At 43.1% G+C, this 576,716-nt stretch overlaps 2 protein-coding genes across 4 annotated transcripts; one reads left to right on the forward strand and one right to left on the reverse strand.

The window, feature by feature from the left end:
• The first annotated feature begins 14,482 nt into the window (after nt 1–14,482).
• On the forward strand, nt 14,483–257,271 carry LOC138752606 (dual specificity calcium/calmodulin-dependent 3',5'-cyclic nucleotide phosphodiesterase 1A-like). Of its 2 annotated transcripts, none has more exons than XM_069915385.1 (17): nt 14,483–14,694; nt 19,086–19,112; nt 133,159–133,272; nt 137,646–137,828; nt 144,604–144,670; nt 156,985–157,101; nt 168,783–168,923; nt 174,777–174,877; nt 179,625–179,753; nt 192,500–192,601; nt 201,277–201,397; nt 203,142–203,223; nt 217,551–217,671; nt 230,281–230,456; nt 234,002–234,280; nt 238,195–238,269; nt 257,091–257,271. In XM_069915385.1, exons 1-17 carry the CDS (start codon nt 14,594–14,596, stop codon nt 257,120–257,122), a joined length of 1,968 nt encoding a protein of 655 aa, XP_069771486.1. In that variant the 5' UTR covers nt 14,483–14,593; the 3' UTR covers nt 257,123–257,271. The 2 variants fall into 2 exon arrangements, with proteins under 2 accessions (XP_069771486.1, XP_069771485.1); XM_069915384.1 differs by lacking the exon at nt 257,091–257,271 and adding an exon at nt 254,415–254,507.
• A 187,203-nt stretch (nt 257,272–444,474) lies between these two features.
• ppp1r17 (protein phosphatase 1 regulatory subunit 17) lies at nt 444,475–536,356 on the reverse strand. 2 transcript variants are annotated; one of them, XM_069915387.1, is made up of 4 exons: nt 536,273–536,356; nt 498,027–498,130; nt 477,251–477,391; nt 444,475–444,590 (listed from the first exon to the last, which is right to left on the reverse strand). In XM_069915387.1, the coding sequence occupies exons 2-4, from the start codon at nt 498,103–498,105 to the stop codon at nt 444,511–444,513; spliced, it is 300 nt and encodes a 99-aa protein (XP_069771488.1). In that variant the 5' UTR covers nt 498,106–498,130; nt 536,273–536,356; the 3' UTR covers nt 444,475–444,510. The 2 variants fall into 2 exon arrangements, with proteins under 2 accessions (XP_069771488.1, XP_069771487.1); XM_069915386.1 differs by having other exon boundaries at nt 477,251–477,412.
• Between the last annotated feature and the right edge of the window lie 40,360 nt (nt 536,357–576,716).

Raw genomic sequence — 576,716 nt, forward strand, 5'->3', positions numbered from 1 at the left:
GAAGCAGAGCACAACCGGGACAACACAAGTCAATGCTTAACCATCAACATCAGGGCTTCTGCATTTGCAGAATGTCGCCCAATAACAACAGTTCCTCTTCAACACTAGTGACCAGAAAGCTTGTGCACCCAGCCCCATACTCCTTATACATGCCGACTCTGGCCAAATTCTGATCTAACTCCATTAGCAAGTTCCCCGATTACACCACCATAATAGGGTGTATCTCAAACAATAACAAGACTGAAGACAGGAAGGAGATAGATTAGTGTTAGGATAACACTAATCCCTCAACAACAGCAAAATGAATGACTAGGTCATTGATAATAGGAAGTAGGATGATATCAGTGGTGCTGAGGTGGAGATAGGTGAGAGCTTTAAATTCTTAGGCAATCTGTCCTGGTCCCACTGCAATCCATCTGCTGTAGCAAACCAGAATTTCAGAGCACTTATACATTGTACTTAAGTATATGGCAATAGACTCTCTTCACCATCACATTGATGCTGTGGCCAAGATAGCACACTTTACTTCCCCAGAAGGCTGAGGAAATTCACTCACTAATTTTTACAGATGCACAGTGGAAAGTATCCTCTCCCAATGCACTACAGCTTGGATGGAAACTGCTCTGCCCAAGACCTGGAAGAAACTGCAGAGAGAGGTGGGTGCAGTCCAAGCCATCATACAAATCATGCTCCACTGTCCTGAGAAACCAGTCAACAAAATAAAAGACCTGTACCTCCCTAATCATCCTCACATCTCCCTCTTCCTTTAAAGCACGAGATGCATGATTTTAAAAATGTGTCTGCAGATTCGAGGACTGTTTATTTCCCCATTTTATCAGAATCTTGAATGAACTTCTCATATTTTGATAATCTCTTGTTCTCACAAGCCAACCTTGATTTTTTTTTTATATGCAGTTTCTCTGTAACATTCTGTTCTGCAATTTTAGTGTTTTACTTGCACTACCAGGTTAAATATTTACATTTTATTCACAACATGGTAGAATTAGAATTTATTGGCATGAACATGTCACAAAATTTGATATTTTGTGGCAGCAATACAGTGCAAATATTGTTATAAATTAGTGCAAATTTATGGTTCCAGGAAATGATTCCCAATTTCCCAAATGCTCTCTGTGTAAAAAGATCGGAATGGGAATAAGGACTCATTCCTGTTCTGACATTTTACCATCTTGACCCCTAGTTATTTTCATGGATCGCTTGCAGTCTGAACTGCAGGTGATCAGTGAACAATGGGACAATGTATAGGATGTCCAGCCTCTTAAAATTCTGTCTAAACTTTTGTTGTGATACGATAATTTGGAGATTTGGTCGTTCCTGCGTGAATGCGCAGACCTGGGATGTGGGAAGACACTTCAGAACAGAAAAATCACAAGTTGTATGTAAAAAAAAATTGTTTAAATAGAGGAGTAGAAACAGAAGGCAAGCAATTAAGTGGAAAAAAACAAGGGGTTGAAACAGAGGGGTGAAAAAAGGTAGAAACAGAAGAATAGAAACAGTGGGAGATTGTGAAAGAAATCAAGGGGTAGAAATGGGTAGAAACTGTTTAATTGATTCAAGAATATGATAATGGGCTGACAATTGCTTGAGAAAGGGGAAGAGTTCACAAAGCAGAAGAAAGGTTGTGAACTTAATACAGTGAGGTAATGGTTCAGTTTAAAGCAGTGAGTGTTCATGCTGATAGTATAAAATGAGACAGTGGGTATAAAGTTTATAGGAGCAAAAAATGAGCAGTGTTTAAAGCAGTGAATGCTCTGGCCAAAATTTTGAAGCCACGGATAGTAAGAGAACAATGCTGAGTTCTTTATTGGATGCAGAATAGGGTGAGAGTTTTGAGAAAACAGATTGACGGGTAGATCAGCAGAAAGATTATCACTTGAGTTGAGTCTGAGACAGAGTTTAAAGCTCTCAGAGAAGAAGAAACCAGACTGCAGATTTAAGACAATTGGGGGTCTACAGTTTAAATCAATAAAAGAATAAATGAGTGGGGACAGTGAGATTATAAAACAACAGATGCAATGTTTTGACATAGCAAGAAATAAGAAAGTGGTTCAATTTAAAGCAATGATACAATAGAGGATATGTTAAAAGTAACTAAGAGAAAAGATGGCAATTTTAAAGCAGGCCAAGATTTTAAAGCAATCAGCGAACAGATGAGTAGTTAGAATTTAAAGGAACAAGAGAGCAAGAGCATAGCTAAGAGTTTAAAGCTTTCAGAGACTGAAAGAATGAGTCTTGATTGGAGATGTATTACAGGGTTCACTAAAACCTAAAAGTGCAAACACTAGTAAAGATTGAGATAATCACAAGTGGAGAAATGCGTTACATTGGATAATCTGTATTAGTTTTATTTTCACAGCTGAATTTCTAGGTCATTCCTTTTGTGGTAAGGACACCCACATTAGTGGCTGACACACAAGGTTAGTGTGATTATAGTGAAGTCACGCATGCTGTACTACATTCAGTTTTGATCTCATTTACTGAGGAGTATACTTCCATTGGAGGGAGTTTCATGTGGGTTCACTATCTTAATTCCAGGGATGGAGTTTTCTGATCAAGAACAAAGGAACAGATTGGGTCTTAACCCATTGAAACTTTAAAGAATGAGTAGAAATCTTATTGAAATGCTTAATTCTAAGGGACCTTTGACATGGTAGTTGCCATTTCCTCTCATGAGGGGTATCTGGAAAGGAAGAATGCACAGCCCATTTCACCTGATACCTGGAACTCATTCAGAAGGCAATGTTGAATTAAAAAAGCCATAATTTGCAGAGAGGGCAGTGGGCAACCTATCATTAAGAACCAGCCATTCTCAACCATTTTTTCAACTCTGTCCCCACTTAGGACTCTGATCAAAGTTTATGGCCCCCTTCATCATGAGGCACTCAAGTTTTGGTTTCGACTGTATTTATCTCCTGCTAACTACATTAAAAATCATTTATGTGAGGTAAAAGAAAACCAGGCAGGGGTCCTGTAGGATCCCCATTGAGAATGGCTAGTGTAGACAGTACATCAGGATGGATTGAAGACTGGTCAACTGACATGTGACATTTCCCATTTATGAAGAATAGAGGTAAATAATTCAAGTTGTCATCTAATTGCACAAGTACAACCCGACAACACAGTGTTCTCCAGTCCTCCCTTCCCCCCCCCCCCCCCCACTCCCCCCATTTGAAGTGATCTACTGGGATTGTTGTGTGAAGAGGGTGTGCAAAATCATGGAGTACCCCTGCCACCCCACACAAAGCATCTTTCAGCTGCTCCCATCGGGGAAGAGATCCAGGAGTATCAGAGCCAGCACCACCAGGCTGAGGAACAGCTTCTTCCCACGGGCAGTGGAAACGCTGAATGACCAAAGGAACTGCTCATATTTATGAAACAATATTTATTTCTATATATATGAATACTTATCCTGCATATGTATGGTTTGTCTGATTGTGTGTTATGTCTGGTTGTGTGTCGGCACTGGAGGACTGGAGAATCCTGTGTCGTCGGGTTGTACTTGTGCAATTAGATGACAATAAACTTGACTTGTTTACCTCTATTCTTCATAGTGTGAGAAGTCACATGTTTGAGACAAAGTAGTCTGGATGAACTACTATAATATAATGTGTGGATGGTTCACATTTGCCACAACTATGGATTGATGGACTAGGAAATGAATATGTGGGATGTTGGAATAAGTACTAATCGAGAGAGCTGCTTTACTCTGGATGTTTTGAGCTTCTTGTGAGTTTTTGGAGCTGCATTCCATGCAAAGAAGTGCCTGCAAATAATATAAAGATGTAGATTTCAGACAATGAGTCTCACGCAGTTCAGCCTTTGCTCTGCTCTTCCAGCTCCAGTATTTCTGTGGCTTTACGCAATCAATAGTGACTCCCAGGATGTTGATGGAGGGGAACCTGCTGATTGTAATGTTAATGACTTGTCTAAGTGGTTAGACTCATTCTTGTTGGAGATTTGTCACATTTCAATGTTCAAATTTATTATCAGAATACATAAATGACATCATATACAACTCTGAGATTCTTTTCCCTGCAGGTGAGGCAGAATTCCTACTTATTGGTAACTGTAAACTGTACTCAGGTATACAAAAGAGAGAAATGAAAACAAACTGTGCAATACTGAAAATAAATATTCAATCATGAACAATGTGCAATTTTAGAGTCCTTACATTATTTTCTGATTGAGTTTATGGTTGAGGCAACTGATAGTGGAGGGGTAACAACTATTCCTAAACCTGGTGGTACGAGTCTTGTGGCACCGATACCTCTTTCCTGATGGCAGCAGCGAGGACAAAGCATGTGCTGGGAGGCATGGATCATTGACGATTGCTGCTGCTCTCCGATGGCAGCGTTCCACGTAGATGCTCTCGATGGTGGAGAGAGATTTGCCTGTGATGTACTGGGCTGTGTCCACTACCTTTTGCAGGTCTTTCTCCTCAGATGTATTGGTGCCTCCAGACCAGGCCAGGATGCAACCAGTCAGTACACTTCCCACAGGTAAGTTTGTGGTGGTTATTACTTTTCAGTCCCTGTCTGTTTATTATTTAAACCTTTACTGCTTGGTGGTGCATTTGCAAAGGGAGAGCAAATGGAATTTAACATTGTATAATTGTTGGTGAACATTCCCACTTCTGGCTTTCTAGTGGAAGGAAGATTATTGACAAATCATTTGAATTTGGAAGGTTCCAGGATACTGCCCTAAGGAGATTCTGCAGTATTGCTTAGGGACTGGAATGATTAGTCTCCATCCATCTCAACTATTGTGGAAGGTACAATTGCAGCCAGTACTGTTGACTCCTTGATACACATGGACTTCAGTTTTATCTGGGTTCCTTGATGCCATAAAAGAGCAGTTACTCTTCCACAATTCAGCTCCATGATCCATGTGTGGACAAAGGCTGTGGTGTTCTGAAATGAGTGGTTTGGGTGAAATCCAAACTTGGCAATGGTGTGCAGGCTAATAGTCATTATATGACTTGAGGTAAGTTTCTTCATAATGTAAAATATTTGATATCCTGAGGCCAGATTTTGTGCTTGACATTGTTAACCTTCATATATTATTTGTGGTTGTTTCAATCAAAGAGAGAGAGAAGTTCATTCTAAGAATATAAATGAGCCTTACTTTTCATTTAATAGGAATTAGACCATAAGATATCGGAGGAGATGTAGGTCATTCGGCCCGTTGAGTCCACTCCGCCACTCCATCACGAGCTGGTCCATTCTCCCACTCAGCCCCACTCCTCTCAGAGATTTATGGATACACATAGACATGCTCGCTGATGCAGTATTATTTATGTGCAGTATATCTGTATTTATGCACAAGAATTGAAAAAATATAATTCCCCCCCTTCCCCTCCTTTTGTTCAGACTTCTCTCATGTTCCCCCACACTTTGATGAAGGGCTTGAGCCCGAAACGTTGGTGATGTATCTTCACCTTTGCTACATAAAGCCACTGTTTGACCTGCTGAGTTTCTCCAGCATTTGTGTGTGTTGTGCTTTTTTTCCACATAATTAGTCATATCCTTCTTTCCAGAATATCAAGACAGAACAAAGTGTAATAAGTACTAATACTGTAACACTGAAGGGTGAACAACTTAATGTCACAACACCTTATTTTTCAGTGACAAAATTTCACTTCCTTGGTGTGAATGCTGGTTATGTAACTTATAAAGACATTTTGTTGGTGCAGAAAAAGATGTTACAACTGTGCATTAACAGCCACACTTAGTTTTTCCTCACATGAGCCATTATACCATACTTTACTCTGAAGTAATTGGTTGTAAGGATTTCAACACTCAGATACTCTGTGTTAACATTCCATAAAGACAGAACATTTCAACGCAGCCCTTAGGCCCACGATGTGTGCTGACCTCTATAAACCGACTCAACAATCAAAACCTTCCCTGCCTCACATTCATAATCCTCTATTTTTCTTGCATTCATGTATCTAAGAGTCTTTGCAACATCCCTAATTTGCCGACCTCCACCTCCACTCCTGGCAATGCATTCCAGGCACCCATTACTCTTTGTGTAAAGAGCTTATCAGCTTATCCCTGAAATCTCCCTGAAATTTTCTTCCCCTCACCTTAGACAGATGTTCTCTGCTACTTGTTACCATTGCCCTGGGAAAATGGTGCTGCCGTCCACTCTATCTATGTCTCTCATAATCTTGTAGACCTCGCTTAAGTCACCTCTCATCCTTCTTCACTCCAAAGAAAAGTCTTAGCTCTGTTAACCTTGCCTCTTAAGACACCTTCTCTAACCTAGGCAGCATCCTGGTAAATCTCCTCTGCATGCTCTCCAAAGCTTTCACATCCTTTCTGTAACGAGACAACCAGAATTGAACACAATATTCCAAGTGTGGTCTCACCAGAATTTTATTGAGCTGCAACATTACCTCACAGTTCTTGAACCCAATCCTCGACTATTGAAGGCCATAACAAAAATTAGCATTCTTAACTACCTATCAACCAGCGTAACAACCTTGATTTTGACCTATTCTTCCACACTATTAACCATGTATTCCACCTTCACGTTTGATCCTCCAAAAGGCATCACTTCACACTTATCTGGATTGAACTCCATCTCTACCCAACTGCGCATCTTGTCTACATCCTGCTGTTACCCATGACAACACCTCCAGTCTTGGTGTCATCTGCAAACTTACTAACCTTCCCCTGCACTTCTTCAGGTCCAGGATATTTATCAAAATCACAAAGACCCCCCCCCCCCAGGGGTCCCAGAACAGATCCCCACAGAACTTCTCTCGTCACTGACCTCCAAGCAGAATACATTCCATCTACTACTACTCCCTGCTTACTGCAGGCAAGTTAATTCTGAATCCACACAGCCAAGCCTCCATGGATCACATGCCTCATGACTTTCTGAATGAGTCCACTATGGGGAACCCTGTCAAATGCTTTACTAAAATCCATATATACCACATTTACCACCCTACCTTCATCATTCTTTTTGTCACTTCCTCAAAAAACTTGTAAGGCATGACCTGCCCCTCACAGCCATGCTGATTATCCCTGAGAAGATTATGCTTCTCTAAATGGTTGTAAATCTTGTCACTAAGAATCCTCTCCAAATGTTTGCCCATCTTGACATAAAACTCACTGGTCCATAATTCCCTTTATTAAACAAGAGGACTACATTTGCTATTCTCCAAACCTCCAGTACCTCCATTATAGCCAGGAGATGCAAAGATCATCACCAACTCTCCAGCAATCTCTTCCCTCACTTCCTGTAGTAACCTGGGGTATATCTCATCTGGTCCCAGGAACTTATGAATCCTAATGTTTTTAAGAATATCCAGAACTTCCTCTTTCTTTACCTCAACATGCTCCAGAACATAACCTTGTTCTTTGTTGACCTTACCTTGACCAATTGACTCTGATGAACACTAAAGCAAAGTATTCATTTAGGAGCTTCCCTAACTCCACTGTTTCCAGGCACGTCCCCTCCTTTATCCTTAAGCAACTCTACCTTCACTCCCATTATCCTTCACCAATCCATAGAATGCCTTTGAGTTTTACTTAATCCTACTTGCCAAAGTGTTCTCATTCTCCCTTCTAGAGACAGGGAAACGTTAATTAGTGAAAATAGCCTGCATCCTAATATGTTGAAAGAGATGGCTATGGAGATTGTAGATCTTCCAAGTTTTTGACTGGTTCATATGGATGGGAAGGTCACACTATTCAAGAAGAGGCAGGGTGACAACACTGATCAATGTGCTTGACATCAATGCCAAATAAACTGCAAGAAGTTATTAAGGAGATGATAAGAAAACTTTTTAAAAACTGGAGAGAATCAATAGTAAATGAAAATCTAAACTGTCAATGTTGGAAATCTGAAAAAAAAATCACAAAATATAGGAAACTTGGTAGGTCAGATGCTCCTTGATCTGAACATTTGCAGCATTTTCTGTTTTTGAGCAGATTCATTGTGGATTTATGAAATGCAATCTGATTTGGGGAAACAGTTGACTCTTTCAGTTTGTAATTAGCAGAATAGATTGGTGGAACTAGAGGATTTAATATATTGAATTTGGAGAAGGCCTTCGATCAGGTGACAGACAGGAGGTCATGAAAATGAATTAGAGGGCAGACTGAATGGTTGGCAGTCAGAAAACAGTTGGAATAAAAGCATAACTAAAAAGGTGCTGGGATGTGCTCTCTCTTGGGGCCTCCATGTCGATGTAATCATGAAGGTGGCTTGTTGGCGGCTATATTTCATGGGATGTTTGAGGATATTTTGCCTTTCTCTAAAGATTCATAGAATCAAAGAACATTACAGCACAGAAACAGGCCTCTTCGGCCCTTCTAGTCTGTGCTGAACTTGCAAAGTCGCTTGAAAACTTCAACAGTTGTACCATGGGGTGCATTTTGACTTGCTATATCATTGGCTTGTATGGAGGTGCCAGGGCACAGGACAAGAAGAAGAGTTATGAACTTAGTCAGCACCTTCATGGGTATTATTCTTCACTCCATTTAGGACATCTTCAAGAGGTGGTGTCTTAAGAAAGCAGCTTCTATCTATCCTCAAAGACCCTCACCATCCAGGCCATTGCCCCCTTCACACTGTTACCATCAGGGAGGAGGTACAGGAGCCTGAAGATGAACACACATGTACAGAAACAGCGTATTCATGTTTGCCATCAGATTTTTGAACCAATGTACCACATACACTATCTCACTTGCTCTTATTTTTGCACAAATGTATTTGCACTGTGTAATACTGCAGCAAAGTGACATATTTTGTGACATATTCCTGACAATAAATTTTGATTCTGATTCTGCTGTTCACAATCTACATCATGAGTAAATTAATGGTGATGTATCTAAATTTGCTGATGACACAAAGCTGGACTGCAGTGAATTGTAATGAAGATATAAAATTGCTTCACGTGAATGTAGTAAAAACACAGAAATGCTGGAGAAACTCAGCTGGTCTAGCATCATCCATAGGAGATAACTATTCTGGCCTGGGCCCTTCTTCAAGGTGTGAGTAAAAAGCAGACAGGTATCTGAGTTAAAAGGCTGGGAAGAATGGGCAGGGAGAGGAGTATAGACCAACAGACACAAGGTGTCAATTGGAAATGGATGGGACCGAGGAAAGAAGGAAGGTGAAAATTGACTGGGGTGGGGGGAGGGGGTTGTTTTTGGTTCTGTGGAAACAGAGCTGGGGAACAGAAAGGGGATAGTTGGGGGGAGAGAGAGAGAGAGAGAGAGAGAGAGAGAGAGCTAGAGGAAAGGGGAAAGATGGGGTGGGGGCAAACAGAAACTGGAGAAGTCGATGTTAATACTATCAGTTGGAGGGTGCCTCCAATTTGCAGGTGTCAGTCTGGACAGACACATCAGCAAGGGAATGGGGTGGGAAATTGAAAACTGTGGCCACTGGGAGATCCCCGCTATTGCAGCAAACAGAGCGAAGGTGCTCAAGGAAGCATTCTCCCAGTCTGCACTCAGTCTCGCTGATGTAGAGGAGACCATAACGGGAGCGTCAGATATAGGCGATGACCCTTGCAGATTCACGTGAAGTGTTGTTTCACTAGAAAGGACTGTTTGTGGCCCCAAATGATGATGAGGGTGGAGGTGTGGGCGCACCTCCTGCAATCACTTGGCTAGGTACCAAGGGAGCGATTGGTGGGAAGGGAGGAGTGGACGAGGGAGTCTTGGAGGGCTGCATTGCAATGTGCTGCATTGACTATTGTTCACTTTGCTTTCTTATCATTCCCTGCCACATCAAGTGGATGTAGATAAGCTGTGAGAATGGGAGATACTTTGGCAAATAGAATTTAATATGAAAAATGTGAAGTCATCTACTTAAGAGCAGAGTATTGTTTTAAACAATAAGAATAAAAATGGAGTGAATGCAAGTCTACAGATGCTGGGATTGTAGTAAATACACAGAAAAACATGTTGTGGCAAGTGGGTGTTTTTTTTAATGTTATTTATTTCACTTCCTTTTTATATCATGATTTTTTTTCCTCGTGTTTTATGTATCTGGGAAGATGCAGCAAGTAAGAGTCATGGCATCTATTCATTGCAGGTACATATGCAATAATAAACTTCATTCATTCATTCATGTTGGTTTACCTACATGTGAGCTGAAATTTAACATGTAGGTACAGCAGGATATTAATGAAGCAAATAATATTTTTGATCATAAGATATAGTAGCAGAAGTAGGCCATTCAGCTCGTCGAGTCCGCTCCGCCATTCCATTGTGAGATAATCTATTCTCGCACTCAGCCCCACATGCTCTGTACTATTACCTGACAATAAAGGAATCTTGTGTGACTTGACTGAGTCTCAAAATGAAGAGATGACCATTTAAAGCAGAGAATGGAACACAGTTCTTCATCGAAAGAACTAAAAATGATATGAGGAGCAGGGAAGGATTATTTGGCTGTTTGAACCTGCTTCACCATTCATCAGGATGCATTGGATTCCCAGAAACCTACTGATTTCTGCTTTGAATGAACTCAACGAATGAGCTTCTGCAACACTCAGGGCAGAGTAATGGAAAAATGCAATTGTGCCTGGAAAAAATTCTGTCTATTGTCAGCTTTTTACACGACTGTTACTCCTACTTATTCAATCTGCTGAAAGAATTGTCCTCTCTGCTGCCATCCTGTTGACCATTGTAAGAATTTTGTCAGTTTCAATGCCATCTTCTTAAATTTTTCCAAATTCTGGAGGTACAGATTTCTTCTATCACTTTTTCATCATTTAGTAAATTATTCTGGTAAGTCTTTGCTGTATTCACTCTATACCAATTATATCCTTTCTTTCAGGTCACATTAAAACTCTACACAATACTCCAGGTGTGGTCTCACCAAGGTTATAGCTAATTAGGGCAAAGCATTATTTCATTCAAACTTCTCATAAAGGCAAACATACTATTTGCTTCCTAAATTGCTTGCTGCAGCCTGTGTTGACTGTCAGTGACAAAAGACATCCAAGTCTCTTTAAACATCAACATTACACATCCTTCACTGTTGGAAAAAAAGTTTGCTTTTCTGTTTTGTGCTCCCGTGTGGGTTACTTCAGGTTTGCACATTATATTCCACCTCCATGCACTTGGCCACTGAATCAGCTTGTCTATATCCCTTTGAGGCCTCTTTCTATCCTCTTTCCTACCAAAAAATCCCACCTAGTTGTGCATCAGGTTAGGAATGTTCAGAATTCTTAGCCTAAAATGACTGAAGGTTCAATTGCTGAGTTTATTCCTGATTGATTGAATTTTGTACATTAAAGAAATCAAAAGATCTTCAGAGCAATGTGGTACTGAGGCCAACAATCAGTTTTGGTCTTGTTTAGGGGTCCTGGATTATGGAACTTGACTGAATGAACTTTTAAAGAAAATTGATGGAAAAATTCAACATGCTATTTAATTTATGTGCAAGTTAACATTTTTTGTTTTTCACCATCACTTTGAAATCAATAGTTTTAAGAAAGCATTGACTTAGTTCCTAATTATTATCGTACTCCATTGTCATGCTTTTAAGGTGACATTGAAAGTCCAGTCCCAGTAGCATGGCAGCGCATAGCTGTGACATCATCAAAAGTTTAAAGTTTCTATAGTTTGTGCCCCACATGGTTAGAGTCACTACTCAGTAGCCACGGACATCTGCCATGTGACCTTGAGGCCAAGAAGACTTTTTGGCTTACTGGCTTTACAAAAAGGGAGTAGTGCTGCACCATGTTGGGGTGGAGGAAACTCTCTGTGCTCCCACTATCGAAAAGGCAACTCCTCACGTGGCCATTTACCTGAATGTCCATCGTTGATATGGCGCATTGATGAGGACTGCCCTGGTCGAGTGTGATGGAAGCCAGTGTGGGATCACTGCTTGTCGCTACACTGGAGAGTTTGAATGTTGAGTCAGTAAATGGTGGCATCCAAGGGGGTGGCCCCCACGTGGCACTGCTGGCTCTTTTAGATGGCACCCAAGATGGTGGCCACTATGACCCGCACATGGCACCGCTAGTGCCCATGATGGTAGTGTCCAATATGGCAGCCCTGCAGAGGGTGGTTTTGATCTGCACACCTTAGCATAGTACCCTTTCTTCCTGCAGCTGGAGCAGACTGCATCTTTCACTGGGCAGAATTTCCTCGGGCGCTTGCCCAGGCCGCAGAAGTAGCACTTTGGGTGCTGGCAGAGTACAGTGGTTGTGGTTGGGTTGCTGGCGGGACATGGTGGTAGCAGTGTTAGGCACTCGCGGAGTATGGCTGCTATGGTTGGATCACTGGTGGAACATGATGGTGACAACGTGTCCCCAGTTGGCAGTGCCTGGGGCAATCACAAGGCGGCCGCATTGTCAGTTGAGTAGGCCTCCATGTTCTAAAGGGCCACTTCCAGTGTGCCTGCCAATTCGATCGCCCTCCACAGGCTGAGCTCTCCTTGCTCTAGTCGTCTCTGGCAGACATAATTGGACCTGATGCCTGCGACTTAGGCACCCCTATGTACTCCGCAGCCTTTACGGCCTTGCATTCACAGGCCTATCCAAGGATTCACAGGGCCTGGAGGTACTCAGCATATGACTCTCTGTGTCACTATTTTCGGGACACTAGGAGATGTCTGGCATAGATCTTGTTCACCTTTCTCAGGTACTGGCTTTTCAATATGTCTGCCTCTGGATACACCAGTGGTGCGGCTTGAGAGCAGTTCCTGTAATTTGTCATTCTCTGACCAAACAATGGCCAGAGTTCAAACTTGGTCGATGCCTCAGGCGATTGAGGGTCGATTTCCAGTTTCTCCGGCTTCAGGATCTGTTCATTGTCAAAGCTATTGCAAATAAAATTGATACCCCATCAATAGGTGCTTTCAAGCTGCCTTATAAAATAGTGTCAACCGGGCAATTTGCCTGGTTAGCATCCCACTCACAAGGCAGCTTGAAAGGATCCAACCTGGTCAGCATGCTCCTAAATCAACTGGGACCCTGCCCTACCTCTGAGGGAGTCAGGGAACCCAGTTAAACTTACCTAGGTTGTGTCCACCGGTAGCTTGAAAACAAAAATGGCCGACCCGCTTATTCCGGTGACGTTAGCGCTTGCGTGTGTACATCACCAGTCAGCATGTTGGTGTCAAGTTCAAATGTAGAGGAGGAACTCAGCAGTGCAGGTCAGGAAAGGGGATATTATATTGTGGTTTAAACATGCTTCCCAGGAAGAGTAAGGTTAAAATATTTTACTTAATTTCTTCTGGTGAGTGCGTGTCGCGTCATTCACTGCATCATCACAGGGCGGGATCCCCCTTAAATCACCGGGCTGGCGATTTAATGGGGCGATTTCCCCCCCGCAGGTAAAAGAAGCTGGGCGCACCTTTGACTCATTAAACACACCTGGCTACCCAGGTGCGGCAGTTTAAAAATGCAACGACTCAAAAGACTGAAGTTGAGCAAAACTGATAGGCTTTTATTCTCAATAGACTAAACAAAGGCACATCCCTGCTGGTCGACTGTCCCGAACTGAGGAGAGGGCTGAGGGACAGCCACCTTTATTCAGGCCCCTGTGGGAGGGGCCACCGCTACAATCAGCCAATGGGTTTACTACAGGATACTCAACCTATATCTCGACATGCATTTCAAAATTGAAATCAGAATGTGTGGAGGTTGACTCGTGTAAAACTGATTGGTCTAACAAGCCAGAGGACTGGCAGATCAGCAACAGTTATGATCCTGCATGTTGTATTCATAAGACATTGGAGCAAAAATAGAACATTCAGCCCATTTGACTCTGCCCCACCATTCAATCACGAGCTAGCTGATTCACAGCCCCACTTCCCCCAGAACCTTTGTTGTCTGGAATCAATCTCCGCCCCAGTGAGTTTCTATCCCTTCTCACCCAGTCAGATGGAGAAAATGTAAACCTTCTTGATGGAATAGGAAAATATGGAAGAATTTTAAATTAATGACAAGATTGCTGGAAAGTAATTTTTTTTCTCTCCCTTCAGTACTTCCTCATGACCCTGATTTTAAAAAAGAAAAGCATTTCTTTGTGTGGAATAAGATGGCCACAAAGATTTGATTGCTTTGAGGGAAGAGGGAGCCCAGGTGCATGGGGTGTAAAATTGGCCGGATCAGAATGACATCTTCCCTTTGGTGCCACCTGCTGCTGCCCTAGGTTAGGTTGGTACCTGCTCACTTTCACCGACGCGTCTTCAGGATCTACTGAAGCCCCCCGCCTCCCGTTGGATGACGACTCTTCCTCCCCTGCGCGGGTGCCCTGCCCGAACATTGCCCCGTGGTCCCAGGGCTCCGCAAGACCAAGCGTTGGGAAGCGATGTGCGGAGAAAGCCGCGCATGTGCTACCCCGCCCTCACTCACTTGTCACCGGGGCTTGGGCTTGTGGCGCTTTCGCCGGCTCATTTCATTCCCCTGTCTCGCATCTGAATGGGTAGGAAGATTTTTTTGGTTTGGGAACCGACAGATGTCTGGAGACTCCAATGTTAACGCATAGCCGCTCCTTTCCTGCGTTAAAGTTGCAACAGGGCAAAAATGATGGACAGTCGTTTGCTGCTCGAAAGTTAGGCATTTAATTGCATCTCGGAGTTTAAGGTAATGGAGTCGCCAACTAAGGAAATCGAAGAGTTTGAGAGCAACTCTCTCAAATACCTCCAACCAGAGCAAATAGAAAAAATATGGCTGCGGCTCAGGGGACTGTAAGTATAGTCTGACTTTTAAATCACGCTTCATTCTTCACCCCCCCCCCCCCCGCCCCTCACAATGTCAAGGAAAGGCACGAATGGTTTACAAGTGAATGGAATATCATAACGTTTTAAATTAGTCCGTTTTATTCTACTTTTTCATACTTTGCAATCACCGAGCGTGGTTTCTAATTTTGCAAATGTACGTTTTTGGAACAAATAAAACCGCATAGGGCTGGTCGCTGAACGCAGCCACCTGTTCCCATAAGTGGGAACTGTTTGGGTAATGAAGTACCGCACCAGTCAGCTGGCCTCCTTCCCTCCTTCCCCCCCCCTCTTCCCTCTCCCCCCCCTCTTCCCTCTCTCCCCCTCTTCCCTCTCCCCCCCTCCCCCCCTCCCCCTCTCCCCCCCTCCCCCCCTCCCCCTCTCCCCCCCTCCCCCTCTCCCCCCCTCCCCCTTCCTCCCCTCCCCTCCTCTCCCCCTCCCCTCCTCCTCCTCCCCCCCCTCTTCTCCCCATCCCCACCTTTGACCAGAGTGCCTAAATCACCACACTGGGAGAAAATAATCTATCGGGTTACTTTGACAAAAACAACTGATGTGTGTGTAATTTGACCCGCGCGTGGCCAAGGAGATGTTTAATCATGAATTAGATTTAGTGCAGTCTAAATGCTCTGCTCGCAGCGTTTTGCACTGGGGCATTACAAATTCTCATCATCTTCCAGCCCAGCTTGTTGAATGGATCTACGATAACTGCTGTATTTTAAAATAGACCATTACTCTCGATTGAATTCGGCTTCCCCTGTTTGGAGGCGAAGGCTAGGTTGAATACTTTGAAGAGCCGAGGGTCTAACAGTTTGGCCCTGGCCGTCACCACAATGCGTGTTGCACTTGGGCGAATTCTGGAGTGCGCTCGCCACCGGGGGGGAAGACCAGTTCATTGTATCCGAGAGGGGTTCATTGTCAAGATGGGAAGTTGAGAGCGATTAGCCTGCAGTAGGAAAGATTATATTGGAAACCCCGTATGGACATGTCACCGAGATCATATGGAACAGGTTTTCCCCGCATTTATTCTGTGGCTTTTCAAACTTGCTCGATCATGTTTTCCAAATCCGTCTTCAATCCGGTGTGTGAGAAATGATTGTACTCCAAGATCCAAATGTTTTAACCCAACCTGACCGAATTCTGAGTGGCATGTTAAACAAATAGATTTATCGCGAAATATTTTCCGTCTCCAAGTTCTTCGTCTTACCCCCCCCCCCCCCAATTAAACAGGGAGGTGGGCGATTGCGTGAATAAAGTTTGCAGAATTCCCAAAATCCGCAATTGTGCAGATTAAAAATAAGTGTCGGGAGTTTTCGCATTTTTTTTCTCTGATTCGTATAAAAATGTTCCTCTTTGACACGGGATTGCAAAGGCGCACACGTCTGCCGACCAAGGTTCATAACGCGGACATAAATAAGACAGCAGATGTTGGAATACATGACCCCCGCCCCCATCAGCTTGCTGGAAGAACCCAGCAGATCAAGGTCAGAGCTGAGTAGATTGACCCGGCTACGCAAGCTGGTGGGGTGAGTGTTGGCAGGTGGTGGGACCAGATGAGGAGGAGTCAGGTGGGTGGGGAGGGGAAGGAAACCAAGACTGGTCTATAATCTGTGGAACCACATGGGGCTGCGATGAGAGAGACACAGAGCCAGGTGCAGATAGAGGAATGGGAAGGATGAACACAGGGAGAAGAAAACTGGGTGGATAGGTGAGTGTGTGGGAGATGAACACTGGGGGTGGGGGTTATCTGAAATTAGAAAATTCAGTGTTGGTAACATTGGATGGTCAGTTAACCCCAGTGGAAACCAAGATGCTGTTAATTTAATTTTGGCATACAGCAGCCTACTAGTCCGTGCCGCCCACTTTACACCCCAATAACCTGCACCCCTGGTACATTTTGAACAGTGGGAGGAAACCGGAGCCCCTGGAGAAAGCCCCTCGCAGACACAAGGAGAACGTACAAACTCCTTACAGACAGCGCTAGACTCTTCCAATCTCCAGTTCTCTCACACACATTGACCGATCAACCTTTTCTTCTTCCTGTGCTCAGTTCTCCCATCCCCTTCCCAAATCGAACCCCACCTATCATCTCCTCCCCATATTGGGAATTCTGCAAACTTTATCCAAGGATTCACCCTTTCCATATTTGGAGATGGAATCTATTTTGTGGCAAACCAATTGGCTTAATTTGCCAATCAGTATGGAATTAACATTTGGACAAATTGTTTTTAAAATATAATTGATAATTAGCATCTTGTGCTTAGTAATATGTGGGAGCACTGGGCACAATCCTTCACACCAAATTAAAGACTAAAATTAAAAACATAGGACCCTCATCGAGCAAGACTCCTGCTTTTGTAAAGCTACTCCTCCCATTTTGTACTTCATATAAAGGCCTTTTTTTTCTTGTTTTCCTCCTTGGTCCTAATGTAGGTTGTCATCCTAAATCTTCCACTAGGATTAGGGGACATAGCCTGAAGATTTGAGGGGTAGATTCTGGATGGAGATGAGGAGGAACTTGCTTTATTTTTTCTTAAGGGCAGTGAATCTGAAATTCTCTGTCCAAGGAAGCACTAGAGACTATGTAATGAAAGGTATTTAATACACAATTAGAATTTTACAATTAATGGTTATAGAGAAAAGGCAGATAAGTGGAGCTTGTGTCGCGTTCTCATTAAATGATGGAACGGGTTCGACGGTCCAGATGGCTGTCTCCTGATCCTAATTCTTGTGTCTATGGACTCTTTTTGCCTCCACTCATACTACTTGACTCACTTTTCTTCCAATGCTGTGTTTTATGGTCTGTAACCTGATGCATTTTCCCTAAAGTCATTCAGTTGATCGTCAACTTGTTCGACAAATCTGCTTGACCTATTGAGTATTTCCAGAACTTTGGATTTTTAAATGTATTTATGCTTCAGTTATTCATTGAGCTTTATAAAATTATTAAATTGAAATTAAATTACAAATGGAGATAAAGCATAGTAACAGCCCATGAAACCATGCCACCCCAATACTCCAATCAACCTACAACCCCCATATATTTTTGGAAGGTGGAAGGAAACCAGCGAACCTGGAGGAAACTCCTTGTAGACAGCACTGGATTCGAACCTAGGTCGCTGGCACTGTAATAGCATTCTTATAATCACTATTCTAACTGTTCTGCCCAATATTGTTCAAAGAAATGAAGATCTTCAAGTTAATTTTACTTATTTTGTCAGTCTTCAAGATCGATCCGAGTTTCCCTGTTCCAACATGTATGGAACTTAAATGTTTGATCACTTCTGAGGTATCTTATTGTTGTGTTCTCGAGCCAGCTCATTGCTACATAACTCAGGTGGGATGGTGACTGGGAAATAGGAAATTTCGATGGAATTAGAGCACTTTGAACTGCCTGAGTAGGAATATGGCAGATAGTTTATGAAGTTGGAAAGTTATCCACTTTAATCCACAAAATAGAAAAGCAGAGTAGATTTTAAATGGCAACAGATTGGAAAATAATTATCTTTAAAGGGTCCAGGTGTCCATGTATGCAGACCACTGATATCTGACATGTAGGTGCAGGATATCATTAGGTGGGCAAGAACCTTTATTCAAAGAAGGTTTGAATACAAGAATAAAGATCACCTACTATGATTTTGAGCCTTTTGTGAGACACAATCCTGACTATGGAATTTTTAAAAATTGTCCATTAAGGAATTTGCTTGTAGAGAATTTAGCGATTAGTTCAAGAACAGTAGATTTGCTGTGAATGCAATGATTGAATAGACTCTTGGTGTATTCTTGGAGTTGAGAAGAAAGAGAGGAGACCTTGGTGAGACTTCCCTCAACTGCTTGATGTACAGGACATATTTCTTGTGGTAAAGGACTAGAACCAGGGGCTTCAGTACAAAGATTTAGATTATTTGGGACTGGGATGAGATTTCTTTCTGCAATTTTACTTAAATTTTAGGGATTTGCTATCTTGGTGGGCTTTGGAAGTTCAATCATGGAGTTCTTTCCAAACAGACATGAGTAGATTAAGATTTATTGGAGGAGGGCGTAGATGATGTTGGCATTGACAATTAGCCATGCTATTAATGAATGATGTAGAACAGGCTTGCTTACTAAATCAGATCAATAAGGGAAACAAGTTTAGATGGTGAAAATTTAATTCTGAAGGTAAAGTTAGAAAATATTTCAAGACTTTTAACCTGTGGAATATTTAAAAATGAATAATGCAGAATCCGGTCTCCTTTAGAATTTGTAAAGGTTATTTTCAATACTGTAAGAATTATTAGATGACACAATTTTCTTTTGTACGCTAATAACATTTAGTACGTAAAAATCCATTGTCCTGATTCATGTTCATTTCATTCCTTTAGGAGAAAGTACAAGAAGACCTCCCAGAGGTAAGTGTTTTGTTTTGCTGAATTGCTTGACCACTATGTTAACTGAGCAAATCTCCCTGTCAGAATATTGATGCCCCTCCAGGTTAGGTATACCTCCTCACTCTTGTTCAGGTCACCTCTGCCTAGAAGAGATGCTAACTGTTTATAAATCTGAAAGCCACCCTCCTGAACCAGCTACTCAGCCACACATTCATGTGCTCTGTCCTCCGATAGCTACTCTCACTGATACGTGATGTGGAAAGTAATCCGGAGGTCATCACCTTGGAGGTCCTACTTTTTAACCTCTGCCATTATGTCCTGTGTTCATTTCAAAGGACCTTATCCCATTCCCCACCTATGTTATTGTTACCAACATGTACCATGACTTTTGGCTACTTTAGAGGACACAAATTAAAAGAAAAAGACATTTACTGATAAATCCAAAAAAAGGATTCAGTTAAACTTTCTTTTACAGAGAATAATTGGAGTGTATTACTTGCTGCCTCATGTAGTAAAATAACAAAACCAGATGAAAGGAAGAAAGGAGAAAATTAAGTAAAGGATGAACTGCAGTTGTTTGGGGTGTGGGTTAGTCAGGTTTGAAGTATTGCATACATCTTTTATCTCTTTATTTATGGAGAAATATTTTTGCATTGGAGCTAATGTGGCAAAGGTTTCCCATTGTTTCTTCCTGAGATGAGAGGTTGGCTTGAGGAACAGTTGGGCCTGTGTTCATTGAAACCCAGTAAGTCACACAACATCCTTTATGTGGTGAAGAGATATGACCAATGTTTCAGGCCTGAGCCCATCATCAAGGTGTGAGCAAAAAGCAGGCAGAGTGCCTGAATAAAATGACGGAAGTATGAGCAGGGGGAGGAGCACATGGGTCACAGGCAAGAGGTCATAGATGGATCTGGGTGGGAGGGAACAAGAGAAAATAGCTGAGGGAGAGGGAGATAGCTTGATGAATAGAGAAGGAAAGGACTGGAGAGCTGAAGGAATGGAGACAGAGGAATGGGGGAAGGAAGGGAGACGAGACAGGGGAATAGCCCAACGGAAACCAGAGAACAATGTTAATGCCATCGGGTTGGAGAATGCCCAGACAGAATATTGGCTGTTGCACCTCCAATTTAAGAGTGGCCTTGGTTTGGCAGTGAATTACGGTGTGGACAGACATGTCGGTGTGGGAGTGAGATGCAGAATTGAAATGGTTGGCCACTGGGAAATCCTGCCATTTAGACAGACTGAAGGTCCTTGGTGAAATAACCTCCCAGTCTGCATTCGGTCTCTCCGAATCAGGATTCAGTGGGGAACCCTGCAGATTCACAAGTGAAATGTTGCTTCACTTGGACTGTTTGGAGCCCTGATTGGTGGCATGGGTGCAAGTGTGGCATCTGTGACCACAGAGGTGGGTACCAAGGGCCAATATCTAATATTCCATCTGGGAACTTTCCTACCAAATGGCATTAACAGCGAGTTCTCCAGTTTCCGTTGGGCCATTCCTGTGTCTCCTTCTCTTCCCCATCTCTGCCTCCTTTCCTCTTCCCTCACATTCAGAGAGTTTTTCCCTTCTTCCTATCGGTTCCCTCCTTTTTTCTTTTGTGCCCTCCCTCCAAACCACTCTCCTGTAGATCTGCTCCTCCCCACCAACACGTCCCTCCCCCCAACACTTCCCTCCCCCCACCATGGAGTTTATTATGCATCTTTATCTTTGCTATATGTAGGACACTGTTAATTTGCTGAATTTCTCATGCAATTGTGGAAACTACAATTATAGTGTCTGGGGATTTTATTGTTTAACTGTGTTCATCGAAGTTTGTGGAACCCAAAGGAATTAACAGGATAGATGCTGAGTGGACATTCATCCACATGGGAAAATGTAGAAAGAGAGGGCAGAGTTTACTGAAATGCGGTCAAAGATAAAGATGAGCAATTTCTTCTCTGTGCACTGTGAATCTTTAATGATTTCATTATCATTAATCTTTGGCCTACAGGATTTCACATTTTTTACAACATTCTGAGAGAAGGAATTCTTCCTCTTTTCCATCAGGATTGGGCAGCTACTTATTCTGAAACTATGCCCTTGGCTTCAGATAAATCCCACTTGGAAATTATCCCTCAATTTCCCCCATATTTTCTTTTCTTACCAAGATCATCTCTGATCCTTCTAGGCTTCCATGAGTATGGGGCCAATTTGCTTCACGTATCAACCCTTTCATTCCAGGAAATTGTGAAACTTCTCTGCATTGCCTCTAATGCAAGCACATCTTTAGTGAACAAAAGTGCTGGAGAAACCGTTTGACAAAGTATGAGAAGAAAGCAGGCAGACACCAGTATTTAAAAAACACAATGAGGGGAGGAGGGAAGACTGGGCAGGGGGAGGAGAGAGGCCAACAGCAAAAAGGCCAGAGTTGGTTATGGTGGTGGTGCTACAATGGCAACCCTGCCACTAGGGGGACCCTTGGAGAGTGAGGAGAGGAGACAGCGCATACCCATAGGGTTCTACCACTGAGTCTAACTACTGATGACCCTATATAGGCTTTAAATGGCCTGTTAAAGGAGCCAATAGAGGTTTATTTTGAAATCCTTTGACCGCATGGTCTAGGCACATGGTGTTCTGCAGTAGCCTCGAGGGGTCGCAGACTTCAGGGAAGCAGACTGGCACAGGGCACCAGAAAACAGGGGGACCCACTTCCTGTTTGAGAAGGAAAAGCAAAGGAGATGATTCATGGGACGGTGGCCACAGCTGAAGACCAGTCAGGGGTTCTGTGGCTGAAGAACACTCAGGCTGTTTCCGACTTAAAGAGAGGAACTGTGCAGGCAGGATGCGTGGTTCTAACAACTGCAGTCAAAGGATTCTTGCCAGGCTGCGGACTACTAAAGATTGGCTTGAGACTGGCAAAAGGGGTACCAGGTATCAGAACCAGGATGCGAGGATGCCAAGGGCGCTGATGGCTTCCTGATTATATTTGGATGTGGAGCTCGGGCTCCCAATGGTTTGGAATGGAGTCTGTGTGGCTGCAGAGGTGAATTCACGGCCATTCGTTGACACCGGGATTTGGTGGGGGTGGGGCGGGGGGGGGCTCTCTTTTGCTTCTCTTTCTCTGAATGTAAAAGGGACCTGGCAATATCTACTGATGACCCTTGCAGCAGTCTAAATCACATTTTGTGTAACATTCCACCTGTTTTATTCCAAGACAATAAAGGAATTTTAAGATCAGGAGAAAAATGCTCTGGTCATGGGGTGGGGGGAGTCACTGAATGGAGGGGGAAGGGGGTGGGGAGTTGGAGGAATGGAGACAGTGGGATGGGGAAAGAGAGACAGGGCAGGGGACTAACAAAAACTGGAGATCACTGTTAATGACATCCGGTTGGAGACTGACCAGGTGCTTTTCCTCCTAATTTGTAGATGGCCTTAGTTTGGCAGTGCATGAAACTATGGACAGACATGTCAGCGTGGGAATGGCCAAGGAATTGAAATAGTTGGCAACTGGGAGATCCTTGCTATCACAGTGGACAGACAGAAGATGCTCAACAAAGTGATCTCCCGGTCTGTGTCCAGTCTCATAGATGAGGAGGAGGCCACAATGGGGGCACTGCATGCAGTACACAACTTCTAGTCAAATAGCGGTGACCTCCCAGTGGCCAACCGTTTCACTCCTGTGCCAACATATGTGACTGTGGCTTTGTGCGCTACCAAACCACTGCAAATTGGAGGAAGAACAGATGGCATGAATTGCAATCTCCAATTTCCGTTAGGCCCTTCCCTGTTCCTCTTGATCCCTCTCTTTTTCTCCAGCTCCCAATCCCCTTTACTCTCCATTCAGAGAACTACCCCTTGCCCTACCTCTTCTCAGCTTTATTCTCATGTGCCTTCCCAGCCATTCCCACCCATTATCTCTTGTATGTTGGCTTTTGTTTCTCCCCCTGCCCTTCTTCCATCCTTTATCACCTTTTTATTTAAGCATCTGCCTGCTTTTTGCTCCTATCTTGACAAAGGGCTCAGTCCCCAAACATTGTTTATATATAAATATATAATTATATTTTATATCTATATAATATAAATATTTTTTATATTATTGCTTCCATTGAATGATGGAAGTTCCTCCATCACTTTCCTGTATTACACTACAATCACAGCATCTGCAGACTTTCTTGTTCAAATGCAAGTACACCCTTCCTTCAATATGGAGCTCCAAAGTGTAGGGCAGGGAATGTCTCACCAGTGCTACGCTACATTCCATTAACCTTTCTCACCGTGAACTGATGTCTTGCAACCTCTTCTCTAAACCACGATGGCATTGTGTTAAAGACCAATTCTTGGTGTGGAGAGCATTCATTTGGGCCCATCAGTAAAAGCTCTTTCAATTATAGTTCCTGCTTCACTGCCTCTCATTTAATCCCCAAAAGCATGGTAATTAATTGGTGTGTGCCTTGTTGCTACACAACATCGAGATCTGCTGGCTTGGCAGAGGCTTTGAGAAAATGGGGAATGTTCCTTGTCTGTACTGTTTGGGTTCTTGCTGGATATTCAATAAAACGGGGGGAGAAAATTTATGGAGTGGGCATAGAATGTCTTAAATGTCATCTACATTGTATGCAATTGCTACTTAAGCCCTTTATCTTTAAAGCACTATCGAAGTGTCTCTGTTAGCTTTAATATAATAAATAGCATGCCTGCTGAGTTTTAATGGTTGAAAGGTCAGAAGTACGAGACATAGCGATTTAATCAATAAATAAAATGTTGGAGTTATTCATCAGGCTAGAAAACATCCAAGGTTTGGATTTACAAGGTTAGTTCCAGGGATGGCAGGGTTGTCATATGCAGCAAGGCTAGAAAAACTGGACTTGTATCCATTGGAGTTTAGAAGGATGAGGGGGGACATGATTGAGATATACAAAATCATCAGGGGGATAGACAAGGTGAAGTCGGATTACTTGTTCCCAATGATGGGGGAGACGAGGACTAGAGGGCATAGTTTAAGAATACAGGGTAGGCCCTTTAGGACGGAGATGAGAAAGCATTTTTTTACCCAGAGAAGTGTGAATCTGTGGAATGCTCTGCCACAGAGGGTGGTAGAGGCGGATTCGCTGACTATGTTCAAAAGAGAGTTAGATAAGACTCTTGTGGGTAACGGAGTTAAGGGTTATGGGGATAAGGCTGGAAAGGGGTACTGATGGTAATGATCAGCCATGATCTAAAATGGCGGTGCTGGTCCGACGGGCCAAATGGCCTACTCCAGCTCCTATTGTCTATTGTCTAATGACAATGACCAGATGTTATCAAAAGCCTTTACTCAGAAAAGTGTGCCTCCAAACTGCTGAACTCTTGCATCCTGATTTTTAAATTTCTGTTCTGCAGCACCCTTTTCTATTAACCTCTTATTTGAAATCTCATCTGCATTCTCAGTTGGGTGAAAGGAAGGTAGCCCCAGAAAAGCCATACAATTTTTATTCAGAAAGTGACCTCCAGAAGATTGTTTCTACATTGTGTAAAGTCACCAAATCATTTTGGATCCAAAGGATTTAATATCTTGGGCTTGAAGTGTGAGTTCACTACCTTTTTAAGAAGCAGTAAAAAAATGATCTTTTCTCATTTATTTGCAAAATTTGTTGGCTAATAATTTAAAGAAAATATTGTTTCAACCAGCCATTCTCAATGGAAGTCCCATGACTCCCTCTGGGGGCCACAGGACATTTAACAACACACAGCATAATGCCTTGTGTAGCAGAATTTAAAAAAAAAGTTCTTTTAAATATTGGCAGTAGAAGTACGGAAGTAACCAAAATGTGACTGCCTCACGGGGAAGGGGACCCATAAATTTTGAACAGAGTCATTGGGTGTTGGGTGGGGGGAAGGGGGAGGGGCATAGCTGAAAAAAGGTTGCGAAGGGCTGCTTTAAACCAATGAAATTTTGCAAAGTATCTCCTTACCAACAAAGAACCTATTCTGCCTGATCGGCTTCATGTCCTCTTACTTTTTCTACCTGCATTTGCCTACAAAGTCCCATCATTGAGTAGAAGTACACTATTGTGCTTGATAAGGGATCCTGGCCCAAACGTTGACCATTCTGCTGAGTTCCTCCTGCAGATTATTTTCTGTTCGCTTTTGTGTTGGAACGGGCATGCATGTGCAGATATTTTCAGATGGTTGAGTTTGGACTCTGCTTAATCACAGTGTTGGTTTAGAGTTTAAGTAAGGAGTGTGAATTATGTGTAATTTAAAAAAAAAGTAGAAGATTTTAATCTTTCTTTGAACACCACATGCAATTTGATTCCAGACAAAACTGGAATAACAAGGAAGGACATCTAATTGAGTTGACTTAATAGTAGGCTCTGCTTCAAATTTTGATGTCAAAATCACATTCTGAGGTGGAAAGGTGACTGCACAATTGTATAAATTGCCAGATTGTTCTTCAATCAACAGCTAACTTCATCCTATATCCAAATATGATTTGATTTTTGCAGGATATCTCTCAGAATTTCTTGGTTATTCAGAATGACAGTGATCCGAAGGGCAAATTGATGATTACTGTAAATGGTGTTCAGAGCTCACATGTCAACTAATATACAGAACAAAAGTCTTTGGTCTGGCCTTGCAGAATGAATAGCTGGATGAATAATGTTTTAATTTTGTCATTGCAGCAAAGTTGAAATACAATATGCTGTCCACCCTGTTGGGAATTCCAGACACACCTATTGTGCTTCATGATCAGTTTTTTAATTTTAACTATTTTGTTATTCCAGGATGTCTTCAAGTTTATTGAATGAGATTGGATAATCATTATTTACAAGTGCAAGCTAATGTATATCTAAAATGGATCTTTAGAGTGGCACTGTGAGAATGTTTATTCACAGATTGACTGAATTTCAGGGACATCCAATAAGTTTCTGGGAGGAATTTCTCCGCCTGGGATACCAGAAGACTGGAGGATAGCTAATGTTGTCTCCATGTGCAAACAATAAGGCAATAGGGTTAAGCCTTAAAACTACAAGGCAGTAGCGAAGTTCAGAGGGACAGGGTGTATGTTCACTTGAAAAGCAGAGACTGGTTAGGAGGAGTCACCATATAAAAGAAAATCATGCTTCACAAATCTGAGTTGTTTTGAGGACACATGCAAAGAGGCTGATGAATGCAGGACAGTAGATGTTTGTATGGGCTTCAGTAAGGCTTTTGACAAAGACCTCGGAGAAGCCTGGACCAGAAAATTGAGGCACAAGAGATTTGAAGTATGTTGGTGAACCAGGTCCAAATCTAGCTTAGTGATAGAAAGTAGAAGGTAGTGGAATGAGGTTCCTGCGATGGCAAGTCTGCAACATGGGGTTCTCCAGGGATCAGTACTGGGATCTTGGTAATGAGGTGTGCATCTAGGTGGGGTTTCAGGTGCTTGGACACCGATAATGCACCGGCAGATGCAGCTGGGATGTTCAGGTGGCTGCAGAGAAGACGCCTTTCTGTCACCTGAATGTGCTGGCTGAAGGAGAGTCACGTCCGAGCGAACATGGCTCCTGTGGACTGTGGCTTGTTTATGGAGCATCTTGTAGCAGCAGTACATGAAAATAATGGAAAAGAAATAAACTTTAATTGTCGTCCACGAAACAGTTGTTGGTTTGTTTTCACGAGGACAATATCTCTGCGCATTGCTCCCTATTGATGTATCCTTTGCTCTTGATGTCGGGAGTGGGGAGGGTAGGTGTCGGGAGCGGGGAGGATGGCTGTCAGTGGGTCACCAGCTAACTGTCAACAGCCCGCTCGCTGCTAGGCACCTGAAAGCTGCTAGCCTCTTTCCCTTGCTGCTTTCAGGTGCCTAGGGGGAGCGGTCCTAGCTGGAGAATCTACCTCCCCGAGGAGGGTTAGGTTAATGCTCCTCGGGGGCCAGGTTCTCCACTTTCAGGTGGCCTCCCGACAGTTCATTCGGATATTTTAGGCGGCTTTACATTTGGGTATTCTGGCCACCTGAAAGCATCTATTGTACTTTGGAAGGCGAAGAGTGGATATGAACTGGAACTGCTGGCAACATTAAGGAAAATACCAAAGCACTTTTGTACATATATGAAGGGGAATAGGGTAAGCAAGGAAAGATTAGTGCCGATTAAGGACCACAGAATTGCAATTTGTGCATGGAATGGGTGGATGAAGATGAGGTTTTTGGGAATTTTTTTTCACAAGAATGTTGTAGTTAGAATCTTTGGGGAACAGCAGAATTCTAAAACTGATTACCATTGAAAATGAGGTGGCATTGGATGCGTAAGCTAGCATAAGGGTGGATAAATCGTCAGGGACGATTCTATACTAGCTGCAGTAGAGGTGCTGGATAACTAGAGGACAGCAAATGCAGGGTAGCAAATTTAAGCCGGGTAATTACAGGTCTAGTATTAGGGGTAATCTACTAGGGGGAAAAAAACTTAAAGAAACAGAACTAATCAAGACATTAATCAAATAGATGGTTTGGTTTTATGGGGAGATCCTGTATGAGGGATTTGATCCATTTTCTTGGGTGAATGTCTAGATATAGGCCTGCCTGGATTTTACCAAGACCTCAAACAAGCCCCCATATGTGAGTATGGCTCAAAAGGTAAAAGCCCATTGGATCCAGGACAATTTGGATCTGAAGTTAATGATCGGAAGCAGAGATTGATTTTGTGTTGGATGATTGCTTAAGATCAGATGAGATGTTTTCGAATGTTTCATCTGATAAAAGACTTCCCCCACTAATACAACATTGCTTGAATAGTGTATTAGAGAGTCAGCTTAGATTATTCTGCTCAAGTCTGCTTCAGACTTGGAGGCTAAAGTGCAACAGCTGAGTCACAGATGAGTTTTTTTTCTAGATTTATTAAATTTTGAAGTAGAATTTTAAAATTGCGCAATGATTGTCTTCCCTGATGTTTCACAATCACCTCACGGGTTCACTCATTAAATGATTCTACTTTATATTCAGTTAGTAGCTTGTGATTCTTTTTAAAATATTTTAATTAAAATTTACAATTCTGCAAAATTAAACTGTACAGTTATATTTTAGGATACAATTGCAGAAGGAAAAAAACCCATATGATCAAAACCCCTTTAGCAAGGTTAGAAAAAAAAACGTAACATGTGGACATCAAGTGACAACAAATTGGAAACTGGCATCAGAGCTTTGAAGTTTAGATCAGTTTTAAAACTTTAGATTATGGTAATGGTCCATGAAAGGACCCAATATCTTTAAGAAATTAGTATTTGAATCCTTAATGGCATTATCTAATTTTTTCTAAACTTAAACAGGACTAATATAATTTAACCATTGTATGTGTGTAGGTGGAGAGTTATCCTTCCATTTAATCAAAATTACTTTTTTTTGTATCATTGGCGATACAAATATTTGATTAATATTCTATTCATTTTTTTCCTGTAATGATGCAAACAATTAAAAAAAAATGCAAGTTTGGCTATCAATAAAGTAAAATATAAAATTTAGTTTTGAGATGTAGTCAATAAAACATCATCAGATAATTCAAACAGAGCATTTTAAAAAAAAATTATTAAGCTTAGGGCCATGGGAACAATAGCAAGTGTTAGGTTGTACTTGACGGAGGTTGGTGGATGAGGAGATTCTCCGGGTTCTGTCGTGTTTGGGAGCAGCCATCTGGAGAGTGAGTCACCATGCAAATGTGACACCCAGTTTACACTATACTTGGCCCTTTGTTGAGGGCTGCTGCTTTATTTCTGGAAAAGGCAAACTTTCGAAGAGGGATATTCCCGTAGGGTGTCCAGCTCTACGGTACAAAACGTGGAGTCGGCCCCCATTACAAGATTTATTTTTTCTGCTCAGTTTTGGAATTTTTCTCCCCCCTTGTTTTTTTAAAAAATATTTTATTTAACAACTTTTAAACCACAACGGTCAAAAAAGCTTTAACTTGATGATAGCAAAGGAAAGTATTATTTGGCACATTAAATTTATTCTTAATTCGTTCAAATGTTATAAATCTTCCAGCTTCAAAACAATCCTCTATCCTCTCAATACCCATCCACATCCAATTCCTCAAATTTTGATTATTCGTAGAAAATGGAATGTCTATTTTGACATAAAGGGATTTTTCCTGAAATTGAACCTGTGCATATATTTCATATCAAGTTTATTCTATAATTCAATTAGATATTTCAAAACAGGATTATCTCTACTTCCCACCAACAATTTTGAATTCCACTTACAAATAAAATCCTGTATATTAATTTCTCCTTTTTTATTAAGTTCTATATTAACCCAAGCAGGAATTTATTTATGCCAAACATTACATTAATAAGTCTCAGTTGGGCGGCCATTTAATAGTTCTTAAAGTGGGAAAGTTGTAAACATCCCAATTCAAACTTCCAAGTCATTTTTTTTCAAAGAAACTCTTGCCATTTTCCCTTTCCATAAAAGCTTTCTAACACTCATATTCAAGTCCTTGAAAAAATTTTGAGGTATTGTGATGGGGATCGACTGAAAAAGATATTAAACTCGAGGGAAAACATTCAACGTAATACAATTTACCCCACCTACTAAAGTTATAGGTAAGTTATTCTACTTATTCAAATCCTCAATAACGTTATTAAGTAATAGTAAATAATTTAGTTTATATAAATTATTCAAATCATTATTGAGCCGAATACCTAAATATTTAATTCCAGCATCTGGCCACCAAAATGAGTAGCCTTTCTGCACTGAGTATAGTTACGCTTGACTAAAGGCAAAATTTCACTTTTGTCTCAATTAACCTTATACCTAGATACTTCATCATGTTCTTCCAGTCTTGTATGTAATTTACACAACAAATTCATAGGGTCTGTCAAATAAATTAAAACATCATCAGGAAACTAATTTTGTATTCTTCTTCATTGACCTTTATACCCTTAAACTTAAAACTCTTGTTTTATTAACTCTGCTAAAGGCTCTTTTGCCAAAATAAGCAGAGCAGGTAATAAAGGACAGCCCTGTCTACTCGATCTAGTTAATTGGAAAGAACTAGAAATTTGTCCATTAATCACCACTTTGCAGATGGATTTTTATATGTTTTAACTCAATTTATGAATGTTGGTCCAAAGCCAAACTTTTCCAATACCTTAAACATAAAATCCCATTCTAGCCTATTAAAGGCCTTCTCTGCATCTTAAACTACTGCCACACTTAAGTCCCCCTTTTCTGAGCTAAATCAATCTAGCAACATTATCAGCAGATTGTTGCTTTTTAACAAACACTGTTTAATCCAATGAATTAAATTTTGTCAATATTTAGCTAATCAATTTGCTAAAATTTTAGCAATAATTTTATAGTTTGCATTCAATAATGATATTAGTCTATAAGATGCTGACTTTAATGGATATCTATCTTCCTTTGGCATAACCGTAATAATTGGAGTTGAAAAAGATTCTGGTAGCAAATGAGTAAGAAATAAACTGCTGGAACAATGGGTGAAGCAGCCCCTGAGGAGGGAAGTGGATAATTGATGTTTTGGGTCAAGACCCTTTATCTGGACTGAAAGACTAGAGGTAAGATAGCCAATATAGAGGTGGAGGGGGAGGTTGAGAGAAGACCTGGCAAGTGACCTGTGAATCCAGGTGCCAATGGGTTGCTTGGCAGATAGACAGGTGTGGAGGAGGGGGGAATGGTGGAGATAGCAACAGATGCAGGGAGGTGGAAAATTGAGACTAAGATCTGCAGATTATGAAATCTGATATGAAAGGAAGGTGAGGGCTGGAACAAAATAAGGAAGGGATAGTGGAGAGAGGGAGGGGATGGAGGAACCTGTGGGAGGAGTTTTTTGATGATGGCCAGATGGAGGAGATGGGAGAGAGGAAATAAATTGGGTTTCAGGCAGCTGGAGGAAGGGGTTTGGAAACCAAGGGGACCTGTGTAGATCAGAAAAAGAGAAAAAGGGACCAAGTGGGTTAGGGTTACCTGACATTGGAGAATTTGGTGTTTATGGTGTTGTGTTGTAGATGAACCAGGCAGAATATGAGGTGCTGTTCTCCAACACTGCACTTCATCTCACCCTGGCATGAGGAGAAGTAGGAATAAAGAGGAGACACAAAATGGCTGGATGGCCACTGTTGCTTAGTGTGTGCCTGGCCTCAGTGATGTCGAGAAGGCTACATGAAGAACACTGAATGCACGTAAATTTCTCGCATCTATGATGGTTGTTTTTGTCTCTGGACAGAGGTGAGGGATGGAGTGCAAGGGCAGATGTTACTGCTCCATTAATTTGGAGGAGAAAAATGGGTTGGGAAGGATGAGAGATTCGTGGAGAGAGTGATTCCTGAAAAAAAAATGAGAAAAGTTGGGAAGAGAAGATGTGACTTGTTCAAGTTCACATTTGTTGTCAGAGTGCATACATGATATCACAAACAACCCTGAGATTCTTTTTTCTGCAGGCGAGGCAGAATTTCTACTGATCAGTATTTTAAACTGTACTCAAGAAAAAGATAACTATACAAAAGTGAGATATATAAACAAGGTGTGCAAATACAGAAAAAAATAAGTATTCAGTAATCAATTTATGTGAAAAGCCATTAGACTCATTAGAGTCTTGTGGCACCTAATACCTCTTTGCTGATGGCTGCAGCGAGGACAGAACATGTCCTGGGTGGTGTGGATCCTTGATGATTGGTGTTAGTCTCCAATGGCTGTGCTCCTTGTAGATGGTGGAGAGCGTTTTGCCTGGTTTCTGATGCCAGATCTCCGCAAACCTTTAAGGAAGCAGGGGTGCTGACATGCTTTCTTCATGATGAAATTCTTATGTTGGGTCCAGGAAAGGTCCTCCGAGATGGTGACTCCCAGGAATTTAAATTTACTCACCATCTCTACTTCTGGCTTCCCCCAGTGATCACTTGCGAAGAGATCGGGTTGTAGCTGACTGAAATGTTGAGGGATGATGACAGAGTCATCTCCATGCAATTGTTGATGTAGGGGAGAAAGAGTTGCCCAGAATAGGTTTGAAACAAAGGTGCCTCTCCTTTTTACTTTCAGCTTAAGTTAAGCAACCAGGGCTGGCCTGGTTGATCCATTGTTTCTGCATGTACTTGCCCCACTTATCTCTTCCTACCTTGACTCAATCTTTTACCACCTCCTGGCCCAGGTCATGTCTGTTTATGTAAAAACACAATGCTGGAGAAACTCAGCTGATCAAACAGTGACGATACATAACCAATGTTTTGGGTGGAGCTACATAAATTACACTGTTTGACCTGCTGAGTTTATCCAGCATTGTATTTGTACTTCAAACATGGTGACTGCAGATTTTTTGTGTTTTACTACATTTTGCTTTACCCTTGTCTGTTTATGCCTACTTCCAGGACACTTCACGTGCTCTCCGCCCATTTTAACAACTTCCAGTTCCCTGGTCCTCTGTCTCATCTTTGCATTGGACACTCAGTCCCCAATTGTAAGGTCTTGATGTCATCAATTCATTCCAGAGCAAAGATCTAACTAGTTCTCCTCTATAACACTCTCCTCTACCTTACAGAATTTGTTTTTACACTGAACAACTTCTTACCTTGAATAACATATCTTTCACGTTCTGCAAACTGACATGCAACTGCCTGGGTTCCAGCTACGCCTGCATTTTCATAGCTACATGGAGCAGTCTCTCATTACTCCCCAGAACATTGCCTACTGCATTGCTGCTTCCTCTTGCATCCATGCAGAACTTGTCAATCTTAATGACCAGTTGCAACCAGTTTCCACCCTGCCCTCAAATTCATTGGGGCTACTTCCAACATATCTCTCTCCTTTCTGGATCTCTCCAGCTCAGGATGGAATCTGTCCGCTGATGTTTACTGCCAACCCACTGATTCCCGCAATCAACTAGATTACGTCTCCTCTCACTCTATCTCTTGTAAGTATGCCATGCCTTCTCAGCTTCTGCGTGTCTGTGACATTTGTTCTCCAGATGGGACTTTTCACTTGACGGTACCTGTGGGGCATTTGATGTGCTGCATTGAAAGATTTCCCATTTAAAAAAAACCTTCAAAACGCACGAGTTATCAAAAACAATTTCTCTTTCTTGAAACTATGTTGACTCTGCCTGTTCATTTTCTAATTTTTTCTACAAGTATAGGCCCTCCTTCCAGAATGGATTCAGGGTGACTGGTCTATATTTGAACCCAGTAGTCACCCATTTCAATTCCCTGCCCCATTCCCTTGCTGACATGTCTTTCCATGGTTTAATGCCCTGCCAGACTGAGACCACCCACAAACTGGAGGAACAACACCTCATCTTCACATTAGTTCCCTCCAACGGCACGAACATGACGTCTCTGGTTTCAGTTAGCCCCACCCCCAATCTTTCCCTATGTCTCCTTTCCTGTAGTGTGTTTGTTCATTCTCATTTGCACTCTGTCTCTCTCTCTCCCCCCCCTTCCCTCTCTCTCCTTTACCCTAGCTCTGCATTCACAGACCCAAAGCAGCAGTACTTGAGGAGTATTAAAAAACGCAAGAAAAACCTCAAAAGAAATCAGGAAGGCTAAAAGAAGACATGAGGTTGTTTTGGCAGACAACGTGAAGGAAAATTCTAAGGGTTTCTACAGATATATTAAGAGCAAAAGGATAGTGAGGGACAAAATAGGTCCCCTTGAAAATCAGAGTGGCCGGTTTTGAATGCAGCTAAAAGAGATGCGGGAGATCTTAAATGTTCTTTTTTCATCAGTATTCACTTAGGAAACAGACACAGAGATCGTGGGAAGTAAGGCAAATAAGCAGTGAAGTCTTGGAACCTATACAGATTAAAGAACAGGACATGCTTGCTGCCTTAAAGCAAATAAGTGTGGATAAACCCCTAGGTCCTGACAAGATACTCCCTTGGATCTTGAGGGAGACATTACAGTGTCTCTGACAGAAATATTTAAATTGTCCTTAACCACAGGTGAGGTGCTGGAGGATTGGAGGGAAGCTCATGTTGTTCCATTGTTTAAAAAAGGCCCCAAAAGTAGCCCTGGAAATTATAGGCCAATGAGCCTGACAGAAATGGTAGGTTATTGGAAAGTGTGATGAGAGATTGGATATAAAATGATTTGGATAGCCGGGGACTGATTAGGGATAAACAACATGGCTTTGTGCATGGTAGGTCATGTTTAACCAATCTTATAGAGTTTTTCAAAGAGACTTCCAGGAAAGTTGACGAAGGAAAGGCTGTGGATGTTGTCCATGTGGACTTTAGTAAGGCCCTTGACAAGGTCCCACGTGGGAGGTTAGTCAAGAAGGTTCAGATGCTGGATATTCGTGGTAAAGTAGTGAACTGGATTTGACGATGGCTGGGCAGGAGATTGGTTCTCAGATTGGAGGGCTGTGACTAGTGGTATGCCTCAGGGATTGGTACTGGGACCATTTGTTTGTTATTTATATCAATGATCTGGATGATAATGTGGTAATTGGATCAGCAAGTTTGCAGATGACACTAAGATTAGAGGTGGAGTGGACAGTGAAGAAGTTTTCAAAGCTTGCAGAGGGATCTGGACCAGCCGGTAAAGTGGGCTAAAACATGCGGGATGGAGTTTAATACAGACAAGAGTGAAGTGTTGCATATTGAAAGGACATGCATAGTAAGTGGTAGGGCACTGAGGAGTGCGGTAGAGTGGGTTAGAGTTACATAATTCCCTGAAAGTGGTGTCACAGGTGGATAGGGTTGTAAAGAGAGCTTTTGGCACATTGGTCTTCATAAATCAAATTACTGAGTATAGGAATTGGGATATTATGGTACAGACATTGGTGAGGCCAAATTTGGAGTATTGTATGCAGTTTTGGTCACCTAACTGCAGGAAGGATATCAATAAGATGGAAAGTGTGCAGCAAATTGATCGAGGTATTTAAAATTATGAGGGGGATAGACAGAGTAAATGTAGGTCGGCTTTTTCCACTGAGGGGAGGTGAGATACAAACCAGAGGGTTTAGGGGAACATGAGGGGGTGTGGAATGAACTTCCAGCTGAAGAGGTAAATGTGGACTCAAATTTAAGAAGAATTTGGACAGGTACCTGGATAATAGAGGTATGGAGGGCTATTTGCATTGTTCAGTGGGAGTAGTAAAAATGGTTTGGCACAGACTATAGGGGCTGAGGTAGCCTGTTTCTGTACTCTAATTTTATGGTTTCTGTGACCAATCATCTGTTGTCAGCTGTAGTTGACATGTTGGTTGCATGTTAAATTATTATTTGTGACACCTAACTGTGGGACCTATCATTTGCTTTGGGGCCCCTCTATTGTTTCTCTTTCTTGGCTGTAAGAGGTACCCGGCATTTTCTGCTGTTGGTGAATCTGTCTGCCTTGCATCAAATTAAAGGCAATTTCAAGTAATATTACACTATTTTTGTTACATGATAATAAAGGAATCTTGAATTTGTAACACGAGTCTACTGAACCTGTCAGGCTGATGTTATGGGCTCAATTTTTTTTTACACTAATAGATTAAATATATTCAGGGTAAATATGAGTGCAATTAGTATTAATTTTGATTTGTATTTATTAAGGGCAAACAGAATCAAAAATGAAACAAAAATTCAATTTGCTGCTCTACTGTAAAAGAGGCCAATTATATAGTTGGATCATGGCAAAGAGTCTCTGTGATCACAGTTGCAGATCCTCGTACACAAGTACCTTGAAAATGGCTTTTAATTAAAGTGCCTGATGACCCTACCCTTTAAAATGTAACCTTTTCCCCTCAAGGTTATGTAATGTAAAATATAACACGATTCTGAATCAAAAATAAAAGGGATTCTGATTGGCTGTAAAATTTGCCAGGTTATGAATAAATCTTGAGAGAGGAAAAAAAATCATAGAAGCTCTTGCTAAATCAATAAAATAAGATCTAGACTTCCATCAGGGAGTACCAAGAGCCAGAAATATAAACCAAATACATTTCCACATCTTATCACACTTTTGTATGCAATGATGTGATTTCATTTGGAGATATGTAGAAGTGATGCAGACATCTGTACGTGTGAGATGACAACTTGTTCTATTACATACTCCCTGTGGTGTAACACTACTTGTCGGACATCGAGCAGGCTGATGACATCTTGGGGCGGGATTTCCGCATCTTCGGAGACCGGTTCAAGACTAGTAGGGAAAAGGTTGCGTATGTAGATATTCATTAAGTGCATGATAAAATAAAACAAACTACAAACACGACTCCAGGTTCAAGGTCATTTTTATAATGAGCGTGTCTGAACCCAACACGACATGGTGTCAGAAGTAGAGCTTTGAACCATGCAGAGAAGGACGGGCTGTGAAAGAATAAAAGTGAAAGAGGTGAGCTAATATGGAGGACAGGCCTGAACATGTAAAAGCACCCCATTTGGGAGTGGCAGCTCCTCCAATAGCGACTTTCACAATAAAATCTCCAGAACCCTTCAACTTCTCAAAGCCACAGGAGTGGGATAAGGAGATTCGAGCGCTTGCAAGTAATTTAAATAATTCTTCTAAAGCTAACCAGGTGAATACGCTGGTTTACTGCATGGGGGACTAGGCCGACAATGTGCTACGGGGCCTAGACTTGACGGGTGTGCAGCGGCAGCAGTACGATGCAGTACGGAGAGAGTTCGATTATTATTTTGTACCTAAGAAGAACGTAGAATGGGTGAAATATTACTAGAGAGTGCAGAAGTCTGCAGAAACAGTAGATGCGTTCATTACAGCCTTGTATACACTGGCAGAGAACAGTGAATATGGGCATCTTCATGATGAACTTTTAAGCGGCCGACTAGTACTAGGTCTGAGAGATTTGTCACTGTTGGAGAGGATCTAACTCAACAAAGACCTCACCCTCATGAAAGAAGTCACAATGGCTAGACAGTCAGAGGCGATAAAGCAGCAGCAAACTGACTTGCGAGAAATGTGTGCGAGCGAACTGGCAGTAGACGGAGTGCAACTTAAGAGAGGAAGGCAGCAGAAGTTAAAAGGCAGAAGCCAGGACAGAAGAAAGTTAAAGCAATGACACAGAGCAAAGTAGAGTGCAAGACTACTCCCGTTCCAGCCAGCATTTTAATTCCCAATTAGGAGTGCAGAATGCCACAACTGCAGAAACGAGGTCACTACGGAAAAGTCTTTAGGTCAACCCCCATGGTGAATGAGGTAGTGGAGGATGTGGACAGATTGCTCCTCGGAGAAATAGCATCAGGTGAGGAGCCCTGGTTGGCCAATATTAACGTAGGAGGAAGCAAAGTGACCTCAAAATTGACACGGGCCGATGTTACAGCCATTCCTGAGCAGGTGTTCAAAAGAATTATACCCGGAGATGGAAAGCTAGGAAAAACACAGAGGCCACTCTACGGTCCAGGGGAGTGAAATTAATGGTCCTAGAATTGGCAAAAGAAATGCTCTAATACAGAGAAAGGAGCACCACAGAAGAAGCGTATATGCTGAGAGACTTACAAGTGGCGCTGTTGAGCAGACCAGCTTTGGTGAGACTTCAGCTAGTGGCCAAATTGGATGCCCTAGACCAAGAGACGGTCAGGAAGGCATACTCCAAACTTTGCAATGGACTTGGACTAGTACAGAAGCTGAATGTCATTAAACTCAAGCCTGATGTGAAACCATTTTCACTGACAGTACCTCGAAGGGTCCCATTGCCGCTTGAAAGAATGGAGAAGCTTGGAGTTATCAGCTGCATAGAAGAGTCTATGAAATGGTGTTGCAGCATGGTGGACGCACCAGAAAAGAATAAAGATGTTCACATTTGTGTGGAGTTGACACCCTTGAATGGATCAGTGCGCCGAGAAAAATTTATACTTCCTTCACAATATTTTACTAAATTGGACGCGAACGTGGGGTTTTGGCAAATTCCTTTGTTCAAAGAATCGGCTCTCTACATGACATTTATCATGACATTAACCACCTACTCTTTGGTATCTCCTCTGCCCCTGAACACTTCTAGCACAGAATGGTGACCGATCGGGGTTACCATAGGCCTGGAAGGAGTTGTCTGCCACATGGACGATATCCTCATTTGGGGGACAACGAAAGACCAACACGACGTGAGGGTCCATTCAGTCCTAAATCAAGCAGAAAAGGCAGGGGTCACTCTCAACATGGCGAAGTGCGAGTTTGAAAAGAGGCAAGTGAAATTTCTAGGTAACATCACCTCAGCTGACACCATGAGCAGGGACTCAGACAAGACAAGAGCTGTGCAGGACACGAAAGAGCCAATAATCATTAGCGAGCTCATGTTTCCTCGGTATGGTGAACCAACTAGGGATGTTCATACCAAACCTGGCTGAAAAGGACAAACACTTGTTGCCCAAGAAAAACCAGTGGAGCTGGGGACGTGAGCAACAGAAGACATTTAGTTACCTTAAGCTCGAGCTATCATCCACATCGGTAATCCAGTTGTATGATCCAAACAGGCAACTGAGAACATCAGCGAACGCTTCATCATATGGACTTGGAGCAGTATTACTACAGGATGGAGACAATTGATCACCAGTCACTTATGCTTCCAGATCACTAACAGAAACAGAGCAATGGTCCGAGTAGCTGTAAAAAGAGGCATATTGGCACTGACTTGGGCTTCGAGAGATTCAATGCCTTTATTTTGGGACTACAGTTCAAGTTGGAGACGGACCACAAACCACTTGTGAGTCTGCTCGGTGGGCAAGAGCTGAATTCGCTGCCGCCACAATACAGAGGTTCAGGATGAGGCTGATGAGAATCATACACGATCTCACACACACCTGGGAAGAACCTCACAACTGCGGATACGCTCTCTCGTTCCCCACTACAAGATGGAACCGCAAATGCTGACAACGACCTCATGGAGGACACCAATATTTATGTCGAGACGGTGATGGAAAACCTCCCAACAAGCAACAGATACCTGACAGAGCTCCGAGAGCAACTATGCGCTGACAGAGTGTGCACGCAGGACATGAAATACTGCATTGGAGGCTGGCCAGGCAGAAACCAGTTACAAGTACCAGTCAAACACTACTGGCAAATGAGAGCCATTCTAAGTGTGCACAATGGACTACTCCTGCGTGGTATGAGATTAGTTATTTCAGCTAACATGCGGAACAAGGTACTCGAGAAAATACACGAGGGCCACCGGGGGGGTGTAAAGTGCCAGGAGCTTGCCAGTCAAATGGTGTGGTGGCGAGGTCTAAGTAATCAAATAAGCGAGATTGTCTTGAGGTGCAGAGTGCATCCAGAAAACGACAAATGTGAGAGACCGCTGATGCCGAGTAAATTTTCTGACAGGCCATGGCATAAACTTGGCGCAGACTTATCACTTTTGGAGAGAACACATACTTATTCGTGGTGAACTATGTCTCTAGATTCATAGAAATAACACAACTCAACCTGACATGAACTACTGATGTAATTGTACATTTAAAATCGATGTTTGTACGGCATGGCATTCCAGAGACATTAGTAAGTGACCAAGGTCCACAATTCTCTGAACAAATCTTGAAAGCCTTTGCAGTGGATTATGGGTTTGAGCATGTGACCAGTAGCCCTAAGTATCCACAAAGCAATGGTGAGGCAGAGCGAGCAGTACAAACAGTGAAGAACCTGCTCAAGAAAGCAAAAGACCCTTACCGTGAACTATTGGCAAACAGAGCCACACCACTGAACAACGGCTACAGTCCAGCCCAATTGGTAATGGGACATCACCTTCGCACAACTCTACCAACCCTTCCAGAGAGGTTGCAGTCAGAACTCCCAGACCTGCAACAACTCCAGAATGAGGAGAGGGAAAAGAGGTGTAATAATGCAAAGTGGTATAACGAGAGACACTGAATGAGTGACCTGGAAAAGCCGGCACCAAGAGATGAGGTGGACCTCCGATGCAAGACAACAAAATACAGTAACTTACGTGCACCATAGCCCACCCATGGCCGTACATGGTTAGTGGACCACAAGGGACACTGAGACGGAATCGCCAACACTTGTTCCCATTCCAGAGTCTCCAGGCGAAAAGTAACAAGAGCATGGGGCAGAAATGGACACTCCTGCAAAGGCAGGTCCAGAGATTCTGCCGACTGAAGCACAGAATTTGCCTGGCATAATAAGATGGAGGTCTGGACGAGAAGTAGAGTGACCACGGAGACCGAATCTGTAGAGACTGTAAAACACCCAGAGTCAAGAAAGACTTGTAAATGTTGTATATGTATTTGTATCAGAATGCGTAAAGGTAACCGTAGCGGGTGAAGTCACAGAAAAGGGGGGTCTGAACGCAAAGTAAGGGAATGTTGTGTAACACTATTGATGGGAAATTGAGCAGGTCGACAACATCACAGGGCGGGACTTCCACATCTTGGAGAGAGAGGCTCAGGACTAGCAGGAAAAAGCCTGCACATGTAGATATTCACTAAATATACGGTAAAATAAAAAAAGCTACGAATGTGACTCGAGGCTCCAGGTCATTTTTATAACGAGAGGGTCTGAACCCATCACAACACTCCCATCCTTGAAGTCTTGACTTAATTCTTGGATTGCTTGTGTGCATTGATGGGTGATCCATCATCTATTTGTAAGAATTAATCCACCCATGAGAATATCTCTTTAATGCTAGACCTACAGGTGGGTTTCTGCTTCCATTTTCACTTTGGGCAGAAATCTGCAACACTCAAAGCAAACTAGTTATTGGGCCAAGAGGGACAGAACGGAGTGTGAGTAGTTCTTATTGTATGTGTTTCTATCCTAGGTGTGGTAGGAAGGTAAAAGTAATTGTACATACATATGGAATTCAAAATAGTCAAACACAGAAGCCAAGAAAACCTTTCCTGACCGGTAGTGTATTCTATACTCCGCATACAAAGGTAATTTCCATTTAAGTCACAGAAGGTGAAATCTGTGCTGCAGCAGGACATGTTGTACCCTTTATTTTGTGTTCACTGATTTTTACTTGATGATGATAGCCAGGTAATTTGCAATTGGCTGGTGGCACGTCAGCAGATCAGTGAGTGAGTCGCACGGGCTGCAGGTGACTTGCGGTCAGGGGACCCGCACAGGCTGCTGGAGCTTGTTTCATGGGAACCAAGTATTGGAACCGGGATCTGAGAGGTTACTGATAGCAAGAAGGTTCCCAAAAGGGCCATGGATGCGGTAGGCTTTGTGATTGTCTCAGAGGTTTGGATCTGGAACTTGTTTTGCTGATGGATTGAACAGGAATCTGTGCAGGAGCGCTGGAGGCAATTCGCGGAGATTCGCTGACTCTGAAGGGATTCTCTTTTGCCTTTCTAATCTTTGCTTTTTTGTGCAATTTTGTGCAATAGTACAGAACATGTAATATTGCAGAACAATAAATAAATCTGGAAGAAAGGAATTTGTTGTTTCGAAATACGGCCCGTATCATTCCTCAGGTGCTGAACACCTGAAACCAATGGAAATTCTGAATAATAAATAACCATATAGCAAAATGTAAAACAATGGGCTTTTGACTATTAGGCATTTGATTTTTTTTGTCATAATGCATTAATTGATGTCAACACTAGCTCTTATTGCCTGCCCAGAATTGAGATGGTGATGGCAAGCCAGCGATTCTTTTTGGAAAGTATCCCATGATGTTTTTGGGAGAAAGTTTCGGTCTTTAAATTCAGTGATTAAGAAATAACGGTGCTATATCTCCTAAATCAAGATGGGGTGTGACATGTAACTGTTGTCCTTGACATCCTTTTGCAGTGTGAGGGAAATGCTGTTGAAGTAAGCCAGATGTGTAGAGGAAGGAGCTATGGTGTAAGGAATGAATGCTTTGTCCTGGATGATGTTGAGAACCAGTCATTTGGCATAGAAACAGGCCCTTCAGCACATACTGACCATTGAGCACTTATCCATCCTCATTCCATTTGCACTTAGTCCAAAGCCTTGGTCATTCAAGTGCTTGTCTAGATGTGTCTCTACTTCCAAAAGAAGTTGAGGAAGGCAAGGATTCTGGCCACTACCCTAACAACATTCCATAGCAGCACAATGGAGTGTCCTGGCTGGCTGAATCATAGGGTGGTATGGAAGCTGCAAAGCATCAAATGAGAGCACAAGTCTAGAGGGTGATTAACATGGCTGAGAAGATCACTGTGCTCTCCCTTCCCTATATTGACAATATCTACAGAGAGCGGTGCTGAAAGAGGGCTCAGAGGATCACTGAGGACCATGACCATCTAGCCTGCAGTATCTTTGAGGCACAACCTTCAAGGAAGAGGTACAGGAGCATAAAAACCAGGACTGCCATTCTGGGAAACTGCTTCCCATAGGTGTGTGTGTGTGTGTGTGTGTGTGTATATGCACTCAGGTCTGGTGATGTGCTGTTTTGTAGGGTTGTAATCAGATGGCAATAAACGTGAACTTGATTTGCTCCACCACCACATCCTCAGGATGTTTTCCCTCTGATCTCTCAACTTCTGATCACATTCGAAATGCAAACCCTCTAGTTAAAGATACATCTTCTATGCGAATAGTTTCTTACCATCAACACCCTTCATACCTTGCTGTACCTTTACCAGTCTTCTCCTCTGAGGCAAGGAGAACAAAAACAATCTTTCTCCTATCTCCTCATAAATAAAATGCTCCATCCTGGGTAATCTCCTGGTGAATCTCATCTACTCCCTCTCCAGTGCCATCCTTTACTTTGCAGAGTCCACAATAATCGAGCTGTCACCTAACCAATATTTTATAAAGTTGTACTCTTACATCCCTGGTCGAGCTAATAAAAGCCAGGTACCCCGTTGCCTTTTCGCCTGATAAACCTGACCTAGCATCTTCCTGAATCCTTGGCCTTGTATTCCCAATGTCCCTTTGTTCCTCAGGATTAGACAGGCTCTAAGATTGATGGTGTATGTAGACCTCCAAAAATACAGCCCCTCACACTTGGATTAAATATGGTCTGCCATGCCTCTGGCCATCTTACCAACTGAACAATGTTCAAAATTCACTTTTTTTTTATGGACACAAAAATATACAGCGTTACATTTTCTTATGCTCGAAGGCACCCAGAACATGAAAATATTCTACTATATTATTGTATAATACAGGTAAAATCCCTTTATACGCTACTTCAATCAACGCGAAATTCAGTTACCATGATTTGGAAAACTGCGACCATTTCATTTTTACACATGTAATTATTCAGTTACCACAAAATCGCTCTGGAAATTTCTGAAAAACTAGAGTAACCAGTGAATGGCCCTAAATAAAATATGTGTAAATGACAGTCAGACTCAGTGTGTGCCCCCTATTAAATATGGATAAAATAGAATGTGAAAAAGAATCTGACAGTGATATTAAAAGGAAAAGAAAAGCAATTACTTTAGAAGAAAAACCAAGTCATTAAACGACCTGAAGATGGTTCCAGCAATGTAAAAATCAGACACGAGTCCGGGCTACAATGAATCAACGGTACGGACAATTTTACACAAATATGAAGAACAAGATAAAGTTGCATTGGTTTCTCTAAGCACGCAAAAAAACACAAATCCATTAATGATTGAAATGGAACAGCCACTTCATCTTTGGATTGAAGATTGTAACCAAAGGCGAATACCACTTTGTACAAAAAATCATACAAACCAAAGCCTTAAACATCTTTTTGATGCTCAAAATAAGTAAATTTCAAGGGAATATGGAAATCTTTGCTGCAGGTTTGTTTTGACCACTTTAAACCTCGAACAGGATTATGCAATGATGTAAGAATTACCGGGGAAGCTGCCAGCGCTGATAAAAATGCTGCTGCAAAATTCCCAGAAATTTTTCAACAAGGATTTGAACTTGTTGAAGCCACCAAGGATTTTGATTTAAATGTCGATCCTAACATGGAAAGAAACACAGACATCTGCAGCAATTTAGCAAAAGCTGTAGGAAATTGTATAATGAGGAAATTGTATAATGAGGAAAAAAAAAATGTGCAGTCAACTTTGGACAAATTCTTTCAAAAAATAGTTTAATTAAGAAATAAATGAAAAATATCATAATTATTTTTATAACCTTACCAGTATTGGCATTATATGTAGTTAAAATTTGTTTTGAAAACATTTTTATGTCTGAAAGAATGGGGATTCATTGTAATTATTCCCTTTGAAACGCTTCATACAAATTTGTCTTGCACGAGTCAAAATTGGGACAAAAAAATCGCATAAAGCAGGGCTTTCCTGTATAATATAATTCAATAACATCATCCTATAGCTTAGAACTATCAACAGCACTGCTAATTTTCATATGATTTCAGAATCAGAATTTATTGCCATAAATATGTCACAAAATTGGTTAATTTGTGGCAGCTTTACAGGTGCAAATACAGCTTTAAATTACATTAAAAAAATAAAATAGTGCAAAAATTTGAAAGCGAGATAGTGTCTGTGGTTCATTGACCGTTCAGAAATCTGATGGCAGAGACAAAGAAGCTGATCCTGTGCCACTGGGTGTGTTCGTAACTCCTGCCAGATGGCAGCAGTGTGGAGGGGGCATGGTCGGGGGTGGTGAGGGTCTTTTCTTAAAACTCTGCCTCTTTTAGATGACCTTGATGGAATGAGACTGAAACCTGTGAAGGCACTGGCCAAGTTTGCAGCACTCTGTAGTTTTTCTGTCATGTGCATTTGGCACCTCCATACCAGACAGTGATGCAACCAATCAGAATGGTCTCCATGGTACACCTGTCGAAATTTGCAAGAATCTTTGGTGACGTATCAAATCTCCTAAAACTCCATGAAGTATAGCCACTGGAAAGCCTTTTTCATGATTGCATCTCCCTGGAAGCCCCAGGATAGATCATCAGAGATGCTGACACCCAGAAATTTGAAGTTCTTAACACTTCACCCTCCTGAAGTTCATGATCAGCTCTTTCGTTTTGCTCATGTTGAATGCAAGGTTATTGTTGTGATACCATTCAATGAGCTGATCTATCTTCCTTCTATACAGATCTTTATTGGCAATTATGCCGATGGCATTTGAATTGTTCCTAGTCACACAGTCATACGTCTAGATCAAGTAGTGCAGTGGGTTTAGCACGTATCCTTGACGTGCGCCTGCGTTGATCGCCAGTGAGGATATGTTGCTTCCAATTCGAACTGACTGTGGTCTTCCGATGACTATGTCAAGGATCCAGTTGCCACAGGGGGTGTGGACGTCCAGTTCTGGAGCATTGACCAGCACTGAGGGTATAATGGTGTTGAAAGCTTAGCTGTGTCTATAAAAAGAAGCCAGATATACTTATTGCTGTCGTTGCGATGATCCAGAGTTGAATGGAGAGCCAGTGATATTTGCATCTGCTGGGGAGCGATTGTGACAATAGGCGAATTACAGTGGGCCCAGACCTTTACTTGAGTACGAGTTCATTCTGGCCATGACCAAGCTCTCAATGCATTTCATCACAGAAGATGTGAATGCTACTGGGTGATAGTCACTGAGGCAGCTCACTCTGCTTTTAATGGGCAGAGTAATTATGCCCTTTTGAAGCAGATGGGAAGCTCCAACTGCAGCAATGAGAGATTGAAAATGTGAAAAGTAACTAATGATTTCTCCTACATTCATATAGAATTTATTAATGTGTTCAACAATAATCAGGACCCTGAGCTTCCAATCATAAATGCAACCTGTGACTAAATTCTTGTGCTTTGCTTTATAAGCTTGACACTCTGGGTGCAGGTAGCTGTGAAAGCTCCAGTGCTTTGGCATTCACATACTGGCGTCTGCTGTGAGTGAGGACAGGGAAAATTCTTGAGGCAGTCTCCTTCCGTTAGCTGCTTAATTATCCTCCATAATTCTCAATTAGATATGGTAAAACCAGAGCTTTGATCTAATTTGCTGCTTGTGGCATCATTTCGGTCTGTCAATTACTTGCTGCTTTTGTTTTGTATGCATGTGTGGCATTAAACCAAAGCCCGGTGATGTCTTTCCTAAATTCAAGTTTATTTATCTTATTGTACAGGTGCAATCTGATGAAATGGCATTCTCCAGTCCTCAGTGCAAAAACACATCCAGTCATTACATATATACAGATAGTCCCCCGACTTGGGATTTTTCAAGTGACAATGTGCACTTCAAATCTTAGCTAGGCTATTATGTTCAGTGTCTCCGGACAGCACTGTATCAGTCCCAACACTGATCCCACTGCCCTGCTCTCTCCCGACAGCCCCATGTCAGTCCCCACACTGATCCCACTGTCCTGCTCTCTACCTGTGTTGGTCCCCACACTGATCCCACCGCCCTTTCTTGACTTAAGATTTTGCGACTTACGATGGGATTGCTGGAATGTAGACCTCCATCATAAGTGGAGGTCTACATGTGCAGACAAATGATACATATGCAGTTTTTGTATACATTTGTTAAAAAAAAAAATTGTTGGATAGATAGTAGTCTTGGAGGGTTTGTATGAAAATTCCATTCAGTCGTTCAGCAGTGTCTATGTCCGTGGGAAGAAGCTATTTCTCACCCTAGTGATTCTGGCTCTGATATTCTTGTATCTCTATAGTAAACTATCTATTTGTCGACTACTGCTTTGCCTTCAACACAATAATCCTAATCAAACTCATCCCCAAGGTCCATGACCTTGACCTTGGCATCCTCTATGCCATTTGATCCATGGCTTTCTAGCCCACAGGCCAAAATCAGAGCTCCACAAGGATGTGTACTCAGTTCCCTACTATACCCGCTGTGCACCCCTGACTCTGTGGCCAAACAATGCTCCAACTCCATCGATAAGTTTGCAGAGGGCACCACCGTCATAAGCATGACCTCTAACAAAGATGAGTCAGAGTACAGAAGATATAAAGAGCGACTTGTGGCTTGGTACAACAGCCTCTCCCTCAATGACTGTAAGATCAATGAAATGGTTATAGACTTCAGAAGAGGAATGGAGTTTTTTTTCCCTGTCTGCATTAATGGAGGTGAGGAGTTCATAGGTTGTTTTAAGTTCCTTAGTATGAACATCTCCAGTACCCACGTCAATGCAATGGTCAAGAAAGTGCACCAGTGCAGAATTTATTTGAACAGTGTTACCGGCCCAGAGGACCCCAAAACCCAGTAGCAATGGAAATTCATCAAGACAAATGGTTACTTAAAGAAAAGTCGCTTTTAATTTTCATTAAACGTAAAAACAGGATCGTACTTTAATTTATTACTATTAACTTAACCCCCATCTAATTGTAAGCGCCCGTGTATATAATGTGTATATGTTTAGGATTGATTTAATAGTCCAGTCATTCACTTCTCACTTCTTCACGTTCACTGATATCAGGCAATTCTTATACTGTGCACAGAATTTAACATTTATGAATTTCCACTAAGCTCTGGTGTTTAAAAGTAATTGGTTTCTGCACAGGAAGATTCATTGCTCGTGGGACATACACAAACTGATTTACTTCCATCAGCCATTTCAGTGTCTTGCTGAAGAAACTTGCCCCATCAGGGTTTTCCAAATGATAACCTCTTCTTCCAGGTCACCACAGACTTCTTCTTGTTTCCCTTATTTCAGGAGAAATACTTGAGCCAGACATTTCCTCTTGTAAGGACCACAAGGGTTTTTCAACAGGCTCAACTCAGAACTCACAACCCGTCTTCAAAATGGGGTTTCAACAAGTTCTCCACTTATCATGTTGCAGCTTCTAAAACCACTGCAGAACTCCAACTGAATTTCCTCTCTCCTTCTCACTTCCAGCAAAGCTCTTGCATTTTAGATGAGATCTGTTTTGTGAGGTGTTTGTGTGTTAAGTGACCTACACTTAAAGACCCACAATCTATCTCCTTTAGAAGCATATTTATTTGTAATATAAATTATAATATACCTCCTCACAATAGGTTGGGGTACAATTGTGTGTTGATCCAAAGAAATCTTGTGATTTGCCAACTAATGACCTCCTCTGAAGGACAATTCTAAAATTAAGGAGCAGTGTTCCTGATCCTTGTTCATTCTTGCTCAACAATCACATTTTCCTTAGAAAGACCACGGATCATGATTGGGTCTTGCATTACCTCACTCAATTTTGATGATATAGTTGTTCTTCCATTCTGAGATCAATTCATTCAAATGAGGGGCTTTATTGTTTTATGGTTGCAATCTACTGCATTTACCTGCTGAGCCACTGGTGGTGATGAATTGTTGAAAATGTATTGCTATAGGCTTATGTTATTCTTTACGGAATGCAGGCAGAGCAGCCGCGTCAAGATGCCGCTGCCAGGTGTGTTGTCTTCTGCGATCAAGCGGGCCTTGCACTCGGCTGCACTGTGGTGTCATCGCCCGTGCAGGGGCGGGACTTATGGTCCGCCTTACAAGGCACAGCGCGAGCATTTCAAAACTAGACCGTTGGAAGTGCAAGCGACTTGCAGTGTGTAGTCTCCTCATTTCACTTCCCCTTGTAGCTGCTGCTACAATTGGTGACCCCAACGAGCTCTACATCATGGACGCTGCAGCAGTCAACGTAGTGGCTATGAAATTGCCAACTTTCTGGATGCTTCACCCTTGTACTTGGTTCAGGTAAGCGGAAGTGCAATTTCACTTCAGGCAGATTACCTCCGACTCTGCAATGTTTTACCTTGTCGTCAGCTCCCTAGACCGAGAGACCGTGGCCAGGGAGGATGACCTGATACACGACCCTCTAGAGGAAGGGAAATACCCAGCTCTCAAGAAACCACCTGAGCACTTTTGGCCTGTCCAGACGACAGCGCGCTACCAGGCGCATGCACCTAGAAGGCTTAGGAGACGGAACAACATCCGCCCTTATGGATGAGATCCTCGCACTAGCAGATGACCACAAGTCGTGTCTCATGTTTGAGCAAGCTTTACTGGAACAGATACCAGATGACATACAACTGCTGTTGGCGGACGAAGATTTTTCAGACCCACGTAAGGTCGCGGCCAGAGCAGATGTTCTGTGGCACACAAAATGAGAAAACAAGGTCGCCGTGAACCAGTTAGGTTGTCCGGGTCAGTGGACTGGGCCCCACCCAACCCAAGCGTAACTGCACCCCAGCAAACCAGCAGAGGCACCGAACACTAATGGGTGTTTTTATCACCAACGTTGGGGGCCACAAGCGCCAAAATGCTGGCAACCCTGCTCATTTTCAGAAAATGCCTAGGCCAGCTGCCACTAATGGCTATGACAGCTGGCCACACCAATAAGGCTAGTGGCCGGTAGTTCCTGGTCAACACAGGTGCCAAACTCAGTGTCATCCTGCCAACCACCCTGGGGACATGAACGTGCCCATGAGGTCCCACCCTCCAGGCAGCAAACAACACTGTCATCAGGACCTTTGGCACATGCAACATCCAAATACAACTCAACAGAGAAATTTCCGCTGGAATTTCACACTCACGGCTGTGGTCACATCATTCCTTGGTGCAGACTTTCTATGAGCTCACACCCTGCTGGTGGACGTGAAGGCCAAACTCCTGGTCCATGCCCAGACATTGCAAACCATCCAATGTAAAGCAACCAAAGCTCGCAACGCAAACGTGGCCACGGTGAGGTCCCCAAAAGATGAGTACAGTCACATCCTGGATGAATTCCCATCCATCCTCAGGCTGCAGTTTACTTCCACCATGCCACAGCATATGGTGCAACACTACATCCTGACCCAAGACCCCCTGCTCTACGCCAAAGCCAGGAGGCTCCCCCTGGATAAACTACAACTGGCCAAAGATGAATTTTCTTGGATGCAAGAGTTGGGCATAGTCTGCAGCTCCAACAGTTCGTGGACGTCCCTTTTTAACTTGGTCCCCAAGTCCTCAGGTGGGTGGCAGCCCTGTGGAGATTACCACCACCTAAACGACTCCACGCCCAACCGTTCCCCAGTCCCGCATATACAAGACTTCACGGCCAATCTGCAAGGTGCGAATGTTTTCTCAAAGGTTGATCTAGAGCAGGGGTGTCAAACTCAAATTCACGGAGGGCCAAAATTAAAAACTTGGACTAAGTCGAGGGCCGAACTAAATGTTTATTGAAAATTTTCAACAACATCTGCATGTTTTCTCTTCTTTCAACATATGTAATGTTAAACTTTTTCTTATTAAAATAAGTGTTTAATAATAGTTTTGGATAAACTCTTTCCAGAAGCATTAACAAATGAGAAATAAAATATTCAATAAATAATATTTCTCTATAGAGGATTTGTCAAATGTTGCTAGTGTGCTGTCGAATAGTAAAATCTGAGGGCTATTGAGAATGTGGGAGAATAACATGATTCCTGAAACAATCAAATGGGTGACTGATTGTGGGCATGAACTCTAGCAGGGTTATTTGCCATGCCCTTTTTCCATTGGTACAGATATCCTTTGATTTACACACTTTTCAAGTTTTATGCCTAATGAGCTTGTATCCAGGTGCAGGACCATTTTTAAACAGGGATATATTTATCACTGTGACATGAAACTATTGGAAGATCATTTTATCCTGAGATTAAAGTTCATAATCCTTACTCAGGCCTGTGTGTGGGAGGGCGGGGTTTGCGGGCGATCAGGTTGGACAACGACAGTGCGGGGGCATTGGCTCTCGCTGCAGGGCGGCATCTCGGCGGATCAGCGGTCCCGTCACCGTGAGTCGCGGGTCGGCCTGCGGCAGGGAGGGGGAGTGGGCAACGGTCCTGGCGAGGTCAGGCCCGAGGCCTCCGGTTCCGGGCGCTGGGAAGCGGCCTTGGCTTCCCCTGACACCGGCCAGGCCCCAAAACCAGAGTCCACGGTGAGACCCTGCAACGTAAACAGAGGAGGTGGGGGCGATTAGCGGGCTGACGCCAATGCATTCTAGGATTTGTAGTATTAGCTGTGCATGAGCTATACTGGCGCGGTGGCCAGCGGGCCACCTCTAATACATTTTTGAAATGATCTTGCGGGCCAAATATAATTATATTGCGGGCCAAATTTGACCCGCGGGCCAGAGTTTGACATGTGTGATCTAGAGCATGGCTATCACCTGATTCCCATCCACCCAGACGACATTGGAAAGACGGCTATCATCACCCCATTCGGACTCTGAATGTGCCATTTGGCCTCAAGAACGTGGTGCAAACTTTCCAGCTGTAAATGGACACGGTGGGAAGAGTCTTGGACTTTGTGTTCATCTACTTGGATGACATACTCATCGCCAGCAAGGACCATGAAGAGCCACAAAAACTATGTCCACAGACTCTACACACGCCTTACGGTCAACTTGACAATGTGCCATTTTGGGAAAGACTCCATACAATTCTTAGGCCACACTATCAGCTCAGACGGGGCAGCACCATCAACGGAAAAAGTCACAGCTAAATACCAGTTCCCCCCTCCTAACACCCTCAAAGGCCTCCAAAAATTCACCGGGATGGTTAATTTCTACAACCGCTTCATTCCAGGGGCAGCACACATCACACAACCACTATTCACCATGATGGCGGCCAAATGCAAGATTCTAGCTTGGACAGAGGAGACAGACGCAGCTTTCACCACATCCAAGAATGCCCTGGCCAACGCCATCTTGTTGGTACACCTCAGTTCAGATGTGCCCACAGCCCTCACCATTGATGCATCAGCAACAACCATTGGGGGTGACCTTAAACAGTTTGTTGATGGTCAGTGGAGGCCATTGGACTTTTTCAGCCACAGTCTACACCCCCGGAGCTTAAATACAGCGGGCTCGACAGGGAGCACTCCTGGCACTCTACCTTGCTATTAGACATTTCTACTATTTTTTGGAAGGCAGGCTCTTCAGTTTTTAACTAACCACAAGCCCCTCACGCACACCTTCTCTATGGTCAAGGATCCTTGGTCAGCACGTCAGCAACACCATCTATCGTACATATCGGAGTTCACCACTGCCATCCAGCACCTCTCCAGTAAGGCCAATGTTGTGGCCGACACCCTCTTTCGACCCACCATCTGAACCTTGTCCCCTGGATTGGACTACTCCCAAATGGCGCAAGCACAAAAAGAGGATGAGGAAATGCAAACTTTCCGCACAGCTATCACTGGGCTCTGCTTTGAGGACATCAGCCTGCCGGACAACTTCGACACACTGCTGTGCGATGTTTCCACTTGCTTACAGTGCCCGGTCATGCCACATCAATGGAGGCGCCAGGTTTTCCATGCCATGCATGACCTCACCCACCCATCCATAAAGACCACAACCTTCATGGTTGTAGGGATGTTCATATGGCATGGTGTGAGGTAGAAAGTTGCCCAACCAGCCTGCAATTGCACCCAGTGTCCGACCTCCAATTCGACCCTCCGAAAAGGAGGTTTGAGCATATACTTGTCAACGTTATGTCTCCTTGTCTCCTGGGACACCCAGTACCTGCTAACGGTGGTAGACCACACCGCAAGATGGCCAGAAGCCAGCCTGCTAAAAGACACTTCCACTGATTCCTGCACCAGGGCACTGCTCACACCTTGGATTGTGAGGTTTGGGATACCAGCTCATATTACCACCGACAGAGGGGCAGTTTACATCGGACACAGCTAGCAATGCTCCTGGGCATTAAGCTGCACCACACCGCTATCTACCACCCACAATCCAATGGCCTCATCAAACGCTTTCACCGCCACCTGAAGTCAACTCTCATGGCCCGTTTAACTGGCCCCAGCTGGGTGGATGAGCTCCTCTAGGCCCTAGTGGGCATCCAAACTACAGGCCTTCTCTCCAGAATTGGTATATGGCGCCCCATTAATCCTGCCAGGTGATTTCTTCCCACCGTCCCAAGACTTGGACTCCGAGGGGAGAGCAGCATTGCAGAAACTACAGAACAGGTTACCCTCCATCTCACCCACCCCCACCCTCACACCACGGGTGCTGGCTCGTGTCCATTCCTTAGGACTTATTAACCACAGACTTTGTTTTTGTCTGCCACAGACCACATTCCGCTGCCCCCTCCAACGAAACAACGAGGGCCCATACAAAGTACTCCGCAGCACGGGCAAAACTTTCATGCTGGACATTGGAGGTAGGAAGGAACTGTTCACAGCTCACAGCTGAAGCCCGCACACCTCGACCTCAGCCAGCTGGTCAAGCCAGTGCAACCCAAGCGCTGGGCAAGACCTCCCAAGGGTCCGGCCCCCTGAACCCGGGGGTAATGGAATGCTAGCGCTGGTTCTGGGAGGGTTGTGTGGTGGCGCACATCGGAACGCAGGCGAATTGGCTCAGTGTTGTTACGGCCATGGCAGGAGAGCAGTTGTATCAAGAAGGCGTTGCCGGGTGCGTCTTCCATAATCAAGCGGGCCGTGCATGTGCGCTCAGCTGCGCTGTAACATCACTGCCTGCGCATGGGCAGGACTTACGGGTCGCCTTATAAGGCGCAGCGCAGGCTTTTCAAAAAATAAGACTGTTGGAAATGGAAGCGACTTACAGTGTGTAATTTCCTCATTTCACTTCCCCTTGTAGCTACCGCTACATATATTTTAGAGAATTACTCTGGGGGTTTGCAACTGGAAACATTCTGGAGACAACCCGTCTCTTACTTCAGAGCTATACAACAGGTTGCTTATTGTTCCATTGAAATACTGAAATGATGAATGTTTGCTCAGAAGGACATCTGTTTTAACAGAAAGGGCTATCTGCTTTGATGACTTGTGGTTTTGGGAAATTTAAACTAAGAACCATGTATTGCTCAAGCAAATCATTTAACAGCATTTTAGTATTCAACAAAGGGTCATCTAAAAAGACAGAATTAAAGTGACTTTGGAGGAAGATGGTCACTTCAGTTGCTTCTCTTTGTCAGGCGAGAGCAGTGATGCTGAGGCCATTGTAATGGTCACTTTTGACTGACCAATATCTGAAGAAAGAAAGAAAGATAGATCATGCTTGCATTTGAATTAAGGTGGCCATTCCAAAAGGTTACTATATATAGATGTGTATATAGATATATATATATATATATATATATATATGTATATATTATATAGATATCTATATCTATATATAGATATAGATATAGATATCTATATATAGATATAGATAGTTTGTTTCCAAAAATATATATATATTTATGATTAATAAAATTATATTTATGATTAATAAAAAGAAAGAAAAATGAAGCTCAGCAAGTCCTCCTTGCCCCTTAATGACTTCTACAAGTACACCAATGAAAACGTACTTGCTGGATGCATTACAGTGTGGTGTGGGAGCTGCACTGCTCGATATCAGAAGCAGCTATGGAAGGCAGTGAATGCAGGTCAATGCATTGGAGGGGTTGTAGGTCAATTGGATGTAATTGGGCAGCATGGGCTCATGGGCCGGAAGGACCTGTTGTCATGCTTTATATCCAAATTAAATACTGAAAGATCCATGAAATGTCCTTGGAGAACAGGTTTAAAGAGAATCCCAAGAGACATTATACTTGCACTTAAAATAAGAGAATGGCTCAGAAAAGGATATGACCCCTCAAGGACAAAGGAGAGAATTTGTGCTTAGAGTTGGAGGAAGTGGGTGAGGTCCCAGCTGAGTACTTTGCATCAGTATTTACCAAGGAGAATGATGTGGGGATTAGTGATATGCTGCATAGTCTGGAGAAGGCTAATGTGTTAGGGTATTTTGAGATCAAGAAATAGATGCATGTCCCAAAGGCCTGATGTAATAAATCCCAGATTATTGAAAGAGGCATGTGAAGAGATTTCTGGGGCCTTGACTGAGATCTTTGTATTCCCAGAGGATTAAATAACAACTAATGTTACACCATTCAAGAAGGGAAATGAGAATAATGCAGGAAATTCTGTAGTAGTGATCCTCACGCCAGTTGCAGGGAAACTATTGAAAAAAATACAAGGATAGGATTTATGTGCATTTAGAAAACATGGTCAAATGAGGGACAGCCAACATGATTTTATGTTGGACAGGTCTTACAAACTTGATTTTTTTTTAGGAGGTAATGAAGGTGTTTGTGGGTAGGGCAGTGGATGTTATTTACGCAGACTTTGGTAAGGCATATCTCATGGTAGACTGTTCCAGAATGTTCAGACAAATGGGATGCATGGTGAATTGATAGTTTGGATTCAGAATTGGTTGGCCCATAGAAGCCAGAGGGGTAGTGGTGAAAGGCCATTTTTCTGGATGGAGAATGCAGTGTTTAAACTCTGATTTGTGGTGTATATAAATAACAGACAAAAAAAAATGGATGGGTGCCACAAAGATTGATGGAATTGGGGACAGTGTAGAGAGCTATCAAAGAAAACACCAGGAACAGAATCAGATGTAGGCAGAGAAATGGCAGATAGTTTAATAAGATCAGAAGGCAGAAATAGGCTATTCAGCCCATCAAGCCTGCCCTGCTTTTTATTCATGACCTGATCCATTTTCCCACTCAGCACAGCCTTCTTCCCATAACGTTTGATGTCCGGGCTCATCAAGAACCTATCAATTTCTGCCTAAATACACCCAAGAACTTGGCCTCCACAACCGCCTGTCTCAGCCAATTCCACAGATTCGCCACCTGCTGGCTGAAGAAATATTTTCACATCTCTGTCCTAAGTGAACACCCTTCAATCCTGAGCAAGTGTGAGGTGTTACACTTTGAGATCAAATGCAAGGGGAATGTAAACAGTTAAAGGCAGAACTTTTAAAAGCATTAATGTGCAGAGGGATCTGGAGGTTCAGGTCTGTAGATTTTTGAAAGTGACCATGCAAGTAGGTAAGGTGGTAAAGAGGGTGTTTCTTTGGGTTGGCCATTGAGAATTAAAGTTGCACAAAATGTTGATTAGGTTGAATATTGTGTGCAGTTCTCATCACCCATTAGAGGAAGGGTTTGGAGGCTTTGGAAAAGGTACAGAAGAGGTCAACTTGGATCTTGCCTGATTGCCTAGAGAGTATGAAGTATGGGGAGAAGCTGGGCAAATTTGGTTTGCTTTCTGTACGTTGTTGGTTTTTTGGCTTTCTCCCAGAGTGAAAATGTCACATACTTGAGTGTCTTCGCGGTAGGTAGTGGGGATTCGTTTTAAATCTATTTTTAAAATTGAGACATACAGCAAAGTAACAGGCCATTTTGGCCCATGAGTCCATGCCACCCAATTAACCTACACCTGTGGTACCCCCAGAGAAAACCCAAGCAGACATAGGGAGAACGTACAGACCTCTTAGAGATTTGAACTCCAGTCCAGTCCCAATGACTGGCCCTGTAAAGGCATTGTGCTAACCACTACGTCAACTGTGGCCCCTTAAAGAGGAGTATGGGGTAAGAAACAAATGGACATGGGTGGTAGGTGTCTGGAGCAGGCTGCCAGGGGTAATGGTGGAAGCAAATACCACAGTAACATTTAAGAGGCTTCTAGATAGTCACAAAAACATGAAGGGGATAGATTGTGTAATAAGCAACTTGGGTGTTTAGTATAGACACGTGGGCTGAAGCGTCTGTCCTGCACTGTTTTGTTGCATATATTTTTCTAATACCCCTTTTGAGTTGCTCTCCTGCCTTTAAAAATCCCTAGCCTAACTTTGTGAAGGTCCTCTTCCCTTGTACCATTTGCTATCCTCTCCTTTAGTCTCACTGGGGTGGGCTTGGTCAGCATGGACCAAGTTAGCCTGAAGAACCTGTGACTACATAAACCACTTCATACCTCAAATTCCATTTCCTTGTTTTCTGCATAATGCCTAGTCATATCTCCTTGCAAGCTATGATCCTTGATGTCAATCTTACATTTACAAAGTACAGTAAAAACCCCTGCTATCCAGCAACTAAGAGGATTGGTAGATGCCAGATAAGTGGATTTTTTGCTTGAGATTGGTGCCAATTTTAAACACTTGTATTTTTTACCTATTTATTTTCCATGATTTTTTTTTTGCCAGAAGCTTAAAGCTGCTGGTTGCTTGAATTCTGGACAATAGGGGTTTTACTGTACTTTTATCATGCTCCTCTTGCGACATGATCAGCAAGATATCATGAAAAACAATGTATTTTGTACTCATCCCTGTGGAATCCCATTGGCAAAGACTATCTTGACACAAAAGCATCCTTCAACCATTACTTTTTGTTTCCTGCCATTGAGCCAGTTTTAGATTCAATTTGTCAATCTCTCTTGGATTCTCTGATTTAACTTCCTAGTCTGCCACATGGGAGCTTGTGCAAAGTCTTGCTTGAACCCATGCAGGCTACTTCAAATGCACCTTCAACCCTCTCCCTAACTGCATCACCAACGTCCAATCAACACTTTCCTCCTGTAGAGCTCCTTCTAATGTTGAGAAATGCCTGGAAGCACCCTCGGATATTATCGAAATAAACTGAATTAAAAATATAGTTGCTTGTGCAACTTGGTAGTTTTTCCAAGGGACAGCAATTTTAAAAATATTTTCAAAGGATTTTTTTTAATAAAAAGGGGAGGAATTTGCTTGGGCTGTTAATGGTACAACAATTGGTGAAGTATTGAAACTTCTGGTTTGTAAAAGGCTCAAACTGTAATGATGCTTCAGTGTTCAATGAAGTTTTGTTTTATCAGAGCATATTTGCAAATATTGAAGTGTTCTAAGGAAAGGTACTGGCATGGATAGAAGATTGGCTGACTGAGAGACCTTTCCTGGCTAGTAATGGGGAATGAGGAGGCCTTTCCTGGCTTGTGTGGGGGAGGAGGAGACCTTTCCTGGCTTGTGTGGGGAAGGAGGAGGCCTTTCCTGGCTGGTGTTGGGAAGGAGGAGGCCTTTTCTGGCTGGTGTTGGGAAGGAGGAGGCCTTTTCTGGCTGGTGTTGGGAAGGAGGAGGCCTTTTCTGGCTGGTGTTGGGAAGGAGGAGGCCTTTTCTGGCTGGTGTTGGGAAGGAGGAGACCTTTTCTGGGTGGTGTTGGTGACCAGTGGTGCTCTAAATGTGTTGGTGTTGGATCCGTTACTTTTAATACTGTATGCAAATGATTTGGAGGACAGAATTGATGGTTTTGTGGCCAAGTTTGCAGATGATACTAAAATGAGTGGAGGGGCAGGTAGCTTTGAGAAAGTAGGGAGACTGCAGGGGAACTGGGATAGGTTGGGGCAAAGGATAAAGAAGAGGCAGATGGATTGCAGCATTGTGGTGTGTATGTTCGTGTACTTTTGTAGAAGAAATAAAGTAGACTTTACTAAATCGGAAGAGAATTCAGAAAGTGAAGGTGCAAGGAGACTTGAAAGTCCTAGTGCAGGATTCCCAAAAGGTTAACTTGCAGGTTGAGTCAGGCAAATGCAATGTGAGCATTCATTTTGAGAGGACTAGGATATAAAGCCAAGGCTGTAATGCTGAGCACATCTGGGGTATTGTAAGCAGTTTTTGGGTCCCATATGTAAGGAAGGATGTGCTGCTCTTGGAGAGGGTCCAGAGAAGAATGATCAGTGGATGAAACGGTTAATGTATTAGCAGTGTTTGATGGCTCTGGGCCTGTTCTTACCTGTTTTGATTGGGGGGTGAGGGATATCATTCAAATAATGCCAAATATTAAAAGAGCTTAAATGTAAATTTTATTTACAACTGATTATGGCCATGTGAACTTGTGCCACCCAAATTAACTTAAAACCCCATACATTTTGGAGGTGGAAGTAAACTGGCGCGCCCAGAGGAAGCCCATGCAGACACAGGGAGAATGTACTATGACAGATTATATTTTATATTGTCTATAGATATGTTTTAAAAGGGGAACACTTCACAACAAAGATCTCATTTAAAATGCCAGAGCTCTGCTCAAGCCAGACAGTCCAGGCTCCGAGTGCCTTTGCAACTTTGAAGAATGCCTATGAAGGACTTCACAAGTAGGTGTTAATTGGACATGCTGTGGAGTAATGGATTATTGCTTTGGAAACCAACAGATGAATGGATTCATAAATTAGATCCGGAGCCGCAGTCTGTCTGAATGCAGTTTGCTGTTCGAAGAGGCTCATGTGGTTTTTCTCTGAGTGAGTGAGAGAGTGAATTCAGTTCTACAGTTCAGCAGCAGCAGCTGGGACTGGAACAGGACAAGCTTGAGGAAAAGCCCCATTTTGAAGACGGGTTGTGAGTTCTTAATTCAGCCTGTTCAAAGCCCTTTTGGATCCTACAAGAGGAGAGGGCTGTCTGCCTAATGTTTCACTTAAAATAAGGAAAATAGAAAAGGAACTCTGTGGTGACCTGTAAGAAAGAGGTTATCATCTGGAAAGCCCTGATGGGGCAGGTTTCTTTGACATGACACTGAAGTGGCTGATCAGAAGGAATCAGTTGTGGATGCCCAACGAGCAACACATCTCTCTCTAAAAGCCAACAAGAACCTTCCTGAGCGGTAACCATTTACCTTTCAAGCACCAAAGCCTGGTAAAATTCATAAATGTTAAATTCTGTGCACAGTATAAGAATTTCCTGCAACCAGTGAACTTGAAAGAATGAGAAGTGAGATTGGACTGTGAATCAAAGAACTTTTCTGAACTTACACACACATTACATACATGTGCACTTAGAATTAGAAGGGAGTTGTTAATAGTAATAAGTTAGAGTTTTGAGGGATAAATATTATTTTTTGAGGGATAAATTTCATTTTTTTGTAAAATTATGGAGCCCATATTTAACAACTCTTGGTATTAAAATTTGATCTCCCAACCTGCTCCTGTGGATGCCTCAGTTTCCACAGCTAAAAAGTTGATTATGACTGTTTTTAGTGATGAGCTTCTTCTTTCTTTCTTTGTAGGTGGGTAGGGAGAGTGTTAGTAGGGTGAGAGAGGGAGGTTGTGGTTTTTTAAAATTTAATTATATAATGTTATATGACTTAAAATTGTAAATAAAATATTTTAAAAAATTTAAAATTTGATTCTGTTTTCACGTTTAAAGATAATTAAAAGCAACTTTTGTTTAAGTAACCATTTGTCTTGGTGAATATCTATTGCTGTTGGATTTTGGGGTCCTCTGGGCTTGTAACAGCACAAACACCTTACAAACAATAAAACATAAAACATAAAAACATAACAATTACATTACGGAAACAGGCCATTAGGCCCATCTAGTCCGCACCGAACCAAACACCCCTTTCTAGTCCCACCTCCCTGCACAATGCCCATAACCCTCCATCTTCTTCTCATCCATATACCTGTCCAACCTTTTCTTAAATAATACAATTGACTCCGCCGCCACTATTTCTCCCGGAAGATCATTCCACACAGCTACCACTCTCTGAGTAAAGAAGTTCCCCCTCATGTTACCTCTAAACCTCTGCCCCTTAATTCTTAACTCATGTCCTCTTGTTTTAAACTTTCCTCCTCTTAACGGAAATAGTCTATCCACATCCATTCTGTCTATCCCTTTCATAATCTTAAATACTTCTATCAAATCCCCTCTCAACCTTCTACGCTCCAAAGAATAAAGACCCAATCTGTCCAATCTCTCCCCATACTCCAGATGCTTAAACCCAGGCAACATTCTGGTAAACCTTCTCTGCACTCTCTCCACTCTGTTTATATCCTTCCTATAATTAGGCGACCAGAACTGCACACAGAACTCCAAATTAGGCCGCACCAACGTCTTATACAATCTCAACATCACCTCCCAACTCCTATATTCCATGCAATGATTGATAAAGGCCAGCATACTAAAAGCCTTCTTCACCACCCTATTCACGTGAGTTTCTACCTTCAGGGAACGATGTACCGTTACTCCTAAATCTTTCTGCTCTTCTGTATTCCTCAATGCTCTCCCATTTACCACATATGTCCTATTCTGATTCTTCTTACCAAAATGAAGCACCTCACACTTATCAGCATTAAATTCCATCTGCCATTTTTCAGCCCACTTTTCTAAGCAGCCCAAATCCCTCTGCAATCCTTGAAAACCTTCTTCATTATCCACTATTCCACCTATCTTAGTATCGTCTGCATATTTACTAATCCAATTCACCACCCCATCATCTAGATCATTAATGTATATAACGAACAACAATGGGCCCAATACAGATCCTTGAGGCACACCACTGGTCACCAGCCTCCAACCTGACAGACAATTATCCACTACCACTCTCTGGCCTCTCCCTTTCAGCCAATGTTCAATCCATTTGACTATCTCAAAATTTATACCTAAAGACTGCACCTTCCTAACTAACCTTCCATGTGGTACCTTATCGAAGGCCTTACTGAAGTCCATATAGACAACATCCACTGCGCTACCCTCATCCACATTCCTAGTCACCTCTTCAAAAAATTCAATCAGATTGGTCAAACATGACCTTCCTCCCACAAATCCATGTTGAGTGCTCCTGATCAGACCCTGTCTATCCAGATGTTTATAAGTACTATCTCTAAGAATTTTCTCCATTAATTTACCTACCACAGACGTCAAACTTACAGGCCGATAGTTGCCAGGCTTCCTCCTTGAACCCTTTTTAAATAACGGAACCACATGCACAATGCGCCAATCCTCCGGCACTATCCCCATATCTAATGACATTTGAAAAATTACCGCCAGAGCCTCTGCTATTTCCTCCTTCACTTCTCTCAATGTCCTGGGGAAGATCCCGTCTGGTCCCGGAGACTTATCCACCTTTATATTCTTCAAAAGCCTTAAAACTACACCTTTTGTAATCTCTATATTCCCCATATTTACCCAATTTGCTTTTTTTATCCCACATCTCCGAATATCCTTCTCCTTAGTGAATACCGAAGAAAAGAAACTGTTCAATATCTCCCCCATTTCTCTAGGTTCCACACACAGTTTTCCACTCTGATTTTCTAAGGGACCAATTTTGTCTCTAGCTTTCCTCTTACCATTAACATATTTGTAGAACTCTTTTGGATTAGTTTTCACCCTGCTTGCCATAGTTTTCTCGTACCTTCTTTTAGCTTTCCTAATTCCTCTCTTAAGATTCCTCTTACATTCAATGTATCTTTCAAACATCTTCTTAACTCCATGCTTCTTATATCTAATGTATGGATTCAAACCCGGATTGCTGGCGCTGTAATAGCAACATGCTAACTGTGCCAGCCAGAGAAGATGCTTCCAGTTGAGAAATAGTCTTGGACCAGAGAACACAGACTCGCAATAAAAGGACATCTCTTTAGAACAAAGATGAGAAGTTTCTTCAGCCAGAGGGTGGTAAATCTGTGGAATTTGTTGCCATAGATGGCTGTGGAGAGCATCATTGGATCTATTTAAAGCAGAGGCTGATAGGTTCCTTGTCAATATTTAGGAGTAGGTTAGATTTGGCCCTTGTGGCTAAGGGGATCAGGGGTATGGGAAGAAGACAAGAACCGGGAACTGATCAACCGTGGCGAAATTGAATGGCGGTGTAGGCTTGAAGGGCTAAATGGTCTACTCCTGCACCTATTTTCTATGTATCTATGTTTCGATGTTCTTGATGAGTTAGGGGTGTCGAAGGAGAAGGCAGGAAAATGGGGTTCAGAGGTAAAACAAATCAGTCATGATTCAAATGATCCTAAATCTTATGGGTTGTGACGCTGAAAATTGTTGGACTGGAGGAATTTTAAATCTAGGGTCCTTGCTACATTTTGCACGCAAGTTTAAAGCAGCTCAAGGGTTTTTAAGTTTTAATGTGTGCCAATGTTCACTGTATTTTTGTGATCTTTCACAACTCCTGCATGGCACTAAGCAGTGTGCTACTTCCATAAAAGAATGCCTAATAAAGGCCTACTGTAAAATGTTAAAGCAAAAATTGGTAGAACGTTACATCTGGTTGATGAAGCAAGAATTTATTAGGCAGTTTATGTGAAATCTGAGATTGGTCCTCTATGAAGAATTTCTGGAAATTTAGTGCATTGTATTCAACAGCCAGTGCATACCTGATTTTATTCGTCATTGGAGTCAACTGGTTGCAGAAAGGCTTACTGAAAAACAAGATGATTCATCACACAGCAAACAATAGCAAACTGAGTTTCTTCGCTTGGTAGACTTGCATTTAGTCGTACAATTTTAAATGGTTCTTGTTGCTATTGCTCACCCTTGGTCTGGGGAAAGTAATTGCAGATTTTTGTATGTGTGATTTAGTTAAATGGTTATTGATTACATTATTAATTGCTTCTCAGATCCTCCTTTTCTTCTGGATGTATACTATGGAAGCTTGAATCAGCGAACTGCAGTTGCTGAAATAAAAGTAATGCTGGAAACAGCCAAGTGGGAAATAATTTGCATTTCAGTTTGACCCAAAAATGCAGACTGCTGGAGACTGGCTCATGACAACCAGATATCGGGATTCAGGAGTCTGCTGATGGCAAGGAGGGCTTGCAAAGGGCCATGGGTATTGAAGGCTTTCCTTGTCGTGTTGAAGGCTTGGGTTGCCGACGGTTTGAACTGAATTGGAGACCTTGTGTGGCTGCGGGGGTGCTTCTCTTTCTATGACCGAAGGCGTCTGGCAATGCTAATATCGAATCTTTGTCTGCCTTATGGCAAACTAATAATTGTGTAGTATTACATAAATTCTTACATAACAATAAATAGTATCAGATATAACTTCTACCAATTATTTTGAATGCAGTAATGTTATCATTTTGTTTAAAAGCATTGTGCCCTTTACCCTGCAAAGGCAAATTCAGATCATTTGGCTGAATTCTCTCGATCACCCATTCTCAATGGTACGGATGGCGTGGCGGTTAGTGCAGTGCCTTTACAGTGCCAGCGATTGGGACTGGTGTTTGAATCATGCTCTGTCTGTTAGGCGTCTGTATGTTCTCCCCATGTCTGCGTGGGTTTCCCCTGGGGGCTCTGGTTTCCTCCCAAAGCCAACCTTTCAAAAAGTACCAAGGGTGTAGGTTAATTGGGTATAAATTGGGGGGCACAGACTCATGGTCCAAAATGGCCCGTTACTGTGCTGTATGTCTAAATTTAAAATTCAACAGGGGCCATATGGCCCACCCCCGTCGGGCCACAGCACATTTAAGAGAGGCAATGGGCTGAAATCATATAATTTTTTGAATTTTGTGTAGTCAGTAGGAGAGAAGTCTGGAAGAAGCGAACTAATCATGACTGCTTCACTGGGAAGGGGGCCCATAAACTTTGAGCAGAGCCCTAAGGGGGCCATGCCAAGAAAATGGCTGGTCTAAAGCTATCTCTCAAGGTCAGTCGCACAGTCGTGAAGGACATCGACAACACTTGATGCAAGAAAAAGGCAATAAACATTGTGAAGGACTCCACATACCCCTCATATAAACTGTTCTCCCTTCTACCATCCAGTAGGAGGTACCTTGGCACTCGGGTCCTTGCATCCAGATTGGGTAACATTTTTCCCCCAAGCCATCAGGCTCCTGGATTTCCAGAACATATGTGGATTGTGTACCATGTACTTTTACTGTAGATGTCTTAATATTTTAATGTGTTTAATTTCTATTCTGACTTGTATTTATGTAAATATGTTCCACGGTCCTGGAGAAATGCTATCCCCTCTTTACCGTGCGAGCAATGAATAAAGGTGACTTGACAATCAGCTGAAAATGCAACATGAGTGAATCTTGCATCTTTGACATACCAAGTGAGACTTTTCTTTTGAGTGAAAGCTGCTAATTTTTTGTTCAATTAAGCTAGGAACATTTTGCCACAAGGAGTTTTCTTGCACTGAGAAAAGAGCCACAGAGTTGCCCTGACTTAACCCATTGTTGTCTGTGGGCTCTCTGGTGCTGTTGATGGCAAAGAGTCAAAATGCAAGTAGTGCTAGCAACAGAGAATGTAATGCATCTCAACTAACAGATGTGAGAGAAACACGATAGGCTGCAGGCGCTGTGATTGTAGTAAAAAACCCTGAAATGCTGGAGGAGCTCAGATGGCTTATTCAGCATCTAGGATCTTTTTGACAAAAATATATTGCCGACGTTCAGGCCCGAAACATCGTCAATATATTTTTGTAAAAAAAGATTCTTGATGCTGAATAAACCAGCTGAGTTGCTCCAGCATTTTGGTGTTTCAACTAATATTAGTATTGTAAGGTAAAAACATCATGAGATGGGACCGGAGAAGGAGTCACCCAGTACTAAGGAGTAACAGAATGCAGATGTGACCTTGTACACTCAAGATAAGCTTTGCACTAACAAGAATGATGAGCAGCAGACTAACAGAGAAGGGTAGCAACAGTTTATTCATTGGACAATGTCATGGTATGATAATTTACTAAGTACATATCCTGAGGTATAAAAAAAACACCATTTTGCTGATAACGGCAGAATGCATTCTCCGACTAACTTTGTTAGTCGCAAGTGTTACAATCCGGTAATAAAGAACAAAGAACCCTGATTTCGACTCAGTCTGGTGTTTGTCTCACTCATTCATGAACAAAGCAGACCTAACAGTATTTGGTCCAGCCGTGTATCACAGTAGTCTGAGATCTTTGGTTCATAAAGAGACCATTCGAGTTAACTGGAGAAAATCCAAATTAATCCTGTTTGAGCCTTGGTGTCTGGCAGAAAATTTGCACTGGCTATTACATTTTCCCGGAATCATTTTTTTTCCCTTGCCTTTGCCTGGTGTAAACCAAAGTGCAATGCCCACTTTTCAACTCCAACATGATTTTCAACTCAACCAGAACATGCCAGTTAATAATATTTTGACTAAAAGTAGATTCTGATCATCCTCCCATTTTGAAAGGCATCAGAACTTGATTATCAGGGGCACTGCTTAAGTGAGTGGACTAATGAATGCACCATCCCACAAACTCTTCATTTTCGGTCAAACTATTAAACAAAGTGTTGGTTGTTCCCTCAATTTATTTTCAAGCTGTGACAATTTTTTGTTCAACTGGTACTTTGTTTCCAATGTGACCAATTAGACCAAAAGACTATCAGATATAGGAACAGACCTGGGCCATTCAGCCCAATAAGTCCGCTCCTCTATTCCATCCATTCTCCCACTTTCCCTCTTCCCTGCCTTCCCTCCATAACCTTTGATACCCTTTGATATTCAGATACATACCAATCTTGGCCTTAAATACACCCAACAAAGTGGCCTCCACTGGTAGCAAAATCCCAGAGGCTAATTTCACCAACCAAAGTAGGGATTTACTTTATGATTAATGTATGCCGTTTTGAGATAGACAACAGACTCGTCAAGGCAAATAGCGCCTTTGGAAGACTGCAGAAAAGAGTCTGGAAAAACAACCAACTGAAAAACCTCACAAAGATTAGCGTGTACAGAGCCGTTGTTATACCCACACTCCTGTTCGGCTCCGAATCATGGGTCCTCTACTGGCATCACCTACGGTTCCTAGAACACTTCCACCAGCGTTGTCTCCGCTCCATCCTCAACATTCATTGGAGCGACTTCATCTCAATCATCGAAGTAGTCGAGATGGCAGAGGTCAACAGCTTCGAATCCACACTGCTGAAGATCCAACTGCACTGGGTAGGTCACGCCTCCAGAATGGAGGACCATCGCCTTCCCAAGATCGTGTTATATGGCGAGCTCTCCACTGGCCACCGAGTCAGAGGTGCACCAAAGAAGAGATACAAGGACTGCCTCAAGAAATCTCTTGGTGCCTGCCACATTGACCACCGCCAGTGGGGTGATATCACCTCAAACTGTGCATCTTGACGCCTCACAGTACGGCGGGCAGCAACCTCCTTTGAAGAAGACCGCAGAGCCCACCTCACTGACAAAAGACAAAGGAGGAAAAACCCAACACCCAACCCCAACCAACCAATTTTCCCTTGCAACCGCTGCAACCGTGTCTGCCTGTCCCGCATCGGACTTGTCAGCCACAAACAAGCCTGCAGCTGACGTGGACATTACCTCTCCATAAATCTTCGTCCGTGAAGCCAAGCCAAAGAATGTATGCACTTCTCGGAATTCAACAGAATAACCTCCCACCCCCCCATCATATTGCATGATTATAGCCATGGTATTGTTATATATAATTAGCAATTTCATTTGTGTATAGTGTTGGGTAAGGGTAAATTACAAACAATGACTTATTTTCAAAAAAACATGGAATATATGATCTTGTTTTAAGTTTGTTCATAATCATTTCATATATTTTGATCATCCACCTTTGGTCACAAAATGCAGGTTTAGAATTGCAACTTTAGATGACCCAGCCTGGACAACCTTTCACACAATAAGATGTAGTTGGAATGCTCAGTTGAACATGAAGTTTACCTGGTACAGTGAGATTTCCAGCGGATTAAGTCTAACATTTATACAGACATAATAAGTAGCACCATTTCAAATAATAGAGTTACAATGAGAAAAATAAAGCTAGCACCAAGCAAGGGCAGCATGAGAGTACTGTTCTGGAGTTCATCCAGGGGCCTGGTGGCTGCAGGGAAGAAACTGTTTTCAAGCCTGTTCCTTCATTTTCCTGAGTCTTCTGCCTTGTGTAGAGTGGAAATAGTGATGGGTTCCTTGGTATGTCAGCTACCTTAGGCATAGGGAGATTTTAATAGAGTCCATTATGGGGAAGGAAGTCTGCTTTATGTGATGAACTGTATTCAGTACCTTCTGTCGCTTCCAACCATGAGCAGAGCAGCTCCCATACCACGCTGCCGTGCATCCATTAAATATGAAGGCGCACTTGAAGATGTTGTTGAGGGACATGGGGGATGTGCTGAACTGCTTTAGTCTTCTAAGAAAGTAGAAGTGTTGATTTGCTTTCAACGTGCTTGGTCCAAGTCGGGTCTTTAGAGATACTTCCAAGAACTTGCAGCTATCTATTCATTTCACTTCAATGTCATTAATGTGGACAGAGACTTGGTGTCTACCCCTTCCATGATCACCTTGTTCATCTTCTTGACATTGAGAGATGTAAACTTGGCACCGTGCTACTGGAGTTCCAATCTCTTTGAAGTATTCTGTCTCGTCGTTGTTTGATTCCCAGCCTACCTACTGTGGTGGTGTCGGCAAATCTGAAGGTGAAGTGGGAATGATATTTTACTGTACGGTCACTAAGAGGGGCCCATCAGGCAAATTTTGATGTTGTTTTCAGCAGAACTGCTGCATGATCGAAGTGAAGAATTACTGGATGAAGCACAGACTTGAAATTGTTTGAACAGCTGGCACTGAAAAATAATGTAAAATACTGCAGGCTTTTGGATCACAATGTACCTGTGGCAGAAAAATGATAATTTCACTACTGAATGAGTGAAGAGATTGCATACAGGTGTAAATCATTTCAGATACTGCCAGTTCCTGGCTGGGAATCTCATGTATGATCATTAGTCGTGCTCAGTGACTGCTGATGTGCTTCACGTTGCTGAAACTAATAGTAATGGGCTCTCGCTGTATCCTGTTCAGTGTTATCTCAGATCTTTGGGCATGTTCTTACCACTTGTGATCGGACAGGTGGAACTGCAAATATTCTAACATTAACAATATGTTTCGGTATTTGTTCCTTGTGAGTCTGTTCTGCCTTTCAAAAAGATCATAGCTGATTATTCTCTCTTGTGCATACATTGTTAAATTTCCACAATAGGTCAATTATAACCCATTTTTCTGAAGTCCTGCTTAATTTCTCAAATCCTCTTTCAGTTTGCTTTCATTGTTATTCTCTCAGCTGGTGTATACTTCCTTTAACTAACAAGATGAAAGTTGGATGCAGTATTCAAGATGAGGTCTTGTTAAGGTTCTCTATTATTTGCAATAAGGCTTTTTGTGATACCTGAAAACCTAACAGCAAGGTGGATGGGTGCTGTTGTATTAATCCTGACCTTCTATTACATTTGGCATAGAAAGATCTACTGTGGTCAGGGTTACACTGTGAACATAACTACTCTCCATGATCATCTTAAAATGGATTGGGAGTTGAAAAGTGGGTGAGAGGAGGGGAAGCTGTGAAGAGAATACAGTTTTACAGAGAGAAATTGGTAACTAAAGCGAATAGTAAAAGATAAATGAAGTATATGACAACATTGTCCCAGCCTTTCCTCATAATTCAAGCCAACAAGTCCTAGCAACAGTCTTGCAAATCTTTTCTACACCCTATCCAGCTTGATGATGCCTTTCCTATAGCTGGGTGATCAAAACTGTGCACAATGCTCCAAATGTGGTCTCACCAACATCCTGTACAGCTGCAAATGATGCCCAAGCTGCACATAATAGCCTGACTATGCCTGGGGTTGTCTGATCTAATCGCGGAAGCTAATCAGGCAGTCCTGCTCAGTACTTGGAGGGGAAACTGTCTAGGAAGACTAGGTGCTGTAAGTTTCCATAATGGGCGCTGGTAAAGTGGCGACTCTCGGACTGCCTTACGGTAGACATAAATTAAAGCATTTCAAATATGTTACATTCTAAATGTAGTATTACATGGCAATAATGGAACCTTTACCTGCACTCATTGCCCTCACCAATGAAGGCAGACATGCCAAATGCCTTTCCAACCTGTCTATTTGTGATGCCACCTTCCATGGAACTATACACCTGTATCCCCCAAGTTGTCCTGTTCTGCAAACTGCCCCATGGGCCTACTATGTACATTACAATTCCTGCTCTAGTTTCACCCACCAAGCTGTGCAAAATTACACTTGTCCAAAATAAATTCCATCTGATATTTCTTGGCCCACTTTTCCAATTGTAATCTTGGATAACATTCGTTGTCCACAAAACCAACAATTTTGGTATCATTCACAAGCATTCAAACCATGCTAATTGTGTTGCCTTCCAAGTGGTTAATATATATGACAAACAACAGTGGAACTAGCTCCAATCCCTACGGTACATCACTGGTCACAGGTCTCTAATCTGAGAAACATCCCTCCACTACCACCCTCTTTCTCCTACCATCAAGACATTTCTGTATCCCTAGTCAAAGGGCCAGTTCTCCAAGATCCCATGCGATTTGAACTTCCAGACCAGCCTACCACACGGGACCTAATCAAAGGCCTTGCTCTCTTCCACGTGGATAATATATATTACTGCCCTGGCCTCATTAATCTCTTGGTCACTTCTTCAAAAAACACTCAGTGAAGTTCATGAAATGTGACCTCCCACGCACAAAAGTTCGGTAACTATCCCACATCACTCTTTGCCTTTTCAAATGTAACTCCATCATGTATCTCTGAATTCTTTCTTTCAAACAATGGAAACCTTGATCTGATTTGTTCTTGGGGAGGGTCTAATTAGAGGGGGACTGAGGACCAACCTTGCAGCCAAATCTGTGAAAGATAAAGAGGGGGAAGAAAAAACCTGTTTGTACTTTTCATGTAGTCAGTATTTGTAATGAACTTGGAAGCAGTCAAGTAATGGGAGCCAAGATTGAAGTGAAGGAAGATGCTACACCTCTGTTCACATGTATTTTCTTGAATATCTTACTTTGTGGAGGAAAGGATTGGGGGAGAGTTGAGGAAATGCATGTATGGTTGAGCAGTTTGAGTATTCTGATTGGATTGTTTCTTTTGATCTTGTTGAGAAGACTGGTGGCACTGTTTGGATTAGATAACGATGGCTGACAAGTTAAAGCACAATGCTGGAGAAACTCAGCAGGTCAAACAGTGGACTTTAGAGAGCAAAGAAAAAGATTTTCTCCAGCATTGTGTTTTTTTACTTCAACCACAGTGTCGGCAGACTTTCATGTTTTACTGCCGACAAGGCAAAGACAACATCTGGTTTCTTAGTTATATGCTTACAGCAATTTGATTTGGATAGAGATTCAAGGATTGTTTAATTATCAATAATCAACCTGAACTCTTCCAAAGCAATAGATTTTCATTTGAAAGCAAAGATATAGGTTTGAGGTGAGAGGGAAAATATTTAAAAGGGTTCCGAGAGGAAACCGTTTCACATAGGGTGAAATGAGTTACCAGAGGGAATGTGCAACTGGGCACAGCCTAGAAATGCAAGATAATTGGGGCAGATTAAGGGACCAAATGTAGGTAAATGGGACTTGCCCAGAATGCCAATTTGGTCAGCATTGGAGAGTTGAGTCAGTTCCATGCTGACTCTACCAACCCCTGCCAATTTTAGAAGAGAGACTAGTAATTTGGTTTGAAATCTGCTGACCTGAGTGATGTCTTGTTGACTGGAAATATGGAGCAAGAATAGAGAATGAAGATGCACTCAGATTCCCAGAATCGACTTGAAGAAAGTATAATAGTCTATCAAGCTGCCATGGAGATACTTAAAGGCTCTATCCAGTTGAAGGCAAGGTGCAAAGCTAGACAAGACAACCAACATAACAGAGCTTTGGCTTCTTTAGTCTCCAGCTACTGTTGGTGATTCCTGCCAACTTCAAGCTCTGTGTCTGGACCTCTGCATGTGTTGGTGAATCACCAGAGTGAACATGAAACCAAAAGGTTGCTTTATGAGAGTTGAACTGGTGCCACTGGTTCCACAACAACTTGTATGTTGCTGTGGCCCATAACCATGAGAATGGTGAAAACATTGGGGGGGGTGGGGGAGGAGGGTGGTGGGACATTTTCATCAGCCTGTGAGCAGGGACCAGAGGAATATCATAGTTTACAGCACCTAATTCTGTTAGAAACAACAGGGGGGGAAAAAAAAAGACCCTTCACATTCCACTTTGAGGAGGTTCCCAATGGCTTGCAGATCAAGTGAGCTGAATTTGGAGCTCCACGACCCACTAGCTGCGGTCACTGAGCTGAATGTTGCGAGGACCTGTGGAGGAATACACTTTTGGAAATGCCCTTGCTGAGTCTCCAGCTGCATTGAATGAAAGTGGATATGGCTTGGCAGATAAAGGAGGCACTCTTAGCCATTAGGTCTTATCTCTAAGTGTCTTCTGTAACAATACTCTTGTCTCCTTTGAGAGATTTAAATTTTAACGATGTTTATTTGTCACAAAATACATTAAGAAGGGTTCCTTTGTCAGCAGGCTAATAGGCCATCTTTTACATTCATGCAGTATAGAATGGCAAGATCAATTGGCACCAAGCCAAGGGAGCATGATGGCGCTGTTTTTGGTTTATTCAGGAGTCTAATGGCTGCAGGGAAGAAATTGTCGGTGCATGCCTGATAGGAAGAGAGTGTGTCAATGGCGTGATGCTCTTTCAGGATAGATGTGCAGGAAGGAATAAGGGTGCGTTTTTGCAATTAAATAGGGTCTTGAGCAGAGCACACTAGGAGCATCGTGTGTCATCCTTTTAAAAATAAAAGAATATCCTTACCATAGGCAAAGTGTAATACAATCTTGGCAGGTGGGTTGCTTGAATGGTAGGTTTGCTGCATAAGAGATGGAGCATAGTTTGTGTTCTCAGGACTTGCAAAGAATAGAAGGTTGTCTTATTGATATGTGCAAAATTTCAGCAGGGGAGGGTGTAGGAAAAAGGTTTTCTTTTGCTGAAGACTCTAAAATCGGCAATTATTGTCTTAGAATTTGGGAAAGGGCAGATGGGACACCATGAGGAATAAACTTGTTTTCTGTCTGTCCATGGTAACGGGCTGTTCTGGCTCTCACCACCCAAATACACCCGTGTGTCCAATTCACCTACTAACCCCGAATGTCTTTGGAACATGGGAGAAAACTGAAGCATCTGGAGAAAACCCACATGGACATGGGGAGTTGGTACAAAATAAAGACAGCAGTGGATTCATACCCAAGTTGCTGGTGCCTTAATAGGGTTGTGTTAACCGTGCCAACTGAATTATTGGAATTCACTACCCCTTGAGGGCTCTGTGGTTTGGACATCAAATTCATTCACAACAGAGAATAGTATATTTCTGCATAGAATGAGAGGCGTAGGATTGTGAATAGAGTTGGAAAATGGAGCCAAGGTGGAACATCAGCCTTGACTTTTAAGTCTGACAGAGCAAGTCTGAGAAGGCCCTTTCATACAGTCAAAAAGCCCAAGATTCTCCACTCTTGCATCAGGAGCCCTCCATTGGCCTTTTCATTGTTGGCCTCTGCATGGAGGCCAGCTTAAAACCCGAATGAAAAGGTATTTCTTACCATTCCATGCAGGCCCAGCTGGAGGCTGGGGGGTTGATGCAGCTTTCAGGAAGTGTGGCTACTGGTGCCATGATGCTATACATACACACCAAGCAATGGCCGACTTGTTACCTATAATCCCCTATGCAGCTGGAACCGCTCTGCATTTCCCAGAATGGTTCCATCTGCGTGGGGGATTATGGGTAGGGTAGACGGCCATTGCTCTGCTGCTTATTGAATCACTGGTGTTGACGAGTCGGCCCGATGGCTGAAGGGCCAGGTGAGGAGCCGGAGGCCAGGCTGTCACAGCCCACGCCCAACAGCTCTCACCGGCAGCCCCTGCCCTGAGGAGGTCCTGGAGGGAGAGGGGATGCGGGCTGATGACCCTAGCTAGCCACTTGCAGTGGCATTACATTCATGCCCCCGAGAGGGATTGCTGTCGGCGCCTTGGAGCTGGCCAGAGTGCATTCATGGAGGTAAGTCTCCTAATGCAAGGGCGGAGAATCTCTGCCTTTATACTCAAGCCTTTTGACTGTATGAAGGGACTTCATGAATGCGCCCTGGTCGGCTCCAAGGCGCCAACTGCAATCCCTCTCGGGATGGTTCAGCAGCAGAATGCACCGCCACTTAGCATGAATGTAATGTTGCTGCAAGCTAGGAGCGGTCTGATGACATTGTGGTGACATCAGCCCGCGACCCATCTCACTCACCCCTCTCCTTCCATGACCCCCCTCAGGACAGGGGCAGCCAATGGGGGCCTTCAGGGCAGTGGTGGGCGAGCCATCAGGTGGCAGCTGGAGTGGGCTGTGACAGCCTTGCCAACCGCTCCAGCCTCTAGCACCTCACCGGGCCTTCAGGGCTGCTCGTCAGCACCAGCAGCTCAATAAGCAGCAGAGCAATGGCCGACTACCCTACCCATAATCCCCCACGCAGCTGGAACCATTCTGGGAAAAACAGAATGTGTGAGATAATGGGTAATGAAGTCGGCCATTGCTTGCCACGTATGTATGGCGTCATGGGACCAGTAGCCACCCCTCCTGAAAGCCCCATCAATGCCCCTGCCACCTCCAGGCTGAAAGGGGACATCGGTGCTGGCTTTTCTGGGCCCACTTGAAAAGGTAAGAAATGCCCTTTCATTCAGCTTTTTAATCCAGCCTCCATGTGTAGGCTGACTATGAGTCGACCTAGAGAGAGTGACTGGTCAAGTCCTGCTCCTGATTCATCTGCTCTGGTCTTGACATATCTGAGGAGCATTAAAACAAGTGGTCATTGAAATTTGCTTCCTTCTGCAGCTGGAGATCTAGCTTCAAACCATTTCTCAGCCGTTGGCCTCAGGATCATTGTAGCCATTGACAGCATCGGATTGTAATGATTGAGATCATGGTTGCAAAACAACTAGCAATGCCTTATTGTTTGATTAGACTTGGATCCCACCGGGGGGGCTGACACACAGTATTCAGAGCTGTAATGGAGGCTCCGAATCATGGGTCCTCTACCGGCATCACCTACGGCTCCTAGAACGCTTCCACCAGCGTTGTCTCTGCTCCATCCTCAGCATCCATTGGAGCGCTTTCATCCCTAACGTCGAAGTACTCGAGATGGTAGAGGTCGACAGCATCGAGTCCACACTGCTGAAGATCCAGCTGCGCTGGGTGGGTCACGTCTCCAGAATGGAGGACCATCGCCTTCCCAAGATCGTGTTATATGGCGAGCTCTCCACTGGCCACCGTGACAGAGGTGCACCAAAGAAGAGGTACAAGGACTGCCTAAAGAAATCTCTTGGTGCCTGCCACATTGACCACCGCCAGTGGGCTGATATCGCCTCAAACCGTGCATCTTGGCACCTCACAGTTTGGCGGGCAGCAACCTCCTTTGAAGAAGACCGCAGAGCCCACCTCACTGACAAAAGGCAAAGGAGGAAAAACCCAACACCCAACCCCAACCAACCAATTTTCCCCTGCAACCGCTGCAACCGTGTCTGCCTGTCCCGCATCGGACTTGTCAGCCACAAACGAGCCTGCAGCTGACGTGGACATTTACCCCCTCCATAAATCTTCGTCCGCGAAGCCAAGCCAAAGAATGGAGGCTTGCATCATGGTGCTGTTTACAACATCTTTAACGTAAAGAACCTTTTCCTTCATCCATGTGTTGTCTTAAGAACTCACACTCACGAATACAAGATGAAACACTGATCAGAGCATCATTTTGAACTTTGAAGCATGCTGCCTCATTTGCAACATGACAAAGACTCTTCAATCAAGGAGACAGGGACTTGTAACATTGCCCCATTGTACAGTCCTAATATGCAGGGGTTCTCAGAAAGTGGTATTACCATGAATTGCAAAAAAAAGTCTGCGAAGGGCTGTGTATAGAACCTCAAGTAGGTGACCAAGAAAACTAGTTGTCAAACTTCGAGCATGCAATGAATTGTGGTCAATGTTAAAAGATCCCATTAGGTCACAATCACACTGTAACTGAGACATGATATTATTCTGACTGCAGTATTCACAATGTCTCAGCTGATTCCAGAGTTCAGCACTTCTGTGTAAGCTTGAAAATGCTAACAGGTGTAATTATGTTAGAATTAAACCAATTGCCATTTGGATCCTGACTGAGATTTTTGCTTACACTCAAGGGGTATTTTCAGTGCATCCATTCTGTTTTGTTGTAACCTCATTTCCACAATCTTGCCATAATCCACAGTAACAGGACAAACATAAGGCACATTGCAACAAAAAAGAATTGCACTACAGGCTTGAAGGGGTTATCATATGAGAAACATTTGACAGGTCTTGGGCTTAACTCATTGGAATTTAGGAGAATTAAAGGGGATCTTATCAAAACATTTTGAATGTTGAAAGGCATGGCAGAGTACATGTGGAAAGGTTGTTTCTCACGGGGAACCGAGGACAAGAGGGCGCAACTTTAGGATTGAAGGGTGTTCGCTTAGAACAGATGGCAGAGCAATTTGTTTAGCCAGAGGGTGGTAAATGTATGGATTTTCTTACCACAGGTGGTTGTAGAGGCCAAGTCATTGGGTTTATTTGAGGCAGAGATTAATTAGCCAGTGCATCAAAGGTTATGATGAGAAGGCCGGGCAGTGTGGTGGTGGTGAGTGGAATGATTAAATGGTGGGCCAGACTTGATGGGCTGAATAGCTATTGGGCTATTTTTGTTCCTATGTTTTCTGGTCTCTTGGCATCTTGCCAGGGTGCACCGATTGCCCTAGGAGGGTACCCCTTTGTGCTGAACGGTGGCTCAGAATTAGGAGGAGAGTCTACCCGCATGCAGGAAGATTTTGCCTACAATGGGAGTTGTGACAATAAATGCTTGGCATTGTCCATTTTTGGGTTTCACTTTTTTCTTTCTTTGATGTCCAGCAACACAACCAATCTCTGCTCCAACTTCAGTACTGTCATGATCATAAAGCATATGCACCATCCAAACTTCAGACACAGAGGCAGGCAGAAGGCAAATTTGTGTAACGTTACACGTTCTCTACTATTACATGGCAATGAAGGAATCTAGAATTGAGCATTCTTTCTTGAAAGTCATCACATTTAGCTCAGTCATGTTTACTGCTGCTGAATTAGTACGGTGAATGAAAGCAAACACTCCAAAGGCACGCTAATGAAATGCTCAAAGAAAATATAATTGAAGATGATTTTCAATTTTGCATGCTTTGATTTATAAAGCTCGCTTTGGAGTTCCAACAAATATTTCTGGCTTCAAATCGCAATTGCACACAGATTGACATCATAATCAGCTTACAACTCGGCTTTGCAGCAGGTCTTGGCTTCACATTTGCTCACTTCCTTGCAAGTAATAATTCCACAGACACTGAAGTGAAGATTTTGAGTAATTTTCTATCACTTGATTACAGTCAAATTTAAATTTACATTCCAGCTGAGTTGCACCACCAATCATCCTTGCTGGGATTATCTGCTGCTCAAAGATGCGATTTATTGTCACTGAAAATTAAAACAAAAGTGCATTTGGAGGATTGGACATGCAAGCATGAAGAAAACTACCAGTCTTTCAATATTGTTCCTGGGAGAGTTGAGCAGGAAGGATTTGAGTAAAGCAACATTAAACAATGTTTATTTTCTGCTCCACTTAGGAATGTTTGTACTTTGGTTACTTGTAAAGGGTAATAGAAAAACTGAAACTTGCATTGGTCAGGAGGATGTGTTAATTTGTTGTTGTGGGGGCAGCTCCATGTTCCAGGGTGGAGAAGCTGCTGGCAAGTTAGAGAGGAGGAGGAGGAGGAGCTGAGTTCTTTGATAAGGGAGAAAATGGTCAGTACCAAGCAATGCACGAAAGTGCTGGAGAAACTCAGCCAGGTGATGCAGCATCTATAAGAAGTGAAGGATAACCAACGTTTTGATGGATACTCCTCAGCTTTTTTTCTCTTCTTCATTCCCACCCAACCATAACCTCCTCTTACCAGTTAGCCCGTTCTCCTCCCCTGCCCTTTCCTCCCTCCTCTTCTCCCCTCATCTTTTTATTGAGGTGCCTTCCTGCATTTTACTCATTTTTTAATTTTTTTTTATTTTCCACACTTTGAACCATACTAACCAAAATACACACAAACATTTCCCTCTTAAATATACAGTCATTTTCTCCTCTTTTTCCCCCCTCCCTTCCCTCCCTCCTTCACCCCCTTCCCCACCCACTCAACGTTCAACCTATATGATACATTAAACCCATTAAACAATGTCATCACACAATGAAAATAAACAAGAAATTTGTGTCTTCTACTTTTACATACTGGGTGATGAAATTGCTCATATCTTTATGAAGAGCTTAGGCCTGAAACATTGGTTACCTTTACTTCCTGTAGATCTCGAGCACATTTGTTATTGCACTAGAATCCGTGTCCATAGACTTTCTTGTTTAACCCTAAGGTATTCCTGGGGTATTGTCCAGAGTGGCTACATGGGTGGAAAGAAAAGAAAAGGGGACGATCACTTTGATGGGATTGCATGATACAACCACTCCACTAGTGGGCACGATCTAATTTGTGGGGAGGTTGGAGATAGTTGTCTGAGTAATAGGGTCTTACTGGGAGGTGATTTCAACTTCCCTCATGTTGTGTGGAACGGCCATAGTGCAAAGGCATCGAATGGGGCAGAAGTTGTTAAATGAAGGTTTTCTCAAACAAAATGGCCCTGCCTGACAAGGTGCGACTCCGGATCTCCTGTGGGCAAATCAGGTAGTGCAAATAATTGTTAAGACTGTTGGGACCAGCAACCAGAATTTGACTAGTTTTTAAAATAGTTATTGAGAAAGATACTGATCCCCAAAGTGTAAAATCAGTATATTGCTAATTTTGAAGACCTTAGACAGGAACTAATTTACAGGATGTCTGGCAAGTGGGAGATATTTAAAAATGAGATAGGGAGAGTCTAGGGACAGCGTATTCCTATATTAAAGTGAAGGGCTAGGCTGGATATATTAGGGACCACTGGTTAATGATGTTCTGGTCAGAAAAAGGGAGGTGTGTGTCAGGTAAATTCCAACCAAATTCCTTAAGGAATCTAAGGGGTCAAGGAGTCCACTTAGAAGATAAAATGGTACAGCACAGGAACAAGTCCTATGGCCCATGCATCTAAACCAAATGTGATTCCCAATTTAAACTACAACTCCACTGCTGGCATTTGATGCATATCCCTCTGTCCCCTGCATATTCATGCACCCATTTAGTAGCCTCTCAAACATTGCCATTTCACTACTTCTCCCGGTGGCCCATTTTAGGTACCTGCCACTCTTCGTGCAGAAAAAAAATATCCCGCATATCTGTACAGTTTAACCCTTCATCATGCAGGTTCAATGTGGGGTTTCTCATATTTGATATTTTTACCCTGGAAGAAAGATTTTGACCATCTGCTCTAGCGACAAATCTCATAAGTTTATAAATTAAGTCTTCCCTCATCCTACAACGAAGGACGACTCAAGTTTGTCCAACCTCTCCCTATTGTTCATACTCATGAATCTTGTCTCTACCCTTTCCAAAGCCTCTACATCCTTCCTGTAATGAGGTGACCGGAATTGACCAACATGACTTCCTTATTCGCGTCCTCAGTGCCTCGCCTAATTAAGGCAACCAAACCAGAGACTTCTGTATCACCCTATTCTATGGTCACTTTCAAGGAGATATGGATTTGAATCCACAGAGGATGGAAAAGGCAAATCGGGCTTGCTTCCCAGAGTAAAAGGGGACAGGATGTGTAGCACAACAGTAGCCGCCCTGCAACACCCTGCCGCCTGACAGCCCCACTGCCCTGCTGCCTTCCTCCTCCATTCCTCTCCCTTCCCATCCCCTCCTTCTCGCTTCCATTCCCCTTTCCTCGCTCCCATCTCCACCCCCCCCCCCCATCAGCCCCACATCGATCCCACTGCCCTGCTTCATCTCAACAGCCCTGTCTGGAGCGGGTGGTGTGTGAGAGAGCGGGGCGGGGGAATGGCGTGAGGCAGTGGGCAATGGGAGGGAATTGGAGTTGGAGGTGTGAGAGGGTGGAGTGGGGGAGCGAGCAGCGGGAGGACTGTGGCAGAGTGAGCAAGCTCCACCGGTTGCTCCGTGACGGTGCAGTGGGATGATGAGACTGTCAGCACGACATCAATCATCTGACCTTCCTGTTTGGAGCTGCTTTCAGTAGCAATCCTTTTACATAGGAGGTGAAGCAGCTTTGCTCCACCTCTTACACTACCATCTTAGGCAGAGGGAACCTGGAGCTAGTTGGACTAGCCAAACTACCTTTGAATCTTTTATGTAGGTTAGTGGAGTTTCTTAAAGGCAGAGGAAACCTAATTTTCACTATAAAAGGGCTTTCTCTTAAGGGCCTTCTCTCTCTCTCTCTCTCTCTCTCTCTCTCTCTCTCTTCCCCCCCCCCTTTTTCTTAAAGATGTATATAGTAGGTATCAAGGATCAGAGTTGTTGATTTCTAAATCCTGTCAAACACCTCTGGTCACATGCCTCCAACTAGAATATCACCTTTCCACCATTACCTTCTGTCTTTTGTGGCCCACCTAATTCTGTCGGCAAAGTATCATTTCATGGTAGATCACATGCATTTGTATCTCTGAAACAGCCTACCATGAGGGACACTGAAAATCGCATTTCTAAGGACCATGTAGATGATATCTTGTGCTCTACCCTCATCCACAGCCTTTGTCACCTGCTCAAAAAAAAATCATTTGTCAGACATGTTCTGCCCTGCAGAAATCCATGCTGACTATTCCTAATCTGAGTGTCTTTCCATCCAACTGTGTGTAAATCCTTTCCAATAGTTTCCCCACCACTGCCCCAACTTCACTGGCATGCAATTTCCTGGATTATCCCCATTTGCTTTCTTGAACAAAGTACAACATTGGTTAATCTTTAGTCCTCTGAGACTTTGCCTGTTTCTAATAAGGATACAAAAAATCATCATCAAATTCCAAGGAATCGCTCCACTTTCCGCTTTCAGTAACTGAGATAGATCCCATCAGGACCTGGGGACCTATCCATCTTATGCTGGATAGGAATGAACAGAAAGGAATAAACATCATCTCTTGCTTGATCTCAAAATGCCTTCATTCATTCTCCACACTATGCTTCCCATCACTGGCCTCCATGTCCTCTTTCTTTGTTAATACTGATGCAAATTACTCATTTCATACTCCCGTAACCTATCAATACTTCTCAGAAAACTATCTGCATCCTCTTGGCAGTTTAACTTTTCACCTACATCCGTTACATCTGCAAATTTGGGGATTGGAAAATTGCTCCTCTCCTCTGCTCGTGGGAAGGAGCCGTTTCTCAGCCTGGTGGTTCTAACCTGATACCGGATTCTCTTTCCCGATGGGAGTAGGTGGAAGATGCTGTGTATGGGGTGGAAGGGAACCCTAATGATTTTTCGAGCCCTCTTCAGACAGCAATCCCAGTAGGTCACGTTGATTTTGAAGGGGGGGGGAGCTATTTATGGTCCTGTGGATTGACCTCTGATCCAGAGCTCGACAGCAGCCAGCCAGGATGCTCTTGATTGAGCTTTGTCCCAGCATTGATCCACATTGGTAATAAATTGGCAACCTATAAATGACCAGCTTATCCCTCCATACTGCCTCCTGTTAGTTAGGCAGCCCTATGCCCATGCTAATGCATTAGTGCTAACTTGTGAGCTTTAATCTTACAAAATACCCTTTTGTCTTGTGTTTTTGAAAATCTGCATGAGATGACACCTATTCCAAAATTTTAATGAAATTGTCAGGTGTAAATACCCCAAATTAATGAGGGTGTTATGAGACTATACTTCCTGAGAAGATTGATGCAGGCAAGGATACCGACCACCATCCCATCGGATTAATACACGAGCTCAATCAAGAGCATTCTGGTTGGCTGTATCACAATGCGGAATGGTTGCTGAAGAGCTCTGGATCAGAGTTCAATCCACAGGGCCTTAAAAACTCCGCCCACCCCCCTCCCCCACCAAATGAACGTGATCTACTGGGATTGCTGTCTGAAGAGGGTTGGCAAAATCATTAGGGACCCTTATCTCTTCACACGCAGCATCTTCCACCTACTCCCATTGGGAAAGAGAATCTGGAGTATCAGAGTTAGAACCACGAGGCTGAGAAACGGCTCCTTCCCACGATCAGAGAGACTGCTGAATGATTGACAAACTACTCATACAATTCCTCCGAGAATCTACTCTTACTTGATCATATTTATTTATTTTTATATATGTACTCTGTCTAACTTGCTGTATCTTTGTGTGTTTTGATGTTTCTGTACTGAAGACCGAGGAATTCTATTTCATCCAGATGACCGTTACAATTGTATGATAAGAATAACATTGAACTGGAAATGAAGCCAAGCTGATTCAGCTTTTTCCAGTCCTCATGCACTTCTCCAGAAACCAAGACTATCTGGAGAATATACCCATAGCATTTACTGTCTTGTTACCAAATTGTCATTGCGTTTACTCTCACAGGAACTACTTTCTTCTTTAAATTGATGTTGAAGTTTTCTAAGGTGCTAGTGAGACCTCACTTAGAGTACTGTCAACAGTTTTGGACACATTTAAGAATGGACGTGCTTGGAGAGGGTTCAGGCTAGGTTCTCAAAGGATGATTTGAGGAGCATTTGACCGATCTTGGCCTATACTCATTGGATTTAGGAGAATTATGGAGGTGGGGGGGGGGGGTGGGGGAGGATCTCACTGAAATCTTTCAAAAGGTTGGAAGACACAGACAGAGTACATGTAGAATTGTTGTTTCCTATGGTGGGAAAATCTAGGAGAAGAGGGCTCAACTTCAGGATTGAAGAGTATCTGCTTAGAATAGAGATGCAGAGGAATTTCTTTAGCCAGAGGGCAGTAAATCTGTGGAATTTGTTTCCACTGGTGGTTGTGGAGGCCAAGTCATTGGGTGTTTTTAAGGCAGAGATAGATAGGTTCTTGATTAGCCAGGACATCAAAGGTTATGGTGAGAAGGACGGGTGGAGTGGCTGAGTGGGAAAATGGATCAGTTCATGATTAAATGGCAGGGCGGACTTGATGAACTGAACCGCCTATTTCTGCTCTGATGTCTTATGGTTATCCTTTGCTGGATTCACAAGTCGTCAGAGATCTCAGGTTTACTTTTTGTTAGCAACATTTCAATCCTATAATTTTAATCTGAGAAAATTGTTCACATTTCTATTTCTTCTATGCCCTTTTTTGAATTGAGCTTTTAAGTGAAATTTGTTGTGAACGATGTATTATGTTAGCAAGGCTATTCAAAAACTGATACCATTTAGTTAAGTTTGACAATTCATAGGAGTTGCCTTAAAGGATCCAGGTGCTTCAGTGAAAATTAAAAATCAACAAACTTTCTCAGAATAAATTGCTCATCTTAATCTTTGTGCCCCCATCATATCAAAATGATCATACAGATTCCAAACATACATTCAAATAGTGACTGTTAGTGAAAACTGAGTCTTGAAAAGAACAGTTGGTAAAGGAGTAGTTTCATTGCAATCACATGACTGGATGAGGAAACCAGAGATGGAGATGAGCCATCTCTCCACGTCTCCTCGTTAGGCTGGAAGGCACAGCAGTGCCCACACTTCCTGAGGATGTTAAGGAGGGCAAGACTTGTGGCCTCCAGCTTGGAAACCTTTTACAGGAGCACGATTGACACTCTCCTATCTGACTGCCTCATTGTGAGGTGTGGTAGCTGCCAAACATCAGGCTGGAAGTCGATACAGAGGATCATTAAAACAGCTGAGAGGATCACTGAGTTCTTACTTTTCTCTATAGATAAAATTTCTGGAAGTACTGTCTAAATAGGGCTGAAGGAATTAGAGTAGATTCTTTCCCATCTTTAACCCACTACCATTGAGAAGGTGGTACAGGAGCATCAAAATCAGGACTGCCAGGCTGGGGAATAGCTTCTTCCCACAGGATGTGAAACTGATGAACGGTATCCTATAACCCTATCAATTATCCCAAATGTTTATATGCATATGATCTTTATGTACGGTGTATAGTGTGGGCTCCATAGTATGGAGAAACGCTGCTTCGTCAGGTTGAATGTGTACTATCGGATGATAATACACTTGAAGAGATCCAGAAATGTCCTTTTTAATTTCCTGAGGACACTATTGTATTTAAATGCAATTAATTAAGTAATAAGGAATTAATCACTAATAATATTAGTAAGCGTATAAGTGATTTCGTTTTTCAAAGACTCCCTCATTTTCCACTGAGGATTAGCAATCATTTTCGACATTTTGATAAATGGAGATAATATTGCAGTTGTACAAGACCTTGCTTAGATCCCACTTGGAATATAATGTTCAGTTCGAGTCACCTCATTATAGGATGCCAAAGGGATGCTGCCTGGATTAGAGAGGATGGGTTGGTCTTTTCTCCTTGGAGTGCCAGAAGATGAGAGATGACCTGATAGAGGCACTAATTGTGGAGATGAACCAGAAGCTTATCTCCAAGGTTGAAATGGCTAATATGTGGGGGCACAGTTTTCAGATGCTTGGGAGTAAGTACAAGGGGACGCAAGTTTTTCCATGCAGAGTTGTGGAGGAGCCAGGTCAAATACGAGATTTTGCTGCTTAAAACGGACTCTCCATGGACTATTGGTCATTTGAAGGAGCACCATTGTATTTATAACCATTTGAAAGCAGGTGAGTCATAACCTTTGGCAAAAGAGAGGTAACATTTCAGTTTGATGACTTTTAATCAGGGCTGTGTCTTGATGGCTTCTGTATTGAAAACATAATTGTCAGATGCATCACAGTGTGTGGTATAAAAGCATCTCCGTTCAAGAGGAAAGGGCTTAAAAAGAGACTTCGGAGAGCTACAAAGAGCCATGAGAAGGACTTAGTGAGCCCCAAGGGATTTTGCAAGTACATGCAGAACAAGAGGACGAGTCCTGTGAGGATTGGACCCATCAGGGATGATAGCTGAAATGTGTGCATAGAGTTGGAGGAAGTAGCAGAGATCCTTAATGAGTACTTTGCTTCAGTATTCACCAGAGAAAATGATCTTAGCAATCATGAGGTGACTTAAAGCAGATTGAAATGCTTGAGCATGTTGATATTGAGAAAGAGGATGTACTGAAGCTTTTGAAAAGTCTGACGGTAGCTAATTCACCAAGATGAGATGAATTTTATGTAAAACTTCCTTGGTGGTGGGGGGTGGTGGTGATATTGTGAGCCTGATTATATTCTTTGAGAATAAAACAAAGCACTTTGATGAAGGTAGAGTGGTGGATGTAATGTATATGGATTTCATTAAAACCTTTGATTGGGTTCCCATTGTAAAGCTCATTTAGAAAGAAAGGAGGCTTTGAATCTTGCGAGTCTTTGCTTTGTTGATATTGAATGAGTAGCTCAGAAAGTAGAGGGTGGCTTTAGATGGTTCGTATTTGACATGGATGTCAGTGAACAGTGGTGTTCTGAAGGATTCTGATCTTGAACGTTTCCTCTTTGTGATTTTTATAAATGACCTGGATGAGGAAGTGGAAGGGTGGGCTAGCAAGTTTGTGGATGCCATGAAAGTGGGTGATGTTTTGGATTGTCTGGAGGGGTCACCAGAGGTTACAAAGAGACATTTGATAGGATGTAGAGCTGGGCTAAGAAATGGCAGGTGGAGTTTTTAGCCAAGTGTGAAGTGGTTCATTGCAGTAGGTCAAATTTGAAGGCAGAACATCATGTTAATGGGAGGACTCTGAGCAGCGTGGATGAAATGAGAGATCTTGGGGTCCATGTCCAGAGGACTGTCAAATCTGCTGCACTGGTTGATTGTGTTATTGTGAAGGCATGTGTAGTTCTGGCCTTCGTTAACCATGATCGAGTTCAAGAATCATGAGATAATATTGCAGTTGTACAAGACCTTGATTAGATCCCACTTGGAATATAATGTTCAGTTCGAGTCACCTCATTACAGGAGAGATGTGGATGCCAAATGGATGCTGCCTGGATTAGAGAGGATGGGTTGGTCTTTTCTCCTTGGAGTGCCAGAAGATGAGAGATGACCTGATAGAGGCACTAATTGTGGAGATGAACCAGAAGCTTATCTCCAAGGTTGAAATGGCTAATATGTGGGGGCACAGTTTTCAGATGCTTGGGAGTAAGTACAAGGGGACGCAAGTTTTTCCATGCAGAGTTGTGGAGGAGCCAGGTACAATAGAAACTTTGAAGAAACTATTAGATAGGTGCACAGAACTGAGAAAAATGGTTCTGCAGTATAGAAATTACAGGTAATTATTAGAGTGGGTCATTATATTGGCACAACACTATGCAGAAGGGCCTGCACTGTGCTGAAGATATATTTTGTGTTCGAAGATCTGAAGAAACTGCAAAAGGTGGTGAATGTAGCTCAGAGAAGAACATAAACTTCCCTCCCCTCCATGAACGTCCATCCATCTCTCCAGCTGCCAAGATAAGGCAGCCAACAGACTGAAGAACCCATCACACCCATGAGGGAGAAAGCTCAAAAGTTTGAAAGCAGGCACTGACCAACAGGCTCAAAGATCGTTTCTTTCCTGCAGCCATCAGGTTATGAATGAACCCCATAACTACTACTTTGGTACAAATCGATTTCTCTCTCTATTCCTATCCTATACTCCACCATCGGACTCCTCGGCGACAAACTCAATCGGAGACTTGTTTGAGGGCTCTTGCTTGTGCACTTCATTGATTTTTTTAAATTCTCTCTGTATTGCACGGATAATTTGTTTGCATTTGTTATCTGCTTATAGTTCTTTGCTTACATGTATACTCTGGGTACAGTTTTTTTTGCACTACCAATTAGTGGTAATTCTGCCACACCCACAGAGAAAAAAAAGAATCTCAGGGCTGTATGTGATGTTATGTATGTACTCGGACAATAAATCTGAAATACACGGCATTATATAATGCTGGAGATAACTTGCTAATCTGTGGGCCGAAGAATCCTTCTCACTATACTGGCTATTTTGTGACAAATAAACTTAAACACAGATTTATTTCATAGCTTGGCATGTTCCCATTCTGCCAATACTATTAAATCAAGTGGAAATTAAACCCAACTAGTTTACTGTGTCAAGAGCAGCACAAGGCAGAAATAAGGTGTTAAAATGGCCTGAAAAGCCTCATGCTCAAGGCTGCTGTTCATCAATTTCAGCTCGGCATTTAAAATGATCATACCCCAGAGGCTGGTGGAGAAGCCGTCCTCACTGGGACTCAACACTCCTCTCTGTAACTGGTTCCTGGACTTCCTAAAGGAAAGATCATAGTCTGTCCAGAATGGTATCAAAATGTCGAGCACGGTCACGCTGAGCATTGGCGCACCTCAGAGCCTACTCCTGTTCATGCCACTGACCAATGACTGCAGTGCCAGATCCAGCTCCAACAGTGTCATCAAGTTTGCAGATGACACAACTGTAGGTGGCCTCATCAGCAAGAACGATGAGTCGCACTACAGAGGAGAAGTGAAAAATTACATGACATGGTGCGAGAGGAACAAACTGAAACTCAATGTGAATAAGACAAAGAAGATTATCATGGATTTCAGGAGGACTAAGGATGATCAACCTCCACTACACATCATTAAATGTGAGGGTAGAGAGCACCAAGTTCCTTGGAGTCCAATGAAGTAGAGACCTATCCTGGTCACGCAACATCCCCTCATTTTTCAGGAAGATATTACAGTGACTGCACTTCCTGAGAAGTCTGAGATCGGCAAGGCTACCGGCCAGTACCCTGTCGACTTTCTACAGGAGCTCGATTGAGAGCATCCTGGCTGGCTGCATCACAGTGTGGTACAGTTTCTGTAAGGCATTGGGTCAGAGGTCAATCCACGGGACCATAAGAGTGGCAGAGAGGATCACTGGGGTCTCCCTGCTCCCCGTGGATGTGATCAGGATCGTTGTCTGAAGATTGCTCGTAAAATTGTAAGGATCCCTTCCACCTTGCACATAGCATTTTCCAGCTACTCCTGTTGGGAAAGAGATAGGGGAGGATCAGAACCAGAACCATCAGGCTGAGAGACAGCTTCTTCCCACGGGCAGTGAGACTGCTGAATAACTGATGAACCTCTCATCCTTGCTTATAGAATCCCTCTGAGAATCTACTATTATTTATTTTTATACATGTACTATATGCAAGTTGTCGGCCAACGTGTTTACATGATCCTCATCAGAAGGACGCAGTCAGTGTGGATCGGTAACAATGTCTCCTCCTCACCGACAATCAACACAGATGCACCTCAAGGATGTATGCTTAGTCCACTGGTCTACTCTCTTTACACCCATCTACAAATTTGACAGTGACACCATGGTTGTTGGCAGAATCACAGATGGCAATGTGGAGTTGTACAGATCAGCTAGTTTTGTGGTGTAACAAAAACATCCTTGCACTCAGTGTTAGCAAGACTAAAGAACCGATTGTAGACTTCAGAAAGGGGAAACCAGGAGACCACATACTAATCTTCTTTGAGAGGTCAGCAGTGGAAAGGGTCAAGAACAAAATTCGTGGGTATCAACATCTCTGAAGATCTATCCTGGAGCCATCATGAAGAAGGCTCATACTTGGTGAGGAGTTTGAGAAGATTTGTTGTGTTGCCAAAGACTTGCAAGAGAGCATTCCGACTGGTTGTATCACTGTCTGGTGTGGAGGTTCTAATGCACAAGACAGAAAAGGTTAAAGCCTGTTTTGAACTCAGCCAGCCCCATAGTGGGTATTAATCTTCACTCCATCGAGAACATCTATACGAGGCAGTGTCTCAAGAAAGCATCCAATATCATCAATGACCCTCACCACCTAAGCCATGCCCTCTTCACACTGCTACCATCAGAAAGGAAGTACAGGAGTCTACAAAAACAGCTTCTTCCCCTCTGCTATCAGATTTCTGAACCACAAACACCTCCCCACTTTTTAAAAAATCTTCTTTTGCACTAATTTATTGTTTTAAAATAATGTCTTTACAGAAATGTAATTTAGTGTGTTGGATCACGCCATTTAGTTCTCGAACAGTTGTTTGGAGGTTCAGGCTCTCGCAAGAGGGGAGCTGGACATCAGCGCTAATGACATCATTTGAGAAGAGAGAAATGAAAGCGAGACTGGGCGGCAGTTATTTTGTCTGTCGACAACTTCGTAACTGAACTGTCGATTTATTAAATTTAATGTTTGTACCAAATTGTTAAACAATTAAATTTAGTGTTTGTTCAACTCACAAACGACTACAGTGGTGACCCAATGATCCAAAACAGCCTCTTTTGGATTGCAAAATGCTGGAAGGAGACAATTCAAATCTACAGAATGCAGTTTCACTGAAACAGCCCACCTTCTTGGCATCACAATCGTAAGTATGGTATGAACAAGCTGAAGCCCAATTCCACATACGCCAGATAACTCCCAAAGCCACAAAGTACTACTATGTGATCAGTGCGCTGGACCAGGAAAGTGGCGGGCACATCATCAATTACCTTCACCAACCACCAGGAATAAAAATGCTCCTCAAGTATACATTCGGTTTCTCCCGCCGCGACAGGGCAGCAAAACTGCTGCACACGGATGGCCTACGTGACCACAAACCATTCACGCTCATGAATGAAATGCTCGCCCTGATAGATGGATGTATGAGGTTTTCCTCAAGCAAATACCTGAGAATATCTGCCTGCTCATCTCAGATGATGATTTCACCAACCCCTGATGCTGGCAGCCCATGAGGACATACTGTGGCAAGCTAAACAGCAGGAGGAATCAACCATCAATCGGGTGGTGGCTGTGCCTCGCCAGATGATATGGACAGCCCCAGCCTCCACAGAAAGGGCGACAGCCTCGAACAGCACCAGTAAGGACAAGTGGTACTACTACCACCAAAGATGAGACTCCGAGGCCCGTCAATGCTGACTATACCCTGCATGCACCTGGGAAATGCCATCAGTAGTCAGAATGGCAGCCAGCCAAAATGATCAACTCCTCTACATCTAGGATCGTCATTCAGGGCGATGTTTTCTCGTTGACACGGGAGCAGAGGTCAGATTGTTGCCTCCCCCACCCCCCCCGAATAGTGACATCATTTCGGAAAGAAGGAGCCTCCCCTGACTGTCGCCAACAGCAGCACCATCAGGACATGTGGCGTCTACATGAACCTGCTCAACTTCAACTCCTGCCATTTCAAGTGTACCTTTACCATCGCTGAAGTCTCACAACCACTGCTGGTTGCCGACTTCCTCCAGGCGCACTCCCTGCTGGTCAATTTGAAAGGACAGTGGCTCATCAATTCCAAGACGTTTGAATCGATCGCCATGCCGAATTGACTACACCCCACCTCAGCTTGGTGACTTTCTCTGACAACAAGTATGCCAGGATCCTAGCCATTTCCTGAACATCATAACTCCTCAGTTCACAACAGCCAGCCCCAAGCACTATATTCCCACCACTGGCCAGCCACTCCATGCACGTGGATACAGGCTGCCCTCCCCCAACGTTCCAACTGGCCAAAGAAAGTTCCGCAGGCATAGTGCGCTGTCAGACAGCCAGTGGGCATCCCTGCTTCAGGTTGTCCCAAAAACGTTTGGGGGCTGAGACCCTGTGGGGACTACCACCATCTTAACAAGGTCACAACAGCTGACCCTATCTCTCACATCTAGGACGTCACTGCACACCTGGATGGTGCCAAGGTATTTTCCAAGATCAACCTGGTACACAGCTGCCATCAGATTCCAGTTCACCCAAATGATACCCCCAAGATGGCTCTCATCACCCCATTCGGTCTCTTTGAGTTCCTGTGCATTCCTTTCAGACTCAAGAATGCTGACTAAACTTTCCAAAGGCTTATGGGCATGGTAGGCTGCGTCCTCCAATTCGTGTTCATCTACCTCGAAGATATCTTCTTTACTAGCCCCTCGCGTCAAGAACACTGCACACACCACCGGAGGCTCGATGAGTATGGCCCAGCGATCAATCTTGCCAAGTTCATTTTGGCCTCAATCCATCAACTTCGTTGGCCACCACATCAACCAGCATGGAGTGGTCCTGCTCCCGTCCAAGGTTGAGGCCGTTCGCAAGTTCACAAACCCTCTATTGTGAAGGGACTGCAAGAGTTTGTCAGCATAGTCAACTTCTATCACCGTTCTGTGCCAGCAGTAGCCAAGCAGTAGCCAAGATGGCCAACTAGCCAACAAGCTAAAAGGCCATGATCGCGTTCGATAATGTCAAGGAAGCACTGGCAAAGGCAATGACACTGGTACATCCACGGGCCAATGCACTGATTGCTCTCACAGCTGATCCATCTGGCACAGTCGTGGGCGGAGTGTGGGAACAACTGATCAATGGTAGCTGGCAGCCACTTGCCTTTATCAGTCATCACCTGAGACTTCTCGAACAGAAATACAGCAATTTCGACCGGGAGCTCCTCGCTATATGGCATTTCCTCTACTTTCTAAAGATCGCGGATTTCACGGATCACAAACCATTCATTTTTGCCTTTACCAAAGTCCCTGACCCTTGGTGTGGACAGCAGCGCCACCTGATCTACATCTCGGAATATACGACTTCCGTCCAGCACATCACAAGCAAGAGCAACCAGGTTGCAAATGCTTTATCCCACAAGGCCATCAATGCCATCCATGCTCTGGTCCTAGGTGTCGACAGCATGACCGTGGTGGTTGCCCAGTGATAGGATGAAGAGATGGTCGCCAACCACACTGCCATTTCAAACCTAAAGTTAGAGGATGTGAGATTTCGACCCACTGACACCACAGTTCTCTGCGATGTGGCTATGGGACAACCAAGACCCATTATCCCCGCCTCCTGATGATGCCAGATCTTCAACATGATTCACGGCCTAGCTCACCCTTCCATTCGGTAAACAAAGGAACTTATTGCATCCAAGTTCATGTGGCACGGACTGTGCAAGCAGGCCGGCAACTGGGCCAGAGTGTGCATCCCCTGTTAAACCTCCAAGATCCAGCGACACCTCAAGGCGCTGCTTCAGAACTTTGCACTGACATTTCAACCACATTCATGTCTACATTGTGGGACTGCAGCCCCCATCCAGAGGTGTCACCCACCTTTACACCATCATGGACAGAATCATGAGATGTCCAGAGCCCTCCACTGTGGCCTGTGCACATGCCCTCTCTGCCCACTGGATAGCCCGTTTTGGCTTGCCAACAGAGGTGCGCAGTTCACCTCTGGGCTGTGGTCAGGAATGGCCTGGCTACTTGGCACTTGGCTATTTGGCTACATGGTTGACAGACACAAGGATGTCTCCGTGGACTGTCTCAAGCCGGCACACTTGGACATTGACCAACCAGTGAAGGTAGCACAACCCCATCGCAGAGGGCACTCACCATCTCGACCAAACCCACTCTCATCTCGACAACCTAGCCACCTCCATGGGGGTGGGTTATGTGACAGATCACGCCAATTGGTTCTTGAACCGCCACTTGGAGGATCAGGGTCTTGCGAGAGGGGAGCTCGAACACCAACAAGCTGGACGTCAGCGTTTATGACATCATCGAGAAGAGAGACGAGAGCGAGGCTGGGCAGCAGTTATTTTGGCTGCTAACGACTTCTGAACTGAACTGTCGATTTGTTAAATTTAACATTTGTACCAAATTGTTAATTAAAGTTATACAACTCACAAAGGACTACATTAAAGCCATTTTTAAATCTGTAATGCGCGATACTGCTGCAAAACAACAAACTACATTGTAGATGTTCATGACAATAAATTCTGAATCAAAGTAGCTGTAGTCCTTTGCACTTGAATGAGCCTGATGAAGAACAAATGTAAAATTACTGATATAATTGTGGTTCTCAGTGATTATCTCAGTCATCTTCAGATGTATAGTTGTTAGAGTTTCAGAAACATTTCTCTGGAATGACACTGTACAATGAGTAGAGTGAACTTCATTAACTAATGCTAAATGACACTTACACTGGAGTGTTGCAAAATGACATAAGGCTTATATGCCTCTTCATCCCACTGTTAGTGCCTTTCATATACATGGTGACTGTTGCCACTCACCTACTGACTGGTGTTTAGCAGCCTGTCTCAGCAGGGTTGTGTGAGCCATATGTTTATTTGCACTGTACATTTCTCAAACACCAACCCCTCACTCTTGCTGCCCTATCATTCACATTGAGATTTCTCCTTTCTTTCCTGATCCTGTTGTCAGCTGAGCTCTGGAGCCATTGATGAATCTATTTCAGTACTTGCCATTCTTAAACAGCATGAACAACTCTGAGCTTGTCCCATTAGCATGCGTTTGGCCCATATCCCTCTAAACCTTCCTTGAGAATTGAGGTGGTGCGTTCGGAAGTTTGCGTCCAGCACTAAAATTGGTGGCTTTGCGCACAATAAGGAAGATTATTAACATTGCAACAGGATCTTGATCAACTGAGCTGGAGGGTAGAGAAAAGGCAGATGGAGTTTAATTCGTATTAGAGGGAGCAGATGCATGCCAAACTGAGGCAGAACTTTCACAGTTAGTGGGAGGGCCCTGGAGAGTGCTGGAGTGCAGGTACATAGGTGCATGAAAGAGACAACACAGGTAGACAGGGTGGTGAAGGTGATTGACACACTTTCCTTCATTGGTCAGGGCATTGAGTAGAGGAGCAGGTTACAGTCACTGGTAATCTGCCCTTCTGTAGACATTCGTGTTTCACTGCATTCAGTTGCTCCACTGCGAAATCTCTTTGAGGTTCCCCTCCTCTCTTGGTTATATATCTTTTACCTCCTATGGACGTGATGAGCCTTGCTAAGTTCCTGTAATGTTTCTGTGTTTCTACTACAATCACAGCATCTGCAGATTTTCATGTTTCACTGCAGTTGTTGGTAAGATCATATTTGGAGTAGTGTGTGTAGTTCTGGTCTTCTTGCTGTCGGAACGATGAAGAAGGAAGTGAAAACAATCAGTGCAATTCAGAAAGCAAATATTCAACAATAAATAATGCACAAACTAGGAGCCCTTCTTGGGGCGCTACTTAGGCCTTTATAAGATACCATAGGTGCTCTGTGGTTAGTAAGGGATTACTTAAGGAGGTATGTGAATGGGGGGAAAAAAGATTGAGAACTACTGGTTTATGTTGACCATGATGCCAATGTAACCAATCCCATCTGCCTGAACATGGTACCTTTCCCTCTGTTCCCTGCTTGCTCATCTTTAACTTTGTTGTATCAGCTTCAACCCCCTCCCCAGACAGTGTGTTCCAGGTGCCATCTGTTTATTTAGAAAAAAATACTGCCTTGCAAATCTCATTTAAACTTTAACCCTCTCACTTTGAATCAATCCAAGTTTGTCTAACCTCTCCAATGCAGGTAGTATCTTGTGAAGGGAAATGCAAGAGTGGCAGATGCTGCAAACAAGGAATTGCTGGAGGAATTCAGCAGGTCAGCCAAGCTCTCCGGGTAGAAACGGTCAGTCAGTGTATTGGGTGTGAACCCTTTATCAAAACCAATACAGAATAGATAAAACTACATATATAAATGGGGAATGTTGGGGAAGGGGCCCAGAGCGGATAGATTAGATTGATAGGTGGAGAGACAGGTTGAGGGGAAAAAGCATTTGGAAAGGAGTGGGGAAAGATAAGCCCAGAAGTCGGTAAAGAAGAGATGGGAGCAGTGGAATCAAATGCAGGATAGGGGTTACCTAAAATTTAGAGGTCAGTGCTTGTGCCGTTAGGTTTCAGACTGCCTGGGATGAATATGATATGTTGCTCCTCAAGTTTTCTTTGTGTCTCGCCCCAACAATAGATGAGGCTGACGAAAGACATGTCACTGTTGGAATGGTTTGGAAGTTAAAGTGGCTGGCTTCAGGGAGCTCAGATTTTGACCTGCTCTAGATCTCTCTGTACACAAGGCTCCCAAGGGACCTCCCATTTGCTGCATTTATTTCTCTTGCATTTGTCCTCCCAAGATGCAGCTCCTTAAACTTGTCTGGATTAAACTCCGTCTGTCAATTTCCTACTCGTATTTCCCACTAATGTATATCTTGCTGTATCCTCTGTCAACCTTTCTCACGATCCGCAACTTCATCAATTATTGTGTCTTCCACAAATACAATAATCAGACCACTGACATGTTCATCAAAATCATTTATAAATGTTGCAAGCAAATGTTGTAAGCAACATTTGACCTTGCATCATCACTTGTCACAGATCTCTCCTCAGAAAAACATTATCCACTATTACCTGTAGTCTTCTCCAACAAGCCAATTTCACATCCAACTTACCAACTCTTCATTAATGCCAAGTGACTAAATCATCTGCACCAGCTTAAATAGTTTTTTTTTTAAAGCCTGAGTGCTACATGAGAACGACCATGTAAATTGAGTACATCATCCCGAAGTTAAACAGTGAGAAAGAAGGTAATGTAGGGACATAATAATTAGAGGGGCACGGTTAGACCTACACTGTTGCAGCGCCAGGAACCTGTTTTTTTTTAGAAAAAAACTATATTTAAAAGATTTTTAAACAGCATACAAAGAAACAACAGAAATAAATCAATTTATATATATATATATATTATATATATGTATATATATATATATATATATATATATATGTATATATATATGTGTGTGTATATATATATGTATATAAACCCCTCCCCACCCTCCCTTAAGGGGAGCCAAATAGAAAAACAGAACAGAATATATACAATATTACAAAATATTTTCAAAAAAAGAGGTTAATGTCATTTTGCAAGGCTGATAACATTTATTGAGTTATTTTGTTTAATCTTGCATGGAAAATTCTCCACTTGCCTAGAAGCAAGAGTGTTCTAATTACAATAAATAATTTGTGTCAGAAATGGGAACTATCATTGGTCAGATTTCTTCTGCTAATGGTTTACGACTGTGGTAATCCATTTACAACTTTATGGTACATCACAATAGATTAGCTTTCGATACAGATCATAATCTATCATCTCACTAATATTGCATACTCACACTGCTAGATAAAAAAATAGAAAATAAAAATGTAATTGATCTTGTAAGTATTCTGACAATACTAATTATGCACAGTAATAATTAATTCAAACATATACTTTGTGTACCAGAATAGAACAAGCTTTAGATTTCCTCATCTGTGAATTTCATTCCTACTCAATATCCCTGAAATGAATTCTCATCTTGGAGATTGACATTGAAGTACTTTGGAGCTGTTAAACAACATTCTCACAATCCTTCAGTTTCACATAATATGTATTTATTTAATAGAACTGAGTGCCATGTTTGCTTTAATAAAAAAGCATGTTTTATATTGGGGAAAGGGCAAAATTCTTCATGAAGGAAAAGATTAATCTATTTATTTTAATATTTTTATTTTATAAGACTCAAGCAAATATATGCAAATAATTTAAGACATTTTCTTATCACCCAATATAATATCCATATATGTATGTATATATCTATATCTAATATGTATGTATATATCATATATATGAGAAAAAACATTATTCACACCTTCACCAGATATTAAATAAACTATAAAAAGCAAAAGGGAAAAAAACTATAAATTGAAACACACATCGTCTGTACTACAACCTTAATTCAATCTTTTTATTTATCTGTCAGGATGGTTTGTATCTTAACTTATTTTTAAGGTGGGGGGGAGGGGTATAGATCACCTCTGTGCACCTTTGTGCCTCAGATATGGCTTCCACACTTCAATGAATGTGTCATCCTTCCTTCTCAAGTTATAAGTGATCTTCTCCAGGTGAACGCAGCTCTGCACCTCCGAACTCCATCGTGTAATACTCAGTTGAGAGTCGGACTTCCATGCAAACGTTATACACTTCCTGGCTACCAACAAAGTAACCTTCACAAATTGAATTTGGTGTTTGGATAATCTAAACTGTACTTCACTAATATCTCCCAGAAAGAACAATTCTGGGTCTTGTGGAAACTGCACTTTTATAATTTATTTTTTTAAAGAAGTCCTGCAGGTCTACTCAGAAGGATCTCACCTTCGTACATAATCAGGTGGAGTGGATAAAGGTTCCAACTACCACACCGCAGCTGAAACACATCTGAAATTTCTGACTTTGATTTATGTAATTTTTTGTGGTGTGAAGTTCAACTGATGCAGGAAATTGTACTGCACCAGCAGGTATCTAGCATTGGTAATCCCTGCCATGTTTACATTCTTTCAACCAATAACACTTGTATTTAATGCAAATTAAAAGGGATGAGTAGAGTGATAACGAGAGGTGATGATGACATCGGATTGTGACCTGTCACTGTATTTGTGGTGCCATATATTTTGGAGCCAAATTTAGATATTCAAGAGGCAGGGACTGTACATATGCTTCGGCCCTCAATTTTGTGCTGACCCATAATAATCCTTAAAAATATACCCTACTCCAAAGGCCTCTTTTTTACTTTCATCCATGTGCCTGTCTAAGAGTCTCTTAAATGCCCCGAATAGTTCAGCCTCCAGCACCATCCCTGGCAAGGCACCCACAAATCTCTGCGTATAATACATATCCCCTGAAGTCTCCCCTGAACTTCCCTTCACTTTGTACATATGTCCTCTGGTGTTTGCTATACAGCAGAGAGTGGGGCACTCTCATAGAAAATATGACAGATTAGGCAAAGATGTCAGTGAACTCTTACTCAAATGTACCCCAGGACACTGCTGTTGGAGAAGAATGTTGTGATTGTCCATGTCAGAAGTTACAGATAGATTAAGAAGGGCAAAAAAAAAAGTGGACTTCATTTGTCACACTGAAGGTTCCTTTATTGTCATGAACATGCTGCATAAAACTTGTTTACTTTGGTTTGCCTGTAAAGGCGCGTGAAGAGGCACCATTCATCTGGTGCCCTAGTGAGATGAGAAAGAGAGGCAAAACAGAGTCCTTTCAAAGACATTGAGTGTCCATGGATCCTGCCACTTCCTCTGATGTCACCCTCTCTTGCATCTCTGTCACCTCTGTAGCCGCACAGCCTCTTGTCTGTACTGTGGTGAACCCAAGCTTCAGCGTCCAAGTCTCCCTCAAGCCGAATAGAAGAATTTAGCCCGAGTCCCTTTGGGAGCCCCACTCACCGTTGGCACCCTGGATTCTGACAAGGAATTTTTGGAAAGATAAGCACAACAGTGGAAAGCAACAGTACATTTAAGGACAGGAGAGTGAAGGTAACTTGCAAATCAATGATCTGTTGCTAGGAGAGAAGGGTCAAGGGTTTTTGTTTTGAGAAAGGGTAATGATTATAATCAAGAGAATGACAGTACCGCTGCAAAGAACTGCTAACATTAAGTACTGCAGGTGGAGATTTGTATGCAGTAGCCAACAAGTATCACATCAAGAAATAGTAGACAATGCTGAAAAGAATGGATTTCTGTTATGTTATCAGAAAACAAATTCAATTGTTTTTAGAAATAACTTCTAATTCAGTTGACAATAAATTTATTATATGAGATTCACTCAAAGCATATCTAAGGGGACCAATTACAAATTATTCAGCTAAAATTAAAAAAGATTACGTGAAAGCCACAAATCAGTTGGAACAAGACATTAAAAAAGTTGGAAAAAGATTTGAAAAATAAATTCTCTAAATAAAATAATTAATTAAAACTCCAATACAATACTATTCAGAAATACAGAACTGAAAAATTAATTCGGAGAATAAACCCTAGATATTATAAATTAGGAGAAAGAGCACATAAGGTTCTTGCATGGCAATTGGAAGCAGAACAGGCATCTAGAACAATTAATGCAGTTTTTAAAAAGTTCAGGGATCATTACTTATAAACCACAAGAAATAAATGATTAATTCAAGGACTTTTATTCTGAATTATATCAATCAGAATCTGTTCATGATGAGAATAAGATTAATATATATTTTTATCTCAAATAAACGTATCTAGCTTAGATGGTCAGGAACAAAGAGATTTGAATTCTCCTTTTACGGTAAGGGAAATTAGTGGAGTAATGAGTTCATTATAAAGTAATAAGTCACCAGGTGAAGATGGTTTTCCTGTAGAATTTTTAAAAAAAGAAATTTAAAGACCTTTTGATACCCCCCATTTATGGAAATGTTAAATCAAGCATTGAAGGTACATTCTCTGCCGGATTCCTTTTCAACTGCAATTATTACTGTGATACTAAGGAAGGATAGATGACCTTTGAAACTAGCATCATATAGACCAATTTGCTTATTAAATGTTGATTATAAGATGGTGGCTAAAGTGTTAGCAAATAGATTGCCAAAGTATTTACCAAAGTTACATGAGGATCAAACTGGATTTGTTAAAGATTGGAACTCTGCAGATAACATGGCAAGGTTGATTAGTTTAATACATTTAGAGGGGAGATTTGAGTGCTGAAGTGGCTTTAGATGCAGAAAAAGCATTTGCTAGATGAGAATAGGATTTACTTTTTAAAGTTTTGGAAAAATGTAGGTAAGGATCAATATTTATAGTTTGTGTTAAAATGTTATACAAGAATTTGAGTCTGAAAGTAATGATTAATGATCGAGTCTCAGCAACTTTTCAGTTAACTAGATCAAGTAGACAAGGTTGTCCATTGTTACCAGCTTTATTTATTTTAGCAACTTAACATTTAGCTGAATTAATAAGAAAGGATTCAAATATAATTGGCATTAAGGTGAATCAGGAAGCATATAAAATAAATGTATTTGTGGATGATGTTTTGATCTATTTAACAGATAGTTTAAATTCCTTGCACTATCTTAAAGTTAGATTAAAATAATATGGGGAGGTATCTTGTTATAAAATCAATTAGGGGAAAAAAGTGAAATTATATCCTTAGTAAATGGGGATTATACACAATGTAAGAGAGCAATTGATTTTAGATAGCCAGAAGCTGGAATAAAATATTTGGGTATTTGTGTGGAACCAGAATTTTAAAAATTATTTACATTAAATTATTCATTATTATGCAAGAAAATAAGAGATTTGGAAAGATGAAAAATGCTATCCATTATTTTAATGAGTAGAGTAAATTGTGATAAGATGAATGTTTTTTTCTAGAATACAATATTTTTTTCGCTCAATTTTGACTGCAATTCCTCAAAAATGTTTTAAGGAATTAAATGCTTGTGTTAGGAAATTGTATGGAAAAGGAAAATAGCAAAGGTATCTTTGGAAAAATTAATGTGGAAGTATGATTTAGGAGGTTTGCAGCTCCCCAATTTTATGAACTATTGTAAAGCAGCCCAGTTACATTTTATTAATGTAATGTATGACTTAGTTACATACCAGCTTGGTTAAATATAGAATTTTGTAAAATAGGGGAAACAAGCTGACAAGATTTTATTTATAACTGGAATTCAAGATTAATAACAGCAAGTAGAGAAACTTTTATATTGAAACATTTAATTGAGCTTTGGAATAAGGTTGATAAAGCTATTGGAGGAAGAGGTTTGATGTGAAGAAGATTGAGGATTATTTTGAAGCGGAGAAATATATTACTTTTAGTAGAATGAAGTAGAAGTGTAAGGTACCCGAGAGTACCAGATTGGATTATTATCAGATTTCGAGATTCTTACATGAAAATTTTGTTCAAGGTCTGTTATTGCCAGCATGGACAAAGTAAAGTCATTGTTCTGTAACAGTGATATAAAGACATTTATTTCAGTAATGTATAGGTTGTTACAAATAAGCTCAGAAAGTAGGGGTTCATAATTTCAGACATAGATGGGAAGAAGATTTGATTAAGCAAATAGGTGAGCGCAATTGGATTGAGTTTTGTAGAGAAAGTTTGAAAATCATAATAAATGTGAGGTATAGGTTAGTACAATCTAATTTTATTCATCAGTTATATTTGACACCACAAATACTAAATAAATTGAATCTGACTTTCTCAGATTTATGCTTCAGATATGGACATGAAGTTGATACATTTTTGCATACTACTTGGCAGTGTCCTAAGGTTAAATCCTCTTGGTCGGAAATTTGTAATTTATTAGAACAAATAATGGGGGTTAAATTCCCACAGGATTCAATATTATTTTTATTGGGTGATATTAGAGGTGTTAAACCTAAATTAAAATTGAATATCTATCAAGTTTGTTCAAAATGCTTTAGCAATAGCTAGAAAATGTATTGCTATAACTTGGAAGTTTGATATAGATTTGGGAATGGAGAGATGGGATGTGGAAGTTCAGAATTGCATACTGTAATGGAAGATTTAAACTGTGTTTTTTACTTTTGCAGCCTTTGCTTCTGCAAGGCTGAGTACCTGCTTGTTTTTTTAGAATTGACAGACATATGCTAAATTCTACCGAGGGGCCAGAGATGCAGTTATCTGATGAAAGGACATCTGTGTACCAAGAACATTTAATCTTCCTGCTTGTTTTGGTCACAGACTGTCAGAGGCCTAGCCTTTTTGCAAAATAAACCATTGTATTCAAAGTGATAAGCTGAAAATTATGTTATTCGATAGAAGCCTAGCATGCTAGCTTGCTCGCTTATCTTTCTTGCTGTGCTGGGAATAGGTGCTTGTGTTAGCAGTTTTTGGGTAATAATGGTCCCGCTGCTGAAGTTTGAGACTCTCCGAGAGGTGGCAACATCTCTCAGCAAGAAGAAGAACTTCTAGAGTCCAGCCAACGTCCCAGTCGGGGGAGGTGGAGAAGCTGCTACCGTCGCCCAGACAACCAACTACAAGTGTTTGGTTGTTGCCTCGCTTTGGCAGTTGGGACCAGTCCAGGCGTTGATAAGTATTATTGGGAAGGGCTTGCATATTGTAGTTTGAAATCAGCTTTTGAATTTGTAATAAACATTTGTTTACACTGAACTGCTCTCAGTGTGTGTGTCTATTTTCTTTCGGTAGCTCGAACACTGTGACCAATCTAAAACGAACAAAGTGAGAGGTACAAGTTTACCCAGGACACATACCACTTTACCCCTATTGACCTTTCTCTCCAACTTTCCCTCTCAAACTGTGTGCCACTGTCTCCCAGCCGCAAACAGTCAGAAGAATCCCTTGTCTCTGTATCATCAAGGAAAGCGGCCTCCCGGGCAGGAGCGGGACCTCGGGCTCAGTGGTATCCCCTCCTTCCCCTCCCTTCCTATCCCCTTCCCTCCCTTCCTCCCTCCTAGGCACTCTGGAGCTCCTGACACCAAGTCCGAACCCTCCCCTCGGCCTACTACCGCATACGCACACCCCTGGTGTGCGTGCGCAGTAGGCTTAGGGGAGGATTCGGAATCGGGACTTGGGTGTCGGGAGCTCCAGTGACTAGGGAGACAGGACTTGCCATTGAGTTTTTCACTGGCCTCCCCTGAGATCAGTGTCAGCAGTGGTTGGAAGGTCTTGGTGATCGGCGCTGGCATTGTGGCCAACATTTTTTTTGGTGAGAACTAAAGATTATTTTAATGCTTAAAAAGCCTTCCCTTCTAGTTTGTTGTTGTTCAAACATTGGAACAAGTGATTTGCTGTGACTACTGGGCTGTTTTTAAAAAATGACAAATTCTCCAAAAGAACATTTCAGATAATCATAGTTGTACTGTACATTTATATTTGGTGGAATTCAGAAGAATGAGACAGGATATTATAGAAACATATAAACTAATGATAGGAATAGCTATAATAGAGGCAGTGAGGTTGTTTTCCCTGACGAGTGACTAAAACTAGGGGATATAGCCTTGTAAGGGAAATGACTTAGTATGGAGATGAGGAGGTACTGCTTTTCCCAGCGTGTTGTGAATCTGTGGAATTCTCTGCCTAAGGGAGCAGTAGAGGCTGCCTCATTAAATATATTTCAGACCCGTTGGTTAGATTTTTGCACAGAAGGGAAATTAAGGTTGGTGGGGGAAGATAGGTAGGTGGAGATGAGCCCACAGCCAGATCAGCCATGATCTTAATGAATGGCAGAGCAGGCTCCTTGGGCCAGTTGGACAGTTCCTCCTATTTCTTTTTTGTTTAATTTTTAATTTTTCACGCTATAAACCATACCAACCAAAATACATACAGACATTTTTCTCTTGAATATATAGTGTCATTTTCTCTCCTTCCCCCCCTTCCCTCCCTCCCTCTCCCCCCCTTCCCATTTATTCAAAGTTCAATCTATAAGATACATTAAACCCGTTAAACAATGTCATCACTTAATAAAAATAAACAAGAAATTTTTGTCTTTTACTTTTATAGACAGTTCATTTCGTTGTCTTCTCCTTCTGTCATTTTAGGTGGTGGAGGTCCATGGTAGGATTTCTCTATTGTATTTCATGTATGGTTCTGATATTTGTTTGAATATTGTGATGTTATTTCATAAATTATATGTTACTTTTTCTAATGGAATACATTTATTTATTTCTATGTACCATTGTTGTATTCTCAAGTTGTCTTCTAATTTCCAGGTTAGTTCCTCCTATTTCTTATGTACAAATAAATCTGCAGTGCCTCACTGATTGTTTTAATCATTGAGCAGTGAAATACCGTAGGACATTAAAGCTGCCTTGTAAGTGGTATTTGTATGTTGCATGTTGAATTCTTCTTCTGATGTCTTGCTCTTTAGATTTCGGTGAACTGAATTTCAGAAGTGGCATTCAGTGTGTATCTGTAACTACACTGTACAGTTAATCCTTATGCAGAGGTCATATTTTATGCAGCAAACACAAACTGCTGGGGGAACTAAGTGGGTCAGGTAGTATCTGTGAAAAGAAATAGACCGTCAATGCCTTAGGTTGTAGAACCTTCAGCTGGAGGGGTATCGGCCCTAAACCTTGATTACCATTTGCCTTCCTTGGGCACTGTTTGACATGCTGAATTTCTCCAGCATCTTGCGTGTGTCTCTCTTTTTCTATATTTCTGTGTAGGATAGTTTAGACCTACAGATTTCTATTTGAAAGGTCTTAAGAGCAGAGATTCTATGCTCCATTAAACATGTAATAGTTTTAAAAAAAGAGATTGCTGGAAGAGTTCGGCAAGTTGGGCAACATCCATGGAGGGAAAGAGATAATCAATGTTTCAGGTCAAGAACTTGCTTCAGGACCTGTGTAATTGCTTTTTGAATGAGATTGCTCTATCTCTCTGCTTATTTTTGGCACTCCTTGGTAATAAATGCTGACAAGGTGACCTTCTCCCCTGATGGCAGTTCAATGCAACAAAGTTTTCCTTGACATGGAGAATTCACTTGTATGATTGCATGGGACTGACAATGTTTGACTTTGCAAGTGGCCATGGCAAGAAACAAAAGATAAAGGAATCTCTGGAGGATTTATCAGGGAATATTTGTCATAGCCTGCAATCACCATTAAGTGTGATTAGACAGCTTTTCAACTGCAGGATCTACAATTACATGAACCACTACATTAATTGTAAGGGTCCTCGAAAATAGGAGCATGATAAATGGACTGTTATTTTTGAAGCCCTATTGTCTGGTGTGATAACTTGGCTTGAGTAAGTATAATAGAATTTGTTAAAAGAATTTCTTTAACGTTGCGCTGTAAAGGCAATGGATAAATTTTTGCCCAGGCAGATGACAGCAGGCTGTTGTTGAAAAAGAGGACAGTCCTTATTACTGTCTTTTGATTTAACTTGAATTGTGCAGATGGATACGGCACCTTGCTTCTAACAAAACTTTCTCCACTTAATCCATGATGACAACAGAGGATAAATTAAATTTATATCATTTTTACAAAGCAAAAAAATTTCCTGTCCAAGAAGTCGGTTAGATTTATTTTATACTGGTCTTTATTCTTTAATATTTAGATATTAAATCATGTATTATTGTCTCATAATTCACCAGTTTAATCCAGCAAAGTTCCACAAGCAATCGTGAAAGAAATGACCATTAATTATGATGAGAGTTGACAGAACATTAAAAGAGCACTTACTCGTGCAAAGTTTGGTGATTATTATTCGAGCCATGGGAGTTGGTGAGTCCACGTGAGATCCCATCCGCGCATGTGCAGCCATTCCTTTACAGTCCGGATGGGAGAAGCTACTGAACTTAAATGAACTAAACTAGATGAACCAACCAAAACACAAACCTGTGACTGAACATTATTTATTACATAACAAACAAATCTTTATCCATAAACAAGAAAAAAGAGGGGAGGGAGAGGTGGGCATGTTGACTCACCAACTCCCATTACTCGAATAATAATCATCAAACTTCGCACACGTAAGTGCTCGTTTAACTCTTCATTATTCTTCGCAGTGTACGTTGGTTCGCTAGTGTGAGAGTTTGTAACTCAGTGGCTTATCCACTTCAAGTGGTCTGACAGACCATAATCAGTTCAATGGGTCCCCCTTCTACAGCCTTTGTCAATCAGCCACGTGTAGGATGGAAGCCGTGAAACTCTGCCCCTCTGAATTTAAAGGTTTGTTGTAGAATCCATTAAAGGTTCTCTCGTTACTCTATCCCGCCTGGCGAAGGGTATCTCGTGTAAGAATCTCTGCCCTATTGGCTGCCAAGGTCGCTGCCGCTCTAGTTGAGTGGGATCCAAACTGAGAAATATCAACTCCAGCCACTCTCATGACCTTCTGCAGTCATCTGGCCAATGTTGGGGGGGGGGGGGAGCCCACCAATGCATCTTTTTATAACATATAATGAGGTATTTCTCATTTACTTTGTTTTGTATCTTTTTAAACAATCCAACACACATAATCTTTCATCTTCTCCATATGCATACAATGAAAATTATGTCCCAATTCTCCCTTGCCTGTTATGTTTCAAAATGCCTGTAACTTGAATGCATACACAGTACCCCTCCCAATAGATATAGTCCATATAAATGTGAGACAAACTTTGTACCCTCTGGGCCGACGTCAAGTTCACTAGCATTATCAGCTTATGGGACAGGCTACATAATTCCAAACTGGAAGTTGGTGACAATAGCCTTTCTTTCTTTTTCAATCTTTTTATTATTATTATAATTTATAAACACATACAGTTCAAAGAGATATAAAAAAATACATAGTAAGTAATGAATTAATACAGAGATATTAAACAATAATATTACAGAATAAAAATATATCATAAAAAAAAATTTTTGATCAGTTTAGGGTGTGAACTATCTCTAAAAAAAAAGATATAATTAATAATAATATATGAAAAAAGAGAAAAAAAAACCCCAAAAAAGAAGAAAAAACAAATCTGAATTAAAAAAAACTTAAAAAAAACCTACAGATATAGCTAAACCACGCCGATCACTCCGATCTCATCTTACAGCCCAATTATCATACATAATCTTAGAAAGAAAACAGAGCCAGATCAACTCACCACAAATGAAATATATTGAATAAATGGTCACCAGGTTAACTTAAACTTAGAAGGGGATTCATAGACAGAGTTTCTAATTTTCTCTAAATTTAAACATAGTATAGTTTGGGTAAACCATTGGAAAACAGTGGGAGGATTTACCTCTTTCCAATTTAATAGTATAGATCTTCTAGCCAATAGCCTTAAATGGTCCAAAACAATCTTTACATCCCAAATTTCCTTATATCTGGGTACCAGAGGATGCAAGTAGAACACTCCTTTCATAAATCTTTTGATCAGGGGGTGGTTCACCATCGCATGCTCAGAGGCCTGGAACGTCCAGAAAGCAGCCAGTGCACTCTTTGCTATATTCTCTGTGCTGTAGGTGGCCCCTGCACATAGAACATATCAGTCATAAAGCTCAGTATGCCTCCGATGGAGGCTGACTGTTCATTCAGTCTGATTTGAGCACAGTTCTTTTTCCATTTCTCCACATAGGAGGCATACTGTTTCTGAGTAGACTTTCTCCAAGTTGCCCACAGGACGCCCAGAGTTCTCGACTGCAGAGTGTTTATGTCGATCCTGCAACCTAACAGACCTAAGTGAGACAATGGATGAGATATCTTTGAGACTGGTTGGATTAGCAGACCTTTGTTTTTTGTGAATACCAATGGATGCCCCACCATAAACCGAAGGAGTACAGGGAACTAACATCGGGAAGGCCAATTTGGCACTACCAGCAATCCCATGGCACCGTCTTCCTGTATTTTATTCAGGCACTTTGTCACCAAGCCGAATGGGGGGAACGTATAAAAAGTTATATTTTGACAAATCTAGAGTAAAGGTGCCAATGGGATCTGGCAGCCAGGACATGAACCTCGGAACCTGGGCATTAAGCCTGGATGCAAACAAATGCCAAAGGTGTCTGCTAGCAGTTTAAAATAATTCTTACCCAGAGTCCACTCAGTGCTATCATTGAATTTTCTGGATATCAGGTCTACCTGTGTGTTAATCTGACCCGCAGGTAGGGAGCTGTAGCCCAAATGTTTATTTGAATGCACCAGTGCCAAGTCTTCATGGCTAACTTGTTACAGGAAGGAGATTTGAGACCTCCCATATTATTGAGGTTGGCCACAGATGAAGTGTTATCCAACCTCAGCAGTACATGAATGTCAGTTTCCCTTGCACAGAAAGACTTTAGTGCTAGAAACCCAGCCAGCATTTCCAAATAATTGATCTCTAGATCTACCTTTCTGAGCTCGATCCTCACGTAGGCCAAAGAGATTTAGTTGATCCACCATACCAGGTTGGATCTGGCCTCACTTGTTAGCCTCATGGGCCTGTCAAAATGTCCCCTAGCTGCCTTAAGACCTGATATGTTGTCCCTTTCCAGGAACCTATAATTTAGTGGGCCTTGTTGTACCAGGAAAGCCGCCAGCAGTTTCCCAATCAACCTGACCACCTTTCTTATGGAGGGACGACATTCTGTCATGAGCCCTCTGCAGGCTGTCTTGATCTCTGCCGCTTTATCCTCTGACAGGGTAACTTTCATGGCTTCTGTATCAGTAATGAAGCCGAGGAATTTTAACCTCTTAGTAGGCACCAGCACTGATTTCTCAGAATGTATAAGAAACCCCACATCGCTTTTTGTTTCCTCGAACGATCCACCCACGATAAGAGTATCGTCTAAGCAACCCATTACCACGTGCCCCTCTTTCCTGAGCTTTTCAAACACTGGCTTCAGTAACTTGGTAAATTCCCTGGGCACCGAGCTCAGCCCATTCAGCAAGGCCTTATACTACCATAGCTCTCCCTTCCAGGTAAATTTCAAGAACTTGCTGGGCAGATCGTGACAGAATGCAAATCTATCGAGGCCATGTAATAACCCTTACATAATAGTGGCATCACAGATATTATGTTATCCATTTAAAAATAACTGTACAAGACATATTCATTAAGATCCGATAGATCAGATATCACTCCAGTGCCGCCACTTCTTTTCGGTCACGTGAAGATGTTTGATACAAACTCATGTTTTTCATGGCTACATCGTTTAATAATGTTTTTCTTTTTTAATGCCATGATCTCGGCATGTACAGCCTCTGTCAGTTGTGGTCTGCATATGCATGTATGTATGTAGACCCTTCCTCCTTATCGGAGGGGTTTTCTGGTGATCAAATTCGATTTTATACCCCTTCACTGTCTGCGGAACAGAAGCATCAGTGATAATATTACACCATCTATCATAGAATAGCATTAATTGACTGCCAACTGTTAAAGCCTTCTAAGTATTAAGTGCACTCAACTGTGATTGCGTAGTGTTCACTTCTTCAACCCGCCTTGTCTGTGGGTTGGTGCATTCTGGGCCCACCTCCGCGAAGCTCTTTGAGCGGGAAAATTCTGCTGCCACTGTATCATGGAGGGAGTTTCCCTAAAAAAGACTTGCTGGCTGCAGCTGCTTGGAGCGGGAAACCACCTCGGATAACCCGCTTAAATTCCCCCACATACCTCCGATATGGGTGAAATATAACAGGTTCTCTTGCCTGTGCTCTTGAACCTCTGACCATGCCAGCCGCCACCTTCTGCTGCTCAGTCAAATCTTTCACCTGTTTGCTGAGATCATCACCAAATAGAAATTTTGTTACAGGGTTAGATGGTCGGCACAAATGAGCATATCTTACATTTAGGTCGGGCCTGATCACCAACTTCCTGAAGGCATTCAGTTTATAGTTTGCATGGGATAACAGCCCCAGAGCATCATGTTGGGTCTCCAATAAATCATGTGGGAGTGTTTGTGAGAATGAAGTGGTACCTTTAACCAGTGACCCCTGTAGTCTTTGCAGTTTCATGTCTTTTGCCCTTGAGGGAAACTTCAAATTGTCCCATACTGCAGGGTTAACCTTAGGCAGATTCAACAGAGGGCAATTAACAGGGTAGAGATACTTCCTGATGGATTCTTCTAATATTGTCTCCTGAAAAGCATTCAACACCATATATGTTATAGACCCCGCAATATCATCCTCCTGGCTCACCTGAGCAGTGTGTGTGGATTTGGGTGACTCGGCCTCCATTACCGGCTCTTCATCATCGTCCCCCTGCTCTTATGGTGTAGGAAACTTATTCACGACAGCCACCACCAATTCTTCCAATTTGTCCAGACAACTTGCAATTTAATCGCTGGTCGAGGGCTCTGCTCTCCACCAGGCCTTACTCTTGAGCCCCGATCGAGTGGATGCCCATCATACAGAGACCACGCCCTTCCTTGGCCTTTTTCTGTGGCGGCTTTGCTACGCAATGTGTTAGGTTTGAATCAGGTCCTACCTGCTCTAGTGCGGGGTACTTCCATTTGCTGCCTCTTGATATACTGAAGTTCAATCGTCACATGCAGCTCACCTCATGAAGCGGCATAATGGTAGCACTGCTTGAATTTTGAGGCCCCGGCTTCCACGAAGCCAGATTAATGCAGCCAGACTTGGACCACATCTTCAGCAAAGGTAGATCTCTGTCGCCTGATCCCACCCCCAGTAGAGGTAGATCGGTCTTGCTGCTCCTCAGCTGGGACACTGCACCCCAGCAGGCCCACTGTATTTTTGGCACTGTCGAAGCACTACAGAGGCTCTTCTTGGAGGCCTTCCTCCTCGGGCCCTTGCCGCCCTGCCTCTGCCCCAGCCCCTCATCAGGACCCAGGAAACTCCCACCGGCAGTCTGGAAACTTTTACCACTCCCCTCCTTCTCCAGAGGGCTTGTTCGTGGGTTTGACTCCATTTTTTGATCTCCCTCAGGCCTCTGATTTAACCTAATTTAGCTGGATTTTTTTGGGTCGTTCTACTGCGATTTCCCCACTGATTCTCCGCTTTTTGCTCCCGTGCCAAAAAACCCGTGCTGCTCCTCACAAGTCAATGGATGTAATGGCTGCACATGCCAGGATGGGATCTCACCTTGGCGAACCAACATACATTGCGAAGAATCATGATGAATATCAGTATTGACGGTTCGAGGTGGAGAGATCATTTTTGCTGCTCTATTCAGCCACATTTTCAAACCCAAGAAATAGAGCTGAAACCTCTTAGATTTTTTTTTACATATTTATTAAAAGGAACTAAACTGAACAGCCTTCCATTTTTAGTTATTTGATATCACCTCATAGGATCCTCCGGAGCCAGTGGAGGTGGAGCGACTGGTGCCGTAGCACCGCCCGCCGAATGGACGTCATTCATAAGCACCGAGCTGTCGGTGTTTTAAAAATGCCCGCTCCTGCATCTCAGGCTGACAGCGTCACCGCGACATCATCAGCCCACCCCCAGCCAGCTGCTTGCAGCAGCATTACATTTAGGCCCTCCCCCTAAGAGTGATTGCAGTTGGCGCCTTGGAGACAGCCACGGAGCATTCATGGAGATAAGTTTCTTGACTAAAGGTGGAGAATCTCCACCTTTACACTCAGGCTTCTTGACTGTATGAAAGGGCCTTTTGAGGGGGGATGGCTTGCCTAATGTAATCCGAGAAGTCAGTGTTAATGCTATCCAGTTGGAGGGTGCCCAGAGGGAATATGAGCTGTTGCTCCACCAATTTGCAGGTGGTCTCAGTCTGGCTGTTCATGACACCGTGGACAGGCATGTCAGCAAAGGAATGGTCAGGAAATTGAATTGGGTGTTCACTAGGAGATCCCTGCTATTGTGGCAGACAGAGCTGAGGTGCTCAATGAAGCGATCTCCCACTTTTTTTTTCAATCTCTCCAATGGAGAGGAGACCACCACAGGAAGATTGGGTGCAGTTGATGACCCCTGCAGATTCACAAGTATTGTTTCACTGGGAAGGGCTGTTTGGTATTGCCACTAGCTTTCTGACCACTGGGCAGCAGAGTCGTGCAACTGGTAGAAATGTGGCCTCACAGCTTCAGTGACCAATCCTGAACCCCAGTGCTCTCCGTATAGCATTTACATACTCCCTCATTGCCCTGTGACTAACCACCTGGTTTCTTTTCACACTGAGAATGTGTGTAGGTAGGGAGTTTGTCTGTTAAATGCCCATCAATATTTGGTAGAATCTGGGGTAGGAGATTGGATATTGGGAGAATAAAATGGAGTTAGGCTAAAAAATAGGCCCTTTCTTTTGAACAAGCCATATCAATCAATTAGAGTAAAAATGGTTGACATGGCTTATTCAATGAAAGGGCCTATTTTTTGAGCTCTATCTGCCTATTATAACTTCACAAACACTTGTTAAATCATATTTGCAGAAAATCCTGTGAAGATTTGCTGGCATTTAAAGTTCTTTTTTCTTACTGGATGTGACAATCTCATTGCAAACCAATTTTTAAATGTCATAATTGCTCCTTTACCCTTGTACTTAATCTGATCATCTGACACTTGGGTGAAAGCCACGGCATACAGGTAATTGTCAGCCTATTTGGGGAACAGTGCTGGGTATTATTCCCTTGAACTAATATGACAGGAAAAAAAACACATAGCTTTGGAGATATTTAGTTAAAAGTGCCTAGATTTCACCCTAAAAAAGGATGATTTTAAAAAAAACAGAATCAAAATTAACTTTAGAAAATGAAATGTTTGAAGAGGAGAAAAATGCTGTGAGTCAATGCCAACTCCACAAAATAATATTGAAAAGTAGTTTTATTCAGTAGAACTTGTCCACCTATGCTGTATGCAAATTTGCTGGCTTTTTTTTTGGGTATAAATTAAACACCAAAAACCAATAATTATCTCAAACATTTGTGAAAAGTGTGATTATAAATACAAATTATTAAATATTGCCAATGCTGGCCATCTGGAAAATGTGTTTTTCATTAAATCACAGACTAGATTTAGGAAATCTGACCACCTTTTAACTGGTGTTTCCAATAGCTTGTTGAGAGCACCTCAACAAATGCTATAATAAATCAACCTTGCACCTTTGGGCAAATCTTGTGACACAGTGCTGACATTTATATGTTTCTTTTATTGAAAGGTATTCAACCATGTCCTTGTCTTGCCTATGTTGACCTCTGCCTTTCATTGAATCAGCAAGGGGCTGTGTAGCAATTCTGAGATCCACATAGAGCTTAGTGTCCCATTGCACCTCCTTAGATATTCTATCAGATTTTGTATTGGTGAACAGACTTGTTGCTGGCAATCCTGTTAGTGCTGACTTGAGTTGGCAAATCCATGCCTTGTGAAATCTTAAGACCAATAAATACAGGCGCTGAGAAAAGTTACTCAATGATTGATCTGTGTGCATTGGGCCATCCATGAGGCAGAGAATGTTCTTTTCAATTAGCACCTCCACATTGCCAAGGAGCTTCCCATTCCCACCAGTCTTAATTTAAATCTGGCTCCCAAAGCACACCACCAATGGTCTGTGCAGTGATTAGAGACATTCTTTACTGGAAGAACCACAGATAATGATTCAGAGTGCATTCAAAGTTTATTTCAATTTTCAATTCAGCACAGTAACAGACCACCTGGCCCATTAACCTGTCGTCTAAATACACCCATGCAACTAGTTGACTTACTAACCTAATAAGTCTTTGGAATGTAAGAGGAAACAGGAGCACCTGGAAGAAACTCATGGAGTCATGGAAGAAATTTACAAACTCCTTACAAGCAGTGCCAGTTTTGAACCCGGGTTAGTGGCTCGGTAATAGTTTTGCACTGACCATTCCACACCAGTGGCTGCTCCCATTAATCTCAAGAGTTTAGATGACTGATGGTAAGAAACTAGTTCTACTTACTCTCGCATACAATATCTAACTCTGTGCAAAATGCTCGTTCAAAAACCGACCCAGGCATTGCTGCTCAAGAATCTAGCTCTTCTCCAATCTCCTTGCAGCTTTGCTTCCCCCACTCCCAGATTTCAGCCACACCCAGAATTGTCTGTGCCTATCTTCCCTGTGCTTGATCTGCTCAGCCTTGCAGACCTCCTGTCCTGATTCTCTTCTTCAGCCCCACTGAAACCCTGGGGCATGGCTAGCTACTTACAAAAGGCTTCAAGGAGAATGGGAAGGTTGGCGGGGGGGGGGGGGGAATGGTGAGGAACAGCTGCTGTCAATTTGAAGAATGTATGACAGGGTACATTGGGACAACATCAAAATTCCATTGACACCATGGGAGGTTGGGGCAGCCCCTAGGATGAAATTACATTTCATGTCTTATCAAAGTGTCTATCCATGACCTTCTTGAAATATAAGGCTAATTTCTTGATCAGAATGAGGATTGGTCTGATAATGGATCATTTATGTTCAGTGTATTATAATTCAAATTGCCATAATCCCAGATTGGCAAAAAGAATTAGAGGTTAACCACAGGCAATGTGTGCCTGAAAGGCCACACCCCCATATTCAACTTGGACTATTCAGCATTTCATATTTTTATTTTAAACCTCCACATATGATCACTTGCTATTAATGTCCCTCCATTTCACATTCATTTCTCTTGCTGTCTTTTTTCACTCACATTCTATCTTTATGTCGCTCTTGTTTTCTCTGTATATTTCCTTGAAGTGTTTGTCTTCTAAAAGTTGAAAGGACGTGCTTCACTTTGAAGAAGTCTAGGTTTTTGTAACATGTACTTGAACATAAGAGCAGGAATGTGATGTTGAGGATTTATAAGGCACTGGTGAGTCCTCACTTGGAGTATTGTGAGCAGTTTTGGGCTGAGGGTTCAGGGGAGGTTCAGAAGGATGATTCCGGGAATGAGGAGCTTCTGTACACTTTGGAATTTAGCAGAATGAAAGGGGATCTCAATTGAAATATTTTGAATGTTGAAAGGCCTGGACAGAGTAGATGTAGAAAGGTTGTTTCCCATGGTGGGACAGAATCTAGGACAAGAGGGCACAACTTCAGGGTTGAAAGGTATCTGCTTAGAACAGTGAGGAGGAATTTCTTCAGCCAGTTGGTGGTAAGTCTGTTGAATTTGTTACCACAAGCGTATGTGGAGGCCAAGTCATTGGGTGTATTTAAGCCAAAAATTGATAGGTTCTTGATTAGCCAGGGCATCAAAGGTTATGGAGAGAAGGCCAGGCAGTGGGGCTGTTAAGATTTCATGCCTTTTAACCTTAGAACAAATTTTAGGACCACAGCATTATTAAGAGTACCACTTTATTAGTTTTGTAAAACTTGAGAACTCAGTTAACACAGGGTGTGTTGCTATCGAGCATCTGGCCCTGCAGTAAGTGAGTCTGCCAACCCATCAGATTCTTCTGCTTATGTACAGTTCTTTATGACTTCTCTATTCTTTTTCATTCGCATGATCTCAACCTGTGGTCGAGCTGGCTTCTATTTCTTATCTCCTTTTTCTGACTCAGGTACCATCATCTGAAACAGTTAGCTTTGATTATAGATTGTTATAAATCTTCCAGTTGGCAATGTGAAATCTTGCTGACCTAAGATAAGGCACCTGCACTTGGAACCTGGTACAGTAGTCACACGTAGGTTTACTCTTTTCCAATCAACGTAAGATAAACACACTAACATGGATATCTTATTTTTAAGTCAAAGATAAACTTTTTCTTAGGTATTAGCTTGTAACTAATTCTTTATATTTCATCTTTCTGGGCTTTGTACTTGCTTTGGTTGATTCACGTTATCACATTTCTTCTGTTAATCTGGGGAATTCAAGGCTAGTGCAAATTTACTAGCTAAGTGGGGTTGCCAGGCAACACACATTATGGGGCCCCTCATTTGTCTTAACATATTTATGGCCCACTCAACATTCTTTAACAAGGCAGCAAAACAATAATTAAAATGAATCAATTTACATTAGTCTACACTAGGCAGACCCATACTTTCATAGGGCTGTGAGGGAAAATGGATCAGCTCACGATTAAAGGGTAGGAAAAACTTGATGGGCTGAATAGCCTATTTCTGCTCCAATGTCTTATAGCCTGATGGATTTTTTCTTAATGCTTTTTACAACTCAACAAGAAAGGCACATTTCTGCAATAGTTATTAATAGGCAAATTATTCAAAACTAATGCACATCACACATTGGTGAGATTTTGTCACTTTTTCAACGTGGGAAGTTGGTGAGAAAAATCAGGCCATATTTTTAATTGACCTTCATGTTAAGACCCACTTATGATGTGACTGAAAAATAGTGATAAGATCCCAGTTAAATTTATTTGGGAGAGGATGAGAATGAATTATGAAATATCAATTGACTGAAACTTTTTCTGCTGAATTGGAGATGGCATTTTTTTTACAAGTAGGAAAATAAATGTCGTCATGTTGTTAAGTTCAGAATTGTCTATTAAGGTAGCTGTCATCTATCAAAAAGATACTTATTTCTTTATAATTAGAAGGTTTAGCAAATAAATTGGTAACATTAAGGAGGAAACTTTTTTCGTTGATTCAGGTTATCACATTTCGACCACGTTTATGCCCTTTTAATCAGCAATGAATTATCAAAATTGATTTCCCTGTTCTGAGGAGCTGCATCACTGGACAGCGATAATGAAGAATATTTGTACTTGTCGAACTTAAAGCCATGTGATGAATTGGGTTGAAAGCACCTAATTTGATTGTCAAGTTTATCTAGATTTGCAGGGCATTTTGATAGCAGTGTTATCTAATAGAGGTTATTGAAATTGTGTATTAATATGCAAATATTATACACATTTTCTTACAGGTTTATAAAGTCATTGCAATCCACATGATCTTAATTTAAAATAAAAGACATGAAAACTCCATTTATTTTTTATTTTTTGCTTTCACCAACATTGAAGCTTGAGAAAATTTACTTTCTGCATGTAAAATAAGACAACCAATGAGCAGTTAAATAGCCATTTAATTATGGAAAATTCAATTAAAAAAAAGAGAGATTCTTGTTTTAAATATTACTGTCTGATACGTACTGTATATAGATTGGTAAATGCAATACTTGGATGTTAGGAAGAGTTAAAAAAAGACACAATAACATTTTTTCACTGTTTATTCAAATGACCGTGTGTTGAACATGCATGAATGGGTGAATATGAAAACACACAGCTATGTTTCCATTGAAACCACTTCAGAATGGTGTGAAGTTTGTTGGTCCAACTTGCTGGCCCAATTCAGGCATATGAAAGACAGGAATTGAAATGATAAGACCAGGACCATAAGACATTGGAGCAGAAATAGACTATTCAGCCTATCGGGTCTGCCCCACCATTTAATCATGAGCTGATCTATTTTCCTATTCAGCCCCTCCCTTCACCCCATATGGACCTTCTCTCCATAACCTTTGATGCCCTGGTTAATCAAGAACCGATCAATCTCTGCTTTAATTACACCAATGACTTGGCCTCCACAACTCCCTCTGGCAACAGATTCCATAGATTTACCATTTTCTGCCTAAAGAAAAATTCCTCTGCATTTCTGCTCATACACCCTTCAGTCCTGAAGTTGTGCCCTCTTATCCTAGACTCTCACACTACGGGAAACAATTTTTCTACATCCACTCTGTTCACACCTTTCAATATTTGAAATGTTTCAATGAGATCTTCCCCTCCCCCCCCCCCCCCCCCCATTCTCCTAAATTCCAATGAGTACAAGTCAAGAATATCAAACGCTCCTCACATTCCCAGAATCATCCCTTGGATTCTCCTCTGAACCTTCTTCAATCTCAGTTCATCCTTTCTTAAATAAAGAGTCCAAAACTGCTGACAATACTCCAAGTTTTCACCAGTGCCTTATAGAGCCTCAACATCATGTGATGACTGCTTTTCCATCCACAGATGGTGCCTGCCATGCTTTGTTCTACTACTTGCTTGTTTTGTTTTAACTTTCAGCATCTGCATTTTGTATGATTTTCACATGAGGGAATCCTCTGAATTGGCTTGGATGAGTGCAGCTTCAATAACTTTGAGGAACCTTGGTGTCACCCATATGCAATTTCTAATTTCTTGAGAATAGGAGTTAGGATGTTATGGTGAAGTTGAGTAAGACATTGGTGAGGCCAAATTTGGTGTATTGAAAGATTGCGGAGGAGATTTACAAGGATGTTACCAGGACTTGAAGAAACTAAGTTACAGGGAAAAGTTAAGTAGGATAGGACTTTATTTCAGGGAGTGTTGAAAAATGAGGGGAGATTTGATAGAGGAATACAAAACTGTGATGGGTAGAAATAAAGTGCAAGCAGGCTTTTTCTCCTGAGGTTAGGTGAGATAAAAACTAGGGTAATAGGTTAAAGATGAGAGGCTAAAGTCTGGGGGGAGGGAGCGTGGCATGATGGCATAGGGGGAAGACGTGGGAAAACACCTCCCCTGGCAGAACTCTTCAAAACCCATTTTAAAGTTTTAAAATTATTTAAATCTACTTTTGAAGTATTCTAGAAGCAGTTATGAAGAAAACAAAAGCTCAACCAGCAAAGGAAACAACTACTAAACAGTGCTGAAGAATTTGGGCCTACTTTAGTATCCGGACTTGATTTCTCCTCACCCTGCAGAAGATGGCGCTGGCACCCAATGTCGTCCCCCTCCGGACCAAGAATAACAATTGCCCTTGTGCATTATGTCGGGTATGGCCCAGGCTGCAGAAGGACCTGACCTTTCTCGGTCCAGTGATCCAGGACTGACGGGAGGAGAGGTCCGCACCCATAGTCGGACTGAATCAACGGAGGAGGAGGAAGTAGACAAAAGTAGACTGGAAGAAGTAGACCAAGGTATGGAGGAGGAGGAAACGGTCATATACAAGGGTAGGCCCATGGTTCAGCAGGCTTTAGTCTGACTCTCATCATTCAGATTCAACTTTAGATACTGACTTATCCAAGCAGATGGAGAATTTGGCAATTCAGATGAGTCGAGGGTTTTCATCTGTGAAGAACAGCTTCCTGATATGAAGGGGGAAATATCCTCTTTTAAATTGGACATGGCAAAATGTCTGAAAGTGGTGGATAAGGTCCAGGATAAATTTAAGAAGATTGAAGAAGAATTTATTGATTGTAAAGATGTGGAACAATGTAAAGAAAAGATGGGACAGATGGAGGATTCATTTACTGGTTGGGAAATTCAGAAAAGTGATTTGTCGAATAAAATTGATGCTTTGGAGAATCAAAGTCAAAGAAATAATGTTAAAATGGTTTGTCTTCTGGAAGATTTTGAAGGTCTGGACCCGGTTCATTTTTTTCAGAAGTGGATTCCCGAGATTCTGGGAACAGAATATTTTCCGAATGGTCTGGAACTGGACAGAGCTCATGGAGCAATAAGAAGAAAGCCTCTTCCTGGTCAAACTCCATGTTCCATTTTGATTAGATGTCTGTGTTATCAAGATAAAGAGTTGATTTTAAGAGTTGCTGTTCAAAATACAAGAAGTAATCAGGGCCCTTTAGTAGTTAAAAATAATAGAGTTTTTTCTATGCTTATTTGAGTCAAGCAGTTAATAAATGTTGTAAAAAATTTAATTTGGCTAAGGCTGTTGTGTGGAAGAAAGGATATAAATTTGCTTTTAGGTATCCTGCTGTACTTAAAGTTTTTTATGGAGATTATCAATCTCAGTTCTTTAGTGACGATGCTGAACCTCTAACATTTGCTAATTCTTTACCGGATAATAAACAGGTGCAAAGTCAAGAATGGAAAGTAAGAGATGGAATCGCAACAGTTGATTGAAATTCGTATTGATTTGGATTAAGCATTTCATACTTGAAATTATTTTTAATATATTACTTTTTGTTGTTATTTTTGGGGGAAGTGGTTTAGCAATGATCTTTCCGAAGTCATCAGCCACTTTGTGGCATTGGTCACTCCCGTATAATTGAGGGGAGAGTGGTAATATTGCTTACAGTAATTATTTTGTTTGGATTTTTTTACAGGGTTTCTTTCTTCTTTGAGGAGATCTTTTAGCCTTGTTTGTGTTGTTGCGATGGGGAGGTGCTTTGCCATGTGTGGTGAGGTGACTATTGTTATGTTTTGATAGCAAATTTAAATTTTGCTACTTTTAATGTTAATGGGCTTAATAATCCAATTAAGAGAAAAAGGGTGTTGGCTATATTAAAAAATTGAAGGTTGATGTTGCCTTTTTGCAAGAGACACATTTGACTGAAAAGGAACATCAGAAATTAAAAAGAGATTGGGTTGAGCAATTTATAGCATCTTCTTTTAATTCAAAAGGAAGAGTTGTGGCTATTTTGATTAATAAAAAAGTTATATTTTAAATTGGAATCAGTTATTGAGTCAGTTGGTAGGCTTTTGATCGTTAATTGTAAAAAAAAATTCTGTGTGTTGGACTTTAATGTTCCAAGTTAGATGATGAGTAATTTATGTTGGATTCTTTTCTGAATTTAAATCAGGCATATGATAAAATTATGGTAGGAGGTGATTTTAATTGTTGTTTGATCCATTAATGGATAAATCTTCCAAATCAGTAATTAGGACCAAACTGGTCAAACAATTAATGACGTTAATGAAAGACATGAATTTAGTGAATATATGGAGAAAGTTTAGGGGGAACATTTAGGAGAAACTTCTTCAGATAGAAAGTGATGGGAGTATTGAAGTGGTAAAAGCAGGCTTAATTTTGAAATGTAAGAAAAAACTTGGACAGATATATGGATGGCAGAATGTGGTGCTGGTCAGTGGAACTAGATAGAAAAATAGTTCAGTACAGACTAGAAGGGCTGAATGGCCTGTTTTGTTCTGTAATTCATGCACTGTGGTGGCCTGCAACCTTGAAGATCCAGCCTGCACAACGCACGGTAATGAACAGTGGCATAACTCACTAATGCGACCACTAATGCAATTGGAAGCTAGGGCTGTACAAGACCAGCAGCCCGAAAATGGCATTGGCCAGGCTGCCCAGCTAACAGAGCAACAATAGGCTGGGGAAGAAGGGTAATCATATGCAACAATGTTCCCGTGGACTGGAATCCTGTTTTTGTTGTTCATGCAGCTGATCTCAGCCAATCAACCAAATGGTGGGAACTCCAACTGTATAAAAGGAGCATTTCCAGCCTCAATAAAGTCAGAGCTTAACCTCCCACGCTGCGAGTGTGTGTGTGTTTTTTCATAGCAGATGGCTACAATTGGTGACCCTGACATGATGCACATCTTGGGAAAAGATAATGTGGTCGTGGACGCCCCATCAAGACAGAGCATCCATGGACTCGTGGGACGAAGTGGCCTGTCATTGTGCTGTTTGTCTAGATTTTAAAAAATTGATTTAAATTTATTACGCAATGGATTCAGGATATCAGTTTCTTCATTAAACTGGAGAAAATCAAATACTCATTAAGAGGGTCCACCGGAAAAATTGTCCATAAATGGCAGCCCTTCATGCGTAATTTCGCCGAATTACGAGTGGTTTCGGAGTAAAAGGCTAACTCGTGAGATGGCTGTACCAGTACGATCAGTAATATACCGATGATACCGTCAGCAAAGGTGCCAAGGTGCTCCGGGGCTGGGGGATCTGGACGTGTATCTGAGGGTGTATGTGAACATTTGTGTGCATGTGTGTTGACTTTTCTGTTCAAAAAAAGAACCATAGGAGCACAATGTACATCTGTACAATGCTGACAGTTTTTTTTTGATGCTCAATAAATATATTTTGAAAGAAAATGCAAAAAAAAAAAGACAGAGCATCCACTCTCTTGCCAATGGACTGGACTTTGTAGCAGGACTACGAGATACCTCAGTACAGGACCGCCATCATGGGGCTGCAGCTTCAGGACATCCCAGTCGGCACAGGAAACACTGCCCTCCTGTGTGACATGGTCACTGGAGAGGTTTGACCTATTGTCCCAACGGCATGGAGGTGATGGGTTTTCATCTCCATCCACGGGCTGGCACATCCATCAATCAAGATGGCTTGGTGGCCAGCAAGTCAGTGAGTGGCCCAAGACGTGCATGCAGTGCCACAAAACCAAGGTACAGACTTTCAAGCCAACGGAACAAAGGTCTGACCACATTCACGTGGACATAGTGGGGCCCTCACCAGTCTCTCAGGGTTTCCACTACCTGTTCACACTGGTTGACCGTTTCACCCCGGTGTCCAGGAGCAATCCCCTGGCTGACACATTCACCTGATCCTGCACCAAGGCACTCCTCTCATCCTGGGTAGCAAGGTTCGGGCTACTACATCACATAACTTCCGACAGAGGCACACAATTCTCTGACATTGCCAACCTCTGGGGTGCTCAGCTACACCCGTAGCCCAACGGGATGGTGGAGCTCTTCCACAGGCACCTCAAGGCCGCCCTTATGGCCAGACTCAAGGGTCCCAACTGGATGGACGAACTGCCATGGACACTGCTGGGGATTTGTATAGCCCCAAAGGAAGACCTCCTCACATCCTCCGTCGAGCTCGTCTATAGAACTCCACTCATGGTCCCCAGGGATATCGTCCCACCGGCCAGAGGTCAACAGGAGGATACAACCATCTTCCTGGACAGGGAAAATGTCGGTAACCTGGCTCCAATCCCACCCTCCAGACACAGACAAGCCAAGTCCATCATCCCTAAAGAACTCCAAGATTGTGAGTATGTGTTCGTGCACAGAGGGCCACACCATCCACTGCTACAGAAGCCCTACAAAGGCCCCTTCTGAGTCATCCAGAACAATGGGGCCACCTTTGAACTGGACATTGGTGGAAAACCAGAGGTCTTCACCATAGATGGCACAAGGTGGCACACATGGACCCGACACAACCCACAGAGACGCCAGCACCTTGACGCAGAGGTAGACCACCAAAGACGTTGGGGACTGCATCCACGGACAGTATGAATTGTAGCGCTGGTTCTTGGTGGGTGGGGAGGAAATGATTTGGCAGCCTGTAACCGTGGTGATCAGGTTGGCACAACGTGAAGTAATAAACAATGGCATAACTCACTAATGCGACCCTAGCATATCGAACCGGCGCAGTTGGAAGCTGGGGCAGTACAAGACCAGCAGCCCTAAAATGGCACTGGCCAGGCTGCCCAGCTAACAGAGCAACACCAGCGTGGGGAATAAGGGTATTCATATTGCAAGTATGTTCCCGTGGGTGGGAATCCCGTTTTTGTTATTCATACAGCTGATGTTAGCCAATCAACCAAACGGCAGGTACTCCAACTGTATGAAAGGATCATTTCCAGCCTCAATAAGGTCAGAGCTTAACTTCCGACATTGTGAGTGTGTGTGTTCCTTTGTAGCAGATGGGTACCACACCATATTAAATGACCTCCCCCTCCACCAGCAGCACACCAACCCACATGCTCATCATTCAGAAGATGAGTTTTTATTTGTTGAAAAGTGCATCTGTTGGTTGATCCCTTTTTATTTAAAAAAAAGCAGAAAATCTGGAAACACTCAGAGATCTGACAGAATTTATGGAGAAAGGGAAAACAATAACTATTTTGGGCTTCGACAAGAAAGACCACAGGCACTGGGTTGAGTTTTGGGCTTGAGCCCTTCACCAAAGTATGAGCAAAAAATAGGCAGGTGTCTGATTAAAAAAAATGTGGGGGCATGGGGTAAGAAGAGTAGAGGAGGACGGAAGGGGCAATGGGAGAAGAACAGGCTAACAAGTAAGAGAAATGTGTGGATACTTGGTGGGAGAGTAGAAGAGAAAAAAAAGTGAGAAGTGTAGCAGAGATCATGTAGCTCTCTGATAGGTGAAAGAAGGGAAGGTGATAGGGAGCAGGAGGAAAGGACATAGAGAGAGAGATTCGGGGAAAGGGTTTAACCAAAATTGGAGGTCAATGTTAATGCCATTTAGTTGGAGCGAGCCCAGATGGAGAATTAGGTGGTGTTTCTCCAATTTATGGGTAGCTTTGGTTTGGCAGTGCATGAGGCCGTGGATAGATACATCAGTGTAGAAATAGTGCGAAGAATTAAAATAGTTGGCCACTGGAGGGTCCTTGCTATTGCAGCGGATAGATGGCTCGAATAAATCATTGCTCAGTCTGCACCCAGTCTTACCGATGTAGAGGAGGCCACAAAGGTTAATTGCAGAGTATAATAGAAATGACAAATGGTGGGCTGGTAAGTGAAGACACAGGGAATCCTTTTCACCACTCCCTTTTCTTTTACACTGCTCCCTTCACTTATTCTCCCCTCCCCTCTCTACTATCCATCAGGACCGCTCTGTCCAGTTCTCCTTTGACAATTCACCCCTTCCCACTAATCACTGTGTCCTCTGCAACACCAAGGGCCTCCCAGTGGTCAATCATTTTAATTCCACACATCTTTTCCACACTGACATATCTATCCATGTCTCCCCCCGAGTTTCTCTTTCCCTATTCCTCTACCTCCTTTCTTCCCGCACCCCTTCCCATTTTCTTCCGTCTTCTATCTGAAGGCTACCCTCCCCATCACCAGCATTGGTCTCTTCTACCCTCCCAACTGCATCCACACATGATCTCTTTAATTTGCTTCTGCTCCATCCTCTGCCAATTCCTTCCTCTTCTTCTCCCCCTCATTCCACATTTTTATTCTGGCTGTTTTTGCCTCATATCTTGGGCATCCATTCTTTCCTATAGATGCTGTGTGGCCTGTTGAGTTTCTCCACCACTTTTATATTTTTCTATTTGACTTCAAATTGTGGGTGCCTTCCCCAGAACTTGTCCATTGCTTTTGTCTCTTGTGCCCTTTATCCAGTCGCCTGCACTATGCAACACTCAATGTGATGGCAACTTTGTTTGAACTCTACTCTTATTTCTGCAGTCACTGGGAGTAATCCTGTGGTTGCTCAGTATATTGTGAGCATCTGAAGATTTTGTTGCCGTTCAGATTCATAATTTATTAAAACCTCAACCATGTTCCTACGCATGTCACTGGAAGTCGTGTGCACCAGGACATCTGGCAATTTACCCTCTCCGTGCTGCATGGCATCAGGAAATAAATTTTACCACACTGTAATCACATCTGCCTGCTCCTCATACTGGAGAATCTCCTGTACATCTATATTTTTAGACCCCTCACCCCCTCTTCAATGGGTGGTTTTGTTCCCCATGGCACTTGAGAACCTTCCTATCAGTATTTAGAATCCCTCAGAGGTATACTGAATTACCTTCCCCTGGCAAAACTATCTGCCCAAGCACTCTTGAGTTGTGGGATGTCCATCTTCTGAAATGAACAATCCCGACGACAGTTCAGCCTCACGGATGTATTGCAGAGACATTAGGCATTGCTCGAGTTCAGCAAGCTGGTGGAATTTCATGCAACTGTCGTCACCCAGTTCATGGGAAACATCGTTGAGTTCCCATGTGGAACTAGATATTTTTATTCAGAGGTCTAAAGTGTCCTTCTGTGCCATTTAGATAACAGATTCACTAAGTAGAAACAAAACAGCCCTTCTTTTCATGAAGGTTCCACTCAATGTCCCAAGTGTCCCACTCTGAAGTTGTGACTGGACTCCGCACTATATCCGACATATATACCAGTGAAAAATTCCAAAATGAATTAGCTCTTGCTGACAATAAAGAGATTAACCTGAAAACCCATAAATATGAGTAAAATCTAATATCCAATTTTTTCATTGTAAATTTTAGTTACTGTACAATAGAAACCAATTCCGGCCATTTAAACCCATGCTGCCCAATTACACCCAAATTAACCGACAACCCCGTGCATTTTGGAGGGTGGCAGGAAACTAGAGCACCTCGGAAAAAACCCACACAGACAAGGAGAGAATGTTCCATTCTCCTTACAGATAGCACCAGATTCGAACCAGGGTCACTGGCACTGTATTACTTGACAACAGCATGTTTTGGAATTTGTTCAGCTTGGTGTGATTTAATGCCAATATATCGCCTCAAATCGTGCATCTTGGCGCCTCACAGTTTGGCGGGCAGCAACCTCCTTTGAAGAAGACCGCAGAGCCCACCTCACTGACAAAAGGCAAAGGAGGAAAAACCCAACACCCAACCCCAACCAACCAATTTTCCCCTGCAACCGTGTCTGCCTGTCCCGCATCGGACTTGTCAGCCATAAACGAGCCTGCAGCTGACGTGGACATTTACCCCCTCCATAAATCTTCGTCCGCGAAGCCAAGCCCAAGAAGAAGATGAACCCTTAATCAATCTTGTTTGAGATGAATCTTCAAACATGATTTTAATATTTTCATGCTATGGACTTTTTTATTAAAACACCCCTTCAATACTCTCCTTTCTCAAGCTAGTTTGTTCACAGATGAAGCCACTCAAAATGGTTGACATGACTTCTGTCTAGGACTACAGGTTGCCATTTGTCCTAATACTCTGAGCATCTCACCAGAATCTGTATTTGACTTGGATATGTGGTTACACCAATAGACAGGACAGTGAAGAATGGTACTCTTAACTTTATCAGTCTGGCCACAGGAGTTAAGACGTCATGTTACAACAAGGTGGGTGAGATTATTTGTGGTGTTGACTCCATCTACATTTCCTGCTGCCTAGAAAAGGCAATCAACGTACTGATGGAATCATCTCAACACAGACACACTCTTTTCTCCCTTCTCCCATTGGGGAGAAGGCTTCAATGTGTGAATGTGTGCAGCAACAGGCTTGAAGACAGATGCTCCTGACTTCTGACTGAACTCTGCAACAGTGCTCTCCCGCTACCTGTGCTTGGTGCTAATTGATCTTCCTTTTCATTGTAATCCTGTAATCTGTAATGTGCTCCTTATGTGGTTGAATGAATGTTAGAGATAACCTGATAGTCTGTTCACAGAAGAACCCTTCTCGCTGAACCAGGTATTTTAACATAACATAACAATTACAGCACGGAAACAGGCCATTAGGCCCATCTAGTCCGCACCGAACCAAACACCCCTTTCTAGTCCCACCTCCCTGCACAATGCCCATAACCCTCCATCTTCTTCTCATCCATATACCTGTCCAACCTTTTCTTAAATAATACAATTGACTCCGCCGCCACTATTTCTCCCGGAAGATCATTCCACACAGCTACCACTCTCTGAGTAAAGAAGTTCCCCCTCATGTTACCTCTAAACCTCTGCCCCTTAATTCTTAACTCATGTCCTCTTGTTTTAATCTTTCCTCCTCTTAACGGAAATAGTCTATCCACATCCACTCTGTCTATCCCTTTCATAATCTTAAATACTTCTATCAAATCCCCTCTCAACCTTCTACGCTCCAAAGAATAAAGACCCAATCTGTCCAATCTCTCCCCATACTCCAGATGCTTAAACCCAGGCAACATTCTGGTAAACCTTCTCTGCACTCTCTCCACTCTGTTTATATCCTTCCTATAATTAGGCGACCAGAACTGCACACAGAACTCCAAATTAGGCTGCACCAACGTCTTATACAATCTCAACATCACCTCCCAACTCCTATATTCCATGCAATGATTGATAAAGGCCAGCATACTAAAAGCCTTCTTCACCACCCTATTCACGTGAGTTTCTACCTTCAGGGAACGATGTACCGTCACTCCTAAATCTTTCTGCTCTTCTGTATTCCTCAATGCTCTCCCATTTACCACATATGTCCTATTCTGATTCTTCTTACCAAAATGAAGCACCTCACACTTATCAGCATTAGATTCCATCTGCCATTTTTCAGCCCACTTTTCTAAGCAGCCCAAATCCCTCTGCAATCCTAGAAAACCTTCTTCATTATCCACTATTCCACCTATCTTAGTATCGTCTGCATATTTACTAATCCAATTCACCACCCCATCATCTAGATCATAAATGTATATAACGAACAACAATGGGCCCAATACAGATCCTTGAGGCACACCACTGGTCACCGGCCTCCAACCTGACAGACAATTATCCACTACCACTCTCTGGCCTCTCCCTTTCAGCCAATGTTCAATCCATTTGACTATCTCAAAATTTATACCTAAAGACTGCACCTTCCTAACTAACCTTCCATGTGGTACCTTATGGAAGGCCTTACTGAAGTCCATATAGACAACATCCACTGCGCTACCCTCATCCACATTCCTAGTCACCTCTTCAAAAAATTCAATCAGATTGGTCAAACATGACCTTCCTCCCACAAATCCATGTTGAGTGCTCCTGATCAGACCCTGTCTATCCAGATGTTTATAAGTACTATCTCTAAGAATTTTCTCCATTAATTTACCTACCACAGACGTCAAACTTACAGGCCGATAGTTGCCAGGCTTCCTCCTTGAACCCTTTTTAAATAACGGAACCACATGCGCAATGCGCCAATCCTCCGGCACTATCCCCATATCTAATGACATTCGAAAAATTACCGCCAGAGCCTCTGCTATTTCCTCCTTCACTTCTCTCAATGTCCTGGGGAAGATCCCGTCTGGTCCCGGAGACTTATCCACCTTTATATTCTTCAAAAGCCTTAAAACTACACCTTTTGTAATCTCTATATTCCCCATATTTGCCCAATTTGCTTTTTTTATCCCACATCTCCCAATATCCTTCTCCTTAGTGAATACCGAAGAAAAGAAACTGTTCAATATCTCCCCCATTTCTCTAGGTTCCACATACAGTTTTCCACTCTGATTTTCTAAGGGACCAATTTTGTCTCTAGCTTTCCTCTTACCATTAACATATTTGTAGAACTCTTTTGGATTAGTTTTCACCCTGCTTGCCATAGTTTTCTCGTACCTTCTTTTAGCTTTCTTAATTCCTCTCTTAAGATTCCTCTTACATTCAATGTATCTTTCAAACATCTCCTTAACTCCATGCTTCTTATATCTAATGTACGCCTCCCTTTTTCTTCGAACCAAGTTTCCAATATTCCTTGAAAACCACGGCTCTCTCAAACCTTTTGCCCCTCCTTTTAACCTAACAGGAACATAAAGCTTTTGCACTCTCAAAATCTGATCTTTAAAAGACTTCCATCTCTCTACTACATCCTGCCCATAAAACAAATTGTCCCAATGCACACCCTGCAAGTCCTTTCGCATCTCCTCAAATCTAGCTTTTCCCCAATCAAAAACCTCAATCCTTGGCCCTGATTTCTCTCTTTCCATAATGACATTGAAGCTGATGGCATTATGATCACTGGACCCGAAGTGCTCGCCAACACTAACCTCCGTCACTTGACCCATCCCATTTGCCAACAGTAGATCTAACACTGCTCCTTCTCTGGTCGGCACCTCTACATATTGTTTTAAAAAACTATCTTGCACACATTTCACAAACTCTAACCCATCCATTCCTTTCACAGAATGTGTTTCCCAATCTATATGTGGAAAATTAAAATCTCCCATAATTACAACCCTGTGCTTATCACAAATATCTACTATCTCCCTACAGATTTGCTCCTCTAGGTCTCGGTCCCCTCCGGGTGGTCTATAATACACCCCTACAAGTGTAACCTCTCCTTTCCTACTCCTCAGTTCCACCCAAATAGCCTCCGTGGATGTGCCCTCTAATCTATCCTTCCTAGGCACCGCTGTAATATTTTCCCTGACAAGCAATGCAACCCCACCTCCTCTTGCCCCTCCGACTCTATCACACCTAAAACAACGAAACCCAGGGATATTCAGTTGCCAATCACATCCCTCCTGCAACCATGTCTCACTAATCGCTACCACATCATACTTCCAAGTATCAATCCACACCTTCAGCTCATCCACCTTTTTTACAATACTCCTGGCATTAAAATATATGAATTTCAGGGATTTCCCATTTTTTAATCCCTGTTTTCCCTCATCTTTAAGAACAACATTATTTACTTTTCCTGACAATTGCCCTTCATCTTCTTCCAGAGCATTTCCCTTCTCTATCACCTGCCCATCCATATTCAAATACTTACTACAAACTTTCATTGTTTTCATTCTAACCTTCTCCTTACTGCTCTGTACTATTTTGTTCCCTCCCCCCAACCATTCTAGTTTAAAGGATCCTGAGTAGCCCTAGCAAATACCTCTGCCAGGATTCTGGTCCCCCTGGGATTTAAGTGTAACCCGTCCTTACTGTACAGGTCACATCTCCCCCAAAAAAGGTCCCAGTTATCCAGAAACTTAAAACCCTGCCCCTTACTCCACCCCTTCAGCCACGTGTTAATCCTCCACCTCATCCTATTTCTATTCACACTGTCACGTGGCACAGGGAGTAATCCAGAGATTACCCCCTTTGCGGTCCTTTTTTTGAACTCCCTACCTAACTGCCTGTACTCACTTTTTAGGACCTCTTCTCTAATTCTCCCTATGTCATTGGTACCTACATGTACCACGACCTCTGGCTCCTGTCCCTCCCACTTTAGGATATCTGGGACACGAGCAGCAACATCTCGGACCCTGGCACCAGGGAGGCAAACCACCATCCGGTTCTCCTTGCTGCGTCCGCAGAATCCCCTATCTGTCCTCTTAACTATGGAGTCTCCTACCACAATTGCCCTCCTCTTCCTTTCCCTCCCTTTCTGAGCTACAGGGGCCGACCTCGTGCCGGAGGCACAGCCACTGTCACTCCCCCCAACCTTGATGTCCCCCTCAACAGTGCTCAAAGAGGCGTACTTATTGCTGAGGGTTACATTCACAGGGCTCGTCTCTGGCACCTTACGTTCTTTTGTCCCTCTCCTAACAGTTACCCACCTTTCATCCTCCCGTGGCCCTGGCGTGACCACCTGGCTGTAACTCCTGTCTATGACTACCTCTGTTTCCCTAACCAGCCTGAGGTCATCCAGCTGCAGCTCTAGTTCCCTAACACGGTCCCTGACAATCTGCAGCTCGACACACCTAGTGCAGATATGGACATCCGGGAGTCTGGAAGACTCCAGGACCTCCCACATCCGGCACTCCCGACAACACACAGCCTTAACACTCATCCCTTACCCCAATGAAGAAGTAATGAAGACTATCTTAGCTTTCTCTCCGCCTGCTTTCGCCGAAGCCTGATGAGCCAAAGCCTGGAAGTCCCACTCCTTCACTGGGCCACTCACTCGCTGGGCCGCTCGCTGTCCCTCTTATTTATTGGCCTTTTACCAATTAACCCCTTCACACTCTCCTGTACGCTGGCTCGACCAATGGCCGCCTCCGACGCCGACTCCTCCCCGCAGACCCTGGTAAGAAACTTTTAAAAAAGTTTTCTTACCTGCCCCGGACTCTTTTCTGTCCTTCTCCTCTCCTCTTCTCTCCTCTCCTCTCCTCTCCTCTCCCTACTGCTAAGCTCTGTCCCCAGTAAGAGTCTTTAAAAAGACCTTACCTTCCCGTCACACTCTCCTGTACGCTGGCTCGACCAATGGCCGCCTCCGACGCCGACTCCTCCCCGCAGACCCTGGTAAGAAACTTTTTAAAAAGTTTTGAAGCAAACGAACTCTGAACTCTAACTCTACATGTCTGGTGGCCTTGCTATTCTTCTTCTTTGGCTTGGCTTCGCGGACGAAGATTTATGGAGGGGGTAAAAAGTCCACGTCAGCTGCAGGCTCGATGGTGGCTGACAAGTCCGATGCGGGACAGGCAGACACGGTTGCAGCGGTTGCAGGGGAAAATTGGTTGGTTGGGGTTGGGTGTTGGGTTTTTCCTCCTTTGCCTTTTGTCAGTGAGGTGGGCTCTGCGGTCTTCTTCAAAGGAGGTTGCTGCCCACCAAACTGTGAGGCGCCAAGATGCACGGTTTGAGGCGTTATCAGCCCACTGGCGATGGTCAATGTGGCAGGCACCAAGAGATTTCTTTAGGCAGTCCTTGTACCTTTTCTTTGGTGCACCTCTGCTTGCTATTAGGGAGGATGCAATTCAACTTGAAAGGAGAAAGTATTCATGGAGATGTTATTGGGACTGGAGGGTAATAAGTTAAAAGGAGAGACTGCGTAGGCTGGGCTTCTTCCTTGGAGCATAGGGGACTAAGAGGGGACCTTAAAGAGATTATAAATTTATGAGGGGCATTGATGAGGTGAATGGCATCTCCTTTTTTCCCAGGTTAAGGGAGTTTAAGGTGAAAGGAAAAAGATTTAAAGGGGACCCGAGGGGCAACTTTTTCCACATGGTGGGTGGCGGGTATATGGAACAACCTGCCATTGGAAACGGTGGAGGTGGGTCTGGTGGTACACCACTGGCCTACTGCAGGGGTCAACCTCTGTACCTGCAGAAGAACACGGGGACAAGACAACACCTGGCCAGCTGTCAATCAGTCGACCTGAATGGACCAAGCCCCACCCGGTCGGGTGTCAATCACCCTCCGGAATATAAGCCAGAGCCGGCCCTTCGAAGACACTCTCAGAGCTTGTAGCAGCTCTCCTCACAGCTGGCTCTGTCAAATAAAGCCTGTTGAACAGACTTTATGTTTTGTGTGTTTGCTTCTGTTCGTTAGCGCATCACAGTGGGTTTAAAAGACATTTAGACAGGTACATGGATAGGAATTGTACAGATGGATGACGGCCAAATGCAGGCAAATGGAACAAGCTCAAGTAAACAGCTTGTTCAGCATGGACAAGTTGGCCTAAAGTCCTGTTCCTGTGCTAGGCAACTCAATGATGGGAAATAATATATCTAACTGGAAATTCAGGAAGGTTTCATTAATGAGGCATATTAAAGTTAAGGACAAATTTTTCATTTTGTCATGGCTTTTGATTTTTACTTTTGAAATTGCCTTTTTTTTAATCAGTAGTGAAAAGATTATGACAAGAGACGGAGATTGTACATGAATGATGAAAGCATGGAAAGTGTAGAGATATACAGTGACTGAGGTGGAACTGGTAGGCTGAAGTGCCAGTTAATCAAGAAGACAAAGGCTGTGTAGTTAACCAGGAATCATGGCTTTTATTAGCAGAAACTAGTGGTACATTAATGAATGATAATGGGTGTGTACACAGTTATACCCAAGGGGAGTGTCTTTAGTGGTAGAGATAATACACGTCCAATGTCAGTAAAGCAGACTAAGCACAGCGAAAGACTGACAGCACGACACAGATTCACCGCACAGGCTGACGTGACATGGCATGGTGCAAGATTGGGCATCCTGAAATGGCACAGACGCACAAAACAGATCATCTGGAACTGGTTTAGCAGAGTTTTAAAAGCCTGTCAGAAATAATACTGATGTGGAATGGCATTTAAATGGAAAATGCAAACTGAAATAATATAAATATGGAATAGCACAGAGATGGAGTGGGCAGTCTGAAATGATACGGCAGTGACGTGACATGGAAATGGAACGGACAGTCTTTAACAGCATGGACACGGAAAGAGCAGAGATGTGGACAATTGGAAATGTCAGGTCGATGAAATGATATGGGTGGTATGAGGAGTGTGAAATTGTGAGCTGGTGAGGTGGAACAACACAAAAATGGAATAGCAGGCAGAATCAGCATAGATGAGCGGGATTTGGGATATGTAAACTGAAATGATACAATTGGCACAGATTTGAGGTGGGAAAGTAGGCTATAAGAAAAGACCTAAGGAATTCTGGAAAGAAGATATTTCAGTTCACATGGTCACCATGGAGAAGTCAGAGATTTTGCTGAGAAAGAGAATTTTGGGATGACTGACACAGTGGCTCTGATCGCCCCTATATTTAGTTGCAGGAAATTATCTGATCATTCAGCAGTGGATGGAGAATGATGGGTTGTTTAAGAGTACATATAGAACCTAGAGTCTTTCCATTAGATGTGGCCGAGGGCCATGTTGAATACTAATAGAAGGAGACCAACCACAAGTCTGTGGTTTCTTGTGCAGGTCATTTATTTTGTTGGATGAAAATATTCAGAAGGCAGAAGCTGGAAATCAAAGTTCAAGAAATCCTAAATGAAATTGGAAATAGTCAGTCGGGCAGCACCTGTGATGAAAAGAAGTTTACATTTCAGGTCTTCCAATCTCGCCCTCTCTTCTCTTTCCAGTCTTCTCCAGATTCTAGTCCTGTCCCTCTCCTTATTCCATTCCATCCCCTCATTCCATGAACAACTTCCTGCCCTCCTCAATGGCTCCTCTTTCTTCTCTTCCCCTGTCTTCAACACTAACTCTGTCCTCATCTCCCCATCATGACATTACATCCATTTCAATGAACACCATCTATTCTTTGCCCTCCTCATCTCCCACCTCTACCTCCCTATTCTCACTTTACTCTTCCAGGAGAAACATCAAATTACAAATTGGTGCATGTTGCACCTGCCAAGATAGATATCAGATATGATCTCCACTGTTTGGGAGACTATGAAGATGACATGCCCATTTTCCAGAACACATATTCATTACTCAAGCCTGACCCAGTTATCTGCAACCTCATCTCCTCATCTCCCTGTTTCACTCCCACCATGACATTTACCTCCCTCAACTTTCTAATGAAGGTTCAAGGTACAGCATTTCTTCATCAGACTGGTCATTGCTGTATTCCAGACTCACCATTGATTTCAACAATTTCAGTTACAGGTATTCCCCGCTTTACGAAGGTGAAGTGCTCCTGAGAAACCGTTCGTAAACCAAAAATTCATAAAACGAAGACCCATTAACAACTATGGGAGGCAATTTTTATTAAAGCAAAAAACCCATTATCGTTTCCTCATAAAAACAAACATGATTTTCTATGTATAAGTGAATTTTTGTAATTCGAGTACTCTTAAAGCGGGGTTTATCTGTATTTGGCGTTTTGAGCATTTTTACTTCACAGTTCCAGCCATCACTTCACATTCCAATTTCAGATAATGATCCCACATTTGAACTTCTCTCTGCCTGAACTTTTATTTCTTTGTTTTCTCAGCAGTCTCTTCTTTCACCTTGAAGTTCCACCCCTATTGGTATCAATCTCTCTCACCTTCGACCAGTTCACACATCTTCCCCTCTGTTGTCTGCTCTCCTCGCGCATTTATAAACATCTTTAAAACTAGTTTAATCTCTGTTCTAAGTAAATGACTCAAATAGTGGCTCCAATCCTATCTCTAGTCATGCTGCTTGACCTGCTGAGTATGATATTTTCTGCTAATTATTTCATTGTTAGGCATGTCTCCATAAGCCTTGTCTCCCACTATGTCTCCTCCCCCCAATGTGGAACTTTCAGCAGGTTTTGTTTGTTTTTAGGTTACGATGTTTGGTTAAACAGTTGGAACGAGGCGAAACTTCGATTGTAGATCTGAAGAAGAATTTGGAATATGCAGCTTCAGTACTGGAGACAGTCTACATCGATGAGACACGGTATGTACGTCATTATTTTTGCATGGACCTATATTTGTTCCTGACTAGAGATGTGCTGTGAGGAGATCTACCATTCTATCATTCATTGGGACATTCAGATAATATCATCACGGTCGTTCTGCCTCTCAGGCTCAAGTTGTCAAAATGCTCAGGCAAAAAAGTTTTCACATTGGTTCAACACTCACAGCGTGATCTGATCAGGTTTGACGTGCAAGTTTGCTGAATGACAAACACTTGTACTGCATTCCCTTAGCAGGACATTTTGTTTTATGAGGACAGCTGCCACCACAATAATATCACTATTTTCATATCTGCCTGTCTCACAGCTGCTGGCAATTGTTTGCAGATGACGATCTTGAAAGATCAGGCAGGCTGGAGAGTTTGATTCCCCAGGGCTTTCTGTCAAAATAACTTCAAAATACATCCTTAATACCCTTGATGAGGATATTCATGTCTTGCAGATGGTTGTTTCACATGCATACCACATTGATCACTTGTTTTGTTGCCGTCCATGTACCACACTCTGCTCTTGGGGGAAACATGCAGTCAGTGCAGATTTTCCTTCAATGTAATAAGCAGTTTCAGGGGATGGTGTCATAAATATCCTGTGGTTCTGCATCACGACATGCTCTGAGCTTCCAAACCTTGTGACTGCCTTCAAACCTGTGCAGGCATTTCTCCCAGTGAGATGGAACTGAGACTATTCCTCGAGGCACACAAGTCTGGGCAGCGCTGCCACTATCTTAACAGGAACCCAATGCAGTAATGGGACACTGAGCTGAAAAAAAGCATTACTATTATTGAAGCAGATGTTGGTTGGCTTATATAAACACTGATTAACTGTTAGAATTTATGGTCTCCTCCACAGCTAAAGGGTTAACTGGCACGCTAACTCAATGGCAGCCACAGCGTGTAATGAATCTTGCATACTTGTTAAAAAATCAGAAGCAAATGTATCTTATGGGTGGTACACAAATGCATACATTGTAATATTCTAGATGCTTCATATTCAGTAGCAGTATGAACGGTAACAGAAAATCATTGATATATGTGAATGTTGTATAAACGCAGAATTGCATGTTGCAGAACAAGTGGTTGATTTTATTATTACCACACCCAAAATATCAGGGATACTTAGGACCTCTTGAGCTTTTTTATATTTTATATCGTGTATAGATGTGTTTTTGGAGGAGATAGATTGTTTAGTTAGGTCACAAACACTTCAAAACATAACCCATTTAAAATGCAAGACCTTGGCTCAAGCTGGACATTCCAGGCTCCGAGTGCCTTTGCAAAAACTTTGAAGAATGCCTGTAAGGACTTCACAAGTAGGAGCAATGGACTATTGTTTTGGAAAGCAACAGATGAATGGACTCAAAAGATTGTGTCCGGTGCCACAGTCTGTCTGAATGCAGTTTGCTGTTCTAATAAGATCATATGGTTTTGCAAGCAGAGAGTAAAACAGGTTATTTTTTCTCTAACTGTGACAGTGAGAGAGAGAGAGAGATTGCTGGTTTTCTGCAGTGGCTTTTGGAAGCTTGTTTGAAACCCCATTTTGAAGACAGGTTGTGAGTTCTTAGTTCAGCCTGTACAAAGCCTTTGTGGTCCATACAAGAGGAGATGACTAGCTGAATAATATTTCACTTGAAATAAGGTAAACTGAAAAGGAACTCTCTGGTGACCTGAAGTAAAGAGGTTATCATTTGGAAAATCCCGATGGGGCAAGTTTCTTCAGCAAGACACTGACGTGGCTGATTGGAAAGAATCAGTTGGTGTGTGTCCAATGAGCATCAAATCTCTCTGAAAACTGACAAGAACCTTCCTGAGTGGTAATTATTTACCTTTCAAGCACCAAAGCCTGGTGAAATTCATAAATGTTAAATTCTGTGCACAGTATAAGAATTGCCTGCAACCAGTGAACTTGGAGGAATGAGAAGTGAGATTGAACTGTGAATCAAAGAACTCTTTTGAACTTATACACACATTACATACACATGCGCTTAGAATCGGAAGGAAGTTAAGTTAATAGTAATAAGTTAACGTTTGATCCTATTTTTATGTTCAAGGAAAATTAGAAGCAACTTTTGTTTAAGTAACCATTTGTCTTGGTGAGTTTCTATTGCTGCTCGGTTTTGGGGTCCTCTGGGGCCCGTAACAGATGTCTACATTTCTGAAGACCTATTGTGGGAACCTCAAGTTGATGTAATCATAAAGAAGGCTCACTGGCAGCTATATTTTGTTAGGAGGTGGAAGAGATTTTGTACATCACCAAAGACACTCAAATTTCTACAGCTGCACTGTGGAGAGCATTCTGATTTTTTGCCAATGTACATAACAGGAGCAGGCCACAGAGGGTTGTGAACTTGGCCAGCATCTTCATGGGCCTTGGTCTCCACTCCATCAAGAAAGCAGCCTCGATCCTCAAGGACCCTCACCACCCAGGGCATGTCCTTTTCACACTGCTACTATCAGGAAAGAGGTACAGGAGCCTGAAGATACACATTCAATGTAACAAAAACAGCTTCTTCCCCTCCGCCATCAAATTTCTGAATGGACAATGAACCACAGACACCATTTGACTGTTTTATAGTAATTTTGCACCTTGGTCTGCACAATACTGCTGTTGCAAAGCAACAAATTTTCATGATGTATGTTCATGACCATAAACCTGATTCTGATCCTGAACTATATGCAACTTTGAAGAGGAGAGAGTATAGATCAGCCAATGGATCAAAAAGCTGCAGAAATCTGCCACCAACTCATATGATGGCCAGCATTCCTGAATGTTGCCCCGACATTGAGGGAATTAGATTTGGTCTTCGTTTTAATTCTTTTTATCGTTAATTGATTCCTGGTTTTTGATGCACAATTTCATGTGTGTTTTGGTCAAGTAGAAACTTCATGCTACAAAGACCATCTCAAAAGGACCGTTGAGAAAGGGAAAGGGTTTGCATACACTGATGCATGCACATTTACAAAAGGAAACCCGTGCAACGTGCACTGCCAAACCGAGGCTACCCACAAATTGGAGGAACAATACCTAAAGTCCCATCTGGCTGCTCTCTCCTTCCATTCACTTCTCCAGTTTTCATTTGACCCCTCCCCTGTCCTCACCGTCTCTTTGCCCCATCCCTCTGACTCCTTTCCTCCAGCTCTCCCCCGTCCTTCCTGCTCCATGCAGAGAAGCGACCCCCCTCCTCCATCAGCTCCTTTTTTTTCTCTTCTGCCCTCCCACTGATATGACCTCTTTCATGTTGGCCTGCACTGCCCCTTCTTCGAGATGTCAAGGTTCCTTTATTGCCATGTACAAGTAATATTGGATGAAATTGGATTCTGCTTGCTGTAAAGCAGACAAAGAGTTGCCATTCCCATCGCCCAGTCGGTGCTCCTTACAGTAAGAGAAAAAGAAGCAAAGGAGAGTCCCTTCGGAATCGATGAGTGTCCGTGGATTTGTCTTCAGTACTCCTCCAGACACACAGATTCCTATTCGATCCAGCAATGGCCTGAGCTCTGGATCTAAGTCTCCGACACGATCACGAAGCCTTCAGCACCTGAGGCCCTTTGTGGAGCCTTTCTTGCTTTCAGCAGCTTCTTGAATCCTGTTTCCTGGTTCCCATATGCCAGTGCTCAGCAGCCCACAGCCCTGTGCACGTTCTTCCACTGCAAAGTAGCCAACAGCTCAGTACCTGAATGGGTCTCTCAGCTGCCGAGCCCCTCACTGATCTGCTGCCTTGGTCACCATTCTGTGGGGTTATCTCCTCTGTTTCTCCTTCTCACCGGGGTGTATTCTCCCCAGTACATGCACCCTGCACCAGTCTGCTGCTCCCCCAGTGTCTGCAAACCCCTCGTGACTGCTGTCAGCACAGTCACCGCCATCTTGGGCACAACCCAAAGGTTGCAGAATTTATTTTAAAACACTGTAGGATCCTTTACCAGACCACTTAACACCTGTACTGAGCCAATGGTCTTTGGAGCAGTGCTGTATCTCCACTCTCCCCGGTCTGCACCAACAGCAGCAGTGTCGTTACAGCAGCGCTGGCAACGCCATCATTTTTTTTCTTCTTCGATCCTTTCCTCCCCCCTCATCTTTTTTTTCAAGCACCTGCCTAAATTTTACTCATGCCTTGAAAAAACCACACAAATGCTGGAGAAACTCAACCTTTTGCCATGGTCAAACAGCACCTTTACGTAGCAAAGGAAAAGATACATCACCAACATTACACACGCCTTGATGAAATATTAGTTATCCTTTGCTTCCTCCGGACGCTGCGTGACCTGAAGAATTTCTCCAGCACTTTTGTGCACTGCACTCACAGTGTCTGCAGGCTTTCTTGTTTAACCCCTTATGCAACATTTGACTCTTTTAAACACAGACGTCTACTGGATACAGAAGATGAACTCAGCGACATCCAGTCAGATTCTATTCCCTCTGAGGTCCGTGACTGGTTGGCCTCCACGTTTACCAGACAAATGGGAATGATGCTGAAAAGAACAGAAGAGAAGCCAAGATTCCGTAGCATTGTCCACGCAGTGCAGGCTGGGATATTTGTGGAAAGGTAGGGAAAGATTCTTGAATGGTATGATTTTTCTTTGGCAAGTACCGTGTGTTGGTGTTTTATTAGATAAAAAAAAACTATTAATAATCCTGCCATTAACCATATCCTCCATCTTTAAGTTCGACCTTCAAAAATGTATCACTTCACACTTACTTGGATTGAACTCCATTTGCCACTTCTCCACCCATTCTTCAATCTTCTATATCCTTCTAAATCTACAACAGCCATTTACACTATCCACACCACAACCCCTTCAATCTCCGTGTCTTCTGCAAACTTATTGACTGATCCTTCCACTTCTATGTACAAAGCATTTATCAAAATCAGAAAGAGCAGGGGTCCAGAACTGATCCCTATGGAACTCTACTAGTCACTGACCTCCAGACAGAATACGTTCCATCCTCTACGACCCTCTGCTTTCTGCAGTCAAGCCAATTTTGAATCCACACAGCCAAAGTTCCATGGATCCCATGCCTCATGTCTTTCTGAATGAGTCTACCAATGGGCATGATCTCAAGATGCCTCACTAAAATCCATAAGCATCACATCTACTGCCCTACCTTCATCAATTTCTTTTGTCACTTCCTCAAAAATCTTCATTAGGCTTGTGAGGCATTAATTGCCCTTACAAACACATGTTGACTATCCCTTAAAGCTTCTTTCTAAGCTATCCTGTCCCAAAGAATCCTCCCTAATAGTTTGCCCACCACTGACGTAAGAGTCGCTGGTCTATAATTCCCAGGATTCTCTCTACTATCTCTTTTAAACAATCCTCCGGTACCTCCCCTGTGGCCAAGAAGGAAGCAAAGATCATTACCAATTCGCCTTCAGTCTCTTCCCTCATTTCCTCTAGTAACCTGGGATATATCTCATCCGGACCCCGGGACTTATCAATACTTTTTTTTAAAAAAATATTTTTATTAATTTTCAGTAATAATAAATTTGTTCAGTACAATGAAGCATAGAAAAAAGAAGCAAAATAAAAGCATGACGAAATAAATCATACATTTGATTAAGTGCAAAGATAACACCCAGTGCCTTCATCCAGATTGGCTAAGGGATGTTATATCCTGTTTAAATTTGAAAAAAATTAGGTATGCAATTAATGATTCATACAATAGATTCCAAATGTTATGGGACTGTTCAAGGACTATTACCATAATCTCTAGGTTCAATGTTAATACAGAACTTTGGCACTCTGTTGTCCCCCTTCAGGAGTTAGCTACTTTGTTCCATCGATATTAACTTTCAACCTTGTTTCAGTGTAGGGGTTTTGAAAGAACTTAAATTTATTATGTCCATTCTTTATTATTATAGTTGTGCTCTGGGAATTCAAATGTATGAATGTTTTTAAGACTAACCAGAATGTTCTCTTTTTTGACCAAAGTCCCTCTCTCTGGTAAACACTGAAGCAAAGTATTCATGTAGGACTTCCCCATCACTTCTGTCTCCATTCACATTTCCTCCTTTATCCTTAATCGGCCCTACCTGTACTCTCATTATCCTTCTGTTCTTCATGTATGCATAGAATGCCAAGGCCTTCTTGTGCCCCCTTCTAGCTCTCCTAAGTTCCTTCCTGGATACCAAATAATTTCATGACCCTTCCTAACCTTTTCTTCCTCTCAATGAACCATCTCGCCTCTTTTGTCAACCATGGTTCCCTTATCCTATCATCTTTTCCTTGTCTCAGTGGCACAAAAATATCCAGAATCCCACTCAAATGGTCTTAAACATCCTCTTATTACTTCTGTGTCTTTCCCCGAGAACATCTGCTCTCAATTTACTCTCCCCAGTTCCTGCCAAATCCCATTATTAGCCCTTCCCTAATTGAATACTTTACCATTTTGCCTTCTCCTATCCTTCTATATAAATAGCTATGCTAAAGGTCAGTGAGTTGAGATTACTGTCACCAAAATGCTCCCCCATTGAGAGGTCTGTCACCTGACCAGACTCATTCACCAGTTCTAAATCCAGTATGGCCTCTCCACCAATTGGCTGGTCCACATACTGGGTCAAAAATCCTTCTTGAACACACCTGACAAATGCTGTCCCATCTATCCCTATTGCACTAAGGTAGTGCTGGTCATTATTTGGAAAGTTAATTTCTCCCAGAACAACAACCCTGTTATTTTTGCACTATTCCAAAATGTGCCTAATTATCTGCTCCTCAGTATTCCAAGGGCTATTTTGGGGGCCTGTAGATTATTACCAATAGAGAGAACCCTCCCTTCCTGCTTCTGTCCTTCCACAACATCCACCAATTCTGCTGCTTTGCTACCATCCCTGAGTAGTAATGTTACCCCTCCCACACACTCCCCCACTTTTACCTCTCTTTCTATCCCTTTTAAAATATGTAAAGCCCTGTACCTACATCAGCCAATCCTGTACTTGCACATTGCATCAACCTTTCTACCAGCTGCTCTCTTTTCTGCCCTCACATTCTGGTTCCCAGCCCTCAGCCAAACTAGTTGAAACCCTCCCGAACAGCACCAGCAAATCTTCCCACCAGGATACTAATTCCCCTTCCAGTTCAGGTGGTAATCTGTCCTTTTTCTACAGGTCGTACCTTGCCCAGATGTGTTTGCAATGATCCAAAAACCTGAAACCCTGTCCCCATTTTACAGCCATACATTCATCTGCCATATCATCCTATTATTACCCTCACTGACGTGTGGCACAGGCACCAATCCTGAGGTTACTACCATTGAGTTCCCCACCTAGTTCCTTGCATTCTCTCTTCTCGACCTCATCCCTCTTCTTTCCTATGATATTAATACCATTAGGTACCACGAATTCTGACTGCGCTCACCTTCCCTTTTCAAGGTGCCATGAAACTGATCTGAGATGGCTCTGACCCTAGAACATGGGAGATGACAAACCATCCAGGTGTCTCTTCTGTGTTCATGGAGTGTCCTATCTGCTCCTAGAACTATTGAATCCCCTATCACTACCACTCTCTCCCTTCTGCGCTTCAGGGCCAGGCTCAGTCCTGGAGACCCAGTCACTGTGGCTATGCCCTGGTAGGTTGTCGTACCTAAAGCAGTATACTTTTTATTGAGGGGATTGGTCACAGAGCTACCCTGCACTACCTGCCTGCTTGCTTTATCTTTCCCGCTCCTGACAGTCACTCAGCTTCCTGCCTCTTTGGAGCTTTGGTGTGATTCCCTGTAGCTCCTATCTATGATGAACTCCTCATTCTCCTGTATGAGTTGAAGGTCATCGAGCTGCAGCTCCAGTTCCCTAACCTGGCCTGTGAGGAGGTGCAACCCGTACAGGTGTAGCTATCAACGAGATGTCAAGTCTCCCAGAATACCCACATCTCACAAGAGGTGTGCTCCACTCACCCTGTTGCCATCCTCACTATTCTGCCTTGGCACAAAGACCAGGTCAAAGAAGAAATAGTAATAAAATCTCACCAGAGCCTTACTGGTCTCCGGTTCTTCTCGTTGAAGCCTCTTGAGCTAAAGCCTCAACTCGCCACTCTAACGCTAGCCCACTCACACAATGGCTTATACCTCTCACCTCCTTAAACTGTCCTGCTCTTGACTCAACTCCTGTCGGCTAAAAAAAAATCTGATGACACAGCACAGAAGATTGATGAGGGAAATGTGACTGAGGTGCATAGGGATTTCAAAAAACATTTGAAAATATTAAACCTTGACTTTTCACCCAGCTTGGTTATTGAAATGAAGCAGATTGTAACAAGTGGCTAAGCAACTGGAAACAGAGTGGTGGTGAGAGATTGTTCGTCAGAGTGGAGCAAATGGATAGTGGAGTTCCCCAGGGGCTCTAACTGGATCACTGCTGTTTTTTGAAATAGATGTTAATGTTTGGACTTGTTTCTAAAGAATATAAATGCATAGTGAAACAAAGAGTTGTGAGGAATGCATCCAGTTCTTGGTTCCATGCCTCAAAAAAGCTATAAAATCTTTAGAGACGGTGCAAGAAAGTCCAGGAATAAGGATGTTAGTTATGTGGTAAAACCGGGACTGTCCTCCAAGCAACACAAAAGGTTAGAAGGAGTTATGTGGGAGGCGTAGTTGAAATGAAGACAACAGTCAGATCAGATTGTGATAAACTACTTCCATTAAAAGAGTAGATAGCAGGCAGTGTAAAATGAAAGTACAAAGGATAGTGTTACAGATAAAAGGTTTACTTAAAACCATGCAAGGTTTCCTGATGAGAAGTCTATTCAACAGTCTGATAACATCAGGAAAGAGACCATCCTAGAATCTGGTGGTGTGTGTTTTTAAGCCCATGGATCAATATGTGGGCAGAGAAGAGACTGCGACTGTAGTGAGATAGGTCTTTTAATATTTGGCTAGCTTTCCCGAGGCAGCAGGAAGTGTGGGAGGTTGGTTTGCGTGATGGTCGAGGCTGAACTCAGAACTCTCTGCAATGTCTGCACCTAACTGTTGACACATCATGACAGAACACCTTCCGTGCTGCATCTGTAAGAATAGACCAGAGACATTGGGGAGGATGCCGAATTTTTTTAGGCTTCTGGGGGAATTGAGGCATTGATGTATTTTTGTGGTGTACGATCCATGTGGTTGGACCAAGACAGGTTGGTAGTGATGTTCACGCTTTGACCTGAAGCACTTCACCATCTCCACCATAGCACTATTGATACAGATCAGGATGCATTCTCCATCCCACTTCCAAAATTGTTTCCTTCGCATGGCTGTCCTAACCCTGTCCCATGCCACTCAACTCCCTATCTCCTTCCTGTACTTTTTCTCGTCATTATCCAACCTACAATGGTGGTGTCACATGCCATCTTGTAGATGAAGTTAGAGTAGTATTTGACCACACGGTCATGAGTACATGAGCATTGGAAGAAGAATCAAAAATATATGAAGGGTTTTTTATTTTAACCTGGCTTTGGAATGCACCTGTAGAGACATAAGTGGAGGCAAATTCATATGCAGTGTTCAATTGGGATCTGGAAATTTATCTGAAATGAAAGCATTTTCAGGGCAATGGGAGATGATGTGGCGGTAGGAATAACCATAGAAAATAGGTGCAAGAGTAGGCCATTTGGCCCTTCAAGCCTACACTGCCATTCAATATATGATCAAGGCTGATCAGTACCCGGTTCCTGCCGTCTCCCCTAACCCTGATGTCCTTAGCCACAAGGGCCAAATCTAACCTACTCTTAAATATCGACAAGGAACCGGCCTCAACTACTTCCTGTGACAAAGAATTCCACAGATCCACCACCCTCTGAGAGAAGAAATTTTTCCTCATCTCAGTCCTAAAAAGCTTCCCCCTTATCCTTAAACTGTGACCCCTGGTTCTGGTTTTTCCCAGCATTGGAAACAACCTTCCTGTATCTAGTCTGTCTAAACCCTTAAGAATTTTATATGTTTCTATAAGATTCCCCCTCAATCTTCCAAATTCCAGAGAATACAAGCCAAGTCTATCCAACCTTTCTTTATATGCAAGTCCTTCCATTCCTGGTATCAGTCTAGTGAATCTTCTCTGCACCCCCTCCATGGCGAGGATGTCCTTCCTCAGATAAGGCACGCAGTACTCCAGGTGTGGTCTCACCAAGGCCCTGTACAGCTGTAGCAGGATCTCCCTACTCCTGGACTCAAATCCTCTTGCTATGAACGCCAACATAGCATTCGCCTTCCTCACTGCCTGCCGTGCCTGCACGCCCACTTTCAATGGCTGGCGCACAGTGGCACCCAAGTCTCGCTGCATTTTCCCTTTTCCTAAACAGATACCATTTAGATTGGTCTTTCCTCCAGCTAGAAGGAGTTCAGTTGATTGAATGGCCTCCTTTATTTTATGATTTGTCTCCCCCAACAGTTCACACTCTGATAGACTACACCTGTACTCTTCTTTTCTCCCCCATCTTGCTAGTCAGATGTTACAGGAGCAGTACTGGTTCCTTGAGTATTAACAACATACCAATGACTTGGATAGACAACATATTTGCTGATAAAACAAATTTCAGTGGAAAAGTAAACTCTGGTAATGAGACAAATTATCCACAAGGGATATAGACAGTTTAAGCAAGTGGAATAACGGGTTCATTTATACTGTGGGAAAATGTAAGAATTTTGAAATTTGAAAAGAATAATAGAAAGTCAGAGTACTTTTAAATCACAGATATATTCATTCTTGAGACATTAGAAAATAAGTGTCAAGGAACAGCAGGCAAATGTGTTGTTCTTCTTGTGTCAAGAGGTGTACAAACATAAGGACATCATGGAGAGATTTCACAGCACTTTGGTGATACTGCAACTCATTTGGAATACCATGGACAATTTTAGCCTCTAAAATAAGCATATCCTATTACTTGCCTCGGAGTCAAATGTAGATTCGTCATATTAATTCTTACATAGATGGGTTGAAATATGAAGAATAATTGAACAAGATTGGCTGTACCTATTGGGATTTTGAAGAGTTCATCTTGGTGAGACACACAAGGTTCTAATGTTTTTGGTAAAGTGGTCCTGGACCCAAGAAGTTGCTGGTTTCTCTTTTCCACAGATGCTCCCTGGCCTGCTGCATTTGTCTGGCATTTCCTATTTTAATTTCAAATTTCCACCACCTGAATTATTTTCTTTTAAAAGATTTTCACATGTGATTCTTGGTGCGTTTGACAAAGTAGACACTGAGAGACTCTTTCCTCTGCCAGGCAGAGTCTCTGGATGTATCTTAATTAAGTTCATTAGTTTAACTTGTCTCACTGACCAAAGCTATTGGTGCAAATCTAAGGTTGCCATACTAATTCTGTGTTTTCTGAACTGTTCCTAAACAGAATGTATCGACGTACTTCAAATATGGTTGGGCTAAGCTACCCTCCTTCAGTCATTGACGTGTTAAAGGTACTTTTTGGATTTTAATTTAAATTCTCTCTATAGTAATTGTCATTCTCTTACGAAGGAAACTATATGACTTTATAGTTTTGTTATGTAGTTGTGGAGATTGAGTGACAGGTACAGAATTGGACACAGATATTCAATTACAACATGCAATTTCAGCACTTCTGAATTTTTTGGAAAGTTGTAATGGATGCAAGTATGAAATACTATTGCCATAATTTACTTTTCAGCAAAATGAAGGTACAAGACAAAAACTGAATTTTTGATTGTGCCTGATATTTGATTGTTTTTATAAATTTCCTTACAGTATACAGTATACCATTGTTCCATCGGTAGATATATTAAAATAGTGATCTGGGCAACATTTTGCTTTGAATTTTCTTATTTTTAGGCAATGGCTGAGCTTCATAAGTGTAATTACAAGTTGGGAAACATTATCAAGGGAAGGAATAATTTGAATTTTCTGTGATGGTGTCAAATGGGGGATATCAAATCAGCAATCCATTTCTGATTGATTGGGTGATTGGCTGCGACACTGGCATATAGAAATATTCAAACAGATCTGGAGAATTAAAGTATCAGTATGAGTGTGAAGGTCCCAGTGCGTGTGGTTACTGGGGTATAGGTAATACTTTGTGTGGAAGTGAAGATCCCAGTTGGTGTGGCTACTGGAGTATAGGTAATGACTGGTGTGGATGTGAAGGTCCGAGTGGGAGTGCCTACAGGAGTATAGATAAAGACTGGTGTGGATGTGAAGGTCCCAGTGGGAGTGGCTACTGGCATATAAGTAATGACTGGTGTGGATGTGAAGGTCCAAGTGGGAGTGCCTACTGGAGTATAGGTAATGACTGGTATGGATGTGAAGGTCCCAGTGGGATTGGCTACTGGAGTATAGGTAATGACTGGTGTGGATGTGAAGGTCCCAGTGGGAGTGGCTACTGGAGTATAGGTAATGACTGGTGTGGATGTGAAGGTCCAAGTGGGAGTGCCTACTGGAGTATAGGTAATGACTGGTGTGGATGTGAAGGTCCCAGTGGCATTGGCTACTGGAGTATAGGTAGTGACTGGTGTGGATGTGAAGGTCCGAGTGGGAGTGCCTACTGGAGTATAGGTAAAGACTGGTGTGGGTATGAAGGTCCCAGTGGGAGTGCCTACAGGAGTATAGGTAAAGACTGGTGTGGATGTGAAGGTCCCAGTGGGAGTGGCTACTGGCATATAGGTAATGACTGGTGTGGATGTGAAGGTCCAAGTGGGAGTGCCTACTGGAGTATAGGTAATGACTGGTGTGGATGTGAAAGTCCCAGTGGGAGTGGCTACTGGATTATAGGTAATGACTGGTGTGGATGTGAAGGTCCCAGTGGATATGGCTACTGGAGTATAGGTAATGACTGGTGTGGATGCGAAGGTCCCAGTGGGTGTGGCTACTGGAGTATAGGTAATGACTGGTGTGGATGTGGAGGTCCCAGTGGGAGTGCCTAGTGGAGTAAAGGTAATGACTGGTGTGGATGTGAAGGTCCCATTGGGAGTGGCTACTGGAGTATAGGTAGTGACTAGTGTGGATGTGAAGGTCCCAGTGGGAGTGGCTACTGGAGTATAGGTAAAGACTGGTGTGTATGTGAAAGTCCCAGTGGGAGTGGCTACTGGAGTATAGGTAAAGACTGGTGTGGGTATGAAGGTCCCAGTGGGAGTGCCTACAGGAGTATAGGTAAAGACTGGTGTGGATGTGAAGGTCCCAGTGGGAGTGGCTACTGGCATATAGGTAATGACTGGTGTGGATGTGAAGGTCCAAGTGGGAGTGCCTACTGGAGTATAGGTAATGACTGGTGTGGATGTGAAAGTCCCAGTGGGAGTGGCTACTGGAGTATAGGTAATGACTGGTGTGGATGTGAAGGTCCCAGTGGATGTGGCTACTGGAGTATAGGTAATGACTGGTGTGGATGCGAAGGTCCCAGTGGGTGTGGCTACTGGAGTATAGGTAATGACTGGTGTGGATGTGGAGGTCCCAGTGGGAGTGCCTAGTGGAGTAAAGGTAATGACTGGTGTGGATGTGAAGGTCCCATTGGGAGTGGCTACTGGAGTATAGGTAGTGACTAGTGTGGATGTGAAGGTCCCAGTGGGAGTGGCTACTGGAGTATAGGTAAAGACTGGTGTGTATGTGAAAGTCCCAGTGGGAGTGGCTACTGGAGTATAGGTAATGACTGGTGTGAGTGTGAAAGTTGTGGTAGGTCGTTGTCATACCCACACTCCTGTTCGGCTCCGAATCATGGGTCCTCTACCGGCATCACCTACAGCTCCTAGAACGCTTCCACCAGTGTTGTCTCCGCTCCATCCTCAACATTCGTTGGAGCGATTTCATCACCAACATCGAAGTACTCGAGATGGCAGTGGCCGACAGCATCGAATCCACGCTGCTGAAGATCCAACTGCGCTGGGTAGGTCACGTCTCCAGAATGGAGGACCATCGCCTTCCCAAGATCGTGTTATATGGCGAGCTCTCCACTAGCCAACGAGTCATAGGTGCACCAAAGAAGAGGTACAAGGGCTGCCTCAAGAAATCTCTTGGTGCCTGCCACATTGACCACTGCCAGTGGGCTGATATCACCTCAAACCGTGCATCTTGGCGCCTCACAGTACGGCGGGCAGCAACCTCCTTTGAAGAAGACCGCAGAGCCCACCTCACTGACAAAAGACAAAGGAGGAAAAACCCAACACCCAACCCCAACCAACCAATTTTCCCCTGCAACCGCTGCAACCGTGTCTGCTTGTCCCGCATCAGACTTGTCAGCCACAAACGAGCCTGCAGCTGACGTGGACATTACACCTCCATTAATCTTCGTCCGTGAAACTAAGCCAAAGAGAGAAGAAAGAGAGAATTTCCTGGTGGACAAGGTAAATGAAGGATGCATTAAATTAGCACAATACTGGGGCTATGAAAGATGAAAAAAGGGAAATGTATGCACTACAACATTCTCTACCTCCTCTGCATCCCATCCTAAACTGATAATTTTTTTACATTATGCGTATCCATCTTTTGCCATTGGTTTATAAATCACTTGGGGGGGGGGGGGGAAACTATCTAATTGTTATGTAAACATTTGAAGGCTTTTGCATTCCCCAAATTAATTCTTATGATTTGCAAACACAATGGAAAGGTTCTACAAGGATAATCGTTCCAATCCTGTTGCACAGCATCTTTCCTTCTTTAACAAATTATCCTGCCTCAGAACTGGTCTCATGTCCCATAAATCTGAAGTCCTCCTTCTGCCAAGCAATGATATAGTCTTGCTAGGCAGTAGTGATGTGGAGTATAATATAGAAGAACCTACCAGTCTCCTTGACTATGGAGTTCTCTCTGACTAGTGCATATCTAATCTCTGTCTCCTGTGCACCTCTTTAAGGTATTGTTCTCCAGTTTATAATGTGCTAATTTGAGAGAGATACCCAATATGAAAATTGTTACATTTTGATCTTTGTGGATCCCAGATTCCCTCAGACCAGAGAGTTGTCACCCCTGGAATCTATGGTCCAGAAAACCTGCTACACTTATCCCATGCAGTGACTCCAGCTGCAGGTTAAGTGTGCAACATTTAATCTCAGGTTGAAGCAGCTTCAGGGAAGTCCTATTTCTCTTGTCACCATGAGTACTATGGCATTCAATAAATTTCACCTGCTAGTCAGTTGCAAAAACAATGGAAAGGCTCTACAAGGATAATCCAAGAGGCAAGAAATTTATTTTTGACAAGCCTATTAACTGTTTACTCTCAACTAGCTGTGCCTCCGTCAATCAACAATCTACAGGAGGAACTCTCAGTGGGAGCCAAAGAATGTAATTTCAGGTCGACCCTTTATCAGGACTGGTCAGAGATAGCTTGTATAGTGTAGATAGGGTGCGAGCGGATGGACGAGGGACAGTAGGGATTGGTGAAGCAGGGAGAGGTGAAGAATGTTGGGCAAAGGAAAGATCGGCAGGTGCCAGGCGCTAAGGGAGAGAGGCGAGAGGTAAATAAAGAGGATCGTTGAAGATGAATCATACACATTTGAATAGAGTGATATGACTGGTGCTGGAACCAGATAAAAAGATGGTAATGGTGATATAATGAAAGCTGTTGGGAAAGAGATATAAGGAAGGACAGATTGGACCAGAGCTAAAGAGGGGATGGGTGGGTGAAGAATTCGGACAAATTGTGAGAGGGTTGGGGATGGGTGTGAAAGGAGCACAGTGGCGATGAAGGGGAAAGAACAGAAGAACAATAAACAAAACTGCTGGAGAAACTCAGCCGGTCATCCAGCATCCATAGGAGGAAAAGTACAGTCCCAAGTATCGACTGGCTCTGACATCTTGGGGAAGCTGCATCCTCTTAATCCTGACCCATTTCTGCCACTGAGTCAGCCAAGTCTCTATAATGGCCACATTATAGATCCATGTGTTAATCCACTCTGCGTTCATCTGCACTATTCCTAATACTCCTTGCATTAAAGTGCATTCATTTCAACCCATCCAACGCCCTGCATTTATGCTCCATTCTCTGCCTGTCCTTCCTCCCAGTCTCACTGCACACAGCATCTACTCCTTCACCAACACGGCATCTACCTCTTCACCAACACAGCATCTACCCCTTCACCAACACAGCATCTACCCCTTCACCAGCACAGCATCTACCCCTTCACCAACACAGCATCTACCCCTTCACCAGCACAGCATCTACCCCTTCAACAACACGGCATCTACCTCTTCACCAACACAGCATCTACCCCTTCACCAACACAGCATCTACCCCTTCACCAGCACAGCATCTACCCCTTCACCAACACAGCATCTACCCCTTCACCAACACAGCATCTACCCCTTCACCAACACAGCATCTACCCCTTCACCAACACAGCATCTACCCCTTCACCAACACAGCATCTACCCCTTCACCAACACAGCATCTACTCCTTCACCAACACAGCATCTACCCCTTCACCAACACAGCATCTACCCCTTCACCAACACAGCATCTACTCCTTCAGCAACACTGCATCTACCCCTTCACCAACACAGCATCTACCCCTTCACCAGCACAGCATCTACCCCTTCACCACCACAGCATCTACCCCTTCACCAACACAGCATCTACCCCTTCACCAGCACAGCATCTACCCCTTCACCACCACAGCATCTAACCCTTCACCAACACGGCATCTACCTCTTCACCAACACAGCATCTACCCCTTCACCAACACAGCATCTACCCCTTCACCACCACGGCATCTACCCCTTCACCACCACGGCATCTACCCCTTCACCACCACGCCATCTACCCCTTCACCACCATGCCATCTACCCCTTCACGAACACAGCATCTGCTCCTTCACCAACACACCATCTACCTTTTCATCTGACCTAACACTCTGGTTCTCATCCCCCTGCCTCGCTAGTTTAAAACTTGCCCAACAATGCTATCAAACCTGCCCACAAGAACATTGGTCCCTTTCCAGTTCAGCTGGAACCAATCTTTAATGTACAGTTCATGCCTTGTCCGGAGAAGCTCACAATGATCCTCAGATGTGCATTCATCTGTCAGAATTCTTATTCTTGCCTTCACTAGCTTGGCATGGACAGCAATCCAGAGATTGCTACCCTTGAGGTTCTGTTCTTCAGCTTCCTTCCGAGCTCCCTACATTCACCCTTCATGATCTCATCACTTTTCCTCTCTCTCTCTCTCTCTCTCTCTCTCTCTCTCTCTCTCTCTCTCTCTCTCCCTCCCCCTCTCTCCTCTCTCTTTCTCCCCCCCCCCTCCCCACAATTGGGACCAACATATATCACAGTATTTGGCTGTTCACCCTCTCTCTTAAGAATTCTATGGACTTGATCAGAGGCATCTCTAACCCTGGTGCCCAGGAGGCAATATGCCATCTGAGATCCTTTCCACAGAATCTCTTGTCTATTCTCCTCACCAATGACTCCCCTCTCACTTTTCCTCTCCTTTTTTCCCTTAACTTCTGAGCTATAGAGCCACAGTCTATGCCAGAAACTGGGCTGCTGTGGCTTTTCCCTACTATGTAGTCCCTCTCAACACTATCCAAAATGGTATACTTTTTATTGATGAGAATCGCTACAGGGATCAATGTTTCCTTTTATTGTCGAATAATAATGCATTAAAAATGTTATATACCATATTTCACCACATATAGGATGCACTGGCATATAAGACCCTCCCCATTTTTAGTGTGAAATTTTAGGAGAAATTAGTTTTAGTTTATTTAGGACATCGATAAAACTCTTTTAATAATAATACTGTTTAATTACCAAGAGAAAACCTTTAATAAGAGAACATTAAAACAAGTACCTATCATAGACAAAAGCACAGTAAAACATTGGTGTCTTGTACCAAAGAGTTAAATCGTCTTCACTGCCTGAGCATTCATCAGGCACCATCATGGTCAAAACCCAAAAACTCTGCATCAATAATATAGGTATCACTCTTTTCAAATAATGCTTTGTCCTCAGGGCCATCAAGAGCATTACTAATTCCACACTTCTTACAAGCCTTAATAATAACGCCAGCTCTTATAATGTCCCAAGAAGTCTTCACCCACTCACACATCTATATAATGGTGAGGCATTTCACTCTTCCTGCTCCCGTTAGTGTATGGTGTATGGACCTTTTCTCCAACCATTCATTCCAATGTTCTCTCATGCTATTTTTAAATGGCTTGTTTATACACCCATCTATAGGCTGCAATTGGCTCGTCAGACCACCAGGAATAATAGGCATCTGGGTTTTCAGTTCTCGTGCCATTTTTTTTTTAAACATCTTCAGTTCTGTATGCCCTGTGCAGGTCTTTTTTAAAGAGTCCACCAGGATGCCTTCACCATATTTTCTGCAACCATAATTCGATTCCAGCTTTGTCCATGCAGCCTTTTGGATAAACCTGAAGAAACACACTGTGTTTCTTTGGGATGAGTCTTCCTTTTAACTATTACAAACGGTGGCAGTTTTGTGCCATCAGCATGACAAGCCAGAACTAGTGTACTGTTTGTCTTTTCATGACCAGTGGTTTTTAATGACGATGGTTTTAGCTCCTTTAACACTCACAGATTTGTTGGATGATACATTGAATGTAACTGGAACTTCATCCTTGTTCCCAATTTGGCCCAGTTCAAAACCAGTTCTCTTTCATGCATTCATTACAAACTTATGAAATTCTAATATTTTGTCTTCATAACCTGCTGGCATTTTCTGTGCAATTGATGTTTTTGTACACATTGATAAACCGTGCCATTTCTTTACTGGTACCACCAACCTGTCGCAGTAAAATCCTTTTCCTTTAATTCTTCTCAAAAGCTCCTGGCCTTATGCATTATCAGCTTTTTAAAAAATATTTTATTTTCATTTTTCCAAACTTATATCAAACATTACATACATCATATAAATAATATTTTAAAATTACAGTCTCACCCCCCTCCCCATTGCTAACATTAAAAAAAAATTGTCCAAAAAGGAAGGGGTGCTTGAGCTGCCATCATTAATTAGTCCATATTTTGATCTTCAGGAATTCAATACTATTAATCTAACTATATTATTTAAACCTTTTCAGGGAAGTTAATTATATCCTTTAGCCAGGATGATTCAAATAAGGTTGCCATATTTTAGCAAACACATCATATTTCTTTCTAAGATTGTAAGTTAACTTTTCCAGAGGGGCACCACTTTGCATTTCCATATTCCAGCGAGTAACAAGTAGGGGGGGAGTCAGACTTCCATGTAACCACAATACGTCTCCTGGCCACCGCTAGTGCAAACTGGATTTGATATGTTGATAGTTTTGTGCCAATAACCATAAGATTGGTCAATAAAAACATTTCTGGTTCCAATGGAAAATCCACTGCTATAATTTTTGTCAAAATTTCTGCAAGTCATACCCAAAGGATCTGATTTTCGCGCAGAGCCAGGTTGAAGGTACAAATGTTCCAACCTCAATACCACATCTAAAACACAAGTCCAGAATTTCAGATTTTAAAATGTGTAATTTTTGCGGTGGAAAGCATAATTGGTGCATAAAATTATATTTGCACCAATCTATCTCTGACATTAATAAATAATGTCATAGTATCCAAGCACAATTTTGATCAATCTTCCCTGCTTCTCTTTCATTTAATACCCAGTTTAAAAAAAAACTCCTCAAGTTGTGGCCAACGTGGAGCTGGACAATGAAGGTTACATTTACCCTTTTTTTTCAGTCTAGTAATTTTTCTTGAATTTTCCATGCACTTACAATTTTTGCTGTAGGTGGCGCTCCAAACATTTTAGCTGCTGCTCTATTACCGCCCTCCTTAGGATACGTTACAACTTTTAGTTTGCACGCATTAGTGTAGCTTGAATGCTTTTCTCCTTTCACCATCTTGCAGATGAAAGCCTCCACTTTTTTTCTTTGGCTTGGCTTCGCGGACGAAGATATATGGAGGGGTAAAGTCCACATCAGCTGCAGGCTCGTTTGTGGCTGACAAGTCCGATGCGGGACAGGCAGACACGGTTGCAGCGGTTGCAAGGGAAAAGTGGTTGGTTGGGGTTGGGTGTTGGGTTTTTCCTCCTTTGTCTTTTGTCAGTGAGGTAGGCTCTGCGGTCTTCTTCAAAGAAGGTTGCTGCCCACCGAACTGTGATGCGCCAAGATGCACGATTTGAGGCGATATCAGCCCACTGGCGGTGGTCAATGTGGCAGGCACCGAGCTTTCTTTAGGCAGCCCTTGTACCTCTTCTTTGGTGCACCTCTGTCTCGGTGGCCAGTGGAGAGCTTGCCATATAACACGATCTTTGGAAGGCGATGGTCCTCCATTCTGGAGACGTGACCTACCCAGCTCAGTTTGATCTTCAGCAGCGTGGATTCGATGCTGTCGGCATCTGCCATCTCGAGTACTTCGATGTTGGAGATGAAGTCGCTCCAATGTATGTTGAGGATGGAGCAGAGACAACGCTGTTGGAAGTGTTCTAGGAGCCGTAGGTGATGCCGGTAAAGGACCCATGATTCGGAGCCGAACAGGAGTGTGGGTATGACAACGGCTCTGTATACGCTAATCTTTGTGAGGTTTTTCAGTTGGTTGTTTTTCCAGACTCTTTTGTGTAGTCTTCCAAAGGCGGTATTTGCCTTGGCGAGTCTGTTGTGTATCTCGTTGTCGATCCTTGCATCCGATGAAATGGTGCAGCCGAGATAGGTAAACTGGTTGACCGTTGAGTTTTGTTTGCCCGATGGAGATGTGGGGGGCTGGTAGTCATGGTGGGGAGCTGGCTGATGGAGGACCTCAGTTTTCTTCAGGCTAACTTCCAGGCCAAACATTTTGGCAGTTTCCGCAAAACAGGACGTCAAGCGCTGGAGAGCTGGCTCTGAATGGGCAACTAAAGCGGCATCATCTGCAAAGAGTAGTTCATGGACAAGTTGCTCTTGTGTCTTGGTGTGAGCTTGCAGGCACCTCAGATTGAAGAGACTGCCATCTGTGCGTTACCGGATGTAAACAGCATCTTCTTTGTTGAGGTCTTTCATGGCTTGTTTCAGCATCATGCTGAAGAAGATTGAAAAGAGGGTTGGTGCGAGAACGCAGCCTTGCTTCACGGCATTGTTAATGGAGAAGGGTTCAGAGAGCTCATTACTGTATCTGACCCGACCTTGTTGGTTTTCGTGAAACCCTCTGGGATCACGGACTCGTCCCCTGAAAGCCTCCACTACAGTGTCCAAAATGGCGGCTCGAAAATGTCATCTTTGCATACAAGACTTGGGCTGGTTTTTGAGCCGAAAGAAGGCAGTCCTATATGCCATCAAAAACAGAACATGATATACCTCAATGTTTGTCTGCTGTAAGGCAAACAAAGCATTACCGGGAGCATTGCCCAGTGTGCCTAACATGAGAAGAAAGAGAAGCAAAAGAGAGTCCCTTCAGAGACACTCTGTGCCCGTGGATTTGCCTCCAACCCTCCCGCAGCAGCACAGACTTCAGTTCAAACCATCAGCAACCTGACTCCAGATCCAAACCTCCGATACAATCAGGAAGCCTTCAATGCCTTTTGGGAGCCCTTCTTGCCCTCAGCAGCACCTTGAGTCCAAGATCTCGTACTAGTTTCCAGGAGCTAGTTGCCAGCAGCCCACAGCCTGCGTGAATCCTTTGACCACGTCACCAACAGCCTGCAGCCTCTGTGGGATTTTTCAGTCGCTGAGACCCTCGCTGCTGCACTGCTGTGGTCAGTGACCAGAGGGTTGTCTCCTGTGCTTCTCTTTCTCAACAGTTGGCTCTTGGTCGGACCCCTACCCAATTTTATGTTCTTTTTCTCATGCAGTGTTTATGGAGATGAATTTCTAATCCATTCTTTCTCAAGCTTGGGACATTTCCACCTGCCTGCTTTTTTTTTTATCATATCTTGATAAAGGGCTCAGACCTGTAACATTGGTCACTCTTTTACTTGCTGTAGATGGTGCATGACCTTTTTGTGTATTGCTCTACAATCCCAGTGTCTTTCCTGTTTAATGTTTCTTTTGAGCCGCTTCCTTAGCTACCAACAATATTTGTAACAACTAGAAGCAAGATTCCTTTATTATCATATACAGAACATGTAATATTACACCAAATTTCATTCTACCAGCTGTAAGGCAGACAAAATAACATTTAAAAGTAACCTATGTAATCTTTCCCTATTCTATTTTCTGAGTGAAGCTTCACTGTAATCCATTCAATATTTCTCACCCTGCAGCTCTGCATGTCTTGAAACATCTTGCTCCTGGCCTCCCTGATTCCTCAATTACAAATCGGTACAACCTTCTGGTTACCTCATCACAAGAATGATTGATAACACAAAAGCAAAATAGATCAAATCAGAAACTATTTATTGTCATGAAGTGAAACAGAAATGTAACATTACACAAAATTGCCTTTAGTCTGCCATTCACCATTAGCATTGCCTAGAGCCCCATACAGAGGAGATTTAGAAGTGTAGCGCCAGTGCTGGAACATCTTTGTAAAGAAACAAGATTATCCAGGTTCGTGTTTTCTTTGTGATACAAGAGGATAAGGGATGATTAAATTGAAGCATTATATTTGAGAGGCTTGGGCAGAATGAATAGGAAGGGTCCTTTGACAGAGAAGAGGGAGATGTTTAAGATATTTCACAGAGAGTATGTGAGCTTTTGTTTTGTTACTCAGTATGTCATAAAGGTCCAGTGCTCACTGCCTGAGAAGATTGTACAGTCTGTCCAGGTAACAAACTTGCATCATTTTATTACGCCGTCCACAAGTCAATTTTAGTAAACACTCCAAAATTCTGGGGGAACTCAGCCGGTCTTTTCAGCATCCATAGGAGACAAAGATATATGGCCAACATTTTGGGTCTGAGCCCTTCTTCAAGTAAAAATCAGAAAAGGCAGAAGCCGGATGTATCAGAAAGTCTCAGATTTCAAACAATGGGGGAAGAATCCAGACCAACAAAAGGTGTTAATTGGATATGATAAGTGACTACGTGAGAATTTATCATGTCTGTGCAAAAGAAGACAGGAAAAAGAGAGATGACAGGGGAAGCAAGGTGGGGTGGGGAGGTTAACGAAAGCCAGAGAAGTTGATTAATACCATCCGGTTGGAGGGCTCCCAGTTGGAAGATGAGGTGTCGTCCCTCCAATTTACAGGTGGTCTCAGTCTGGCAGTGCATGAGACTGTGAACAGACATGTCAGCAATGGAGAATTGAAATGGGTGGCCACTGGGAGATTCACTCTATTGCAGTGGACAGAGCTGAGAGGCTCATCAAAGTGATCTCCCAGTCTGTGTCAGCAATAAACCTTTGTCTCCTTTAGATGCTGAAAAGACAGCTGAGTTCCTCTAGCATTTCAGTGTGTTTACTACCATCACAGCATCTGCAGCCTATCGTGTTTCACTCAAGTCAATTTTGTCCCGACGTCAGAAAGTGCACAAAAACTTTCAAAGTTGTAACGTGGGGCATTGAAAGCACATAAACTGATGAGAAAGAACAGTTACTAAAAGCAGAGAGAGGGAGGAACTTTGTTCTGGTGTTTGCAGGAGCATTTACGTATCTATGTAGGTACGTCAGACTTTTGAATTTAACATTATGAGAGCTTGTTTCCTATGTTGGGATGTTCATAAGTTGGCCTTTTGTAACCCAAGGATGGCCTTAATCTTCATGGCTGCAGGATGGCGAAGTTCTTTCTCAGTATGAAGAGGTGAATGACTGCTACCTGTGCCATAAATGTCTGATCGTGTATTTCATGTTCCTTTCCCAATGTTATTTTGATAAAGTTAAATGAATTATGATGAAGCAGTCTCTTTTACACTGTTTTTCAGAACATAGATAAATGGACCTTCAATGTATTTGCTTTGAGTGAAGCCTGTGGAGAACACACGCTGAGATTTGTCGTTTATGAACTCTTCACCAGATATGATCTAATTAGTCGTTTCAAGGTTAGTGGGTAATTATTTTGGTTTGCTTGAATGTATCTGCATGATGTTTAGATATTAAAGTGTAGCAAAATGCAACCCATTTGTTAAATTTGTGAAAAATAATTACATTTTCTTTATGATTTCCCTTCGATTGCACATGAGAAGTAAAGATCTAGTCGTCAAATCTACTAGCACTTTAATCATCTCTGGGCACCTACTCTCCAAAACTCCTGGTGTAGAGAACTGAGAAATTTGGAAGGTCACTGCTCCTTACAAAAAGGAATTCCAACACCACTTTATTGAAATTACCTTCTCCTTACCTTGCAACAATCTTCCCTCACTGGAGATTCTCCCTCTGGTGGAAGCATCTCCACATCTGCCTTAAGATCTTGCACATTTTAATAGAATTACTGCTCATTCTTTTATATTTCAAAGAATGTGGAATCTAATGGAGCTGCTCTCAAAGTGCCAGTGAATTGGATTCAATCTGAATCAGAAGATGTTCTGTGTGGAACTTGTTCGACCTTTGTGTGACTGCATTTGGTCCTTCCTCCCCCCCACCACCCCCCTACCGCCCCCCACATCCCAAAGATGTGTGGTTTGGGAGGCCATTGTAAATTGCCCCAAGTCTGTAAGGGTGATAGAATGGGGAATGTGCGGAGCGAGTAATTGTAGGCTTGGTGTTCAATGGGAATGGACTAGATTGACCAAAGTGTATGCATCCATGCTTTACGCATTTGATTGTATCAATGCAAATCTTATTTTTGGTTTATGGAATCAAATTTAGTGACATAGTGTCACTAAATCCAGTTGGATGGATCCAAAGAAAATAGCTTTCATTTGGCTAAAACATCAGATTGTCAGAAAGTATCAGGTATTCAAGCTATGATTTCAGCTAAAGAATTATCTGTAAGTGCAATGCTCTCTGATCTGTATATTTTTGTGTAGTAGCAAGTGCATGACAAAGAATAGGCTCTGGAAAATGGATTACAGTGGAAATCTACTGTATAATGTTACAAAATTATATTCTCAGTGCATGAGCAACAGTGTTTGTACATGCGAGACTGGAATCTGAGCCATTCATCCAGTGCTCCTGTTGTGGGCTCCTTTATATTGGAGAGACTGGATGCAGACTGGGAGATTGCTTCGTTGAGCACCTCAGATCTATCCTCTGTAGTAGTGGTTAGTGGGGTTAGCTGTGTTGAGGTCGCTAGGAGGGTGCAGAGTAATTTGGACAAGTTAGGTGAGTGGGCCAAGACGTGGCAGATGCAATATAATGTGGATAAATGTAAGGTTATCCATTTTGGTGGTAAGGACAGAAAAGAGGACTATTATTTAAATGGTATCTGTTTAGGAAAAGGGGCTATGCAGAGAGACTTGGGTGTTGCTGTGCATCAGTCATTGAAAGTGGGCGCACAGGTGCAGCAGGTGGTGAGGAAGGCAAATGTTATGTTGGCGTTCATAGCAAGAGGATTTGAGTCCAGGAGTAGGGAGATCCTGCTGCAGCTGTACAGGGCCTTCGTGAGACCACACCTGGAGTACTGCGTGCAGTTTTGGTCGCCTTATCTGAGGAAGGATGTCCTTGCCTTGGAGGGGGTGCAGAGAAGATTCACTAGACTGATACCAGGAATGGAAGGACTTGGATATGAGGAAAGGTTGGATAGACTTGGCTTGTATTCTCTGGAATTCAGAAGATTGAGGGGAGATCTTATAGAAACATAAAATTCTTAAGGGATTAGACAGACTAGATGCAGGAAGGTTGATTCTAATGCTGGGAAAAACTAAAACCAGGGGGTCACAGTTTAAGGATAAGGGGAAAGTTTTTTTAGGACTAAGATGAGGAAAACTTTCTTCTCTCAGAGAGTGGTAGATCTGTGGAATTCTTTGCCACAGGAAGTAGTTGAGGCCGGTTCCTTGTCAATATTTAAGAGTAGTATAGATATGGCCCTTGTGGCTAAGGGAATCAAGGGGTATGGGGAGAAGGTATGAACCGGTTACTGATCAGCAATGATCATATTGAATGGCGGTGTAGGCATGAAGGGCCAAATGGCCTACTCCTGCACCTATTTTTTCTCTATGTCCCAGTGGTCACCCTTTTCAATTCCACTCCCCATCCCTTGCCAACATGCTTGACCACGGTATCAAGAATCACCAGACTGAGATCACTCATTATAGAAACAAAACCTCATGTTCCATCTACCAGATGGCATTAACATCCACTTCTCTGGTTTTTGTTAGCTCAGTCTCTCTCTCTCTCTCTCTCTCTCTCTCTCTCTCTCTCTCTTCCCCCCACCCCCACCCAACTTTTCACTCTTGTTTCATTTACCCCAGCTCTGCATTAACAGAGACAAATCTCCTCCAGGAAATTCTCACCTTTCCTCTCTCTTGGCCTCCTCTCATTATTCAATTAACAACTTTTGTGTGTTGGTCTGTACTCTTCCCCTGGCCTTTCCTTTAGTTCAGATGCCTGCCTGCTTTTTACTCTTATCTTGAAGAAGGGCTCAGACGTGAAATCTCAGTTACATGTATTTACCTCCTACGTACCTGCTGAGTTCCTCCAGTATTTCTGCATTTTTACTGCAATCACAGCATCTGTAGACTTTCGTGTTTCACAGCACTCAAAATATGCTTCCACTGTTGCTTACTGGAACTTCAATCACATTAGTGCAGGTCCTTATAAATTCTAAGTACTCTTATTAAATGGAGCATGGATTATTAAATCATGGATCATCTTCAATTTCTATGAAGATGTTAATTGTTTTATGGAAATTTTAATGATAAGTATTCCTTATTGCTCAGAAGCAAAACACGGGACAATTGCTCTACAATTACAGGACATTGCTAATTGAATAAAAGATGATGCGAAAAAATCTACTGTTATTTTCAGCAATCATAAAAGTGGGACGGGATTGACGAGAAATAGAATTAATCCATACAGGGAAATCTCTAATATATGTATTAGTGGGAGTCTGATCATCACTCAAATCAATTCATCACAGCTGTTCAGACCGAGAAAGTTAATAGTTGGTGTTGGAGCTTCTTTTAATACGTTTAGTTTCGCCAATAAACATTCAAGGTCTCATCATTTATGTGGAACCATGATGCCTCGAATGTGCAGCTATGCAAATAAAGTCATCTGTCTTCAGAATAAATAAGCCCGTCTGTTGTTTTCAACATGTGCTGAATTCATTAGGTACTTTGACAAACAATGTTAATAATTAGAAACTTGAAGACTTTTGACAAACAAGAAAGATGGCTTGGGCTGGCAAACTAGATGCTTTTGTTCCTTATTACTCATTGTGGTGAACAGCTTTATTCCTGATTACCTGACTCCGCCTCATCCCTTGACTGTACCTGTGGCCCCTCCCTCTTTTGATCTTGTGTAAAGCCTCTAACACCTTGACCCTTCCCCAGAAAGCCCAGGTCACGGCACAGGATGAGGTCCTTGTCCATTGTGAATAAAAGCCTGTAAATCAGTGACTCAGTCCCTGCCTCTTGAGTTATTTACTGGGCGTCACTAATTCAAATTATCTACACCAGTCATTCTCAACCTTTTTGCACTCACATACCACTTTAAGTATTCCCTAAGCCATCGGTGCTCTGAGATTAGTAAGGGGTTGCTTAAGGTGGTATGTGGGTGGAAAGAAAATCTTTGAAAATCACTGTTTTAATGGTACCTAATTGACTCGTTATGTGCACAGTTTCATATCCCCAAAAGGAATAGGCCAATGACAGTTTTTCTCAAGCAAAATATTTCAGTAACAATTGAATCTAGAGCAGTGATTCTGAACCTTCCCTTCCCACTCACTTAAGCAATCCCTCACAGAGCACCGATGGCATAGGATTACTTAAAGTGGTGTGTGAGGGGAAAGAAAAAGGTTGAGAACCACTGATCTACACATTAGTGTGAAAAATATATTAAAGACGCATTGGCCTCACAGGCACAATGTGAATGACAAAAAATGACTTTCTGTGCATGCTGTTTCAGGTACTGAGAGTCTATTTTTTTAAATTTTTATTTACCTTGCACTTCTACATACTATGCTGTATAGTTTTCTCCCGCAGTCGATGCATTTTCCAGTCCTCTCATCTCATCATGAACTGTCCCACTCACTTTTATTTTTCTCTTTGGTGAGTGATTCTGATCTTTCGGGCCTGATAGATAATCAGATATTAGGGACAGCTAATTTCATTTCTTAAAATCTTAATTTACCAATTGAAATAAGCTATTCCGGGGATTAAAAATGACACTGTGTCAGAAGAAGCTTGCAACCTACTTTTCAGTAGCAGTCTTGGGATGTAAAATTTGAATATGCATTAAGAGTTTTTCACTTCTATGGTGATATGTTTCCTCCATTATATATAGTTATTGTTGGCTATTGTATATATGGAGCTGGCCCACCCAGGGTATGATGACTCATACCCTATGACTCCTCGCCCATAAAGGTCGAGCCATCTCTCCCTTCCCTCCATTCCTATACCTGGATCCAGGCCAGCAAGGTTCTTCTGTATCATTCCCTCAGCCTAGTCTTGGTGTTTACTGATCGTGCACTACAACGTCATTAAGTATATCAGCTTATGAATAGATCTACAGAGTATGGGATGCACAATTAGCGTAGCAGTTAGTGCAATGCTATTGCGGAACTAAGGTTTGAATCCAACGCTGTCTGTAAGGGGTTTGTACGATCTCCCCGTGTCCTGCGTGGGTTTCCTCTGGGTTGCTCTGGTATCCTCCCACCTCAGAAAATGTACAGGGTTTATAGGTTCATTGGTGTATTTGGACGGCACGGACTCGTGGGCTGGAAGGGTCTGTTACCGAGCTGTATGTCTGAATTAAAATTATAATATTTGGGATAAAAACACTAACTTCATGACTTAGGCAGGGATTTGACATGAAGCATGAACTGGCTGGGAGGAGTCACGTGATGGAGTAATGACCAGACGGTGAACTCCAGCCCTCTCCAGAAAAGTCGGAAAAAACAAAGGAAAACACAAAGGCACAGAAATAAAAGTTAAAGAAAAGTGAGTATAAAGGTGGAAAGAAGATGACGACAAAAAAAGAAAAATCGAAATCAACGGTAAGAAGAGAGGAAGAGAAGACAACGGAGGAAGAAGGAGAAGGCCTTACCTGTTCGAAGAGGCCCGCGGTGGAGAGAGAAACCCGCTCCCTCGGGTCGGTAGAAATTGGACTACAAAAATGGCTCGCTGAGCCGAGTAAAAGTGCGCAACCGCGCATGAAAAAAAACACACCGACGGGAGGGGTGACCAGCTGGGGAGTCGATCTCCACAGCCGGCAACGACAGCTGCAGAACACCTGCAGCAAGAAGAGAACACAGAAGACAATGGAAACAAGAAAGAAGAGAAGAAAAGGGCAACAAAGAAACAACAGATGGCCAACCCAGAGGAAGAAGAAGAGGAAGAGGAAGAGTACAGTGAAATAGAAGAACAAGGGAAAGGCAAGATAAAGGATTTACTTTCTCTTATTAAAGAATACATGGAGTCATTTAAAGAATGGCAAACACAGGAATTTAATGATTTAAGAAGAAGAATAAACAACACAGAAGAGAAAATGAATAAAATAGATATGACCTTAACAGAAATGGGAAAGAAAATGGACAAGATGGAAGAGCGGGCAGTAGCAGCAGAAATGGAGGTAGAGGACTTAAAAAAGAAATTAGAGGAATCTAATAAAAAAGCTATAGAGACACAAGAACTGTTAGCTCAGAAAATATATATAATGGAAAATTATAACAGAAGAAATAACATAAAGATAGTGGGCCTTAAGGAAGATGAAGAAGGCAAGAATATGAGAGAGTTTATAAAAGATTGGATCCCTAGGATCCTAGGATGTCCAGAACTACAGCAAGAAATGGAAATAGAAAGGGCACATAGAGCATTAGCCTTTAAACCACAACCACAACAAAAACCAAGAACTATTTTAGTAAAATTCCTAAGATATACTACAAGAGAAAAGGTACTGGAGAAGACAATGGAAAAAGTAAGAGAGGGCAACAAGCCACTGGAGTATAAAGGGCAAAAAATCTTCATTTATCCAGATATAAGTTTTGAACTCCTAAAGAAGAGAAAGGAGTTCAATACAGCAAAGGCGATTTTATGGAAGAAAGGGTATAAATTTATACTAAAGCATCCAGCGGTATTGAAAGTATTTATTCCAGGACAACAAAACAGACTATTCTCGGATCCAGAAGAAGCACGAAAATTTGCAGAACAATTACAAAATAGACTGAGGGATGAAGACGTGTAATGAGAGTAAAAATGATCACGATTGATATGTATGTGGGTAAAGAGGTATAAGAGTGTATAGGTATAATGTGCATACGTGAATGTATCTGTATTTAGAGGAAAATATAGATAGTATAGACAAGAATTAATAAGGGAAGGTAATGGAATAGAGAGAATAAGGAGGGAATTAAAAGAGTGACCTTTGTTACATATGAAAAGTGAAATCTTTTCTGGGGGGGGGGCTGGGTGGGGGGGAGTTGCGGTCACTGCAAAATCAGTTGACGCTTGCGAGTGAATTCGCAAACCCAAATGGAGAGGGGAGATGTGGTTGTCCGACAAGGGATAAAGGACAACTCAGGAGGGGAAGGGGAGATTGGGGCTAAAGAAGTTATAAATAGGAGAATAAGGAAAATGTTTGATGTTTTAGGAATGTTGTCTTATAAAGGGTTTAAAATAAGAAAACAGAAATGGAAAAGGAGGAAAGGTAATGATGGAAAAACGGAAAGGGAAGATAAACAAAGTATAAAATGGCTACGTTGAACTATATGACTTTAAATATTAATGGAATACATAACCAAATTAAAAGGAAGAAACTGCTAAATTTACTGAAAAAAGAAAAAATTGATATAGCATTTGTCCAAGAAACACACTTAACTGAATTGGAGCACAAGAAATTAAAGAGAGATTGGGTAGGACATGTAACAGCAGCATTGTATAATTCAAAAGCAAGAGGAGTGGCTATATTAATTAGTAAAAATGTGCCATTTAAAATAGAAGAGGAAATAATAGATCCAGCAGGGAGATATGTAATGATAAAATGTCAGATATATTCGGAGTTTTGGAATCTACTCAATGTATATTCACCTAACGAAGAAGATCAAAAGTTTATGCAAGATATCTTTTTGAAGGTAGCTAATACGCAAGGGAACATACTAATAGGAGGGGATTTCAACCTGAATTTGGATTCAAATATGGATAAAACTGGGAAAAAAATTAACAGAAAGAACAAAGAAACTAAATTTATAATTAAATCAATGCAAGAAATGCAACTTTTGGATATATGGAGGAAACAAAACCCAAAAGAAAAGGAATATTCATATTACTCGGCTAGACATAAAACATACTCAAGAATAGACCTATTTTTGTTATCAGCTAGTATGCAAGATAGAGTAAGAAAAACAGAATATAAAGCTAGAATACTATCGGACCATTCACTCTTAATATTGACAGTAAAGCTAGAGGACATCCCTCCAAGAATGTATAGATGGAGATTAAACCCCATGCTACTTAAAAGGCAGGATTTTAGAGAATTTATTGAAAAACAATTAAAAATGTATTTTGAAATAAATACGGAATCAGTGGAAGATAAGTTTATACTATGGGATGCAATGAAAGCATTCATTAGAGGGCAAATAATAAGTTATGTAACCAAGATGAAGAAGGACTATAATCAGGAAACAGAGCAGTTGGAAAGGGAAATAGTAAATATAGAAAAAAAATTAGCAATGAAGGAAGATACAACTAAAAGAAGAGAATTGGCGGATAAAAAAATAAAATATGAAACATTACAAACATATAAGGTAGAGAAGAATATAATGAAGACAAAACAGAAATATTATGAACTGGGTGAAAAAACGCACAAAATCCTAGCATGGCAGCTTAAGACAGAACAAGCTAAGAAAATGGTATTGGCATCAAGGAAAAAAGACAAACAAATTACATATAATCCAAAAGAAATTAAGGAAAACTTTAGAGAATTCTATGAACAATTATACCGAACTGAAAACGAAGGGAAAGAAGGGAAAATAGATGAATTTTTGACTAAAATTGAACTACCAAAACTACAAATAGAGGAACAAAATAAATTAACAGAACCATTTGGAACAGTAGAAATACAAGAGATAATAAAAAAATTACCAAATAATAAGACACCAGGAGAGGATGGATTTCCAATAGAATTCTACAAAACATTTAAAGACTTATTAATTCCGCCCCTCCTAGATGTAATCAACCAGATTGATGAAACACAAAACTTACCAGATTCATGTCTTTCTTTGGCTTGGCTTCGCGGGCGAAGATTTATGGCTCGTTTGTGGCTGACAAGTCCGATGCGGGACAGGCAGACACGGTTGCAGCGGCTGCAGGGGAAAATTGGTTGGTTGGGGTTGGGTGTTGGGTTTTTCCTCCTTTGCCTTTTGTCAGTGAGGTGGGCTCTGCGGTCTTCTTCAAAGGAGGTTGCTGCCCGCCAAACTGTGAGGCGCCAAGATGCACGGTTTGAGGCGATATCAGCCCACTGGCGGTGGTCAATGTGGCAGGCAGATTCATGTAAAACAGCAATAATTACAGTAATACTAAAACAAGGGAAAGATCCACTCTCACCAGCGTCATATAGACCAATATCTTTACTAAACACAGATTATAAGATAATAGCTAAACTATTACCAAACAGATTAGCAGAGCAGGTACTGAAAATGGTAAATTTAGACCAAACTGGTTTTATCAAAAAAAGACGCACAACAGACAATATTTGTAAATTTATTAACTTAATTCATGCAGTAGAAGGAAATAAAGCACCTGCAGTAGCAGTTGCTTTAGATGCAGAGAAGGCCTTCGACAGAGTAGAATGGAATTATTTGTTCAAAGTATTGCAAAAATTCAGTTTACCGGAGAAGTATATTAATTGGATTAAAGCATTATATAAGGGACCGTTAGCGAAAGTGACAGTAAATGGACGTGTATCAAAGCAATTTAACTTAAGCAGGTCAACGCGGCAGGGATGTCCACTATCACCTTTATTGTTTGTGTTAGCTATAGAACCACTAGCAGAATTGATAAGAATAGATAATAATATAAAAGGAATAAAAATAAAAGACAAGGAATATAAAATCAATCTATTTGCGGATGATGTTATAGTGTACTTAACAGAACCAGAACTATCAATAAAAGAATTATATAAGAAATTGAAGGAATATGGAGAAGTGTCGGGTTACAAGATAAATGTAAATAAAAGTGAAGCAATGCCTATGAATAATGCGGATTTCTCAAAATTTAAGAAGGAATCTCCATTTAGATTGCAAATGCAGGCAATAAGATACCTAGGTGTACAAATAAACAAAAATCTCGGCCAATTATATAAACTCAATTATTATCCACTAATGAAAAAATTACAGGACGATTTAGAGCATTGGAAAGATTTACCACTAACACTAATAGGAAGGATAAACTGTATTAAAATGAACATTTTTCCAAGGATATTATACTTATTTCAGGCATTGCCAATACAACTGACAGAAAAATTCTTCAAAGAGTTAAAGAAAATAATAAGGAAATTTTTATGGAGAGGGGGGAAACCGAGGATAGCACTAGATAAATTAACAGAATGGTATGAACAAGGAGGCTTATAATTGCCAAACTTTAAAAATTATTATAGAGCCGCACAATTAAGATACCTATCATATTTTTATCAAACAAGGGAAAAACCAGACTGGACGAGATTAGAATTAGATAAAATAGGGGAAAAGATACCTGAACACATATATAAATGGGATGAAAAATTGGTACAACATAGAACTTCTCCAGTATTACATCATCTCCTCAATATTTGGAAGAAGATTCATGTAGAAAGAAATAAAACAAATTATCAATTACCAAAACTAATATTGACGCAAAATAAGTTACTCTCTTTTACAATAGATAACCTTTCCTTTAGAGAATGGGAAAAAAAAGGGATTAAAAGAATAGAAAATTGTTTTTCAGGAAGTAGATTCTTATCCTTTGAACAAATGAGAGATAAGTACAATATAACTGGAGATACAGCGCTGGCATATTACCAATTGAGATCCTACTTGAAGGATAAATTAGGAAGCAGTTTGAGTTTGCCAGAGGGAAGTAACCTTGAATATGTGATTACAGATACAATGTTAATCAAAAGATTTATAACAAATATGTATATTAAACTGCAAGAAAAGGAGAATGAGGAAACAAATGGTAAAACTAAACAAAAATGGGAACAAGATTTAAATATAAAGATAAAAAAGGAAACATGGGAGAAATTATGTTCTGGAACGATGAGAAATACAATAAATATGAGGCTACGTATGATACAATATAACTGGTTACACAGACTATACATTACACCTCAAAAGTTAAATAAATGGGACCCAACAGTATCTGATAGATGTTTTCAATGTAAAAAAGAAATGGGAACAACAATTCATGCAATCTGGACATGTGAGAAAGTAGAAAAATTTTGAGAAGATCTCAATCAGATATTAAATAAAATAACAGAAAACAATATACCAAAGAATCCAGAGATCTTTCTCCTAAGTAACATAAAAAACAAAGAATTTGGAATTGATTTGGAGGATGCACAAAAAAGATTTGTTAAGATAGCTCTAGCCGTAGCAAAAAAATGTATTATGTCAACCTGGAAATTGGAAGATAATCTGAAAATACAACAATGGTATATAGAAATGAATAAATGTATTCCATTAGAAAACATTACATATAGTTTAAGAAATAATATTGAAATATTCGAACAAATATGGGAGCGTTACATTAAATACAATAGTGAAAACCTACCGGGGACAATCATTACCTAAGTTGATGGAAGGAGAAGGAAAGAAAAGAATGGACTCAGTAGAATTTCTGGTGTATTTTTGTTGAATGACAACATTGTCTGACTGGTTTAATGTAACCTAGATTGTATACCTAAAATGGATGGGGGGGGGGGGTGGGGGGGTGGCTTGGGAGGAGGGAGGGGGGGGGAGAAAAAGTCACTGTATATGTGTGAAAAAGAAAAAGTGTGTATCATGGCTAATGTGATTTATGGTGTGAAAAATAAAAAATTTAAAAAAAAAGCATGAACTGGCTATTTACTCCCACAGATGCTTGGTCCTTCTAACAGTTTGCCTCTTGCTCTAGATTCCAGGTTCTGCAGACTTTCAGTCTCTGTTTTACCACATTTGGATTTTTTAAATGAGTGTCATAATTATTCCAACACTGCACCAATATCTTCATCAATCTTATTTGAACAGGGTCGGGGGGCATAAATGAGTTATTTTCCCATTCCCCCCTACCCCTGGTCCGACGCCACTGAAAAAAACAGTGCCCCCCCCCCCCACCCCACGGTTACCCTGATGCCCCTTGATTGGACGTGTTCTGACGCTGACTTTGTATTTGAAGTATCTCAAAGGCAGAGCAGAATGAGGGTAATTTGTTCATCAATTTTTGTGTTTGCTGATATTTTCTCCTATATCTTTTTGAGTTTTATTTTCCTCCATGCAGCTGAGTTTTAGCTGTGTCTCTGAGAGACTGTCTCAGCCTCATATCAATCTGATCACTGTAAACCAATAAAACAGTTCGGATATCAGCATTCTCTATGGATGCTTTCTTTACTGTTGAAGAGGATGAATATTTGAGGTGAACCTTTGTTCATTTGATCCTTTCTTTCCTTTCAGATTCCTATTTCATCCCTCGTGTCATTAATTGAAGCTCTGGAAGTTGGATATACAAAGTACAAAAATCCCTATCATAACCTACTCCATGCAGCAGATGTTACACAGACTGTTCATTCTCTTTTGCTGAGAACTGGTGTTGTGGTAAGTACTGTGGGGTAATCATCTGTAAATTGCTTTTGTGTACCTAATACACAAAAGTCAAAGGCCATGACGACTTTTCTATCTTTTACATTGATCCAAAAAAAAGATTGCAGTTCTGTGAGCTAACCATTAATTCGGCTGTAATTCAATAAGCTGCATTGTGGTGGCTTGCTCTTGCCGGAAAAAGCTGCTTTTCAAAGCATCAAACCGAAGTTGTCAAACCGAGACCTACTCCTGTATTGTCTTCGTTGAAAATTGATAATATGTGGATTCCAGCTCCGTTTCCAAGCCTCCCAGTTCAGGACCAGCCAGGGTTCATCTTGCAACTCACCCCTTTTGTTTCCTCTTGCTTCTCTCTCCCTCCATCTGGCACCTGCCAATCAACTGCTGTCATTCCCCTACCCAATTCACCAGTTCCCCCTTCCTATCCAAACCGTCCCAACCAGCCTGTCCACATTACACCAGCTATCTCTCTTGTATACTCACTGTCCTGATGAAGGGTTCTGGCCTGAAACATTGACATTTTTTTAAAATCTTCAACTGATGATGCTTGACATTCTAAATTCCTCCAGCAGATTTTTTAAACACAGATTGGTTGGGGACTTGAATAGGCTGCCAGGCGTTGTGGTGGGAGCAGATCCAACAGTCCTATTTAAAAAGCTCTTGTTCCTTTTATTGTCACATAATAATACATTAAAATGTAATATACTGTACATGATATATTTCAACTTTTGTCTGCCGTAAGGCAAAGCTCACCAAGAGGGTTTCCCGGCACCCATAACAATAGGAGAAGCAAGAGAGAGTGCCGTCAGAATCACCAAGAGTCCGTGGATTTGCCTCCAGCAGTCTGCAGCCACCTAGACCTCGTTTAAACCATTGGCAACCAGAGCTCCAGATCCAAACCTCCAATACGATCAGGAAGCTTTCAGCACCCAAGGCCCTTCGGGGGTGCTTTTTTCCCTCAGCACCCTCATGAATCCTGGCTCCAATACCTGGTTCCTATGAGCCCATCTCCAGCAGCCCATAGTCTGTGTGAATACTTCGACCACAAGTTTCCAACAGGCTGAAGCTTGTGTTGGTCTTCCAGCCATTGAGCCCCTCACTGGTACCCTGCTGTGGTCACTGTCCTGTAAGTTTGTCTCCTATGCTTCTCCTCCTCAACTCTCCCCGTTTCTGGTGGCCTGCAACCATCCACTGCTCCCCTGGAGTCTGCCACTCTTCATGGTATGTTGCCCAGCACAGCCTTTGCCACCTTGGGAACAGACCTCCTAAGTTGCAGGATTTAATGGACCATTTAAAGCCTGCACGTAGCCGTCAGTTTTGGAGCTGGATGGTAGGATCCTGCAGAGCAGCACTGCATCTTCGCTCCCTGCTCTCCCAGGTCTGCACCAGTGGCCCTCTGGGACTGCACTAGCGGACACATGAATATGCAGGGAATTTGCAAGCAGAGAGCTTTGGTTTAATTTGGCCATGATGTTTGGCACATAGGCAGAAAAGTTTGATCCAGTGCTGTACTGTTCTGTGTTCTAAAGTGCAATCGAATTTAGGATAGCATTCAAAAATAAATTAGACTTTGGTCTTTTATGTGTAGATTATATGTGCACACAAAGACTGCAATGACATCAAGCAAAATGTAACAGATGCCTTGGCATACAAAATTATTTACGCATTTAAGGCCTGTCAGTGCTGCCAGCACATACCAAAGCAGGAGTTATCAGGAGTGTTGAAACCTGTTTTGGCGACTGTTAAAGGAGACAGTAACTCTCCAGCATTTTCTTGCTCTGGGTCTGCCTTGAAGTATTTTCCTTGCCGAGGTTTACCACAACTCCACACCCTAGTCCCAAACTTTCTGTTGACATCTTCAGTCACATCACCTGGCCTGATCCTATCTTGGATCTCCTTCCCTCACAATGTGTGAAGCAGAGTTTCCTTCCCTGATCCTGCCTCTTGCTTCAGTTCTACTCCAGGCTGAACTTTGCTGCCCCCAACTCCCTGTATTCTCCTCTGCACTTCTCTCTGCTCAATTGCCAACCCCCTCCGCCCACCCCTTCTTCTGTGATCTATTAAGATAGACATTTAGAATCTTTTCCCCATGGTAAAAGCATCACATAGTAGAAGACTTGCATTGTGATGGGGTGGGTGGGGGGGGGGAGAGGGGTGGCAGTTTAAAAGAGATAAACTGTTGGAGGTCAGAGAGGAAGAGCCTTTGTGTGCTTTTACGCTTGTACAGTTGATTTTATCACACAAAATACTTTGTGTATGATAGAACGTAGTTACTGGTCATGGCTGCAGTCCATTCATGCTCTAGTGTGCTGTTTCAGGTGAAACAAATTTCTGGTCCTGTGTGTGTGCACTATGCAAATTCACTGGTAGTAATAGCAGTCTCTGAAGAGGTATTCACAAAGCATTGTATGCTCACTGATGTACCTTACAGTCTGAGGGGCACACTGCCTGCTCAGTGGTGTAACTTGAAGATCTGTTCCCTCCCAGCGCCTGACCCTCCAGGTTCATTCCTAACTTCCAGCGCTGTCTGTGTGGAGTTTGCATGTGGTCCCCTGTGACTGCTTTGGTTTCCTCCGAGTACTCCGGTTTCCTCCTACCTTCAACTATTTGCTGGTTGGTAGGTTAATTGACTATTGTAAGTTGTTCTGAGTGTGCAGGTGAGTAGGGCTGGTTTATGAAAGTGTAAAGTAGGGATTAATGTAGGATTTGTGTGTATGGGTGGATCATAGCTAGATTCGCTGGGGCAAAGGGATTGTTTACAAGCTGGGTATTTATCAGAATACCTACTGACGCAGGGTACAGATTTTGTGACCATTAACGGAATACAGTACCGAAGTGACACAGAAAGCAGGTACGCGTTCAGGTAAGTTGCTCACAAACTGATGAAGTTCAAATCGTAGAACAGGACATGTGCCCTAAATCTGTAAATATACACACCCTGATGCAGTATATTCTCACTGATATTAACACAAAAGACTGCATATGCTGAAACCAGGAGCAAAGAAGTGATAAGAAAAGTGGATGAAGGTTGGGCAGTTGATGTGATCTATTTGGATTTTAGTAAAGCTTTTGATAAGGTTGCGCATGTAAGGTTAGTAAGGAAGGTTCAGTCACTAGGGATAAATAGAGAGAAAGTGAGATGGGTTCAGAGGTGGCTGGAAGATAGACAGCAGAGAGTCATGGTGGACAACTGTCTGTCAGGATGGAAGCCTGTGACGAGCAGTGTGCCTCAGGGATCGGTACTGGGTCCCCTGTTGTTAATCATTTATATTAATGATTTGGAGGAGTGGGTGGTTAACTGGGTAAGCAAATATACAAAAGTAGGCAGAGTGGTGGATAGTGAGGAAGGTTCTCTTGGATTACAGAAGGATTTGGATTGTTTGGAAAAGTTGGCTGAAAGATGGCAGATGGAATTTAATGTAGACAACTGTGAGGTGCTGCATTTCGGAAAAAAAATAACCAGAATAGGACTTGTGCAGTTAACGGGAGGGCATTGCGGTACGCAGAGGAACCTGGGGGTTATGGACAGAGTTCACTGAAGGTGGATTCCCATGTAGAGAGGGTGGTTAAGAAGGCATATGTTATGCTGGCCTTCATAAATCATAGTATAAAGTATAGGTGCTGGGAGGTGATGCTGCGACTATTTAAGGCATTGGTGAAGCCAGATTTGGAGTATTGTGTTCAGTTCTGGTCTCCAAATTATTGAAAGGATATAGATAAGGTGGAGAAGGTGCAGAAAAGATTCATATGGATGTTGCCTGGCTTACAGCATCTTGAGTACGGAAAAATATTAAGAAGACTAGGACTTCATTCATTGGAACGCAGACAGTTGAGAGGGGATTTGATAGAGGTATTTAAGATTATGAAGGGAATAGATAGACTAGATGTGAGTAGACTCTTTACCCTGAGGGCAGGGGAGGTTGGAACAAGAGAGCATAAGTTAAGGGTAAGGGGGAAAAACTTTAGGAAAAATGTTAGAGGATGCTTCTTTACTCACCGAGTGGTGGCAGAATGGAATGATCTTCCATAGGAGAGAGTTGTGGCAGGGTCCATTCTGTCATTTAAGAGAAGGTTGGATGTTTACATGGATATGAGGAGGTTGGAGGGGTATGGGCGAGGGGGGAGCTAGTGGAATTGTTCAAGTGAACCGGCACGGACTTGTAGGGCCGATATGGCCTGTTTCCGTGTTGTAAACTGTAAACTTATAAAATCTTGGGATGACTTGAGTCTCCCTCCCCCACATTGATGTGATCTCCTGGGATTGTGGTCTGAAAATCATTGAGGACCCCTTCCACCTTGCACACAGCATCTTTCAGCTGCCCCTTTCAGGGAAGAGATACAGGAGGATCAGAGCCAGCACCACCAGGCCGAGGAACAGCTTCTTCCCACGGACAGTGAGAATGGTGAACGATCAAAGGAACTGCTCACACTGACCATTCGAGACTCTCATATTCATGAAACAATATTTATTTGTATAGATGAAATACTTGTCCTGCATATGTATTGTTTGTCTGTATGTATGTGTGTTATGTCTGGTTGTATGACTGCATGTTTTGCACTGAGGACTGGAGAACATTGTTTCGACAGGTTGTACTTGTGCAATCAGTTAACAATAAACTTGACTTGAAAAGTCAATCTACTGGAGGAATTTGGCAGGTTGAGAAGCAGGGGAAAAGGTATGGTTGTCATTTCAGCATATCAGGTTAGGACTCTTAATCAAGACTGAGAATACAGAGGGGGAATAGTGAGGACAAGGGGGTCGGACAGGGGACTAGTCAGAGATTAGTGAACCAGGGATGACAGACAGATGGGGAGGGTAAGGGCTGGAGTTATAAAACAGAGGCAATTGATTGCTAGGTGATGTAAAATGGGGGGGGGGGGGGGGGGAGAGGGACGAAAGTAAAATAGAGGGTTAGGTGGAGGAAGATGAGTTGTACAGGGTGAAACTGGAGAAGGTAGGTGGAGGGTGATAAATGGAAACGAAAACTGCCAGTGCTGGAATCTGATAAACGGAGAAGAATGATCATGTTGACTCCTAGGAATTACCTCTTGGCAAAGGCCGACATTGGTGATGTCGCTGCACAAGGTTGATCAAAGAAAAGTTAGAGGAGATCAGGAACCCAGAGCTGGCGCAAAGCTCATGATCATCAGTGACCCTGCCCTCTTACAATTTTGAGATTGGATTACTTACACCAGTCACTTCAAGGTAGCAGAAAAATAGCGCTGATACTGCACCCAAATAAATCAAACCAAAACCTAAATCTTAGGAGAAATGTATTGCCTCCCCTCCCCCTATTCCACTCATCCACTATCTCAAGCCAATTTATTGCAATGAATTGAGAGGAAAACAAAAGCCTGCAGACACTTGTGGATGCTTCGAGACCTGCTGAGCTCTCCAGCTTTTCAGTGTTTTTACTCTAGCGATGAATTTACCTGGCAAATCGCACATTCGTGGCAGGTGGAAGGAAACTGGATCTCCTTCCCGCTGGCCCAGTTCCTTCCCACCTGCAGTTAGGGTAGTTTTAATGTCAAGACAAGTGCTTTGTTGGCAGGGTCTTGATGGACTGAAGAACTAGATTCAGTATTGTATCTCTCTTAGACTCCATGATGTATTATTACCAGAAACTGTATGCACTCTGATATTGTACACAACCTTTGATGCTGAATCAATGCTTAGAAATAAGAAATTGCATTCTCCAGGTGCAAATACTTCTGAATTTCTCTGAAAATGTATTTTTCCCTGGTGTAAAGCCAGATTCATGCTACAATAGGACAGTAATGATAGAGGGTATCACTTTGAATCTGCAGGGAAACCCTGTGAATCCATTTTCTATCTAATTTGTTTTGCAGCACTGGATGACTGAACTAGAAATCTTTGCCATGATATTTGCCGCTGCTATTCATGATTATGAACATACTGGAACGACGAATAATTTCCATATTCAGACCAGGTAACACATAGATTAACAATTTACTCTCCTCTAGAAAAGCTGTCCCTTTTGAAAATTCCTAATCTATTCATTGAAGTGCAAGGGTTAATTTTTTAAAACTTGATAATGTTGTACAATCCAAAGCATAATCTGTTCAGTTCTCATTTTCTATCACATTTTTCTCGACTTTTGTGCTTTTACTCAACACTAACGACGGAAAATTAAGAGATCCTTTAGAGAAACAAGTAAATCCATTAAAGGTTCATGCCCAAACTAGCTGAAAGCTACTGGCATTTCCATCAACCTTAGTATAGGTCTGTAGAGGATCCTCTACCGGCATCACCTACGGCTCCTAGAACGCTTCCACCAGCGTTGTCTCCGCTCCATCCTCAACATTCATTGGAGCGCCTTCATCCCTAACGTCGAAGTACTCGAGATGGCTGAGGCCGACAGCATCAAGTCCACGCTGCTGAAGATCCAGCTGCGCTGGGTGGGTCACGTCTCCAGAATGGAGGACCATCGCCTTCCCAAGTTCGTGTTATACGGCGAGCTCTCCACTGGCCACCGTGACAGAGGTGCACCAAAGAAGAGGTACAAAGACTGCCTAAAGAAATCTCTTGGTGCCTGCCACATTGACCACCGCCAGTGGGCTGATATCGTCTCAAACCGTACATCTTAGCGCCTCACAGTTCGGCGGGCAGCAACCTCCTTTGAAGAAGACCGCAGAGCCCATCTCACTGACAAAAGACAAAGGAGGAAAAACCCAACCCCAACCCACCAATTTTCCCCTGCAACCGCTGCAACCGTGCCTGCCTGTCCCGCATCGGACTTGTCAGCCACAAACGAGCCTGCAGCTGATGTGGACATTTACCCCCTCCATAAATCTTCGTCCGCGAAGCCAAGCCAAAGAAGAAGAAGAATAGGTCTTGGTCTTGTCAACGTTATCAGACGCTTATGCCCACCAGGCTTCACTTGATGACCTTGTGGGGTAAACAAGGTTAGTAATGCAGATGATGCGAAAGTTCTCATTGCTAACTTTCAGCCGTACCACACTTGATAGTTAGCAAGTCATCAGGTCAGTGATTACAAAGTGCTGCATTGAAATCTCTGTATTTTAAACAAAGGACAGAAAGATCTTGAGTTTAGATTCTAGGGTGGCAGGTTGTGAAATTGTCTTGAGTGCATTTACTCAATTGACAGCTAGCATCCATTAAACAAATTCTAGAAGCTGCCAACTCTCACTAATGTTTTTTTTAAAGGGAAGTAACCTACTGCCTTTTCTGCTTGGCCCACTCATGTCTCTTCATTGTACTCTGAAACAATTTAGCAAGATGCTCAGTTGGCTAAATATGTTTATATCCTTATAATGTTGGTTCAGGAAAACTGTCTTTCATCTCTCCTCTTTGAATAGGCATTAATCAGTTCTGCGCTTACTCAAATTATCCGCATCCTGAGAAGAAATTGAAGGTCACCATTTGGTCTGTTTGCACTGCAAAAATAAATTGGCCAAGTGTTGATTTTGCATTGGGTTTTGTGGAGATTAAGCTTTTACACTGAAAGACTGATTCTGTAAACCTCATTCCATCTCCCATTTGCACATCATCTGAGCAATTGCTGCATCATTCAAACACCAATTCTCTGGGGGAGATCTGATGATGCAGTACATTTGCAGGATGGAACATTTTGATGGACCAACATCTCTTACTGCTCCATTTGTTCTTGATGAAATATCAATATATCAAACACCGTGTGAAGTGGAAATAATAATTCACTTTCATTGCTCTGCCGGTGTGTTTTTTTTTCCATAGACATACATTCAAAATTGAATGTTCACCCACAGTCATCACTCTGGACTTGTGTGAATTGACTTTATCACGATTGGCCAACAAGTTGGGAGGGACAAATCATTTGCCTTTTATGAGAATTAATTTTGAAATGATGGGAGCATTGATCGGAGCATTGATCTTGAACGGAGTCATTCAGAAGCCAAGATTTCATTATGAGATTTACTTTGAACCAAAAATATGTGTTTCTGTTCCAGTAAGCAGGTATCATAAATGAGTGGTATCAGAAAGTATTAGAATTATTGGTGGTTCATCAATGGTCAATTTGTAATGGACAAATTATCAATGGCCACAGCCCAGGTCATCACAGGCGAAGCCCAACCCGCTATTGAGTACATCTGCAGGGAACGCTGCCATTGGAGGGCAGCAATAATCATCAAAGACCTAGCACACAGTCTGTTCTTGCTGCTGCCATCAGGAAAGATGTTATTGATGCCACAAGACTCACACCACCGGGTTCAGGAACAGCTGCTACCCCTCCACCATCAGAGCCCTCAACAACAAACTCAATCTGGGATTCATTTAAGGACTTTTACTTGTGTACTTTATTGATTTTCTTTGCTCTCCCTGTATTGCACAGTCAGTTTGTTTGCATTCATTATCTGTTTACCATTCTTTTGATTGTTTACAGGCTATGCACAGTTTATTTTTGTACGATCAATTCATGGTAATTCTGCCATACTTATAGGAAAAATGAATCTCAGAGTTGTATATGATGTCATGAATGTACTCTGACAATAAATTTAAAATCTGTAAACTCTAGAATCAAACCTATCCCTTTTCGGATGCCTGAGAGCCCAGCCTTACTCACTATCTGCTGAGTTTTTTTTCGATTTGAACTGTTGTCTTCTTTTCATCTCTCGTTGTTGACCATAAAACCACCACCATGTTTACCATGTTTTATTTTACGATTTTACTTTGCCGGAATTGCTTTCTAAGCAGCTACCTTTTGGGTACACCCAATCATCTGGTTTTCATGATGCAGTTAGTATGTCGGGCACACAAAACTCAAAACGGTCAACCAGTTTACCTATCTCAGCTGCACCATTTCATCAGGTGCAAGGATCTACAATGAGATAGACAACAGACTCGCCAAGGCAAATAGCGCCTTTGGAAGACTACACAAAAGAGTCTGGAAAAACAACCAACTGAAAAACCTCACAAAGATAAGCGTATACAGAGCCGTTGTCATACCCACACTCCTGTTCGGCTCCGAATCATGGGTCCTCTACCGGCATCACCTACGGCTCCTAGAACGCTTCCACCAGCGTTGTCTCCGCTCCATCCTCAACATTCATTGGAGCGCCTTCATCCCTAACGTCGAAGTACTCGAGATGGCAGAGGCCGACTGAATCGAGTCTACGCTGCTGAAGATCCAGCTGCGCTGGGTGGGTCACGTCTCCAGAATGGAGGACCATCGCCTTCCCAAGATCGTGTTATACGGCGAGCTCTCCACTGGCCACCGTGAGAGAGGTGCACCAAAGAAGAGGTACAAGGACTGCCTAAAGAAATCTCTTGGTGCCTGCCACATTGACCACCGCCAGTGGGCTGATATCGCCTCCAAATGTACATCTTGGCACCTCACAGTTCGGCGGGCAGCAACCTCCTTTGAAGAAGACTGCAGAGCCCACCTCACTGACAAAAGACAAAGGAGGAAAAACCCAACACCCAACCCCAACCCACCAATTTTCCCCTGCAACCGCTGCAACTGTGTCTGCCTGACCCGCATCAGACTTGTCAGCCACAAACGAGCCTGCAGCTGACGTGGACATTTACCCCCTCCATAAATCTTCGTCCGCGACGCCAAGCCAAAGAAGAAAGAGAATTACAGTATGTCGCCAATGACCCAGGTTCAAATCCAGTGCTGTCTCTAAGGAGTATGTACGTTTGCCCTGTGTTTGCGCAAGTTTTCCTCTGGGTGTCCTGGTTTCCTCCCACCCTTTAAAATGTACAGGGTTTGTAGGTTAATTGATACATTTTGGGGATGGCATGGGCTCGTGAGCTGGAAAGGCCTGTTACCGTGCTGTATGTCTAAATTTAAATTTTGGGAAAATTTAAGACAGTACTCAGCAGTAATTTAGCAGTTCCCTCCCCTCCTCTGCTGATATAATTGTGTTCATATTAACAATAACAGATTTTAATACATTGAGGCTAATCATAAAAGTTGATATTAATATTTGAAGGTAAGGTCCTTTGACCTATTTACTGAATTAAAGATTATTTTAAGAACATAAAGGCAGTGGGCACATGAAAACAAGACTTGAAATTTATTCTTACTTCCTCATTATTGTTTCTAATTCTTGGATCTCTCCCCTCCTAGAAGAACTGCACCAGTTGAAGAAAATGGCTAATCAGCCTTCCTTTCAAGTGCAGTTAATGATAACATCCTATAGAAAGGAAAACAAAGATTATTTTTAAAGAATACTTTGCATATTTTCTTACAACATTGGAGACATCAGGCCCATTCAGAGATTCCAATCAGTCCAATTCCACCAACGTTGCCCCGTAACCTACTCTCTCTCGCACAATATCATCAACCCTGATTCTCTTGCCGTCTTTCGCAGTAACAAATTCATTTACTTCGGGATGTGGGAGGAAGCCAGAACCTGGGTGGGGTGGAGGGTGGGGATAGTGGAGGGGGAGAACCCACACAGTCATAAAAAGAATGTGGAAACTCCACGTGGACGGTCAGAGAAATCAGGATCTGAAGCCTGGACGCAGGAGCAGTGTGGTAGCAAGAATTCAGCATCCCTTAAATGCAACATTTATTTCAGATTTTAAATAATTTGGATTGTAAATAAATTTAAAAAATATCAATGCAAAAGAAGCTTTCTTTGTAAAAGCCATTTTCATACCACATCAATCAATTAGCTTGTCTTACTTCAAACAGTATCGCTTAATACAGTTTGGCCTTTACTTGACAGATCTGATTCCGCTATTTTGTACAATGACCGGGCCGTACTGGAGAGTCACCATGTGAGCTCAGCCTACCGCCTGCTGCAGGAGGACGAGGAGATGAACATCCTGTTCAATCTTTCCAACGATGACTGGAGGTAAATAAAACCAGCACCTCCATGAAACATTTCCAGCAAGTCCAGGTGTGTAAACCGGCAGCAAGCACTTTGAAGACAATTATGCACGCACATTCAGAAAGGCACACTGACAGCCGGGGAGGGTGGAGGGGTGTGTGTGAGAGCATGATGCAAACCAAAGCATGAGTGTTGTGTGGAAAATTCACAGAAGAGTGGGTGATAGTCTGTGTGAGGAATTTAAACATGAGTGGACAGGTTCATGTGAGATGTGCCCACCACAGGGTTGGATTCATGGATGGGAGATGTAAAGAATGGAGAGTGCTTGAATGTGTGGGAAATTCACCAAATGTGCGTGCATGTACGGAAAAATACTCTCCACATGGAGTGAGAGGAGGGGGAAATAGAGGATGATAGTGCGCGAGAGAGGTTCAGATCCAGGAACGAGAGCATGTGGGGAATGTGCGCATCAGTGGATGTGATAAACACTCATCAGCAAATGAATGATTGGGTGAGAAATGTGTGCATCTGCAAGGCTGACTGTGTGTGAAATACCCTCCCCCCCCCACAGATGGCAGGAAGGTTCATTGGAAACGTGTGGATAAGAGTGTGATTGGAAATGCATACATCAGGGATGAATGTATGTGTAGAATATATACGTATCTGGGAGCAAGTAAGTATGCAGATCATACATTCATTCAATAGTGAGTATGTCTGATGAATGTGTTTGTAAGTAATATATCAGGGGTTTTTACTTAAATCAATAACAAGGCCAATTTTTTATTGTCCAGCTCCAACTGTTTGCAGGTGTTGCAGGTAATCAAGAGGCAAATAGGATGTTGTCCGTCATTGCTTGAGGGATTTAATTTAAGAGCAGTGAAGTTCAGCTGGTCTACTTGTACAAGTGAGTGGTAAGACTGTGCCTGGAGGACTGTGTGCAGTTCTGGTCTCCTTACTTGAGAAAGGACATACGGTACTGTTGTCGGAGGCAGAGGACATTCAGCAGATTGATTCTGGAAATGAAGCAGAAATTGACTAGCCTGAGACTATGTAATTAAACTTTAAAGGATGAGGGTGGATCTTGCCAGGAGACCTACGAAATTGTGAAAGGAGTAGATAATAGATGCCGAGACGTTGCTTCCACTGGCAGGTAAGATTAGATCTAGAGGACATAGCCTCTTGGGGGAGTAGATTTAAGATACATGAGGAGGAACTGCTTCTCCCAGAGATAGTATATCTGTGGAATTCCCTACCCAATGAAGCAGTCGAGGCTGCCTCATTAAGTGTATTTAAATGCCAAAGCATGAAGGATTTAATGTCAGTGAGATTAATTGATGTACACGTCAGTACAATGCACAGATGCAACAAGCTTCTTTCTTGCAGCAGGAAAGCAGGTACATTTCAATAATAAAAATTAAAGAACCACAATATGCCAAAACAGAAAAAGTAGGTAATAAATATGAAATCATAAATATCTGCTGTTGCATTTATGCAATAAAAAAGAAGTGACATTTCAGCAGAGCAGAAATATTATTTTCTGGTCCAGACCAGGTTATGGTTAGGGTAGTACGGGGGAGTTCAAGAGCCTGATCGCTGTTGGATGAAAAACTGTTCTTAAACCTGGCACTGATGGACTTCAGGCTTCTACTTGACTAGGATGATGGGAGTCCTTTATGATGTTGGCTGCCGTCTTGCAGCAGAATCTCACATAGATGCCTTTGGTATGGATCCTTGTGCAGCTGAGCAGCTGCTTTCATTTGCGAAGGGCAGCCAAAGTCTCTATGTGCCTCCGCAGATCTTCAATCTGTTCCAGTAAATTTAGCTCTATTTGCCGCTACCTAAGATCAGAGCTCTTGCTTCTTCATTGGAGAATTGACCAATGTTCATGTCTTTTCTTGTAGGTTTCAAGGTAGTGCAGTTTATGTTATAGCAGATTACAAGCTGTTCAGATGCCCAGACACTGAGCTGTGCCAACAATTCTGGAACTGAGAATCATTGCCATCTCTCAGAATATCAGCATTTCTTTCCTTCTACAATGTGTGTCTTTCACTTGGCGACCCCAAGGTGTTGCTACTTAAACTGACATGATGTAACTTCCAGGCATGACATTAAAGCACAGGGTTTCTTTGAGTTGTCCATTATGGCCATCTGCTTCCCCAACCATGGCCAGGGAATTTTAGCATTCTAGGCTCAGCCACATGAACAGCACCGTGTGGAAGTAGTCAGCGTAGCAAGCTAATGTGGAGAGCTGCCACTCTGAATGAACAGAAGGTTGATTAATTCAATTGTTAAGATGGTTGTAATTTTATTTGACTTTACTGGTCATAAGATTTTGTTAAATCTATGCAGAAATGAAATCCAGCCTTACCACTTGAATGGTATGATGAGGTAAATTCAGAATCAGAATTTATTGTCATGAATGTTGTTTTGTGGCAGCATTTAAGGTGCAAAATTGCTATGTTACATTTTTTTTTAAATTAGTGCAAAAGAAGAGAAAGTGAGGTCGTGTCCATGGTTCATTGTCTGTTCATAAATCTGATGGCAGAGGGGAAGAAGCTGTTTTTGAACCTTTGGGTGTTCATCTTCAGGCTCCTGTACCTCCTTCCTGATGGTAGCAGTGAGAAGAGGGTGTGGTGGTGGTGGGGGTCCTTGAAGATAGAGGCTGCTTTCTTGAGACATCACCTCTTGTAGATTTCCTTAATAGAATGAAGACATAATGGTGCTGGCTGACTTCATAACCCTCTGTAGTCGTGTTTTTGTCCTGTGTATTGCCACCTCCATACCAGGCAGTGATGTAACTGGTCCAAATAAATGCTCTCAACAGTATACCTGTAGAAATTTGCAAGAATCTTGGTGACATGCCAAATTGATAAGGATCTGAGCACATTGTGGGAATGAGAATCTATATGCAATGTCTCGAAGAACCAAAACAAATTATATTTCTGTAATGAGCTAGACTTTGCACAATGATAAAGAGGTAATAAAAGTCGTCAGAAGAATTTGCTTCAGCAACATCATGGAATAGCGTAGCAGTTATGGCAACACTTGTAGCACCAGCAACGATGGTTCAAATCTGGCATAGTCTGTAAGGAGTATGTATGTTCTCTCTGTGTCTGTGATGGTTTCCCCGGGTGCTCCTGTTTCCTCTTACTCTTCAAAACGTTATGGGGGTTGTAGGTTAATGGGTCTATTGGGTGGCAGGGTGGCATGGTCTTGTGGGCCACAAGGGCTGTTACCATGCTGTATCTCTTAAATATATCAGCTGGATTACCAGAGTTCCCTGGCTTAGTTTCTCTTTCAAGAACCTCATGCTGCAGGTATTCTAAATCCTCTGTAGTAAATTAGATCTCATGAGTGTTGTAAGGGTTCGTGTGGATCCCATGTTAAGAACCAGACCAAAGTCGAGGTACAAAGCACACGTTTATTTTGGGGATGCAAACATGGCAACAGGGTGGAAATGCTAAATAGATCTATACATACATACACAATACGTAAAGGGTAAATATACACTTTGGATAATGAGGGAGAGACTGGGGGAATTACTTAAATACATAAAATCAACAGTCAGAATCAATAGTGCCCCCACCCCTTGACCGGTACAGACACAGCTCTAGCTTCCTAACCTCGGGACTCACCCCAACCCAGTGCAAAAGGTGATATGTACGTGCCATGAGGAGTCCAAAAAAAGCAGAACAAAGGGGCACATGGCCCCTTATAGTTCTTCAGGCAATACTGGGGAGGCAATCACTCAGGGCAGTCTGGGCCCTGTTGGCTGGTGTGGCCAATGGCTCGAAGCCAGGTGCAGGAGCTCAGCAGGGGTCAACCAAGGTAATTCACCTGGGCCAATTGGGTGAAGGTCAGGAATGAGTCCAGGCAGGCTGTCTGGACTGCAGCACCTGGTGATTTAGGTGGGCCAATCGCAAGGGTCACCTTGATGGCTTGACCTCGATTGACATGCAATGTGTCCTCCGAATAGGAGCGCGGCAGCACCACCCTGTGGTGGCCACGGCCTCTCCATTACAATGAGGAAGTCCTATGGACCAGAGATGAAGCCAGTCTAATAACAATATCATCAGTCACAGTTTGGTCTTGAAGAATAAGAAAGAGTAATGCAGAATAAAAATGTGTGAGGGCCTCCAGTCTGAAGGCTCTGCCCTATACGAGTCTGTTCATGCTAATTATGTGTAACCATATGGAAAATGTGGAGAGGGTAAAGACGTGGGACTAATACAAGATAACATTACTGTGTTGTTGGTGTAGATGCAATGGGCTGAAGAGCCAAGTCTATGATTTCACACAACCCTGACGACAACCAATTGTCCAGGCCATTTGAAGAAACAGTGAGAAGTTAGGCTGTTTTCTCACATTCATTACACCTTTCCAAAAAATTTGTTTCAGCCACATGTGTGAAATCACTGAAATTATACTAAAACTTGGAGATGGTTTTGAATTTAGAGGGGGGGGGGAGGAAGAAATGAGAAGGGCAAAGATGCAAAACGTGTTTGTATAAAAAGAGAATGCAGGGAATAAGGAGTGGGGCCAATCTGGGATCATCAAATTCAATTTGATTGTTATCCGGTTGCACAAGTACAACCTGCCAAAACAGCATTCCCCTGCCCTCGATACACACATACAGACACAACACACATACAGACAAATGATGCATCATGCAGTACATATATATATAAAAAAATAAATAAAATTTCTTAATAAATAGTAGTGTCCGAGGGTTTATATGAGCAGTTCATTTAGTCGTTCAGCAGTCTCACTGCCTGTGGGGAAAAGTTGTTTCTCATCCTGGTGGTTCTGGCTCTGATACTCCTGCATCTCTTTCCCACTGGGTGTAGTTAGAAGTGAGTTGTGTGGTAGGGGTCCTCAACGATTTTGCGGGGCCTCTTCAATCAACAATCCTGGTGGATCGTGTCGATGGGGCGTATGTTGGGGGGGGGGGGTGTAGGGGAGGGATACCCCAGTGATCTGTACATGGGTATATGCTAAAATATTTGTATCGACACACACCAAGGAAAGTGATGATACCTAGGACACCGTGAAGAAGGGTGTTCATATTGAAGGGTGTAAACATTTTGTGCACAGCCAGTCTTTTTAATTAATTTGTTAGCCCCTATGGAAGTAAGAGTAGAGATTTTTGAAGGATTGGCCACAATCTTCCTTGGGTGTGCATGTTATTAGAGGAGTGGAGAATGACATATGGTATATGCTTGTTCAAAAAGGGGAGGTGTAGGGATATTCTGAAAAAGAACCAGACAATTTAACCTCATTGGTAGAGAACCTTTTAGAAATTGGGAATAAAATGAACCATAAAAATGGTCCACAGTCCAATCTCACTGGTTGCAGGCAATTCTTGTACTGTGCACAGAAGTTAACATTAATAAAGTTCACCAGGCTTTGGTGCTTAACAGGTAAATGGTTACCACTCAGAAGGGTCCTTGTTGGTTTTCAGAGAGAGAGGTTTTCTTGTTTCAGGACATCCACCACAGAGTTCCTTTCTGTTTCACCTATTCCAAGGGAAACACTGAACAGCCAGTCCTCTCCTTTGACCAGGCCATCTTCCAAAGCTTGCCAACTTGTCCCTCTGGAACTAATGTCTCTCTCTCTCTCTCTCTCTCGCTCTCTCTCTCTCTCTGTGTGAGAGTAGAACCTGTTTTTTTTTCTCCTCTATGCCTGCAAAGATCAGTAAATTCTCTTTTTCAGACAAAGCTTCTACTGCCTGTTGTTACATTTGTTGCCCTTTTGCAATTAACAGTCCATCATAAGTCTGAGCACGCTTGCAAAAGCTCCTGTAAAATGACTGTGTTTTAAAGTGTTTGTGTGTGACCTGCTCCAACAAACCTTTCCCAATTTATCTCCCAAACACCTCTATATACTCTGTCACAGATGTAAGTAATGTTTTCAATGTGGGCTCCAGGGTAATATTTTCAAGGGTGAGGAAAATACAAAATAAAAGTATGGTAAATAGTAAAGAGGGTAGTTCATGAGGTCATAAAGGGCAAACAGTGAGTTGCTGAAAGAACTGAGTGGGTTCAGCAGCTTCCATGGATAGATATTGTCAGTCAGTGTTTCGAATTGGAACCTGTTTCCGATGTAAATTTGGCAGAGATGCAGCAGAAGAAATTAAATCAAGAAAGTATGTATGAAGTTGTACATTTTGGTAGAAAGGTGAACAGTAAACAAACTAAATAGTGCTGCTTTAAAGAGAGTACAGCAACATTAATATCTATTTGCATCAATAATTCAAGATAGAATATGCTGAGAAAGCGATTGATAAAAATGGTATCAAGTCCACAGGGCTTTGGTTGAACGTGAGCACTCCACATCCCTAAGAAGGTTTGGTACAGTAAAATCCCTGGTATCCGGCACCAATGACGATTGCGGATGACAGAGATGTGATTTTTCAGGTTGCCTGAGACACACTCTTACATTGCTTAATTTCTTTCTTTGGCTTGGCTTCGCGGACAAAGATTTATGGAGGGGTAATGTCCACGTCAGCTGCAGGCTCGTTTGTGGCTGACAAGTCCGATGCGGGACAGGCAGGCACGGTTGCAAGGGAAAATTGGTTGGTTGGGGTTGGGTGTTGGGTTTTTCCTCCTTTGTCTTTTGTCAGTGAGGTGGGCTCTGCGGTCTTCTTCAAAGGAGGTTGCTGCCCGCCGAACTGTGAGGCGCCAAGATGCACGGTTTGAGGTGATATCAGCCCACTGGCGGTGGACAATGTGGCAGGCACCAAGAGATTTCTTTAGGCAGTCCTTGTACCTCTTCTTTGGTGCACCTCTGTCTTGGTGGCCAGTGGAGAGCTTAATCTTCTTTGGCTTGGCTTCGCGGACGAAGATTTATGGAGGGGGTAAAGCTTAATACACCAGCATTAAAAACAAAAGTTTAAATGACAAAATGCAGAGCAAAATGTAAATTAATTTGAATAAAAATCAGTATTGTAATCCTTAATTATGTAAAGATCACTTTAATCAGGTAATTCCTGTAATTTAAATTTGAACCCCAGTCGCTGGTACTGTAACAGCATTGCGATAACCATCCCACCTTGATTAATCTCCTCTTCCTCAAATTTACAGATAAAGCCTTCCTAATATTCTTAACACTAAAGATAAAGTCTCTTACTAGGCAGGGAGATACTTTGGGAGCGACATTGGCTGAATCTTCATCCTGGGCGACGCCATTTTATTCAAACACAACCTTATTAAAATTTTGTTCAAACAGCTGCTCTGAGCAGGACACGACCGGTGCTCCATTGGCTGAATGTTTGCTCTCATCTTCATCAAGGGTTTTTGTGCTGCTTCAGAGAAGGATGGTGGTGGAGGCTGAAACATTAGAGGCATTTCAGAGATTCTTAAACAGGCACATAATGCGTTACGGGATAGGGAGGATTTTACTACTTTTTTTTTACAGGAATATATGAGTGCATACAACATCGAGGGCCGAAGGGCGGCTTGTACTGTGTTGCAGTGTTCTATGTTCTAGAACATTTACCATCCTTTTACAATTTTACTGATTTATTTTTATAAAATTTAAATATTTATTTATTTCCTTTTTTTTTGCCGGTTGCTTGCATTCTGGATACCTAGGATTTTACCATAGTTTTTTTAATTGTCATAATATCCATTCTTCACACTTGTGAGATCCCCAGTATTGGTCTCCTGATTTAATTAGGCCTCTTGTGTTAGCCAACTGTCTGATGTAATGATTTTCAATGATTTTTTCATGGTCATTTACCCTCCTTCAATCTTGGAAATGGTAGCCTTTAGTTTAGCCTGCCTGTTATAGAGCAAGCATCGTATCTTTGTACATGCTGCTACTTCTAAAGCCCTTTTCACGCTGCCTAACCTATAAATTGGCTGTTCAATGAACCGGTTAAAGAAGCTGTTTTTGCCATTCACACTGGACCACTGTTAAAATGGTTTTCTGCGTCCTTTCACACTCACCACCAGGCATCCCCAGGGAGAGGGGCACCTAGCCTTCACCAGTGGCGTTTGAGTGATGCATTGAGCAATAGTGGACCTGCCCTCCTTGCATCCCATGTGGCAGAGAAACCACTCTATGAGTGCTCCATGCATACAGCCCTTTCTCTGCTGCATGGAATTCAGGGAGGCTCTATCTGTCTCTCTCACACTCTCTCATCCCTGCTGCAACCTTCCAATGGTCTTTATAAATTGTGTGCATATGTGTTTTATTGCCGCTGCCACTTTCCCACTGTCCTTAATAAATTTGTAAATTTACATTCTGATAGGTCGGCACAACAACAGGGGCTGAAGGGCTCATATTGTACTGTACATAATGCTTCATTATGTAATAATTAGGAATTATTAATTTTATTTAAATACAAGATCATAATTTAGTAAAGTGAATACAATGTTTATACCTTTTTAATCAACATTTATACCTTTTTAATCTTTTGTTTCCTTCACGTTCCTACACTCAGTCGAAAAAATGTCATCAACATGTCACTACTTTATCCCTGTAGACCACAAGAGTTTTGAACAGGCTGAACTTAGAACTCACAACCTGTCTTCAAAATGGGGTTTAAAAAAAACCAGTTCTCTCTCTCTCTCTCTCTCTCTCTCTCTCTCTCTCTCAGTAATAAATAGTATGCAAAGTAAGGATCCTTAAATGAGACCCTGATTGAGTCTGTTGTTGAGGAGTCTGATGGTGGAGGGGTAGCAGCTGTTCTTGAACTTGGTGGTTAGAGTCGTGTGGCACCAATACAGCTTTCTGATGGTAGCAGCGAGAACAGAGCATAATCTGGGTGGTGTGGATCTTTGACGATTGCTGCAGCTCTCTGATGGGAGCGTTCCTAATGCTGGGGACAGTTCTGGCTGTGATATACTGGGGTGCATCCTGCTCAGAGGTATTGGTGCCCTCATGGCAGGCCGTTTTGCAGCTGGTCAACACAGTTTCCACTACACATCTGTTGAAGTTTCCCGAGGTCTCTGATGACATCCAGAACCTCTGCAACCCTCTGAGGAAGTAGAGGCGCTTATGTGCTTTCTTCATGATGACAATAGTATGATGGGTCCAGGAAAGTTGTCCACCCCTGACCTAGGCTGTGCCCTTTTCACACTACTGCCATCAGGAAGGTGGTACAGCAGCCTGAAGACGAACACTCAGCTCAAGAATTGGCAACCTCTGCAACCGGAAAATGAGCCACGGGCACTACCTCACTTTCTCTTCCATGAAATTCTTAATTTTTTTTAATGTAATTTATTTTGTAATGCTGCCGCAGTACATCGGATTCGGTGAAAAATTCATGACAATAAATCTGTTTCTTAATTTTTTTTGCATTATCCAAGATGACTGTGTTTCTGCAGTCTTTGTGATTCACAACCTGCTCGTCATGACGCCTTGCAGAGAATTGTTTCTTCTCAGGAAACTGAAACCCTTCCTGGACCATGTCTTTAGACGTTCGTTATTTGGAAAAACAACCAACTGAAAAACCTCACAAAGATGAGCGTATACAGAGCCGTTGTCATACCCACACTCCTGTTCGGGTCCGAATCATGGGTCCTCTACCGGCATCACCTACGGCTCCTAGAACGCTTCCACCAGCGTTGTCTCCGCTCCATCCTCAACATTCATTGGAGCGCTTTCATCCCTAACGTCGAAGTACTCGAGATGGCAGAGGTCGACAGCATCGAGTCCACGCTGCTGAAGATCCAGCTGCGCTGGGTGGGTCACGTCTCCAGAATGGAGGACCATCGCCTTCCCAAGATCGTGTTATATGGCGAGCTCTCCACTGGCCACCGTGACAGGTGCACCAAAGTAAAGGTACAAGGACTGCCTAAAGAAATCTCTTGGTGCCTGCCACATTGACCACTGCCAGTGGGCTGATATCGCCTCAAACCGTGCATCTTGGCGCCTCACAGTTCGGCAGGCATCAACCTCCTTTGAAGAAGACCGCAGAGCCCACCTCACTGACAAAAGACAAAGGAGGAAAAACCCAACACCCAACCCCAACCAACCAATTTTCCCCTGCAACCGCTGCAACCGTGTCTGCCTGTCCCGCATCGGACTTGTCAGCCAAAAACGAGCCTGCAGCTGACGTGGACATTTACCCCCTCCATAAATCTTCGTCCGCGAAGCCAAGCCAAAGAAAGGATTTTATCATATTCCCAATTGTTACTGTAAATGAAGCCAGAGGCCTCCCCGGCCCTTCAGTGCCCCCTGACCCCACAGTAACTCTTCACCATTTCTTTTACTCAATTTTCCCCTTCCCCAATCATGCACCTATAAGAGGGTAACTCAAAGGTCAAACGGAAAGGGAACATATTGAGTTAATGGCAGGGAGGGATCTGGGGGTTTGCGTCCCTAGCTCGTTGAAAGTGAACCCTCCTTTTTTTTCTTTAATCTCTTTAGTGGATTATATTTGTTTATTTGTTATTATACAAATAGGAACCATTAAATTTTGTTAATATATCATTCATTTTAATTAAGAAATGGAATGTAAAAAGTTCTACAGAATTGTATAAACATTGATGTTAATTCCTCGGAAAGGGTTCAACAAACTTAAGTAAATGACACTGTAAACCATGTTGAAATTTTTTTTTAATTTAAGAGAGAGGGAAAAAGAGGAGATCTAGATTATCAACTCTAAACTCCTACCCACTAATAAAGAAAGTATATGACATGATTAGTTTCACTGGGCAGGTCATTGAAGTATAAAAGTAAGTAATCCAAGTTCAAGGTTGCTTTAATTGTATCATAATAATACATGGAAATGTAATATACATGAGCATTTGCCCGGAGTCCTTCACAATAATTTACTTTTTTATAATTTAGACATACAGCAAGGTAACAGGCCCTTCTGGCCCATGAGCCTGTGGTGCCAAACGCCTCAATTGACCTACAATCCCCGTATGTTTTGAAGGATGGGAGGAACCCAGAGCACCCTGAGGAAACGCACACGGAAGCTGAGCCAGGGAGAAGGTAGAAACTCCTTACAGACAGGGCCAGATTCTAACCTGTAATAGGGTTGTGCTAACTGTGCCGGAGAAAGCAAAAGAGAGTCCCTTCAGAGACATTGAGGGTCTGTGGATTCGCCTCCAGCTCCCCCCTCAGCCTCTGCATACGCACAGACTCCTGCTCAAACTTATGAACCAATCAGGAAGCCTTCAACTCCTGAGGACCTTCGGGGGCCATTCTTGCCCTCAGCACCCTCTCAAATTCTGGTTCTGATGCCTGGTTCCCATGAGCTAGTCTCCAGGAGCCGGCAGCCTTTGTGAATCCTTTGACCGCAGGTCATCAACTGCCCACAGCCTGTGTGGGTACTTCAGCCACTGAGCCCCTTGCTGGACTACTGATATGGTCAGCTTCCCTATGGACTTATCCCTATCAACATGGGGGGGGGGGTATGCTCCCTGTTTCTGGTGTCCTGTACTGGTCTGCTGCTCCCCCAAAGTCTTAAAACCTATCATGGTACACTGCCCAGCACCTATCATAGTACTCTGCCATCTTGGGCCCAGAACCCATGCTCGCAGGATTAAAAAAAACACTGACAGCTCATTTAGCTAGCTTCGTTTAAAACTATCAAATCAGAAGGACCCTGCGAGTGATGCTGTGACTCCCAACCCCTCTCTCCCAGGTCTACACCAGTGGCTGTGCTGCCGTTACAGCTGCTCTTGCAACACCACCATTTGTTTCATCAAGCATCATGCAGCTGTATAAAATTTTTGTTAAGCCACACTTAGAATATTGTGTGAAAATCTAGTTGCCCAGTTACCGTAAGGACGTGTAGGCTTTGGAAAGGGCACAGAAGAAGTTTATCAAGGTGAAAGGAAAGAAGTGTTGGGGAGGTTGATGGATTTGAATTGTTTTCACTACAGAGGCCAAAGTGTGAACTGCGCAAAGTTTATAAGATCTGGAGACACAATGATAGGGTAAATAGTCAGAGTCTTTTACCCAGGTAAATAAATGTTGTGTACTTTAGGGCATGCATTTTAATGTTGGGGGAGTTGAAAGAGGATGTGTCAGGCAATGGGCTACCAGGAATAGGGGTGGTAACAGACAGTAACGCTTAAAAGGCTTCTGATAGATACAGGAATAGAGGTGTACATGTGGAGGATCAATTGGGTATCATGTTCAGCGAAGGCCGAAGGGCCCATTTCCATGCTGACCCATTCTGTGCTCTATTCAATTCACCTATCAACAACCACATTTTTTGGGATGTGGAAAGAACCAAGGGGTTTAAAAAAAAACTGGGTGTCAGGGGTGACATGCAATCATCTCACAGACCGTGCCCAATGACCAAAACGAGATCTCCAAGAGGTGGCAGTGCTCAGTGTTGTAGCACTGTGCTGTCTTGAGTTTGCTACCACGGGGGATATTCTCCCTTTAGCTTTTTTCCAATCTCCTTCAAACATGATCTCCTGTGTTTAACCTCCCTGGGGTTGTGCAGTATTGATCTAAGTTAAAACCTTGAGATGTTCTAACAAAATACTTTTAAACGTAGTGTCAGATGCACTTGTTGACTAAAGGCTTTTAAGACAAAGCCAATTTCGAGTGTCTCTGTGTAATTGGTTTAGTAAGAAGCAACAGCTTTTTTTAAAATGTATATTTAAGTTCATCTACTACTTTATAATTAGTTCAAATTATGGGTTTTGCTTGAGACAAAGGCAATTCTTTGAATAAAGGAATGGATGACCTTTTGGAGTGAATGTTGCCTGTGGTGGGATTTAAAATGTCAAGACAATTAGCCGATAGTGTTGGATTTTTGAGAAGCTGCTCGTGATCATTTTTCATATTCTCTAAAGGGAATTTCGGACCCTGGTAATTGAAATGGTCTTAGCAACTGATATGTCTTGCCACTTTCAACAAATCAAAGCTATGAGGAGCTCCTTGCTGCAGCCAGAAGGGTGAGTCATCATTTGGCAGAAGTCACCATTTTTGATCAGTTCTGTCATTTTTGTTGAGTTGCATTAACTCCAATATAATATCTTTTATCCAGCTAAAATTAAATGAATTTGCTTTGTCATGTGTAGTTAATTGTCTGCTCAGGGACAGAGAAAACCTGAAAGAAGTAAAATACAAAAGTCTGCAGGCACTGCGGTTGAAGTAAAAACACCTTAATGCTGGAGAAACTCAGCAGGTCAAACAGTGTCTTTTATATAGCAAAGGTAAAAATACATCACCAATATTTCGGGCCTAAACCCTTCATCAAGGTATGGAAAAAGGTCGACAGAAGAGTGGGGAGGAGGTGTGGTTGCAAAGACTGGAGGTGGAGAAGGGAGGGAGAGGACAGCAGTGATCAAGGGGAGGATGGATGGCTGGGTGAAGGGATGGAGGAGAACTAGAAAGGGAGAGGGCAGGGGCAAGAGGAGAGCAGGTTAACAGAAACCAGAAAAGTGGATGCTAATGCCATCTGGCTGGAGAGTGCCCAGTGGAAAATCAAGTGTTGTTCCTTCAACAGTTTGATTTCTCAACTCCCTGGTTATAAATACATGTACATTTCAGCTACTCTAAGGTGCGCTGTTCCTGATTGGTTAATGGTGCCTCAAGGCACACTTGCACCATTTAGCAACTAAGCAAGACATTGAGAGTGAGTGGTGGAGAAGTGTTCACCATTTGGTTTTATGATGCAAAGGATGAGAATGTTTATCCATTGACATTAATTAAACATTGCTTACAGTTTAATTCCTCCCCTCCTGAAGTTCACTCTTTCTTTTTTAATTTAGAGATTCAGCACAGTAACGGGCCCTTTTGGCCCATGATCCCATGCTCCCCCAATACACCAATGAACCTACAAATCCTGTATGCTTTTTTTATTTTGGAGGGTGGGAGGAAACTCCAGGGGAAATTTATTTCTCTGGATAGTATCTATCAGCAAAGATTTCATAAATGTGAAAGAATTGTGATGCCAGGCATAAACAGAATGGCATGTGGGATCTGACATGGACAAACTTCATGTGCTTGTTGGCAAGTACTATGTGCTTTGCCCATGTGAAGAGGCTGCCTTACATCTAGTATTGTTAGTAGGTGTGCTTCAAACCCCCCCCCCCCACCGGCAACCTTGGCACCTTTCCCCTGTGGCCGCAGGAGGAGCCGCACTTGTGCTCACACCTCTTCCCTCACCACGGCCCAGGGCCCTAAACTGGCCTTTCGAGTGAAGCAAGACTTCACTGTGTATCCGCAGGACTGATTTTCTACATCTGATGCTCCCTTTGTGGCCTTTTCTACCGGGCGCAGATAGAGAGAATGTTTCGCTGAGCACCTCCGCTCCATCCGCACCAGTGATAGGGACCTTCCAGTAGCCAACCATTTCAGTTCTGTGCCACACTCCCACACTCACATGTCTGTCCAAGGCCTTGTGCACTATCCCACCAAGACCACCCGCAAATTCGAGGAACAACCTCTAATTTTCCGTCTGGGCTCTCTCCAGCCAGATGGCATTAATATCGATTTTTCTGGTTTCTGCTGACCTGCTCTCCTCTTCCTCCTTCCCCTTTCCGGTTCTCCCCCTCCATTCCTTCTCCCTCCACCAAGCCATCCCTCCTCTGCTTGCTCGCTGCTGTCCCCTCCCTTACTTCTCCACCTATCACCTCCTGGCTTTGCGACCACCCCTCACCCCCTACTCTTTTGTTCAAACGCCTGCCAATATTTTCTCAAAACATCAGTTATGAATTTTTACCTTTGTTTTATAAAGGACACTGCTTGACCTGCTCCAGCTTTGTGTTTTTAATTCAACCACGATGTCTGTAGATATTCGTATTTTACTTTTAATTTGTTACGTTGAGTTAAGAAGAATTTTACAAGCCCAAACTCCTACTTCTGAATCCCTTTCCCGCCCATTCCCACATTCTTTGTTTCAATTGAAGCCCAACATTTTCAAATAAACTCGGTGTTGAAGCATGTTTCTTCAGTGGTCCTTCTGGGCTTGAGGATGATTTGTTCCCTCTCTCAGCAGAGGAGCAAGATGTGAATTGAAAAACAACAACGCTTGAAGAGCCTGTCTGAAGTCCTAAAACTTGGCAGAGGGATACTAAAATGTTACGAGCCCAAAGGACCCCAAAACCCAGCAGCAGTAGATATTCACTACGACAAATAGTTACTTGAACAAAAGTTGTTTTTAATTATCTTTAAACATGAAACAGAATCAAACTTTAACTTATCACTATTGACTTAACTAACCCAATTTAACCCTCTTCTAATTCTAAGCGCACGCATATGTCATGTGTGTGTGTAAATTTAAGAAAACTTCTTTGGTTCGCAGTTCAAGCTCTTTTCTCAATTTTTCAAGTTCACTGGTTGCAGGCAATTCTTATATTATGCACAGAATTTAACTTGTATAAAGTTCACCAGGCTTTGCTGCTCAAAAGGTTTACCACTCAGGAAGGTTCTTGTAGGTTGGTAGAGAGAGATGTGTGGTTCCAGGATTTCCACAACTGAGGTACCATTAGTCACCTCAATGTCTTGCTGATGAAACTTGTCCCATCAGGGTTCTCCAGATGATAACCTCTTTCCTTCAGGCTAACACAGAGTTCCTTTCTGTTCCACTTATTCCAAGAGAAACATCAGACAGATAGCACTTCCAGCCATCCGCCACTCTGGAGCTTCTGTTTCAGTTCCGTCGAGCTTCACAGCTTTCTGTGTCACACACAGTCAAAGACTCCCTTCTGTCTCTCTCTCTCTTTCTCTCTCTCTCTGAGACCCTGACTGCCAGGAAACATGTCCTTCTGTCTCTCACTTGCAAAACCGCTGACCTTCTCCAGCAAACAATAGGAGTTCTTTTTTGTTTAATCTGTTGTTTTTAGGTAAACAAGAACCTCTCTGTGACATTTCTGTGAAGAGGTATTAGGAGACAGCCTGTCTCTTGCTGTGGCTTTAAAGACAATTGTCCATTTATTCACTTCAATTAACAGCCACTTGTAAAATCTCTATAGGCATTCTGCACAGTTTCTGTGAAGTCCTGCGAATATGACATCTCCAGTATTTCAAATAAGATCTGTTTTAAAGTGTGTGTATGTAACCTACTCTACTTTTCCCAATTTATCTACCAAAAACATTCCCAAATATTCCATCACATTACTCATAAATTTATATCCTCATTTCCCCAGTCACTGAAGAAGAGTGCATGACAGGAGAGCAAGGGAAACTGATCCTATGTGAACTGCATAGGAAGGGCATTACCGTGGTCCTCCTTGACTGTCCCTTCCAAGTGGCCAGAGAGCGGTTCCCACAGTTCTGTGTGATTCCATCTTCCAGAGGCATAGAGGACATAATTTTTCACCACATGACATTCTCAAGAACAATCAGGGATAAGCACCAAACACAACAAAAGAGACGCTGGAGGGGATCAACAGGTCAGGCACCATCAATGGAGAGAGATGGACAGCTGACATTCCAGGACGACACAAGAAACATTATAACCCATTGGACTGCTGTTTGATGTAAAATGCACTTTCATTTCCTGCATTCTTTTCATTGTCCTTTGTAAGGATCAACAATTTGGAAGTGCCATTGTCCTGGATAATGTTTTCAACATCTATAATATTACTAAAATAATTCAATTTTAGAGTCGCAAGCATGTTTATTTTGCAAACTTCATGCCAGTCAATGACGATGTTGCCTTTGGGAAGCCATTTTTGCATTTGTTATTTTGGTGTGAGGCTAGGGCTCAAGGAGCGGATTAAACAAGGAGAACAAGAACGGATGGATGTTGATGGTCATTCAAAGCCAGAGATGGAACAAGGAGAACAAGAACGGATGGATGTCGATGGTCATTCAAAGCCAGAGATGGAACAAGGAGAACAAGAATGGATGGATGTCGATGGCCAGTCAGAGCCAGAGACCAGGAAGGCAGTGGAGGAAAAGCAGGAGCTGAACTCTGCCACGGATAGGAATGTGGCTAAAGCTGCAGTAAAGGATTAGAAAGAGGGGTTGGGGGTAGGACCAACTGATACTTAAGCACAATGGTTCCCTCTTGACCCTTCCATTGTCTAACTGGCAAGACAATAAGTGCTGAATATGAAATAATAGATTAAAAAGTTGGTTTTCATCCAGGCCAGACCCATAACTATATTAAATATAACCTGTATATATGTTTTTTAATTTATTGTTGGGGGGGGACATTTTGTGGGGCCCTAGTTCAGCTAGCACTGGAAAAAAACATTTTGGTGCCCTTAGCATGTGATTATTTTGCTTAACGGTTAATCCGGGCCTGGGCGGGATGAAACATGAAAGTCTGCAGATGCTGTGATTGTAATAAAAATACAGAAATGCTGGAGGAACTCAGCAGGTCTTGCAGCATCCATCGGAAGTAAAGATGGGCTCTATTGCTAACGTTCCGACCTGACCTCTTCTTCAAGATATGGGGTAAGGATCTGGGAGCACTGTTACCTGAGCGCTAGCGAATGGGATTGGGTAATATGGTGAGTTGTGTGTCAAGTGTTGGGGATGTGGTTGGCTGTAAAGACAGTGGCAGGGATTTAGGCCACGGGGGTGCAGCCTGAACTGGGTATCAGAGATGTGGCTAAGATTCAAGATTCCTTTGTTGTCATGTAATAATACAGAACATGTAATATTACACAAAAATGCCTTCTGCTTGGCATAAGGCAGACACAGTCGCCATTAATGTGGCCAGGTGCCACTTGGAGTACGAGAGAAAGAGAAGCAAAAGAGAGTCCCTTCAGAGTAATTGAATATCCATGGATTCGCCTCCAATGCTCCCGCAGCCTCTGCAGACCCCTGTTTCGATTCATCTGCAACCTGAACTCCAGATCCAAGCCTGGATGTTTTCAGTGCCTGAGGCCCTTTGGGAGCTCTTCTAGCCTTCAGCACCACCTCCAACCACCTTTTTCGATGCCTGGTTCCCAAGAGCCAGTCTCCTGCAGCTCCTGCAGATCCCCCGACTGCAAGTTGCCTGTAGCCTGTGTTGTGGTCCCTCAGCCGCTGAGGCCCTCTCTGGTTCATCGCTGTGGTCACCATCCTTCGCACAGGCAGAGATAATACTTGGGATTCTGGTGGGCAAAACTGGGGGATGGTTAGGCATGCATATAGAACCAGGGACTGAGACCAGGTCATGGTGTATGCCTGGACTCAGAAGCTAGCAACCATAGCAGAGCAAGAAGCACGTGAGAAGTCAGGAGGGAGACAAGGAGCAAGGGCTTCCAAGCTTGAGCCCACACATGTATAAATGCATGAACAAGTGTACATGTATCAGACTTCCCCCAATGACATGCTCTGTCAGTAGATCTTGGTATCTGGTATCCTTTGGCCCACCAGAGCAAGACCTAGTGTGGCAGCTGCTTTATAGCTGCCTCACATTAAAAAAAAACTGCACACCAGCAATCTCTATTCAAGATCAGGATGTGGAATGCCAGGAGTCTCCAAGGCAATCCCAACAGCAACAGACTTGAAGAGAGCTCTGCCAACATCGCTCAGGAACTCAGAATCTTTGATGTTGATATCGCAGCGCAGAATGAGACATAGGAGACTGAAGGAAATGGAACAAGAGGAGAGGTGCGGCTTCTAGATGTACATATGGTGAGATGAATGCCTTCTGGGAGGGAGCTCCACCATCTAGAATGAACTATTCTGGCATCTGAACTAGTTTCCTTGTGGGATTAACATAACTGACACATTTGCTTCTCGAAGAGGAAGCAACACATTTGGTCATCAGTGGATGTGCCCCAACTCTTAAATCATGGAATGAAGCCAAGGAAGACTTTCACCCTCACTTTTTGGAAAATAAATCCTGACCTGCATCCCTAAGGGCAATGAACTGACCTTCCTGGACGACTTCAATCCCCAGGGTGAGAGATTGGCAACTCTGACAAGGTGTGATCAACTTTGAATGGAAGACTAACCATGGTGGGGTCTTTCTCTTGACAACATTCTTGGGTGCATAGCCTGGTCACAGCAAGCACCCTTCACCAGGGGGGAAGCACAAAATGTTATGGCAATACTGCTGTAAGCATTGACACCTGCTAATTATTTAAAAATTTAATTGATGGAGCATTAAGATGTTTATATCATCTGCACCAAGGCACTGACCAAGGTGGACTGGTCATCACCAAATCTACTCTATTATCTCCATGAACCTGGTCCATTGAAGACCTGCAGTGAGAAGATAATTGTCGAAGCTGTCAAACAGTCCACAAAGGGTGACTGCTCACAAACAGCCTGTCAACTCCCAGCCCACAGGGGCCACAATGTGCTCACTGCTTAAGGGCAATCCTGCAAGCTATATTTGTAAGGGAGATTAGTCACCCAATCCCCTGTTCCAAAGGCCTCAAAACCCTTTGTTTCTTAACAACAGACCCAACCAATTCCACCTCCACCACCGCCCTCCCCCGGCTGGCAGAACTTGTTCTCAACCTCAACGACTTCTACTTTGAATCATCCCACTTTCCCCAGGTCAAAGGGGTAGCCATGGGTTCCTGCACAGGCTATGCTGGTCTTTTTGTTGACTATGCAGAGCAATCCATGCCGCAAGCCTACACAGGCACTCCGCTACATTAGTGATGCCTCCTGGACCCATAATGAGCTCCACCTGGCTGACATGCATCTGCCCATGGTCTCGTGCACTACCCAGCTGACACCATCCACACAGTGGAACAACACCTCATCTTCTGTTTGGACACCCTCTAACATCGACCTCCCCAATTATGTTTGGTACCCCCACTCCCCCCCACCTCTCTTTCCTCATACTTTTTGTCTTCTTTCTCCAACTCCTCTCCCCTTGTCTCTAATTTTTGATCCCTCTATCTCTTTTCCTCTAGCTCTGCATTCACAGACCCTCCCCCCAATCAATTCTCACCTTTTCTCTCTTGTCCTCCTATCCATGCCCTACGTGTAGCGTCTTGCCTGCTGGCCTGTGCTTTCTCCCCCTACTCCTTCTTCCCTCCTCCCCTTACCTTTATTCAGGTGCCTGCCTGTCTGCATTTTGCTCTAACCTGACAAAGGGTTGAGGCCCAAAATTTTGGTAATATATCTTGACCTCCTGTCTATATTGTGGAACCTGCCAGTTTCTCCAGAAATGTGTATTTACTCAAATCGCAGTGTCTTCAGATTTTCTGTTTCACTCCATTGAACAGTGTCACACTGCATGAGCCCTTTGGCCCATGATATTGTGACAACCTGTGAAAGAGTAGGTTTAATGAATATGCTTAACAATGGGGTTAATTAATTAGGAGAGAAAATACAGCAGTTGCCTTGTAACATGGTGGGAATGTAATTGCCTTCTAACATGACCTTCATTGTGCTGTAGTGAGATAATGACTAACACCACAACTACTGTCATAATGTAAATACACCAAGGGTAAGGACACCCTGACATTTCCCAAGGGAATGTGTTTGTGTAAAACAAGTATCGCCAGCAGTGTGAAACTCATGTGAAACTTGAAGGGTCTCACTCAGACCTCTGCCCAAAGGTGTTCAAAAATGCTTTGAGTGGGGCTTTGTTCCCCTCGCTAGCATTATCAAGGTTGAATAAAGAAACTGCTGTACGTTTAATTGGTTCTGCTGTTTGTTTTATTACAGCACAGGCTGACTTTCACAAACATGTATAAACTACATCAATCTAACCCATAACCCTCAATTTTTCTTACATCCATGGGCTTATCTAAGAGTTTTTCATATGCTTCTATTGTGCCAGCCTCTACTACCACCCCGACAATGCATTCCAGGCATCCACCACTCTGCGTAAACATAAACTATCTCTAACATCTTGCCTAAACTTTCAACTACTAACCTTAAACAGACTACTCTTGTTTTGGCCATTGCCCTACTGGGAAAAGGATGCTGGCTGTCTACCCTATCCATACTTCTCATCATCTATGAACCTCTAGTAAGTCGCTTTGCATCCTCCGTCGCTCCAATGAGAAAATCCTGAGCTCGCTCAACCTTTCTGCATAAGACGTTCTCCAAAATGTCATCTCTGCATCCTCTCCAAAGCTTCCACATCCTTCCCGCAATGAGTGGATTAATTGATCTCTTCTGTTACAAGGCCCCATAGAGGTATTTTAAGATTCAATGTATTTAAGATTCAATTATTGTCATTGTAATGCAAGTGTCATATTACACAAAATTGCTTTTTTTCTACTGTAAGGCAGACAGATTTGCCAATTGCAGAAATTGCCTGAAGCGCCTCTTACAGTCCGAGAAAGAGAAACAAAAGAGAGATTCCACTGTAGTTACTGAGTGTCCTTGGATTCGTCCCAGCTCTTCCACAGGCACACAGCCCATTCCAAACCGTCAGCAACCTGAGCTCCAGATCCAAACTCTTCAGCACCTTTGGCACCCTCTTGCATCCTGACTCTGATACCTGGTTTCCCTTCAGTCAGTTTCAAGCCAGTCTGCAGCCTGGTGGAGTCCCTTGACCGCAGTCTCCTCACAGATCGGGGTATTGACCTGTCTGTCGATTTTTCACTGTCTGAATACCTGATTTGTTTTCTCATCATCATTCCGAAGATCATTATAAGCCTATCACATGATCTGCATCATCTGTATTCTTTTGACCTTTAGTTGGGGTACATTGACATGATCATTTCTGGGGCTTGTGACTTCTACCTTTCATTATGTTGACTTGCAGGATTGACAAACCAAAGGCCCTGTCACTTTTACTCCACACCGCTGATATCAGCCATCCTGCTAAAACATGGAGCATGCATTATCGCTGGACAATGGCACTGTTGGAGGAATTCTTCAGACAGGTACTAATTCAGAAGCGAGTGCACCTAAACTGAGGAACTATTTCTTTTTGATTCTTGCATCCCTTTGAGTGATTTTATTAGTTGTAACAAAACCCTAAAAACTATAACTTATTCTTACAATTATGCATAGTTCTAGTGAGTTATTGTCTCTGAATCCAAGCTGCTCTAGATGGAATATATTTGTAGATCCTGTGTGACTAAAGGCCTTGAAATTCTTTTGTACCTGGAAAGGTCATAGCGAATCATTGAGTCTGGAAAGAGATAGCATACAAACAGGCTTTACACTGATCTTATATTTATCCCATTTATTTTCCCTCTTGCTTCCCTCCAGGATTCATCTCTCACATACACACCATGGACAATTTACAGTGGCCAGTTAACATAGCAACCTGCATGTCTTGGGGATGTGGGAGGAAGCAGGGGACCTAGAGGAAATTCATGCAGTCAGAAGGGGAATATGCAGATAGAACCTGAGGCCAGGATTGGATCCAGGTCGCTGGTGCTGTGGGGAAGCAGTTCCAGTACCCACATCACGGTGCTACCTTAGCCTCAGCTGGGTGGCTCGGCTAGCGAAGCAGTTAGCGCAACGCTATAACCAAGGTTTGATTCCAGCAGTCTATAAGGAGTTTGTACATTCTCTCCGTGTCTGCATGGGTTAGGGCAGTTTCCTCTCACCCTTAAACCTATGGGGGTCGTAAATTAATTGGAGGTAATGGCTCGTGGGCCAGAAGGGCTTGTTACCGTGCTATACATCTAATTTAAATCAGTGCTGCAGAGTGGGTTCAAGGAATGTTTTCTTGATTGCTCTGCAAAATTACATAGCACACAAGTTAGCATGGACCACAGTGAAAGGATTCTCTGCACCAAGGAGAGCAGACACCTGGTTTCTGACTGGTGGAAGGGTTGATTGTGGAGGAGGACCATGGGATGAGGAGCATAGCCAGGGCATCAGTCAGGAACTCGAGGTTTGAGGTGCCTTGGGGATGGTCACGATCAGGGAGAGTTTTTGGCAGTCAGAGCAAGACATATATTTTGGGACGGGTGATTGAATTTGATGGCTTGGGTTGAGGGGAGAAATGCAAATTTGAAATTAAATTATTTTTTTTAAATATTATTTGCAGCACAGTTGAAGCTGATTCCGGCCATTTAAAGCCTTGCTGCCCAATTACACCCAAATTGCCCGACAAGTCCTTAAGTTTTAGAGTGTGGGAGGAAACCGCAGCACCCGGGGAAAACCCACCCAGACACAGGGAGATCGTAAAAGCTCCTTACAGACTCGGCTGCTCAGGCCAAGGGTTGTGCTCATGATTGAGTTGGGGGTGGGTTGTTACTGCATTGAGCTTGCATTTGAGGAAGAGTGGTAGCATGGGGTTCCTGAGAGCCTGGCTCAGGTTGGTTCCCAGACTGGACTCAATTTCTTGAACACCAAAGCAAGCCTGGCCTGTACCTGCATTTGTAACCTGTGCTGAAGCCGGCAATGCAAACGTGAGAGGAAAATTACAAATGCAGCATTGTTGACTGGCACTGCGTAGGTCTGAGTATCCCACTTGGGGTGCAGCGATCATGACGAGGAGATGTGAATATGATTTTTCTAGAACTCAAACTTTTTCCAAGAATTGAATAATTTGATATTAATACACATGATAGAATTTCTGGAGTACGAGAGATTTCCAGAGATTGTTTATGCATTGAGAAGACAGGCCACAAGTCTTTGATTGTACTACTTAATTTTGTTCAATTCCAGGGTGACAAAGAGGCTGAACTGGGTCTTCCTTTCTCTCCACTCTGTGATCGTAATTCAACCATGGTCGCTCAGTCCCAAATAGGTAAGCCTCTCACACAGAACTATCTTTATTAAAGATTAGCCATCCAACAAATTATGGACAGTCTTCCTCAACCAACAGACTACCTAAATAAAGTAAGTATTTGGCTCCTTTGGGGATTGGTAGATGCCAGATAAGTGTACTTTTTGGTTGCTTGAGACTTGCTCGTATCATGCCTAACTAGAATATTTGCATTAGGAATAAACAGTTTAAAAGGCAAAAGACAAAAATACCTCACTGTACTTACACTGAACAAACTCTATTTACATGAATATATAAACCTTAAAGCATTATACAGTACAACTCTGATATCCGAAATCGGATTCTCTGAAATATTCAATTTATCCAAAATTTTTTTGGAGCCGAACTGACTCACAGGTTGAAAAAAAATTAATTCGACATGAAATTAGAATGCCGATTGTCCTAGTTTCAGATAACTCCCTCCCCTCTCTCTTTCCATTTCATCTTCAGCTTCTTCTATTGACTTTCCTCTCCAGCTCTCCCTCTCAAACTGTGGTCAGAAGAATCCCTTGACCCAGTGTCATCAAGGAGAGTGGACTCCCAGGCAGGAACGGGACCTCAGGCTAAGTGGCATTCCCTTCCCTCCCTCTCTCCTCAGCACACCGGAGCTCCAAGCGCGAACTCTGAATCTGCCACTCGGCCTACTTCCATACACGCCCACCAGACTTGCCAGTGTACGTGTGCAGTAGGGGAGGATTCAGAATCAGGACTTGGGTGTGGGGAGCTCCAGTAACTGGGGAGACAGGAGCCCGCTGACACAACAGTGAGTGTTCCACCAGCCCATGAATCCTCTTGGCACCAGAGGTTGGGAGGTCTCAGTGATCGGTGGCGGTGTTGCAGCCAGCATTTTATTTGGGTGAGAATTAAACATCATTTTAATGCTTAAAAAGCCTTCCCTTGTTTTTTGTTGTTTAAATATTGATGCAAGTAATTTGTTGTTGCTACTGGGCTGTTTTTTAAATGACTAATTATCAAAAAAAAACATTTATCCGTCATAGTCCCGGTCCCGACCATTTTGGATATTTGGAGTTGTGCTGTACTTTATTTTCAGTCATATTCTTTGAAAACATTTAAATGTCACCGACCTCAAACTCACCTGGTCCATCTCCGATAACACTCTCCCCTTCCTGGATCTCTCTGTCCCCATCTCGGGAGACGAGTTTTCCACTGACATGCTACAAATCCTCCAACTCTCACAACTACCTGGACTATTCATCCCCTGCAAGGATTCCACTCTCTTCTCTCATTTCTCCATCTCCCCCGCATCTGCTCCCAAGATCAGGTCTTCCAGTCCAGAGCTTCTGAAATGTCTACCTTCTTCCACAAATATGGCTTTCCTTCCACCACCATCAACTCAGCCCTCACCCACATCTCCATTTCCTGCTCATTTGCCCTGGCCTCCTCTGCCCTCAGACACAACCAACATAGAATCCCCTTCAGCCTCACCTACCACCCCACCAGCCTCTGCATCCAACACATTAGCCGTTGGAACTTCCGGCACTTACTACAGGATCCCATCACCAGACATATTTTTCCCGCTCCTTCTCTCTTGACCTTCCACAGGGACTGCTCCCTCTGCGATTCTCTCAGTCACTCATCCCTCCCCACCCATCGCATCTGGCACCTTCCCCTGTGCCCACAGAAGGTGCAACACTTGTGCCCACACCACCTTCCTCACCATAGTCTGGGGCCTCAAACAGATCTTCCATGTTAAGCAACACTTCACGCTGTTCATCCAGATAACTTATTTACTGCATCTGTTGCACCCTTTGTGGCATTCTCTACATCGGAGAGCCTGGTCGCAGATTGGGAGATTGCTTTGCCCAGCATCTCCTCTCTGACCGCCACCACAGCGACTTCACAGTGGCCAACCACTTCAATTCTGGGTCACCCTCTCGCGTTCACATGTATGTCAATTGCCTTATGTACTGTCCCACCCTGATCAACTGCAGATTGGAGGAGCAACACCTTATTTTCCATCTGGGCACTCTCCAGCCAGATGGCATGGACATTCACTTCACTGCTTTCCATTAAACCTGCTTGCCTTTTCTTCCCCCATGCTCCATTTCCTGCCTTTCCAGTTCTTTCACCTGCACAACCCTGCCTTTCCACCCCCTCCCCCTTAGTGTTGTTGTCTCCTCCCTCCCTTCTCTACCTATCATTTCTTGACCTTCCACTCTCCTTTCCCCTCCCACTCTTTTATTCTGACACTCACCAGCATTTTCTCAGACTTTGATGAAGGGCTCGAGCCCAAAATGCCAGTTATGTATCTCTGCCTTTGCTACATAAAGGACACCGTTTGACCTGCTGAGTCTCTTCAGCATTGTGTGTTTTTACATCAACCACGGTGTTCACAAAATTCTATGTTTTACTTTTAAATGTCACTGAATCTGTAAGTTCCTCCCCCTCCAAGGAGTCGCATGAATGGCGAACAATAACATTCTGGATAATTAAGGCCCCCCTCCCCCCCCCACCAAGTTTACAGATAAAGTCTCTGACTGGGGTGACTGTTACACAGCAGAGATAAGGAGAAACTTTAAGAGAAGCACCTAACCGGTGAGCGGCATCGACCAGCTCTTCATCCTCGGAGATTCCATTTTATTCAAACACAACTTTATTCAAACAGCTGTGATGAGCAAAGCACAACTAAGGTATTCCTAAGGCCAAATATTTGCTCCAATCTTCACCAACGTTTACTTTTACAGTTTTAAACTTTTGTTAAATTGTTTATTTATTCTTCTTTATTTTAATAGTTTACAATTATTTTCCTCAATTTGTTTGCCGATTGCCTGAATTCTGGAGACCAAGGATTTTACGTATTTCATAATTATCTCCAGTCTTACGGGAAAATACAGAAAAACTAGAGTTCTTAATTTGTATATTAATGATTTTTAGCCAACGTGAAGACTTTAGTGGATAGAAATACTTCAACATTCATTGAGCTTCAGTTTGTGACTTTGATGTGTATATTCTTTGTGCTGGTGAATACAATCAGATCAGTACCTGTTGTGGAGTGCATTTGATCATGCAAAAATGAGAAGCAAGAAATGTTGATCCATAGCAATGATGCTTTTCTACTCTCCACAATAATGATCAGTTCAGCACAGAAAATCTGTATTAATCTAACAAATACTTTAATTGGTACCGTTAACAAACATGGCAAGCATACAAGTCATATAAAACTAAGTATCTGTTCGCACATCCACTATGGTTTTCTGACTTCCCCAAGACAATAAAAGAACAGAAAAGGTATTGTATGTCCTTGTGTAATCATCAAATTTTTGAACCAGTTTTTTGGGCTGAAAAAGAATGGGTTGATATTTACACAGGTCAAACTTTTGACCTTAGTAAGTACCTGCATTGCTCAAGGCAATGGGAGCTTGCATGGCTGGGACCAGATGGTAAGTCTGCAATCGGGGCATCGGGTAATTGGATGGCTGGGCAGCAGGGACATCGGGAGCTCCATGAGCATGCGGCCAAGTCGGGGATCCACAGTCGATACCTCAGGTAGGCAGGAGGCTGGGGCATCAAGATTTTGAAAAGGTGAATGGCCGGGGCGAGGATCTACGGTTGGGTGCTCGGATGGGTGAGTGGTCAGGGCAAGGATCCACAGTCGATAGCTCAGATGGGCGGGTGGCAGGACCAGGTGCTCTGGTGGGCGGGCAGCTGAGGCTAGGATCCGCAGTCTCAGCCTCGGGAGCTCGGATGGGCAGGCAATCAGGGCCAAAAATAGGGGGAGTTAACTTTTATATGGATCATACAAAAACACCCGATTTTTTGGTCAATAAAGGGTGGGAGGGGTTGACTATTACATGGAATCAATGATTACATGACTATATATGCCCGGTAATACTTGGGGGTCTTCTCTAGCTAGGCATTTCTCAATCCTGATGAAATCACCACCTTTCCGACATGGGGTATGATGGTTGGACAATAGAGTTTTTGTTGTTCCTTCCCTCAAATTCTCCATTCCTCCTTATCAGCTCAAATGTGGTTCGATTTTGTTGGCCTCTTCTGAACCGTCTCCAACATCAGCACATCCTTTTTTAAACGAGGTTTTTTAAACCTGCTCACGATAATCCGTCAAATCTCAACAGCGCCTCAGCATCACATCCCTGCTCGTCTATTCTATTCCTCTTGAAATGACTGCCAGTATCTTCTTCGGTACCAACTCAACCTTCAAGTTTACCTTCAGGCTACCCTGCACAAGAACTCCCTTTGCATCTGGGTATTTTCAATCTCCCCCCCACCCCCATTTAGAAAATAGTCTGTTCATACCAAAGTCCAGGACTGTATTCTTTCCGACGTAGCATTTTATTTGCCACTATCCTGCCCATTTTCCTAATCTAGGTTCATCTGCAGCCTCCTTGTTTCTTCAACATGGCCTGCTTCTTCACCTACCTTCATTTCATCTGCAAACTTAATCACAAGGGCATTCATTCCATAATGCAAATTATTAATATGCAACATGTAAAGAAGTGGCCTCGATAGTGACCCCTGTGGATCACCACTAGCAACTGGAAGCCAACCAGAATATGGTCCCTGTATTCTGACTCTCTGCTCCCTGCCAATCAGCCAGTGTTCTACTCACTCTAGTATGTTTCCTATTCTATCATGTGCTCTCATCTTGTTAAGCAACCTCATTCGTGTACAGCACCTTGTCAAGGCCTTCTGAAAATTCAAATACACAATATCCACTGCATCTCCTTTTTCTTGCCGGCTTGCCACTTGATCAAAGAATTCCAGTATGTTTGTGAGGCAAGATTTTTCCTGAGGTAAACCGTGTTGGCTTCGGCCCATCTTGTCATATGCCTCCAAGTACTCCGTAACTTCATCCTTGATAATCAACTCACCAACATCTTCCCAGCCACTGGCGTCAGGCTAACCCACCCATAATCTCCTTTCTGCTGCCTCTCTTCCTGAGTAGTGTGGTTTTCCAGTACTCCAGGGTAATACCAATGCCGCCGCAATCTCTCTCCTTCTTTCAGAACCGGAGGGTGCAAAGCATCTTGTCTGGAAGACGTATGGAACATTTTCTGAGCACCATCTCCCTTGGAATAGTAACTGCACTCACTTCCCTTCCCTGATACCATTGGACATCTGGCACACTATTCAGGTCGTCCACTGTGAAGGCTGATGCAAAGTAGCCATTTAGATTCTTGTCTCCCATTATTATTTCTCCAGCATCATTTTCTAGAGGTCCTATATCAACTTTCACCCCTCTTTTACTCTTTATATATCTCCAAATGGCTGCAGGGATGTGGAAAACGTTACGACAGCATTTTTTCAAGCCTTTTGTTCACTCTTTGATATTATTTGCTGGCCTACTTTTATTCTTCATCTTTTCCTCCTTATGATTTTTTTTAGATGCCTTCTGCATATTTTAAAAACTTCTCAATCCACTAATTTTTTTCTTCCTTGTTTGCCTTTTCTTTTGCTTTTACGTTGGTTTTGACATTTTGTTTTCCATTCGAATAGTTCCTCTTTATTTGTGATGTATTTGTCCTGCAAGTTCCTCATTTCTTGCAGAATCTGTCCATTGCTGCTGTGCCATCTTCCCTACTTGTGCCTCTCCCAATCTCCTTTGGCCAGTTCCTCTTTCATGTCACTGTAATTCTCTTTACTGCACTGGCAGCTGTGGCAGGGCTCAAGTGACAAAACCTGCTACAAAATAAAATCCGGTGCAGCAGGAGATGCATCCCAACAGGGACACAAAGTCAAAAAAAGTTCTCTAATCGCCCAATCTCATCACAAAGCACCCAATCCAGAACAGCTGATCCTCTAGTGGACTCATCTAAAAATTCTCCCTCTTGAGATCCAGTCCCAACCTGGTTTTCCCAATCTACTTGCATGTTAAAATACCCCATGACTGTGCCTTTCTTTCACACCTTTTTTTAATTTGCTGTTGTAATTTGTTGTTCACATCCTGGCTAGTGTTTGAAGGTCTGTATATAACTGCCAAAAGTGTCCTTTTACCCTTGCAATTTCTTGACTGAACGCACAATGATTCCATATCTTCTGATTCTCTTTCTAATGATTTAATGTTATTCCTTACCAACAGAGCCACACTGCCCCCACTGCTTACCTGTCTATCCTATTGTGTATCCTTGGGGATATTCAGCTCCCAATGACATCCATCCTTTAGCTACAACTCTGTGATGGCCACAACATCACACCAACCAATCTGTAGCTTTACTGCAAGGTCATCCACTTCACTTCCTATGCTGTGTGCATTTAAATACAAAACATTTCACCCGGTATTTGTTACTTTTTTGTTTGACTTTGTGTCCCTGTTGGGATACAACACATCTCAATGGCTGCAGTTATGTCCTATATGCCTGCCGTTCCACACAAACTCCCTACCAGCTGCCTCTATTTGTGCCTCTTCCTCCACTTGGGTACCAATACCCCCCCATGAATCTAATTGAAACTACCCCTCCTAACAGCATTAGCAACCTGTCCCACTGGTACAGATCACCCTTTCCCCAGGGAAGGTTCCAATGATCCAAGAAATTGAAAACCTGTTCCTTTAGCCACTCACTTGTCTGCACTGTCTTCTGGTTCTGACCTTCCCGAGCTTGTGGCACTTTGGAGGACCTTGCTCTTCAGCCTCTTTCCTAATGCCCTAAACTTACTTTGCAGGACTTCTTCCCCACTCCTGCCTATTGTCAATGGTACCAATGTATCCCACCACGTCTGGCTGCACACCCTCCCCTTTAAGAATATTTTGCACCCACTCAGAGACATCCTTGACCCGGGATACAATGCACTATCCTGGACTCTCTTTTGCGGCCGCAAACTCTCCTACCTGTTCGCCTGACTATTAAGTCCCCTATGACTATCCCTCTATCTTAGCTCACCCTTCCCTTCTGAGGCTCAGAGTTATCCTGGATGCTATGCCTGGCTGCTGCATTGCCTAGGTGGGTCATCCTTCTCAGCAGTATCCAAAGGGGTATACTTGTGACTGAGGGAAATGGCCACAGCTATACTCAGCCCTGCCTGCCTGTTCCCTTTCTGTCGCCTGACTATCATCCAACTACCCTCCTCCTGCCTCCTTGGTGTGATGGTGTCCCTGTAACTCCTGTCTATCCCCCCCTCAGCCTCCTGAATGATACGGAGTTCATTCAACTCCAGCCCCAATACCCTGACACAATTTTTAAGGAGCTGCAGTTGGATTCATTTCTTACAAAGATGAAATAATCAGGGACACCGCTGGCTATCCGCATTCTTCAAGAGCAGCAAGTCGTTACCATTGTCTATAACGTAAGAAAAGGTTACGGAAACTTATCCTTTCCTGATATCAACTCTTGAGGCACCACCTCAGTTTGCCAAAGCCTCAGGCTCTCACTCCTACATGGGCCTATCCCTCAGTGGCCACCCGACTTGAGCTTCCCTTCCTTGTATTGGCTTTCGCTAATTAGCCAATAGAGCAATCTAAACAAGCACCTCCCTTTCCCAGTGCTTTTCAACGCTCCTCCTTTTGTTCACAGCCACTTTCTCGCAGTCCCTGACCAGATTTCTGAAGTTGATGAGGGATATCTATCGTGTGCAAGTGGCAGTTTTAGTTTAATTTTGGCATTCCGTCCAGCTCTTGATCCTGTGCTGAAGGCACGGTAACAGGCCATCTCAGCCCATGAGTCCGTGCCACCCAATTGAGACCCAAGTAACCTACAACGTTTCAAACCATGGAGGAAACCAGAGCTCCTCCCCCCCCCGGGGAAAACTCATGCAGGCACAGGGAGAATGTACAAACTCCTTAGACAGTGCGGGATTTCAAACCCCGGTCCCGTCAGCTGGCACTGTAAAGGCGTTCCGCTAACCGCTAAGCCGTACATAATTCTCTTTCTTTCATTGGTGCAGTTCGACTAGCTGAGTTCCTCCAGCATATTGGGTTTTGTTCTGGGTTCCAGCATCTCCAGCTTCTTGTGTGGCTGCGCTTTGATCCAGGTAGTTTGCCGGGTTGTTGAGCTGGTAGCCTAACTCATATTAACAACCCACAATAGGATAGACTGTCACGGAGTGATCAAAATCATGTCTGAAATGGGAAGGAATGGCAGTAAGAATATCAAGCGAGGCTTTGGTCATTTATATAAACTTTCAAATCAGTTTTTAATTTAAATGCTCTTTAAAATTTTCCAATAATAAAAATCTCTAGTGGTTTATTAATTAAGAAATTAAGTTGCTTATATTTGTTAAATCTTTTTGGAGCTGTTTAAAATGGCTTTTGAATGATTTTGGAAGTGTCCGAAATACTCAGTTTTATGGAAAAAAAACTTTACAGCATTTAAATTATATTAAAATGTTGTTATGAGTCACCTAACACCTTCTAGAAGCTTCATTAGCAGCTCAGGCTGGAGTTGCAAGATGCCAAGAATGGTGTTGTCAGGTTTCCCTGAGAAGTGCAGCGTTATCTTAATTATGCAGGTGACTGCATTTATCTAAGTAGCCGAAAGCTCAGAGCCAGCACTGATTGGATCATGTGACAAAACAAACCAGATTTCTTTTTCGTGGAACATTGCTGCTAGAAGAATGATGCTGTAAGGATGAAAAGGGGTGAGAATAGTCTCAGGCGATCAGAGGGTCAGTACCTGAGCAAAGAATGCCTTGAGGAAAGTCCCTCGAGGGCTGCAGTCGGATGCTCTAAGCAGGAATAATACCTTGTGCAGTCTATGAATGCCTGCACTGAATCCTATGGCTTCCTGAAGCCTCAACTGAACTATTATTGAAAAGAACAAATAGTGTCACTGCAATGGCAGTGTTGCCACTGGTGCAGACCAGGGGAGGGCAGAGAGTGGAGACACAGTGCTGCTCCTCGGGGTTGCACCACCCAGACCATCCACCAACAGCTCCATACTGGCTTTCAACTGCCTGTCAAAGGAGTCAATAGTGTTTTATTTTAAAATCTTGCCACTGAGGGGTCTGGGCCTGAGATGATGGTGTGTGCTGTGCATCAAAGAGTTTCAGACTCCGGAAAAGCAGAAAACTGGAAGAACACACCCTGTTTAAGAAAGAGAAGCGGAGGAGATGAACCTACGAGATGGTGACCACGATGGTTCTAACTGAAGGGGGTACCAGGTGTCAGAACCGGGACACAAACGGGTGCCAGATGTGCCGGAGGCTTCTTGATCGTGTCAGAGTTTTGTATCTGGAGCTCAGGTTGTTGATGACTTGGACTGAAGGCTGTGTGGCTGTAAAGGTTGCGGGAGCGCTGGAGGTGAATCCACGGACACCTGGGTGGACTCTTTTGCTTCTCTTTCTCTGACTGGAAGTGGTGCTGTGCAATTTTGGCTGATGGTGGATCTTTTTCCACATTGTAGAACCTTAGAACTCCACAAACACAGAAACAAGCTCCTTCAGCCCTTCTAGTCTGTGCAAAACCATTTTTTTTGCCTAGTTGCACTGACCTGCACCCAATCCATAGTCCTCCATACCTCTCCCATCCATGTACCTGTCCAAATTCTTCTTAAATGTTAAAATTGAGCCTGCATTCATCACCTCAGCTGGCAGTTCATCCCACACACCCACCACTCTCTCACAATTCCCCTAAACTTTTCCTCTTTCACTCTTAACCCATTTCCTCTGGTTTGTATCTCACCTACCCTCAGTGGAAAAAAGCCTATCTACATTTAATCTGTCTATCCCCCTCATAATTTTAAATACCTCTATCAAATCTCCCCTCATTCTTCAACACTCCAGGGAATAAAGTCCTAACCCATTTAATCTTTCCCTGTAACTCAATTTCTGTCATCGGGGCAACATCCTAGTAAATCTTCTCTTCACTCTTTCTATCTTTTTGATATCTTTCCTGTATTTAGGTGACCAAAACTGCACACAACATTCCAAATTTGGCCTCACCAATGCCTTATATGACTTTACCATAACATCCCAACTCCTGTACTCAATACTTTGATTTTCGAAGGCCAATATGCCAAAAGTTCTCTTTACAACCCTATCCATCTGCGACGCCACTTTCAGGGAATTAGGTATCTGTATTCCCAGGTAATTCTGTTCAACAGCACTCCTCAGTGCCCTACCATTCACTGTGTACGTATTTTCTTGGTTTGTCCCTCCAAAATGCAACACCTCACACTTGTCAGCATTAAATTCCATTTGCCATTTTTCAACCCATTTTCCAGCTGGTCCAGATCCCTCTGCAAGCTTTGAAAACATCCTCCACTGTTCACAATGCCTTCAATTTTAGTGTCATCAGCAAACTTGCTGATCCAATTTATCACATTATCATCCAGATTACTGATAGAGATGCTAAACAACAACGGTCCCAGCACCGATCCCTGAGGCATGCCACTAGTCACAGGCCTCCAGGCTGAGAACCAATCATCCATCACTACTCTCTGGCTTCTCCTGTCCAGCCATTGTCGAATCCAGTTCGCAATTTCACCATGAATACCTCACATCTGAACCTTCCCGACTAAGCTCCCAAGTGGGACCTTGTCAATGACCTTACTAAAGTCCCTGTAGACACCATCCACAGCCTTTCCTTCATCATCTTTCCTGGTAACCTCTAAAAACTCAATAAGATTATTTAAACGTGACCTACCACACACTAAGCCATGGTGACTATCCCTAATCAGTTTCTGGATACCCAAATAATTGAACTATTGACACTTTCCAATAATTTTCCTACTACCGATGGAAGGCTCACTAGCCTATAATTTACAGGGTTACTTTTGGAGCCTTTTTGAAACAACGGAACGTGAGCTACCTCCAATCCTCCGGCAGCACACCCCTGGCTAAGAATATTTTAACTATTTCTGCCAGAGCCCCTGCAATTTCTACACTAGCCTCCTTCAAGGTCTAAGGGAATATCTTGTCAGGCCCTGGGGATTTATACACCCTTATTTGCTTTAAGATAACAAGCAGTCCCTCCTCTTCAATCTGTATAGGTTCCACGATCTCACTGCTTGTTTTCCTTACTTCCCATGACTCTATGACTATTCCCTGAGTGAATACTAATGGCAAAAAAAAAATTAAGATCTCCATCATCTCTATTGGCTCTATACAAAGCTGACTACTCTGATCTTCAAGGGGACCAATTTTGTCCCTTACTATCCTTCTGCTCTTAATATTCCTAAGGCATTCTACAAATCCTTTTTCCTTCACATTTTCTGCCAAAGCTACCTCATGCCAGTCCACACTTCTAAGCTTGTCTGCCTTTCTTACAATACTTCTTGTTTTGAAATAGATGCACTTTAGAAAATTTCCACCATGTACAACCCGTTGACTTCTCACGGTGCATGCAATTTTCCCATCATCTTTTCCCTCCTCGACTCTCTATCCACTCTGGCATCCCCATCCTCCTGCAAATATAGTTTAAACTCACTGGAGCAGCACTACAAACCATCCCACAAGGATATTAGTCCCCCTCCAGTTCAGATGCAAAACATCCCGTCGGAGCAGGTCCCACCTTCCCTGGAAGAGAGCCCAATGATCTAGAAACCTGAAGCCTGCCCTCTTGCACCATGTCTTTAACCACGTTTTAAACTGCATTATCCTCCTATTTCTCACCTAACTAGCATGAGACACTGGTAGTAATCCTGAGAATGCAACCCTGGAGGTCCGGTCCTTCAACCTAGCACCTAAATCCCTGAACACTCCTTGCAGGACCTCCTCACCTTTCCTACCCACATTATTGGTCCCTATATAGACCACGACATCTGGATGCTCACCCTCCCTCCTGAGAATGCCACAAACTCGATCTGAGATATCTTGGACCCTGGCACCAGGGAGGCAACGTACTCAATCTCTTATCTATCCCCCTAACTATGGAATCCCCTATCACTTGCCTTTCTTCACCCTTCTCTTCTTAGCCACAGGATCAGATTCTATGCCAGAGACCTGATCGCTGTGGTTTGTGCCTGGTAGGTCACTTTCCCCCCACCATCAGTATCCAAAATTGTGTATTTGAAATTGAGTGGAACGGCCACAGGGGTGCCCTGCACTGCCTGCCTGTTCCCTTTCCCTCTCCAACTGTCACCCATCTATCCTCCTGCCTCCTAGGTGTGATAGGGTCTCTGTAACTCCTGTGTAGCACCCCCTCTGTCTCCCAAATCATCCAGAGTTCATCCAACTCCATCTCTAATTCCTTAACTCAGCTTGTCAGGAACTGCAGCTGGATATACTTCTTGCAGATGAAGTCGTCAGAGATACTGCTGGCTTCCCTGATGAGCCATATCCTACAAAAGGAGCTTGGCTGCCATTCCCACTGTCTATGACTAGAGGAACAAAAGAAATGATATATAAAACCTGTCCTACCTGCTGAATCCTTTTTGTTCCTTGAAAGGGGGTGGACCTTTCTTACTTCATCTCCTACTATTCGTCGCCTCTTACATGTTCTCGCTGAAGCCTGTTGAACCAAACCCTTACCAGTCCGACTCAGCCCACTCTGACACTGACGGCTCCACTACACAGTATTTCATATTGCATTTGTGTCTGTGAGTTCTTAGACAACACACAGATGAAGGAAAAGTTTCTTTACTTTTTTTTTTTCTTTGGCTTGGCTTCGCGGACGAAAATTTATGGAGGGGTATGTCCACGTCTGCTGCAGGCTTGTTGGTGACTGACAAGTCCGATGCGGGACAGGCAGGCACGGTTGCAGCGGTTGCAAGGGAAAATTGGTTGGTTGGGGTTGGGTGTTGGGTTTTTCCTCCTTTGTCTTTTGTCAGTGAGTTGGGCTCTGCGGTCTTCTTCAAAGGAGGTTGCTGCCCGCCGAACTGTGAGACGCCAAGATGCACGGTTGGAGGCGATATCAGCCCACTGGCGGTGGTCAATGTGGCAGGCACCAAGAGATTTTTTTAAGCAGTCCTTGTACCTCTTCTTTGGTGCACCTCTGTCTCGGTGGCCAGTGGAAAGCTCGCCATATAACACGATCTTGGGAAGGTGATGGTCCTCCATTCTGGAGATATGACCCAACCAGTGCAGTTGGGTCTTCAGCAGCATGAACTCTGCCAGCTCGAGTACTTCAATGTTGGTGATGAAGTCACTCCAATGAATGTTGAGGATGGAGCGGAGATAGCACTGATGGAAGCGTTCTAGGAGCCGTAGATGATGCCGGTAGAGGACCCATGATTCGGAGCTGAACAGGAGCGTGGGTATGACAACGGCTCTGTACACGCTGATCTTTGTGTGTTTCTTCAAGTGGTTGTTTTTCCAGACTCTTTTGTGTAGTCTTCCAAAGGCACTATTTGCCTTGGCGAGTCTGTTGTCTATCTCGTTGTCGATCCTTGCATCCTATGAAATGGTGCAGCCGAGTTAGGTAAACTGGTTGACCGTTTTGAGTTCTGTGTGCCCGATGGAGATGTGGGGGGGCTGGTAGTCATGGTGGGGAGCTGGCTGATGGAGGACCTCAGTTTTCTTCAGGCTGACTTCCAGGCCAAACATTTTGGCAGTTTACTTTAAAGTGGTTGTAAACAGCACCATGAGGCATGCCATGAGGCTGCAAGTCTCCATTACAGCTCTGCATATTGTGTGTCAGCCTCCTGCTGGCAGCCAAGTCTAATCAAACAGTAAGGCATTGAAACCGTGATCTCTAACATTACACACGGTGCCTCACTTTTGTAGTGACATTCAGCTTCTTCCTCCAATCCAATATGGCAAACTAAAGGAAATTTTTTATAATACCACAATCTCTATTTTATTACATGACAATAAAATAATCTTGAACTTGTATTTTATGTTGTCAGGCCTTTTTGTGATCTGCAGGGCTTTGCTGTGGAGAATCATTCCAGTGTGTTCAGAAATTTAGCTCGGAAGCTTGTAAAATGCAAGGTCATAATTTTTAACCAAGAACAGCAAAGACTGCTGTTCCTTGCAATGTCGGCAGCAGGACACTTTGTCTGCCTATCTCAATGGAAAAGTTGTCAGCATTCCAGACAGTTAACGGCAATGATTTTTTGGCATACATGTTGTGCAATATACCTGTACATGTACATGGAAATTCTTACTTGCTGCAGTCAAACATGTTCTTCATTAAATATCAACAATGGTGTACATTAAATTTAAAAAAGTGATAATAAATACATGATAAATATCAGCTTCTGTCGTCATGCAAGACTAAAATGGTGTTATAACAGTGCGATCAGTCTTCCTGTGGTGTTGGAGTATTTCATAAGGGGCGGCCCAAGAGCCTGAGAAACCATTGGAAGAAAACTGTTCTTGAACCTAGAGGTGCTGGTCTTCAGACTTCTGTACATTCTGCCCAAGGTTGTGGCCAAGGAGATGAGGGGTTTTTGTGATGTTGGCTGCCTTCTTGAAGCACATTATTTTAAGATAATTGCTCTTGTTTTTTTCAGGTTTTATCGATTTCATTGTGGAGCCAACATTTTCTGTACTGACCGACATGTCTGAAAAGATTGTAACTCCCCTTATTGACGAAGCATCGCGCCCTGGTGCCAGTGGATTCCGACGATGCAGGTTGGTGACCTTGTTTCTCCAACTAACTTTCATCTTGGATCCGTTGGTTTTTCACCCATTTTAACTCCCAACAATGACTTCTGAAACAAATGGGAAGGTCTTAGGGCTGTCCTGATACAGGGAGAAGTTGGAGGCTTGGCAATGGGAGTGATGGAGATCTGATTGACTCCAAAGTTCAGCTGCAGGTGTTGGCTGGTGCCATTTTTCCTAAATAAGAACACTAGTGTAGAGGAAGAAAATTATAACTCCGGTCTGTGAATTCAGCCTAATATCTGGAGCAGTAAATTTTAAAAGTTTTTTTAATTTCCTGTGCACTTGAACAGCCATTCTCATTCATTTTTTTTGGCTATGATCCCAAGGTTTATGGGTCTCCTTCCCTTTGAAGTAGTCAAGTTTAGTTGGTTTCTTCTGTACATCTTTTTTACCGTCCACAAAAGAAACTAAAAAAAATAAGATTTTCAGTCCGCGGCTCTCCACACCCCCCCGCCCCTAAATGTGTAGTGGCCCACAAGGGGACTGTTTAGCCCTCGATGGGATTTGCTTCTCTATGTGGAGTTGGAGATCACTCTAGTTAGGGCAGGATTTCAAGCCTGATCATTTCAAAAAGTCGCCAGAGTCAAAAGTTATTTGCTTTGGCAGGCAAGTTGCATACTCACCTAATTTCTACGCACACGTGAATCCCAATTGAAAATTATAGCCGATGTGTATGACGGTAGGGGGGAAATGCAGATTTTTCAAGATGTAATATCCGATCAGTTTCCCATTCTGTCCAATGTGCAGAGCTTGTTATCTGCCCTTAAACGAGGAATAAGCCTCAAAAGAGATCAGGCTCGGGTAATGGATTTAAACTGCAATGTCACTTGATTTGTTTTGGATATGCCTCATTTAGCCTTTGGGTATCCCCTGTATCTAATTGTGCTGTTCAGCTTCTTCCATCTGTTTTATGGGAAACTCATTGCCTTTGTGATATCATCACAAGTGAGGATCAACGCAATCAAATAAACCACCATCTTTTGCAGGAGGGTGTTGAACCTTTGGGGTCTGACCTGATGTTCTCTTTCCCAGAGCAGTGTTCTGACCGTAATGAACAATTTCATCCAATTTAGCACATGAACAGGTAGAACCTTGTATCACACTAATTGTACACTGGGGCAAATTCTCCAATTTCCATTTACTTCCTCCTTGTTTTCTACCACCAACATTTTGTCCCTCTGTCCCCATTATCCTTTCCTTCCCTTTTCCACCCTCTCCACCTGCCCATCACCCGCACCTTCCATCGCCATCGCCTTCCTGCTTCATTCCACAATCCACTGTCCTCTCCTATCAGTGCCTCTTCCTGAGTTCTCTGCCCTCCCATCGCCTCCTAGCTCCGAGCTTGTTACATTAGTCCCATTCCTTCCTCCCCGCTGACCCTTCTATTCTGGTGTCTGCTCTCTTTCATCACAGTCCTGGTGAAGGCCCCAAACATTGACTATCTCTTGCCTTCCCTATGGATACTGCTTCGCCCGCTGAGTCTCACAAGCAGTTTGTGTGTTGCTGCAGTTTTCAAGCATCTGCAATCTCTCTTGTTTGCCAAACTATATATTGGTTGTCGAGGTAGTTGGATCAAAATGAAAGGACACTTAACAGTTTATCAGGGAAGAATTGCTCACCCATCTGTTTTAGTTTGAATAATTATAAAATGATGTGTCTGAAAGTTATATACGCATAATTGTAGTGCTGGAGCTCAGATAGTAGCAGTCTTGGCTCTAAGTTATAACTCCGCTCCTGGCAACAAACATTTAACTAACATTCATGTCGTGCCAACAAGATCCAATTTTACAAAGTCTTGCAAGGCAGACTGGTCAAAAAGTAAAAATGAAAGGGATTATGGGGAATCTAGCAAATTAATGCGAAAAATTATCTCGCTGGAAGGCAGTAAATTGGGGGAAACTTTTAATGACAGGTGGATAAGTGACCAGGGGCGTAGCCAGGTTCTAACATTAGGGGGAACGAAAAGATAAAAAAGCCACCACATTGCATACCAGATGGTAAGTCAATGGTGGGTTGGCAGGCTGGACTGAATTCTTTTGGCAGCGTTGGAGCGGGCGGATGCGGAGGTCCGGGTTAAGTTGGTGTGGGACCTGTAGCATATGTTCTAAAGGGGCCCTAATTTTTAAAAAAACACTTAAATATTAAAAGTCAATTTTGTTTCTTGCATACCAAAGTAATTACATTTTTCCATTTGCTATACAGCCAGATAATATGACAAATATGTCTGACATTTCAGTAATAGTATTACTTACATGTAGGTATCAATTTCAAATGTCAACTGTAACAAAACTACAATATTAAAAGTTACATTTTCTAGATTTAGCATGAGCAAATTTGTTGATGATGGAAATGTCCATTTCACGCGAGGGCCTGCAGCCCTGTGATGCAGTGACACCCGGCGGTGCCCTGAGAGCTAGCAGCCCCGGCGCATTTCCCTCTCCTCTCTCACCATCAGGTTCAGACATTTCAAACAGAAGCAGGGAGCTAAAGGAATTTCTGGGCCAGAAGGAGTGCAGCATCGATAAGGTGGAGGGGAATAGTTCTCTCCCCTCCCCACCCCCAACCCTGCCCAGTGTTACAGAGCCACCGAAACAATGATGTGCTTCCCAACAAAATAACCCCACATGGACGCATCTCTACTGAAAGATGTCTCCGCAAAAGGTGAGACTCAGCTGAATAATGGTCGTGATTTGTGTCTTTATAAACACTCCCATTAATTACAGTGTTAAAATAATAATCCTGATTAAAGGTGATAATTGGCTAAAATTGCTAACCTTAAACACCTAGTTGCTCATAAAAATTGAAGGCAGTATAGTACTCTAGTAATAGACCAAGTGCAGATTCACTGAATCAGAATTGATAGCTTGCAAGCATTTAGCATGGGGCCCGTAGCATATGCTACTTCTGCTACTAAGTTAATTGGGGGTGGGGGAGATGTGCTCAGGGGGAGTGGCCACTCCCCCTGCACCCCCCCTCCCCCCACCCCGCTTATGCGACTGAAGGTGATGTGAGTTTTGGCAGAGGGCCAGTCCTTAGTGCCACATTTTTCATGTTATGTATCAATAATCTGTACTTAAAAGTTGAACCATTAATTAGAAAGTTTGTTAATGAATTCAGTGCAGTTGATCATGAGGAAAGGAGCTCTTGGCTGCAATTGATTGGCTAGATGGGCAGATGAAATTGGAAATAGAATTGTTTTTGGTGAAGAATTTGAAGAGGGCAAAAATTAGCACAATGAATCGAAGGGTAACAACCGGAAGAATACATGGTACTTGGATTGCATGTAGCAAAGAATTATAGACAATTTTTTGACGCAGAAGAAGATTATTAGGGTCACAGTGTATCTACCGATTGAAATGTCATTGGACCTAATCCCATTTTGGAACACTGGCCTTGCAGCTCATAGTTCTTCAAGTACTGCTTGAATGTACTGAGGATTTCTGCCTTAAGTGAGTTCCAGACATCTGACAACCACTAGATTATTATGCTCTTTTTCCCATATCCAATATTTTATACTGATTTGTTTGAACTACATCATCCCACTCTTTCTTTTTGTAAAACAATGTCAAATACTCATTCAGAAGATCAGACACATCCTTCAGTTCCACACCATTATGTTTTTTGTGTAGGTAGGATGATTAACTAAAATGGTTGAGAAGGCAAATGGGATTTTGTGGCTAATGCGTGGAAAATGGGAGAGGTGACTTAATTCTGGAATTGCATGAAACACAATAAAAAAAAACTAATTGGACAACAGCAAAAATATTGTTTACAATTTTCATCATCAAATCAGTAAGTCAGAGTAGAGAGGTGCAGAGGAAATTTGTAAAACCACTTCCAGGTCCAGGGAGTTTTAGCAGTTTTAGCAGTGAAGAGATTGTCTTGGCTGGAGTTGGTTTGTTTGGAATAAAAGAAATTGAAGGTGCAGAAAATTATGAGAGACTTAAGTGGGGTGTTGCTGTCCACACTTCCATAGCTGTGAGGTTAATAAGAGGATATAAAATTAGCTTATTTAATAGGCAGGTGGGAGAGAATTTGCAGAAATGACCAGTGGGGTTCCAGAACTTGAAGGCCTGAGATCCCTCTGCTTCTTTCTTGACCAGAGGTCCACCCGATCCTCTGCATTGGTATAGACATTCAGTTAGCTGTATGTCCTCATGATAGACACTCTGTCCTTCAGCTCCTCTCATTTCCTTCAGCTTAAAGATGAAACTGAGCTCCAAGCTACTCCTGTCTTTTTGTGGGATTTGTGGAACAGTCTTTGTTTCAGTCCTTCTCTGGCTTGCTTCTTCAACTCTTTCTCCAGCCCATCAATAACTGCTTTGGTGCCTGCTTCCCACTCTTCATGTAGACTTCTGTTTTCATCTTTCTTCACATGGTTCTTTCCTTTCAGGATCTCTTTGGGTTCCTCTCAAGGGGAAGGATGGCCATTACAAGCCCACAGCTGCCTTGACTATTCTTCCTCCCAATCTCGACCCCCCCCGGAGGAACTCCACTTCATCCCCTCAGTCCCTCCATCTGAGATTAAATTTGTTGTGACTAAGAGGCATTTGACACAGATGCCCCTTAAATATCATCTTTCTTCCTGAACATTGGTTTCCTCTCACCCATTGTGGACGGTTCCCTAACCACATCACATTGGTTTCCTGCACCTTGATAGAACAAAAACAGAATTTCCCTGGCCCTTATCTTCCTCCCTGTTGGCCTCCACATTTCATATGGAACTAAAGAAAACAGGTATGGGAGAAGGCCATTCACCACCATTCAATGTGATCACGGCCAGAGCCATACCCATTTCAGTGCAGGCAGTCCCCAGGTCGAAGACGTCTGCTTTAGAAACAACCCTTAGTTACGAACCGGCAAGCTGACTGGAAGTAGAATGGCAACTTCTGGTTCAAGCGTGGTTGAGTCTATTTTAAATTTAATTGTTTTTCTTAAACACTAAGTAATCTGAAGCAGTGCTTGCAAAATCCAATTTCTTTATAATTTGATTACTTTTGTTTCCACTGAATATTAACCAAATTGCAAATAGAAATATCACCAACCTCCCAAACCCCAAATGCCCACCATTGCCGACCTTCCAGAAGCAGTAAATGGTTCGACCTGATCCATGGACCCACCATAGCATCCGGTGCCACCGCCTGACCTGTGAACCATCACAAACACATCCCTTTACTGGCAGGGCCCATCCAGAAGCAGCCATTCACTTAGAAAATAGGGCAGAGACACTGGGCTTCAAGAGAGTCTGAAGTAACATGGTTTGAAGTCCCCTCCCAATGTAGTGCTGGTAAATGTCCAAGTCATTGAAAATTGAAACCAAGCCGGACATACTTAAAATAAGACATCTTTTAAAGGATGCTGGGACTCTGCTATGAGCTCTGTGGGGGCAGAGGGAGTGAGCGAATGAGAGCGAGGGGTGAAGGAGCAAGCAGGAGGGAGGGTGAAGGAGCAAGCAAGAGGGAGGATGGGGGAAGGAGCGAGTGGGGAAAGGAGCAAGCGTGGGAGAGGGAGCGAGCAAGAGGGAGGGAAGGAGCGAAGATGCGGGAAGGCAGTGGGGCCGGGAGCGCTGCCATCACCCAGCAATGTGAGAGAGTAGCCATCTCTCCATCATCTTCTTCTGTGAGTGTTAACTTTTAATCGTGTGAAAAATGACTATATGTAGTTACTTTTATGATTATGTACAGTACTATATTCTTATTATGTAACTGCATTATATGTTTAAGATGTTTGAGTGCATTTGGAAATGTTTTATATGCATATAAATGTACCTGTTCCGACTTGCATACAAATTCGAATTAAAGTCAGACCTAGGTAACGGAACTAGTTTATGAACCTGGGGACTGCCTGTACAATAATCCTGCTTTCTCTCCATGCCCCTTGATCATTAGACCAGAAGACATAGGAGCAGAAATAGGCCATTATGCCCATCAAGTCTGTTCCATTATTTAATCATGAGCTGATCCATTTTCCCACTCAGCCCCACTGCCCGGCCTTCTCCCCATAACCTTTGATCCTTTTGGCCACTAGGGCCACATCCGTATTTTGAATTTATCCAATTTTTAATATTTTTAAATTTAAATTCAATATTTTAAATGTAAATTTCAAATTGAGGTTCAGCACACTAACATCACCGGCCCCCCCCTCCCCACTCCAAAACTGGATTCAACAACTTTCTGTGGCAAAGACTTCCACAGGTTCACAACTCTCCTCATCTCAGACTTGCATTGCTTACCCCTTGTCTTTTCACTATGACCCTTGTTCTGGACATTCCCAACATCAGAAACATTCTTCCTGCTTCTATCCTGTCCAGTTTTGTGAGAATTTTATGCGTCTCATTCTTCTAAATGTCAGGGCCTATAACCCTTGTTATCCAGTCTGTATAAGTGCTGCCATCCCTGATGAGATCATCCTTTGCAATTGCCACCAATTTCATTACTCCCCGTACATTCCCTCTCCCCCACACCACCTTCCCCTTCCCTTTCAGCAGTTCCTTCATCTGTCTGCAACCCCCCATCTTACATCACTTTCTTATGCAACCACAGGAATTACAAAACCTATCCTTTAAGACCTTCCTTTCATACCATCCAAGGACGCAGAGTTTCCAGGTGAAGCAGCAATTCACCTCCCTAGTGCACTGCATTCAAATTCTCATCCTCAGCCGTTGACTCCAACCAGGCCCCGGCCGCCGGCCTACTGGAGATCCTGACGCTGTCTGCCGACTACCACCTAGGTCCTGGCCACCTGCCTGCTGGAGCTCCCGACACCAACTACAGCCTCAGCTCAAGCCGCCCACATTCTGGAGCTCCCTGCAACATTCACAACAACTCTCACTTAGGCCCAGGCCTATCTCAGGCTGAAGCTTCTAATGGCAACTCTCACCTGGGCCCTGGCCACCCTTGGGCTGCAGCTTTGAACACCAACTCACACCACATGGCTCCCAATGAGGTAGACGCCTACCGTGGTCCTGATCTCGTTGCTGGATTCCACTGGCTTATCCCACCCACCAAACTTGACCCTTCTCTATCCCCGGCATCTCTCCTTACTCTACTCCCTTTTCCCCCACTGAGCTCCCCTCTTCTTCCCAATCTTCAGACCCTCTCATCTCCCCTTTTCTCTAGTGATCCCCCTACTCTCGACCTCCCCCTCTGACTTCCCCAACCTCCACCTTCCCTCTCTGACCTCTCCTACCTTCCTCCTGACCTCCTCTAACTGTGGCTTCCCCCCCATCACCCTTCATCACACTGACTTCACTCTGTCCCCTGCTTGGACTTTACCATCCTCTCTGACTTGCCCCTATCTGAGATGGAGTACTGAGTCCTCAATAGAGGCCTTGCCTTCATCCCCCTCCACCCAGACCTTAATGAATCCTGCGCACGCCACGATGCCAAGCTCTTCTTCTGTCATCTCCGTCTCCAGGCCTACTTCCACACCGTGACTCTCCAATCCCTTCCACGGACCCCTTCTCCCGCTTTAAGCCTTCTTCCTCCTCTTGGACACCTTGTCCTGGCCAGCTGCCTGTTTTGGATCTTTTTATTTCAAAGTGCTGCCGAGACATCAACTGTCCCCACTTCACCACTCCCATCTCTCATTCTAATCTCACCTCCTCTGATCACTCTGCCTTCCACTCACTCCACAACAATCCCAACCTCAGCTTCAAATCCACAGACAAGGGTGGTGCTATTGTGGTCTGGCACTCTGACCTCCACCTAGCCGATGCCAGATGTCAGCTCTCAGACACCTCCTCCTACAAATTCCTTTCACAGGACTGCACCACAGCATGTCAAGCCACTGTCCACAACACTTTCTTCAGCCTTATCAGCTCTGGTCATGTCCTTCTCATGGCCTCCAAAGTCATTGTTTCCCGTCACCATCTGCCCTGTTCTATCTTTTACCCAAGATCCATAAACCCAACCATATGAGTAGACCCATTGTTTCCACTTGCTCTTGCCCCACCAAACTAATTTAAATTTTTTTAGACACACAGCACGATAACAGGCTATTTCAGCCCACGAGTCTGTGCCACCCAATTTACACCCAATTAACCCACACCTCCCGTACTTTTTCCCCTGGGGAAAACCCACACAGACACAGGGAGAACGTACAAACTCCTTACAAACAGCATGAGATTCGAACCCTGGCCCCTATCGATGGCGCTGTAAAGGGATTGAACTAACCTCTATGCCAACTGAGCCAACCCACAAAGTAATTTAGACTTGCCTTGATGCTATCTTTTCTCCCCTCATCCAATCCTTCCCCACCAACATCCACAATACCTCACATCCCCTCCATCTCTTCAATGACTTCCAATTCCCTGAACTGGACCACGTCATTTTAACTATGGACGTCCAATCCATTTACACCTCCATCCCCCATACAGAAGGACTCAAAGCACTTTGTTTCTTTCTGGACTATAGACCCGACCAGTCACCCTCCACCACCACCCTCCTCCACCTGGCCGAACTTGTCCTCACTCGTAACAACTTCTTCTTTGACTGTTCCCACTTTCTTCCAATCAAATGAGTAGCCCAGCTATGCATGCCTGCTTGTGGACTTTGTGGAGCAATCTATTCTACAAGCCTACACAGGCATTGCCCCTCAACTCTTCCTCTGCTTGTTATGAGCCCAGAGGACTCTAAAAACCAGCAGCGACAGAAATTCACCAAGACATTGGTTACTTAAACAAAAGCGCTTTTAATTTTCTTCATACATAATAATATCAATATTTAACTTATTACTATTAACTTAACCTCTTTCTAATTCTAAGCACACGTGTATGTAATGTTTAGTTGTTCAGCAAAGTGCTTTGTTTCAACGTCCATTCATTCACTTTTCACTTCTCCAAGTTCACTGGTATCCGGCAATTTTCATACAGTGCACAGAATTTAACATTTATGATCTTCACCAGGCTCTGGTGCTTTAACTTAAATTGTTACCGCTCAGGAAGGCCTTTGTTGGTTTCAAAGAGAGTTGGACACACCCAAACTGATCTCCTTCAATCAGCCACTTCAGTGTCTTAACAAAGAAACTTGCCCCCTCATGGGTTTTCAAACAGTAACCTCTTCTTCCAAGTTAGCAGAGAGTTCTTCTTTTTCCCCTATTTCAAGAGAAACACAATAACCAGCCAATATCTCTGTAATTGACTACAAGGGTCTAGAATAGGTTGAACATGGATCTCAAATGGGGTCTTGCAACAGTTCTGCAAAACTTGCAGTTTCCAGCAGCAACTCCTGCTGTAAAACCTGAATCACTCACTCACTCATACTCACTCTCTCTCTGACCCCTCTCTTTCCAAAACCACATGATCCCTCTTAGAACCAGACTTCAAGCTGGCACCAGATTTATCAGTTCCTGAACCTGGACATCTGTTCCTTTAAAGACAATAGTCCTTTCAATTCAACAACATCAGACCAATTAACACCTACTTGTGAAGTATTCACAGGCACTCTTCATGTAAAGACACTGGCAGACATGAAGTCTATGCTTAGGCATAGCTCTGGCATTTCAAATGAAATGTCTTTTGTGAAATGTTACTGAGATGTCTGTTTGCGAAGTGTGACCTAAACTAATATCTAAACCCCCCACAATCGAACCTTACCCTTTTTTATATATTTAATTCCATAATTGTATTAACTTATTCCATAACACACTATATGATGACTACATCAGGCCTGGCTCATTCTTTCATCCACTTTACTGTCAACTTCCACGCTGATCTCAAATTTACTTGGTTCATCTCCGACAACACTCCCCCCTTTCTGGATCTCTATGTCTTCATCTCAGAAGGCAAGCACTGACATATTTTACAAACCCACCAACTCCCACAACTACCTCGACTACACTTCCTCCCTAAGGATTCTATTCCCTTCTCTCAATTTCTCCGTCTCTGTTCCCAAGATCAGATCTTCTGGTCCAGAATATCTGAAATGTCCACAAAAAAAACATTTGCAGAATGGGGAAAAGGTCGATCATGACAAGTAGAGCATTTAACTTTAGCAGATTCAGACTTCAGATTTATTGTTAGAGTACATACATGACATCACATACAACCCCGAGATTCTTTTTCCTGTCGGCGAGGCAGTATCACCACTTATTGGTATTGCAAAAAAAACTGTACTCAATGTACACATGCAAACAAATAAATAAATGTAAACCACCTGTGTACAATACAGAGAGAGAAAAAAAATACAATAAAGTGCAAAAGTAAGAGTGTTTAAATGAGTCCCTGACTGGGTTTGTTGTTGAGAAGTCTGATGGTGGAGGGGGAGCAGCTCTTTCTGAACAGGCATAACACATTTAAAATTTACAACAAAATAACAGTGGCTTCCTGATACAAATTCAGCACAGTAGAGTTGTGGAGTCAGTCCGCAGGGTGGCCTGAGCTTCTGGTAGCTTGCAAATCTGCCGTTTCCTCCTATGACCTCAAGCGTTGTTACAATGAGATCCAATGCAGGCTTTGAAGAACTTTACCTTGTCTTGTAATGGAGCATGTCGCAGCCTTCTGGACCCGATATCAGATTCTCTAACTTCAGGTTCTTCACTCTGACTTCAGGAAGGGAAAACCAGAGGTATACAATTCAATGAGGGATCAGAGGTGGATAAGGTGAGCAAATTTAATTTCTTGGGATTCACTATCTTGGAGGATCTTTCCTAGGCCCAACACACTAATGGAATCGTGAAGAAAGCACATCATCACCTCTACTTCTACAGGGGTTTGTGGAAGTTTGGTATGACATCAGAAACCCTGGCAAATTTCTACAGATGTGTGGTGAAAAGTGAGCATCATTGTCTGGTATGGGGGCACCAGTACCCCTGGGCTCTAAAAGGTAGTGGACACACCCCAGGACATCACAGGTAAAACCCTCCCCACTATTGAGTACATCTACATGCAGCACTGCAGTCGGAGAGCAGCAGCAATCATCAAGGATCCACACCACCCAGCACACGCTCTATTCTCATGGCTGCCATTAAGAAAGAGGTCTCGGTGCCACAAGATTCACACCACCAGGTTCAGGGCCAGCTGTTCTCCCTCAACCATCAGACTCCTCAATGACATACTTGTTCAGGAACTCTTTCTTGTGAAATTTTGAATTTTTTATTCTCTCTTGTGTTTACATTTGTTATCCGTTTACAGTTCTTTATTTGTTTACATATGTATGCTGTGTACATTTTTTTTGCACTACCAATAAGTGGTAATTTTGTTGCGTCTGTAGAAAAAAAAGAATCTCGAGGTTGTAGGTGATGTCATGTTCACACCCTGACAATAAATCTGAAACCTGTCTGTATCAGAACTGGCCACTTCCATAGTTTTGCTATTTACAGGCTCAGTTAGCATAGCTGTTAGCGCAATTCTAATACAGAGCCAGTGACCCGGGTTCAAATCCGGCGCTGACTGAAAGGAGTTGGGACATTTTCCATGTCTGCATGGGTCTCCTCCAGGTGCTCCAGTTCCTCCCACCCATTAAAGATGTCTGGGGTATGGGCTCGTGAGGCGGAAGAGCCTATTACCATGCTGTTTCTCTTTTTTTTAAAAAAAAACCACAAAGATATTGCACAAGCAAAGGAGTATAAAATTATCGTAACTGCTACATTTACTCCAACTTTTACGCTCTTGGTTTTATCCCGTTAGAAACTTTCCCTTTGTTTCCCCCATCTCATTACCACCTGCTCCACTAATTTATGTTCTCTTTCCCAGTTCTGATGAAGGCCTGAAAAATTAAACATTTCTCTGTCCACAGATGCTACATGACCCGAGCAGTTCCATCAGTTTCTGTTTTTGTCCAGCGTCCGTCGATTTTGGTTTTCACTCGGCAATTAAAAGATTTGGTGCAATTTTTAAATCTCTTTCAATTTAAACTGCCTTTCATGAGTAAAATAAAACATTGCTGTCTGTTATACCTAATGTATCATGAGTGCATAAACAGAATGTATTTCTTCATTGATTTTGTTGTCTAACACAATGATGCTTTTCTTAAATTCTCCCCCACGGGGACATGTGGAGATTGAATCTGAACAAAAGCAGAATATGGCCTTGCTAAATCCGTGGAAATGATAATCCTCCCTCTTAACTCTGGTGAGCAGGATCAGTGTTGTGAAAGTTAAATGCAGGGAACTAGACCCCAACACCAGTCAAAATTTATTGCCGTGAACACGTGTTGTTTTCCAGTAGTATTACAGGTGCAAAAATTGCTATAAACTACGTAAAAAAAATAAGAAAAATTAGTGCAGAAGAAGGGAACAGTGAGGTAGTGTCTGTGGTTCCTTGTCCATTCAGGACATACTGGGCATGTTGCAACCTTTTCTTTCATAAGGGTACCATTGAGGAGGTACAGCACAAAACGGGCATATTTGAATTGAACTCCAATTCAATTGGAGTAACTTTTACCATTTGCTCTGAAGATTGAGGATCTATTCCCCAGCCTGCATCAGAAACTTCTCTCACTTCTTAACTGCAACCAACCTCATTTTTATGTGCCATTTTATGACTCATTGCAACACACCCCACCTCCTCATTAATGTCTATGCCTTTGCTTGTTTCTGCTGTTTTACCATGAATCTGTTCATTTTCCTTGTGTCTAGTCTGAATAGTATCTCTTCTACTGATGTGAAACATTCAAAGCTGAAGCATACAGGGGTTGACGGATGTTCCTCAATAAATTCTTCCCTACTTGCTGTGGATGTGAAGAACTTTAAAAGTAGCTGGAATGAAATATTACAACAAAACCGTGAGAAATGGAAGGCACTGCATGCAAAAGGTCAGCGAAGCATTACGTTGGAGGCAATACATGTCTCTCTCAGTTCATTTTATGCGTGATCGATAATGTACCATAGAAAAAGGCATATTGGTGCAAACTGATTTATTACAATTAACAACTCACTTTTTCCCTGAAGTTGCATCTGCCTGTTCTCTCAGTACAGGATCCATAACTTGGCGACCTCTTCAGCTAATTGGCACATCAAGCCTAGCTGGTCTGTTGGTACATTTAGCAAGATGTTCAAAGAGTTTTGTCAGGACATAGTAGCAAATTGTTATCCCAAAACTAAAAACGTTGAACTTCAGCCATTGCAAGAATGGCGATACCCGAATTCAGAATCAGAATTTGGTTTATTGTTGTGATCACATGTCACCAAATTTGTTGCTTTGCAAAGTGCAAAGATCGCAATTAATTACAGTAGGTAAAAAATAATGAATTAGAGGAAAAGAAGAGAAAAATAAGTGAGGTCATTCAGTAGTTTATTCCCCAATAGAACCAGCGTTTCATTTATTGACATAGTTTTTCAATAATAACTTCTAACAATACAGACGGTGATATCTCAATGAGTTTTCACCAAAAGAAGTAGCAAGACTATTCTGTTTTTGTTATTTGAAATGTATATTTGTGCAACCTTTCAAGTAATTATGGAGGCAGCACTTGAATTGTGTGTGTGTGTGTGTGTGTGTGTGTGTGTGTGTGGTGTGTGTGTGTGAGAAAACACTTTGCTAGCATGTCTCCATTTACTGGTGCAGCATTGCCCTTTGGATGAGATGTTATTCATAGATATATAAAAAAATCCCAAGAAGTGTTTTACTTTTTGTTATGCTGATATTTATCCCTCAAACAACGGCACCAAAACTGACCTTCATTGCTGTTCCGTTTGTTGGAACTTGTTGCCAACAATTTGGTTATAGTTTTTCTTGCAACACTACCAGGTTTAAAAAGTATATTTCTTTTGAACATCCTATAGGAGATGTGTTATATACACTTCCTTGCAAAATTGCACCTTGGAATGGGGCAGGTCTGGTGGGTAGAACGAGCTGCCTGGGATGGCTAGTCACATGTTATCTGTAGTATGTTTTGTGGTGAGATGTAATTACACCACTAGATCACCAGGGGTCATCCCGGTGACCTTGTCAAGAAAGCAGTCCAGAGCTACAGTCTAGCCTTCCAGATTCGTCTTGCAGAGACAAGTCCTCTTAGTGTACCTATTAGGTTATTAAAGCTGTCTTATACTCGCACTGCTGGTGTGGTGATTTTCAGTCCACGTTGCTCCTTCGGGTGTCAGATAAGCCAGTCATTGGTAACTGTTCTTCCCTTTGGGATGTCTTCTAATTGTCTCCCAAGACACTGCTTGCTAATTTTCCCAGTCAGTTTCCAAACTGCCAAGCTTCTAGTTTGCCACATTTGGGCGCATGTGGTCAGCTTGCCCAACTCCATGTCTTGCCCACAGCTGACGCATGGGCATTACAAGCTCTTTGTTTTGGCCTGGCTCCTGTTTCCCTTTAGGTCCTTCCTTAACTGCTTGAGCAGGATAACTTTCCAGCAAATCAGCTGTCATCTACTTTGGCATTCGAAAACTAGCTAAACAATTTAATTTCTATTTGGCTGGGCTGTGTTAAAATTACCCTCAAGTTGGTAATTCTTCACTAATATTCAGCCAAAAGGACTTTAATCTTATTGACGTATAATCAAAATAAATAAAGCACCAAAGCAAAATTTCCTCTGGAGTTGCATCTAGTTCCTGTGTCCCATCACTCCAAGAATATTGTGTCAGAAACTTCAATTTTTGTAACACATCTCTGCATCTAATGCGATATTTATGTTGATAATGTAAGCGTTCTGATTCAAAGGCATATCATAGAGGCTTATGGATATAAGGATTAATTTGTTCTGTAGGAGATTCACATAGATCATTGGAAAAACATTAAGGTCAGAAGGCCTACATTGTGCTGTTATGTTCTGTTAGACCATGGGGATTGAGAGTATAAACTAAACAGATGGAAGAACTCTGGGTCAAGCAGCATCTATAGAGGCAAAAAAGATGTCAGTGGTTTGGGTCAAGACCTTATGGTGGGATTGGGTGAGAGAAAGAAAGATGACAGGGGGAGGGAAGAGGAACTGGGTGATTAATAAAACTAGATGGGGGTGGGAAATGATGGGCAGATAGAGCCAGGAGGGGGAGAGAAGGAGAGCTAGGAAAGGTGAACAAAGAGAGAGAGAGAATCTGAGAGGACTGGTGGGAGTAAGACAGGAGCTCGGGGAGTGGGTTAATGAAATTGGAAAATTGAACATATACACCATTGGATTGTAAGCTACACAAGCAGAATATGTGGTGTTCTTCAGTTTTGTGTTTGTAATCACGAAGAGATCTCAGTTTCTTTGTTCAAGAAACAACAAATGTTGGCACGTGTTTAAGATGGCAAATAGAGCATTGTTTAGTCTTTCTGCAATTGAATTGTGTTTTGAGGAGACCACACCTGTGGTTCAGTTACAGTCCTTGCAAAAAAGAAGGACGTACTTGCATCAAAGGTAAATGCATAGGAGTAAAACGTGAAAGTCTGTTGACGCCATGATTGAAGTAAAACCACATGGCTGGAGTAACTCGGCAGGTCAAAGAGTGTCCTTTATATAGCAAAGATAAAGATACATCACCAACGTTTTGGGCTTGAGCCCATCATCAAGGAGGGGGTGGGAGGATTTATGCAGAGAGAGTGGAATGCAGATGTTGGGAGTTCACAGAGCCATTCCTTCTCCCCCTGTTTGCTGGTGTGCCCTCCCTCCCTTATCTACGTATTACCTCCTGCCTGCGGGACTGTGCCCTTCACACCCACCCTCTCAATTTTGTTGAGGCGCTTGCCTATATTTTGCTCATTCCTCGATGAAGGGCTCAAGCCTGAAATGTTGGTTATGTTGCAGTCTAAAATACATTGTTTGACCTGATGAGTTTATCCAGAATTTTGCTTTTATTTTCAAAGGCCAAGTGCTTGTCTGCCCTCAGAGGCTTATGACTCTCAAGAGATCTTTGGAATGCTGATGTATTTAGCAAATTTATAGTGAAGATTTTTTGCACTATGAGGAAATCAAAGGATAATAAAGAACAAAATAGATAATCTCATTAAAACAGAATAGTTGGACTTGGGGGTAATTGATCTTATTACACATGCTTCTCGTGTTCTTCGTCAAATGCCCAGAATTCCAAACCATCAAATGTATGATTTTTGCTTTTAGAATTTCACTTTTTTTTTCTGAACTTTGATTTCAAAGATGGCTCAAGATCGTTCATCCACTAAGACCAATTTTCTGAAAGTGTTGCCCACCCACAGAGCACAAGATGAGAGATTGGGGACGGTATATTTGTAATTGATAGAATTGTAATGGGAAGTACGTAGCTGATGTTAAAATACATATTTCTCGGTAATATTCCAAATGAATGTATTATGCGTTGTGAATGAAAACGATGGAAGTAGGACTTGACTGGATTTTCCTAGGATCTGTTCACAGTCTGAAATTTACAAATGCTTCAATGATATTTGTTTAATTAGATGCTGAAGAAAAAGCTAAGAGAGAAGCTGCAGAAGAGGCCAAACAGGAGTCCGAGGAAATATCAAAGAATGAAAATACAGAACATCAAGTCAGTCAAGAACAAACAGCTGAACAGAGCAGTGACGAAGGAAAACAAGAAAAAAATGGTATTGTTAATGCAAATCCTGTTCATAACAACAGTAATGATACCAAGTCTAACGAAGAAGAAAGTTATCGGGAAACACTGGAAAGTGCTGAAAAAGGAACTTCCGAAAACCGGCCACCGCTTATCCAGGACAGTAAGTCAAAGCCTTATTATATCAGTGTGATTTATGTCTTTCCTACAGTAATCTGGCACTTCCTGTCTGTGCCCATTTACCAATGGAGACCCGGATGCTCATCAGATTTGTTCCTGTCCTGGACCAATTCAGGACTACTCCCTTTACCATGCTCCTTCTTGTTTTTAGTCTCTGGTATCTGGATCACCTTTCTTATCAACTTGCATAATGGAGGTAATTTTGAAGTTCGGCTGATCATTTAAGCAATGCATAAGGATTGTACCCTCCAGAAAACAAAGCACCTGACTAAACTGGTGAACTGAACAGAAACATGATAAATGAAATTAGTGAAAATTGTTAACGTTCAAATGTCTGTCATCTTTTTTTACTTTGCAGACTTATAACAACAGATATGAACTATGTTCAAGATTGGAGATAATGGTGCTGTTTTGATTCTAATTGTATTCCATTTTGATGGGTAAAATACCTTCATTCAATGATACCTGGCAGTCCATCAAAACTTTATAATGGTGCAAAATGTGATCAGCTGATGGATCACTATTGGTTGAGGGTGGCAGTGTCCAACCTTCTGTGAGCAAAGTTTGAACTTGCAACGAGGAAAGGCAGAGATTTCTGAGAATAACCTGCTAGGAATGTAAAGTGCCCAACTTAGAGAAGCTATTTGAAGCAGGTTCCTACCACCAGATCAGATTGCCTAGCCCAGAATCTGCTTAAGCAAGTCCCTGTAATTCAATATTGTCTTTTCCAACCTGAGGCAATTCTTTCTGTATCAAAATGAGCATTTCTGCCAGTGATCTATTTGTGATATGGATCTGTTTTTCTTTCCATTTATATAGGCTCAACTGAGAGCCATGCCCCATGATGTGCTTCCAGCTGCTACATTACTACATTTGGTCTAGTTCTATCACAGATATTTTATTTGCTCTGCGCAAGCCCTCCCCTCTTTTCCCTGCAACTGAAAACTAACTTATTTTTCTCTCTTTTCCACTTCAGAAAAGAGTGTCAAATCTGCTTCTCTCCATAGAGGCCACCTCACACGCAGGACGTTCTATTTCCCATGACCAATATTTGCAAAATTTTTTGATTCCCCTTAACTATTGTCAATGTAGGCTTGCGTGCTACCACCTAATAAGGAATTTGAACTAGCTCTCTGTTCATGGGCCTTCCCTGCCATTTATTGTATATGACCTACCACTATTTAATTTTTAAAAACACATCACTGTGTACTTGTTGGGATTAAATTCAATCTGCTAACGATCTGCCCATCTATTCAACTGATCAATGCTCTTCATGAGCCTTGGACCACTTTTCTTTCTATCCAGAGCACCACAAATTTTCACGTTGTTCATAAACTTACTTATCACATCTCCTCCGCTCACATCCACATTGATAATGTACATCACAAGAAGCAAAAGGTGTCAGCACTCATCCCTGTGCACCACAGATCCCAGACTTCCAATCAGAAAGGCATCCTTTCACCACTATTCCCTGCAGTCATGGAAGGACAATATATCACCAGCACTAAGTCTGCTTTGGATCCATTTAGCTGAATTTCCCTGAAAATCTCATGTAGCTTAACCCTCTGGGCCAGCCTATCTTATCAAATACCTTACTAAAATCTATATAGACAACATCTACCAGCCTGCTATTGTCCAGCTCTTTTCTCTCCTTCTCAAAAAGTCTGAGTCAAATTGATGAAACAGGATTTTCCTTGCACAAAGCCTCTGTCTCATCAGCCCCTGCCTCTCCCTCACAGGTGATAGGTAAATTCTTGGAGAAAATTCGAAGACACACCAGCAAAAAGTTACCTGTTCTACTGCTATGGCCTTCTTAAATGAGGGAACATTAGTTTTCACTCAATACCAGCAAACAGTTGTTTTCTCTATTTATCCTCTGCTTTCTTTTCCTGGAAAATGTTATTCTTCATTTTACAATCTTGACCCACTCCTCTTTGAATTTATGTTGTGTTTCTATATTTTGGTGGGATTAAGAAATCTCCTTCAGTCCATTGTCAGTGCTCGATGCCAAGTACAGGTACATAATCCGGACAGTGGGTTCCAAATTTCAGATTTTTCCAGATTTCAGAACAAAAATCAGCATCCCCAGATTTAAGCCCACCCGAATTGTGCTGCCGTATCCACCTCCTTCCAGTTGCGCTGCCGTCTCTCTCTCTTCCCCACTGCCCACCCGAGTCGCACTGCCATCTCACTCTTCCCCTCGCCCACCTGAGTCGCGCTGCTGTCTCTCTCCCCTCTTGCCCGCCCGAGTCATGCTGTCCTATCTCACTCCTCCCTCGCCCACCTGAGTTGCACTGCATCTCTGTCCCCCCACCCTGCCCAACCTAGTCACGCTGCTCTCTCTCTCACTCTCTCTCTCTCTCTCTCTCTCTCTCTCTCTCTCTCTCTCTCTCTCTCTCTCTCTCTCTCTCTCCCTCCCTCCGCTGTACCAGCACCAGGAAAAAAATGCTGGTTTTTGGAGCTTTCCAGATTTTAGATGTCCAAATAAAGGATTGTCTACCTGTACTTATCAATCTTAATCCCTTTTTCCTGTACTTGGGATGCAGCATTCTCTGCCATGGCCTTCCACAACATATGTAAACATTGCGAGAGTCCCTGCCTCCACCAGCTCGTCAGGCAGTGTGTTGCAGATTTCAACCTCGCTGCGTAAGCCTGTGCATTTAGATAGGCAGACGAGTCACAGTTGAAATTTAGCATAGAATTGTGGAGTGATGTACATTAGCAAAAACAAGGGGAAAGCATGTGAACATAATGTGTGCTCTCATCGGGAAGAAGGCTTCAGAGATTGAAAGCACACACCAACAGGCTCAAAGACAACTTCATCCCTGCAGACATCTGTCTCCTGAATGAACCCCACAGCAGTGCTTGGTGCTTAATTGATCTTCCTGTTCATTGTAATCCCACCCTCTGTAAATTGTTCTTTTTACATGGTTGTATGTAGTGTCACACATAACCTGTCTGTTAACAGAAGAATCTTTCTCACTGTGCTACGTATTTTGTGACTAATAAACTTTAACATAATATCCCAGTTAAAAAGTACATATGCATGAATGAAAGGGAATTGGATGGAGATATGCATTAATTGTTGAAAGTTGATAGAAAAAAGAGATGGAACTCCAGAGATTCAAAAACAGATGATAAAAACAGGGAGGTTATGCTGAACCTGCAGAGAACAACTAGAAAATTCCATTAAATTCTGCTCTTCAATCTTTGGGAAGGATGTGAAGGTCCGAGACTGAATGCAGAAATTATTTACTTGAATGGTTTTGAGGAAGTGAGACTTCATCTATAATACTGGAGTGCACAGGAAGAGGGAAGGAATGTTGAGAAGAGTTTTTATTTGGAGGTGTTTAGATAAAGAAATATTTGTCCCAATTTTGGATCAATTGAGGATTAGGGAACACAGTTCTAACATTTTAGGCAAAAAATATACAGGAGTGACAAAATATGTTTTGATTCAGAGTAGAGTCTTCTGAAATTCATTACCTTCAGAAGGATGGACTTTTTGAGAGAGAATAAGCAATGGGGAAAGAGCAAGGAATGTGACAGTTGGGTTCGCTGTACAAGGAGGAGGCGTTGGCCCAAATGATTACATTTTACATTTTTAATTTTAAAAAAAAATTAGCCATAGGCCACTTTGGTCCACGAGTCCGTGCCGCCCAATTACACCCAAATGACCTACATCCCGTGGTACGTTTCGAATGGTGGGAGGAAATCAGAGCCGCCCCAGGGAAACCCCTTTCAGACACGGGGAGAAGGTATAAACTCCTTACAGACAGTGCGGGATTCGAACCCCAGTACCAGTCACTTATGCTGTAAAGGTGTTGGGCTCGCCACTACACTGCCACTCCATATAAATCTCGTAATGTTGTACTGATTTTCCCCGTTTAATTCTAGATAAGGTAAGGAATGTCAACGCGAAGTCAGAACCTGAGAACTCCAGTGGGGGAAATGGCCAGTTGGAAACAAAAGGTAGGTGTGTGTTTCTGCACATAATCCTGAGTCACCACCTATTCTAACCTATGTTCTGTCACTTAAGAAATACTCTTTGAATATTCAGAGTTCTTTGTCAATCCTGTTGCATTAGTGTTGGTGACGTTTGTTCTAAGCTAAGCTCCTCCACCTTGCTCACAACTCTTCTGAATACCAAACTCTGAGCCAAACATTTCACTCTGAACAGCGTAAGCTTCCTTTTCCTTCGCGCTTCTGTAAAATACCTTAATGAGTTTTTCTATGGAAGGTTAAGTGAATGCAGACAGAATATATTATTACCTTTATTCATTATATTTATTTCTTTCAAAAAGATAGGAGAGATGAAGTGTGGCAAAGCATAGAAAGATAATGCTTCAATTGAAGAACGCATGAGAATATTTTTATTACATAAATGTCAACTTGAAATCTTCTTTTCTTTTCTTCTTTGGCTTGGCTTCGCGGACGAAGATTTATGGAGGGGGTAAATGTCCGCATCAGCTGCAGGCTCGTTTGTGGCTGACAAGTCCGATGCGGGACAGGCAGACACGGTTGCAGCGGAAAATTGGTTGGTTGGGGTTGGGTTTTGGGTTTTTCCTCCTTTGCCTTTTGTCAGTGAGGTGGGCTCTGCGGTCTTCTTCAAAGGAGGTTGCTGCCCGCCAAACTGTGAGGTGCCAAGATGCACGGTTTGAGGCGATATCAGCCCACTGGCAGTGGTCAATGTGGCAGGCACCAAGAGATTTCTTTAGGCAGTCCTTGTACCTTTTCTTTGGTGCACCTCTGTCACGGTGGCCAGTGGAGAGCTCGCCATATAACACGATCTTGGGAAGACGATGGTCCTCCATTCTGGAGACGTGACCCACCCAGCGCAGCTGGATCTTCAGCAGCGTGGACTCGATGCTGTCGACCTCTGCCATCTCAAGTACATGTCAACTTGAAATCTTACAATTACAGTATATGCCTTTAGCTGAAATTACAGTGCCCAGACTTATAATTAGGTATCATTGAAAGTAAGTCATATTGTGAATGTAGGTAACGTGAATAACTGGATAATTTTGGTACATCTTTGAGCTGTTCTGGAAGTTCTCCTCCCACGTGGATGTTTGACTGGTGGGTTGTGCCTGAAATTACACTCCAACAAGAGTGATGAGGGCATAGTCCATAGCAAACAAAATTATGATTAGTCTATGAGCCTTGAGGCCGTAAAAATTACAACTGATCTGCATAGCCTATTGGGAAGCATAAGAAATGGGAGCTGCCATCGGCTTGTCAAGCCTGCTCTGCCATTCAATGACATCGTGGCTGATCTGATAATCAGGTCATCTTCACCTATCTGCCTTTTCCCTATATCTTTTAATTCCCCTATTATGTAAAGACGTGGCAGTTAGTGAGCATCAGGTAGATATTGTGACTCATCAGGGGGAAGAGAAGCCTGGGGTATGTATGCATGAAGCTCTGCTTTGTCCCCGAAAGGAACAGGGTGGGGGAGGGGGGAAAGGAAAGTTATTGGCGTTTCTCAAGGCCTGGGATCCACCTTGCGATGCCAGTCTTCAGTTAAATTTGCAGTCTTCCCCGGCCCAAAAGAGTGAGTGGTTAGTGCAATCTGAGTTTGATCTCAAGAAAGAAGTGACGTCAGCCAATACCAGGCAGGCAGAATTCAATCAGTATTTTGATTTCTGAGTACAAGATTTACAAGTTATGTTTATGCAAGTGATTTTTGGAAGGATCAAATTGGTGCGGATTGCAATGAAAATAAGAAAAAATACCCTTTGGAAAACCAGATTAGATTAGGCAAGTGTGTTATTGTCTATATATAATTTGTAATATGCTCATTCACTTTGATTTACAGTAAAACATTCATGTTTTTGTTAGATCACCAGATCAGCATTATTAATCAACAAATAGCAAATGCTGGAAAGGCTCATCTATTCAGAGTTAATGACTGATGAAAAACCTGTAGTTTGCCTGAGCTGCTATAACCAACGTTCTCAGTTTTTAATTTAGATTTCAAGTTTCACAAGGATAATTCTGGGAGTGAAAGAGTTATCTTAGGAGAAACTTTTGACTGCTCTTAGCCCGTACTCGTTCGAATTTAGGGGAATGAGGGGGAAATCACATTGAAACATTTCGAATGTAAAAAGGCAGGAGCAGAGTAGATGTAGAAAGGTTGTTTCCCATGGCGGGAGAGTCTAGGGCAAGAGGGCACAACTTCAGGATTGAAGGGTGTTCACCAAGAACAGAGATGCAGAGGAATTTCTTCAGGCAGAGGGTAGTGAATCTGTGGAATTTCTTGCCACAGGCAGTTATGGAGGGCAGGTCACTGGGTGTATTTAAGGCAGAGATAATCTTGCTTATCCAGGGCATCAAAGGTCATGGGGATAAGACTGAGGAGTAGGGTTGAGCAAAGCTGATGATTGAATGGTGGGGCAGACTTGATGGGCTGAATAGCCTAATTTCTCCCCTATGTCATGGTCTCCTTTCCAGCATCTGTAGTATTTTGGTTTTTTTTAAATATAAGTGTATAGAACAGCTTGGAAAGAGCAATGATGCACTCTGGAGCACAGGCCACAAACCGACACCACGGTTAACATTGTGACCAGCAGTGTGCTCTTACAGCACCAGCGAGCCGAGTTCGAATCCAGCACTGACTGTCAGAAGTTTGTACATTCTCCCCGTGTCTATGTGGGTTTTCTCTGGGTGCTCCAATTTTGTCTGTCCTTCAAGAAGTATGGGGTGGAAGGTTATTTGGGCGGCTCGGGCTCATGGGCCTGTTTACCAGGCTGTATGTATGTCTAAATTAAGCATTGCCAGTATAATTGTCTGCTCCATAATCGTTGCTGTTGTCTGCATTCTCAATTACTCTTTGGATTCAGGAGTGAATAGAGTTGATTTAAGATTGGCTTGTGCAATGTGAATTCAGGAGGTAGAATTCAATGCTTCATCTATTGGACACCTCCGTTAACAGATAATTACGTTTTTTTGGCCATGTGTTTCCAAATTTTTTCGAGCTAGGGATGGAGAAGACTCTTGCAGCCATAAAGGGGGAAAGAAGTTGGTCAGTGTGGCTCAGAGTGCAGAACAGGAGGCGTGGGAAGTTTAAGATCAAGTTGTGGTGGCCCTTCGCAGCTCCCCCACGGGGCCTCACAAAATGAAGGACGATCCAGTAGGCTGCACGAGGCCCGCAGCGCTTCCCTCCAATTGGCCACAACCACAAGGGCTTAACTGGCCTATCAGGGAAAGCAGATCACAAGCACAGCAATCAGTGCTGAGAGGGCTTTGGCCACGCCCCTCAACTTGAGAATAAAAGAGGACTGTGAGACCAATAAAGTTCAGTGTTAACTGCACTCAACTGGGTTTGAGAACAGTGTGTTCTTTCTGAGCTAACCCGCCTGCAGCTCTAACCTTTCCTGTGCTATAAGCTCCGCGGAGCCATAGCTTGTAGCAGCCAGCTACAAAGTTTCATTTATGACCATCCCCAGATTATGACATGGTTTTGTTACTAGGAACAGGATGTAGCCCAAACAATTCTGAAATGAGCAAAAACAATGTGTGGGAGAGGGTCACAGAAACAACTGCAACAGGAGAACCACCAGGATCGGGAAGAGTGGCTGCCAGCTGGCCTCATTGATTAACTGAGTGAGTCTGAATGCCTGACTTGTAGTCAACGGATGGATATGGAGTGGAGGATTGGTGGTGGTGGTGGTGATGGGGGGGGGGGGGTGTGACTGGAGTGAAGGCATGCAGAAATGGCTCCTTCTCATGCAGCAGAAGCAACTTCAAAATCCATGCTGCCACTCTTCCATGCACTCCTTCATATCCATCCGCTGTCTACAAGTCAGGCATTCAGAACCTGGAGAAGACCTGTAGCTGCACAACAATGGACCTACTGAAAATTCTAGCCATCTTGTGCAATGACTTGTGCATGTCAAATTCCTTCAAATGAGAGTTCAGAATCAGAAATTATTGTCATGAACAAGTCATGAAATGTGTTGTATTGCAGCAAAATTAAATAAAAAATAGTGCATGAAAAGTCAAAGTGAGGCCGTGTCTTTGGTTCATTGATTATTCAGGAATCTGGAGGAAGCGGGGAAGAAGCTCACCTCGTGCTTTTGAGTGCTCACCTTTAGGCTCCTGTACTTTTTCCCCTATGGTAGCAGAGTGAAGAGGGTGTGGCCTGGGCGGTGAGGTTTCTTGAGGATAAAGGCTGCTTTCTTAAGACACCGCTTCTTGAAGATTTTCTCGATGGAGTGAAGCCTGACGCCTGTGATGACGCAGGCTGAGTGGAAATTTTTCTTGGCCTGAGCGTTGGCATCTCCGTACCAGATGCAATCAGCCAGACGCTCTCCACGGTACACCTGTATAAGTTTTCAAGAGTTTTCAGTGACATATCAAATCTCCTCAAATCCTCACAAAGTATAGCCGCTGGCGAGCCTTCTTCACGATTGCATCGACATGGAGGCTCCAGGACAGATCCTCAGGAATTTGAAGTTCTTGACCCTCTCCACTACCGAGTTCTTGATGAGCATTGGTTCGCGTTCTCCCCTCTTCCTCCTGAAGTCCACAATCATCTCCTTGGTTTTGCTTGGTTTTGAGTGCAAGGTTGTAGGTGTGATACCACTCAATTGGCTGATCTATCTCCCTCCCTCATTGATGTTTGTGATTCTGCCGACAACCATACTGTCTTCAGCAAATTTGTACACAGTATTTGAATTGTACCTGGCCACAAAGCCATGTGAGTAGAGCAGTGGGCTAAGCAGGCATCCTTGAGGTGCATCTGTGTTGATTGTCAGTGAGGAGATGTTGTTTTGCAATTCGTACTGACTGGTCTTCTAATAAGGAAGTCAAGGGCCCAATTGCAGAGTGGGATACAGAGGCCCAGATTTTTGTAGCTTCTTTGTCCAGCACTGAGGGATTAATGGTGTTGAAGGCCGAACTGTAGCCTATGAAGAGCAGCCATATGTATGAGTTGCTGTTTTCGAGTTGCTGTGATTCAGAGCTGAGTGGATATTGTGTCTGCTGTGGAGCAATTGAGACGATAGGCAAATTGCACTTGGGACTGTCACAAATCTTCACACAAAATAACACAATTCAACAGCATCTACTATGTCAAGGGTTCTTCTGCCATCCATCACTATTGATGTATCATAGATCAAAAGTTACAGATTTATTTTAGCAAGGATTTGTCTATTTAACAATCAAACCATGTTAAATATCAAATTAAATATCTAAATCACTAAACATAAACAAATCTGTTTAGTCAGGAGATAAAAAGATGAGCAAGTAATCATCATTGAACAAGACAATGCTTTTTTTTCCCCAAACAAATAAATGCCATTCAAGAGTATTGGTATAATTTTGGTTTGGCTTCAGCAAGCTGAATATATAGTTAGAAAACAAGCATACACAAAAGTGAGTGGTAGAAGATGATTTAGTGCTTCAAGCCTCTTGCACTACAAGTACAATGTTGTTTATGTAGGTCAGGAGGTGCCCTCGGCTCTAGATACCATGCGTTTTCCTGTGAGAGGCAAAAAACCAGTTGAAAGCACTGGGGCGATTAAACAGTGAGAAAAATCTACATTTTCTCTTCATCACCATAAAGGAATGAATCTCATGCAAAACTCATGCTATTGGTTTGAACATGTTAAAAATGTTCTCATGCCAATCTTCTGTCAAAGAATTAGTCAATCAGCATAAAACAGGCCCTTCAGCCCAACGTCCATTTGTCTCATTTGTTTGCATTTAAGTGCATGTCCTTCAAAGCCTGACATTTGTCTAAATATTTGTTGATTGTCAGAATTATTTCTGGCAGTTCATGCCAGACATGGACGACTTCTGAGGCATGAAGTTGCCCCTCGAGTCTGTCTTCAATCTCTCCCCTCTCACTTTAAACCTCTGCCCTCTAGTTCCAGTTAGAAAGCAAACATACAGAAATGCGAATCACCTTCCCTGAGATAGAAAAAAAACTGTGAGCATTCACTTTATCCCCATGCCCCTGACCATTTTATAAACCTCCACGAGATCTCAGAATCAGAGTGTATTGAACAAGTCACGAAATTCAGTGTTTGGTGTGCATTTAGATCCACTGCACAAGACCTTCTGTTCTGCTCTATTCATATTATACCAGGTCTCTACACTCCCAGAGCTGACGAAGGATTCCAGTTCAAAGCATTGACCATTTTTTTTTCCCACTGATGCTACTCGACGGGCAGTTGAGTTCATCGAGTCGATTGTTTGTTGCTTCAGATTCCAGAAGTCTCTAGTGGGTATACAGATTATAGCGTTTACTTAAGGTTCAGCTTGAAATGCGCTGTAACCGGCTTTCCTGCGATCCCAATCTTACCCCATGTCATCAGTGGGACCATCATCAGATTCATTACCACTCAAGCTACTTTCGTGTCACCTGTCTCAGAACTGCATATTCCTGAGTGTTTGCTTGCAGTCTTTTCTGTTGCAACTAGGAAATCATTGTAAATAATGTGAAGAGTTTTTTTTTTAATTAGATTTCATTTTGGTCTCTTCATTTAAGTTTACTTAACACATTGTACCTGGTCCCGTGAGAAGGGTCCTCCTGCAAGCAAACAAGCAGGTTCTCCCCAACATTCATTCAGCCGTGTAAAAAGCCCAACAGGATTGCACTGAAAAGGAAGATCAATTTGCATCAAGCAAGGGCAGCGTGATGAGCATGGTTGGGGGGAGTTCATTCAGGAACCTGATGGCTGTAGAGCTTGTTGGAGAGCACCTTTACACTCTTCAGCCTTTTCCTCGAAGGGAGGAGGGAGGAGAGAGTGGGTCCAGATGTGATGAGTTCTCCAGTATGTTGGCTACCTTTCCAAGGCAGAGGGAGATGTAGATGAAGGAGAGGGAAGTTTGCATTGTGTTCTGAACTGCTTTCAGTACTTTCCCCGAGAGGGCAAGTATGGTGTCATTGATTTTGGAAATACAATGTCCACTACCCACACATATTTTAACCAATCTTAGAGTTTTTTTGAGGAGGTTACCAAGAACATTGAAGAAGTAAAGGCTGCGGATGTTGTCTACATGGACTTTAGTAAGGCCTTTAATGAGGCTATCAGGAAGGTTTAGTCACTTTGTGTTCATTACGGAGGTAGTAAATTGGGATAGGCATTGGCTTTACAGAAGAAGCCAGAGAGTGGTAGTGGATGATTGCTTCTCTGACTGGAGGCCTGTGACTAGTGGTGTGCCTCAGGGATCATTTGGCTTTGTCATCTATATCAATGATCTGGATGATATTGTGGTAAATTGGGTCAGTGGTTTTGCAGATGACACTAAAATGGGAGGTGCAGTGGACAACAAGGAAGGCTTTTAAAGCTTGTAGAGGTATCTGGACTAGCTGGATGCATGGGCTGAATGGTAGGTGGAATTTAATGCAGACAAATGGGAGGCGTTTGACTTTGGAAAGACAAACCAAGATAGGACATACACGGTAAATGGTCGAGCACTGAGGAGTGCAATAGAAAAGCAAGATTTTTGAACACAGATACATAATTCCCTGAAAGTGACACATCAGATAGATAGGATTGTAAAGAGAATGTGTGGCATATTACCCTTCTTAAATCAAAGAACTGAGTATAGGAATTGAAATGTTATGCTAAAGTTGTATAAGACATTAGTGAGAAAGTGAAACATGAAACTCTGCAGACTTGTGATTGTAGTCAGAACACAAAACTGCTGGAGGAACTCAGCCAGTCTTACAGCCCCATAGGAAGTAAAAAGATGTTATGAATATTTTGGGTTTGAGCCTTTCCTCAAGATAATGTCTGACCGACGTTTCAGGCCAGACCCTTCCTCCACCTTAATTATCTTTAAACATGATAATAGAATCAAACTTTAACTTATCACTATTGACTTACTTAATCTAATTTAACCCCCTTCTAAATCTAAATGCATGTGTATATAATATGTGTGTAAATTCAGAAAAGTTCTCATTTCTCATTCCTCCAAGTTCACTGGTTGCAGGCATTTCTTATACTGTGCACAGAATTTAAGATGTATAATGTTCACCAGGCTTTGGTGCTTGAAAGGTAAATGGTTACCGCTCAGGAAGGTTCTTGTTGGTTTTCAGAGAGAGATTTGTTGTACGATGGGCACCCAGCCACTTCATTGTCTTGCTGAAACTTGCCCCCTTCAGGGTTCTCCAGATGATAACCTCTTTCTTTCAGGTCACCACAGTGTTCGTTTTTGTTTCTCTTATTCCAAGTGAAACATTAGACAGCCAGTCCTCTCCTCTTGCATGATCCACAAGGGCTTTGACCAGGCCGTCTTCCAAAATGGTGCTTTCCATAAGCTTGCCAGCTTGTCCTGAACCAGTCCCAGCTGCTGTTTTTTGGCTGTAACACTGTACAAGTGATCTCTCTCTCTCTATCTGAGAGAAAGCCTGTTTGACTCTCTCTGCTTGCAAAACCACATGACCCTCCAAGAACAAGAAGTTCTCTTCCAGACAATCCGCAGCTCCAGCAAGATCTTTCATCTGTTGCCTTTTGTAAACAACAATCCATTAGTGAAGGCCCTTGAGCAGTCTTCAAAGCTCTTGCAACAGCTCTAGCATGGGGCAGATCCAGTATTTTAAATAAGATCTGCTTTGAAGTGTTTGCTTGTAACCTACTCTAACAAACCTTTCCCAATTTATCTCCCAAACACATATCTATATACTCTTAACATCCTTTATCCTTAAAAAGTTATCTTGCAAGCTATTCTAATTTTTTGTGCAAAATAGTGAAACATCAATTCCAATATTTGGAAATTACAATTATGAAAAGTTACAAAAATTTAGTAAAAGAGAATTTTTTTGCTCTCACTCAGTAAGATTAAATTACTAATATCTGGATACTCACCATTATCTATTACAATGATGGGTTATATTAATTCAATTAAAATGGATGTTTAACCTAAATTGCTCTATCTTTTTCAAGCTGTACCAATTTTTTATTCCCAAATCTTTTTTCAGTTCACTAGATATGGTTATTTCTAGAGGTAGAAGCCACGTGTAAACAAAGCCATCTTCAAAAGTCTACAATGGACGATTATCATTTCCAGATTTTAGATTGTATTATTGGATGATTAACTTGCCTAATTTACATTTGGATGAGTCAGTGAATTGCCCCTCTTGGGTAGAAATGGAACTGTTGGCAGTTTTGGGACTTTTTTACCATTTCCTTTTCTAAATTGGCACAAAATCTGTTAATGAGAAATAGGTTGAGAATATGGGCTCAATTTAGAAAAATCTTTGGGTTTAACAATTTTTATCTCGCTAGTCCAATTATAGATAATCATCATTTTCAGCTGTCTCTGCTGGACGTAGGTTTTAAGGAATGGGATAGATTAGATATCAAAAGTTGTAAGGATATTTTTATTTGAGATAATTTTTCCCCTTTTGAACAAGTATTAGCCATATTTAATCTTTCGAACAAGCATTTTTTAGATATTTACAAGTTAAATATTTTTTCAGTCAAGCTTTTTGATTTTCCTCCAATCTCAAATACTAATATTCTTGATTCATTTTTTAATTTACATTTTTTTCATGGTGGTTTAATATCATACATTTATAATGATTTATTATATTTAAGATCCGCCTCTATGGCTGGGATTAAGAATGATTGGGAACGAGATTTGAACATAGCATTTTTCACATGAAGATCGGTATTCTACTCTCACCTGGATTAATGATTCTTCATTTTGTCCAAAACATTGCTTATTACAATTCAAGGTTGTACATAGAACATGTATGTCCAAATTTTAATTATCTTGTTTTAATACAGATATTGATCCACTATGTGAGTAATGTAAAATTTTTGAGGCTTCACTGATCCATATATTTTGGGAGTGCTCAAATGATTTTGGAAAGACATTATCCAAACTTTATCAAGAATTTTTAATATTAATATAGAACATTGTCCATCAATTGCTTTGTTTGTTTTTTCATGTGAGTCAGATATACCTCTGTCTTCATCTGAGTTGAAAGATTTAGCCTTTACCACGTTGTTATTAAAGATGAGGGAAAACAGGGATTAAGAATTGGGAAATCTCTGAAGTTCATATATTTTAATGCCAGGAGTATTGTAAAAAAGGTGGATGAGCTGAAGATGTGGATTGATACTTGGAAGTATGATGTGGTAGCGATTAGTGAGACATGGTTGCAGGAGGGATGTGATTGGCAGCTGAATATCCCTGGGTTTCGTTGCTTTAGGTGTGATAGAGTCGGAGGGGCAAGAGGAGGTGGTGTTGCATTGCTTGTCAAGGAGAATATTACAGCGGTGCTTAGGCAGGATAGATTAGAGGGCTCGTCCACGGAGGCTATTTGGGTGGAACTGAGGAGTGGGAAAGAAGAGGTTACACTTGTAGAGGTGTATTATAGACCACCCGGAGGGGACTGAGACCTAGAGGAGCAAATCTGTAGGGAGATAGTGGATATTTGTGATAAGCACAGGGTTGTAATTATGGGAGATTTTAATTTTCCACATATAGATTGGGAAACACATTCTGTGAAAGGGCTGGATGGGTTAGAGTTTGTGAAATGTGTGCAAGATAATTTTTTACAACAATATGTAGAGGTGCCGACCAGAGAAGGAGCAGTGTTAGATCTACTGTTGGCAAATGGGATGGATCAAGTGACGGAGGTTAGTGTTGGTGAGCACTTCGGGTCCAGTGATCATAATGCCATCAGCTTCAATGTCATTATGGAAAGAGATAAGTCAGGGCCAAGGGTTGAGGTTTTTGATTGGGGAAAAGCTAGATTTGAGAAGGTGCGAAAGGACTTACAGGGTGTGCATTGGGACAATTTGTTTTATAGGCAGGATGTAGTAGAGAGATGGAAGTCTTTTAAAGATCAGATGTTGAGAGTGCAAAAGCTTTATGTTCCTGTTAGATTAAAAGGAGGGGCAAAAGGTTTGAGAGAGCCGTGGTTTTCAAGGAATATTGGAAACTTGGTTCGAAGAAAAAGGGAGGCGTACATTAGGTATAAGAAGCATGGAATTAAGGAGATGTTTGAAAAATACATTGAATGTAAGAGGAATCTTAAGAGAGAAATTAGGAAAGCTAAAAGAAGGTACGAGGAGACTATAGCAAGCAGGGTGAAAATTAATCCAGAAGGGTTCTACAAATATGTTAATGGTAAAAGGAAAGCGAGAGACAAAATTGGTCCCTTAGAGAATCAGAGCGGAAAACTGTGTGTGGAGCCTAGAGAAATGGGGAGATATTGAACAGTTTCTTTTCTTCGGTATTCACCAAGGAGAAGGATATTGGGATATGTGAGATAAAAAAAAGCAAATTGGGTAAATATGGAGAATATAGTGATTATGAAAGATGTAGTGTTAGGGCTTTTGAGGAATATAAAGGTGGATAAGTCTCCGGGACCAGACGGGATCTTCCCCAGGACATTGAGAGAAGTAAAGGAGGAAATAGCAGAGGCTCTGACGGTAATTTTCCAAATGTCATTAGAGATGGGGATAGTGCTGGAGGATTGGCGTATTGCGCATGTGGTTCCGTTATTTAAAAAGGGTTCAAGGAGGAAGCCTGGCAATTATCGGCCTGTAAGTTTGACGTCTGTGGTAGGTAAATTAATGGAGAAAGTTCTTAGAGATAGTACTTATAAATATCTGGATAGACAGGGTCTGATCAGGAGCACTCAACACGGATTTGTGGCGGAAGGTCCTGTTTGACCAATCTGATTGAATTTTTTGAAGAGGTGACTAGGAATGTAGATGAGGGTAGCGTGGTGGATGTTGTCTATATGGACTTCAGTAAGGCCTTCGATAAGGTACCACATGGAAGGTTAGTTAGGAAGGTGCAGTCTTTAGGTATAAATTTTGAGATAGTCAAATGGATTGAACATTGGCTGAAAGGGAGAGGCCAGAGAGTAGTAGTGGAAAATTGTCTGTCAGGTTGGAGGCTGGTGACCAGTGGTGTGCCTCAGGGATCTGTATTGGGCCCATTGTTGTTCGTTATATACATTAATGATCTAGATGATGGGGTGGTGAATTGGATTAGTAAATATGCAGACGATACTAAGATAGGTGGAATAGTGGATAATGAAGAAGGTTTTCAAGGATTGCAGAGGGATTTGGGCTGCTTAGAAAAGTGGGCTGAAAAATGGCAGATGGAATTTAATGCTGATAAGTGTGAGGTGCTTCATTTTGGTAAGAAGAATCAGAACAGGACATACATAGTAAATGGGAGAGCATTGATGAATACAGAAGAGCAGAAGGATTTAGGAGTAACGGTACATCGTTCCCTGAGGTTGAAACTCATGTGAATAGGGTGGTGAAGAAGGCTTTTAGTATGCTGGCCTTTATCAATCATTGCATGGAATATAGGAGTTGGGAAGTGATGTTGAGATTGTATAAGGCGTTGATGCGGCCTAATTTAGAGTTCTGTGTGCAGTTCTGGTCGCCTAATTATAGGAAGGATATAAACAGAGTGGAGAGAGTGCAGAGAAGATTTACCAGAATGTTACCTGGGTTTAAGCATCTAGAGTACAGGGAGAGATTGGGCAGATTAGGTCTTTATTCTTTGGAGCGTAGAAGGTTGAGAGGGGATTTGATAGAGGTATTTAAGATTATGAAAGGGATAGACAGAGTGGATGTGGATAGACTATTTCTGTTAAAAGTAGGAGAGATTGAAACAAGAGGACATGAGTTAAGAGTTAAGGGGCAGAGGTTTAGAGGTAACATGAGGGGGAACTTCTTTACTCAGAGAGTGGTAGCGGTGTGGAATGAGCTTCCGGGAGAAATAGTGGCGGCAGAGTCAATTTTATTATTTAAGAAAAAGCTGGACAGGTATATGGATGAGAAGAAGATGGAGGGTTATGGGCATTGTGCAGGGAGGTGGGACTAGAGAGGAGTGTTTGGTTCGGTGCGGACTAGAAGGGCCTAATGGCCTGTTTCCGTGCTGTAATTGTTATGTTATGTTATGTTAATACTTCTCCCACTCATACACAGTGATTACATGATGTAATGTCCTATTTAAGCTTGGAGAAAATTAGATAAAATATTAAAGATGGGAAGTTTCAATTTGTAAAGATGTGGGGCCCATTCATAGAACTCTATCATGACGAGAAGAATTACCAATTTTGAATGTTCCAGGGATTCTCAGTCCGATGTCTGGAGGCCACTATCCGATCCACAATTTCTTTTTTTTAAATACGTAACCTTGATTAAAGGGAGGGGGTAGATTAGATTTAGTTTTGAGGCTTTTTTTGTTTATTTTTTTATCAATTTTTATTTGGCTTAACTTGGCAAATATGGGTTTACCATTATTATTATAGATAATTAATTACTTGTTTCTTATGTGGATCTAGGAACTGTTTTTTAATATAATTCCATCAATTTGTTTTTTATATATGAGACGACTGGTTATGTATTTTCCCAAAATTTTGTATGCAATTTTATATCTTAAACAATAAAAATATTTTAAAAATAAAGAAAGAAACTTGTCTACCTAAGCTGGTCCATTGAATGTATGTGGCCCATATCCCTGCTAACCTTTCCTATTTATGTTTCTGTCTAAATGTCCTTTGAATATTATAGTGCCAGGGTTCAACATTCCTCAGTAACTCGTGGAAAGTGTGAAAAATGGTGACACAGCGTAGCAGACAGTGCAGCATTGTTTTGGCGTCAGCGATGGGGTTCGAATCCCACGCTGTCTGCAAGGAGTTTGTACATTCTCTCCATGTCAGCGTGGGTTTTTTCCATGGCTCTGGTTTCCTCCCCCTGTTTCGAGAATGTACTGGGGCTGTAGGTCAATCGGGCGTAATTGGTTGGCATGGGCTCATGGGCTGAAAGGACCTGTTGCCATGCTGTATGTCTATACATCAGATGCATGTGTGAAATAAGAAATTGTTGACATTTCTTGTCTGCAAGCCTTCATTGGAACAGGATCTAAGACCTGACACAGAACAGCACAAGGTGGCACAGTTAATTTAAGTGGTTAGTTCTACTCTATTTGCAGTGTCAGGGGCTCAAGTTCAAATCCCCAGCTGTCTGTAAGGACCACGTGGATTTCCTCTGGGTGCTTGGTTTCCTCCCACGCTCTAAACATTCTTAGGGTTCATAGGTTAATTGGTTATTTTGGCAGCACAGACTTGTGGGCTAGAAGAGCCTGTTACCTGGGAGAATCTCTAAATTTGAGAAAATATTGCATGGAAACCGGCCCTGTCGGCCCATGATGTCTGCTCTGAATGTAATGTTCAAATCAAGCTAAAACTCTGCTGTTTGCACAGGACACATATCCCTCTGTTGCTTGCACATTTATGTGTCTATCTTCTTCTTTGGCTTGGCTTCGCGGACGAAGATTTATGTAGGGGTAATGTCCACGTCAGCTGCAGGCTCGTTTGTGGCTGACAAGTCCGATGCGGGACAGGCAGACACGGTTGCAGCGGTTGCATGGAAAAATTGGTTGGTTGGGGTTGGGTGTTGGGTTTTCCTCCTTTGTCTTTCGTCAGTGAGGTAGGCTCTGCGGTCTTCTTCAAAGGAGGTTGCTGCCCGCCGAACTGTGAGGTGCCAAGATGCACGGTTGGAGGCGAGATCAGCCCACTGGCGGTGGTCAATGGGGCAGGCACCAAGAGATTTCTTTAGGCAGTCCTTGTACCTCTTCTTTGGTGCACCTCTGTCTCAGTGGCCAGTGGAGAGCTCGCCATAGAACACGATCTTGGGAAGGTGATGGTCCTCCATTCTGGAGACGTGACCTACCCAGCGCAGTTGGATCTAGGAGCCACGTAAATGCTACTAATATATCTTCTTCCACCACAAGCCCTGGCAGCTATTCCAGGGTGCTGTTTTGGTCGTGCGATAAAGATATCATTGCACTGAATTGGTACAGGGAAGCTTCAGGGGAATGTTTCCCGGTTGAATTATAAGGAGAGGCTGGGACTTTCTTCCTGGGGGCATGGGAGCTTTATAAAAATCATAATGTGCATAGATAAGATAAATTGTCATAGCCTTTTGCCCAAGGTAGGGGATTCTAAATGTAAGAGAGAAGACATATAAGGACTTGAAGGGCAATTTTTTCACACCAAGGACGGTGTGTAAATGGACATGCTGCCAGAACAATAAGTGGACACGGGATCATCTATGATGTTCAAAAGACACAAAAAAAAACTGGCGGTGCTTCCATGGCTGCAGATGCGGACCAGGGACAGCGGGGAGTGGAGGCATAGCATTGCTCTGCAGCGTCCTGCTGCCCAGTGCCGATGAGGACTTTGTACAGGCTTTAAACATCCTGCTAAAGGGGCCAATGGTGTTTATTTTTAAAACTCCTGCCAACATGGAGGTCTCTAGCCAAGATGGTGGGGTCTACTCTGGACAGGGTACCACAAGGGGTTGCAGACTCTGGGGAGGGGGGGAGCAGCGGACCGACAGGGCATCAGAAACTGGGAACACACTAACCCGCTCACCACCCCCTCCACCATTGAGAGGGAGAAGCATGGCAGATGACAGACTAAAGTTGAGATGTATTTTTGCGTGGCAATAAAAGGAATCTTGATCATTTAGACAGGCACATGTTTGAAAGGAATATGAATTCAGAGGGAATATTTCAGAGGGAATATGGGGTGAACACAGACAAATGGGATTATCTTGGGTTGAAGGGTGTTGTTCTGTGCTGTGGAGTCTAGGAAATAACACTGACCATCTGAACTGTGGTGCTAGCTACACTTCACACTTGATTCCTCAGATTTCGAATAGCCTGGCCGCCTTATGTAGTGCAGCCCACTCATTGGAATCGAGTGCCATAAAGAAAAATGTAGGAAATATTTTTGCTTTTTATTTAACTTTGTGCTTTAAATTAATTATCAGTACATTAAGGCAATGGTGTTGGTGCTGTGCAATTGGTCAGCAAAAGGAGGTGTAGGTGCTCCTTCCGTCTGATAGCCTACAGGTGACCCATGGGCAAGGTGTAGTACCTGTTTAGCCTCCCAGTCAGGGTCACGTGAAGTCACGGACTACAGATGGTGGATGGTTTTTACAAGCAGAATCTACAAATTGGAATTGATGGTCATGAAACTAAAAATACTGGGCCGATAAAGCTGCTGATCAATGGCCTGGGTTACCCGTCCAGTAGGTTCACTGCAGTTGAAGAAGGCAACGGGAGCCAGTATTTTTCCCCTTGTATAATCATGAACTCATCATTGACTACAGCTCAAAGATGGAGCCTTCACCGAAGGGGAGGTAACAACTACAATTTGGAGGGACAGAGATGGTGACGGATGGAGAGACAAGATCACCCACACTGAATGGCAAGGCACCTGAGTGAATTACTTTTGAATTGGTTATTAGCTAGTTGTTATTTTGTTTGTGATTATGTCAGATTATATTTGAACATTAAAATATCACCTTGTCATAAGAGCAGAAATAGGCATTTGGCCCATCAAGTCAGCTCCGCCATTCCATCATGAGCTGATCCATTCTTCCACTCAGCCCCACTCCCTGGCCTTCTCCCCTTCAAGTCAGCTCCACCATTCCATCATGAGCTGATACATTCTTCCACTCAGCCCCACTCCCTGGCTTTCTCCCCTTCAAGTCAGCTCCACCATTCCATCATGAGCTGATCCATTCTTCCACTCAGCCCCACTCCCTGGCTTTCTCCCCTTCAAGTCAGCTCCACCATTCCATCATGAGCTGATCCATTCTTCCACTCAGCCCCACTCCCTGGCTTTCTCCCCTTCAAGTCAGCTCCACCATTCCATCATGAGCTGATCCATTCTTCCACTCAGCCCCACTCCCTGGCCTTCTCCCCTTCAAGTCAGCTCCACCATTCCATCATGAGCTGATCCATCCTTCCACTCAGCCCCACTCCCTGGCCTTCTCCCCTTCAAGTCAGCTCCACCATTCCATCATGAGCTGATCCATTCTTCCACTCAGCCCCACTCCCTGGCCTTCTCCCCTTCAAGTCAGCTCCACCATTCCATCATGAGCTGATCCATTCTTCCACTCAGCCCCACTCCCTGGCTTTCTCCCCTTCAAGTCAGCTCCACCATTCCATCATGAGCTGATCCATTCTTCCACTCAGCCCCACTCCCTGGCCTTCTCCCCTTCAAGTCAGCTCCACCATTCCATCATGAGCTGATCCATTCTTCCACTCAGCCCCACTCCCTGGCTTTCTCCCCTTCAAGTCAGCTCCACCATTCCATCATGAGCTGATCCATTCTTCCACTCAGCCCCACTCCCTGGCCTTCTCCCCTTCAAGTCAGCTCCACCATTCCATCATGAGCTGATACATTCTTCCACTCAGCCCCACTCCCTGGCTTTCTCCCCTTCAAGTCAGCTCCACCATTCCATCATGAGCTGATCCATTCTTCCACTCAGCCCCACTCCCTGGCTAAAGAAATTCCTCTGCATTTCTATGCTGAATGGATACCCTTCAATCTTTTTTAAAAAACTTTAAGTATTTTTTCAATAAGAATAAACAGACTTTTACCGAATAAGTAATCCAATAACAATAAAACAAACCCACCCTCTCCTCCCTCCCACAACGGATCCCTCAAGGGAAGCATTAAAAATAAACAAAAACATTCAGTAATTTACAATATTACTAAATTCATATTCTTCCTATAAGCTGTCCACATCTTAACAAAAAAAAATCATAATTATTATGGGTACCCTTCAATCTTGAAGTTGTGCCCTCATGTCCTTGACTCCCCTACTTTGTGAAACAACTTTGCCACATCTACTCTGTCCAGGTCATTCATCATTTGAAATGCTTCTATGAGGACCCCCTTCATTCAGGGGGCAGCATGGTTAGCACAACACTGTTATTGAGCCAACGATGGGGACCGGGGTTCGAATCCCATGCTATCTGCAAGAAGTTCATATGTTCTCCCCGTGTCTGTGTGAGTTTCCTCCATGGGGCTTTAGTTTCATCCCACCATACTGGGGATTATAGGTTAATTGGGTGTAAACGGGTGGCACCAGCTCGTGGGGTGAAAGGGCCTGTTACCATGCTGTATGTCTAAAATTTAAAATTAAAAAAATTTATTTTGAACTCCAAGGAGCACAGTCTAAGAGCCGGCCTAATATTCCTCATAGGTTAATACTTCATTCCAGGAATTATTATTGTGAAGCTTCTCTGAACCCTCTCCAAATGCCAGCAAATATTATACATGACAACAAATTTTTTCCCAAAAGGTTTACCTCCTGAAAACAATGAGGGGTTATGGAAGAACTGAACACAAAGATAATTTCCATATTTGTTATATCATGCAGGAAGTTAGAGAATCATTAAATGAACTTTTATTGAATTTGGCATGTTTAATCACGTAATAATGCTGACTCATTGCGTTAGTTCCACTGACCTAAAAATGTTTTGCCGCTGATTTTCGTTTGTACTCAGCATCTGATGCCTCTTGTGTTAGTGTCCAATGATAGTTGGCCAACATTGATGGATTCCAGTTGCCCTGATACCAATTTTCCAATGTCCCGGTGAAACCTTTCACCACGTTCGTCACTGACTGCACCGAGATCAGCAGGGAAGAAGTCCAAGTGCGAATGCAGAAAATTAATATTCGATGACCATGTTTCACTTCATGATTTTGCATGCTTAAAATATGACAGGAAATCACAAAAATGGGTTATAGCTTAAAAAAATCAGCACCTGACTGGAAAATTTTAATGTTTTTTTTCCCGTGATTAGCAGCCTAAAATACACATGGAATTGGGGGATGGTGGGTGGGGGCACCATGTGTGAAGAGTTTTGATGCTAAACTGGATCAGGTAGGATGAAGTCCACTGTATTGGCTTGTTGTTACATTCCTTCCCTCTTAGCTCCTGTGTCCCAGATTGGAATAAGATATTGATAGATATTTCTTTCTCTTGCAGGAGCAGATCTGCAGCCTGGCACTGGAAATTAGTCCCTCTGTGCTTGCTCCAACAACCTCATGTTTCTCATGAAAAGTTTGGCTTGAAGATAAAGCCTTGAACTGTGTTTCAAGCACTGGCTCTTCCCACTGATATATTCAAAACAGGACTAATGACTAAAGGCAGTGGCTTTGCATTTTAATGTGTTCATCATTGGATTGTTTGTTCATCCTTGGATTGTTTGTTCATCCTTGGATTGTTTGTTCATCCTTGGATTGTTTTTGGAGAGGTAAAATCATTAGTAGAGTGATTCTCTAAATTTTTCTTTTAAAGCCTGTGCCCAAATGCTCCCATAGTAATTGCTGGAGTTTCACTGTGTTCGCCCAATGGCAAATTGTCAGCATTAACATGCATGCTGTGAAGCTGTGTAACAAATATTCCTTGAAGGATTGCTTGCTAATACAGTACAGAGTGGAAGTGAGGATAGCATCATGTGAGATTTTTTTTGTTGTAGTTTGTGCTGTATTAATGCTTCACACTAAGATTTTTACTTTGGCAGATGTAATAATGACAAATTCAAATTGCAGCAACAGTATCTTCCTCCTGCCCCCCGCCCCCCCCCCCCCCTTAAATAGTAAATGCATTTTGCTACACTCTCTTGACATAAGTTTCATCAGATCTTCCCAGAACCATGATTCGAAATGGCATGGTTATTAGAATAGTGGATAGTGCAAAGTTATTATCACACCAGGTTTGAACCTGCCACTGCCTATAAGGAGTCTGTACATTCTCTAAGTGTAGCTAATACACTAACCCTCTTCTGTCTTCTTTGGCTTGGCTTCGCGGACGAAGATTTATGGAGGGGGTAAATGTCCACGTCAGCTGCAGGCTCGTTTGTGGCTGACAAGTCCGATGCGGGACAGGCAGACACGGTTGCAGTGGTTGCAGGGGAAAATTGGTGGGTTGGGGTTGGGTGTTGGGTTTTTCCTCCTTTGTCTTTGTCAGTGAGGTGGGGTCTGCGGTCCCAAGGAGGTTGCTGCCCGCCGAACTGTGAGGCGCCAAAATGCACGGTTTGAGGCGAGATCAGCCCACTGGCGGTGGTCAATGTGGCAGGCACCAAGAGATTTCTTTAGGCAGTCCTTGTACCTCTTCTTTGGTGCGCAGATGAAAGTTGTATACAGCTGCAATATAGCATGTCAAACGTTACACTCAATTCAGTGAAACATGAAAGTCTAAACTCACTGTGATTATTAAGAAAAATAGAAATGCCAGAGCAACTCAGCACATCTCGCAGTGTCCAGAGGACACAAAGATACAGCATATTGCCAGTGTTTCAGGCCTGAGCCCTTCCTCAAGGTACAAGCTCTGTCCGCTGCAATAGCGGGGATCTCCCTGTGGCTGCCCATTTCAATTCCCTGCCTCATTCCCATGCCGACATGCCTGTCCATTGGCCTTGCTTGCTGCCAGACTGAGACCACTCGCAAAGTGGAGAAACAGCACCTCGTCTTCCATCTGGGCACCCTCCAACCAGATGGCATTAACTTCAACTTCTCCGGTTTCGTCAGCCGCCCCCTTCCCACCCCATCTTTTCCTATGTCTCCTTTTCTCTCTCTTTCACGCTCTCTCTGTCTTTGTCCCTCTTGCTCTTTGTCTTTGTCTGTCTGACTCTCTATTTACTTTTCCCTCTGTCTCCTTTAACAGAGCCAAAACCAACCTCCCCAAACAATTCTCATCTTTCCTCTCTCCTGTGTCCCAACCATATCCAATGAGCACCTTTTGACTATTGATCAGTACGTCTCCCCCTGGCATTTCTTTTTCACCAGTCTTCTAATACAGATGCCTGTCTACCTTTTGATCATACCTCCTGAAATACATCGTTACCTCCTATGGACACTGCGAGACCTGCTGACTTCCTCCAGCATCTATGTTTTTACTATTATACTCAATGCACCAACCAACGAAGGCAACACACATCATATTACTTCTTTACCATCCTTCCTATGTGTTGCTGTTTTCAGAGATGAATGGGTTTGGTTCCCAAAATCCCTCTTGTCCTTCTACATTTCTTCTCAAGAGATTTGTTTTGACGAGGACTGCTTAAGTTTAACCTATGCTTCAGCATCGGTGCCAGAACAAATTAGCATGTTGGTGAGTGGGGTGGGGGGGGGGGGGGGAACAGTGCAACAGTTATAAACTCACTTGGGGATGTGGGGAGTGCTGTTTCCATCATCCTCCAGTGTAGGTATTGAGAGCACTGCTTTTATGGTGTGAAGCGTCATAAGCCATCAATTCTTGATGTACACTAGCAGTGCTGGAGGGGGTAGGGGTGGGTCTAAAGGCAAGTGATGGCTGGCACAGCAACTCGCTTGGGGGGGAATGCCCACAGATGCCACGCCCCTTGGCGCTGACCCTGGTATGCCTCCTTTTTCCTGACTAAAGCCACAACACCTCTTGTCAACCAATGTTCCCTAAACTTGCCAATTATCAGCCTTGCCCTTCAACCAGTGCCTGAACTTCTGCTGTCTTACCTTAGAGACCTCCCACGATGTGTTATCCTCTCCCCTGCAAACATCCTCTCCAAAATGACCTCTGCAAGTTCATGTCGAATTGCTCCAAGATTAGCTTTGCCCCAATTTAGGACAAACTTGTGAACCAGCCCCGTCTTCCTCCAAGTTGAGTTGAGGTTACTGCTCCCAAGGTGCTTCACCACTGTCACTGCAATCACTTGTCCTCTCTCATTCTCTCAGAGCAGGTGCAATGTTGTGCCCTCTGGTGGAGCGCTCAATTTATTGATTTAGGGAGTTCTCTTGGATGCTCTTAAAAACTCCACCACATCCAGTCAATATTAGGTTGGTTAAAGTTTCCCAACTTTATGGACCGACCTAGGAGGGGAGGCAGACCCCTCTAGCCCGGATAAGAAACCTGCATAGGAGAAGGCCACTCCGATATAAAACCTACGACCCAAGGACCTCGCTGCCACGTCCCAGCTTGCTTGGCAATGGCACACGAACCATGGGTGTAAAGGGTGGGGCCAGTACTGCGCACACTGCACTCCACCTAAAAGCTCCTTTGCGCAGGCCTGAGGACAGGTCCATGTCCTCCCCCTCCACGTCCTCCCCCTCAAAAGATGCTCACAAACTCAAGCTAGAATGCTGGAACATCAGAACCATGCTAGACAAGGCTGACAGCCACCGACCTGAACGTCGGTCAGCCCTCATTGCACATGAACTCCTCAGACTTGACATCGACATAGCCGCTCTCAGTGAAGTCCACCTGGCAGATGTAGGCAGCCTCCAAGTACGTGGAGCAGGCTACACACTCTACTGGTCTGGCAAGCCTTTGGATGAACGACGCCTATCTGGTCTAGGCTTCGTGGTCAAGAACTCCATTGCCTCCAAACTCGAAAACCTTCCGACAGGCCACTCGGACCGAATCATGTCCATGCGACTCCCCCTTCAAAACAAGCATCGCATCACCCTCATCAGTGTCTATGCTCCAACCTTCCAGGCGGAACCAGCAGAAAAGGACAAGTTCTACACTGAACTGCGCAACCTCATCCAACGCACCCCTACAGCCGACAAGGTTGTCATCCTTGGCGACTTCAACACTCGCATCGGCAAAGACTCAGAAACCTGGCCAGGAATCCTGGGCAAGCATGGTGTCGGCAAGTGCAACGACAATGGGCGCCTCCTGTTGGAGCTCTGCGCAGAACAGCGGCTTGTCATTACAAACACCCTTTTTCAGCAGAGGGACAGCCTTAAGACCACCTGGATGCATCCCCGATCCAAACACTGGCACCTCCTGGACTACATCCTGGTGCGAGAAAGTGACAAACGAGATGTGCTCCACACCAGGGTCATGCCCAGCGCGGAATGCTACACTGACCACCGGCTGGTTCGCTGCAAGCTCAACCTTCACTTCAAGCCAAAGCCCAGGAACAGTAAAGCCCCCAGAAAGAGGTTCAATGTTGGAAACCTGCAGTCAGACGAAGTGAGAGGAAACTTCCAGGCAAACCTCAAAGCAAAGCTCGACGATGCAATCCGCCTCACGGACCCGTCCCCTGAAACCCTCTGGGATCAGCTGAAGACTACCATACTGCAATCCACTGAAGAGGTACTGGGCTTCTCCGCCAGGAAAAACAAGGACTGGTTCGACGAAAACAGCCAGAAAATCCAGGAGCTGCTGGCAAAGAAGCGAGCTGCCCACCAGGCTCACCTTACAAAGCCGTCCTGTCCAGAGAAGAAACAAGCCTTCCGTCGCGCATGCAGCCATCTTCAGCGCAAACTCCGGGAGATCCAAAATGAGAGGTGGACTAGCCTCGCCAAGCGAACCCAGCTCAGCGCGGACATTGGCGACTTCAGGGGTTTCTACGAGGCTCTAAAGGCTGTGTACGGCCCCTCACCCCAAGTCCAAAGCCCGCTGCGCAGCTCAGACGGCAAAGTCCTCCTCAGCGACAAGATCTCCATACTCAACCGATGGTCAGAACACTTCCAATCTCTTTTCAGTGCCAACCGCTCAGTCCAAGATTCCGCCCTGCTCCAGCTCCCTCAACAGCCCCTAAGGATAGAGCTGGATGAGGTCCTCACCCAGGATGAGACATATAAGGCAATCGAACAACTGAAAAGTGGCAAAGCAGCAGGTATGGATGGAATCCCCCCAGAGGTCTGGAAGGCTGGCGGCAAAACTCTGCATGTCAAAATGCATGAGTTTTTCAAGCTTTGTTGGGTCCAAGGAAAACTGCCTCAGGACCTTTGTGATGCCACCATCATCACCCTGTACAAAAACAAAGGCGAGAAATCAGACTGCTCAAACTACAGGGGAATCACGCTGCTCTCCATTGCAGGCAAAATCTTCGCTAGGATTCTACTAAATAGAATAATACCTAGTGTCGCCGAGAATATTCTCCCAGAATCACAGTGCGGCTTTCGCGCAAACAGAGGAACTACTGACATGGTCTTTGCCCTCAGACAGCTCCAAGAAAAGTGCCGAGAACAAAACAAAGGACTCTACATCACCTTTGTTGACCTCACCAAAGCCTTTGACACCGTGAGTAGGAAAGGGGTTTGGCAAATACTAGAGCGCATCGGATGCCCCCCAAAGTTCCTCAACATGGTTATCCAATTGCACAAAAACCAACAAGGTCGGGTCAGATACAGCAATGAGCTCTCTGAACCCTTCTCCATTAACAATGGCGTGAAGCAAGGCTGTGTTCTCGCACCAACCCTCTTTTCAATCTTCTTCACCATGATACTGAACCAGGCCATAAAAGACCTCAACAATGAAGATGCTGTTTACATCCGGTACCGCACGGATGGCAGTCTCTTCAATCTGAGGTACCTGCAAGCTCACACCAAGACACAAGAGAAACTTGTCCGTGAACTACTCTTTGCAGACGATGCCGCCTTAGTTCCCCATTCAGAGCCAGCTCTTCAGCGCTTGACGTCCTGTTTTGCGGAAACTGCCAAAATGTTTGGCCTGGAAGTCAGCCTGAAGAAAACTGAGGTCCTCCATCAGCCAGGTCCCCACCATGACTACCAGCCCCCCCCACATCTCCATCGGGCACACAAAACTCAAAACGGTCAACCAGTTTACCTATCTCGGCTGCACCATTTCATCTGATGCAAGGATCGACAACGAGATAGACAACAGACTCGCCAAGGCAAATAGTGCCTTTGGAAGACTACACAAAAGAGTCTGGAAAAATAACCAACTGAAAAACCTCACAAAGATAAGCGTATACAGAGCCGTTGTCATACCCACACTCCTGTTCGGCTCCGAATCATGGGTCCTCTACCGGCATCACCTACGGCTCCTAGAACGCTTCCACCAGCGTTGTCTCCGCTCCATCCTCAACATTCATTGGAGCTCTTTCATCCCTAACGTCGAAGTACTCGAGATGGCAGAGGTCGACAGCATCGAGTCCAAGCTGATGAAGATCCAGCTGCGCTGGGTGGGTCACGTCTCCAGAATGGAGGACCATCGCCTTCCCAAGATCGTGTTATATGGCGAGCTCTCCACTGGCCACCGTGACAGAGGTGCACCAAAGAAAAGGTACAAGGACTGCCTAAAGAAATCTTTTGGTGCCTGCCACATTGACCACCGCCAGTGGGCTGATATCGCCTCAAACAGTGCATCTTGGCGCCTCACAGTTCGGCGGGCAGCAACCTCTTTCGAAGAAGACCGCAGAACCCACCTCACTGACAAAAGGCAAAGGAGGAAAAACCCAACACCCAACCCCAACCAACCAATTTTCCCCTGCAACCACTGCAATCGTGTCTGCCTGTCCCGCATCGGACTTGTCAGCCACAAACAAGCCTGCAGCTGACGTGGACATTTACCCCCTCCATAAATCTTCGTCCGCGAAGCCAAGCCAAAGAAAGAAAGTTTCCCAATAATACTATCCTATTATTCTTACACCTATCATCAATTACCCCGCACATCAGTATGGTTAGCTTAGCAGTTAGTGCAACAATGTTACTGCGCCAGTGACCCGGGTTAGAATCCAACACTATCGGTAAGGAGTTTGTACATTCTCCCCATGTCTGCGTGGATTTCCTCTGGGTGCTTCGATTTCCTTCCAAAAACATACAGGATTTGTAGGTTATTTGATGTATTGATAGGTGAGCTGGAAGGGCCTGTTACTAAATTAAATTGATGAAGGGCTCAAGCCCAAAACATTGGCGATGTATCTTCACCTTTGCTACATGAAGGTACTGTATGACCTGCTGAGTTTCTCCAGCATTTGTGTGTGCTTTTTTCACTTAACCATGGTGTCAACAGAATCCTGTGTTTTACCTCTAAATTAAGTTATCTGCTCCTCCAATTCCCATTGAATATTGGGGAGACTGTAAAAACTTTCAGTTAGTGCCTTTTTGTCCTTGCATATTGGCTTCATGGGAACAGATTTAGTTTATGTTCTTTGTCCACACATGTCATAATCATGTCCACCTCTAACAAATTTCCTGTCAGCTGCCTTCATTTATAGGCAGATAACTTTCTATCATGGCTAAATCCAGCATCCCTGGGCCAATTCTGCTAAATGTTCATTGTCACCCTTTCAAGGACATCCATATTCTTCTTAAAGTGTGGTGACCAGAACTCAATCCAGTCCTCCAGTTGTGAGCTAGCAAGAGCTTCAAGTAGGGTTGAGCATCATTTCTCTCCTTTTATACTTAATGTTTTCATTTCTGAAGCCTAAAACTCCATGTGCCTTGCTGGCACTCTCAGTAACTCCTATCACCTTCAAAGACATATGCATGTGATCTCATATTTTATATTAAATTGAGCAATTGTGTATTTTCTTCTTGCTCTTCATGTCGAACTAAGGAAATGTAGAAATGGCTGTCTGGCAGGTGGAGTACATTGAACCTGATCAGGGTGTGCAAAGAGTTTTCTGATAGATTTAGTGAATAAATACAATGGTCCAATGAGAAATTTATTTTTTAGTGTAAAGCAAAGTTCTTCAAATGACTGCCATTGGATAAGTTGGCAAGTAGTCACTCTGTTTATTGGAACCTTTTTTTCTCAACTCACAATTTAACCCTTTCATTTCAAACATTTCAAACATTTCATTTGCTTGACGAGCTCTCCACTGGCCACCGTGACAGAGGTGCACCAAAGAAGAGGCACAAGGACTGCATAACGAAATCTCTGGTGCCTGCCACATTGACCACCGCCAGTGGGCTGATATCGCCTCAAACCGTGCATCTTGGCGCCTCACAGTTCGGCGGGCAGCAACCTCCTTTGAAGAAGACCGCAGAGCCCACCTCACTGACAAAAGACAAAGGAGGAAAAACCCAACACCCAACCCCAACCAACCAATTTTCCCCTGCAACCGCTGCAACCGTGTCTGCCTGTCCCGCATCGGACTTGTCAGCCACAATCGAGCCTGCAGCTGACGTGGACTTTTACCCCCTCCATAAATCTTCATCCGCGAAGCCAAGCCAAAGAAAAGAAAGAAGAAAAGAAGGTTGCTTAAGTGCACAGTCATTTTGTGCCTAAAAGAAGCCTGAACTCTGGGTTGCTGTATTCACTCATCCAATTGGTAACTGGCATCACCTATGTCATCCTGCAGTATCTTTTGCCGTTTGCCGATGGTGCTTGATTATTTATAATGTGCAGCATGTAGTTTAAATATTGTCAATGTTAACCACTATATGTAATCTACCACAATATTCTAAATGGCAAATTAGTAGCTAGCACCACATTACACAACGTGTGTTTCAAGGCAGTAAGAATTTACCATTAACTGCTAATTGGTGCCTATGGTGTACAAATGATTGATTCACATTGTTTATCTGTCAGTTCCAGCTGTGGACTTTATATTAATAAAAAGATTAACTTCCGATATCAGAGCTAGGAGACCCTTTCCAAGTCCTTTCTGGTTATGCTGTTGGACACTGAACTAGAAAGAACACATTGAAATGCATTAAATGTTGAGGAACAGAGAAGCCCACAGTAGTCAGATCTTATTTGGTTCTACTCTGTGTCAGTTTTGTTCATTTTATTGTGCAATATATAGATCAAATGGCTAAACTATATAAGTATTATTTTTGGGCTGAAAGGAATCAAAAGTAGAAGTAATTTTTGAAATCGTATCCTTTGATGACGAGAGTAAAGAAGATTGGCTCCGTGTTGAAACACATAGTGGTTATTTGTGGTGGAATATAGTTTAGACTCAAATTCTGTCACAAGTGCGTGCACAATTTTGTCAGGGATTTACCGCCATTAGTCTGAATGTTAGTTATTTTGCTACTGGGATCTCAGTCCTAATGCATATGCATTAATGTCTCTGAGCATGTACAGTGGCATTGATATGTAAACAACTTCTGATGTAGGTGCCCCATCACCAAACATTTACCTTTCCCTGCCGCTCTCCCTCAGTCCCTTCCTTCCCCCACCCTTCCACATCTGATTCCCCCTCCATGTAAATGCACAGGACAGTATGCAGTTTATGACAGACCTCTTAATGCCTTTTGATCTGCAAGTCCAGGTGCATAGCTCATTAAAAGTGGCCACCAAAGTAGATAGGGTTGTAAAGAAGGTTTATGGGTATACTTGGCTTCATTGGTTGGGGTATTGAGTATAAAGGTAAGGAAATCAGGTTGCAGCTGTTTGGTTGGGCCACACTTGGAATTCTGTGTGTAATTCTGATTGTCCCATTACAGAAAATGTTGTGGAAGTTTTGGAAAGGGTACCGAAGAAGGTTACCAGATTGTTGTCTGCTTTTTGAGGGTATGAGTGATGGAGAGAGAATGGACAAAAATGGGTTGTTTTCTGTGGAGAGTTTGAAGGAGATGTGAGACCATAGAAGTTTATAAACTCATGAGAGGAATTGATAAGGTGGACAGTCAGAATCTTTTCCTCAGGATAAAAGTGGCACAAAGAAGCACTTAAGTTTATGGTGAGGGGAAGAAAGTTTAGTGGAGATGTTTGGGGCAAATATTTTACCGAGACTGGTAGACATCTGGAATGTGTTGCCAAAAAATGGTGATAGAAGCAGAAACAGTGCAGTATCTTAACAGTACAGTAAGAGGGTTTGAGATAGACACATGAATATGAAATTAGGAGTAGGATGGAGGGCCATCTATCAAGCACGCAGCAGAGTTTTAGTGATTTAGACTTCATGTTCAGCCCACGTTCCTGTGCTGTACTGTTCAATGTTCGATGTAAGACCAAAACACCAGATAGTTGTTATACCCCTTTGAATTCCAACTATTAAGACACGATCATCTTCACGGTCCTTTCATCACTCCCAGAGGTCTCTCACCTCCACAACCCCAGCCAGCACTTGCAGCTTACCTCCTTGCTAGTACTCACTCTGCAATGAAGGGAAGGCCATCCAGCAGATCAAACAAGGTAAAAATCTGCTGCCATCTGCACTCCACTGCAATTTGCACAATTTTATTCTGCAGCAGTAAATCCTTCCACAAACATTGTGAATCACCCTTTTAGCTCCTAATTTCTAAACAGTAATTTCCCTCCGTTTTATTTTGACATCTATTAGTCACGAGCCTGAATAAAATCAGAATTAAAATCTGCTAAAAATAATGGGCTGAAATTTGTGTGAACATTTGAAAATGGAGCTATGATGGATACTGTTATGATGTAGTTGCGACCCCCTAAATGAAAAGGTAAAAAACACTTACTATTCTGAACGTTGAGATCGAGTGAGACATCTCTGGTCATTGGAAGACTGCACGCATCCCATTATGTATAATAGGTGCATCTGAGTGAAAATGGTTGCCTAGCCCCATTCATTTGGGACTGGAGTAGGAAGTGGTCATTCATATCTCTTGGCAGATGTTCATGTATTGAGACAGTCGTTAAGAATGGTTGTAACAGTTTTGTTGCATAGAATGTCAATATCTGTTGGCTCCATTTTGTGTAAATCAAGTTCAAGTGTATTAAATGGGTTAAATATTTGAGTACTAGATAATGCCTTTTTGTTATCACTCTAGAAAGTATAGGATCTGGGATGATTTAAAAAATTTGGAATCTTGATTTGTGAATAATACAACAGAATATTTTTATACTAATCTGTGTTTTAAATGATCTATTATCAACTGATTCCAAATTAGCCATTCTGAATTTATTATTTAATAAATGGGTTGCTGTCCATATGGCTATATGAGTGCACATGAGTTCTGGTAGATTTTGTGATGAATGGATCCCAAAATTACACACGAGAAAGTTTGTTGAGGTCTGTGGTCTCCTCTACCTCTTAGAGAGACTGCACTAGGAGTTTGCTTCGTTGAGAACCTCAGCTCTGCCCTCTGCAATAGCGAGGATCTCCCAGTGGCCAGCCATTTCAATTTCCTGCCCCATTCCCTTGCTGACATGACTGTCCACGGCCTCTTGTGCCAGATTGAGAGCACTCACAAACTGGAGGAACAACACCTCATATTCCATTAAGGCAACCTCCAACCGGATGACATCAAGATTGATTTATTTGGGTTCCATCAGTCACCACCAGCAGCCCCGGCCCCCATGTCTTCTTTCTTGTAGCGCTCTTCCTCTCCCTTTCCTTTTCCTTCTGTCCCCTTTGCCCCAGCTCTGCATTCACAGGGCCAAAATCCCCATCCCTTTCAATTTTCTCTTAGGCTTTTTAAAAGTCTTTCTCTTCTGCTTAACCAATTATCATCTTTTGTCCGTTGCTCTGCACTCTTCCCCCTTCCCTCTGCTATTTCTTTTATTCAGGCGCTGCCTGCTTTTTCACATACCTTGAAGATGCACTCAAGCTCAAAACATCGATAACATATCTTTACCTCCTATGGACGCTGTGAGACCCGCTGAGTTCTTCCAGCATTTCTATGTTGTTCTCTACGTCAAAAGTCCATTTTACAATGTGTGTTTTTTGGGAAAGCAGTTCAAGCTTTATCTTATGAGAACAGGATAGCAGTTTTAATTCACTGGAAAATTGGAGATTAGCCCAAGATGGGAGTTCAACAAGCAACAAAATTCAAGAGCAATGTTCCACTAGAAGGGAAATGTAATTGTTAGCGATATAATTATTTGTCCTTGCCATACTAGGTTCTTCATTAATATAACATTTGTCAATTTAGTTGCTAAGGTTTTGTATAGTAAGATCATTTTCTATAATTCATATTCCTTGCTGGATATATTTTGCATTTTCATATCATCAGGTCATAAGATCTTCTGTTCAACACTTGACATTTACTGAATTCATTTTGTAAGTGGAACATTTTAAGGAGTGCAGTTTACTCGAAGATTTTGTTTAATGTTCTATCATTTATCCGCAATGATAAGATGATAGTAGTTGTACATCTGACATCAGGTTAAAGAAATTCTGATGGACAGAACTGAAGGAATAGATGACCGCGATAACAGCATCACCTTAATATAGCACAGCCTTGAGGTACTGAGAGTCTCCTATAACACATTTTTGGATACAATAGCTTCAGGTTTGCAAAATTTTTTTCAGTTTTTGTAATTATCAGAGAGAAAAGTTGTGAAATGTCTCCAAAATGTGAATCATGTCTGGTGCAAAATATATACATTGGGGTGTGTCTGTTTGTTATGGTTAATAGTTAACACGTGTAAACAAGTTCTCATTTATCCAGCATCAGAGTAGAAAATATAATGAACAAGTTACGATTAGCGTAGCGGTTAGTGCGACACTATTCCACTGCCAGTGAACAGGGTTCAAATCCGGAACTGTCTGTGAGAAATTTGTACGTTCTTCCCGTGTCTGCGTGGGCTTCCTCCGGGTGCTTCAGTTTCCTCCCACCCTCCAATTTGGGTGTAATTTGGTGGAATGGGTTTAAATGGCCGGTATCGGCTTCTACTGTGCTGTATATAAAGTTAAAATTAAACCCGGTTAGTCATTTCTATTCTGTTTTCATTTTATGTGACATGGTTGTAATGTTCAGTCTTGTCCTACATCATTTTATGATGAAACTGGATACTGTGCACATTTCTTTTCTCTTGCTGTCCCATTGTGTGATATGAAAATAAACAATGAGAAAAATGCCTGTCTGCTGTTATGTTTTTTGTTTGATTAAATTATCTCGAGTTGCGACAAGCAGATGTGAAATGATAGTTCATAATTAATAATTCCGAAATGATGTAATAGTAAAACAGTGGTTCTCAACCTTTTTCTTTCCACACACAGACCACTTTAAGTATTCCCTATGCCATCAGTGCTCTGTGATTAGTAAGGATTACTTAAGGTGGAAAGACCACTGTTTTAATCGTCCCTAATTGACTCGTTATGTGCACAGTTTCATAATTCCAAAGGAAATGGGCCAATGACAATTTTTCTCAAGCAAAATATTTCGGTAACAATTAGGTCTAGAGCAGAGATTCTCAACCTTCTCTTCGCACTCACATCCCACCTTAAGCAAACCCTTATTAATCACAGAGCACCGATGGCATAAAGTGGGATGTGAGTGGAAAGAAAAAGGTTGAGAACCACTGATCTAAAATTTCCATGGAAATATAAGAAACTGGAGCAGGAGGTGGCTTTCTGGCCTATCAAGTTTGCTTCGCCACTCAATAAGATCGCAATCAGAACTTATTGTCATGAACATATCACGAAATCTGTGGTACTGTGTCAACTTGACAGTTGCAACCATTGCTATAATTACTTTTTTTTTAATTAGTGGAAAAGAAGAGAAAAGTGAGGTAGTGTCTGTACTTCATTGTCCATTCAGGAATCTGATGGCAAGAGGGGAAGCAGCTGTTTTTGTAGCATTGGGTGTTTGTCTTCAGGGTCTTGTACCCCCTTTCTGATGGGAGCAGAGAGAAGAGGCCATGGCCCTGGTGGTGAGAGCCCTTGAAAATTCTACTTTCTTGAAATACTGCCTCTTGTAGATATATTTGATAGAGTAAACTGATGCCCATGATGGTGGTGACTGAGTTCATAGCTCTCTGTAGTCTTGTCTTGTGCATTGGCATGTGTATACCAGACAGTGATGCAACCACATTACACCTGTAGGAATTTGTAAGAGTCATTGGTGACCTACCAAATCTCCTCAAACTCCTCATGAAATATAGCTGTTGGTGACCCTTCTTCATGATTGCATTGACATGGAGGCCTCAGGATAGATCTTCAGAGATGTTAACACCCAGGAATTTTGAAGTTCTTAACCTTTTCCACTGCTGACCCTTCGATAAGGACTGGTTTGTGTTCTCCTTCTCCAGAGGTCCACAATCAGGCCGCGGTATTGCCAGCCCCACCAAACTCCCATAAACCTGTATTGAACTGTGTCTTAAATCTGGGATGTTTAATGAGGTACTCTCTATAGCTTAAACAGAGACTTCTGCAGATTCACTTTTCTCTGTGATAAACAATTTTTTCTCATTTTGGTCCTAAATGTGTCGCCCCGAATCTTGAGGTTATGTCCCATTTTACTAGTGTCATATAACAATAGAAATGACTTTCTTGTCTCTATCTTATCTATCCTCATAATTTATTTTTTGCACAAGATCCCCTCTCTTTCTTCTGAAACCCAGTGAATATAGCCCCATCTCTCCTCATAGTCTAATCCCCTCATCTCTGGAATCAACTGAGTGAATACCCTCTGCTCCATCTCCAAGGCCAGGTGCTTATCCTTTTATCCCAGATCCTTGTGTTACAAGATTGAACCAGCAACCACAAAGAAGGCATATCACACAGGGGTAACAATGAACAATTTGTTTATTAACAAAAAATTCACCTTCAATTTTTAATTCAAAATCCCCCCTTTTGTAACAATGCCCACTGGTTACTCTGCAAATTTCTATAACAGTGTAAAACTAATAAATTCACCAGCCTAAATATACTATACATAATTAAAGTCTAAGCTACACTTCCAACCAGCCCACAGAAAAACCTAGACACCAAACAAACACATAAGACTCACAAAACTTTGATCTCAACAGAAGCAAAGATCATAAACAAAATTCAGTTTGTTTGGTAAACTGAAGCTAAAAGATCTTTGAGAGAGAGAGAGAGACAGCACAAAATTCGAAGTTGTCTTCTTGTGTTGCTTGCAGAGAGAGGAACAACTGGCTGCCTTCAGAATGTTCATCCCTTTTTGAAATCCCAACATTCTAAACTGTCCTCCAGACCATGACTCATGCTCTGGGCCTTCTTTCACTCCACAGCACCAACCAATGGTAGTTTATCGTCCAAGTCCAGAAATTTTTAGATCATTTTCTGCACATGCTCAGTCCGTCTCCCACTCTCTCAGCTGTCCACCTTCACCTTGGCTCTCTAAGGCAAACTGTCACTTTTTAACATAAAACCACATAACACATAGGTCAATATACAACACAGAACTCTGTAACACCTCCCCAGCTAAAAAAAACAAATTTGATCCACAAGAACAAATTTTTAACAATTAATGGAAGTATTTTATAAATAAAATAAAATAAACACTCCACTTTTTTTTAAATAAGTATGTGATTAGATTCATATCTACCCAGATTAACATCTTCACAAACAATCTGCTATTACATTATCTGTCCCCTTTATGTGTGTAATAATTAAATCATACTCTTGTAATAGTAAGCTCCAATTCAATAACCGTCTGTTCTTATTTTTCATTTTAGACAGAAAAACTAATGGAATATGCTCAGTATATATTATTAATGGTTTTTGAGCAGTACAAATATACACATCAAAATGTTGCAATGCTAAACCAAGTGCTAATTGCTAATGGTCGAATAATTTTGTTGATGGTCGTTAAACATTTTTGAGAAGTATGAAATAGGATGTTCTACTCCATCACCATCCTTCTTCTGTATCAGTACAGCACCAACTGCTTCATCACTGGTGTCCACGGCTAAAAAGAATGGCTTTTCAAAATTAGGGAACGAAAGTACAGGGTGATGAAACGCTTCATGGCATGCATCTGACCAGATAATTTTTTCTTTCTTTCCAAGTAGTTTTGTTAATGGGAATGCAATTTCTGCAAAGTTTTAATAAAATCTACGATAGTAGCCAATCATACCTAGAAATCTCTGAAGAGCTTTCTTATTACCGGGGATAGGGAACACAGTGATAGCCGATACTTTTGCTCTAACTGGTGCCACCTGTCCCTGTCCTACCACATAACCCAGATAAATTACAGTGGCATGTCCAAACTCACTCTTGTGCAAATTCAATGTGAAGTGTGCTTCCACTAGTCTCTGAAATAACTGCTCTAATTCAAGCATGTGTTCTTCCCATGCATCCATACTAATTACTAAATCATCGATAATAGGCTCCTGTGTGCTCTAAACCCTGAATTTCTGCATTAGTCATTCTCTAAAATGTGCCAGGTGCATTTTTCATCCCGAAAGGCATAACATTATACTCATACAATCCCGAAGGTGTAACAAATGCAGAAATCTCCTTGTCTCTCTCTGTCAAAGGAACACACCAGTATCCTTTTAAGAGATCAATCTTTGTAAGAAACTTAGCCTTCCTTGCTTTATCTATACAATCATCTATTCTGGGAATGGGGAATGCATCAGTCTTTGTCACCATGTTTAACTTTCGATTATCTGTACAAAACCTAATTGAGCCATCTGGCTTAGGCACCAGAACACAGGGTGAACTCCAATTTGAACTTGATTTTGGGATGATGTCATTTCTGAGCATATAATCCACCTCTTGATCCAACAATTTGCTCTTTTCCTGATTAACTTAGTAAGAATGCTGTTTAATAGGCTTAGCATCACTGACCTCCACATCATGACAAGCCACAATAGTTCTTCTTGGAACATCTGGGAATATATCCTTAAATTTCATAAGTAATGTATTAATTTCTTCTAACTTTCTGAGTTAGTCAAATGCATTAACTTGGTGTCTAAATTTTGCAAAACTATAGAATTTTCCAGCCTGGGGCTTATCACTTTCGGTGCCCCATGACCTTCCCCAAAACTTATCTTCTCCTTACTTTCCTCTATAACTAGCACCTTGGTTGGAATCCTAGTCTCCTCCTTAGTCATTTTCTCAAAGTAAGGTTTAAGCATGTTCACATGACAGACCTGTGTCTCTTTTCAACGATCAGGCATCTCAATGACATAGGTGACCTGATTAATTTTTTATTTCACCTTATATGGTCCTGGAAACTGAGCTCTCAAAGGGTTTGACTGCATTGGAAACAAAACCAATACTTTGTCACCAGGTTTAATGTCCCTAATTTTTGCTTTTTGATCATGCCGAATTTTCATTTTTCCCTGAGCAGTTTTAAAATTTTTAATTGCCATCTCACAAGCCTGATGTAATCTGTTTTTAAATTTGAAAACATAATCCAACAGATGTGATTGGATATCATTATGTATCCATTCTTCCTTCAACAATAGTAATGGACCCATGACTTCATGACCAAACACCAACTCAAATGAACTAAAGCCAAGAGACTCTTGAGTTGCCTCTCTGACAGCAAACAATAACAAATGGATTCCTTCATCCCAATCCTTATTATTTTCCACGCAATAAGCCCTCATCATATTTTTCACAGTTAAATGGAACCTTTCCAAGGCCCCTTGACTTTCAGGATGATAGGCAGACGATGCAATTTGATGGGCTCCCAATTCATACACCACCTGTTGAAATATTCCAGACATAAAATTACTCCCTTGATCAAATTGAATTTCACTTGGGAGGCCAAACAGTGCGAAAAAGTTTAGCATAGCCTTCACAATTGTCTTTGTTTTAATGTTTTTTCCGGGGAATAGCCTCTGGAAACATTGAAGCTGTGCACATAAGTGCTAACAAATATTCATTTCCTGCTTTGGTTTTTGGCAATGGGCCAACACAATCCACTATCACTTTTGAGAAGGGCTCACCAAAAGCAGGGATGGGTTATAAAGGTGCCACTGGTGGTCCTTGATTAGGCTTGCCCACCAGTTGACAAGTGTAACAGGTTCTACAAAAGTTCACAACATCCTCTCTTAATTCTGGCCAATAAAACTGTTTCCTTATCTTTTCTACCGTCTTCTTCATTCCAAGATGACCTCCTAAAGGTGTGCTATGAGCCAACTTTAATATTTCATTCCTGTAAGTTTTAGGAATTACAACTTGCCTGATTACTGCCCAGTTTTCACTGGCAGGTATCACTTGTGGTCTCCACTTTCTCATCAATATTCCATCTTGAACAAAGTAACCTACTGGCACAGTTTCAATTTCCTGGTTAGACAAAATCTTATCTCTTATCCCAGCAAGGTCAGGATCATGCTTTTTTCTGGCTATTAATTCTTCTCTTGACAACAGCAAAGCTGGATCCTTAGGTTTGTCCTCAATGCTTGGCTCCACTACAGGATCATCACAGACTTTCTCTACCTCTACCTTTTTTTCTAGACATGGCTCAAGTAATGGCACACGCAGGGTAGATTTTCAAATCCTTAAACCAATGGCTTACTTGTGAGTCTCACCGTAGTTATGACTTTACCCTCTGCTAAATCATTCCCTAACAAAAGAGAAACTCCATTCACCAGCAGACTTGATCTTATCCCTATCGTAACCAGGCCATTAACTAAGTCTGATTTCATCACTATTCTATGCAAAGGTAGAGGCTCTGCTTCACCACCAATGCCTTTAATTAAATTCACATCCCCAGTATCGGTCTCCTCACCAAAATTCAAAATGTTGCTTAATACAAGCGATTGGGTTGCTCCAGTATCCTGCAGGATTTTAACTGACACTTGACTGGATCCTTCTGTAACCAAATTGAAACCTTCAGTCATGAATGGTTTAAAAATATCCCTAACTTTCTCACTCTGAACACAGGCAGTTGGTACCACCCCTTTCTCTTTCTTCCTTTTCAGTACAAGACAATTTGCTATTATGTGCCCTAGCTTCTTACAATAACACTCAAAAATTTTTCCTTCACCCATTTCTCTTCCTCTCTTCCTTTAACCTCACTTCTAGATTTTCTTTTCTTTCTACTCTACTTGGATTATCAGCAGTATTCCTTTGAAAGGTTTTCCCTGGTGTCCACTTAGGCTTGTGGGTTAAAGCATATTCCTTTGCGAATTTTGCCAATTCTTGCCAAGTTTTTATATTTTTCTCTGCCAAGTACACTTAAATATCATCAGGAACACAACTTTTAATCTCCTCAATCAGAATGATTTCCCTCAATAAATCAAAGTTATTTTCTACTTTCATTGCGGGACACCACCGATCAAAACACACAACCTTCTTATAAGCAAAATCCAGGTAAGACTGAGTTGCTGCTTTTTTTAAACTCCTGAAATTTTGTCTATAAGCCTCTGGGACTAGTTCATAAGATCGGAGTATAGCCTGCTTTACAAATTCATAATCAGCTGCTTGTTGTACAGTGAGACACGAATACACCTGTTGGGCTTTCCCTTTAAGAACAGTTTGTAGCAGGAGTGACCACTGGTCTGGTGGCCATTTTAAATTTACAGCTACTTTCTCAAAATGCTGAAAATACTGGTCTATTTCAGATTCCTCAAATGGAGGAACTAACCTCAGTTCTCTACTGACCAGAAACCTCTCCTCCTGACCAGCACATGGGTTTTGGGCTTCTCCCTCTCCTTGGATTAGGGTCAGCTTTAATTTAGCTAGTTCTAGCTCAGGCTTCCGTTCTTTCTCTCTCTCCTCCCTTGCGGCTGCTCTTTCCTCCATTTCTGCCTGCCTTACTGCTTCCTGTTCGGCTTTCCTTTCTGCCTCTCTTTTTTCCTCTAACTCTAGTTTTCTCAAAGCCAACTTTACTTCCTCGGAAGTTTTCTCCTTTGGAAACTGTTCTAATGCAGCTTCTTCAAACACCCCCTTTCCTACATAGTGCTTAACAATCTTTCGGGCAATTTCCTTTTTTTTCATCCCAGTTCTTACTGTAAGAAGTTTTAACTTGACAACTATAACCATCAGTTCTGACTTTTTAGCCATTTTTAAATTAACCACTGAAGGGTTCGCTATGAACTGGTCAATATTAATATTTGCTGTTTTTTCTGCTGGTGATTTATACACTCACCGTTTATTTTTAATTTCAAGCTGGAGGTTGAGTCAAACTCAGATGACTGATAACTAAGCAAAAGTCAATTGCCCCTTAAAGCTTCAAAATTGGTTTGATCCCGGATGATGTCCCCAAATTATGTTCCAAGATCAAACCAGCAACCACAAAGAAGGCATATCACACAGGGGTAAAGATGAACAATTACATTATTAACAAAAATTCACCTTCAAACTTTAATTCAAAATCCCCCCCTTTTATAAAAATGCCCACTGGTTACTATGCAAATCTCTATAACAATGTAAAACTAATAAACTCCCCAGCCTAAATATAACATATGTAATTAAAGTCTAAATTATATTTCCAACCAGCCCACAGAAAAACTTAGACACAAAACAAATACAAAACACACAAGACTCACAAAACTTCGATCTCAACCGAAGCAAAGATCATAAACAAAATTCAGTTTGTTTGGTAAACTGAAGCCAAAAGATCTTTGAGACAGAGAGAGAGAGAGAGAGAGAGCACAAAATTCGAAGTTGTCTTGTGTTGCTTGCAGAAAGAGGAACCACTGTCTTGGCCCGGATCCTTCTGGCTGCCTTTGGAATGTTCATCCCTTTTGAAATCCCAACATTCTAAATTGTCCTCCAGACAATGACTCATGCTCTGGGCCTCCTTCCACTCAACAGCACCACCCAGTGGGGGTTTATCATCCAAGTCCAGAAGTTTTTAGATCATTTTCTGCACATTCCCAGTCCAACTCCCACTGTCTCAGCAGTCCACCTTTACCTTGGCTCTTAAAGGCAAACTGTCACTTTTTAACATAAAACCACATAACACATAGGTCAATACACAACACAGAACTCTAACACTTGGGACTGGACACTTCTAGATATTCAGATTATTCTGGATTATGGAATTAAAATGGTGGCAGTACAGATTCATGCAAAACAACACCTTTTTATGGAGCTACACTGCTTTGAAGCAAGCTCCATGAGCAATGGCCATCTTCGTTACCCATAATCCCCCATGCAGCTGGAACTTCTCTGGGTAACAAAAACAGCCATTGATCCCACATTAAAACAAAAATAGGCTCACCCTGCAGGCCCTTCCTTGCCCTTGTCTGTCTCCTTGTGGACTGGCTCAGCTGCCATTGGGCTGCTTCCCATCATCTGCTCCCTCTGCACAAGCTCAGCTGCTGGGGGGGGCTTCCCATTACCTACTCCTCCCTCTGGCCTGGCTCTTGCAGTTGTGCAGGCTTGGCTGCTCCCCAGCGTCCTCTCAGCTTTTCTCCCTCTGGTATTACTTCTCCTCACCGCCGGCTCGCTTCTCTCCTTCCTTCCGGACCGTGGAGCCCAGCAACTGGGTCCCTTCTCCCCTCTGGCCCCAGTGGCTTGGCGGGCTCCAACTCTCTTTTCCCCTGCTGGGCCTCCACACTCTTTGGGCCACATTCTCTCCTCATGCTTTCTCCGCTCATCTCCCTGAGTCACGCTGCTGCCATCTCCCTGCTCGCCTACCCGAGCCACGTTCTCTCCTCGCTCACCGCCCAAGTTGCGTTCTCTCCCCGCTTGCTGCCTGACCCATGTTCTCTCCTCATGCTCTCCCCACTCGCTGCTCAAACCGTGCTGTTGCTCTCTCCCCACTCACTTGCCTGAGTTGCACTACTGCTCTCTCCCTGCTCAACTGCACGAGTCACATTCTCTATTCGCTCTCTCTAGGACACCTGAAAATATACTATAAATGCAGTAAAAAATGTTCAATTTTCAGAGGATTTTGGTTTTCGGAATCATGGATAAAGGAGTAAGGACCTGTTATTTTCTCCAGTAAGGAGGCCGGAACTACATGTAATACTTGAGGTACGAACTCACCAACCCTGTACAGTTGCAGCAGAACCTTCCTGCTCTTAAATTCAATCCCTTGAGCGATGAAGGACAAAATTCCCCTTGCCTTCTTGATGACCTGTTCCACCCATAAACCAACCAACCCATGCACAAGCATTCTCACGACACTCTGCATGACAACATACTGCAATTTCTTTACCATTTTCATTTCAAAGTGGAATATCTCACATTTACCAGCATTGTTTTCCATTTGCGAGACACTTACCCACTGCTTCATCCATATACCGTTCAATTTTGTAACATCACCAAACTTAGATATAGTACATAGTCCCCTCTTCCAAATGATTGTATATTGAGGAGTTTATAGTCAACATTTGTGGGCCCATCGTCGACTCCTGCAACATTCCATTCACCACTAATTGCTACCCAGAGAAACACTCATTTACCCCAACTCTCTGACTCCTATTGGTAAAGCAATCCTCTGTCCATGCTCTTATCCCCAACTCTTTGCATCTTTATATTGTGGATAAGTATCTTAATTGGCATATTATTCTGGAAACCCAGGTATACCACATTCACCTGTTCCCCTCTATCCTCTCCATTCATTATATCCTCAAAGGACTCCAGTACATTTGTCAAGCAGAACTTGCTCTTGCTGAATCGATGCTCTATCTGTTTGATGAAGTTATTCTGTCTCAATATCCCACTATTTCCTAATGATAGCTTCAAGCTTATTCCCGACTAATCTTCCCGATGTTAAACTAATTAGCCTCCAGTTTTGTGTCTTTTGCCTACATCCATTTTAAATAGTGGTATGATATTTGTTGTCTTCCGGTCTGTTGCGCCCTTCCCAGAGTCCAGAGAATTTTCAATTTCAATGCCCATGGATACACTCTGTTAGGACATGGTGACCTTCGACCTTTAGGCCCAGTAGTTGGCTCAGCACCATCTCTTCTATGATAATAATTATCTGGAAGTTCTCACCTTCCATCACATCCATAACACCTCTCTTTAGCATGTTATATGTTTCCAACATGAAGTCAGATAGAAAATAGTAATTCAAAGCCACAGTCAATTCTGCATATTAATTTCCCCTTCTCATCTTCCAAGGGGCCTGTATTCACTTTAGCCACCCTTTTCTACTTTATCGAATCATAAAAATGTTTACCATCTGTTTTAATACTTTATGCTTTTATAATCAATTTCCCCTCAATTGCTTGCTTAATAGTTTGTTGTTGCTTTTTAACATTTTCCCATTTGTCCAGTTTTGTGTTTTCCTTTATTTCCTTCATTATCCAAGGGTGCCTCTCCCCATCTTTACTGTCCCTGCTTTTAACTGAAATATACACTGTGAAAATGTTATTTAAAAGTCTCTCACAGATACTCATCTGTGTCCTCCCCCCGTGTACCCAGTGTCCTTATTCTGCATATACCAAATCTTCCCTCGTCTTCGTGATTTGCTGCAAAGCAAACAACTTCAACAATCTCATAGCAATCCCATTCCAATCCAGACAAGATCCTTGTTCCCTGCTTCATTCTGCCATGTGAACAATGGAGTGCAGTGACCATAATCATTAAAATATAATCAGCAATCTATCTGTAATCTAATTTCATGTTTCGACAATAGACACATATCCTGCATGCCTCCTTCACCACCTTATCACCTGTTCTCCCAACTCCCCAACACATTGAACATAGAACCCTCCAACACAGTACAGACCCCTTGATCCTCGATGTTGTGCCAACCCATATATTCCTTTAAGAAAATAAACACTCCCTGCCCTCTAATCCTCTATTTTTCTTCCATCCATTGCTTATCTTAAATGCCCCTGATATTTCAGGTTCACTACCATCCCTGGCAAAGTATTCCAGGCACCCACAACTTCCTACATAAAAAAAACTTACCTCTGATGTCTCTCCTAAACTTCCCTCCCTTCACTTTTTATATATGTCTTCTGGTGATGGCTATTCCTGTCCTGTGGGAAAAGACACTGGCTGTCCATCCTATCTATGCCTCTCATAATCTTGTAGATTTCAATTAAATCTTTTCTCATCCTTCTACACTCCGAAGGAAAGGTCCCAGTTCTGCCAACCTTGCCTCATAAGATTTATTTTTGTAGATTTCAATTAAATCTTTTCTCATCCTTCTACACTCCGAAGGAAAGGTCCCAGTTCTGCCAACCTTGCCTCATAAGACTTATTTTCCAATCCATACTACATCCTGGTAAATCTCCTCTGCACCCTCTCCATCGCTTCCACATCCTTCCTATAATGAGGTGAACAGAAGTGAACACAATACTCCAAGTGTGGTCTCACCAGAGATTTGTAGAGTTGCCACATGACCTCTTGACTCTTGAACTCAAAACCCCCTATTAATGAAGTCCACCATCCCAGAGGGTTTCTTAACTATCCTATCAATCTGCACGATGACCTTGAGGAATAGATAGATTTGGACCCCAAGGCCCCTTTGTTCATCCATACCCCTACATGAGATTACAAACAAGCCTGACATTGCTGGCGAGGCAGAATTACCACTTAGGGTAGCGCATAAAACTGTATTCAAGAAGATACGTACACATGCAAACAAATAAAGAAATGTAAACAAACTGACTGTGCAATACAGGGAGAAATAAAATCAATAAAATGTCCAAGAGTCATTAAATGAGTCTCATATTGAGGAGTCTGGTGGTGGAGGGGTAGCATCAGTTCCTAAACCCGGTGATGTAAGCCCACCTAAGCCTCTTTCCTGATGGTAGCAGTGATAACAGAGTATGTGCTGGGTGGTGTTAATCCTTGATGATTGCTACCGCTCTCCAACAGCAGCGTTCCCTGCAGAGATTCTCAATGGTAGGATGGTTTGTCCTGGGCTATGTCCACTACCTTTTTCAGAGCTATTTATTCAGGGGTATTGGTGTCCGCATAGTAGACTGTGATGCAGCTGGTTAGCACATTTTCCACCACACATCTGTAGAAATTTGCCAGGGTTTCTAATGTCATGCCAAACCTTTGCAAACTTCTGAGAAGTAGAGGTGCTGACGTGCTTTCCTCACATATTTCACATGTGACAGCAATGAAGCATTTATTATTTGAAAATCATACCTCAGCCAACATGTCCCTCACCATTATGACTTGGAACCTTCTGAAATGAAGTACATGTCATTAGCTCCCTTAATAAATGATGTAGCAAGGCAAGCAACAAATCATTGTGAGTACCCACTGCCACATCTTATGGACCCAGTTGCAAATGGACTTTGGCGTTATAATAAATAATTTCCAAGCAAAATTTAAAAATAGTCTTTGAAGTTAAGCCTGCGAGGATTGTACCACACACCGAAGATTTCACTGGCTGAGCACTAAGTAGGGAGCCCCTCCCCTCTCGTCATGCGATGAAGTAAAAAACAAGCAATAAAAAAAATGAGGTTCGACTTTTATCGCACAAAGGAACTGTTGAAAAGGCGCCACTTTTGAAGGACGTGCTCAAGCAGGAGTCACTGCTCCCCCTCCAGCAACAGCACTGCTCGATCTGTCGGGGGAACTCAGTGGGCGGGGAGAAGGAATAGTTGACGTTTTGGCCTGCAACTCTTCATCATGACTCCAGTGACTGCAGTCTCTTGTGTCTTGAATCTTATCCTGGAGGAGGTCCAGTTCACTGAAGAAGCCAAGGGTGGCTGGGTGCCTTGTACAATGTGTGTCTTGTCGGACCCAGCAATGCCAGGAGATTAATCTCTGACTTTGAGAGGAGAGGACTGCAATGTCCAAGGAGTGGATAGATGGGGATGTATTGATCTGATGGAGTGCACTCCGCACTGTCATTTGTTGGGCCTGTAGGCCTACTTCTGCTCCTATATTTTGTGATTACGGTGAAACCTCGTTAGAACGCGATTCGTTAATCCGCAGAATCGCTTATAGCGCGGGTGTCTGTAGACCCCAAATTGCTAAGGGGCGGGCTGATGACAATCAGACCACGACCCAACTCCCTGCGCCTGACTGCTCCCTTCCCGGCTGCCCCTGCCCCCTGGTGCGAGACTTCAAGGCAGGGGCTGCTGGCGCGGGACGTCCCTGCCATGATGTCCCGCCCCGGCCGCCCCTGCATCTGTTCCGCGACTCGGCTGTAACGGTGGTATGAAATCTTGGACCCCCAACTAATGTGTTCTAATGAGGTTTTACAGTATTTTCAGCCATAAATCTGAGCTAATCACGGATTTTAGCCTGTACTTCTCTCCTTGGAGACATCACTTGGCCAAAATCTGAACAAGGTTCTGCAGAGAACAGTCAGTTGCTAACATGTAGGAGTTCTCTGAATCGAGAGAACTGAGAACCTCTCATTCATTTTTATCTCTGCATCCATGGAGACTGGCAATCTGTTCATGAATAGTATCTTGCTGCTCAGTATGTCCACAGATGGCAGTTCTTTGCTCAGTGCAAACATTAGGCTGCTCCCTCATAGCACTCTTCTGCTGCTGAAGTGCTTCAATGAGCTCCCGAGTGTCAGAGTCTAACTCCACTTGACACTTGATCAGGTAAAAAGACATTGAATCGTGGCTGCCCGTGACTCCTGGACCAGTGAGTGCTCCGTGACAGGGATTGCTATTGTGTCCTTTCAAACTATGCATGCATCACCTCCAGAGTGATGTCACCCAGCTTGTCCTCAAGTTCTGACAACATCCTGGTTAATCGTCTCTTCTCTGCACTCTTTCAGTGCAAAGAAGAATGCCCACTGTTTTAATTGAATGTAACCAACTCATTATGTACCTCTTTCTTTCATAACTCCAAAGGAAATGGGCTAATGACAATTTTTCTCAAGCAAAATATTTCAGTAATAATTGAGTCTAGAGCAATGATTCTCAACCTTCCCTTACCACTCACATACCACCTTAAGTAATCCCTTACTAATCACTGAGAACCTCTGGCATAAGGATTACTTAAGGTGGTATGAGTGAAAAGAAAAACGTTGAGAACCACTGACCTAGATCAACTGTGAAATTGGGCTAAGGAATATCCTCTGCAACCTTCACCACCTATAATGTGATCCCATCACCAGACACATCTTCCCCTCTTCTACCCTCTCTACCTTCCGCAGGGACCACTCCCCCCTTCCCACCAATCACCCCCTTAGCACCTACCCGTATGGCCACAGGAGGTGCTCCTCTTGCATCCACACCATACAGGGCCCCAAACAGTCCTTCTAAGTGAAGAAACACTTCACTTGTGAATCTGTAGGGGTCATCTACTGCATCCAGTGTTCCCGTTGTGACCTCCACTGCATTGGAGAGATAGACTGGGAACTTGCTTTGTCACTTTGTAATAGCAGGGATCTCCCATTTCAGTTCCCTGCCTCATTTCCTTGCTGACCTGTCTGTCCATGGCCTCATGCATTGCCAGACTGAGATCACCCAAAAAATGGAGGAACAACGACTCATTTTCCATCTGAGCACTCTCCAGCCAGATGACATTAACATCAACTTCTCCAGTTTCCATTACCACATTTCCCTCTCTCCTTTCCATATCTCTCTGTCACCCTTCCTCTAGCTCTGCATTTCCCTGATAATTCTCAGCTTCTAACTCCTGCCCTCCCATCCATGTCCACCTGTGGCTTCTCGTCTGTTGGCCTGTGCTCCTCCCCTTCACCTTCTTCCCTCCTCCTCTCACCTTTCTATTCAGACATCTGCCTGGTTTTGATCCATACTGCACGAAGGGCTCAGTCCCAAAACGTTGGTAATGTATCTTTGCCTTCGACGGATGCTGCGGGACCTGCTGTGCTTTTCCAGCACTTCTGTGCACTCTGTTTATTACAATTACAGTATCTGTACCCTTTCTTGTTCCAAACTATAGAATAGGAGATCAATTTAAACTCAAAAAGGTGTAAAGCGATGCATTTTGGGAAATTAATCCTGGTCAGACTACACACAGCTAGTGATGGTTGAACCATGGTTGAGGTACAAGTACATTGTTGCTTTAAAGTGTTGACACGGTTGGACAGAATGAGGTAGAAGGCACTTGTATGTTTGCCTTCATTGGTCAGGATATTGAGTGTAAACATTGGGTGCCATGTTACAGCTGTACAAAACTCTGGGGTGACCACATTTGGAATATTGTGTGCAGTTGTGATCGCCAAGTTATACTAGGAGATTCACTAAATCTGGAAATGGTGCAGATTAGATTCTCGAGGAATTGGAAGAGCTTCACAGAATGACATAATGACATTTTTGTCTTTATTGTGAAGAGGATAAATTTCATGATCATTTCCAGCATTTTCTGTTTTATGTTAACACAGGTAGCAACTAATTTAACATAATCCTTCCAGAATCATTTGTTGATGCCTTCTATCTCTGTAATCTTAATGTCATTCAGGTCTTCACTTTTGAATATAGGACCTGTATCTCCAACATCTTCCCAAGATGCAATATTGACTTTTCCTATGTTACGAGCCCAGAGGACCCCAAAACCCAGCAGCAATAGATATTCACCAAGACAAATGGTTATTTAAACAAAATTTGCTTTTAATTATCTTTAAACATGAAAACAAAATCACGCTTTAACATCATTATTGACTTAACTATACTAATTTAACCCCCTTCTAATTCTAAGCGCACGTGTGTGTAATGTGTGTGTAAGTTCAAAAAAGTTCTTTGGTTCACAGTTCAATCTCACTTCTCTTTCCTCCAAGTTCACTGGTTGCAGGCAATTCTTATACTGTGCATAGATTTTAACATTTATAAAGTTCACCAGGCTTTGGTGCTTGAATGGTAAATGGTTACCACTCAGGATGGTTCTTGACAGTTTTCAGAGGGAGATTTGTTGTGCGATGGACATCCAGCCACTTCAGTGTTTTGTCAAAGAAACTTGTCCCCTCAGGGTTCTCCAGATGATAACCTCTTTCTTTCAGGTCACCACAGAGTTCCTTTTTGTTTCTCTGATTTCAAGTGAAACATTAGACAGCCAGTCCTCTCCTCTTGCACAAACCATAATGGCTTTGACCAGGCTGAACTAAGCACTCACAACCCTTCTTCCACATGGGGTTTTCCCAGCTGCTGTTGTAGACTGTAACACTGTAGAAATGATGTGTGTGCGTGTGTGTGTGTGTGTGTGTGTGTGTGTGTCTCTCTCTCTCTCTGTCTCTCTCTCTCTCTCCCTCTCTGAAAGAAAGCCTCTTTGACTCTTTCTGCTTGCAAAACCATATGACCCTCCTCAAACAGCAAGTTCCACTGCAGACAAAATGTGACTCCGATAAGCTCTTTCATTTTTGTAAACAACACTCAATTAGTGAAGTCTCCAAAGCTTTTGTAAAGGCTCTGAGGCCCCGACATGTCAACCATGAGCAGAGTTCTAGTATTTTAAATAAGATCTGTTTTAAAGTGTTCATATGTGACCTACACTAACAAACCCTTCCCCAATTTATTTCCCAAAAACATATCTATATACTCTGTCACAGTATAGATTGGGGATTTTTTTCTTTGAGATACAGGAGGTTGAAAGGTGACAATTTAGAGATATATAAAATCATGAGTGACATAGACAAGGACGGTGCTCACAGTCTTTTTCTTAGGATAGCAGAATCTTAATCTAGTGGGCATAAGTTTAAGTTATGAGGAGAAAGATTAAAAGAGATCTGATGGACAACTTTTTGACACAGAGTAGCTACGAAGTCCAAATTGCTAGAAGAGATTTGTATAATGGCAACATACAACATACATTTAGACAGATATGTGGATAAGAAAAGTATGCCCAGTGGCTATATTTCGTGAGGAGTTTGAGGTATGTCACCAGACTCTTGCAAATTTCTATAGGTGCACCGTGGTGAGCATTCTGACTGGTTTCGTCACTGTCTGGTATGGAGGAGCCAATGAACAGGACAGGACAGGACAGGACAGCACCATCATAGGCACTACTAAGGATATCTAAAAGGTGATGTCTCAAGAAAGCAACCTTCATCCTCAAGGACCCTCACCACCCAGGCCATGCCCTTTTCATACTGCTACCATCAGGAAGGAGGAACAGGATCCTGAAGACAAACACGAACTGCTTCGTCCCCTCGGCCTTCAGATTTATCTCTCTATAAATTATTTTCATTCATTTTAAACAACACAAATTTAAAAATACAATGAAAATCCATTATGAAGTGTTATACATGGCTATTAAACAATCAGAACAAAGATTTCTGAATGGACAACAAAACACACACTACTTCACTTTTACACTATGGGCATTAGTCTTCTCTTCATTGTGGACAACTACAAGAGGGTATTTCTTACGAAAGCAGCCTTCTCACTGCTACAATCAGAAAGGAGATACCGGAGCTTGAAGACGAACACACAATGGTACAGAAACAGCCTCTTCCCCTCCTCCATCAGATTTCTGAATGGACAATGAACCATGGACCCGCACTCTCTCTTCTTTTTACACTAATTTATTTATTTTTAAAAATGTAATATCAATATTTTCGCCTGTAATGGTACCACTAAATACTGATGTTTGTGACATGTTCATGACAATAAATTCTGATTCTCTGAGAGGAATATAAACCAAATGCAGGTAATGGAGGAGGAAATTATGTTGCCAACATTAGGCAACATGGTTGACACCAATGAGTTAAGCCACTTTCAGGTGGCCAGAATACCCCAATGTAAAGCCACCTAAAATACCCAAATGCAGCTGTTGGGAGGCCACCTGAAGCAAAGAAACCTGACCCGAGGAGTACTTACCTAACCCTCCTCAGGTAGGTGTATTCTCCGCTTCCAAGCACTCCCTCTAGGTACCTGAAAGTGGGTGGGACCACGGCCACAGTCGACAGGAGCCGGTGTTTGCTCCGCAGCGCCTCTCCCTGCTGCGGACCTTTCAGGTGCCAGAACAGCACCTTCAGCGCTGCCACTGGAACGACGCTTTGCACACACCCGCAGCCGGCTCTGGAGCCGCATTCTCCCAGCTATTCCACCTGAAAGTGTCTTTAGACTGATGGGCCTGATTTTGTTCTGTATAATCTTTCTTCAGAAAAGAAAGTTACGCCTGTGAGTAATATGAATTAGTATTCAGTGGAGCGTACCTCAGGAATCTGAGTTCAAAGTTCATGCCAAATTTGTTGGCAAAGAAACATCCATTAAACTCTGAGCTCAATTTCTCAAAAGTGTATACCTTTTAATGGAATATCTGAGAGCATCAAACTAAAGTTTATTCACATTCCCTGTTGTCAAGGGTCACATCAATGAACCTCTTGATGGAATGTTGTACGTCGATGACACCTCTGTTTGGATGCAGTAAAAAAAAGGAAGAAAATAAATGTGGTCGATGACAAGGCCTGAACAGATGGATGTGAAGAAAAACAAATTATTGAGGAGATAAACAGGTGAACAGTTAACATTCCCAGAGCCTTGAACAGGAAAATTCTGATTTATTGAAAGACAATTAAACTGCTGCCAAACAAAATCAACTTCAAGAGTCATCCCAGTGCTAAATTCATGAATTTATCAGGGAATGGCACAAAAAAAGGCAGATAAAGATCAGAAAACATAGGAACAGAAATAGGACATTCTTTGCTCCACTTAATCAAGAACTGATCCATTTTCCCACTCAGCCCCACTCCTTTGACGATCTGGCTAATCAAGAACCTATTCTTATATGGTAGATCTTTTTCTACCAAGACATTCAACATGAGGTGCAGTAAGGATCAGAGACAATTCCAAAAGTACGCCATGAATTGCTTTATTAATTACCACAATCTTTCACCAAATGGAGATTTATTAAAAAAAATAATCGACAGCATGTGAAAAGTTGTGAACTTCTAAAGCACTGAAATTTTGAAAAAAGAAAATCCGTTGGAGTTGTTTGAATGATCCATGCTGTGATTTATAACACTGGGAGATTATCTTTTGCGTCAGCTGTGAAATGTGGCAAAACACTTCTCTGGCTTTAGGAGAAGTGACTGATTGCTCAGATGCAGCTCAAGAGGGAGATCATTGTTGAGCAGTTTGAGGAAGGGCTTTGAGATTAAGAAAGAATTGGACAAAGAGCCGGCATGGACTTCGTCACCTTCTGAAATAAAAGTGGGAGTTGAATTTGGAACAGAGTTTTGATGGATGACCCATAATCATAATTGAATGAATGTACAACTCAGGCAGTACCAGTAATCAAAAAGAACAGAACCATTCAATATTGAGCATCAGTAATATGTCCATTGCAAAAAAAAATGGTACTGCATGTGTGATGAGCCTCATTTAATTTTTCATGGACTCAATAAACTCAGTTTCAAATGTGACATATTTTATTGTGCAGAAAGAAGGAATTTTGGTTATAGCAAAGCCTTGGAATGATTTCATTGCAGCAGAAGATCAATGTTTCTTTAATGAGTAAAGAAGCCTGTGACCATACAGAATACAAACTGACTTTGTGATTTTGTTTTCCTGACTGATTTTATTGCCATCTTAATGATCCAAATTTTCAACTTTCAACATTTCACCTTGTCAGTCAAATCGTGATAAATGAGAACAAATTCATTGTTCTATATTTATCTTCTTTGGCTTGGCTTCGCGGACGAAGATTTATGGAGGGGGTAAAAAGTCCACGTCAGCTGCAGGCTCGTTTGTGGCTGACAAGTCCGATGCGGGACAGGCAGACACGGTTGCAGCGGTTGCAGGGGAAAATTGGTTGGTTGGGGTTGGGTGTTGGGTTTTTCCTCCTTTGCCTTTTGTCAGTGAGGTGGGCTCTGCGGTCTTCTTCAAAGGAGGTTGCTGCCCGCCAAACTGTGAGGCGCCAAGATGCACGGTTTGAGGCGTTATCAGCCCACTGGCGGTGGTCAATGTGGCAGGCACCAAGAGATTTCTTTAGGCAGTCCTTGTACCTTTTCTTTGGTGCACCTCTGTCACGGTGGCCAGTGGAGAGCTCGCCATATAACACGATCTTGGGAAGGCGATGGTCCTCCATTCTGGAGACGTGACCCATCCAGCGCAGCTGGATCTTCATCAGCGTGGACTCGATGCTGTCGACCTCTGCCATCTCGAGTACTTCGACGTTAGGGATGAAAGCGCTCCAATGGATGTTGAGGATGGAGCGGAGACAACGCTGGTGGAAGCGTTCTAGGAGCCGTAGGTGGTGCCGGTAGAGGACCCATGATTCGGAGCCGAACAGGAGTGTGGGTATGACAACGGCTCTGTATACGCTTATCTTTGTGAGGTTTTTCAGTTGGTTGTTTTTCCAGACTCTTTTGTGTAGTCTTCCAAAGGCGCTATTTGCCTTGGCGAGTCTGTTGTCTATCTCATTGTCGATCCTTGCATCTGATGAAATGGTGCAGCCGAGATAGGTAAGCTAGTTGACCGTTTTGAGTTTTGTGTGCCCGATGGAGATGTGGGGGGGCTGGTAGTCATGGTGGGGAGCTGTCTGATGGAGGACCTCAGTTTTCTTCAGGCTGACTTCCAGGCCAAACATTTTGGCAGTTTCCGCAAAGCAGGACGTCAAGCGCTGAAGAGCTGGCTCTGAATGGGCAACTAAAGCGGCATCGTCTGCAAAGAGTAGTTCACGGACAAGTTTCTCTTGTGTCTTGGTGTGAGCTTGCAGGCGCCTCAGATTGAAGAGACTGCCATCCGTGCGGTACCGGATGTAAACAGCGTCTTCATTGTTGGGGTCTTTCATGGCTTGGTTCAGCATCATGCTGAAGAAGATTGAAAAGAGGGTTGGTGCGAGAACACAGCCTTGCTTCACGCCATTGTTAATGTGTATATATATATAGCAATAATGACGTGACCTGTTCTATCTGCCAGCAGGTAATTCTGACCCAGAGAGCTATTCTGAAGTTATGGGATGTTTCAAGATTTATTTGAGCATCGATTCTCAGATTTTCATAGTACAGTCTAGTCAAGGATGTTCAGCATGTGAAGGGAAGGTCGTGCCTCCTGAACCTAATTGAGTTTTTTGAGGAGGTAACAACAGAAATTGATGAGGGTAGGGCAATAACCATATAACCATATAACCATTTACGGAGCGGAAACAGGCCATGTCGGCCTTTCGAGTCCGCACCGTTTCACTAGAATAACTCCACTAGCTCAAACCTCCCGCTCACCACCAATAACTCTTCAACCCCCTCACCTCCATGTACACATCCAACCTTCTCTAAAATGACAGAAGGTTCCCTGCCGCAACCTTGATGCTCGACGTTTCTCCCTCTTCCCATAATTTCTCTTTTCAATCACAATCAACTCACCAGATACAGGCTTCAGGATCCATTCCAGTCACGCTGCCATTCTCTTTAATCCTGTCCCCCTTTTCTCCCCATTGTTAATTCCATCTCTCTTTTAAGCACCCTCATTGATCATCTCCAATGTTCTCTTTTTATGCGATGAGATAATCAAATCCAATGAATCAAAAAAAGGATTTAGGATTGGTAAAGATAGAAAAAGATACAAAAATGTAGGTAAAATATTCATCTTAACCGAATTGATGCATCCAATCATTGTGTAATAGATAAAAAACCCAATAACGAGGCAGAGATTAAGGATATGGACACAATTTTTGAATAGATATGGTCCGCATGGATTTTAGCAAAGCATTTGACAAGGTCCCCCACCAGAGACTCATCCAGAAAATTATGAGGCTTAGGATCAGTGGTTGTGTGGATAAAAAAAATTAGCATGCAGGAAGAAAGCAGAGAGAGGTAGTGAAAGGAAAGTATTCTGCCTGAAGGTCAGTGACTAGTGGAACGCTGCAAGGATCTCTTCTGGGACCCCTGCACTTTCTGATTTTTATAAATGACCTGGATGAAGAGGCGGAAGGATGGGCAGTGGCGGTTTACCTATTAGACTGAATAGGCTAAAGCCTAGGGGCCTGGAGGTTAAGGGGGGCCCGTAATGATTTGATTGATCGCCTGACAAGCCAATAAAGCACCGGCATCCGCGTAGAGGGCATGATGTATGGCCAATGAAATTAGACGTTGGGGTGCGGGGTCGGTAACATCGTGCAGCCAAGGAGTGGGTGCCTCTGCTGTGGGTGGGGATACCGGCGGTCTCCATGGTCCCTCGGGAGCCATGTGCTGCCCCACTCTGTGTTTACTGCATCTGCTGTAAAATGGTGGGTGATTCCAGCTGGGAGTCATCGGCCCAGTTAGAAACCTAACAGCCACAATCTCTCTGTATTACCGGCCGTTGTTTGTGCCCAGAGGCTACGGATTGGAGTACAGGGGTGGAGTGTAACAACAGGACAGAGGGTGCAGGGAGCCAGCCTTCCCTGCCACTGTGTTGATTGCATCATAACCTTGTGGCCAACTACTTCCAGAGCAGAGAACCAAGCTGGTCCGGCAGCAGAGGGATAGGCAATGTTTCGGGTTGAGACTCTCAACCAGAGCATCAGAATTTTTCTCTTCCTCCTCCACATTTTATTCTATTCAACGAAGGGTGGGGGCCATGGAACATGGGGACAAGGTCAGGGGATCCTTACTAAAACACAGCCAAGGGCCCGGGTGGGGAAGTTAATCTGCCACTGAAGATGGGTCAGTAAGTTTGCAGATGACATGAAGGTTAGATGGGTTGTGAATGGAGCTGATGTTTGTCGAAGTATACAAGAAGATATAGACAGGATGCAGAGTTCAACAGATAAGTGTGAGGTATGTCATTTTGGAAGGACAAACCAGAAGGCTGAGCACAGGGTTAATGGTTGGTTACTGAAGTATGAATGAACAGAGGGGCCATGGGGTTCAAATCCATACATCCCTCAAGGTCGTGGCAGAGGTTGATAGGATAGTTGAGAAGGCTTATGGGATGTTGGGCTTCATTAATAGGGGGAATTAAGTTTAGGAGTAGAGAAGTCATGTTGCAACTCTACCAATCTCTGGTAAGAACATACTTAGAGTATTGTGTTCAGTTCTGGTCACCTCATTATAGGAAGGATGTGGAAGCTGTGGAAATGGTGGAGAGATTTACCAGGATGTTGCCTGGATTGGAAAACGAGTCTTATGAGGCAAGGTTAGTAGAACTGGGACTTAGAAGGTTGAGTGGAGACTTGATAGAGGTCTTCAAGATTATGAGAGATCTAGATAGGGTGGACAGCTGACACCTGTTTCCCAGGGCAGGAATAACAAATACCAGAGGACATATGTACAAAGTGAAGAGAGGAAAGTTTAGGGGAGACATCAGGGGTACTGTTACGAGCCCAGTGGACCCCAAAACCCAGCAGCAATAGATATTCACCAAGACAAATGGTTACTTAAACAAAATTTGCTTTTAATTATCTTTAAACATGAAAACAGAATCACACTTTAACTTATCACTATTAACTTAACTAAGTTATCTTAACCCCCTTCTAATTCTAAGCACACGTGTATGTAATATTTGTATAAGTTCAGAAAAGTTCTTTGATTCACAGTCCAATCTCACTTCTCATTCCTCCAAGTTCACTGGTTGCAGGCAATTCTTATACTGTGCACAGATTTTAACATTTATAAAGTTCACCAGGCTTTGGTGCTTGAAAGGTAAATGGTTACTGCTCAGGAAAGTTTGCAGAGAGAGATTTGTTGTTCGCTGGACACCCACAACTGATTCCTTTTTAATCAGCCACTTCAGTGTCTTGCTGAAGAAACTTGCTCCATCAGAGTTCTCCAGGTGATAACCTCTTTTTTTCATGTCACCACAGAGTTCCTTTTTGTTTCTCTGATTTCAAGTGAAACATTAGACAGCCAGTCCCCTCCTCTTGCATGAAGCACAAAGGCTTTGACCAGGCTGAACTAAGCACTCATAACCCTTCTTCCAAATGGGGTTTTTCCACAAGCTTGCCAGCTTGTCCAGTTCCAGTTCCAGTTGCTGCTGACTGTCAAACTGCAAAATTGAATTCCCCCCTCTCTCTCTCAGAGAGAAAGCCTGTTTGACTCTCTCTGCTTGCAAAACCACATGAACCTCCTTGAACAGCAATTTCCACTCCAGTCAGCCTGTGGCTCTGATGAGTTCTTTCATCTGTTGCATTTTTGTAAACAACAATCAATTAGTGAAGTCTCTTGGGCACTCTCGAATGCTTTTGCAAAGGCTCTTGGTGCCAGCCTGTCTAGCATGAGCAGAGCTCCAGTATTTTAAATAAGATCTGTTTTAAAGTGTTTTAAAACCCTGCCCCATTTTATGTCCCCAAAACATATCTATATACAATAGAAATACAACATAATCTGTCACAGTACATTTTTTTATGCAGAGGGTTGTGGGTGCCTGAATGCTTTGCCAGGGATGGTGGCAGAGACTGAAACATTAGGGGCATTTAAGAGATGCTTAGACAGGCACATGGATGAAAGGAAAATAGAGGTTTACGCAGTAGGGTGGGTTTATTATGTTTTTTTAAGGAATATATGGGTCAGCACAATATGGGGGCCTGAAGGGCCTGTTTTGCACTGTAGTGTTTTATTTTCTATATGAAGAAAAAAAAATTCTGTCTCATTTTCAGCTAAAATGAAAACAGCATTCAGCTTGAATCTTATGAAACTGTGGTTTCCTCATTTGTCTTGAATTAAATTTAAATTTTAAATTAAAATTTAGACATGCTGCCCAAATAGCCCAATTAACCTACAACCCCCATACATTTTGAAGAGTGGAGGAAACCTACACAGACATGGAGAGGACATACAAACTCCTTACTGATAGTTCCGGACTCGAACCCTGGTCACTGCCACTGTAATAGTGTTGCACTAACCCCTACGCTAACTGTGTTGCTTTTAATTTTCCAAACCAATTGGGTGGGAGGTCAAGAAGTGATGTTGGTGAAGTCTGATAGGGGGGTTGTGGGGTCTGAAGTGAATAAGGGGTAAGAGGGCTGGGGTGCAGGGGGGGTGGGGGTGCAGTAGAACCTCTCTCCTCTTAAGTTCAATCACTCTAACAATGACTGACCACATGCCATTTGTCTTAATACACTTGCCCACTGACCTTATACCAGTGGTTCTCAACCTTTATCTTTCCACTCACAAACCCCTTTAAGTAATCCCTATGCCATCGATGTTCTGTGATTAGTAAGGGATTGCTTAAGGTGGTATGTGTGTGGAAAGAAAAAGTTTTAACATCACTGTTTTAATCGTCCCTAATTGACTCATTATGTGCATGGTTTCATAACTCCAAAGGCAATGGACCAATGACAATTTTTCTCAAGCAAAATATTTCAGTAACAATTGGGTCTAGAGCAGTGATTCTCAACCTTCCCTTCCCACTCACATACTATCTTAAGCAATACCTTACTAATCACAGAGCACCGATGGCATAGGATTAATTAAGGTGGTATGTGAGTGGGAAGGAAGGTTGAAATCACTGCTCTAGACCCAATTGTTACTGAAATATTTTGCTTGAGAAAAATTGCACAGAGAAACCTGGAAGTGCATGAATTGCATAAGGCAGTGCACCGATGGCATAGGGATTACTTAAAGTGGTATGTGAGTGGAAAGTAAAAGGTTTAGAACCACTGTCTTATGAAATTTATGCACTTCTGGGTCCTCTGTGCAACACAATTCACCATTTCTGTTTCTGACTCCACCGATGCCACCTGATCACCTCAGTAGTTTTCCGATTGGAGAGCCTGACATAGGGTCTTCGCTTTGAAATGTCAAAATTGCCAGTGGTACCTGCCCTGCTGAATTTAGATTTTTGCTAAGCGTTATGTCACTTGCTGAGGACATAAACATGATATTGTTCAACGGCATCAAATGGAATTGGCAGCTCATTCCAATAAGGATGGTTTCATTAGCTAATTCACTGAAATTCCCTTCGCAGGATTGATAGAAGTCAAAATCTACCCCAAATCTGTTTATTTCTCCACTCCAAGTTGAAGCGTGACTCAAATAATTTAGTAACACCAAGACTACCTTTTTTAAAAAAAGGTGATAGAAAGAGAGAAAAAAACACCAAATGTTTTCTTAAGTGTTTCTTTCCTTAGTTCAAAGTGACATGAGATAATGTAGTTACAATCTGGAACCAAGCAGGAGTCTCATCGAGGGAAGTCATGTTTATATCAGAGGATGTTGGAACAGCTCTATACACATATGTGCCTTATATCTCTGGGAGAATCTTTGGTATTTTAGTTTCTAAGAGGCAAAAATAGCCTCTGTACATAATGAGAATTCTAGTTTCAATAGAATAAGTTTTAGGATTCGAAGTCCAGAGATTTCCAGCAATAATTCACCAAAATCCTGGGGCTAAAAGTATTGTTCAGTAAAGAAGTCATTAAATTTGGCCCCCTTCAGCCAGACATATGAGAAGGATTTAAATACTTGCCTTCCTTTCCCCATGTATTTGTTCTCTTTGACACACCAGGAAATGATAGATTTGCTGCAGGCAATTTTCTGTTGACTACAGAAATCAAACAATATTCCTGAATATATCTTCAGAAAAATGAAAGCAAGATTTGATACACTCCTTCAAAGTCTCCAATGCCAATCAACGTACGGCAAAGCAGCCAATCACTGTGAGCAGAGTGGAGCTGGACACCGAGGGGCTTGCAATTCAAGGAAATTCATGAATATAAAGTGGAACCACTGATTAAAAAGCTGAAGAGTTGATTGGTCCGTGAATGAAAACAAGGTAGAGTAAAAGGGAGGGAAGAGCCTTAGGAATTTGTATGAATTGGGAAAATGTCAATGCTGATCCATTAATTACACCAACTGAGCAAACCCTGGATGAAAAAGGAATGCAGAAGGGCATGCTGGGAACAAAGCCAACTTTATCAACATCTTAATGTGCAGTGGGTGGGTGGGTGGGGAGATCAGGGAGTGTGTGAGTGGGAGAGATCAGGGAGTGTGTGGGTGGGGGAGATATTTTCGTTTGGGTTCTCTAGTGTAGAAGAAGAGACCATTCTGAGAGCAATAGGTGCCCTCAATAGCTTTGTGAATTGCTTTAAAGGCACCTTAATTTCTGGATTGCAGGTCAAGGATAAAGGTGTTACTTTTCCTGTATTTCAAGGAAAAGGGTCCTGGGAAGAGGAGTGAAAGGTGGGGATGAGGCAATGGACTAGCATGTTGTAAAGTTAAGGGATCTTTGGATCTCTGAAAGGAGAGTCATGGGGTAGAAATGAGGTTAGGTTTTATTACCAGGAGAGGGTGCTTGGGAAACTGATGGGGCTGAAGGTTGATAAGTCACCTGCACCAGATGAACTGCACTCCAAGGATCAGAAAGGGGCAGCTGACGAGAATGTGAGAGCAGTAGTCGTGATCTTTCAGGAATTGCTAGCATTGTGAATGGTTCCAGAGGACTTGTAATAAATGTCATTCTACTCTTCAAGAAGGGAAAGAAGAAAAGACAGGAAATTATAGGCTGGTTAGCCTAACATTAGTGGTTGGCAAGATTCTAGATTCCAATATTAAGAATGAGGTTTCAGAGAACTTGAAAATAAGCCAAACTCAGCATAGTTTCCTTCAGGGCAGATCATGCCTGACAAATATGTGGATCTTCTTGGAAGAAGAACCGAGCAGGATAGACAAATAAGAGTCAATGGATCTTATAGAAACGTATAAAATTATGGAAGGCATAGATAAGATGGGGTAGGTGGCTTGGAAATGTGTTACTATTCCATCAATGTTTGCTCGGGCCTTAATCCTGCCATTGTGGAAGGGCAGCAGTTAAAAATGTGCTCACTGCCACCTATTTGATGCCAATTAAAGATGCCAATAATGCTCAGATCCTGAAAGAAAAGAATAAAGTATATATTTTCCCATGGAAGTTATAATTGATTTTGTCCAGCTTTGTATCCCATAGGTGGAGATGACTAGAATGAGGGACACAGCCTCAAGATCTAGGGTAGTAGATTTAGGATGGAGCTGAGGAGGAACTGATCTTCCCAGAGGCTGGTGAATCTGTGGAATTTGCTGCCCATTGAAGCAGTGGAGGCGACCTCAGTGAATATGTTTAAGATAAGGTGGATAGATTTTTACAAAGTCAGAGAATTAAGGGATAGGTAGGAAAGGCAGGGAGGTGGAGACAAGCCTATCATCAACGAGGCATGGCAGCACAGGCTCGATGGGCCGGATGGCCTACTCTTGCTCCTATTTCTTATGTCCTTATGCTTTTATGTAAAAGGCCCTTCTGGCCCTCAAGCCCATGTCACCCATGAACACGCATTAACCTACAACCCTGTACATTTTTTGAAGGTTGGGTGAAAAACGGAGCACCTGGAGGAAACCCACACAGACGCGCAGAGAACATGCAAGCTCCTTACAGACAGCGCCACGTTCAACCCCAGGTCACTGCTGCTGTAATTAGCTGTTTCCTTCCCAAGTTACACAACATCGTGACTTGGAAATGTGTTATTGTTCCGTCAATGTTTGCTCGGGCCTTAATTCTGCCATTGTGGAAGGGCAGCAGTTAAAAGCATGCTCACTGCCACCTATTTGATGCTCAAGTCCTGAAAGAAAAGAAGAAAATATCTGTATATATTTTCCCATGGAAGTTATAATTGATGCTGCCCAGCTTTGTATCCCAGATCATTGCAACCCACTTAAAAAATAAATCTTTTTCTTTGCCCTTGGATTGCCTCTGACTCAAAGAGCACTCTCTCATCACAGCTCCCATTAGGAAGCGGGTACAGGAGCCTGAAGGGAACAAAAGCAGTTTCTTCTGCTCTGTCATCAGACTCTGAATGGACAATGAAGTGCAGACATGACTTCATCCTCATTTGCACAAATATCTCTATTTATCTATCTGTTTATTATTCATTTGATTTTATTTAATGCAACTTATGGCAACATTTGCAACCTGTGACGCTGCCACGAAACAACGAACTTTGTGGCACGTTCATGATTCTGATTCCGAAAGGGTTCCCAGAGGTGAATTGTTTCGCCAAGCTGCCCCTGGTAGAGTGCTCAGCTAAAAAAAAGTTTGTCACACATTTTTATTAATAATGTAATTACTAATCCAGTCGAGGAAAAATGCCTGTCGTAAAAAACCTATATCAAAACTCCATTACAGTGTTAACCAGAAAATAAATCAATAAAATCTCTGAGCCATGTTATATGCAGTGCATCAAAGTGAAGAAAGCCAAAAAATATCAACATTATTCAAACATCCATGATTGCTTTTGTTGTGGCAGTGAATTGCGCAAAATTGGGCAGTACTGAGTGAAGGACTAATACCATCGAATGGAATGGCTTAAATAATGAAACTACTCTTTGTGTAGTCAACATCTTTTTCAATATTTAATCATTAATTTGGACGGCAACATTCAAAGGAGGTATTTCAACGCTGTTTATATTTTTAATCAACACAGGCATATATTTTCTTTGGCTGGGGTTCAAATTAGAGAGTCACTCTTTAATCCTTTGTTCCAGGAAAAGACTAAGACAGTTGTGATCTCAGCCATGGGCATTAGTCTTTGCTCAAGTCAAGTTAGTTTTATTTATCGTTCATACCATGCTCGCATGGTGAAGACGAAATAGTGTTTCTCCAGGACCATGGAGCATATTTACATGAATATAAATTAGAATAGAAGTTAAACACAATAATAATATTAAAATATACTGTCCACGGTACTCTATCCACAAATTTTCTGGAAATTCAGGAATCTAATGACATGTAGAAAAAAGCTATTGCTCAATCTGGACGTAAGGGCCCGAGTGCTGCATTACCTCCTACAAGATGGCAGAAGGGAGAGCAGTTTACTTAAGGGGTGTGTGGAGTCCTTCATAATGTGTTGAACATGTCCTTCATGGTAAGAAGAGAGCCCTCCAATGATCTTTTCCACTGACTTCACCATCCTCTGCAGCTTCCAAACCAGGTGGTGATGCAGTTGTACAGGATGTTCTTGATACATCCCCTGTAGAATGTAGTGAGGATGGAGGGTGGGAGATGAACTTTTCTTGGCCTTTTCAGGAAGTAGAGGCGCTGTTAGGCCTTCTTGGCCATGGAGTTAGGGAGCAGGTGAGGTACTCCTCCAAGCACTCCAAGAAACTTGATACTCTTGATGACTTCGGCATGGGAGCCATCAATGGTCCGCAGAACGATGTCCATTAAGGACATCAACAGGAGGCAGTGTCTCAAGAAAGTGGCCTTTATCAAAAAAAAGACCCTCACCACCCAAGAAATGCCCTCTCCACACTGCTACCATTAGGAAGGAGGTACAGAAGCCCAAAGATGATCACTTAATGGTACAGAAACAGCTTCTTCCTCTCCCCCATCAGATCCTGAATGGACAATGAACCACAGTCACGACCATATTTTTTCTCCTTTTTTGCAATAATTATTTATTTTTAAACAGTGTATTTACAGAAATATAATTTATAGCATTTTCTTTGCACCTGCAATGCAAAATACGACTGCCACAACTAGAGCAACTCAAGCAACTCGAGCAACGAGACCAACTTGAGAAACTAGAGCAACTTGAGCAACTAGAACAACTAGAGCAACTGGAGCAACTGGAGCAACGAGGTTTCTCATCGATAGCAATCACAATCATTCCAGCAACTTTTAAAACTTTAATGGGATGTGAATACAGATTTTTGATAAGAGTGTAACTACAATTTACAGTAGAAGAAAAATATTATAATTAAAGTTTAAATAATAAATTTTATGTGATTTTTATTATTTTGAAAGAGTATGAGATTTTTGAACCATTTTCTTGGCTGAATAAGAGCCCAGTTATATGAAATTAGGTTTGAGTCCTCAGAGACTTTGAAACAGCATAAGTAATAACTTGCCTTAAAAGATATTATGCTGGGAGGTGTAACTGTGTTATAGTGAGTTCTATTAATAAATAACTCAAAGTAGAAATGACTTATTTATTAAGACGACTGCAGTTATTTGGTGAAACTGTTACTTCTCCTTTCCCACACTTCACATAAGTGTATGCACTCAGAAACTGCAAATCACTCCCTTTTCCCACAGAGAGTAACACAGCGCAGAACAGGCCCTTTGGCCCAACTTCCATGCTGACCAAATTGGCACGCTTGGTTAGTCCCATTTGCCGGCATTTGGCCCAGATCCTTTTAACACCTTCTTGTCTGTGAATCTGTTCCAATGTCTTTGGAACGTCGTAATTGTACTCGGTTTCTTTGGCAGTACATTTCAGTCACTGACCACCCTCTGACTCGAAAACATTGCCACTTTCTAAATCTCCTCCCATCTCATCTTTGTAGTTCTGGAAATATCTACCTAAAAAAAGACTGCGAGCATTCATTTAATTCATGGCCCTCCTAATATTATAAATCTCTTTAAGGTCACCCCTGAGACTCCACACTAAATTATTGACATCCTTCCTCTAGCTGGATTACAAGACTGTTCACAGTGCTCAGTGTGATCTCACCCACTGCATGTATGGCTGTATCATAAGGTCTCAACCATTGAAAAGATTCCAGATTCCTTTATTGTCATGTAATAAAGCAGATATAATATTGATTGTCTGCTGTCAGGTAGACAGATTTCAGATTTACCATCAGCAGAGATTGCCCAGCGCCCTTACAATCAAAGAAAGAGAAGCAAAAGAGAGTCATCCCCCCCCCCCCCACAGAATCACCGAGAGTCCGTGGTTCTCCTCCCACAACCTCCGCAGTCAAACAGACTTCAGTCGAAACCGTCAGCAACTGAGCTCCAGTTTCAAACCTCATCACCCTATCCAATGAAGGCAAATGTGCCAAATGCCTTCATCATCACTCTGTCAACTTGAGTCGCCACTTTCAGAGAAGTGTGTAGCTAAGCATGTCACTCTCTCTGCCCTCCAAACACTTCCATTTACTGTGCAAGTCCTGGCTTGCTTGACTAAAGTACAACATCCCACTAATGACGGATTTAAATTCCATTGGCTACTCCTTGATCACCTTCCCAACTGATCTGGATCTCATTATGTACCTGGACATCCTTCTTCATTGTCCACTACACCGCCAAGGAGTGAAACGCCAAAGTCTGTAGACGTTCTGATTGTAGTAAAAACACAGAAATGCTGGAGGAGCTCAGCCAGTCTCTCAGTGTCCTTAGGAAGTAAAGATGTATAACTGACTCTGCGGGACAGAGCCCTTCTACCTTGAAGAAGGGGTCAGGCCCGAAACGCTGGTTATATATCTTTATCTCCCATGGACAAGACCTGCCGAGTTCCTCCAGAATTTCTGTGTTTTCACTACACCACCAATTTTGGTGTCATCTGCAAATCATTACTATAGATGACAAATAACAATAGACCCAGTACCGACCCCTACAGCACATCTTTGGTCACAGGCCTCCAATCAGAAAAGGAACCTCTCCTTTACTACCCCCTGATTTCTTCCACTTTTGAGTCTAAATCCACAATCCCTGCTTTAGGATAAGATTAGATAACTGTTGGGTGTTAATAAAATAGCAAGCACAGTGAAACCCCTGGTATCTGGCACCTATGGGGATTGGTAGATGCCGGATAAATTAATTTTCTGTTTGCTTGAGATTGTGCATTGCATATTGGTGAACTAATGGTGAGGCATGCCATTTTTAAACTTCCAGATTTTTTTACCTGTTTATTTTTTGCCATTTGCTCGAGGCTGTTGGTTGCTTGAATAACAAGGGTTATTCAAGCAACCATCTATGGGAATGTTATCTTTAAAGGGAGTGAACCCTCTTTGCACTTCTCCTGGAAGGCATTGAACAGTATCTGCATCACAAGGAGACTGGAGGAGGCTGAAGAAGGTCTGTAGAAGGGATGAGTTGGCCCTTTATACTAAGACTCACAGGAAGTGGGAACAGGGATACATATTAGGTATGGTGAAAAGCAAGTAAGCTCCCTTGCTGGGTTACAGTTGGAGTATTCAGTCATAAGTCCTAGCTTACAAATGCCAACACAGTCACTCCAAGTACATGGAACAAAATCTGTAGAGAGAAAGCTCTTCTCAAGAGCTGAACTATATAGGAGCTGGCACAGGCTTGATGGATTGAATGGCCTCCATGTGCCATATAATGTGAGAAAGGCTCATTATCAACAATAGGCCATCACACAAGTGAGGGTTTGAAAGTCACGACAGCTGATGTTCATCTCCTCCATGACACTTTCATCTCATCCCTCTTCCCAAACATCTTCTACATGTGAAAACATGCACACAGTAAAACCGCTGTTATCTGGAATTCAACCAACCGATAACCTCAACCAGCCATCAAAAGAAAAAATATCGAGGAAAATAAATACATTTTTTAAAAGTTAATGCATAAGAATAAATAAAAAAAGTTTAAAATTGTAAAAGTAAAAGTTCTCTGCAGTCACAACTAAACAGTTGGTGAAGATGGGAGCAAATCTTCAGCCAGCGGAGGGCCATGGCTGTGCTTTGCTCATAGCAGCTGATTGAATAAAGTTTGAATGAGTTGTGTTTGAATAAAATGGCATCACCCAGGATGAAATAAATGAATGATGCCACTCACCATTGGGGTAACTCTCTTAAAGTGTCTCCTTATTCCTGCCTAATAAATCTTTACCTTTATTAGCATTTTATTAAGTATCTTAGTAAACTTTATCTGTAAACTTGGGGGAGGGGATTAATTATGATGCTATTGTTCATCTTTCGGGTGGCTCTGTGGAGGGGGAGGACCCTGCAGATGCTGCGACAGTTAAATGTTTTCAAAGAATGTGACTGAAAATAAAGTAAAATTGCTTTAAGGTTTATATATTCATGCAAGTGAAGTTTGTTCAATGTAAGTACAGTATAGTATTTTAGTCTTTTAAACTTAATGCAGGTGTATTAGTTAGGTATGGTATGACCTATTTCAGGCAACTGGAAAACTTGCTTATCCTTCCTCTATCAATCCCCATATGTGCCAGATACCAGAGTTTTTTTTTACTTTCTATCAATGGGTCTCAAAATCTAAAGCTGCCTATAAAAATAGCAAAGCTGTGATTTCAATTTCCAATTTTCACTTGGGGATGGATGGGTGGGCTTTGTTAAGTGGCTCCAGGAGAATTACAAGGGAAGCAGCAATATTGTACCTTGTTCTGGGGAATGATGCTGGTCGGGTAACAGAGGTATAGATTTTACTGTATATTCTCTTGCCCTAACCATGACCTTGTGCTTGACCATGTCAGATTCACAGGATATCCCATCTGCTCAGACCGTGTTCTGCCCCAGACCCCACTCCAAAATTAAGTTAATTAGATTCGGATGAGGAACAAGATATGTCATTGCATTTACATACTGACTATGTTCATTTAACCGGTATGTTTTATTGGTTTATTTATCACAAAATACTTTGAGCAGAGACAATCGTTCTTCTATGAAAAGGCTAACAGGTAACTTCTAACCTTCACACAGCACAACTACAGAGTGTAGGATTACAAAGAAAAGGAAGATCAATTAGCACCAGACAAGGGCAGCGTGATAGGGTGATGGGGATCATTCAGGAGCCTGATGGCTGTGGGGCAGAAACTGATCTTGTCTGTTGGTTCATTCTTTCACATTCTTGAGCCTTCTCCCCAATGGGAAGAGGGGGATGAGAGTGTGTCCGGGATGTGATGGGCCTTTCAGGTATGTTGGGTGTCTTTCCTACGCTGCAGGAGATGTAGACAGAGTCCATGGAGGGGAAAGGTTTGCATTATGCTTTGAGCTGCATTCACAACTGTTTCTCGTGACCAGGTTTGAAGGCCATGAAGCTATAAATTGTGATGGATTATTCTTGTGATCCACAGCCCCTTGTGGATGCCCAGTTTTAATGGATGGATCCCATTTACCACATTGTTAGGAGAATCTGTAACAGAATAATATATTGTGGCCTTTTGGAGTGGCTTTGTTATTTTTCTGCTCCACAACTAAACCCGTGTTCTCATACGTGGGTCAATATAGCTCCTTACATGACTCCTTTCCAGGAAGCCACATCCCAGGAACCAGCAGGTAAGGATAGATTGGTGAGGTAGGGAAACTTCCTTTCTCTATCTTGCAGTGCTGTGCTCCAGGTAAAGGAAATCAGCTTTATACAATGAACCTGTTGGTGCTTCAGCAGAATGATGGACACAGAAAACACAAGAGGCACTGAAGCTATCATGAGTACCAACTGCTGTTGAAATTCCGGCCTTGAAACTTCTTACAGGATTCTGGGACTTAAAGGATGGAGCATGTTTTTCACACTCAGAAAATATTGCTTCATGGCCTTCCTTCGTAAATCTAATTCCATCAACCATTCTTTAATCCTAATGAGGGACAGCAGTAATCACGATAGTTTGTTGTCACAATCCTATGCAAGGGGTGGCTTGTTTTCTCACCTTCTCCCCATCTCCTCACTTATCAGGAAGGCACAACAGTGACTGCACTTCCTGAGAAAATGGAGGCAGGCAAAGCTATTGGTTACCATCCTGTCAACTTCCTATAGCAGCTCTTTCGAGAGCGACCTGGCTGGCTGCATCACAGTGTGGTACAGTTGCTGCAGAGCATCAGTTTGGAGGTCAATCTGCAAGACCCTAAGAGTGGCAGATGGGATAACTGCAGCCTCCCTCCCTCCCATCACTGCGATCTACAGGGATTGTGTTTGAAGAAGGTGTGTTGGCGACGCATGCGACTTTACTTAAATGGAAGGATGCTCCCTGCCTACTCGTGATCAGTGGTGACATGACATCTTGTCCTGTTAGAACATGGAAAAGATTTGTTATCCCATTAACAATTCAGATATAAGATTCCAGAAGTTATGGGGGTCATTTATGATTCACTATCGTACTCTATAATTTTACTTCAATGTAACTTAATTGTCTGACTTTCTACGTTCTTTATATTAATTTTTTCCTCCTTTGTTTTTCTATTAATACTAATCACATATAGCATCTGGCAATGCAATTAGGTAAGGGGATTGAAATATTCTCCTTTACTATTTTCTTCTTTTATTTTGTATTATTAGAGTTTTCTTTCTAAAAAAGGTATATATTAATTAGAATATGAACTATGGATATGATTTACAATTTATGTAAGTTCGTGTTAAACAGAATGCTTTATTTAGTTTGTGTAACTGACCCTATCATCTTATTGAATTGTACTCTTTTTGGTTATTATGTTTTTTATTACAATTAATAAAATATTTTAAAAAGAAACATTGAGGACCCTTATTACCCTGCATGCAGTATCTTCCAGCTACTCATGTTAGCAAAGAGATACAGGCGTATCAAAGCTCATACCACCAGGCTGAGAAGCAGATTCCTCCCACGGGCTGTGAGACTGCTGAACGACTGAATGAACTGCTCACACAAACTATCTGAGACTCCACCATTTATCAAACCATCTTTAATATATGCATATCTCTACTACAAATGTATCATTTGTCTGTATACGTGTTTGCAAGTTTTGCATCAAGGACTGGAGAACATTGTTTCGTCGGGTTGCAGTTGTACCATTGAATAATAATGAACTTGAACTTGAACGTGAACCTTCACAACATAGTTTAGAACCCTCACAGGCAAGTTAGCACTATTATTGGGTTGACGGGGAGGAGCTGTGGTAGATAATAGAGCTTGTTATTTTAAATGGAGGGCTCCGGTGAAAATAGCCTTGTAGCGGCAGCTGAACATCTGGGAACTCATCAGCTGATTCATTCATTCGCCAGAGAATGCCAACCTTCACTGCAACCTTGCGGGGGTCGCTGAAATCTGCACCTGCTAGCAGCAGCTGGATGTCATCGGGCATCTGCTCTAAGAATGCCTTCTCAAACGTGAGGCGCCTCTGCCAGTGTGAGCATTTCGTCCATAAGGGTGGATGGCGTTCTGTCCTCTAGGCCGTCCAGGTGCATAAGCCTGGCTGCTCTCTGGTACCTAGAGAATGAGTGCCTTCAAAGCAGAGTATTTACCTTCCTCTGGTGGGTTCGATATGATGACATATTAGTACTTGGTGGAGTCTGAGGTCATCTGCTTTATTTGGAACTGTGCCTCTGCCTGTCTGAACCAAGTGTATGGGCAAAGCATCCAGAAAGTCGGGAGTTTGAGGGTGACTGCACTGAGTGCTGCAGCTTCCAGACTGTTGAGCCCAGAGGCGTCTAGATCTGTCGGGGTCACGAATGTAGCGGCACCTAAAGGGAGATGAAAGAATGAGACCAGTACTCAGTGGTTTCGACTGCACTCTAGTTGTTTATTGAAACTTCCCGAAGGCCACAGGTAAGTCCCGCCCTCGCACCGGAAACCACGTCATGCGGTTGCCCTGCGTGCATATGGCCAGCAGAAAAGACGTTCCTGGCAGCGCCATCGTGACGTGGCTGCTTTGTTGCTGCGACCTTAGCACACGGAGTTGGTTCACCTGCCGTCAGAGATGTGCACTGCCACACCCTAAACATTTCCTGCTGCAAAACAAATGATACCCCAGACTGCTACGACAGGCCGATAATCCTTACCATCATTCACAAACAATGGGTCTGAGAGAACAATGCCTGACTCCAGCCCCAATACTGATTTAACAACCATAAAGTAAATGACCAGATGGATTTCAAGCCTGCAGTAATTTAAGTTGTGCTGAGTGATAGGCTAAAAGTAAAAATACAGAAAGACTGGAGGAGCTCAGCAGGTCTTACAGCATCCATAGGAGGTCAAAATATATAGCCAATGTTTCTGGCCTCAGTGAATGAGTAAAAAGCAGGCAAGTGCCTTGCTTTAAAAGACTGTTGAAAATGGAAGAATGGGAAGGGGAGGAGTATAGACTAACAGACAAAAGGATGTCATAACAGGGCAGGAGAGAGGAAAAGTGAGAATTGATGGGGGGGAGTAGGGCTTGTATTTGGCTCTGTTTCCCTTTGCCTCCAAGGGAAGAGAGAGAGAGTGAGAGAGAGAGAGAGCTAGAAGAAAGGGATCATGAGAAAAGTGTGGGGTGAGCTAATGGAAACCAGAGAAGTTGATGTTAATCCCATTCAGTTGGAGGGTTCCCAGGTGGAATATGAAGTGTTGTTCCTCCAATTTGTGGGTGGTCTCAGTCTGACAGTGACCAAAGTCATGGATAGACATGTCAGCTAGGGAATGAGATGGGCAATTGAAATAGATAGGCTAAAACCAAAAAGAGCTCAACATGGCATTTATCTGCAGGAGGAAGCCCTGTTAGAAATATGCATGAGATTAAACATTTGCTTGAGGCCATGAAACTGCAATCCAGATTAGTAGTGGTAAAGGTGCAGTACGTACACAAGATAGTGATCCAGGGTCCATTGCAATGACCATGCTGACAAGGCTGGGCAAACAGCAGCTGAGTATTTTGAACACTGGCAGGGATACCGGCCTCAGGCAAATCAAGCATCTCTGGTAGAAATAAAGCAGGAATCTCCGCAGGATTTGACTGAAGCTCAACAGGCCACAAAAATTAGTGAGAAACAAGATTGGGAAAGCAAGGGGTGCACCCTGGACAAATAAGTAGGCCCCCAGAGACAAATTAAAACCATATAACAATTACAGTATGGAAACAGGCCATCTCGGCCCTTCCAGTCTGCACCAATTTAAGTGAACTCCACTAGTCCCACCTACCTGCTCCTTGCCCATAATCCTCCAACCCCCTCACATCCATGCACTCATCTAACCTTCTCTTAAATGACAAAATTGGCCCTGCTGCAGACAGGGAAAATTGTGGCGCCAAGCTCGTTAATACAGGAAATTTGCAGAGCAGCTCATGGAATGAGTTGCTGTGCAAGGGGGAAGATGACAATAAAACTCGGATCCATTTGATTATACCAAAATTAACTGGACGTGTGAACAATACAATCTCAAAATGCCAAATATATCAGGAAACAAACATAAAGAAAGGAATTCCTACCAAACCAGGCTTCATGTTACCACCAGTGGGTCCATTTACTCACCTAGTAATGGTCTGCGTAGATATGGTTGACCACGCAGAAGGAAACTGTTGCTGTCTGGTAACAATTGACAGGTTCTTGAGGTGGCGTATGCAGACACCAAAACAGTAGTAAACGCGAAAGAAATCTTCCCAAGGTTTGGAGTGTGTCAGACTTTGAGTAGTGATAATTGGTCTCATTTTGCAAATGAACTTGCAGGCACATTGCGTAAAGTGATGGGAATTAGACAGAAATTCTCTTGTGTGTATCATCCACAATCAGCTGGTGTGGTAGAAGTATATAATGCTAGCTTGAAGGCTAAACTTGGAAAAATCTATAGACAGACAGAATTAGCACTCATTATATAATATATAATTATATAATACATTAGCATTCATGGCCATGAGAAATAGTAGAAATACTGACTCTCTGACTCTGCATGAGATGGTCTCGGGAAGGGTGATGCCAGTGCCAAGAAGAACTAGGAAAATGCTTGAAAGGTCTCATATTGGCTGTCAGATCTGTTTATTCCCAGGTACAAGGGCCTTCAGTAGAAGACACCGAGCAGCTTCTGAACCCTAGAGTTTGGGTGCTAATGAAGAAATTGAAGTGGAAGTGAAAATAGCTGAGGCAAGTTGGACCATTCCAGGTGATCCTGTTGACACCCACTGCAGTCAAGATAAAGGAAACAGGACTACGGATTCATCTCAACCATTGCCATGAGAGTCCCACCTGCTGGGGAAGCAAAGGATAAGAAAGCAGCAAAGGCTGCACCAACTTCATCATTGCATAAAATGCAGAAAAGAGGGATGGAGCTTACATTTGTTTCATAACCAATGCCTTTTGGCTCTTATTGGGTTTAGAAGGGGGTTGTGGAGGCCTAGTAGGCAAAAGGGAAAATAAGGACAAGATGGCATCCCTGAGAGTTTAATGCAGAAGACCAAGACTCCATTTTAAGAGAGGAAATGGGAGAGAATAGCTGGTGGAGATTTATGGAGTGGCTAAAAAGGGAACAAAATGGGATTTATGATTTAGTAGAATCTGAAATGTAATGGCTACACCCACTCCACAAGCAAAGGGCAATTTGATTCCAGAATTGCCACGGAAAAAGAGGGAGATGGCTCAATTCCATAACATAGAATCACGAGGACTCGAGGAGAAGCCAGACTGGATCTGTTTTTGGGGAATGAACCTGGTCAGGTGGCGGACCTCTCGGTGGCAGAGCATTTTGGTGAGAGTGACCACAACTCCCTGAGCTTCAACAGAGCGATGCAAAACAACATAAACAGTCAAACTGGGAAAATGCTGAACTGGGGAAGGGCTCATTTTGAAGGGATGAGGCAGGGACTAGCAAGAATAAATTGTAAACATATGTTTAAGTTGAAAGCACAGAAGTAATGTGGAGGAAGTTTAGGGACCGCTTGAGCAGGTGGGACAAAGATGGTAGGAAAAGAGAACTGTAGCTGATGAAAGAGGTCAGGCAACAAGTCAAGAGGAAGAAGGAACCATACATTAGATATAGGAAGCAGGAAAAAAAAAGGGATCATGAGGTTTATGGTAGCTTAAGAAAGGACAGGAGAGCTCAAAGGGGGCACAAGAAGGTCTTGGCATGTAGGATTAAGGAGAACCCCAATGCTTTCTATGCATATGTGAAGAACTGAAGGATGATGAGAATGAAGGTGGAGCCGCTAAAGGATAACGGAGGCAACATGTGCCTGGAGGCGGAGGAAGTTGGGGAGGTTCTAAATGAACACTTTACATCAGTATTCACAAGGGAAAAGGTCCTTGATCACGGTGAGGTTAAAATTGAACAGCCCTGTGTGTAAAGGTTAAAACCTTCTGTTTTTTAAAAAAAATTCTTAGTTAATCTTTAAGAGACTTTTGTTTGTAGCTTTACCATAGTGACTATGATATCATATGTCATAATGTCCACGCAGACTAGCGTCTTGCCCATTATTCTTCAGGATGTAGAAGGCGTGAGTGCGAGAATTTTTTCTTTGTATTTTATGTTTCTCTTTAAATTTGTTTATCTATATCATTGTGAATCTCTCTAAAGTTTGAGTTTCTTTATATACATTTTATATCTCTTTCATTATGCAGTAAATAGTTTGTTCGTCTTCGTTATGAAAGTCTTAATGCAAAGTTATGCAAAATTTTTATCAATTTTATCAATAAATTAAAGCTACATAAAGCAGCAGTCACAGAGTTAGATTTTTTGTATTAAAGAGGTCGAAATTCGGAATATTGTAGATTTTGCCTTTGGAAGATTATACTTTAAAATTAGGAAATATAATAAGGAAAGTGTTGTCTATACTGGGTGCTAGACAATGTGGAGATTAAGGAAATGAAGGTGGAGCCGCTAAAGGATAACGTGGTCCTCTTGTTTAAAAAGGTAATAGGGAGAATCCTGGGTATTATAAACTGGTGAGTCTGACGTCAGTCATGTGTAAACTAAAGAGGAGGATTCTTAAGGATAGGATCTATGAGCATTTAGAGAAGTAAAGTCTACTCAAGGATAGTCAGCATGGCTTTTTGAAGGGAAGGTCATACCTCTAATTGAGTTTTTTGAGGAAGTAACAAAAGAAATTGATGAGGGTAGGGCAGTAGATGTGGTCTATATGGTTGTCAGCAAGATATTTTACAAGACTCATTTAGAAAGTCGTGAGTCACTGGATCAGTGGAAAATTGGCAGTATGGATAAATAATTGGCTTGTAGGGAGAAAGCAGAGAGTAGTAGTGGAGGGAAAGTATTTTGCTTGGAGGTCAGTGACCAGTGGAATGCAGCAGGGATTTGTTCTGGGATCCCTGCTCTCTGTGATTTTTATAAATGACCTGGTTGAAGAGGCGGAAGGATTGTGGATGACACAAAGGTTGGATGAGTTGTGGATGGAGCTGAAGGTTGTCGAAGGTTACAAGAGAATATAGTCAGGATGCAAATTTGAGCAGAAAAGTGGCAGATGGATTTCAATCCAGATACGTGTGAGTGATGCATTTTGGAAGGATTAACCTGAAGGATGAATATAGGGTTAATGGTCGGTTACTTAAGAGTGTGGATGAACAGAGGGACCTTGGAGTCCAAATCCATGCATAGAAAATAGGTGCAGGAGTAGGCCATTTGCCCCCTCAAGCCTTTCAATACGATCATGGTCCTTCAATATGATCGTGGCTCATGGTCTCCACACAGGTTGATAGTATAATTAAGAAGGCCTATGGGATGCTGGGATTTATTAATAGGGGGATTGAATTCAGGAATAGAGAGGAAATGTAACAACTCTAAAAATCGTTGGTAAGACTACACTTAGAGTATCATGTTCAGTTCTGGTCACCTCATTATAGGAAGGATGTGGAAGCTATGGAGAGGGTGCAGAGGAGATTTACCAGAATGTTGCCTGGATTGGGAAACAAGTTTCATGAGGCAAGGTTTGCAGAGCTGGGACTTTTCACTTTGGAGCATAGGAGGATGTGAGGAGACTTCATAGAGGTCTACAAGATTATGAGAGGCATAGATAGGGTGGACAGCCAGCACCTGTTTCCCAGGGCAGGATCAGCAGAGGACATATGTACAAAGTTAAGGGAGAGAAGTTTAGGGGAGACATTAGGGATAAGTTTATTACACAAGAAGTTGTGGGTGTCTGGAATGCCTTGCTGGGGATGGTGGTGGAAACTGAAACACTGAGGGCATTTGAGACTCTTAAACATACACATGGATGAAAGAAAAAATAGAAGATTACAGGGTAGGGAGGGTTTAGTACATTTTTAAAAGAAAGGAATATATGGATCGGCACAACATCAAGGGCTGAAGGGCCTGTACTGTGCAGTATTGTTCTATGTTCTAGGTCATTGGAAGATTTCACTTGGGTACGGCGTAACTTTCTTTACTGATCACATCGATAATATCACCTACACTCTGACAGCATTTACTAAACATTATGGGATTCCAGATTTTAACAGCAATGCAGAAAAGTCACAGACCAACCCTTTTAAAGCATGAGACGGCAGTAAATTATACATTGGCAAGACAGGGTGGACTTTGTATTTTACCTAATTTGAGAGGTGATGCACGCATCACGCTGATTCAGAAGATAACATGACAAATATCATCAGAGCTTTGTAAATAATTAGAGCTGTATTTGGTCTCTCTGAAAGTTCAGAAACATCATTTTCAGGTTGACTCTCTGATCATTTAGGACCCTGGGGAGCTATGCTAGTGAAAATCCTGATCCCCGTAGCTTTGGCATGGCTGTTTGTGGGTGCACCACAGTACTAATGTGTTTAAGGGCCATGTTAGCCCAATGGCTAGGAACAGTGTTAGGAAAAGAGCTTATGATGATTGAATAGGACTGCAATGGGAAAGGTCATGGCTGTCATGTGACAGCACTGTCCCCTACCTAGTTGGAGGATACATGAGCTGCCAATCAGGGCACACCTTGCCATTGGCCATTTACATTCCTTTGTATTTGGCCTTGGGCCATTCGCCTTTTTAATCAACTTAACTTTGCCAGCACTGAGCTATTGGATCCATGTGAATGACCTAGACTGGACTCTCCAACCTGCCTGTACTTGGCCTTATGGCATTGGCTGTTGTAATTGGATTATCCCTCCTGGCACCAAGCCGTTGGTCACCTGTGAATGACCTGGGCTGGACTCCTCAGCCATTCACCATAAAGGTCCCACATGTTCTTTGTTCTCCCTCTTTGCCAGCTTGGGACCACTCTGCTTCACTCCACTCCATGGAAGGGCACTGGAGAAACTGCTGGTAAGATGTGCCCTGTTTAAAAGGGGTGGGAGTGTTTAATTAGTGTCCCTTGCTTACACTGAGTCAAGGGGTGGTGGGGCATTGTTGTGAATTTTTCCTTGATTATTGTATGTACCCAATTTGTTGTATATTTTGTTCCCATGCCATTTTCCCACATTTGTTATAAGTGTGTCTTTCATTGCAGCTATTACTTTCCCACGCTTGCTATTAAATGACAAGCGCTGCTTATTGCCGTCCCAACTTTTCCCACGATTGCAATTAAACTGTGAGTGGGGGTGGGAGGGTGGGTGGGTGTGGGGGAGGGGGGAGGGGGGAGGGGGGTGGGGGAGAGGGGAGAGGGGAGAGGGGTGGGGGGGTGGGCGTTGCCTCTGATGCCATTTTCCCACGTTTGCTGCTGTAAATAAAATTCCTTACTACCAAAACTTTGTGAGACTGACTAAACCAGTTTCTCACTTAGAACAAAGATGATTGTACAAGAGTGTGTGTCCATGTGCGATTATTCGGACAGGGAAAAGGAGCTCATGCCGATATTTTGGAATATAGTTGATCTGACTCTATTAAATCTAGATGACGGTCATCCTTTCAGTTGCACATAAAACTGTAACAGTGGCTTTTATTTGATCTAGAGGTTGTAACTTTTAATGTTTACCGTATTTGAATGAGATTGTAGTGTGTTAGACTGTGGAAGTTTCAAAAGGTTGTGGGGGGGGGGGTGGTTGGGGTGGAGGGATGTGGTGCAGGGATGTATAAGTAAGGGTCTTTCCAATTTAGATTGGTGTTGATTAATAGATCAAAGACATAAAGTAATTAATTAATTAATTAATTACCCAGAATGTTAATACATAAATACAATCTGGTTAATTGCTTATATTGGGACAGTTCCAAATAACTAAGATGTGTGTTGCCTGGCAGTGACAGCCAAGGTGAAATTCCTATAGCCCTGATGATGGACAGTGAAAGGCTCCAGAACGTGAGTTGCCTGATAGTGGCCTAGCTGATAAATTTCCAACAGTCCCCTTTCTCTCTTGAGTCATGTGATTTATTGGAATTAAACATGTCTGCGGGGGGGGGGAATACATCTGTGTGATTGGTCCATTATATGGTGCACCATACAGATGGACTTTGCATAGTTTAATGCTAATGGGTTAATGCTTGCTGCCAAGAGGGTGACTGTTTTGAGGTTGGTTAATGTCAAATAGTGTTGGAGAATTTAAACCCCTAGATTTGTATGTTAGGAGGGTTCCTGGATCATCTATGAAGGTGACAGCACCCTCTCCCACTGGAGAATAAAGGGAATTAGCTAAAGAAAGGTGTGAGCCCTTCATTCCCCAGGAGAGTAAAGTGCTGCTTTGGATTTCACCCCAGCACCAGGATCAAGAATCGACACTGACACTGATCCTCCTCAAACTGTATGCATTGTTTATAAAGCCTTACTTTCCACCATAATTATTCTCAGCCAGAGTTGCAAGCATTGTGCAATGCATTTGCAGTTGCCTGCACTGAATTTGGTCTGAAAATTAGCCTGAGCAAGACGGTCGTCTTTAGCGAACTAACCCACGAAACTTCATCAATTACAATCAATGCTCGCCAACATAGAGAAATTCTGATACTTGGGCTCCACCATGACAACAACGAACTCGACGCAGAACTGGACACACCTGGTAAAAGCATCCACTACCTTTGGACACCTCCGTGCCCATGTGTGGGATAACTGCCACCTCTCCACCAAGTTGAAGACCCAAGTCTACAAGTCCTGCGTGCTGAGTACTCTTTTCTACATCTGTGAATCCTGGGTCACATACAGAGAGCAAGAACACCACCTTAACACATTCCATTTCCACTGCCTCAGATCCATCCTAAGCTACTCATGGCGCGACAGAGTCACAAACATCCAAGTCTTGGAGAAGTCTGGAAGTATGGACCTCTACTCAATCTTCCACGCTCGCCGTTGTATTGTCCATATGGAGGATGGCCAATTGCCCAAAGATGTCCTCTACGGTGGGCTACCAGATGCTCCCCACCCTGTTGGCCACCCATGTCCTTGCTACAAAGACATAATCAAGCGTAATCTACAATCATTCCATGTCAACCATACTGACTGGGAGGACCTCGCAAAAAATTGCACTGCATGGCATTCCGCGATTCGCGGTGGCACATCACAATGTGCCAACAACTACAAAAAGTTGTGTGAGGGCAGAAGAGTTACAAGGCACCGTTTTAATCTTCGCTCGCGAAGGGATGGGCCGTGATGATGATGATTTCCATCATTAAATTCACACAAGATCACAAGACAAAGAAACAGAATCAGGCCACTGGTCCCATCGAGTCTGTTCCGTAAATCTACACTAAGCTACTCTACACTAGTTCCAATTTCTTGTTTAAATACTCCCAGCGATCTGGCTTCCACTGCTGTATGCGACACTGAGTTCCACAGATCCACGATCCTCTGGGTAAAGACGTTCTTCCTAATCTCTGTGGAATATGGATAACCTCTAATTTTCAGACTATGACCCCTTGTCCTCGATTCATCCACCAAGGGAAACATCTTACCCGCATCCATCCTTCCTAAACCTTTCAAAATACAAAATGCCTCCGAGATCTCCTCTCATTCCCCTATACTCTAATGAATACAACCCAAGAGCTGCCAAACGCTCCTTGTACATTGGTCCCTACATTCCAGGAATCATCCTAGTAAATCTCCTCTGCACCATCTCCAACAACATCACATCCTTTCTAAGATTAGGAAGATAAAAAGATCAAGGAACAAAAATGTATTCAAGCCTCAGTGGCATTGACTAGCAGACCTGCAACCATGTGCTGGGAGTGCACGTGAAACAAGATTTCAGTTGGCATGCATCAGCGGAGGCATCTTGTGTGGCTTTTGGCTGTCATTGACACTTCAAAATATTACAGCAGTGATGCCATTTTGTCATGTATAGCAGTTCCCACATTTTGGAGTGCTGGTAATTCCCAAAATAATAAACATTTATGTGTACAGCCACACATGAAGGCTCTGCTGATGCATGCCAAGTAAAATTCTGCTTCACGTGAACTCCCAGCTCATGGTTGCAAGTCTGTTGTTTAGATTCACTGATGCTTGAATGCATTTTTATTCAATGATTTTTGTTTCCAATCCTGCAAATTTAATTATGGTGGAAAGTAGGGCTTTATAAACAGATTTTTTTTCAAAATATTTTTGAGTTAAGTTTTTAAAAAATGCACTTATGGATCCAATACATGAGCTGGACTCTGAGAAAAGCCTGATAATTTGTACATTTCAAATGAAACCTTGATCATACATTATGCAAATTGTCTGCATCCTTCCCATTATATCAAAATACAGGTACACGATCCTTTATCCAGAACCCTTGGGGGACAGTATGTTCCGAATTTTGGATTTTTCTAGATTTCAAAAAACTAGATTTAAACCCACCCGAATTGTGCTGCTATATCCAACCCCATCCCCTTCCACTCGCGCTGCTGGTCTCTTCCCCACCCCCCCTCGCCCACCCGACACGCACTGCCGGTCTCTTCCCCCCCACCACCCGCCCGACTTGCACTGCCGGTCTCCCCCCCCCCAGCCCGCCCGACTCACGCTGCCATTCTCCCCGCCCCCCTGCCCGGCCGACTTGGTCTGCTGGTCCCTCTCACAGTTTCCAGATTTTGGAGCTTTCCAGATTTTAGATGTCTGGATAAAGGATCGTGTACCTGTATTAAAAAAAAAGGAAAAGAGAAGAAAACCCTATTAATCAAACCCCTCCCTCTAATATCTAATATCCACAGGAAACGAAGGACAACAATACACAGATTTTCTAAGTACAATACATATAATTGTATCATAATCCATGCTCATTTTAATTGTACTGCAATTAAAAGAGAGCTGAGGAACCCTTTTTCACACAGAGGGTAATGGGAATGTGGAATGAGCTGCTTGAGGCAGTGGTCAAGGTATAATATTAAAAAGACATTTAGACAAATACATGGATAGAAAAGCCTAACAGGGATATGGGGCAAAGACAGGCAAATGGGATTAGCACAGGTGGGCAACTTGGTTGGAACGGAAAAGGTGGGATGAAAGGCATGCTACATGCTGTAAAATGACAGCTCTTACCCTGTGATCAGATTGTTTAATTACACCTATTATTAAAATTCCACATAAAGAAGATTTTTTTCTGGATGAGGTTATACAAAGTGGCTAAAACTGATAGAAAGATGCCCTACCAAAGGCGAACATTCGTGGGAAGTGAATGTATCCTCTTCCGGTAGGTAGTGAAGGTGTCCTCTTCCCATTGGGTAGTGAATGTGTTCTCTTTCCATTGCGGTAATGAATGTATCCCCATCCATTGAGTAGTGAATGTATCCTCTTCCCATGAGTAGTGAATGTAACCACTTCCCATGAGTAGTGAATGTATCCTCTTCCCATGAGTAGAGAATGTATCCTCTTCCCATGAGTAGAGAATGTATCCTCTTCCCATGAGTAGAGAATGTATCCTCTTCCCATGAGTAGTGAATGTATCCTCTTCCCATGAGTAGTGAATGTATCCTCTTCCCATGAGTAGTGAATGTATCCTCTTCCCATGAGTAGTGAATGTATCTTCTTCCCATGAGTAGTGAAAGTATCCTCTTCCCATGAGTAATGAATGTATCCTCTTCCATGAGTAGTGAATGTGTCCTCCTCCCATTGGGTAGTGAATATGTCCTCCTCCCATGAGTAGTGAAGGTATCCTCTTCCATGAGTACTGAATGTGCCCTCATCCAATTGGGTAATGAATACGTGTTCTTCCCATGAGTAGTGAAGGTATCCTCTTCCAGTTGGGTAGTGAATGTGTCCTCCTCACATGAGTAGTGAATGTGTCCCGTTCCCATGAGTAACGAATGTATCCTCTTCCCATTGGTGAAGTGAATGTATCCTCTTGCCATTGGGGTAGTGAATGTATCCTCTTGCCATTGGGGTAGTGAATGTATCCTCTTGCCATTGGGGTAGTGAATGTATCCTCTTCCCATTGAGTAGTGAATGTATCCTATTCCCATGAGTAGTGAATGTATCCTCTTCCCATGAGCAGTGAATGTATCCTCTTCCCATGAGTAGTGAATGTGTCCTCCTCCCATTGGGTAGTGAATATGTCCTCCTCCCATGAGTAGTGAAGGTATCCTCTTCCATGAGTAATGATTGTGCCCTCATCCAATTGGGTAGTGAATGCATCCTCTTCCCATGAGTAGTGAAGGTATCCTCTTCCAATTGGGTAGTGAATGTGTCCTCCCATGAGTAGTGAATGTGTCCCGTTCCCATAAGTAATGAATGTATCCTCTTCCCACTGGGGTAGTGAATGTATTCCTATTGGGGTAGTGAATGTATCCTCTTCCCAGGGTAGTGTATCTGTCCTCTTTCAATTGGGTTAGTGAATGAGTCCTCTTCCCATTGAGTAGTGAATGTGTCCTCTTCCCATTGGGTAGTGAATGTGTCCTCTTCCCATAGGGTAGTGAATGTGTTCTCTTCCCATTGGGTAGTGAATGTGTCCTCTTCCCATTGGGTAGTGAATGTGTCCTCTTCCCATTGGGTAGTGAATGTGTCCTCTTCCCATTGGGTTAGTAAATGAGTCCTCTTCCCATTGGGTTAGAGAATGTGTCCCCTTCCCAATGGGGTAGTGAATGTATCCTCTTCAAATGAGTAGTGAATGTGTACTCCAAAGATTGGGTAGTGAATGTGTCCTCCTCCTATGAGTACTGAATCTGTTCTCTTCCCATGAGTAGTGAATGTGTTCTCTCCCATTGGGTAGTAAATGTATCCTCTTGCCATTGATATAATGAATGTGTCCTCTTCCAGTAGGTTGTGCATGTGTCCACTTCCCATTGGGGTAGTGAATGTATCCACTTCCAATGAGTAGTGAATATGTCCTCTTCCCATTGAGTAGTGAATGTGTCCTCTTCACATTGAGTTGTGAATGTGTCCTCTTCCCATTGAGGAGTGAATGTGTCCACTTCCCATTGAGTAGTGAATGTGTCCTCTTACCACTGAGTTGTGCATGTGTCCACTTCCCATTGGGGTAGTGAATGTATCCTCTTCCGAGGAGTAGTGAATGTGTCCTTTTCCCATTGAGTAGTGAATGTGTCCTCTTCCCATTGAGTAGTGAATGTGTCCTCTTGCCATTCGGTAGTGAATTTGTCCTCTTCCCATTGGGTAGAGAATGTGTCCTCTTCCCATTGGTAGAGAATGTGTCCTCTTGCCATTGGGGTAGTGAATGTATCCTCTTCCCATTGAGTAGTGAATGTATCCTCTTCCCAGGAGCAGTGAATGTATCCTCTTCCCATGAGTAGTGAATGTATCCTCTTCCCATGAGTAGTGAATGTGTCCTCCTCCCATTGGGTAGTGAATATGTCCTCCTCCCATGAGTAGTGAAGGTATCCTCTTCCATGAGTAATGATTGTGCCCTCATCCAATTGGGTAGTGAATGCATCCTCTTCCCATGAGTAGTGAAGGTATCCTCTTCCAATTGGGTAGTGAATGTGTCCTCCCATGAGTAGTGAATGTGTCCCGTTCCCATAAGTAATGAATGTATCCTCTTCGCACTGGGGTAGTGAATGTATTCCTATTGGGGTAGTGAATGTATCCTCTTCCCAGGGTAGTGTATCTGTCCTCTTTCAATTGGGTTAGTGAATGAGTCCTCTTCCCATTGAGTAGTGAATGTGTCCTCTTCCCATTGGGTAGTGAATGTGTCCTCTTCCCATAGGGTAGTGAATGTGTTCTCTTCCCATTGGGTAGTGAATGTGTCCTCTTCCCATTGGGTAGTGAATGTGTCCTCTTCCCATTGGGTAGTGAATGTGTCCTCTTCCCATTGGGTTAGTAAATGAGTCCTCTTCCCATTGGGTTAGAGAATGTGTCCCCTTCCCAATGGGGTAGTGAATGTATCCTCTTCAAATGAGTAGTGAATGTGTACTCCAAAGATTGGGTAGTGAATGTGTCCTCCTCCTATGAGTACTGAATCTGTTCTCTTCCCATGAGTAGTGAATGTGTTCTCTCCCATTGGGTAGTGAATGTATCCTCTTGCCATTGATATAATGAATGTGTCCTCTTCCAGTAGGTTGTGCATGTGTCCACTTCCCATTGGGGTAGTGAATGTATCCACTTCCAATGAGAAGTGAATATGTCCTCTTCCCATTGAGTAGTGAATGTGTCCTCTTCACATTGAGTTGTGAATGTGTCCTCTTCCCATTGAGGAGTGAATGTGTCCACTTCCCATTGAGTAGTGAATGTGTCCTCTTACCACTGAGTTGTGCATGTGTCCACTTCCCATTGGGGTAGTGAATGTATCCTCTTCCGAGGAGTAGTGAATGTGTCCTTTTCCCATTGAGTAGTGAATGTGTCCTCTTCCCATTGAGTAGTGAATGTGTCCACTTGCCATTCGGTAGTGAATTTGTCCTCTTCCCATTGGGTAGAGAATGTGTCCTCTTCCCATTGGGTAGTGAATGTGTCCTCTTCTCATTGGGTTAGTGAATGTGTCCTCTTCCCATTGGGTTAGTGAATGAGTCCTCTTCCCATTGGGTTAGTGAATGAGTCCTCTTCCCATTGAGTAGTGAATGTGTCCTCTTCCCATTGGGTAGTGAATGTATCATCATCCGGTGAGTAGTGAATAAGTCCTCTTCCCATGAGTAATGAATGTGTCCTCTTCCCATTGGGTTAGTGAATGTGTCCTCTTCCCATTGGGTTAGTGAATGAGTCCTCTTCCCATTGAGTAGTGAATGTGTCCTCTTCCCATTGGGTAGTGAATGTGTCCTCTTCCCATAGGGTAGTGAATGTGTTCTCTTCCCATTGGGTAGTGAATGTGCCCTCTTCCCATTGGGTAGTGAATGTGTCCTCTTCCCATTGGGTAGTGAATGTGTCCTCTTCCCATTGGGTTAGTAAATGAGTCCTCTTCCCATTGGGTTAGAGAATGTGTCCCCTTCCCAATGGGGTAGTGAATGTATCCTCTTCAAATGAGTAGTGAATGTGTACTCCAAAGATTGGTTAGTGAATGTGTCCTCCTCCTATGAGTACTGAATCTGTTCTCTTCCCATGAGTAGTGAATGTGTTCTCTCCCATTGGGTAGTAAATGTATCCTCTTGCCATTGATATAATGAATGTGTCCTCTTCCAGTAGGTTGTGCATGTGTCCACTTCCCATTGGGGTAGTGAATGTATCCACTTCCAATGAGTAGTGAATATGTCCTCTTCCCATTGAGTAGTGAATGTGTCCTCTTCACATTGAGTTGTGAATGTGTCCTCTTCCCATTGAGGAGTGAATGTGTCCACTTCCCATTGAGTAGTGAATGTGTCCTCTTACCACTGAGTTGTGCATGTGTCCACTTCCCATTGGGGTAGTGAATGTATCCTCTTCCGAGGAGTAGTGAATGTGTCCTTTTCCCATTGAGTAGTGAATGTGTCCTCTTCCCATTGAGTAGTGAATGTGTCCTCTTGCCATTCGGTAGTGAATTTGTCCTCTTCCCATTGGGTAGAGAATGTGTCCTCTTCCCATTGGTAGAGAATGTGTCCTCTTGCCATTGGGGTAGTGAATGTATCCTCTTCCCATTGAGTAGTGAATGTATCCTCTTCCCATGAGCAGTGAATGTATCCTCTTCCCATGAGTAGTGAATGTATCCTCTTCCCATGAGTAGTGAATGTGTCCTCCTCCCATTGGGTAGTGAATATGTCCTCCTCCCATGAGTAGTGAAGGTATCCTCTTCCATGAGTAATGATTGTGCCCTCATCCAATTGGGTAGTGAATGCATCCTCTTCCCATGAGTAGTGAAGGTATCCTCTTCCAATTGGGTAGTGAATGTGTCCTCCCATGAGTAGTGAATGTGTCCCGTTCCCATAAGTAATGAATGTATCCTCTTCGCACTGGGGTAGTGAATGTATTCCTATTGGGGTAGTGAATGTATCCTCTTCCCAGGGTAGTGTATCTGTCCTCTTTCAATTGGGTTAGTGAATGAGTCCTCTTCCCATTGAGTAGTGAATGTGTCCTCTTCCCATTGGGTAGTGAATGTGTCCTCTTCCCATAGGGTAGTGAATGTGTTCTCTTCCCATTGGGTAGTGAATGTGTCCTCTTCCCATTGGGTAGTGAATGTGTCCTCTTCCCATTGGGTAGTGAATGTGTCCTCTTCCCATTGGGTTAGTAAATGAGTCCTCTTCCCATTGGGTTAGAGAATGTGTCCCCTTCCCAATGGGGTAGTGAATGTATCCTCTTCAAATGAGTAGTGAATGTGTACTCCAAAGATTGGGTAGTGAATGTGTCCTCCTCCTATGAGTACTGAATCTGTTCTCTTCCCATGAGTAGTGAATGTGTTCTCTCCCATTGGGTAGTGAATGTATCCTCTTGCCATTGATATAATGAATGTGTCCTCTTCCAGTAGGTTGTGCATGTGTCCACTTCCCATTGGGGTAGTGAATGTATCCACTTCCAATGAGTAGTGAATATGTCCTCTTCCCATTGAGTAGTGAATGTGTCCTCTTCACATTGAGTTGTGAATGTGTCCTCTTCCCATTGAGGAGTGAATGTGTCCACTTCCCATTGAGTAGTGAATGTGTCCTCTTACCACTGAGTTGTGCATGTGTCCACTTCCCATTGGGGTAGTGAATGTATTCTCTTCCGAGGAGTAGTGAATGTGTCCTTTTCCCATTGAGTAGTGAATGTGTCCTCTTCCCATTGAGTAGTGAATGTGTCCACTTGCCATTCGGTAGTGAATTTGTCCTCTTCCCATTGGGTAGAGAATGTGTCCTCTTCCCATTGGTAGAGAATGTGTCCTCTTCCCATTGGGTAGCGAATGTGTCCTCTTCCCATTGAGTAGAGAATGTGTCCTCTTCCCATTGGGTAGCGAATGTGTCCTCTTCCCATTGGGTAATGAATATATCCTCTTCCCATGAGCAGTGAATGTATCCTCTTCCAGTAGTTTGTGCATGTGTCCACTTCCCATTGGGGTAGTGAATGTATCCTCTTCCAATGAGTAGTGAAGGTATCCTCTTCCAATTGGGTAGTGAATGTGTCCTCCTCCCATGAGTAGTGAATGTGTCCTGTTCCCATGAGTAATGAATGTATCCTGTTCCCATTGGTGAATTGAATGTATCCTCTTCCCATTGGTGAATTGAATGTATCCTCTTCCCATGAGTAGTGAATGTATCCTCTTCCCATGAGTAGTGAATGTATCCTCTTCCCATGAGTAGTGAATATATTCTCTTCCCATGAGTAGTGAATCTATCCTCTTCCCATTAGTAGTGAATGTATCCTCTTCCCATGAGTAGTAAATGTATTCTCTTCCCATGAGTAGTGAATGTATCCTCTTCCATGAGTAGTGAATGTGTCCTCCTCCCATTGGGTAGTGAATATGTCCTCCTCCCATGAGTAGTGAAGGTATCCTCTTCCATGAGTACTGAATGTGCCCTCAACCAATTAGGTAGTGAATGCATCCTCTTTCCATGAGTAGTGAAGGTATCCTCTTCCAATTGGGTAGTGAATGTGTCCTCCTCCAATGAGTAGTGAATGTGTCCCGTTCCCATGAGTAATGAATGTATCCTCTTCCCACTGGGGTAGTGAATGTATTCCTATTGGGGTAGTGAATGTATCCTCTCCCCATGGTTAGTGTATCTGTCCTCTTTCAATTGGGTTAGTGAATGAGTCCTCTTCCCATTGGGTAGTGAACGTGTCCTCTTCCCATTGGGTAGTGAACGTGTCCTCTTCCCATTGGATAGTGAATGTGTCCTCTTCTCATTGGGTAGTGAATGTGCCCTCTTCCCATTGGGTAGTGAATGTCTCCTCTTCCCATTGGGTAGTGAATGTCTCCTCTTCCCATTGGGTAGTGAATGTCTCCTCTTCCCATTGGGTAGTGAATGAGTCCTCTTCCCATGAGTAGTGATGTATCATCCTCCCATTGGGGTAGTGAATGTGTTCTCTTCCAGTAGGAAGTGTATGTATCCACTTCCAATAGGGGTATAGCATACATGGACATACCACTCCATAAATCTTCATCCATGAAGCCAAGCCAAAGAAAGAAAGAAGTGAATGTATCATCATCCGGTGAGTAGTGAATAAGTCCTCTTCCCATGAGTAATGAATGTGTCCTCTTCCCATTGGGTTAGTGAATGTGTCCTCTTCCCATTGGGTTAGTGAATGTGTCCTCTTCCCATTGGGTTCGTGAATGTGTCCTCTTCTCATTGGGTTAGTGAATGTGTCCTCTTCCCATTGGGTTAGTGAATGAGTCCTCTTCCCATTGGGTTAGTGAATGAGTCCTCTTCCCATTGGGTTAGAGAATGTTTCCCCTTCCCAATGGGGTAGTGAATGTATCCTCTTCAAATGAGTAGTGAATGTGTACTCCAATGATTGAGTAGTGAATGTGTCCTCCTCCTATGAGTATTGAATCTGTTCTCTTCCCATGAGCATTGAATGTGTCCTCTCCCATTGGGTTGTGAATATATCCTCTTCCCATTGGGGCAGTGAATGTTTACACTTCCCATGAGTAGTGAATATATCCTCTTCCCATGAGTAGTGAATGTGTTCTCTCCCATTGGGTAGTGAATGTAACCTCTTGCCATTGGTATAATGAATGTGTCCTCTTTCAGTAGGTTGTGCATGTGTCCACTTCCCATTGGGGTAGTGAATGTATCCTCTTCCGATGAGTAGTGAATATGTCCTCTTCCCATTGAGTAGTGAATGTGTCCTCTTCCCATTGAGTAGTGAATGTGTCCTCTTCCCAATGAGTAGTGAATGTGTCCTCTTCCCATTGAGTAGTGAATGTGTCCTCTTCCCATTGACTAGTGAATGTGTCCACTTCCCACTGAGTTGTACCTGTGTCCACTTCCCATTGAGAAGCAAATGTGTCCTCTTCCCATTGACTAGTGAATATGTCCTCTTATCATTGAGTAGTGAATGTGTCCTCTTCCCATTGGGGAGTGAATGTGTCCTCTTCCAATTGGGTAGTGAATGTGTCCTCTTCGCATTGGGTAGTGAATGTGTCCTCTTCCCATTCGGTTAGTGAATGAGTCCTCTTCACATTGGGTTAGAGTATGTGTCCCCTTCCCAATGGGGTAGTGAATGTATCCTCTTCAAATGAGTAGTGAATGTGTACTCCAAAGATTGGGTAGTGATTGTGTCCTCCTCCTATGAGTACTGAATCTGTTCTCTTCCCATGAGTAGTGAATGTGTTCTCTCCCATTGGGTAGTGAATTTAACCTCTTGCCATTGGTATAATGAATGTGTCCTCTCCAGTAGGTTGTGCATGTGTCCACTTCCCATTGGGGTAGTGAATGTATCCACTTCCGATGAGTAGTGAATATGTCCTCTTCCCATTGAGTAGTGAATGTGTCCTCTTCCCATTGGGTAGAGAATTTGTCCTCTTCCCATTGGGTAGAGAATGTGTCCTCTTCCCATTGGGTAGAGAATGTGTCCTCTTCCCATTGGGTAGAGAATGTGTCCTATTCCCATTGGGTAGCGAATGTGTCCTCTTCCCATTGGGTAATGAATATATCCTCTTCCCATGAGCAGTGAATGTATCCTCTTCCAGTAGTTTGTGCATGTGTCCAATTCCCATTGGGGTAGTGAATGTATCCTCTTCCAATGAGTAGTGAAGGTATCCTCTTCCAATTGGGTAGTGAATGTGTCCTCCTCCCATGAGTAGTGAATGTGTCCTGTTCCCATGAGTAATGAATGTATCCTGTTCCCATTGGTGAATTGAATGTATCCTCTTCCCATTGGTGAATTGAATGTATCCTCTTCCCATAAGTAGTGAATGTATCCTCTTCCCATTGAGTAGTGAATGTGTCCTCTTGCCATTCGGTAGTGAATTTGTCCTCTTCCCATTGGGTAGAGAATGTGTCCTCTTCCCATTGGTAGAGAATGTGTCCTCTTGCCATTGGGGTAGTGAATGTATCCTCTTCCCATTGAGTAGTGAATGTATCCTCTTCCCATGAGCAGTGAATGTATCCTCTTCCCATGAGTAGTGAATGTATCCTCTTCCCATGAGTAGTGAATGTGTCCTCCTCCCATTGGGTAGTGAATATGTCCTCCTCCCATGAGTAGTGAAGGTATCCTCTTCCATGAGTAATGATTGTGCCCTCATCCAATTGGGTAGTGAATGCATCCTCTTCCCATGAGTAGTGAAGGTATCCTCTTCCAATTGGGTAGTGAATGTGTCCTCCCATGAGTAGTGAATGTGTCCCGTTCCCATAAGTAATGAATGTATCCTCTTCACACTGGGGTAGTGAATGTATTCCTATTGGGGTAGTGAATGTATCCTCTTCCCAGGGTAGTGTATCTGTCCTCTTTCAATTGGGTTAGTGAATGAGTCCTCTTCCCATTGAGTAGTGAATGTGTCCTCTTCCCATTGGGTAGTGAATGTGTCCTCTTCCCATAGGGTAGTGAATGTGTTCTCTTCCCATTGGGTAGTGAATGTGTCCTCTTCCCATTGGGTAGTGAATGTGTCCTCTTCCCATTGGGTAGTGAATGTGTCCTCTTCCCATTGGGTTAGTAAATGAGTCCTCTTCCCATTGGGTTAGAGAATGTGTCCCCTTCCCAATGGGGTAGTGAATGTATCCTCTTCAAATGAGTAGTGAATGTGTACTCCAAAGATTGGGTAGTGAATGTGCCGTCCTCCTATGAGTACTGAATCTGTTCTCTTCCCATGAGTAGTGAATGTGTTCTCTCCCATTGGGTAGTGAATGTATCCTCTTGCCATTGATATAATGAATGTGTCCTCTTCCAGTAGGTTGTGCATGTGTCCACTTCCCATTGGGGTAGTGAATGTATCCACTTCCAATGAGTAGTGAATATGTCCTCTTCCCATTGAGTAGTGAATGTGTCCTCTTCACATTGAGTTGTGAATGTGTCCTCTTCCCATTGAGGAGTGAATGTGTCCACTTCCCATTGAGTAGTGAATGTGTCCTCTTACCACTGAGTTGTGCATGTGTCCACTTCCCATTGGGGTAGTGAATGTATCCTCTTCCGAGGAGTAGTGAATGTGTCCTTTTCCCATTAAGTAGTGAATGTGTCCTCTTCCCATTGAGTAGTGAATGTGTCCACTTGCCATTCGGTAGTGAATTTGTCCTCTTCCCATTGGGTAGAGAATGTGTCCTCTTCCCATTGGTAGAGAATGTGTCCTCTTCCCATTGGGTAGCGAATGTGTCCTCTTCCCATTGAGTAGAGAATGTGTCCTCTTCCCATTGGGTAGCGAATGTGTCCTCTTCCCATTGGGTAATGAATATATCCTCTTCCCATGAGCAGTGAATGTATCCTCTTCCAGTAGTTTGTGCATGTGTCCACTTCCCATTGGGGTAGTGAATGTATCCTCTTCCAATGAGTAGTGAAGGTATCCTCTTCCAATTGGGTAGTGAATGTGTCCTCCTCCCATGAGTAGTGAATGTGTCCTGTTCCCATGAGTAATGAATGTATCCTGTTCCCATTGGTGAATTGAATGTATCCTCTTCCCATTGGTGAATTGAATGTATCCTCTTCCCATGAGTAGTGAATGTATCCTCTTCCCATGAGTAGTGAATGTATCCTCTTCCCATGAGTAGTGAATATATTCTCTTCCCATGAGTAGTGAATCTATCCTCTTCCCATTAGTAGTGAATGTATCCTCTTCCCATGAGTAGTAAATGTATTCTCTTCCCATGAGTAGTGAATGTATCCTCTTCCATGAGTAGTGAATGTGTCCTCCTCCCATTGGGTAGTGAATATGTCCTCCTCCCATGAGTAGTGAAGGTATCCTCTTCCATGAGTACTGAATGTGCCCTCAACCAATTAGGTAGTGAATGCATCCTCTTTCCATGAGTAGTGAAGGTATCCTCTTCCAATTGGGTAGTGAATGTGTCCTCCTCCAATGAGTAGTGAATGTGTCCCGTTCCCATGAGTAATGAATGTATCCTCTTCCCACTGGGGTAGTGAATGTATTCCTATTGGGGTAGTGAATGTATCCTCTCCCCATGGTTAGTGTATCTGTCCTCTTTCAATTGGGTTAGTGAATGAGTCCTCTTCCCATTGGGTAGTGAACGTGTCCTCTTCCCATTGGGTAGTGAACGTGTCCTCTTCCCATTGGATAGTGAATGTGTCCTCTTCTCATTGGGTAGTGAATGTGCCCTCTTCCCATTGGGTAGTGAATGTCTCCTCTTCCCATTGGGTAGTGAATGTCTCCTCTTCCCATTGGGTTGTGAATGTCTCCTCTTCCCATTGGGTAGTGAATGAGTCCTCTTCCCATGAGTAGTGATGTATCATCCTCCCATTGGGGTAGTGAATGTGTTCTCTTCCAGTAGGAAGTGTATGTATCCACTTCCAATAGGGGTATAGCATACATGGACATACCACTCCATAAATCTTCATCCATGAAGCCAAGCCAAAGAAAGAAAGAAGTGAATGTATCATCATCCGGTGAGTAGTGAATAAGTCCTCTTCCCATGAGTAATGAATGTGTCCTCTTCCCATTGGGTTAGTGAATGTGTCCTCTTCCCATTGGGTTAGTGAATGTGTCCTCTTCCCATTGGGTTCGTGAATGTGTCCTCTTCTCATTGGGTTAGTGAATGTGTCCTCTTCCCATTGGGTTAGTGAATGAGTCCTCTTCCCATTGGGTTAGTGAATGAGTCCTCTTCCCATTGGGTTAGAGAATGTTTCCCCTTCCCAATGGGGTAGTGAATGTATCCTCTTCAAATGAGTAGTGAATGTGTACTCCAATGATTGAGTAGTGAATGTGTCCTCCTCCTATGAGTATTGAATCTGTTCTCTTCCCATGAGCATTGAATGTGTCCTCTCCCATTGGGTTGTGAATATATCCTCTTCCCATTGGGGCAGTGAATGTTTACACTTCCCATGAGTAGTGAATATATCCTCTTCCCATGAGTAGTGAATGTGTTCTCTCCCATTGGGTAGTGAATGTAACCTCTTGCCATTGGTATAATGAATGTGTCCTCTTTCAGTAGGTTGTGCATGTGTCCACTTCCCATTGGGGTAGTGAATGTATCCTCTTCCGATGAGTAGTGAATATGTCCTCTTCCCATTGAGTAGTGAATGTGTCCTCTTCCCATTGAGTAGTGAATGTGTCCTCTTCCCAATGAGTAGTGAATGTGTCCTCTTCCCATTGAGTAGTGAATGTGTCCTCTTCCCATTGACTAGTGAATGTGTCCACTTCCCACTGAGTTGTACCTGTGTCCACTTCCCATTGAGAAGCAAATGTGTCCTCTTCCCATTGACTAGTGAATATGTCCTCTTATCATTGAGTAGTGAATGTGTCCTCTTCCCATTGGGGAGTGAATGTGTCCTCTTCCAATTGGGTAGTGAATGTGTCCTCTTCGCATTGGGTAGTGAATGTGTCCTCTTCCCATTCGGTTAGTGAATGAGTCCTCTTCACATTGGGTTAGAGTATGTGTCCCCTTCCCAATGGGGTAGTGAATGTATCCTCTTCAAATGAGTAGTGAATGTGTACTCCAAAGATTGGGTAGTGATTGTGTCCTCCTCCTATGAGTACTGAATCTGTTCTCTTCCCATGAGTAGTGAATGTGTTCTCTCCCATTGGGTAGTGAATTTATCCTCTTGCCATTGGTATAATGAATGTGTCCTCTCCAGTAGGTTGTGCATGTGTCCACTTCCCATTGGGGTAGTGAATGTATCCACTTCCGATGAGTAGTGAATATGTCCTCTTCCCATTGAGTAGTGAATGTGTCCTCTTCCCATTGGGTAGAGAATTTGTCCTCTTCCCATTGGGTAGAGAATGTGTCCTCTTCCCATTGGGTAGAGAATGTGTCCTCTTCCCATTGGGTAGAGAATGTGTCCTATTCCCATTGGGTAGCGAATGTGTCCTCTTCCCATTGGGTAATGAATATATCCTCTTCCCATGAGCAGTGAATGTATCCTCTTCCAGTAGTTTGTGCATGTGTCCAATTCCCATTGGGGTAGTGAATGTATCCTCTTCCAATGAGTAGTGAAGGTATCCTCTTCCAATTGGGTAGTGAATGTGTCCTCCTCCCATGAGTAGTGAATGTGTCCTGTTCCCATGAGTAATGAATGTATCCTGTTCCCATTGGTGAATTGAATGTATCCTCTTCCCATTGGTGAATTGAATGTATCCTCTTCCCATAAGTAGTGAATGTATCCTCTTCCCATGAGTAGTGAATGTATCCTCTTCCCATGAGTAGTGAATATATCCTCTTCCCATGAGTAGTGAATGTATCTTCTTCCCATGAGTAGTGAATGTATCCTCTTCCCATGAGTAATGAATGTATCCTCTTCCCATGAGTAGTGAATGTATCCTCTTCCATGAGTAGTGAATGTGTCCTCCTCCCATTGGGTAGTGAATATGTCCTCCTCCCATGAGTAGTGAAGGTATCCTCTTCCATGAGTACTGAATGTGCCCTCAACCAATTAGGTAGTGAATGCATCCTCTTCCCATGAGTAGTGAAGGTATCCTCTTCCAATTGGGTAGTGAATGTGTCCTCCTCCAATGAGTAGTGAATGTGTCCCGTTCCCATGAGTAATGAATGTATCCTCTTCCCACTGGGGTAGTGAATGTATTCCTATTGGGGTAGTGAATCTATCCTCTTCCCATGGGTAGTGTATCTGCCCTCTTTCAATTGGGTTAGTGAACGTGTCCTCTTCCCATTGGATAGTGAATGTGTCCTCTTCCCATTGGGTAGTGAATGTGCCCTCTTCCCATTGGGTAGTGAATGTCTCCTCTTCCCATTGGGTAGTGAATGTCTCCTCTTCCCACTGGGTAGTGAATGTCTCCTCTTCCCATTGGGTAGTGAATGTCTCCTCTTCCCATTGGGTAGTGAATGAGTCCTCTTCCCATGAGTAGTGATGTATCATCCTCCCATTGGGGTAGTGAATGTGTTCTCTTCCAGTAGGAAGTGTATGTGTCCACTTCCAATAGGGGTATAGCATACATGGACATACCACTCCATAAATCTTCATCCATGAAGCCAAGCCAAAGAAAGAAAGAAGTGAATGTATCATCATCCGGTGAGTAGTGAATAAGTCCTCTTCCCATGAGTAATGAATGTGTCCTCTTCCCATTGGGTTAGTGAATGTGTCCTCTTCCCATTGGGTTAGTGAATGTGTCCTCTTCCCATTGGGTTAATGAATGTGTCCTCTTCCCTTTGGGTTAGTGAATGTGTCCTCTTCCCATTGGGTAGTGAATATGTCCTCCTCCCATGAGTAGTGAAGGTATCCTCTTCCATGAGTAGTGAATGTGTCCTCCTCCCATTGGGTAGTGAATATGTCCTCCTCCCATGAGTAGTGAAGGTATCCTCTTCCATGAGTACTGAATGTGCCCTCAACCAATTAGGTAGTGAATGCATCCTCTTTCCATGAGTAGTGAAGGTATCCTCTTCCAATTGGGTAGTGAATGTGTCCTCCTCCAATGAGTAGTGAATGTGTCCCGTTCCCATGAGTAATGAATGTATCCTCTTCCCACTGGGGTAGTGAATGTATTCGTATTGGGGTAGTGAATGTATCCTCTCCCCATGGTTAGTGTATCTGTCCTCTTTCAATTGGGTTAGTGAATGAGTCCTCTTCCCATTGGGTAGCGAATGTGTCCTCTTCCCATTGAGTAGAGAATGTGTCCTCTTCCCATTGGGTAGCGAATGTGTCCTCTTCCCATTGGGTAATGAATATATCCTCTTCCCATGAGCAGTGAATGTATCCTCTTCCAGTAGTTTGTGCATGTGTCCACTTCCCATTGGGGTAGTGAATGTATCCTCTTCCAATGAGTAGTGAAGGTATCCTCTTCCAATTGGGTAGTGAATGTGTCCTCCTCCCATGAGTAGTGAATGTGTCCTGTTCCCATGAGTAATGAATGTATCCTGTTCCCATTGGTGAATTGAATGTATCCTCTTCCCATTGGTGAATTGAATGTATCCTCTTCCCATGAGTAGTGAATGTATCCTCTTCCCATGAGTAGTGAATGTATCCTCTTCCCATGAGTAGTGAATATATTCTCTTCCCATGAGTAGTGAATCTATCCTCTTCCCATTAGTAGTGAATGTATCCTCTTCCCATGAGTAGTAAATGTATTCTCTTCCCATGAGTAGTGAATGTATCCTCTTCCATGAGTAGTGAATGTGTCCTCCTCCCATTGGGTAGTGAATATGTCCTCCTCCCATGAGTAGTGAAGGTATCCTCTTCCATGAGTACTGAATGTGCCCTCAACCAATTAGGTAGTGAATGCATCCTCTTTCCATGAGTAGTGAAGGTATCCTCTTCCAATTGGGTAGTGAATGTGTCCTCCTCCAATGAGTAGTGAATGTGTCCCGTTCCCATGAGTAATGAATGTATCCTCTTCCCACTGGGGTAGTGAATGTATTCCTATTGGGGTAGTGAATGTATCCTCTCCCCATGGTTAGTGTATCTGTCCTCTTTCAATTGGGTTAGTGAATGAGTCCTCTTCCCATTGGGTAGTGAACGTGTCCTCTTCCCATTGGGTAGTGAACGTGTCCTCTTCCCATTGGATAGTGAATGTGTCCTCTTCTCATTGGGTAGTGAATGTGCCCTCTTCCCATTGGGTAGTGAATGTCTCCTCTTCCCATTGGGTAGTGAATGTCTCCTCTTCCCATTGGGTAGTGAATGTCTCCTCTTCCCATTGGGTAGTGAATGAGTCCTCTTCCCATGAGTAGTGATGTATCATCCTCCCATTGGGGTAGTGAATGTGTTCTCTTCCAGTAGGAAGTGTATGTATCCACTTCCAATAGGGGTATAGCATACATGGACATACCACTCCATAAATCTTCATCCATGAAGCCAAGCCAAAGAAAGAAAGAAGTGAATGTATCATCATCCGGTGAGTAGTGAATAAGTCCTCTTCCCATGAGTAATGAATGTGTCCTCTTCCCATTGGGTTAGTGAATGTGTCCTCTTCCCATTGGGTTAGTGAATGTGTCCTCTTCCCATTGGGTTCGTGAATGTGTCCTCTTCTCATTGGGTTAGTGAATGTGTCCTCTTCCCATTGGGTTAGTGAATGAGTCCTCTTCCCATTGGGTTAGTGAATGAGTCCTCTTCCCATTGGGTTAGAGAATGTTTCCCCTTCCCAATGGGGTAGTGAATGTATCCTCTTCAAATGAGTAGTGAATGTGTACTCCAATGATTGAGTAGTGAATGTGTCCTCCTCCTATGAGTATTGAATCTGTTCTCTTCCCATGAGCATTGAATGTGTCCTCTCCCATTGGGTTGTGAATATATCCTCTTCCCATTGGGGCAGTGAATGTTTACACTTCCCATGAGTAGTGAATATATCCTCTTCCCATGAGTAGTGAATGTGTTCTCTCCCATTGGGTAGTGAATGTAACCTCTTGCCATTGGTATAATGAATGTGTCCTCTTTCAGTAGGTTGTGCATGTGTCCACTTCCCATTGGGGTAGTGAATGTATCCTCTTCCGATGAGTAGTGAATATGTCCTCTTCCCATTGAGTAGTGAATGTGTCCTCTTCCCATTGAGTAGTGAATGTGTCCTCTTCCCAATGAGTAGTGAATGTGTCCTCTTCCCATTGAGTAGTGAATGTGTCCTCTTCCCATTGACTAGTGAATGTGTCCACTTCCCACTGAGTTGTACCTGTGTCCACTTCCCATTGAGAAGCAAATGTGTCCTCTTCCCATTGACTAGTGAATATGTCCTCTTATCATTGAGTAGTGAATGTGTCCTCTTCCCATTGGGGAGTGAATGTGTCCTCTTCCAATTGGGTAGTGAATGTGTCCTCTTCGCATTGGGTAGTGAATGTGTCCTCTTCCCATTCGGTTAGTGAATGAGTCCTCTTCACATTGGGTTAGAGTATGTGTCCCCTTCCCAATGGGGTAGTGAATGTATCCTCTTCAAATGAGTAGTGAATGTGTACTCCAAAGATTGGGTAGTGATTGTGTCCTCCTCCTATGAGTACTGAATCTGTTCTCTTCCCATGAGTAGTGAATGTGTTCTCTCCCATTGGGTAGTGAATTTATCCTCTTGCCATTGGTATAATGAATGTGTCCTCTCCAGTAGGTTGTGCATGTGTCCACTTCCCATTGGGGTAGTGAATGTATCCACTTCCGATGAGTAGTGAATATGTCCTCTTCCCATTGAGTAGTGAATGTGTCCTCTTCCCATTGGGTAGAGAATTTGTCCTCTTCCCATTGGGTAGAGAATGTGTCCTCTTCCCATTGGGTAGAGAATGTGTCCTCTTCCCATTGGGTAGAGAATGTGTCCTATTCCCATTGGGTAGCGAATGTGTCCTCTTCCCATTGGGTAATGAATATATCCTCTTCCCATGAGCAGTGAATGTATCCTCTTCCAGTAGTTTGTGCATGTGTCCAATTCCCATTGGGGTAGTGAATGTATCCTCTTCCAATGAGTAGTGAAGGTATCCTCTTCCAATTGGGTAGTGAATGTGTCCTCCTCCCATGAGTAGTGAATGTGTCCTGTTCCCATGAGTAATGAATGTATCCTGTTCCCATTGGTGAATTGAATGTATCCTCTTCCCATTGGTGAATTGAATGTATCCTCTTCCCATAAGTAGTGAATGTATCCTCTTCCCATTGAGTAGTGAATGTGTCCTCTTGCCATTCGGTAGTGAATTTGTCCTCTTCCCATTGGGTAGAGAATGTGTCCTCTTCCCATTGGTAGAGAATGTGTCCTCTTGCCATTGGGGTAGTGAATGTATCCTCTTCCCATTGAGTAGTGAATGTATCCTCTTCCCATGAGCAGTGAATGTATCCTCTTCCCATGAGTAGTGAATGTATCCTCTTCCCATGAGTAGTGAATGTGTCCTCCTCCCATTGGGTAGTGAATATGTCCTCCTCCCATGAGTAGTGAAGGTATCCTCTTCCATGAGTAATGATTGTGCCCTCATCCAATTGGGTAGTGAATGCATCCTCTTCCCATGAGTAGTGAAGGTATCCTCTTCCAATTGGGTAGTGAATGTGTCCTCCCATGAGTAGTGAATGTGTCCCGTTCCCATAAGTAATGAATGTATCCTCTTCGCACTGGGGTAGTGAATGTATTCCTATTGGGGTAGTGAATGTATCCTCTTCCCAGGGTAGTGTATCTGTCCTCTTTCAATTGGGTTAGTGAATGAGTCCTCTTCCCATTGAGTAGTGAATGTGTCCTCTTCCCATTGGGTAGTGAATGTGTCCTCTTCCCATAGGGTAGTGAATGTGTTCTCTTCCCATTGGGTAGTGAATGTGTCCTCTTCCCATTGGGTAGTGAATGTGTCCTCTTCCCATTGGGTAGTGAATGTGTCCTCTTCCCATTGGGTTAGAGAATGTGTCCCCTTCCCAATGGGGTAGTGAATGTATCCTCTTCAAATGAGTAGTGAATGTGTACTCCAAAGATTGGGTAGTGAATGTGTCCTCCTCCTATGAGTACTGAATCTGTTCTCTTCCCATGAGTAGTGAATGTGTTCTCTCCCATTGGGTAGTGAATGTATCCTCTTGCCATTGATATAATGAATGTGTCCTCTTCCAGTAGGTTGTGCATGTGTCCACTTCCCATTGGGGTAGTGAATGTATCCACTTCCAATGAGTAGTGAATATGTCCTCTTCCCATTGAGTAGTGAATGTGTCCTCTTCACATTGAGTTGTGAATGTGTCCTCTTCCCATTGAGGAGTGAATGTGTCCACTCCCCATTGAGTAGTGAATGTGTCCTCTTACCACTGAGTTGTGCATGTGTCCACTTCCCATTGGGGTAGTGAATGTATCCTCTTCCGAGGAGTAGTGAATGTGTCCTTTTCCCATTGAGTAGTGAATGTGTCCTCTTCCCATTGAGTAGTGAATGTGTCCACTTGCCATTCGGTAGTGAATTTGTCCTCTTCCCATTGGGTAGAGAATGTGTCCTCTTCCCATTGGGTAGTGAATGTGTCCTCTTCTCATTGGGTTAGTGAATGTGTCCTCTTCCCATTGGGTTAGTGAATGAGTCCTCTTCCCATTGGGTTAGTGAATGAGTCCTCTTCCCATTGAGTAGTGAATGTGTCCTCTTCCCATTGGGTAGTGAATGTATCATCATCCGGTGAGTAGTGAATAAGTCCTCTTCCCATGAGTAATGAATGTGTCCTCTTCCCATTGGGTTAGTGAATGTGTCCTCTTCCCATTGGGTTAGTGAATGAGTCCTCTTCCCATTGAGTAGTGAATGTGTCCTCTTCCCATTGGGTAGTGAATGTGTCCTCTTCCCATAGGGTAGTGAATGTGTTCTCTTCCCATTGGGTAGTGAATGTGTCCTCTTCCCATTGGGTAGTGAATGTGTCCTCTTCCCATTGGGTAGTGAATGTGTCCTCTTCCCATTGGGTTAGTAAATGAGTCCTCTTCCCATTGGGTTAGAGAATGTGTCCCCTTCCCAATGGGGTAGTGAATGTATCCTCTTCAAATGAGTAGTGAATGTGTACTCCAAAGATTGGTTAGTGAATGTGTCCTCCTCCTATGAGTACTGAATCTGTTCTCTTCCCATGAGTAGTGAATGTGTTCTCTCCCATTGGGTAGTAAATGTATCCTCTTGCCATTGATATAATGAATGTGTCCTCTTCCAGTAGGTTGTGCATGTGTCCACTTCCCATTGGGGTAGTGAATGTATCCACTTCCAATGAGTAGTGAATATGTCCTCTTCCCATTGAGTAGTGAGTGTGTCCTCTTCACATTGAGTTGTGAATGTGTCCTCTTCCCATTGAGGAGTGAATGTGTCCACTTCCCATTGAGTAGTGAATGTGTCCTCTTACCACTGAGTTGTGCATGTGTCCACTTCCCATTGGGGTAGTGAATGTATCCTCTTCCGAGGAGTAGTGAATGTGTCCTTTTCCCATTGAGTAGTGAATGTGTCCTCTTCCCATTGAGTAGTGAATGTGTCCTCTTGCCATTCGGTAGTGAATTTGTCCTCTTCCCATTGGGTAGAGAATGTGTCCTCTTCCCATTGGTAGAGAATGTGTCCTCTTGCCATTGGGGTAGTGAATGTATCCTCTTCCCATTGAGTAGTGAATGTATCCTCTTCCCATGAGCAGTGAATGTATCCTCTTCCCATGAGTAGTGAATGTATCCTCTTCCCATGAGTAGTGAATGTGTCCTCCTCCCATTGGGTAGTGAATATGTCCTCCTCCCATGAGTAGTGAAGGTATCCTCTTCCATGAGTAATGATTGTGCCCTCATCCAATTGGGTAGTGAATGCATCCTCTTCCCATGAGTAGTGAAGGTATCCTCTTCCAATTGGGTAGTGAATGTGTCCTCCCATGAGTAGTGAATGTGTCCCGTTCCCATAAGTAATGAATGTATCCTCTTCCCACTGGGGTAGTGAATGTATTCCTATTGGGGTAGTGAATGTATCCTCTTCCCAGGGTAGTGTATCTGTCCTCTTTCAATTGGGTTAGTGAATGAGTCCTCTTCCCATTGAGTAGTGAATGTGTCCTCTTCCCATTGGGTAGTGAATGTGTCCTCTTCCCATAGGGTAGTGAATGTGTTCTCTTCCCATTGGGTAGTGAATGTGTCCTCTTCCCATTGGGTAGTGAATGTGTCCTCTTCCCATTGGGTAGTGAATGTGTCCTCTTCCCATTGGGTTAGTAAATGAGTCCTCTTCCCATTGGGTTAGAGAATGTGTCCCCTTCCCAATGGGGTAGTGAATGTATCCTCTTCAAATGAGTAGTGAATGTGTACTCCAAAGATTGGGTAGTGAATGTGTCCTCCTCCTATGAGTACTGAATCTGTTCTCTTCCCATGAGTAGTGAATGTGTTCTCTCCCATTGGGTAGTGAATGTATCCTCTTGCCATTGATATAATGAATGTGTCCTCTTCCAGTAGGTTGTGCATGTGTCCACTTCCCATTGGGGTAGTGAATGTATCCACTTCCAATGAGTAGTGAATATGTCCTCTTCCCATTGAGTATTGAATGTGTCCTCTTCACATTGAGTTGTGAATGTGTCCTCTTCCCATTGAGGAGTGAATGTGTCCACTTCCCATTGAGTAGTGAATGTGTCCTCTTACCACTGAGTTGTGCATGTGTCCACTTCCCATTGGGGTAGTGAATGTATTCTCTTCCGAGGAGTAGTGAATGTGTCCTTTTCCCATTGAGTAGTGAATGTGTCCTCTTCCCATTGAGTAGTGAATGTGTCCACTTGCCATTCGGTAGTGAATTTGTCCTCTTCCCATTGGGTAGAGAATGTGTCCTCTTCCCATTGGTAGAGAATGTGTCCTCTTCCCATTGGGTAGCGAATGTGTCCTCTTCCCATTGAGTAGAGAATGTGTCCTCTTCCCATTGGGTAGCGAATGTGTCCTCTTCCCATTGGGTAATGAATATATCCTCTTCCCATGAGCAGTGAATGTATCCTCTTCCAGTAGTTTGTGCATGTGTCCACTTCCCATTGGGGTAGTGAATGTATCCTCTTCCAATGAGTAGTGAAGGTATCCTCTTCCAATTGGGTAGTGAATGTGTCCTCCTCCCATGAGTAGTGAATGTGTCCTGTTCCCATGAGTAATGAATGTATCCTGTTCCCATTGGTGAATTGAATGTATCCTCTTCCCATTGGTGAATTGAATGTATCCTCTTCCCATGAGTAGTGAATGTATCCTCTTCCCATGAGTAGTGAATATATCCTCTTCCCATGAGTAGTGAATATATTCTCTTCCCATGAGTAGTGAATCTATCCTCTTCCCATTAGTAGTGAATGTATCCTCTTCCCATGAGTAGTAAATGTATTCTCTTCCCATGAGTAGTGAATGTATCCTCTTCCATGAGTAGTGAATGTGTCCTCCTCCCATTGGGTAGTGAATATGTCCTCCTCCCATGAGTAGTGAAGGTATCCTCTTCCATGAGTACTGAATGTGCCCTCAACCAATTAGGTAGTGAATGCATCCTCTTTCCATGAGTAGTGAAGGTATCCTCTTCCAATTGGGTAGTGAATGTGTCCTCCTCCAATGAGTAGTGAATGTGTCCCGTTCCCATGAGTAATGAATGTATCCTCTTCCCACTGGGGTAGTGAATGTATTCCTATTGGGGTAGTGAATGTATCCTCTCCCCATGGTTAGTGTATCTGTCCTCTTTCAATTGGGTTAGTGAATGAGTCCTCTTCCCATTGGGTAGTGAACGTGTCCTCTTCCCATTGGGTAGTGAACGTGTCCTCTTCCCATTGGATAGTGAATGTGTCCTCTTCTCATTGGGTAGTGAATGTGCCCTCTTCCCATTGGGTAGTGAATGTCTCCTCTTCCCATTGGGTAGTGAATGTCTCCTCTTCCCATTGGGTAGTGAATGTCTCCTCTTCCCATTGGGTAGTGAATGAGTCCTCTTCCCATGAGTAGTGATGTATCATCCTCCCATTGGGGTAGTGAATGTGTTCTCTTCCAGTAGGAAGTGTATGTATCCACTTCCAATAGGGGTATAGCATACATGGACATACCACTCCATAAATCTTCATCCATGAAGCCAAGCCAAAGAAAGAAAGAAGTGAATGTATCATCATCCGGTGAGTAGTGAATAAGTCCTCTTCCCATGAGTAATGAATGTGTCCTCTTCCCATTGGGTTAGTGAATGTGTCCTCTTCCCATTGGGTTAGTGAATGTGTCCTCTTCCCATTGGGTTCGTGAATGTGTCCTCTTCTCATTGGGTTAGTGAATGTGTCCTCTTCCCATTGGGTTAGTGAATGAGTCCTCTTCCCATTGGGTTAGTGAATGAGTCCTCTTCCCATTGGGTTAGAGAATGTTTCCCCTTCCCAATGGGGTAGTGAATGTATCCTCTTCAAATGAGTAGTGAATGTGTACTCCAATGATTGAGTAGTGAATGTGTCCTCCTCCTATGAGTATTGAATCTGTTCTCTTCCCATGAGCATTGAATGTGTCCTCTCCCATTGGGTTGTGAATATATCCTCTTCCCATTGGGGCAGTGAATGTTTACACTTCCCATGAGTAGTGAATATATCCTCTTCCCATGAGTAGTGAATGTGTTCTCTCCCATTGGGTAGTGAATGTAACCTCTTGCCATTGGTATAATGAATGTGTCCTCTTTCAGTAGGTTGTGCATGTGTCCACTTCCCATTGGGGTAGTGAATGTATCCTCTTCCGATGAGTAGTGAATATGTCCTCTTCCCATTGAGTAGTGAATGTGTCCTCTTCCCATTGAGTAGTGAATGTGTCCTCTTCCCAATGAGTAGTGAATGTGTCCTCTTCCCATTGAGTAGTGAATGTGTCCTCTTCCCATTGACTAGTGAATGTGTCCACTTCCCACTGAGTTGTACCTGTGTCCACTTCCCATTGAGAAGCAAATGTGTCCTCTTCCCATTGACTAGTGAATATGTCCTCTTATCATTGAGTAGTGAATGTGTCCTCTTCCCATTGGGGAGTGAATGTGTCCTCTTCCAATTGGGTAGTGAATGTGTCTTCTTCGCATTGGGTAGTGAATGTGTCCTCTTCCCATTCGGTTAGTGAATGAGTCCTCTTCACATTGGGTTAGAGTATGTGTCCCCTTCCCAATGGGGTAGTGAATGTATCCTCTTCAAATGAGTAGTGAATGTGTACTCCAAAGATTGGGTAGTGATTGTGTCCTCCTCCTATGAGTACTGAATCTGTTCTCTTCCCATGAGTAGTGAATGTGTTCTCTCCCATTGGGTAGTGAATTTATCCTCTTGCCATTGGTATAATGAATGTGTCCTCTCCAGTAGGTTGTGCATGTGTCCACTTCCCATTGGGGTAGTGAATGTATCCACTTCCGATGAGTAGTGAATATGTCCTCTTCCCATTGAGTAGTGAATGTGTCCTTTTCCCATTGGGTAGAGAATTTGTCCTCTTCCCATTGGGTAGAGAATGTGTCCTCTTCCCATTGGGTAGAGAATGTGTCCTCTTCCCATTGGGTAGAGAATGTGTCCTATTCCCATTGGGTAGCGAATGTGTCCTCTTCCCATTGGGTAATGAATATATCCTCTTCCCATGAGCAGTGAATGTATCCTCTTCCAGTAGTTTGTGCATGTGTCCAATTCCCATTGGGGTAGTGAATGTATCCTCTTCCAATGAGTAGTGAAGGTATCCTCTTCCAATTGGGTAGTGAATGTGTCCTCCTCCCATGAGTAGTGAATGTGTCCTGTTCCCATGAGTAATGAATGTATCCTGTTCCCATTGGTGAATTGAATGTATCCTCTTCCCATTGGTGAATTGAATGTATCCTCTTCCCATAAGTAGTGAATGTATCCTCTTCCCATTGAGTAGTGAATGTGTCCTCTTGCCATTCGGTAGTGAATTTGTCCTCTTCCCATTGGGTAGAGAATGTGTCCTCTTCCCATTGGTAGAGAATGTGTCCTCTTGCCATTGGGGTAGTGAATGTATCCTCTTCCCATTGAGTAGTGAATGTATCCTCTTCCCATGAGCAGTGAATGTATCCTCTTCCCATGAGTAGTGAATGTATCCTCTTCCCATGAGTAGTGAATGTGTCCTCCTCCCATTGGGTAGTGAATATGTCCTCCTCCCATGAGTAGTGAAGGTATCCTCTTCCATGAGTAATGATTGTGCCCTCATCCAATTGGGTAGTGAATGCATCCTCTTCCCATGAGTAGTGAAGGTATCCTCTTCCAATTGGGTAGTGAATGTGTCCTCCCATGAGTAGTGAATGTGTCCCGTTCCCATAAGTAATGAATGTATCCTCTTCGCACTGGGGTAGTGAATGTATTCCTATTGGGGTAGTGAATGTATCCTCTTCCCAGGGTAGTGTATCTGTCCTCTTTCAATTGGGTTAGTGAATGAGTCCTCTTCCCATTGAGTAGTGAATGTGTCCTCTTCCCATTGGGTAGTGAATGTGTCCTCTTCCCATAGGGTAGTGAATGTGTTCTCTTCCCATTGGGTAGTGAATGTGTCCTCTTCCCATTGGGTAGTGAATGTGTCCTCTTCCCATTGGGTAGTGAATGTGTCCTCTTCCCATTGGGTTAGTAAATGAGTCCTCTTCCCATTGGGTTAGAGAATGTGTCCCCTTCCCAATGGGGTAGTGAATGTATCCTCTTCAAATGAGTAGTGAATGTGTACTCCAAAGATTGGGTAGTGAATGTGTCCTCCTCCTATGAGTACTGAATCTGTTCTCTTCCCATGAGTAGTGAATGTGTTCTCTCCCATTGGGTAGTGAATGTATCCTCTTGCCATTGATATAATGAATGTGTCCTCTTCCAGTAGGTTGTGCATGTGTCCACTTCCCATTGGGGTAGTGAATGTATCCACTTCCAATGAGTAGTGAATATGTCCTCTTCCCATTGAGTAGTGAATGTGTCCTCTTCACATTGAGTTGTGAATGTGTCCTCTTCCCATTGAGGAGTGAATGTGTCCACTTCCCATTGAGTAGTGAATGTGTCCTCTTACCACTGAGTTGTGCATGTGTCCACTTCCCATTGGGGTAGTGAATGTATCCTCTTCCGAGGAGTAGTGAATGTGTCCTTTTCCCATTGAGTAGTGAATGTGTCCTCTTCCCATTGAGTAGTGAATGTGTCCACTTGCCATTCGGTAGTGAATTTGTCCTCTTCCCATTGGGTAGAGAATGTGTCCTCTTCCCATTGGGTAGTGAATGTGTCCTCTTCTCATTGGGTTAGTGAATGTGTCCTCTTCCCATTGGGTTAGTGAATGAGTCCTCTTCCCATTGGGTTAGTGAATGAGTCCTCTTCCCATTGAGTAGTGAATGTGTCCTCTTCCCATTGGGTAGTGAATGTATCATCATCCGGTGAGTAGTGAATAAGTCCTCTTCCCATGAGTAATGAATGTGTCCTCTTCCCATTGGGTTAGTGAATGTGTCCTCTTCCCATTGGGTTAGTGAATGAGTCCTCTTCCCATTGAGTAGTGAATGTGTCCTCTTCCCATTGGGTAGTGAATGTGTCCTCTTCCCATAGGGTAGTGAATGTGTTCTCTTCCCATTGGGTAGTGAATGTGTCCTCTTCCCATTGGGTAGTGAATGTGTCCTCTTCCCATTGGGTAGTGAATGTGTCCTCTTCCCATTGGGTTAGTAAATGAGTCCTCTTCCCATTGGGTTAGAGAATGTGTCCCCTTCCCAATGGGGTAGTGAATGTATCCTCTTCAAATGAGTAGTGAATGTGTACTCCAAAGATTGGTTAGTGAATGTGTCCTCCTCCTATGAGTACTGAATCTGTTCTCTTCCCATGAGTAGTGAATGTGTTCTCTCCCATTGGGTAGTAAATGTATCCTCTTGCCATTGATATAATGAATGTGTCCTCTTCCAGTAGGTTGTGCATGTGTCCACTTCCCATTGGGGTAGTGAATGTATCCACTTCCAATGAGTAGTGAATATGTCCTCTTCCCATTGAGTAGTGAATGTGTCCTCTTCACATTGAGTTGTGAATGTGTCCTCTTCCCATTGAGGAGTGAATGTGTCCACTCGCCATTGAGTAGTGAATGTGTCCTCTTACCACTGAGTTGTGCATGTGTCCACTTCCCATTGGGGTAGTGAATGTATCCTCTTCCGAGGAGTAGTGAATGTGTCCTTTTCCCATTGAGTAGTGAATGTGTCCTCTTCCCATTGAGTAGTGAATGTGTCCTCTTGCCATTCGGTAGTGAATTTGTCCTCTTCCCATTGGGTAGAGAATGTGTCCTCTTCCCATTGGTAGAGAATGTGTCCTCTTGCCATTGGGGTAGTGAATGTATCCTCTTCCCATTGAGTAGTGAATGTATCCTCTTCCCATGAGCAGTGAATGTATCCTCTTCCCATGAGTAGTGAATGTATCCTCTTCCCATGAGTAGTGAATGTGTCCTCCTCCCATTGGGTAGTGAATATGTCCTCCTCCCATGAGTAGTGAAGGTATCCTCTTCCATGAGTAATGATTGTGCCCTCATCCAATTGGGTAGTGAATGCATCCTCTTCCCATGAGTAGTGAAGGTATCCTCTTCCAATTGGGTAGTGAATGTGTCCTCCCATGAGTAGTGAATGTGTCCCGTTCCCATAAGTAATGAATGTATCCTCTTCCCACTGGGGTAGTGAATGTATTCCTATTGGGGTAGTGAATGTATCCTCTTCCCAGGGTAGTGTATCTGTCCTCTTTCAATTGGGTTAGTGAATGAGTCCTCTTCCCATTGAGTAGTGAATGTGTCCTCTTCCCATTGGGTAGTGAATGTGTCCTCTTCCCATAGGGTAGTGAATGTGTTCTCTTCCCATTGGGTAGTGAATGTGTCCTCTTCCCATTGGGTAGTGAATGTGTCCTCTTCCCATTGGGTAGTGAATGTGTCCTCTTCCCATTGGGTTAGTAAATGAGTCCTCTTCCCATTGGGTTAGAGAATGTGTCCCCTTCCCAATGGGGTAGTGAATGTATCCTCTTCAAATGAGTAGTGAATGTGTACTCCAAAGATTGGGTAGTGAATGTGTCCTCCTCCTATGAGTACTGAATCTGTTCTCTTCCCATGAGTAGTGAATGTGTTCTCTCCCATTGGGTAGTGAATGTATCCTCTTGCCATTGATATAATGAATGTGTCCTCTTCCAGTAGGTTGTGCATGTGTCCACTTCCCATTGGGGTAGTGAATGTATCCACTTCCAATGAGTAGTGAATATGTCCTCTTCCCATTGAGTAGTGAATGTGTCCTCTTCACATTGAGTTGTGAATGTGTCCTCTTCCCATTGAGGAGTGAATGTGTCCACTTCCCATTGAGTAGTGAATGTGTCCTCTTACCACTGAGTTGTGCATGTGTCCACTTCCCATTGGGGTAGTGAATGTATTCTCTTCCGAGGAGTAGTGAATGTGTCCTTTTCCCATTGAGTAGTGAATGTGTCCTCTTCCCATTGAGTAGTGAATGTGTCCACTTGCCATTCGGTAGTGAATTTGTCCTCTTCCCATTGGGTAGAGAATGTGTCCTCTTCCCATTGGTAGAGAATGTGTCCTCTTCCCATTGGGTAGCGAATGTGTCCTCTTCCCATTGAGTAGAGAATGTGTCCTCTTCCCATTGGGTAGCGAATGTGTCCTCTTCCCATTGGGTAATGAATATATCCTCTTCCCATGAGCAGTGAATGTATCCTCTTCCAGTAGTTTGTGCATGTGTCCACTTCCCATTGGGGTAGTGAATGTATCCTCTTCCAATGAGTAGTGAAGGTATCCTCTTCCAATTGGGTAGTGAATGTGTCCTCCTCCCATGAGTAGTGAATGTGTCCTGTTCCCATGAGTAATGAATGTATCCTGTTCCCATTGGTGAATTGAATGTATCCTCTTCCCATTGGTGAATTGAATGTATCCTCTTCCCATGAGTAGTGAATGTATCCTCTTCCCATGAGTAGTGAATGTATCCTCTTCCCATGAGTAGTGAATATATTCTCTTCCCATGAGTAGTGAATCTATCCTCTTCCCATTAGTAGTGAATGTATCCTCTTCCCATGAGTAGTAAATGTATTCTCTTCCCATGAGTAGTGAATGTATCCTCTTCCATGAGTAGTGAATGTGTCCTCCTCCCATTGGGTAGTGAATATGTCCTCCTCCCATGAGTAGTGAAGGTATCCTCTTCCATGAGTACTGAATGTGCCCTCAACCAATTAGGTAGTGAATGCATCCTCTTTCCATGAGTAGTGAAGGTATCCTCTTCCAATTGGGTAGTGAATGTGTCCTCCTCCAATGAGTAGTGAATGTGTCCCGTTCCCATGAGTAATGAATGTATCCTCTTCCCACTGGGGTAGTGAATGTATTCCTATTGGGGTAGTGAATGTATCCTCTCCCCATGGTTAGTGTATCTGTCCTCTTTCAATTGGGTTAGTGAATGAGTCCTCTTCCCATTGGGTAGTGAACGTGTCCTCTTCCCATTGGGTAGTGAACGTGTCCTCTTCCCATTGGATAGTGAATGTGTCCTCTTCTCATTGGGTAGTGAATGTGCCCTCTTCCCATTGGGTAGTGAATGTCTCCTCTTCCCATTGGGTAGTGAATGTCTCCTCTTCCCATTGGGTAGTGAATGTCTCCTCTTCCCATTGGGTAGTGAATGAGTCCTCTTCCCATGAGTAGTGATGTATCATCCTCCCATTGGGGTAGTGAATGTGTTCTCTTCCAGTAGGAAGTGTATGTATCCACTTCCAATAGGGGTATAGCATACATGGACATACCACTCCATAAATCTTCATCCATGAAGCCAAGCCAAAGAAAGAAAGAAGTGAATGTATCATCATCCGGTGAGTAGTGAATAAGTCCTCTTCCCATGAGTAATGAATGTGTCCTCTTCCCATTGGGTTAGTGAATGTGTCCTCTTCCCATTGGGTTAGTGAATGTGTCCTCTTCCCATTGGGTTCGTGAATGTGTCCTCTTTTCATTGGGTTAGTGAATGTGTCCTCTTCCCATTGGGTTAGTGAATGAGTCCTCTTCCCATTGGGTTAGTGAATGAGTCCTCTTCCCATTGGGTTAGAGAATGTTTCCCCTTCCCAATGGGGTAGTGAATGTATCCTCTTCAAATGAGTAGTGAATGTGTACTCCAATGATTGAGTAGTGAATGTGTCCTCCTCCTATGAGTATTGAATCTGTTCTCTTCCCATGAGCATTGAATGTGTCCTCTCCCATTGGGTTGTGAATATATCCTCTTCCCATTGGGGCAGTGAATGTTTACACTTCCCATGAGTAGTGAATATATCCTCTTCCCATGAGTAGTGAATGTGTTCTCTCCCATTGGGTAGTGAATGTAACCTCTTGCCATTGGTATAATGAATGTGTCCTCTTTCAGTAGGTTGTGCATGTGTCCACTTCCCATTGGGGTAGTGAATGTATCCTCTTCCGATGAGTAGTGAATATGTCCTCTTCCCATTGAGTAGTGAATGTGTCCTCTTCCCATTGAGTAGTGAATGTGTCCTCTTCCCAATGAGTAGTGAATGTGTCCTCTTCCCATTGAGTAGTGAATGTGTCCTCTTCCCATTGACTAGTGAATGTGTCCACTTCCCACTGAGTTGTACCTGTGTCCACTTCCCATTGAGAAGCAAATGTGTCCTCTTCCCATTGACTAGTGAATATGTCCTCTTATCATTGAGTAGTGAATGTGTCCTCTTCCCATTGGGGAGTGAATGTGTCCTCTTCCAATTGGGTAGTGAATGTGTCCTCTTCGCATTGGGTAGTGAATGTGTCCTCTTCCCATTCGGTTAGTGAATGAGTCCTCTTCACATTGGGTTAGAGTATGTGTCCCCTTCCCAATGGGGTAGTGAATGTATCCTCTTCAAATGAGTAGTGAATGTGTACTCCAAAGATTGGGTAGTGATTGTGTCCTCCTCCTATGAGTACTGAATCTGTTCTCTTCCCATGAGTAGTGAATGTGTTCTCTCCCATTGGGTAGTGAATTTATCCTCTTGCCATTGGTATAATGAATGTGTCCTCTCCAGTAGGTTGTGCATGTGTCCACTTCCCATTGGGGTAGTGAATGTATCCACTTCCGATGAGTAGTGAATATGTCCTCTTCCCATTGAGTAGTGAATGTGTCCTCTTCCCATTGGGTAGAGAATTTGTCCTCTTCCCATTGGGTAGAGAATGTGTCCTCTTCCCATTGGGTAGAGAATGTGTCCTCTTCCCATTGGGTAGAGAATGTGTCCTATTCCCATTGGGTAGCGAATGTGTCCTCTTCCCATTGGGTAATGAATATATCCTCTTCCCATGAGCAGTGAATGTATCCTCTTCCAGTAGTTTGTGCATGTGTCCAATTCCCATTGGGGTAGTGAATGTATCCTCTTCCAATGAGTAGTGAAGGTATCCTCTTCCAATTGGGTAGTGAATGTGTCCTCCTCCCATGAGTAGTGAATGTGTCCTGTTCCCATGAGTAATGAATGTATCCTGTTCCCATTGGTGAATTGAATGTATCCTCTTCCCATTGGTGAATTGAATGTATCCTCTTCCCATAAGTAGTGAATGTATCCTCTTCCCATGAGTAGTGAATGTATCCTCTTCCCATGAGTAGTGAATATATCCTCTTCCCATGAGTAGTGAATGTATCTTCTTCCCATGAGTAGTGAATGTATCCTCTTCCCATGAGTAATGAATGTATCCTCTTCCCATGAGTAGTGAATGTATCCTCTTCCATGAGTAGTGAATGTGTCCTCCTCCCATTGGGTAGTGAATATGTCCTCCTCCCATGAGTAGTGAAGGTATCCTCTTCCATGAGTACTGAATGTGCCCTCAACCAATTAGGTAGTGAATGCATCCTCTTCCCATGAGTAGTGAAGGTATCCTCTTCCAATTGGGTAGTGAATGTGTCCTCCTCCAATGAGTAGTGAATGTGTCCCGTTCCCATGAGTAATGAATGTATCCTCTTCCCACTGGGGTAGTGAATGTATTCCTATTGGGGTAGTGAATCTATCCTCTTCCCATGGGTAGTGTATCTGCCCTCTTTCAATTGGGTTAGTGAACGTGTCCTCTTCCCATTGGATAGTGAATGTGTCCTCTTCCCATTGGGTAGTGAATGTGCCCTCTTCCCATTGGGTAGTGAATGTCTCCTCTTCCCATTGGGTAGTGAATGTCTCCTCTTCCCACTGGGTAGTGAATGTCTCCTCTTCCCATTGGGTAGTGAATGTCTCCTCTTCCCATTGGGTAGTGAATGAGTCCTCTTCCCATGAGTAGTGATGTATCATCCTCCCATTGGGGTAGTGAATGTGTTCTCTTCCAGTAGGAAGTGTATGTGTCCACTTCCAATAGGGGTATAGCATACATGGACATACCACTCCATAAATCTTCATCCATGAAGCCAAGCCAAAGAAAGAAAGAAGTGAATGTATCATCATCCGGTGAGTAGTGAATAAGTCCTCTTCCCATGAGTAATGAATGTGTCCTCTTCCCATTGGGTTAGTGAATGTGTCCTCTTCCCATTGGGTTAGTGAATGTGTCCTCTTCCCATTGGGTTAATGAATGTGTCCTCTTCCCTTTGGGTTAGTGAATGTGTCCTCTTCCCATTGGGTAGTGAATATGTCCTCCTCCCATGAGTAGTGAAGGTATCCTCTTCCATGAGTAGTGAATGTGTCCTCCTCCCATTGGGTAGTGAATATGTCCTCCTCCCATGAGTAGTGAAGGTATCCTCTTCCATGAGTACTGAATGTGCCCTCAACCAATTAGGTAGTGAATGCATCCTCTTTCCATGAGTAGTGAAGGTATCCTCTTCCAATTGGGTAGTGAATGTGTCCTCCTCCAATGAGTAGTGAATGTGTCCCGTTCCCATGAGTAATGAATGTATCCTCTTCCCACTGGGGTAGTGAATGTATTCCTATTGGGGTAGTGAATGTATCCTCTCCCCATGGTTAGTGTATCTGTCCTCTTTCAATTGGGTTAGTGAATGAGTCCTCTTCCCATTGGGTAGCGAATGTGTCCTCTTCCCATTGAGTAGAGAATGTGTCCTCTTCCCATTGGGTAGCGAATGTGTCCTCTTCCCATTGGGTAATGAATATATCCTCTTCCCATGAGCAGTGAATGTATCCTCTTCCAGTAGTTTGTGCATGTGTCCACTTCCCATTGGGGTAGTGAATGTATCCTCTTCCAATGAGTAGTGAAGGTATCCTCTTCCAATTGGGTAGTGAATGTGTCCTCCTCCCATGAGTAGTGAATGTGTCCTGTTCCCATGAGTAATGAATGTATCCTGTTCCCATTGGTGAATTGAATGTATCCTCTTCCCATTGGTGAATTGAATGTATCCTCTTCCCATGAGTAGTGAATGTATCCTCTTCCCATGAGTAGTGAATGTATCCTCTTCCCATGAGTAGTGAATATATTCTCTTCCCATGAGTAGTGAATCTATCCTCTTCCCATTAGTAGTGAATGTATCCTCTTCCCATGAGTAGTAAATGTATTCTCTTCCCATGAGTAGTGAATGTATCCTCTTCCATGAGTAGTGAATGTGTCCTCCTCCCATTGGGTAGTGAATATGTCCTCCTCCCATGAGTAGTGAAGGTATCCTCTTCCATGAGTACTGAATGTGCCCTCAACCAATTAGGTAGTGAATGCATCCTCTTTCCATGAGTAGTGAAGGTATCCTCTTCCAATTGGGTAGTGAATGTGTCCTCCTCCAATGAGTAGTGAATGTGTCCCGTTCCCATGAGTAATGAATGTATCCTCTTCCCACTGGGGTAGTGAATGTATTCCTATTGGGGTAGTGAATGTATCCTCTCCCCATGGTTAGTGTATCTGTCCTCTTTCAATTGGGTTAGTGAATGAGTCCTCTTCCCATTGGGTAGTGAACGTGTCCTCTTCCCATTGGGTAGTGAACGTGTCCTCTTCCCATTGGATAGTGAATGTGTCCTCTTCTCATTGGGTAGTGAATGTGCCCTCTTCCCATTGGGTAGTGAATGTCTCCTCTTCCCATTGGGTAGTGAATGTCTCCTCTTCCCATTGGGTAGTGAATGTCTCCTCTTCCCATTGGGTAGTGAATGAGTCCTCTTCCCATGAGTAGTGATGTATCATCCTCCCATTGGGGTAGTGAATGTGTTCTCTTCCAGTAGGAAGTGTATGTATCCACTTCCAATAGGGGTATAGCATACATGGACATACCACTCCATAAATCTTCATCCATGAAGCCAAGCCAAAGAAAGAAAGAAGTGAATGTATCATCATCCGGTGAGTAGTGAATAAGTCCTCTTCCCATGAGTAATGAATGTGTCCTCTTCCCATTGGGTTAGTGAATGTGTCCTCTTCCCATTGGGTTAGTGAATGTGTCCTCTTCCCATTGGGTTCGTGAATGTGTCCTCTTCTCATTGGGTTAGTGAATGTGTCCTCTTCCCATTGGGTTAGTGAATGAGTCCTCTTCCCATTGGGTTAGTGAATGAGTCCTCTTCCCATTGGGTTAGAGAATGTTTCCCCTTCCCAATGGGGTAGTGAATGTATCCTCTTCAAATGAGTAGTGAATGTGTACTCCAATGATTGAGTAGTGAATGTGTCCTCCTCCTATGAGTATTGAATCTGTTCTCTTCCCATGAGCATTGAATGTGTCCTCTCCCATTGGGTTGTGAATATATCCTCTTCCCATTGGGGCAGTGAATGTTTACACTTCCCATGAGTAGTGAATATATCCTCTTCCCATGAGTAGTGAATGTGTTCTCTCCCATTGGGTAGTGAATGTAACCTCTTGCCATTGGTATAATGAATGTGTCCTCTTTCAGTAGGTTGTGCATGTGTCCACTTCCCATTGGGGTAGTGAATGTATCCTCTTCCGATGAGTAGTGAATATGTCCTCTTCCCATTGAGTAGTGAATGTGTCCTCTTCCCATTGAGTAGTGAATGTGTCCTCTTCCCAATGAGTAGTGAATGTGTCCTCTTCCCATTGAGTAGTGAATGTGTCCTCTTCCCATTGACTAGTGAATGTGTCCACTTCCCACTGAGTTGTACCTGTGTCCACTTCCCATTGAGAAGCAAATGTGTCCTCTTCCCATTGACTAGTGAATATGTCCTCTTATCATTGAGTAGTGAATGTGTCCTCTTCCCATTGGGGAGTGAATGTGTCCTCTTCCAATTGGGTAGTGAATGTGTCCTCTTCGCATTGGGTAGTGAATGTGTCCTCTTCCCATTCGGTTAGTGAATGAGTCCTCTTCACATTGGGTTAGAGTATGTGTCCCCTTCCCAATGGGGTAGTGAATGTATCTTCTTCAAATGAGTAGTGAATGTGTACTCCAAAGATTGGGTAGTGATTGTGTCCTCCTCCTATGAGTACTGAATCTGTTCTCTTCCCATGAGTAGTGAATGTGTTCTCTCCCATTGGGTAGTGAATTTATCCTCTTGCCATTGGTATAATGAATGTGTCCTCTCCAGTAGGTTGTGCATGTGTCCACTTCCCATTGGGGTAGTGAATGTATCCACTTCCGATGAGTAGTGAATATGTCCTCTTCCCATTGAGTAGTGAATGTGTCCTCTTCCCATTGGGTAGAGAATTTGTCCTCTTCCCATTGGGTAGAGAATGTGTCCTCTTCCCATTGGGTAGAGAATGTGTCCTCTTCCCATTGGGTAGAGAATGTGTCCTATTCCCATTGGGTAGCGAATGTGTCCTCTTCCCATTGGGTAATGAATATATCCTCTTCCCATGAGCAGTGAATGTATCCTCTTCCAGTAGTTTGTGCATGTGTCCAATTCCCATTGGGGTAGTGAATGTATCCTCTTCCAATGAGTAGTGAAGGTATCCTCTTCCAATTGGGTAGTGAATGTGTCCTCCTCCCATGAGTAGTGAATGTGTCCTGTTCCCATGAGTAATGAATGTATCCTGTTCCCATTGGTGAATTGAATGTATCCTCTTCCCATTGGTGAATTGAATGTATCCTCTTCCCATAAGTAGTGAATGTATCCTCTTCCCATGAGTAGTGAATGTATCCTCTTCCCATGAGTAGTGAATATATCCTCTTCCCATGAGTAGTGAATGTATCTTCTTCCCATGAGTAGTGAATGTATCCTCTTCCCATGAGTAATGAATGTATCCTCTTCCCATGAGTAGTGAATGTATCCTCTTCCATGAGTAGTGAATGTGTCCTCCTCCCATTGGGTAGTGAATATGTCCTCCTCCCATGAGTAGTGAAGGTATCCTCTTCCATGAGTACTGAATGTGCCCTCAACCAATTAGGTAGTGAATGCATCCTCTTCCCATGAGTAGTGAAGGTATCCTCTTCCAATTGGGTAGTGAATGTGTCCTCCTCCAATGAGTAGTGAATGTGTCCCGTTCCCATGAGTAATGAATGTATCCTCTTCCCACTGGGGTAGTGAATGTATTCCTATTGGGGTAGTGAATCTATCCTCTTCCCATGGGTAGTGTATCTGCCCTCTTTCAATTGGGTTAGTGAACGTGTCCTCTTCCCATTGGATAGTGAATGTGTCCTCTTCCCATTGGGTAGTGAATGTGCCCTCTTCCCATTGGGTAGTGAATGTCTCCTCTTCCCATTGGGTAGTGAATGTCTCCTCTTCCCACTGGGTAGTGAATGTCTCCTCTTCCCATTGGGTAGTGAATGTCTCCTCTTCCCATTGGGTAGTGAATGAGTCCTCTTCCCATGAGTAGTGATGTATCATCCTCCCATTGGGGTAGTGAATGTGTTCTCTTCCAGTAGGAAGTGTATGTGTCCACTTCCAATAGGGGTATAGCATACATGGACATACCACTCCATAAATCTTCATCCATGAAGCCAAGCCAAAGAAAGAAAGAAGTGAATGTATCATCATCCGGTGAGTAGTGAATAAGTCCTCTTCCCATGAGTAATGAATGTGTCCTCTTCCCATTGGGTTAGTGAATGTGTCCTCTTCCCATTGGGTTAGTGAATGTGTCCTCTTCCCATTGGGTTCATGAATGTGTCCTCTTCCCTTTGGGTTAGTGAATGTGTCCTCTTCCCATTGGGTTAGTGAATGTGTCCTCTTCCCATTCGGTTAGTGAATGTGTCCTCTTCCCATTGGGTTAGAGAATGTGTCCTCTTCCCATTGGGTTCGTGAATGAGTCCTCTTCCCATTGGGTTAGTGAATGATGCAATTCCCATTGGGTTAGAGAATGTTTCCCCTTCCCAATGGGGTAGTGAATGTATCCTCATCAAATGAGTAGTGAATGTGTACTCCAATGATTGGGTAGTGAATGTGTCCTCCTCCTATGAGTATTGAATCTGTTCTCTTCCCATGAGCATTGAATGTGTCCTCTCCCATTGGGTTGTGAATATATCCTCTTCCCATTTGGGCAGTGAATGTTCACACTTCCCATGAGTAGTGAATATATCCTCTTCCCATGAGTTGTGAATGTGTTCTCTCCCATTGGGTAGTGAATGTATCCTCTTGCCATTGGTATAATGAATGTGTCCTCTTCCAGTAGGTTGTGCATGTGTCCACTTCCCATTGGGGTAGTGAATGTATCCTCTTCCGATGAGTAGTGAATATGTCCTCTTCCCATTGAGTAGTGAATTTGTCCTCTTCCCATTGAGTAGTGAATGTGTCCTCTTCCATTGGGTAGTGAATGTGTCCTCTTCCATTGGGTAGTGAATGTGTCCTCCTCCCATTGAGTAGTGAATGTGTCCTCTTCCCAAGAGTAGTGTATGTGTCCTCTTCCCATTGAGTAGTGAATGTTTCCTCTTCCCATGAGTAGTGTATGTGTCCTTCTCCATTGGGTAGTGAATGCATCCTCTTCCCAATGGATGTGTCCACTTCCCATTGAGTAGTGAATGTGTTCTCTTCCAGTAGGAAGTGTATGTGTCCACTTCCAATAGGGGTATAGCTTACATGGACTTACCACTCCATAAATCTTCATCCATGAAGCCAAGTCAAAGAAAGAAAGAAGTGAATGTATCATCATCTGGTGAGTAGTGAATGAGTCCTCTTCCCATTGGGTTAGAGAATGTTTCCCCTTCCCAATGGGGTAGTGAATGTATCCTCTTCAAATGAGTAGTGAATGTGTACTCCAATGATTGGGTAGTGAATGTGTCCTCCTCCTATGAGTATTGAATCTGTTCTCTTCCCATGAGCATTGAATCTGTCCACTCCCATTGGGTTGTGAATATATCCTCTTCCCATTGGGGCAGTGAATGTTTACACTTCCCATGAGTAGTGAATATATCGTCTTCCCATGAGTAGTGAATGTGTTCTCTCCCATTGGGTAGTGAATGTATCCTCTTGCCATTGGTATAATGAATGTGTCCTCTTCCAGTAAGTTGTGCATGTGTCCACTTCCCATTGGGGTAGTGAATGTATCCTCTTCCGATGAGTAGTGAATGTGTCCTCTTCCCATTGAGTAGTGAATGTGTCCTCTTCCCATTGAGTAGTGAATGTGTCCTCTTCCCATTGAGTAGTGAATGTGTCCTCTTCCCATTGAGTAGTGAATGTGTCCTCTTCCCATTGAGTAGTGAATGTGTCCTCTTCCCATTGAGTAGTGAATGTGTCCTCTTCCCATTGACTAGTGAATGTGTCCTCTTCCCACTGAGTTGTGCCTGTGTCCACTTCCCATTGAGAAGCGAATGTGTCCTCTTCCCATTGACTAGTGAATATGTCCTCTTCACATTGAGTAGTGATTGTGTCCTCTTCCCATTGGGTAGTGAATGTGTCCTCTTCCCATTGAGTAGTGAATGTGTCCTCTTCCCATTGAGTAGTGAATGTGTCCTCTTCCCATTGAGTAGTGAATGTGTCCTCTTCCCATTGACTAGTGAATGTGTCCTCTTCCCACTGAGTTGTGCCTGTGTCCACTTCCCATTGAGAAGCGAATGTGTCCTCTTCCCATTGGGTAGAGAATGTGTCCTATTCCCATTGGGTAGCGAATGTGTCCTCTTCCCATTGGGTAATGAATATATCCTCTTCCCATGAGCAGTGAATGTATCCTCTTCCAGTAGTTTGTGCATGTGTCCAATTCCCATTGGGGTAGTGAATGTATCCTCTTCCAATGAGTAGTGAAGGTATCCTCTTCCAATTGGGTAGTGAATGTGTCCTCCTCCCATGAGTAGTGAATGTGTCCTGTTCCCATGAGTAATGAATGTATCCTGTTCCCATTGGTGAATTGAATGTATCCTCTTCCCATTGGTGAATTGAATGTATCCTCTTCCCATAAGTAGTGAATGTATCCTCTTCCCATGAGTAGTGAATGTATCCTCTTCCCATGAGTAGTGAATATATCCTCTTCCCATGAGTAGTGAATGTATCTTCTTCCCATGAGTAGTGAATGTATCCTCTTCCCATGAGTAATGAATGTATCCTCTTCCCATGAGTAGTGAATGTATCCTCTTCCATGAGTAGTGAATGTGTCCTCCTCCCATTGGGTAGTGAATATGTCCTCCTCCCATGAGTAGTGAAGGTATCCTCTTCCATGAGTACTGAATGTGCCCTCAACCAATTAGGTAGTGAATGCATCCTCTTCCCATGAGTAGTGAAGGTATCCTCTTCCAATTGGGTAGTGAATGTGTCCTCCTCCAATGAGTAGTGAATGTGTCCCGTTCCCATGAGTAATGAATGTATCCTCTTCCCACTGGGGTAGTGAATGTATTCCTATTGGGGTAGTGAATCTATCCTCTTCCCATGGGTAGTGTATCTGCCCTCTTTCAATTGGGTTAGTGAACGTGTCCTCTTCCCATTGGATAGTGAATGTGTCCTCTTCCCATTGGGTAGTGAATGTGCCCTCTTCCCATTGGGTAGTGAATGTCTCCTCTTCCCATTGGGTAGTGAATGTCTCCTCTTCCCACTGGGTAGTGAATGTCTCCTCTTCCCATTGGGTAGTGAATGTCTCCTCTTCCCATTGGGTAGTGAATGAGTCCTCTTCCCATGAGTAGTGATGTATCATCCTCCCATTGGGGTAGTGAATGTGTTCTCTTCCAGTAGGAAGTGTATGTGTCCACTTCCAATAGGGGTATAGCATACATGGACATACCACTCCATAAATCTTCATCCATGAAGCCAAGCCAAAGAAAGAAAGAAGTGAATGTATCATCATCCGGTGAGTAGTGAATAAGTCCTCTTCCCATGAGTAATGAATGTGTCCTCTTCCCATTGGGTTAGTGAATGTGTCCTCTTCCCATTGGGTCAGTGAATGTGTCCTCTTCCCATTGGGTTAATGAATGTGTCCTCTTCCCTTTGGGTTAGTGAATGTGTCCTCTTCCCATTGGGTTAGTGAATGTGTCCTCTTCCCATTCGGTTAGTGAATGTGTCCTCTTCCCATTGGGTTAGAGAATGTGTCCTCTTCCCACTGGGTTCGTGAATGAGTCCTCTTCCCATTGGGTTAGTGAATGAGTCCAATTCCCATTGGGTTAGAGAATGTTTCCCCTTCCCAATGGGGTAGTGAATGTATCCTCATCAAATGAGTAGTGAATGTGTACTCCAATGATTGGGTAGTGAATGTGTCCTCCTCCTATGAGTATTGAATCTGTTCTCTTCCCATGAGCATTGAATGTGTCCTCTCCCATTGGGTTGTGAATATATCCTCTTCCCATTTGGGCAGTGAATGTTTACACTTCCCATGAGTAGTGAATATATCCTCTTCCCATGAGTTGTGAATGTGTTCTCTCCCATTGGGTAGTGAATGTATCCTCTTGCCATTGGTATAATGAATGTGTCCTCTTCCAGTAGGTTGTGCATGTGTCCACTTCCCATTGGGGTAGTGAATGTATCCTCTTCCGATGAGTAGTGAATATGTCCTCTTCCCATTGAGTAGTGAATTTGTCCTCTTCCCATTGAGTAGTGAATGTGTCCTCTTCCATTGGGTAGTGAATGTGTCCTCTTCCATTGGGTAGTGAATGTGTCCTCCTCCCATTGAGTAGTGAATGTGTCCTCTTCCCAAGAGTAGTGTATGTGTCCTCTTCCCACTGAGTAGTGAATGTTTCCTCTTCCCATGAGTAGTGTATGTGTCCTTCTCCATTGGGTAGTGAATGCATCCTCTTCCCAATGGATGTGTCCACTTCCCATTGAGTAGTGAATGTGTTCTCTTCCAGTAGGAAGTGTATGTGTCCACTTCCAATAGGGGTATAGCTTACATGGACTTACCACTCCATAAATCTTCATCCATGAAGCCAAGTCAAAGAAAGAAAGAAGTGAATGTATCATCATCTGGTGAGTAGTGAATGAGTCCTCTTCCCATTGGGTTAGAGAATGTTTCCCCTTCCCAATGGGGTAGTGAATGTATCCTCTTCAAATGAGTAGTGAATGTGTACTCCAATGATTGGGTAGTGAATGTGTCCTCCTCCTATGAGTATTGAATCTGTTCTCTTCCCATGAGCATTGAATCTGTCCACTCCCATTGGGTTGTGAATATATCCTCTTCCCATTGGGGCAGTGAATGTTTACACTTCCCATGAGTAGTGAATATATCCTCTTCCCATGAGTAGTGAATGTGTTCTCTCCCATTGGGTAGTGAATGTATCCTCTTGCCATTGGTATAATGAATGTGTCCTCTTCCAGTAAGTTGTGCATGTGTCCACTTCCCATTGGGGTAGTGAATGTATCCTCTTCCGATGAGTAGTGAATGTGTCCTCTTCCCATTGAGTAGTGAATGTGTCCTCTTCCCATTGAGTAGTGAATGTGTCCTCTTCCCATTGAGTAGTGAATGTGTCCTCTTCCCATTGACTAGTGAATGTGTCCTCTTCCCACTGAGTTGTGCCTGTGTCCACTTCCCATTGAGAAGCGAATGTGTCCTCTTCCCATTGACTAGTGAATATGTCCTCTTCCCATTGAGTAGTGATTGTGTCCTCTTCCCATTGGGTAGTGAATGTGTCCTCTTTCATTGGGTAGTGAATTTGTCCTCTTCCATTGGGTAGTGAATGTGTCCTCTTCCCAGGAGTAGTGTATGTGTCCTCTTCCCATTGAGTAGTGAATGTTTCCTCTTCCCATGAGTAGTGTATGTGTCCTCTCCCATTGGGTAGTGAATGCATCCTCTTCCCAATGGATGAGTCCACTTCCCATTGAGTAGTGAATGTATCCTCTTCCGATGAGAAGTGAATGTGTCCTCTTCCCATTGAGTAGTGAATGTGTCCTCTTCCCATTGAGTAGTGAATGTGTCCTCTTCCCATTGGGTAGTGAATGTGTCCTCTTCACATTGGGTAGTGAATGTGTTCTCTTCGCATTGGGTAGTGAATGTGTCCTCTTCCAATTGGTGAATTGAATGTGTCCTCTTCCCATTGGATAGTGAATGTGCCCTCTTCCCATTGGGTAGTGAATGTCTCCTCTTCCCATGGGTAGTGAATCTGTCCTCTTTCAATTGGGTTAGTGAATGAGTCCTCTTCCCATTGGGTAGTGAACGTGTCCTCTTCCCATTGGGTAGTGAATGTGGCCTTTTTCCATTGGATAGTGAATGTGTCCTCTTCCCATTGGGTAGTGAATGTGCCCTCTTCCCATTGGGTAGTGAATGTCTCCTCTTCCCATTGGGTAGTGAATGTCTCCTCTTCCCATTGGGTAGTGAATGTGTCCTCTTCCCATTGGGTAGTGAATGTCTCCTCTTCCCATTGGGTAGTGAATGAGTCCTCTTCCCATGAGTAGTGATGTATCATCCTCCCATTGGGTTAGTGAATGTGTTCTCTTCCAGTAGGAAGTGTATGTGTCCACTTCCAATAGGGGTATAGCATACATGGACATACCACTCCATAAATCTTCATCCATGAAGCCAAGCCAAAGAAAGAAAGAAGTGAATGTATCATCATCCGGTGAGTAGTGAATAAGTCCTCTTCCCATGAGTAATGAATGTGTCCTCTTCCCATTATGTTAGTGAATGTGTCTTCTTCCCATTGGGTTAGTGAATGTGTCCTCTTCCCATTGGGTAGAGAATGTGTCCTCTTCCCATTGGGTAGCGAATGTGTCCTCTTCCCATTGGGTAATGAATATATACTCTTCCCATGAGCAGTGAATTTATCCTCTTCCAGTAGTTTGTGCATGTGTCCACTTCCCATTGGGGTAGTGAATGTATCCTCTTCCAATGAGTAGTGAAGGTATCCTCTTCCAATTGGGTAGTGAATGTGTCCTCCTCCCATGAGTAGTGAATGTGTCCTGTTCCCATGAGTAATGAATGTATCCTCTTCCCATTGGTGAATTGAATGTATCCTCTTCCCATTGGTGAATTGAATGTATCCTCTTCCCATGAGTAGTGAATGTAACCTCTTCCCATGAGTAGTGAATGTATCCTCTTCCCATGAGTAGTGAATATATCCTATTCCCATGAGTAGTGAATGTATCCTCTTCCCATGAGTAGTGAATGTATCCTCTTCCCATGAGTAGTTAATGTATCCTTTTCCCATGAGTAGTGAATGTATCCTCTTGCCATTGGTATAATGAATGTGTCCTCTTCCCATTGGGTAGTGAACGTGTCCTCTTCCCATTGGATAGTGAATGTGTCCTCTTCCCATTGGGTAGTGAATGTCTCCTCTTCCCATTGGGTAGTGAATGTCTCCTCTTCCCATTGGGTAGTGAATGTCTACTCTTCCCATTGGGTAGTGAATGAGTCCTCTTCACATGAGTAGTGATGTATCATCCTCCCATTGGTGTAGTGAATGTGTTCTCTTCCAGTATGAAGTGTATGTGTCCACTTCCAATAGGGGTATAGCATACATGGACATACCACTGCATAAATTTTCATCCATGAAGCCAAGCCAAAGAAAGAAAGAAGTGAATGTATCATCATCCGGTGAGTAGTGAATAAGTCCTCTTCCCATGAGTAATGAATGTGTCCTCTTCCCATTGGGTAAGTGAATGTGTCCTCTTCCCATTGGGTTAGTGAATGTGTCCTCTTCCCATTGGGTTAGTGAATGTGTCCTCTTCCTATTGGGTTAGTGAATCTGTCCTCTTCCCATTGGGTTAGTGAATGTGTCCTCTTCCCATTGGGTTAGAGAATGTGTCCTCTTCCCATTGGGTTAGTGAATGAGTCCTCTTCCCATTGGGTTAGTGAATGAGTCCAATTCCCATTGGGTTAGAGAATGTTTCCCATTCCCAATGGGGTAGTGAATGTATCCTCTTCAAATGAGTAGTGAATGTGTACTCCAATGATTGGGTAGTGAATGTGTCCTCCTCCTATGAGTATTGAATCTGTTCTCTTCCCATGAGCATTGAATGTGTCCTCTCCCATTGGGTTGTGAATATATCCTCTTCCCATTGGGGCAGTGAATGTTTACACTTCCCATGAGTAGTGAATATATCCTCTTCCCATGGGTAGTGAATGTGTCCTCTCCCATTGGGTAGTGAATGCATCCTCTTCCCAATGGATGTGTCCACTTCCCATTGAGTAGTGAATGTATCCTCTTCCCATGAGTAGTGAATGTGTCCTCTTCCCATTGAGTAGTGAATGTATCCTCTTCCCATGAGTAGTGAATGTATCCTCTTCCCATGAGTAGTGAATGTATCCTCTTCCATGAGTAGTGAATGTGTCCTCCTCCTATTGGGTAGTGAATATGTCCTCCTCCCATGAGTAGTGAAGGTATCCTCTCCCATGAGTACTGAATGTGCCCTCAACCAATTGGGTAGTGAATGCATTCTCTTCCCATGAGTAGTGAAGTTATCCTCTTCCTATTGGGTAGTGAATGTGTCCTCCTCCAATGAGTAGTGAATGTGTCCCGTTCCCATGAGTAATGAATGTATCCTCTTCCCACTGGGGTAGTGAATGTATTCCTATTGGGGTAGTGAATGTATCCTCTTCCCATGGGTAGAGTATCTGACTTCTTTCAATTGGGTTAGTGAATGAGTCCTCTTCCCATTGTGTAGTGAACGTGTCCTCTTCCCATTGGGTAGTGAATGTGTCCTCTTCCCATTGGATAGTGAATGTGCCCTCTTCCCATTGGGTAGTGAATGTCTCCTCTTCCCATTGGGTAGTGAATGTCTCCTCTTCCCATTGGGTAGTGAATGTCTCCTCTTCCCATTGGGTAGTGAATGTCTCCTCTTCCCATTGGGTAGTGAATGAGTCCTCTTCCCATGAGTAGTGATGTATCATCCTCCCATTGGGGTAGTGAATGTGTTCTCTTCCAGTAGGAAGTGTATGTGTCCACTTCCAATAGGTGTATAGCATACATGGACATACCACTCCATAAATCTTCATCCATGAAGCCAAGTCAAAGAATGAAAGAAGTGAATGTATCATCATCCGGTGAGTAGTGAATGAGTCCTCTTCCCATTGGGTTAGAGAATGTTTCCCCTTCCCAATGGGGTAGTGAATGTATCCTCTTCAAATGAGTAGTGAATGTGTACTCCAATGATTGGGTAGTGAATGTGTCCTCCTCCTATGAGTATTGAATCTGTTCTCTTCCCATGAGCATTGAATCTGTCCACTCCCATTGGGTTGTGAATATATCCTCTTCCCATGAGTAGTGAATGTGTTCTCTCCCATTGGGTAGTGAATGTATCCTCTTGCCATTGGTATAATGAATGTGTCCTCTTCCAGTAAGTTGTGCATGTGTCCACTTCCCATTGGGGTAGTGAATGTATCCTCTTCCGATGAGTAGTGAATATGTCCTCTTCCCATTGAGTAGTGAATGTGTCCTCTTCCCATTGAGTAGTGAATGTGTCCTCTTCCCATTGAGTAGTGAATGTGTCCTCTTCCCATTGAGTAGTAAATGTCTCCTCTTCCCATTGAGTAGTGAATGTGTCCTCTTCCCATTGAGTAGTGAATGTGTCCTCTTCCCATTGACTAGTGAATGTGTCCTCTTCCCACTGAGTTGTGCCTGTGTCCACTTCCCATTGAGAAGCGAATGTGTCCTCTTCCCATTGACTAGTGAATATGTCCTCTTCCCATTGAGTAGTGAATGTGTCCTCTTCCCATTGGGTAGTGAATGTGTCCTCTTCCATTGGGTAGTGAATGTGTCCTCTTCCATTGGGTAGTGAATGTGTCCTCTTCCCATTGAGTAGTGAATGTGTCCTCTTCCCAGGAGTAGTGTATGTGTCCTCTTCCCATTGAGTAGTGAATGTGTCCTCTTCCCATTGAGTAGTAAATGTCTCCTCTTCCCATTGAGTAGTGAATGTGTCCTCTTCCCATTGAGTAGTGAATGTGTCCTCTTCCCATTGACTAGTGAATGTGTCCTCTTCCCACTGAGTTGTGCCTGTGTCCACTTCCCATTGAGAAGCGAATGTGTCCTCTTCCCATGAGTAGAGTATGTGTCCTCTCCCATTGGGTAGTGAATGCATCCTCTTCCCAATGGATGTGTCCACTTCCCATTGAGTAGTGAATGTATCCTCTTCCGATGAGTAGTGAATGTGTCCTCTTCCCATTGAGTAGTGAATGTGTCCTCTTCCCATTGAGTAGCGAATGTGTCCTCTTCCCATTGAGTAGCGAATGTGTCCTCTTCCCATTGAGTATCGAATATGACCTCTTCCCATTGGGTAGCGAATGTGTCCTCTTCCCATTGGGTAGCGAATGTGTCCTCTTCCCATTGGGTAGCGAATGTGTCCTCTTCCCATTGGGTAGCGAATGTGTCCTCTTTCCATTGGGTAGAGAATGTGTCCTCTTCCCATTGGGTAGTGAATGTGTCCTCTTCCCATTGGGTAATGAATATATCCTCTTCCCATGAGTAGTGAATGTATCCTCTTCCAGTAGTTTGTGCATGTCTCCACTTCCCATTGGGGTAGTGAATGTATCTTCTTCCGATGAGTAGTGAATGTGTCCTCTTCCCATTGAGTAGTGAATGTGTCCTCTTCCCATTGTGTAGTGAATGTGTCCTCTTGCCATTGAGTAGTGAATGTGTCCTTTTCCCATTGAGTAGTGAATGTGTCCTCTTCCCATTGAGCAGTGAATGTGTCCTCTTCCCATTGAGTAGTGAATGTGTCCTCTGCCCATTGAGTAGTGAATGTGTCCTCTTCCCATTGAATAGTGAATGTGTCCTCTTCCCATTGAGTAGTGAATGTGTCCTCTTCCCATTGAGTAGTGAATGTGTCCTCTGCCCATTGAGTAGTGAATGTGTCCTCTTCCCATTGAATAGTGAATGTGTCCTCTTCCCATTGAGTAGTGAATGTGTCCTCTTCCCATTGAGTAGTGAATGTGTCCTCTTCCCATTGGGTAGTGAATGTGTCCTCTTCCATTGGGTAGTGAATGTGTCCTCCTCCATTGGGTAGTGAATGTGTCCTCTTCCCATTGAGTAGTGAATGTGTCCTCTTCCCATGAGTAGTGTATGTGTCGTCTTCCCATTGAGTAGTGAATGTTTCCTCTTCCCATGAGTAGTGTATGTGTCCTCTCCCATTGGGTAGTGAATGTGTCCTCTTCCCAATGGATGTGTCCTCTTCCCATGAGTAGTAAATGTATCCTCTTGCCATTGGGGTAGTGAATGTATCCTCTTGCCATTGGTATAATGAATGTGTCCTCTTCCAGAAGGTTGTGCATGTGTCCACTTCCCATTGGGGTAGTGAATGTATCCTCTTCCGATGAGTAGTGAATGTGTTCTCTCCCATTGGGTAGTGAATGTATCCTCTTGCCATTGGTATAATGAATGTGTCCTCTTCCAGTAGGTTGTGCATGTGTCCACTTCCTATTGGGGTAGTGAATGTATCCTCTTCCCATGGGTAGTGTATCTGCCCTCTTTCAATTGGGTTAGTGAATGAGTGCTCTTCCCATTGGGTAGTGAACGTGTCCTCTTCCCATTGGGTAGTGAACGTGTCCTCTTCCCATTGGATAGTGAATGTGTCCTCTTCCCATTGGGTAGTGAATGTGCCCTCTTCCCAATGGGTAGTGAATGTCTCCTCTTCCCATTGGGTAGTGAATGTCTCCTCTTCCTATTGGGTAGTGAATGTCTCCTCTTCCCATTGGGTAGTGAATGTCTCCTCTTCCCATTGGGTAGTGAATGAGTCCTCTTCACATGAGTAGTGATGTATCATCCTCCCATTGGGGTAGTGAATGTGTTCTCTTCCAGTATGAAGTGTATGTGTCCACTTCCAATAGGGGTATAGCATACATGGACATACCACTGCATAAATTTTCATCCATGAAGCCAAGCCAAAGAAAGAAAGAAGTGAATGTATCATCATCCGGTGAGTAGTGAATAAGTCCTCTTCCCATGAGTAATGAATGTGTCCTCTTCCCATTGGGTTAGTGAATGTGTCCTCTTCCCATTGGGTTAGTGAATGTGTCCTCTTCCCATTGGGTTAGTGAATGTGTCCTCTTCCCATTGGGTTAGAGAATGTGTTCTCTTCCCATTGGGTTAGTGAATGAGTCCTCTTCCCATTGGGTTAGTGAATGAGTCCAATTCCCATTGGGTTAGAGAATGTTTCCCCTTCTCAATGGGGTTGTGAATGTATCCTCTTCAAATGAGTAGTGAATGTGTACTCCAATGATTGGGTAGTGAATGTGTCCTCCTCCAATGAGTAGTGAATATGTCCTCTTCCCATTGAGTAGTGAATGTTTCCTCTTCCAATGAGTAGTGTATGTGTCCTCTCCCATTGGGTAGTGAATGCATCCTCTTCCCAATGGATGTGTCCACTTCCCATTGAGTAGTGAATGTATCCTCTTCCCATGAGTAGTGAATGTGTCCTCTTCCCATTGAGTAGTGAATGTATCCTCTTCCCATGAATAGTGAATGTATCCTCTTCCCATGAGTAGTGAATGTATCCTCTTCCCATGAATAGTGAATGTATCCTCTTCCTATGAGTAGTGAATGTATCCTATTCCCATGAGTAGTGAATGTATCCTCTTCCATGAGTAGTGAATGAGTCCTCCTCCCATTGGGTAGTGAACATCTCCTCCTCCCATGAGTAGTGATGGTATCCTCTTCCATGAGTACTGAATGTGCCCTCAACCAATTAGGTAGTGAATGCATCCTCTTCCCATGAGTAGTGAAGGTATGCTCTTCCAATTGGGTAGTGAATGTGTCCTCCTCCAATGAGTAGTGAATGTGTCCCGTTCCCATGAGTAATGAATGTATCCTCTTCCCACTGCGGTAGTGAATGTATTCTTATTGGGGTAGTGAATGTATCCTCTTCCCATGGGTAGTGTATCTGTCCTCTTTCAAATGGGTTAGTGAATGAGTCCTCTTCCCATTGGATAGTGAACGTGTCCTCTTCCCATTGGGTAGTGAATGTGTCCTCTTCCCATTGGATAGTGAATGTGTCCTCTTCCCATTGGGTAGTGAATGTGCCCTCTTCCCATTGGGTAGTGAATGTCTCCTTTTCCCATTGGGTAGTGAATGTCTCCTCTTCCCATTGGGTAGTGAATGTCTCCTCTTCCCATTGGGTAGTGAATGTCTCCTCTTCCCAATGGGTAGTGAATGAGTCCTCTTCCCATGAGTAGTGATGTATCATCCTCCCATTGGGGTAGTGAATGTGTTCTCTTCCAGTAGGAAGTGTATGTGTCCACTTCCAATAGGGGTATAGCATACATGGACATACCACTCCATAAATCTTCATCCATGCAGCCAAGCCAAAGAAAGAAAGAAGTGAATGTATCATCATCCGGTGACTGGTGAATAAGTCCTCTTCCCATGAGTAATGAATGTGTCCTCTTCCCATTGGGTTAGTGAATGTGTCCTCTTCCCATTGGGTAGAGAATGTGTCCTCTTCCCATTGGGTAGAGAATGTGTCCTCTTCCCATTGGGTAGAGAATGTGTCCTCTTCCCATTGGGTAGCGAATGTGTCCTCTTCCCATTGGGTAATGAATATATCCTCTTCCCATGAGCAGTGAATTTATCCTCTTCCAGTAGTTTGTGCATGTGTCCACTTCCCATTGGGGTAGTGAATGTATCCTCTTCCAATGAGTAGTGAAGGTATCCTCTTCCAATTGGTTAGTGAATGTGTCCTCCTCCCATGAGTAGTGAATGTGTCCTGTTCCCATGAGTAATGAATGTATCCTCTTCCCATTGGTGAATTGAATGTATCCTCTTCCCATTGGTGAATTGAATGTATCCTCTTCCCATGAGTAGTGAATGTATCCTCTTCCCATGAGTAGTGAATGTATCCTCTTCCCATGAGTAGTGAATATATCCTATTCCCATGAGTAGTTAATGTATCCTCTTCCCATGAGTAGTGAATGTGTCCTCCTCCCATTGGGTAGTGAATATGTCCTCCTCCCATGAGTAGTGAAGGTATCCTCTTCCATGAGTACTGAATGTGCCCTCAACCAATTAGGTAGTGAATGCATCCTCTTCCCATGAGTAGTGAAGGTATCCTCTTCCAATTGGGTAGTGAATGTGTCCTCCTCCAATGAGTAGTGAATGTGTCCCGTTCCAATGAGTAATGAATGTATCCTCTTCCCACTGGGGTAGTGATTGTATTCCTATTGGGGTAGTGAATGTATCCTCTTCCCATGGGTAGTGTATCTGCCCTCTTTCAATTGCGTTAGTGAATGAGTCCTCTTCCCATTGTGTTAGTGAATGAGTCCTCTTCCCATTGGGTTAGTGAATGAGTCCAATTCTCATTGGGTTAGAGAATGTTTCCCCTTCCCAGTGGGGTAGTGAATGTATCCTCTTCAAATGAGTAGTGAATGTGTACTCCAATGATTGGGTAGTGAATGTGTCCTGCTTCTATGAGTATTGAATCTGTTCTCTTCCCATGAGCATTGAATGTGTCCTCTCCCATTGGGTTGTGAATATATCCTCTTCCCATTGGGGCAGTGAATGGTTATACTTCCCATGAGTAGTGAATATATCCTCTTCCGATGAGTAGTGAATGTGTTCTCTCCCATTGGGTAGTGAATGTATCCTCTTGCCATTGGTAAAATGAATGTGTCCTCTTCCAGAAGGTTGTGCATGTGTCCACTTCCCATTGGGGTAGTGAATGTATCCTCTTCCGATGAGTAGTGAATGTGTTCTCTCCCATTGGGTAGTGAATGTATCCTCTTGCCATTGGTATAATGAATGTGTCCTCTTCCAGTAGGTTGTGCATGTGTCCACTTCCTATTGGGGTAGTGAATGTATCCTCTTCCCATGGGTAGTGTATCTGCCCTCTTTCAATTGGGTTAGTGAATGAGTCCTCTTCCCATTGGGTAGTGAACGTGTCCTCTTCCCATTGGGTAGTGAATGTGTCCTCTTCCCATTGGATAGTGAATGTGTCCTCTTCCCTTTGGGTAGTGAATGTGCCCTCTTCCCAATGGGTAGTGAATGTCTCCTCTTCCCATTGGGTAGTGAATGTCTCCTCTTCCCATTGGGTAGTGAATGTCTCCTCTTCCCATTGGGTAGTGAATGTCTCCTCTTCCCAATGGGTAGTGAATGAGTCCTCTTCCCATGAGTAGTGATGTATCATCCTCCCATTGGGGTAGTGAATGTGTTCTCTTCCAGTAGGAAGTGTATGTGTCCACTTCCAATAGGGGTATAGCATACATGGACATACCACTCCATAAATCTTCATCCATGAAGCCAAGCCAAAGAAAGAAAGAAGTGAATGTATCATCATCCGGTGACTGGTGAATAAGTCCTCTTCCCATGAGTAATGAATGTGTCCTCTTCCCATTGGGTTAGTGAATGTGTCCTCTTCCCATTGGGTAGAGAATGTGTCCTCTTCCCATTGGGTAGAGAATGTGTCCTCTTCCCATTGGGTAGAGAATGTGTCCACTTCCCATTGGGTAGCGAATGTGTCCTCTTCCCATTGGGTAATGAATATATCCTCTTCCCATGAGCAGTGAATTTATCCTCTTCCAGTAGTTTGTGCATGTGTCCACTTCCCATTGGGGTAGTGAATGTATCCTCTTCCAATGAGTAGTGAAGGTATCCTCTTCCAATTGGTTAGTGAATGTGTCCTCCTCCCATGAGTAGTGAATGTGTCCTGTTCCCATGAGTAATGAATGTATCCTCTTCCCATTGGTGAATTGAATGTATCCTCTTCCCATTGGTGAATTGAATGTATCCTCTTCCCATGAGTAGTGAATGTATCCTCTTCCCATGAGTAGTGAATGTATCCTCTTCCCATGAGTAGTGAATATATCCTATTCCCATGAGTAGTTAATGTATCCTCTTCCCATGAGTAGTGAATGTGTCCTCCTCCCATTGGGTAGTGAATATGTCCTCCTCCCATGAGTAGTGAAGGTATCCTCTTCCATGAGTACTGAATGTGCCCTCAACCAATTAGGTAGTGAATGCATCCTCTTCCCATGAGTAGTGAAGGTATCCTCTTCCAATTGGGTAGTGAATGTGTCCTCCTCCAATGAGTAGTGAATGTGTCCCGTTCCAATGAGTAATGAATGTATTCTCTTCCCATGAGTAGTGAATGTATCCTCTTCCCATGAGTAGTGAATGTATCCTCTTCCCATGAGTAGTGAATATATCCTATTCCCATGAGTAGTTAATGTATCCTCTTCCCATGAGTAGTGAATGTGTCCTCCTCCCATTGGGTAGTGAATATGTCCTCCTCCCATGAGTAGTGAAGGTATCCTCTTCCATGAGTACTGAATGTGCCCTCAACCAATTAGGTAGTGAATGTCTCCTCTTCCCATTGGGTAGTGAATGTATCATCATCCGGTGAGTAGTGAATAAGTCCTCTTCCCATGAGTAATGAATGTGTCCTCTTCCCATTGGGTTAGTGAATGTGTCCTCTTCCCATTGGGTTAGTGAATGTGTCCTCTTCCCATTGGGTTAGAGAATGTGTTCTCTTCCCATTGGGCTAGTGAATGAGTCCTCTTCCCATTGGGTTAGTGAATGAGTCCAATTCCCATTGGGTTAGAGAATGTTTCCACTTCCCAATGGGGTTGTGAATGTATCCTCTTCAAATGAGTAGTGAATGTGTACTCCAATGATTGGGTAGTGAATGTATCCTCCTCCAATGAGTAGTGAATATGTCCTCTTCCTATGAGTAGTGAATGTATCCTCTTCCCATGAGTAGTGAATGTATCCTCTTCCCATGAATAGTGAATGTATCCTCTTCCTATGAGTAGTGAATGTATCCTATTCCCATGAGTAGTGAATGTATCCTCTTCCATGAGTAGTGAATGTGTCCTCCTCCCATTGGGTAGTGAATATGTCCTCCTCCCATGAGTAGTGAAGGTATCCTCTTCCATGAGTACTGAATGTGCCCTCAACCAATTAGGTAGTGAATGCATCCTCTTCCCATGAGTAGTGAAGGTATGCTCTTCCAATTGGGTAGTGAATGTGTCCTCCTCCAATGAGTAGTGAATGTGTCCCGTTCCCATGAGTAATGAATGTATCCTCTTCCCACTGCGGTAGTGAATGTATTCCTATTGGGGTAGTGAATGTATCCTCTTCCCATGGGTAGTGTATCTGTCCTCTTTCAATTGGGTTAGTGAATGAGTCCTCTTCCCATTGGGTAGTGAACGTGTCCTCTTCCCATTGGGTAGTGAATGTGTCCTCTTCCCATTGGATAGTGAATGTGTCCTCTTCCCATTGGGTAGTGAATGTGCCCTCTTCCCATTGGGTAGTGAATGTCTCCTTTTCCCATTGGGTAGTGAATGTCTCCTCTTCCCATTGGGTAGTGAATGTCTCCTCTTCCCATTGGGTAGTGAATGTCTCCTCTTCCCAATGGGTAGTGAATGAGTCCTCTTCCCATGAGTAGTGATGTATCATCCTCCCATTGGGGTAGTGAATGTGTTCTCTTCCAGTAGGAAGTGTATGTGTCCACTTCCAATAGGGGTATAGCATACATGGTCATACCACTCCATAAATCTTCATCCATGAAGCCAAGCCAAAGAAAGAAAGAAGTGAATGTATCATCATCCGGTGACTAGTGAATAAGTCCTCTTCCCATGAGTAATGAATGTGTCCTCTTCCCATTGGGTTAGTGAATGTGTCCTCTTCCCATTGGGTAGAGAATGTGTCCTCTTCCCATTGGGTAGAGAATGTGTCCTCTTCCCATTGGGTAGAGAATGTGTCCTCTTCCCATTGGGTAGCGAATTTGTCCTCTTCCCATTGGGTAATGAATATATCCTCTTCCCATGAGCAGTGAATTTATCCTCTTCCAGTAGTTTGTGCATGTGTCCACTTCCCATTGGGGTAGTGAATGTATCCTCTTCCAATGAGTAGTGAAGGTATCCTCTTCCAATTGGTTAGTGAATGTGTCCTCCTCCCATGAGTAGTGAATGTGTCCTGTTCCCATGAGTAATGAATGTATCCTCTTCCCATTGGTGAATTGAATGTATCCTCTTCCCATTGGTGAATTGAATGTATCCTCTTCCCATGAGTAGTGAATGTATCCTCTTCCCATGAGTAGTGAATGTATCCTCTTCCCATGAGTAGTGAATATAACCTATTCCCATGAGTAGTTAATGTATCCTCTTCCCATGAGTAGTGAATGTGTCCTCCTCCCATTGGGTAGTGAATATGTCCTCCTCCCATGAGAAGTGAAGGTATCCTCTTCCATGAGTACTGAATGTTCCCTCAACCAATTAGGTAGTGAATGCATCCTCTTCCCATGAGTAGTGAAGGTATCCTCTTCCAATTGGGTAGTGAATGTGTCCTCCTCCAATGAGTAGTGAATGTGTCCCGTTCCAATGAGTATTGAATATATCCTCTTCCCACTGGGGTAGTGATTGTATTCCTATTGGGGTAGTGAATGTATCCTCTTCCCATGGGTAGTGTATCTGCCCTCTTTCAATTGCGTTAGTGAATGAGTCCTCTTCCCATTGTGTTAGTGAATGAGTCCTCTTCCCATTGGGTTAGTGAATGAGTCCAATTCTCATTGGGTTAGAGAATGTTTCCCCTTCCCAGTGGGGTAGTGAATGTATCCTCTTCAAATGAGTAGTGAATGTGTACTCCAATGATTGGGTAGTGAATGTGTCCTCCTTCTATGAGTATTGAATGTGTTCTCTTCCCATGAGCATTGAATGTGTCCTCTCCCATTGGGTTGTGAATATATCCTCTTCCCATTGGGGCAGTGAATGTTTACACTTCCCATGAGTAGTGAATATATCCTCTTCCGATGAGTAGTGAATGTGTTCTCTCCCATTGGGTAGTGAATGTATCCTCTTGCCATTGGTATAATGAATGTGTCCTCTTCCAGAAGGTTGTGCATGTGTCCACTTCCCATTGGGGTAGTGAATGTATCCTCTTCCGATGAGTAGTGAATGTGTTCTCTCCCATTGGGTAGTGAATGTATCCTCTTGCCATTGGTATAATGAATGTGTCCTCTTCCAGTAGGTTGTGCATGTGTCCACTTCCTATTGGGGTAGTGAATGTATCCTCTTCCCATGGGTAGTGTATCTGCCCTCTTTCAATTGGGTTAGTGAATGAGTCCTCTTCCCATTGGGTAGTGAACGTGTCCTCTTCCCATTGGGTAGTGAACGTGTCCTCTTCCCATTGGATAGTGAATGTGTCCTCTTCCCTTTGGGTAGTGAATGTGCCCTCTTCCCAATGGGTAGTGAATGTCTCCTCTTCCCATTGGGTAGTGAATGTCTCCTCTTCCCATTGGGTAGTGAATGTCTCCTCTTCCCATTGGGTAGTGAATGTCTCCTCTTCCCATTGGGTAGTGAATGAGTCCTCTTCACATGAGTAGTGATGTATCATCCTCCCATTAGGGTAGTGAATGTGTTCTCTTCCAGTATGAAGTGTATGTGTCCACTTCCAATAGGGGTATAGCATAGATGGACATACCATTGCATAAATTTTCATCCATGAAGCCAAGCCAAAGAAAGAAAGAAGTGAATGTATCATCATCCGGTGAGTAGTGAATAAGTCCTCTTCCCATGAGTAATGAATGTGTCCTCTTCCCATTGGGTTAGTGAATGTGTCCTCTTCCCATTGGGTTAGTGAATGTGTCCTCTTCCCATTGGGTTAGTGAATGTGTCCTCTTCCCATTGGGTTAGTGAATGTGTCCTCTTCCCATTGGGTTAGTGAATGTGTCCTCTTCCCATTGGGTTAGAGAATGTGTTCTCTTCCCATTGGGTTAGTGAATGAGTCCTCTTCCCATTGGGTTAGTGAATGAGTCCAATTCCCATTGGGTTAGAGAATGTTTCCCCTTCCCAATGGGGTTGTGAATGTATCCTCTTCAAATGAGTAGTGAATGTGTACTCCAATGATTGGGTAGTGAATGTGTCCTCCTCCAATGAGTAGTGAATATGTCCTCTTCCCATTGAGTAGTGAATGTTTCCTCTTCCAATGAGTAGTGTATGTGTCCTCTCCCATTGGGTAGTGAATGCATCCTCTTCCCAATGGATGTGTCCACTTCCCATTGAGTAGTGAATGTATCCTCTTCCCATGAGTAGTGAATGTGTCCTCTTCCCATTGAGTAGTGAATGTATCCTCTTCCCATGAGTAGTGAATATATCCTCTTCCCATGAGTAGTGAATGTATCCTCTTCCATGAGTAGTGAATGTGTCCTCCTCCCATTGGGTAGTGAATATGTCCTCCTCCCATGAGTAGTGAAGGTATCCTCTCCCATGAGTACTGAATGTGCCCTCAACCAATTGGGTAGTGAATGCATTCTCTTCCCATGAGTAGTGAAGTTATCCTCTTCCTATTGGGTAGTGAATGTGTCCTCCTCCAATGAGTAGTGAATGTGTCCCGTTCCCATGAGTAATGAATGTATCCTCTTCCCACTGGGGTAGTGAATGTATTCCTATTGGGGTAGTGAATGTATCCTCTTCCCATGGGTAGAGTATCTGACTTCTTTCAATTGGGTTAGTGAATGAGTCCTCTTCCCATTGTGTAGTGAACGTGTCCTCTTCCCATTGGGTAGTGAATGTGTCCTCTTCCCATTGGATAGTGAATGTGCCCTCTTCCCATTGGGTAGTGAATGTCTCCTCTTCCCATTGGGTAGTGAATGTCTCCTCTTCCCATTGGGTAGTGAATGTCTCCTCTTCCCATTGGGTAGTGAATGTCTCCTCTTCCCATTGGGTAGTGAATGAGTCCTCTTCCCATGAGTAGTGATGTATCATCCTCCCATTGGGGTAGTGAATGTGTTCTCTTCCAGTAGGAAGTGTATGTGTCCACTTCCAATGGGTGTATAGCATACATGGACATACCACTCCATAAATCTTCATCCATGAAGCCAAGTCAAAGAATGAAAGAAGTGAATGTATCATCATCCGGTGAGTAGTGAATGAGTCCTCTTCCCATTGGGTTAGAGAATGTTTCCCCTTCCCAATGGGGTAGTGAATGTATCCTCTTCAAATGAGTAGTGAATGTGTACTCCAATGATTGGGTAGTGAATGTGTCCTCCTCCTATGAGTATTGAATCTGTTCTCTTCCCATGAGCATTGAATCTGTCCACTCCCATTGGGTTGTGAATATATCCTCTTCCCATGAGTAGTGAATGTGTTCTCTCCCATTGGGTAGTGAATGTATCCTCTTCCCATTGGTATAATGAATGTGTCCTCTTCCAGTAAGTTGTGCATGTGTCCACTTCCCATTGGGGTAGTGAATGTATCCTCTTCCGATGAGTAGTGAATATGTCCTCTTCCCATTGAGTAGTGAATGTGTCCTCTTCCCATTGAGTAGTGAATGTGTCCTCTTCCCATTGAGTAGTGAATGTGTCCTCTTCCCATTGAGTAGTGAATGTGTCCTCTTCCCATTGAGTAGTGAATGTGTCCTCTTCCCATTGAGTAGTGAATGTGTCCTCTTCCCATTGACTAGTGAATGTGTCCTCTTCCCACTGAGTTGTGCCTGTGTCCACTTCCCATTGAGAAGCGAATGTGTCCTCTTCCCATTGACTAGTGAATATGTCCTCTTCCCATTGAGTAGTGAATGTGTCCTCTTCCCATTGGGTAGTGAATGTGTCCTCTTCCATTGGGTAGTGAATGTGTCCTCTTCCATTGGGTAGTGAATGTGTCCTCTTCCCATTGAGTAGTGAATGTGTCCTCTTCCCAGGAGTAGTGTATGTGTCCTCTTCCCATTGAGTAGTGAATGTTTCCTCTTCCCATGAGTAGAGTATGTGTCCTCTCCCATTGGGTAGTGAATGCATCCTCTTCCCAATGGATGTGTCCACTTCCCATTGAGTAGTGAATGTATCCTCTTCCGATGAGTAGTGAATGTGTCCTCTTCCCATTGAGTAGTGAATGTGTCCTCTTCCCATTGAGTAGCGAATGTGTCCTCTTCCCATTGAGTAGCGAATGTGTCCTCTTCCCATTGAGTATCGAATATGACCTCTTCCCATTGGGTAGCGAATGTGTCCTCTTCCCATTGGGTAGCGAATGTGTCCTCTTCCCATTGGGTAGCGAATGTGTCCTCTTCCCATTGGGTAGCGAATGTGTCCTCTTTCCATTGGTTAGAGAATGTGTCCTCTTCCCATTGGGTAGTGAATGTGTCCTCTTCCCATTGGGTAATGAATATATCCTCTTCCCATGAGTAGTGAATGTATCCTCTTCCAGTAGTTTGTGCATGTCTCCACTTCCCATTGGGGTAGTGAATGTATCTTCTTCCGATGAGTAGTGAATGTGTCCTCTTCCCATTGAGTAGTGAATGTGTCCTCTTCCCATTGTGTAGTGAATGTGTCCTCTTGCCATTGAGTAGTGAATGTGTCCTTTTCCCATTGAGTAGTGAATGTGTCCTCTTCCCATTGAGCAGTGAATATGTCCTCTTCCCATTGAGTAGTGAATGTGTCCTCTGCCCATTGAGTAGTGAATGTGTCCTCTTCCCATTGAATAGTGAATGTGTCCTCTTCCCATTGAGTAGTGAATGTGTCCTCTTCCCATTGAGTAGTGAATGTGTCCTCTGCCCATTGAGTAGTGAATGTGTCCTCTTCCCATTGAATAGTGAATGTGTCCTCTTCCCATTGAGTAGTGAATGTGTCCTCTTCCCATTGAGTAGTGAATGTGTCCTCTTCCCATTGGGTAGTGAATGTGTCCTCTTCCATTGGGTAGTGAATGTGACCTCCTCCATTGGGTAGTGAATGTGTTCTCTTCCCATTGAGTAGTGAATGTGCCCTCTTCCCATGAGTAGTGTATGTGTCGTCTTCCCATTGAGTAGTGAATGTTTCCTCTTCCCATGAGTAGTGTATGTGTCCTCTCCCATTGGGTAGTGAATGTGTCCTCTTCCCAATGGATGTGTCCTCTTCCCATGAGTAGTAAATGTATCCTCTTGCCATTGGGGTAGTGAATGTATCCTCTTGCCATTGGTATAATGAATGTGTCCTCTTCCAGAAGGTTGTGCATGTGTCCACTTCCCATTGGGGTAGTGAATGTATCCTCTTCCGATGAGTAGTGAATGTGTTCTCTCCCATTGGGTATGGAATGTATCCTCTTGCCATTGGTATAATGAATGTGTCCTCTTCCAGTAGGTTGTGCATGTGTCCACTTCCTATTGGGGTAGTGAATGTATCCTCTTCCCATGGGTAGTGTATCTGCCCTCTTTCAATTGGGTTAGTGAATGAGTGCTCTTCCCATTGGGTAGTGAACGTGTCCTCTTCCCATTGGGTAGTGAACGTGTCCTCTTCCCATTGGATAGTGAATGTGTCCTCTTCCCATTGGGTAGTGAATGTGCCCTCTTCCCAATGGGTAGTGAATGTCTCCTCTTCCCATTCGGTAGTGAATGTCTCCTCTTCCTATTGGGTAGTGAATGTCTCCTCTTCCCATTGGGTAGTGAATGTCTCCTCTTCCCATTGGGTAGTGAATGAGTCCTCTTCACATGAGTAGTGATGTATCATCCTCCCATTGGGGTAGTGAATGTGTTCTCTTCCAGTATGAAGTGTATGTGTCCACTTCCAATAGGGGTATAGCATACATGGACATACCATTGCATAAATTTTCATCCATGAAGCCAAGCCAAAGAAAGAAAGAAGTGAATGTATCATCATCCGGTGAGTAGTGAATAAGTCCTCTTCCCATGAGTAATGAATGTGTCCTCTTCCCATTGGGTTAGTGAATGTGTCCTCTTCCCATTGGGTTAGTGAATGTGTCCTCTTCCCATTGGGTTAGTGAATGTGTCCTCTTCCCATTGGGTTAGTGAATGTGTCCTCTTCCCATTGGGTTAGTGAATGTGTCCTCTTCCCATTGGGTTAGAGAATGTGTTCTCTTCCCATTGGGTTAGTGAATGAGTCCAATTCCCATTGGGTTAGAGAATGTTTCCCCTTCTCAATGGGGTTGTGAATGTATCCTCTTCAAATGAGTAGTGAATGTGTACTCCAATGATTGGGTAGTGAATGTGTCCTCCTCCAATGAGTAGTGAATATGTCCTCTTCCCATTGAGTAGTGAATGTTTCCTCTTCCAATGAGTAGTGTATGTGTCCTCTCCCATTGGGTAGTGAATGCATCCTCTTCCCAATGGATGTGTCCACTTCCCATTGAGTAGTGAATGTATCCTCTTCCCATGAGTAGTGAATGTGTCCTCTTCCCATTGAGTAGTGAATGTATCCTCTTCCCATGAGTAGTGAATATATCCTCTTCCCATGAGTAGTGAATGTATCCTCTTCCATGAGTAGTGAATGTGTCCTCCTCCCATTGGGTAGTGAATATGTCCTCCTCCCATGAGTAGTGAAGGTATCCTCTCCCATGAGTACTGAATGTGCCCTCAACCAATTGGGTAGTGAATGCATTCTCTTCCCATGAGTAGTGAAGTTATCCTCTTCCTATTGGGTAGTGAATGTGTCCTCCTCCAATGAGTAGTGAATGTGTCCCGTTCCCATGAGTAATGAATGTATCCTCTTCCCACTGGGGTAGTGAATGTATTCCTATTGGGGTAGTGAATGTATCCTCTTCCCATGGGTAGAGTATCTGACTTCTTTCAATTGGGTTAGTGAATGAGTCCTCTTCCCATTGTGTAGTGAACGTGTCCTCTTCCCATTGGGTAGTGAATGTGTCCTCTTCCCATTGGATAGTGAATGTGCCCTCTTCCCATTGGGTAGTGAATGTCTCTTCTTCCCATTGGGTAGTGAATGTCTCCTCTTCCCATTGGGTAGTGAATGTCTCCTCTTCCCATTGGGTAGTGAATGTCTCCTCTTCCCATTGGGTAGTGAATGAGTCCTCTTCCCATGAGTAGTGATGTATCATCCTCCCATTGGGGTAGTGAATGTGTTCTCTTCCAGTAGGAAGTGTATGTGTCCACTTCCAATAGGTGTATAGCATACATGGACATACCACTCCATAAATCTTCATCCATGAAGCCAAGTCAAAGAATGAAAGAAGTGAATGTATCATCATCCGGTGAGTAGTGAATGAGTCCTCTTCCCATTGGGTTAGAGAATGTTTCCCCTTCCCAATGGGGTAGTGAATGTATCCTCTTCAAATGAGTAGTGAATGTGTACTCCAATGATTGGGTAGTGAATGTGTCCTCCTCCTATGAGTATTGAATCTGTTCTCTTCCCATGAGCATTGAATCTGTCCACTCCCATTGGGTTGTGAATATATCCTCTTCCCATGAGTAGTGAATGTGTTCTCTCCCATTGGGTAGTGAATGTATCCTCTTCCCATTGGTATAATGAATGTGTCCTCTTCCAGTAAGTTGTGCATGTGTCCACTTCCCATTGGGGTAGTGAATGTATCCTCTTCCGATGAGTAGTGAATATGTCCTCTTCCCATTGAGTAGTGAATGTGTCCTCTTCCCATTGAGTAGTTAATGTGTCCTCTTCCCATTGAGTAGTGAATGTGTCCTCTTCCCATTGAGTAGTGAATGTGTCCTCTTCCCATTGAGTAGTGAATGTGTCCTCTTCCCATTGAGTAGTGAATGTGTCCTCTTCCCATTGACTAGTGAATGTGTCCTCTTCCCACTGAGTTGTGCCTGTGTCCACTTCCCATTGAGAAGCGAATGTGTCCTCTTCCCATTGACTAGTGAATATGTCCTCTTCCCATTGAGTAGTGAATGTGTCCTCTTCCCATTGGGTAGTGAATGTGTCCTCTTCCATTGGGTAGTGAATGTGTCCTCTTCCATTGGGTAGTGAATGTGTCCTCTTCCCATTGAGTAGTGAATGTGTCCTCTTCCCAGGAGTAGTGTATGTGTCCTCTTCCCATTGAGTAGTGAATGTTTCCTCTTCCCATGAGTAGAGTATGTGTCCTCTCCCATTGGGTAGTGAATGCATCCTCTTCCCAATGGATGTGTCCACTTCCCATTGAGTAGTGAATGTATCCTCTTCCGATGAGTAGTGAATGTGTCCTCTTCCCATTGAGTAGTGAATGTGTCCTCTTCCCATTGAGTAGCGAATGTGTCCTCTTCCCATTGAGTAGCGAATGTGTCCTCTTCCCATTGAGTATCGAATATGACCTCTTCCCATTGGGTAGCGAATGTGTCCTCTTCCCATTGGGTAGCGAATGTGTCCTCTTCCCATTGGGTAGCGAATGTGTCCTCTTCCCATTGGGTAGCGAATGTGTCCTCTTTCCATTGGGTAGAGAATGTGTCCTCTTCCCATTGGGTAGTGAATGTGTCCTCTTCCCATTGGGTAATGAATATATCCTCTTCCCATGAGTAGTGAATGTATCCTCTTCCAGTAGTTTGTGCATGTCTCCACTTCCCATTGGGGTAGTGAATGTATCTTCTTCCGATGAGTAGTGAATGTGTCCTCTTCCCATTGAGTAGTGAATGTGTCCTCTTGCCATTGAGTAGTGAATGTGTCCTTTTCCCATTGAGTAGTGAATGTGTCCTCTTCCCATTGAGCAGTGAATGTGTCCTCTTCCCATTGAGTAGTGAATGTGTCCTCTGCCCATTGAGTAGTGAATGTGTCCTCTTCCCATTGAATAGTGAATGTGTCCTCTTCCCATTGAGTAGTGAATGTGTCCTCTTCCCATTGAGTAGTGAATGTGTCCTCTGCCCATTGAGTAGTGAATGTGTCCTCTTCCCATTGAATAGTGAATGTGTCCTCTTCCCATTGAGTAGTGAATGTGTCCTCTTCCCATTGAGTAGTGAATGTGTCCTCTTCCCATTGGGTAGTGAATGTGTCCTCTTCCATTGGGTAGTGAATGTGACCTCCTCCATTGGGTAGTGAATGTGTCCTCTTCCCATTGAGTAGTGAATGTGCCCTCTTCCCATGAGTAGTGTATGTGTCGTCTTCCCATTGAGTAGTGAATGTTTCCTCTTCCCATGAGTAGTGTATGTGTCCTCTCCCATTGGGTAGTGAATGTGTCCTCTTCCCAATGGATGTGTCCTCTTCCCATGAGTAGTAAATGTATCCTCTTGCCATTGGGGTAGTGAATGTATCCTCTTGCCATTGGTATAATGAATGTGTCCTCTTCCAGAAGGTTGTGCATGTGTCCACTTCCCATTGGGGTAGTGAATGTATCCTCTTCCGATGAGTAGTGAATGTGTTCTCTCCCATTGGGTAGTGAATGTTTGCTCTTGCCATTGGTATAATGAATGTGTCCTCTTCCAGTAGGTTGTGCATGTGTCCACTTCCTATTGGGGTAGTGAATGTATCCTCTTCCCATGGGTAGTGTATCTGCCCTCTTTCAATTGGGTTAGTGAATGAGTGCTCTTCCCATTGGGTAGTGAACGTGTCCTCTTCCCATTGGGTAGTGAACGTGTCCTCTTCCCATTGGATAGTGAATGTGTCCTCTTCCCATTGGGTAGTGAATGTGCCCTCTTCCCAATGGGTAGTGAATGTCTCCTCTTCCCATTGGGTAGTGAATGTCTCCTCTTCCTATTGGGTAGTGAATGTCTCCTCTTCCCATTGGGTAGTGAATGTCTCCTCTTCCCATTGGGTAGTGAATGAGTCCTCTTCACATGAGTAGTGATGTATCATCCTCCCATTGGGGTAGTGAATGTGTTCTCTTCCAGTATGAAGTGTATGTGTCCACTTCCAATAGGGGTATAGCATACATGGACATACCATTGCATAAATTTTCATCCATGAAGCCAAGCCAAAGAAAGAAAGAAGTGAATGTATCATCATCCGGTGAGTAGTGAATAAGTCCTCTTCCCATGAGTAATGAATGTGTCCTCTTCCCATTGGGTTAGTGAATGTGTCCTCTTCCCATTGGGTTAGTGAATGTGTCCTCTTCCCATTGGGTTAGTGAATGTGTCCTCTTCCCATTGGGTTAGTGAATGTGTCCTCTTCCCATTGGGTTAGTGAATGTGTCCTCTTCCCATTGGGTTAGAGAATGTGTTCTCTTCCCATTGGGTTAGTGAATGAGTCCTCTTCCCATTGGGTTAGTGAATGAGTCCAATTCCCATTGGGTTAGAGAATGTTTCCCCTTCTCAATGGGGTTGTGAATGTATCCTCTTCAAATGAGTAGTGAATGTGTACTCCAATGATTGGGTAGTGAATGTGTCCTCCTCCAATGAGTAGTGAATATGTCCTCTTCCCATTGAGTAGTGAATGTTTCCTCTTCCAATGAGTAGTGTATGTGTCCTCTCCCATTGGGTAGTGAATGCATCCTCTTCCCAATGGATGTGTCCACTTCCCATTGAGTAGTGAATGTATCCTCTTCCCATGAGTAGTGAATGTGTCCTCTTCCCATTGAGTAGTGAATGTATCCTCTTCCCATGAATAGTGAATGTATCCTCTTCCCATGAGTAGTGAATGTATCCTCTTCCCATGAATAGTGAATGTATCCTCTTCCTATGAGTAGTGAATGTATCCTATTCCCATGAGTAGTGAATGTATCCTCTTCCATGAGTAGTGAATGTGTCCTCCTCCCATTGGGTAGTGAATATCTCCTCCTCCCATGAGTAGTGAAGGTATCCTCTTCCATGAGTACTGAATGTGCCCTCAACGAATTAGGTAGTGAATGCATCCTCTTCCCATGAGTAGTGAAGGTATGCTCTTCCAATTGGGTAGTGAATGTGTCCTCCTCCAATGAGTAGTGAATGTGTCCCGTTCCCATGAGTAATGAAGGTATCCTCTTCCCACTGCGGTAGTGAATGTATTCTTATTGGGGTAGTGAATGTATCCTCTTCCCATGGGTAGTGTATCTGTCCTCTTTCAATTGGGTTAGTGAATGAGTCCTCTTCCCATTGGATAGTGAACGTGTCCTCTTCCCATTGGGTAGTGAATGTGTCCTCTTCCCATTGGATAGTGAATGTGTCCTCTTCCCATTGGGTAGTGAATGTGCCCTCTTCCCATTGGGTAGTGAATGTCTCCTTTTCCCATTGGGTAGTGAATGTCTCCTCTTCCCATTGGGTAGTGAATGTCTCCTCTTCCCATTGGGTAGTGAATGTCTCCTCTTCCCAATGGTTAGTGAATGAGTCCTCTTCCCATGAGTAGTGATGTATCATCCTCCCATTGGGGTAGTGAATGTGTTCTCTTCCAGTAGGAAGTGTATGTGTCCACTTCCAATAGGGGTATAGCATACATGGACATACCACTCCATAAATCTTCATCCATGAAGCCAATCCAAAGAAAGAAAGAAGTGAATGTATCATCATCCGGTGACTAGTGAATAAGTCCTCTTCCCATGAGTAATGAATGTGTCCTCTTCCCATTGGGTTAGTGAATGTGTCCTCTTCCCGTTGGGTAGAGAATGTGTCCTCTTCCCATTGGGTAGAGAATGTGTCCTCTTCCCATTGGGTAGAGAATGTGTCCTCTTCCCATTGGGTAGCGAATGTGTCCTCTTCCCATTGGGTAATGAATATATCCTCTTCCCATGAGCAGTGAATTTATCCTCTTCCAGTAGTTTGTGCATGTGTCCACTTCCCATTGGGGTAGTGAATGTATCCTCTTCCAATGAGTAGTGAAGGTATCCTCTTCCAATTGGTTAGTGAATGTGTCCTCCTCCCATGAGTAGTGAATGTGTCCTGTTCCCATGAGTAATGAATGTATCCTCTTCCCATTGGTGAATTGAATGTATCCTCTTCCCATTGGTGAATTGAATGTATCCTCTTCCCATGAGTAGTGAATGTATCCTCTTCCCATGAGTAGTGAATGTATCCTCTTCCCATGAGTAGTGAATATATCCTATTCCCATGAGTAGTTAATGTATCCTCTTCCCATGAGTAGTGAATGTGTCCTCCTCCCATTGGGTAGTGAATATGTCCTCCTCCCATGAGTAGTGAAGGTATCCTCTTCCATGAGTACTGAATGTGCCCTCAACCAATTAGGTAGTGAATGCATCCTCTTCCCATGAGTAGTGAAGGTATCCTCTTCCAATTGGGTCGTGAATGTGTCCTCCTCCAATGAGTAGTGAATGTGTCCCGTTCCAATGAGTAATGAATGTATCCTCTTCCCACTGGGGTAGTGATTGTATTCCTATTGGGGTAGTGAATGTATCCTCTTCCCATGGGTAGTGTATCTGCCCTCTTTCAATTGCGTTAGTGAATGAGTCCTCTTCCCATTGTGTTAGTGAATGAGTCCTCTTCCCATTGGGTTAGTGAATGAGTCCAATTCTCATTGGGTTAGAGAATGTTTCCCCTTCCCAGTGGGGTAGTGAATGTATCCTCTTCAAATGAGTAGTGAATGTGTACTCCAATGATTGTGTAGTGAATGTGTCCTGCTTCTATGAGTATTGAATCTGTTCTCTTCCCATGAGCATTGAATGTGTCCTCTCCCATTGGGTTGTGAATATATCCTCTTCCCATTGGGGCAGTGAATGGTTACACTTCCCATGAGTAGTGAATATATCCTCTTCCGATGAGTAGTGAATGTGTTCTCTCCCATTGGGTAGTGAATGTATCCTCTTGCCATTGGTAAAATGAATGTGTCCTCTTCCAGAAGGTTGTGCATGTGTCCACTTCCCATTGGGGTAGTGAATGTATCCTCTTCCGATGAGTAGTGAATGTGTTCTCTCCCATTGGGTAGTGAATGTATCCTCTTGCCATTGGTATAATGAATGTGTCCCCTTCCAGTAGGTTGTGCATGTGTCCACTTCCTATTGGGGTAGTGAATGTATCCTCTTCCCATGGGTAGTGTATCTGCCCTCTTTCAATTGGGTTAGTGAATGAGTCCTCTTCCCATTGGGTAGTGAACGTGTCTTCTTCCCATTGGGTAGTGAACGTGTCCTCTTCCCATTGGATAGTGAATGTGTCCTCTTCCCTTTGGGTAGTGAATGTGCCCTCTTCCCAATGGGTAGTGAATGTCTCCTCTTCCCATTGGGTAGTGAATGTCTCCTCTTCCCATTGGGTAGTGAATGTCTCTTCTTCCCATTGGGTAGTGAATGTCTCCTCTTCCCATTGGGTAGTGAATGAGTCCTCTTCACATGAGTAGTGATGTATCATCCTCCCATTGGGGTAGTGAATGTGTTCTCTTCCAGTATGAAGTGTATGTGTCCACTTCCAATAGGGGTATAGCATACATGGACATACCATTGCATAAATTTTCATCCATGAAGCCAAGCCAAAGAAAGAAAGAAGTGAATGTATCATCATCCGGTGAGTAGTGAATAAGTCCTCTTCCCATGAGTAATGAATGTGTCCTCTTCCCATTGGGTTAGTGAATGTGTCCTCTTCCCATTGGGTTAGTGATTGTGTCCTCTTCCCATTGGGTTAGAGAATGTGTTCTCTTCCCATTGGGCTAGTGAATGAGTCCTCTTCCCATTGGGTTAGTGAATGAGTCCAATTCCCATTGGGTTAGAGAATGTTTCCACTTCCCAATGGGGTTGTGAATGTATCCTCTTCAAATGAGTAGTGAATGTGTACTCCAATGATTGGGTAGTGAATGTGTCCTCCTCCAATGAGTAGTGAATATGTCCTCTTCCTATGAGTAGTGAATGTATCCTCTTCCCATGAGTAGTGAATGTATCCTCTTCCCATGAATAGTGAATGTATCCTCTTCCTATGAGTAGTGAATGTATCCTATTCCCATGAGTAGTGAATGTATCCTCTTCCATGAGTAGTGAATGTGTCCTCCTCCCATTGGGTAGTGAATATGTCCTCCTCCCATGAGTAGTGAAGGTATCCTCTTCCATGAGTACTGAATGTGCCCTCAACCAATTAGGTAGTGAATGCATCCTCTTCCCATGAGTAGTGAAGGTATGCTCTTCCAATTGGGTAGTGAATGTGTCCTCCTCCAATGAGTAGTGAATGTGTCCCGTTCCCATGAGTAATGAATGTATCCTCTTCCCACTGCGGTAGTGAATGTATTCCTATTGGGGTAGTGAATGTATCCTCTTCCCATGGTTAGTGTATCTGTCCTCTTTCAATTGGGTTAGTGAATGAGTCCTCTTCCCATTGGGTAGTGAACGTGTCCTCTTCCCATTGGGTAGTGAATGTGTCCTCTTCCCATTGGATAGTGAATGTGTCCTCTTCCCATTGGGTAGTGAATGTGCCCTCTTCCCATTGGGTAGTGAATGTCTCCTTTTCCCATTGGGTAGTGAATGTCTCCTCTTCCCATTGGGTAGTGAATGTCTCCTCTTCCCAATGGGTAGTGAATGAGTCCTCTTCCCATGAGTAGTGATGTATCATCCTCCCATTGGGGTAGTGAATGTGTTCTCTTCCAGTAGGAAGTGTATGTGTCCACTTCCAATAGGGGTATAGCATACATGGACATACCACTCCATAAATCTTCATCCATGAAGCCAAGCCAAAGAAAGAAAGAAGTGAATGTATCATCATCCGGTGACTAGTGAATAAGTCCTCTTCCCATGAGTAATGAATGTGTCCTCTTCCCATTGGGTTAGTGAATGTGTCCTCTTCCCATTGGGTAGAGAATGTGTCCTCTTCCCATTGGGTAGAGAATGTGTCCTCTTCCCATTGGGTAGAGAATGTGTCCTCTTCCCATTGGGTAGTGAATGTGTCCTCTTCCCATTGGGTAATGAATATATCCTCTTCCCATGAGCAGTGAATTTATCCTCTTCCAGTAGTTTGTGCATGTGTCCACTTCCCATTGGGGTAGTGAATGTATCCTCTTCCAATGAGTAGTGAAGGTATCCTCTTCCAATTGGTTAGTGAATGTGTCCTCCTCCCATGAATAGTGAATGTGTCCTGTTCCCATGAGTAATGAATGTATCCTCTTCCCATTGGTGAATTGAATGTATCCTCTTCCCATTGGTGAATTGAATGTATCCTCTTCCCATGAGTAGTGAATGTATCCTCTTCCCATGAGTAGTGAATGTATCCTCTTCCCATGAGTAGTGAATATAACCTATTCCCATGAGTAGTTAATGTATCCTCTTCCCATGAGTAGTGAATGTGTCCTCCTCCCATTGGGTAGTGAATATGTCCTCCTCCCATGAGAAGTGAAGGTATCCTCTTCCATGAGTACTGAATGTGCCCTCAACCAATTAGGTAGTGAATGCATCCTCTTCCCATGAGTAGTGAAGGTATCCTCTTCCAATTGGGTAGTGAATGTGTCCTCCTCCAATGAGTAGTGAATGTGTCCCGTTCCAATGAGTATTGAATGTATCCTCTTCCCACTGGGGTAGTGATTGTATTCCTATTGGGGTAGTGAATGTATCCTCTTCCCATGGGTAGTGTATCTGCCCTCTTTCAATTGCGTTAGTGAATGAGTCCTCTTCCCATTGTGTTAGTGAATGAGTCCTCTTCCCATTGGGTTAGTGAATGAGTCCAATTCTCATTGGGTTAGAGAATGTTTCCCCTTCCCAGTGGGGTAGTGAATGTATCCTCTTCAAATGAGTAGTGAATGTGTACTCCAATGATTGTGTAGTGAATGTGTCCTGCTTCTATGAGTATTGAATCTGTTCTCTTCCCATGAGCATTGAATGTGTCCTCTCCCATTGGGTTGTGAATATATCCTCTTCCCATTGGGGCAGTGAATGGTTACACTTCCCATGAGTAGTGAATATATCCTCTTCCGATGAGTAGTGAATGTGTTCTCTCCCATTGGGTAGTGAATGTATCCTCTTGCCATTGGTAAAATGAATGTGTCCTCTTCCAGAAGGTTGTGCATGTGTCCACTTCCCATTGGGGTAGTGAATGTATCCTCTTCCGATGAGTAGTGAATGTGTTCTCTCCCATTGGGTAGTGAATGTATCCTCTTGCCATTGGTATAATGAATGTGTCCTCTTCCAGTAGGTTGTGCATGTGTCCACTTCCTATTGGGGTAGTGAATGTATCCTCTTCCCATGGGTAGTGTATCTGCCCTCTTTCAATTGGGTTAGTGAATGAGTCCTCTTCCCATTGGGTAGTGAACGTGTCTTCTTCCCATTGGGTAGTGAACGTGTCCTCTTCCCATTGGATAGTGAATGTGTCCTCTTCCCTTTGGGTAGTGAATGTGCCCTCTTCCCAATGGGTAGTGAATGTCTCCTCTTCCCATTGGGTAGTGAATGTCTCCTCTTCCCATTGGGTAGTGAATGTCTCTTCTTCCCATTGGGTAGTGAATGTCTCCTCTTCCCATTGGGTAGTGAATGAGTCCTCTTCACATGAGTAGTGATGTATCATCCTCCCATTGGGGTAGTGAATGTGTTCTCTTCCAGTATGAAGTGTATGTGTCCACTTCCAATAGGGGTATAGCATACATGGACATACCATTGCATAAATTTTCATCCATGAAGCCAAGCCAAAGAAAGAAAGAAGTGAATGTATCATCATCCGGTGAGTAGTGAATAAGTCCTCTTCCCATGAGTAATGAATGTGTCCTCTTCCCATTGGGTTAGTGAATGTGTCCTCTTCCCATTGGGTTAGTGAATGTGTCCTCTTCCCATTGGGTTAGTGAATGAGTCCAATTCCCATTGGGTTAGAGAATGTTTCCACTTCCCAATGGGGTTGTGAATGTATCCTCTTCAAATGAGTAGTGAATGTGTACTCCAATGATTGGGTAGTGAATGTGTCCTCCTCCAATGAGTAGTGAATATGTCCTCTTCCTATGAGTAGTGAATGTATCCTCTTCCCATGAGTAGTGAATGTATCCTCTTCCCATGAATAGTTAATGTATCCTCTTCCTATGAGTAGTGAATGTATCCTATTCCCATGAGTAGTGAATGTATCCTCTTCCATGAGTAGTGAATGTGTCCTCCTCCCATTGGGTAGTGAATATGTCCTCCTCCCATGAGTAGTGAAGGTATCCTCTTCCATGAGTACTGAATGTGCCCTCAACCAATTAGGTAGTGAATGCATCCTCTTCCCATGAGTAGTGAAGGTATGCTCTTCCAATTGGGTAGTGAATGTGTCCTCCTCCAATGAGTAGTGAATGTGTCCCGTTCCCATGAGTAATGAATGTATCCTCTTCCCACTGCGGTAGTGAATGTATTCCTATTGGGGTAGTGAATGTATCCTCTTCCCATGGGTAGTGTATCTGTCCTCTTTCAATTGGGTTAGTGAATGAGTCCTCTTCCCATTGGGTAGTGAACGTGTCCTCTTCCCATTGGGTAGTGAATGTGTCCTCTTCCCATTGGATAGTGAATGTGTCCTCTTCCCATTGGGTAGTGAATGTGCCCTCTTCCCATTGGGTAGTGAATGTCTCCTTTTCCCATTGGGTAGTGAATGTCTCCTCTTCCCATTGGGTAGTGAATGTCTCCTCTTCCCATTGGGTAGTGAATGTCTCCTCTTCCCAATGGGTAGTGAATGAGTCCTCTTCCCATGAGTAGTGATGTATCATCCTCCCATTGGGGTAGTGAATGTGTTCTCTTCCAGTAGGAAGTGTATGTGTCCACTTCCAATAGGGGTATAGCATACATGGACATACCACTCCATAAATCTTCATCCATGAAGCCAAGCCAAAGAAAGAAAGAAGTAAATGTATCATCATCCGGTGACTAGTGAATAAGTCCTCTTCCCATGAGTAATGAATGTGTCCTCTTCCCATTGGGTTAGTGAATGTGTCCTCTTCCCATTGGGTAGAGAATGTGTCCTCTTCCCATTGGGTAGAGAATGTGTCCTCTTCCCATTGGGTAGAGAATGTGTCCTCTTCCCATTGGGTAGTGAATGTGTCCTCTTCCCATTGGGTAATGAATATATCCTCTTCCCATGAGCAGTGAATTTATCCTCTTCCAGTAGTTTGTGCATGTGTCCACTTCCCATTGGGGTAGTGAATGTATCCTCTTCCAATGAGTAGTGAAGGTATCCTCTTCCAATTGGTTAGTGAATGTGTCCTCCTCCCATGAATAGTGAATGTGTCCTGTTCCCATGAGTAATGAATGTATCCTCTTCCCATTGGTGAATTGAATGTATCCTCTTCCCATTGGTGAATTGAATGTATCCTCTTCCCATGAGTAGTGAATGTATCCTCTTCCCATGAGTAGTGAATGTATCCTCTTCCCATGAGTAGTGAATATAACCTATTCCCATGAGTAGTTAATGTATCCTCTTCCCATGAGTAGTGAATGTGTCCTCCTCCCATTGGGTAGTGAATATGTCCTCCTCCCATGAGAAGTGAAGGTATCCTCTTCCATGAGTACTGAATGTGCCCTCAACCAATTAGGTAGTGAATGCATCCTCTTCCCATGAGTAGTGAAGGTATCCTCTTCCAATTGGGTAGTGAATGTGTCCTCCTCCAATGAGTAGTGAATGTGTCCCGTTCCAATGAGTATTGAATGTATCCTCTTCCCACTGGGGTAGTGATTGTATTCCTATTGGGGTAGTGAATGTATCCTCTTCCCATGGGTAGTGTATCTGCCCTCTTTCAATTGCGTTAGTGAATGAGTCCTCTTCCCATTGTGTTAGTGAATGAGTCCTCTTCCCATTGGGTTAGTGAATGAGTCCAATTCTCATTGGGTTAGAGAATGTTTCCCCTTCCCAGTGGGGTAGTGAATGTATCCTCTTCAAATGAGTAGTGAATGTGTACTCCAATGATTGGGTAGTGAATGCATTCTCTTCCCATGAGTAGTGAAGGTATCCTCTTCCAATTGGGTAGTGAATGTGTCCTCCTCCAATGAGTAGTGAATGTGTCCCGTTCCCATGAGTAATGAATGTATCCTCTTCCCACTGGGGTAGTGAATGTATTCCTATTGGGGTAGTGAATGTATCCTCTTCCCATGGGTAGTGTATCTGTCCTCTTTCAATTGGGTTAGTGAATGAGTCCTCTTCCCATTGGGTAGTGAACGTGTCCTCTTCCCATTGGGTAGTGAATGTGTCCTCTTCCCATTGGATAGTGAATGTGCCCTCTTCCCATTGGGTAGTGAATGTCTCCTCTTCCCATTGGGTAGTGAATGTCTCCTCTTCCCATTGGGTAGTGAATGTCTCCTCTTCCCATTGGGTAGTGAATGTCTCCTCTTCCCATTGGGTAGTGAATGAGTCCTCTTTCCATGAGTAGTGATGTATCATCCTCCCATTGGGGTAGTGAATGTGTTCTCTTCCAGTATGAAGTGTATGTGTCCACTTCCAATAGGGGTATAGCATACATGGACATACCACTGCATAAATTTTCATCCATGAAGCCAAGCCAAAGAAAGAAAGAAGTGAATGTATCATCATCCGGTGAGTAGTGAATAAGTCCTCTTCCCATGAGTAATGAATGTGTCCTCTTCCCATTGGGTTAGTGAATGTGTCCTCTTCCCATTGGGTTAGTGAATGTGTCCTCTTCCCATTGGGTTAGTGAATGTGTCCTCTTCCTATTGGGTTAGTGAATCTGTCCTCTTCCCATTGGGTTAGTGAATGTGTCCTCTTCCCATTGGGTTAGAGAATGTGTTCTCTTCCCATTGGGTTAGTGAATGAGTCCTCTTCCCATTGGGTTAGTGAATGAGTCCAATTCCCATTGGGTTAGAGAATGTTTCCCCTTCCCAATGGGGTAGTGAATGTATCCTCTTCAAATGAGTAGTGAATGTGTACTCCAATGATTGGGTAGTGAATGTGTCCTCCTTCTATGAGTATTGAATGTGTTCTCTTCCCATGAGCATTGAATGTGTCCTCTCCCATTGGGTTGTGAATATATCCTCTTCCCATTGGGGCAGTGAATGTTTACACTTCCCATGAGTAGTGAATATATCCTCTTCCCATTGGGGCAGTGAATGTTTACACTTCCCATGAGTAGTGAATATATCCTCTTCCCATGAGCATTGAATGTGTCCTCTCCCATTGGGTTGTGAATATATCCTCTTCCCATTGGGGCAGTGAATGTTTACACTTCCCATGAGTAGTGAATATATCCTCTTCCCATGAGTAGTGAATGTGTTCTTTCCCATTGGGTAGTGAATGTATCCTCTTGCCATTGGTATAATGAATGTGTCCTCTTCCAGAAGGTTGTGCATGTGTCCACTTCCCATTGGGGTAGTGAATGTATCCTCTTCCCATGGGTAGTGTATCTGCCCTCTTTCAATTGGGTTAGTGAATGAGTCCTCTTTCCATTGGGTTGTGAACGTGTCCTCTTCCCATTGGGTAGTGAACGTGTCCTCTTCCCATTGGATAGTGAATGTGTCCTCTTCCCATTGGGTAGTGAATGTGCCCTCTTTCCAATGGGTAGTGAATTCTCCTCTTCCCATTGGGTAGTGAATGTCTCCTCTTCCCATTGGGTAGTGAATGTCTCCTCTTCCCATTGGGTAGTGAATGTCTACTCTTCCCATTGGGTACTGAATGAGTCCTCTTCACATGAGTAGTGATGTATCATCCTCCCATTGGGGTAGTGAATGTGTTCTCTTCCAGTATGAAGTGTATGTGTCCACTTCCAATAGGGGTATAGCATACATGGACATAACACTGCATAAATTTTCATCCATGAAGCCAAGCCAAAGAAAGAAAGAAGTGAATGTATCATCATCCGGTGAGTAGTGAATTAGTCCTCTTCCCATGAGTAATGAATGTGTCCTCTTCCCATTGGGTTAGTGAATGTGTCCTCTTCCCATTGGGTTAGTGAATGTGTCCTCTTCCCATTGGGTTAGTGTATGTGTCCTCTTCCTATTGGGTTAGTGAATCTGTCCTCTTCCCATTGGGTTAGTGAATGTGTCCTCTTCCCATTGGGTTAGAGAATGTGTCCTCTTCCCATTGGGTTAGTGAATGAGTCCTCTTCCCATTGGGTTAGTGAATGAGTCCAATTCCCATTGGGTTAGAGAATGTTTCCCCTTCCCAATGGGGTAGTGAATGTATCCTCTTCAAATGAGTAGTGAATGTGTACTCCAATGATTGGGTAGTGAATGTGTCCTCCTCCTATGAGTATTGAATCTGTTCTCTTCCCATGAGCATTGAATGTGTCCTCTCCCATTGGGTTGTGAATATATCCTCTTCCCATTGGGGCAGTGAATGTTTACACTTCCCATGAGTAGTGAATATATCCTCTTCCCATGAGTAGTGAATGTGTCCTCTCCCATTGGGTAGTGAATGCATCCTCTTCCCAATGGATGTGTCCACTTCCCATTGAGTAGTGAATGTATCCTCTTCCCATGAGTAGTGAATGTGTCCTCTTCCCATTGGGAAAGTGAATGTGTCCTCTTCCCATTGGGTTAGTGAATGTCTCCTCTTCCTATTGGGTTAGTGAATCTGTCCTCTTCCCATTGGGTTAGTGAATGTGTCCTCTTCCCATGGGTAGTGTATCTGCCCTCTTTCAATTGGGTTAGTGAATGAGTCCTCTTTCCATTGGGTTGTGAACGTGTCCTCTTCCCATTGGGTAGTGAACGTGTCCTCTTCCCATTGGATAGTGAATGTGTCCTCTTCCCATTGGGTAGTGAATGTGCCCTCTTCCCATTGGGTAGTGAATTCTTCTCTTCCCATTGGGTAGTGAATGTCTCCTCTTCCCATTGGGTAGTGAATGTCTCCTCTTCCCATTGGGTAGTGAATGTCTACTCTTCCCATTGGGTAGTGAATGAGTCCTCTTCACATGAGTAGTGATGTATCATCCTCCCATTGGGGTAGTGAATGTGTTCTCTTCCAGTATGAAGTGTATGTGTCCACTTCCAATAGGGGTATAGCATACATGGACATACCACTGCATAAATTTTCATCCATGAAGCCAAGCCAAAGAAAGAAAGAAGTGAATGTATCATCATCCGGTGAGTAGTGAATAAGTCCTCTTCCCATGAGTAATGAATGTGTCCTCTTCCCATTGGGTTAGTGAATGTGTCCTCTTCCCATTGGGTTAGTGAATGTGTCCTCTTCCCATTGGGTTAGTGAATGTGTCCTCTTCCTATTGGGTTAGTGAATCTGTCCTCTTCCCATTGGGTTAGTGAATGTGTCCTCTTCCCATTGGGTTAGAGAATGTGTCCTCTTCCCATTGGGTTAGTGAATGAGTCCTCTTCCCATTGGGTTAGTGAATGAGTCCAATTCCCATTGGGTTAGAGAATGTTTCCCCTTCCCAATGGGGTAGTGAATGTATCCTCTTCAAATGAGTAGTGAATGTGTACTCCAATGATTGGGTAGTGAATGTGTCCTCCTCCTATGAGTATTGAATCTGTTCTCTTCCCATGAGCATTGAATGTGTCCTCTCCCATTGGGTTGTGAATATATCCTCTTCCCATTGGGGCAGTGAATGTTTACACTTCCCATGAGTAGTGAATATATCCTCTTCCCATGAGTAGTGAATGTGTCCTCTCCCATTGGGTAGTGAATGCATCCTCTTCCCAATGGATGTGTCCACTTCCCATTGAGTAGTGAATGTATCCTCTTCCCATGAGTAGTGAATGTGTCCTCTTCCCATTGAGTAGTGAATGTATCCTCTTCCCATGAGTAGTGAATGTAACCTCTTCCCATGAGTAGTGAATGTATCCTCTTCCATGAGTAGTGAATGTGTCCTCCTCCCATTGGGTAGTGAATATGTCCTCCTCCCATGAGTAGTGAAGGTATCCTCTCCCATGAGTACTGAATGTGCCCTCAACCAATTGGGTAGTGAATGCATTCTCTTCCCATGAGTAGTGAAGGTATCCTCTTCCAATTGGGTAGTGAATGTGTCCTCCTCCAATGAGTAGTGAATGTGTCCCGTTCCCATGAGTAATGAATGTATCCTCTTCCCACTGGGGTAGTGAATGTATTCCTATTGGGGTAGTGAATGTATCCTCTTCCCATGGGTAGTGTATCTGTCCTCTTTCAATTGGGTTAGTGAATGAGTCCTCTTCCCATTGGGTAGTGAACGTGTCCTCTTCCCATTGGGTAGTGAATGTGTCCTCTTCCCATTGGATAGTGAATGTGCCCTCTTCCCATTGGGTAGTGAATGTCTCCTCTTCCCATTGGGTAGTGAATGTCTCCTCTTCCCATTGGGTAGTGAATGTCTCCTCTTCCCATTGGGTAGTGAATGTCTCCTCTTCCCATTGGGTAGTGAATGAGTCCTCTTTCCATGAGTAGTGATGTATCATCCTCCCATTGGGGTAGTGAATGTGTTCTCTTCCAGTATGAAGTGTATGTGTCCACTTCCAATAGGGGTATAGCATACATGGACATACCACTGCATAAATTTTCATCCATGAAGCCAAGCCAAAGAAAGAAAGAAGTGAATGTATCATCATCCGGTGAGTAGTGAATAAGTCCTCTTCCCATGAGTAATGAATGTGTCCTCTTCCCATTGGGTTAGTGAATGTGTCCTCTTCCCATTGGGTTAGTGAATGTGTCCTCTTCCCATTGGGTTAGTGAATGTGTCCTCTTCCTATTGGGTTAGTGAATCTGTCCTCTTCCCATTGGGTTAGTGAATGTGTCCTCTTCCCATTGGGTTAGAGAATGTGTTCTCTTCCCATTGGGTTAGTGAATGAGTCCTCTTCCCATTGGGTTAGTGAATGAGTCCAATTCCCATTGGGTTAGAGAATGTTTCCCCTTCCCAATGGGGTAGTGAATGTATCCTCTTCAAATGAGTAGTGAATGTGTACTCCAATGATTGGGTAGTGAATGTGTCCTCCTCCTATGAGTATTGAATCTGTTCTCTTCCCATGAGCATTGAATGTGTCCTCTCCCATTGGGTTGTGAATATATCCTCTTCCCATTGGGGCAGTGAATGTTTACACTTCCCATGAGTAGTGAATATATCCTCTTCCCATGAGTAGTGAATGTGTCCTCTCCCATTGGGTAGTGAATGCATCCTCTTCCCAATGGATGTGTCCACTTCCCATTGAGTAGTGAATGTATCCTCTTCCCATGAGTAGTGAATGTGTCCTCTTCCCATTGAGTCGTGAATGTATCCTCTTCCCATGAGTAGTGAATGTATCCTCTTCCCATGAGTAGTGAATGTATCCTCTTCCATGAGTAGTGAATGTGTCCTCCTCCCATTGGGTAGTGAATATATCCTCCTCCCATGAGAGTGAAGGTATGCTCCCCCATGAGTACTGAATGTGCCCTCAACCAATTGGGTAGTGAATGCATTCTCTTCCCATGAGTAGTGAAGGTATCCTCTTCCAATTGGGTAGTGAATGTGTCCTCCTCCAATGAGTAGTGAATGTGTCCCGTTCCCATGAGTAATGAATGTATCCTCTTCCCACTGGGGTAGTGAATGTATTCCTATTGGGGTAGTGAATGTATCCTCTTCCCATGGGTAGTGTATCTTTCCTCTTTCAATTGGGTTAGTGAATGAGTCCTCTTCCCATTGGGCAGTGAACGTGTCCTCTTCCCATTGGGTAGTGAATGTGTCCTCTTCCCATTGGATAGTGAATGTGCCCTCTTCCCATTGGGTAGTGAATGTCTCCTCTTCCCATTGGGTAGTGAATGTCTCCTCTTCCCATTGGGTAGTGAATGTCTCCTCTTCCCATTGGGTAGTGAATGTCTCCTCTTCCCATTGGGTAGTGAATGAGTCCTCTTCCCATGAGTAGTGATGTATCATCCTCCCATTGGGGTAGTGAATGTGTTCTCTTCCAGTAGGAAGTGTATGTGTCCACTTCCAATAGGGGTATAGCATACATGGACATACCACTCCATAAATCTTCATCCATGAAGCCAAGTCAAAGAATGAAAGAAGTGAATGTATCATCATCCGGTGAGTAGTGAATGAGTCCTCTTCCCATTGGGTTAGAGAATGTTTCCCCTTCCCAATGGGGTAGTGAATGTATCCTCTTCAAATGAGTAGTGAATGTGTACTCCAATGATTGGGTAGTGAATGTGTCCTCCTCCTATGAGTATTGAATCTGTTCTCTTCCGATGAGCATTGAAGCTGTCCACTTTCATTGGGTTGTGAATATATCCTCTTCCCATGAGTAGTGAATGTGTTCTCTCCCATTGGGTAGTGAATGTATCCTCTTGCCATTGGCATAATGAATGTGTCCTCTTCCAGTAAGTTGTGCATGTGTCCACTTCCCATTGGGGTAGTGAATGTATCCTCTTCGGATGAGTAGTGAATATGTCCTCTTCCCATTGAGTAGTGAATGTGTCCTCTTCCCATTGAGTAGTGAATGTTTCCTCTTCCCATTGAGTAGTGAATGTGTCCTCTTCCCATTGAGTAGTGAATGTGTCCTCTTCCCATTGAGTAGTGAATGTGTCCTCTTCCCATTGAGTAGTGAATGTGTCCTCTTCCCATTGACTAGTGAATGTGTCCTCTTCCCACTGAGTTGTGCCTGTGTCCACTTCCCATTGAGAAGCGAATGTGTCCTCTATCCATTGACTAGTTAATATGTCCTCTTCCCATTGAGTAGTGAATGTGTCCTCTTCCCATTGGGTAGTGAATGTGTCCTCTTCCATTGGGTAGTGAATGTGTCCTCTTCCATTGAGTAGTGAATGTGTCCTCTTCCCATTGAGTAGTGAATGTGTCCTCTTCCCATTGAGTAGTGAATGTGTCCTCTTCCCATTGACTAGTGAATGTGTCCTCTTCCCACTGAGTTGTGCCTGTGTCCACTTTCCATTGAGAAGCGAATGTGTCCTCTTCCCATTGACTAGTGAATATGTCCTCTTCCCATTGAGTAGTGAATGTGTCCTCTTCCCATTGGGTAGTGAATGTGTCCTCTTCCATTGGGTAGTGAATGTGTCCTCTTCCATTGGGTAGTGAATGTGTCCTCTTCCCATTGAGTAGTGAATGTGTCCTCTTCCCAGGAGTAGTGTATGTGTCCTCTTCCCATTGAGTAGTGAATGTTTCCTCATCCCATGAGTAGTGTATGTGTCCTCTCCCATTGGGTAGTGAATGCATCCTCTTCCCAATGGATGTGTCCACTTCCCATTGAGTAGTGAATGTATCCTCTTCCGATGAGTAGTGAATGTGTCCTCTTCCCATTGAGTTGTGAATGTGTCCTCTTCCCATTGAGTAGTGAATGTGTCCTCTTCCCATTGGGTAGCGAATGTGTCCTCTTCCCATTGGGTAGCGAATGTGTCCTCTTTCCATTGGGTAGAGAATGTGTCCTCTTCCCATTGGGTAGTGAATGTGTCCTCTTCCCATTGGGTAATGAATATATCCTCTTCCCATGAGTAGTGAATGTATACTCTTCCAGTAGTTTGTGCATGTGTCCACTTCCCATTGGGGTAGTGAATGTATCTTCTTCCGATGAGTAGTGAATGTGTCCTCTTCCCATTGAGTAGTGAATGTGTCCTCTTCCCATTGTGTAGTGAATGTGTCCTCTTGCCATTGAGTAGTGAATGTGTCCTCTTCCCATTGAGTAGTGAATGTGTCCTCTTCCCATTGAGCAGTGAATGTGTCCTCTTCCCATTGAGTAGTGAATGTGTCCTCTGCCCATTGAGTAGTGAATGTGTCCTCTTCCCATTGAATAGTGAATGTGTCCTCTTCCCATTGAGTAGTGAATGTGTCCTCTTCCCAATGAGTAGTGAATGTGTCCTCTGCCCATTGAGTAGTGAATGTGTCCTCTTCCCATTGAATAGTGAATGTGTCTTCTTCCCATTGAGTAGTGAATGTGTCCTCTTCCCATTGAATAGTGAATGTGTCCTCTTCCCATTGGGTAGTGAATGTGTCCTCTTCCATTGGGTAGTGAATGTGTCCTCCTCCATTGGGTAGTGAATGTGTCCTCTTCCCATTGAGTAGTGATTGTGCCCTCTTCCCATGAGTAGTGTATGTGTCGTCTTCCCATTGAGTAGTGAATGTTTCCTCTTCCCATGAGTAGTGTATGTGTCCTCTCCCATTGGGTAGTGAATGTGTCCTCTTCCCAATGGATGTGTCCTCTTCCCATGAGTAGTAAATGTATCCTCTTGCCATTGGGGTAGTGAATGTATCCTCTTGCCATTGGTATAATGAATGTGTCCTCTTCCAGAAGGTTGTGCATGTGTCCACTTCCCATTGGGGTAGTGAATGTATCCTCTTCCGATGAGTAGTGAATGTGTTCTCTCCCATTGGGTAGTGAATGTATCCTCTTGCCATTGGTATAATGAATGTGTCCTCTTCCAGTAGGTTGTGCATGTGTCCACTTCCTATTGGGGTAGTGAATGTATCCTCTTCCCATGGGTAGTGTATCTGCCCTCTTTCAATTGGGTTAGTGAATGAGTCCTCTTCCCATTGGGTAGTGAACGTGTCCTCTTCCCATTGGGTAGTGAACGTGTCCTCTTCCCATTGGATAGTGAATGTGTCCTCTTCCCATTGGGTAGTGAATGTCTCCTCTTCCCATTGGGTAGTGAATGTCTCCTCTTCCCATTGGGTAGTGAATGAGTCCTCTTCACATGAGTAGTGATGTATCATCCTCCCATTGGGGTAGTGAATGTGTTCTCTTCCAGTATGAAGTGTATGTGTCCACTTCCAATAGGGGTATAGCATACATGGACATACCATTGCATAAATTTTCATCCATGAAGCCAAGCCAAAGAAAGAAAGAAGTGAATGTATCATCATCCGGTGAGTAGTGAATAAGTCCTCTTCCCATGAGTAATGAATGTGTCCTCTTCCCATTGGGTTTGTGAATGTGTCCTCTTCCCAATGGGTTAGTGAATATGTCCTCTTCCCATTGGGTTAGTGAATGTGTCCTCTTCCCATTGGGTTAGTGAATGTGTCCTCTTCCCATTGGGTTAGTGAATGTGTCCTCTTCCCATTGGGTTAGAGAATGTGTTCTCTTCCCATTGGGTTAGTGAATGAGTCCTCTTCCCATTGGGTTAGTGAATGAGTCCAATTCCCATTGGGTTAGAGAATGTTTCCCCTTCCCAATGGGGTTGTGAATGTATCCTCTTCAAATGAGTAGTGAATGTGTACTCCAATGATTGGGTAGTGAATGTGTCCTCCTCCAATGAGTAGTGAATATGTCCTCTTCCCATTGAGTAGTGAATGTTTCCTCTTCCAATGAGTAGTGTATGTGTCCTCTCCCATTGGGTAGTGAATGCATCCTCTTCCCAATGGATGTGTCCACTTCCCATTGAGTAGTGAATGTATCCTCTTCCCATGAGTAGTGAATGTGTCCTCTTCCCATTGAGTAGTGAATGTATCCTCTTCCCATGAATAGTGAATGTATCCTCTTCCCATGAGTAGTGAATGTATCCTCTTCCCATGAATAGTGAATGTATCCTCTTCCTATGAGTAGTGAATGTATCCTATTCCCATGAGTAGTGAATGTATCCTCTTCCATGAGTAGTGAATGTGTCCTCCTCCCATTGGGTAGTGAATATGTCCTCCTCCCATGAGTAGTGAAGGTATCCTCTTACATGAGTACTGAATGTGCCCTCAACCAATTAGGTAGTGAATGCATCCTCTTCCCATGAGTAGTGAAGGTATGCTCTTCCAATTGGGTAGTGAATGTGTCCTCCTCCAATGAGTAGTGAATGTGTCCCGTTCCCATGAGTAATGAATGTATCCTCTTCCCACTGCGGTAGTGAATGTATTCCTATTGGGGTAGTGAATGTATCCTCTTCCCATGGGTAGTGTATCTGTCCTCTTTCAATTGGGTTAGTGAATGAGTCCTCTTCCCATTGGGTAGTGAACATGTCCTCTTCCCATTGGGTAGTGAATGTGTCCTCTTCCCATTGGATAGTGAATGTGTCCTCTTCCCATTGGGTAGTGAATGTGCCCTCTTCCCATTGGGTAGTGAATGTCTCCTTTTCCCATTGGGTAGTGAATGTCTCCTCTTCCCATTGGGTAGTGAATGTCTCCTCTTCCCAATGGGTAGTGAATGAGTCCTCTTCCCATGAGTAGTGATGTATCATCCTCCCATTGGGGTAGTGAATGTGTTCTCTTCCAGTAGGAAGTGTATGTGTCCACTTCCAATAGGGGTATAGCATACATGGACATACCACTCCATAAATCTTCATCCATGAAGTCAAGCCAAAGAAAGAAAGAAGTGAATGTATCATCATCCGGTGACTAGTGAATAAGTCCTCTTCCCATGAGTAATGAATGTGTCCTCTTCCCATTGGTTTAGTGAATGTGTCCTCTTCCCATTGGGTAGAGAATGTGTCCTCTTCCCATTGGGTAGAGAATGTGTCCTCTTCCCATTGGGTAGAGAATGTGTCCTCTTCCCATTGGGTAGCGAATGTGTCCTCTTCCCATTGGGTAGTGAATGTGTCCTCTTCCCATTGGGTAATGAATATATCCTCTTCCCATGAGTAATGAATGTGTCCTCTTCCCATTGGGTTAGTGAATGTGTCCTCTTCCCATTGGGTAGAGAATGTGTCCTCTTCCCATTGGGTAGAGAATGTGTCCTCTTACCATTGGGTAGAGAATGTGTCCTCTCCCATTGGGTAGCGAGTGTGTCCTCTTCCCATTGGGTAATGAATATATCCTCTTCCCATGAGCAGTGAATTTATCCTCTTCCAGTAGTTTGTGCATGTGTCCACTTCCCATTGGGGTAGTGAATGTATCCTCTTCCAATGAGTAGTGAAGGTATCCTCTTCCAATTGGTTAGTGAATGTGTCCTCCTCCCATGAGTAGTGAATGTGTCCTGTTCCCATGAGTAATGAATGTATCCTCTTCCCATTGGTGAATTGAATGTATCCTCTTCCCATTGGTGAATTGAATGTATCCTCTTCCCATGAGTAGTGAATGTATCCTCTTCCCATGAGTAGTGAATGTATCCTCTTCCCATGAGTAGTGAATATATCCTATTCCCATGAGTAGTTAATGTATCCTCTTCCCATGAGTAGTGAATGTGTCCTCCTCCCATTGGGTAGTGAATATGTCCTCCTCCCATGAGTAGTGAAGGTATCCTCTTCCATGAGTACAGAATGTGCCCTCAACCAATTAGGTAGTGAATGCATCCTCTTCCCATGAGTAGTGAAGGTATCCTCTACCAATTGGGTAGTGAATGTGTCCTCCTCCAATGAGTAGTGAATGTGTCCCGTTCCAATGAGTAATGAATGTATCCTCTTCCCACTGGGGTAGTGATTGTATTCCTATTGGGGTAGTGAATGTATCCTCTTCCCATGGGTAGTGTATCTGCCCTCTTCCCATTGGGTTAGTGAATGAGTCCAATTCTCATTGGGTTAGAGAATGTTTCCCCTTCCCAGTGGGGTAGTGAATATATCCTCTTCAAATGAGTAGTGAATGTGTACTCCAATGATTGGGTAGTGAATGTGTCCTCCTTCTATGAGTATTGAATCTGTTCTCTTCCCATGAGCATTGAATGTGTCCTCTCCCATCGGGTTGTGAATATATCCTCTTCCCATTGGGGCAGTGAATGTTTACACTTCCCATGAGTAGTGAATATATCCTCTTCCGATGAGTAGTGAATGTGTTCTCTCCCATTGGGTAGTGAATGTATCCTCTTGCCATTGGTATAATGAATGTGTCCTCTTCCAGAAGGTTGTGCATGTGTCCACTTCCCATTGGGGTAGTGAATGTATCCTCTTCCGATGAGTAGTGAATGTGTTCTCTCCCATTGGGTAGTGAATGTATCCTCTTGCCATTGGTATAATGAATGTGTCCTCTTCCAGTAGGTTGTGCATGTGTCCACTTCCTATTGGGGTAGTGAATGTATCCTCTTCCCATGGGTAGTGTATCTGCCCTCTTTCAATTAGGTTAGTGAATGAGTCCTCTTCCCATTGGGTAGTGAACGTGTCCTCTTCCCATTGGGTAGTGAACGTGTCCTCTTCCCATTGGATAGTGAATGTGTCCTCTTCCCATTGGGTAGTGAATGTGCCCTCTTCCCAATGGGTAGTGAATGTCTCCTCTTCCCATTGGGTAGTGAATGTCTCCTCTTCCCATTGGGTAGTGAATGTCTCCTCTTCCCATTGGGTAGTGAATGTCTCCTCTTCCCATTGGGTAGTGAATGAGTCCTCTTCACATGAGTAGTGATGTATCATCCTCCCATTGGGGTAGTGAATGTGTTCTCTTCCAGTATGAAGTGTATGTGTCCACTTCCAATAGGGGTAGAGCATACATGGACATACCATTGCATAAATTTTCATCCATGAAGCCAAGCCAAAGAAAGAAAGAAGTGAATGTATCATCATCCGGTGAGTAGTGAATGTGTCCTCTTCCCATTGAGTAGTGAATGTATCCTCTTCCCATGAATAGTGAATGTATCCTCTTCCCATGAGTAGTGAATGTATCCTCTTCCCATGAATAGTGAATGTATCCTCTTCCTATGAGTAGTGAATGTATCCTATTCCCATGAGTAGTGAATGTATACTCTTCCATGAGTAGTGAATGTGTCCTCCTCCCATTGGGTAGTGAATATCTCCTCCTCCCATGAGTAATGAATGTGTCCTCTTCCCATTGGGTTAGTGAATGTGTCCTCTTCCCATTGGTTTAGTGAATATGTCCTCTTCCCATTGGGTTAGTGAATGAGTCCTCTTCCCATTGGGTTAGTGAATGTGTCCTCTTCCCATTGGGTTAGTGAATGTGTCCTCTTCCCATTGGGTTAGAGAATGTGGTCTCTTCCCATTGGGTTAGTGAATGAGTCCTCTTCCCATTGGGTTAGTGAATGAGTCCAATTCCCATTGGGTTAGAGAATGTTTCCCCTTCCCAATGGGGTTGTGAATGTATCCTCTTCAAATGAGTAGTGAATGTGTACTCCAATGATTGGGTTGTGAATGTGTCCTCCTCCAATGAGTAGTGAATATGTCCTCTTCCCATTGAGTAGTGAATGTTTCCTCTTCCAATGAGTAGTGTATGTGTCCTCTCCCATTGTGTAGTGAATGCATCCTCTTCCCAATGGATGTGTCCACTTCCCATTGAGTAGTGAATGTATCCTCTTCCCATGAGTAGTGAATGTGTCCTCTTCCCATTGAGTAGTGAATGTATCCTCTTCCCATGAATAGTGAATGTATCCTCTTCCCATGAGTAGTGAATGTATCCTCTTCCCATGAATAGTGAATGTATCCTCTTCCTATGAGTAGTGAATGTATCCTATTCCCATGAGTAGTGAATGTATCCTCTTCCATGAGTAGTGAATGTGTCCTCCTCCCATTGGGTAGTGAATATGTCCTCCTCCCATGAGTAGTGAAGGTATCCTCTTCCATGAGTACTGAATGTGCCCTCAACCAATTAGGTAGTGAATGCATCCTCTTCCCATGAGTAGTGAAGGTATCCTCTTCCAATTGGGTTAGTGAATGTGTCCTCTTCCCATTGGGTTAGTGAATATGTCCTCTTCCCATTGGGTTAGTGAATGTGTCCTCTTCCCATTGGGTTAGTGAATGTGTCCTCTTCCCATTGGGTTAGTGAATGTGTCCTCTTCCCATTGGGTTAGAGAATGTGTTCTCTTCCCATTGGGTTAGTGAATGAGTCCTCTTCCCATTGGGTTAGTGAATGAGTCCAATTCCCATTGGGTTAGAGAATGTTTCCCCTTCCCAATGGGGTTGTGAATGTATCCTCTTCAAATGAGTAGTGAATGTGTACTCCAATGATTGGGTTGTGAATGTGTCCTCCTCCAATGAGTAGTGAATATGTCCTCTTCCCATTGAGTAGTGAATGTTTCCTCTTCCAATGAGTAGTGTATGTGTCCTCTCCCATTGTGTAGTGAATGCATCCTCTTCCCAATGGATGTGTCCACTTCCCATTGAGTAGTGAATGTATCCTCTTCCCATGAGTAGTGAATGTGTCCTCTTCCCATTGAGTAGTGAATGTATCCTCTTCCCATGAATAGTGAATGTATCCTCTTCCCATGAGTAGTGAATGTATCCTCTTCCCATGAATAGTGAATGTATCCTCTTCCTATGAGTAGTGAATGTATCCTATTCCCATGAGTAGTGAATGTATCCTCTTCCATGAGTAGTGAATGTGTCCTCCTCCCATTGGGTAGTGAATATGTCCTCCTCCCATGAGTAGTGAAGGTATCCTCTTCCATGAGTACTGAATGTGCCCTCAAACAATTAGGTAGTGAATGCATCCTCTTCCCATGAGTAGTGAAGGTATCCTCTTCCAATTGGGTAGTGAATGTGTCCTCCTCCAATGAGTAGTGAATGTGTCCCGTTCCCATGAGTAATGAATGTATCCTCTTCCCACTGCGGTAGTGAATGTATTCCTATTGTGGTAGTGAATGTATCCTCTTCCCATGGGTAGTGTATCTGTCCTCTTTCAATTGGGTTAGTGAATGAGTCCTCTTCCCATTGGGTAGTGAACATGTCCTCTTCCCATTGGGTAGTGAATGTGTCCTCTTCCCATTGGATAGTGAATGTGTCCTCTTCCCATTGGGTAGTGAATGTGCCCTCTTCCCATTGGGTAGTGAATGTCTCCTCTTCCCATTGGGTAGTGAATGTCTCCTCTTCCCATTGGGTAGTGAATGTCTCCTCTTCCCAATGGGTAGTGAATGAGTCCTCTTCCCATGAGTAGTGATGTATCATCCTCCCATTGGGGTAGTGAATGTGTTCTCTTCCAGTAGGAAGTGTATGTGTCCACTTCCAATAGGGTGTATAGCATACATGGACATACCACTCCATAAATCTTCATCCATGAAGTCAAGCCAAAGAAAGAAAGAAGTGAATGTATCATCATCCGGTGACTAGTGAATAAGTCCTCTTCCCATGAGTAATGAATGTGTCCTCTTCCCATTGGGTTAGTGAATGTGTCCTCTTCCCATTGGGTAGAGAATGTGTCCTCTTCCCATTGGGTAGAGAATGTGTCCTCTTCCCATTGGGTAGAGAATGTGTCCTCTCCCATTGGGTAGCGAATGTGTCCTCTTCCCATTTGGTAATGAATATATCCTCTTCCCATGAGCAGTGAATTTATCCTCTTCCAGTAGTTTGTGCATGTGTCCACTTCCCATTGGGGTAGTGAATGTATCCTCTTCCAATGAGTAGTGCAGGTATCCTCTTCCAATTGGTTAGTGAATGTGTCCTCCTCCCATGAATAGTGAATGTGTCCTGTTCCCATGAGTAATGAATGTATCCTCTTCCCATTGGTGAATTGAATGTATCCTCTTCCCATTGGTGAATTGAATGTATCCTCTTCCCATGAGTAGTGAATGTATCCTCTTTCCATGAGTAGTGAATGTATCCTCTTCCCATGAGTAGTGAATATATCCTATTCCCATGAGTAGTGAATGTATCCTCTTCCCATGAGTAGTGAATGTATCCTCTTCCCATGAGTAGTGAATGTATCCTCTTCCCATGAGTAGTGAATGTATCCTTTTCCCATGAGTAGTGAATGTATCCTCTTCCATGAGTAGTGAATGTGTCCTCCTCCCATTGGGTAGTGAATATGTCCTCCTCCCATGAGTAGTGAAGGTATCCTCTTCCATGGGTACTGAATGTGCCCTCAACCAATTAGGTAGTGAATGCATCCTCTTACCATGAGTAGTGAAGGTATCCTCTTCCAATTGGGTAGTGAATGTGTCCTCCTCCAATGAGTAGTGAATGTGTCCCGTTCCCATGAGTAATGAATGTATCCTCTTCCCACTGGGGTGTGAATGTATTCCTATTGGGGTAGTGAATGTATCCTCTTCCCATGGGTAGTGTATCTGCCCTCTTTCAATTGGGTTAGTGAATGAGTCCTCTTCCCATTGTGTTAGTGAATGAGTCCTCTTCCCATTGGGTTAGTGAATGAGTCCAATTCTCATTGGGTTAGAGAATGTTTCCCCTTCCCAATGGGGTAGTGAATGTATCCTCTTCAAATGAGTAGTGAATGTGTACTCCAATGATTGGGTAGTGAATGTGTCCTCCTTCTATGAGTATTGAATCTGTTCTCTTCCCATGAGCATTGAATGTGTCCTCTCCCATTGGGTTGTGAATATATCATCTTCCCATTGGGGCAGTGAATGTTTACACTTCCCATGAGTAGTGAATATATCCTCTTCCCATGAGTAGTGAATGTGTTCTTTCCCATTGGGTAGTGAATGTATCCTCTTGCCATTGGTATAATGAATGTGTCCTCTTCCAGAAGGTTGTGCATGTGTCCACTTCCCATTGGGGTAGTGAATGTATCCTCTTCCCATGGGTAGTGTATCTGCCCTCTTTCAATTGGGTTAGTGAATGAGTCCTCTTCCCATTGGGTTGTGAACGTGTCCTCTTCCCATTGGGTAGTGAACGTGTCCTCTTCCCATTGGATAGTGAATGTGTCCTCTTCCCATTGGGTAGTGAATGTGCCCTCTTCCCAATGGGTAGTGAATTCTCCTCTTCCCATTGGGTAGTGAATGTCTCCTCTTCCCATTGGGTAGTGAATGTCTCCTCTTCCCATTGGGTAGTGAATGTCTACTCTTCCCATTGGGTAGTGAATGAGTCCTCTTCACATGAGTAGTGATGTATCATCCTCCCATTGGGGTAGTGAATGTGTTCTCTTCCAGTATGAAGTGTATGTGTCCACTTCCAATAGGGGTATAGCATACATGGACATACCACTGCATAAATTTTCATCCATGAAGCCAAGCCAAAGAAAGAAAGCAGTGAATGTATCATCATCCGGTGAGTAGTGAATAAGTCCTCTTCCCATGAGTAATGAATGTGTCCTCTTCCCATTGGGTTAGTGAATGTGTCCTCTTCCCATTGGGTTAGTGAATGTGTCCTCTTCCCATTGGGTTAGTGAATGTGTCCTCTTCCTATTGGGTTAGTGAATCTGTCCTCTTCCCATTGGGTTAGTGAATGTGTCCTCTTCCCATTGGGTTAGAGAATGTGTCCTCTTCCCATTGGGTTAGTGAATGAGTCTTCTTCCCATTGGGTTAGTGAATGAGTCCAATTCCCATTGGGTTAGAGAATGTTTCCCCTTCCCAATGGGGTAGTGAATGTATCCTCTTCAAATGAGTAGTGAATGTGTACTCCAATGATTGGGTAGTGAATGTGTCCTCCTCCTATGAGTATTGAATCTGTTCTCTTCCCATGAGCATTGAATGTGTCCTCTCCCATTGGGTTGTGAATATATCCTCTTCCCATTGGGGCAGTGAATGTTTACACTTCCCATGAGTAGTGAATATATCCTCTTCCCATGAGTAGTGAATGTGTCCTCTCCCATTGGGTAGTGAATGCATCCTCTTCCCAATGGATGTGTCCACTTCCCATTGAGTAGTGAATGTATCCTCTTCCCATGAGTAGTGAATGTGTCCTCTTCCCATTGAGTAGTGAATGTATCCTCCTCCCATGAGTAGTGAATGTATCCTCTACCCATGAGTAGTGAATGTATCCTCTTCCATGAGTAGTGAATGTGTCCTCCTCCCATTGGGTAGTGAATATGTCCTCCTCCCATGAGTAGTGAAGGTATCCTCTCCCATGAGTACTGAATGTGCCCTCAACCAATTGGGTAGTGAATGCATTCTCTTCCCATGAGTAGTGAAGGTATCCTCTTCCAATTGGGTAGTGAATGTGTCCTCCTCCAATGAGTAGTGAATGTGTCCCGTTCCCATGAGTAATGAATGTATCCTCTTCCCACTGGGGTAGTGAATGTATTCCTATTGGGGTAGTGAATGTATCCTCTTCCCATGGGTAGTGTATCTGTCCTCTTTCAATTGGGTTAGAGAATGAGTCCTCTTCCCATTGGGTAGTGAATGTGTCCTCTTCCCATTGGATAGTGATTGTGCCCTCTTCCCATTGTGTAGTGAATGTCTCCTCTTCCCATTGGGTAGTGAATGTCTCCTCTTCCCATTGGGTAGTGAATGTCTCCTCTTCCCATTGGGTAGTGAATGAGTCCTCTTCCCATGAGTAGTGATGTATCATCCTCCCATTGGGGTAGTGAATGTGTTCTCTTCCAGTATGAAGTGTATGTGTCCACTTCCAATAGGGGTATAGCATACATGGACATACCACTGCATAAATTTTCATCCATGAAGCCAAGCCAAAGAAAGAAAGAAGTGAATGTATCATCATCCGGTGAGTAGTGAATAAGTCCTCTTCCCATGAGTAATGAATGTGTCCTCTTCCCATTGGGTTAGTGAATGTGTCCTCTTCCCATTGGGTTAGTGAATGTGTCCTCTTCCCATTGGGTTAGTGAATGTGTCCTCTTCCTATTGGGTTAGTGAATCTGTCCTCTTCCCATTGGGTTAGTGAATGTGTCCTCTTCCCATTGGGTTAGAGAATGTGTTCTCTTCCCATTGGGTTAGTGAATGAGTCCTCTTCCCATTGGGTTAGTGAATGAGTCCAATTCCCATTGGGTTAGAGAATGTTTCCCCTTCCCAATGGGGTAGTGAATGTATCCTCTTCAAATGAGTAGTGAATGTGTACTCCAATGATTGGGTAGTGAATGTGTCCTCCTCCTATGAGTATTGAATCTGTTCTCTTCCCATGAGCATTGAATGTGTCCTCTCCCATTGGGTTGTGAATATATCCTCTTCCCATTGGGGCAGTGAATGTTTACACTTCCCATGAGTAGTGAATATATCCTCTTCCCATGAGTAGTGAATGTGTCCTCTCCCATTGGGTAGTGAATGCATCCTCTTCCCAATGGATGTGTCCACTTCCCATTGAGTAGTGAATGTATCCTCTTCCCATGAGTAGTGAATGTGTCCTCTTCCCATTGAGTAGTGAATGTATCCTCCTCCCATGAGTAGTGAATGTATCCTCTACCCATGAGTAGTGAATGTATCCTCTTCCATGAGTAGTGAATGTGTCCTCCTCCCATTGGGTAGTGAATATGTCCTCCTCCCATGAGTAGTGAAGGTATCCTCTCCCATGAGTACTGAATGTGCCCTCAACCAATTGGGTAGTGAATGCATTCTCTTCCCATGAGTAGTGAAGGTATCCTCTTCCAATTGGGTAGTGAATGTGTCCTCCTCCAATGAGTAGTGAATGTGTCCCGTTCCCATGAGTAATGAATGTATCCTCTTCCCACTGGGGTAGTGAATGTATTCCTATTGGGGTAGTGAATGTATCCTCTTCCCATGGGTAGTGTATCTGTCCTCTTTCAATTGGGTTAGAGAATGAGTCCTCTTCCCATTGGGTAGTGAATGTGTCCTCTTCCCATTGGATAGTGATTGTGCCCTCTTCCCATTGTGTAGTGAATGTCTCCTCTTCCCATTGGGTAGTGAATGTCTCCTCTTCCCATTGGGTAGTGAATGTCTCCTCTTCCCATTGGGTAGTGAATGAGTCCTCTTCCCATGAGTAGTGATGTATCATCCTCCCATTGGGGTAGTGAATGTGTTCTCTTCCAGTATGAAGTGTATGTGTCCACTTCCAATAGGGGTATAGCATACATGGACATACCACTGCATAAATTTTCATCCATGAAGCCAAGCCAAAGAAAGAAAGAAGTGAATGTATCATCATCCGGTGAGTAGTGAATAAGTCCTCTTCCCATGAGTAATGAATGTGTCCTCTTCCCATTGGGTTAGTGAATGTGTCCTCTTCCCATTGGGTTAGTGAATGTGTCCTCTTCCCATTGGGTTAGTGAATGTGTCCTCTTCCTATTGGGTTAGTGAATCTGTCCTCTTCCCATTGGGTTAGTGAATGTGTCCTCTTCCCATTGGGTTAGAGAATGTGTTCTCTTCCCATTGGGTTAGTGAATGAGTCCTCTTCCCATTGGGTTAGTGAATGAGTCCAATTCCCATTGGGTTAGAGAATGTTTCCCCTTCCCAATGGGGTAGTGAATGTATCCTCTTCAAATGAGTAGTGAATGTGTACTCCAATGATTGGGTAGTGAATGTGTCCTCCTCCTATGAGTATTGAATCTGTTCTCTTCCCATGAGCATTGAATGTGTCCTCTCCCATTGGGTTGTGAATATATCCTCTTCCCATTGGGGCAGTGAATGTTTACACTTCCCATGAGTAGTGAATATATCCTCTTCCCATGAGTAGTGAATGTGTCCTCTCCCATTGGGTAGTGAATGCATCCTCTTCCCAATGGATGTGTCCACTTCCCATTGAGTAGTGAATGTATCCTCTTCCCATGAGTAGTGAATGTGTCCTCTTCCCATTGAGTCGTGAATGTATCCTCTTCCCATGAGTAGTGAATGTATCCTCTTCCCATGAGTAGTGAATGTATCCTCTTCCATGAGTAGTGAATGTGTCCTCCTCCCATTGGGTAGTGAATATATCCTCCTCCCATGAGAGTGAAGGTATCCTCCCCCATGAGTACTGAATGTGCCCTCAACCAATTGGGTAGTGAATGCATTCTCTTCCCATGAGTAGTGAAGGTATCCTCTTCCAATTGGGTAGTGAATGTGTCCTCCTCCAATGAGTAGTGAATGTGTCCCGTTCCCATGAGTAATGAATGTATCCTCTTCCCACTGGGGTAGTGAATGTATTCCTATTGGGGTAGTGAATGTATCCTCTTCCCATGGGTAGTGTATCTTTCCTCTTTCAATTGGGTTAGTGAATGAGTCCTCTTCCCATTGGGCAGTGAACGTGTCCTCTTCCCATTGGGTAGTGAATGTGTCCTCTTCCCATTGGATAGTGAATGTGCCCTCTTCCCATTGGGTAGTGAATGTCTCCTCTTCCCATTGGGTAGTGAATGTCTCCTCTTCCCATTGGGTAGTGAATGTCTCCTCTTCCCATTGGGTAGTGAATGTCTCCTCTTCCCATTGGGTAGTGAATGAGTCCTCTTCCCATGAGTAGTGATGTATCATCCTCCCATTGGGGTAGTGAATGTGTTCTCTTCCAGTAGGAAGTGTATGTGTCCACTTCCAATAGGGGTATAGCATACATGGACATACCACTCCATAAATCTTCATCCATGAAGCCAAGTCAAAGAATGAAAGAAGTGAATGTATCATCATCCGGTGAGTAGTGAATGAGTCCTCTTCCCATTGGGTTAGAGAATGTTTCCCCTTCCCAATGGGGTAGTGAATGTATCCTCTTCAAATGAGTAGTGAATGTGTACTCCAATGATTGGGTAGTGAATGTGTCCTCCTCCTATGAGTATTGAATCTGTTCTCTTCCGATGAGCATTGAAGCTGTCCACTTTCATTGGGTTGTGAATATATCCTCTTCCCATGAGTAGTGAATGTGTTCTCTCCCATTGGGTAGTGAATGTATCCTCTTGCCATTGGCATAATGAATGTGTCCTCTTCCAGTAAGTTGTGCATGTGTCCACTTCCCATTGGGGTAGTGAATGTATCCTCTTCGGATGAGTAGTGAATATGTCCTCTTCCCATTGAGTAGTGAATGTGTCCTCTTCCCATTGAGTAGTGAATGTTTCCTCTTCCCATTGAGTAGTGAATGTGTCCTCTTCCCATTGAGTAGTGAATGTGTCCTCTTCCCATTGAGTAGTGAATGTGTCCTCTTCCCATTGAGTAGTGAATGTGTCCTCTTCCCATTGACTAGTGAATGTGTCCTCTTCCCACTGAGTTGTGCCTGTGTCCACTTCCCATTGAGAAGCGAATGTGTCCTCTATCCATTGACTAGTGAATATGTCCTCTTCCCATTGAGTAGTGAATGTGTCCTCTTCCCATTGGGTAGTGAATGTGTCCTCTTCCATTGGGTAGTGAATGTGTCCTCTTCCATTGAGTAGTGAATGTGTCCTCTTCCCATTGAGTAGTGAATGTGTCCTCTTCCCATTGAGTAGTGAATGTGTCCTCTTCCCATTGACTAGTGAATGTGTCCTCTTCCCACTGAGTTGTGCCTGTGTCCACTTTCCATTGAGAAGCGAATGTGTCCTCTTCCCATTGACTAGTGAATATGTCCTCTTCCCATTGAGTAGTGAATGTGTCCTCTTCCCATTGGGTAGTGAATGTGTCCTCTTCCATTGGGTAGTGAATGTGTCCTCTTCCATTGGGTAGTGAATGTGTCCTCTTCCCATTGAGTAGTGAATGTGTCCTCTTCCCAGGAGTAGTGTATGTGTCCTCTTCCCATTGAGTAGTGAATGTTTCCTCTTCCCATGAGTAGTGTATGTGTCCTCTCCCATTGGGTAGTGAATGCATCCTCTTCCCAATGGATGTGTCCACTTCCCATTGAGTAGTGAATGTATCCTCTTCCGATGAGTAGTGAATGTGTCCTCTTCCCATTGAGTTGTGAATGTGTCCTCTTCCCATTGAGTAGTGAATGTGTCCTCTTCCCATTGGGTAGCGAATGTGTCCTCTTCCCATTGGGTAGCGAATGTGTCCTCTTTCCATTGGGTAGAGAATGTGTCCTCTTCCCATTGGGTAGTGAATGTGTCCTCTTCCCATTGGGTAATGAATATATCCTCTTCCCATGAGTAGTGAATGTATACTCTTCCAGTAGTTTGTGCATGTGTCCACTTCCCATTGGGGTAGTGAATGTATCTTCTTCCGATGAGTAGTGAATGTGTCCTCTTCCCATTGAGTAGTGAATGTGTCCTCTTCCCATTGTGTAGTGAATGTGTCCTCTTGCCATTGAGTAGTGAATGTGTCCTCTTCCCATTGAGTAGTGAATGTGTCCTCTTCCCATTGAGCAGTGAATGTGTCCTCTTCCCATTGAGTAGTGAATGTGTCCTCTGCCCATTGAGTAGTGAATGTGTCCTCTTCCCATTGAATAGTGAATGTGTCCTCTTCCCATTGAGTAGTGAATGTGTCCTCTTCCCAATGAGCAGTGAATGTGTCCTCTGCCCATTGAGTAGTGAATGTGTCCTCTTCCCATTGAATAGTGAATGTGTCCTCTTCACATTGAGTAGTGAATGTGTCCTCTTCCCATTGAATAGTGAATGTGTCCTCTTCCCATTGGGTAGTGAATGTGTCCTCTTCCATTGGGTAGTGAATGTGTCCTCCTCCATTGGGTAGTGAATGTGTCCTCTTCCCATTGAGTAGTGAATGTGCCCTCTTCCCATGAGTAGTGTATGTGTCGTCTTCCCATTGAGTAGTGAATGTTTCCTCTTCCCATGAGTAGTGTATGTGTCCTCTCCCATTGGGTAGTGAATGTGTCCTCTTCCCAATGGATGTGTCCTCTTCCCATGAGTAGTAAATGTATCCTCTTGCCATTGGGGTAGTGAATGTATCCTCTTGCCATTGGTATAATGAATGTGTCCTCTTCCAGAAGGTTGTGCATGTGTCCACTTCCCATTGGGGTAGTGAATGTATCCTCTTCCGATGAGTAGTGAATGTGTTCTCTCCCATTGGGTAGTGAATGTATCCTCTTGCCATTGGTATAATGAATGTGTCCTCTTCCAGTAGGTTGTGCATGTGTCCACTTCCTATTGGGGTAGTGAATGTATCCTCTTCCCATGGGTAGTGTATCTGCCCTCTTTCAATTGGGTTAGTGAATGAGTCCTCTTCCCATTGGGTAGTGAACGTGTCCTCTTCCCATTGGGTAGTGAACGTGTCCTCTTCCCATTGGATAGTGAATGTGTCATCTTCCCATTGGGTAGTGAATGTCTCCTCTTCCCATTGGGTAGTGAATGTCTCCTCTTCCCATTGGGTAGTGAATGAGTCCTCTTCACATGAGTAGTGATGTATCATCCTCCCATTGGGGTAGTGAATGTGTTCTCTTCCAGTATGAAGTGTATGTGTCCACTTCCAATAGGGGTATAGCATACATGGACATACCATTGCATAAATTTTCATCCATGAAGCCAAGCCAAAGAAAGAAAGAAGTGAATGTATCATCATCCGGTGAGTAGTGAATAAGTCCTCTTCCCATGAGTAATGAATGTGTCCTCTTCCCATTGGGTTTGTGAATGTGTCCTCTTCCCAATGGGTTAGTGAATATGTCCTCTTCCCATTGGGTTAGTGAATGTGTCCTCTTCCCATTGGGTTAGTGAATGTGTCCTCTTCCCATTGGGTTAGTGAATGTGTCCTCTTCCCATTGGGTTAGTGAATGTGTCCTCTTCCCATTGGGTTAGAGAATGTGTTCTCTTCCCATTGGGTTAGTGAATGAGTCCTCTTCCCATTGGGTTAGTGAATGAGTCCAATTCCCATTGGGTTAGAGAATGTTTCCCCTTCCCAATGGGGTTGTGAATGTATCCTCTTCAAATGAGTAGTGAATGTGTACTCCAATGATTGGGTAGTGAATGTGTCCTCCTCCAATGAGTAGTGAATATGTCCTCTTCCCATTGAGTAGTGAATGTTTCCTCTTCCAATGAGTAGTGTATGTGTCCTCTCCCATTGGGTAGTGAATGCATCCTCTTCCCAATGGATGTGTCCACTTCCCATTGAGTAGTGAATGTATCCTCTTCCCATGAGTAGTGAATGTGTCCTCTTCCCATTGAGTAGTGAATGTATCCTCTTCCCATGAATAGTGAATGTATCCTCTTCCCATGAGTAGTGAATGTATCCTCTTCCCATGAATAGTGAATGTATCCTCTTCCTATGAGTAGTGAATGTATCCTATTCCCATGAGTAGTGAATGTATCCTCTTCCATGAGTAGTGAATGTGTCCTCCTCCCATTGGGTAGTGAATATGTCCTCCTCCCATGAGTAGTGAAGGTATCCTCTTACATGAGTACTGAATGTGCCCTCAACCAATTAGGTAGTGAATGCATCCTCTTCCCATGAGTAGTGAAGGTATGCTCTTCCAATTGGGTAGTGAATGTGTCCTCCTCCAATGAGTAGTGAATGTGTCCCGTTCCCATGAGTAATGAATGTATCCTCTTCCCACTGCGGTAGTGAATGTATTCCTATTGGGGTAGTGAATGTATCCTCTTCCCATGGGTAGTGTATCTGTCCTCTTTCAATTGGGTTAGTGAATGAGTCCTCTTCCCATTGGGTAGTGAACATGTCCTCTTCCCATTGGGTAGTGAATGTGTCCTCTTCCCATTGGATAGTGAATGTGTCCTCTTCCCATTGGGTAGTGAATGTGCCCTCTTCCCATTGGGTAGTGAATGTCTCCTTTTCCCATTGGGTAGTGAATGTCTCCTCTTCCCATTGGGTAGTGAATGTCTCCTCTTCCCAATGGGTAGTGAATGAGTCCTCTTCCCATGAGTAGTGATGTATCATCCTCCCATTGGGGTAGTGAATGTGTTCTCTTCCAGTAGGAAGTGTATGTGTCCACTTCCAATAGGGGTATAGCATACATGGACATACCACTCCATAAATCTTCATCCATGAAGTCAAGCCAAAGAAAGAAAGAAGTGAATGTATCATCATCCGGTGACTAGTGAATAAGTCCTCTTCCCATGAGTAATGAATGTGTCCTCTTCCCATTGGTTTAGTGAATGTGTCCTCTTCCCATTGGGTAGAGAATGTGTCCTCTTCCCATTGGGTAGAGAATGTGTCCTCTTCCCATTGGGTAGAGAATGTGTCCTCTTCCCATTGGGTAGCGAATGTGTCCTCTTCCCATTGGGTAGTGAATGTGTCCTCTTCCCATTGGGTAATGAATATATCCTCTTCCCATGAGTAATGAATGTGTCCTCTTCCCGTTGGGTTAGTGAATGTGTCCTCTTCCCATTGGGTAGAGAATGTGTCCTCTTCCCATTGGGTAGAGAATGTGTCCTCTTACCATTGGGTAGAGAATGTGTCCTCTCCCATTGGGTAGCGAGTGTGTCCTCTTCCCATTGGGTAATGAATATATCCTCTTCCCATGAGCAGTGAATTTATCCTCTTCCAGTAGTTTGTGCATGTGTCCACTTCCCATTGGGGTAGTGAATGTATCCTCTTCCAATGAGTAGTGAAGGTATCCTCTTCCAATTGGTTAGTGAATGTGTCCTCCTCCCATGAGTAGTGAATGTGTCCTGTTCCCATGAGTAATGAATGTATCCTCTTCCCATTGGTGAATTGAATGTATCCTCTTCCCATTGGTGAATTGAATGTATCCTCTTCCCATGAGTAGTGAATGTATCCTCTTCCCATGAGTAGTGAATGTATCCTCTTCCCATGAGTAGTGAATATATCCTATTCCCATGAGTAGTTAATGTATCCTCTTCCCATGAGTAGTGAATGTGTCCTCCTCCCATTGGGTAGTGAATATGTCCTCCTCCCATGAGTAGTGAAGGTATCCTCTTCCATGAGTACAGAATGTGCCCTCAACCAATTAGGTAGTGAATGCATCCTCTTCCCATGAGTAGTGAAGGTATCCTCTACCAATTGGGTAGTGAATGTGTCCTCCTCCAATGAGTAGTGAATGTGTCCCGTTCCAATGAGTAATGAATGTATCCTCTTCCCACTGTGGTAGTGATTGTATTCCTATTGGGGTAGTGAATGTATCCTCTTCCCATGGGTAGTGTATCTGCCCTCTTCCCATTGGGTTAGTGAATGAGTCCAATTCTCATTGGGTTAGAGAATGTTTCCCCTTCCCAGTGGGGTAGTGAATGTATCCTCTTCAAATGAGTAGTGAATGTGTACTCCAATGATTGGGTAGTGAATGTGTCCTCCTTCTATGAGTATTGAATCTGTTCTCTTCCCATGAGCATTGAATGTGTCCTCTCCCATTGGGTTGTGAATATATCCTCTTCCCATTGGGGCAGTGAATGTTTACACTTCCCATGAGTAGTGAATATATCCTCTTCCGATGAGTAGTGAATGTGTTCTCTCCCATTGGGTAGTGAATGTATCCTCTTGCCATTGGTATAATGAATGTGTCCTCTTCCAGAAGGTTGTGCATGTGTCCACTTCCCATTGGGGTAGTGAATGTATCCTCTTCCGATGAGTAGTGAATGTGTTCTCTCCCATTGGGTAGTGAATGTATCCTCTTGCCATTGGTATAATGAATGTGTCCTCTTCCAGTAGGTTGTGCATGTGTCCACTTCCTATTGGGGTAGTGAATGTATCCTCTTCCCATGGGTAGTGTATCTGCCCTCTTTCAATTAGGTTAGTGAATGAGTCCTCTTCCCATTGGGTAGTGAACGTGTCCTCTTCCCATTGGGTAGTGAACGTGTCCTCTTCCCATTGGATAGTGAATGTGTCCTCTTCCCATTGGGTAGTGAATGTGCCCTCTTCCCAATGGGTAGTGAATGTCTCCTCTTCCCATTGGGTAGTGAATGTCTCCTCTTCCCATTGGGTAGTGAATGTCTCCTCTTCCCATTGGGTAGTGAATGTCTCCTCTTCCCATTGGGTAGTGAATGAGTCCTCTTCACATGAGTAGTGATGTATCATCCTCCCATTGGGGTAGTGAATGTGTTCTCTTCCAGTATGAAGTGTATGTGTCCACTTCCAATAGGGGTAGAGCATACATGGACATACCATTGCATAAATTTTCATCCATGAAGCCAAGCCAAAGAAAGAAAGAAGTGAATGTATCATCATCCGGTGAGTAGTGAATGTGTCCTCTTCCCATTGAGTAGTGAATGTATCCTCTTCCCATGAATAGTGAATGTATCCTCTTCCCATGAGTAGTGAATGTATCCTCTTCCCATGAATAGTGAATGTATCCTCTTCCTATGAGTAGTGAATGTATCCTATTCCCATGAGTAGTGAATGTATACTCTTCCATGAGTAGTGAATGTGTCCTCCTCCCATTGGGTAGTGAATATCTCCTCCTCCCATGAGTAATGAATGTGTCCTCTTCCCATTGGGTTAGTGAATGTGTCCTCTTCCCATTGGGTTAGTGAATATGTCCTCTTCCCATTGGGTTAGTGAATGAGTCCTCTTCCCATTGGGTTAGTGAATGTGTCCTCTTCCCATTGGGTTAGTGAATGTGTCCTCTTCCCATTGGGTTAGAGAATGTGTTCTCTTCCCATTGGGTTAGTGAATGAGTCCTCTTCCCATTGGGTTAGTGAATGAGTCCAATTCCCATTGGGTTAGAGAATGTTTCCCCTTCCCAATGGGGTTGTGAATGTATCCTCTTCAAATGAGTAGTGAATGTGTACTCCAATGATTGGGTTGTGAATGTGTCCTCCTCCAATGAGTAGTGAATATGTCCTCTTCCCATTGAGTAGTGAATGTTTCCTCTTCCAATGAGTAGTGTATGTGTCCTCTCCCATTGTGTAGTGAATGCATCCTCTTCCCAATGGATGTGTCCACTTCCCATTGAGTAGTGAATGTATCCTCTTCCCATGAGTAGTGAATGTGTCCTCTTCCCATTGAGTAGTGAATGTATCCTCTTCCCATGAATAGTGAATGTATCCTCTTCCCATGAGTAGTGAATGTATCCTCTTCCCATGAATAGTGAATGTATCCTCTTCCTATGAGTAGTGAATGTATCCTATTCCCATGAGTAGTGAATGTATCCTCTTCCATGAGTAGTGAATGTGTCCTCCTCCCATTGGGTAGTGAATATGTCCTCCTCCCATGAGTAGTGAAGGTATCCTCTTCCATGAGTACTGAATGTGCCCTCAACCAATTAGGTAGTGAATGCATCCTCTTCCCATGAGTAGTGAAGGTATCCTCTTCCAATTGGGTTAGTGAATGTGTCCTCTTCCCATTGGGTTAGTGAATATGTCCTCTTCCCATTGGGTTAGTGAATGTGTCCTCTTCCCATTGGGTTAGTGAATGTGTCCTCTTCCCATTGGGTTAGTGAATGTGTCCTCTTCCCATTGGGTTAGAGAATGTGTTCTCTTCCCATTGGGTTAGTGAATGAGTCCTCTTCCCATTGGGTTAGTGAATGAGTCCAATTCCCATTGGGTTAGAGAATGTTTCCCCTTCCCAATGGGGTTGTGAATGTATCCTCTTCAAATGAGTAGTGAATGTGTACTCCAATGATTGGGTTGTGAATGTGTCCTCCTCCAATGAGTAGTGAATATGTCCTCTTCCCATTGAGTAGTGAATGTTTCCTCTTCCAATGAGTAGTGTATGTGTCCTCTCCCATTGTGTAGTGAATGCATCCTCTTCCCAATGGATGTGTCCACTTCCCATTGAGTAGTGAATGTATCCTCTTCCCATGAGTAGTGAATGTGTCCTCTTCCCATTGAGTAGTGAATGTATCCTCTTCCCATGAATAGTGAATGTATCCTCTTCCCATGAGTAGTGAATGTATCCTCTTCCCATGAATAGTGAATGTATCCTCTTCCTATGAGTAGTGAATGTATCCTATTCCCATGAGTAGTGAATGTATCCTCTTCCATGAGTAGTGAATGTGTCCTCCTCCCATTGGGTAGTGAATATGTCCTCCTCCCATGAGTAGTGAAGGTATCCTCTTCCATGAGTACTGAATGTGCCCTCAAACAATTAGGTAGTGAATGCATCCTCTTCCCATGAGTAGTGAAGGTATCCTCTTCCAATTGGGTAGTGAATGTGTCCTCCTCCAATGAGTAGTGAATGTGTCCCGTTCCCATGAGTAATGAATGTATCCTCTTCCCACTGCGGTAGTGAATGTATTCCTATTGTGGTAGTGAATGTATCCTCTTCCCATGGGTAGTGTATCTGTCCTCTTTCAATTGGGTTAGTGAATGAGTCCTCTTCCCATTGGGTAGTGAACATGTCCTCTTCCCATTGGGTAGTGAATGTGTCCTCTTCCCATTGGATAGTGAATGTGTCCTCTTCCCATTGGGTAGTGAATGTGCCCTCTTCCCATTGGGTAGTGAATGTCTCCTCTTCCCATTGGGTAGTGAATGTCTCCTCTTCCCATTGGGTAGTGAATGTCTCCTCTTCCCAATGGGTAGTGAATGAGTCCTCTTCCCATGAGTAGTGATGTATCATCCTCCCATTGGGGTAGTGAATGTGTTCTCTTCCAGTAGGAAGTGTATGTGTCCACTTCCAATAGGGTGTATAGCATACATGGACATACCACTCCATAAATCTTCATCCATGAAGTCAAGCCAAAGAAAGAAAGAAGTGAATGTATCATCATCCGGTGACTAGTGAATAAGTCCTCTTCCCATGAGTAATGAATGTGTCCTCTTCCCATTGGGTTAGTGAATGTGTCCTCTTCCCATTGGGTAGAGAATGTGTCCTCTTCCCATTGGGTAGAGAATGTGTCCTCTTCCCATTGGGTAGAGAATGTGTCCTCTCCCATTGGGTAGCGAATGTGTCCTCTTCCCATTTGGTAATGAATATATCCTCTTCCCATGAGCAGTGAATTTATCCTCTTCCAGTAGTTTGTGCATGTGTCCACTTCCCATTGGGGTAGTGAATGTATCCTCTTCCAATGAGTAGTGCAGGTATCCTCTTCCAATTGGTTAGTGAATGTGTCCTCCTCCCATGAATAGTGAATGTGTCCTGTTCCCATGAGTAATGAATGTATCCTCTTCCCATTGGTGAATTGAATGTATCCTCTTCCCATTGGTGAATTGAATGTATCCTCTTCCCATGAGTAGTGAATGTATCCTCTTTCCATGAGTAGTGAATGTATCCTCTTCCCATGAGTAGTGAATATATCCTATTCCCATGAGTAGTGAATGTATCCTCTTCCCATGAGTAGTGAATGTATCCTCTTCCCATGAGTAGTGAATGTATCCTCTTCCCATGAGTAGTGAATGTATCCTTTTCCCATGAGTAGTGAATGTATCCTCTTCCATGAGTAGTGAATGTGTCCTCCTCCCATTGGGTAGTGAATATGTCCTCCTCCCATGAGTAGTGAAGGTATCCTCTTCCATGGGTACTGAATGTGCCCTCAACCAATTAGGTAGTGAATGCATCCTCTTACCATGAGTAGTGAAGGTATCCTCTTCCAATTGGGTAGTGAATGTGTCCTCCTCCAATGAGTAGTGAATGTGTCCCGTTCCCATGAGTAATGAATGTATCCTCTTCCCACTGGGGTGTGAATGTATTCCTATTGGGGTAGTGAATGTATCCTCTTCAAATGAGTAGTGAATGTGTACTCCAATGATTGGGTAGTGAATGTGTCCTCCTTCTATGAGTATTGAATCTGTTCTCTTCCCATGAGCATTGAATGTGTCCTCTCCCATTGGGTTGTGAATATATCATCTTCCCATTGGGGCAGTGAATGTTTACACTTCCCATGAGTAGTGAATATATCCTCTTCCCATGAGTAGTGAATGTGTTCTTTCCCATTGGGTAGTGAATGTATCCTCTTGCCATTGGTATAATGAATGTGTCCTCTTCCAGAAGGTTGTGCATGTGTCCACTTCCCATTGGGGTAGTGAATGTATCCTCTTCCCATGGGTAGTGTATCTGCCCTCTTTCAATTGGGTTAGTGAATGAGTCCTCTTCCCATTGGGTTGTGAACGTGTCCTCTTCCCATTGGGTAGTGAACGTGTCCTCTTCCCATTGGATAGTGAATGTGTCCTCTTCCCATTGGGTAGTGAATGTGCCCTCTTCCCAATGGGTAGTGAATTCTCCTCTTCCCATTGGGTAGTGAATGTCTCCTCTTCCCATTGGGTAGTGAATGTCTCCTCTTCCCATTGGGTAGTGAATGTCTACTCTTCCCATTGGGTAGTGAATGAGTCCTCTTCACATGAGTAGTGATGTATCATCCTCCCATTGGGGTAGTGAATGTGTTCTCTTCCAGTATGAAGTGTATGTGTCCACTTCCAATAGGGGTATAGCATACATTGACATACCACTGCATAAATTTTCATCCATGAAGCCAAGCCAAAGAAAGAAAGCAGTGAATGTATCATCATCCGGTGAGTAGTGAATAAGTCCTCTTCCCATGAGTAATGAATGTGTCCTCTTCCCATTGGGTTAGTGAATGTGTCCTCTTCCCATTGGGTTAGTGAATGTGTCCTCTTCCCATTGGGTTAGTGAATGTGTCCTCTTCCTATTGGGTTAGTGAATCTGTCCTCTTCCCATTGGGTTAGTGAATGTGTCCTCTTCCCATTGGGTTAGAGAATGTGTCCTCTTCCCATTGGGTTAGTGAATGAGTCTTCTTCCCATTGGGTTAGTGAATGAGTCCAATTCCCATTGGGTTAGAGAATGTTTCCCCTTCCCAATGGGGTAGTGAATGTATCCTCTTCAAATGAGTAGTGAATGTGTACTCCAATGATTGGGTAGTGAATGTGTCCTCCTCCTATGAGTATTGAATCTGTTCTCTTCCCATGAGCATTGAATGTGTCCTCTCCCATTGGGTTGTGAATATATCCTCTTCCCATTGGGGCAGTGAATGTTTACACTTCCCATGAGTAGTGAATATATCCTCTTCCCATGAGTAGTGAATGTGTCCTCTCCCATTGGGTAGTGAATGCATCCTCTTCCCAATGGATGTGTCCACTTCCCATTGAGTAGTGAATGTATCCTCTTCCCATGAGTAGTGAATGTGTCCTCTTCCCATTGAGTAGTGAATGTATCCTCCTCCCATGAGTAGTGAATGTATCCTCTACCCATGAGTAGTGAATGTATCCTCTTCCATGAGTAGTGAATGTGTCCTCCTCCCATTGGGTAGTGAATATGTCCTCCTCCCATGAGTAGTGAAGGTATCCTCTCCCATGAGTACTGAATGTGCCCTCAACCAATTGGGTAGTGAATGCATTCTCTTCCCATGAGTAGTGAAGGTATCCTCTTCCAATTGGGTAGTGAATGTGTCCTCCTCCAATGAGTAGTGAATGTGTCCCGTTCCCATGAGTAATGAATGTATCCTCTTCCCACTGGGGTAGTGAATGTATTCCTATTGGGGTAGTGAATGTATCCTCTTCCCATGGGTAGTGTATCTGTCCTCTTTCAATTGGGTTAGAGAATGAGTCCTCTTCCCATTGGGTAGTGAACGTGTCCTCTTCCCATTGGGTAGTGAATGTGTCCTCTTCCCATTGGATAGTGAATGTGCCCTCTTCCCATTGTGTAGTGAATGTCTCCTCTTCCCATTGGGTAGTGAATGTCTCCTCTTCCCATTGGGTAGTGAATGTCTCCTCTTCCCATTGGGAAGTGAATGAGTCCTCTTCCCATGAGTAGTGATGTATCATCCTCCCATTGGGGTAGTGAATGTGTTCTCTTCCAGTATGAAGTGTATGTGTCCACTTCCAATAGGGGTATAGCATACATGGACATACCACTGCATAAATTTTCATCCATGAAGCCAAGCCAAAGAAAGAAAGAAGTGAATGTATCATCATCCGGTGAGTAGTGAATAAGTCCTCTTCCCATGAGTAATGAATGTGTCCTCTTCCCATTGGGTTAGTGAATGTGTCCTCTTCCCATTGGGTTAGTGAATGTGTCCTCTTCCCATTGGGTTAGTGAATGTGTCCTCTTCCTATTGGGTTAGTGAATCTGTCCTCTTCCCATTGGGTTAGTGAATGTGTCCTCTTCCCATTGGGTTAGAGAATGTGTCCTCTTCCCATTGGGTTAGTGAATGAGTCCAATTCCCATTGGGTTAGAGAATGTTTCCCCTTCCCAATGGGGTAGTGAATGTATCCTCTTCAAATGAGTAGTGAATGTGTACTCCAATGATTGGGTAGTGAATGTGTCCTCCTCCTATGAGTATTGAATCTGTTCTCTTCCCATGAGCATTGAATGTGTCCTCTCCCATTGGGTTGTGAATATATCCTCTTCCCATTGGGGCAGTGAATTTTTACACTTCCCATGAGTAGTGAATATATCCTCTTCCCATGAGTAGTGAATGTGTCCTCTCCCATTGGGTAGTGAATGCATCCTCTTCCCAATGGATGTGTCCACTTCCCATTGAGTAGTGAATGTATCCTCTTCCCATGAGTAGTGAATGTGTCCTCTTCCCATTGAGTAGTGAATGTATCCTCTTCCCATGAGTAGTGAATGTATCCTCTTCCCATGAGTAGTGAATGTATCCTCTTCCATGAGTAGTGAATGTGTCCTCCTCCCATTGGGTAGTGAATATGTCCTCCTCCCATGAGTAGTGAAGGTATCCTCTCCCATGAGTACTGAATGTGCCCTCAACGAATTGGGTAGTGAATGCATTCTCTTCCCATGAGTAGTGAAGGTATCCTCTTCCCATTGGTGAATTGAATGTATCCTCTTCCCATTGGTGAATTGAATGTATCCTCTTCCCATGAGTAGTGAATGTATCCTCTTTCCATGAGTAGTGAATGTATCCTCTTCCCATGAGTAGTGAATATATCCTATTCCCATGAGTAGTGAATGTATCCTCTTCCCATGAGTAGTGAATGTATCCTCTTCCCATGAGTAGTGAATGTATCCTCTTCCCATGAGTAGTGAATGTATCCTTTTCCCATGAGTAGTGAATGTATCCTCTTCCATGAGTAGTGAATGTGTCCTCCTCCCATTGGGTAGTGAATATGTCCTCCTCCCATGAGTAGTGAAGGTATCCTCTTCCATGGGTACTGAATGTGCCCTCAACCAATTAGGTAGTGAATGCATCCTCTTACCATGAGTAGTGAAGGTATCCTCTTCCAATTGGGTAGTGAATGTGTCCTCCTCCAATGAGTAGTGAATGTGTCCCGTTCCCATGAGTAATGAATGTATCCTCTTCCCACTGGGGTGTGAATGTATTCCTATTGGGGTAGTGAATGTATCCTCTTCAAATGAGTAGTGAATGTGTACTCCAATGATTGGGTAGTGAATGTGTCCTCCTTCTATGAGTATTGAATCTGTTCTCTTCCCATGAGCATTGAATGTGTCCTCTCCCATTGGGTTGTGAATATATCATCTTCCCATTGGGGCAGTGAATGTTTACACTTCCCATGAGTAGTGAATATATCCTCTTCCCATGAGTAGTGAATGTGTTCTTTCCCATTGGGTAGTGAATGTATCCTCTTGCCATTGGTATAATGAATGTGTCCTCTTCCAGAAGGTTGTGCATGTGTCCACTTCCCATTGGGGTAGTGAATGTATCCTCTTCCCATGGGTAGTGTATCTGCCCTCTTTCAATTGGGTTAGTGAATGAGTCCTCTTCCCATTGGGTTGTGAACGTGTCCTCTTCCCATTGGGTAGTGAACGTGTCCTCTTCCCATTGGATAGTGAATGTGTCCTCTTCCCATTGGGTAGTGAATGTGCCCTCTTCCCAATGGGTAGTGAATTCTCCTCTTCCCATTGGGTAGTGAATGTCTCCTCTTCCCATTGGGTAGTGAATGTCTCCTCTTCCCATTGGGTAGTGAATGTCTACTCTTCCCATTGGGTAGTGAATGAGTCCTCTTCACATGAGTAGTGATGTATCATCCTCCCATTGGGGTAGTGAATGTGTTCTCTTCCAGTATGAAGTGTATGTGTCCACTTCCAATAGGGGTATAGCATACATTGACATACCACTGCATAAATTTTCATCCATGAAGCCAAGCCAAAGAAAGAAAGCAGTGAATGTATCATCATCCGGTGAGTAGTGAATAAGTCCTCTTCCCATGAGTAATGAATGTGTCCTCTTCCCATTGGGTTAGTGAATGTGTCCTCTTCCCATTGGGTTAGTGAATGTGTCCTCTTCCCATTGGGTTAGTGAATGTGTCCTCTTCCTATTGGGTTAGTGAATCTGTCCTCTTCCCATTGGGTTAGTGAATGTGTCCTCTTCCCATTGGGTTAGAGAATGTGTCCTCTTCCCATTGGGTTAGTGAATGAGTCTTCTTCCCATTGGGTTAGTGAATAGGTCCAATTCCCATTGGGTTAGAGAATGTTTCCCCTTCCCAATGGGGTAGTGAATGTATCCTCTTCAAATGAGTAGTGAATGTGTACTCCAATGATTGGGTAGTGAATGTGTCCTCCTCCTATGAGTATTGAATCTGTTCTCTTCCCATGAGCATTGAATGTGTCCTCTCCCATTGGGTTGTGAATATATCCTCTTCCCATTGGGGCAGTGAATGTTTACACTTCCCATGAGTAGTGAATATATCCTCTTCCCATGAGTAGTGAATGTGTCCTCTCCCATTGGGTAGTGAATGCATCCTCTTCCCAATGGATGTGTCCACTTCCCATTGAGTAGTGAATGTATCCTCTTCCCATGAGTAGTGAATGTGTCCTCTTCCCATTGAGTAGTGAATGTATCCTCCTCCCATGAGTAGTGAATGTATCCTCTACCCATGAGTAGTGAATGTATCCTCTTCCATGAGTAGTGAATGTGTCCTCCTCCCATTGGGTAGTGAATATGTCCTCCTCCCATGAGTAGTGAAGGTATCCTCTCCCATGAGTACTGAATGTGCCCTCAACCAATTGGGTAGTGAATGCATTCTCTTCCCATGAGTAGTGAAGGTATCCTCTTCCAATTGGGTAGTGAATGTGTCCTCCTCCAATGAGTAGTGAATGTGTCCCGTTCCCATGAGTAATGAATGTATCCTCTTCCCACTGGGGTAGTGAATGTATTCCTATTGGGGTAGTGAATGTATCCTCTTCCCATGGGTAGTGTATCTGTCCTCTTTCAATTGGGTTAGAGAATGAGTCCTCTTCCCATTGGGTAGTGAACGTGTCCTCTTCCCATTGGGTAGTGAATGTGTCCTCTTCCCATTGGATAGTGAATGTGCCCTCTTCCCATTGTGTAGTGAATGTCTCCTCTTCCCATTGGGTAGTGAATGTCTCCTCTTCCCATTGGGTAGTGAATGTCTCCTCTTCCCATTGGGTAGTGAATGAGTCCTCTTCCCATGAGTAGTGATGTATCATCCTCCCATTGGGGTAGTGAATGTGTTCTCTTCCAGTATGAAGTGTATGTGTCCACTTCCAATAGGGGTATAGCATACATGGACATACCACTGCATAAATTTTCATCCATGAAGCCAAGCCAAAGAAAGAAAGAAGTGAATGTATCATCATCCGGTGAGTAGTGAATAAGTCCTCTTCCCATGAGTAATGAATGTGTCCTCTTCCCATTGGGTTAGTGAATGTGTCCTCTTCCCATTGGGTTAGTGAATGTGTCCTCTTCCCATTGGGTTAGTGAATGTGTCCTCTTCCTATTGGGTTAGTGAATCTGTCCTCTTCCCATTGGGTTAGTGAATGTGTCCTCTTCCCATTGGGTTAGAGAATGTGTCCTCTTCCCATTGGGTTAGTGAATGAGTCCAATTCCCATTGGGTTAGAGAATGTTTCCCCTTCCCAATGGGGTAGTGAATGTATCCTCTTCAAATGAGTAGTGAATGTGTACTCCAATGATTGGGTCGTGAATGTGTCCTCCTCCTATGAGTATTGAATCTGTTCTCTTCCCATGAGCATTGAATGTGTCCTCTCCCATTGGGTTGTGAATATATCCTCTTCCCATTGGGGCAGTGAATTTTTACACTTCCCATGAGTAGTGAATATATCCTCTTCCCATGAGTAGTGAATGTGTCCTCTCCCATTGGGTAGTGAATGCATCCTCTTCCCAATGGATGTGTCCACTTCCCATTGAGTAGTGAATGTATCCTCTTCCCATGAGTAGTGAATGTGTCCTCTTCCCATTGAGTAGTGAATGTATCCTCTTCCCATGAGTAGTGAATGTATCCTCTTCCCATGAGTAGTGAATGTATCCTCTTCCATGAGTAGTGAATGTGTCCTCCTCCCATTGGGTAGTGAATATGTCCTCCTCCCATGAGTAGTGAAGGTATCCTCTCCCATGAGTACTGAATGTGCCCTCAACGAATTGGGTAGTGAATGCATTCTCTTCCCATGAGTAGTGAAGGTATCCTCTTCCAATTGGGTAGTGAATGTGTCCTCCTCCAATGAGTAGTGAATGTGTTCCGTTCCCATGAGTAATGAATGTATCCTCTTCCCACTGGGGTAGTGAATGTATTCCTATTGGGGTAGTGAATGTATCCTCTTCCCATGGGTAGTGTATCTGTCCTCTTTCAATTGGGTTAGTGAATGAGTCCTCTTCCCATTGGGTAGTGAACGTGTCCTCTTCCCATTGGGTAGTGAATGTGTCCTCTTCCCATTGGATAGTGAATGTGCCCTCTTCCCATTGGGTAGTGAATGTCTCCTCTTCCCATTGGGTAGTGAATGTCTCCTCTTCCCATTGGGTAGTGAATGTCTCCTCTTCCCATTGGGTAGTGAATGTCTCCTCTTCCCATTGGGTAGTGAATGAGTCCTCTTCCCATGAGTAGTGATGTATCATCCTCCCATTGGGGTAGTGAATGTGTTCTCTTCCAGTAGGAAGTGTATGTGTCCACTTCCAATAGGGGTATAGCATACATGGACATACCACTCCATAAATCTTCATCCATGAAGCAAAGTCAAAGAATGAAAGAAGTGAATGTATCATCATCCGGTGAGTAGTGAATGAGTCCTCTTCCCATTGGGTTAGAGAATGTTTCCCCTTCCCAATGGGGTAGTGAATGTATCCTCTTCAAATGAGTAGTGAATGTGTACTCCAATGATTGGGTAGTGAATGTGTCCTCCTCCTATGAGTATTTAATCTGTTCTCTTCCCATGAGCATTGAATCTGTCCACTCCCATTGGGTTGTGAATATATCCTCTTCCCATGAGTAGTGAATGTGTTCTCTCCCATTGGGTAGTGAATGTATCCTCTTGCCATTGGTATAATGAATGTGTCCTCTTCCAGTAAGTTGTGCATGTGTCCACTTCCCATTGGGGTAGTGAATGTATCCTCTTCGGATGAGTAGTGAATATGTCCTCTTCCCATTGAGTAGTGAATGTGTCCTCTTCCCATTGAGTAGTGAATGTGTCCTCTTCCCATTGAGTAGTGAATGTGTCCTCTTCCCATTGAGTAGTGAATGTGTCCTCTTCCCATTGAGTAGTGAATGTGTCCTCTTCCCATTGAGTAGTGAATGTGTCCTCTTCCCATTGACTAGTGAATGTGTCCTCTTCCCACTGAGTTGTGCCTGTGTCCACTTCCCATTGAGAAGCGAATGTGTCCTCTTCCCATTGACTAGTGAATATGTCCTCTTCCCATTGAGTAGTGAATGTGTCCTCTTCCCATTGGGTAGAGAATGTGTCCTCTTCCATTGGGTAGTGAATGTGTCCTCTTCCATTGGGTAGTGAATGTGTCCTCTTCCCATTGAGTAGTGAATGTTTCCTCTTCCCATGAGTAGTGTATGTGTCCTCTCCCATTGGGTAGTGAATGCATCCTCTTCCCAATGGATGTGTCCACTTCCCATTGAGTAGTGAATGTATCCTCTTCCGATGAGTAGTGAATGTGTCCTCTTCCCATTGAGTAGTGAATGTGTCCTCTTCCCATTGAGTAGTGAATGTGTCCTCTTCCCATTGAGTAGCGAATGTGTCCTCTTCCCATTGAGTATCGAATATGACCTCTTCCCATTGTGTAGCGAATGTGTCCTCTTCCCATTGGGTAGCGAATGTGTCCTCTTCCCATTGGGTAGCGAATGTGTCCTCTTCCCATTGGGTAGCGAATGTGTCCTCTTTCCATTGGGTAGAGAATGTGTCCTCTTCCCATTGGGTAGTGAATGTGTTCTCTTCCCATTGGGTAATGAATATATCCTCTTCCCATGAGTAGTGAATGTATCCTCTTCCAGTAGTTTGTGCATGTGTCCACTTCCCATTGGGGTAGTGAATGTATCTTCTTCCGATGAGTAGTGAATGTGTCCTCTTCCCATTGAGTAGTGAATGTGTCCTCTTCCCATTGTGTAGTGAATGTGTCCTCTTCCCATTGAGTAGTGAATGTGTCCTCTTCCCATTGAGTAGTGAATGTGTCCTCTTCCCATTGAGCAGTGAATGTGTCCTCTTCCCATTGAGTATTGAATGTGTCCTCTGCCCATTGAGTAGTGAATGTGCCCTCTTCCCATTGAATAGTGAATGTGTCCTCTTCCCATTGAGTAGTGAATGTGTCCTCTTCCCATTGAGTAGTGAATGTGTCCTCTGCCCATTGAGTAGTGAATGTGTCCTCTTCCCATTGAATAGTGAATGTGTCCTCTTCCCATTGAGTAGTGAATGTGTCCTCTTCCCATTGAGTAGTGAATGTGTCCTCTTCCCATTGGGTAGTGAATGTGTCCTCTTCCATTGGGTAGTGAATGTGTCCTCCTCCATTGGGTAGTGAATGTGTCCTCTTCCCATTGAGTAGTGAATGTGCCCTCTTCCCATGAGTAGTGTATGTGTCGTCTTCCCATTGAGTAGTTAATGTTTCCTCTTCCCATGAGTAGTGTATGTGTCCTCTCCCATTGGGTAGTGAATGCATCCTCTTCCCAATGGTGTGTCCACTTCCCTTTGAGTAGTGAATGTATCCTCTTCCCAATGAATCTGTCCTCTTCCCATGAGTAATAAATGTATCCTCTTGCCATTGGAGTAGTGAATGTATCCTCTTGCCATTGGGGTAGTGAATGTGTCTTTTTCCAATGAGTAGTGAATGTGTTCTCCTCCCATTGGGTAGTGAATGTTCCTCTCCCATTGGGTAGTGAATGTGTCCTCTCCCATTGGGTAGTGAATGTGTTCTCTTCCCATTGGGTAATGAATATATCCTCTTCCCATGAGTAGTGAATGTATCCTCTTCCAGTAGTTTGTGCATGTGTCCACTTCCCATTGGGGTAGTGAATGTATCTTCTTCCGATGAGTAGTGAATGTGTCCTCTTCCCATTGAGTAGTGAATGTGTCCTCTTCCCATTGTGTAGTGAATGTGTCCTCTTCCCATTGAGTAGTGAATGTGTCCTCTTCCCATTGAGTAGTGAATGTGTCCTCTTCCCATTGAGCAGTGAATGTGTCCTCTTCCCATTGAGTATTGAATGTGTCCTCTGCCCATTGAGTAGTGAATGTGCCCTCTTCCCATTGAATAGTGAATGTGTCCTCTTCCCATTGAGTAGTGAATGTGTCCTCTTCCCATTGAGTAGTGAATGTGTCCTCTGCCCATTGAGTAGTGAATGTGTCCTCTTCCCATTGAATAGTGAATGTGTCCTCTTCCCATTGAGTAGTGAATGTGTCCTCTTCCCATTGAGTAGTGAATGTGTCCTCTTCCCATTGGGTAGTGAATGTGTCCTCTTCCATTGGGTAGTGAATGTGTCCTCCTCCATTGGGTAGTGAATGTGTCCTCTTCCCATTGAGTAGTGAATGTGCCCTCTTCCCATGAGTAGTGTATGTGTCGTCTTCCCATTGAGTAGTTAATGTTTCCTCTTCCCATGAGTAGTGTATGTGTCCTCTCCCATTGGGTAGTGAATGCATCCTCTTCCCAATGGTGTGTCCACTTCCCTTTGAGTAGTGAATGTATCCTCTTCCCAATGAATCTGTCCTCTTCCCATGAGTAATAAATGTATCCTCTTGCCATTGGAGTAGTGAATGTATCCTCTTGCCATTGGGGTAGTGAATGTGTCTTTTTCCAATGAGTAGTGAATGTGTTCTCCTCCCATTGGGTAGTGAATGTTCCTCTCCCATTGGGTAGTGAATGTGTCCTCTCCCATTGGGTAGTGAATGTGTCCTCTCCCATTGGGTAGTGAATGTGTCCTCTCCTATTGGGCAGTGAATGTGTCCTCTCCCATTGGGTAGTTAATGTGTCCTCTCCCATTGGGTAGTGAATGTGTCCTCTTCCCAATGGATGTGTCCTCTTCCCATGAGTAGTAAATGTATCCTCTTGCCATTGGGGTAGTGAATGTATCCTCTTGCCTTTGGGGTAGTGAATGTATCCTCTTGCCATTGGGGTAGTGCATGTATCCTCTTGCCATTGGGGTAGTGCATGTATCCTCTTCCCATTGAGTAGTGCATGTGTCCTCTTCCCATTGAGTAGTGAATGTGTCCTTTTCCCATTGAGTTGTGAATGTATCCTCTTCCCAATGGATGTGTCCTCTTCCCATTGAGTAGTGTATGTTTCCTCTTCCCATTGAGTAGTGAATGTGCCCTCTTTCCATTGAGTATTCAATGTGTCCTCTCCCATTGGGTAGTGAATGTGTCCTCTCCCATTGGGTAGTGAATGTATCCTCTCCCATTGGGTAGTGAATGTATCCTCTTCCCAATGGATGTGTCCTCTTCCCATGAGTAGTAAATGTATCCTCTTGCCATTGGGGTAGTGAATGTATCCTCTTGCCATTGGGCTAGTGAATATATCCTCTTGCCACTGGTGTAGTGTATGTGTCCTCTCCCATTGGGGTAGTGATTGTATACTCCTCCCATTGGGTAGTGAATGTATCCTCTCCCACTGGGTAGTGAATGTATCCTCTTGCCACTGGTGTAGTGTATGTGTCCTCTCCTATTGGGGTAGTGATTGTATACTCCTCCCATTGGGTATAGAATGTATCCTCTCCCACTGGGTAGTGAATGTATCCTCTTGCCACTGGTGTAGTGTATGTGTCCTCTCCTATTGGGGTAGTGATTGTATACTCCTCCCATTGGGTAGTGAATGTATTCTCTTGCCACTGGTGTAGTGTATGTGTCCTCTTCCCATTGGGGTTCTGTATGTGTCCTCTTCCCATTGGTATACTGTATGTGTCCTCTTCCCATTGGGGTAGTGATTGTATACTCTTGCCATTGGTGTAGTGAATGTGTCCTCTTCCCATGAATAGTAAATGTGTCCTCTCCCAGTGGATAGTGAATGTATCCACCTGCCTTATGGATAGTGGATGTATCCTCTTCCCATGGGCAGTGAAGGTGTCCTCTTCCTGTATGTAGTGAATGTGTCCTCGTCCCGTAGGTACTGAATGTGTCCTTTTCCTATTGGTGTAGTGAATGTGTCCTCTTCCCGTAGGTAGTGAATGTATCCTCTTCCTATTGGGCTAGTGAATGTGTCCTCTTCCCATTGGTAGTGATTCTGCTGAACAACTGATGAATTGGTTAAATGTTATGGGGTGTGGAAGGGGACTGAGCAGATATAGCTTGGTTAGTTGATTTTGGTTTTGGGAAAGAGAGTCAGCTGAGCTTGGTTAGATTTTACAGGGGGTGCAGGAAGTCAGTGGAGCTTGGTTAGATGTTAGTGGAGGGTGGATGTCGTGGGCATTGCAGGTTAGATGTTAGCAGGTAGGGGGAGTGAGCAGATCTTGGTTCGATATTAGCAGGGGAGAGGACTGAGGAGATATCTCTTGGTGAGTTCATTTTAGTTATGGGAAGGGGAGTGAGCAGAACTCATTTAGATGTTAGCGGAGGGTGGGGTGGCAGCATTGCTTGGTTAGATATTATCCAGGGGAAGGTGGGTGAGCAGAGTTGTTTCGATTTTAGTGGGGGGTAGACAGATTTTGGCTAGATATTCACTGTGTGGGTAATGGGGGTGAGTGGAACTTGGTTGGATGTTAGCAGATGGGAAGAGGGTGGACGGGGAATTAGCAGACCTTGTTTGTTAGCAGGAAAAGCAGAGTGAGCAGAGGTGCTTAGTTCATTTTGTATTCAGATTTAGATTTCAGATTTATAGTCAGTGTGCATACATGACATCACATACAGGCCGGAGACCCTTTTTCCTGTGGGCAAGTCATAATTACCCATTACTGCTTGTGCAAAGCGAACTTTGCACAACGTACAGATGAGAACTAAAAATGGTAAACAGATACAAATGTAAACAAACTGTAAAATACAGAAAGGATCAAAAAATATCAAAGTGCACAGTTAAGAAACATTGAATGAGCCCCTGATTGAGTTTGTTGTTGAGGAGTCTGATGGTGGAGGGGGTTCAGCTGTTCTTGAACCTGGTGGAGTGAGTCTTGTGGCACCTACACCTCTTTCCTGGTGGCAGCAGTGAGAACAGAGCATGTGCTGGGTGGTGTGGCTCCTTGACGATTGCTGCTGCTTTCTGATGGTGGCGTTCCCCGTAGATGTTCTTGAGTGGGGAGGGTTTTGCCTGTGATATGCTCGGTTGTGTCCACTATCTTTTGGAGGGCTTTATGCTCAGGGCTCAGGGCACTACCAGTTTCCCCAATAATTACAGAGACAAAGACTGAAGGGAACAATAGGTTTTATTATACAAGTGACTGCTGGCCTGGGTCAAGGCTATGGAAAATGAGGAGAGGGAGAGGGAGAGGGGACTCGACCTTTATGGCCTGTTTCACATGGGAGGAGTCCAGGGAGGAGTCTAGGAGAGGATGTCATCAGGAGGGTGGGCCAGCCTGTACATAAAACCATATCATTACATTCACCCCCTCTTCTTAAATAGAAACGACCGGGAACAATCAGAGAAGGAAAAAGAAGGGGGAAAAAAATGGATGGAAAGGCGGACGCTCCCTCCGACTAGAGGTTTAGTTGCACGGGAGACTTCCTCCTTCAGCAGAACCGCCGAGGGGCCGGCGTGTCTGTGCGTTGCTCCTCCAGAGAGGAGACCGTCACGGGAGAGTCCGAGGCAGGAACCGTCTGGTTCAGGGTGCTGGTGGGGGACTCCCGGGAGGATGGGATGTCTGCTACCTTGTTGGGGGGTAGGTTCCATGACATTCAGTGGTGAGGCAGGTGACTCGGACTCCAGGGTTGTGCTCCTGTGAAGTTCAATCAGATCCACAGTCTGGTTGGTGGCCTGTAGGACCGTTTCGGGGTCTCCGGCCCTCGACAGGTCTGAGATCGGTACAGTGTCCTCGTGGCCATCAGGGTACCTCACAAATGCATATTGGGGGTTGGCATGAATGAGGTACACTGCTTTCACCAATGGGTCTGTCTTATGGCCCAACATGCTTCTGTAGCAGGACCGGCCCTGGGGTTGCCAACCAGGTAAAAATGGATGAAGCATTCGCTGATCTCCTAGGGAAAGCAAAGAGATGTTCATGCAGATTGGTGTTATTAGTGGTGCATAGTAACGACCAGATAGCATGGAGATCCTTGGGCAAAACGTCCTGCCAATGGGACACTGGCATGTTTCTTAGACCTGAGGGCCAGGAGCACCGCCTTCCAGATGGTGGCATTCTGGCTATTACCCCTGGGGTTATAGCTGGTGGTCCTGCTGGTGGCTATGCCTCTGGCTAGGAAGTACTATCGCAGCTTCTCACTCATGAGTGAGGACCCCCAGTTGCTATGAATATAGTCGGGGTACCTGAATAGGGTGAAGATGCTCTGCAGCGCCTTAATAACTGTTGTCTAAGTCATATTTGGGCAGGGAATAGCAACGGGGAACCTGGAGAGTTCGTCCACCACCGTCAGGAAGTAGGCTTTCCTTTTTTTTAAACTTTATTTATGTCATTCAAAAAACAATTAGTACATGACATATACAACAAGTAACTCTAAACATGAACATTATTTTTTATATAGAGAGAAAAAAAAATAAAAAAAGAAAGGAAAAAGAAACCCTCCCCTTCAGCCAACTCTCCTAAGGAGAGCTATAAAGAAAGAAAACAAAGAAAAAATATTAAAAAAAAATTAAGCATACATATTAAAATCTAATCAATTTAAATTGAAATGTAAATATTAGGAAGTAGGCTTTCCTATTGGAGGTTGGGAAGGGACCCCTGAAATTGATACTGAGTCATTCGAAAGGGCGTGTGGCCTTAATGTGGTGTGTCTTTTCTGGTCGGTAGAACTGTGGGTTATACTCAGCGCAGATCTGGCAGCAACTGGTCGTGGACTGGACGTCCTCAACGGAGTATGGGAGTTTCCAAGTCTTAACCAAATGGTACAGCCTTGTGAGTCTGGGGTGGCATAGATTGTTGTGCAGAGCCTGGAGATGGTCGAGATGCGCGCTGGCTCACATCCCTCAGAATAAAGCATCTGGGGGATCATCGAGTTTGCCTGGCTGATACAAAATATCATAGTTATAGGTGGACAACTCGATCCTCCACCTAAGAATCTTGTCATTTTTGATTTTACCCCGCTGTTTTGTATTGAGCATGAAGGCTACTGCCCTCTGGTCTGTCAACAGGGTAAACCTTTTACCGGCCAGGTAATGCTGCCAGTGGCACACCACCTCAATGATTGCATGTGCCTCCTTCTTGACGGAGGAGTGCCATACTTCGGGACCATGCAGGGTGCGGGAGAAAAATGCTACAAGCCTGCCTGCCTGGTTAAGTGTGGCAGCCAGTGCGAAGTCGGAGGCATCACTCTCCACCTGGAAGGGGACAGATTCGTCCATTGCATGCATCGTGGCCTTTGTGATGTCTCCTCGGATCTGGTGAAAAGCAACCTGGACATTTGCCGATAATTGGAAGGTTGTGGATTTAATCGGGGGTGGGCTTTATCGGCATAGTTGGGCACCCATTGTGCATAGTAGGAAAACAGCCCCAGGCACATCTTCAGTGCCTTCAGGGTGTTTGGGACTGGGAGCTCCATGAGGGGGCACATGCGGTCAAGGTCAAGGGCAATGACACCATGTGCCATGATGCATCCAAGAAGGGCCAGGCGATCTGTATTGAACACGCACTTATCCTTATTGTACATCAATTTGAGGGACTTGGCCGTACGTAAGAACTTGGTGAGGCTAGTGTCGTGGTCCTGCTGGTCGTGGCTGCAGATGGTGACATTATCGAGATATGGGAACAATGCCGTCAGCTTGTACTCCTCCACCATTTGGTCCATAATCCTCTGAAAAGTAGAGACACTGTTAATTACACCAAAAGGCACCTGCAGGAAGTGGAAAAGTTTGCCTTCGGCCTCAAATCCCGTGTAGATTTGATTACTCGGACAGAGTGGGAGTTGATGGTAAGCTGACTTAAGTTCAATGGTCGAAATGGTCTACCGTGTAACCTTACTTGACCAAGTTGGCTATCTGGGGTAACGGGTATCTGTCCAACTGGGTGAAGTGGTTGATGGTCCGACTATAGTTGATTACCATCCAGGGCTTGCCTGCTCCTCTGATCATGAAGACCTGCGCCCTCCAGGGGCTGGAGCTAGGGTCTATGATCCCCTCCACCAGGAGTCGCTGAACCTCAGTCCAGATGAACTGCATATCCTCTGTGCTATAGCGCCTACTCTTGGTGGCAATCGGCTTACAGACTAGGATGAGGTTCGTGAATAATGACGGTAGGGCCACCTGTAAGGTGGTGAAACTGCAGGACAGTGCCAGAGACTTGGTGCTTGGTTGGGAGGGGGGGTCCGAGAGCTGGGGGTTGTGAATGGTCAGTGGCAGTTGGGGGCCCCGAACGCCATCGTCACACGCAGAGCTGGGGCATGATCAACAGTACAAAGTCATTGTAACACACCCCCTCACCCACAGTACCCCTGGATACAAGTTTGTTGCCCTTCACTGCCATTGATACCAATCCGGTCATCGGCCTGATGGGAAGGGAGAGCCGTGGACTAGATCAGGATGGACAAAACTTTCTGTACTGCCACTGTCAAAGAGGCAGTTTGTCTTTTGCTCATTCACCTCGATCTGCATCATGGAGTTCAAGATCAGGTAAGGGCTGGCTTAGTTTAGGGTTACTGACACCAGGACAGGCATCTCTTCGTCTTCGTCATTGGTGAGGAGGCCTGCCCAAGATGGTGACCTCCATGTTGACCACACTGCCCTCGTTGGAGAAGAAGGGGGAAGAGGAGTTGTGGTGGGCGGAAGTGATGTCATCGGTGTAGTAGGCCATGGCGTAGAGGATGGGGGTGGTAACGAGTAAGATGGCACCCCCCCTTACCGCGCACGTGATTGGTACTGGAAGTTCCTCGGGCACACACGCCATGCTGCTCCTGGACAGGGGTCGGGACCTACAGACTTGTGGTAATGGCCCTTCTTCCCACAGCCCAAGCATGTGGCTCCTTTTGGGGAGCAGAGGCGTATCGAGTGCCTAGCCTGCCCACAGAAGTTGCATCTCGATGATGCTGACGTCACCGCTGCTGCAGTCAGGTCAGTAACCCCTGATGCTGAGTCCCAGGATGGGGGCCCTTGTGGTGGCACGTATGTGGTAGGCCTGCTTCTGCCTGCGATTGACTTCAGGTGGCGTTGGGCCGAGACTAGAGCTTTGATCAGGCGGATCGCCCCTTTTGGTGGGAGTTGATCCTCCTTGAGGAGACATTGTCAGATATAATCCAACCTCAATCCTGACACACAGGCATCTCGGATCAGATCTTCCACACACTGGGTCAATGACATCGTGGCCGCGGGGGTTCCCCAAATAGTCTTTTCCCAGTGTGACCAAGGATCAGATGAACTCTTCAGCGGACTCACCAGGCTGTTGTTTTCAGGACGCCAACAGGTAACAGAGTAGACTTCATTCAACTTGGCTTGTACAGTGTCCGCAGCTCAGCCATCACCTCGGCGTAAGTCGTGCTGATTTGGATGGCCTCGAAAGCCCTTTAGCCAACTCATGCCTGTAGGACCTTCAGCTACTTCTCATCGGAATCGACCACTTCAGCGATGCCATCGAGGAAATTATTAAAACTGTTCACTGTTTGAAGAGTACAGATGCACCTGGGAATTGGGGGTTTTCCTCTAGCCAATCGGGTGCAGCAACGTTTCCATTACTGGAGACCTTAAAAATCATGAGTAATGAATTGTTGGGCACCACCAGTTACCCCAATAATTACAGAGACAAAGAATGAGGGGAACGATAGGCTTTATTATACAAGAGACTGCTGGCCCGAGTCAAGGCTAAGGAAAATGAGGAGAGGAAGAGGGGCTTGACCTTTATGGTCTGGGTCACATGGGAGGAGTCCAGGGAGGAGACTAGGAGAGGATGTCATAAGGAGGGCGGGCCAGCCTGTACATACAACCATATCACTGCAGTATTTCCATAACAGGCCATGATATGGGGTTGGGTGGGGAGGGGAGCTTGGGGGAAGGAGAGTGAGCACATCTTGTTTAGATGAGGGTGGATGGGGAGTGAGCGGTGCTTAGTTAGATGATAGCGGGGAGAAGGGCAGTGAACATAATTTGGTTCAGTGTTCGCACAGGGTTAGAAAGGGAGTGAACAGAGCTTGGTTAGATATTAGTGATTGGGGGCATGGAAGGGGAGTGAGCAAGGCTTGGTTAGATGTTGGAGGGAGGGTGGCGAGTGAACAGAAGGTTAGATGTTGGAGGGAGGGTGGAGAGTGAGTAAAGGGTTAGATGTTGGAGGGAGGGTGAGGAGCGAGTAGAGGGTTAGATGTTGGAGGGAAGGTGGGGAGTGAACGGGGGGTTAGATGTTGGAGGGAGGGTGGGGAGTGAGCAGGGGGTTAGATGTGGGAGGGAAGGTGGGGAGTGATCAGGGGGGTAGATGTGGGAGGGAGGGTGGGGAGTGAGAAGAGGGTTAGATGTGGGAGGGAGGGTGGGGAGTGAGTAGAGGGTTAGATGTGGGAGGGAGGGTGGGGAGTGAGCAGGAGGTTAAATGTTGGAGGGAGGGTGGAGAGTGAGCAGAGGGTTAGATGTTAGCTGGGGACGGGGATTGAACAGAGCATGCTCAGATATTAGTGGGGAGAAGGTGAGTGAGCGGGGCTTGGTTAGATGTTGGAGGGAGTGTGGGGAGTAAGGATTTATTAGATGGAGCAGATTAGTGTGTGAGTCTCATTGCCAAAATATAACTTCATCTCTCACATTGAAACATTTGTGCAAATGTACTCCTAAGACTTTCCATGCTGTTTTTTTCTTAAAATTTGATGTTCCAGTTTTTTAAATTTATGATTATATTTTACTTTATATTTGTTGTGTAATCCACTAACCTGACTACAACACCTTGTGTTTATCTCTCACCTACCGCACTGATAGCTGTGTTCAGTAGTACTGTATCTATTGATATTTTGCTGTCATTTTCCTGGTCACTTATGTTCAGTAACTCCCATGGGTCTCAGATCAAGAAAAAAACATCTGCTGGAAAACTGTTGTAAATTAAAGATTGTCGAGGGAAGTCCAGTTTGTTAATGAACAACAACACCTCCATAATTTCATCAATCTTTGGATGAGTTCTTAATAAATGAAAGTACTTTGGAGCAGTTAAAGGTGGAATTGGTTAATATTGATCTGTGATGGTATTTCATGTAGTTTTTATGTTCCTTTGGTAAAATGAGAAGCCTCCGAAATTTACCGGAGTACTGGAGCTGTCTAATATGCACATGATATGTGTCATCACTCACATGGAATGTGCCGTTTGGCATATGATGCACATCCATGAAGCTAAGAAACGGAGGTTATGTAAAACGATGTCTACTGACAATGGTGTTAATATGCATTACAGTCAATCATCAACTTTCTGAGCCCTTTGCTTTAATTTTCACCTCACCATTTCAACCACATTAATGTCCATTTATTTGTTCTTCCCTCTGCACACCCTGGAATGTCATACCAGTTTGTTGGATTTTCCACCTCTTCTCTGTAGTGCAACTAGGAGTTGTGGCTCTTGAGGCCAACAACTTTCGGTTCACTTGTAAACTTGATGATTGTTGGAGCAGGATCTGGCATTGCCGTTGTGGGTCAGTAGCATGAACAGGACCGGGCTGAGCACACACCTCTGAGGTGCGCCAGGGCTTAGCGTGATGGTGCTCGTCGTTCTGCCATCAACCCTGACAGACACTGGTCTTTCTAGTAGGAAGTCCAGAATACAGTTACACAGGGAGGTTGAGACCCAGCAAGGACAACTTGACCACCGTTCTCTGGGGAATTATAGTTTTAAATTCCAAGCTGAAGTTGATGAAGGGCAGCCTGGTGAATGAGGCGTCATTCTCTAGGTGGGTCAGAACATAGTGGAGGGACAAGGCTATAGCATCATCAGTGGAACAGTTCCATCTGTAGGTGAATTCAGAGCCAGCTCTTCAGCGCTTGATGTCCTGTTTTGTGGAAAATGTTTGGCCTGGAAGTCAGCCTGAAGAAAACTTAGGTCCTCCATCAGCCAGCTCCCCACCATGACTACCAGCCCCCCCCACATCTCCATCGGGCACACAAAACTCAAAACGGTCTCGGCTGCACCATTTCATCGGATGCAAGGATCGACAACGAGATAGACAACAGACTCGCCAAGGCAAATAGCGCCTTTGGAAGACTACACAAAAGGGTCTGGAAATACAACCAACTGAAAAACCTCACAAAGATTAGCGTATACAGAGCCGTTGTCATACCAATACCGCTGTTTGGCTCCGAATCATGGGTCCTCTACCGGCATCACCTACAGCTCCTAGAACGCTTCCTCCAGCGTTGTCTCCGCTCCATCCTCAACATTCATTGGAGCAACTTCATCCCTAACATCGAAGTACTCGAGATGGCAGAGGCCGACAGCATCGAATCCACACTGCTGAAGATCCAACTGCACTGGGTAAGTCACATCTCCAGAATGTAGGACCATCGCCTTCCCAAGATCGTGTTATATGGCGAGCTCTCCACTGGCCACCGTGACAGAGGTGCACCAAAGAAGAGGTACAAGGACTGCCTAAAGAAATCTCTTGGTGCCTACCACATTGACCACCGCCAGTGGGCTGATATCGCCTCCAACCGTGCATCTTGGTGCCTCACAGTTCGGCGGGCAGCAACCTCCTTTGAAGAAGACCACAGAGCCCACCTCACTGACAAAAAACAAAGGAGGAAAAACCCAACACCCAACCCCAACCCATCAATTTTCCCCTGCAACTGCTGCAACCGTGTCTGCCTGTCCCGCATCGGACTTGTCAGTCACAAACGAGCCTGCAGCTGACGTGGGCACCTGACCAGATATGTTGTCTGGTCCTGCTACCTTGGATAGGGTTCACCTTGGATGGGGTTCACCTTGGATGGGGTTCACCTTGGATGGGGTTCACCTTGGATGGGGTTCACCTTGGATGGGGTTCACCTTGGATGGGGTTCTTTCACCTTGGATGGGGTTCTCTCACCTTGGCCATAGGTATGCAAGGCCATTCATCAGGGGGACATGGAATTTTCTTTGGCATCAGCATAGAAGATGCCTAGAAAATATTTTATCTGTCCTGAAGGGAGGAATCATTGACTTTGACTCGCAAGGTTCCCTTGTGATCTGCTTTGGTCTTGATCCCTTGCCACAGGTGCCTTGTGTTGCAGGTGTCAGATAGCTGACTATGGTAATTCTGTGCATGCCCATGGTTCACCTTCAAGGTTGCACAGGGAAGTTCTTCCCTGGGTGATCTTCATGCCAGTTTGTCTTAGTTCCTGAAGGATAGCATCACAAGCTCTGAGAAGAGTATGGGCCTCTCCATCCAACCATGGTTTTTGTTTAGCATTGAAGCATTTGATTTTGGTGACATCGTCATAAATACATTTTTTCTATTTTTACTAATTAATTTAATATTGTCGAGCTTAAAATAGGACTACTATTTCATTAATTTGTAATATTGTGCTACAATGGGGTTAAGAAGGGAAGGAGGCAGAAAGGGAGAATGGTAGCGATTGGGGATTCAGCAGGTTGCTGGACACTCAGGAGATTCCACAGTTGTGAAAGAGACACCTGGATAGTTTGTTGTCTCCCAGACGACAGGGTCAGGGATGTCTTGGATCGGGTCCATGGCATCATGAAAAGAAAGGGTGAGCAGCCAGAAGGAATGGAACACATTGGTATCAATAACACAGGGTAACAAGGAAGGTCAAGTGACCCCTCCACCAGGAGCCTAGTCTAAAGTCACCTCACCTGCCAATAAAGGCCTAGCCCACCCACAGGTGAGCACACGCCTGGCAATTGGCTCTCTTAATCACCCTGCCTAATTTGGGTATTCCTTGGCAAGCCCCTTGAGCTGGCTGTAGTGTAAAACCCACCACGTAGGCTTTTTTCCCCTGGGAACGAACCCTCTCCATTCCAGGTGGTGAGTTGTTGGCAATGCTGGAGTGAAGATTTATAATTTTTTAATGTAATTTAGACATACAGCATGGTAACAGATCGTTTCAGCCCATGAGCCTGTGCCGCCCAATTTACGCCCAATTAATCTACAACCCCCAGTACATTTCAAACGGTGGGAGGAAACCAGAGCCCCCAGGAAGAACCCACACGGACACTGGGAGAATGCACAAACACCTTGCGTACAAACACCGGCCCCGATCACTGGCGCTGTAAAGGCATTGTGCTAACAGCTACGCTAACCTACGCTTACACCCGTGTATAAGGTGTGTGCCGCTGAATTGTTGGGAGCTATAGTGGTGCATGCTTAAGAAGGACTGTTGTGACTTATCCCTTCTTATGATCATTGTAATATACCTGTAATCAATCAGCATGCTGCCATGCTTGCCGGTTACCGAGAGGAGGTGGATGGTGTTTTTACTGTTATTTCATATTATTTGTGGGAATTGTGTGTGTGTGTGTGTGTGTGCGTGCTCCCCTGAACATTAATTAAAGATCCTTTGCTTGTGATTGAACTGTGTGGCTTCTTGGATCTTCTTGTTCTCACCATTACACAGAAGCAGGAAATGGAATTAACCTAGCAGGAAGCTGAAAGACAATATGTCAAGGTTAGGAATCTCCAGAGTACTGCCTGTGCCACCTGCCAGCAAGGGCATGAATAGGACATTATGGCAGATGAATGCATGGCTGACACAGGGGGCAAGCATTCAGATTTGTGGATCTTTGGCATCTCTCCTGGGGAAGTCATGACCGGAACAAAAAGGATGGGCTGAACCTGAACTGGAGGGGAATCAGTATCCTGGCGGGCAGGTTTGCCAGAGCTAATGGGGATGGTTTCAACTAGCTTGGTGAGGGGGAGGGAGTGTGTGGAAATGGGAACTAGAATGGGAGGGGAGAGAATAGAGCAAATGGTGGAAAAGTTTGTGAGGAAGGACAGCTGATGGAGGGGACATAAATGTAGACAGCTGGAGGGTCTGAAATGTGTTTATTTCAATGCAAAATTAGGAATAAGGGAGAAGATCTGAGAGCAATGATCAGTATGTGGAACTATGGTGCTGTGGCCATTACAGAGACTTGGCTGACACAAGGATAAGATTAGCGGATGCCGGTCCTGGGGATTTCGATGTTTCAAAAGTGATAGCGTGGGACAGATATTGTGGAGGGATTGATTGGCCACTGAGTCAATGTGGGTGGATGTCAGAAACAGGATGGGAGTGATTACTCTATTGGGAGTAGTCTGTAGGCCCCCAAATAGCCTTCAACACAGAGGAGCAGGTAAGTAGGCAGATTTTGGAATGGTGCGGAAAAGACTTGTTGCTGTAAGAAAATTTGTCAGGTGTGTCCAAGAAGGATTCCTGATCCATTATGTGAACCAGCTGACTAGAGGAGGGCCACACTGGATCTAATACTGGGTAATGAACTTGGTCAGGTGGGAGATCGCTTGGTATGGGGGGGAAAGAATTTGAGAAATAGTGACCACAGTTCCCTGGCCTTTAGCTATGGACAAGGATATGATCGAAGAAAATGGTCAAGTTTAACTGGGAGGGGCTAATTACAATGAGATTAGGGAGGAAATGGAGAGAGTAAATTAGGACCAGAAGTTTTAAAATTCTTACTAAATTTTAATTTTTTAATTTAGACACACAGCACGGTAACATTACCACCTCATCAGCAGCCTGAGCCTTCTCGCCCATAAGCCCATGCTGCCCAAATACCCCAATTAACTTGAAAATGTTGGGAAGAAACCAAAACCCATGCACGCACGGGGAAAACATACACACTCCTTACAGACATCACCTGATTCAAACCCAGGTTGCAGGCACTGAAATAGCATTGACCCTTAACTGCTATTAGAATGGGAAAGTACAGTTTGGCCAGCATTGTTGAGGGTGTCATAGGTTACAACAGGATATTGACAGGATACAGGGTTGAGCAGAGAAGTGTGAGGTGATGCATTTTGGAACACCAAACCTGAAGGTGGAGTACAGGGTTAATGGCAGGATTCTTAATGGTGTGGAAGAACAGAGGGACCTTGGGGTCTCTAGATCGCTCAAGGTTGATAGGGTAGTAAAGAAGGCTTATGGTCTGCTCTGGAAAGAAACAGTCTGCAGACGCCATGATTGGAGTTAATACATAAAAGTGCTGGAGAAACTCTGCGTGTCCCACAGTGCCCATTGCAGGCAATGATATATAACCAATGTTTCATGGTATGCTAGTATTCATTAGCTGGGAGATTGAGTTCAAGAGCTGTGAGACATTGTAGCTCTATAAAACTCTGATTAAACTATACTTGGGATATTGTGCTCAGTTCTGGTCACCTCATTGCAGGAAGGACGTGGAAGCTTGGGAGAGAATGGAGATTCACCATGATGTTGCCTGAATTAGACAATGTGTCTTGATTAACAGAGCGAGGGTTCTTCTCCTCGTAGTGAAGAAGGATGAGAGGTAAATTTACATAGGTCTACAAGATTAGGCAAGGCATTGATAGTGTGAACAGCCAGCACCTTTTTCTTGTGGCAGCAAATAAGGTGAAGGGAGGAAATGTCAGGGGCAAATATTTTTACACAGAGTAAGTGGGTGCCTGGAATGCATTGCCAGAGGTGGTGGTTGAGGCTGGTACAATAGGGATGTTTAAAAGACTCTTTGGCAGGCACTTGGATACAAGAAAAACAGACGGTTATGAGTGCGAGGTAGGTAAGGTTTAGATTGTTGACTAGATTTATATAGGTCAGCACAACATTGCTGGCCGAAGGGCCTGAACTGTGCTGTAATATTCTATAATTAGCGCTATTGGTGCCGATCTTCAAGTTGTATTACATATTTGCAATTGTGAATACGAGGAGAATATCTAATTTTTAAAAAATAAATGAATGTAGAGATACAACATGGCAACAGGCCCTTCCAGCTCATGAGCCCTTGCCGCCCCAATACACCCAATTAACCTACAACCCCATACATTTGAAGGGTGGGAGAAAAACCGGAAGAAACCCACACAGGCACAAGGAGAACGTACAAACTCATAACAAACAGCTTGGGATTTGAACCCGATCGCTGGCGCTGTAACAGCGTTGCACTAAACTAGTGATTCCCCAAGTGGGTGCTGGTGCCCTTCCCCCCCCCCGCCACAGTGGGTGGTGGAAAAATCCAACGAGGCAGTGAGAGAAAAGGGGGCGGGATCTGAACCTTCCATCTTGTTATTATTCAGTTTGCTGCAAAGTTTAATGAAGAAGCCAGCGCAGTAATTTTCTGGCCAGACTTGGGGTGGCCGTAGTGAGCAAAATAAATGGCGACAAGGTACTCTTGCGAGAGCTGTTCTCAGTGGCCACCATGTTGTACTGGCATCACTGACCCCCATCTCAGCACCACCACAGCCGTTACCCCCTCCTCTCAGCTCTGTCACTACCCCCAGTAGTGCCACCACTACCCTCCTGCTCAGTACCACCGCTATTAACCCCCCCCCCATCTCAGTGCCACCGCTAGCCCCTTCACTCAGCACCTCCGCTGCAAGCCCCCGCGCTCACTATCCCCCCCTCGGGCTGTTTTATGGGGGAATGCTCAGAATGTGGCCTGGAGGCCAAGGGGGCAGCAGCCCGTAAAAGTTTGGGAACCACTGCACTAACCGCTACGCTAAACCATGCTGCCCTATTGTATATTGCGGCATTATCCTTCAGTAATTACCACTTGTATAAACAGGAAATGAACCAATCATCATTGCTTTTCAGTGTCTTTTTAATTGTAGGTATTACAACAATTTTAGGCTGACAGCAATTGTAGGCTAACTGTATCAGTGTTGTGATGTTTTGATGGAATTTAGCAAAACTACCTTTTTGGTTCCTGATACAGCCCATGAATACATGGTTAGTAATGCAAAAGAATGAAGACACAAAGCACACTTGAAGCTGGTGGAAAAAAATCAACACCTCTATTATAAAATGATTAAGTGGATAATTTTTCTGCATCCTTTTCATCATCTTCTGCAAGTATTGGCTGCTTCTCCTCTTTCATTAATTTTACACCTGGAATGAAAATACAACATGATGAATTGAAATGTTATTTATTTTTTATACAATTTTAATTATAGATTTTTCCACATTGAATATACATAGACTCTTAAACTTAAAATTGATAAATTACATTGATCATTATACAATGTGTCTATAAAAGGAAAAGAAAAAGAAAGAAATAACACCTACCCCCTCCACCCCCCAAGAGAACTAAAAAGAAACAAAATAAATGAATTAAAAGTGAGTGCTGTTCAACAAACATAACCCTCTGTCCCTCTCCTTGCTGTTGGGGGAGGCTATCAAGACTGAGGGTTCCAAAAAAATATTAAAAAATTAAAGACTAATACCCATCTTTTGCATATGTGGACTCATATTTTCCAAAATGCATGAAATTTATTCTTCAAACTGTGTGTTATCTTCTCAACTACGAATTTCAGCATTCCATCTTTCTATATCCAAATCAATATCTGATTTCCATGTTATTGCAATACATTTTCTAGATATCACTAAAGCAATTTTAACTAATTCTAATTGATATGCAGTTAACTTCCACTTTGGTCTAATTCCTATAACATTTCCTAACAAAAACAACAGTGGATCTTGAGGAAATCTTATTCCTGTAATTTGTTCTAAACAATTCCCAATACCTATCCAAAATGGACATTTTCAGATGGAGTGCAAAAATGTTCCAATTTCTTAATCACATCTAAAATATGAATTGAAATGTTATTAACTATTCTGAAGTTTTTAAAAAATCACCATACTATTGACAAATTCAATGTATGAGGAATCTCATGGTTCTTTCCTTGAGCATTTCAAAGGTTACGTGATTAACCATCAATACCAGCAGCATTTTAATCCAAGATATGTTTAATCATTAAGCATAATTTCGACAATTTAATTTTGATGGAACTGTGGTGAGGAACATAGGAACATAGGAAGTAGGAACAGGAGTAGGCAAAAAATGGCCCATCGAGCCTGCTCCACCATTCAATACAATCATATAATTATATGATCACTATAATTTATGACCTAACTCCACCTACCTGCTTTCTCCCCATATCCCCTAATTCCTCTATCATGTAAAAATTTATCTAACCGAATTTTAAATATGTTTAATGAGGCAGCCTCAACCACTTCCCTGGTTAGAGAATTCCAAACATTCACTACTCTCTGGGAAAAACTATTTTTCCTCATCTCTGTTCTAAATCTACTCCCCCGAATCTTGAGACTGTGTCCTCTCATTTTAGTTTCCCTAGCCAGCTCAAAAAACCTTCCTACATCTATCCTATCCATACCTTTCATAATCCTATATGTTTCTATAAGATCTCCTCTCATTCTTCTGAACTCCAGCGAATATAATCCTAGACGATTTAATCTTTCATCATAAGTCAACCCCTTCATCCCAGGGATCAACCTAGTAAACCTCCTCTGGACCATCTCCAAAGCCAGTAGATCCTTCCTCAAATATGGAGACCAGAACTGGACACAGTACTCCAGGTGCGGTCTCACCAGTACCTTATACAGTTGCAACATTACCTCCCTACTCCTGAATTCAATTCCTCTAGCGATAAAGGCCAACATTCCATTTGCCTTCTTAATAACCTGCTGCACCTGCAACCTAACTTTTTGCAATTCATGCACAAGCACTCCCAAGTCCCTCTACAGCATGCTGTAGTTTCTCACCCTTTAAATAATATTCAGCTCTTTTATTTTTCTTGCCAAAGTGGATAACCTCACACTTACTAACATTGTACTCCATCTGCCAGACCTTTGCCCACTCATCCAGCTTAACTATATCCCTCTGCAGACTCTCCACATCCTCATTACAATTTGCTCTTCCACTCAATTTGGTGTCATCCGCAAACTTGGCTACACCACATTTTGTCCCCTCCTCCAAGTCATCAATGTAAATGATGAACAGTTGTGGGCCTAACACTGACCCCTGCGGCACCCCACTTACCACTCTCTGCCAACCTGAAAAACTCCCACTTATCCCGACTCTCTGCCTCCTGTCAGACAACCAATTTTCAATCCAGGCCAATATACTTCCCCGGACTCCACTTTCCTGTAACTTACTGATAAGACTCTTGTGTGGCACCTTATCAAACGCTTTCTGGAAATCCAAATATACAACATCAACCTGTTCCCTTCTATCCACCGCACCCATTATATCCTCAAAGAATCCTAACAAGTTTGTCAAACAAGATATTCCCTTTCTAAAATCATGTTGCGTCTGCCTGATTGAACCCTTACGTTCCAAAAGTTTCACTATTTCATCTTTAATGATGGCTTCAAGCATTTTTTCAACTACAGACGTCAACCTAATTGGCCGATAATTTCCAGTCTTCTGCCTACATCCCTTCTTAAAAAGTGGCATGACATTTGCTGTCTTCCAGTCTGCCGGGACCTGCCCAGAATCCAAGGAATTTTGGTATATGACCACCAACTATAACTTTTGCCATTTCGTTCAGAACCCTTGGATGCATATCATCAGGACCAGGTGATTTGTCTGGCTTTAGTCCCATTAGTTTCTCCATCACTACTTCCTTTGTAACAACTATTTTATCAAGGCCCTCCCCAACATTCGCATCCTTAACTCCACACTTGGGCATGCTGTTCGTGTCTTCCTCCGTGAAGACTGACGCAAAATATTTGTTTAATGCCTCGGCCATTTCCTCATTTTTTGCTACCAGTTTTCCTTTCTCATCCTCCAAGGGTCCTATGTTAATTCTGACCACCCTCTTCCGTTTTATATATTTATAACATTTTTTGCTTTTTGTTTTTATATTTTGTGCCAATTTACTTTCATAATCCTTTTTCCCATTTCTTATTACCCACTTTGTAACCCCTTGTTGTCTCTTAAAGTTTTCCCAATCTTCCAGTTTACACTTCTTTGCAGCTTTGTACACCTGCGCCTTCAATTTTATACTCTCCTTTATTTCCTTTGTTAACCACGGTTGATTTTTCCCTCTCTTGCTGCCCTTTTTCCTGACTGGAATATATTTTTGTTGAGCATTACAAAATATTTATTTGAAAATCTTCCACTGTTCCTCAACTGTTTCATCAATTAGCCTGTGCTCCCAGTCCACTCTGTCCAATTCCTCCCTCATCCTATGGTAGTCACCCCTGTTTAAGCATAATATATTAGTTTTAGATCTAACTATTTCCCCTTCCATCTGAATGAGAAATTCAATCATACTATGATCGCTATTTCCCAGATGGTCTCTGACTATTACATCATTTACTCTATCTATCTCATTGCACAACACTAGATCCAGGAAAGCATTTTCTCTTGTGGGTTCCTTAACATGCTGCTCAAGAAAGCTATCACGGATGCATTCTATGAAGTCTTCTTCTAGACTCCCACGACCAACTTGATTTTCCCAATCTATGTGGAAGTTAAAGTCCCCCATGACTACTGCTGTATCATTATTACATGCCTCACTTATCTCTCTATTTATTTCCTGCGCCACTAAACTATTGTTATTTGGTGGGCGATAGATAACACCCACCAATAATTTTTTCCCTTTGTTATTCTTTATCTCTACCCAAATGGACTCAACATTATGCTCTTTAGATCTTATATCATTCCTCACTACTGCCTGGAGCTCATCTTTGATTAAGAGTGCAACTCCACCTCCCTTACCATCCTGTCTATCTCTTTGCACCACCTGATACCCTTGAACGTTTAATTCCCATTTAGGGTCACCTTGTAGCCATGTTTCCTTGATGGCTACCAAATCATAGGCATGGGTACCGATTTGCGCCTCAAGTTCACTAACCTTATTTCTAATACTGCGGGCATTCAGATAAAGTGCCCTTATGCTCTTTGTCCTTTTAATATCTAGTGACCTCTGTAACCTTTTCTTTTGATTTTTCTGCCCACTATTTTTCTTTGTAATTTTCTTAACACTATCATTGACCTGAAAACTTACTGCACCATCTGATTTTTTACTTTCTCCTCCCAACATTACTTTTCCTATTTTACTTTTCCTGGCCATTACTTTATCTTCCCAATGCTTTTCCCTATCACTCTGGTTCCCATACCCCTGCCAAATTAGTTTAAACCTTGCCCCACTGCTGTATCAAGCATACTTGCCAAAATGTTGACACCTTTTGGATTTAGGTGCAACCCGTCCCTCCTGTAAAGATCATGCCTTCCCCAAAAGAGATCCCAATGATCCAAGAAGCCAAATCCTTGCCTTGTACACCAGCACCTCAGCCACACGTTCATTTTCCTTATCTTTACATTCTTTTCATCACTTGCATTTGGAACAGGTAGTAATCCCGAGATCACCACCCTAGCATTCCTGTCTTTCAGCTTTCGTCCCAGCTCACTGTAATCCCTTTTCATTACCTCTTCCCTTTTCTTGTCAATGTCATTTGTACCCACATGTACCAAGACATCAGGCTGCTCTCCCTCTCCTCTCAGAATATTTTGGACCCGATTTGTGATATCTCGTATCCTTGCACCAGAGAGGCAGCACACCATGTGGGTATACTTATCTGGCTCACAGAACCTCCTGTCTGTACCCCTGACAATGGAGTCCCCAATAACTACTGCATTTCTCCTTTTCCTTTTCTTTTGCACCACTCTGCCAGGCTCATTGCCGTTGACCTGGTGCCCATGGCCATCTTCTGTCTGGTCATCTCCCTTAACAGAATCCAACACAACATGTCGTTATTTCCCAGATGGTCTCTAACTATTACATCATTTACTCTACCTATCTCATTGCACAACACTAGATCCAGGAGAGCATTTTCTCTTGTGGGTTCCTTAACATGCTACTCAAGAAAGCTATCGCGGATGCATTCTATGAAGTCCTCTTCTAGGCTCCCATGACCAACTTGATTTTCCCAATCTATGTGGGTTAAAATAGCGAAAAAAAAACAAGGAAGTGGATGAAGTCATTGGGGAACGCTTACTGGATAGAAATGTATTCTTTGCGATTACAACACTTTATCAGTGTGTGTGTGTTATAAAATATTGAAAGGTAAAAGAAGAACTGCTCAAAAAAAAGATGCATATAAATATGGGGAATTGTGGATGGAAAATGGGTAACTACTGCCAGGTATGGAGAAGGAGAGAGAAAGAGAAGGCATCTATTTTGAAGAGTGCTAGGTGAAATATCTAGCTAGAGCAGCTACAATAAGAATTGAGATTATGAAAGGGTGTTTAAACAGGATTTTGAATTCAGGGTACTGAAATAGGACCACACGGACCTATTTAAATATGAACAGGTTTGGATAAGTTGATATAGAGGATGAGGTTGAGAAGACTGGAAAAAATTTGGGAAAGTGACATGACAAGGAAAGAGGACCCAGATGAAGAACTCAGTGGCCATGAGCTAAGCGTGCAGGAAGGCAACTGAGCTCATTCTTTGGGGCACTTTAGACATGAGACAGGAGATGAAGTGTAAACAGGAATTGTGAAAATGGTCTGGCAGAGGTGGAGAATAGATGGGAGAATAATGAAGGGATCTCATGTGCTATAAACGCAGTAAGGAGGTTCCATGCAAAAAAGATCATACTGAAAATTATACTGGTAACATTGTAACTATTTTACCATGCTGTAAAGCTGAACAAATACATTTTGGGAACGATGAGCATGAAATGAGATGGTTCATGGGATTTCGTCAAGTAATTTAAATTTCAATGAAGCAACAATAGTCACAACTGACACCTGAATTTGTCATTTCATCACATTCTGCAGTCAACGATAATGCTTAGTTTTAGCACGAGTGACTTCTTGACTCTGTGTTTTAATGCAGACCTTTTTTCTTTTAATCTCAAATTTTAAAACTGGCAACACTGCCAGAGGCATCGCTTCTGCTGGTGCAGACCCAGGGAGAGCGAGGAGGCATCGCTTCCGCTGGTACAGTACCAGGGAGAGCGAGGAGCGGAGATACAGTGCTCCCGCTCAGTTCAACTGCTGACAGCTCTATACAGGCTAGAAATGGCCAGTTAAATGGCAGGATAAAATCCTGCCATCGTATTGGTCTAGGCCCAAGATGAGGGGGGGGTCGCAGACTCCGGGGGAAGTGCAGACTAGCAGAGGGCAATGGTAATGGGGAAACTATCTCCTTTGAGAAGAAGAGGAGGGGACGACCACAGGGAAGATGACCATAGTGGCAGACCAGTGAGGGGGCTCTGTGGCTGAAAGGAAAAGTAGGTGGGGAACCCACACAAGCTGCTGGTGACTTGAGGCCAAAGAACTCCCATCAGGCTGCGGACCGCTGAAGACTAGCTCATATGAACCAGGTATTGGAACCGGGATTCGAGAAGGTGCTGAGGGCAAGAAAGGATCCCGAAGGGCCCTGGGTGCTAAAGGCTTCCTTATTGTGTCAGAGGTTTGGATTTGTAGCTCGGGCTGCCAATGTGTTGAACTGAAGAGTAGTCCGTGCAGCTGCAGAAACTGTGGGGGCACTGGAGATGAATACACTGACATTCAGCGACTCTCTTTTGCTTCTCTTTCTCTGACTGTGAGGGGCACCGGGCAATGCTGATGACTAATTTTTGTCTGCCTTCTGGCAGTCCGAAGGTGATTTCATGTGATATGACATGTCTATTCTATTTTATTACACGACATCTATATATCTAGATCTATCTTATAATATTGAAGTGGCTGCTACGGCTGGAGAGGTTACGCTGAAAGAAGAGACACACACTAGGGGAGTGAATTCAACACTGGTTTATTGTGCTGGCAGCTCTACTTATAAAGGGCTTAGAAGCCCATCTCTGGCGTCATCATGCCCCCCGACTGGTGGCATTACGATCTGCTTCCTGGGATTGTTCATTTAGCGCTACCCAAGAACTGCCAATCAGTGAACCCCTCTCATCCTCAGGTGCGGCTGTTTCCCTAGCTCCACCTGATTGGCTTCCGCTGGCCAGCCCATCTGAGTGGGGCGCTGAAGCCGCCTGCTGCTGAATTGAGCACCGACTTTGAAGTGCGTAGCCCGTCTCAGTAGGCCATGGGTTCCCGCTATCGGGCTGCCGCTTCGGGTGTGGCGCGACCAACTACATGACACACCCCCCCACCCAGAATCGACACTCAGTGAGGCCTTGTGCTTGGGAGGCCTGCTCCTTTGGCGTGGGGGTGAGTCACGGATCGGGTGGTCAGAGTTGAGTAATGCTGGCTTGAGCTGGACCAGGGTGAAAGTCTCATTTCTCTCTCCCATTATCCAAAAGACATGTTGACCCATTGTGTTGTATAAATTTGTATGGGCCTGTGTACGAGCACTATAAACCAGTGTTGAATTCACTCCCCTAGTGTGTGTCTGTGTGCCCTACGTCTGACAAATACATATTTACAAGTCTCAAGTTCTTTAAGTATGAATGTAATCCGTAGCTGTGCTACTTTGGGTGTGTCGGGGCAAGTATGCCCAGGCAGTCCTCAGCGTCTTTAGCGACCAGGAATTCCCCTGGAATCACTAATGTTGTGCTGTACACCATTTCGGCTGCAGAAACCTCTAGGTCCTCTTTAGGAGTGGCTCGGATCCGCCGGAGTACCCACCCTCCCAGTTAGGGCCATTGAGTCTGGCCATGAGAGAGTTGCTTTATGGTGTCTATGGAATTGCCCCACCAAACCATTGGCCTGAAAGTGGTACGGAGGAGCTGAGTACCCATGGTGTTAGCGAGATTAGACCGGAGGCCGGAGGTAAATTGGGAGCCCCTGTCTGAGGTTGTATGCTCTGGAACCCCAAACCTAGCCACCCAGTTGTGCAGGAGGGCCCTGACTTCTTGACTCTAGGTTGGAGTGAAGGTCTTGTGAAAGCAATGACCAAAATAAAGTATTGAGTCTTTTATAAATTCTATACTCATTTTATACTGAAATGAGTCTGGGTAGGATACATCGAGGGTCTGGCTCCAGGGCTTTCAGCAAAGCAGAGGAGAATTCTGATATTATAAGTAATGACCAACAGAACTGCTGAGTAAATGTTCATTAACTATGCTGGAGAGTGTTGAGTATCGGAGTACCCTTCAGAATATTGGTCTTCAGGACATGTTACAGTGCCATGCAGAGTGGGTTGGAATTGTGTCTCTGTGCCATGCCAATTGTGAAAAACAAACATTCATAATTACACATGGGAATTGAGTCTGTTGCAAAGCTGAGTATTTGAAGTATTTACAAAAGGAGAATAAAACTGAAAGTATGCAGCTGGTCTATAGTGCAGTGCTGAACCGTTGCATAATAAAAAATATTGGTGACCTTTCTTTTCAATTACATTAATTAGAGTGTAAGCTTCATTTAGAGACAGATAACTAACTTGCCATTAAAAGGTTGACATCAGATTGCCATTGTATTCAGCACTGTATAATCAGAATTTAGAATCCTGAATGGTACTATAATTTGTTTCAACAAATAACTTTTGGGACAGGAAACATGGAAATTGACTGTATCAACTAAGGGAGGACATTAGGGCATTTTCATCAACACCCCCCACCCCACTGGCCCAGAGTCTCCTGCACACTCAGGACAGATTTTAATGGCCAAATAAAATCTTTGAGACGTTGGAAGAAACCCACCCACATGATTTTTGGAAAGCAGATACAGTCGTAGCATTTCAGAGATCAACACAAGTATGAAGAGTATGGAAGGGTTATCTATCAATGCAAGCAGCAGAATCTTAGTTTGATTTAGTCATTATGTTCAGCACAGACGCAGAGACTGAAGGGCCTATTCCTGTGTGTTTTTTTTAAATGGTTTGACGATACAGCACGGTAGAAGTCCAACCCTGTCCATGAAACCTGTGCTGCCCTATTACACCCAATGAGCCTATACACTTTGGAAGGCAGGAGGAAAGCAGAGCACTGGGAGAATACTCACACAGGTCACAGGGGAAATTCCTTACAGACAGCAGAGGATTGGAATCCGGGTCGCTGGTTCTGTGATAGCCTTGTGCTAACCTCTACGTTAACCACACCCCTGTTCTATTCCATGCTCTGATGTGTTTACCACACAAAGGCATCACTTGAGGTCAGGACTGAACAAAGGTTTGCAGAACTGAAAGGCAGAGGCAACATGATGCTTTCCTGCCCACGCTCATTGCTTACTTGCTCAAAAAATTCCAATAAATTGAATGGTTTGATATACCGCGGTATCCAACCACTCAACTGCTGTCAGCTCCACACAGGCTTTGAACGCCCTGTTAAAGGAGCCAACAGTAGTTTTATTCAAAATCCCATGACTGCAGTGTCTGTGCCCAAAATGGCAGTGCCTATGATCGGCAGCAGCCACAAGGGGTTGCAGACTCCAGAGGAGTGGAGGTCTGGCACGGGGCACCAAAAAATGGGGAGACCACCCTTGTCTGAGAAGGAGAAACAGAGGAGACAACCCACAAGACGGTGACCACAGTGGCGGACCAGTGAGGGGGGTCTGCGGCTTAAGGACCAACTCATGCAGCGGGCTGCTGGCGACTCGAAGCGAGGAACCCAAGGAGGCTGTTAGCCACTGGAGATTGCTGTCAGAAGACTCATGCTGGGCTGCAGACTTGCTGGAGTCTGGCTTGAAACTGGCTGAAGGGGGACTAGAGTCATGGATCTATAGAGCTCTTCAGTCCAATGCATAGGTGGCATATCTTGTCCAATTTAGCTGCACGTGGCCCATATCCCTCTCAACTTACCCTTTCTATGTTCCTGCACAAATGTCTTTTCAGTGAAATGGTTCCCATCTTCCGCTGGCAGCTCATTTCCTACCCTCTGAAGGGGGGAAAAAGTTGCCCCTAAGTTATCCTTTAAATATCTCCCCTCTTGTCATCTGGCACCTCACCCATGGCTATTGATGATGCAAATATTCCCACCAGCACCCCTGCAATTTCTTGCACAATATCCTGGGATACTTGTGGTCAGACCTTGCAGATCTAGCGATCTTTATGCATTTCAAGGCCTCCGGATCTCCTCTTCGGTAATGTGGACTCTCTTTAAATTTAGACCTACAGCACAATTACATGCTCTTTCGGCCCACAAGCCCTTGAGGCCTAATTACACCCAAATGACCAACAACCTTGGGTATGTTTTGAACACTGGGAACAAACTGGAGTACAGAGCAGACACAGGGAGAAGGTTCCTTACGAAGAGCATCGGATTCGAACCTCAGTTGCTAGTGCTATAAAAGCATCGAGCTAACTGCTACACTGACCATGATCACTGTTTACCTGATTGCCTGGCATCCATGCTTTTTGTAAATACAGACATGAAATATTTGTTAGAATCTCATCCATCTCCTATGATTCCAGAGAGAGGTTCAAGATTCAAAATTCCTTTTATTGTCATGTAATAATGCTTTAAAAATGTAACGGAAGACAAATAAAAATCCGCCATTAGTATTGCCAGCACCCCTTTCAGTATGAGAGAAAGAGAAGCCAAAGAGAGTCCCTTCAGAGTCATCTAAGTCTGTGGATTCGCCTCCAGTGCTCCCACAACCTCTGCAGCTGCACAGACTCCTGTTCAATCCATCAGCAACTCAAACTCCAGATCCAAACCTCTGATAGGATCAGAAAACGTTCAGCACCAGAGTCCCTTCGGGAGCCCATCTGGGCTACAACACTCTTTCATCTTGGCTCCGCTACCCACCAGCCCGCAGCTTGTGTGGGCCCCCGACTGTGTCACCCACAGCCTGTGAAGGTCCTTCAGCTGCGGTGAAAACGTTGATCCTTAAAGGGCCCTCTTCTTTCCCTACTTACTCTTGCTCTTCTAGAATCTCTTTGAATCCTTCTTTACCTTATTTGCCGAAGATATCTTGTGTTCCTATTTTGCCTTCCTAATTTCCTTCGAATGTATTCTTACCATATTCTTCAAGATTCCAGCTGTCTTAACTAACACATGGTTCCTTTTTCTTGACCAGAGGTTTAATATCTCGGGTTAATCAGCCTTCTCTATACTTTCCAGTCTTGCCTTTCATTCGAAAGGGGACTCAGTCCCCCTAAACTCTCTCTGTCTCACTTTTAAAAGGTTCCATCTTGCCAGACATCCCTTTACCAGCAAGCAGCCACTCCCTATCAACCCCTACAATTTCTCCGATCTTGACAAGTAAACATTTATGGGTTTTTTTAACATAGATCTTGTATGATTTTTCCATTCTGAAGTGTCTCCCCACCTTCCAGGAGTGGCTGTTCACACAGGAATGGCCAAAACTGCAAATGTCCGCATCACATTGCATGTTTAGACAGAATATTGGAAGTGCAGTAATTAAAGAGGCTGAACTTACAATGGCCCTTCGGTGACACCAACCTCAATGTCTGACTGGGGTGGCATCAACTATGATGGGAATTGCATGTCATCGATTATGTGCTGTTCATTAGCTCATTGTTCACAGAATGCCTGCAGTTAACTTTAGACTGCAGGCATTCTGGGAAATTTACTTGGGGTTCAGGAGGTAAAATATCAGAACAGGAATGACTCCTTATTCCCATTCCTATTTTTTTTATACACAGACTGTGCTTCGGGAATGCAGCAGCTGTGTTTAAAGAAAAACAAACATATTTGTCACATGAAAGCAGTCAAGGTCTGTAGACACCATGATTGAAGTAAGAATACAATGCTGGAGAAACTCAGAAGATCAGAAAGTGTATATAGCAAAGATAAAGATACATAACCAATGTTTCAAGCTTGAGCCCCTCATCATCAATCAAGAATTTTACTTCAATCACAGACAAAAGGTGTTACTTGGATCAGAGGACAGGAGAGAGAGGAAAGGTGAGAATTGATGGGAGGGGGGTGTTTTTGGCTTTGTTAAAGGAAACAAAGGGAATAGGGAAGAGTGAGATTGAGAGAGGGGAAAGGAGACATAGTGAAAGATGAGGGAGGGGGCTAACTGAAACTGGTTGGAGGGTACCAAGATGGAATCTGAAGTGTTGTTCTACAAATTTGCCAGTGATCTCAGTCTAGCAGTCCATGAGACCATGGAGAGACGTGTTGGCGAGGGGATGGGGCGAGGAATTGAAACGGGTGGCCACAGGGAGGTCTCTGTTGTTGCAGCAGGCAGAGCTCAACAAAGTGATCTCCCAGTCTGCATCCAGCTTCTCCAATGTGATGCAGACCACAACGGGAGCACCAGATGCAGTGGATGACGCCTGAGGATTCACAAGCGAGGTGTTGCTTCTCTGATGGGTTTACACCTTGAAGATGAGATTCATGCCTTTGGCCAGATCTAAAGCTGGAGAACAGTACGGTGTGTCCAGAATGTCATATTGTGTTGCATTCTGCACAAAATTACACAGATGAGATTTAGATCCGCACAAAAAAAGGCACTCTTTTCACTGATCAAGGACTCTAAGGAGGAGCAAGCTGGTGTGGGAGAAGAAACCAATGTCAATGGGTATTTGAATTTTAAAGTCCTTTACTGCTCTTGAAAGAATGGAGAGGAGGAACTGGCTCTTGAACCATCACAGTGTTTGTGACCTGGGATGGGAGCTTTTACAGAGTTGAGGAAACTTTATTGAGATGATGCCATCAATTTTGTAGAAGGAGGACATTGTAGCATAAGATGAGACCACATGTACGGAGAACTATGGGAAGTCCAGCCCGCTGCAGTGGACTGAAACATCGGCTACTTTAATCTGAAATGAACTGGAAGTTAATCAATGCAATCTCACTTCTCAGGCAGAACAGATTAAGTATAGCTCGCTCAGTGTCCACTGATGAATTTTTAAAATGTAGGCTACAGCACAGTAACATGGTCATGTGACTAAAATTAACCCGCTAACCTTTCACATCTTTGGAAAGTGGGAGGGAACTGGAGCACCAGGAGGAAACCCACACAGGCATTGGGGAGAATATACTTCTTTACAGACAGCATCAGATTTGAACATGGGTCGTTTTAATAAAGTTGCACTAACCGCTACTCTAAGCGTGCCATCCGTGAAGTTCGTGGGAAACCCTTTGATAGACAATGTAGATTCCCGCACAGTTATATTTATTGTTTTCACTCAAGGGTTTTCTGGACTACTTTCAGAATAAAGGTGGGGAAGCAACTTGGAAACAAAATCAGATAACGCCAGCTATCCATTTTGCATACTTTTGATGAGCATTTTGAGACTGTAGAACTGCAAGGTTGCAATGGGTAAGCAGAGTCTAAATTCTATTCAATTTGAGTGCCATGGCTGTGAAAAAAATCAGAACGTTCAATTCAATTTCAAGACCATCACTCATTCTTAAATTTATTCCTTGGGGTTAGTCCAGTCTAAAGTAATTCCATGGCTGCAATGTTGTTAGAGGATGGAACATGGGACAGTACAGCACAGGAACAGGCCCTTCAGCCCACATGTCTGCACTGAACATAACACCCAATTTAAGCTTAAATTCTGCTGAATGTGCATGATACATAATTCTTTGTTTCCCTGCATACATGTGTGTCCACCTAGAATCCCCTTAAACACTACTATCATATCTGCTTCAACCATTACCCCTGGCAGCCCATTCCAGGCACCTAGCCCTCTCTGTGTAAATAATGTGTCCCGCACAGCTTCTTTAAACTATTCTCGCAACCCCCCCACCCCACCCTTATCTTAAAATCACGTAGTACGTGACATTGTTACCCTGGGAACAACATCTCTGTCTGCTGTATCGATGCCACTCATGATTTTATAAACTTCTATCAGGTCTCCCTCAGCCTTTGATGCTCCAGAGAAAACAAACCCAACTTTGTCCGACCTTGTACCTGTTAATCCAGGCAACATGCTGGCAATTATTTTCTGTACCCCGATGCTCTTCTGAACTTGTTAATAAATCTATTACAATTTGGGTATAACAGCTGTAAATTTTCCACGGTTAATAAACCGCACCACTTGTTCTTTGTTGATAATGCTCATACCTGGGATTTGTTCACCCTTATCAAATAAAACACCGGGAATTTGTTCACGATTCACATGCAACATCTGGCGTTTTGCGTTTTATAAATCTCAGACATGGGATTTGCACTCAAAATAAATCACACACCTGGATTTGTCCAGTTAAAAAATCCCTATCCCAAATGTTAATGAATCTCACACCTCATTCTCAAATAATTTGTTCATTGCTAATAAGTGTTAGCATCTGGGATTCATTAATTCATGGTGAATAAATGGCACCTGGCCTTGGTTCATTTTTAATAAATCTCATTTTTGTCATTTGTTCACACTTAATACATTTCTCCTGAAATTTGTTCACTATCAATTAATCTCAGACACAATGTTTCCTCGCTGTGTTATTAAATCACTTAACTGGAATTTATCCAATGTTTGAAATCTCAGATTTATTTGTTCTTGTTAATGTATCACCTTCCTGTCATTTGCTTTTTTATGTTTGTCATCTAGAATATATTGAAAATTAATAAATCTCACATCTGTGATTTATCTGTGGATAACTCAATGAGTAACAAGAGGGACTGTAAGATGATGGAAAACATAAAATGCTGGGGGAACTCAGCAGGTCAGGTAGCACCAGTGGAAGGCAAAACAGGCAGATGTTGGAATACAAGGGTGGGAGGCGGCAACACAGATGATAGGTGGGAACACAGGTGGGTGAGTGGAGGGGAGAGGGGAAGAAATGGTGGGGAAAAAAGAAGCAGAGGTAATAGGAGAAAGAAGCAGAGGGCTGAAGAATATGCACTCTATTAGGAGGGAAGGGGGAGGAGAACTGGAGGAAGAAAGGTGCCGGTCGGTGGGAGGAGGGAAAGAGAAAAGGAAAAGAAGGAATGGAGCCAAAGAGATAGAGGAAAGAAGGCACTGAGGGGTTTGGTTGAGAAAAAAAGGGATGGGGGTGAAATATACCAGATTTGAAAGCTGATGTTGATGCTGACTGGTTGGAGACTACCACGATGGAATACAAGTAAGGGGCACCGAGGGTCTGACCGGGACTCTGGCGTGGAGGGGGGTCGGGCTGTCAGTGGGAGGGGAGGGGGTGAATGATGTCCTTCCAAGTGAAAATAAATAACGTTCTTCCAAATACCTTCCCACCTCGGATGTAAAGCTTTCTGGCCTGTAATTCTCTAACTACACCATGCTGGAGAAACTCAGCAGGTCAAACACTGTACTTTACCTAGCAAAGATAAAGGTACATAACCAATATTCACAGGAACGGCGCCAAGGTGGTGGGGGGGGGGCATCGGCGGGTATCCCCCCCCCCACAAATGAGGTGCTTGCCCATACGGTCCGGCTGTCAGACCCGCCCCACTCCCTCCCGCATCAGTAGCGTCTAGGTTGACGCACCCCGAGAGCGCCCCGGCCGGAGCAGGTGTTGGAATAAAGTTACCCGGCCACATCCCTAGCGTGCATCAAGTGTCAGTAGCATCTAGTGATGCTTAAATGCAATAAAAAGAGCATTCTTATTCCCCCATGTTGGAGGAGCGGATGGTGGTAACGACAGGGAGGTCCCTGTCAGCAGCATCCCCTCCCACCCCCACTCCACCCCACATTACACTAAATGAGCCCCCTTCAAAATCACTAATGCGTTCTGGCACCGATCCTGGCCCTTCATCAAGATATGAACCTTGATCCTGACTTATTCCTTTTGCCTTTTTTAAAGGAACAACATTATCTATCCTCCAGTCTTCCGTTATCTCACCTGTGGCTGAACGAAATTAAAAATCTCGACCAGGGCTCCCTAAATCTCTGCCCTTGCTTTCCACGACATCTCAGTGCAACTGGTCAGGCCCTGGGGATTTACACATCTTTACACGCTTCAAGACCTCCAACACCTCCTCCTGCACAGAAACTAAATGCCATAGATCGAATTTGGTCACAGTGAATAAATCACAACCCCAGGATATGTTCTCTATCAATAAACCTCACATCTTCCATATGCTTACTGTTAATAAATCTCAGTTATTTGATTTCACCATTTATAAATCTCGCACCTAAGGTGTTAAATGTCAATCTTGCACCTTCAGGTTTTATTTTGGACTGTGAATGTATCTGAAATTTTCAACCACTTGGGAGTTGATCCATCTAAATAATTTTAACAATTATTTAGGATTTATTACTGTTGATCAATCTTCTACTTGAGGTTTATTTCATTTTAATACATCTCTTCTTTGAGATTTATTTCCACTGGTTAGTCTCACTACTGAGATTTTTTCACCATCAATAAATCTTATCCCTTTCTCCTAAATGTCATACCACAAAATCCCCATTATCTGGCACTCAATCAACGGAAACTCGAAGCAAGCAGCAAAGAAGTATGTTTAAAAGTAAATGTTTGAAATAAAAGTTTGAATAGAAATTTAAATTTGTAAAAGGTTCTCCATCCGACCCCCTGCGAGCGCCCGGCCGGAGCAGGTGTTGGAATAAAGTTACATAAAGTTGTGTTGGAGTCAAATGACGGCGTCCAGGATGAAGAGGCGGCCGGTGCTGCTCGACTCTCCCAAAGTGTCTCCTATTCCGTGTCGGGTAAGAATATTTCTCTTCATTAGTATTAAGTAAATTAGTAAGGGGTTATCTGTAAACTTGGGGTGGGGGAGGGGAGGGGAGGGGATGGCGGCGTGGTTAGTCACAGAACCAGCGACGAGGAATTGCATTTAAAGGAAGGGGCGCCGAGGGTCTGACCGGGACACCGACGTGGAGGGGGGGGGGGTCGGACTGCCAGCGGGAGGGGCGCCGAGGGTCTGACCGGGACACCGGCGTGGAGGGGGGTCGGGCTGCCAGCGGGAGGGAGGGGCGCCGAGGGTCTGACCGGGACACCGGCGTGGAGGGGCGCCGAGGGTCTGACCGGGACACCGGCGTGGAGGGGGGTCGGACTGCCAGCGGGAGGGGGGCGCCGAGGGTCTGACCGGGACACCGGCGTGGCGGGGGGTCGGTCTGTCAGCGAGAGGGAGGAGGTAGCAGTGAGCGCCAGAACTGGGGTTCATAGTTACATTTTGTTAGTTATGGGAATTAGCTGATTAAAGTGAACTTCACATAATTAAAGACTAAAGTTCATTTTCAAATTACTTTGCATTTTGCTCTGTCTTTAAAACAGGTGCATTAGGCATTGGAAAATTTGCATATCCGACACCCTTGATCCCGAAGGTGGTGCATAACGGGGATTTTGACTGCACAACTCACCTGTAATTTATTCAGCATTAATAAATCTGGAAGTTACTTGATCCAATTAAATCAAGTACCTGACGTTATTTGCTCACTATATTTAATATTGTTGACAGATGCTACTAAAGCCTTGACCCTCCACTCGAGAAGGAAGCTTGTCAAAAGGTGCAAGAACAACAACCTGAGTCTCAATGTGGACAAGTCAAAGGACGTGATTGTGAACTTCAGGAGAATGGATGTCCATTACACATCAATGGGTTCATCATGAACAGAGCTGAGAGCCCCAAGTTTCTTGGTGTGCGTATAAAGGATGACCCATCCTGGACCCATAACACCCCTTCATTAGTCCGGAAGGCACAGCAGCACCTACACTTTCTAAGGCGGTTGAGGAGGGCCAGGTTACATGTGCTGTGAGAAATGTGTGAATTTGTGCACTGTGGTCCAGAGTCAGATGGTAAGAAATTTGAATCTGAATAAATCCCAAAATTTTCCTCAATTATTTGTCTATTTACTCCAGTGGTTCTCAACCTTTTTCTTTCCACTCACATACCACTTTATGTAAACCCTATGCCATGGGTGCTCTGTGATTAGTAAGGGATTGCTTTAGGTGGTATGTTGGAAAGAAAAAGTTTGAAAACCACTGTTTTAATTGTACCTCATTGACTTGTTATGTGCACGGTTTCCTAACTCCAAAGGAAATGGGTCAATGACAATTTTTCTCAAGCAAAATATTTCAGATACAATTGGGTCTAGAGCAGTGATCCTCAACCTTCCCTTCCTATTTACATCCCACCTTAAGCAACCCCTTTCCAATCACAGAGCACCGATGGCATAGGGAATACTTAAAGTGGTATGTGAGTGAAAAGAAAAAGGTTGAGAACCACTGACTTATTGTCATACCATAAATTTATAAGCCATTAATAAATCTAACAGTTGGACATTTCTGACTGTTAATAAATTTAGTCTTTGGAATGCGTTCACTCTTCATGAATCTAATTGCTGGTACTTGTTCATTATTAATAGATCTTGCACCTTCATTTTGTCCATAGTGATTAATTTCAAGCTCTTGGCTGGTTTACTTCATCTCACATCTTTGATTTGTTCTTTATGAATAGGTCTAACACCTCATAAGTCTCAAACCCAGGGTTTGTTAACTATCCATAAAATGTACACTAAAAAACAGAAAATGCTGGAAATATAAAGCTGGATGACATCTGTGGAGAGGGTTCACTTCATATTGATAATCTTTCTGTCTTCAATCTGAAACTTAAATGCTGCCTCTTTCTACCCAGATAATCCCTGGCCTGCTGGGTTTTTTTTCAGCATTTTCAGTTTAACATAAAAACATAGAATTTCAGAGCTGAAATTGGCTATTCTACTCTTCATTAAATAGAAATAGAGTGAAACGTGAAAGTCTGCAGAGGCAGTGATTGAAGCAAAAACACAATACTGGAGGAAGAACAGGTTACCCAGTAAAGATATAGATACATAGCCAACGTTTTGGGCTTGAGCCCCTTCATCAAAGTATGAGCAAAATGTAGGCAGGCACCTGTATAAAATGGTGGGGGGAGGAGCGCAGGCTAGGTGGATAAGGGAGGGAGGGCACAACAGAAAATGAGGGGGGGGGGATAGTTCTGTGAATGGAGAGGGAAGGGTTGGAGAGCTCGAGGAAAGGAGACAGAGGGATTGTGGACAGATAGAAAACGGAGTGTTCTGGCAGAAATCGAGGAAGTCGATGCAAATGCCCTCCAGTTGGAGAGTGCCCAGACAGAGTATTAGGTGTTGCTCCTCCAATATATGGGTGACCCTGGACTGGCAGTGCACGAGGTCATGGATAAACAAGTCGGCGCTGGAGAGGGGCAGAGAATGAAAATGGATGGCAACTGGGAGATCCTTCTCATTGATGCAGCCAGAGCGAAGGTGCTCAGTGAAGCGATCTCCCAGTCTGCGGCCAGTCTGCCAGATCATCACTGATAACAGTACCTCATCCCTGCCTCTGCCCTATATTTCCTCATTACTTTGGCCAATGTTCCTGTACATAGAGAACTGTTATGTGGAGCACCTACACATTGTTCAACAATGGCCATCTTGACCTTTAGTTGCCTGTCACACCACCTCCTTCCCATGGACCTGTCCTCAACCCTCTTGACTGCCGCAGGGAGGCCAAACATAAACTGGAAGAACAGTACCACAAATTCCTTTTGGGGATCCTACAACCCAATGGAATGAACATCAAATTTTCTATTTTCAGGAAACCCCCTGTGCACTTGCCTGCTCCAATCAGGTTTTCTCTCCTTTGTTCACCTTCCCTATTTCCAACTGCATCAACCACATGCCAGTCTACCTGGGTTTCTTCTCCCATAACCTACCCTCCCTATCCCCTTCCCTATCTGGTTCAATCTGCCCAAGATCTCTCCACCATCTTCCACATCACCTTTCAGCTCCTGTTGCTACTTTACCCCTCAACTACTCCTGGCACACCCTACCCCAATCTGGCTCCATCTACCCATTGCTTTTTTTTCATCATCTCCTACCCACTAGTTTTTGTCCCTTGGTAGCCTCCCTCATTTACCTGCCTTGATCTACCAATCCCCCCTGTTTCCACCTTGTCTCACCCATTCCCTCTCTCTTCTTTATGTTGATCCTCTTCCCTCTACACTTCTCATTCCTGGTGAAGCCCACTGAGTTTCTCCAAGAGATAAACAAGAGTGACTGCAAATGCTGAAAAACTGGATCAACATGCAAAATGCTGGAGGAACTCAGTGGGTCAAGTAGCATCCGTGGAAGCCAATAGACCAGTGGTTCTCAACCTTTTTCTTTCTATGCACATACTACTTTAAGTAATTCCTTACTTGTGACAGAGTATATTAGGAGATAACTTAGGAAAGGTTTGTTAGAGCAGGTCACACACAAACAGTTTAAAACACAGAATTTTTTCAGGAGCTTTTGCAAGAGGCTCAGAGACTTCAATAATGGACTGTTATTTGCAGAAGGCAACAAATGTGACAACAGCCAGTAGCAGCTCTGTCTGGAAAAAGAATTTACTGTCTTGTAGGTCATGTGATCTTTGGAGGCAGAGAGGAGATAAAAACAGGCTTTCCTCTGAGAGTTGGAGGGAGAGAGAGAGAGATAGAGAGGAGAGACACAGACATTAGTTCCCGAGGGACAAGCTGGCAAGCTTTGGAAGACAGACTGGTCAAAGGAGAGGACTGGCTGTCCGGTGTTTCTCTTGGAATAGGTGAAACAGAAAGGAACTTTGGGGTGACCTGAAAGAAAGAAGTTATCATCTGGAGAACCCTGAAGGGGGCAAGTTTTATCAGCAAGAAACTGGAGTGGCTGATTAAAAAGGAATCAGTTGTGGATGTCCTGGATCAAGAAAAACTCTCTCTCTCTGAAATCCAACAAGAACCCTCCTGAGTAGTCACCATTTACCTGTGAAGCACCAAAGCCTGGTGAACTTTATTAATGTTAACTTCTGTGCACAGTACAAGAGTTGCCTGCAACCAGTGAGATTGGACTGTGAACCAAAGAACTTTGCTGAACTTGTGCACACATTACACACACATGTGCGCTTAGAATTAGAAGGGGGTTAAGTGAGTCAATAGAGATAAATTAAAATTTGATTCTATTTTCATGTTCAAAGATAATTAAAAGCAACTTTTGTTTAAGTAACCCATTATCATGGTGCATATCTATTACTGCTGGGATTTTGGGATCCTCTGGACTTGTAACATACTTATGGCATCCTATGCCATAAGTGCTCTGTGGTTTAAATGACTACTTGAGATTGTATGTGAGTGTAAAAAAAATAGTTGAGAACCACTGCAATAGACAATCAACATCTCAGGCCATCACCCTTCATCACCATTCCTGATGCAGGGTCATGGCCCCGAAACATTGACTGTCTATTGCCTTCCATGTGAGCTGCCTGACCCATTGAGTTCTTCCAGCATTTTATGTGCTGCTACAGTCCTTCTGGAAACTTGCTTTTTGCTCTAGAACTATATTTAACTTCTTGAATGCATTTAATGACTTGGCCTCAACTTCCCACCAGCCCCCACTGTCTGATTTTTTTCTTGCTTCTCACCAAATCTAACACCTGGCTTGGCATCTGTTTAAAAAAAAATCATGCTGGGCATTTGTTCACTTTTAACAATTCACAGCTGGAATGTGTCTATTGTTAATGACTGGAACATCTGGAACTCTTGCTATAGTTAAATCAGATTTCTGGGGATCATTCCCTGTTATTAAGTGTGACAACTGATCTGGCACGTTATTAATAAATCTCACGTCTGCTTTAATCTTAATAAAAGGGAGGCTTGTTCAATGTTCATATCACACAATATGGGGTTTGCCTTATCTTAAAGAACATTGCACATGATACGTGGCTGGATATAATTGTTTGTTTAATACATTTTGCATACTCTATTTTTTTCACTGAGCTTGGATTTTCACACTGTTAGTAAAGCTCATATCTGCTTATTTTGTATTGTTATTCAGACAGACAGTTATTACATTGCACATTTCGAGGTTATCCTTTCTTCATAGATATAACTCATGCCTTGATTTAATTGTTTACTGACAAGAAAGTTCCAATATTCACTGTTGGTGAATCTCAAACCTGGAATTTGTTGTTCACAAAGAAGCTTTTTTTTAAAATTATTTCACATCTTTGATGTGATCAATGGCAGTGAATTTCAAATCTTTAGATGGCTCTTAATGTCACACTTTTGATTTGTCCTTTTGTAAATCATGTATGATTTATTGCATCTTTATCATTCCTATTCTGTGATTTATTAACTATTGTCAAACTTTATCCTTGGATTTGTTAAATGTTATAAAATCATATCTCTGGGATTTGTTCGCACTTATTAAATCTCACACCTGGGATTTATTCATTCCAAAGCAAACACCCACTGGGAATTTGTTAAATGTTAGTAAATCACACATCTGAGATTTGTTCTTTCTTAATGAATATCCGACAGGTTACATGCTGATACTGTTAATAAACATCACGTGCTCAATTTGTTAATTGTTGATAAATCTGAAAGATGGGATTTGCTCCCTGTTCATAAATTTCACATCTGGAAAATATTACCCCTGGGAATTCCTCAACAATGATAAATCTTATACTTTTGATTTTTTTTCTCTGCTAATATCTTCAAATCGTTCACTTTTAACATCATACCTTTGATTCATTCAGAGTGTGGTGAACTTATGGAACTCCCTACCACGTAAGGTTGTGGAGGCCAGTTCATTGGATATATTCAAAAGGGAGTTGGATGTGACTCTCATAGCCAAAGGATCAAGGAGTATTGAAAGCAGACTGGAATTGGGCGCCAAGGTCACAGGGTCAGTTACAATCACCTTGAATGTTGGTGCAGGCTCAAAAGCTTACTCCTGCACCTATATTCTAAATCACATTCCGGTTTTACCTCCCAACCTAAGAAAGGTTCTCTGGATTGATTCCTGAGATCCAGGCACTTTGTCCTAGGCAGGTAGATCTTTGAAGTTCACTATCATGTGCCTTTTAAAGGCTCAGTTACTGTGTTCAGGAAAGAGATCAATAGATATTTAAATATTAAGGGGAGCCAGTTATTTGAAGGGATGCGGAGGAATTTCTTTAGCAAGAGGGTGGCAAATCTATGGAATTTGTTGCGACAGGCGGTAGTGGAGGACAGGTCATTGGGTGTATTTGAGGGAGAAATTAATAGTTTCTTAATGAGCCATGGCATCAAAGGCTATGTGGAGATGACCGGGCAGTGGGTCTGACTGGGAAAATGAATCAGCTCATGGTTAAATGGTGGGAGAGACTGGGTGCAGTGCTAAATTTTTAGGTGCCGGAGCCCACCAGAAACGGCAACAAGGAGGTGCCGGGAGGTGTCCGGAGTTGCCCCGACCCCGCCCCGCCTCGAGCTGCCGGTGTGGCACTCCGATGAACTCTAGCAGCAGTTCACGCCGAGGTCTAAATAGCCTATTTCTGCTCCTATGCTTTATAGTCTTACGGTCTTATAAGAAATTTTCTTTCTTTGGCTTGGCTTCGCGGATGAAGATTTATGGAGGGGGTAAAAAGTCCACGTCAGCTGCAGCCTCGTTTGTGGCTGACAAGTCCGATGCGGGACAGGCAGACACGGTTGCAGCGGCTGCAGGGGAAAATTGGTTGGTTGGGGTTGGGTGTTGGGTTTTTCCTCCTTTGCCTTTTGTCAGTGAGGTGGGCTCTGCGGTCTTCTTCAAAGGAGGTTGCTGCCCGCCAAACTGTGAGGTGCCAAGATGCACGGTTTGAGGCGATATCAGCCCACTGGCGGTGGTCAATGTGGCAGGCACCAAGAGATTTCTTTAGGCAGTCCTTGTACCTTTTCTTTGGTGCACCTCTGTCACGGTGGCCAGTGGAGAGCTCGCCATATAACACGATCTTGGGAAGGCGATGGTCCTCCATTCTGGAGACGTGACCCACCCAGCGCAGCTGGATCTTCAGCAGCGTGGACTCTATGCTGTCGACCTCTGCCATCTCGAGTACTTTGACGTTAGGGATGAAAGCGCTCCAATGGATGTTGAGGATGGAGCGGAGACAACGCTGGTGGAAACGTTCTAGGAGCCGTAGGTGATGCCGGAAGAGGACCCATGATTCGGAGCCGAACAGGAGTGTGGGTATGACAATGGCTCTGTATACGCTTATCTTTGTGAGGTTTTTCAGTTGGTTGTTTTTCCAGACTCTTTTGTGTAGTCTTCCAAAGGCACTATTTGCCTTGGCGAGTCTGTTGTCTATCTCATTGTCGATCCTTGCATCTGATGAAATGGTGCAGCCGAGATAGGTAAACTCATGTTTTGAGTTTTGTGTGCCCGATGGAGATGTGGGGGGGCTGGTAGTCATGGTGGGGAGCTGGCTGATGGAGGACCTCAGTTTTCTTCAGGCTGACTTCCAGGCCAAACATTTTGGCAGTTTCCGCAAAGCAGGACGTCAAGCGCTGAAGAGCTGGCTCTGAATGGGCAACTAAAGCGGCATCGTCTGCAAAGAGTAGTTCACGGACAAGTTGCTCTTGTGTCTTGGTGTGAGCTTGCAGGCGCCTCAGATTGAAGAGACTGCCATCCGTGCGGTACCGGATGTAAACAGCGTCTTCATTGTTGGGGTCTTTCATGGCTTGGTTCAGCATCATGCTGAAGAAGATTGAAAAGAGGGTTGGTGCGAGAACACAGCCTTGCTTCACGCCATTGTTAATGGAGAAGGGTTCAGAGAGCTCATTGCTGTATCTGACCCGACCTTGTTGGTTTTCGTGCAGTTGGATAATCATGTTGAGGAACTTTGGGGAACATCCGATGCGCTCTAGTATTTGCCAAAGCCCTTTCCTGCTCACGGTGTCAAAGGCTTTGGTGAGGTCAACAAAGGTGATGTAGAGTCCTTTGTTTTGTTCTCTGCACTTTCCTTGGAGCTGTCTGAGGGCAAAGACCATGTCAGTAGTTCCTCTGTTTGCGCGAAAGCCGCACTGTAATTCTGGGAGAATATTCTCGGCGACACTAGGTATTATTCTATTTAGTAGAATCCTAGCGAAGATTTTGCCTGCAATGGAGAGCAGCGTGATTCCCCTGTAGTTTGAGCAGTCTGATTTCACGCCTTTGTTTTTGTACAGGGTGATGATGGTGGCATCACGAAGGTCCTGAGGCAGTTTTCCTTGGTCCCAACAAAGCTTGAAAAACTCATGCAGTTTGGCATGCAGAGTTTTGCCGCCAGCCTTCCAGACCTTCCAGAATAAAAGTTGACCATTTGGCCAGTTTAGCCTTCCAGACCTTCCAGAATAAAAGTTGACCATTTGGCCAGTTTAGCCTGTTTTGTCCTTCAGTAAGATCATAGCTAACCTTGCATCTCAACACCATTTTCCAGATTCTTTTAAATCTAAAAATTGTTTGATGACTGTCTTGAAAATAGATCATAATTCTTTTATAGTCATGTAATAAAACAGAAAATGTAATAGTACACAAAATTTCCTTTAGTCCAAAATAAGGTAGATAAGAGTGCCATTAGTACTACCCAGCACCCCTTACAGGCAGAGAAAGAGTCACTGAGTGTCCGTGGATTCACCACCAGCACTCCTGCAGCCTCACACACCCCTGTTCTATTCTTTGGGCATAGGTCCAGATCCAAACCTCCAAAAGGATCAGGAAACCTTCAGCATTTGAGGCCCTTTGGGAGCCCTTCTTGCCTTCAGCACCCTCTTAAATCCCAGTTCTCATACCTGGTTCCCATGGCACAGTCTCCAGCAGCCCGTAGCCCGTGTGAGCCCTTCGACCACAAGCCTCCAGCAGCTTGCAGCCTTTGTGGGTCCCTCAGCCGTTGAAGTCCTCGCTAGTTCACTGCTTTGTCTCTATCCTAAGGGTTGTCTCCTACACTTCTCAATGTTGCGGGGGTGGGGGGGTGGTGGGGGTGTCTTCTTCCTATTTCTGGTGCTATGCACCAGTAAACTGCTCTCCTGGAGGCCTCTGCCAGCACAAGTGCTGCCGTTTTAGGTACAGGATTTTAAATAAAAAAAATACCATCGGCTCCTTTAACAGGCCATTTGCATTGGACTGAGCAGTTGGACCCTATGGAAAAGTGCTGTGTCTCCATTCCCTGCTCTTCCTGCATCTACACCAGTGAGAGTGCTGCCATTACAGCAGATCTGGCAGTGCTCCCATTTCTCTTTAATGGATACCCAGCAATTGAGCCCCACATTCTTCTTGATAGGCAATTCCAAGTATTTGCCATGCTTTAGATGAAGAATTTTCTTCTCAGATCCACCCTGAATGGATACCCCTTCTGTTTCAAAGACTGCATTCCAGTTAGTGGAATAATCAGCTCTGTCAAACCCTCTTAAAACAATGTCTATTTCAGAGAGATCTCCCCTCCTTCTCTAAACTCCAGAAAGACCAAGTCCAGTCTGCTTAACGTCTTCTCCTTCAACAAAGAATCATCTGGTGAACCTTCACTGTTCCCTGCTTATTGGAAGTACATCCTTCTATGGGTAGTGAGCCCAGACTTGTACAGTATTGCACATGAAACCTCATCAAGGTCTTACGTAATTGGAGCAAAGTTTTGCTGTCATATCCTATCCCAACTGAATGACTCTGAGATATGATGTCAGTCTTGATAATATTGAACGATGGAGTACTTGAAGGGCCAAATGCCCTATTACTACCTATTTCATGTGTACATGTTTCCATCAGTTATCCTGCAATCTCTTAAGGACTGTTTGGAGGCAGTAAGAAAGGGTAAAGCACAGCAGAGGGCAGGGATAGCCAGCTGGAGGGAGAATTAGCCTATCAGTGAGTGGTGGGAGAGACCAGGCCAGCAGGGAAAAAGCTCACACAAATTCATGGAAAGTGTGCAAACTCCACACAGCCATCACAGGAAGTCAGGATCCAACTAGAGCCATTGGAATTGTGAAGCAGCGGCCATGCCTGCATCAGGGAGATTGGGTGTAGATTGAGGGTATCGTTTCATTGACTATCTTCTCTCTGACCACCATAACAACCAGGGTCTCCCAGAGGCCAGCAACCTCAAGTCCACTTCCCATTCCCATGTCTGTCCATGGTATCAATATCAACTGCAGCAATTTCCGATAATCTCCCTGTTGCTTTTCTCAGCCCACATTCCCAGTCCTCTCTTACTTAGCCCTATCTCTCTGGTCCCAATTCCTTCTCCTTTCCTCCTCTTTCCACTCTCCCAATCTCCATACCTGCCCATCAACTTCCTTCACTTAGCTCCCCACCTCCTTTGCTTCCATCCTACTATCAGAGAACATCTTTCTAAGCCTTGTCTATCACCACCTAGCTTCTTACTTCTTTCCTCATTTCGTTCACCCCTTCTCCCTGTGCTCCTCCCCCCCCCCCCCCCCAACCTTTTATTATATTGTCTGCCCGGTTCTTGCTATTCCTGATGAACAACTTTGGCCTGAAGTGTTGTCTATTTTTGCCTTCCGTGGATACTGCCTGACATGTTGAGTTCCTCCAGCATTTGTGTGTTCTTTCAGCACAAGGCTAGCCTGAACGTCTGTATTGCCGATAGGGTGTGTAAATATTGTTGAAATCCCTGATTTTATTTATCAAATGAGATGTGATGGGAACTGAGATGATCAGCAACAGAAGAAAGGCTTTGTGAGATGTGTCGTGGAATGAAAATATTTATTTTCATTATTGTCAGTCATTCGTGAGATGCACGTATGTCTGGTAGGTCAGAACTTATTATCCAACTATAATTGTGAAACTGGTGGCAATCTATTTTCTTTCAGCATAGCAGGGCTTGTGTGAATCCTGTCAAGTAAAGGAATCTTTGGTTTCAAGAAGACTTTTGTCTAATAGCTACCAGGCTTTTGAACTGCCCCTTTACCACCCTAACCATAAACTCCAAGTCCACAAAGAGTTCTCTCTCTGCTCTTGAAACACCACTTTTTCTTGCACAACTAGTAACTTTAAATATTTATCTATCTATCGATCTACCTTTTATATTTATTATCTCTTCCTGAACTGGGGTCATTTACTGTACCACCATATACTATTGCAGTTATGTACCTGTTTGGCTGCAACGTTCTTTCTTAAAACAACTTGATTTATTAACTAAACAATCAGCAGTAAAACAGAACACACACATTTAGACCTCATGTGGAGGCATCCATCTTGAATCTCCAACAGATGCAACAACATTCACAAGATGCAACATTCCCCTGATGCTACACACTCCATCTCTGACTCCTCCTGGTGGTAACACCCTATCACTACATCTCCTTTCCTTGAGATGTTTAATCAAACATGACAGTATTCTTTCAATTTAAAGTTAAACACAAAGATAACATGAACATCAACAGCACATACTTGCTGTTCTTTTTCTTTTATAGATTCCATCTGCCAGGTGCTTTGACAACTCATGCAGATCTTCTTAACACAGGTGACGGCTCTGCAGATGCTTGTGTTGGCTCTGTTGGTCCACTACTGTCTAGCCCTGGTGGTGTTTCCTCTGTTTTTGTGCAGGCTGAATGCTCTGTATTTATCTGTTCCTGCAGTATCTCCAGCATTTTCAGCAGGCTCCTTTGATTCCTCCCCAGTATTTGACCCTCCTCTGTTCTGACAGTGTAGGATCTTGGATTTATTTCTCCAAAAGTTGGAATCTATAAGTCTCACTGTGTCATGTTGTGCCAGTGGCCCTAAAATTCTTGCTGACTCATCATAGTTTGCCTTTTGTCTTCCTTGCAGACACTTTTGTTTCCATTTGATATCTTGGTTCTTGTTCGGGTCTGCCAAGTAGGGGTGTGGTGTGTAGTCTATGTCCCATCAGAAGCTCAGTGTGTTACAGCTCCAAAATGAAGTGGTGCAGCTCTGTAACTCAATAGACCTAGACACAGATCTGAGCCTTTGTCTAGTGCTTTCTTGAGCAACTGTTTAACTATGTGAACTCCTTTTTCTGCTTTGCTGTTTGACTGTGGATGCAGAGGACTTGAAGTCACATGTCGGAAATCATACTCTTCTACAAAGTTCTGGAATTCTTTACAACTGTAGCATGGTCTATTGTCACTGTAAATGATTTGAGCAATTCCGTGTCTTGCAAAGATTGATTTCAAATATTTGATCACGCAAATAGCAGACATGCTAGGAAGCAGCGCAAACTCCGGATAGTTCAATAAATAATCAATAACGAGCAAGTATTTCTTTCCAACTATGTGGAACAGATCAGTCCCAACTTTCTGCCATGGTTCAGCAGGTACGTCAATTATTACCATGGGTTCCTTTGACAGGATGGTTTCAAGCTGTGAGACCTGTTTGAAACATCATGCAAAGCAGATGTCAGCATTTATCCCTGGCCAATAAAGAGCAGTTCTGGTCCTCCTCTTGCATTTTTCCATTCCAAGGTGCCCCTCATGCATCTTTTTCAACATCTGTTGCAGTGATTGAGGAATGATAATTCTGCTCTGTCCGAGTAGAAGCCCATTGACAACACTTAGCTCAGTTCTGATGTTGTAGTATGACTGACATTCTTCATTCAGTTTCTTGATGACCTTCTGTAGAACTGTGTACCTTTTCTGTTTCAGCTGCAATCTCCTTGGGTTTCAAGTCAGATACGGGAGGAGATTCAGTGATCAGGTTCACGAGGAGATTCATATCTGTTTCTGTGGAACTCTCATTGCGTGCTTCACTCAACGTTGTTGCCCTGGATAATGCATCAGCTAACAGAATAAATTTCCCTGCTGTGTACACCAATTCAAAGTCATAACATTGTAACTTCATCACCAGTCTTTGGATTATCAGCAATATTTCACTGAGATTTTTCTTGATTATTGCTATTAATGGCTTGTGGTCTGTCTTCGCCATGAATTTTGGTAGATCATACACATAACTGTGGAATTTCTCAAATCCATAGACCAGATCTAGGCACTCTTTCTTGATCTTTGCATATCAACATTCAGATGTTGTCATCGTCCTTGATGTGTATGCAACTGGCCTCCAATCTTCTCCCACAGCCTGAAGTAGCACAGCACCTATTCCATCTTTTGAAGTGTCCATGGATATTTTCATCTTTCTGGATGCATCTGTAGTTAGAATGGTCTTCAGTCATCCCTAATCTTCCTCGTGGTTGTCTGTCCACTTGAATTTATATTTGTCCTGTAACAACTTCCTGAGGTATATTGTTTTGGAAGATGGGTTTAATATGAATTTACCAATACCTTTTTTGCCAGTGAGTCTGGGCATCTCTAAAATTGCTTACCATGGATGCCACTTGACCATGCACTTTTGTGTATTGTTCTGGTTTTTGACTCAGCAACACGTCAAAGTTGATCTCTCCTAACCCAGAAGGAAATGCAAATATATTTCCCGAGTAGCATTGTATGAATCCTGTGGGTGAGCTACCAGCTTATGAATGATAAGGGTGAGTTGCACCCATTCATTTTGGAGATGGCATGAACAGCAGTTAATATTCCACTGGTGAAGAAAGAAAAGGATTCATGAGATGGTGGTTGGCATCATTAGTTAATCGTGCCCTGAATGACAGCATGCTTTTTGCATGTTGATGGAGTTTCACTTGGCAAGGTAGGTGGACAATATTCCTGCAGTGAAACACAGACTGCAGGGCTGGAATTTTCAGCAAAGAATTGCTGAAGTAAATCAGCAGATAAGACAGGGGTAGAACAGTCTGTCAACATTTTGGTTTAAAAAAATCGTGTTTGAGGTAAAAATAAATATATATTGTTCACTAAGGAGGAAAGAAGCTCGAGAAGTTTTCCAGAGGTCAGCAGAAGGTGTGAGAAGTGGATTGACGGGTAGAGGGAAAGACCTCTAGGAGTGGGATGGGGGGGAGGAAGAAAAGTTAAGAGCAAAAAAGTAAGTGCAGGTGTAGGTAAAGAAGAGATGGAAAAGGTTGAATCCAGATGGGGGTGACATATAATTGGAAAAGTCATTGTTCATGCCATTAGGTTTAAGGCTGTGTTGTTGTTCCATGATGTGTTGTTCCTCAAATTTTAATTTGGCTTCACCGTGACATGTCGGTGTAGCAATGGTTGGGGCAGTTAAAATGATTGGTTATTCCTGGTACATGGTAGACAGATTTTGGGGAGTCCAGTATTGAACAACTTCTCTGCCACATTTTCTATGTTCCTGCTGTTTTGCATTTAAAACTACATTAAGTGTAAAAAGTGTTTGAATGTACCAAGATATTGAAGGGAGCAATATAAATTGAAACTCTTTATTCTTTCTTGACCATTATATCTCTGTCAGATTTAAATCAATGCATTTCTGAACAGTGGTCATACTGGTCAAAGATCCAGGCCTCAGAAAGCTGTAAATGATTTCGTATTCAGCCTCAAAAAAAAACCCACTCCCATGATCTAATTTCAGTGAGAGTTGATCTGGTGACAGAGATTCCAGGCAATGTCTTTGCCCTCATGGCATCCTGAATTGGGAGAAGATCAGGAATAGTTCCCCTATAATTTTTAATTTCAGCTAAATCTGCTGAAATCTTTACTTTTGTGCTCTTACTTGACAGCTTAGTATTCCTTCCAAGCCCATTTTAAATCCCTGAAAATGCCAATTGAATTGATAGGGGCCAACAATCCAGATGAGGCAGTTAGAATGGATCTATAAGAAAGCTGGAAATATACCCACATTTTGTTTTTGGGAATAGTATGTGAGGAATGCTCCTTCCATTATCTCCAGTAATGGAAGTAGCAGTAATAGTAGATAGTGTGGATATACCTGGGATGACAGAAAGGACATTTTAAATTATGCCATGCCCTCTTCTCACTGCTAGCATCAGGAAGAAGGGACAGGAGCAATGTTCCCTTTCCTTTTTTGTCATCAATGGGCACAAAAATCTTGTGTTGTGCAATTTTTTTTTTCCTGTGACAAAAGTCTGTGTGCACTGAATGCTTGTGTAAATGTAAACTTGAAATTGTTTCCCGATAGTCTTGGCACAGCCTATCTCTCATAGCTAATAAAACTGTATTAGCATGTTTTACATGAATACAATTATGAGTGTGTGGTGCACTGAGGAAGCAGCAAGCAAGCACAAAACTCGAAAGACTGTACAACAGGCTTTATTCAGGTAAAAGTCTGAACACCTGTTCATGCTTCGATGGCTCCTGTGTGACTGGCTCAGGAGGGGCTGGCTCAGGTCTATATTCGGGTCGGCTGATTGCCAGCTGGCCAGGTGGAGTCAGCCCCCTAGGGGGTCTTCCTGAAGGTACAGAGATTGCCCCCTGCAGTCGGCTGGTGGTCGTATTGCCACAGAGTGCATTCTACGAAGTAACCTATTTAGTAAAGATTTTATTCTATACTTTGAACTACTTTGTTCAGTTTGTTGTTCTATTAAATAAAACATTAATGACTTAATTTCCTTTGTGCGCTGGTTGCAAAATGTGTGTGCGCACTCACACAAGCATGCAGTTTAGAGAGAACAGTGGACAGGAGCCTGAAGACAAACACCTAATGGTACAAAAAAACAGCTTCTTCCCCTCCACCATCAGATTTCTGAATGGACAATAAACCTCACGTTCTCCTTGCACTAATTTATTTACTTCAAAATAATGCATCAAGCAGTTTTGAACCTGTTGTGCAAAACAATGAATTTCATGACATGTTCATAACAATAAATTCTGATTCTTGTTGTTAGCAGAGCATTTTGTCCCTTGACTGGAGATATTGGAATTGTGGCCATGTTCTTTGCTGAGAACTATGGATTCCAGTCACAGGAATTATCCAACAAGTGCAACTTTTATCTTGTTCCCTGGAGCAGGTGGTTCCATTATTTTTTAAAAAAGGGATAAAAGTTAATAATGTCCCTGCAGAGCTTGGAGAAACCTACTCTTTATCTTAAACTGTAAACTGTAAGGCTACAAATCAATGCTCGTGACACTGTGCATCCCCAGTGGCACACTACCACCTATTACATTACCAGAGAAATGACTGAACACTGACCCTTTTACTGCTGAGGTCAGATGCACCTTTGTATACATGCACAAGAGAACTTGAGGAAGCTGACAAAGGAAATGATAGTAAAGCAATCTATACACTGGACAATTCGGTTTCATTTTGCTGCATATTTTCAATAGAGAATATTGTGGTGGTCTCAAATTAATCAGAGGAAGTTGCAATGAACTCAAAGTGGATCTCTGAAATCTCATGAGAATAAATGACAATTACTTAAGGCCATAGTACCTGGGATGAGAGGAGGAACATATTGCACTGGGGTGTCCTTTCTCCTTGGTTTTTTCTGTTCAAGCTCAACATCCTTTGGCCCGTCTTTGGGTTCCTCTTTTTCAATCTCTTCATTTATTTCGCAGGTTTTTATGAGCTGCTCTGAAAGATTTGAAAAATCATCTGTCAAGAAGAAATGTGGAGAGATACATTTAAATGAACAGCCCAGTCAAAATTGTCAAAGCAACAAACAAAAACAAGGCAGTAAATAATAATCTTAGCCAAGCAATATTGTCTTCACAAGAACAATTCAAAAGATAAATTGCTTTTCAAGACACAAACAATTATTAGATAAATATGCAACTCTGGTGATTTAAAATTAATCCATTGAAAGAGTTCATATGTGGATTGGGGTGGGGGGGAAAGGCACCAAGTGGATTCATTTGAGAGAACTGCAGGGCTGCTGTGGTCTGGTGATTACAGAAATGTGGTTCCAGGACACTCATCGATCCTACTGGATGGACTTATCTCCTTCAGGTCAGACAGAGATGCTGCTACTTCTGGTAAGTCTCAAGAAGGGAGGCTGTGCATTTGCATCAACGAGAACTGATGCACTAATGTCTCTTTTGTGAAGACCTTCTGCTCAGCAGAGATAGGGTACCTCCTGTTGAAATGGAGACTCTTCTACCTGCCTTGCTGATTGCCGCAGTCTACGTTCTGCCTTTGGTGAATAAGGGTGAAGCCATGAAGGAGATTTATGGTGCCATCTGCAAAGTCCAGTCATCCCACCCTAATTGCTGGTAGTGACTTCTATCACACCAACCTGAAAATGGTCTTCCACGGTTTCAACAGCATGTCAAGAGGGTTACAATAACAGACCTCAATGACTACTGCCCTGTGGCACTGACCTCCACCATTATGAAATGGTTCCAGCATCTGGTGATTGAACACATCAAAGCACACCTCCCAAAGATGTAGGACCCATTTCAATTTACCTATAGAAGAAAATCTTCCACAGATAATGCTATAGTTTTGTCCCTTTTCTCCTTCTTGACCCACCTGGAGAATGATGCCTTATACACCAGGCTGCTGTTCATTGACTTTCACATGATCATTCCCCAGATGCTGGTGGAGAACCTGTCCTTGCTGGGACTCGACACTCCTCTCTGTAACTGGATTCTGGACTTCCTAACAGAAAGATCAAAGGCTCTCCGGGACAGTAGCAGAATGCCGAGCACTGATACGCTGAGTATTGGTGCACCTCAGGACAGTGTGGTCAGCCCACTGCTGTTCATGCTACTGACCCACGACTGCACCACCAGATCAAGCTCCAACAATGTCATCAAGTTTGCACATGACTCAACAGTAGTCGGCCTCATCAGCAACAATGATGATTTGCACTACAAAGAAGAGATGGAAAATCTCATGAAATGGTACGAGAGTAACAACCTGAGTCTCAACATGGACAAGATGAAGGAGATGGTCATGGACTTCGGGAGAACTAGGAATGACCACTCTCCACTACACATCAACAACTCTGTAGTAGAGAGAGTGGAGAGCACCAAGCTCCTTGGAGTTCACTTAACTAGTGACCTACCATGGACACTCAACTGCAACTGCACTTCCTGAGAAGACTAAAGTGGGCAAGGCTAGCAGCCACCGTGATGTCAACCTTCTACAGGAGCTCTACCAAAAGTTTGCTGGCCGGCTGCATCACAGTGTGGTATGTTTGCTGCAGAGAAATGGATTAGATGTCTATCCACAGCACCATAAGAAATAGAGGATCACTGGAGTCTTCATCAACCCCCTCCCTATTTGATGTGATCTATCAGTGCGGGAAGAGGGCATGAAAAATCATTGAGGACCCCTTCTACCCCACACACAGCATCTTTCAGCTGCTCCTGTCAGGAAAATGATACAGGAGTATCAGAGCCCAGCACCACCAGGCTGAGGAACAGCTTCTTCCACGGGCAGTAAGAATGTTGAACGACCAGAGGAATGCTCCCACTACCCATTCAACATTCCCATATTCATGAAGCAATATTTATTTATTTATATACATGAATACTTGTCCTGCATATTTATTGTTTGTCTGTATGTGTGTTATGTGCGTGCTTTGCACCAAGGACCGGAAAACGCTGTTTCATCACATTGTACTTGTGCAAACAGATGACAATAAACTTGACTTGTTGAATGGGCTCTGTGAATAAATTTGAACGTTGAATATGTAATTGTTATGTGCTATGTATATGTGTGCATCATGGTCCAAAGAAAAGCTGTTTCATCTGGTTTTATTTGAATAGTTAAATGATAATAAACGAACTTGAAGCCTTGCATCTGCCTCCTTGTTGTTATTAGATGTCAACTTATCTTCCAAGTCAGATACTCCAGCTACAGCAGCACTTGCCATCCATTACATCCTCCAAGGTGAAGCCAAACATTATAAATGATTGTGATGTTCACCTCACCGAGTAGTGAAACATCTTTTATGCTCAAATTGTAAGGGAGAGCTCAACAGTACAGAAGAGAAACTCTATGGAAAATTATGTCCTTGTGATATCTGTCTCTGAGGCCAACGTCAGAACATCTTTCAAGAGGGAAAACTCTTGCAAGGTAGCAGGATAGTGTACCTGGCAGGGTACTGAAAACCTGTGCCAGCAACCATCAATGGGTCAGCAGTGGAAAAGGTTAAGAAATTCAAATTCCTTGGGGTCAACATCTCTGAAGATCTATCCATGTCAATGTAATCATGAAGAAGGCTCACCAGCGGCAATACTTTGTGTGCAATTTATGTCACCAAAGACTCATACAAATTTCTACAAGTGTACCATGGAGAGCATTCTGACTGGTTGCATCACTGTTTGGTGTGGAGGTGTCAATGCACAGGACAGGAAAAGGCTACAGAGAGTTGTAAACTCAGCCAGCGCCATCATGGGCATTAGTCTTTGCTTCATCGTGGACAACTACAAGTGGGTGTTTCTTACGAAAGCAGCCTCTACCATCAAGGACCCTAACTACCCACCCTCTTCTCACTGCTACAATCAGGAAGGAGGTACAGGAGCTTGAAGCCAAACACCCAGTGGCACAGAAACAGCTTCTTCCCCTCTGCCATCAGATTTCTGAATGGACAATGAATCATAGACACGAACTCACTTTCTCTTCTTTTGCATTAATTTATTTATATTTTCAAAAGTAATTTATAGCAATATTTGCACATTTAAGCTACTGCAAAACAAATTTCGTGACATGTTCCTGACAATGAATTCTGATTCTGACAAGAAAGTGAGGTGCATATCAGAGTTAGGACATTGAGCAATGTCATTGCAGAATTGTGTAACTGGTGTGGGATAGATGGCAGAGGTAAGATCAGTTAAAGGCATGGAAGGAAATCTGCTAACTATGTTGTAACAATCCTGGGAGTGTGCTGGGGATTGGAAGAAGGAATTAGAGGCTGTGAATCATGCAGTGTGGAAACAGGCCATTTTCTCATCCGGTACATATCTACACAAATTCCATTTTACTAGCAATGGGTCCAGGACCTTCCATGCCTTTGCATTTCAAATGTTCATATAGACATTTTTAAATGTTGGTGTCAGTGCTCTGTGATTTCTCAGCAAAAGGAGGTGTAAGGCGTTCCTTCTGTCCGATAGCCTACAGGTCACCCTTGGGCAAGGTGGAACACACACACACACACACACACACACACACACACACACACACACACACACACACACACACTAGTACGTGCAATGATCAGGGGAAAATCACTACGATATCCCCCCCCTGTCTCAGTGCAGGCACGGCTCTATGCTACAAGGGACAATAATTAAACGCTCCCAACCCTTTTAACAGTGCACATCTTACCAACAGTTTCTCCAGCATCTTTCCACATTTCTGGGCCTGGAGTGAAGCAGGGTGGTTTCAAGCCGGCAAAGAGAGAGAGAACAAAGAGCACATGACACCTTTATAGTGTTAGAGACTCCAGTCCAGGTTGTTAGACAATAGCTCAGTGCCAGGAGGGTTAATCCAATTACAACAGCCAACGGCCCATGGCCAAGTATAGGGAGGGTGGAGTCCAGTCCAGGTAATTGGCATGGATCCAACAGCAAGGTGTGCACTAATGGATGGGGCAGAACAAAACCTTGATTGGCAGCTGGTGTGTCCTCCAACTAGGTAGGGGTGAGTGCTGTCACCTGACAGGCACAACCCTCCCAATACATGCCCCTTACAGTAAGAGAGAAAGAGAAGTAAAAGTGTCTGTTCAGACTTGCTGAGTGTCCAATGATTTTCTTCCAGTACTACCACTGCAGTTGCCCAGACTTGAGTCCAAACCATCTTCAACGCGAGCTCCAGATCCAAACCTCTGAGAAGATCAGGAAGCTTTCCATGCCCAAGGCCCTTCTAGAGATTTTTCTGCTGTTGGCACCCTCTTGCATCCCTTCAACCAGTCTCGAAAAAGTCTCTAGCAGTCCGCAACCTGGTGTAAGTCCTTTGACCGCAGTTGCCAACAGCCTGCTGCTTGTGTCTTCTTCTGCAGCAGAGACCCTCACTGGTCTGCTGCTGTGGACACTGTTCCATAGGGTCATCTCCTCTGTTTTTCCTTCTCAAACTGGGGGTGTTCTCCTCTTTCTCTGGTGCCTGTGCCAGTCCTCTGCTTTCCCGGAATCTGCAACCTTGAAGGTTGCTGCTGAACACAGGCACTGCCAACTTGGGCCCAGGCCCTGCGGTTGCAGGATTTTAAATGAAACCACCGTCGGCTCCTTTAACAGGCCACAAAGCCTCTATGGAGCCATTGGTAGTTGGACTGGGCAGTAGAACCCTGAGGAGGAGCACTGTGTCTCCTCTCCTTGCTCCCCACAGTCCGCACCAGTGGCATCGTTACCATTTTGGGACTGCTACTTTTCACACTGAATGAAAATGATGATAGAAATGATGCCTTCCTGTCCAAGTTTGTGGATATTGTGTAGACAGGTGGAGGGGCAGGTAATGTTGAGGTAAGAGACAGTCTTCAGAAGGACTTGGGTAGGTTGGGAGAATAGGCAAAAATGTAGCAGATGAAATACATGCTCATTGACAGAAAGAATAGATTTTTTTTCTAAATGGGAAGAGAATTCAGAAAGTGGAGGTCCAAAAGGACTGTAGAGTCCTAGTGCAGGATTCCCTAAAAGTTCACTTACAGGATGAGTCAGTAATAAGGAAGGCAAATGCAATGTTAGTGTTCATTTTGAAAAGACTAGGATATAAAGGCAAAGATGTAATGCTGAAGCTTTACAAGGCATTGATTAGACCACGTTTGGAGTATTATGGGCAGGTTTGAGCTTCCTATCTTAGGAAGGATGTGTTGGTCATGAAGAGGGTCAAGAGGAGGTTTACAAGGATGATCCTGGAGATGAAAGGGTTAATGTATAAAGAGTGTTTTATGACTCTGGGGCTGTACTTGCTGGAGTTGAGAAGGATGAGGGTGATCTCATTGCAACATACTAAATATCTGAAGGGCTGGATAGAATGGATGTGGAGAAGATGCCGCCTGTCTTTGGAGAATCTCGGACCAGAAGGCACAGCCTCAGAATAAAGGACATTCCTTCAGGGCCGAGATGAGGAGAAATATCTTCAGCCAGAGGATGGTGAATCTGTGGACCTTGTTGCCACAAACAGCTGCAGAGGCCAAGTCATTTGCGCAGATTTAAAGCAGCGGTTGAAAAGTTTTGATTACTGAGGGTGTCAAAGGTTGTGGAGGGCATTGTTTGGAAGCCATTAGAATGGGTTTGAGAAGTCCATGGACTCCATCTTCACCTCCTGCTGACTCAGAAGAGCAGCCGAAATCCCACCCTGGTCAAAATCTCTTCTCCCTCCTTCCATCAGACAGAGGTTTCATGAGTTTGTTAACATATACTTCCTGATTCAAGATAGCAGACTCTTAAACTGACCTCATAACTAAAAGATGATGCCTTGCACTGTGTAACCGTACTTTTCCCTTTACACTATGGACTTTTGTCTTGCGTGACACTAGATCCTGCCCTTTTGTTTCATTGTTGCACTATCCCCTGTACCTTTCTTTTTCATTCCGGAACTTCCTGTTGTACAATGTAAAGATGGCCTGCCTGGATAGCATACAAAACAAACCTTCTAAATAAAAACAATTTGACAGAGGAACCCGGTGGCTTGAATAGCATCAGTGGCAGAAAAAGAATGGACAACGTTTAGGGTAGTCTTGAAGATAGGAGTCCAGTCTTGAAGGGTTCCAGTTTGAATTGTCGACCATTCTTTTTCTCCCACTGATGCTGCTCAACTTGATGGTTCATCCAGCAGATTGTGTCCAGCATCAGATTTGAGCATGGGCCGTCTCCTGTGTCTAAAGTTTTCCACTTTATCTTAAGTCACATGGCAATAAACAATTAAATTCATTCCAAAAGTATGTCATCCATATGGTTAAATAATGTAAAGCTCTGAGGTAGAGACCATAGACTTGGTTTCCCAGTCTATGAATTGCAAAATGTACTTCAAATAATTAGAACGACTGGTTGTATGTAATGGAGTAAATCCATGCATAAATTAACCACAGCTAAGCATATATTCCAGCATGTTCGATATTTAAATAGGTGGCTGCCTTAGCCTCATAACATTACCACTGATCTGCACCAAAGTGTTTTCCACACCCTTGTGTAGAACCGAGGTGCAGAGAAACCATGAGGCTAGGGATAGTGTTGAAAAGCATCTCAACCTGGGAACTCCACTCAATATATTTCCAGTTCTTCCCCCCCACCCCGCACCCCCCCCCCACCATTGTAATGACAACTGAGGTGTGGCTGAAATGCCCAAGAAGAAGGACACAATTTTGGCATCTATACAAGTTGCAAAAGTTGGCTCTGTCAAATAAAAACATACCGGCAATCAAAGCAAGGTTTATCTTAGCTGTACATCTTCTGCATGGTGGGAATAGTCAGAATGAAGTCGTTAAATTGTGGAAAGATATGCACTTGTACACCTGGTGAAATATTATCTTGTCATTTCTTAGCAGTCACATACATTTTATTAGTCTGCACATTTGAATGTTTTGCTCATTCATGCATAAAATACACAAGAATTTGAGTAAAAAAATCAATTATAGAGTTCAACATACATGGTAGTATGTCTTGCATTCATGGAACTATGTGTGTTGGGGGGGGAGTGTGACATTTGTGGTTTTGACAATCACTGAATTTAGTCTTGAAGGTATCCCTGACAATTCAAGTGTGATTACATTGCCCTCATCATCGTCCTTCTCCTCCCATCTTCCTCTTTGGAACCTCCAATGATGTTGCGAGCTCTATCCCTATTTCTCCTACAGTTGTAGACTCAACTAGTGTGCAGTATAGCATTCTGGGGGCCCTTGCTGGATTATATTCCAAAGCAGCCCCATAAAGTGCCAGGCTTCTGGTGGGCCATGCATACGGTTTTGATAAGGCATCCGTAGCAATGCTGGAAGATGGCAGCAATCGGGTAGCCGAATGTTGTCAGGAGCTAAATGTGAACTGGGTCCTGAGCTACCACCACGTGAGTGCAGGTTGTGGGCTTTCTGCTGCACCTCTCCGTCAGGTGCCGGTGAAGCTGTTCCATACTCCTTGGATGAAGGTGAAGCTTTCAATCCTGGATTGCTTTGTGTGTTCAGTTTATTAGCTCGTCGATCTCCTTGCCTCATCAAAACACTCCTGGTTCGTGGTTGAGAAGCCTGGAGTCTTTTCATAGATGCCAATTATAGTCAACTCCGCATCAACCCATAAGACACGGTATGAGCTCCTGCTGCCTGGGACTTGACAGTTTTGTCTGCAAGGCATCTCTGAGATGAAATGCCTTTGTGCACTAAAATCCCCATTGTCCAGAATTCAAGCAACTTGGCAGCCTCAAACAATCAACAAAAATAAATTGCAGAAAATAAATAGGTAAAAAATATGAAAGTTTAGAATTGGGGTATGTGTGGTTTTCCTCCAGGTGCTCTGGTTTCCTCCCACCCTCCAAAACATACGGGGGTTGCAGGTTAATTGGGAGGCATGGGCCAGAAGAGCCTGTTACCATGCTGTATGTCTAGATTTAAACACAGTAGAATTCGATTCCAGCCAGAATTTTACCCAATTAGCCTATAACCCTGTATGTTTTGGAGGGCAGGGGCAGCTGGTGGGAGCCATTGGAACAGGGGTGGCTTGTGGGGGCCGTCGGGGCGGACAGGGCAGGCTGTGACAATTCCAGCCTCCAGCACCTCACCAGGCCACTTTGGCCTCTGGGGCCGTTCGTCAGCACCAGCAGCTCAATATGCAGAAGAGCAATGGTCGTCTACCCTACCCATAATCCCCCTAACACCCCTAACGTCTACCCTACCCATAATCCCCCTAACACCCCTAACGTCGAAGAACTCGAGATGGCAGAGGTCGACAGCATCGAGTCCACGCTGCTGAAGATCCAGCTGCGCTGGGTGGGTCACGTCTCCAGAATGGAGGACCATCGCCTTCCCAAGATCGTGTTATATGGCGAGCTCTCCACTGGCCACCGTGACAGGTGCACCAAAGTAAAGGTACAAGGACTGCCTAAAGAAATCTCTTGGTACCTGCCACATTGACCACCGCCAGTGGGCTGATATCGCCTCAAACCGTGCATCTTGGCGCCTCACAGTTTGGCGGGCAGCAACCTCCTTTGAAGAAGACCGCAGAGCCCACCTCACTGACAAAAGACAAAGGAGGAAAAACCCAACACCCAACCCCAACCCACCAATTTTCCCCTGCAGCCGCTGCAACCGTGTCTGCCTGTCCCGCATCGGACTTGTCAGCCACAAACGAGCCTGCAGCTGACGTGGACATTTACCCCCTCCATAAATCTTCGTCCGCGAAGCCAAGCCAAAGAGTCCCCCACATAGTCTACCACAGAACCAATGTTTATGAATATTGGTGTCTGTATGTGCCAATGTCCCAACAGCTTCCCCAGCGATTCTCACTACAATGTTACACAGAGTGGTTCCAGCTGCATGGGGGATTATGTGTAATGAAGTCGGCCATTTCTTGGTGTGTATGTTTGGTGTCATGGCACCAATAGCCGCACCTCCTGAAAGCCGCATCAACTCCCCAGCTGCTTTCAGGCTGAAAGGGGACATCGGAGCAGGCTTTTCTGGGCCTGCATGAAAAGGTTGGGTTAAACTGGCCTCCATGGAAGGCCAACTATGAAAACGCCTAGTGTAGGAACTGTTCATCCAAGGAGCAACAGAAATGTTCTTAACCATGCACCAACCATAAGAAAGAGAAGAGGAGAAGTATCAGCTGCCATATATGAACTTTAATGAGCTCATAATGTCAATCAGGAAGGCTGGGAAATCCACCCTCCTGTATGGCTGGCCTCAGAAATTTGATTTCATCAAATGTTTCTCCATGGTATAATTAGAAACCATGACACTGACCCAATCTACCACAGAACCAATTTCTGTGAAGATTAGTGTGCATATGCACCAATGTCCCAACACCTTGCCCAGCATTTCTCATTACAATGTTACACCACACCTCCAATAAACCTGATGTGGCAGTAGAACGAATCCTCAGAACGAATGGAAAAAACAGTTTAACGTGCACAACTGCAATCCAGAAGCAGTGCACCTGAACCTCAATGGTTCAGCTGCAGTATGCAAGCGATGCAAATCTGGACAAAAAGTTTCAATACTTCAGCAGCAGGTATAGCAAACAATCGTCCTCTCAATCGGCAACCTCAGAATAAAAGGTCCTCTGCCAAGCTGTCCCTGCTGGAGCACACTATCTACTGACAATAAAGATTCATGATAAGCATTTTGAAGATGCAGTCTTGGATATCCTGGACATCACTCGGGCACTGTTCTGAAATACCTGCAGGTTAAAATGTTGAAGGTGTATTTACTTAATTTGAGCTGTGATGTCCAGCAAGCCACACCTTTGTAGGCTGCTGATGTCTGTCATCACCCGATTTGATGAGCTGCTCTGATATGACAACGAAATTTAGCCTGTGTTGCAGGTAATCCCGTCTGTGAGTTACATCACTCTTTTGCTCCCTTTGTGAATGAATCTCAATAATAATTTGGTGTTTACGCCCTCCCACGCAGTTCAGTATAAGGCAGCCTGGAGGCTATTCAATTTGATGTATTCCAGAACAGGTCCAATCTGTAGAATATAAATTCTCTGTAGAATATAAATTCTCAGCACGTGTTAGGGAAAATTTTGAGTGAGAACCGAATATTGATTGGTTGTGATCAATATTTGGTTCCCACACTCATATTGAATGTGGAAAACGTGTTTCCCATGGTAGCTGAGTCAAGGACAAGGGAGCACAACTTCAGGATTGAGGGGCACCCATTTAAAACACTGATGCGGAGGAATTTCTTCAGCCAGAGAGTGGTGAACCTCTGGAATTTCCTGGCACAGCAGCTGTGGAGGCCAGGCTGCTGGGTGTATTTAAGGCAGGGATTGATAATTATCTGAATATCCAGGGCTTCAAAGGTTATGGGGAGAAGGCCAGGGAGTGGGGCTGAGTGAGACAATGGATCGACTTGATGGGCTGAATGGCCTACTTCGGCTCCTGTATCATGGTCATGTGATTGCAGGTGAGAAAACAAGCATATTGGAAAAGAAAGAAATGAGTGGAATGAAGTCAGAAAGAAATACAGGTCTTCACAATCACTTTCTAATAAACAGAGAGCAAGGTCTGGATTCAAACAGCAGGGGGTGCATGGATCCTGCCTCGTATCTTCATTCTGCCAAAGGAGGATAATATTCATTCAATGGTACAGCATTGTTTTCAGTGCTCAGTGTCCTCAATTGTGCGCAATTCTGATGGTGTGATGTCTGCACTGCATTCTTCTTCATTGGCTGACATTCAGGTTGAGGATGAACTTGTTTCCACTCAAGTTCCATATGGGTGGCCAATGAGGCCATTATCAGACCTGTCACAAATGGGGAAGGAGGTGCTTGAGAGGGTGGGCTGTGATGACCAGAGGTTAGCTTCTTCCACACTTTTTATTGCGTATTCATAAAAAATTGCTCTTCCCAAAGTTCCTTCCACATTCAGAGTGGACAGTTGTAGTGAAACACGGTCTGCAGTTGCTGTGATTGTAGTAAGAACATAGAAATGCTGGAGGAACTCATAATCTATAGGAGGTAAAGATGTACATAACCAATGTTTCAAGATTGAGTCTTTTCTCAAGACATGAGCAAAAAGCAGGCAGGCAGGACTTCAAGAACTGAGTTACAGGGAAAGATTAAATGTATTTTCAAAAAAAGAATTTAGTCATACAGCACAGCAACAGGCCATTTCTGCCAATGAATCCATGCTGCCTAATTTACACTCCATTAACCAACACCCCCGGAATGTTTTGAATGGTGGGAGGAAACCAGATGCCCCAGAGAAAACCCACAAGAAGATTAGGACTTTATTCCCTGGAACGTGGAAGAGTGAGGGGAGATTTGATAGAGGGGTACAGAGTAAATGCAGGTAGGCTTTTTTCCACTGAGGGTAGGTGAGATACAAACCAAAGGAAATGGGTTAAGGGTGAAAGGGGAAAGGTTTAGGGGGAACTTCTTAAGACAGAAAGTGGTGGGAGAGTGGAATGAGATGCCTGCTGAAGTGGTGAATGTGGGCTCAATTTTAATGTTTAAGAAAAATTTGGACAGGTACATGGATGAAAAGGGTATGGAGGGTTATGAACTGGGTGCAGGTCAGAGGGACTAGGCAAATTAATCGTTTGGCACATACTAGAAAGGCCGAAATGCCTTTTTTTTCTGCGCTGTAATGTTCTATGCTTCTATGATAAGTTAAATATAGCCTGATTGCTGAAGATGTCGACTAGGATGAAGGCAGCAGTATAACCATACTTATCCTGTCAAAAGATTTGGGTTGTTTCATGGAAGCACTGTCAATGGTATCTCTCCATTGCTGACCAGTAGACCATGAGCTTTGTACCACATTTGATGTTTTGTTGTTCATTTTAATTTCCTCAGATGGCCAATGGGTGTCCGGCTACACTTTATTCAATGCAAGACTTCATCAATATTTGCGACATTAATTCTCCACCCTTGAAATATGGTCCACATTTCCCGAGGTCTTGCTGCAGGATGTTATTGTCAAGGCATGGCGTTGTGTAGCAGGGGCAAATTGATGGAGGATCTTTGTTTTGGAGATGTTTAGAATAAAGCTCATTGATCAGATATGCTTCACTGCATTAGTGGATGATTACTGGCAACTCAGCTCTTGAACTTGTACACATGCAGACATCATCTGCACACTTGATCAATAGATAAATTAGAGAGATCCGGGTTTTGGAGTGAAGAAATGTAGGTTGAAGAGCTTCCCATTTGTCCCGCAGATTACCTCCACTCCAAAAAATAAACGATGAGCTGCAATTTTAAGTGATAAGATTTGGAGCAAGCATAAAGCCTATTTAACACCAAAGATATCACAAATTTATATTGCTTAGTTCAAGCCACCAAGTCAAATTTTAAGCATGGATTAAACATATACCAAAGTGATGTTAATTCATGATTCAATGTAGATTTGATACTGCTCTTACGAATCTGCACAAAGCATATTCCCTGAGTATTAATGACCAGGAATGCAAAAAGGATGCTTATTGCCTTTGGAAGTGAACATAGAAGTCCACACTGGCTTTTATTGCTGTGGATCTTGAAGGCTTAATAGTGGGCCTAGCGTACAATAGAAGCAAGAGGGAAGGCCTCTAAGGCAAGTCTTCATCACCAGGAGGGGCAGTGGAGAATGTCTCCAGTCAGGATGTTCTATTCCTTCCACTTCTGCTCTCCAACCTCTTCCAGGATGCAATGGCCATTTTTATGGCCACTTAGGTGTGCCTGAAGCACGTGACTATGAAGATAACTTCTCGCCCTCAGGATCATTCAGGCACTGCCTTGCAAATGTTACATGCCATGTTTTACAGAGCCCTACTACATCCATACTCAAGGATATCCTGCTTAGCACATGGATTTGACCAGGTTGCATGCTGACAAAGACCCCATGCATGTGGCATTGTGGGATCCATGTGTGGACCTCAGTTTCTTTCAAAACAGGAAGGTCAATGACTCATAAAAAGTGACCATAGTCAAAAGAATATGATGCTGGGTGTTAGATTTCTTGGAAACTCTTACTGGAAAGAAAACAATAGATGCTGTTAACTGGGAAAAAAAACAAAAAATGCTGGATAAACTGCAGGTCATGTGGCATCAAGGGAGAGAGAAACAGTGTACACATTTCATCAGAATAATAGTTGTTCAACTTCATGAAACTCATTCACGAGGGCCCACCAATAGTGGGAATGATCACAGGGTGAACTGCCTTCAAATTGAATGACAGAGGCCTTACCTCAGCTTCCCCAGTTCACTTCACAAGTGACCTATCGTGGACACACATCATCTCCTCACTTGTCAGGAAGACGCAACAGGGACTGAGAAGACTGAAGTGGGGAAGGCTATCGGCCACCATTATGTTAACCTTCTACAGGAGTTCTATCAAGAACCTTCTGGCCAGCTACATTACAGTGTAGAATGGATGCTGCAGAGAAATGGATCAGAGATCAATCAATAGAGTGGCAGAAACAATCACTGGAGTCACCCGTCTCCCTCCCCCTCATCGACGTGATCCACTGGGATTGTTGTCTGAAGAGGGCGCACAATATCATGGAGGACCACTTCCTTCCTGCACGCAGTATCTTTCAGTCGCTCCCATTGGGAAAGAGATACAGGTGCATCACAGCCAGCCCCACCAGGCTGAGAAACAACTTCTTTCCATGGGCAGTGAGAATGCTGAATGACCAAAGGACCTGCTCACACTAATCACCTGAAACATTCATATTCATGAAACAATATTTAATTATTTGTATAGATGAATAACTTGTCCTGTATGTGTATGGTTTGTCTTGTGTGTAATAACAAAACAAAGGACTCTACATCACCTTTGTTGACCTCACCAAAGCCTTCGACACCGTGAGCAGGAAAGGGCTTTGGCAAATACTAGAGCGCATCGGATGTCCCCCAAAGTTCCTCAACATGATTATCCAACTGCACGAAAACCAACAAGGTCGGGTCAGATACAGCAATGAGCTCTCTGAACCCTTCTCCATTAACAATGGCGTGAAGCAAGGCTGTGTTCTCGCACCAACCCTCTTTTCAATCTTCTTCTGCATGATGCTGAACCAAGCCATGAAAGACCCCAACAATGAAGACGCTGTTTACATCCGGTACCGCACGGATGGCAGTCTCTTCAATCTGAGGCGCCTGCAAGCTCACACCAAGACACAAGAGAAACTTGTCCGTGAACTACTCTTTGCAGACGATGCCGCTTTAGTTGCCCATTCAGAGCCAGCTCTTCAGCGCTTGACGTCCTGCTTTGCGGAAACTGCCAAAATGTTTGGCCTGGAAGTCAGCCTGAAGAAAACTGAGGTCCTCCATCAGCCAGCTCCCCACCATGACTACCAGCCCCCCCACATCTCCATCGGGCACACAAAACTCAAAACGGTCAACCAGTTTACCTATCTCGGCTGCACCATTTCATCAGATGCAAGGATCGACAATGAGATAGACAACAGACTCGCCAAGGCAAATAGCGCCTTTGGAAGACTACACAAAAGAGTCTGGAAAAACAACCAACTGAAAAACCTCACAAAGATAAGCGTATACAGAGCCGTTGTCAAACCCACACTCCTGTTCGGCTCCGAATCATGGGTCCTCTACCGGCACCACCTACGGCTCCTAGAACGCTTCCACCAACGTTGTCTCCGCTCCATCCTCAACATCCATTGGAGCGCTCACACCCCTAACGTCGAGGTACTCGAGATGGCAGAGGTCGACAGCATCGAGTCCACGCTGCTGAAGATCCAGCTGCGCTGGATGGGTCACGTCTCCAGAATGGAGGACCATCGCCTTCCCAAGATCGTATTATATGGCGAGCTCTCCACTGGCCACCGTGACAGAGGTGCACCAAAGAAAAGGTACAAGGACTGCCTAAAGAAATCTCTTGGTGCCTGCCACATTGACCACCGCCAGTGGGCTGATAACGCCTCAAACCGTGCATCTTGGCGCCTCACAGTTTGGCGGGCAGCAGCCTCCTTTGAAGAAGACCGCAGAGCCCACCTCACTGACAAAAGGCAAAGGAGGAAAAACCCAACACCCAACCCCAACCAACCAATTTTCCCTTGCAACCGCTGCAATCGTGTCTGCCTGTCCCGCATCGGACTGGTCAGCCACAAACGAGCCTGCAGCTGACGTGGACTTTTTACCCCCTCCATAAATCTTCGTCCGCGAAGCCAAGCCAAAGAAGAAGAAAGAAAAAAGAAAGAATATCTGGTTGAGTGTCTCTGTGTTTTGTACCAAGGACCAGAGAATGCTGTTTTGTGGGGTTGTACTTGTGCAATCAGATGACAATAAAGTTTACTTGACAAGGAAAGGATGCAATCTTTACCATCCAGAAATGTCAAAGGCAACAGTCATTTGGGTAACACTCCTTTTATGGCAGCATCCACTTTGCAAAGTAAAATAGTGAATTGGACTATTGTTTCAATGGTAAAAAAAAAAATTGCAGTAGGCAATTGCAAAAGGATACCTTGCAATTGCAATAAATAATTGAGATGGAAAATGGGATGTTGGTCTTCATTTCTAAAAGGATTGAATTTAAGACCAGAGAGGTTTTGCTACAATTGGAGAGCTTGCTCCTAGAGTACTGCGTGCAGTTCTGGCCTCTTTACTTTAGAAAAGATGCGGTGGCTTTGGAAGTGTGCAGAGGAAATTCAACAGATAGGCTAACTCCCTCACTTCCAGAACCAATGAGGACAGATTGAGTAGCCTGCGGCCATGTCCATTGGAATTTCAAAGGGTGAGGAAGGATCTCATAGAAAGGTATAAAATTATAAAAGGAATAGATAAGATAGAAGCAGGGAGGTTGTTTCACTGGCAGGTGAGACTAGAATTTGGGGACACAACCCTCAAGAATCATGGGAGTATTGTGAAGTTAGAGATGAGGAAGAACTGCTTCCTCCAAAGAAGTGAATCTTTGGAATTCTCTGTCCAGTGAAGCAGTAGTGGACGCCTCATTATATATTTGTAAGGCACAGACAGATAGATTTTTGAATCATAGGGGAATTAAGTGTCATGGGGAATGGGTAAGTGGAGTGAAGTCCAGAGCCAGGTCAGCCACGATCTCACTGAATGGCGGAGCAAGCTCAATAGTCTAGATGCCTACTCTAATTTGAAAATTATGAGGGGTGTAGACATAATAAATACAGACTTTTTTCACTGAGGTTAGGGGAGATAAAAACTAGAGGACATTGGTTAAGGGTGAACTTCGGAAATTTCTTCATGCAGAGAGAGGTAGAGAGTGGAACGAGCCACCAGCTGAATTGGTGGATGCAGGCGGAATTTTGACATTTAAGAAATATGTGGATGCTTACATGGATGGGGGAGGGGTATCAGGGATATGGTCCAGGTGAAGGTCAGTGGAACAAGGGCCTGTTTCTGTGCTGTGGTGTTTTATAGTTTTTCCTTCTTGTGTTCTCCAATGAAATGGTCATTGTTGCTTGAAATTCTATAATCACCATTCCTATGCAATTACAATTTACAGTTTTGGAGTTGCCATCTTGCATCATTACAGAAATTCTTTCATCCCATATAATGACTTAATTCAAGAAAACAGCTCCTCATCTGTATTTTTGGAAAAAAAAATCAGAGATGATTATTATTTTCTGACCTTACAACACCTGCATCTATGATTAAGAATCTGCATTAACCCACTTTCTCTGTCCTTGTCATTCTGGATTGGCTCGGTCCAGTGAGCACAGAACATGAAAGCAAATATAAATAAAACAAGATGCCAAACATTTTTACACAATCTGTTACTGTCAAAAATGATCGTTGACAAGTAGCCCTAAGTACTCCTTTGTTTATATGCAGAGCTGCTGGATTGATGTTGTCATGCATGTTGATGTGTGGGAAGGATGATCACAAGTACCTTTGAGCCACAGATTTACAAAAGGCCGTTGGACAGATGAGGTCACATGGGCTGCCTAGTACATGCTAGTACATGCTAGCTTGATGCAAGACCTAGTTTGCCTCTCTAAACACTTCCAAAAGCTTACCCTACTGTTCCCTCTCCAAGCATCAGAATTGAGGCTGCTTCCAATAATTTACATTGCAGTGCATTACAGTTCCTAAATATTCTTTGCATGAAAATGTTCTCCTTGTGTCACTTTTGGATACAAATTCTCTTCTGTCCAAGTTCTCTTATTCTTGACTCTCCACCTGGAGGAAATCTCCTGTCAATTCATGACTTTAAATTCCTGCTTCATATATGGTCTCCAGCTACTTTGATCCAAGGTACAATGATCTTAAGAAACTCGACAGGTGAGGCAAAGTTGATATTTCCTTTAGCTGGGACATATAGAACTGGACGCAATTGTCTCAAAATGAGGCAGTCATTTAAGTTGGAATTCCAAAGACTCAACAAGCTTCTGGTGAGTATATTTCTGCTGTGGCGATTTTGTCACTGAATATATTCGACGGAGTCAGCATGGTTTTGTGAAGGTAAAATCATGTCTGACGAATCTAATAGAGCTTTTGAGGATGCAACCAGTAGAATGGGTGGGGGGGGGATTCAGTGATGTGGTATATCTGGACTTTAGTAAGGCATTTGTTAAGGTGCCACACAGAAGACTAGCATACAAACTTGAAAAACACAGTATAGGAGGTATGGTATTGAGGTGAATAGAGAATTGGTTGATGGACAGGAAGCAAAGAGTAGGAATAAATGGGTTATTTTCAGAATGGCAGCCATTGACTAGTGGGGTACCACAGGGTTCCATGCTGGAGCCACAGTTGTTTACAATATATATCAATGACTTAGATGTGGGAATAGATAGCAATATCTCAAAATATGCAGACAACATGAAGATGGGTAGGGGGGTTAGCTGTGTAGAGGATTCTAGGAGGATGTAGAGTGATTTGAATGTTAGCCAAGACATGGCAGATGCAATATAATGTGGATAAATGCGAGGTTATCCACTTTGGAGGTAAGAACAGGAAAGAGGACTATTATCTAAATGGTATCTGTTTAGGAAAAGGGGAGATGCAGAGAGACTTGGGTGTCACTGTGCACCAGTCATTGAAAGTGGGTGTGCAGGTGTAGCAGGTGGTGAGGAAGGTGAATGCTATGTTGGAGTTCATAGCAAGAGGATTTGAGTCCACGAGTAGGGAGATCCTGCTGCAGCTGGACAGGGCCTTGGTGAGACCACACCTGGAGTACTGTGTGCAGTTTTAGTTTCCTTATCTGAGGAAGGACATCCTCGCCATGGAGGGGGGTGCAGAGAAGGTTCAGTAGACTGATACCAGAGATGGAAAGACTTGCATATGAAGAAAGGTTGGATAGACTAGGCTTGTATGCTCTGGAATTTAGAAGATTGAGGGGGGATCTAATAGAAACATATAAAATTCTTAAGGGATTAGACAGACTAGACGCAGGAAGGTTGTTTCCAACGCTGGGAAAAACCAGAACCAGGGGTCACAGTTTAAGGATAAGGAGTAAGTTTTCTAGGACTGAGATGAGGAAATTTTTCTTCTCTCAGAGGGTGATGGACCTGTGAAATTCTTTGCCACAGGAAGTAGTTGAGGCCTTTTCCTTGTCAATATTTAAGAGGGGATCAGGGGGTATGGGGAGAAGGCAGGAACCGGGTGCTGACAGCCATGACCATATTGAATGACGGTGTAGGCTTGAAGGGCCAAATGCCCGACTCCTGCACCTATTTTTCTATGTTTCGATGAATGCAGGAAAGTGGTGCTAGGATTTAGATCAATATGATCTTATTTAGTGGCAAAACAACTCCATAAAATGAGGCTGAATAGCTTACTGTGCTTGTATGTCTTATGTTCATGTTAACATCAGCTTCTCTGTACACAACAGTAAATTTCTTCACCATTGCAGTTTGTGCAAGTAAATAGTAGTGACATTTCAGTAGTGCAGACAGGTCTTTTGGTGTCCCAGAGTAGTTTATGGTTGATATCGACATATAATACAAAATACAAACTTAGGGAAATAACTGTGAAGGATTTACTTCATCATGAGTTTGAGGAGATTTGGTACGTCCCTAAAGATTCTTGCAAATTTCTACAGATGTACCGTGGAAAGCATTCTGACTGGTTGCATCACAGGAGTGTATGGAGGTGCCAATGCACAGGAAAGGAAAAGGCTACAGAGAGTTATGAACATGCCTGTGCGCCATCATGAACCTCAGTCTTCACTCCACTAAGGACATCTACAAGAGGTTCTGTCTCAAGAAAGCAGCCTCAGGGAGGGGGGAAAAAGGGGAGAAAATGACACTGTGCATATTCAAGAGGGAAAGGTTTATGTGTATTTTGGTCAATATGGTTCATAGTGTGAAAAATTAAAAAATTTAAAAAAAGAAAGTAGCCTCTATCATCAAGGACCCTCACCACCTAGGCCATGTCCTCTTCACCCTGCTGCCACCAGGCAGGGGGTGCAGGAGCCTGATGATCAACACTCAACGGCACAAAAATAGCTTCATCTCCTCACTATCAGATTTCTAAATGGACAATGAACCACAAACACTATCTCACTTTCTTCTTTTGCACTAAATATTTTTTTTTTAAATGTAACTTTTTTTTGGACCTGTAATGCTGCCACAAAATGACGAATTTTTTAATGTGCTTGTGACAATTCAAGTTCTGATTCTGAACCTTGAGAAATCTCTGATCAGGATACAACTAAAGTAACCTCAGAATGTTCTGGTGGCCACACCTTGGGAATGTTATGATGTTACCTGAGAGGTGAGGTGCTCTAGAATACTTTTAGGAATGAAATGTTGAACATTTGGCGGCAAACTTAGGAAGTCATATACTTTATACTTGGGCAGCAGGGTTAGTGCAGCATTTCGTGTAATGCTATTACAGCGCCAATGACCCGGGTTCGAATCCGGCGCTGTCTGTAAGGAGTTTATACATTCTCCCCGTGTCTGCGAGGGTTTCCTCTGGGGGTTCTGCTCTCCTCCCACCCTTCAAAAATATAAGGGAATTGTAGATTAATTGTAGGCATGGGGCTCTTGGGCTGAAAGACCCTGTTAGAGTGCTGTAAGTCTAAATTTTTAAAAATTGTATTGGACACAGCCACCAATGAGAACATTGTTCACCTGTCATCCCTGTCATTCCATTTATGTCAATTTTTTTGTATGCATTAGCAACTCATCGACATATACTGGCAAAACGAGTATTTCCAATTTAACCAGATCATGCGTTATCTATTGCAAACAAAATAATTACATTTTATATTTTAAATTTAAATTTAGACATGCAGCACGGTAACAGGCTCTTTTGGCCCACAAGCCTGTGCACCCAATTGGCCTACAACCCTGGTACATTTTGAACGGTGGGAGTAAACCGTAGCCATGGAAGGAACCCACTCAGATACGGGGAGAACTTGCAACCTCCTTACGACAGCGTGGGATTCGAACCCCAATCCCATCGCTAGTGCTGTATTGCTCTCACCCCAACGCGAACTGAATATGTATATTTTTATGCCCACCTCATTGACAATTGCATTACATGGGCAGAGAATCTGATAAATATTGTGAGCCCTTGAAGAGATGCACCTTCCATCTGTGACACCAGCTGACTGCTTTGCCCACGACATACCCTGAAGCAAATCCCACTCATGTTTCAAAGGAACATCTTGCACTATTTCAGCCTGAGTGATCGAACCTTTCCTTCATTGGTGCAATGAACTGTCTTTGTGGACATCACACCAGATTAATTACCTAAGTGCTTGCACAGCTGATTGCTGCTGTCAGGCAGGTCATCTTTTGCTTCAGGTGACCACACATATTCTGTCGTCATGATGGTTTCGATTCTGGGTTTAGACCTGCAATGGAAAAGAGTAAGAGACAGGAATTAAAATGGAAAACTCAATGCCGATTTTGAAAAGAGTATAAAAGTGTATTTACTTATTAACATAATTCTCCAGTGCAGAAATGTTTAAATGAGAGGAGCAATGGGTAATTTAATTTAAATCCAAGAATTAAAAAATGTCACTACCAGCAAGAGTGGTGGAGACAGAATTTCTTGCAATGTTTAAAAAGTACCTGGGCAAACACTTTCAAAACCATCCATGAAGAGTAGGGTAGTGGAATAAATCCATTGAAAAGTTGTAAAAAAACACTCCAAATAATGTTGCAATACTCAACGATGGAAGACCGAGATCTGGTTAACATTTCAGATTAATAAAGTGCTTGGTAAATCAGTACTAGGTAAATAAATACCTCTTATCCGAATACTCGAAATCCGAAAGGATCCAAACTCCGAAACATTTATTTTGTCCATAGTTCCCCTAAGGTAATATGTGATAGAGTTCAGAAATCCCGATCGGGGAACGGGACGTAGCAGACATAAATAGTGCATTATATGCTGGTGATATGACCAACAGCCGACTGCAGGGGGGCGATCTCTGTACCTGGAGCCCACCTAAGGGGCTGACTCCACCTGTCCTGCTGTCAATCAGCCAACCTGAATATAAACCTGAGCCGGCCCATCCTGAGCCAGTCACACGGGGAGCCGCCAAGGCATGAACTGGTGTTCTGACATTTACTGGAATAAAGCCAGTCTTTTGAGTTTGTGCTTGCTTGCTGCTACCTCAGTGCACCACATATATATTGTAGGAAGTCGATCATTGTATGTTTTAATGTCAAATGTATCTTGGTCTTAGGGAACCCAAATTCAATGACAGATACCCTTCAGATAAACTCCCTTATGCTAAGACCACAGGAAGCGATGTCTTCAGAGGGCAGCACATACATTGACAGCTTTGATTTGGTTTAGTAGATTTCAGGAGACCAAATGTCAGTGAGTTCACCAAGTTTTTTTTTGCATGTTAATGACCAGCGTAAAAGCCCTCTTAATAACTTGCACAAGCATTTTATGTTTTCAACTTGTGTGTTACCATTCAGCTTCACTCTCGAGTTCTGACGAGGTGAGGTTTCAGACATTAGAGGGCGGTTACAACTGCGAACCGTGTGGACTTTCATGGGTTTAGATTGCAACCAATGCCAGCAAGTGGAGAGACAAGTAAAGGGTTGCTTTAGTTTTATTTTAAAGAAAATTGGACCCAGGCAAATTCTTGTTCAACGCAACAGTTCCCTGGGTTGAGCAATTAACTATTTCGCTTTTGGTGTCCAGGATTGGGTAATGTCATTTTCACTGACATTCTTATGGTGATTTCGGACGTATCTGTGATTGAATGTTACTCGATGTGCCGTAAGTTGAGGTAGGATTATATTGTAATGCGAATGCATATATCTTTAGGTCTGAGTGAATGAGTGCATTTTTAAAATGATGTTCCAAAATCCAAAAAAAATCCAAAATCCAAAACACTTCTGGTCCCATGCATTTTGGATAAGGGGTACTCAACTTGTAAAAGATATGTTTTAAGTGTGAAAGGTCTGTTCTGTGCTGCTAATGTTCTATGTCCTAACACAGGACTATCTGAAACTGGGAGGAGATTAAGGGATGCTATGAATCTCTGAGAAGAGAGCACAACTTCAGGATTAAAGGATGTCTGCTTAGAACAGAGATGCAGAGAAATCTCTTTAGCCAGAGAGTGTTGAATCTGTGGAATTTTTTTTCCACAGGTGGTTGTAGAGGCCAAGTGGTTGGATGTATTTCAGGGAGAGATTGATAGGTTCTTGATTAGCCAGGACATCAAAGGTTATGGTGAGAAGGCCGGGCAGTGGGGCTATGTGGGAAAATGGTTCATCTCATGATTAAATTGTGGTGCAGACTCGATGGACTGAATAGCCTGGTTCTGCTCCTATGACTTATGGTCTTATGAAATGGTAATACTGCTGAGCTTGAGTGGTGAAGACTTGTTAATTGCACAATATCCATCAAGGAGAACAGGACACAGAACAGTACAGCGTTGGGACAGAGCTTTTGACCCACAATATCTGTGTGGACCATATTCCCAATTCCATCTGTCTGCATGTGGTCCATAACCCCTCCCTGTCCATAACCTTGCCATAACACCTGTCATAAAATTCACTCCAGTAACTTTCCCACCACTGGCCTGTGGTTCCCTGGTCTGACCTTGTGAAGAATTTATAGTCATGAACAAATCACAAAATGTATTGTTTTGTGACAGCGTCACAGTGCAAACATTCATATAAACCACCTTACAACAATAAATAAAAATAGTGCACGAAAAGTCAAAATAAGGCAGTGTCTTTGGTTCATTGATTATTAAGGAATCTGATGACAGCGGAGAAGAAGCTGTCCTTGTGCCGCTGACTGGTTGTTTTCAGGGTCATATACCTTTTTCTCAATGGTCACAGAGTGAAGAGGACATGGCCTGGGTAGTGGGGGTCCTTTAGGATAGAGGCAGCTTTCTTAAGAAACCGCCTCTTATGGATGTCCTCGATGGAGTGAGGTCTGGTTCCCGTGATGTCACAGGCCGAGTTAACAACCCACTGTTTTTTTTCTAGTCCTGAGCTTTGGGGTCTCTATGCCAGCCAGAATGGACTCCCCGGTACACCTGTAGAAGTTTTCAAGAGTCTTTGGTGACATACTGAATCTCCTTGCAAAGTATAGCTGCTGGTGGGCCTTCTTCATGTTTACACTGACATGAACACTCCAGAATAGACCCTCAGAGATGTTGACCTCCAGGAATTTGAAGTTCTGGACCCTCTCCACTATTGAGCCATCGATAAGGACCAGATCGAGCTTTCCTGTCTTCCTCCTGAAGCCTACAATCATCCCCTTAGTTTTGCTAACGTTGAGCGCAAGGTTGTTGGTGTTACGCCACTCAAAGAGCTATCTCCCTCCTGTTCGTTTCCTCATTACCTTTTGTGATTCTGCCAATAACTGTGGTGTCATCGGCAAATTTGCAAATAGCATTGGAATTCTGTCTGGCCACAGTCACGGGTGTATATAAGGCACAACAGTAGTTTATTGGTATCTCAACCCATTGCTATCTAAAATTCAAATATCTCTGACAAGACACCAGCAACTTCTTCCCATAATATCCTGAGATAAACTTGGTCAGGCCCTGGGAATATTTCCACCTCCATGAGCTTTTAGACTGTCAACTCCTCCTCTATAGTAATGTGGATGTTGAATTAATTTCCTGAATTCCCAAACTTTCATGACCTACTCCACAGTAAATACTGACAAGTAATATTCATTTAAGGCCTTGCCCATCTCCTTTGTGTTTCCACATAGAGATGATTACATTGATCATTAAGGGGCTTTAATCCCTTCCCATTTAACCTTTTGTTCTTTATATAAGGTGGCACAGTTAACATCGTGGTTAACACCATGCTATTACAGTACCAGTGACCCTGGTTTAAATCCGGAATTGTCTGTAAGGAGTTTGTATGTTTTCCCCATGTCTGTATGGGATTTCACTGCATGCTCCAGTTCCTCCCATCCTTCAAAGCGTATGGGTATTGTTGGTTAATTGTATTTGGGCAGCAGAGAGAGAGAGAGAGAGAGAGAGAGAGAAAGAGAGAGAGAGAGAGAGAGAAAGAGAGAGAGAGAGAGTGAATGTGTGTGTGTGTGTGTGTGTGTGTGTGTGTGTGTGTGTGTGTGTGTGTGTACAGGTATCCCCCACTATCCAAAAGTTGAGCGTCCCTATGAAGCCTTTTGTAAGCCGGAATATCTTAAAGTGAAGAAACAATTACCAAAAAATATATATGGGAAATTACCTACACAAACTACCCCACGCTCTCCTGACAGCCCACACTGATCCTATTGCCCTGCGCTCTCCCAACAGTCCACTCTCAGTCTCCACATGTATCCCACTGCTCCACGCTCTCCCGACAGCCTGCTGAATGCTATTTTTGCCTTTTTCATAGAAGTGAAAATCCTCCAGATTTCTTTAATTTAGCAATAAAAAGGTACTCTTTTGTAAAAGCGAAGTGGTGTAAAGCATACTTTTGAAAGCGGGGATACCTGTATATGAATGTATAAATATGTGTATTTATCAGAATTTCTTAGAATCTGTCAATATTAACATGTGCTCTTTTCCCCCCCTTATCTATTCTTAATTGTACCCCTATATCCTTTGTACCTCTCATTGGAATCACTGGATCCTAGCTGCCTGTATCTGAACTATGTCTCTTTCTTTTTCCTGGCCAAAGCCTCAATATCTCTTAAAGACTAGAGTCTCCTAATCCTGCTAGCATGGCCCTTCACTCGAGCAGGAACATGCTGACCAGAATCCTCCCCATCTCATTTGTAAAGCCTCCCATTTACAAGACATCCATTTAAATGCAAGTTTCGACAATGCCTGGGTGATAGAAACCGGAGGGTAGTGGTGGATTGCTTTTCAGACTTGACTAGAGGTGTGCCTCAGGGTTCGGTGCTGGGACCATTGTTGTTTGTCATCTATATCAATGATCTGAATAATAATGTAGTAAATTAGATCTGAAAATTTGCAGATGATACTAAGATTGGAGGTGTTGTGGATAAAGAAGGAGGTTTTCAAAGCTTGCAGAGGGATCTGGACCAGCGGGAAAAATGGGCTGAAAAATGGCAGATGGAATTTAATGCTGACAAGTGTGAGGGGAGTTACATTTTGGAAGACAAACCAAGAAAGGCATACATGGTAAATGGTAGGATACTGAGTAGTGTGGTAGAACAGAGGGACCTAGGAATACAGATACATAATTCCCTGAAAGTGGTGTCACAGGTGGATAGGGTTGTAAAGAGAGCTTTTGGCATATTGGCCTTCATAAATCAAAGTATTGAGTATAGGAGTTGGAATGCTATTGTAAAGTTGTATAAGACATTGGTGAGGCCAAATTTGGAGTATTGTGTGCAATTTTGGTCACCTAAATTCAGGAAAGTTATCAATAAGATAGAGTGCAGAGAAGATTTACTAGGATGTTGCCTGGACTTTGAGAACTGAGTTACAAGGAAAGGTTAATCAGTTTAGGACTTTATTCCCTGGAATGTAGAAGAATGAGGGGAGATTTGACAGAGGTATTTAAAATTATGAGGGGGAGAGACAGAGTAAATGTAGATTGGTTTCCTCCAATGAGGGTGGGTGAGTTACAAACTAGAGGACATGGGTTAAGAGTGAAAGGGAAAAGGTTTAGGGGGATCATGATGGGGAACTTCTTGGTGGGAACGTGGAATGAACTGCCAGCTGAAGTGGTTAATGCAGGCTCAATTTTAACATTTAAGAAGAATTTTGACAGGCATATGGATGGGAGATTTATAGAGAGCTATGGACTAGATGCAGGGCAGTGGGGCGGAAAAAAATGCTTCAGCACAGACTAGAAGGGCCAGAGAGGGCTGTTTCTGTGCCGTAATGTTATGTGGTTCTCTGGTTCTATGTTCTCAATAGTGGGGAGGTGATGAGTCACGTGATGGAGTAGTGGCCGGTAGGAGAATACCAGCCCTCTCCAGAAAAGAAGGAAAAAAGTAAAGAAAAAGCAAAGCCACAGACACATAAACCAGAACAAATAAAAAAATAAAGGTGTGGAGGAAATGGTACCAAAGAACGAAAAGCCAAAAACAATGGGAAGAAAAGAAGGAAAGATGCCAGAAGAGAATGGTGAAGGCCTTACCTGTACGAAGAAGCAGGGACCCGCCGTGGAAAGAGGAGCCAACTCCCTGAGGTCAGTGGAAACCCCCGCAGGGTCGCGACCCACTGAACGCAGGACTACAAAGATGACTCACGGAGCCAAACAGAGGTGTGCAACCGCGCATGACAAAGACAACACTGACGGAAAGGGGAACCAGCTGTGGAGTTCCACTCCACAGCTTGAACAGCTGAGAAAGACCCAATAGCAGGGCTCCCAGCGGGAAGATATAGAAAATAACGGGAATGGAAGGGAGGAGAATGAAAAAAGGAAATCAGAGACACAGCAGATGACCAGCCCAGAGGAAGAGGACCAACATCAAGACACCATAAAAAAAAATACCCAGCAAACTGAGATAAACAGCCCAACAAGAAAGTCAGAAGAGACACAGATACACGGAAGTGAGGTAAAGGACACAGGTCCTGGAGTGGACACAGGGAAAGAGGAGGGAGAACATTAAGCTCTGCACAGAGAAATAGAAGATAAAGGGAATGGACTGTACATAGATAAAAAAAATTTTGAAGAATATATGGAAGCAGTAAAAGAATGGCAGACACGAGAATTTAATGATATAAAAAGAATAAAAGGTACTGAAGAAAAAGTGAGTAGATTAGAGATTAGAGATGGTCATGACAGAAATAGGGAAAAAGGTAGACAAGGTGGAAGAACGAGAAACAGCCGTAGAAATGGAAGTGGACGACTTAAAAAGGAAATTGGAAGAATCTGATATAAAAGTTAAAGAAACACAGGAGTTGTTAGCTCAGAAGATGGATATAATGGAAAACTATAATAGGAGAAACAATATAAAGATAGTGGGCCTTAAGGAAGATGAAGAAGGCAAAGATATGAACGAATTTATGAAAGAATGGATCCCCAGGGTCCTAGGAATGCCAGAAATACAGGAAGGAATGGAAGTAGAAAGGGCACACAGAACATTAGCCCCAAAACCACAGCCACAACAAAAATCAAGATCCATTCTAGTAAAATTCCTGAGATATACGACAAGAGAAAATATATTGGAGAAAAAAAATGAGAGAAGACAAAAAACCACTGGAATACAAAGGTCAAAAAATTTTTTTCTACCCAGACATAAGTTTTGAGCTCCTGAAGAAGAGGAAGAAGTTTAACGCAGCAAAATCGATCCTATGGAAGAAAGACTATAAATTTATGTTAAGATATCCAGCGGTGCTTAAAATAGTTATCCTGGGGCAGCAAAGCAAACTGTTCTCAGATCTGGAGAAAGCACGAGAATTTGCAGAATGCCTGCAAAACAGACAGAGAGATGAAGAGATGTAACAAGAACAAGAATGATGACAAACTTCATATAAAGAAAAATAATGTATAAGTAAGAACTAAGAAGGGGAAGAAAGGGAAGAAAGGAAGTAAGAGGGAATTAAGAGGGTGAGCTTTGTTATATGTGAAGATAAAAGTCTTTTCTGGAGTGGGCTGGGTGGGAGAGAATAACAGTCACTGCAAAAATCAGTTGATGCTTGTGAGCGGGTTCGCAATCCAAAAGGAGAGGGGAGTTGTGTTTGCCCGGCAAGGGACAAGGGGCAACTCAGAAGGGGGGGGGGGGACATTTGGGGTTAAGGGAATTTTAGATGTGGGAATAGTGGAAATATTTTATGTTTTAGAAGTGTTGTCTTACAATGTGTTCAAAAAAAGAAAACAGAAATGGATAAGAAGCAAAGGTGGTGATGAGGAAGCAGAAATGAGAGGTAAACAAAGTATGAAATGGACATGTTGAACTATATGACTATAAATATTAATGGAATACATAACCAAATCAAAAGGAAGAGGCTGTTAAATTTACTGAAGAAAGAAAAAAAATTGATATAGTATTCGTGCAGGAAACATATCTAATGGAAGTGGAACACAATGGGTAGGGCATGTAACGGCAGCATCATATAATTCAAAAGCCAGAGGAGTAGCTATATTAATCAATAAAAATGTACCAATCAAAATAGAGGAGGAAATAATAGATCCAGCAGGGAGGTATGTAATGATAAAGTGTCAGATATATTCAGAATTTTGGAATTTGCTCAATGTATATGTACCTAATGAAGAGGTTCAAAAATTTATGCAAGATATCTTTTTGAAGATTGCAGATACGCAGGGGAATATACTGATAGGAGGGGACTTTAACCTTAATTTGGACTCAAACATGGATAAAACTGGAAAAAAGACTAACAGAAAGAACAAAGTAACCAAATTTATAATTAAATCGATGCAGGAAATGCAACTTTTGGATATATGGAGGAGACAACACTCAAAGGAGAAGGAATATTCATTCGGGTAGACATAAAACATACTCAAGGATAGACCTGTTCCTGTTGTCAGCCCATATTCAAGGGAGAGTTAGGAAAATGGAATATAAAGCTAGATTGTTATCGGATCACTCACCCCTGTTATTAGCAATAGAGCTGGAGGACATCCCACCGAGAATGTATAGATGGAGATAAAAATCCATACTACTTAAAGGACAGGATTTTAGAGAATTCATTGAGCGACAAATTAAAATGTACTTTGAAATAAATACGGAATCAGTGAAAGATAAATTTATACTATGGGATGCAATGAAAGCGTTCATCAGAGGGCACATAATAAGTTATGTAACTAAGATGAAGAAGGACTACAATCAGGAAGTAGAACAGCTGGAAAGGGAAATATTAAGTACAGAAAAAGAATTAACAATAAGGGAAGATACAACAAAAAGAAGAGAATTGGCGGAAAAAAAAAATAAAATATGAAACATTACAAACATACAAGGTGGAGAAGAACATAATGAAGACAAAACAGAAGTATTATGAGCTAGGAGAAAAAAAAACGCACAAAATACTAGCTTGGCAGCTTAAGACAGAACAAACTAAAAGAACGGTATTTGCATCAAGGACAAAGGACAAACAAATTACATATAACACAACGGAGATCAATGAAAACTTCAAGGAATTCTATGAGCAACTATATTGAACTGAGAACGAAGGGAAAGAAGACAAAATAGATGAGTTTCTAGCTAAAATTGAACTTACGAAATTGCAAGAAGGCGAGCAAAATAAATTAATAAAATCATTTGAAATAGAGGAAATACAGGATATATTACAGGATATATTAAAAAAACTACCGAGCAATAAAATGCCAGGAGAGGATGGACTCCCAATAGAATTCTATAAAACATTTAAAGACATTAATTCCTCCTCTCCTGGAAGTAATGAACCAGATTGAAGAAACACAAAACATGCCAGATTCATGCAAAACAGCAATAATTGGAAAGATCCACTAACACCAGCATCGTATATCTCTATTTAACACAGATTATGATAATAGCTAAACTATTAGCAAACAGATTGGCCGACTGTGTACCAAAAATAGTAAAACTAGATCAAACTGGGTTTATTAAGAAAAGACGAACAATGGACAATATCTGTAAGTTAATTAACTTAATCCATGCAGTACAAGGAAACAAGGCGCCAACAGTGGCAGTTGCCTTAGACGCAGAGAAAGCCTTTGACAGAGAAGAATGGAATTATTTATTCAAAGTACTACAGAGGTTCAACCTACCAGAGAAATATATTAATTGGATTAAAGCATTATATAAGGGACTATTGGCGAAGGTGACAGTAAATGGATATATATCAAGCAGATCAACTAGGCACGGATGTCCACTATCTCCCTCACTGTTCGCATTAGCTATAGAACCACTGGCAGAACTGATAAGAACAGAAAATAAAATAAGAGGGATAAAAATAAAAGAGAAGGAATATAAAATCAGTCTATTTGCAGATGACATCATAGTATACTTAACAGAACCAGAAATATCAATAAAAGGATTACATAAGAAATTGAAGGAATATGGAGAAATATCGAGGTTCAAGATCAACGCAAATAAAAGTGAAGCAATGCCAATGAATAATGCGGATTTCACAAAGTTTAAGAAAGAATCACCATTTAGATGGCAAACAAGCAATTCGATACCTAGGTATACAACTAAATAATAATCTCGGCCATCTATACAAACTAAATTATTAGCCATTGGTGAAGAAATTACAAGACGATTTAAAACATTGGAAAGACTTACCACTAACACTGAGGGGAAGGGTAAATTGCATTAAAATGAATATCTTCCCAAGGATACAATATCTATTTCAATCGTTACCAATTCGCCTAACAGAGAAATTCTGCAAGGAACTAAAGAAAATAATAAGGAAATTCTTATGGAAAGGGGGGAAACTGAGGATAGCGCTAGATAAATTAACAGAATGGTACAAACAAGGGGGCTTACAGCTACCAAACTTTAAGAATTATTATAGAACAGCACAAAATTAAAATATCTATCAGATTTTTATCAAACAAGGGAAAAACCAGATTGGACCAGATTAGAGCTAGATAAAATAGGGGAGAAGGTACCTGAACATAGACAATATAAGTGGGATGAAAAGTTGGTGCAACATAAGAATTCACCAGTACTGCACCATCTGCTCAACATTTGGAAGACGATTCACGTAGAAAGGAATAAAACAAATTATCAACTACCAAAACTAATATTGATGCAAAATCAACTAATCCCTTTCACAATAGATAACTTTTCCTTCAGAGAATGGGAGAGAAAAGGGATCAAAAGAATAGAAAATTGTTTTTCGAGAAATACATTATTATCTTTTGAACAAATGAAGGACAAATATTTTATAACTCACGGTACAATGTTTGCATACCACCAACTGAAAACCTACTTGAAGGACAAATTGGGAAGCAGGCTGAGGTTACCAGAAGGAAGCAATTTTGAATATGTGATTGCAGACACAATGATAATTAAAAGATTTATAACAAACATGTACATCAAACTGCAAGAGAAAGAGAATGAAGAAACAAGCTGTAAACCCAAACAAAAATGGGAACAAGATCTAAACATAAAGATAAAGAATGAAACATGGGAAAAGCTATGCTCCGGAACTATGAGAAATACGATAAACACGAGGTTACGAATTATACAATATAATTGGTTACACAGGCTACACACCATGCCCCAAAAGTTAAATAAATGGGACCCAACAGTATCAGACAGATGTAACAGTACATGCAATTTGGGCATGTGAGAAAGTGGAAAAGTTTTGGGAAGATCTAAATCAGGTTTTAAATAAAATCACAAAAAGCAACATACCAAACAATCCAGAGATCTTTCTTCTAAGTAATATAAGAAGTGAAGAACTTGCAGTCGATTTGGATGGAGCACAAAAAAGATTTATTATGATAGCCTTAGCTGTAGCAAAAAAATGTATTATGTCAACCTGGAAATTAGAAGATAGCCTGAGAATACAGCAATGATACATAGAAATGAATAAATGTATTCCATTGGAAAAAATAACATATAATTTAAGAAACAACATCACAGTATTCAAACAAGTTTCGGAACCGTACATGGAACACAACAGAGAAGTCCTACCACAGACCTCCACCACCTAAAATGACAGAAGGAGAAGAAGACGAAATGAACTGACCCAGTATGTAAAAGTAGAAGACACAAATTTCTTGTTTATTTTCATTGTGTGATGACATTGTTTAATGGGTTTAATATATCATATAGGTTGAACGTTGAGTGGGTGGGGAGGGGGGGTGAAGAAGGGAGGGGGAAAAAGGGGAGAAAATGACTGTGTATATTCAAGAGGGAAATGTTTGTGTGTATTTTGGTTAGTATGGTTCATAGTGTGAAAAATAAAAAAAAATGTTAAAATTTAGTGGGGAGGTTTTGCCTGTGATGTCCCAGGCTGTGTCCACTACCTATTGGAGTGCTTTACACTCAGGGCATTGGTGTCCCCATACCAGACCATGATGCAGTCGGTCAGCTCACTTTCCACCACACATCTATAGAAAATTTCCAGGGTTTCCAACGTCATACCAAACCTCTACAAACTCCTGAGGAAGTAGAGGCTCGGATGTGCTTTCTTCATGATGCCATTACCATGTTGGGTCTAGTAAATATCCTCCAAGAACTTAAATTTGCACACCCTGTCCACCTCCGATCCTCCAGTGATTGTACACATCTGGTTTTCCCTTTCTGAAGTGAACAATCAGTTCGTTTTGGTGACATTGAGTGCAAGGTTGTTGATGGTGCACCATTCAGCCAAGTTTTCAATCTCCCACCTGCATGCTGACTCATCACTTTTCTTTGTACAACCCACTACCGTGGTATCATTGGCGAATTTGTAGTTGGTGTTGTTGTTGTACTGAGCCACACAGTTGTAGGTGTAAAGTGCATAGAGCAGGGGACTAAGAGGACATCCCTGTGGTGTTCAGGTATGGAGATTGTGTCCTCCATGTTCTGATGCTGATTAGAAACAATACCATACCTGTTGTCTTCTGTTTAGATTTATAGTCTCCTTCAACATGTCCTTTCTTGTGTTCAAGTTCTTGTCATGTGTACTGAGAAAATTTGAAGTCAACCCATATGCAGTAATATTGACAGCCCTAGGCCTGTAATTGGTGGAATTTAGGAGAATGAGGGGGGAATCACCTTGAAACATTTTGAATGTTGAAAGGCATGGGCAGAGTAAATGTAGAAAGGTTGTTTCCCATGATGGGAGAGACTAGGACAAGGAGGCACAATGTCAGGATTGAAGGGCGTCCACTTAGAACAGAGATTCAAAGGAATTTCTTTAGCCAGAGGGAAGTAAATCTGTGGAATTTGTTGCCAAAGGGAGTTGTAGAGACCAAGGCATTAAAACAGAGAATGATAGGTTCTTGATTAATCAGGGCATCAAAGGTTATGAGGAGAAGGCTGGCCAGTGGGGCTGAGTGGGAAAATGGATCAACTCATGATTAAATGGCATAGCAGACTCAATGGTCTGAATAGCCTATTTCTGCTCCCATGTCTTCTGTTAATAAGAACACAACACAGATTGCCCTGTTACAGAAGAGTCTGATGGTAGAGAGGTAGCAGATATTCCTGAACCTCATAGTGAGCCCTCAGTATTGATGATAATAGTGGATTCAAGATTTAAGATTCAATATATTGTCATTGTAATATAAAAGAGTCTTATTTCATGAAATTTCTTTTGACTGCTCTAATGCAGACAGATTCGCCATCGGCAGAAATTGCCTGAAGTGTCTCTTACAGTCAGAGAAAGAGAAACAAGAGAGAGTCCCCCCAGAGTCACTGAGTGTCTGCAGCTTCATCTCCAGTGCTTCCACAGCCCCCACAGCCACATAGAGTCCAGTCTAAACCATTGGCGGCCCAAGCTCCAGATCCAAACCTCTGACACAGGCAGGAACCTTAAGCGCTTTCGGCATCCCCTCATATCCGACAGGAGGAGCTGTAATCTCTCCTCGCTGATTACAGCCGATGGGACAAGACATGGATCCCATTTGGTTCTTTAAAAGAAAAATATGACTACCGTTTAGAAGAACAGTCACCTTTTATGAATGAAGTTTCCTGGAATATTTTGGCTTCTGTTGTGGAAATCACAATCCTTGAAACCAACCTAATTTAAGGTGCATGTCAACTTAGATTCATCTTAAAATCATGCCTACTCGAATAAAATGAATAATCTTTCTCTCTCAGACGAATCCTCCTTCATACATCTATTAAGTTCAAGTTTCTCAGTGTAGCTTTTGCTGCTTTTGTTCTCATTGCTACTCAAGTGGATCCATCCAACAATGGATCTAAACAGAAATTAAAATCCCCACCTATAAACATATCATGTGCCCTTGGCTAAATTAAGAAATTTTTCTTGAATAAATTTTTCATCATCTATGTTATGAGCATACAAATTTTAAAAAGTCCACAAATCAGAATATACTTGACAATGTACCATTACATATCTCCCTGCCTGGTCCATCACAACATTTTGAATTTTAATTGGAAGATTATTTTTTTTAATCAAAATTACCACACCTCTTGTCTTAGAATTAAGTGAAGAAGACAATACATGTCCAACCCAGTCCCTTTTTAATTGCAACCATTTTTTTCTGGTTAAATGTGATTCTTGGAGAAAAGCTACATCGAGTCCCATTTTCTTAATATGTGTTAGCACTCACTTTCTTTTTACAGATCCATTTAACCCATTAACATTAAAATTTATAAATTTAATTACCTTATTCATCTTGGTAAACTATAATGAATCCCTTTCATATAACTTACATTAACTTCCCCCACAAATCTCCTCCTAATTCTATGTGTCAGTACGCATCACCTCCAGAGAGAAGAAAGAAAAAAATAGATAAACACTCAAAAACATACTGTAATGGAAGATTCAAACTGTGTTTTTTACTTTTGCAGCCTCTGCTTCTGCAAGGCTGAGAACCTGCTTGTTTTTTAGAATCAGCAGACATAAGCTAAATTCCACCGAGGGGCCAGAGATGCAGTTATCTGATGAAAGGACATCTGTGTACCAAGAACATTTAATCTTCTTGTTTGTTTTGGTCACAGACTGTCAGGGGCCTAGCCTTGATGCAAAATAAACCATTGCATTCAAAGTGATAAGCTGAAAATTACGTTATTCGATAGAAGCCTAGCATGCTAACTTGCTCACTTATCTTTCTTGCTGTGCTGGGAATAGGTGCTTGGGTAAGCAGTTTTTTGGGTAATATAAGCCATGGTCCCACTGCTGAAGTGTGAGACTCTCCGAGAGGTGGCAAAATCTCTCAGCAAGAAGAAGAACTTCTAGAGTCCAGCTAACGTCCCGGTCGAGGGAGGTGGCGAAGCTGCTACCGGCGCCCCGACAACCTACTACAAGTGTGCAGTCGTTGCCTCGCTTCGGCAGTTGGGATCAGTCCAGGCGTTGATAAGTATAGTTGGGAAGGTCTAACATATTGTAGTTTGAAATCAGCTTTTGAATTTGTAATAAACATTTGTATAAACTGAACTGCTCTCGGTGTGTGTGTCTATTTTCTTTCGGTAGCTCAAACACTGTGACCAATCTAAAACGAACAAAATGAGAGGTACAAGTTTACCCAGGACACATACATAGTCCCACACATAACTCTACATAGACACAAACAAAACCCTCCCTTTAAATGTTGTTTAAAGGATGTCCAACAGTACCTCCCTCCATTTTACAGGTTGCGACCAAGGTCACAGAAACACATATAATCCTGTAGCGATCAGTACCCCCACTCCTCCCAACTCCCAGGGGACATTTACTCTATAATCTTTAATTAGTTATCCACAACTAAAATAGCATCCCGGAACACTAAAACGATGAAGAAAAAAAATAATTCATTCCAATTTCTTTTTTCAAATTTTCTCTTTTTCAATAATAATGAAACAAAAAAAAGAAAATATTTCATTCCAGCAGAGATGCAGTATCTTCTTGGAGCTGCACGCTAGGGAGACTCCTGGGTGAATTCTGCTTTAGCAAAATTAGAAAAGAATTTATTTTCGTCTCTCCAAACAAAAATCTTCAAAATTGCAGGGTAACATAGCACAAATTGGTAGCCATAATCAAAAAGAGATTTCTTAGCTGGATTGAATTCTTTCCTTCAGTAAATCTTCACTCGGATCAGGATAAAATAGAATTCTATTTCCATCCCATTGATTGTCTAAGGTGGTATGTGAGTGGGAATGGAAGTGTGAGAATCACTGCTCTAGACCCAATTGTTACTGAAATATTGTACGTGCAAACAATTCTCATTGGCCCATTTCCTTTGGAGTTATGAAACCATGCACATAACGAGTTAATTAGGTACGATTAAAACAGTGGTTTTTAAACTTTTTCTTTCCCACCCACATACTACCTTAAGCAATCCCTGACTAATCTCTTATTGCATAGGGAATACTTAAAGTGGTATGTGAATGGAAAGTAAAAGGTTGAGTACCACTGACTTAGAACCTTCTCTCTGTCTTGATAATGTAAATAATTGATTAATATAGAGTGCAGCTTCTGGTTTGGAAGAGGTTTTGCTTTCAGATCCCTGTGAGATCTTTTAATTTGAAATGGATCTTTAAAATTTTGCTCTACCAAAACTTCAGGGATCCATTTTTGAAAAAAAAAACAAATTGCATCCGGACCCTCTATCTCTTCCGGAAGGCCCATTATTTTAATATTATTCCTTCTACCGAAGTTTTCCAATGCATTCACCTTCTCTAAAAGCTTTTGACTCTCCATGATTAAACCAGTAGTTGTATTTTCCACAATCGATACCCTGTCTTCAACATGCTGCATTTCCTCCTGGACCCTCGTTACTTTCTCATCCATTTTATACAATTTCTTCTTCATTTTATTCACAACCTCTAACATTTGGTTAATTTCCCCTTTCATATCTTTCATTTCTGCCTTCAATCCTTTCATTTCTTCCTTCATTTCCATTTTCATTATTTTAAACTGATGTATTATTGTTGTAGTTAAATTTTTTACTTTACTCTCTGAAATAATCTTAACTCCTTTAATTCTTTTCTTGTTGTTGTTCTTCTTTGTCTTCATTTGAAGATCCTCTTCTGGAGCCCGACTCCTCGTCGTGTGGCACTGAAGTGGATGTCCCCATCTTCTCCATGGCTTGTGGCCCTACTCCCAGTAGCTCCTTGTGCTTTGCTGTCCTGCACATGTGCAACTTCCTGCTCATGCGCAGTTCAGTTCTGGGTTCTCCTCTGTATTTGCAGGTGAGTGACACCAGTGGAGGGCCCTTCAAGGGGATCACTCACCCAGGGAGCAGCTCGAATGCTCGCTCCCTGCTTCATCGTGGAGGTAGGCTTCAGGTCTATTCTCGTCCTTTCTTCTCGATGGGCTGCAGCTCATTTATCTCTTTTCGGAGGGGTTTTTATTTGTAAAGTAGAAACACAGATATATTTTAGAAATATTAATTAGTTTAAAACATTACTTAATTAGCATTTTTTAAACTAATATACCAAGGGAGTCAGTTCCTCGTGTGCTGATCCTATGACATTATATGATGCCCCCCTATCTATCTATACTAGGTATAGATTGGTTCAACTTTATTGTCATTGTGCCAAGTGCAGATACGAAGCCAATGAAATGCAATTAGCAGCTAACCAGAGGTACAAAGAATTGTGCTATTTACAAGTAACTGTGAATAAAAGCAATAATAAAATTATTGGCCAAGTGCAAAAAAGAACCATCCTATCACCTAGTTGGTGGTTGGTGTGAGTTGTTGGTCCTGTTTCTATCCTCCTCTATGTGCAGGATGGGAGCAGTTCACACGATGTTTGACACATCCTCAGATTACGTGTGTGTGCTCCTGTCTGAGCTGCCATTTTTTGTTATTCCTGCCAGACTGGATATAAAGCATGCTTGTACTTTACCGACCTGTTTGCAGACAAACTCTTCTTTGTTTGAAATTTTCCTTAATAGTGGGTGGTTTGCCATTAAGGGCTGCGGCCTGCAGTTCCACCTTGGTCTTCCTTTCATTGAATAGACATCAAGTACGCTGGCTTCGGGAGCTTTGATGTTCAGGGCCATTTCCCATTATCAAGCTGCTTTTGATTACCCACTGTGGAGTTCTGCCAGTGTCTGATAGGTACAGCATCCACTGGAAAGCCAACAATACTTTATTTTCTCAATTTTTCCTTCAGAGTTTTAATGGAGGATTAAAACCAAGTGCCCAGATGCTTTTTGCTTATGTGGAACTGATGACACTGGGGCCACACTCAGGTCACCTTACTGTCAGAACTAGCAAATGTAATTAAACTCAGCAATGGGGATTTATCTGAAGATACACTTTGAAATGGAATTCCACTGTGAGGCCCAGGGAAAGCAGTTGTCAAATGCGACACTCTGAAATTGACGAATTGGTCACAAACTTTCTTGCTTGAGAAGTTTTAATAAGTCTTTGTATCTACGAGATAAACCAGGAAATCATAGCATCTTGGTTCCATAATAATTAATCTTCTAAATTGTAGGATAGTATGTTCAGCTTTGATTTTGACTAACAAATGTTAGAAGAAGTAGGCGCATGATTAATTGTTCTTTCCTAAATGTAGGATAGCATGGCATTGCAAAGCCTGAGAAGTTTTAATAAGTCTTTGTATCTACGAGATGAACCAGGAAATCATAGCATCCTGGTTCCATAATAATTAATCTTCTAAATTGTAGAATAGTATGTTCAGTTTTGATTTTGACTGACAAATGTTAGAAGGAGTAGGCGCATGATTAATTGTTTTTGGGGTATATAAGCCTGTGGTCCTGCTGCTGAAGTTTAGACTCTCCGAGGGGTGGGAACACCTCTTGTCAAGAAGGAAGAACAGCCAGAGTCCGAGCAACGTCCCGGTCGGGGGAGGTGGAGAAGCTGCTACCGGCGCCCTGACAACCTACTACAAGTGTGCAGTCGTTGCCTTGCTTCGGCAGTTGGGACCAGTCAAAGCGTTGATAAGTATAGTTGGGAAGGGCTTGCATATTGTAGTGTGAAATCAGCTTTTGAATTAGTAATAAACATTTGTATAAACTGAACTGCTCTCGGTGTGTGTGTCTATTTTCTTTCGGTAGCTCAAACACTGCGACCAATCTAAAATGAACAAAATGAGAGGTATAAGTTTACCCAAGACAAGAGTGTAGTGTGGAGTGGCCAGTGTGTGAGTGGGTCACTGCCAGAATGGAGAGAAAGGTCAGCAGATTTTGCATGGGGTTCTGGATAGGTTTATGTCACTGAGACGGGGAAAAGATGGTAGGACAAGGAAACTGTGGTTGACAAAAGAGGTGAGACAGCAAGTTAAATGGTAGAAAGATGCCAACAGAAGGGTTCTGAAAGCGAATGACAAGAAGAGCTCATAAAAAATTATATAGTAGCTGTTATATAGTCACGATAATGTGAACTATTTTGTAACTGTATGAGAATACACTCTTCTCACTGTAGTGACTGTAGTGCACTTCTGTGGGGTGTATCTATATGTGAATGTGTGGACAGTTTCCTGAGATGGTGAAAGGCATCAGTAGGTAAAATCTCTTCTGTTATCTGAATCTTTCATCTCTAAGTTATTTAAGAAGCTTCCCAAGTAACACAGAGACATAACAATGGTATAAAATACTAAAATAAATGGCTGGAGCAACAGCAGTTCACCCGATGATGGACGGGGAGGCTGAAGACATTGTTGAATCATTTAAAAAGTTTCAGCAGAAGTGCAATTTAGCATTCAAAAGCTATTTTAAAAATGCAACAGCAGAGGAGGTCAGTTCTATACTTGTCTTGACTTATTTAATAGCTGGGACCTTACAGAGGTGGAGAAAAATGATCCAGTGCAGATATTTGCAAAGTTTTCACCTTGAACCCAGATCTAATCATGGAATCAAATGCCATGAATTTCAAGGCTTAATGCAAGAGACTGATGAGACTGTTGATAATTTCCTCACTAGACTAAAAATTGTTGCTGCAAAGTGCAGATTTAAAGGTATAGAGAAAAGATTACTTGATCAACTAATATGGGGGAGTGCCCAACCCGAAGTGCGAAAGAAGGAAGGATAACTTGAAGCTGGCCAAAGCTATAGACACAGCTAGAGCCTTTCAAGCCATGAGGATGCAAATGAAATCCCTATCAATGCAGACCCACCCACAGCAAAGAGAAGGAAGGGTTGATGCTATAAAGAATACAATCTGAAAAGTGCAAACCCCCCCAAGACCTGCAGGAAGTATGGCAGACAAAACACTTTGATGACAAATGCCCTGCATACAGTTCTGAATATAGAGACTGTAGTAAAGCAAACCACTGGGTGAAGATGTGAAAGTCTGGAATGAAGAAACCAGTAATCTTTGGCTTGGCTTCGCGGACGAAGATTTATGGAGGGGGTAAAAAGTCCACGTCAGCTGCAGGCTCGTTTGTGGCTGACAAGTCCGATGCGGGACAGGCAGACACGATTGCAGCGGTTGCAAGGGACAATTGGTTGGTTGGGGTTGGGTGTTGGGTTTTTCCTCCTTTGCCTTTTGTCAGTGAGGTGGGCTCTGCGGTCTTCTTCAAAGGAAGTTGCTGCCCGCCAAACTGTGAGGCGCCAAGATGCACGGTTTGAGGCGTTATCAGCACACTGGCGGTGGTCAATGTGGCAGGCACCAAGAGATTTCTTTAGGCAGTCCTTGTACCTTTTCTTTGGTGCACCTCTGTCACGGTGGCCAGTGGAGAGCTCGCCATATAACACGATCTTGGGAAGGCGATGGTCCTCCATTCTGGAGATGTGACCCATCCAGCGCAGCTGGATCTTCATCAGCGTGGACTCGATGCTGTCGACCTCTGCCATCTCGAGTACTTCGACGTTAGGGGTGTAAGCGCTCCAATGGATGTTGAGGATGGAGCGGAGACAACGCTGGTGGAAGCGTTCTAGGAGCCGTAGGTGGTGCCGGTAGAGGACCCATGATTCGGAGCCGAACAGGAGTGTGGGTATGACAACGGCTCTGTATACGCTTATCTTTGTGAGGTTTTTCAGTTGGTTGTTTTTCCAGACTCTTTTGTGTAGTCTTCCAAAGGCGCTATTTGCCTTGGCGAGTCTGTTGTCTATCTCATTGTCGATACCAGTGAAGAAAAAAGACAAGAAGAGGATCCACCACATAAAAGGAAACAACAATAGGACTCTGACACCCAGATACTGGACATAGAATCCATACACCTTCACAAGATGTCGGGTGAGATGAAAGAAGGAAGCGAGTTGCACTCCAGGATCCAAATGCAGAAGACAATCCAGAACAAGCCTATGATATTTAACTTTATGGTGAATCTGGATACTGGATCACAAAGCAATGTCCTTCCACTCAGACTCTACCACCAGATATTCCCAGAGAACATAATAAAAGGGGAATCCAAAAGATGGTGCATTAGAAACAGCAAATGTCACATTAGTGGCCTATGCTGGACCCATGATCAAGCAGCTAGGGAAAGCTAAGATCAATGGCTCCCTTAAGGGAAAGAACATCCTCTGTACATTCTACGTGGTAGACGCAAACTGACCAGCAATTCTAGGTATGGATTGCTGCCAGGAGTTGCAATTGATCTCTGTCAAATATGAGATCCAGGTGAAGAAGATATCCAAAAGCGTCAACAGAAACACACAACACAAAGAGGAAATGATTTCTACAGAAGTACCTGCCAGGCCATAGTACACAGTGGGAGCAGACTTGTTCACGGAGAATCAAGGGTGGTATTTAATAGTAGCCTGCTACTGCTCTAAGTTTCTATTCGTCAAAAGGATGAAAGACCTGAGAGTGTCAACTATCACCTCAGAAATTAGAGCGCTCCTTGCTGAACAAGAAATACCCGAGCAAGGAATATGTGGCAATGGAACACAAGAATTCACTCACAAGAATTCAGAAAGCTGGCTGCAGAGTATGGGTTTGTTATCACTACATCATCCAAACTACCCCAAAGGACATGGGTTCATTGAAAGACAAGAGCAAACTGTGAAACGCACACTAGTTAAGTGTCACATAACAAAAGAAGACCCAGACCTCGCTCTTCGATCATTACCAGCAACACCGTTAGGGCTGACATGACGTCTCCGGCAGAACTTCTAAATGGCAGAAGATATAAAACAACTCTGCCAAGCAAAATACACCCTCCAGAAGACCAGGAGGAAATCAGAAGACTGGCTGACACACATGAAAAAGGATGCCAGCATTTTAACAAACGTGCACAAACATTGCCAGAACTCTTCAGAGGGCAGCATGTGAATATTCAAGAGCCAATGTTGAAAACATGGACCCCAGCAAAGGTCATCAGAGAAGCTGAGACACCAAGATCATTCAATGTCAAGACAGACTCTGGCAATCAGCTGAGGAGGAACAGAATTCACATCTGGCTGACACAAGATGTGATGAAGCAGAAAGCTTTAATACCAGCAAAGCCGGCAACACCAATATCAAGTGAGGTATCAAGTGAAGAGACCACAACCACTAATACAGAAACATTAACACAGCAGTTGTCAGGTGAAGCACAACAAACTACATTACCTCCACATGGACCAGCAATGCAGAGCCCAACGATCACAGCCAAATCCACAAGATGTGATATCGATTCAGTTACTTAAATTGCACTGGAAAGAAAGTGATAAAGAATACAAAATGTTTCTTTATCTTGAGAAGGAGGGATGTTATATAGTCAGGATATTGTGAACTATCTTGTAACCATGTCAGAATACACCCTTCTCACTGTAGTAACTGAGTGCACCACTGCATATGTATATGTGAGTGTGTGAACAATTTCCTGAAATGGTGGAAGACAACAGTAAGTAAAATCTCTTTGCTATTTGTACCTTGAATCTCTAAATTATTTAAGAAGCCTCCCAAGTTACACAGAGAAGTAACAGTAGCCAGGAAGCAACTTAAGGAAGGATTTAGGTGAACTAGAAGAGGACACAAGAAGGCCATGACAAGTAGATAAGGAAATCCCTAATGCTTTTTATGAGAGAAAAACACTAGGATGATGCGCGTGTGTGTGATAGTACAGATTCTATCACCAATGGGTATATGTACAGATGGTAGTGTAGGATGACTGTGATTGGCTGAGAGCATAGCCACACCTACTGGCAGGTCTTAAAGGATTGCTCCTAGCCAGACCAGGTCATTCTGGACTGGTCGACCTACTTGTGATATGCTCCAGTCTTTTAGTTAATGAAAGCCTTGGTTTGGATCAACAAGTCTTTGGTTCTTTCGACGCGCTCTACAATTTTATTAACTAAAAAGTTTTGAAGGGATGGAATGTATGCTACGGCTGAAATGCCTTGACATCAACCCACAGTCAACTACAGCCTCAAATGACTTTAAGCACTGGGTGAGATGCTTCGAAACATAATTACAGCTCTCTGACCCTACCTTGATAGAGGACAGCCATCGACTACTAATATTTATGGCTATGGTGACCCCAAGAGTCTACCAGAGTGTCCAGGACGCGACCACTTATGCCGCAGCCATGAAGGTGCTGAAAGGGCTCTACGAGCGACCGGTGAACAGGGTCTATGCTTGGTACAAACTTGCTATAAGGAGGCAAAAGACCTGTAGAGCTTATATTCAGGCACTAAGGACAATAGGCAGGGACTGTGCCTGCACAGATAGAACTGCTGCAGAGACCACAGACGAACTCATTCGGGATGACTATGTGGCCGGGGTTCGATCGAATGAGGTGAGGCAGCGCCTGCTAGAGCACGGGGGAGAAAACCTAAAGGATGTGATCTGGATTGCAGAGATGATGGAGGCTGCGGTCTTAAGTATGGATATGTACTCTCGGGTCTGGACCCCACACTCTGATATGAGTAGGATGCCCTCCCTCTACTGTCGCTATGCTGCCCGATGCAACCCAAAGTGTTATTTCTGTGGGAGGAACAAGCACAGCAGGTCCCAATGCCCGGCGAGAAAAGCCAGGTGCCAGAAGTGCCTTAAAAATGGGCACTTTGCTGTAGTCTGTCGCTGCAAAATGGCCACCGTCAAACACAATGCCTCGTGTGAAGCCCAATCACCACTCTCCATTTCAAAAACTTCTTCCTCAGAGCTCTTGTCCAATGAGAGTGGGGACTCCACCGTGCGGCAGCGCCTGACATCACGGGACAGACGCCGAGTGCAGAAGGTACAATCCACCCTCGCTGCAATGACATTCACCCTATCTCACGAAGCAACGTCTGACCAGGCCCCAGCTCCGACATCAATGGCCGCCACCACTGACGACCAGGGACCTGCCGCCGCCGCCGACCAGGGACCCGCAGCCAGCGCTGCCAACCGAGGACCCACTGCCACTACTGACTGGGGACCTGCCACCACCGAGGCAGCTGTCCAGGTATCCGCAACTGCAACTGACGCTACTGACCCGGTACCCACCGACACTGGACACGCCGCCGCGACCGATGCTGCTGACACGGGACCCACCGATGCTGCTGACCAGGGACCCGCCGCCACTGAATGCCCCACCGCCGACAGCAAGCAGCGACCCCCAACACTTACCGTTGGCTGGCCGACATCCCCAGCAGGCTGCAGGCAGCAACACCAACTCCTCGACGCTGTCTCTTCAGGCCCAACTGTTTGCATGTCATCATCACGTACACGTTGGATGACATCATCATGCAGGACTCCACTGTCCCCATTACAAGTCTCTGCATCAATAACCCTCGACCAAGACTTCCCCCAACCCCTCACAAAAGCAATGGAACTGATTAAAGTGCATGGACACTATACCAATTGCTTATTTGACCCTGGGTCAACTGACAGTTTTATCCACCCAGACCTGGCCCACCGTTGCAAACTGGCTATTCTCCCCACTGCACAGAGAATTTCATTGGCGACCAGATCGCACTCGACTGGGGTAAAGGGATACTGCGTGGTGACCCTGTAGGTCCAGAACATAACGTTCACAGACTTCAAACTATTAGTCCTTCCCCAATTGTGCGCCCCTGCACTACTGGGACTGGATTTTCTGTGCCAGTTTCAAACTGTTTCCCTGCACTTTGGGTGGCCTCACGCTCACCTCTCTCTCTGTAACCACTCCACCCCAGAAGCCTCCTGCCAGCGGGAGCCTGAGCCACCCACCCCCACTCCCCGGGGCTTCACCTGTAGTCTCTCCAACCTCTGAGTTGCTCCGCCAGTGCTTTTCGCAAACATCACCCCTGGCTGGAAGCCTGTGGCCACCAAAAGCCGGCAATATAGTTATAAACACAGGAAATTTATCACAAGCGAGGTGCGTAGACTGCTGGATGAGGGTGTTATCGAACCTAGCTCGAGTCCCTGGAGGGCCCAGGTGGTGGTTGTTAAAAACGGGGTGAAGCCGCTGATGGTGGTTGACTACAGCCAGACAATCAACCGCTTCATGCTTCTGGATGCGTACCCCCTTCCATGGATCACGGATATGGTGAATCAAGTCACCCAATAGTGTGTATTTTCGACCAATAACTTAGGTTCGACCTATCATCAGCTCCCGATCCGAAGAGAAGACCAACCTTTCATGGCCTTTGAAGCAAATGGGTGGCTGTATCAATTCCTTAGGGTACCCTTTGGGGTCACAAATGGCGTCGCGGTCTTCCAGCGGGAAACGGACCGGATGGTGGACCAGAATGGGCTGACTGCTACTTTGGGGTGGTCATGCGGACCCTGACCACATGCGTTTCCTCATGGACTTTCTCCCCACACCCTACCACACCCAGAAGGCACTCAGACGCTGCCTGGGCTTTTTCTCTTACTATGCCCAATGGGTTCCACACTATGCCGACAAGGCAGGGCCACTCATCAAGACCACCTCCTTCCCCCTGTCAACCGAAGACATAGCGGCCTTCGACCGCATCAAATTGGACATCGCTGCTGCAACGCTGCACGCCATCAACGAGTCCATTCCATTCCAAGTTGATAGCGATGCGTTCGACTTTGTACTGGCAGCCACTTTGAACCAGGCCAGTCAGCCGGTAGCCTTCTTCTCCAGAACCTTCCAGGGTCCTGAGAGCCGACACTCCTCTGTCAAGTAAGAGGCCCAGGCCATAGTCAAAGCAGTACGTCGTTGGAGACACTACTTTACTGGCTGGTGCTTTACACTTGTGACTGACAAACGCGCGGTCTCCTTCATGTTTAGCAATACCCAGTGAGGCAAGATCAAGAATGACAAAATCACCAGGTGGAGAATCAAACTCTCCACCTTTAATTATGACATACTGTATCAGCCTGGTAAACTCAACGACCCGCCAGATGCACTCTCCACAGGGACTTGCACCAACATACAACTGGACAGGCTGCAGAGACTCCACGAGGAGCTCTGTCATCCAGGGGTCACTAGTTTCACGCACTTCGTCAAAGCTTGCAACCTGCCTTACAAGGTCGAGGAGATTTGCTCCATGACCCGAGCCTGCCCAGTGTGCGTTGAGTGTAAGTCCCTCTTCTTCCATCTGGAGAACATCCACGTCATCAAAGCCACCTGCCCCTTTGAGCGTCTCAGCGTAGACTTCAAGGGGACCCTACCGTCGACCAACCATAACACTTACATCCTTACAGCCAACGATGAATACTCCCACTTCCCGTTTCCTGTGCCCTGCTCGGACATAACTGCCTCCTCAGTCATAGAGGCCCTGCACAACATCTTCGCCATCTTCGGGTAACCCAGTTACATCCACAGTGACAGGGGGTCCTCATTTATGAGCGCAGAGTTGCGACGGTTCCTTCTGGAGCGTGGTATTTCTTCAAGTAGGACCACCAGCTATAACCCACGTGGTATAGGGCAAGTCGAAAGAGTGAATGCTACCGTCTGGAAAGCGGATACGCTTACCCTCTGGTCCAAAGATCTCCCCATCTCTCGCTGGCAGAACATGCTCACTAGTGCCCTACACTCCATCTACTCCCTCCTATGCACCACGACCAATGCTACCCCCCATGAAAGGATGTTCTCTTTCCTGAGGAAATTCAAATCAGGAACAACCATACCGGCGTGGCTCACGGTTCCCAGTCCGGTCCTCTTACGATGTCACGTTCAGTACTCAAAGAACAACCCCTTGGTTGGCCGAGTGACTCTGCTCCATGCGAACCCGCATTATGCCTACATTGAGTACCCGGATGGGTGGGAGGACACAGTCTCAGTAAGGGACCTAGCCCAACCCAGATCAGATGCAGGAGTGCCTTTAACCCAACCTCCCCCTATTGCTTCTCCTCAGGTCATGTGCTTGAACAGAGGGACCAGCACCACCCCACCAGCTCAGGCCAGACTATCAACAATGCTGTTGTGGAATTGACCGAAGCAGTGGCCGCACCCTACGGGCCTGCCAGCAACACGACTCCGGTGCCTCCAATCCCAGCACAATGGCGGTTACGCTGGATGGTCAGGCCCCCCTGACTGGTACAGCCCCTAACCTTCATCCACCCCGGGGTCAGTTCTCAAAGAAGGTGTGAATGTGATAGCACAGATTCTATCACCAATGCGTATATGTTCATATGTACAGATGGCAGTGTAGGATGACTGTGCTTGACTGAGAGTGTAGCCACACCTACTGGCAGGTCTTAAAGGATTGCTCCTAGCCAGACCAGGTCATTCTGGACTGGTCGACCTACTTGTGATATGCTCCAGTCTTTTAGTTAATAAAAGCCTTGGTTTGGATCAATGTCTTTGATTCTTTCGACACGCTCCACAGCATGTAGGTAGGGCCACATAAGGAAAAGGAGGCAATGTGTGCCTGAAGGCAGATGAGATCCTAAATGAACACTTAGCTTCAGTGTTCACCAGAGAGAGGGACCTCGGACAATGTGAGGTCAGTATGGAATAAGATTATGTTCTCAAGCATGTTAAGGTTAAGAAAGAGAAAGTGCTGTACCTTCTTAAAACTGTTAGGGTTGCTAAATTTCCAAGATTGGATGAAATATACCCTAGATTATGACAGGAAGCGAGAGAAAATATTGCTGAAGCATTGGCAATGATCTTTACATCCTGCTTCACCACAGGGGAAGTGCCAGAGGATTGAGGAATGGCAAATGCAGTCCCCTTATTTAATCTAGGGAGAATCCTGGGAATTATAAGCCATCAGTGATGGGCAAATTATTGTCAAGGATTCTTAGGGACACGATTTACGTACTTTGAGAGAGACCTTAAGGGAAATCCACATGACATTGTGAGGGGTAGGTCTTGCCTCACAAGCCTAATTGAGATTTTTGAGGAAGTGAGAAATAAGTAGATGAAGGTATGATGGTAGTTGAGAGGTATATGGATTTTACTAAGGCATTTAACAAGGTCCTGCTTGGGAAATTCATGAGGCAGGGACCCACGGGAACCTCGGCTGTGTGAATTCAGAATTGGCTTGCCTGCAGAAAGCAGAGGGTAGGAGTAGACAGAACGCATTCTGCCAGAGATCAGAGACTAGTGGAATTCCACGGGGACCAATTCTGAGACACTTGCTGAATGTGATTTTTAAAAGTGATCTGGATGAAGAATTAGAGGAATGGGTAAGTAGGTTTGCAGATGATACAAAGGTTGGGTGGGTTGTTGATGGTGTAGGAGGTTGTCCGAGGTTGTAACAGACAGGATGCAGAGTTGAGTGGAAAAGTGGCAGTTGGAGTTCATTCTGAATAATGTAAAGTGATGCATTTGGAAAGTCAAACTTGAAGGCAAATACATGGTGAATGGTGGAGTTTTTAACAGTGTGGAAAAATGGAGGGATATTGGGGTCCAAGTCCATAATTTTTTTGCCATGTAGGTTAATTGGGTAGTTATGGTATGTTGGCCTTCATTAGCTGAAGGATTGAGTTCAAGAGTCATGAGGTAACATTGCAGCTCTGTAAATCTCTGGCGAGACCACACTTGGAATATTGTGTGCAGTTCTGGTCACCTCTTTATCGAAAGGATGTGGAAGCTATGGAGAGGGTGCAGAGGATGCAGATTTACCAAGATGTTGCCTGGATTGGAGAGCATACCATATGAGGCAAGGTCAGCAGAGCTATGACTTTTCCCTTTACAGCAAAGAAAGATGAGAGATGACTTAATAGAGGCCGACAAGGTTCTGAGAGGCACAGAGAGGATGGGCATCCACAACTTTTTCCCAGCATGAGAATACTAATGGACAGGGAGGGAAGTTTAGTGGAGATGTCAGTGGCGAGCATTTTTTTTAAAACAGAGAGAAGTGGGTGGAGGCTGGTACAGTAGGGTCATTGAAGACTCATGGATGTAGAAGAGACATGGATGCAAGAAAAACAGAGGGTTATGGGAGTGAGATAGGGAAGGTGTAGATTGTTGAGTAGGTTTACTTAGGTCAGCACCATGTGGCAGGCCAAAGGGTCTTTACTGTGCTATAATATTCTATGTTCTTTTCGCTCACTTCATTACTGAAATCTGTCCTCCACGTGATTTATTCCGGGTAGGATGGCAAGTCCAAATTGCGATTACAAATGCAATGCGTAAAATTCCTGGAGAAACTCAGCAGGTCATGCAGTCTAGAGGAAGTAAAGAGGAGACAACTTTTCAAGCCTAAGCCCTTCATCAAGGTCGGGGCAAAGTGCAAACAGGTGCCTGAATAAAGATTTGGGGGAGGAGAGGAAGAAGGAAGCAGCAGGGAGAGGAGCGCAGGCTAACGGGAAAGAGGGCATAGTTGGATATAAGTGGGAGGGGATAGCTGACTGAATGGGGAGGAAAGGGAATGGATGGATCAGAAATTGAAAGGGAAGGATTTACTCAGGAAACGATAATCATTTGGGCAGTGATACTGAGCAAACTGTTGGAACTGTAGACTCGTAAAGCTCCATATCATGATTTCTTTTAAAAAAAATGCTTGGATGAAGTTGAATTTAATGTTCATTTTTTTAAATTTAGCCATATAGCATGGTAGCAGGCCCATCTGGCCCTTGAGCCTGTGCTGCCAAAATACCCGCCAATTAACCGATAACCTTTTGAAGGGTGGGATGAAACCGGAGCACCCAGAGGAAACCCACACAGACACAGGGGGAATGTACAAAATCCTTATGGACAGCACTGGATTCGAACCCAGATCCCTGATGCTAGAATGGCATTGCGCATATCACCTCACTATCCATGCCACCCAATTATGGCTAGTGTGGTAGTTGACATTTTGGTTTTAATTTTCCAGGCATCCAAGGGAAAGTATTTTATATATATTGAAAAATAACAAAACCCACTCCTTTATTCAAGAAGGAATGAGACAGAAAACATGAAATGATCGCCTATTCTTAGCATAAATGTGGGAAACTATGAATGAAGATATTATAGCTGGACTCTTGAGATTATCAAGGAATGAGACAAAGCCAGTATAGTTTTATAACCATATAACAATTATAGCATCAAAATACGCCATCTCGGCCTTTCTAGTCCGCACCCAACAAAGTACTCTCCTCTAGTCCCATCTACCTACACCGTAACCCTCCATTCCCCACCCATCCATATACCTATCCAATTTTTCATTAAATGATACAATGGACCCTGCCACCACTACTTCTCCCGGAAGGTCATTCCATACTACATGCTACATCTAAACTTTTGCCCCTTAAATCTTAACTCATGACCTCTTGTTTCTATCTCAAGGGAAAAAGCCTATCCACATCAACTCTATCTACCCCCCTCATAATCTTAAATACCTCTATCAAATCCCCCCTCAACCTTCTACACTCCAAGGAATAAAGACCTAATCTGGTCAATATTTCTCTGTAATCTAGATGCTGAAACCCAGGTAACATTTTTGTAAATCTATGAAAGACTCCTGGTATTCAGCAACTGTGATTGAGTTGTTTGAGGATGCAATGTGGATAATAAGAAACTGGTGAATTAACTGTATGTAGATTTCCACAAAGCTTTTGATAATGTGTACATCAAGGGTTAAAATAAAAGCTCATGGCATAGGATATAGCATCTTGGCATAAGGATGAGAAGGATTTGACATCTTGACTGGAGGAAACCTGGACAGGAAATATAGGCATAACTGGTTGGCAAGACAGGAAGGAAGGGAGGGAAGGATTAGATTGGCTGTGAATTAAGTTTATATGGATTGACAAAACATAGTGGGCAGAAGGGCTTGTGATGTACTGTTCTATGTTCTAAGTAACAGGTTGTGTGTCATAGAAATCTACCTGGACTCCAACTTCTCAAAAAGTATATAAAAAACTTTGATGAAGACATCAAAAGTGTAGTTGCTGCAATTATGAAATCACAAAAGAACTGAAAGGACATAAGGAAGCTGAAAATGGGGGGGGGGGGGGGTTTAATACCTAGGTGTAATTAGTGTAATCTGTATAGCATATTTTTCTTTTTCCAAATTTTGTATTGAATCAAAATTGAAAGGTTTTTTTTTCATCAGTGGAGGAATCCAGCACACCCAGCTATAATAATCAAGATTAATTCCGATGATGTCCCCATTAAAATGATCTTGGAATATAAAAAGCATGAATGGGGTGATTAAACAGTGTAGAGTAATGGCCCATCTCAGACAATTAAAAGCAAATATTGTTTTTTTTCAAGAAACCCACATTAGAAATTCCGATAAAGATTATATTCATTCCTCCTTGGAAGCTAATGTTAGAGGACTTACTAATTTAATTGATCAAAATATCCCATTCATACTTATAATAGTGTTTTAGTTAATTTTGTTATTCTTTCAGGTAAATTAGATAATAAATTTGGCAAATGTTCATGCACTGAGAAGGCATTCTTATTGAGAGCTTTTCTCAGTCTTGCCTAATCTAAATCGTTACTCATTGGTTTTAGGAGGAGATTTCAATTACTGTTTAAGTACGGTCTTCTTTGAGACCAACTACTCTCTCTAAATCTGCAGTTGTAATTCAATCTTTCTTATATAATTTTGGTGTTTCAGATATTTGGCATTTTCTAAATCCCAATAATAGAGAATATTCCTTTTTTCTCAAATGTATATCATTTGTATTCTAGAATCGATTATTTTTTAATTGATAATCAACTGATTTATACGATTAAAACATATGAATATCAAGGAATAGTTACATTAGATCATCCTCCTGTTCTTTTACCTTTGAATTTCTCAGACACACCTTTTACAAAAAGACAATGGAGATTTAATAACTTACTACTTGTAGATAAATAATTAAGCTTTTTTGGAGAGGCAAATACAATTCTTTTTCACTACTAACTCTTCCCCAATGATATCTAATTTGATTGTGTGGGATACAACAAAGGCCTATTTAAGATTAAGAGGCCAAATCATTTTGCATACTGCCAATATTAAGAAAAAGATCATGGGAAAGTTGGAATTAATTAACCACGTCAAACAAATTAATTTATTAATAGCAATCCAGATTTCTGTAAGAGTAGAACTTCAAACTAAATTTGACCTTCTCGCTACTTACTCTATTACACTCTTACAGCAATTGTTGAGGAGTAGGAGTTACTTTTACAAAACTGGTGAACTATTGGCTGGACAGTTAAAAGGAATATCAGCTAAAAGGCAAGATTCCGAGGAGTGATGGTACCATGACTACAGATCATTCTGAAATAAACTTGATTTTTAAGGAATTTTATTCTAAACGCTACACCTCAGAATTCAATAATGATTTCACTGCTATGTCAGATCTATTAGATCATTTGAATTTACCAACTATTTAATAGGATATACATGCAAGTCTCGAAGCTCCCATTTCTCAAGAGGAATTACTTATAGGTTTCTCTTCATTGCAATCTGGTAAAGCCCCAGGACCAGATGGATATTCTGTTGAATTATATAAATCTTTTTAAAAGATTAAGCTTAAGCTATATAAAACTTAAGCTCTAAGTTTGATGATTCATTTAGGGAAGGGAAACTTCCTTCCTCATTCAATAAAGCAAGTATATCTCTCATTTTGAAGAAAGGCAAGGAACCAACTGAGTGTTTCTTATAGACCCAATTCATTACTTAATGTAGATGCGAAGATTTTATCTAAAGTTCTTGCCCATAGATTAGAGAATACCTTACCATTAATCATCAACACTGACCAGACAAGTTTTATTTAAAAAATCACTATTCAATATATATTGATTATTGAATATTTTATATTTACCTTCCATTCCAATGACTGAATGTGTTCTCTCATTGGATGCCAAAAAAACATTTGATCAAGTTGAATGGGATATATGTTTGCTACTCTAAAGAAATTTAATTTTGGTCCAATTATAAAGTGGATTAAAGTAATGTATTTATGCCCTAATGCAATAGTTCTCAACCTTTTTCTTTCCACTCACATACCACTTTAAGTAATCCCTATGCCATAGGTGCTCTGTGATTAGTAAGGGATTGCTTAAGGTGGTATGTGGGTGGAAAGAAAAAGTTTGAAAACCACTATTTTAATTGTACCTCATTGACTCGTTATGTGCACGGTTTCATATCTCCAAAGGGAATGGGCCAATGACAATTTTTCCCAAGCAAATTATTTCAGTAACAATTGGGTCTCAACCTTCTCTTCCCACCCACATACCTCCTTCAGCAATCCCTTACTGATCAAAGAGCACCGAAGGCGCAGGGAATAATTAAAGTGGGATGTGAGCGGGAAGGAAAAGGTTGAGGACCACTCCCCTAATGCTTCAATGCCTTCAAATTTGCAACAATCAATATTTTTTCGATGTTATAGAGGAACTCGACAAGGTTGCCCTTTAGGCCATTTGCTGTTTGACCTGAGTTTGGAACCTTTAGCTGTTGCTCTGCGGGATAGTGGAGATTTTAGTGATATTTGTAGAAAGGGAACTGGACATAAAGTCTCCTTATATGTATATGATCTCTTGTTGTTTATTTCCAACCCTGAATTCTCTTTATATCAACTTTGCCCAACTGAGTCAGTTTTCTGGGTTAAAAAGTCAATTTTCATAAAAGTGAATTACTACCCATAAAAGGGCCTTTAGCAATTTATAGCTAATTTCCCTTCCAAAATAATTAAAGGCCAATTCAAATATTTGGGAATCACAGTTAAAAAGAGTTGTAAGAACTTATCAAAAGAATTGTTTTAAGAGTTAATTAACCAGACTAAAGATTTGTTGTCAGGATGAACACCTTTGTGTATGACAATGATGGAAATAGAATGAACATTTTAAGTAAATTTTGGTGCATATGTTCCAATCTTTACCAATTTTTTTATTCTTAAAACTTAGTTTGATTCATTAGATTCAATTATTTCTTCATAAATATAGCAAGATAAACAGCACCATGTAAATAAGGCCTATTTTCAAACGAACAAAAGGAATGGGGGTTTATCTCTCCCAAACTTTAGATATTACTGTTGGGCAGTTAATATACAAAATTTATTGTTGCCATTACATTTTGATACTTTAGGTGATCATCCCTCTTGGGTAGAAATGGAATTGAGTTTTTCTAAAAATTCAGCTTTATTGGCAGTTTCAGGTTCCTCTTTATACTTTTCGTTTTCGAAACTGACAAATTATCCGATAACGAGACATAGATTAAGAATATGGGCACAATTTAGACATTTTTTTGGCTTTCTCAGTGTTTCTCCTGCTAACCCTATTATGAAAAATTGCCTTTCTCAACCCTCTATTTGGATGATTTCACTGTGTGGGTCAGATTGGGTATAAAAAGTTTTAGGAATTTGTAAATTCGAGGTAAGTTCAATTCATTTGAATAATTAACAGTTACATTTAATCTTTCTAACAGGCATTTTTTTAGATACCTAAAAATTAGGCATTTTGCTCAGTCCAAATTTCTTAACTTTCTTTGAATTCCTGAAACCAATATCCTTCATTTACTTTTTTTTTAGTTTTATGTAATTTCATTAGAGAAAAAAATGAATAAATCATTAATCAAATATCCATCGCCAATGATACAAAAATACTTTTATATTTTTCTCCCCATTCCCTTCCCATCCAAAAGTAAGCAAAGAAAAGAAAGAAACATCTACCATTTAATATACAATAATATTAGCATATACAATCATTAATTGTTATTAAAACTGATCGAGAGGAGTGGATAAAATAAAAGAGGTGGACAGAAAATTATCCATAAAATCCATATAAGGTTTCCAAATACTCTAAAAAATTTTAACTTAATTCCTTAAACTATACATAATTTTTTTCCAATTTCACATCTCATTATACCATCTACTTAATAATACTTCTCTGTCATCTTTCCATGATATCGCTCTACATTTCTTTGCAATTGGTATTGTGATACTTAAACCTTTTTCTTCGTTTTTATCCAATTCCAATTTCGTATCCTCTTCAGAGATATCTCCAAGTAAAAATATTCTTGGAACCTTTAATAGCTTTATCTTCATAATTTGTCCTAATAATAAACTCAGTTCATTCCAAAACCTTTCCACTTTTTCACATCCCTATTTCTTTTGCACATCGAAAACACTTATATGAATAATTACGATTAAGCCCATTTAACTTAGGTGGAGTTTAACACAATCGATGAAAAAAAATATTGAACCATTTGATATCTAACATTTACTGTATTCGTAAAACTTTCATAACATAATTTTGACCAAATCTCCTGAATTTGTATATTTAATTCTTTCTCCCAATCTTGTTCTCCAAGATTTTTAATTTATATAAATCTTTTTTTCTTTATAGTTTCTTGTAATTATTAGTAATAAATTTCTTAACAACAAATGTATCTGATATATCTTCAAATTGACTTTGTTTAGGGAGTCTCAAATCTGCTTCCAGTTTCTTTTTCAAATACATTTTTAATTGATAATATGTATATTGTATTTATCTTTTAATTAATCAAAATTTAAGGAAAGATCCTAAGAACCAATCCTTTATTCTCTGTTTACCAATGATCAGATAAAGAATTGTTCAAAGTTAAAGGAAGAAGTTGATTTTGTTTTAACAACATTTTTGATAATTGATCACTTTAATTCCTCCCTCAATATGAATTCTATTCCAAATGTTTAAAATATGTTTCAATACAGAAAAATCTTTAGTTCCTTTAAACGACTCACTATTCCATTTATACAAAATTAACTTCGAAATGGTTTCACCAATTTTATTCATTTCTATTTGAATCCAAGCTGGTTTTTCATCCCGTTGATAACAGGAGGACAAAAACCTCAATTGAGCTGCTTTAAAATACTTCTTAAAATTTGGTCGTCTTAGTCCACCCTGATTAAATTTCCACATTAATTTTTCTAAACCAATTCTTGACATCGTACCTTTCCAAACAAATTCACGTATAATTTTATTCAAGATTTGAAAGAAAAATTCTGGTACTTGAATGGGCAATGATTGAAACAAATATTGTATTCTTGGAAAAATACATTTTACTTTTTTACTTTCACTTTTTGATATAAAGTTTTATCACAATGTTTTGATCGCAACCACTTGATGAATCTAAGAATATTTTCAGGGAGGGGAATCAAGAATGAATGGGAATGAGATTTGAACATCTTCAGATGAAGATTGGGATAATAGGTTTGACCTCATTCTGTGCATGACATTATTTATTACAATTTGAAGTGGTAGATGGAGTACACATGTCCAAAGTTAAACTATCTCATTTTTATTCTGATGTTGATCCATTATGTGAGAAATGTAAAATCTTTGAGGCCTCTCTGATTCATATGTTTTGGGATCATCCAAAACTAAAAGATTTTTGGGAACAATTTTTCCAAACTCTATGAGAGATTCTCAGGGTCATACTGGAACCTTGTCCTTGTATAGCTTTGTCTGGTTATTATCAAGAGGAAAATATTTCCTTGAATTTAATTCAAAAAATAATTGGAGCCTTTACTTCATTGATGGCCTGATGAGCAATTTTGATGAAGTGGAAAGATAGTTTACTACCAACTCATATGCAATGGATGCAAGGTATTATATTTTGCTTGTGTTTGGAGAATATTAGATATAACATTAAGGAGATTATGATTGAATTTGACAAGATATGGGGTCCATTTATGGACTATTATCATAATTTGAATACATAGGTGTGGGTGCCCTGGGGTTTTCCCTGTCCGATATCCAGGAGACGAGATTCAATTCTTTACATATTATTTGATGACGACTATGTTTAGTGAGAGGGGTAGGATTAGTATAGGGGGAGGGGGGTTCTTTTTTCTTTTTCTTTCTTTTCCTTTTTTTCGCTTTTCTCTTTATAAGTCGAAGAGATTGCCCTAATTATTCATGAGTATGTTGTGATACGTATTTGAATATGAGCTGAAGTTTTCTTAAGGGAAATTTAATTGGATTCGAACATTGTAGACAAGACAATGTGTTAGTAATTTGTCTCATATTCTGTATTCTATTGTATTATGCTGGGTGGTTATTCTGTGGTCAATATGTAATATTTCTCTCTTCCAAATCAATAAAAGTATATTAAAAAGAAAGCTGTAAGTGGGTATGCAGTAAATGCCAATTGATCTGGAAAATGGAAGGTAATGTGGAAAAATATGTACATGAACATTTTTGGCAGAAACTAAAAATGAAGTCAGCGTATGATTGGAAAAAGGCTAACCCTAACCCTAATGCCAGTATAGCATATCATTGGGAAAGCAACAAAATCCTGTTGTTTACAAAAAGTGGGGACTTTATCCTTCAGTGACATAAGGCATCTCGGGAACAGTGTGCAGCCTAGTCTCCATTCTTAAGGGAGAATGTTAATGTATTGGTGGCATTTCAGAAAGGTCATACCGGAACGATACCATGAATGGACAAGTTGTCACACAAGGTACATTTGCATCTGCTCAAAGGTGAGCAGGACTTGACTGAGGCGGGAAATCTTGTACGTTTCAGTTGAAAGGAAGAAGGTTTTCTCTTGTGAAATAATCTAGAACCAGAGATCACAACCTAAAAATAAGAGCTCGCCTACATAAGATAAGCACCAATCAAAACATCTTTCATGAAGCCTTTCAATTTATCTTCCTCAAAAGTCATTTAAGGCAGAGATTGATCAATTATTGATAAGTAAGTGATCATTTTTAGTAGACTGGAATGCAGAGTTATGGTTACAATCTTAACTGCCCTGAGCTTACAAAATGGCAGAGCAGGCTGGGGGAGCTGAGGGGTTTGCCCTATCTCTCAATGTATCTATTTTTTTTTAAAGTATTGCTCAATTTAGACCAAAATTAGTTCAGCAAACACAGGAATAACATGTGCACAGGCCCTGCTCATTATTTATACTTTTCCATCTCTGCATACTTGCTGAGCAAGTTTTCTCCAAGTACTGACCGACTTCATTAACGGGCCTTGACGTTCACATGCCTTCTCCTCAAAGCATTTCATCAAACTCCAACCCATCATGACCAATAACATTCTTACACTTCCCTCCTCAGTTCTATGGTTCATCAGCTGCCCCCCGAGCTCTGCAGGTCATCAGCGACCCTCAAGTCCTGATTCTCTACAACCACATCGTCCCCTCCCAGTCATGCCCACTCATTCTTCTTCCTAAACTGCACGGCACTGTGAAATAGCAAACACCAGAGCACGCATTTCATAAGCTTACAAAACTAAAGGAAAAACTGATTAAAGGCTGTGATACCTTGGTTCCCCTTCACAAACTTCTGGCACAATCATCAAAAGGCTTATAACATGAAATCTGTTGTCTGCCTGCAAACATCTGGAATAATATTTGAACATCAAATGTTGTGCTGGCACATTTTTCTTTTTCCACTGTCTCCTCATAACACGGGTGAACTCAAACATCACAAGATAATATATTGGCCAGTAAAAGACAAAAAAAACCTCAAAAAGATCACAAATAGGACCAATTTTTCTCATCCATAAAATTTGCAGTTTAAAAGAGAAGTGCCTGGTGGATGGTCCCCTGTCAGCTTCAAAGTTGTTTTTTTGCAATATTATTGGACAATACAAAACTCTCAGCAAAGTTCATCATCCTTCAGAAGGGTCACAAAACAGACCGTGCTTACAATCAATTCCTCTTCTTCTTCTTCTTGGAATTTAAATCAACAATTAATTTTGAATTCTTAGCGCAGATGGAAATGAAAATTTACTTTTAAATTTCTCTTAACTGCACTTACGCTGGATGGTGGGGGATATTTAAATGTCCCAGTATTAGTTTTAAGATAGCAGTGAAACTGTTTTCACGGTTTGACTGGAAAGTAAGCACAGTAAAAAGCACACACAGATTCAACAATATCAAAGTTCTCACCAGCAGAAAGCTGACAGCTGTCTTCTGTGAAGGGGAATCTAGCTGCTCTACAGCTCTGAGCTTTACCTCAGGCTTATCTACCCCACATCAGTTGTTGTCATGGCAACACTGTTTCCATGGCTTTTCCTCACTTCCTATTAATCTCTTTCAGAACATTAATTATGGCCTGAAGACTTTTCTTTTCAAGAGCCTGGAAACTAAAGGATAGCACGACAGCAGAGGTAAATGTTAGGGCTACTTGGAACGACTTGCAATTTCATTTTAGAAATCAATCGGTGCTTTAGGATTCTGGTGTAATCCAGATAATGATCAGCAGGAAGTTCATCAGATGGAATAATGTCTTCCTAATCGTGATTCATGCTTACTTCTGAAGAAGGTTCCAGAAATCTGAGCAGGTTTGCCAAGCACTGTCTACCTCTGATAAAGAATGATGGGCAAAAGAAAGTTTCAAAGAAATCAATTCGATTAGAACCACACTCCTTGAATTGATGGACTCCTTTCTCAAGTGTCTACCTTTATTTGTTGCTCACTTGCAACTTGACCGCTCGCTTGGGTTATTTATTCACACAAACGCCACCCACCCTCCCAACCCCAAAGCCAAGAGAAGCCATGTGGTTGTAAATCAGGTAAACCCAGAGGAGAACATATGTGTACACTTCTTTCACTCACTGGGAAATATGTTAGCCTATTTTTTAGCAGGATTTTTCTTCTTTCTAACATTTCCCTTCTGACATAAAACTCTTCCAGATGCTACCAGCTCTGGGGAAATGTTTATTTACATTTACAAATGAAATATTTACTTGTGCCACAACCAGGTTTTATCAAGTACAGAATAAAAGCAGAAACTGCTGGTAAAAACAGTGTGTGAATTAAAAGCAAATTGCCCATCCAGGTCCTCAGACTAGCCCTGTTTTCAATGGCTGATAGGACTCTTGCAATATCACCTGTCCCAGTAACCTTTCACCTCCCTGCTCATCACATCTGGTTCGCAGTTCACCTCAGCCTCCACCATCAATTGGAAACGAAGTACATTTTCACTTCAGGGGGCAAGAAAGCACAAGCTGAATGCTGCAGATACTTCTAATCTAAAATAAAATGGAAAATACTCCCTTTATGAGATGTAAATAATTGCGACCGACTTACCCCTTCTAGTCCTCCTCATAGCCATAATACTATCATTGAAAAGGGTAGACATGAGATCAAATAGCTTCTTTCTTGGAACTGGATTCCATGCAAAGGCTGAGAGGGGAGGAGGATCCATCATCAGATACCTGTCAGCAATCTTGGCACTCCCACCATCGCGCCTACACTATCGCCAAGTCCCAACTTTGCTGATATCGATGCAACTAAAATGTCAATAGTTCAGGATGAAATTGTGGTTCACAAAACAGTGGAATCTGAAGCAATGTCGTTTTCATGGGGTGTTTTCCTAATTTGCTGCAGAGTGCTCTAGCAGCACGTTTGCCCATGAGAGAAGGCATGAACTTATGAGTCATATGATGACCTGTGCTTGTCAGGGGACACTCTCCACTGAGCACAGCATCTCCTCTTTCATGCTTTGAGATTTTATGGTCACAGCAGCAGATGGTGTACCGCAAATAAGAATTCCCCAGGCTTCCACGCAGACTGAACGCTTCTCTGGAAATGAACCCTGTAAAAGATCCATGGCATGCCAAATAAAAGTACGGCTTCCAGCCCACTTCCCGAGATCCCCAGGACCAGTTCCCTGTCCGCCCACACTCACCTAGTCCAGAAGCAAGGGGTAATGTCACAGACCCTCCACTCTGAGGCTTTGAGTGGTGGGGCATCGCCAGGGACTGCCTCAGGTGATGTACTGCTGGTAATGCAGACTTGGAGCACCTACACAGCACATGGACGGACCCAAGCTGGGATGGGGCCTCACACCTTGTCAGTTGTGAGACTTTGTTCTAACCTTTCATTATTTCTGATACATATATATATATATATATATATATATATATATATATATACACACACGCTGAAACTATCTTATTGATTTATAAGCCGCTTAATGTATTTTAATTAATACTTCGTATTTTCATGAATTTTTCAATTTCCAGCCTGTGCCAACCAGTTACCTCCCAAAACTAACTCCCTTACGTTTTGACGGGTGGGAAGAAACTGGAGCACCCGGAGGAAACCCACACAGACATGGGGAGAACTTACAAACTCCTTACAGACAGTGCCGGATTCAAACCCGGGTCACACGTGCTATGTAATAGCGTTGCGCAAACAGCTACCCTTATTGAGTAATTTCTGTATTTCTCTGAAAAAAAATCACTGACCTTTCCCATTCACTGGGCTGAGGAATCCCATTGAAATGAATGGAATATGCAGGCTATTCTAGATCTGATGGGGCAGAGTTAAACACCAAAGTCTGCACACGCTCTGACTGTAGTTGCAACTCTACATTCTCTGCTGAGAGTCTTGTGTCCAGTTCACGATAGGAAGGATGTGGAAGCTATGGAGAGGGCACAGAGGAGATTTGCCAGGATGTTGCCTGGATTGGAAAATAAGTCTCATGAGGCAAGGTTAGTAGAGTTGGGACTTTTGTCTTGGAGCGTAGAAAGATGAGAGGAGACTTGCTAGATTCTACAAGATTGTGAGAGGCATAGATAGGGTGGACGACCAACACCTGTTTCCCAGGGCAGGATCAGCAAACACCAGAGGACATGGGGGAGACATCAGGGGTAAGTTTTTTTTGAGTTGTGGGTGCCTGGAATGCCTTGCCAGGGATAGTTAAGGTAAAGGTTCCATTATTGTCACATAATACTACATTTCAAATGCAACATAGATGAAATTCTTTTAACTTTGTCTATCTTAAGGAAGACACAGTTGCCACTTTGTCCAGTGCCCCTCACAAAAAGGTGGCCCCAGCGAGGAGCAAACTTGTGACCCTTGGTTTACCAGAGCAGTGCACTTACCACTGAGCTCTCGGAACCTGTGGTGGCATTTTTACCCTAAACTTCAGAAATTATTCTGAAAAAAAATGAGCATACTTACCTCCAGTGCGTCCCGAGGTGACAGTTGATATGGGGCACTTTTACACAGCTTTCCTGTGTTACAGAGTTTGTTGGAGGGGCAACATCGTATTTGTTAGGCCTGTTTTCTTACGGAGCGGCTGCGGTCAATTTACACTGCAGCCGCGTAATAAAAATGTACGAGAGGAAAATTGCGGGATGGAACTTATAAAAAAATTCCGTCCCGACATTTTTACACTGCCACCGGAGCAGAATTTTTCTGCTGTTCAGTGGCTGTGTAAAAGTGCCTTTAGGCAGGCATATGGATGGAAGAAAAATAGAGGGTTATGGAATAGGGAAGGTTTAGTACTTTTTTTGAGGAATCCATGGGTCGGCACAACATCAAGGACCATAAGGCCTGTACTGGGCTATCATGTTCTATGTTCATTGCTGGCAAAGCAATCACGGCATCTTGATGCATGTGGCAATAAACTTGAACTGAACTTTCACCTTTCTCCTCTCACCTTAAACTTATGGCTGCCAATTTTAGATACCCCTACACTCGGAAAATTCTTGTGCCCATTCATCTTATCAGATTTTATATACCTCCATAAGGTCATCCCCTCAGTCTCTGAGCACAAGGGTGAAAGTCTGGCCTATTCAGTCTGCTTAGAATTCACCCTCCAGTCCAATAACATCCTTGAGAATCTTTTCTGGACCCTTCCCACCCTTCCTGTAGCTCGTCAAAGAGAATTGCACACAATACTCCAAGTGCTGTCTCAACATTGATACTAAGACTGAAGGTGCAGCGGACGGTGAGGAAGGTTTTCTAAATTTGGAGCGGGATGCGGACCTTCTGGGAAAAATGGGCTGCAAAATGGCAGACGGAATTTAATGCAGACAGGTGTGAACAGTAACACTTTGGGAGGACAAGTCAGAGTACCACTTGCATGGTAAATGGTAGGGCATGGTTGACTGTGGTAGAGCCGAGGGATCTAGGAATACAGATGCATCATTCATAGAACCATATAATTGATAACAGTGTGGAAACAGGCCATATCGGCCCTTCAAGTCTGCACCGGTTCACTTGAACAACTCCACTAGCTCCCCCCTCCCGCTCTCTGCCCATAATCCTCCAACCCCCTCACATCCATGTACACATCCAACCTTCTCTTAAATGACAGAAGGAACTCTGCCACAACTATCTCTTTTGGAAGAACATTCCATTCTGCCACCACTCTCTGAGTGAAAATTAATCCTCTAGTATTTCCCCTAAAGTTTTGCCTCCTGACCCTTAACTTATGCCCTCTTGATCCAACCTCCCCTGGCCTCAGGGGAAAGGGACCTTAGCACACTTTAGTCAGCATGGGCAAATTGAGCCAAAGGGCCTACTTTCTTGCTGTATAGCCCTGTGTCGCTAAACGTCACAATGACTGAAATGTAACATGATTCAGGATGCATGAACTGGAGGAACTCAGCAGGTCAAGCAGAATCTTTGGGATTCCTTAAATGAGTCTCTAATTGAGTCTGTTGTTGAGGAGTCTGATGGTGGAGGGGTAGCAGCTAATGGTGCAAGTCTTGTGGCATCGATACCTCTTTCCTGATGGCAGCAGTGAGAATAGTGTGTGATTGCTATTGCTCTCCAATGGCAGCCTTCCCTATAGATATTCTCGATGGTGGTGAGGGTTTTGCCATGATGGCCTGGGCTGTGTCCACTATCCATTCTAGGACTTTGCACTCAGGGGTATTGATGTTCCCATGACAGACTCTGGTGCAGTCGATCAGCACTCTTTCCACCGCACATCTATAGAAATTTGCCGGAGTATCCAGTATCATACCAAACCTTTGCAAACTTCTGAGGAAGTAGAGGTGCTGGTGTTCTTTCTTCACAATGACATTCGTGTGCTGGGTCCCGGAAACATCCTCCGAGATAGTGAATCAAAGAAATTAAATTTGCTCACACTCATAGGGTATAGCGAGTAGAGGAGGGGGCTAAGAACGCAGCACTGTGGTGTTCTGGTGCTGATGGAGATTGTGGAGTAGATGTTCTTACTGATCCTTACTGATTGTGATCTGGAGGTGAGGAAATCCAGGATCCAATTACACAACGGGGTGTTGAGTTCCACGTCTTGGAGTTTGCTGATCAAGCGTGAGGGGAATGCTAAAAGGTAGTCGATAAAACAGGATCCTGATATACACATCTTTGCTGTCCAGGTGCTCCAGGGCTTTGTGTAGAGCCAGTGAGACGGCATCCACCATTGACCTGTTGCTACAGCAGGCAAATTGGAACAGATCCATGTCGCTGCTTAGACAGAGGCTGATATACTTCAACACCAGACTCTCAAAAAGTAACAGGTGTCAGAGCTGGGTTTCGAGAGGGTTCTGAGGGCAAGATTGGTTCCTGAAAGGCCTCAGACACTGAAGGCTTTCTGATCGTGTCAGAGATTTGGATCTGGAGCTCAAGCTGCTGATGGATTGAACAGGAATCTGCGGCTGAAGAGGTTGCAGGAGCATGGGAGGGGGGCAAATCCCAGTGCACTTGACGTCACTGAAGGACTCTCTTGGCTTCTCTTCTATTTTTAGGAGTGCTGGGCAATACAAGTGACAACTTTTTGTTTGCCCTACAGCCGGCAAAAATTAAAGTATATCGCGCATGTAACATTTTCACGTATTATTGTGTGTGAATAAAAAGAAACTTAAACTTTGAAACCCATGCAGATATGGGAAGAATGTAGAAACAGACAGCACCACACTCAACCCCAGATTGTTAATGGTGTAATAACATTGCACTAACTGTGCTGCCCTCATACAAGAAGTCATTGCTGTTTCTTTTCCCCAAAATTACCAGATTGTTCAATATCGTTGATTAGTCATATATAATACAACTATCTTGGGGTTTGATGATCTTCTGATTTACATGGAAAATCGATTTGAAAGCCTCGTGCCCAGATGGTAGTGTAAAATAATACCAGTGGAAACCTGAGATTTTAGATTTGTTCCAGATGAACCTGGTCTAACCATGTCATTCTTTAAGCTGGTCGTAAGATCAAACACTGGGTCTCTCAAAATGTTTTGACATTAAGGAAATATATCAATGTACTAACTATAATATTTTCCATTTGCTTCTGATGAGAGGCACATCATTAAATGACCAACACTTTCCTTCACATTTCATTGTTCAAATGCAAACATTTTTCAGGGGCTCCAGATAGTCGGACTGAACTAGGCTTCAGCAATCATTTATGCAAAGAGCTCCTCTGTGTTGCTGTCATTCTCAGACTTTCAACTATTGAGAATGTGTCAGTGAAAAATCATTAAATGAATTACTTTGCATGCTTGAAGTCACTTTGTTCTCCTCAACCTCCTTTTCAATCATATTAAGAGGCTTAGCATGCGCAAATTTTGCAGACTGTTCAGGAACGCTCACATCTAAGGTCTTCTGTAACTGAGGTTCTGGAATCTGCTTTTGGAAGATTCCAGAACCTCAGAATATTGCCTAAAGGCAGGGGGAGAAGTTGAGACACAAAAATGCTGGAGGAACTCAGGATGCTGCAAAATCTGCTGAGTCCCTCCAGAATTTCTGTTTTTACTACATTTGCAATCTGTTTGATGTTATGATGGTGGTTGTAATGATGGTGGGGTTGATGGTGGTGATGGCGATGGAGGTGGTTGTGGTGGTGTTGGTGGTGCTTGTGGTGGAAGAGGTGGAGATGGTGATGTTGCTAGTGGTGGTGGTGATAATGGTGGTGTTGATGGCACTGGTGGTCCGGTGGTGGAGATGGTGATGGTGGTGGGATTGATGGTGGTGATGTTGGTGGTTGTGTTGATGTTGGTGGTGCTTGTGGTAGAAGAGGTGGAGATGGTGATGTTGCTAGTGGTGGTGGTGATAATGGTGGTTGTAATGGTGATGGGGTGGATGGTGGTGGTAGAGGTGGTGATGGTGTTGATGGCACTGGTGGTCCAGTGATGGTGATGGTAATGGTGGGGGTGGGGAGTTGATGTTGATGGAGATGCTGGTCAGACCTCTGAGAGGAATTTCATCAAGGGGTACAAACCTTCTTTTGAGCCCCCTTCCCTTCTCCATTAGTCATCCTTTTTTAAAAAATCCAATACAGTTTCATGCCTGTAAGGCCAAAAATGGTATGGAAGATGAGTGAGGGGTGGAATGGAACATTCCGTTGATTTTCTGCATTTGAGGCCTTGTGCTCCTATGATAAATATAAATAAAATAGAAGGATCAAAGAGAAGAAAGCACATTTCTTTTGAAGATCTTTGTTTCTGCTACAATACAGATAAGGAGTAAGAATTCACATTGAATCATCCTTTTATATTGCAACATCAGAAGATAATTATTAGTAAAAAGGAAAAAAAAAGTAGATAGCCTTAGTGTTTACTTTAAAATGAGTTTTTCTGGCATTTTTTGTGAACAATTTTGAATCACAGCATGAAAATTAATTGTTCTGGCAGTTTTGGATTTAGCCTGGTCAAATCAGCAAGATGTTCCTGAGATATTTTAGACCTTAAATAATTCTTAATCAGCTTGAGTTTGCTAAATGGCCCCTCTGCAGAAGCGACTGTTGCTGGAATTGTTAATAGTATTCTTAAGCTAATACAAACATTTGGAAACAGGTCACCAAGTCTGTCCACTGTGAACAAGTTCAACCGACCTAATGGCTTTAACTGCTCATTTATAACATTTACTTTATGGACTGAGGGTTGCATTTCTTTTCCAAAATCATCACTGTTAAGGTCAGCAGGATATTGCTCTGATAAAGATAAAGCTGTTTTCCTCACATCACTTTTCAACATGGTGAGATATTTCTACAAGAAATCATATTTTACTGCCAACTGCTTAACAGCATTGAAGCGGACAGTTAATCCTGGTATAACCTTGTCCACCAAAACGTGAAACACACACTTTCTGAACGAGGCCTCTTCTGGTGTTTCATCTGTGTCATTCATTGCCTCCAAGTTATCATCACATGTCTTGTCATCATGTGATCTTGCCCTCTTGCATCTAACTCCACCACATCTAAGGGAGAATTTTATTTCTATCTTTGATGCAACAAATTTGGATTCATTCCACATTGATTTCCAGCTGTTTCCAAGTTTTGTCGGATCTATGAGGAGAGTTTCTATGTTTGCTACTTCACCATCCAATGTGGCATCTTCAGCTTGGATGACCTTGTTACAACCTTGCTCCTTTCACACTTGGCAGTGATCCCAGGAATCAAACGGCAATTGGCCTTTAAAGTGGCAAGAGTGAAAGTGAAATCTGCTCAACACCGACGTCAGATATGTCATCTCACGCTGGGGATTGCCAGCCTTGACCCCCTAGTACAATCCCTGGCGTCTGCAGACGCCTACGTTGAGATCAGGCAAGTGTGAAATGGGCAATTGCATCACAGGCACTTCCTATTAAAGGTAGAACAGACCAAATGCCGGGGATAAACCCTTGCAAGTGTGAAAACGTTCAGTGTCCCGGTTCAATGTGGATTGGTGCAAAAGGCCAAACCCCCTTTCCTATCCCCGGACACTGAAAGGCCGATTTGTTGGGATTCAAGTGTGAAAGGGGGTTATGCCAGCTCATATTCTGTTCCACACAGCTAACATTAACACACAGTAAAAATATCTCACATATAATAAAACTCCATGGACTTCATTTCTTGTTTTGACCATCAAATTTAGTTCCAGTGCTAACTTAATGCCAAGCAAATGAACTTCAAAAGGCTTTATTCATGCAACATAATCTGACCATCTTGTTTCAGACATACCATGAAGAAAACAACCAATATAGTTTTGTAGTAATTTCCATCACTTAGGACAGGAACTGAACAGGTGGTATACAGTTTGAATTGTTCCGATAAAGGTTATTGCTTCAGGTATGCATTCAGCTGCATCATTTCTACATAAACTGACAGTGTGACAATCGCAAGGTGAAAAATTCCTGTTGAGCACTGTTCCTGTATTTTTGCTCGTACGCCATTGCATTTTCCAGCCATATTTGCTCCATTATCATAGGCTTGAGCTCTGAGGGGAATAACATGTTCTTTCAATTAATCAGTTATCAACTGAACAACTTCTTCCCCTCTTTTGTTGCTACAATCTGCAAACTTGAAATAACTTTCTTGAATCTCATACTGCATTTCTTTTAATAGTACGTGTCTCAAAAAAATGTTGTTTGTTCAATATGGGAGGAATCTGGGGTGGAACCTACTATAACTGCAAAGTACTTTGGAGATTGCCTCTCAAGCAAAATGTGTTGTGTATTGATCTGAAGGGATCATAGGGTGCAGTAGAAAAAGCTCTAAGGCTCAGATCACAATCACCAATGGTCTTTATTAAATCAACCTACAGAACAGCGCAATGGCTCTCCCGCTGCACACACTCATACAAGGACTCGCACTCTTGCGCTAACTCATGCCCGACTGTGGGACCCGCCGGGGAAGGAAGGGGCTCAGTGCAGTGGGAGGCAAGATGGGCAGATTCCCTGAGTGCTAGACCCCGAGGGAATATGCTTCCCGCGGCGATTTGCCAGTCTCCCACTTTGGGGTATGCTTCAGGATACCCTGGCTAGCCTTAGGGAACATAATGTGCCGCTACCTGCAATCTTCATGGATGGAGTTTACTGTAGTGACCACGAGCAGAGACCAGGAGCATTGCCATGTGGAGAGAGGAGGAAGAGAGTGAGAAAAAGCCTATTCAGACTTAAATATGCCCCATTCCGCTGGGCAGAGACCAATGATGGCATCTGAATACCCCACTGAGCAGGGGCCAATGACCGGGGCCAGCCAATGCCAGTGTGCGCTCAGGCTTCTGGGTGGGTACGCGCCTGAGTGGCTGGTTGCTGGTTAATGGGGTGAAGTTTTCGGTAAAAGGAGATCGTTGATTGGCCAGCAGTACCTGTTCTTTCACAAGGTTTGAGTATTCTGCAATAAATTCATTTTGTGAACTTTCCTGTGACTCTTCTATACTTAGCACATGTTCCTGAAGAATGGGGTCCCACCTGGAGAGCAGTTCAAATCCTAAAAATTTCCATTGATTGAATCACCAAATCGATGGGATGAACCAGTAAATGCCAGACCACGTTCTCCCAAGAAGAGTACAGCATCGATGATGCAGTTTAAAAGGTGGTGTCATTTCACAGCTTCAGTTTTGACTGATGCTTCTAAGATGGTGTCAACTCCTGTCCCAGACAGCAGGAGCCTTTCTAGTTCTCGCCAAGCCAGGTAACGTTTTCTGTGACCATTGACTTTTTCATGTTTTGGGATCTTCCATCTTCTTAACTTTTTCTTGAACTTTATCCACCACTTTTGCATATTTGGCAACATCAGCTTTAACAGATGAAATATCTTCCATTACATTTGCAAGCTTACTATTAACAGATATAAAGCCAAAAGAAATGTGCTGTGACATTGCATGGAACTGTATTTTAAAATAATCTTTATATTTAGAGAAGTGCCTACCCTGGGCTGCAACAGCCTTCTCTTGTATTTCTTCTTGTTCCCTGATCAGATCTTCTTCTGAACTGGCTTCCTGATATTCCTCCTCTTTTGCTGCATTAGGCTCTTTTATCTCCTTCCTCCACAACAGTAACTTTTTTTTACCTCCCCTCCCCACTAGGGCTTGAGGCCTATCCTTTGCCAATCCTGACTCACTGGATCGACGAGCACTAGCCCCTACCTCGGGGAGGAAGATACTCTGAATAGATTCTTCAACTTCAACAGAAGAACGTTAGGTGCCATCTTGACTGGGACTCCGCAACCCAGGCGCCGGCCTCACCTTTGGAGTCGCCGGCTGTTGTCGCTGAGGAATACCCAATATACCTGGTTCCAGCTCCGAGGTAGGCCGAACTTCTTCTAAGCTTACCGATTGCTTTAAAATCAGAATCTTCATCATTTAGGATCTCGTTTCTTTCATTCTTATATTTAATTACTTCTGAAAACAAACATTAAAAACTTCATATACTTAAAGAGCACTTTAAAATGTTTTTTTAATTCAAATCTGCCGGGAGAGATGTCCACCCATGTCTCTCCCCCACCCCCCTCCCCACCCTCTACGCCATCACGCGACGCCCCTCTATGTTTTGGGATTCTGTAGGAATATTTCTGCCACTTCACATTAGAATCCCAGCCTTTAGCAGATACCAGTGCAGACCTTAGACACAGAAGTGCTAGCCTTGATTGTCATGTGCCAAAATAATCGACATGGAAAGCAATATACTGCTTGTTTCTGTTGACTCCAGTCAAGCCAGTCTCTTACATGTAGTTTGCCATTGATGCTTTGAAATTTCAGTCTGCTTTCTGGCAAAACATGATTGCAAGAGTCTTTTGGGAATGTTTTAGGCAGAGGGATATGACCATTCGGAACACAATTTTCTATTTCCTTTAAAGATGGAAACTCAGTTGTGATGCATCCAATGTCAAGGCCTACATTATGATGACTCCTCTCAACTTCCAAACTCACTTCCACATGCGCCTGTAGGTCTGTTTCTTTCTGTTTTCCATTTTCATTTTCTGCATCTGCCCCTGTACATGATTATCCAAATCAACAGCTCCTTGTTTGGGGATGAGTTTTCCATCAGTTTTTTCTTGCTCCAGTTCCACAGGCAAGTTCAAAGAATTTTTTTTTTGAAGCTGCACTTAATCCAAGTTGAAAGAGTGTTTGTTAACCCCTTTATTTATTTTCCTCTCATTCTTTCTGGTCTTTTCTGCACTCTTGACTTGTAAGAATACATTTTGGAGAGAGGATTTATAATTTATATTTTTATATAATGAGAGGGGACTTGATTGAGGTTTACAAAATTATGGGAGGCAGAGATAGGTTGGGCAGCCAATACCCATTTCCTAAGGTGAGAATAACAACCACTAGAGGACACATGAATAAGATTAAGAGACTTATTTACAGGTATTTATAGGGTTTTTTACTCAGAGTTGTTGCCTTGCCAGGAGTGGTGGTAGAGGCTTTAGGGGCCTTTGAAAGATTATTAGATAGACACATGGACGAACGGAAAGTAGAGGGTTGTAAGATAGGGAGGGTTTAGCACTTTGTGCCTGTACAGTGCTGTAATGTTTAATGTTTAATCTGTAAAAAGGAAAAAAAAAGACAAAAAATATATACTAATGATTTAGTAGCAGTGGTGGTAGCAATAGTAGGAGTGATATTATAAAAATAATCTTTACGCAGTTGACATATTGGTTGTGGGTTATCCAATAAAAAGAGCCAGTAAATTGTGGTCCATTATTTTGAATTAAGCAAGAAAAAAAAGGTTCTAGGGTGACGACACAAAAGGCTCTTCTTCTATTCCTCCAAACAACGAAAAACATATCAGCACTGAGGTTCGTTGTAAGAGCAAAAGGATAGTAAGGGACAAAATTGGTCCCCTTGAAGATCAGAGTGGTTGGCTATGTATAGAGCCAAAAGAGATGGGGAGATCTAAAATGTTTCGTTTTTGCGTCAGTATTTTCTCAGGAAATTGCCACAGAGTCAAGAGGAGTTAGAAAAAGAAGCAGTGAGGTGATGCAACTGATACAGATTAAAGAGGAGGAGATGTTTTCTGTCTTAAAGCAATTAAGGGTGGATACATCCCCAGGGCCTGACAAGATACTTGTACCTTGAAGGAGACTAGTATAGAAATTGCAAGTGCTCTGGCTGAAAAATTGAAATGTCCTTAGCCACAGGTGTGGTGCCAGAGGATTGGAGGGAGTGCATGTTGTTTCATTGTTTAAAAAAGGCTTCCGAGTAACCCTGGAAATTATAGGCCAGTGAACCTGATGTCAGTAGTTGGTAAATTATTGAAAGACATTCTAAGAGATTGGATATACAAGTATTTGGATAGTCAGGGACTAATTAGGGATAGTCGACATGGCTTTGTGCGTGATAGGTTGTGTTTAACCAATCTGATAGAGTTTTGAGGCAGTTACCAGGAAGATTGATGAAGGAAAGGCTGTGGATGTTGCCTACATGGACTTTGATAAGGTCCCACGTGGGAGGTTAGTCAGGAAGATTCAGAAGCTTAGTGAGCAGTAAACTGACTTCAACATTGGCTATATGGAAGAAGGCAGAGAGTAGTGGTAGATGACTGCTTCTCAGACTAGAGGCCTGTGACTAGTGATGTCCCTCAAGGATCAGTGCTGGGACCATTGTTGTTTGTCATCTATATCAATGATCTGAATGATATTGTGGTGAATTGGATCAGCAAGTTTGCTGATGACACTAAGATTAGAGGCGTTGTTGACAGGGAAGAAGGTTTTCAAAGCTTGTAGAGGGATGTGGACCAGCTGGAAAAATGGGTTGAAAAACAGCAAATAGAATTTAATGCTGACATGTATGAGGTGTTTCGTTTTAGAAGAACAAACCAAGAAAGGACATACACGGTAAATAGTAGGGCACAAAGGAGTATGGTAGAACAGAGAGAGGGATCTGGCAATACAGATACATAATTTCCTGAAAATGGCATCACAAGTAGATATTATGGTAGAGAGAGCTTTTGGCATATTGGCTTTCATAAATCAAAGTATTATAGGAGTTGGTTGTTATAATAAAGTTGTATAAGATGAATGAGGCCAAATTTGGAGTATTGTGTGCAGTTTTGGTCACCTAACTAGTGGAAATGCATCAATAAGATTGAAAGAGTGGAGAAGATTTATTTGAATGTTGCCCAGACTTCAAGGAACTGAGTTACAGGAAAGTTTAAATAGATTAGGACCTTATTCCCTGAGGCGTAGAAGAATGTGAGGATATATGATAGAGGTATTTAAAATTATGAGAGTGTAGCGGCTCACCACTAGGCAGGCGAACCGGCCCCACTTGTAATCCACGCGGCGGGGCAGCCAGCCAAAGTGGCGCCGTTGGGGGTTTCCCCTTCTTCTCAGCACAGGGCTCAGAAGCCCGCGCTGGGGACCATGCGATGCCCGGGTGACATCAGCGCCCACCGGTGCGGTTCTCAGCCAGGTCTGGGCTGGGAGTACAAGTCCAGCCCAGCAGCCTGCAATAAATCAGTTCTGCTCACTGATCTCAACCCGTCTGGTTGTGTGTTCTTTCAGTAGCAAGGTAGCGGCCGCTACAATTGGTGACCCCGACTGGTTCAAACGTCTTTGAACCCATCATGAGTGAACCTGGGATCAGTGCTATAACCGTCAAGCTGCCTGAATTCTGGGTTCAGGAGCTGGAGACCTGGTTCAGCATTGCGGAAGCTCGGTTTCACTTACGCCAAATTTCATCCGACACAACCAAATTCTACCATGTGGTCGCCGCCCTGGACTTGGCCACCGCCAAACCCGTGCTGCACCTCATTCAGCACCCACCTGCTGAAGACAAATACAAGTCCATCAAGTAAGTGCTCACCATATCTCTCGGATTATCCAGGCACCAACATGCCGCACGGATGCTGCACCTCAACGCCCTGGGAGACATGTCCACGATGGAACTGATGGACGAGATCCCCACGCTCATGGGAGATCACACCGACTGCCCGCTCTTTGAGCACATTTTCTTCAACCATCTGCCCAAGGACATCCGGCCGTTACTGGCCCAAGAGAGCTTTACTGACCCGAGGAAGGTCACTCAGAAGGCCCAAGAGCTATGTCTCGCGTGATTCCCGGAGGGCTCGGTGGTGCAGCAGGTCACAAGGCATGGCCGTGACCATGCCAAGCCTGCCCCTAGCGCGGCGGAAGAGCATCCAGCCCCTGCAGGGGTCACCAAGTGCATAACCAGGGGCCCGGCATCCGCTCCAGGCCTCTGCTTCTACCAGTGCTGGGGAGCCAAGGCTCGGAAGTGTCATCAGCCCAGCTCGTTCCAGGGAAATGAGCAGGACGGCCGCTGTTAATGGCTGCGGAAGCTGGCCAAGGACACAGCCTCCTCTACCTGTGAGTCTCAGTCAGCAGCTGGCAGTTCCTCGTCGACACTGGGGCCCAGATCAGTGTCATCCCGGGCACAGCCATCGAGTCCAGGAACCGACCTCAAGGACCTCCCCTCCGTGCGGCCAACGCAACAGAGATCCGGACGTATGGAGGCAAGACAGTCCACTTTCAGATCAGCTGACAAAAGTTCTCATGGAGATTCACCGTCTTGTCCCTTCCGACCGCCATCCTGGGTGCTAACTTCCTCCTTGCCCATGGGCTTCTGGTGGACATTCGGGGTAGGTGCCTGGTGGTCGCCCATACTTTCCAGGCCGTTCGCCTCGACACCTCCTGCAGAGAGCAACCGCAGATGGCCACGATCAGCATGCCCAGAGATGAGTTCCAGCAAATCCTGGATGAGTATCCGGCCCTCCTCAAGCCACAATTCTCCTCTGCCTCACCGCGCCATGGGATGTTCCACCACATCCCCATCCAGGGCCCACCGGTTCACGTCAAGTCATGCCGACTCCCGCCTGACAAGCTCCAGATGGTGAAGGAGGAGTTTTTGCATCTGTTGGAGCTGGGGATCATTCAGCGGGCCTTGCCGCTCCACCTGGTCCTGCCTGACAAGCTCCAGATGGTGAAGGAGGAGTTTTTGCATCAGTTGGAGCTGGGGATCATTCGGCAGGCCTTGCCACTCCATCTGGTCCCGAAAGCCTCCAGCGGCTGGCGCTCCTGCAGAGACTATTGATGGCTCACCAAGGCGACAGTTCCTGACCGTTACCCCATCCCTCACATCCAGGACTTTATGGCCAATCTGCATGGTGTGAGGATTTTCTCCAAGGTTGACCTAGTGCGCGGTATCACCAAATCCTGGTGGATTCATCAGCCAGCTTCTTTGCCCACCAGAGAACATACCCAAGATGGCCATCATCACCCCCTTCGGTTTGTTCAAATTCTTTTGCACGCTGTTCAGGTTCAAGAACGCCACTCAGACCTTCCAGCACCTCATGGACTCAGTAGACAAGGACCTGGATTTCGTCTTCATTTACTTAGATGGCATCCTCGTTGCCATCAGGGATCGGACGCAACACAAGGCCCACCTGCGCACCCTCTTCTCTCGGCTGGCTGACTTCGGCCTCACCATCAACCCGGCCAAGAGCCAATTTGGGAAAGAGTCCATGAAGTTCCTGGGCCATATCAATATGGCCGAGGGAGCCATGCCCGCTGCTACGAAGGTCGCCGTTATCAATTAGTTTCCACGTCCGGACAATCTCAAGGGGCTGCAGGAGTTCGCGAGTATGGTCCACTTCTACAACCGATTCATCCCGGGAGCTGCATGCATCATGCAGCCGCTATTCGCCCTCATCACAGCCAAGCAGAAAATGCTCACCTGGACCCCAGAGGACTGAAGTGCATTCGAAGCCACCAGGATGCCCTCGCGAAGGCTACCATACTTGCCCATCCGTACACCGACCAGCATATGGCATTCTCCATCGATGCCTCTGCCATAGCCATCGGTGCCGTCCTGGAGCAGCAGGTGAACAGACAATGGAAGCCGCTGGCATTCATCAGCCGGCTTCTCTGCCCACCAGAGCACAAGTATAGTGCTTTTGACCGTGAGTTACTGGGCATGTACCTGGCGGTGCGGCATTTCTGCTATTTCTTGGAGGGGCAGAATTTTACCATCTTCACTGACCACAAACCCCTCACCCAGGCACTCGCGATGGTGAAGGATCCCTGGTCAGCCCACAGCAGCGTCACCTCTCCTTCATGTCGGAGTTTACCGGCACCAGGCAGGGAGGGAAAACGTGGTCGCCGATGCACACTTGCGAACAGCCATCTGTGCGCTGACGCCCGGCCTTGACTTCGACCAGCTTGCTGTGGAACAGAAGTCCATCGAGGAGACATGAATCTTCAGGACTGCCATCAAGGGCCTGCGGTTCCGAGACCTCCCGACTCTGAGTGGCGGAAGCACTGTCCTGTGCGATGTCTCCATGGGCACCTCGCAGCCAGTGGTTTCCCCAGCAGTGGCGCAGGCAAATCTTCCATCATATCCATAACCTTTCGCACCCGTCTATCAGGTCCATGGTCCGGATGGTGGCAGAGCGGTTCGTCTGGCACGGGCTGTGGAAGTAGATCACGGGCTGGGCCAGAACATGCACCAATTACCAAATGCCCAAGGTACACAGGCACACCAGGGTGCCTGTGCAAGAGTTAAAGCACGTCCGGGAACAGTTCAGTCACATTCACGTGGACATAGTTTGGCCCTTACCCATTCCCCGGGGCAACAGTTACCTGTTCACGGTAGTGGACCACACCACATGGGATAACATGGGTTAAGAGTGAAAGGGGAAAAAAAACTACTTCCACAACCGTGATTGTCCACCCCCCACTACTGATCCTTTCTCCTGCTTTAAACCTTCTTCCTCCTCCTGGCCACTTCAATCTGGACTTCTGCCTGCTCTGGGCCTTTATATTTCCAACTCCCGCCGTGCACCTTGAAGAAGGGCTCAGGCCCAAAACATCAGCAAAATATCTTTATCTCCTTTTCTTTCTTTTCTTTGGCTTGGCTTCACGGACGAAGATTTATGGAGAGGGTAAATGTCCACGTCAGCTGCAGGCTCATTTGTGGCTGACAAGTCCGATGCGGGACAGGCAGACACGGTTGCAGTGGTTGCAGGGGAAAATTGGTTGGTTGGGGTTGGGTGTTGGGTTTTTCCTCCTTTGCCTTTTGTCAGTGAGGTGGGCTCTGCGGTCTTCTTCAAAGGAGGTTGCTGCCTGCCAAACTGTGAGGCACCAAGATGCACAGTTTGAGGCGATATCAGCCCACTGGCGGTGGTCAATGTGGCAGGCACCAAGAGATTTCTTTAGGCAGTCCTTGTACCTTTTCTTTGGTGCACCTCTGTAACGGTGGCCAGTGGAGAGCTCGCCATATAACACGATCTTGGGAAGGCGATGGTCCTCCATTCTGGAGACGTGACCCAACCAGCGCAGCTGGATCTTCAGCAGCGTGGACTCGATGCTGTCGACCTCTGCCATCTCGAGTACTTCGACGTTAGGGATGAAAGCGCTCCAATGAATGTTGAGGATGGAGCGGAGACAACGCTGGTGGAAGCGTTCTAGGAGCCGTAGGTGATGCCGGTAGAGGACCCATGATTCGGAGCTGAACAGGAGTGTGGGTATGACAACGGCTCTGTATACGCTTATCTTTGTGAGGTTTTTCAGTTGGTTGTTTTTCCTGACTCTTTTGTGTAGTCTTCCAAAGGCGCTATTTGCCTTGGCGAGTCTGTTGTCTATCTTGTTGTCGATCCTTGCATCTGATGAAATGGTGCAGCCGAGATAGGTAAACTCATGTTTTGAGTTTTGTGTGCCCGATGGAGATGTGGGGGGGCTGGTAGTTATGGTGGGGAGCTGGCTGATGGAGGACCTAAGTTTTCTTCAGGCTGACTTCCAGGCCAAACATTTTGGCAGTTTCCGCAAAACAGGACGTCAAGCGCTGAAGAGCTGGCTCTGAATGGGCAACTAAAGCGGCATCGTCTGCAAAGAGTCCTAATGAGGCCGAAAAGGCCAGATGATTTCCTCCAGCAATATTGGTGCGTCTTTACTTCTTTCACAGCATCTGCAGACTTTCAGGTTTCACAAAAGGCGAAAGGGGAAAAGTTTAGGGGAACATATGGGGGAATTTCTTCATGCAGAACGTGGTGGGAGTGTGGAAAGAACTCCTGGCTGAAGTGGTGAATACAGACTCAATTTTAATAGTTAAGAATTTGGACAGGAACATGGTTGGGTGAGGTATGGAGGGCTGGGGTCGAGGTGCGGATCAGTGGAACTTGGCAGAAAAATAATTCAGGATAATCTAGAAGGGTTTCTGTTCAAAGGAAATTTTGAAGGAATAAGAAGGGATTTGGGGAGTATTGAGTGGGACAGGATATTTTCAGGTAAGGATGTAAATGAAAAATGGAGGATATTCAAAAAAGAAATTTTGAGGGTACAGAGTAGATATGTCCCAGTGAGGATCAAAGGAAAGGCTGGAAGTCATAGGGAGGCTTGGTTTTCGAGGAATATTGGAAATTTGGTTAGGAGAAAAAGGGAGGTGCACAAGAGGTATGAAGAGCAGGGAGCTGAGAATTTGAAGGAGGACTACAAGGAGTGTAGAAGGAATCTTAAGAAAAAAATTAGAAAGGCCAAAAAAAGGCACGAAGAAGCTGTGGCAGACAGAGTAAAAATAAATCCAAAGGGTTTTTATAGGTACATTAAAAGTAAAAGATTAGTGAGAGATAAAATTGGAACCCTTGTAGATAGCAAGGGTAGGCTGAGTGAGAAGTCAGAGGAAATGGGGGAAATTTTGAATGATTTCTTTGCCTCGGTATTCACTTGGGAAAAAGAATATTGAACCAGTTGAAGTAAAGAAAAATAGTGGGGAGGTCATGAAGCATGTAAGGATAACCGAGGAGGTAGTGATGGCTGTGTTGAAAAAGATAAAGGTGGATAAATCTCCGGGACCGGACAAAATATTCCCAAGAACACTCAGGGAGGCTTGTGGACAGATAGTGGGGCCATTAACAGAGATATTTAGGATGTCACTGGCCATGGGGGTAGTGCCAAAGGATTGGAGGGTGGCGCATGTGGTTCTGCTGTTTAAGAAAGGGTCCAAATGTAAACCTGGGAATTATAGGCTCGTGAGTCTGACGTCTGTGGTGGGCAAGTTGATGGAAAATGTTCTGAGGGATGGTATTTACAAATATTTGGAGGTACAGGGATTGATAGGGAGTAATCAGCATGGTTTTGTCAGGGGTAGATCATGCTTGACAAACCTGATTGAGTTTTTCGAGGGGGTGTTTTTCTGTGGATGTTGTCTATTTAGACTTTAGTAAAGCTTTTGACAAAGTTCCCCACAGGAGGTTATGAAAAAAGGTGGAGGCATTAGGTATAAATAAGGAGGTAGTAAAATGGATTCAGCAATGGTTGGATGGGAGGTGTCAGAGAATAGTGGTAGAAAATTGTTTGTCCAATTGGAGGCCGGTGACCAGTGGAGTTCCTCAGGGATCGGTCCTGGGTCCACTATTGTTTGTTATATATATATATTAACAATTTGGAAGTAGGGGTGGAGAATTGGATAAGCAAGTTTGTGGATGAAACAAAGATTGGTGGTGTTGTGGACAGTGAGGAAGATTACTGTAGTTTAAAAGGTGATTTAGGAAGGCTGGAGTTTTGGGCTGAGAAATGGCTGATGGAATTTAATACAGATAAGTGTGAGGTGTTACATTTTGGAAGGGCAAATCTAAATAGGTCATATATATTAAATGGTAGGCTATTGAGATGTGCAGAGCAACAAAGGGATTTAGGAGTGATGGTAAATAGTACCCTCAAGGCTGATACTCAGGTAGATGGTGTGGCATTTGGAATGTTGGCCTTCATAAATCGGAGTATTAAATTCAAGAGTAGGGAGGTTATGATGAAATTGTACAAGGCATTGGTGAGGCCAAATTTGCAGTACTGTGTACAGTTTTGGCCACCAAATTATAGGAAAGATATAAACAAAATAGAGAGAGTGCAGAGAAGGTTCACGAGAATGTTGACAGGATTTCAAGGTTTGAGTTACAGGGAAAGGTTGTGCAGACTAGGGCTTTTTTTTCTCTGGAGCGTAGAAGATTGAGGGGGGACTTTATAGAGGTGTTTAAGATTTTAAAAGGGACAGACAGAGTAAATGTGGATAGGCTTTTTCAATTAAGTGTGGGGGAGATTCAAACTAGAGGGCATGGTTTAAGATTGAAGGGGGAAAATTATAAGGGGAACATGAGGGGAAATTTCTTTACGCAAAGGGTGGTAGAGATGTGGAATGAGCTTTTGGCAGACGTGGTTGAGGCGGGATCATTGGTTACATTTAAGGAAAGACTGGATAGTTACATGGAGAGGAGAGGACTGGAGGGGTATGGACTGGGTGCTGGTCAGTGGGACTAGGAGGTTGGGGATTTGTTACGGCATGGACTAGTAGGGCCGAACTGTCCTGTTGTGTGTTGTAAGTGGTTATATGGTTATATGGTAATTATCTATGATTCTGTTTTAAACTTCCATGTAACATAGAGCATTGCAGCACACAGTAGGCCCTTTGGCCCACGATGTTGTGCTGACCTATATGAACCTCCTCTACAACAACCTAACCCTTTCCAACCTCACCCCCATAACCATTTACATGACTTGATTACTTGCAGCAATAAGTGTGGCACAGTTAGTGTCACGGTTAGTGTGACGCTCCTACAGCACCATTGACCTGAGTTCGAATCCGGTGCTGTCTGTAAGGAGCTTGTATGTTCTCCCTGTGACCTTTGTAGGCTTTGGTTTCCTCCCACCCTCCAAAACATATGGGGTTGTAGGGCTAATTGGATGTTATTGTAAAGCATCAGTTTCAATTTTCAGAATTGGCTTTTCCCATGTTGTAAATAAATAATAGTGATGTTTTCACAAACCTGTTCTGATATCAATTTTACCAATCACAGTAAAATTTAAACAAAATGGTCAAGTTAATCTTATTAGTCTATTTTTTTGGTTTTTATTTATTAATTATATGGCCTTAACTCAGATGATTCAAAGTCAGATGGTTGCAGGTTCAAGTTCTACACCAGAGATTCAAATTAAACATTCAGACCAGTTCTCTGGTATTCATACAGTAGCAGCATTGAGGGGTTTGAGGAGGACAAGGATATTACACAACAGGGTGTGGTTGATTCCCATGTGCAGATTGGCTGCTGCCTTTCATATAAAGTTACACTGGCCATAAAACATTAAGTCAAGAAGGGTGAAATTTAAATGTGTTTGCCTCTTTCCCTCCATTAGTTTTCTGTACACTCTGTCCATCCCTGTTATTTGTTTCTCACATGTGGTCTGCAGATCCATCACCTCTTCTAGCCCACTTAAGCTCACAATACCATGCTCCTTTCATCAATCTGAAAGAATATGCTGCTGTCGTCCTTGGGCACCACACCACTGTGTTCCATTCAAGTTCTTTGCTGCTTAACTATACCTGTTCATCACCCTGCCCATCCTCACATTGCTCTGTCCCCTCTTCACCCATCACTGTTGCACGTTCTTCGCTTTGTTTCCTCTTTGCTCTGTCCATACTATTTCTGGTTCACTCTACACAGTCCACATCAGCAGAACATTCTCATATTCATTCGAGGTCTGCTTGGCACCGCATGGCCGCCACCCTTTCCACTCTACGTTGTTAATACCCTGCCACCATCATTTCAATTCTGCTTGGGTGCCATCCTGTCATCTGTTTTTAAGTTCACCTGTAATCTCTTTTTTCCCTGTTTAATTCAGATACTAATAATGTGTTTTTGAATATTTAATTTTTTTTCCATATAAGTAGAAGTCAATAATATGGATTGCAAAAAAGAAAACAAGCTAGAAACTACATACATGATGGTATATATCCCCTTCAAAACCTTCCATCCCCTCAAAATAATGAATATTAAAGATGCAATATATTTGTATAATATAAAAAAAAGCCAAAATAAACAAAGCTGAAGATAAGAAACATCTTTGTCTACTTGACCTCGCCAATTGAAACGGTGTAGATATTTGTTCTTTAGCCACTACTTTAGCTTTAAGATTATTATATAATGTTCTAATCCAGTTTACAAAGGTCAATCCAAATCCAAATTTATTCAACATCTTAAACAAAATGTCCCACTCCAATCTGTCAAATACTTTTTCTGCATCTTGAGCCACTCCAACACTTAAATCTCCTCTTTTTTTTGGGGCTGTGTAATCTGGCCAGATTTTCAGATGACTATCTCTTTTTTACAAAACCTGTCTGATCCATTTTTATTAATTTAGGTAGCTGTTTAGTCATTCTATTTGGCAAAATTTTGCAACCATGTTATAATCTACATTTAATAATGAAATAGGTCTATGAGATGACGGCTTTAAAGGGTCTCTATCTTTTTTATTTATCACAGTAATGACTGCCATTGAAAATTATTCTGGGAAAGTTTGGGTTTATGAAGCCTGATCTAATAGTTCCATAAAAATAGGAATTAATAAATCTTCAAATTATTTGTAAAATTGAGCTGGGAATCTATCCTCTCCTGGAGATTTATTACTCTGTAATGAACTTATAACGTCCCTCACCTCTAACTGAGTAAAGGGAGCATTCAGTTCACTTTGTTCTTCCAAACCTAATCTATGCAAAGTTATCTGTGATAAATATCTATTTTATTTTTGTCTTTTAAAGATTCTGAGCTATATAGTTTTGAATAAAAATTCTTAAAGGATTTAGTTATTTCTTGGGGTTTATAACTAATAACATTAGTGTCTTTATAATTGCATTAATTGTTCTTGAAACAAGTAGTTTATGTGATTTTTCACCTAACGTAATATCTTTGTTTTATTCTTGTAATTGCTTTCTGTTCTGTAAGTTTGTAAAGTGTTACACTGAAGTTTTTTTATTAATTAATTGTCTGTGTTTACCTTCCAAACCCTGTTTTTGAATATCCTTTTCTGAAACTGTTATTTCTTTTTCTAACTAATCAATCTCTCTCATATACTCCTTTTTAATTATGGAAGTAAAATTTATATTGTGACCTCTTAGATACACTGTCAAAGTATCCCATATAATAAACATCATTTACAGGGTTTAAATTTATATTACAAAATGTCCAAATCTGTGCTCTAACAAACTCACATTAAGCTTTCCTTTTCAATAATTGTGAATTCAATCTCTATCTATAAATCATTTTCTACTTGTCAGGCATGTCTTTCATTATTAATAAAGGCAAATGATCAGATATGATCCTTGCTTTATAATCAGCTTCAAAAAATCTTAGTTTGCATTTGTGCTAAAATTAAAAAATAAATAAATTCTAGAATAAGAATCATGCCTACTTGAATAAAATGAATAATCTTTCTCTCTCAGACGAATCCTTCTCCATACATCTATTCAGTTCAAGTCTCTCATTAATATCAGTGTAACTTTTGCTGCTTTTATTCTCGTTGCTACTCAAGTGGATCCATCCAACAATGGATCTAAACAGAAATTAAAATCCTCTCCTGTAAACATATTATCATGTGCCTCAGCTAAATTAAGAAATTTTTCTTGAATAAATTTCTCATCATCAATATTTGGAGCATATAAATTTTTAAAAGTCCAGAATTCAGAATATACTTGACAATGTACCATTATAAATCTCCCTTACAAACTTTCTCTTTTCCAATAATAATAAAATATGTTAATTCCAGCGGAGGTGTAGTATCTTCTTGGAGCTGAACAATAGGGAGACCCCAATTGAATTCTTCTGCTTGAGCAAAATTTTAAAAATAATTTACTTTGGTCTCCCTGAATGAAAATCTTCAAAGTCACAGGGTAATGTAGCACAAATTTGTAGCCTTTATCAAAAAGAGCTTTCTTAGCTGGATTGAATTCTTTCCTCAGTAAATTTTCACTCAAATCAGGATAAAATAAAATTCTATTTCCATCCCATTGATTGCTAACGGTGGGATGTGAGTGGGAAGGGAAGGGTGAGAATCACTGCTCTAGACCCAATTGTTACTGAAATGTTTTGCTTGAGAAAAATTGTCATTGGCCCATTTACTTTGAAGTTCTGAAACCATGCACATAATGTGTAAATGAAGTACGATTTAAACAGTGGTTTTCACCTTTTTCTTTCCACCCACATACCACCTTAAGCAATCCCTTACTGATCACAGAGCATCTATGGCATAGGGAATACTTAGAGTGGTATGTGAATGGAAGGAAAAAGGTTGCGAACCATTGACCTTCTCTCTGTCTTGATAATGTAAATATTTGATTAATATAGAGTGCAGCTTCTAGTTTAGAAGAGGTTTTGCTCTCAGAGCCCTGTGAGCTATTTTAATTTGAAATGAATCTTCAAAGTTTGCTCTCCCAAAACTTCAGGGATCCATTTTTGAAAAAAAACAAATTGCATCCGGACCCTCTTTCTCTTCCGGAAGCCCCGCTATTTTAATTATTCCTTCTACTGAAGTTTTCCAATGCATCCACCTTCTCTAAAAGCTTTTGATTCTCCGTGATTAAACCAGTAGTATTTTCCACAATCGATACCTTGTCTTCAACATGCTGCATTTCCTCCTGGACCTTTGTTACTTTCTCATCCATTTTATACAATTTCTTCTTCATTTTATTCACAACCTCTAACACTTGGTTAGTTTCCCCTTTCATATCTTCTTTCATTTCTGCCTTCAATCCCTTCATTCCACTTTAAACTGATGCATTATTGTTGTAGTTAAATCTTTTACTTTACTCTCTGAAATAATCTTAACTCCTTTAATTACCTCCTCTTCCTGTTGTTGTTCTTCTTCTACGTCTTCATTTGCAGATTCTCCTCTGGAGCCCAACTCCTCATTGTGTGACACTGAAATGGACGTCCCCATCTTCTCCATGGGTTGTGGCCCTACTCCTAGTAGCGCCTTGTGCTTTGCTGAACTGTGCATGTGCAAATTCTCGTGCATGCGCGGTTCAGTTCTGGGTTCTCCTCTGGTCCCATCTCTCTGTAGTTGCAGGTGAGTGACACCAGTGAAGGGGCCTTCAAGTGGATCACTCACTCAGGAAGAAGCTCGAACGCTCACTCCCTGCTTCATCACTTCAGGTCTCTTCTCGTCCTTTCTTCTCGATGGTTGCAGCTCGTTTATCACCTTTTCGAAGAGGTTTTTATTTTAAAGTAGAAACACTTAGATGTATTTTAAAAGTATTAAATAGTTTAAAACATTACTGAATTAGCACTTTTTAAACTAATTTACCAAGGGAGTCAGTTCCTCGTGTGCTGATCCTATGGCATCACGCGACAGCCCCTGACAATGATAATGGTTGCGCTTAGCTTGGTTAGATTTCTCTACGCTCTCTCCATGCTGTGACTGGTTTGGCCAATATGGTCATCAGAGTCATCAAACTTTCTGGTCTGATATGCTCAGCTTGACAACTAGCTACCAGCAGCCTACCTCATCCCTTCATCTTCCCTGGCACAGAACACTGCCAGGGAAGTCAGATGGCATTAATAACAAGTTCTCTGGCTTTTGTTAAAACACCCCCCCTCATTTCTTCCCCTAATGTCTTCCCTAACTCTGTTTCTCTCTCTCTCTCCCTTTTCTCTCTCTCTCTCCCTTTTCCCTGTCTTCTTTCACACAGACATAATCAATTCTCACCTCATATCCAATTAACACTTTTTGTTAGTCTGGTTCTCCCCTGACTGGCACTGTCTGAGTTCTGGGATGTCCTGATTTTTGCTCATTCTGCTTATGTGGTGCTCTGAGGAGCTGAAGTAAATCACAGCCACCACACCAATGATCGTTAATGACTGTTTTTGTTCAAATTCAGCGCGCCCCTTTAAGGGAAGCATGAGCGCAGTCACCTGGTGCACTGTAACGTCATAATCGCTGCCCAGGGCGCGCGTTGGAAGGGATGCTGGAGTCCAGAAGAAATCCCTGATGACACCATCTCCTAATGGCTGCCCCACCACATGGCGATACAGGCGAGGCCAGTTCGCCATTAGGCTGTGCACCACCACATTTATTCCTTGAAGAAAGGCTTTGCTCAGACCGAAATGTCGCCTTTGTTTCTTTGTCTCCTATGGACGCTGAAAGACCGGCTGAGTTTCTCCAGCTTATTGTTGTGTCCTTTATGTAGCAAAGAGGAAGATGGATCACCAATGTTTCAGGCAAGAGCCCTTTGGTGATGCATCTTCCTCTTTGCTACATAAAGGACTTTGTTTGATCTGTTGAGTTTCTCTAGTGTTGTGTTTCTACAATCTCTCATTCACCTTGTTTCATGCAGCCACCAATAGCTGTGGCACAGAGTTTTGTTAGTTTCCTCTCTGCTTTAGCCATGCTTTGTTGTGCAGAATTCAACTAAACTATCTTGGCTAGTTTAATTTAATTCAGATGTCCAGCACAATAACAGACTCTTCTGGCCCAATTGCTCATGCCACCCAAATGCTACATATTAACCTACTAGCTTACTGCGTTTGCAGGGTGGGAGGGAACTGGAGAACCTGGAGGAAACCCATAAAGAAACAGGGAGAACATACTAACTCCTTACAGACAGCACCGTATTTGAACTTTGCTGGCACTTTACTAGCCTTGTGATGACCACTACACCAACCGTACTGTCCACTACGCCAACCATGCTGTGACGACCACACCCTACACGGTTTGCAGAGACATCATCCTTTCTGGGCGGTTTCAATTGCATGTTAACGTGTTCCACGCTGACCGGACAACGGCGTCAGGGAAAACCAGTGGAGCTGGCGTTGGTATCATCATTGTGCACAGAATGTCGATTATGTCCCAGTCCTGCTTCGCCAACCTGGAATATCTGGCGATCAAGTGTCACCCATTCTGCCTGCCGAGGGAACTCACCGCCATCATCCTGGTCACAGTGTACATTCTGCCCCGAGCTAGTGTCAGGCAGGCACTGGTGGGACTGAGCACTGTGACAGCACATCCTGATGCCTTCCTGATCATTGTAGGGGACTTCAACCAGGTCAACCTGAAGAAGTCTTTAACAAACGACCACCAACACATCACTTGCGAGACCAGAGGAGCCAACACACTAGACCACTGCTCTACCACCATGAAGAACACCCACCGAGACAAACCGCGACTACACTTCAGCAAAATTGATCACCTGGCTGTATTTCTACTCCTGGCATGCAAGCAGAGACTGAGGACCACAGCACCAGTGGTGAAGACGGCAAAAGTATGTCGAGGGAGGCAGAGGAGCATCTGCAGGACTACCTTGAATCAGTGGACTGGAACATATTCAAGAACTTGAATGAATATGCGTAAGATGTCACTGACTTCATCAAGACCTGCGTGGATGAGTGTGTGCCCACGCGCACCTACCAGGTGTTCCCCAGCCAGAAGCCTTGGATAAATCAAAGGATTTGCAACCTACTCAGGGCGAGATCAAGGGCGTTTAAGGCCATGGATTGAGATCTTTACAAGACGTCCAGGTACAACCTGCGGAAGGCTATATCTGAGGCAAAGTTGCAATTCCAGGCAAAGCTAGAGACAGAGATGGATACATGCCAGCTATGGCAGGGTGTTCAGGGCATTACAGCCTACAAAGTGAAGGCGAACATCATAGATGGCCTTGATGCCTCATTACCCGATGAGCTGAACACCTTCTGTACCTGCTTTGAGAAGGGGAACCCAACAGTGGCAACTAGAATCCCTGAAAAGGCTGAGGACCCTGTGATATCTGTCTCTGAGGGCAACGTCACAACATCATTCAAGAGTGTAAACCCTAGCAAGGCGTCAGGCCCTGATGATGTACCTGGCAGGGCACTGAAAATCTGCACCAACCAACTAGCTGAAGTATTCCTGGACATTGTCAACCTCTCATTGCTGCAGTCAGAGATTCCCACCTGCTTCAAAAGGCATCAATCACCCAAGGAGAATAGTATGAGCTGCCTCAATGACTATTGCCCAGTAATACTAACTTCTACTTTGATTAAATGCTTTGAGAGGCTGGTAATGGCCAGAATTAACACGTACCTAAGGAAAGGTCTGGGTCTGAGCCCATTGCAATTCACTTATCATCACAATCGCTCCACAGCAGATGCAATATCGCTGGCTCTCCGGATAACCTCAAAAACAGCAATTTATACATACGGCTGCCCTTCATCGACTACAGCTTGGCCTTCAAAACCATTATTCCCTCAGTGCTGGTCAAGAAGCTACAAACTCTGGGCCTTTTGCACCACTCCCACAACTGGATCCTTGACTTTCTCATTGGAAGACCACAGTCAGTATGAATTGGAAACAACGTCTCCTCACGGATTAACAACACAGGTGCACCCCAAGGATGTGTGCTTAGCCCACTGCTCTACTCATTATAAATCCATGACTGTGCGGCCAGGCACAATTCCAATGCTATTTACAAATTTGCTGATGACACCACAGTTGTTGGCAGAATCACAAACGGCAAGAGTACAGGAGAGAGATAGATCAGCTCTTTGAGTGGTGTTACATCAACAAGCTTGTGCTCAACGTTATCAAAATCAAGGAGATGATTGGTCGGACTCGGGGTCGGAGGAGGCAGTGAGTCAGCGCCTGGTGTCGGGTGAGAGGAGGAGGAGCCAGGTGTTAATTGGGGTTAATTGGTAAGGGCTAATAAAAGGAGTAGAAAGGGAGGGAGCGGCCAGCGAGTGAGTGGCCCATGAAGGAGTGGGACTTTGGCTCGAGGGACTTTGGCGAGCAGGGACTTTGGCGAGCAGGGACTTTGCCTCGAGGGACTTTGGCGAGCAGGGACTGAGAAGGAGCTCCTTGTGTGGAAAGGTATCTTTGAAACAACATATTTATAGTAAGAAAGGAGGAAATGGAGTCAGTTGGGGTAGTTAAGTGCTCCAGTTGTGGGATGTGGGAAATCAGAGACACCACAGCTGTTTCTGATGACTACACCTGCAAAAGGTGCATCCAATTGCATATAATGAGTGACTGTGTTAGGGAGCTTGAGCTGCAGTTGGATGAACTGAGGATCATAAGGGAAGCAGAGGCAGCGATAGAGAAGAATTACAGGGAGACAGTCACCCCTAGAAGGCAGGAGTCAGGGAATTGGGTGACTGTAAGGAGAGTGCCTGTGCAGAGTACCCGTGTGGAAGTGCCACTCAGCAACATGTATTCTGCATTGGATACTGCTGGGGGGAATAGCATATCGGGGACGAGTCATGGGGGTCAGGTCTCTGGCACAGGGGCTGCCCCTGAAGTTCAGAAGGGAAAGAGGGATAAAAACAGGATACTTGTAGTTGGGGACTCAATAGTCAGAGGGACAGATAGAAGGTTTGTGGGACGAGATCAGGGATCCAGGTTTTTCTGTTGCCTCCCTGATGCCAGGGTCAGGGATATCTCTGATCGAGTTCATAGCATTCTGCAAGGGGAAGGAGAACAGCCAGAAGTCATTGTCCATGTGGGGACCAATGACTTAGTTAGAAGTGGGGATGAGATCCTGAAACACGATTATGGGAGATTTTAACTTCCCTCACATTGATTGGGATACCCATACAGTCAGAGGGCTGGATGGGCTAGAGTTCGTTAAATGTGTTCAAGATTGTTTTCTAAATCAATTAATAGAAGAACCGATTCGGGACGGTGTAATACTGGTTCTCCTGTTAGGGAACGAACTAGGTCAGGTATTGGACATTAATGTTGGAGAACAAATTGGGTCTAGTGATTATAACTCTGTTAGTTTTAGGGTAGTTTTAGGGAAGACCAAGGAGGGGCCTAAAGTTGTTTTGGATTGGAGAAGAGCAAATTTCAAAGGAATAAGAAGGGATTTGGGGAGTATTGAGTGGGAAAGGATATTTTCAGGTAAGGATGTAAATGAAAAATGAAGGATATTCAAAAAAGAAATTTTGAGGGTACAGAGTAGATATGTCCCAGTGAGGATCAAAGGAAAGGCTGGAAGTCATAGGGAGGCTTGGTTTTTGAGGAATATTGGAAATTTGGTTAGGAGAAAAAGGGAGGTGTACAAGAGGTATGAAGAGTAGGGAGCTAAGAATTTGAAGGAGGACTACAAGGAGTGTAGAAGGAATCTTAAGAAAGAAATTAGAAAGGCCCAAAAAAGGCATGAAGAGACTTTGGCAGACAGAGTAAAAATAAATCCAAAGGGTTTCTATAGGTACATTAAAAGTAAAAGATTAATGAGGGATAAAATTGGACCCCTTGTAGATAGCGAGGGTATGCTGAGTGAGAAGTCAGAGGAAATGGGGGAAATTTTGAATGATTTCTTTGCCTCGGTATTCACTTGGGAAAAAAAATATTGAACCAGTTGAAGTAAAGAAAAATAGTGGGGAGGTCATGAAGCATGTAAGGATAACCGAGGAGGTAGTGATGGCTGTGTTGAAAAAGATAAAGGTGGATAAATCTCCGGGACCAGACAAAATATTCCCAAGGACACTCAGGGAGGCTTGTGGACAGATAGTGGGGCCATTAACAGAGATATTTAGGATGTCACTGGCCATGGGGGTAGTGCCAAAGGATTGGAGGGTGGCGCATGTGGTTCCGCTGTTTAAGAAAGGGTCCAAATGTAAACCTGGGAATTATAGGCCCGTGAGTCTGACGTCTGTGGTGGGCAAGTTGATGGAAAATGTTCTGAGGGATGGTATTTACAAATATTTGGAGGTACAGGGATTGATAGGGAGTAATCAGCATGGTTTTGTCAGGGGTAGATCATGCTTGACAAACCTGATTGAGTTCTTCGAGGGGGTTACGAAAAAGGTTAATAAAGGGAAAGCTGTGGATGTTGTCTATTTTGACTTTAGTGAAGCTTTTGACAAAGTTCCCCATAGGAGGTTAGGAAAAAAGGTGGAGGTATTAGGTGTAAATAAGGAGGTAGTAAAATGGATTCAGCAATGGTTGCATGGGAGGTGTCAGAGAGTAGTGGTAGAAAATTGTTTGTCCAATTGGAGGCCGGTGACCAGTGGAGTTCCTCAGGGATCGGTCCTGGGTCCACTATTGTTTGTTATATATATTAACTATCTGGAAGTAGGGGTGGAGAATTGGATAAGCAAGTTTGCGGATGATACAAAGATTGGTTGTGTTGTGGACAGTGAGGAAGATTACCGTAGATTAAAAGGTGATTTAGGAAGGCTGGAGGTTTGGGCTGAGAAATGGCTGATGGAATTTAATACAGATAAGTGTAAGGTGTTACATTTTGGAAAGCCAAATCTAAATAGGTCATATGCATTAAATAGTAGGCTATTGAGATGTGCAGAGCAACAAAGGGATTTAGGAGTGATGGTAAATAGTACCCTCAAGGCTGATACTCAAGTAGATGGTGTGGTGAAAAAGGCATTTGGAATGTTGGCCTTCATAAATCGGAGTATTGAATTCAAGAGTAGGGAGGTTATGATGAAATTGTACAAGGCATTGGTGAGGTCAAATTTGGAGTACTGTGTATAGTTTTGGTCACCAAATTATAGGAAAGTTATAAACAAAATAGAGAGAGTACAGAGAAGGTTCACGAGAATGTTGACAGGATTTCAAGGTTTTAGTTACAGGGAAAGGTTGAGCAGACTATGGCTTTTTTCTGTGGAGTGTAGAAGATTGAGGGGGGACTTGATAGAGGTGTTTAAGATTTTAAAAAGGACAGACAGAGTTAATGTGGATAGGCTTTTTCAATTAAGAGTGGGGGAGATTCAAACTAGAGGGCATGGTTTAAGATTGAAGGGGGAAAATTATAAGGGGAAATTTCTTTACGCAAAGGGTGGTAGGTATGTGGAATGACCTTCTGGCAGACATGGTTGAGGCGGTATCATTGGTTACATTTAAGGAAAGACTGAATAGTTGCATGGAGAGGAGAGGACTGGAGGGGTATGGACCGGGTGCTGGTCAGTGGGGCTAGGAGGGTGGGGATTTGTTACGGCATGGACTAGTAGGGCCGAACTGGCCTGTTCTGTGCTATATATGGACTTCAGAAGGAAGTCAGGGGAACACGACCCAATCCTCATCGAGGGCTTAGTAATGGAGAGGGTCAAGAACTTCAAATGGCTGGGTGTCAACATCTCTGAGGATCTGTCTTGGAGCTTCCATGTTGATGCGATCACCAAGAAAGCTCATCAGTGGCTAGACTTTGTGAGGTGTCTGAGGAGATTCAGTATGTCACTGAAAACTCTCAAAAAATTATACAGGTGGAGAGCATTACATAGGTGTTTGCACTACTGCCTGATATGGAGGTGCCATTCTCTCAGGCCAAGAATAAACTCGAGAGGGTTGTTAACTTGTACTGTGACATCACAGGCACCAGACTTCACTCCATCATGGAAATGTACATGAGGTGGTGTCTAAGAAAGCAGCCTCTATCCTCAAAGACTCCACCACCCAGGTCACACCCTCTTCACTCTGCTACCATTGGGGAAAAGGTATAAGAGCCTAAAGACGAGCACCCAGCAGCACAAGGACAGCTTCTTCCCCGCTGCCATCAGATTCCTGAATAATCAATGAACCAGATACTGCCTGACTATTTAATGAACTATATTTATTGATTGTTGTCAGGTGTTTCTATGAATGTTTGGACTATGATGGGGCTGCAAACCAAGGAAGTTCATGAGTATGTGTGTGAGAGAGAGAGAGAGAGAGAGAGAGAGAGAGAGTGAGAATGAAAGAGAAAGATAGTAAAAGATGGAAAGTGAAAGAGCGAGAGTGAGAGTGAAATATAGTAGAGTTGAGAAACAGAGTAAAATAGAGTGAGAGTAAATGAAAGAGAAAGAATGAAAGTGAGAAAGAGAGAGTGAGTGAAAGAGAGTTAGACTGAGAAAGAAAGATGGAAAGAGATAGAGAGAGAGTGGGAGATAGAGTAAATGAAAGTGAGAGTGTAAAAGAGAGTGAAAGGGAGGGAAAGAGAGGAGAGAGAGAGTAAAAAGAGAGAGTGAGAGAGTAAATGAGAGAGAAAGAATGAGTGAGAGAGTGAAAGGGAGAGAAAGAGGAGAGAGAGAGTAAAAAAGAGATTGAAAGAGAGACAGAGAGTAAATGAGTGAGAGTGAAAGAGAGACTAAGAGAGAAAGAATGAATGAGAGAGTGAGAGAGAAAGTGATAGACAGCAAAAGTGTGAAAGACAGAGAGAGTAAGAGAGAGTAAATGAGAAAATGGAAAAGAGAGAGAGGGAATGAAAGACAGAGAAAGAGGGGGAGTAAAAGAGGAGAGAGAGAGTGAAAGAAAGTGAGAGAAACAGAAAGATGGAGAGTAAATGAGAGATGAGAAAAAGAGTGAAAGAGAGGGAAAGTCAGAGAGATAGAGAGAAAGAGAGAGAATGGGAGAGAGTGAAAGAGAGTGGGTGAAAGAGATAGTAAAAAAGAAAGATAAAGAGAGAGTAAAAGAGAGTGAAGGTGTGAGAGAGAAAGAGAGTGAAATAAATAGAGTTGGAGAGAGTAAAGATAGAGAGTGAGAGATTAAATGAAAGAAAGAGAATGAGTGAGAAAAGAGAGTGAAAGAAATAAAGTGAAAGTGAGAGAGAGTGAAAGAGAGAAAGTAAATGAGGGGTGAAAGGGGGGAGAAAGAGAGAAGGGAGAGAGAGTGAAAGAGAGACAGAAAGATAGAGGTGAGAGCAAATGAGAGAGAAAGAAGAGGAAGTGAATGAGTGAGAGTGAAAGACAGAGAGAGTGAGAGAGAAAGTATGAATGAGAGAGAGGGGGTGAAAGACAGAGAGAGGGGAGAATAAAAGAGAGGAGAAAGGGAGAGAGAAAAAGAGAGTGAAAAAGAGAAAACAGAAGAGTGAGAATGAAAGAGAGAAAAATAGAGTAAATGAGATTGAAAGAAAGGAGAGTGAAAGAGTGTGAAATATATAGAGTTGAGAGAGTAAAAAATAGAGAGAGAATGAAAGAAAGAGAGTGAAAGAGAGGGAGTCTGAATGAGAGAGATAGAGAGTGAAAGAGAGAGTAAAAATAAGCAAGTAAATGAGAGGTAAAAGGGAGAGAAAGAGAAAGGGGACAGAGTGAAAGAGGGGAAGAAAGATAGAGAGTAAATGAGAGAGAGTAGAGTGAAAGACAGAGAGAGTGAGAGTAAAAAAGAGAAAGAGAGAGGGATTCAAATACAGATGAAGAGGTGGAGAGTAAAAGAGAGAGTGGGAAAGTAAATGAGAGAGAGATAATGAAAGAGAAAGAGAGAGTGAAAGAGAGAGAGAGAGTGAGGGAGAATGTAAATGAAAGTGAGAGAGTGATAGAGTGAGTGATATGTTTTTTACATAGAAATAACATTATTTTTCCATTGTCAATTTTCACACTCAACTTTGGGAGTGGCCGTTCACACAGAACGGCCTGCACACGGATATCTCCGTGTGATTAGACGAAGTAGCTGAGGTGCGGTACTTGCGTCACCCGTCGCATGTTCATTATGTTGTACTTGTTAGCCCATTGTTGAAGACCACCTGTAGCTCAGTTTGTCCATGATAATGTCCAGGGGTGCCACGGGTAAAATTTTGGAACTGGAAAAAGGAACTGGAAAATTAGTCACTCATTTCCATTCCGATCTTTTTACACAAACTACATTCAGGGAATTTGGAGATAATCTCCTGGAACATAGTGACTAAAAAAAAAACACCTGAGAGAGAGTGAAAGGAGATATCTATTATTTTTACACATAAATAAGAACAAAATCCTGTAAACAATTTTGCATGCTTACCTCTGAAGAGGTCATTTACATGGAAGTATGTTTACCCTTACTTCCTGTGTTGCGGAGATCGTCGGAGGGTAAACTTGGGGGAATGTGGGGGAATGTCTTATTCATTAGTCCAGTTTCTTACAGAGTGCCTACGGTCAATTTAGATTTCTGGTGGTCCGTAAAAATGTCTAGGGGTTCTGGGGGATAAATGACGGATGGAATTTAGCAAATAAATTCCGTCTCGACATTTTTACACTGCTAGTGGAGTCGAAAATTTACGCAATTTTTTTGCTTCTCAGCAGCTGTTTGAAAGTCATAAAAGAGAGACAGTGAAAGAGATAGTGAGAGAGTGAAAGACAGAGAAAGTGAAAAACAGTGAGAGAGAGATAGTGAAAAAGGAAGTGAAAGACAAAGGGAGAGAGGGTGAGAGTAAGAGTGTGAAAGAGTGAAAAAGAGAGAAAGACAGAAAGAGTGGGAGAAAGAGAATAAATGAGCAAGAGAGAGTAAAAGAGAGTTAGAGAAAGAGAGAGTGAAAGAGACAGTGTGAGTGAAAGAGAGAAAGATAGAGAAAGTAAATGAAAGAGAGAGAGAGAGACTGAAGGAGATAGGGAGAGGAGTTTTTTTTTAATTATACAAAACTTTTTATGGAAAGTTAAGATGCCAAGGATTTCTACGGAGAAATTGACTTGGAGGTTTGAATCGGATAGTCTACAACTTCCTAATTTTGAATATTATTATAATACACTATGATTTCTCTCCTTTTCTGAGTAGGGGGATAAAGTAGCGTGGGTTAATGCTGAAATGAATAAAATAGGTGAACAAAAGCCTGAGGAAGTGTTCTATTAACTGGGGAAGTAGATACGGCTCCTAGAACGCTTCCATCAGTGCTGTCTCCGCTCCATCCTTAACATTCATTGGAATGACTTCATCACCAACATCGAAGTACTCGAGCTGGCAGAGTCCGCAAGCATCGAATTCATGCTGCTGAAGACCCAACTGCGCTGGGTGGGTCACATCTCCAGAATGGAGGACCATCGCCTTCCCAAGATTGTATTCTATGGCGAGCTCTCCACTGGCCTCTGAGACAGAGGTGCACCAAAGAAGAGGTATAAGGACTGCTTAAAGAAATCTCTTGGTGCCTGCCACATTGACCACCACCAGTGGGCTGATCTCGCCTCCAACCGTGCATCTTGGTGCCTCACAGTTCGGCGGGCAGCAACCTCCTTTGAAGAAGACCGCAGAGCCCACCTCACTGACAAAAGACAAAGGAGAAAAAACCCAACACCAAACCCCAACCAACCAATTTTCCCTTGCAACCGCTGCAACCGTGCCTGCCTGTCCCGCATCGGACTTGTCAGTCACCAACGAGCCTGCAGCAGACGTGGACATACCCCTCCATAAATCTTCGTCTGCGAAACCAAGCCAAAGAAAAAAGAAGAGATACACCAATATTGAGACACTTGCTAAGAGTATGGCATAAGGTACATAGATTGATGGGAATGAAGGGATACGGATTAACAAATATGCCACAGGTACAAAATAGACTGATGCCTTTTACGTTGGACAATAAGAATTTTATTGACTGGTCAAAGAAAGGACTAATGTTTATTAAAGATTGTTATCAAGGTAGACGTTTAATGACGTTTGCTCAATTGAAAACTACTTATGGAATACAAAATACTACAATATTGGGATATTATCAGTTATGAGAGTATTTTTATGAGAGTATTTGACTTCATTATATTTATTACCACAAGATAATGAAATTGAAATTATTATAACTAATCCCAATCTTAAACAGTTTATATCAGTTATGTATCTTTTACTTCTAAGAGGAGTTAAGAAAAAAAGGCTTTCATAAATCCAAGCAGAAGTCAGAGGATGATTTAGGTATAGTTATAAATGATAAAAAATTGGGCCCAGATATGTCATGACAGTATGAAAAATACAATAAATTTTAGATATAGAAAGGTTCAATATAATTGTTTACACCAGTTGTATATTACACTTCAAAAGCTTCATAAGCTGAAATTAGACCTATCGGATAAATGTTTTCGATGTAAAAAGGACATTGGCACTTTCTTAAATTCCACGTGGACATGATCTAAATTGAATTGCTTTTGATCCAAATTGATTAATTTTCTACAACAGGACTTCCACAAAGCCCTATGTTATTTTTATTAGGAGACATATCAAAGGTTTACCCAGGGTCTAATTTGGATTGGTCTTAGAAGGAGTTTTTAAAGATTGCATTGGCAGTTGCAAGAAAATGTATCGCAATTTCAGGAAAAATGGAAACAGATTTAGTATTAGAGCACTGGCATATGGAAATTCAAAGTTGTACACCTTCGGAAAAAATGAAATATAATTTAAGGAACAAGTGCGGAGATTTTTTTGAAAATTTGGTTCTCATATATGGAAAAGATTGGTGTGATTACTTTATAATTAATCATATTAGGATTATTAGTTAATGTTTTGGTGTAATCTGTCACTCCACCTCATCTTATGCTGTAACATGCTTAGCTTATATTGTATTTTATACTCACATTTATTATAACTTTTGAAATTTTTATACATATTATGTACTTATTGTTAGATTGTGATTAACATAATATATAATTTTACATTGATATTAAATTTGTTTAGTTTTTCTTTCTCTTTCTTCTGTTTTCCTTTTCTTTGGGGCTTTTCTGTGGGAGGGAGAGGGTGGGGGTGGGAGAAAAACAAAAAGCACATTTTTTTCTTGACTAGATTAATCTTGACATATGCATATGATTTTGATTACTCGTATTAATAGAATAAAATTTGGAAAAAAATGGAGATAGGGAGAGTGTGAAAGAGAGAGAGTGAAATATATAAAGAGAGAATAAAAGAGTGTGAGAGAGTAAATGAGAGAGAGAATGTAAAAGAGAAAGAGAGAATGTAGGAAATAGTGTGAGTGAATGACAGAGAACAATTGAAAAAGAGAGAGTGAGAGAGAGGGAAAGAGTGATAGTAGATGAAAGAGAGCAAAAGAGAGGGTGAAAGAGAGACAGTGAGTGAAAGAGAGAGAGTGTGAGAGAGATAGTGAGAGAGTAAATGAGAGAGAGAATGAAGGAGAAAGAGAGAGAGAGAGAATGAAAGATATTTAGAGGAGTGAGAGAGGGCAACAATGAGAGAGAAAATGGAAGGGAGAAAGAGTGAAAGAGAGAGTGAAAGGGGGAGTAAATGAGAGATAGTGAAAAAGATAGTGAGAGCAAGAGAGTGAAAGATAGAGAGAGAGAGGGAGTAAAATAGAGAGAGTGAGAGAGAGAGAGAGAGAGAGAGAGAATTGATGATTACATTCTCCTCCACACTCTTCATCCTGATGAAGGATTGTAGCCCATCACTTCGACCATTTTTCCCCACTGTGTTCACACAGCAGGTTATGTGTTACTTCAACTTCCGTCTGCAGCCTCCTGTCTGTCTTCATTCAAGGAAACGTGAGGTTAAATGTAATGAGTAGTGCGGGTGCTCACTATGCTACGACTGTGATGTGTTACAGGGAACCTTTTGTGCATGAAATAACCTTCAGATCCTCAAAAGGGACTGGACTGAAAACAAAGTCTCCTCTCTCAAGGTCTGAAGGAAGAATAGGTTGGGTATTGAGTAAAGGGTTACAGCCAGGAGACTTTCAATTTCAGGAAACTTCTGAACACCACACACCAATGCAAAGGCTTTCCAAAAGAAGCACTCTTCTGCAGACAGTGCTCCACCAATAAACCTTTGTATGATTACTTTTCTACTCCTTTGTGTTCCCAATAATTCCACTGGTGCATTATAGAAAAAGGCTTGAACCAAAACATAACTGGAATATACAGTAAGATCAGTTGAGGCAAATATTAGATCGAATTGAGGAAAAGGAGGATACAGATCAAGGGAAAAGATAAAGGAATGGAAGATGAAACTGATGGAGTGGGATAAGGTTGGTGGGATGAAGCTGATATGAAATGTTGGTAGCTAGACAAGTGTTCTGTTTCATTTCGTTCAGTGTGGCAACTTTGCCTCTCCACCTGGAAATGGAATTAATTGCACCATACCTTCTTCATCAGCTTCCTCTCGAATGCCTCTTGTGATGTCAATGGCATCATGGACCTGTAGTAAAACAATTCTTCAGTGACAGGAATGCTAATTTTTCATGCTTAATTTATTATCCATGATGATAAATCATGATTTATAAGTAGCATGATGATTTATTATCCAGTCGGAACTATACTGCATGGAACAGGCCCTCTGGCCAACTCTTCCATGCCAACCATTGGTATTCTGTGCTAGCCCCTTTTGTCTGTATTCAGTCCACATCCATTTAATCCCTTCCTGTCCATAAATTAATGATTTTTTGATTGTCAAAATTGTGCCCACTTCCACAGTTGCTTTGAGATGTGGATCACTTTCTGAGTGAAAACGTTGTCCCTCAGATCCCTCTCATGTCTCTCCTCAATTTGGACCCATGCCCTCTAGAATCATCTACCCTTGGACAAAGAATATGAGTATTCTCTTTATCTACACCACTCATGATTTTATAACCCTCATTAAGATCATCCCTGGGCAATAAAGACCCAGCCTATTCCAACCTCTCCCAATAAATCAAGCCCTCTAGCTCTGCCAACATCCTGGTGACTCTCCTCTGAACCCTTTCCAATTGTGAAGTCCTTCATCTAGCTGGGTGACCAGAACTGCAGGTGTGGGTTCACCAATGGCTGAATGATGAAGTCCCAACTTTTACACTCACTAGCCAGCCCCAATGAAAGCAAACAAGTCAAATTGCTTCTTCACCACCTTGTCCACCACAGTGGCTGCTTTCGGGGAACTATGAACTGTACCATTTCACCTCTTGTTTTTCTACAATGCTCTCCACAACTCTTATCATTCTTTGTCATGCCTACCCAAGCCATCATCTACTTAATATATGATATATAATGATCCATGTAGCAAATTAAGTTTGCAAATTTTCAGAAAAAGCTTGCATATCTACATGCAAAGCTATCCATTCTTTAAAGAGAATTTCATAAAGAAGTTAGGTTTCCATAGGAATATTTGTTTTTTTTCTCTCTTTTAGCCACTCAGTTTTGTTCTGCTCAGACTTGTAAATACATATTGGTGTCTTTTTATTCAGTGAAAATGAGCAGCTGAATGTTCATCCCACATGCGGCTGTGCAGGAGTGCGCATGAATTCATCAAACCTGCAAATTAATGTACTCCTGAAAGAGATGAATAAATTAACACAAAAGGCGGCTGTCTCGCTTAGCACTTCCATTATAAACTAGGTATTCAAACCGAAATGCAAATAAGATGCTATTCACTGGTTGTGAGAAGCATGTGCCAATTAGCAATCTTTGGCAGTAGCATGGCAATTGTCCTAATTCAATATGCGATCTGCAAAATCAAAGGCACTCCTTTGTACGTGACATTGATGGCATAGTGTGTGGCACAATTCGTTCTTATTGTACTCTTAGGATGATGAGCAGAGTGAAC

Source organism: Narcine bancroftii, chromosome 2 (assembly GCF_036971445.1).
Source record: "Narcine bancroftii isolate sNarBan1 chromosome 2, sNarBan1.hap1, whole genome shotgun sequence".
Classification (NCBI taxonomy): domain Eukaryota; kingdom Metazoa; phylum Chordata; class Chondrichthyes; order Torpediniformes; family Narcinidae; genus Narcine; species Narcine bancroftii.

Coding starts and splice junctions, on each gene's coding strand:
- LOC138752606 (XM_069915384.1), top strand. CDS start 14,594: ATGGAGTCGCCAACTAAGGAAATCGAAGAGTTTGAGAGCAACTCTCTC. Junction 157,102..168,782: donor ATCTAATTAGTCGTTTCAAG/GTTAGTGGGTAA, acceptor CTTTCCTTTCAG/ATTCCTATTTCATCCCTCGT. Junction 217,672..230,280: donor AGTGGATTCCGACGATGCAG/GTTGGTGACCTT, acceptor CCTTGTGTCTAG/TCTGAATAGTATCTCTTCTA.
- ppp1r17 (XM_069915386.1), bottom strand. CDS start 498,105: ATGACGACAGAATATGTGTGGTCACCTGAAGCAAAAGATGACCTGCCT. Junction 477,413..498,026: donor TCAGCTGTGCAAGCACTTAG/GTAATTAATCTG, acceptor TCTTCTTGACAG/ATGATTTTTCAAATCTTTCA. Junction 444,591..477,250: donor TGTTCCTCCTCTCATCCCAG/GTACTATGGCCT, acceptor TTTTCATTCCAG/GTGTAAAATTAATGAAAGAG.